Source organism: Pituophis catenifer, unplaced genomic scaffold (assembly GCF_029215685.1).
Source record: "Pituophis catenifer annectens isolate HBS135680 unplaced genomic scaffold, rPitCat1.0.hap2 SCAF_7, whole genome shotgun sequence".
In the NCBI taxonomy this organism is placed as follows: Eukaryota; Metazoa; Chordata; class Lepidosauria; order Squamata; family Colubridae; genus Pituophis; species Pituophis catenifer.
This window is the reverse complement of record NW_027256887.1, coordinates 66,767,055-67,237,621: the sequence shown is the minus strand read 5'-3', so window position 1 is coordinate 67,237,621 and position 470,567 is coordinate 66,767,055. Positions and strand designations below refer to the sequence as shown.

General features: G+C 39.0%; 9 protein-coding genes across 14 annotated transcripts; 5 read left to right on the top strand and 4 right to left on the bottom strand.

Moving 5' to 3' along the window:
* Positions 1-19,807: 19,807 nt before the first annotated feature.
* On the top strand, positions 19,808-33,514 carry TMEM263 (transmembrane protein 263). Of its 2 annotated transcripts, none has more exons than XM_070946966.1 (4): positions 19,808-19,923; positions 23,539-23,575; positions 29,091-29,160; positions 31,209-33,514. In XM_070946966.1, the coding sequence occupies exons 3-4, from the start codon at positions 29,097-29,099 to the stop codon at positions 31,493-31,495; spliced, it is 351 nt and encodes a 116-aa protein (XP_070803067.1). In that variant the 5' UTR covers positions 19,808-19,923; positions 23,539-23,575; positions 29,091-29,096; the 3' UTR covers positions 31,496-33,514. The 2 variants fall into 2 exon arrangements, with proteins under 2 accessions (XP_070803067.1, XP_070803068.1); XM_070946967.1 differs by lacking the exon at positions 19,808-19,923 and adding an exon at positions 21,072-21,200.
* Positions 33,515-35,986: 2,472 nt separating this feature from the next.
* MTERF2 (mitochondrial transcription termination factor 2) lies at positions 35,987-39,203 on the bottom strand. The gene is made up of 2 exons (XM_070947514.1): positions 39,163-39,203; positions 35,987-37,200 (listed from the first exon to the last, which is right to left on the bottom strand). Exon 2 carries the CDS (start codon positions 37,166-37,168, stop codon positions 35,987-35,989), a length of 1,182 nt encoding a protein of 393 aa, XP_070803615.1. The 5' UTR covers positions 37,169-37,200; positions 39,163-39,203.
* Positions 39,204-48,516: 9,313 nt separating this feature from the next.
* Positions 48,517-77,422, top strand: CRY1 (cryptochrome circadian regulator 1). The gene is made up of 13 exons (XM_070947384.1): positions 48,517-49,189; positions 66,105-66,213; positions 67,098-67,240; positions 69,664-69,848; positions 70,824-70,912; positions 72,357-72,497; positions 72,585-72,896; positions 73,767-73,918; positions 74,020-74,222; positions 74,724-74,831; positions 75,817-75,912; positions 76,803-76,877; positions 77,002-77,422. Exons 1-13 carry the CDS (start codon positions 49,032-49,034, stop codon positions 77,103-77,105), a joined length of 1,875 nt encoding a protein of 624 aa, XP_070803485.1. The 5' UTR covers positions 48,517-49,031; the 3' UTR covers positions 77,106-77,422.
* A 39,448-nt stretch (positions 77,423-116,870) lies between these two features.
* On the top strand, positions 116,871-339,921 carry ABTB3 (ankyrin repeat and BTB domain containing 3). 4 transcript variants are annotated; one of them, XM_070947801.1, is made up of 18 exons: positions 116,871-117,244; positions 117,335-118,071; positions 272,295-272,444; positions 281,973-282,177; positions 294,802-294,954; positions 302,541-302,706; positions 305,294-305,383; positions 310,589-310,690; positions 314,181-314,274; positions 314,375-314,510; positions 317,444-317,664; positions 322,017-322,195; positions 326,128-326,233; positions 328,783-328,885; positions 330,314-330,395; positions 333,537-333,605; positions 334,065-334,178; positions 339,704-339,921. In XM_070947801.1, exons 1-18 carry the CDS (start codon positions 116,871-116,873, stop codon positions 339,911-339,913), a joined length of 3,291 nt encoding a protein of 1,096 aa, XP_070803902.1. In that variant the 3' UTR covers positions 339,914-339,921. The 4 variants fall into 4 exon arrangements, with proteins under 4 accessions (XP_070803902.1, XP_070803901.1, XP_070803900.1 ...); XM_070947800.1 differs by having other exon boundaries at positions 116,871-117,255; positions 117,319-118,071; XM_070947799.1 differs by adding an exon at positions 317,087-317,125 and having other exon boundaries at positions 116,871-118,071.
* Positions 339,922-340,241: 320 nt separating this feature from the next.
* PWP1 (PWP1 homolog, endonuclein) lies at positions 340,242-383,160 on the top strand. 2 transcript variants are annotated; one of them, XM_070947805.1, is made up of 15 exons: positions 340,242-340,280; positions 357,153-357,211; positions 357,976-358,151; positions 358,283-358,368; positions 359,051-359,147; positions 360,540-360,650; positions 361,832-361,959; positions 362,607-362,677; positions 364,502-364,598; positions 371,222-371,283; positions 372,833-372,944; positions 378,940-379,030; positions 381,389-381,510; positions 381,856-381,961; positions 382,063-383,160. In XM_070947805.1, the coding sequence occupies exons 1-15, from the start codon at positions 340,242-340,244 to the stop codon at positions 382,173-382,175; spliced, it is 1,470 nt and encodes a 489-aa protein (XP_070803906.1). In that variant the 3' UTR covers positions 382,176-383,160. The 2 variants fall into 2 exon arrangements, with proteins under 2 accessions (XP_070803906.1, XP_070803905.1); XM_070947804.1 differs by lacking the exon at positions 340,242-340,280 and adding an exon at positions 355,527-355,656.
* On the bottom strand, positions 383,110-405,609 carry PRDM4 (PR/SET domain 4). The gene is made up of 12 exons (XM_070947803.1): positions 405,381-405,609; positions 401,324-401,457; positions 400,742-400,918; positions 399,522-400,307; positions 397,993-398,142; positions 392,803-392,850; positions 391,953-392,071; positions 391,236-391,321; positions 388,204-388,331; positions 385,385-385,699; positions 384,653-384,821; positions 383,110-384,062 (listed from the first exon to the last, which is right to left on the bottom strand). Exons 1-12 carry the CDS (start codon positions 405,389-405,391, stop codon positions 383,750-383,752), a joined length of 2,436 nt encoding a protein of 811 aa, XP_070803904.1. The 5' UTR covers positions 405,392-405,609; the 3' UTR covers positions 383,110-383,749.
* Positions 405,610-412,380: 6,771 nt separating this feature from the next.
* On the top strand, positions 412,381-412,950 carry ASCL4 (achaete-scute family bHLH transcription factor 4). The gene has a single exon (XM_070947793.1). It carries the CDS (start codon positions 412,381-412,383, stop codon positions 412,948-412,950), a length of 570 nt encoding a protein of 189 aa, XP_070803894.1.
* Positions 412,951-435,799: 22,849 nt separating this feature from the next.
* Positions 435,800-447,802, bottom strand: RTCB (RNA 2',3'-cyclic phosphate and 5'-OH ligase). The gene is made up of 12 exons (XM_070947458.1): positions 447,585-447,802; positions 445,988-446,066; positions 445,338-445,405; positions 444,588-444,687; positions 443,458-443,614; positions 441,803-441,959; positions 440,986-441,145; positions 440,600-440,775; positions 439,116-439,304; positions 438,705-438,815; positions 437,175-437,294; positions 435,800-436,934 (listed from the first exon to the last, which is right to left on the bottom strand). The coding sequence occupies exons 1-12, from the start codon at positions 447,675-447,677 to the stop codon at positions 436,827-436,829; spliced, it is 1,518 nt and encodes a 505-aa protein (XP_070803559.1). The 5' UTR covers positions 447,678-447,802; the 3' UTR covers positions 435,800-436,826.
* A 4,307-nt stretch (positions 447,803-452,109) lies between these two features.
* On the bottom strand, positions 452,110-467,798 carry LOC139319847 (BPI fold-containing family C protein-like). Its single transcript, XM_070947896.1, has 15 exons — positions 467,696-467,798; positions 466,773-466,884; positions 464,983-465,111; positions 462,953-463,108; positions 462,293-462,356; positions 460,921-460,981; positions 460,257-460,348; positions 459,614-459,793; positions 457,791-457,844; positions 457,524-457,694; positions 456,152-456,219; positions 454,344-454,386; positions 453,336-453,399; positions 452,678-452,754; positions 452,110-452,172 (listed from the first exon to the last, which is right to left on the bottom strand). The coding sequence occupies exons 1-15, from the start codon at positions 467,796-467,798 to the stop codon at positions 452,110-452,112; spliced, it is 1,437 nt and encodes a 478-aa protein (XP_070803997.1).
* Positions 467,799-470,567: the final 2,769 nt, after the last annotated feature.

The following is a 470,567-nucleotide window of genomic DNA, read 5'->3' as shown; positions in this document are numbered from 1 at the left end:
TTTTCCCTTCAAGTTTTTTATTTTATATTACATATACATATCAATGCATGGACAGTGTGACACATGGGTGTCATACATTTCAGTACAGATAAAATATTATTGATCATAGTTATCACATTCATCCAGCTTATATATTTCTAGTAGTAATACACATTTATATCAAATTATAATCTTTCATTATTTCACATTGTTTAAACATACATGTTCTTATACTTAGTTCTTATTCATATTTCCCATATTTCACTCTTCAAATCTATTTATATTAAAATGCTATCCTTCATTGTTTCATTATTCAATGTTTCAATATACTATTCTAATGTCAATCACTATATTATTTAAATATACAAAATAACTCTATTCATGTTCTTTGCTTTCATCCAATCTATATGATTCTAGTATTAATACACATGTTTATATTAAAATATGTTCTTTTCGTTATTTAATTGCTCAGTGTTTACCAATCACAATGTTATTTAAGCTTACTTAATGATACCATCATTCAATCTCTAATTTTCCCATTTTGTTATTACTTTTGTTTCATCATGTAAAGGTATATGTACAAGTAATCCCTCAATCTCTTATTGAACACATTCCTATCTCTGTTCTAATTTCTCCTCTTGCCACCTTTCCTATCCGTCTTCTATCCATCATCTCTTGCCCACATCAATACTTTAATTCTTATTCTTTTTTAAACTTGTCTCCCATATTCTTCTCTTAAATCTTTATCTCTGTCTGTATCTGTGTCTACATCCCTGCCTAGTCAATCTAAGTGTTTCTCCCATCCCTACCCTCTTCCACTGTCTAGCTTTGAAATTATCAGCCCAGACTCCTGCCTCCCTCCCCAAAGTATCTTCCTGCTCCTCCCATTCTCTTTTCAGATCACTTAGAATGTTTTCCCCCTGGTTTGATTCATCAGACATTGTTAATTTCATTGATGACTCTTCGTTATCTTCTTTTCATTGATTCCTCAATTCTGTTTTCCCCTCTATTCCTTCTGCTAGCTCCTCCCTTTCCTGAGCATCTTGGTCATTACTCCTTTGTATAATATTTTCTGATTTTTATATAATATTTTCTGATTTTTGATCTATGCCATCCATTAATTCCATAATCACCTTATGTTCTTTCTGTATAATATCCTTTATGCTTTGAAACATCAAGTCCATCTCGTTCAAAGTTCCACTTGTTTCCTCCTTATGTTATATCTTGTCTTGTTTTAATAAATTCCAGTTTGGGCCAATAGCCCAAGAACCATTTGTTCAAACCTGAGGTTACTCTTCAAAGTATGCACTAATCACAGTTCTTTATGTTCCATAAGTAGTCAGTCAGTTCTGTTTACATAGTCAAGGGAGTTATCCAAGCCTCTTTAAGTCACCTTTATAGATTCAGTCATATAACTTAACATTCAGGGGTCACTTTAATTAAATGTCTTCCTTGTTCTCACATTTAAATCTCCAGTGGTCATAGGGTAGGTGTAAATAGTCCAGTAAATATTTTCACAGTCCTTTAAATGGGTATTCCCAGGCTTGTATATTTTCCTTTCATCAGCAGGTGGCACTCTCAGGTTAATTTTCAATGTAGTAACTAGAAATCTGGTTTTAATTATTTTAAATTGTAATTCAATTATAGAAGCAGTGTTAATTTTTTAAATCCGTAATTCCAGCATTTTAAATTGCTTTCCCAGTGTCATGTCTTCCCAATTTGAGAGTCCAATTTCCTGCGTTTTTAAATAATTTTTTTTTCGCTCTTTAATCCTTTCCTTCCAGTCTGGTAATTTTCTCAAAGTGTTTGATCACCGCTTTAACAGATAGTTCTGAGTAAATCCTAGATTTCTCTTTTGGGTTTAACTTTTGGGTAAAAAAACCCCTCACTCAGTTCCACACTGTCCACCAAAGTCTGCTCCAGCTCAAAGCTTAGATGGTCATCGGCTGTCCCAGCTTCATGGCAGCCATCTTAGGGTCTCTCTTCTTGTTATCGTGGCTGAGAGGGAAAGTAAGCCCCAGGTCAAGCAGGAGAGCTGGGACTCTCAGAGACATCGCAGGGCATCCCTCTTTGCTTCACCGCCCCTCCAAGGTGGCTTTGGCTCCTTTCAGAGCCCACCAAGGGAAACTCAGCACAGGACTGCGGAGACTCACTTTCCATGTCCGATCTCCCTGCGTTGTCAGCCAGAAGTCCAGAAGATTTTATTCCTAAAGGAATGGAAAACACTAACGGAAATCAACCTATAGCTGTACAGATAGTTCTTAACTTATGACCGCAGTGGAACGCAGAATTGCAATTTTCAGTGACTGAGGTTGTACCACATGATCAGACTCAATGTTACGACTATTCTGATGATGGTTGTAAAGTAAGTCACTATAGTCCTAAAGAAAATCGCGTATTTGTTACATGAATCGCATGGTCATTAAACAAATCTATTCTTTCAAATGGACATTTATTTGCTGGAAACTGCCAAAAAACCACTAGGAATTGGCAAAAAACATTGCAAATAATGGTCATCTGAGCACAGGATGCTACAGCAGCTCATAAATGCCAGGTTCCTGAAAGATGATCATGTGACCACAGAGGAAGGGGATCACAATCGTAATTTCGAGGACTGATTGTAAGTAGATTTTTTAAAAGTCTGTAATAACTTTAATTAGTCATTAAAAAATCAATCATAAATATGTCTGATTTCCATTTTACAGACACCCATCTCCTACCGTATTATGCTCCTGGCCTAAGAGCTTAAATCTCAGTCTCTTTCAATCTCAGTCTCCAATTGCCGCAATTCATTAAGAACAAAAATACTAGTTTCTATCTTCTCACCTCGCTTTTAGTTTTCAGTTTTTCAGATTTCCATGAAAGAGGCCACTACAATCATCTGTCCAGATTTAAATGTCGACTTAACCAGGTCGTTTCTGCTTATGTGCTTAATGTTCCATTAAGATTTTGCCAGGTGCTGTATCTTAGTTGAGTGAGGTTCAAAACTGTATTTTTAAACAATTTGTCTTCTTTTTCCAACAATTTACCTGCTAAACCATCAGTTATCCCTCTGCTTTCAGGGAATCAGGCAACTGGTCACCATTCACGTTTCAAAACTTCACTGCTGACTGAGACTTATAGAACTTGTATTCCAAGAGCTGTAACACTTGTATAGATATTCTAGAAGTCTCTAGCATATTCTAGGACAGCTTTGTTGAACTACAGATTCTATCAATCCGAGCCAGTCAGCTCCGTATAATTACTTTTATTTTATCACATCTACATACCTATCACACCTATGACCTGTGAGTATATTGGCTGCCATCATGATTTTTGCAGCCCAGATATGTCGCTAAGAGAATCAAAGCAATAAACCATGTTGTTATTGTTTTAACCATTTAGTCATATCTGACTCTTGGTAACTTGATAGAAAGTGCTCTCCATGCTACCCTGTCAAGCACAACTTTTTTCAATTGTTGGATGTTCAACTTTGTTTTAGATTCAATGTTAACAAGCCAGCATATTCTTTGCTTGCCTCTTCTTCTTGGTAAACTATGTATAAAACTAAAAACTTAAGAACCTGGTCTCTTCTTGTTTCTGCTTCCACCACTGGATGTTTTCAACATATTCAGTAATAAAACTAAAATCCAATCTTAACCTATTGCACTTCAGTGATGGACTTAGCTACAGTAATGGTGTTTTCAGTATGACAACAAGATAGAAGCGGATATTCTTCCAATGCTAATTGAGGCACAGTTGCTGCCTGAAACCTATAGTGCTATTACCGTTTTGCTAATACATATAGGCTAGACTTACAAAGCAGTTAAGCCAGTATAGTTGGAATTTACAACTGAAGTCAGAATTTATTGTTGAGCAATAGAATACGGTACTTAAGATATTTTGGAGTCACAATTGTTTTAGTGCTGCTTAAGCCTAGAATCTAATGCAAGTGAACTAAACTTTCCCTATTTTTAGAATGGCCCACAATTATCATAAAACTAGTTTGCCTCTGTGGAATTTCAGATGTGAATGCATTCCAGTAATACAATATTGTTTGTCTGTACTTCCTGGCCCAAAGACAAAAAATGCATTTTTTTAAAAAATATAAAATGTATTGAACAAATTTTAAATAACAATTGAAAAGAAAAACAATATAAATGTAAAGATGAAAAGAGAGTAAGAAATTTTAAAAAGTGAAAACAGAAAAAGAATAGAAAAAAGATATAAAGAAGCATCTTCAGGTGTTCTTTATAGTAATTATAAATGCATTTATATTTTATCTTTCTTCTATAATTATTGCATAGCTCCCGTCATTTCATCATCTACCTTTTCCAACCTTATAAATACAACTTAATTTTTTCCATTTTCAGCAAAAATTTCATAAAGGGCTAAATTGACCAATGTAGTTGTTGTCTTTTCTATCCAACTATCTGGTATTCTTCCATTCTATAAGATAGAATTCATCATTTTTGCCTAGGTTCATCCTCAAAATGTTTATAATGGAAGCTGTTAGGCCATCTGGTCAAGGCACATTCCCTATTTTAGTATTTTTATAGCTTCACATATTAAAATATTCACATATTTTGTGAATAATTATTGTTATAGCTCCACTCATTATTTGCTTCTATGTATCAGTAATCTTCCGTAATTTTTGTTTTTTAGATACACATCAACTTTTGCTAGGGAAATTTCTAAAATACGGCAAGCTGCTTTAAGCAGTAAAACTGAGTGTATCTAAAAACATTACAGTACAATAAGTTAATTAAATACAATGCTTCTGATTATGAGGGAAGGGTGAGATTACCCCCCCCATCCTTTCTTTGATTATTAAAAATGTGGAGGCAACAACAGATAAAACTGGAAATTCTAAACTGAAATTGGTAACCCTTTAATAAGTTTACTGGCCACTTTGGGAGTGCTTATTACCAGTGTCATTTTTCTATCTAAAAGAATCATTGCAAAGATAAAATAAGGATGATTAAATTCACTAAAACTGAAGAAGATATATATATTCATGGACCAGTGGTGAAATCCAAATTTTTTTATGTTCTGTGGCTTGGTGGGCATGGTGTGGCTTGATCGGCGTAGCTTGGTAGGTGTGGCAGGGGAAGGATATTGCAAAATCTCCATTCTCATCTCACTCCTGGGGATGGATACTGTAAAATTCCTGTTCCCTCCCCACTCCTTGGGGAAGGATATTGCAAAATTTCCATTCCCACCCCACTCGGGCCAGCCAGAGGTGGTATTTGCCGGTTCTCTGAACTACTCAAAATTTCCACTACCGGTTCTCCGAACTACTCAAAATTTCCGCTATCGATTCTCCAGAACCTGTCAGAACCTGCTAGATTTCACCCCTGTCATTTACAGGAATCAGAAATCATTATAAGGCTATAAGATGTTCTACAACTCTTGGCTCTTTGGATAAAGAAATCCCAATGTTAGAACACAAAGAGGAGGTATTCCATAAATTCTCCCTAGATGTAGCAGAAGAGGCTTCCAACTTGCAATACTTTTATGAATCCTATGGGGCTGGATGCTCAGCAGCAAAACCACCAGTGCCCTTCCTCCCAACTGAATCTTTGAGAGGCCCAACCCTGCGGGAGTTGAAGAGTCATTTAATGGGCTCCTGTGCCTCAGAAGGAAGTCATCAACAGGCTTAGTCGCAATAGAGAGCAGCCCTGTCAAGACCAGATGACAAAAGAAGAAGGAAGAATCGCAAAATAATAACAGCAACATTCCAAAGGAAGTTGAATGGCATTTTGTGTTCCAATACATCTGGGAGGATGGGTTGGGTCAACCATATCCAAGCACAAGTAGATCGGATATCAATGCCTTGATGTTATTTATGCTTCTGCCTTCTTTGCGAAATCGCCCTGGGTTTCGTTTTGTTGAAATCCACGGGCTGCTTTTTAGAAGCTCCTCAAGCTGACACTCTCCCTCCTCCTCCTCCTTTTCATTTTGAAAGGTCAGGCTAAGAGTTGGCAGTTGTATAGGAGCTGTCCCCTGTATAGAAAGTCTTAACTAGCCAGGCAGAGACTTAACTCTGCTGCTGAAAAACTAACACTGTCACTAGGATATGATGAAACCATGGTGAAGAACTAGGAACAGCCCGACCACGGCAGATTGAGCAGTTGGAATCTGCCCGGTGCATGTTTGTTTGCCCAATTCAAAATGTGGAGAACGATTGTTGAGATGATGTAGACAAATTGACTCAAATTAGCTTAGGATGGGCAGAGCAGAGTTTAAACATGTTGAGTCCAGACACATAGCAACAGTCCATGGCAGTTTTGGAAAGGAATATATATAGGAATAGCTAATTTAATGGGGTTGGAGCAGGGGGAAATGGTAAAGGAACAAAATCATTGGAAATCCAACAAGGGCTACCCTTACTTTTTTTATTTATAATGACAGCTAAGACTGGGTTTTAAAACATCATCTCTATTAGAATACTCTAATCCAGCAGTAAATTAATTTATAGGCATTCTTGTGTGCACCAACAGCTTTACAAGGTTTTCATTTTTGAATCATTATTTAATGGCAAAAACAAATCCCCAAGAACTGATATGCTATTCTCCTCTGTTGGGGGAGAAAAAAGATTAAAAGGATTTTGAGACTTTTTTTTTAATCCTTTTTTTCAGTCAAATTGTCCCAAATCCTGCAGCACAATAAGTTAGTGCCCTATGCAAACAGCAGGCCACCAAGAGTGAGGATCTGACTGAATGTACAGTAATCTAATTAGACCAGGCCTTCAATTCACAGCTTCCTCTTTCTGGGAAGGATTTTGCTTAAAATCCTGAATGGAAGTAAAGAAAAGAATTCTGAAAAAAGTATTCCTGTGAATGGGTACTATCCAATATATATGAGTTGAGACCAATCTCATTCTATTGTTTTTACGAGTAATTATTGTTGAACTGCTATAGCGTAAGAATCCATATTACCCTTTCATTCCAGTTAGAAAACACCACATTTTAGTTAATGGAATCCTATACTTTCCAGGAAATTGTTTAACATTAATTCACAACCAATAAAAGGTAAGCAACCTATCAAAATTAGTGGATTTGGCATGAGCATAAATTGCCTTTGGAGTTTAAAATATTTAAAACTCTAAACAAGCAAATTAATAATAAAGCTGAAATTACTTAACTGTTCCACCATAGAAAAAGACTTTTCATAAATATCCTTCCCACACAAGCAATAAAATAATGTATGAATTAAATGCTTAGAAAATTTCTAAGCACCCATGTACCTGACCAAATCCTCCTTTTTTAGAATAACATTCTGGGATTCAGAAGAATGCTTCCATTGGGGAAGGATTCCTATTGCAGCCCATCTTGCTATTTTGTTTGTCCGTCCATCCATCCATCCATCCATCCATCCATCATCCTGCCTTTATTTTAATATATGTATTTCTTGAACCTCTTGAATTATTTTCTCTTTTCAGGATTTTCATCTATGAAATCCTTCCTACCTTCCTACCTCCTAAATTTATTGAAAGTTGGATCTATTTAATTGTATATATGTGTATTCCATCATTTATTTATATTCAGGTCTGAAATATATATATACTGAATGTCAAGTCCTTTACTTTGGATATGTATTTAGACTTCTACATTAGTGGAGCATCCAAAGAACTACTATATCAAATAAGACTACTGATCTATCAAATTTATATTATTTTTTTCAGTCTGGAAATGGCTCCTGAGTTTCATTGAGGTGTTCCCAGTTCTAATACTTGAAATCCATAATCCCATATGCCTACAATTTTCTGTAAGTGAAACATATATTCTACTACAGCTCTTTCCAGGCAAAATCAACATTAGTGTAATAGGGCAAATTATTACTACTATTATTTAAATTTATTGGGTGCACAATTCCAGTGAATAACAGAAACCAACACACACAATACACAGTGTGAGTACAAATAATAATTGCAATCCTGTTGAAAAACTGCCGAATTTTTTGCTTATTCAAACTGTGAACACTATGGAACTTAGCTCTGTCTAAAAAAATAACAATAACATGTGATATTACAAAAAAATAGAATTATACAACACAAAGACACACTTATGGAAGTATGATTATCTTTTCTTTCTGTTAGTCCTTGTCAGCTGGATTTTCCTTCTACCTATTTTGCAAAGATGGTATCCTAATATCTTATTTTTTCCAGATTACATTGCCAAGCTTTCTTGTTTCCACCCATTCTCATTTCAGTGTTTATATTATAAATATTATGCAGCAGTTTGATTGCAATTTTTATGTTAATAAAATAAAGAGAAAAGTTACTTTAACTTTGATCCACCCACATACTGTGGGGTTGTTGAAAGGGGCAGATCTTCAAGAAAGTTACAAAGCTGAGCCATACTTTGAATGTGCTTTTACTGCCATCTAGCTGCAATAGACTGCTGTTGCTTTCTCTGGCTTTAAACATGTTCATACAGGGTTATTTAAAATAAGAAAAACAGAATAATAAAACAACATGGAGCATAACAGAAAGAGCAGCAAAGACAAATTCCTGAAGCAAAGTATCCATGGGTGATAACAATAATTATCAATGAAGCTACTAATAGGGCTACTATTGTTTTGTAAAAAACAGAGAAGGTCGGCAATCTTAAACACTCAAAGAACCATTTGGACCCGTTTCCCACAGAAAAGAAAACAACAGGAGCCACAAAACCCTTCCCATGCCTGACTATTTCCTGAGCGGCCACAAAACTAGCATATGTAGTTGAATTAAACATTCTGTTTTCTTCTGAAACTTTTCTTTTCTTGGATTTATCCATGGTTGGCCTACTGGGGTCAAAAAGCTCAATAAATCGTGTGCCAGCGGGTGTTGCACATTGGCGGTTGTGACACATATTTTGAGCGACAGGGAGCCGCAGCAGAGGGGTGAAAGAGCCACATGTGGCTCCAGAGCCATGGGTAGCTGACCCCTGTTCTAGACTTTGGGCAGGAAGAACTAAAAGCACATTTCTATCTATTTTTCCAAAGCATGAACTGAAACCTGAGATTGCTGGCAGAAGGGCCACAAACTCCATACCTAATTTAGGGTGCATCAGAAGATTGAGCCCAGTTCATGGTAGCCTCTTTTACTAGGAAACTCTTAGAAAAAGAAATCTGCTGGTGGGGTTTAAAATTATCTTCCTATTTGTACAATCATTGTCATTTCACAAACCATTGTCTGCTGCAAAACAATAGCACTGGCCTTGGCAATATGTCTACATCAGCGTTTTTCAACAACTCAGCAACTTTAAGATGGGTGGACTTCAATTTCCAGAATTCCCCCGCCAGTCATTCTGGGATTGAAGTCCACCCATTTAAAGTTGCTGAGGCTGAAAAAAACTGATTTGCATTACACCATGACTATCGAAACTCCCTGATGTTTCTTATCCCTTTAACCTGTACACAAAGCATATCCTCTTTCACCGAGTTAAATTTTAGGAATCAATTGCCATATATACAGTACTTGGCATAATTCTAATTTACCTATTGATCATTTATTTCTACAGTTCTACCCTAGAACTGTTACATTTTGGATGCAAAAGGGCTCAGATTACCATCTTATCTATCTAAATCTGAGGAAAAGATACCAGTTTTAAAATTGGGTAAGTCCTGTCAGTCCAAAAGTTGCTTTTTCAAGAGGCAGCTGGACTTCCTTTGTTTTTCCTTGAAGACATTTCGCTTCTCATCCTTTGGGACAACCATGACCTTGGATCAGGGGTGGGTTCTAAATTTTTTTACTACCGGTTCTGTGGGTGTGGCTTATTTTGTGAGTGTGGCTTGGAGGTCATGTGACTAGGTGGGCATGGCTAGCTGGTCAGTGTCATCTCTGGAAGGTCCTCGCACTAACGACCAGTCCTCGCACTTACGACCCGACTCATTTGTTTGCTTTTAACACTGATCAGCTGTAGGACGGCCCTTTGAAGCCCCGCGGCAAGAGTTTAAACAGTTTTTTTCCCTCTAGTCATCAGCTGGGACTCAGGAGGCAGCAATAGATTGGGGGTGGGACCAAATAAAAGGTAAGAATAACGTGGGGGGGGGTGGGGGGTGGGAGGGCGGTGGGGGAGAACCGGTTCGGTGACATCATATCATCACCACTACCGGCTCAGCTGAACCGGACGGAACCCACCACTGCCTTGGATGACTGAGAATCTCCATAGACATGTTGCCTTTCAATACAGCCTATGCTGGGCTACATTGCCAAATGTTTTAATTTAGAGGAGGGAAGCTGGCTATTTTCTTGAACAACGAAAATAGTTCTGTTTCCCCTAATAAAGAACACATAATCAAATTAAGCATTATTTCAAAAACTACTAGTCAGATGCATGGAGTCCTCTCTTAATACCACAGTATATTTCAGAGGTATTAGATGACAGCTCCCATAGCCAGCATTCTCAATGGTTTTGCTGATTCTGGCTCATAAAAATTGTAGTCCAAAACACATTTAAGGCTACCAAAATGGGGCGACCTGGTTAATACGGCTCTTCTCACGAATTGAAGTATGTTTTCAGATTACTACAAGCACTCTTGTGTGAATGAAACACTACCCAGATTTAGGGGTTTAAACCAAATTTTGCATGGTCTCATAATGATGTGTAGTATAGACAATGCTATTGCATTGGTTATCCAGAATGTTTCTGTTGCTTGATTTAAATGCAAGTATATGTTTATACTTTCTAGGTCCTGGACTGCCATCTGTCAAAAATGGTGTAGAGTCTCCTGTTTGGGCGGGAGGGACTACATGACCTACAAGGTACCTTCCAACTCTGTTAATCTGTTAATTATCACCATCACCACCATCATCATCATTACCACAGGGGTGAAATCCAATTTTTTTCCCTACCGGTTCTGTGGGCGTGGCTTGGTGGGTGTGGCAGGGGAAGGATATTGCAAAATCTCCATTCCCACCCCACTCGGGGGGCCAGCCAGAGGTAGTATTTCCCAGTTTTCCGAACTACTCAAAATTTCCGCTACCGGTTCTCCAGAACCCGTTAGAACCTGCTGGATTTCACCTCTGCATTACCATCACCATTGAGGTCAGAGGTGGGTTTCAGCAGGTTCTGACCAGTTCTGGAAAACCGGTAGCGGAAATTTTGAGTAGTTTGGCGAACCGGTAGTAAAAATTCTGACTGGCCCCGCCCCCATCCATTCTCTGCCTCCTGAGTCCCAGCTGATCGGAAGGAAATGGGGATTTTGCAGTAACCTTCCCCTGGAGTGGGGTGGGAATGGAGATTTTACAGTATTCTGCCCCTGCCATGCCCACCAAGCCATGCCATGCCACGCCCACCAAGCCACATCCACAGAACCGGTAGTAAAAAATTTTGAAACCCACCAGTGATTGAGGTGTGTGTGTGTATTATTTCTTTCAATAGCATTTGCTGTTTAATAGGATTGCTGCATGGAAGTACAGTTGCAAGAGCTCCACTTTCCAATATTTGTAATTACAGAATTGATGATGACTATTAAAATTAATATCTGCTCTCAAATACACAGAGATCCTTGGATGTATGGTATGTAGTTACGAATTAGCCTGAATTATGAACTAGACTGAAGAAGCTTCTTGGATAAGTTGTGAACCGTTTCAAAGCAAAAAAAGAAAAGAAGTCCAGTTGCCATGACTCAACTTCCAAACAACTCTACTTGGATGACTGAGAATTTTTATCGACTTATGAATTAATGTACACATCAACTCATAATGTCGTGACTGTACTAGGATTCCTGTACTAGGATGTAGAAACTTACACTAGGATTCCTTGATATAAAGCTGTATGTGTACTTGCTTATTGGCCTCATAAAAGAGTAAAATATTGTTTCACCCACAAGTCCACTGAAGTTATTACTGTTCATTCTGCAGGCTTGAATAGTATGGCATATCAGGACAATGATGTTCCATAGAATATGAAAAGAAGTCAACAGATATTTCAGATTATTTTATTATATTTTATTTATCTTTGCATTAATAGAAGGCTTTAGATCAGGGGTGAAATCTAGCAGGTTCTGACAGGTTCTGGAGAACTGGTAGTGGAAATTTTGAGTAGTTCAGAGAACCGGCAAATGCCACCTCTGGCTGGCCCCAGAGTGGGGTGGGAATGGAGATTTTGCAGTACCCTTCCCCTGCCACGCTTACCAAGCCACGCCCACCAAGTCACATCGCGCCCACCAAGCCATGCCCACAGAACCGGTAGTAAAAAAAATTTGGATTTCACCACTGCTTTAGATGTAATCCTGAACAAAGTTTGATACATTTAGGTTCCAAAGACTGCAACAAAACAAAGGAGTCTGTAATTAGGGGGGAAAGGCAGCTGTCCCAGAGAGCAGCAACTTTTCCTCTGGAATTATGGAGCCTTTCTGACATCTGCATGAGCAAAAGGCTTTGCTTTCTAATCAGCTGTTGGAATGATTTGCAGCTGGGATCATCCCAACATTCTAAAATAAAATCCAGGGCACACATATAATCTTTCCAGCATAGAGGAGATTGTGATTGTAGTCTGTCAATCAACATCTCAAAAATAGAATTGCTGTAACCTTTAATTTTATCAAAATACCGGTATATGTGCTAATTTATCCTACTAGTATCTAAATTTGGTGTATTGAACGCTGGTGCATTTAAAGTAAACCATCTGGAATAGGGCCGACACTCAATTAAAATCAGTGTGCTTCTTTAATTGATTGATTTATTCAATCTATATGATCTCTCATCTCACATGTGACAACAACAAAAAAACAAAATAAAATGAGCAATCAGCAGCCATGATAAAAACAACAACAAATAACCATGAACACAAACATAATATAAACATTTCAATAAAACCTATTCTAATCTGACTGGATCCAGCTTCCCTGCAGCAACAGGGAGCACCAGGGCCACCTGAGAGTCATATGATATGACAGATGAGTGACAACAGTCTCCCTCAATTCAGGGCTGGGCTTCAAAAATTTTAGCAAGGGGTTCTCTTGTCGGCCTCCAGCACCACGGCAGGGGTGGGGGGGTGTTTTTGCTCTGGAGGTCGTCTGGAGGCCAGAAATGGGCCCGTTTCTGGTCTTCCCAAAGTTCCGGTAGGGCCGTTTTTCACCCTCCCCAAGCCTCCATGCGCGCCCTGCACTTACTTGCATCCAAAACGGGCCACGTGGGGACTCCTGGGCGGGGAGGGGCACAGTAGTGGGATTCAAGTAATTTAACAACCAGTTCTCTGCCCTAATGATTTTTTCCAATAACCAGTTCACCAAACTGCTCAGAAAGTTAACAACCGGTTCTCCAGAAGTGGTGCGAACTGGCTGCATCCCACCACTGGAGGGGCAGGATGGGCGGGGCCAGCCAGGAGTGGGATTTGGGGGTCCTCCAAACTGCCCAGAATCTTAGCTAGAGGTTCTCTCGAACCCCTGCGAACCCCCACCCCCGCCTCAATTTCAAATCATTCCAACTACAGTACGTAAAAGCAGCCATTCCCAATCTGATGATCTTGTACTGAATACAAGAACTCCCATCAGCTGTGTCTCACATATCTAAAATGTATCATATACAGCTGCCCTTAAAGTTTCTGGCTATGTATTAATTTTAATTAATTTCATTAAGTTTGAGAAGGTTGATTTGTTGAGGGTTAATAATATTTTGTTTATTAATGTTGTAAAGACATATTACATTTTGATAAATTTTCATGCTTAGAAACTCAGATCTAGAAATCAACCCTGACCATGAAGACTGATCGAGAGAGAGAAAATGTCTTATCAGCAGCTGACAGCAAAGAACGCCTTCCTCTTTAAAAGACAGGGGAGCCTGAGAAGTGATGAATAGCAGTTTAAGTGCAATGGAGATAATAAAATTATGCCAAGTCTTCCAGCCTAAATTACACTCCCAACTGATGTGGTACAGTGATCCAGCTAGCTATGCCAGCATGATGAACTGAAGTGTGACTTACCTTCCGAAAGAACAAACTGGGAAGGGAACCTCTGCCAATTAGATCAGGCCCAGACAGCATAATTTTCATCAAAAGTACGTCATTTTGGGGGGGGGGGGAGGAGGCAGGCTGAGAGCTGTGCCAAGACTTTTGATTGCAGAGGTGGCCACCATCAGGGCAAGAACAAAAATATGAACAAGGCTAGGACAAGAACTAAATTTGCTTTTGATTCAATGTTAAGGCCTGAACACCTGGCTCTGCCAGTTGGCTTGAGGCCTCAATGGGGGAGTATCACGTTAGAGGTGGTTTATAGAGTAAGGGAAAATCTCACTTCCCTCACACGCCTGCTCCCTCCCTACCATCTTTTAACTGTAATTTTACTCTATGTTATTGTCTTTAGAAATATTTATGTTTTATGGTTTCATAGCTTTTAATGTTGTAAGCTGCCCAGAGTTGTCTCAAGGCAAGATGGGCATAATAAAATAAAATAAAATAAAATAAAATAAAATAAAATAAAATAAAATAAAATAAAATAAAATAAAATAAAATAAAAATAAATTGAAACTATTTGAATTCAATTAGATTTTAATTTAATTATAATTACTGGTAATAATAATTCCCCAGTATTTACTAATTTTGCTTTTTTTCATATTGAAATCAGTAATTCAGCAGTGTGTTTTGAAAAATCATCACACTCTTTGGAGGAAGAAATATGATTCTCCCGTCACAGGTTCTAAAGCCTGCATTACATAGAAATTGGCTAAATGGATTGATGTTACATACTCATTTGAGTCACTTTTTTCCCTCTGGAAAAAAAACACCTAGCAGAGTACAGTAGTCCTCAACTTATAACCAGGGGTGAAATTCAGCAGGTTCTCACAGGTTCTGGAGAACCAGTAGCGGAAATTTTGAGTAGTTCGGAGAACCAGCAAATACCACCTCTGGCTGGCCCCAGAGTGGGATGGGAATGGAGATTTTGCAGTATCCTTCCCCTGGAGTGGGTTGGGAATGGAGATTTTGCAGTATCCTTCCCCTGCCATGCCCACCAAGCCACGCCCACCAAGCCACACCACGCCCACCAAGCCACGGCCACAGAACCAGTAGTAAAAAAATTTGAATTCCACCACTGCTTACAACCATTTATTTAATAACCATTCAACGTTATAATAACTCTGAAAAAAATGATTTATGACCAGTTCTCACATTTATGACACTTGCAGCTTCTCCACTGTTATGTAATCAAATTTAGAACACTTGGCAACTGGCATGTATTTACAAGGGTTGCATCATCCAGGGGTCCTGAAATTGTCATCTGCAACCTTCCTAGGGAGCTTCTGACAAGCAAAGTCAATAGGGGAAGCCAGATTTGCTTAATGACTGCATGATTCACTTCATTACTGTAGTAATTCACTTAATAACCATGGCAAAAATGTCATAAAATAGGGCATGACTTACTTAACAACTGCCTTGTTTAGCAACAGAAATATTGAGTTCAATTGTGGTTGCAAGTTGAGAATTATCTGTAAACACTAGTGACTTGATGGAATTTAGTATCAACCATTTAGTATATAGCGGTTGTTTGGATTAATGGAAAAGGCACCATATAGGAAACCAGGAGATTGTGAGTTCTACTCCCACCTTAGCATGAAAGCTGGCTTGATGACTTTGGGACAGTCAGTTCAACCCACCTCACCGGACTGTTGTTGTGTGGGGAAATTAGGAGGAGGTAGGAATATTATGCTAGTGTGCTACCTCATTTATATTAAAAAATGACAGAATAAAAATAAATAAATAAAAAATAAATTAAAAAAATAAAAAATATATAAATCTTCATATGTATATTTGGCCATTTAACTGACAGTATAAAGGAGTTCTTTATATTATGGTGCTTTTAAACACACTAGGTCACTATCAGATCTCTGTGTTGTACAACTGAAGTTGCTGTATTTCTGTCTCTCATAGTTATCCAGGTAACAGCTGGCATACGACCCGAGAGGTAGGAGGCAAATCACCATAAAACAGTGCCACCCATTCCCAACCCCTCGAGGCGTCGCAGCATGATACCATAGTCGATGGTATCAAAAGCCACCGAGAGATCTAATAGGACCAGGACCGAGGAATGACCCCTGTCCTGAGCCCTCCAGAGAGCATCCACCAGCGCGACCAATGCTGTCTCCGTGCTGTAACCGGGCCTGTAACCCGATTGGCACGGATCGAGGTAATCTGCTTCATTCAGGGCCACCAGAAACTGATGTGCCACCACGCTCTCAACAACCTTCGCCAAAAAGAGAAGGTTGGAGACCGGACGAAAGTTGCCCAAAATGATAACAATAGAAAGCTGTCATATTCTATGCAGCTATTAATGGTACAGTGCAGTTGTCCAGAAAAAGATAGTCACCCTACTTTGATTTTGCACTGTGGACCAGTGATGAAATTCAAATTTTTTACTACCTGTTCTGTGGGCGTGGCTTGGTGGGCATGGCAGGGGAAGGATACAGCAAAATCCCCATTCCCACCCCACTTTGGGGCCAGCCAGAGGTTCTGCGAACTACTCAAAATTTCCACTACTTCTTCTCCAGAACCTGTCAGAACCTGCTGGATTTCACCCCTGCTGTGAACTCATTCGGAGTTCCTTAAATAATAGATATTCACTGAATTGTCTATTTAAAGCCCCCAAAAACAAAATACCACATTCATTCATTCATTCATTCAGTCAGTCAGTCATTCAATTTCTAAAATTGTCCATTTGAACCCAATTGATTTTTAAATATCTTTCAAATAAAAGAAGATGTTGAGATTCTAGAAAGAGTGCAAAGAAGAAGAACAAAAATGATTAGGGAGCTGGAGGTTAAACACACGAAGAACGGTTACAGGAATTGGGTAAGTCTATGAAAAGAAGGATTGGGATGACATGATAGCACTGTTCCAATATTTAAGGGGCTCCTACAAAGATGAGGGGATCAAACTATTTTCCAAAAGGCAAGACAAGAAACAATGGTTGGAAACTAATCAAGGAAAGAAGCAACCTAGAACTAAGGAGAAATTTCCTAATGGTGAGAGCAATCAACCAATGGAATAGCTTGCCTTCAAAAATTGTAAGTGCTCCATCACTGGAAGCTTTCAAATAGAGACATTTCAGACCATTTGTCTGAAATGGTATACCTGAGCAGGACGTTGGATTAGAAAACTTCCAAGATCCCTTCCATTTCTATTACCCTATGTTCTAAAGTAGGGATGTCAAACTCGCGTCGTCACAGCATTGTCATGAGATGTATCGCAACTAAACCAGACGTGGGCATGGCCAGTGCGTGACACAATCTGGCTCATGGGCTGCGAATTTCACAGCCCTGTTGTAAACAATAAATACAGAACAAAATGTCTTAATGTGAGAATTATAATGAAGAATGTGAGTTGTTCTTTTTAAAATGAATTTGTATTTCATCTAAATTGTGGGACTTTGCTCCAGATAGATCTTATATTTGACAATACAAAGAGGAATTATGAGCTGAGATAATATGATTTCTATAATTACTCTATTCTCTAGTGCAAAGAGTAGGAGGAACCCTTTAAAATAAATTCAGTATAAGGAGTCCTCGACTGTTGACTGTAATTGGGTCCAGAATTAATCGTAAACCATATCTGTCTAACAGGACACCTTATGGCATGCCCAATTTAACAATCGTTTTTAAGGCAGTTGTTAAGCAAATGCCATGGTTGTAACAAACCTATTTTAACTAATGGGTGTTTTTTTGCTGGAAATCAGAAAACACCAGTCACATGATCATGGTCACATGATTGTAGGACACTGCAAATGGTTGTAAGTGTGGATTGGTTGCCAAGTGCTGAAAATGTGATCACCTGACTGGGGGAGAAGCTGTCAGAACTTCAAACCCAGATTGTAAGTAGTTCTGAGGAGGTCCATTGTAACTTCAAATGGTCATGAAACAAGTGGTCATCACTCAAGGACCACCTGTATTCAAATCCTCACTAGAAAGTCTAGTAAGTCTGAGAAAATTGTTCATACTTTGCAACTAAAGAAAAAGGTGCTCTGTCTGAAATTCTCAAGGGTACGTTCTTTCAGAATTGACTGGATCAATGTCAATTGACTTCTAATTTCAGTGTTTTAAGCATTCTAGAAAAAATAACATGCAGTAATATGTACACAGGATTTTTTCCAGCTTTGACTGAGCAAGCCAAAATAATCCCATTGTAAACATATCATTATAGAAGGAGAAGTACTTGTTGTACTAGGGAGGGAATACCAGCTCTCTTGTTTGAAAATAATCATCTTGCATATCAGGAAGATCAATTTTTGCCTTTGGGTGTAAAATAACTAAATCTTGCCTGATTTCTAGCAATCCTGTGCAGAGATTGCTTCTTTGATCATTCCAATCTGATTTCCAACCCAGGCATTGTTTTAGTATGCCTCATAGAAGTTTGTCATCAGGAAGCTAATCCAATTGACCTCCCAGGTGATTTCTTATCTCCCTTTTTGGTCTATTTTTATATTCTCCAGGACCACCAGATAATTATCAGAAAGCAGCCTGACTTTTGTTTGGAAAAATGAACAACTACTATCATAATTTAGTTGCAAAGATAAATGCAACTTTTAAACCGTAGCAAGGTTTGTTTTCGGGCTACATAGAAGCTTGAAGAGTCAAACTGCTTTAAGGTATAGATGAGAACTGTGGAGCATATATGGAAGCTGGACCCTTGTTATTGTTTTTCCAAATTATTTTCAGACCACACAGCCCTAGTAAAAATCCTAACGTCACAACCAGTCATTGTTAAACCTGCCCTCAGGGTTAACATGACATGAATTCTGCTGAGTACAAAGTTTGACGCCACAATCTCCAGCCCATGACTGGCTGTCAATCCTATTTCTATCTTTGCTGTACTATTGTTGTTGTTTTTTAAATGGTTACAGTAAACGGTTTTCCCACGTGTTGGAAAGGCTCTCAGGATAGTAATACAATAAAGACATTGCCTACTTTCATAAGAGAAAGGCAAACACAAAAAAGGGGGAAAAGGATGGGGGAGAGAAAAGGAAAACCAATTTGTCAGAAAGCTGCAACCAAGCATCTGTGAGTCTGGGAGAGCACTGCTGCTGAAATTGTCAATTCTTACTGCTCAAAAAGATTGCCTCTCCTCAAAGACATCCCACCCCATAAACTCTACTGGCTACTGCTACATTCCAGTCAACAAACACTAATTGAAGATATTGGATCTATGTGCTTAAGTTACATATATATTTACCATCTGCATGAACAAGAAATAACAACAGGCCTATCGGTCACCTCTATTCTTCAATGCAGAATCTCATCTATAATTATCCAGTGTTTATTTCTACTTTCCAGGATCTTTAAGTAACAGTTTCAAAGCACCCATCCCCACGACTTATCCCCATTTCCAAGCGCTGGCTATATGTCTGTCAAAAGCTCCTTGACAGGGAGCACAGGATTCTAACATCACCCTTTTCTTCCTTCGGGTCTCTCTCTCCCACGGGGACGGGTTTTACTGGCAAACCTTTGGCAACTTCAGGGCAAAAGTGGGATCATAATTCTTAGCGGACCCAGTTGCAGTTTCGAGCTTCTGCCTGACACGCAGCTGTCAGGAGCCTCCTTGAGAGAAGGGGGTAACAATTTGCAACGAGCTGAGGTCGCTACTCAACATCCTTGCCATTAACTTCCAGCCCCGGCAAGGCGCTCAAGGTAAAACAAGAAGCAGAGAGAAGAGGAATTATTGATCGCTGCTGTCAACTTCATTCCTGCCGTTGGCTCCTTAGCAGCATCGCTCTCTGAGGAGGAAGAGGTGGAAGGGGAAGAGAGGCAGCCCAAGTTCCGAGACGGCCCGGTCGGGCTCAAGCGCCTGCGCGCCCCTCCAGAGCCGCGCCGGGGGGCGCCGGGGGCCGGCCTGGGGCGGGTTCTGCGGGCGGGGACGGGCGAGGTGCGTAGGGCGCCACGTCGGCAAGCGCTGAAGAGGCAGCCGCCAAGGGGTCGGAGTCGGGTTCGGGCTTGCCTGGTCGAGTCCTCCGCCGCGCTGAACCGAACGGCGCGGACATCCCAGCGAGGTGAGTTTGGAAGGTGGCCTCCTGGTCTCCAGCCTCCTCTTGCGCTTTGCGCAGAAAATGCGGGGTGGAGTTGCCTGGGGCATCTTCTCCACCCCTTTCCTTCCGGGGTGGAAGAAGAAGAATGGGATATGTGGGGAGCGGGGAGGGCTATCGCCTGTCCCCTCCGTGGCTCTCGCCTGCTGGGGCCGCGAAGGTGGGAACGAGGCGCAGGTAAAGGACCGCTTTGGGTATAAGGGAGCCCAAACGCCGCCCGTGCAAAATTGGCCTGAGAACTGTTCTTGGACGTGGAAGGAACGTGGAAGCTTCCCGCTAGGTGCCATCTCGTAGCAAGGGGGGGGGGTGGACCTGAGAAGCATAGCGAGGACAAGGGGACCGAACTTGGTGTTGTTGGGAAAAGGAAAGCCTCAAACAGGGAGTTGTGGTTCTTCCCCGATCTTGACCGAGTAGCCTTGCGCTCCCGAGGTTCCCAATGGGAGCCTCGCAGGCAGAGTTCAGTAGGAATAGTCTCCCGAGTGCAAATTTCCTCGGATTGCCGCTTTCCAGCGGAAATCCAGAAAGCTCGGGTCGAATGTCTTGGGGACCGAACGGGAGAAGCTTCCCCTTAATGGCGTTGTCGGTAGGTTTCTTAAACGGTTTTCAAACGTCCACCAGCCTTCCCTGCAGAGCCAGTTTCGGCAGCATTGGCTGCTGCTTTGATTGGAAGGCGAGGAGAGAGAACGGGGGAGGGGGGGGCATGAAAAATAATGCAGCGTCTCTAGTGGTTTTTCTCCCCCGGGAAGAGAGCAAGGCACGCTCAGCACTGCTCTAAATGCGGGTGCAAAAAGGAGGTAAAAATAGATTACGCAGGAGAAAAGGCAGAAGCGTGGCCAGTATGTTCTGGCAGCGGATATTTAGATTTGGGGGTGGGGTGGGGGTGGGGGGGGGTTCAACGTGGAAGAGCCCGCGAGGAGGTGGGGAAAAGAAGCCAGGCTGCACGTCAACAGCAGTATGGCTCCGGGTCCTGCGCCTGCCTCCTCTGCCACGTCACTGCTGCGTGCCATCCATCATCCCTTTGTGTTTGCTGGGCCCCCATTTGGAGCCCTTTGCAATGGGGAGGCTGCTGTTTACGCTTCTGTTCCTGGAGTGTGTTTTCAGGCTTGGTCCCGGTGGGGAAGACTATTATTACTCTCGGTGGAAAACAGGGTTGGGTATAACGCATGTCCGCAGATGGTCAAATAGCTCATTGGAACCTCTGAAAATTAATATTGCGCCTCCATTAGATGGTTTACTATATGTGTGTAAGTATATTTCTGCTTTTATAGCGCCGAAATTGTAAGGTTATTTAATATGCAAGGCAACTTTGCGTCGATAGTGTGTGGTTTCAAAACTCTTCCAGGAAAATAAAATGCCTCAGTTTTAAATTGAAATGGAAGTTTGACAGGAAAAAATGGGAATTTTCTTCTTTAAAAGTACTCTGGGGCCCTACGATGCTGGGCAACCCCCCCCCCCCACGATAAGGTTAAATTATCAGCTAGGTAAACCCTTCAAAAAGATGCAATAATGAATTAAGGAATTCTCCAACCTCTTTGGAAACATTGCTTTCCCTTTGTGGGAATGATGAGGGATTTTAAAATGGTTCTTTGAATTGAGTTTGGCAAATTTCTAAAGAAAAACAAAATGGCTTTCATTTTAATATTTTAATAATTGGCTTTTCTAATTTTACTTATAAGCTGTCTTGATAAGGTTTAGGTTTAGATTTATTTGGATTTATATACCGCCCTTCTCCCGAAGGACTCAGGGCGGTGAACAGCCAAAGATAAAACGCAAACAATATAAAATTTAAAAAACAATTTAAAACATATTAAACAAATTTGGCCCATACTAATTAAAACACACCTTTTTAAAAAAGCAAATTAAAATTAAGCAATTAAAAAGAATTAGGCCAGCCCAGCATGTTGGAATAAAAAAGTCTTGAGGGCACGGCGGAAAGTGCATAAGTCCGGGATCCTCTGTATCTCTGGGGGGAGCTCGTTCCAAAGGGCAGGTGCCCCCACAGAGAAGGCTCTCCCCCTGGGGGCCGCCAGTCAACACTGTTTGACCAACGGCACCCTGAGGAGCCCCTCTCTGTGGGAGCATACTGGACGGTGAGAGGCTACCGGTGGCAGAAGGCAGTCTCGTAGGTACCCAGGTCCTAAGCCATGGAGCGCTCTAAAGGTGGTAACCAATACCTTGAAGCGCACCCGGAAGACCACCGGGAGCCAGTGCAGCTCGCGCAGGAGAGGTGTTACCTGGGAGCGCCATGTCGCTCCCATAACCACCCGCGCGGCCGCATTCTGGACCAGTTGGAGCCTCTGGGTGCTCCTCAAGGGGACCCCCATGTAGAGAACATTACAGTAGTCCAGGCGAGAAGTAACGAGGGCATGAGTGACCATGCATAAGGAGTCCCGATAAAATAGTGAAGTGAAGAAATATTGTATTGGACTCTTGGTATTGAAAAGTTCTGTTGAACTTAAAACTGCTTTTCCAATCAAAGAGTCTTCATTGTATAATGCAGCTTTCTCCAATTTATGCCTAAAAATATCTTGGATTACAATTTCTGGAATTGCCATTCAACAGTCACTGGTGATTATAAAGGTTGTAATTCAAAATATCTGGCTACCACCAAATTGGAAAGGGTGGTATAATGATAGCAGTAATGTTTTAATTGTCCCCAAATATCAGCTGCTATGACTGCAAACACTTTTCTCGATGCAAGAAATGAAATGGCAATAGCACTTAGACTTATATACCACTTCACAGTGCTTTACAGACCTCTCTGAGCGGTGTATAGAGTCAGCATATTTCCCCCAACAATTTGGATCCTCATTTTACTGACCTTGGAAATGAAAATCTATCTTTTTTTTTACTATTCTATTTTAGTAAGAATGAACACAATAATCAGGATTCTAAAAATAATGATAGATCTGCAGATCTCTGCACAATAAAGAGACAATTAGGGCAGATTTTGTGGAAACCGAACATTAATTGAATTTGTTAATTACACAATCTAAACAGGACTGCTGAGGAGAATCTGGACAGCCATATAATTCTGAGCAAATGTTTAAAATGTTTGTATGCTGTTTTAAAAAAAAGCAGTATAGAAACATTATTTACCTAAAGCATCATTATCTAGTTTTCTGCTTAGAATATCATATTTTCATGAATCCAGAATCTTGATTTAAAATTACTGTGTTTTCCTGAAAATAAGACCCTGTCTTATATTTTTTTAACACTGAAATAAGCGCTTGGCCTTATTGCCATGCGCTCAAAAGCCCAAGTGGTCTTCTTATCAGGGGATCTCTTATTTTTGGGAAAACAGGTAGTTCAATGGTGAGGGGTCCATGGTGCTCTTTGAGGCTCAGAGAGCACCAAGGACCCCTCATTACAACTCTGAGCTACAAATATTCTCCTTTATCGGTAGTTCAATGGTTCAATGGTTGCTGCAAATATTTTTCTGGAAGATATACACTCACCTTTCACATAATTTGAGTTGAAGATATTAGTCTGTGTTACATTTGGATTTCTTGTATAGTACCAGTTTGATAAATCTTTTTATTAAAAAGTTTTAAGTATATAATTCTCTTTGATTTTATATAGAAAATCACATTGGGACATTTGAATACAGTAATATTTGGTAAGTATGAATACTAATAAAGTATGTTTATTATTTGTGTCTATTGAGAAAGCCTAAATGTTAGTGGTAGAGGACAAGGCAGGAAAAAAATATGTTTCCAGGAATATCTTGGGCAGAATAACAACTTCCTCTCTACCTCATCCAGTTTAAGAATCAAACTACTACGAGCATTCACATGTATATTACATTCATACTGGATATTTTAAGGACATGCAGCTAGTCCTCAACTTACAACAGTTCACTTAGTGACCTTTCAAAGTTACAATGGCACTGAAAAAGATGATGACCATTTCTCATACTTATGACCGTTGCAGCATCCCCACAGTTATGTGATTTACATTCAGATGTTTGGCAACTGACTCACATTTATGACAGTTGCAGTGTCCCAAGATCATGTGATCCCCTTTTGCAACCTTCTGACAAACAAATCAGTGGAGAAACCGGATTCACTTAACCGTGTTAAGAATTTAATAACTGCAGTGATTCATTTAACAAAGGTGGCAAGAAAAGTTGTAAAATGGGGCAAATTTCGTTTTAACAAATTTCTCAGTTAGCAACATAAATTTTGGGTTCAATTGTGGTCGTAAGCTGAGGACTACCTGTATTTTAGTTGGCATAGTTAGGAGTAATCTGTATAGAGGAGATCTGTATTTCAACTGTGGTGTCAGATTATTTCAAACCTTTTTTGCTGCACAAAAAGAATATTCAAAGAATACAATTAAAAGCAGTTAAAAGATACAATACGGATATTTACAAAAAACCAAGATAAAACTTGAGTCAAATATTTTATTATTGCATAGTGCAATACTCATCCAACCTATGAATATGAAGACTTCTTTTGCAAAACTTTGGATAGGAAACATCTAGAAATGAGAAATGAAACAAAATCATATTTTGGGTTTTATATGTTACATTGATTTATTAGCTAAGTCCAAAGGACTTGGGCAATCTGAAGAGTTCATATTGTTGTTTCTTATTTATGCTACAAGATTTTTGTGTTGTTTGTTATGGATGAGGGAAGGAATTGAGACAAGTGTGAGTTCATAGCCGAAGAATGTTAATTATAATTAAACAGACTTTCTACAGATATGTGAAAGAATCTACAGGATGTAAAGATGATTGTTATGTTTATGCTAAAGCAAGCAATGAAAATAAAGGCTCATCTTTGCATGATTGAAAGATGACAGACTTTCCTGACAACATTGTCATAAATTCATTTGTTACATACCAGGCCGTATAAATGATTGCAAATAACTTTCTACATGTTGTGTAGTCATTATAGCATGTAAAAACCATGAGCAGAAGCAGAGAAAGGCATATATTTATGGTAATTGTCTAGTACAATTTTCCACCTTGTAGCTATATTCTACTAGAGCTCAGCTGTGCTTTGAATTTGATTTGGGAGAAATTCTTTAGGCCTTGTTAGAGTTTGAACACAGTCCTTGTCTATGACTCATTAAAACACCTGTACTTTTTTTCCAGAATTTCCAGGCCACTTTAATGGGTCACAAATCTTGCAAATGTTTCAAAACACCTTTTTCAAATCAGTTTGAAGCCTTGCACAGTCCTAGATTCCAGTTTACCCTTCCCAGTTTGACATTCTCCAACTGAGTTGGGACTGCATTTCTCAGAATCTCTCCAGTGTCTGCAGGCTTCTCTAACCTATTCGTATATTATTGCAAACTATTAAACAACAACATTAATTCTTTCAAGAGATTGTTATTTGCTACAATAAATAGGACTTTTAGCAATTTTTTATAATTTGGTATTTGTAATTTCAATTGCATTATATATATAAAGTTTATTGTCATTGTACGTATATACACAGTATACCCATACAACGAAATTCATATTGGGTTGCATAGCAATAATGAGGTATATATTAAAGCATTGCACAGCTGCCTGTTTTTATAGTTACATCAAAATGTCCCAGAGGGGGAAGAAGCTTGTTCATTAAGCATGTAGGCTAAAAATAGCAACTGAACAACTGTGTCGCTAAAGGAACACACATTACCAGATATCACATTGTCTAAGCTGTAGTTGTTGAATTGGCTCAGCAGTTTTTCTAGACTGTATATCTTGTTAGATACATTGTTTTTGTTGAGTTAGGTTAATCTTTCAGGGGTGGTTGGGCAATTTAAAATTATTTTACTGTGGTAATGTTATTTAATTAGAAGAAAACAAGAGGGAACTTGTCATTCTGAAACTACAAGGCATTATGTATGTAAGTCACATGAAACAAAATTTTGATTTATATTGTATAAATCTGTAGAAATGATTTTGAAAATATTCTAACGACAGTTGGCTACTTACTAGAGTTTAGAGTTCAATATTTAATTGACTCTTGGTTTTAAAAAGCTAAAAGAGGTTTAAAAAATACTCTCTTGTTCAGTTCTTGCTATCTTTTTACAGAAAGAAGAAATGTGTATAACTCTGTAAAAGACCTTTATAGTGCTGTCTATTTAATTCTTCAGAGTATGTTAAAGAAAACCCATGTTGAGACAGCAATGGGAAGCACATAAAATAATTTACCTGTTAGCATCAGATAAATCATGTGACCTTTTAAAATAGCTCAAAAAGCAAGGTAATGCTATTGTGTTCTAATTTAAGGACAGGAAGTGGAAACTATTGTTATGTCCTGGGTTTTTTTTTTTTACATAAAGTTTTTAATTATTTTTTAAAACAAACAAACAAACAAACAAACATTTAAAACATCAATCAGCCCTCCCCTGTGACATCTCAGTGTTAAATTCTTCACTTCATTTTATTCTTCTTGTACCAGCAGTTTCTTCTATCTCAGTCATCTTCAAACCACTGTACGAATTGATCACTATAGTCATATTCTTACTATCAGGTTTTTTATACATATTTGTACAATTAATCATTTATATCTCTTTTGCAACCAACAGTAAAAATAATTCCATGTTTTAAAATATTCTGATTCTTCCCTATTTTTAATCAATAGTTAATTGATTCATTTCAGCGCAATCTAAAATCTTATTACTTCATCTTCTGAAGGTATTTTTTCTAATTTCTAATTTTGTGCATAAACAATTCTTGCAGGTGTTATTACATGTATAATCAAATAAATATATTCATTTTTATTTTGTCAGGTAGGCTACCCAATAAATACAACTCTATTGTTATGTCCTGTTAACCTGTAGGCCAGTGGTGGGTTTCACTTACCTTTGCTACCGGTATTTGATGACATCCGGGCAGGTGGGCAGAGCCTCCCGCCGCTGCTGGTTCACCCAAACTGGTAGCAACCCACCACTGCTGTAGGCAGTATACAGTTATTCCTATTGAATTCTACTTTCCATGTTGAGAGTTATGTTAATACCACGTTACTTGGCGAAATTCCATATGATCTTGATAATCATGAATAAGGTTCATGAAAGATTACTCCAGGGTAGTACTTCTCCCCTCAGCCTTATTGAATTGCCTCTGTAATCAGATATTACTTAACAGTATTGGTTGTGCAATGCTTTCATGTGGCAAATCTGATTTGTATAAAGATAGGCCATTTCAGATTGCTGACATCTTTATCTTGAATGAAATAGAAATGAAATTTCCTGAGTTGAATAGTTGAGTCATATTTAGATGCAAATCCTTTTGTTATTTTAAAGTATTGCATGGTTATTATAATAACTTTAATGATACATTATTCACTGAATGAACCGTATTTTCACCTTGATACTGAACTTATCATGCTGCTTTTAAATTTTACACAAATATGTCAAAGTCCTAATTCCAACTCCAACTTTACTTCAGTATTCTTATTGTGCACATTACAATTTATTGCAGTGATAGATTAATAAATGACATAACCGCAGTCTTAACTTTTCCATATTCTACTCACTTGATACTCAAGATAATATGGGCTCAACTGTTCTCTAATTATTAAAATAACACAAGGTGTTGAGAATGAGGCTTGGCCTACTTGTTTTTCTTGTTTAAAAGAAGAAATCAGTTCTAAATTTAGAATTTGTTAAATTATTATATAAGGATTTACTGTAAAAGATCTTGATTCAACAAGTTATATTTGTGGCTCGATTTACAGCTTTTTGCTATTGCAGCACAGCTGAAAATACAGAATTATTATTTCCTTACTTCGAGTAAGGCAGGGCTTTAAGAAATTTTCAACTAGCAACCTGCTTGAAACAAGAATGCAAATTATCCTGACTGAATTAGATAATATTTTTTGTTTTCCACATTAAAGACTATATCCTAGGCCCGTGATGGCGAACCTATGGCAGCATGCCACAGATGGCACGCGGAGCCAAATCAGTGGGCACGCGAGCGTTGTCCTAGCTCAGCTCCGGCACATGGGAAACGGTCTGTTTCCTCCAGGGGGTGGGGAAGGCCATTTTCGCCTTCCCCAGGTTCCTAGAAAGGCTCTGGAGCCTGGGGAGGGCGAAAAAATGGGCCTACCAGGCCCACAGTGCCATCACATGCCAAAAGCTGGGTGAGTGCAGAGGGTCACACATGCATGCGTGGGGGGCGGGGCACATTGAATTATGGGTGTAGGCACGTGTACACGCAACCCCCCCCCCACACACACACATTCCCTCCACTTTTGGCACGCAACAGCAAAAAGGTTAGCCATCACTGTCCTAGGCCCTGAAGGAAACATTGGAAATTGCATATTGTTACATAGCATAAGTGCCTCTAGTACAGTCGTGGTGAATCTTTTGGGCTTGGTGTTCCAAAAATTCATAAAATGCCTAAAATGACTCTGCTGGCATATCATATACATACACACTAAACAAAAGAGAAACAATTCTCTTATCTCCTTCCTCATTGGTCCCCTTGCACCGTTCCCCAGGATATGCCATGTGCTGCTTACCTTCTGGCAGTGTCCTCTTTCTACTAACAGGCCCCTACAGCCTACCTAGAGCTTCTCCGGGTCTCACAAGTTCTTCATTTTTGAAGCGGCTTCGGAGAATGCTCTTCTGCAGCCTCCAGAAACTGTGCGAAAGCATATCCTTTTCTCAAGGATTTTTGGAGACTCCAGAGGCCACTCAAGAACATACCCATTTTTGCCCAGTCTTAGAAAATCACAGGATAGCAAGATATGCTTTTGAGAACAGTTGGTGAATGTAGGTGTAAACACTGGTGTGTCACCCAAAACGTGGCTTGTCAGCTATGGGATGTTATTATACGTTCACCATCAATGCTCTAGAATATTAGTTCTTAATGTATGCGATAGTCCTAAATATCTATAGCTCGGGTGTAGGATGAGGGTGGAAGGTCATTTTCTGAGCTTGTGGGTTGGTTTCCGAACTTTTCATTACTAGATGTTACCTAGCCTGGTAACAAAATGTTCAGAAATCAACCCACAAGCTCAGACAATGAACCTCTACCCTCACCCATAAAGTATTGTATCGGTGATTGGGCTACCATGGAAAACATGTCCCAGCATATGCTTTCATTGACTTGCTAGTGAGTAACTTTTCAAAAGAACATAGAAAAGAGTTGGACTAACCTAGAAACTATACATTTTTTTAATTTTCAGGCAATAATGAACCAGACAGAGAAGGATGAGCAAGATGTTCCTCCATATCTTAACAGTGAACCCCCAGAAGGTATATTTTCCAAAATAGTGCTGTTTGCTCAAATATGATGCAGTAAATTGTTCTTTTCAAATTGTTATTCTATTCTCTATAAGCAGATTTTAATTTCATGATCAAAGCTGACTTTGTAAATTACAAATACGTTGCTTTTTTTTTTTTTTTTTACTTTTAAAGATAAGTTTGTTGTCTGTTGTGCAGGATAATTTGGTCATCCAAGACCTTCAATGGCTACTTCATGGCAACACACTAAAATTACTAGTCTGCTTTTCTCATGATTAAATATCCAAGCTAATAATAGTTAAAATAACCTAAGGTTATGCAGAATCTTGTTATATTAATGTTGCTCTCCTAATATATTGTCCTTTTAAAATAGTTTATGACGTGTGATATTGCTGCTGAGAAGGGAGCAGGGAGCACTGCTTTGAAAACCTATGCAGCTTGGTTTAAATCAAATGGCTTGTTAATTTATAATTGCAAGTATATGATTTACTTGCACAAATGAAACCTGTTATTCAGACTTCCAAGGCAGTCTTGCTTTTTTCAGAATTTCTACCACCATTGGCTTTCCATTCACATGGAGGATAATTGTATAACTGCTTTCCACTCTCGGAATGGTTTTGTTATTAAGAAAGGTTAACACATAAGGTGGATATGTTTGTCAAATTATGTTTTCTTTCTTTCATTTTGGATACATAGACTGTATGTGTATGTATGCGTCTGCACACATACATACACATACATACATATATGCATGTTTCTAGCTATGCTGATTGTGGTGGACAATGTAGTTTAACAATGAACAGCTATCGTCACTTTTTTTTAAAAAAAGAATTTTTATTAGAAAGTATTCAGTAGATGTGATTTTGTGAAAAAGCTGCCTCTTGTTTGTTTAAATTGCATGATAATTTATTCTGTAAAGGATTCAGAAATTTGGATTTCTTAGATTTACCTCCAGCTTTTGAAATAAATTGAACTACAAGTTCAATTAATGAAACAGGAGTGATGAAGGAAGTGAATGAAGTGGGTTTTTTTCTGCTATCCTGGAAAGGTGCTTGGTTCTACTAGAAAGCATAATATGCTAACTTTTCAAACCCAGTAACATGTAGTAAATGGTTATAATGCTGAGTTCACCTTTTAGGAATAAATTTTAATAAGTTATGTCAGGTATCTAAAGAGTCCCTGACTGGAATTAACAAATTATAATGTAATTTCCTGGTGTATGAATATATTCATTCTGGAGTTCTGTTTTCTATGGCTGCATTACTTGGAACACTGACACCTTATAGATAATGATTTATAATTTGCCATTTTATTGGTCAACATGCCATCATTAAAACAATCCATAGTTTAAGGTATTTCAACCCAGCAAATGGTAATCAGTTCCTCTATTGGTATCTCAAAAGAGCCCAGATTCTGCTCTGAAACGATTTTCTATCCTGTAATTAGTACACAAAAATGATGAATCCCTTAATTAATAACGATGATAATTAAAGAACCAAAACTCAATCCAAACTTTCTTTTGCATTCTTAAAAAATATTGAGTCTTTGCTATTCCCCCTCCCCCCCCAAAAAAAGTGTACTTCTGCTGGTGATATGTCATAGGATAGAGTTGTTGTAGTGCAGGGGTGTCAAACTCAAGGCCCAGGGGCTGGATTGGCTCGCGGGGGGCTAAGATCTAGCCCGCAGAGCCGCCCTGGAAACAGTGAAGTACTGGCCCATGGTGCCTCTGCCAGCAAAAACGGAGCTTGGGAGGGCTGCACACGGCCTTCCCAGGCTCCGTTTTTGCTGGCAGAGGGTTGCAGGAGGCTGTTGCAGCCAAAAATGGAGCTCAGGAGCCCGTTTTCACTGGCAGAGTGCTCGGGCCACCACAGACGCCCCCAACACGAGTGATGTTGAGCCGGCCACGCCCATCCCGGCCCCCAAGGTCAAACACAACCCTAATGTGGCCCTCAATGAAATCAAGTTTGACACCCCTGTTGTAGAGCAAAATTTCACTGGGACTTTAATTTCCCCCACATTTAAACTAATTCTGAATACTGACACTGTTTCTCTTCTTTTAGATTCAGTAAAAGATCATCCACAACAACAGCCTGGAATGCTTACCCGGGTGACTGGCGGCCTCTTCAGCATAACCAAAGGAGCTGTCGGTGCCACAATTGGTGGCGTAGCATGGATAGGAGGGAAAAGCTTTGAAGTGACCAAAACAGCAGTAACTGCTGTGCCTTCCATGGGAATAGGATTAGTTAAAGGAAGTGTTTCAGTTGTGACAGGAAGTGTTACAGCTGTAGGATCTGCTATCTCAAGCAAAGTGCCTTTAACTGGGAAGAAAAAGGATAAATCTGATTAAAGAAATTTAGTACTGTTTCGTTGAGGACCTTATGTGGCTATGGGACCTACAAGATTTGGACTACTGTAAGGTCACCATTCTGGAGGAATATCTAAAGAACTGAAAGAATTAACTTTCTCCTGCAAGGGACATTAGCAGCCTGGTATCACAGAAACTTTAGATTTCTTCAGGAACTTGTGAAAGGTTACACTTGATTGAAAAAAAAAAGGAATCAAGTACATGGATCTGAAGGAATGGCTCACGTTGGAACATTAATTCACTTTTCGATATCTTGAATTAAAAATGTGAAAATAGAAGTGGAGGGAATGACTTGGCAAAAAGTTAAGCACTTCACGGTCTGATGATAATAGCTCCCTTTAAAATAATTTCAGCATTAAAGTGCTTAAATATTAGCCTGATTATGCCCTTAATTGGTTGCCTCTGTCATACACAGATACATTGATGTTCTAGCTTCAAGCCTATGGTGTCTATATTTTTTTGGAAAACAGTCCTTGAACTCCCTATAGAGTCCTTGTGTATCTTTGCTTTTTCAAACTATTTTTATAAACACTAAATTCTTTAGAAGTCAACTGTCACAAGGATTTGTTTGTGTGCGCACACGCATGTATATGTGTGTATAGTATATTGAGTCAAATCATTCATGCCTTATAGTGAAAAACAATCTATTTTTTACTTAAGAGAATCTTTTAAAGTTTTTGTAATGTCTGTCATTTCAAAGCAGTCTGTAGAAGGAGTTCTACACTTTTTTTAATCTGTTGATACTGACAAAGACAGACTGCTAAATCTCAGGTGTAGCGTACTGATGTTCTCACCTGCAAAATGAAAAGCCCTTTATGTTGTTAGGTTGCTTAACTGAAAATTAATTCCAAGTTTACATTAAGACAATATTGAGTAACTTTCAGCTGTAAAATAAAAACACTTCTGTGGTTTCTAGCCTCAAGGTACAAATGTGTACAATCTTATTTCCGGAGTACATAATGCAAATACAGCAACTGCTGTTGCTGTGTATAATCTGTTTGCCTAAGTATCACCCATTATCACTAGAGATTTTGTAGAGTTTGATGAATTATGCTTGATATTTTCAATGATAATTAACATAAAATATTTTCTACAAATAATACCTCAGCAGGTAGGTTTGCTGAATGGCACCCATGACCAATGATAGAAACAAGTGATTTGCAGAGAAATGTATTTCGTGCATACATTTTCAAAGTTTTCTAAGCAAGACATAGATATGTCTCTTTCAGTCTGTCTTGTTTCTAATCCCTAATCCATTAAATCAGGGTTGGTAGTCCTTTGTGCTCAGTGGGCTATATTGTGGATTTATTGGATTGATATCTTTCAGTTTCATTTAGAAGCTCTTTAGCATGTTTCTGTTGAATTTATAATATTTTGGTAGTCCTTAAAAAAGACTGAAGTTCACAAGACTATTCTGTATGCAATGTTTCTTAAAATATGTGTTAAAAACATACAAACCTGGTTGGAATAGTTGTGATTATAAACACTAGGTTAAAACAGATGGTGTCTTGTAAAAGTAATGACCAAAAACTGTCCCTTGTCTAAAATTACATATTCATAAATTAAATTAATCTGATATAATTTATTGTATTGTTACAATTTGTATTTCACCGGCCAAAGATCCATAGCTCAGTGATAAAATATACTGTGCATAGAAAGGGTTTATATTTAATTCTTGGCATCACTAGTTGAAAAGAATTATCAAGTGTGCTGTTGGTTTCTGACCTGAATTTGCTAGCTTGACGATAGCAAGCAACTTCATATGCTCACCAGAACATAAAAAATATTTTTATGGCCCAAAGGCATCATTAAAGCTTCAACTAAAAAAAACTTCATTACAAAACAAGTTTTATCAATGATACTATATAAATTAGGAGTTTGTTTGTAAATAGTATTTAATTAGGTGACTGGATTAACAATGTGCCTAGATTAGAAAGCTTATCAGACAATCTTCTTATTGGATACCTTGGCTAGCATTTAGATACTTTGTCATTTTACTACTCAACCAATTCCCTAATAAATGTGTATCTTAAAATATACATAAAAAGAATAAAACGTGTATGCGTTATTTTTAGAAATACGTATTAAAGGTTCCTGTGTTCCAAACACAGAATGGTTTGCATATGGAATGTATATCTATAGAAAGATTAGCCACAGGCATAAAAATTGCAAACATATTGATGTACTTAAAAGAACTGACATTTGTTATTTCTTTGACGTTGACATTTAATGATAAATGAGATCTTAAGGTACGATATCTAGATTCATAAGCTTAGAATAACAAATAGATCTAGTATCAGTAAGCTGGCAATGTCAATATGCCCCAGCAGCAGGGGTGAAATCCAGCAGGTTCTGACAGGTTCTGGAGAATCGGTAGTGGAAATTTTGAGCAGTTCGGAGAACTGGCAAATACCACCTCTGGCTGGCCCCAGAGTGGGGAGGGAATGGAGATTTTGCCCACAGAACCGATAAAAATTTGGATTTCACCACTGCCCAGCAAGCATCTGTGTTTCATTGAAGCAAATCTCATTGTGCTTTCTGATAAACGGGTGCCTTGTAACATTCCCATGCCAACTACTTTGAGATGCTTTCCAGACACGTCCATTGATCCCATAAAGTGTCTTTTTACTGATGGACAGAATGACATAATGAAATATCATCCTCTTTTTTTTTGTATTGATTCCTGATTGCATATCATTCATCAAAGAGCTGAAAAAACTATTTGGGGACAATAGAGTAGAACCTATGAAATAAAGAATACTAAAACCCAGGGCCTCATCCCATTTCTATACATGGGTTTCTTTTTAAATGCATGAATTTTCATGCAGTTCTAAATACTAAAAGTTGTCCTGCTTGATATTTAGGAAGAAAAATAGCATAGTTAAATAGGCATAGTATGTGCTATATGCAAATTCAAAGCCAGGCTTCTATGTAGTTGTGAGATGTGCCATTCTGTTCCTTCGTGTCCTAAAATCATTGAATGCATATGTACCAGGTTAATGACTCCAAATAATTTAAAATGCCACAGAGTATATTGCTAAAATAGATCATGCATATACTCGAGATCAGTGAAAGAAAAAGTTTATGTGGTTACTAAGACTTGACACTGACTTGATGGCACATAATAGTCATGTAGCTAATTAGCAGGGATTACATATCACTCAATTATGCATAATCTAACCTAATTTATTAAATAAACAATGTACTGAATATATTCTCAATAGGTTTAAATTTTATTTTAAATATTGCACAAAGCAAGTATATTATAACTTAAACCAATGCTGGGTGCATCTTGTCTATCAGGGCAGAAGTTTAAAACTTCATTCCCTTTCCTAAATAATGTATATATATATTGTTTATTTATTTATAAAATTTGTATGCCGCCCTATCTTCAAGGACTCAGGGTGGCTCACAACAACAATCGACTAAGCAACTGTTAAAATCAACAAATATACACAAAAATATGAAAAGTTTTAAAAATTTTAAAATATACTACCCCATCAGTCCAGGCTGGGGGACATAAATAGCCAGGTTTTCAATTCACGGCAGAAGGTGCGAAGGTCAGGGGCCAACCGGAGCCCCAAGGGAAGTTGATTCCAAAGGGTGGGGGCACTCATTAGGATTGTTGACAATCCTATAATACTCTCATACAAACTATATTGGAATACTATTTCCTATACTGGTGCTTACATCTTAAAAAGAGAAGGGGCTGTTAGGAAATGGTTATTGCCTAATTGGTTGGCCAGGAAATATATAAGCCAACATTGTATCAATAATATCCTTAACAGGGGCAAAAAAAGGACAATTGTAATTATCGAAGGACTGGAGCTACCCAGAGTCACCTTGTAAGGGAGATGAGTGGCATAGAAATTTAATAAATAATAGGTTTTATGAAAAGTTAAAATGTTGAAATTTACAAAAGCACCTCTAAACGATTAAAAAAGTCTACATCTATACAAGAAATGCAGAAAATAGAGAAAGAAATTATTTATTTCCTAACTCTTTAAGTGAAAGACCTTTAGATGCAAATAAACGTATTATTTCATGCAACATGAAACTACAGACTCCTATCTCACATATCTTAAATTTGTTTTGAAGAGAAATTGAATCCATGGAATATAGGACTATCTGTAGTTTCTAGGCATACTTGCTATGTATTACTTCCATATCAGAAAAATGCCTTTTAATATTAGTTCCTAGAGGACATGAGCAGTGGATGCTATTGGACTAGTGTCTAGCTTGTAGATTTCACATACAAATGTGGTTGGCTACTGTAGGAACAATATGTTGGATCAGACAGCCTTTTAGTCTGATCCTATGAATTCCATGATGGAATTGCATGTTTAGAAACACCGATTCAGGGGAAAAAAGGCCTGCATAAAAATTCCATTTTCTAAGTAGCAGTTAAATCCAATTTATTTGAATTGTGAAAGACAACCCGGTCCTGTCTTTTTATTAAGCAGGTTCTGGAAACTAATCTTCAATATTCAAAGGAGCCACTGGATTATATATGGGTCTCTCACTTTTTGCTTGTATATTTCCATAGGTAGTTTCAAAATCTTTTTTTGTTCCATTGAGATATTTTATAGTTCCATTCTTCAGACTATATCCTAGGGCATCTAATTTTTTAATCCGATACTGAATTATCTCTGTTGATAATTCTAACACAGCGGGCGACTCTTTAATTTGTTCTATAGAAATTCCCTCCTTCAATAGTTCATCTAGTCTTTCCTTCAGAACTGGAACTGAATAATACAGAAGGGCAGGACACTGTAATATTAGCTCTTTTAATTCTTGATCACTGCAGTTGAAGATGGTCTTTGAAAACATGAGGCTATTCTGCATATTACTAGGATTAAGTTGAAAAATAAATCCTTTGAGCTTGGACAACAGGCTTAAAACTTCAGAATCGGTGAATTGATTGTTCTGAAGAAACTCCAGGTTTTCTTGGACAGTAGTAGAAGTCTTTAATAAAATAAATGGATTTTGACTCAATAATTTCAGTAGCCAGTTTTTCAAATTTTCCTGTGAACCACCTAGTCTTAAATAGTTTCTTTGCAGAGTTTCTATTATATGCTCATTCTTTTCAACAGGGTTGTAAAAAATATTTGATGCACTTGTTAAAAACCGGCGGATGATTGCATTCTTCAGCCCCAGTGCTTTGAAGAATCTAATGTTGGCCTTCTGATTTTCATAATGTTCAGCATTAAAAAAAGCATCTGGAAATCGTTTTATTAACTCCACTAACTGCTTTTCATTTTGACAGACGGACAACCACAGATCTCTTTGGCAAGTGACATTGGTAGGACTACAAAGAATGGCTTCAGGACAGCATTCAAACATATGTGCTACTGAAGGTCCATCAGCGCCAATTGTTTGCAAAATATTAGCTATTTCTTTGATATATGACACTTCTTTTGACAGAACCCATGGCTTCAGCCTACGGATTTTCTTTATATCCACTGATAATTTGGACAGATTTTCCACAGTGACTTTATTCTCTTCTCCTAAAGAAGTATCAGTGGCGTATCTCAAATACTGTAAAAGGTGTCCATTCTTTTTTTGATACCAGAAGACTGATGAAGCTGCCAATATTACGCAGGACTGAGATCTAGCCAAAAAATGCATATAGAAATTTGGGACAAGATAAGCCATTTATATTGGTCAAGCACCACATCAGGAAAGGCCTGTAAGAACCAAAGCATAAGATATGAATGCCATGTCAAACTCAAACTTGGAAAAAAAAGCAAGAAAAACAACTCAATAATCTTAATAATCCCAGATACATGACTAGAGCATGCAACATTGTGCAACTATTCTTTTTTCTCAATTGATTTTTATTGAAGCAAAAATGGCAATATAATGTAGCAGGCAGGACTTAACTGGAAGACTAAATACTATTAAAACTCATGACCTTTAATTGGATAGAAGGGCGCATCATAGAGTAACAATTTTTGAACCAAGGCACCTCAAATGGGCTAATTTACAGAATCTGTCCAAAATTCAGGATCAATGATTTCTAAGGGAATGAAATTTGGGTAAGTTATGGCTGCTTCATTGCTACTGATTGCTGCTACACTACTAATATGGTCACATGATCTTCATTTTCCTCACTCCGTCCTCCCCCCAGCAGCAGCCACTTAACTGCCTGCTGGGAAGATTTGCAATGTTTCCTATCAAATCCCCACAAGGAAACTCAATGGAGAAACTGGCAGGAAGTCAGAAGTCACTTCTGCTACGACTGCTTTTTTGCCCATCCTTGGTCATTCTCTTTTTCTGCTTAAAGAAATATCTAAAATAATGACCCAATGGACATGGGTTATCTAGTGTCATCTAAATCTTTTCTCTTCAAATAAAATTTTGTGATTGTGACAAGTTGATTGATGAATTCCTCCCTCACTATCTCTTTAAATACTTTTGCCTATTTAATAAAAATCCCCATTCCATTCAAATTAAATTATGTGAAAACTTGCTTTGGATTGCAATGATATGCTGATGGTAACTACCGTAAATGTTAAATAGCAGCAAAGGTCAAAAGAGATATATTTCTTTTGTTATAACACATGTGGGTATTAAACAGATTTAAACAAAACACCCTTGTACTTTTATTTCCTGCCTTATTCCTTTGATCACACAGTCCTTCTGGTTCCTGCATGCCAGGGAAACCGAGAAAAGAATGTGAAAACAAATTAAAAAAGTAAAAGCAACCATTACCATAGGAATAATGGAAAATATATCTTTTCTAATTGTACGTATAGCAGGTTTCTCCTTTTTGCCAATATTTTAAAGGCATTTTCAGACTTTTTAAACCTTTGTTTCACATAGTGGCATTATGCAATCTTTAAGTGGGAAGACTTACATTTTTAAAAAGTAAATCTTTCCTCGAATCAGACTCAGTTACTGGTGCCTATGTGGACAGGCTAATATGAATTTGTTAGTGCTGTAATAACAGATTTTTTTTAAATATCTACATTTCTGGAGGTTCCTGGGGATTTCCTGTTCAAATACCAACTAATGAACCCACTCATTCCACTGAGTCATTGGGAGCATTTAATAGCAATCCCTAACGAGATATATCAACAGGTTGAGATTTCCTCCGTCCCGTTTTTATTAATTTAAAGCATTTCAATTTTGCCCGTCAAAACGTTGATTTCAGTTTAAAACGGCAGCCGCAGATAACAAACAAGTGACGACGATTACATGTGCATCGTACCCCTGAGCATGTTTAACTCAACCCTGCGTTAATTCAACCTGAAGTGTTTAAATCACGCGGCCAGGGATCTCAAAATGGGGACTGAAGGGAGCTAGGATTTGTTTGTAGTTGCAATGCGACAAAAGTCCCAGCAGGAGCTCAACGACACTGTAATTTTGCGAACGAAACGAAGCATCTTGACACCGGGACCGAGTGTTGCCTTCCTTGGTTAAATCTGCGCCAGTGCACAAACACATTCCGGAGAAACGAAATCCACGCAACGGAGCGCATCTACCTCTGATGAAAATGCAGTAGGAGCAGCCGGCCCTGATCCTGCCCCAGGCAAACTACCACACCTTGTCCCCCTTGCTCTTTTGACCCACCACCCGCCGTCCTCCACCCTCCCAAAGGGCAACCCCAGAGGTTCCCTAGCCACGAAGTCACAGTCACACCTTACCCGGGGTGCTAGCTGCAGAAACTGGGCTGCTGGCGTCACAGGCCGTGTGCCTGAGCCATACCAATGCTCGATGTGGGGAAGTTACGATGGTGGAACAAACCATTTCCGATTCAGCTTAGCGGCTGTGTTCAGATGCTTTTAAATCGCACTATATTCTGCAAAACCTATTCAGACGTTATTTTTTTGGAACTTTTTAAACGATTTATTCTAATACTAGTTTTTGTTATCTAAAAAAAGTAGCGGCAGAAATGAATAGATATATTGAAATCTCCCCGCTTCTACAGCAGAGCCGCAGATCACATAAGACATTTTTTTTAAAAAAAACGTTCTTATTGTGTGTTGTATGAATGTGCGTTGTCTCCATCCAGCTCTCTTTGTCCTTCTCCTCCCAGGAAGGAAGGAAGGAATCAGGCTTTTCTCGTTAGCCAAATTCCTTGCTCCCAATACAAGTTTTTACCTCATTCTGTATCGTTGTTGAAGCGGAACTAGCAAAGCCTGGTGTCACTCCCACAAAAGCTTGTCTATCCTTTACAAAAATGATCTCAGCAAGCCTTAGGATGTTTGTAAAGCAGCCAGATTATATTGTGGGTTACTTTGTTTATGCTGAAGAATAACTTCACAGACGTACATTCGGATTGCAACATAAATTTTGCTAATAATTTAATCAGATGCATTTCCTGTTGTTAGTTCCTTACTGTTTACATTGCAATATCTATCTACACAGTAATGTATGGAATATCTTAGGAGAAAAAGTGAAGAGAACTTTGCTACCAAAATGTATACAATCAGAAAAATAATATAGAAAAGGAGCATGAGGTTATTAGAAGTTGTTTTGCTTTGTTTTTGTTTTTTTGTGTGGTGAGGAAGCCATTTGAAATCAAGGATGGCTGAAGAAGTAGCAGCATGCCAGGATTTCACAATAAGAATCGGTTCTAATTAGAATTTCCATACAGGAATTTATTCCATGCTGGTTTATTTGATACAGTTTGGACATAAGCCAATGCTGCAATTTATTATAATTTAGGAATGCAGATTTTAAGACAGAAAAAATAGAATGGAATTCACTAAGGCAAGATCCATAATGATCCTGTCCACCTCAGAAGCTCTTCAACTTTAAAGTTTCATTTACTCGTTTAATTTCATCTAATGTATTTGCACATGTGCATTTTAATTTCAAATAAATTTACTATTGGAGTATGCAGATGTATTTTTTTTACACATGACTGGAAGTTTTACTCAGCTCCATAGCTTTCTGGATGTGCTGAACTTTATTTGAATCTTTGGGGAATTGTGGCCTGAAAGTAGCACATGGCATTGTTTGGCAAGGAAAATGAGAAATGTTCATATCAGGGGTGAAATGCTCCCGGATTGGACCGTATCGCCCGATCCAGTAGCGATCTTGGCCAGTGGTTCGGTGATCTGGTAGTGATGGCGGAGCAAAACTCTGCCCACCGTCCAGGTGTCATTACTTCCTTGTTTTAACCAGGAAGTAATGTATTTTTTACCTTCTGCGCATGCACAGGTCTGCATGCGCATGTGACGCGCGTGTGCAAGCAAAGCAAGTGCATGCGCGATGCGCGTGCACTTCTGAACCTGTAAGGAAGGTAAGTAGATTTCACCCCTGGTTCATATCATAATGATCCAATGGAGCCACCAATTTTCCAATGCAAACACATCAAAAAATGCCCAATTCTGGCCCTGACACCAATGGAACACCACTGGTGGGATAGGTGGACCATAAGAACTTTCAGTTATGATACAAGGTATTTCTCCATGAGTTATACTGTATGTGATAGGACTCCAATATGCCAATGGTGCAAAGTTTCCACAATATCCTCCATCACGCCAATCAACAGTTGCCCTGTAGACTGCAACTTAAAACTGGCTTCAGTTGGCTCATTTCACTAATACTGTAAAAACATTCATTGGAGCCTCATTTTTATTTTGCATTAAAACAAAATGAAAATTTCCTTTCTGAATCCATCAAACATACAGCTTCATATATAACTTCCGAACTTAAAAGTAAGCAATATACTTTTAAGCCAATGTAACAGTCACTAGATATAGAGATTCTAATTATCGTAAAACTTAATTGTATAGGAAATGCAAAAAAGTATTAGACTATTGAGAAATTTATAAAGGAACATACGTATAAAGATATAAAGCACATAATTAAAAAACCCACAGAATGCTAGCACCACCTTGCACTAACGTCATAACACAACTGTAAGATAAGAAAATTATAGGTTTTATTATGCTTCCAACTTTAACATAATTTCATGTTTAGATATTTCTCCCTTCATGTTCTTTAAATAATGTTAACTGTTTGGTGTCATTGTATTTGGTCGGTTCTTGATTTCTGTCACTGGCCAGTAGATGTAAAATTTAATTAACAAATGATAGCATCCTTGCTATTTGTTACTTGCACAGCCAAATATTGAGATCGCTTATTCCTAGAACTTGATTGGAAATCCATGACTAGAAAGAAGCTTCGGAATTATTCTTATTAATATTTTATGCATCCTATGTAAAATTGGAAATTATTACTATATCTTGACCTTAGTCATCTAAGACATTTTGCTTGCTTAGTCAAAGAGCACAACAGAGTCCACCTGTTTCATGTACTAAACACAACAGGACTAGTAGTTGAATATTTTTCTACTTTATGCAATTTGTACAGAAATGTCTGAATTTAATTCGACAGAATTCACTTTCACTGAGTTGGGAGTGAAGATTCTACCATTAAAATTACAATTTCAAAGCTACTGAATGAAATTGGCAGATTTTAAATAAATAGTCTAAAAACTATTTTTACAGTATTGTTCTTTATCCAAGTTTTTTTCCTTAAATGCAGTGCAAAAAGGGGCCATAGCGCTATCTCATTTGATTTTAAGAAGGGAAGACTTCCTGAAAATTGGAAGTGCTCACATGTTGTATGTCCTCAATAAAGAATTCCACAAAAACTGAAAAGGTTGAGTGCTCATGTCTGATGGCTGCCCAGAGAAATTTGAGAGGTTGGTCTGATTTGGGAGTGGGGTGGGATAATATTCATATGTTCCATTGAATTGGAAATATTAAAAATGGAACAAACCCACATATGTAAGCTATGTACAAGTAGACATACAATATAGTTTTCTGGCTGTGCATTCCTATGTATCTATCTTGCCCCTCATGGTTCTGCAGGTTGAATATACAGTTGAAACTACTCAGCTGAAAGCATTCAGTTCAAAATATGGGAAGCTATTTCATGGCCTCCCTTCCTTAAATTAATCTTGTATCAATTTAAGTGGAAAGTATTAGGGTTTTATGGTGGCTTTATAATGATTAATTACATTTCAAATGAAGTGGCTAAGCAGAATTCCACAAAGTGCAAAGTAAAGTATGTGGGGTAATATCAGATTTGCTGTCATATTCTTTTGCATAACACAACTCTTAGCACTGCTTTTTCCAGGGCTATCGGGACAGTTTTCCAAATGGGACTGATTTCCAAAAAGTAGGAAAATGATCCCATATATGCATATGTAAAATATATTGTCATAATATATAAATCCATTCAGCAAAGGTGACCAACAAGCAAGTACTAGAATGCATAACACCATACATGTCATTAGAAGTAAACATCACAAAACTGTGTCCAATTATTTTGGCTATGTCATGCGGGGGAATTCACTGGATAATGCTGTTATGTTGGGAAGAGTTAGGGGTAAAAGGAAAGCAGGCCACCAAAGAACATGATGGCTGGACACCATCAAAGCTGACACCAGCCAGAACATAGAAAAATCCAAAGAAACCATGCAAGATCAGAAGATGTGGAGAGACCTGGCCCATAGAATTACCAAGAGTTTATTTTATTTATTTATTTATTTATTTTATGCAATTTATATGCCGCCCTATCTCCGAGGACTCAGGGGAGCTCAAGAGTTGGACACACTTAATGGATAACATCATCATACGAATCCATGGAGAGCTGTCTTCATATAAGAAGTCTGTGACACCTGAATGATCTCTAGTTTTCACAACTGTCATAAAATCAATAGATTTAGTCATTAAATCATCTGTTACAAAGGTGATACTAAATGTAAATATATGCTAAAATGACGTGTAGAAATATTTGTTTTCATCTCTTTTCCCAAGCATGACACATAATTTTTTAAAAGAAACCACTACAAATTGACTGCAGTAGTCAGGAATTACTGGGTGTAGGCTTATTTTCGTGGAAAATAAATGAAGGCAGACTGGCCTTGCCTAATCTAATGATGTTTGCCACATCAAGTACTTCCTGTTATTGTCTACCTTTAGTTAAGATCAGGATCAAGGCCATCGCTTATTCCATCCAGCAAAGATATAGCCTAATGATTTTAAACTTTAGTAAGAATATGTAACTCTTTTTAACTCTATGGTTTTGTTCTTCTTATGGGTTGTATGGGATCAGTCTTGCAAATCAAAGCAGATATGTATGCCACTAATTTTATTCTATTGTAATTATTTTGTTGAAAATATTTATTTTAAAACAACCTGGAAGGATTTTTTTCAGAATGATTTAGTTGTTTAGAATACATAAATAAAATGAAATTTAGCTGCCACAAGCATTCTACAGTACAGGTAGCTCTTGACTTACAAACACAATTGAGGCCAAAATTTCTGTTGTTAAGTGTGACATTTGTTAAGTGAGTTTTGCCTCACTTTACAACCTTTCTTGCCACAGTTGTTAAATGAATCGTTGTAGTTGGCAAGTTACTAATCCAGTTGTTAAGTGAGTCTGGCTACCCTATTGAATTTGCTTATCAGAAGGTCGCAAAAGATGATCACATGACCCTGGGACACTGCAATGGTCATAAATATGAACCAATTGCCAGGCATCTGAATTTTGATCACATGATCATGGGTATGCTGCAAAGGTCGTAACTCTGAAAAATGGTCATAAGTGGGTTTTTTCAATGCCATTTTAACTTTGGTCACTAAACTGTTGTAAGTTGTAGACCACCTGTATTTGCCGTAGTGTGCATTGGACTATACATAACCGTATGATTAAATTGATACATATTTACAAATGAAAAATACTTCCGAAAAATATTTTTTACTATTTATAATTTCTGTAGTTTATGTAAAATATTTACATCAGGTTTATGGAAAGTAGTACTGAAAATATGAAAATATTCTCCCATAAGAACTTTGTGGTTGTATAAGCAATGCTATACATGTGATGAGGAGCAAAAATGAGGAAATTTACCAGAAAGGTCTATTAGTGTCTGCAAACATAATTCCATACAAATAAGAATCTCAGCAGGCAAGGGTGCTGCAGAGACTTGGAATACATCTACTTTGTCAGTCAATGATATGCTCTTCTTCTCATCTTTTGTCTCTCATTTTTTGTTTGTTTAGGAAGATTCTGGCTTTCTAAGCCTGAAGCAGTTTTACCATAAAAACACAGATCAAACAACGCTTGGAACATTCCATTCAGTAGCCTATTAGTATACTACTAAGCACCACTTTTGCTAAATGTAAGTCAGGGGTGAAATCCAGCAGGTTCTGACAGGTTCTGGAGAAACGGTAGCGGAAATTTTGAGCAGTTCAGAGAACCAGCAAATATCATCTCTGGCTGGCCCCCGAGTGGGTTGGGAATGGAGATTTTGCAATATCCTTCCCCTGCCACACCCACCAAGCCACGCCCACCAAGCCACACCACACCCACCAAGCCATGCCCACAGAACCGGTAGTAAAAAAAAATGGATTTCACCACTGATGTAAGTTTACCGTGTGTTTTCAATGTAGTCACCTGGGTGGTTCTTTATGGGCAAGGCAGCTCCTGGACCAAGGGTTCAGATACTTGCGAAGCATAGATTTTGAAGGTTTCTTCGTCATAAGAGAAAAAGAGCATATTTTTAAAAGAATGTAAATTTTGCCACAAAGACCCAACAAAAGGTATATTAGATTGCATAACATATTGCATATTGTTATTTTGTATATACTATATTGTAATATGCCTGGTATAGTAGTTAAGGTGCTGACCTAGAAACTAAGAGACTATGAATTCTAGTCCCGCCTTAAGCTGACTGGATGACTTTGGGCCAGTGACTAGCTCTCAGACCAACTCAACTCATAGGGTAGCTGTTGTGGGAAAAAGAGGAGGAAGAAAGAGTATTATGAGGGTTCGCTGCCTTGAGTTATTTATAAAGTATTAAAGGTGCAACAAAAATAAATGATAACTTTTGTAGATACACTATAAGGACTATTTTATATTTATTCTGATTGTTTTCCAATTTCCAGCTACCTCATAAGGTTATGAGGCTGAGATGTAAAGTAAGATCACAAAAGAAAAATACAGTTAAGGTTGCCAGCTGATGAGAAAAATATTTGGTTATTGTTTAAACAAAGATTTTAAAAACAGTAGGCTATGCATCAACTGTGAAAAAGATGAAGTAACTCTGTTCAGCTAAGCATTTTTACCTACGGAAGGTTGAAATACATTACCCCCTCCCCTCACCTACCATCATTGCTGTAAGATTCTTCAAATCTTAGCCTTCTTCGAGATGGCAACCTCTATGGGAAAAGCAGGATAGAGCAGGAGCCAACACTGCCTTGTAGAGATGCTGTCCGCTTTGCTGAGCGGTTTAGATTGAGCAAAATAATAAATAAAGGGCTTGAAACTTAGATTGGTTCTTAACAGAAAAATGGAAAAGTTATCAACCAATCCTTATGCCACATAACTAGGAGTATGGTGATTGGAGAAAGAGACATATTTATGGGAGAATGATGATGGGGAAAAGAGACATATATGTTTCAAACTTCAGGTTTTATCTATCTTGAATCGTAACCATTTGTGTTACGATTTCCATGTTCTTTGCACTACAGGGCCTTTATACTACCTGGAATAAAAGCTATCTGATTAAGAATTATATTCCCGAATCCCTGTCAGTTAGCCTTCTAGTTTAAGTACGAGTTTGGGAGAAGCCTGATGCGTTCCTGGTCCCTTTTCATTATGAGGGGAAAATGCTCAATGTAAACAAAGCAAAAAATCAGCTGGAAGCCCTCATGCTTTCTCCAATTCCAGATGTGGGGTGGCTCACAATTATTGCTGGTGTATCTGCCATTCATCTTGTGTAGCAGAAGGAAAGCACTTGAAGCTTTCCTCAGGTTGTCTATGTCCTCACACATGGAAAATTGAGTGAGAGTGCAGAGACACAGCAATACACTCTGAATAATTTGCTCTCCAGGTTGGATACACAGCCTATTGGACAAATCCAGTTAGCAATATATGCTGTAGCCTGAAAAATGCTGCCATATCTATATAAAAATGGAATGCACAAACAATATTATTTATCGCAGCTGAATCAAATACTCTATTCTTCTTAAGGGACTTCAGAAAAAAGAAACAGATGAATGCAGAGAACTAATGTTAATCTGTTGTAGGAGTGTCCAGGGCATATAACTTGATTTTAATAATCCATCAGTTTTTAACTGAAAAACCTAAGTATTTCTGTGAAATGTTCACTAATTAAAATGCATCATTCCAACCCAAGGATAAATGTGCATTGTAGAAAACCACACAACTGTCTTTATTTTGTATTTACATTTTAAAATATAATTTCTGTGCACAGGATAGCATTTATACATTGAAAATTATACACCATAAAGCCAAATCTATTGTAAAAATTCAACCCTTTGCAGAAAAAAATACTTTGCTCAAACATTAATCTGAGATTATGATAGTCAAAGAATATATGCAGAATCTAAAATCTACTATTCTAAGACTTATTCATCTTTTTAAAGCTTATTTAAAGTATCTTCCTTAATAGCTTCCTAGTACTACCAGTATTATCTGTTTTCCCCCCCCAACATTAAAACCATTATGCAATTAAAACATTCAAAAGGAAAGTTAACAGGGGAGTTATTTATCATCCATTTTAAATGGCATCATTGTGGTTAATTCTAAAATGTCCTTGATTTTATTCTAAAAGTAAAGAATCCCTGATCTACATTTGCTATTCTTATCAATACCAGTAAATTCAGAGGTAAATCATACAAATGTTAAAGTGGCTTCATTTTACTCTTCCCTTTTTCTTAGTCTGAATACCTTTATAGTTAAATTAATCTCTACCATTAGAAAGCATGAGGCAACTGCCACAGGCAGCTGATGCTGTAGTTCACAAACATTTTACAGTACCTCCTTCCTAGTCATTTCCCCTGAACTTCTTACACATTCTGTTGACTGGAAAACAAAGCCGATTATGCTACATTACCTGTTTTACATCCTTTAAACTAGGGATGGATTACTAGCTGCATCTGGCTTAAAATAATATATGGCTCAAAATAAAATATTGAGCCTATATGGCTCAAAAAGCTCTTCCACACAGGGCAGGAAAATGCTTTTGTTTTGTAAACCCCTAGACCTAGGGTTACTACAAATTTAATATTGATATCTTCATTATTTAGATCGAGATTATGGACTCCTTGTGCACAATACGAAGCAATATTTGTTAGCTTTTCCATAAGAACTAAGTCCACTGCTATATTAAATCACATTTCCTTTATGAGACATTTATTGTGTTGTCCCTATGTAGATTCACACAAACTCCCTATCTTTAAAATGTAACAGACGCACTTCAGTTATTGCATTATTTGTTTTTAATCGGCGAAAGTCGTCTTTAAGGTATCATGTGCTACCAACTGCGGGGCAGTTAACGTGGTAGTCTGCAAACACACACACGCAACCATAGCCAGGAAGATGGCACGTTAACACGCTCGCAGATCTTTGAAGACTCCCGATTCTCGTTCTCTGTTGGCTTCAGTTGCCTACTGCAACCTTGCAAGTCGACGCACGCAGAATCCACGCATTCCCCAATTCACAAAGAAGCGCTGGAAAGGGGGAGGGAAAAAAAGGGGGACGCTTTGGGAGCACTGAGGAGATACTGGTTCCCTGGTGCGTACTATACACGGATCTTCGCCGGATCCGTCTGAGTGCCCTAGAACCAACGCGCTTCATAGAAAACTGCACACAAGCAGCCCCGTGTTTTGTTTTATTTTTTTTGCTTCTGGGGGCAGAGAGTGTGAGTCAGAAGAGCCACTCAGCCCTCCCCACCCCACTTTGTCCTCGCTTTTTGGGGGGGGGGCGAGCACGCGCTTTGCTTCCTTCGAAAGAGCGCCCACCCTGGCTCCCGCCTCTTTGTTTTTGGGCCGCGTCTCTTGCGTAATAACGTCCTGTCGACGTCGAGGCCCACCCGCCTCTGCCCCCACCAGACAAAACACATTTGAGAAACGTGAGGCGGCGGCCATCACGTGGGAGCCGTCGGCCAATGAGGAGAGGAGGGTGGGGCTCGGCTGCCCCGTCATTCAACAGAGCTGCGTAGAGTCACAGGGCGAGCGGCGAGGACTGGGCGTTCGGCTGGTGAGGCGAGGCAGCGCTTTGGTGGTGGGGAGAAAAAAAAGCGAGAAGGAAGAAGCAGCAGCAGCAGCCTCGCGACCGAGCCGCTCCATCTCTCTCTCTCTCTCTCTCTCTTTGCCGCCGGAACGCTGTGGGGCTCCTTCCCCAGCTGTGAGTGGGCGTGCGAGGCTGAGGAAAAAGGGGGTGATGCGTGTCCCGCTGGCGGCCATCTCCACCGAAGCCGCTGCCTCCACGGCCGCAGCCGCTGCCTCCACCGGAGCTTAAGAGAGAAGCGCTCGAGCGGAATCTTCCGCCCTCGCCTCCTTGACCGGAGAGCCTTTAAAGTAACGGGATCTATCCCGACATGAGCCGCGAAGCCGACTTCGCTCGTTCCTAAACCACCCGGCGACGCTCTTCCACCTGACGAGGCGACCCACACAGCTCGCCCGCCCGCTCGCCACCCATCCATCCAGCCACCCACCCCGGCGAATCCGCCCGACTGTCGGAGATGGGGGTGAACTCGGTGCACTGGTTCCGCAAGGGGCTTCGACTCCACGACAACCCAGCGCTGAGGGAAGTCATCGAGGGGGCCGACACGGTGCGCTGCGTCTACATCCTGGACCCCTGGTTCGCGGGATCCTCCAACGTGGGAATCAACCGGTGGAGGTGAGCGGGCATGAGGCGGAGGAGGCGGCGGCGGCTCCTTTGATGGAGCTGATCGCTTCTCAACCCCCCCCATTCGGAAGTCGATGCGCATGCGCACCGGCGCCTGGTTATACAACCCCGGGTGTCCGCGGCCTCCTCAGGAATCGTTTCTGACGTCTCAACGGAAGGGAAGGGAGGGGAGTGATGACACTCTCCCGCCTGTTTTCGGTGACACGGGCTCGATAAGTGGCGTTTATTATTTCCTTCTGAATTCAGCCCTCGTTTCCTAGGAAAGGCCTAAAAGGTTTTACATACGGCATGTGGGGGGGGGGGGGAAAGGAAGAAGCTTGGAAGGTTAATACCAAGTCATTGGTAAACGTTTTGCGTGAATCAAATGGCTCTCTTAAATCCTATTCTTTTTAGCTGATCCAAAATGGATGTTTGTAATCACATTCCTTGAGGCAGTAGAGCAGGCCTCATGAGAATGACAATTGTATAAGAGATCATTTTTTGTGGGTGTCTTGATTTCCACATTGTTTTCCTCGCACTGTAAAAGACACTTAGCTTTTGTTGCTTGGTTATATATAATCGTCACGCTGCTATCCCTACTTTTGCTTGCCGTGCCCTGTAATTTGGATCTTTTCCAGTCTCTTCCCGGTGCCGTCAGCAAAGAAACAATGACATATGCAATCCCTCCTGTTGCTATGCACACACTTGCATTTCAGTTGGATGTTTCATAACCAGTATTGAGTTCATGGAATTTGTGAAAGATCTGCCCCAAATTCTCAAGTTAGAGTAGAAGGTTGGATGTATCTGAATACAGTGCTTAACAGGAAGTGTATTGAATAGAGAGAGAAGCTTTTGTGAGCTGCATCAAAATTAGATCAAGTGAAAGCTTCAGAAGCCTATTCCGTATCAAAAAAGCTCATGCCTTTCAACATCATTTGTTAGTTGGAAAAGATGCTGCTAAAGTCCTTATTTTTAGCTATTTGGTTCTGTTTCTTACTTTTTAAAAAGCTGTAAAATTAGGAAATATATGCTGTGCTATGGATTTAATTTAGCACGGTGAGTAAATTTTATACTCCCTTAGGGGTATGGAAAGCAGATACTCAGCCATAGCAGAAGTGTAGAATGCGGCTATTGTTCAACAGTAGAGCAGTAGAGCATCTACTTTGCAGGTAGAAGTTTAATCCTTGCCAATCTCAGGAAAGTCAGTCACAATAGACAATTTTGCCAGACAATGCAAGGAATCTTTTGAGATGTAACTGATATGGGTATAATTGGTACAGTTTCAGTAGAACATTTTAACATTCTAAAGCAAGGATCAAGGCATAAAATCATTTTCAAATATTTATTAAGGCTCAGTGTTTTTAGGATACTGTATTTTTTAAAGTCTGAAACAATTTTCTGTTTGTCTTTGTTTTGACCTAATCAGGGTTATAGCACTGTTTTATAATGGTAACAGCAGTAGTAGCCACTAGGCAAGAAAAATGAAAAACAAGGCTGTTTTCCATAATATGAATAGTGCACCTTCTTGTGTGACTAACACTAATTGCCTGGTTGTGGTATCCAGAAATTTTTTCAGGCCTTTGTAAATCCAGTGTTAAGCACTTAAAAGTCATTTATTTGAAATGTAGTCCTCCAAGGATTCTGATTTTTCTAGAAACAAGCATGCTAATAAATTCTGCTTGATCACTATAATTTGATTCTCAGCAGTTAATTCATTGTTGATTTAGCATTATATCCAGATAGTGTTCCTGATTTGTAAGTTCTAGTAAGTTGTGGATGGAATTGCCTGGGTTTGTTAGACCTCTCACTATTAGGAAGACCAAGAGAAAGAGATTGAACATTTATCAATGGGTTGCTTTCATAGGTCATTCAATAGTCATTCATAGGTTAGCAAGAATTGTATCTTACTTTCCTTCTGCACACGACCTTAGGCTGTTGTAGGTATCCTAGAGAAAGAAGTAAATGAAGAGGAAATGCTTAGAATGTACAGAAAAATTCTCCAACGCGCAGCTTGGAGAATCCAAAGCTTCGGGTTGTTCAGTAGTTGATAGCCTACACTGAGTGTGTTCCTTTAAGAGATTTCTCTTCAGACACGCCCACTTGCTCAACAGAGTCCCAGTTTAGTTCACTCAGTTGAGCCTGTGACACTGTCTGAAAATTTCTCTGATTACTATCTGAACTGTTCCAGAAACTTTGGATTCTCCAATTCCAGTCCTCTCCTTTCTATAATTGCCGGTGGTGAGTCTGCCTGCTGCTTCAGGCAAGCTGTCAGTTTCTTCCCATCTGCCTGACACTTGCATATTGACTGCCCTCTTTAAATTGCCGCCCTCACCGTCTGGACTAAACTTCACCTTGGCGGCTGGAGATTGACGCCCTATGCTCAGCGGCGTCTCTCTCCCTCTCCCTTAATTGTCCTGAGGGCTTCCTGGCGTTTGGATCACTTCTGAGTGATCGCACGCCGTCGCCATCGCAGGGATCGCTGCAGCCTCCTCCCCCACGGACGCCTCGTCGCCGGAGCGATCCTCGAGCGCCGGAGCGCCCCACGTGCGCCCCTTCATCGCCGGAGCGCTCTCCCATCAATCTAGACAGCCGGGGAAGCGCTTCTGAGCCTTCGGCTGTTTTCTCTCTCGGCTTGCAACCTTTCTAAGGGCTCTAGGCGTCGTCGCTTGGACTGCCTTTCAAAGCGCGCGCCTTTTCCTCCTATTCGCCTCAGCGCTGGGAGCTGCGATCAGCGCAGCTCGCGCCCCTTGGCCTTCCTCCTCCCCCCACAAGGACTCTTCCTGACGCTGGGTCTCCGTTCTGGGCTCAATCTTATCGTCGTTCTGCTCTTTCAAAGGGGAACAGCCCCCCCCATTCCTTCTGTCGCCCTCGCTCTGCAAGCCCTGTTTGGCGCCATTTTCTCTGCCTGACAAGAGGGGATTTCTAACGGCTGTCAAATTCTGCCTGGTGACAGCCTCACGCAGGCGCAGTGAGTTGCAGAGGCCGGTCTTCTGACTGCAAGCATTGGGGGACCTACTAGCCTGTCTCTTTGGAGCAATCGGCTAGTTGCACAGCTTCCATACCCCCCCCAAATTCCTCCCCCCAGCCTCTACTTCTAAAATAAAATTAGAAGAAAAGTCTTACCTGCTAGCCCTGGGCTATCTTCATTTACTCAGTAGTTCTTCAACTGTTTCCTGTTTAAAAAAAATAAAAATAAAAAAATAAATAAATAAATAAAAAAATAAAATAAAATAAAATTAAAAATAAAAGGGCTAATAATCAACAAATTAAATACTTACTGAATCTTCATCTTCCTCCCTTCTAAACAAAAAAAAAAAAAAAAAAAAAAAAGGAAAAGGAAACAAAGGTTACAACATGGCTGAACGTGTTCTCTCATCCGATCTGGAGGACAACAGCTCTCCCGAGCGCATTCACGACCAGGCCAAGCAATGTAAACGGTCCCGTAAACGCGCTTCACATTCATCTTCATCGGCTGCTCCACGCTCTAAAAAGACAAAGCACTCATCAGCTGCAGACAAGGACGCCTCCAGGAGACACAAGGCTCTGGAGCGCCAGTTCGAGAAAGCGCGCAACCAGTCAGCACAAGCTGTTTTCGCACACTTACCTACGCCACTCTCGCCCGTTGTCGAAGCTACGGTCCAGCCCGTCCATCAGGCTCCTCAACAACCTTCGCAACCGTTGTTTCCATCGCCAAACATGGAAGTTTTCCCTGAGGCGTTATCGACTCACTGCATGGAGCCCGTGGACCTCTCGTGCACTGCCATTCTTCCTCGACGGTCTCAGCCGGAGGCGACCTTTACTCCCACGGCGGCAGGCTTGCGCGCCACGGAGGCAGCTCCTCCACCTTCTCAGTATGATATTCAGCGGATCATCTCTGACACGGTTTCCAGAACACTGGCAGCGACTTCTCAACGGGCTGCACCATATGGAGCCTGGCCTCAGCCACGTTTTCCTCCTCCTCCTCTGGCCCGGGACCCTCAACAGGTCCCTACCCAGTATCAGGCTATGACGCATGAGTCCGAGCTGTATCTGGACCATGGTCACCACGAGGAGTCGTCCTCGGAGGAGGGAGAGTGCGACCCGTCGGATATGGATTTATCTGATGATGCAGATATGCCACCCGAAAAGCCAGCCTTCTCTGGGCTCTTTAGACCCTCGTTATTCAAATCGCTCCTGCGCAAGGCCAAGTTGGCCACAAATATGGCTGACCCAGTCTCTCAAGTTGATCAGCCCGGTTCCTCTCAACAACATGAGGCCTTGTTTACGGCACCTAAGGCGCAAGCGGACTTTATTCCGTGTCCACAGCTTTTTTCTGAGGTGGTCCAACGATCCTGGACCACACCCTCATCCTTGCCCGCTCCTTCGGGGCTAGACAAAAAACTTTATTGTTCGGCGCCTAGTCTCCAAGATCTCCTTCAGTTACCGACTGTAGACGCGCCAGTGGCCAATCTGACGGCTTCCTCTGTAATTTCCAACGACGTCGCCGACGGTTTGCGCTCAGAGGACCGAAAAGCTGAGTTTAACTTCCGACGTACTCACAACGCGGCCGCCTGGGCGGTTAGGGCAGCCACCTCAGCTTCCTTCTTCAGCCGTGCCTGCTTAATCTGGCTCCGCCAACTTCACGAGCGCCTTCCCCCGGCGGATTCACGCCTCCGCCAAGACGTCAACAAACTGGTGGCGGCTACTGAATATACGGCGGACGCTTCGCTCAATGCCGCGAAGTTCGCTTCGCGCGCCCTGGTGTCGTCCGTCACATCTCGCCGTCTATTATGGCTTAAAAATTGGAGAGCCGATGCCAAGTCTAGGTGGCGCCTCGCTTCAACTCCATATAAGGGTTCCCGTCTTTTTGGAGAGGCCTTAGACCCCATCCTTGTCGAGGACAAGGATAAACGGAAGGTGATGCCATCCTCATATAAGAGGGCAGATCGTAGACCATCATCCTACTTCACCAGGCAGCCCTTTCGGAACGACTCCGGCCCTTCGGGGTCCTTCTCCTCAAGACCCTATTCTCAAGGATTCGACCGTTCCTTCGATAGACCCGCCTTCAGAGACCGTGGTCGAAAGGCCCCAGCGCCCAAACGGCCATTTCGAGGTACGGGCTCCCGTACCTTTAGAAGAGGGAAGTGACTACATCCATCTTCCCATTGGCGGCCGTCTGACTCATTTTCTTCCCCAGTGGGAGATCTCGACGTCGGACGCCTGGGTGCTCCAAACAATCCGTCTTGGCCTTACCCTGGAGTTCCGCTCCAGACCTCCCTCACACTTTGTCCAATGCCCTATTTCTCCCAACCTGGACAAGCGCCAGCTAATGGAGGCAGAAATCCATCACCTGCTTCAAATCCAAGCCATCGAACCGGTTCCCCACCATCATCGCGGGACCGGCTTCTATTCAATTTTCTTCCTGGTCCCCAAATCATCCGGGGGTCACAGGGGCATCCTAGACCTCAAGAGGCTGAACGAATTTATAGTATATCATCAGTTCAAAATGGAGTCCCTCCGATCAATTCTGGCTTCCATTCGACCATCGGACTGGATGACCTCTATCGATTTGAAAGAAGCGTACCTCCACGTACCCATACGACTGTCCCATCGTCGTTTCCTACGCTTTGCCTACAACAACAGGCATTACCAATACAGAGCAATGCCCTTCGGCCTCTCCTCCGCCCCAAGGACCTTTACAAAGCTCCTGGCAGCAGTGGCGGCCCATCTACGTCAACATCCGGTCCGCCTCCACTGCTACTTGGACGATATCCTAGTGCTCTCTCCTTCTCCGGCCCGGGCATCCCGAGACCTAGAAGTGGTGTGTCGCTGCCTTCGTCATCATGGCTTCTCCCTCAACATTCCGAAGAGCCAACTGCAGCCCACTACTTGCATCCTTCACCTAGGGACAATAATAGATTCCGTAAGGGGCCAGGTGTTCCTGTCAACGGACCGGCGTTCCAGTCTCCAGTCATTAACATCACAGGTCCTCTCCTCTCGGAAGGTGACCTTGCTGCTCCTGTCCCGCCTGCTCGGCAAAATGATTTCCTGCCTGTCTGTCGTCCCTTGGGCGAGATTCCATTCGCGCCAGCTCCAGTGGTTCCTCCTCCCCTTTCAGAGAGCCAGGAGGAGCAACTCTCCCACACTAGTTTCCCTCCCGCCAGAGGTCTCAAGGTCTCTCCTCTGGTGGTCCTCCCAGAGCCTACATCAGGGCAGCTACTTCCAGAATCTACAGCGCCTGGTAGTGACAACGGACGCCAGCCTGTCGGGATGGGGAGGTCATCTTTTATCCCACGTTGCCCAGGGAACGTGGTCAGCAGAGGAGAGCCTAAACGAGATCAATTGGTTGGAACTCCGTGCGATCCGCCTCTCCCTCCAACGGTTCCAGCAGATTGTGTCAGGGCACCATGTCCTGATACGCACGGACAATGTAACAGCAAAGGCGCACGTGAACCGCCAGGGGGGGACTCGCTCGGGTCCATTGATGGAGGAAACGACCCTACTGCTGATCTGGGCGGAGACGCACGTCCTGTCCCTTGTGGCGGAGCACATCGCCGGGACCACGAACATCACAGCGGACTGGCTCAGCAGGCAACACTTGGACCACGCCGAGTGGCGACTTCACCCAGATCTGTTCGCCGAGATCGTCCGCAGATTCGGCACGCCTCTGATCGATCTATTTGCCAGCCGCGACAACACTCACCTACCCAGGTTCTTCACCCGGTACCAGTGCCCTCAGGCGGAGGGAGTCGACGCCCTCGCCTCTCCCTGGCCCAGGGGTCTCCTCTATGCCTTTCCCCCTCTACCGCTCCTTCCTCGTCTGATCCGCAGGATAATAGCAGAGAGGGCAGACGTCGTTCTGGTCGCACCCCACTGGCCTCGGAGGTCCTGGTTTGCGGATCTGGTGGACCTGTCGGTGGCACGGCCGTGGAGGATTCCAGGGAACAGGATCGTTCTCAGCCAGGGGGTCATTCTGCACCCAGACCCGCAGTGGTTGCAGTTGACCGCCTGGCGCTTGAACGGATCTTGCTAAGGCGAGCCAACGTGCCTAGCAATGCGATCCCCACGATTCAGGCGTCAAGACGGCCGTCAACATGCCGCATTTATAACGCAACCTGGAACTCCTTCTGCTCCTGGTGTGCTAAATCCCACCTGGATCCAACGTCTGCTTCTGTTCCCGAAGTGCTGGGATTCCTTCAGCGGGGCATGGACAAGCACCTTGCGCCCAACACTCTTCGTCGCCAAGTTGCTGCACTTAGTACGGTCCTTTCGACTTCTGCAAAGCTTCCTCTCTCCCAGGACCCGACGATTCGCGACTTTCTGCGAGGGGCATCCAACCTGCGCCCTCCTGTGATACATCGATACCCGACCTGGGATTTGACTCTGGTCCTTCAGGCCCTCATGCACCCTCCATTTGAGCCTCTCGCCTCCATCAGCCTCCGCTTTCTGTCTCTTAAGGTGGCGTTTCTGGTCGCGATTACTTCGGCTCGCCGTGTATCCGAACTAGCTGCACTGTCGGTGAGAAGCGACCTTTGTGTCTTCCATGCAAATCGCGTGGTACTAAGACTAGATCCCTCATTCCTGCCTAAAGTAAATTCCACATTCCATCGAGCCCAGGAATTAATCCTTCCGGACTTCTGCCCCGATCCTCGACATCCTCGGGAAGCAGACTGGCACCTGCTAGATGTCCGACGGGCCCTGCGCAGGTATATTAAACGAACACAGCATTTCCGGAAATCAGAATCGCTCTTCGTTTCCTTTCTGCCCTCCTCCATGGGCCAGAAGGTATCCTCCACAACCATTGGGAGGTGGATTAAGTCCTGCATCTCCAAGGCTTATTCAGCTCGGAATAGACCAATTCCGCAGAGGATTCTTCCACATTCTACCAGGAGCGCCGCCACAACGGCCGCCTGGGCCACTAATGCCTCCATCTCTGACATCTGCAGAGCGGCCACCTGGTCATCCTTGAATCCCTTCATCAGGCACTACAAGGTGGATTCCTTTGCCTCGGCGGAGGCATCCTTCGGCCGCCGGGTGCTCCAAGCTGTATGCAACTCTTCAGACGACGTACAGCAGCCGGGTTCCCTCCCTGTCTGAACTTGCTTGGGTAAATCCCGAAGCTTTGGATTCTCCAAGCTGCGCGTTGGAGAACGGACGTTGCTTACCTGAACGTCCCTTCTCGACGCGCAGCTGGAGAATCCAACCCACCCAGCTTGGCTGCTGGACATTCCTTCCTGACGCTCTACTGCTCCTTACTTCGTGAACAAAACTGGGACTCTGTTGAGCAAGTGGGCGTGTCTGAAGAGAAATCTCTTAAAGGAACACACTCAGTGTAGGCTATCAACTACTGAACAACCCGAAGCTTTGGATTCTCCAGCTGCGCGTCGAGAAGGGACGTTCAGGTAAGCAACGTCCGTTCTGGGCGTGATGAAGTGAAGTATACTGGAAACATTAGTTTGTGATGTGGTAAGGTGTGTGCAAAATTCATATTAAACTTATGAATGAATTTCATTACAACTGACCTACTGACATGCCATGCATAATTGTTAGGCTGCTGTGACATATAGCAATCATTGACCTCTTTTCTCTTCATTATTTTCCTGTAGCATAGGCGGTGGTATTCATATTATGAAAACTTAGTACAGTATTCAAAAGTTTTACTGTGCAACTCATTTTTTTCTGAATGTGCCTTATTTCTTTATTAACAAACTAAGAAAAACAAATTTGCAACAAATTACCTTCTTGAAAGCTATGTTATATGTTCTGTTAAGGTTTCTATGACTCTTGTGTAAAATATCTTTTATTTACTAAATACTGTATAAAGCATTGTTATATTTTTGAGTTCCCCAGATACAATAAAATTTCCATTAAGTATTTTATCTTATTGTTATAAAGCAGGAGTCATCAGTCCCATATATTTCAGAATTTGAAGAAATGGTTGCCATGTGGGTCTGGCTAGTCACAAAAACAAGCAAGTTGGCCATGAAATTAAATACAAGGCAAAAATTTAATATAAGTAAAACTAGTTATTTTCTGTAAGCAAAATAGTAGTTTTTCGACTAATTATATTTTAGGAATTTTTGTCCTATTTTAAAATTATGGTTTTTAAATGATCTTGGGATAGTTGAGGCTCTGAAATTGCAAGTTGTATGATTCACCCTAAAAATGTAAGTGGGAAATTGCAATCAGTTTTCACAATTGTGATAGAATCCTCCAGGGCGCACAAAATTATGTTCAACACTGCAGGTGGGTTGTGAGCTCAGTTTTTCTAGAAGTGATAAATAAATAAAATTTTATCTGTTTTAATCTCCATGTGAAATTGTGCTCTTTTTTCTTAAGGTTTATTTTATATTCATATACAACTGGTGTAGAATTAGGAATATCCTCACTACTAACAAATTATTGAGGGTTATTCCTGTAAAATATTAAATGTTCAATAAAAAAGCTTTTTCCTCAACACTCAATGGTTTTAGAAGGGTAAAATGAAATCAAGATGAGGTACCCTTATGGAGAAATACACTCATGGATAACTTATTTATGCTTGATTTCAAGGGACCCCAACCCAAAGAACTTGGGTAACTTACTGTTTTAAAATAATATATAATGTAAAAGAAAACAAACTCATAAAAATAAAAATAAAAAGATCACAATGAGCTCTAAAACTCTAATGCCAGGGACAGAGCCAGAGCTTCAGAAATTTAGGGCACTTTTGTTTTTTCCCAGTATGTCATGTATATTGGCATGGAACAAATCAATAATTGAATGATTGCAGGTGTGCTTTGTGTTGAGGGTTAAAAGAAGTTGATTGAAATAGTAATGCATCCTGCTTAGGCACAGAAAAGATAAAGACAGTATTAGGGTGCACAGTTCTCCTGGCTCTTAATTCAGTTACATGTCCTAAAGCAGGGTCCCCAACCCCCAGTCATGGCCCACTACTGGGTCCTGAGCTTTTTGAAACCAGCCCGCAGAAGTGATGGGTGAGCACGTGCCATCTCCTCCCACCCGCCAGTCCACAAAGCCGAAAAGTTTGGGGAACTCTGTCTTAAAGCATGCCATCAATTATATATCTCTGTCATATAGTATTTGTCCATAGTAAGTACATACGTATAAGTGACCTTTTGTTCTGGAAATCTGTGCTAAAAGAAAACCAGTGAAGGTACTTTCTTTTGCATAGATTCCAGATATATGGACCTCAAATTCCAGTATTCCACAGCCAGCATAGCTGTTGATTAGAATTTTGAGTTTAAGTCCACATAACTGGACATTGCCAAGGTTCAGAAACAATGTATTAGACAAAAATAAGCTCAAAGTTCCTTACATGACTCAGATTTTCAATTTAAAAGCAATTTTATACTGTATTAAGCTGATTAGCAAATAAGTTACTACTACTGAAATAAAAAATATAGTATGCATCCATATCTACTATATTATATCACAGTAAAATACCAAAATAAATTAAAGGCAAAAAAGAAAGAAAGAAAGGAAAATATAAATAAAAAATTAACTAGCACCATTGATTATAGGCGACATACTTATATTAGTGCTAAACCCTTGGTACATTGTCCATATACCAAATCTTATCTTGCCTTATGTGCTGTAAGCTTTTCTCCTTGTTCTTTTTGAAGATTTTTAAAAGTTGAAGTCTTTCTTTGACATTCTGTTATATTAATAGGTTTGTAAAATAGTTCTGATAGAATAATAAAATAGTTTTAAGGTAAGAAAATAGTTTCCATAAGATAAAAATGTAAAATTGAAGAAAGCTCTCAAGTAGCATTGTTTTATATAGTTACCATATTTTCAGAGTATAAGACACAATTTTTTTCCCTCCTAAAAGAGGGTGGAAATGTTGGTGCGTCTTATACAGCGAATACAGCCATTTTTGGCCTCCCAAAGCCCCGCCCCACTTGTCCCATTTTTGCAAAAAATGGGACGCGCAGAGGGTTTGGGAGGCCTGCAGAGTGGTCCTGGAAGCCAGAGAGGGCAAAACCCTTTTTTTTTCTTACTTACCTCTTCAAAATCTTGATTATAATTAAAAAGTGCTTTCTGTGGAGGAGTTGAGTTTCCTAGGTTTAAACTATTTTGACAAAAAAAAAATGTAGTATTGCTTTGATTGTGCTGCTGACTTAAAAACATAATGCAGTTGAAACATGGCATTTCAAGAGCAGGATTAGAACTGTACATGTCTGGGTAGAATAGAATTTTAATTTAGATAATTTATACAGAGTAGGTTTACTCTTGCTAAGATTGATGCAAACTGGGAGGAAATTAACCTTTTATTCAGTTATTTGAAAATCAGTTATATATATGGTATATATTTTTCTTGCCCATATTTTCATAATTAAAAGTTATGTTGCAACTTAGTTGATTTTAAGAATCACTCTTTAATAATTCATAACCAGCCCTAAGAATTTTGCTTTGGGACAAAGCTTTCTACATACTGCACTTTCCTCCCCCCCCCAAAAAAAGATTTTTGTTTTATTGCATCTTGACTTATTGTAGTAAATGTAAATCTGTAACATTTAATTCATAGTTGTCCCATTTGTGATCTTTGAATCTCCTTGTTATTTAGCCACCAAAGTAAAAGAAGTAAAAATAGCTGCATCTATCATTGATAATTGTGGTGAAAATTTAGCGGTTCCCATTTTTGCTCTGTGAAAGGAGCCAGATTTTTCTTTCCACAATATATTTTAGTGAACTGAATATGTGTATTTCTGATGGTATATACTAGCACATGGCAAATCTCTTGGGCCTAAAATATTATCCAGCCCTATGTTAGGTTGACAGAGCAGAATTGTGTCAGAGAAGAGTTATTTAGAGATCCATGACCTTTTCTAGCTTTGAGAAGGTTTTGTTTTTAAAAGGATGCCTAGGTAGATGTTCCAATGTTAATGAGGTTTAGTTACAATCAGTATGTATCTTCATAGACATCTTCTATCTTTGTCCGTAGATATTAGAAGTATGTTGATTTTGATTACATGTTAGTGAGAATGGAGGAACAATGGATTTAAGCTTCACAATACATTTCTATCAGTAGTACAATAATTAATTTTACCTGTGTTATTTGGAATTTAAATTGGTTAAGCTTTAAAGATGCAGTTGTATGAAATACTGTAGACTAGTAAGTTTTTATTTACTTTCTAACATCTGATTTTCTTTAGAAGTGCAACCTGATCTCTTCAAAACACTGTGGTGATGAACTTGAAATTCAAGTTATGAAACTGTGTTGTAGCATGATCTCTAAAGTAGGTCATTGTGACGGGAGTAGTCCAAACAGCCTTGCCTGGTTGCTAGAGCAACGGCCTATTTAAAAAAACTTTCTTGTTGATTCATATTGAAGTAAGCCTTTAGAAATCATGTAAAAAAACTGGATAAGAGAGACACACCAAAGGTAATACTAGCAAATATTTATTAAACTCGCTGTCTTTCTCTAGAAAGTTTAAGGGACTTGAAAGATGAAATGTTATATCTTTATTTACAGTAGATGTTATCTTTCTTCGTGGACCAGTAAAAAGCATAGTTATGTGATACATGAAGAAAAATTATCATTATAACATAAATACTTGCTTTAGATAAGTAACTGTTCCTATCTTTGCCTATAATCTATAATTCCTTCTTTACATAATACAGGCAATCCTCGATTTACAACAGTTCATTTAGTGACCGTTCAAAGTTTGTATTTGTATTTGTATTTATTGAATTTGTATACCGCCCTACTCCCGAAGGACTCAGGGCGGTGAACAGCCATAAAAATAAAACATGGAAGTACAAAATTTAAAATAGAGATAAAACAAATTAAATAAATTTGGCTGAACCAAAGTTACTACAGCACTGAAAGAAATGACTTATGACTGTTTTTCACCATTACAACCTTTCCAGCATTCCCATGATCATGTGATCAAAATACAAATGCTTGGCAATTGATTCATACTTATGACCATTGCTATGTCCCGGGGCCATCTGATCACCTTTTCAGATTCTGACAAGCAAATTCAATGGGGAATGATCCTCTAGAACTGGTTCTGCTTCCCATAGGATCCATTTTTAATTTTTATTTTAAATTAATCATAAGTGCTTGTTTTCTTTTTGTAATTTAAAAATACTTTTCTATAGCAAAACAATGCTCATCCCTATGTAACAAATGAAGGGCTAATTTTTAAAACAGTACAGGTCAGTATCTAAAATTAAGGTTTCTCTGTGGCTCTCTCAGAGCCAGCACACTATATCCCAAAAACTTAGGTCTTTATTAGAATGCAAGTGCTTTCTAATATGGATTCTCTATCTGAAAAACCCGGTTAGGGATACATCATCATGTTCCTGAGTATGCTAGAAAAGCCAGTTTTGAATATTTACGGAAAATTCCTGGAAATGGCAGGGAAAAAACCCTAAGAAGCGTAATTCATTTGTTGCATTTGAATCAGCATATATACATTTGAAAATGTTATCAAACCTGTATAACTATAATGTTGAACTAGTACGTCCTTTGATAGTTAATCATGGAAAAGTTTTATAGGTCTTCATATAGATTCTGGTTACTTATCTTCAAATGATTTACAATTACCAGTTTTTTTCTCACACTTGGTTTAAAGCAGGTGTGTCAAACTGGCGACCCACGGGCCAGATGTGTCACGCGTAAGCCATGCCCACCCCAGCTCCGCAATTGTGGAAAATGTCACGAAATATCGCATGACGGCAACGTGATGCCACAGATTTGGCACCCATGGTTTAAAGCATTGGCTCATGGTGTTTGGCCAGAACTACTGCTACACAATAGTTGTAAAGATAGACTATAATATTTTCTTCATAGCTGTCACTTCTCTTTCAAAAGTTTTCTGTGCTCAAGATTTGTGGAATGGGGGAAAATAATTGTTCTAGACACTTTAAGAAACTTCAAGTGAAATTCTTTAATACAGTCATTAAATTATAATCAGAAACTTTACATTTGTGAATCAACAGATTTAAAGTACAGCTAAAATTCCAATCATACATACTGTATTCAGCTACAAGATGTTCCTGGCTCTTCAAATATTCCAATCCTTACAAAGTGACTGTTGTCTTTATTTTGGCCACTATTATATTTTCAAATGAATGATGTTATTAACACCTTGAAAAAAATAAAGAGAAAATAAAGTTTGGGAAATTAAACTTTTTATAGTGCTTAAAACACAGTAGTTTTCTGGAATTTTTTTTACTATCCTCTGAACTTTTGAATTGCATCTTAGTTCAGGCAGAGGGATAATTAGGGCCAGTTATGTATTTCATTATATAGAGCTGTTCGATTCCTGTCATCATAGTAAAGGTATTGCCACGCAGATTTTATTTTTTTGGAATAGTTTTATTAAAGTTTACAAATACAAAGATAAAAAAAAACTAATGCAAACTAAAGAAAATACAAAAAATAAAGGAAAAAATAAAATTAATAGAAAAAATAAAAAAGAAGAAAAAGATTCAGGTAATCCTCAATTTACAACCATTCATTTAGTGACCATTTGAAATTACTGAAAAAAGTGACTTATGGCCATTTTTCATCACAGCATCCCCATGATGTGATCAAAATTTGGACGCTTTGGCAACTGGTTCATATTTATGATGATTGCTGTGTCATTTGATCACCTTTTGAAACCTTCTGACAAGGAAAGTCAATGGGAAAGCCAGAGTCACTTAACCGGGTTACTGACTTAACTGCAGTGATTCACTTAACAACTGTGGCATGAAAGGTCATAAAATGGGACAAAACTCACTTAACAACTGTCTTGCTTAGCAACAGAAATTTGGGGCTCAATTGTGGTAGTAAATTGAGCGCATGTGTATAGAAAATGATTGTTATACACAATGTAAAATGACACCTTCTCTATTGCTTCAATTAAAAAACCCACTTCCCATGTCTCGCCCCTTACCAATAATCAAATTGCAAAAAAGACATCATTTAGTTGTAATTAGCAAAAGTCTGTTAAGAGTTACTAAAAACATTAACATATTTTAATATTAATTAAAAACTTCGATTTTATAATCCAAAATTATTACTCATGCTAAAAAAACAAAAGAAATCTCTCTCCACTTATAACATATCTTTAAAGCCTCCTCATTCAGTTCTAGTAAAAAGAAAACCTTACAAAATATATATTTTAACTTGATCAAACAGGTTCACTTTATAAACCTTTTTAGTTTTTAAAAGCTTGATCTTTAATCCCATCAACATCAAGTAATGTTCCACAAGTTGCTTTCTTACCATTTTCTTTCCGTGCTTCTTTCAGAAACAGCTTGAGTACTGTAATTCTTCTTTTGTCTCTTCCTAAGGTTTCCTTGATTTCATGCATTCCTTTTATGTCATCTTTCATTATTAAGACTTCAATTGGTTTCATTTATAAATCTATTTTGGCATCGTTCACCATATTACTCTTATACTCTGGCATTTTAAAACCCACTTTCAGAACAGCAGCATCTTTTTCCATTTCACTTTTGTAATCCAGATTTTTTTAAAACTCCAAATCCACATTCAAATCAGTTTTAGTCTCTGTTTTATGCAATAGAATCTGTTGTTCTTCTATTTCCTTTGCCATCTTTCTTGTAAGTAACTTCTTGTATGTAACTTTTGAGTATATTATTCCCAAACAGCCTTAATGTATTCTGTAGTCAAATAGTGTTACTTTTTTTCTACTTTTGTGCTCTCCTTTAATTTCCTTCTAATTATCTGTTCATATTCCAATCAACAAAACTTTTTTGGGGGGAGGGGAGAGAACAGTTTTCTTAATAATTTTAAAGACTTCATATATTGTTTTATAAATCTCACAGGTAATATTTTCAAGCCCATCTAGCCCCTTAATTTTCCAGGATCCACATTCTGGTCCATCCTTTTGCTGTTTTCTAAAAAATAAAGCTTTTCTTTTTAATCCTTACACTAACACTGGAGCTATTTAGGCTAATGACAACTCCTGCAGAATTTACCAAACGTATGACTATAAATTCCTATTATATATAATCAGCTTCTTGGGTCTGTTTGGCAGTACCTTCCATAGGCATACTTCCATTTCTAGCTTAAATCTATTGCAATTCATGGATGTCCAACAATCAGAGTATATTCTCAATCTCAAGGCTTCAGCAATGGCAGTGGCAGCTTTTGCTCATTTTCAGATGCCAACTACAATATTGGTTCATGAGAAATTAAGGTGGTATTCTTGGTACTGGATAAATAGTTTCTTCTTCAAACTACTTAGTCTGGGAGATAAATCAACAGAACCTTTTTTTTTTTGCTATCTGACAATCCACCTAGAGGTTGACCATGGATGCCTCCATGATCAGATTGGAATTCCTTGCAGGGATTTTAGGTTTCTAAAGCTCTGGTAAACAACCTGTTACTGAGGTGGGGCAGGGGTGGTGGTTCAAGATCAGCAGCACAGGAGTATTTAACATTTTAAGAGACTGCTGTTGCCTTTTTCTTTAAAGATTTTTTTTTACATGATAGCCAGTGTTTGCTACGTGTAACCCTTTAGAACCAGTAATTTTGTACAATAGCAGTTTAAAGTCACTTTAATACAGATACATGATACAGTATTAGTATACAGTAAGAAATTTCCAATTAACTTTTTATTTTTATTTTTTAAAGGATAATATTGAATTGTAAGAGTTTCTATAATGGGTTTTCATATACATTGACCTGAAATAGCTGTACATCATTATCAAAGTTTGCACACTCTTTCAGTTGTAGTCCTCTATTTGTATAACAGCAGCATTATTACATAATCTCTGACAGTGTCTGTAAGGATTTTTGAATATACCATGGAAGCTACATACACACACTTACACCACAATATATTTTTGTGTGATGGCTGTAATCTTTAGAACCAAGATAATATATTATGATTGGTTATAACTCTTTCTGCACAAATCTTGCCTTTGCAGCAAACATTTTTTAAAAAAAAAACATATTTCCTTCATGTCTTCCTCCTTTCAGATTTCTCCTTCAGTGTCTTGAGGACTTGGATGCCAACTTACGAAAACTAAACTCTCGTTTATTTGTGATTAGAGGACAGCCTGCAGATGTATTTCCCAGGCTTTTCAAGGTAAATTTGGATTATTTGAAGATGATTTGAAGCAAGTACAAAAGTATTTAAACTTACTTGAATACTATGATTATACTTAAAAGTAATATGTATAATATTTATTGGCCATATTAATGGGCATAATTTGGCTAAGATTTGCATCACAACATTGGGATTTAAAAGTAAAAACCTATTCAGATTGCTTACTTTTTAATTTTTTTGTCTTACTGTTTCATATTATAATGTGGTTAGATATATTAGATATAAATATTTACCATCTGTAAATTGCACTGATGCAATCATCTATAAAGATGAAGGAAACATCTAAACTTATAGTACCTTGTTGCAACAATGTATATTCCTGAGGCTTTTTGTTCTAACTTCATTCTTTCAGCTTGTTATCTCTTGGTAAAATCTATTCGAATTAAGACAAAAATAACATACTGTAAGAGCACACACCTGAGAGAAGGAATGGCTTAATTGCATATAATCCAGCTTTATGAATATAGACATTTTAAGAAGGGAGTAATAAAAATGTAGTTTGGAATCTCAGGGAGATCCTATATTGATACTGAATTATGAATGGTAAAGTCTGTTCAGTTCTAGGAAAGTGGGGCTAAAGCTCTCTAAGGGTTTTCAAATCACTGTATAATTTAATGTAATATTCATTTTATTGGCCCAGTTCTGTTATATTTGAAAAAGGAGGGCTAAGGTCTTCGCTCCAGCTTGCTTAAAACCTCCTGTAGCAGAATTCTTGGCTTGTACACAGAGAATATTTTTTTTCTGCATTTGCTATTGAATATAGTCATTTATTTTTATGCATTCTGGGCATTTATTATTCTTTCTTGTTCCTTGACCTGGGACAATTGCAGTTTTAAAAATCACATTATTATTTGAAATTATAGGAATGGAATATTTCAAAACTTTCTATTGAATATGACTCTGAACCATTTGGAAAGGAGAGAGATGCAGCAATTAAGAAATTGGCCACTGAAGCAGGATTGGAAGTCATTGTACGGATATCGCATACCTTATATGACTTAGACAAGTAAGATACTAATTTCTTAAGTGTAAAAGAGAAAAATAATGTTTTATTTAGTATAAATAGATACTGATTCTGATAGAGGATAGAAAATAATTTTCAGTCAACATTTTTTATTACAGTATTTTCCTGTAATATATCAATTTTGCATAATGGATGGTTTTGCAGTTTAGCAGTTTAGCACTATGAAACATTTATATTTACATACAAAACTTGTATACTGCTGATTTCAACAAATTGACTCATGGCACTTTACAGTAAAAACATAAAACATCCATGATAAAGATCATTAAAATATCCATAGTAACAGGACTCAGACAAATGTAACATTAAAATGGTCATGATAGGTTTAAAAATAAAAATATTTTAAACATTGGAGATGTGAAACCATAGCAGACAATTTGGTGATATTTGTACAATAGGGAAAATCCCTATGGAAAAGCTGTCTTTAATTGTTCCTTGACTGTTATCAAAGAGGAGGCAAGCCTGAAGTCAGCAGGGAAGCTGTTTCAAAGAACTGACACTGAATAGGAAAGCAACACCTCCTGGTAACAGCCAACCAAATTAGGTTATCAGCAGGAGCTTCTTTCAGTGCAGTCTTGCTGTTCAGGACAATTCTGACTGGACAATGTAGCCCTGGATATATCTAGATGCCAAGCTGCGAGAGACTTCATAAGTTAAAATCAGTACTTTACAGGTAATAATTGTCAAGAATAACTGGATTCAAAGAAGGTCTCCAGAAAAGGCTGCATACAGCTTCTTTTGAGGCTGTTGGAAAAAAACCCTTTCGAGAAATTTTGATCAGCTTTCAGATCCAGTCAGTCATTCCCCCCCCCCCCAAGTCACGTCTAAAAAGATTGATGGAGATCATACTAGAAAGCACCCTATATTTCCTTGGAATTCACTGGCTGGACGAAATCCTAGATAATACAGTCAGATGCCCCTGTTATCAATTGAACTCTGTTAATGAGGAGTCAAGACAGAGACAGTTAACTGTCAGTAAAATCCTATGTAAATTGATCACAACAGCTAAAGTAGGAACATTTGGGGACAATCTCATCCTCATCTAAATCAATTTTCAACTGCTCTGAAAGGAATGTGAGGTTAAAAGTGTCTGTGCCAGACCCAAGATTTATGAAGGCCATGAATTCATGGATTCTTGTGTTCCCCAGGATATAAATATCTGTCCCCTCCCCCAAACTAAAAGGTGTCAGGTTTATCATTTTAGTCCTGAAATCACTTCCAAGAGTCTAGAAAGGGATTCCATTTGGCAACCAGGTACACTGGTAGAACTTCCAGTTTGTCTCTGTGGCCCAGTTTAAGATACAGGCATTTACACCCCAAAATTTCCAGAGCAGATCCTTGGCCCTGTACAAGTATGACGTCTTTAAGCATGAATACACCCCTCTCTACTTGGTATTGAGCTGGCTTTAGACAATTAGAAGTGGAGATTACTACTAATTTAGTGGTCATCTATGTCCTGGAATAGTTTATTCAACCTTACCTGTCATATCTCCCTTCTTCCAACAAAAGTGGGAAATGTATGCTAATCACTTCCTCTCCAATACTCATCTATCCCCTCCCTGACCACTATCTTTCAATTCACTTGTACCCATCATCAAAGCAATACTTTGTGGGTAAGATGGGCAACCAATACATTTGATGGATGGATGGATGGATGGGTGGGTGGGTAGGTAGGTAGGTAGGTAGGTAGGTAGGTAGGTAGATAGATAGATGATAGATAGATAGATAGATAGATAGATAGATAGATAGATACAATTCAACTAGGAAAACAATTTCCTTAGCAGTTGGCACTTGGGCAATTCAAAGGGAATTTTAAATCAAATACTGACACCATCACCTAAGCTCTCCTTTTCCTGGAAGCTTCTTTCTCCTCTGTCTGTTTAAAAACAACATGAAACCCTATGGACAGCTCATCCCCATCTAGACCGATCACCTTTGGCTGTTCTGTTACTTTGGTTGTTGAAATGTCAGACATGAAAAGTTAATGATTTCTGTACCAGTCATATTTGGACACTGGTTTCCTGATAGTTGTTTTTTTTTATATTGAATTGTCATATGTTAAAGTATTTGTAAATTATAATATTTGTCAATGGTTTAGATTCATTTTTAGTAATTTCTTTGTAACCAATTGTTAAGTAACCTTTCCAGTGATCTGTTCATTCATTTGCAGAATAACCAAATTGTCATTGATCCTTTTATTAATTATTTGTATTAGGATGATTGGATTTACTGTATTAATTCTGCCCCTGAGCCTTTTCTATATTTCTAATGAGAAATTACTAACTTTATTCATAATATGAAGCAAATGTCATAACATAATATAGGTAAGAAATGTACTGTAGGGTTCCATAATAAACAAAAAATGTTTCTAAAATTATAAACTGGCATTGATTTCTTTGATGTAGAATTATAGAATTAAATGGAGGCCAGCCACCTCTTACTTATAAGAGATTCCAAACTCTAATAAGTAGAATGGAACCATTGGAGATGCCTGTGGAAACTATCACTGCAGAAGCCATGTCAAAATGTGCCACCCCAGTTTCTGACGATCATGATGAGAAATACGGAGTTCCATCACTTGAAGAACTAGGTAAACCAAGATATATCATCCCCATTCCTTGAGCATTATTAAAAAATATGTGGTCATAAGTAGGAGACTCTGCTTAGTTTGCATATAGAAGATAGTAAGATCTAATAGAAGGATCTGGATGATGATAAAGGCAGTTCTCAAATTACAATCACAATTGAGCCCCCAAATTTCTATTGCTAAGCAAGACAGTTCTTAAGTGGGTTTTTCCCCATTTTACAACTTTTCTTGACACACTTGGGTGAATCACTGCAGTTGTTAAGTTAGTAATATGGTTAAGTGAATCTGGGTTCCCAATTGACTTCACTTGTTAGAAAGTTGCAAAAGGTGATCACATGATCCGGGACATTGCAACAATCATGAATAAATGCCAGTTGCCTAGTGTATTGATCATGTCACCACAGGGATGCTGGAAAAACCATCATAAGTCACGTTTGACAGTACCATTGTAACTTCGAACGGTCACTAAATGAATGGTTGTAAGTTGAGGACTACCTGATCTTGTCATTTAAAATGTTGCTTTAAAACTCTATAAGAAACTGATAACTATTAATGATTGCTTTCTGGATAGGGATTATTCTAGAATACGTATGTAACATAATTCAGTAGAGTTTCCAAATAACCATATAGTTCATTGAAAATGTTTGCTTTATTGTGAGGAAAAAAAGAGCAAGTTCCTTATTGTTAAATTTTGAAGACTTGCTCCTAGATTGGGTGTTGATAACTCATCATGGATTTATAATAGTTGACAGATTTCAGTATATTTGTCACTGCACTGAGGAGCAATAAATTATTTAAATACTAATTCAATATTCAATAATTATTCAAATTCATCAAAACCTGCAAATTTAGCATTGGGTCAGTTCAGTGTTTTGAAAATATGTGTAACAATTGTTTAACATAACAAAGTTTTATAATTTATACAGATTGGCTAATAATATTTGACTAATATATTTTATTTTGGTTTCTGTACTATAGGTTTTGATACAGATGGATTACCTTCCGCCGTTTGGCCAGGAGGAGAAACAGAAGCACTCACGAGATTGGAAAGACATTTGGAAAGAAAGGTACATTGTTCACCTTTGTTGTTTGCTATGTATAAGGAGAATCCTTGACTGATGAGCACAGTTGAGACTGGAGTATCAGTCATAAGTTGTTCTGGTTGGTTAAGTGAGATGCCCAATGACCACTTCATTCAACAACCACAGTCCTGGCATTCATAGTTGCAATCATTAAATGGAGCACAAGGAGCACAAGGGTTCTTCAGTTAGTGAAGAGTGTGTCCTGCAATACAATTCAAAGTCACAGCCGCCTCAGCCCTGCCTTGTAGTGTGGCACTCATCAGCAGAACTTTCAGGCCTAGGCCTGAAGTAGAGCTGCCAGCTGGCTGCCAATGCTCCAGGCCTTGACTACAGCCCTAGCACCGCCCCTAACAATAGAAGTGGCTCCAAGGCGGCTTGGACCTGGTTGTGACTAAGAGCTGCATTGGATAAGCTGTGCGGGCCTCTCAACATCAGGAAAAAACTGCCTGAAGGCAAATGGCATGTGACAGGTTCCTGGGAATGCTGGGCAATGGGAGCAATTGTGCTGTTTCCCAAGGCGTTCACATCTTAGAAATCAGTGCGAAGCAGCATTTCTGACTGGCAGTGGTGATGGCTACTGACTAAGATTGTTAAAAGCTTCAGGCCCAGGCCAGCTCTGTGGCTGAGTGCTGTTGTGCAGGATGCCCCAGATGCTGGGGATTATAGGCAGGTAGTGGTTATAAGGGCAGGCACACTGCCCGGGGGGCTGGGGTACGTCAATGTTTATAACTCTGGGTACAGGTCATAACTCCCTTTGTTCAGTGCCAAAATTTCGATCATTGAACTTCAATCATGAGAACTAAATATAGTTCGTTACTTTATTGAGGCATGAAAAAAATTGAGCCAGTGCTAGTAAAATGAACTTGGAGAGTGCTACCTTCTATGTGCTTGTTGTCAAGGATTGAAATACTGTAGTTTTTATTGAGAAATAATTCTGAATGCTTTAATACTTTATTAGCTGTAATTTTACATATCAACTATACAGTTAACATTTTTATATTATATAGGCCCTTGCAATCCCACCTATCCATCCTTTGTACCCCTTGTGCTTTTAAATCAACATAGAGTATTAAACAGAAAATTTGGGATATAAATCCCTGAAGACACAGAAGCTGTACTTCACACTATCTGTAGACTAAGCATCACTATAACAATTTTATTTCCATAAAGTAGTTTTCTAGTCTTGTGTTCAAATGCTGGAGAAGTGAAGTGCTGCAATGTAAATTTACTAAACATCCTCAATATAGGATAAATAGTAAGACCTCATGTGTAAATGAATTAAAAATGATATGCATAAGTAATTCTCAGATTTTGAGAAGCTGATACATAGCCGTTGCAAGCTTGGTTTTTAAAATGCTGTTAAGAAACATATATCAACAAATAATAAATATAAATGCCCCCTCCCCTTTTTTTTAATTTTCTTTTTAAGGCTTGGGTTGCAAACTTTGAACGACCTCGAATGAATGCAAATTCCCTTCTTGCAAGTCCAACAGGACTTAGTCCTTATCTGCGTTTTGGCTGTTTATCTTGCCGTCTATTTTACTTCAAATTAACAGATTTGTACAAAAAGGTATGAATTGACCACCTGGATTTGTCTGCATGTATTGAAGACATGTATTTAAAAAATGAGTTTTTAATCATATCTTACGATTTGCAGGTGAAGAAGAACAGCTTTCCTCCTCTTTCCCTCTATGGCCAGTTGTTGTGGCGTGAATTCTTTTACACAGCAGCAACTAATAATCCACGATTTGATAAAATGGAAGGCAACCCCATATGTGTGCAGATTCCTTGGGACAAAAATCCGGAGGCTTTGGCCAAGTGGGCAGAGGGTCGGACAGGGTTCCCTTGGATTGATGCTATTATGACCCAGCTGCGTCAGGAAGGCTGGATTCATCATCTTGCCAGACATGCTGTGGCATGCTTCTTAACACGGGGTGATCTGTGGATTAGCTGGGAGGAAGGAATGAAGGTACAATTTTCTTCCATTTAACACATTTTGATATTGTCCTTAAGATTTGACATTCCAGTTTATTTCTAAATAATGTTAAGAAAAGTTGTATTGCATACCCAGTTTGTGGTTGATTCTTCTGCAGAACATGATGTATGTAAATCTTTTTATTATTAAAGTCTTGACATATTTGCTTCTTTATTAAAAAAAAAACAACAACCCCTACCATCCTTTACATTGTAGCCTCTTGGACTGAGCTGTGAGAAAATATAGTTTTGGAGTATGCTGCAAGTGTAGTTAATGCAGAACCAGTGGGGTAAATGCACATAACTGCTGTCACCATTATAAATGTTATATAATATAAAGTAATTTAGCTCAGTAGCAACACCTAGTGGTAAGTCAACACTTTATGCATTATAATGTGCATTCAGAATGTTTCCTTGTTTTCTCTCATCAGTCCCACACTCACTCTTCTTTCTTTAACACATTAAAACATGTATGAGAAGTGTTAGATAGAATACAAACAGGCTGATCTCAGGGATTAGATTGTCCTGTAGTACTGTGACTAATTGTTTATGCTAGTGGTTTTAAATATCATTCTGTTTCCAGCGGTCTATTTGCATTATGAGTTTTCATAAATATGTAAGCTACCTTGAGCCCTTTCTGCAGATAAATGAGTTGTCTGCTGACTTTGCACATTTCAAAAGTTTACTGTATAGAGTACATATTTCTTCTCAGCTTTCTCCTTATGTGCTTAGATATGGACATTTTAAAAGCCAGCATGCCAACAAATTGCTACTTGAAACTATTTCGGAGGGGGGAGAAAGAGTAAATACAGGGTTACATTAATTCAGTGGTTTTGATGTGGGTTTTTTTTTTTTTTTTTGGTAGGTATTTGAAGAATTGCTTCTTGACGCAGACTGGAGTGTGAATGCAGGCAGTTGGATGTGGCTGTCTTGTAGCTCATTTTTCCAGCAATTTTTCCACTGTTACTGTCCTGTGGGTTTTGGCAGGAGAACTGATCCTAATGGGGACTACATCAGGTAAAGAACCATTATCAGTTTAAAGTGAAACATTATACTGGGATTATTATGATGAACCATAAAAATGATAGAAAATTTCTTTTCTTTTTTTTTTAATTAAGACGTTATCTACCTATACTCAGAGGTTTTCCTGCAAAGTATATATATGATCCTTGGAATGCCCCTGAGGGAGTCCAGAAAGCTGCAAAATGTATAATAGGAGTAAATTACCCCAAGCCGATGGTAAATCATGCTGAGGCGAGTCGATTGAATATTGAAAGGATGAAACAAATCTACCAACAATTATCCCGATACAGAGGATTGGGTATGATGGAAAGCTTTGGTTTCACTTTTTACTTTCATGACTTTTGGCCTGAAAGTCTTACTTAATTGTTGAAATCATGGTTTAATATTTATAATTGACTGACTGAAGAATGAAAAGTTATTTCTCTTGCACTTTTTTCTAATTTCACCTTTTTAAAAGTTGTAACTTTTAACATTAATGAAGGGCTAATATATTAATAATAAGATCACATAAGCTCTGGTCCTTTCAGGGTCAAAACTCTGCAAAAAAAAAGCATTGCCTTTTTATTTTAGAAACACAGTTAATTTATTTAGGGAGAATTTTCTATATTTTCATGTTAAGGATCGGTTTATTTGTGGGATTGTTGTCTTCATCTTTCTGAGTGACAGTTCCAACATTATTGATATTTAATTTAAAATATAGTCTGTGTTTGCATGGGATTGATTCTTTAAAAATAATGCTCTAATTCTTGTTGAGAAAATTAACTCAGTTTTTGAGGCCACTGCATTTTATTTTGATTAGGTCTCCTTGCTTCAGTGCCTTCTAATGGAAATGGAAACGGAAATGGAAATGGTGGCCTAATGGGATATTCTTCAAGCGAAAATCTCTCTGGTTGTGTTGGTACAAGTGGTAAGTTACTCCTATGTATGAAAAACTAAGAAGCATAAATAGCAATTTATTTGACTATCTACCAACATAATAATAAGCCAAAGATGAGTGATGTTTTTTTTAAGGAGAGGACAAGGAGAGGCCTCCTTAAAAGGTCCTAGGAATGGCTTCTCTTGCAATGAGGAATTTATCACTGCATGAACTCACCTGATGGTCACCGTCTTGGAGGCTTTCACCAGCTGAAGGGAAAAGGGTTTAATTGTTTGACAGTGTATGTTTTCTGGTGCTGTGTTCAAATAACGCTGCCTCTTCTGTCCTGAGCACATTGTTCCAGAAGTCCTAGTGTTTATCTGGATGTTAATGAGCAAAGTTAGGTTCTTGCCCTGATGTTCTTTCTGGACATCAAATGTTTCCTCCTGGCACAATTCCTTTCTAATGATAGATCCATATACTTTGACATCAATCATGAGAGCTATCCTTAGGTCATGTGATAAAATTCTGACGTCAGGGATTTTTTCCAGCAATTTCCATTTTTCTCTTAGGCTGAACTTGCTGGGATGGGCTGGACAGGTTGGCAGTTGTTTGAAATCTTCTTCACTTGTAGATAATCTGGACAATGGATTGATGTCCAAATGATTAGCCATCTTTTTAAATCCCTTCCCAGAATCATAGGCATCTTAAACCATCTTTATGCAGGCCTCAGGGAGCTCTTTCAATCCAGGCATATTTGTGATGCCGCCAGCCAACTAAATATGTAATAACACAGGAACCTCCCAGATCCTCTCTAACAATATGGTAAACATTTGCATCTGATCTGGTACACCTGTTTTTAATTATAGGTATTTGAGGTAGTGATAAATGTAGGGGTATACTTACTTTTTCCACATATTAAATTTTCATTTAGATTTATTTATATTATACAATATAAATTGTGCATGATATTAAATACATCCCTTTTGTGTAATTCTATAAATCCTGAAAACAATATAGATTTGCTTTCTTTCAGGCACTCAAATGGGAACCAGTGAAGGACATACAGGGAATGTTCAATCATGTACCCATGGAGAGACTCATAAAGGAACAAGTGGAATTCACCAGCAAGGTGGGATAACTCAAAACTGCATTCACTATTCCTTCACTCTTAAATAATAATGTGTGATATTCAAATTCCCTTGTCAAATCAAGATATATTGATTTCAGCAATGTAGCTTCTGCATAAGCATGTTTAAGAATAGTAAGTAAAAATAGGAATTGCTCTGGGGAAACCATTATATTACTAGTATAGACTAAGCAACTATATACCTAAAACAGTAAAGTCTAACTGATCTCCAAGGAAGTGAGGTAGGCATGACAACAACTCTTTACTATGAAGACTTCTAAATGGATCCCAAATGAAGGAGTTATGGAAGAAGTGGTTAGGCAGTTTAATTAATTTAATTAATTAATTGCTCTTCATTGTTTTATGGTAGCCAAGAGTAATGTTTACTAGGTAACTGAATCATTCAAAGAGGTACTTGTTTTAAAATATAGAAACAGTATCCAAATAGTAGTGCTTAGTACACTGTGATTTTTATACTAGGATTTACTTATTTTCTGTAGAGGATATGTTATAAATGAAGTAAAAACTGAGTTTAAGAATATAAAGTGGGAACCTTTGTTTTCTAACAATATTAAATAAAGATACAGAATGGGGCATTATTGAGCAAGGGGGAAAATTGTAATGAATATCTTATGGGTGCTCTTTCAGATAATTTTTGCTTATGATTAGGGATAAGTTAGATTTCACATTCAAAGACATAATTTGAGAATGGTATTTGTTTGTGACAGAAAATGTGACTTCTAATAAATTCAGTACAATATTTCAAACTATGACAGAAAAATTAGTAATACTATAAATATTACTTATTTATACTTATTAAAACTATGGGGGGAAAGTTTAATGTTGATTTCTAAAAAAATTTGTTCAGAAATTAATACACTTTTTAAAAATAGGTTATGCTCAAGGAAACAGCAGAATTTTACATTATGCTCATGGGGACAGTAAAAAAACACACTTAGTGCAACAAGGTATGGTTTCTGTACATTTATGATTTTGAGTTAATCAAATTTAAATCAAATTCAATTTTCAATCAAATTGAAAGTCAAATACAACATTAAAGAATATGTTTGTTTTCAATTGTCTTCAATCTAGGAAGAACATCATTTAACATTGGAGTGTGCACTGGGAAGCGGCCAAATCCAGAAGAAGGAATTCAAAGTATTGGTCCAAAAGTCCAGCGACAGAGCAGTAATTAATGGGTAAAACTGAATAGTGAAGAAAATGATTGATAAACTACATTCTAGTCTCACAAAGAGGAAACTAAGCGTGCCTGCTGCATATTTCGGGAGCATAACTTTCTTGGAAGAAGTGGACCAAACACCATTGCATCTAAAATCCTATTTGGCAGTGGCCAAGAACTCCCTGTCATTAATTTCATACTTTGAGCAGTCATAATATTATCCTGAGTGTATTGTCATTTAATTACACCTAGTTTCTATTTTTCCATTAAATTGTGAATTAATGTGGTTTTATTTCTTTGAATTTGCTGAGAGATAAAAATATTCACTTGAAACCCACTAGTCATTTGTGTATCATCTTGGGTAATGGGCAGTATTTATTTTTTCTTGAAATTAGTTAATTTTTATGCATCCCAATTTATTTTTATAGTGGGAAGTTTAAAAAAGAAATTTCATCTGTTGTCATTTTCTACAGATGACACTTTTCTCTAAGCAGTTTAATATTTTTCAATTTTATATTCATTTTTTTCCCCTTTTTCTTAAAATAGACTATCTAGATGCATTCAGGCTAATGTATATGTAGCACATGGATTTACCCATGTAACTTGGAATATTTTTCTCTTAGGACTTTTAAATTCTTGTTTTCCTTCTTATATGCATCAGCAGCAGACTTACCAATCGGTTTATAATAATTAGCCATGCATATTCCCAAACATATTTTTGTTCACAAAAAGCTTAGGTTACCCTTCTTGAAGCTTGGGAAGGCATATGATTCCTAAAGCATTTTGAACTAACAGCATCTTAGAAAAGATGAAGAACTTAGATCAGGGGTGTCAAACTCAAGGCCCAGGAGTCAGAGCCAGCCTGTGGGGTGCTTAGATCTGGACCCCCAGGCCAACCTGGAAACAGCGAAGGATTGACCCAAGGTGCCTCTGCATACTCGCTGGGAGAGGGTTGCAGGAGGCTGTCGCAGCTGAAAACAGAGCTCGGGAGCCCATTTTCGCTGGCAGAGTGTTTGGGCCACCACAGGCACCCTGACACAAGTGATGTTGGGCTGGCTACACCCACCCCAGCGCCCCGAGGTCAAACACAACCGTGATGCGGCCCTCAATGAAATAGAGTTTGACACCCCTGACTTAGAGTATTGAAGAGCTTCATCTTTTATCTTTTGGATAAATGTCAAGAAAAATTAATGAAATATTTATTGTTGGGTTTTTTTTCCATCTGGCACACAATGATGGAGCAACCTATTTTCTAGGTCCTCAGCATGGTGCAGGTGTACCTTGATGCCCACCAAGCATACTACCTAATTTTTTTAAAAAATGGGGGGGGAGGAGCTAGCATGTTGCAGAACAACACCTTCAAGCATAATTTCTGTCTGTGCTTGATATAAAAAGGCATTCTTCACCAATAAAATAATAGATGGTTACAATGCATTGCTTTGTTACTTTTTGGTATATGGATATCTTCTGATTACCATACTACAATTGTAACTAATTGGTCAGAATGCCTGCGAATGTTGACCAGGCAGTCATCCGCCCTACTCTACAAATGTCACTGCCTTTGCAGTAAGAAGACTGGGCTAAGAGAAGAGAGGACCTGAAAATAGATTCTGACAATTATGGACTTTTCCTCCATCCCTTGCTGAAGCCGACAAGCCCCTTTTCCAGCTTCACCTGTACCATGAACTGTAGACTGCATACTGTAGCTCTTGGAAGCCAGCCTGCCTCCCTACCCTTGTTCCAGTTCTGCAGCCACACGAAACAGCAATTCCCCTATCGCCTCCACCTTCCCCATGGGAACTTCCGCTGACTCTCCTGACTCACTCGGGAACAGAGAGCACTGTGCCTTCCTGTCCTGCTTCTTCCTCTCCAGCTGGGCCTGCTTGGGCCTGACCAGCAAATGAAGCTCCACCATCCTGCCAACTCACTGCACACATCCAGGGCTATACCTTTGCCTTGTGCCTGTGTCTTGGCCACCAGGGAGAGGAAGGAGACAGCAAAGGTCAGCTCTGAGCAGTGGGGAGGAGGGGGGGACAGCAGGGATATGTGATAGAATGCAGAGCACCATAGATGGGAGCAGATAGGTGGGTGGGGCAGTTGAAGTGCCCTTTCATTTGAGTGCAAGTGAATCTAAATTTTGATTGTGTGACATGGGGGAGGGGGACACTGCAAAAGCCATACTTTCAGGTACAGGTCATCTCCCTTTGTTCAGTGCTGTCATAACTTCGAACTGTCACTAAATGAATTGTAAGTTGAGGATTACCTGTAATGTACAATGAACTAAATATTAGTGATTTAATATGTCGTCAGACGTCACTGATCATTGCGTCTACAAATTCAGGTTCTCTCTCGTTTACTCCCCATTATCCAGTCAATAGCATCCACTTGTCCATTGCTATTTCTGTTTTTTTCCCCTTACTGTGGATGTGCTTAATCTTTGGTTTCTGTATTTGAAATATATTAGTATTTGCATTTTGAAGCCAAAAAGGTTAATCTTTTGGTTGCTACAAACATATAGATCTTAAAAGTTTAGTTATGGAAATTATTTTGATTCAGCATTGCATGAAACCAGTAAATTTTAAATTGAAAGTTCAAGTACTTCAGTTTGTTCTAAATAAGACATTAACACCTTTTTTAAAAGTTTTTTTCCTATTTATAACTGATAAGTTTATCCCCAAATTTTTCCTGTGCTCAGCTTTCATAGCAAATATTCAGCTGCAATCTTATTCACACTTACATATATGTAAATGCAGTTAAACTCATTATGGGTTTATGTATAGATGTACATAGAACTATGATATTTTTTAACTCATGTGATTGCGTATCGGCTCCTTTTCATTTTGCCTTTGTTTCTATTTAACATTCTGTTGACACTTGTTAACTGCTTACTGAAATCCCTGTATCTATTTCCTATGCCTGTTTTCTGCTGCTTTTTGTCTTCCACATCCCCCTTTCTCCCAGCCATTTTTGGATTTTTCACTGTTAAAGACACTATGTTTTAGAGTCTTGTAGCACCTTACAAGCCACTTTTATCATCTGCCAGTCAGGTATTCCAAAGAGAGTTTGTATTTTTAGTTAAAAGTATATAATTAAAAATAAAAGTACACTTTGCTAACTACTAGATTATCTTTCAGACTCAACAAGCATAGCAACGAGTTTCAGTACTAATTAGCAAAATATATTAAAAGGTTTCTTAAATTATTTTCTAATGGATTTATTAATTTTTGTCTTACAACATTGCTGAAAGGGAAGGATCCGCACCCTAAGTTTCAGTTTTGTGACAGTGCTTGTATTAAAATATGCATTTTCATACAATCTGAATGGTTCTAAACTCGTATTTTTGGGCTGTACGGTTTCTAACCAACCTTTCTATGGTTTTTAAAATTTTAAATGATGTTCACCAAGGGAAAATAATAGATTTGTAAATAAAACAGTTGATAATTAATTGCAGTGTAAATACAAGCATTCATGATTAGTGATATCCATCTATTTTTGATATTTCATGTATGGCTTTCATAGATTCCATGGCTGGATAGAAAATAGAACATGTCTGAACTACAATGTTGGTCCTCTTTACATTTTTTTAAAAACTTGGAACAGAATTTTTGACTACTTCATGCTCCAGGCTCTCGCTTTTCAAATGTTTTATTTTTCCAGTGTATAAAATATAGTAAAGATTTTACTTTTTGAAAACCATCTGTATATAAAACTATGCCAATATTTTTGTTAAAGTATAAAATTGTCATGAAATGTATTCCATCCTTATGTTTCCCACTGCCTTTGTGAAATCGGTGAGGATGCTCTGATTAATAAATGTATATATACAGATTATTTCACCTATACCCTAATTTTGGAGAGTGGATTCATTGTCGGAATCAATTGTTATAAAAGAAGCCTTTGTACAATGGATTTCTTTACAGCTTTTGTTATTTGAAAAAAAGCTGAACTGTTGAAAACAGTGGAAAATTCAGAAGTATAGAGCACAACACTCGGGACAAGAGCCCACATTTTTTACAAGAAAGACAGATGCTGAATAATGGGAAGGCAAAGATTTATACAGAAGTTGAAGGCTGCAAGGCAAGAAACCCTGCAGATCTGATTTATTGGCCAGTTTGGTCTGATTTGCTGGCCAGTTTCCTTATCTTTGCACCTCGGTTATTTCTATTGTTCGGTAGAATGTCCCTTTCACAAATAGCAGCAGAGCTGGGGAAGTTGAACTCCTTTGTTGAGGAGGAACAATGTTGAGAAAATCGGGCTGATGGATTCTCATCTTATTACTATGTTGCTATTCTCTTACTAGAGCTGCCCTCGAGCTGTACTGTGATCTAGTGAGGAAGTTTCTGTGGTTTAGATGGGATTGCAAGGAGCTTTGCGGGGAGTGGGGGAGCAGGAGGGCAGGGAAGATCCGGGTGGATCTGATAGGACTAGGTAAAGAGAGGAGCTGAGTTTCATCGTTTCCAAAAGACGAAAAAGGATCTCGCCTCCATTTTGTTAAATTTATCTTCTCTATTACATTCTTGGAATAGTATGCATTCATATAAAACAGATTTCCAGACATTTGCAGCAGAATCATTCTAGTTTAATCAACAGAACTAACAACACTTATTGTGTGAATAACTATTATTTCTTATACCATGATATAAGGAGAATCTGCTTGGTTAGGTAGGTTGAATGCCTGGATCCATATTGTTCTCTGAAATAAAGTTTCACATGCTAAGTATCTGTACTACTTGTGTCACACACATATTTTTGCCATATTCCTATATATATATACATGCAACGTGACTTCTAGAGGTAAATTCCCAGCAGATACTCTGAAATTTATTTCTTCCACCTGTTGCTGAAATTGTCCACATTTCTTTTAGATCCCGGTCTTCTATCTTCATTCTTATTCTATCATAACAGCCCCCTAATAATGCCAAAAAGTTATGCTAATAAAAAAACCATACTATGAGGTTATATACTGCAGTTGCAACACAATCCTATAATACTTATTTCCACATGAATGGTTGAAATGGACTATAGTAGTCATGTGAAAAATGTAAAAAAGTACATATATGTTTGATATGAGAATTGGCAGATCCTCTCTGAATTGTGAGGGGAAAAGTCAGAATTTGAATTTATTGAGGATTATGGACACTTCAATCTAGGACAGGTTTATGCTATGTAATGGAGGAGCCTATATTTATATCTGTGCTTAAATAGTTGATGTATGAAATTAAAAAGCTGCAATGGAGTAGGATGGATAAGATGAAATGCCGTGGCAAGAAATGCGTGGCAAGTAGTTTTGAGAGATGGATAGACAGCTCTACAGAAAGTGGCGCTTCACCATGCCATGTGTGAAAGTCTGGAGCTACAGCTGCAGTAACAGCTACAAAGCTTGCTATAAGGCAGTGGTTCTCAACCTTCCTAATGCCGCGACCCTTTAATACAGTTCCTCATGTTGTGGTGACCCCCAACCAGGGGTGGGTTCTAAATTTTTTTACTACCGGTTCTGTGGGCGTGGCTTATTTTATGGGCATGGCTTGGAGGTCATGTGACTGGGTGGGCGTGGCTAGCTGGTCATGTGACCGGGTGGCCATGGCTATGTGTATAGGGACTACTCAGAGGGCTGAAAAAAGTCATTTCTGACAGGTCCTCGCACTTTTGACTGGTCCTCACACTTATGACCATCCTCACATTTATGCTCGTGCAGCATTCTTAACAACCATGTCACTCATTTCACAACTGCTTCTCTTCACCATGGTGACAAGATAGGGCAAAAACTTAAAATGTGAGGACAGTCGTAAGTTCGAGGACTGGTCAAAAGTGCGAAGACCAGTCAAAAATAACTTTTTCAGCCCTCTGAGTAGTCCATATGCACAAAAGGACTACCCAGAGGGCTGAAAAAAGTGATTTCTGACAGGTCCTCGCACTTTTGACCGGTCTTCGCACTTATGACTGGTCATCATTTATGCCCATTGTAGCATTCTTAACAATGTGTCACTCATTTCACAACTGCTTCTCTTCACCATGGTGACAAGATAGGGCAAAAACGTAAAATGTGAGGACAGTTGTAAGTTCGAGGACTGGTCAAAAGTGCGAGGACCAGTCAGAAATAACTTTTTCAGCCCTCTGAGTAGTCCATATGCATAAAAGGATACAGCAATAGAGAGGGATGAAGGAAGGGAAGGGAAATTAGAGTAGGAGTGAGGGTAAGAGAGGGAGGAAGAGAGGAGGAGAAGGAGAAAGGAAGAGGAAGTAGGGAGGAGAAGACAAGGGTGAGGAAGAGAAAGTAAGAAGAAAAGAAAAGAGGTGGTAGGTTTGAGGAGAAAGATTGCTGTACAATAAAAAAGATGAAAGGGAAGAAAGCCAACCCCAAACAAATATAAAGATATTAAGATAAAGAATGAATTGTTAAACTTTAAAGAATAAAAGAGAACAAATATGAATAAATAACAATAATTAGAAACACACATACAAACATACAATGTATTTTCTTTGAACAGAGTATTTGGCCGGTTCATAAATTTAAACAGTGTTTAGTCATTTCAATTAAATTTACAATTTCTATATTTCCTTTTTGCCATATTTATTCCTCATCTATTTTTGTAAAAAACCAATATTACCCTTCATCCTCATCTCTAATCTTAATCAAATTCAATTTTTCCCTTCTATTCTATATTATACCCCTTCCCATTGTCATCTATTTTTATATCCATCCTCACATTGGTTAATTATGTAATATTACAGTTGTTTAATATAAATTCAACATTTTAATATAAATCAATTAGTTATATAACTACCTTTTTTGTATATTAATCAATATGAACATGAATATTCCAATTATTTCCATGCAATCCAATTTCTTACAAATCAATTAATTATATTTACCAATAATAATAAACCAAATAATTTCCCCCATATATTCCTCCAAACCACAACTTAACCATTTCTGCTTTCAACACAATATACAATTAATAGTATCTCAATTATTACAATTCCCTAGTTAAATAGAGCTTTTTTTCTTTTGTATTTTAAAATCTCCTCTTTTTCCCTAAATTTCCCGTTGTTTGCACCTACCTTTTTTGGTGAGGAAAAAGAAAAGAAATCTGCCTGCCTAATTTTCCAAGTTGCAGCAACAGCAAAGCAGTTTCAGTTTCGTTTTTCAGCATAGATAGGGGGAAAAAAATCTGCACTCTTTCCAAGCAAACAGCAGAGCCCTGAGCAAAACAGCTGAGAGCAAATCAGCTGGGGGTCGGGAGCCGATCTAATCAAGGGCTAATTAGCCTATGCTGAAGCTCCGCGGGCCAATAAAATTACAAAAAAACACCGAACCATTTGTTAAATTGCTGGCTCCCCCGCCCCTCGCCCACCACTATTTATTGGCAATAAATAGTGGTGCAGAAGGGCGGGGCAAGCCAGCAATTTAACAAATGGTTCGGCTGCACCACTGGCTATAGGGCGGCCCTTTGAAGCCCCGCGACAAGAATTTAAACAGGTTTTTTTCCTCTAGCCATCGGAGGCAGCAATAGATTGGGAGTGGGCGGGGTAAACGAACGGCCGGCGATCCAACAGAGCAGAGAGTGAGGGTGAGTGAAGGTGTGGGGGGGGTCGAGAGAGGGCTTTGGCGACCCCTGTGAAATGGCCGTTCGACCGCCAAAGGGGTCGCAACTCCCAGGTTGAGAACCGCTGCTATAAGGCATCCTTTTAAGATTAAGGGCAGAAAGGGAAGCACCGGAACTAAATTGTGTTGCAGTTTTGTTTGTATTTTCCATCACACACACACACACACACACACACACACACACAATGTTGGTAGCATAAAAAAAATCGCTTATGTGAAAGCACTCTAAGATTATTTGCTATCCCTATAAAACTACAGAATGAAGTGATAAAAACTCATCCACATAATACATGAACAATTAATGAATGGTTTCGAACTTTAAAATTCTTGAACATGACACAGTTTTTTGGAATGCAAAACCTCTGAGCATTTGTAAATGTTTTTAAGGGTAAAGAGTCTTGCACTCTGAACAGAGCTGTTTCAAGCTTGAAGTATGCTCAAAATGCTCAAAACCACCCATTTACTGCAGATATGTTATTTTGGAAAGGACATGGAGCATTTCAAACGTAAAGCGCTTCAACTTCTTATTCCAAGTATTATGAAAGAAGAAACTTGCTGACAACTATTTGATCTGTAGATGGCGATCTTTTTTTTCTGTCACACTTTTCTTAACAATAACCTACATATTTGAAAGTAGCATACCTGGAGAAAATGCTGATTAATGTATTGATTTATTCTTTCGCAATTCTACATTCTTCTGACAGAAGAATTACAATTTTACAGCTAAGGTAAAGGTAAAGATTCCCCTTGCACATATGTGCTAGTCGTTCCTGAGCCAAAGAGCCAGCACTGTCCGAAGACGTCTCCGTGGTCATGTGGCCGGCATGACTAAATGCCAAAGGCGCATGGAACACTGTTACCTTCCCACCTGCATTTTTTACGTGCTTTCTCACTGCTAGGTTGGCAGAAGCTGGAACAAGTAACAGGAGCTCACCCTGTTACGCGGCACTAGGGATTCGAACCGCTGAACTTCCAACCTTTCGATCAACAAGCTCAGTGTCTTAGCCATTGAACCACCACATCCCTTTTACAGTTATGACATGTAATCAACTAGTTATTTTTGTTGTGACAGTAAAAGATCATGTGAACTTTACCTGCTTATATGTCAAAATTATTCTTCCATCATTGTAATTTTGGATTATGCTGAATTATTTGGATTTAGTGATAGTGAGCTATCATATATAAAAAGGAATACTAAAATGCTTTTAAGATCCTAAAAATGATGAGTTTAGCAACTGCACACAAATGTTACCTGCCATTTGTGTAAATTTATAATTCAATTTTTGGAGAGTCAGTGTTGCTCTTCTTTATTAGGACTATACAAGCATTTGGAAGAAGTATTTGACAGTACAATGAACCTGCCTTTAAAGCATTAGAGCAGTTGAATTGCCTTTGAAGTAGCATGCAAGCTTTCCAGAGAATGAGGCTGCTTTAAAACTTCAAGAGGGTGTTGCACTCTGTTTATCTAGGACACTGCAGATAGCAGTATATATAAATTCATATATAGTTCAAAATTTGTATATATAATATATTTTATGGTACTTTTAACAAGCTATGTAGTCTTTTTGGCATCCTACAAAAACTTATTAAGTTTAGCTCCCACTCTATGCGTGGAAAAGAATCTAGATCAGGGGTGAAATGCTACCAGTTCGGGCCAGTTCGCCTGAACTGGTAGTAAAAAATACTACTGGTTTGCTGAACCGGTAGTAAAAAATGCTACTGGTTCGCTGAACCAATAGTAAAAAATGTAAAAAAAAAAGTTCTGACAATCAGCTGAGCGACGTGCAATCATCGGAACTTTTTTAAAAAACTTTTTTAGCTTTATTTTATTACCGGTTCTCTGATGGTAGTGGCACAGCTGTGATTGTCGAAGGCTTTTTTTAACCTTTTAAAAGCATTTTTTTACTACCGGTTTTGGCGAATAGGTAGTAAACAAATGCTTTAAAAAAGTTTTTTAAAAAAGGTTTTGACGATCACGCAGCATAACTGTGATCATTGAAGCCTTTTTTTTACTTTGGCCAACTTTTTTTTTTTTTAAAAGCATTTTTTCTACAACCTTAAGAGGTTGCAGAAAAAAATGCTTTTAGAAGCCTTTGATGATCAGGCAAGTCAGCTGGGATCGCCAGAAGCTTTTATAGGCATTTTCCCCCTACAACCTCTTCAGCCGAAGGGGTTGCAGAAAAAAATGCCTTGAAAAGCCTCTGACAATCCCAGCTGAGCCGTGTGATCATCAGAGGCTTTTTTTTTTTTACTTTTAAAAGCATTATTTCGGCTGAAGAGGTTGTAGAAAAAATGCTTCTAAAAGTTAAAAAAACAGCCTCTGATGATCACGCGGCTCAGCTGGGCATGGGGGGGGGCAGGGATTTTTGCTACCAGTTCTCCGAACCACCCGCCGCCATCACTACCGGATCGGGCAATCCGGTCTGAACCGGGCAATCCGGTCCAAACCGGGAGCATTTCACCCCTGGTTCAGGCTGAGTATGCTATATCACTAGTCAACAATGCTTGGAAAACTATTTCTTACATCTGAGCTTTTATTAGAGGCTAAATGGCCATTTAACATGGATTGATGTCAGTTGTAGAAGTCAATTTATGCAGATTTAGTAAGAAAATTAAGACAAGACTGAAGTCCAAATCCAAGCCTGAAGCATTGCTTATTTTTAAGGTGAGTTTTGTGAAACATTTTATTTCCTTATATGAATTTATATGCTAGAATAACAGCCTGAGTAAGGAAACCAGAATTGCAATATTTCTTCACCAAGTCAGCTTGTAGTGTCTAAATGATGCAAACATGATAATCTTTCATCCCTAAGAGTTGGACTGGGCCAGAAAACTAACCCTCCAGGAAAACTAGAACTATATTTTATTGAGATAGGCTCTAGAATCTTGAAAATTTCTTCCCCTTAGGCAGGGAGGAGTCAGCCTAGTTTCTCTCTTTGTGAAGAGAGATTTTTGAAGTAAATTTGTGAAGTAGATTAGTCCTTCCTTCCTTCCTTCCTTCCTTCCTTCCTTCCTTCCTTCCTTCCTTCCTTCCTCCCTCCCTCCCTCCCTCCCTCCCTCCCTCCCTCCCTCCCTCAGGATCAGACTGGAGGATGATCTAAAACAGGGGTCTCCAACCTTGGCAACTTAAAGACTTGTGGACTTCAACTCCCAGAGTTCCTCTGCCAGCTTTGCTGAGGAACTCTGGGAGTTAAAGTCCACAAGTCTTAAAGTTGCCAAGGTTGGAGACCCCTGATCTAAAAGACATTCCCAATGCAATTATTTTATGTTCATAAAAAAGAGGCCTGAGTGGCAGTTGGGTACTGTGGTTTAAAGCACTGGGCTAGAATGTGAGAGACAGAGCTGTAATCCTGTTCTGGACACACAACCTAACTTTGAGCAGTCATACTCAACTCTAGAAAGAAGGCAATTATAAATCACTTGGGAAAAATTACCATATTATTTGCTCCATAAGACACTCTGGACCATAAGACGCACCTAGCTTTTGGGGTGGAAAACAAGATAGGCGATAGGCGGCGACATTCCCCATCACCTGGAACAGCTAATCAGCGGTATTCCGGGAAGCTGATCAAATTGGTGATAGGCGGTGGCAGCGAATGGGTGGTGGTGATAGGCGGCAGTGATAGGCGGCACTAGATGATAGGCAATATTCGCTCCATAAGACCACAGACATTTCCACCCACTTTTTTTGTGGGGGAGAGGGAAATGCGTCTTATAGTGCAAAAAATACAGTACTTAGAATGTCAAGTCTGCTAGATTGATCTACCTTTTTGCGGTGATTACTCAGCAGACAAGCTTTTTCCTCATGGAACATGCTAGGTGGCAGCAGCCAGCCAACTTTGATTTCAAACTGCTAAGCAAGTCTGGATTTGGTTAGTGTTTGGATAGGAAATCCCAGAGCCGTATGCTAGACTGGAAGGTGGGGTGGGGGGTGGGGGCATCCTGGCAGAAGATAATGGGAAGCCTGTTCTATATTGTTGCAGAACTGTCCCAAGAAACCAACAGATGTCAAGTTTGAAATAATGGATATTTTGTTTTAACCTTCCCTTATATTGAAGGGTTCTATTGATAGCTGTAGCTTTTCACCTGCTTCCCAGGATATAATGTAAATCTTTTGCAAAGGAAAAAAAAAAACTAGTTCTTGAAGGAAACAAAGCTATAGGCAGGGCCGGATTTAGATGAAAAGAGGCCCTAGGCTATTCCACTTATGAGGCCCTTTCACCTATAGTGAAAGTGTAATTTTAATTTTGCTAACAATTTGAATGTAGGCCCCTCTTGATCTTGAGGCCCTAGGCTGAAGCCTAGTTAGCCTATAGGAAAATCCGGCCCTGGCTATAGGCAAGTTAAGCTTTCAGAGCAGACTTGGAATCAGAGTTTAGCTATCTCATAAAATGTAGTAGTACAATGGTTTAATGTTCAGTCTTTATGTAAAGCTTATCATACAAATACTATTAACAACCAGTGACTTTATGCCATGGACACTGAATCCCTGAAAAATCAATTCTATTGATCATATGAGGGTGTCTTGTGTGTGAGAAAGGAAAAAAGAACAAAAGTTTCATAGCAAGCTTGGCCAGAGATTCGGAAAAGTAGCCTTTCAAAAATTAGATCTATTTGGCCCTTGAATGACATAGTTCCAATTCCTCAGCGAGAAGATTGTCCTCTATAAATTAGACTGCTGTTGCAATGGGGTGAGGCTCATTGCAGCATCTCCTCGACACTCAGGCACATCATCTACTACCAGGAAAATGCAGCAGCTGGTTCAAAGCCCTGACATGTTAAAGGAGGAGCAGGCCCACATGCTTACTGTCCTGGCACATCCAGCTCTCAGTCAACTTGAGAACTGAAAACGCCCTAACTTTGGGGGACTGCTGAAGAAATACAGATCTTTTCAAGAGCTCCCTTTCTTGACTGAGAGGCAAAAGGTCTGTATAGATGCATAGAAATTTATATTGGCATCTTTCATGTATTTATGTGCATGTATATTTATCAGTAGCAGCTCCTAAGATGAAACCACCAACCACGGATATGTCCCTACATGTGTCAGCACCTTGGGGATATAGTTATTGGCTAATACTCATAGAAAAGAGCCAGTGAATAAGCACTTCTATAGAGAAGTCTCTGGCCATCTTTCTTATAGTCTTTATTCTTCCATCATTATTTGTAACAAATGCTAAATTACTCCGTAATTTAAATGAAGGAGACAGAATGATCCTTATAGGCCCCTCTGGCCAAAACAAAATCTTTAAGAGCCTACTTAAAAGCAATGCAGACATCATTAATTACAGAATCCTCAATAATATTAATGTAAAACCTCATCTCCAAATACGTAAAAACAATTTTGACTCTAGAATTTCTGAACTTATTGCTTATCGGTTTCTCCACAGCAAAGTATTCCTTTCATTTTGTTAATTAGAGGACTTCCTTGAAGGTGAGGAAGCTCTAGTAATTCTCTTGAAAGTATAAAAATATAATTGAGCAGTGGAATTAGTATATGGATTGAAAAATAATGACGGCTGAAAATTAATGTCTGTGTGTTTAAGAGAGAGTGGGAGGCGTAGGTATAGTTTACTTGAGGCTTGTAGATCAATAAGAAACACATTCTCCCTCTTACACTCTCCCAGGAAAAAAGTGATCAATTTTTAATCAAAGCAGACTAGATTTCACTAAGGATTTAACTTCCCGCAGCAAGAAATGTCACCTTGACACAGGGAAAACCGAACGGAGTCTTGGCCCTCTAGGTCCTCATTGGATCTGTTTGTTCCTTCTATTTCTCTAGCCATTGGTAGGAAACCAGGTAGTACCCAGAGAAACAAGCCAGCTACTCTCTTGACAAGGCAGTGCCAGTGGCTTTGTTAAGAGGAGAAGCATCAAGTTCAGTTTATTGGAATAAACAGAGGGGCCAATTCCTCCACCATGTTCCTCCACCAACTAGCTAAAACAGTATTTTGCAACCTTGGCAACTGGAAAATTTGAGTGGACGTCAACACTCAGAATTCCCCTGTCAGCATGCTCCCCAAACAGAATTGTGGGAATTGAAGTCCAAATATTTTCAAGTTGTCAAGGTTGAAAAATACTGATTTAGGGCTGTAAGAAGCAAAGTTTAGTAATAATAAAGAAACATATTGGCACTCATTTTGAAATTATTACATCTTTACTCACAACTGGGGAAAATGTGTGTGGAAATTGTTTTTGTATCTTCAAATGATTTGTCTGGAGAAAGAGGGAGAGCTATTTGCTGTAGTGCCTAAGGCAGTAAAGTCTTGGACTGTCCTACCTAGTTTTGTCCACACTAAGTTCTCTGTATTCCAGTCTTGATGGTACGTAAGAGATCTTAAGGACTCACCCTGGGGCTTTCTGCATGAAAAGCAAGTGTGGCACCATTAAATTGTAGCCAACTCATGATTGAAAATTGTAGTCTAGGAAGCCTTTTTGCTACTGTTTAATTATTTCTTTGCCAAAATTAAATACTTGTAGTTTGAAATACCATTCCATTGGGTTATAAAGAAAAAGAGAGGAAAACTTACTGATGGCTGTGCTAAAGGAACTGCATCTTTGGATCCTTCTCACCTTGGAGGCATCTTCATTTTATCTGATTTATGTAGGAACTTCATAACCAAGTGATAGAGCTTTGGTGTTTTTCTTTCTCCTTTCCAATCCTTTTTCCTTTTGTTTTGTAACCTTATATCGCAAGATTCTAAGGCATAGTTGTATTATTCACTCATCTAGGTCATATTGTAAAACTTTTTTAGTCAAAAGCAGGGCAAAAATTTTCAAATAAATAATGAGTGAATGCTTATGGCGGAACAAGTTGCAACAAGTTTACAATACGCAAAGCATAATACATTTTGTAATGCTAATAAACCGGGCAGATGGTTGGCTTACACACTGAGGAAAAAACAAAGTATACGGACTATTGATAGTATTGACATTGGAGGGAAAGAAATTTTTCAACAAAAATTAATTAAAGAAGCTTTTGTGGATTATTATACTAAATTATATGCCAAAGAAGAGGTGCAGAATGGACTTATAGAAAAATATTTAAAGGATAAGAGAATTACAAAAATTACTGATCAACAAAAGGAAAGAATGAATTACCCTATAACAGTGGAGGAGATAATAGCAGCAATTAAGCAGCTAAAAACAGCTAAAGCGCCTGGCACGGATGGTTTGACAGCAGTGTATTACAAAACTTTACAAGCTGAAATGGTGGAACAACTTAGAGATTTATTTTGTAATATTCAACAAGGGGGTAAAATACCCCCATCTTGGACAACTGCTTATATATCTTTGATACCAAAGGAACAAGTTGGTCCTAAAAAACCAGAGAACTACAGACCAATATCTCTTTTGAATACAGACTATAAAATTTATGCGAAGGTATTAGCCAACAGGTTGATGCCAGTAATTCAAAAAGTGATTCATGAGGACCAAGCGGGATTTATTGAGGGCAGATATATGAAGGATAATGTAAGGCAAGTAATAGACTTATTGGAATATCTTGATAAGAATAAACAGATTTCTGCAGTGCTGGTTTTCTTGGATGCGGAGAAAGCCTTTGATAGAGTGGATTGGAACTTTCTACTAAAGACTTTAAAAAAGATGGGCTTTGGGGACCAATTTATACAGGCGATTTCAGCAATTTATCAAGAGCAAAAAGCACAGATTATTATTAATGGAAGTTTGACGACAGAGTTTAAAATTGAAAAAGGAACAAGACAGGGATGTCCGTTGTCCCCACTTTTATTTATATTAACATTGGAAGTCTTGCTAAATATAATACGGGACTCAAAAATCTTGAAAGGTATAGTGATAAGGCAAGAGGATTATAGAATAAAGGCATTTGCAGATGATCTGGTTGTTACCCTATCACAACCAATGGAATCAATAATCCTGATGAACGACATTATACAAGACTATGGTAGAGTTTCAGGTTTTAAACTGAACTCAAAAAAGACTAAAATGATAGTTAAGAATATGACACAAGATCGTAAACATGAGCTTGAAAGGAGGGCAGGTTTTGAAATTGTACCTAAGGTAAAATATCTTGGAATTCAGGTTGCAGAATCAAATATGAAATTGTTTCAAAATAATTACGAGGTGTTGTGGCGAGAGGTTCAGAAAGACATGGAGACCTGGAAAAAGCTGCAACTGTCTTTACTTGGAAGAATAGCAGCAGTTAAGATGAATATTTTGCCAAGATTTCTGTTTTTGTTTCAAATGATTCCGGTGCTTAAAAGTGATAAACAACTGAAAGTCTGGCAGTCTGGTGTGAATAAGTTTGTCTGGAACGAGAAAAAGCCGAGAGTGAAATTGAAAATTATGCAAGATGTTCCAGAAAGAGGAGGCCTTAAACTCCCAAACCTACAGTTATATTATGATGCAGCAGCTTTAACTTTAACAAGTGACTGGTTTGGAAATAAAAAGGCTGGAATATTGAATGCAGAAAGTTTTGATCTCGAATTTGGATGGCATGCTTATTTATTTTATGATGATAAAGTTGATAAAGTATTTAAAAGTCATATACTCAGAGATTCTTTGATGAGAGTTTGGAAGAAGCACCGACTCAAATGGGATTATAAAATACCGCTATGGCTGGATCTTGGTCATACCTTGTGGAATACAAATATAATGTCACTCGGGGGGTTTTTATACAAAGAGGTTCTTTTTACAGATGCGGGCAGATGGCAGCTGAAGACATTGCAGACACTGTTGGACGAAGGGATTAATTTAACCTGGTTACAATATAATCAATTACAAATGAGATGGAAAGAGGACCAAAAAACTGGTATTATGTTGCATGAGGAAGAATTGGTTAGACATATAAGAGAGAAAGGTCCAATGCATATTAAAAGGCTGTATAATGTTTTGTTAGAAAGAGATTCAGAAACGGAATTAGTTAAAGATTGTATGATTAAGTGGGCACAGAATTTTGAAGAACCAGTGATGCTGGAAACTTGGGAAAAAATTTGGGTTCAGAATGTTAAATTTACACAGTCGCAAAACCTGAGAGAAAATTTTTATAAAATGTTTTATAGATGGCATTTAGATCCTAAAAAGTTGTCATGTATGTACCCTAATGTTCAGCCAAAATGTTGGAGATGTGATTGTGTAGATGCTACATATTATCATGTTTGGTGGACCTGTAGGAAAGTTAAGGCTTTTTGGATAAAAATTTGGTGGGTCATGCAGAATGTTTTGAAGAAAAAAATTCAATTTTCTCCACAATTGTTTTTATTGGGTATAGTTAAGGGTTTTACACGGGGTGAAATAAAACTAATATTGTATATGATAACAGCAGCTAGATTGTTGATAGGTAAATATTGGAAGAATGAAGCTTTGCCTACTATCGAGGAATGGACTTTGAAGATGGCCAGCTTTGCAGAGATGGCGAAGATTTCAGCGTATCTAAAAGATTGTTCACAAGAGACTTACGAATGGGAATGGAAAAGGTGGATAGAATATGTTCAGAACAAATACCAAACCAGAAAGTATCAAATAGCTTTTATTTGAAAATAATGTATTAGAAATATTTTTATGTAAAGAGACAAAGAGGAAAAATTATATAGGGGGAGGGATGGGTTCAGGTTTATATATTAGTGTTATTAGTTATGAGTATGTAATAGGGAAGTCTGGGGGGGGAGGGTTAGGGAGGGTTAGGGTGGATGGGAAGTTTGGGGAGGGAGGTGGGGGGGTGAAAAAAGGGGTGAAAATGTAATTGTAAAACTTTTGCAATAAAAAAAAAAAAAAAAAAAATAATGAGTGAATGAAACCTGGGCTTCTTTAGAAGAAGAAGCTTTATTACTGAAATAGATTGGCAAACTGGGACATTTCTATGTCAGCAATCAGAAAGAGAACAGAACAAAATGATGATGAAAATATCCAAACTGCAAAATAGAAAAAGCATTTTCAGATTTCTGGTACATTTCATTTCTTCAGATTAAATTACTTGGAAACTCCGAAGCACTTTTTTAGCACTCCTAAAGTCTTGAATGGAATGTCCATCACTTGTGTAGCTGCTGAATATTGGACGGTAAACAGTATATGCAAAAGTTACACATATTGTAAGATGAGATGCAATTCCTGGAAATCAAGTCCATTCCCAAATTTAAGATCCTGAATCAAAGACTTAAATAAAACAAGCCAATAACAAATTTAGAAGAAAAGTTCCAGACAAAGATTTACAAACCTTGATTAAGCCTAGAATAAATTGGTGAAACACTTATGAAAATCTCTCCTGAAATCCAAATCTAGTCCCAGGGGGAGAGCCTTCTCTGTGGGTGCTCCTGTCCTTTGGAACGAACTGCCCCCAGAAATACGTAAAATTTCTGATCTCTGTGTATTTCGCTGCACTCTAAAAACCCTACTGTTCCGCCAGGCTGGGCTATCTCTGTGAATGATTTTAAATTGGGTGTTTTAATTAGGTTTTAATTCTGAGCCAAAATTATTTATTACTTTTAATTGGTTTTTAAATTGATGTATATATATTATGTTTTAATTGGCTGTACACCGCCCCGAGTCCTTCAGAAGGAGGGTGGTATAGAAATTAAATTAATAAATAAATAAAATAAATAAATAATAAATCTTTAAACAAATACTGTGGTTTATATTCTGACTAAAAAGGATAGGTAATAAAGCCTAAAGCTTCAGTTAAATGTTACTGAAATGTACTAATTGAAAAAAGCCAGTTAGGATAATTTCATTTAATACTGGCATTGTCAATATTATGGGGTCTATAAATAAAGTAAAGCCATAAACTTTCCCTTGTAAAAAATTGGACGAACTCGGTAGCCTCAGTCCAGTGAGAACTAAAGAATATGAATGAATGAATATGGCAATAACAGAAACCCAACAGTACACAGCAGCACTAGACAAGGTTTGGAAAGGCAAGAGAAGGGATTTTGATGTGAAGAAACCATGCAGTCGATATTAAGAGGCTAATATATTTACTTCTGCCAGTTCTTCAGGAACTAGTCCAGGCAGCCATCAGTATAACTTATAACTTTCAGTTGTTGTTTTTTTTAAAAAAATAGTTTGAAATAAGGCATTTATAGCTAGAGAAAGACCCTTTTGAGTGGAAATTGCCTATATATAAGATATTTTACTGAACAGACTCACTAAATGCTTATTTTGTTATTCTAGCAAAAAGCAATTCATTGTCCTAAGTGACAAATTATTTAAATGCTGAAGTTTTATCCTGCTGTTTGCATATTTTTGTTACATAATTACTGTGTTTCTCCAAAAATAAAACCCTGTCTTATATTTTTTGAACCCCGAAATAAGCGCTTGGCCTTATTTTTGAGGTCTTATTATTTTGGGGCGTGTGGAACAAGACGGGGCTCCTCTTGCCTGATTTCCAGCTCTGTCTCCCTAACCCTAACCAGAGAAAATGGCGGGGACCGGCTGTGCATGCATTTAAATATTTTTGGGGAGGGCTTATTTTCGGGGGGTGGTGTTTATTTTAGAGCATGCGCTCAAAAGCACGATTGGGCTTATTATCCAAGGAGGTCTTATTTTCGTGGAAACAGGATACTGCTGAGTTTAGTGTCTATTTTAGATAAATCTAAACTTGACTCAGGTTTCCAATCTAAGGTTGACTCAGCCTTCCATCCTTTCTAAGGTAGGTAAATTGAGGACCCAGTTGCGGGGGCAATAAGCTGACTTTGTATAAATATACAAAAGAATGAAGGCTATTGCTTAACGCATTGTAAGCCGCCCTGAGTCTACGGAGAAGGGCGGCATATAAATCAAATTTAAAAAAAAAATCTGTCCTGAAAAGACACTCACACTGAAAATTGGGATATAGTATTACAAACTCCCTTTACCCGTATTTCTTTCTGCCTCTGCTTATTGTATATCAATATCACCATAATCAAGATCAATTCAGAGTTTGATGGGATTTTTTTCAATTAAGGCAATATAGATTTGTAGATCATTTGCCTAAAAAAAGCCACAGTTAATTTGCTTCTGAGTAAACACTATGCATTAAATAGTAAATGAAGAATCCTGAGATCTATAGCTTACCATGTTCTACATGGAAGGGCATATTCACATTAGTTTCCCAACACTTAGGAGTACTAAATTATTAAAAGCTTATAACACAAGCTGGATAGATGAGAGTGCAATAATATGAGCAAAAACTTTATTTTCCTTGTAAATGATTTTATTGATTATGTGCCACCAAGTCTCTGTCAACTCTAAGCAAACATATAGATTTTCTTGATGACAATCTGTCACTAACCTAGTCTTTCAGGATTTCAGATTTTCCAGTGGCACACCCATTATCACTAAATATATCATTGTTGCTGGTCATCATTTTCTCTTTCTTTTCTTATTTCTCTTTCTTTCCCTTCTTACCTAGCATTGGAGCTTACCTAGCTCCAAGGAGCTAGGTCTTTGGTTAATGTGTTTAAAGTAGAATGATTTGAGTCTAGTTATTTGTGATTTGAGTGAGAACTTGGAGCTGATTTGTTCAATGTCCCAATTGTTTGGGATGGGTGGATTGGTTGTCCACAGTATTCTCAACAGTTTTGTCCAACACAAAGTTCAAAATGTCAAAACTCTTCTGAATATCCTGCTTTTTTATAGTCTAACTTCTGTAAAGAGTGTCACGGGGAATAGCATGGTTTAGACTCTTCTGATCTATGTAGATATAGCTATATCACAGCATTTGTACCAGTGGTGGGTTTCAAATTTTTTTACTACCGGTTCTGTGGGTGTGGCTTGGTGGGCGTGGCAGGGGAAGGATACTGTAAAATCTCCATTCCCTCCCCACTCCAGGGGAAGGTTACTGCAAAATCCCCATTTCCTCCCAGTGAGCTGAGACTCGGGAAGCAGAGAATAAATGGGGGTGGGGCCAGTCAGAGGTGGTATTTATCGGTTCTCCGAACTATTCAAAATTTCCGCTATAAATTCTCCAGAATTGGTCAGAACCTGCTGACCATATTTTCCAGTTGTGAATGATACTAATATTCATATGGATCCATGTGATATGTAAAACAGTTATGGCTTATAGTCAGGTATGTTAACAAACTTGAAAAATGTATGTGGGATTCACATTTATATTCCAGTTTGGAATTTTACCTGGAAGGTTCATGGGAAGGAATGTAGATAGGTAGGCATAGAATTACACTTCTTAAGATGAAGAACCCAAAATCTTTGTTTACATGGATAATGATGGTATTATTGTGCATTATGTTCTACTAGACTGACAGCAGTCATAAAATAAAAGTGTCTAAAATAAGCTACAATAGATCTTTGGTATGGTAGTACTTTCTGAATTCCATCAGTAGTACGTCCAAAATCTGTATTGCACTATATCTAAATTGTCATATGTGAAAAATCCATTTATAATATTTGCTTATATAATGCTATCTGCACCGACCCAACCCCCTACCACAAGGGTATCAAACTGGATTTCTTTGAGGTCCGGATCAGCATTGTAGTTCTCCTCTGTGGGCCAGCTTGGGGGGGGGAAACAGGACAGACACCTCCTACAACACACTGCCGGCCAAAATGGGGCACCTCTGCACCCTGTTTTGTCTGCCAGAGGTATCATGGGCTGATCCTTTGCTATTTCCAGGCTGGTCCCATGGGCCAGATTTAAGCACCCTGTGGGCCAAATCCGGCTCATGGGCCTTGAGTTTGACACCCCTGCCCTACCACATTAAGGCAAGTGATTGGTAGATGTTACTCTAGTGATGTTTTGGAGCTTGGCAGCATCTGTTGGGAGGGGAAGGAAAAGGGGCTGGCAGGACCCACCAGTCCCTATCCCTAACAGCTCTGTACATAACCAAGGACAACATTGTCACCATAGCAGCAGTGGTGGGTTGCCCCCGGTTCAGACCGGTTCGCAAGAACCGGTAGTAAAACCGGCGGGAGGCTCTGTCCACCGCCCGGATGTCGTCATAGGCGATCTGCAGAAGCTCGGTCCGTGCGCGAGTGAAGCGAGCGCACGCATGCGATCCCATTGCAAACCGATAGTAAAGGTAAGTAGAACCCACCCCTGCACAGCAGCACGTCTGTGGCAGGATAAGAATTATCAGCAGGACAGCAAATTTTATGTTGGTACAATTCTCAGCTGGTTCAGTCTCGTGGAGAGTATTTTAATTCAGCTATGAGGAAGAGGCTTCATACTGTTGTCATGATGTTTACTTACCAACCAACTATATCATCCTATTAATCGGACTCAACTGAAAGTAACAAACTCCCTTTCCCACACACAGAGTGTTGAATCACTGTTTCACAGCCTTCTTATAAGCCGAATAAGGGGAAACAAAATCCACCAAAGAAGTTAATGCTTGCACTTTCGCAATGATAAAATGACTGTTGTAAATATTCCTCTTTGAGAGAGAAACCACAAAGCACTGCGTTGTGAAAACCCTAGGACAATAACTCATGAGCAGTCAATCATTGGTTGAGTTTCTCTGGATTATTTTTTTTTTAACGTTTCCAAGCAAAGCTGAGAGTGCAATGTCCAAGAGCATAATTACAAGAAAAATTCCGGTTTATCCTCCTCACCCAGTTTTAATTAGGTGGATAGATTAAAATATCCAACAGAGACAATCATTCATAAAGATATATCTGAGATAATTACAAGAAGCTGACCACAGCAAGCATGTAGACCTATTCAACATTGGGGTGGGGTGGGGACATGGGGGACAGGGGGACTAATGTTTAGGTTGATTCTGAATGTATAGAGCACAAGTCCCTAACCTCCGGATCACGAACTGGTACCAGTCCAAGCCCTGTTTAGCAACTGAGCTGCACAGCTGAAGGTGAGTGGCAGACGAGCAAGTGAAAATGAAACGACCACTACCCCAGTCCATGGAAAAATGCTCTTCCATGTAACCAGTCCCTGGTGCCAAAAAGGTTGGGCACTGCTGGTATAGTCCTTGTTAGTTTCAGCCTTTTGTTGCAAAGAGGTTTTTCTCTCCTTCCTCTAATGAAGAACTACTGTGAGAGTGAAATGAAATCAGGTTTGCAATTACATATGCAAGATTGGCCTAGAAAGGCCAATCTTAGCTCCCTGGTTAATTGCCAGTAGTTTATTTTGTTCTTTGTTGTCGCATCCACCTTTTTAGGCTCACACGTAATGCAAAGTGTGGAATAAATCTTGAACATCCTACCTAGAAGGATGAGGTTCGGTCTATAAAACTTGTTTACCTGTTTGTCGTTGCAACCAAGAAAGACCAGTATGGGCATTATGATTAAAGAGACAGTTTTAGTATTGCTAAAGTGAAAAGGAATGAGAGTCCATACTTTCAGCTTCTGTCGCTATAAGACCGAGTTGCTTTAAGTGCTGTTCAAAGGTGAGCAAAATGAAAAAAAAAACCTGCACATGGAAATACTGGAATGTGACAGTTCTCTAGAGCAGTGGTCCCCAACCCCCGGTCCGCGGACCGGTGCCGGGCCGTGGAGTACCTGGCACCGGGCCGCGCAGCGGCCGGGGGACATGAACGCTGCAGCGCAAAGGCTCCTGGGCCGTGCGCAAAAGCTCCTGGGCCGTGCGCAAAAGCTCCTGGGCCGTGCGCAAAGGCTCCAGGGAAGAGAGCCCCGCGCAGGTACGCACGTGTGGCCCAAAGCCCCCACCCCTGCGCGCGCTCAGCGGGCCACGGTAAAATTATCAAAGGCTGATTGGTCCGCGGCGATAAAAAGGTTGGGGACCACTGCTCTAGAGGGCTATTCACTCTCTAGTATAAATTAAAGGGTCGTTTATGTTGCACCTGCTTGTATCTGATTGTCCATAGCTTCTGGGAACATCCCGGGCAGCTGGAAATATAAAAGCAGTAGAAATATTCTGACTCTACCTCCCTATTCCCCTCACAGCAGTTCCTGCTGTCCTTAGGCACACCACCAATTTGTAGAAACTTTCATAATGACCTTTCAGAGAAAGTCAGGAGAGGCAGTTAAACCAGTTGTTCTTTTACTTTGGTGTTTTCCAAACTGTGTTATGAAGGATTCAGGAGTTTCTCTGTCAAAGCATAAATGTGACAGATACCTTTATCAAAAGAATAATCTACATCAGGGGTGTCAAACTCAGGGCCCGTGGGCCAGATGCGTTACACACTGGCGACGGCCAACCCTGGTTTAGTGAAGGGGAAAAAAGTTGTGATATGTACAACATGACGACACCCCTGGTCTACAAGTTTTTGTATGTCTTTCCCATGATGTAGGGATGACTTTCTAATTCATATATGGAGGTCTAAGATGGCCTGTATGATCTCTCTGTGCATCGGGACTAAACCTTCAAATATTCTGACACAAAAGGATTTTCATAGCTGATAAAGTGGGGCAAAAGAGTCCCTGGAAAAAGAAAATTTGGAAGTTTTACGCACATATTTTATTACAGGAAAAAACTAAGGAAAGAAGCAGAAATTAAATGAGAATTTAATTTCAATATTCCTTGTTGCTATATTTTCTCTCAAAGATTTCATAGTACATTCCTTCTTATTAACTAGCAGTTTCCCTTTATGAATTTTGGGAAACTATAGATCTAATTTAGGATCTGACTGAAACTACTAGAAATAACATCTATAAAGGTGGTCTTCAACGGCCACAGTTGAGCCCAAAGTTTATGTTGTCAAGTGAGTTTTGCCCCATTTTACGACATTTCTTGCCACAGTTGTTAAGTGAATCACTGCAGTTGATAGATTAGTAACCTGGTTGTTAAGTGAATATGACTTCCCCATTGACTTTGCTTGTCAGAAGGTCACAAAAGAGGATCACATGACCCCGGGACACTGCAACGGTCATAAGTATGAACCAGTTGTCAAGCATATGAATTTTGATCACACGATCATGGGGATACTGCAAAGGTTGTAATTGTGAAAAATGGTCATAGATCACTTTTTCCAGTGCTGTTGTAACTTTGAATGGTCACTAAATGAACTGTTGTAAGTTGAGGACTACCTGTATGGAATCTGATTTGGCAGATCATACATCCACATCAGTGGTGGGTTGCCCCCGGTTCGGACCGGTTCTATAGAACCGGTAGTAAAACTGGCGGGAGGCTCCGACCACCGACCCTGATGTCATCAGAAAGCTTCTGCGCATGCGCAGAAGAGCACGTGCAGCTCCGTTGTGAACCGGTAGTAAAGGTAAGTAGAACCCACCCCTGAACCACATGAACTAGTGAGATATCAGTGCAGGCCTGGGCATGTGTGGCTATTATGAGAAACATTACACTGGCTATAAAGTTGGATTAGCCTTCAGTGTTAAGATTCACCATTACAATATGGATAGGTAAAATAAAACGATTCACCCTGACATTTACAGAGTCAGACTATTGGCTTTTAGATCATTGGACCTTCATCAAATCTCTTCATTTTATTTTGAAATGAAAACGCCAGATACTCTATAATTGAGCTAAGATTGATTCCAAGCCTCTTGATTCCTTTGATCCAGAAAAAGAATGATTTGCCTCTGAAACCTTTCCTGGCACCATTTTCCTCAGTCAGTCAGTATTTTCCCCACTGTTATTCCTCAGGTCTTCTCCCAAACTCCCTTAGAATCTCTTCTTCTGCTCCTTATCTTGCTTGGAGTGCATAAAAGTCATACAGGCCACCTGAAATCCAGCTGGAGTTTCTGACCCTGGCCAGGTGTGAGGACTGATTTTGGTAATTATGGAAAGACAAGGTAGCAGAACAAGAAATGGATGTGCTGTTTCTAGGCAACAGCCCTAGGAGAGGGACATGGTATGGAAGTAGAGCACATGCTTTGCATGCAAAATAATCAGTCCCTGAAATCTTCAGTTAAATGGAGCAGATAACAGACAGAAAAGATCTTTACCTATTTGCTGTAAAGGTATGTGGATCAAGCATTTTGAATTAATATATTATATACCTTCATCATGGATATGTCCATATCAGTGGTGGGTTGCCCCCAGTTCGGACCAGTTCGCAAGAACCGGTAGTAAAACTGGTGGGAGGCCCTGCCCACTGCCCCGGATGTTGACATCAGCAATCCTGTTGCGTACTGGTAGTAAAGGTAAGTAGAACCCATCCCTGGTCCATATGGTCACCAAAAGTCAGGCTTGACTGTTACAGGTGGAAATCACCCAATTCAGTATTGGGGGTTGGGGGTGGGGAGTTGCTATTCTATCCCTTGCATACCTCAAAGGCTAAGTAATGAATTTATGAAAACCTCTTTCCCACCCCTAATACATTATCATGGATATTATTAACATGGAACAGCAAACTCCAGCAAATCCTCATCACCAAGTGGAAAAGAAGAATGAAATCCTTCAACAAATCTGTTTTTTAAGCTTAGCTATTTTGGTGCTGGTCCGAAGGAAGGGTCAGAGTCCTTTACAGTGGAGTTAAAATGCTACCCACGATTCTTCGACTTGGCAGAAAATTGTGCTGATAAGAACTGTGCAGCTCACATTGCCATACCTCTATTCTCCCACTGTAACAAGCCAAGTGAATCATGCTGACCTTATTGCTGTGGTTCCAGTTAAGGCCAATTTGATGATCAAGCTTTATTTCCCTCCCATCATGCTTCACCTATGGGCAGAAACACAATTACTATTCAGTCTTCCCAACATGGGATGGGACAATTTTAGAAGGCTATTGTGAGTTTAACCCCTTGTCAAGTTGCCTATTGTTTAAAGTCACTCGCAGCTGGCAAATCCAAGTAGTGGGAAAATTCAGAACAGCATTGTTAATACTCATTGCGGTAAAACTGTAAAAGTTCCCAGCAGCTTTATAGAAAATTAAGGGAGAGTCCCTTTTAAATGTCATCTTCCCTTGACCTTCATTTAGGCCGTGCTGCCTGTTCTGACACCAGCTGAGGTTTCCTATCTGCTTCTTGCAGTCTCTTACACCAGAGGAATAGATAGTAGGCATTAGGTATACTTGGGACAAGAAGAGAGGAAGGAGTACAACTTCCCTCTATAACTTGTTAATTGGACTTTTTCAGAACACAGATCAGAGGTGGTATTCAGCAGGTTCTGACCAGTTCTGGAGAATCAGTAGTGGAAATTTTGAGTAGTTCGGAGAACCAGTAAATACCACCTCTGACTGGCCCCACCCCCATTTATTCTCTGCCTCCCGAGTCTCAGCTCACCTGGAGGAAATGAGGATTTTGCAGTAACCTTCCCCTAGAGTGGGGAGGGAATGGAGATTTTACAGTATCCTTATGTACGCCCCTTACAGACCTCTTAGGAATGGGGTGAGGTCAACAGTCAACAGTCTAAGGTTAAAATTATGGGAGTTTGGAGATGAAACCACAGAGTCAGGTAGTAGTGCATTCCAGGCATTGACCACTCTGTTGCTGAAGTCGTATGGAGAAGATGGCAAAGAGAGATAGTAAAATGATAAAAATGCAGAACTGATCATGCATTTAGATAAAATGCTTAGTGAAAGCTGTTAAGATGGCCATTCCACTCATTAAACAGTGCATAAGTATTCAGACTGAGGCAAGGATCCACATGTTCCCTCTCTGAAGGCTGAAGGCACATGGTATCTCCAGCTGCATGTTTTATGCTGCTAGAATCTGCTAACCACAGAAGGACCTTCTCTCTGACTCACTGCAATGCCCTCCCCTTAGCTGTGTGAGAAGGAAAGTACGGAATATCCCCTTTCCTGAAAGGCATAGATAGAGTTTCACTCTGTCTGTGTCTCTGCCATAATGGGCAAATCAAAACTGCCAGGCCCATCTGCCTCTTCTCATTTTACAGAGATGTCCCAGTACCTTTATTCTCCTACTGTATACTAGCCTACAAGGCTAGTGTTTCTCAACCTTGGCCACTTAAAGATGAGTGGACTTCAACTCCCAGAATTCCTCAGTCAGCATAGCTAGTAATTAATGGGTTTTCTGCCAATAGGTGAATTCTGGGAGTTGAAGTCCACCCATCTTCAAGGAGTCTGGATAGCTCTGCAGACAAGGCACTGTAATTTAACACCAGCTGTCTGCAATTAAAGTAAGTTCGAATCTTGCCAGGCTCAAGGTTGACTCAGCCTTCCATCCCTTCTAAGGTAGGTAAATTGAGGACCCAGTTTGTAGGGGCAATAAGCTGACTTTGTATAAAATATACAAAAATATGAAGGCTATTGCTTAACGCACTGTAAGCCGCCCTAAGTCTCCGGAGAAGGGCGGCATATAAATCAAATTAAAAAAAAAAAGTGGCCAAGGTTGCACTAGCTGAAAAGACCAACTTTACATCTTCATACCACTCTTTGATTCCAACCTCTATAACATACTGTATATTGCTGCTAGTTCTTTACAATAGCATCCAAAATCTACTGAGTATTGATGGCTGTTCAGGCTCAATCAAGATCAACACAAATCATATCTATTATTAGTCTCCAGTTATCCAATTTTACTGTTTTTCTTGCAACAGATTATTTTTATGCTTTTTAGATAGCACCGTATAGATTTTCATTTCACTTGTTTGTCTTTCATTTTTTAAAAATAATCCACCTTACAGTATTTATACATTGTCTATTTATTTCCTTCATAATTGTTCATCTCATTATTCTCACATTTTACTTTAGTCAAAGACTGAAATTAAAATATTTTAATGCATTGATATTGAGACATAAATATATGGGCAAGTACACTGAAGTTTCATTGTAATTTTGCAACAGTTTGTGTATTCAATAAATAGATACTGAAACAAGCACATAAGCAGACTCTGCTATGTCCTAAGTAGGAACAATAGTCTAAGATTTTGAGATATAAAAGCATCTTATTAATAATAAGTTAGGTGCTCTCCAAAACAATGTCAGTTTTGGACAAAAACACTTTATTCTCAAAATGGGGGTTATCTGATTAAGTCTATAAAGCAAGCAAAATAATACTTTCACAGAAAGCAATAAACACAATATGAAAACAAATAAGAAAGCAAATAACAATATATATTGCAGACCTCATACATATCTCAGTATTTAAAACAGCCTGCCACATTGCTTTATTTTAATTACCAAGCTTAAGCCAGTCTCAAATTAATTACACATCAAGTAGTATCTAAGCAGGAAAATCAGTGTGTAGTTGAGAATTTTTAAAATAAAACTTTTCATGCACAATCCACACTTTTCCTGCTATACATATTTGCTATGCACTTTGTATGCTCTATCAGTATCCCAAAAGGTATATCACTTTCATAAGGTTGTTTTTGCCTTTCTGTCTCCATATGCGTGTGTGTGTTTGTATATTTTAATATATGCATTCTGGGTAAATTTTCTTTCCTAAATGAAACCTTTTGCAACATCTAGGGAAGTGCTGCATTACAAAATAAGCAGTACTTTTTGCTTATACTGTATGTTCAAAGAAAGAAAAGAAAAGAAAAGTTAAAAGAAAAATAGGTTATATGAACATCTGAAAAGCCTAGGAGTGACCAAGAGACAGCAAAAGATTCATCTACTACTGAATAATTGCATTTATCTCTCAAGCTTAAGGTTTTACAGCCCAACATTTCATGGCATTAGAAAAGCCAGACATACAGCCTGGATGAAGAAGAGGTAGTTTGATCATGTGCAGTGTTTAAAAGAAAAGACAAGGAGTTTTTGCTTCATTGCTTTATTGATTGCACAACAACTCTTAACTATGTAGACCACAACAAATGCTGGATAGCACTTAAAACATGAGAGTATCTGGTCACCTCATTTGCCTAGAAGAATGTGTATGATGGCCAAGAATCAAACAGAATACGGAACATAATGGCTCAACATTAAGAAAGGAGTTCAACAAGGCTGCATATCATCACATTATTTACTTCACTTATCAGAATATATTCTGAGAAATTTTGGAGAAGAAGAAATAGTAACTGGAATTAATATTACTGAGAAAAACATCAACAATCTCACATCAGTTCCATTTTGATGGCTGGAAGTGAGGGAGTTTTAAGGCAGTGTTTCCCAATCTTGGCAGCTTGAAGATGTATGGACTTCAACTCCCAGAATTCAAAGGTGGCTGGGGAATTCTGCGAGTTGAAGTCCACACATCTTCAAGCAGCCACTGTTGAGAAACACTGATTTAATAATCAGTGTTTCAATACCTTCAATACCTTTTATTGAAGGTAAAAGAAGGAAGTGCAAAAGCCAATCTGCTGCTCAATATTTTTTAAAAAGGAAATTTATGTCAAAAGGTAAGGGCAGCCTAACAGAACTAGGCGAAGAAGAATTTGTAGTAATTACAGAGATGATCTTTTTAGGCTCAAAAAAAATCACAAGAATGGTTACTGGAGTGATGAAAGGAAATGATGACTATTAATTGGGAGAAAGGCTGTGACAAATCTAGGCAAAATATTAAAGTGCAGAGACATTACATTGACAGCAAAGATATATATTGCCAAGGGCATGGCAAAGTATGCCTGTGAAAGCTGAACCACCAGAATGGCTAAAAAAAGCGCAATTGATGCCTTTGGATTGTAGTACTACAGAAAATTCTATCAAAAGGAGAACAAACAATTCAGCACTAAATGAACTACCACCAAGACTGTTCAGTGGAAGGACTAATAATGAAGCTAAAGGTTAAACACAAAATATAAAGAGAAGAATTACTGGAGATAATACTAATACCTTATTAAACATGTATGCCTGACACTTGGGAAAAAATGAGGACGATTGAAAAAGAGATTGGTACTATCACCTGCTAGATAGCAAAAAGATGACTAGATAACTGTCACTGATGACAAAAGCAGGAGCTGACAAGCTTATAAGGAAGCAATTCATGACAGATAATCCTGGTGAAATAATGTCTAGTCAGTTACAAAGAGCTGGAAGCAACTAAATGACTAAACAATATATTAATATGAAACCCAAATATATTTTCTCCATGTCATAATCTACATTCCAAGTTGGCCAATAAATACTTTATATTTACTCTAACAGCAACAACAACAACAAGAAAACAACCAAATTTAAGTTAACCTAATGAAGATGTAGATAGGTTTCCATCCCCGTCCGCCCCCTCCTTTCACTGTTTGAGTGGATGGGCTGAATATCCATATTGTTATAATTTCTTGAGATGGGTGTTCATACTTCAGACTTCTAACCAGAGTGAAATCATGAATTTGGGAATATGTTTATCGGGAGAACTAACCATAAATCTAGAAGTCAGCTAGCAGCTGCTGGGTAGTCCTTGCTGGAAATAGTGGAAGGTTTCATTCACTATATTTGGAGATACAAGTAGTACTGAATGAAACCTTTTTAATTGTTAATTGTTACTTGGTTCTAGAAGGCGCGATGAGTACCAAACAATTTTTCCCCATAAGGAATAATATAGTGAGTCTCAAGGCAGTCAACCCCAACAAATTCTAGCTAGTGTGTTGAATATCCAACAAACAATGAGTACCAGGGCAAAAAATTTTGTATCAAAATGTGTTGAGTTCACATTCAATGACTTTCAATGACTTTCAAAACAGTTGCATACCAAGGTACCACTGTAGATATGTGAACATAAAGACATGGCATTTTTGTGTTATAATTCTGGAAACACTATACTAGGCTGATTTCAGTAGAACATTTTTCTATTTGGGAGTTTTGTTAAATCAACATTGGTCAGCCAACCAGTCCCAGAACTGATATTTTCCCCCACTTCTTGCCCAATATACATTAACAATCAGCAAAGATATGACAGTATGGAGTTTGCTCACATTTTTATTGGTAAGTTAGTATGTAAAATTGGGTCATTATTTCTCATCTCTTCATAGTCTCAACCCACAGCATGGAAATCTAACACTTTGTGGTTCAGAAGTAAATAGCAATAACTGTTACTGAAGCCCCAAATATATTTGAAACAATAATTGTTTCTGGAATAATTTGACCAGGACATTATTTGTTAAAGTGGCTATGAGATTCACCATACCTATATCACCCTAACTGAGAATACAGCACAGTTGCATTGGAAAGTAGTGCAAGAATAGAATAGAATAGGATAGAATAGAATAGAATAGAATAGAATAGAATAGAATAGAATAGAATAGAATAGAATAGAATAGAATTCTTTATTGGCCAAGTGTGATTGGACACACAAGGAATTTGTCTTGGTGCATACGAGTGGTGGGTTTCAAAAAAATTTACTCCCGGTTCTGTGGGTGTGGCTTGGTGGGTGTGGCATGGCTTGGTGGGCGTGGCTTGGGCGTGGCAGGCGAAGGATACTGTAAAATCTTCATTCCCACCCCACTCCAGGGGAAGGATACTGTAAAATCCCCATTTCCTCCCAATCAGCTGGGACTTGGGAGACAGAGAATAGATGGGGGCAGGGCCAGTCAGAATTTTTACTACCAGTTCTCCGAACTACTCAGAATTTCCGCTACTGGTTCTCCAGAACTGGTCAGAACCTGCTGAAACCCACCTCTGGTGCATACGCTCTTGGAGTACATAAAAGAAAAGATACATTCGTCAAGAATCATAAGGTACAACACTTAATGATAGTCATAGGAAAACAGTCAATAGTAAGGAGGCAAGAGAAATTTGATATTTCTCTCAGAATACAGATAGTCGCAAACCACTCATTTAGTGACTGTTTGACGTTACAGTGGCAAAAAGTGACTTACGATACTTTTCCCCACTTACGACCGTTTCAGCATCCCCATGGCCACGTGATCAAAATTGAAGTGCTTGGCAACTGGCATGTATTTATGACAGTTGCACTGTCCTGGGTCACATGATCACCGTTAGTAACCTTCACAGCTGGCTTCCAGCAAGCAAAGTCAACGGGGGAAGCCAGTTTCACGTAATGACCAAATAATTCACTTAACAGCTGCAGTGATTCATTTAACAATGGTGGCAAGAAAGGTTGTAAAATGGGGAAAACTCACTGAACAATTGTTTTGCTTGGCAATGGAAATTTTGGACCAGTTATGATTGTGATTTGAAGACTACCTGCATCTGTTTTAAGCCATCAAAGAGAACAGTTGTTTTTGAATGTTGCAGAGGTAGTTTACAGAACATGGAGGGTTTTTTTTTAAAAAAAATTAATAACTAGGAGGAGTTTCTTGCTAATAAGAACTTTACTAATTATCTATTAAGGTATTGATTCCTTTAGGTAATCTCCCAGCCCTTTTGGATGACCTCATTCTGGTTTCCTGAATCAGGCAGGGGGTTAAATTTAATTGCTTACAACAGTGGCCCCCAATCTTTTGGGTACCAGGGACTGGTTCTGTGGAGAGAGGTTTTTCCACAGACTGGAGGGGGCGTGGTTTTGCATGCTACCTGTATCCCGTGGATGGGTCTTTGCTTGTTTGAGCGGACTGGTTTCTGGCATGCCACAGCCCAGTACCAGTTTGCAGACCGAGGGTTGGGGACTCCTGACTTATAACAAAGAATCTTGTCTTAGAAAACGAACTCTTGCTTTGTCTCCTGCTTCACATTTTAGGATCATCTCCTAGTTTTAATTTTTAAGCTGGGCCAAGACAGACTCATATCAATGAAGATAGATGAACGTTGAAGAAATTGGTCCAATGGGCTGACTCTGTATAAGGCAGCATCTAAGACTTGTTTCAGTTCCACACTTACGCTTCTACTCTAAAGCTTCTGTGCTTTATTCACTTCTATAGCAGTGGTGAGTTGTTCCCGGTTCTATCCGGTTCCTGCGAACCGGTAGTAAAAGCGCCGGGAGGCTCCGCCCACCCACCTGGATGTCATAAGGTACGATCTGCGCATGCGCAGAAGCATGCACATGCTCCTGTTGCGAACCGGTAGTAAAGGTAAGTAGAACCCACCCCTGTTCTACGGAATATACTTCCCAAAGAGAGTACAGTTGTCTCCCATTCTGCTAGCATTCAGTTAGATTAAAATTGCATTTATTTTAATAAAAAATGGTTTTAATTTTACTTCTAATTTTATTAGCACTGTTTCTATTTATTTATTTTTTTTACAATTTTTACTGTTAACTGCTGTAAGTCTCCCTGAATGTCACACAGATAGAAAAGAGAGAGACAATTTAAATAAATAAAGTATATAATAGGGAATTGTCACCCGTCATTTACCAGTCCCTGTTTTATTAAGAACCATTTTGCTTGCACTGGCAGACGGCTACCCCCACTCAGTTTTCTCTCTGGAGTGATGCTGATGAAAAAGCTTATTTCTCTGCCTCAATGGCACTTGATCAATGTCAGCCAAGTGAATTCTTTTACTGATGGGGATCTGTAAGGTGGAATCATTTCAGCCCATTGTAACAGATTATGATTATTGGTCTCATTGCCTATAGAAAAAAGTCACCTTCATTTGCTCTGATGCCAAAGTTTTGTTTTGTTTTGAATAGAATCAAAGATGGCAATTTACTGCCTGATCCTGTTCTTATGGGTACCTTTCCGTTTGGGCAGAATGTGCATGTTTCTAAGCAAACTGCTAGCTACACCTGCTCCTGGGACATTTGCCCATCTTGGCTTTTGAAATTGGCTACAGCTGAGATTACATTACAAGTGTCAATTGTGCTAAATGTCTCATTGCAGGGAAGATATTGTGCTTTGTGTTGTTTGGAAGAGCAGCTTTTGACATCATCAAACATGATGTTCTTTCATATTCATCTCACTGAATAGTGGTGTCTTCAATCATACTTGGAAGACAATATTAGGATAGGATTAAACAATTTAGGAGCTGTAGATTAAATGGCTTTCTGAGTGACTATTCCAGGAGATGGATGAATGTGAGAGGTTAGAAGTCTGGTTGGAATAACAAATGTGTCACTGTTTAACAATATCTACCTAAGTAAGTTGACAGAGATAGTTGTAGATTTGGTGGAACATCCCTAGCTAAGATGCTAATACTTAAGGAATGTAGCAACATGCTGAGACCAATCTCTCAAGGGTAGCTCTGGGTTCATAATTATTAGGATTTTCATAGGCTTGTGGCAATTGATACCCACTTTCACTCACCAAGAAGGGCACCTAGTAGACCTGATCAAAGATGATGTTCTGAGGTTAGGGAGTAGGTGATAGCTCCGTCTTTCTTCTTGGAGGACTTGGAGGCTTCTGGATTTCATGGAATTCTGAATATCTGAAATCTGAAAATTCACTTTCACAGGCAAGCCTTTCTTTTTAATTTGTCGTTGTGGTTTAAGGTGGATGTATTGGATTCATACTGCTATGTAATATGAAGGGGTTATTGTTAATCTAGCATGCTAAAGATATAAATGTACAGTATGCTGGCATTTATAATAATAAATAAATGAATCGTGATGAAAAACTGCATCACGGTGACCCACACTGCAGAACAGTGTCAATGGTAGAATGACCAAGCACACTATTTTAGTTCTGGATTAATTTTTCCTAATTTAGTGCCCTCTGCATGCTGTATTGATGCTGTTCTACAACTTCCATCACCCATGCACAGCTAATACCCATAGGAGAGAGAAATAAAACCCATAATGATTTTGATAGGTTAAAAAAAGTGGACTGAAAATAAAGAATGACATTTAACAGATATGGCTATTAGTTTGGTAATGGGTTGTAAAAAAGATGAGGGGATAGTGGTTGGTTACAAACTCAATATGAGTCAGCAGTATAGCATAGTTCAAAGGAAGACAAACGCAATAAACAGAAATAAGATTTCCAAATCACAGGAAGTCACTGTTGCATCTTATTCTGCTTTGGTAATCCCACACTGAGCACTGCATCCGTTTTCTGGAACCCTATTAAGGATTTGAAGAAACTAAAACAACTTCAGAGAAGGGTGTACCAGAAGATTGGAAACTAAGCCAGTTTTTGAGCAGGATAAAGATTTCTGCAGCTCTAAAATTTCATCCTACTGTCTGAAAGACCTTTTCTATAGTTCTCTCATACTTCCCATTTACCCTATGGAATTCTGCTATGCAGTACATAAAACAGCATTACATTAGCAAAGTTTAATGCGTAACCCTCAATGCTGACATGGTAATCATATACTACAGTAGTAACATTCCTTACGCAGAAGGTTTTTGTATCTGCTCTAATTCCCCAAATGAATCAGAAGACTTTCTCTATTGTTATTGGAGTGAAGAGTTTATAATCCCACTTCTTACCCATTATGCAGGCTAATCTGAAATTGAAGTTATCTTTTTTTACTGGATAACTTCTCCACTGGATTTTTCCAGGAACGTAATGAAGTGTTACGTGATTGCAATTGCTATTAGAAGGTTCTTGGTTGACTCTGATATTGATTAAGGTTTGGACCTATATACTTATTTCTCTTCTCTATATCCATACCCATCACTTTTATTTGTATTTTTGTTGTATTTTACTTTATTTTGTACTGTTTTTAAATAGAGACTGTCATTGTATCATTAATCTTCTGCAACCTGTTTTGTCTTCTAATAATTTTAGGGCTTCTGGCTGTACATTAATAATGAAAAGTTAAGAGAAACCCAACCTTGTTGACCCATGACTGTTGTGCAAGGTTTGTCACTAACCACATTGTGATGTCTTCCTTCCCCTGTCCTTACCACTTTCTATAGAGGGGCAATATAGAACATCCTGTTCATATTGCATTACAATCTGGGTTGGAAGCATTACTGCTTCGGACAGGAAGGCAGTGCAGAGAAGGATGGCAGAAAAGATTATTGGCAGTTCACTTCCTTCTATCCAGGACATACCATACTGAAGTATTGTCTGGGATGCTACGCATCCTCTTCATGACCTGTTTTTCTTGCTAAAGAAATTTGAGAGGTGGTCCCTAGATCAGCATGCTCCTCTTCCTTACTCCATGGAACAGGATGAAATTTCATGAAAAGTACATTTAAATAAATACAGCTATTTTGATACAAGTTTAGGGTGGAGATGTTGCATGTGTGAAGAATATGGTACAGACTTTGTATCTCTGTTCAGTTTTGGCTTGTACAAACAATCTATAGAAGAGTTTGTAAGATTAAAAAAATCCTAAACCTTTTGTGCTATTTACAAAGCTGCAGTTGACTCTTAAAATTATTACAAGAAAAATACCGAATGTTCAAGTGAGACACAACACTTTTTTTATTCCATGTCATTTTTTTTTTGGTCAGTCTAATTCACTGCTAGGAATTCTGCAAAGTCCCAGATTTCTTGAGTTATGAATTTCAGATTTCTTGAAAATACGAATATGACCCAATTGGCTCACACATATATCCATGAATTTGAGTGAGAAGATTAGGCAAGCTCTATTGGTTAAAGTTTGATATGAATTATGGAATTGCTGTTGTTTTAATCTTTTATGCCATCTGGAATAACTGCTGAGAGGGAGGAAGCCACATAAATCATTTAAATAAATAAACATGAATAATGTGAAGAGAACACAAGAATTCAGATCATTTCTTCAAGGAATTTATAAATGAATAGTAATTTTTCCCAAACCAGCACCTTCTAAGATGCATTGGACTACAATTGATTTCATTGTCAGCCAACAAAGTTCTGTTGAGAAGGTCAATGGACATTATAATACAGTAGTCCTCGATTTACAACAGTTTGTTTAGTGATTGTTCAAAGTTACAACAGCACTGAAGAAAGTGATTTACGACCCTTTTTCACAGTTACAATGTTTGCAGCATCTCCCATGGTCATGTGATCAAAATTCAGATGACTGGCCACTGCTTCATATTTATGACCGCTGCTGTATCCCAATGGTCATGTGATCAATTTTTGTGACCTTCTGACAAGCAAAATCAATGGGGAAGCCAGATTCACTTAACAACCATGTTACTAACTTAACAACTGAAGTGATTCACTTAACAACGGTGTCAAGAAAGGTCGTGAAATGGGGCAAAACACATTTAACAAAGTCTCAGCAACAGAAATTTTGGGCTCAATTGTGCTTATTTATTTATTTATTTATTTGATCAAATTTGTATACCGCCCTACTCCCGAAGGACTCAGGGCGGTGAACAGGCACAAAATAAAACACATAGATACAAAAGTTAAGAGCAAAATTAAAACCAAATTAAATATTTGAGCCCAAGACAATTTAAAACATCCCAAAAATTTAGAACAGATTTAAAATTCCAATTTCAATTTAAAATTTAAAATTTAAAAATTAAAAGGGGGGAAAGATCAGGCCAGGCTGGCTTGCTGAAATAGAAAGGTCTTTAGAGCGCGGCGGAAAGTGCGCAAGTCCGGGATCCTACGTATCTCCGGGGGGAGCTCATTCCAGATAGTAGGTGCCCCCACAGAGAAGGCCCTCCCCCTGGGGGCCGCCAGTTGACATTGTTTGGCCGACGGCACCCGGAGGAGCCCCTCTCTATGAGAGCGTACCGGCAGATGGGAAGTTGATTGTGGTAGTAGGCAGTCCCGTAAATAGCCAGGTCCTAAGCCATGGAGTGTTCGTAAGTCGAGGACTACCTATAGAATATATCTGGAAGGTGCCATTTGGGAGAAAGCTGATAATGTAACCCCGATCCTATTGGTTCCTGTGGAACTGCAAGCTCTTAGTTGAACAGCCTTGTCCACTGCTAGATATGCCAGATATGTAGGACCTTAGCTGCTATTATCCCTGGCCAATGAAGACCAAGTTTGATTGAGGATTGAAAGAGCTGAAGCCCTGCCAATCACCAGGTTGGGGAATACCGGTTTGATTTGCACCCTCCTCTTCATAGTGATTCCCAAATGATTCCCAATCTCTTTCTATGGCTGAGGGAGACTCTAATTCCCGGGAGAGGTTTTGTTTTAACGCATCCTCGATCTCCAGCTCCTGAACCTTCAAAGTTCGCTTGTACTACAGGCTGAAATAAGGGGGGCGGGGGGGCGGGCTGGGGATCAGTCTGGGTACCTCCAAAGGTGGGAGGTGATTCCCTTCGACTCGCCCCTGACAAGCTATGCATTCCAACGTTCCTCCTTTTATTCTGAGCTAGTGACGAAGGTCTGGCATTCCCTGTTAAATTTCCCCCGACAGAGGTTGCTAACACCACCTGGACTCGCTCGATCGCACTGAAGGACAGGTGCTCCAACCTGCCACCGCTGTTCCTTTCGGCCCTCAAGCGCCGTAAGTACAAATACAGGAGAGGCAAAGACCTCGAGGGAGATTGCGGCTCCGCACCTGCAGAGAAGCTCTCTCCCTCCCTCTCTTCCCCCCCCCACCCTTCGCCCTCCCGCAAATCCAAGGATCTCAGGTTGGCGACAACGTAACACCTCCAGCCGGTAAAGCCAAGCCAAGAACCAGGAACCGACAGCAACTTAACCGCAGTCGCCTCCGCCGCTGCTTCTTTTCCGTCTCACTCGTCAATGTTGTTTCGAATGGTTCTTTTCTCTCTCTCTCCCTCACCTCTTGCTGCGTAATATATATATATATATTGGAATTTTGGAATTTTTCAAAACAAAAAAATCGCCACTGCTCCTTCCCGGAGCATCTTGGATCTGTTTTGGATTTACTACAACACAAGATCTTGCGGGTTTTCGATTTCCTCCGCTCGCCGGCCCGCCCCCAGTGGTAGAGCAATACAAATAAATAAAACAAAACAAAACAAAACAAAACAAAACAAAATAAAATAAAATAAAATAAAATATATATTTTTTTAAATTTGATTTATATGCCGCCCTTCTCCGGAGACTCAGGGCGGCTTACAATGCGCTAAGCATTGTAAAATAAAATAAAATAAAATAAAATAAAATAAAATAAAATAAAATAAAATAAAATAAAATAAAATAAAATAAAATAAATAGCTAGTTAGCCAGCCAGCCAGCCAGCCAGCCAGGCCGGGATGGCCAGATCAAAACTCCTTGGATGTTCCCGAAAACAGCGAATGTAGGAGAGCCTGTTGGAGAAAATACGGATTTTTTTTAAAGGGGGGGGGGGAGAGAGAGAAAGTGACACTTCTCCGCCGTCGCAGCAGCCAGGGGAGGGGAGGAGCAAGTCCCAGAATGTAGCAACGAAAGCGTTCCCATTGGTTCCCGTTTGAAGTGTTTTGCATAACCACGCCTCCCGTCTCTCTCTCTCTCGCTCTCCCTTCCCTGCCTCCTTCGGCTGGCTTGAGCGTGCAGGGTAGTGCGGTGCCGGAGTCGGGCAAGAGCGGAGGGCGGCTGCCGCTTTTCCCAACTGGGAAGCCACCGGAGGGGCGTTTCGTGGCGCTTCTTCTTCGCCGCGCGTCCTTCTGCCAATGCAAATCGCCTTCGCGGGGAAGGGGTACGGCGTTCGCCCGGCGGACCTGCTCGAAAGTCAAACCAGACGTGGTGGGAGCTGCGAAGTTGGAGCCCGCGAGAAGAAGGAGCGGAGGCTTTCGGGGGCGCCTCCGCCGCCGCCGACTTTCTCTTTTTTAAAGTTTCCTGCTGGTGCAGCATGAAGTGCAGCGATGGCAAGGAGAGGTAAGACGGTGGTGAGGACGCTGGAAGATCTGACGCTGGACTCGGGCTATGGTGGTGCCGCAGACTCCGTCAGGTCCTCCAACTTATCCCTCTGCTGCTCCGATTCCCCTCACTCGGCTTACCCCTATGGAGGAAACAGCTGGCAGCAGCAGCAGCAGCGCCTAACTGACTCCATGCACAGTCGGCACAACAGCTTCGACACCGTCAACACTGTCCTGGTGGAAGACTCCGAAGTGCTGGACTGCGCCGGGCAGCACTGCTCCAGGCTGTTGCCTGACCTTGAGGAGGTTCCCTGGAGCCTCGACGAGGTGGAAGCGGTCCTCCTCCCGCAGCGCAAAGAGGCCCGAGGGCTAGGGGTGGCCCCGGCCGCCAGCTCCAGCAGCGCCGCCAGCTCCACCACCGTCAGCAGCAGCAGCGGAGGCGGCGGCGGAGGAGGCGGCGGCGATGGCGGCGGCCCCCTTTGCAAAGACGCCTTGGCCAGACTTTCCACCTTGGTCAGCCGGGCTCTGATCCGGCTGGCCAGGGAGGCTCAGCGGCTGAGCCTGCGCTTCGCCAAATGCACCAAGTACGAGATCCAGAGCGCCATGGAGATCGTCCTGGGTTGGAGCCTGGCCTCCGGCTGCACGGCGGCCGCCCTCGGCGCCTTGTCCCTCTACAACATGAGCAGCAGCGGCGGCGACCGCTTCAGCCGGGGCAAGTCGACCCGCTGCGGCCTCACCTTCTCGGTGGGCAAGTTCTACCGCTGGATGGTGGACAGCCGGGTGGCCGTGCGCATCCACGAGCACGCCGCCATCTACTTGACCGCCTGCATGGAGAACCTCTTCCGAGAGGTTTACGGCCGGGTCCTGCAGCTCGCCGCCTCGGCGCCGCACCAGCAGCCCCAGACGCAGCCCCACCAAAACAACCCGCCGCCTCAGCCGCAACAGGCTCAGCTGCACCACAGGGGCCCCTGCTCCAGCGCCGGCTCTGGCGGGACCTGTGCCGCCTCCGCCGCCAGTCTGCCCCCTGCCGCCGCCGCCGCCGCCAACAAGGAGCGAGAGACGAACAGCGGCGGCGGCGGCAGCCTGACTGCTAACGAAGCGCCAAAGTTTACGCTCGAGTCTCTGGAGCAGACGGTCAACAACGACTCGGAGCTGTGGGGGCTGCTGCAACCCTACCAGCACCTGATCTGCGGGAAAAACGCCAGCGGTGAGTCAAGGGCCCTGCCCACCTGTTATGGGGAGGGGGGGGGAGAAGGAGAAGTCTGCAAGCTTTGCGCGCCGGACAGCCCCACTAAGATGAGGGTAGGGTACTCCCTGCACCCCCTCCCCCCCCCAGCGACAAGAGAGGGAAAGGATGCCCGGGCTCTGCAAAGGAAAGGGGCATCTATTTTACTGCTAACGTTTAGGTGGATCTGGATGGAAGGTGTTAGGAAGGCAAGATAATCAGAATATCTTGTCCCTGTTGAATTCAGCTGACTGTTCTATGCAGGCTTACTGTGGAGTAATTACTATTAGTATCCACAGGGATAAGCACTGGGCCCTGTGGCTGTGAAACCAGCTGTGTATGTTGATAATTTCCCAGAGTAATTGATTAGCCCAAGACCTAATTAGTGTTGTTCTGATCTCTTAGACTGCAAAGCCCATGATCTTCAGCTAGCATGGCAAGGGAAGATGGCAGTAGTAGCTTGTTAGATGTGTTGGCCATCAGAAGTACCTTGGGTTTGATGTATTCAATGATATGGGACACCTGTCTATGGAAACTTTTAACTAAGAATGTTGATGTTAATTTTGCTATAATTTTATGGGAATTAACTTATTTTAATTTTGCTTGGGTTTTGTTACCAATGAACTCAAGGTTGATTTTCAAATCAATCTGACTACTTTGAAGTCATTCATTGGGTTGAAGTTCTGTGTGGAGTTGTTGCGATATTACTTCTCATTATTGCTTCCGATGGCCTCATATCCTTATTGATACAACAAACTGACCATCATTAATTTATTCTAACTTTTAAAATGAATTGTAGGTTGCCACTTATTTTCCTGTGTACCTTAATTCCTGGGCCTCACTTGCTGGATTTCTACTCCTGATTCTGTCAAGTTACACAATGGTAGCCCATCCCCTATGTAGTGTTTGAGAAGGCTGCAGCTTTTGTCTGATGTTCCTAGAAGTGTTGGTGACAGCTGTACTTTGCATCCATTTTTAGCAGAGAGCTGTATGATGTGGTTAACTTGGAGAAGTCTGTCCATTCTTCAGAAATGTTACTATCCTAAGCCACAGGATCCTAGGGGAGGCTGAATTCTGCTTCCTCCCATGGTTTGGATTCGGGAGCGCTTGAAGAGTATATGTTGTATTTACAGATCTGTCACTTAATCCTGACAATAGGGATGAAGGGTACAATCTGTTGCCTTTGTGTCTCCCCATGCTAAATGTGACTGGATTGCTTTGGGGGCAAAGATCTATCTTGCAGTATTATGTAGGTAGTAAGAGCTGCATATCTATTAACCCTGTAAGATTTATTTGGTTTCCTGAGTGCCAAATAGATACTGACTGTATTTGCATTCTATATGTTAAGCCATTATTAACTCAATCTGTTGGTTGGGTTGGTATTATGAATTAAACAGACATGCATGGCATCTAGAATGGAAAACTAATTGACTACATTTTAACTCACATTGAGAAACACTGTTCTCTTGAACAATTATATTCCATTGTATCTGAGCTTCTTTGCAGAGATTTTGAGCAGGAAGAAAATTGGTATTTGTCTTGAAGCAAATATTTGAAGCAAGCTATTTCTGAGCATCTCTGCAACTGACTTCTGCAAACTTATCCATCTCTGAGGACAGCACTTGTTTCATCTATTAACTCCTTCTTCCTATATTCCTTGCATCGTTTTACTTACATTGGTAAAAACCATTCGTCCTCAGATCTCTGCATCAGGATGAATCAACCTTCTGTCCACCCAATATGTAGTCATTAGTATGTCACAGAAGCAACAGTTGTGAGTATGAGCAGAGTAGCCCATGAAATTTGCATGTCTTCCAGATGTGCCATGGCTAAACAGGAGTGCATCGAATTTTGAATAGTATAAAAGAGTAGGACTGTTTAGGACTGTAAGGTCTGAACTTCAGCTTATTAGTGCCTTTGCATAAGTGGTTTCAAAAACAATATTAACTATCACGGGTGCCACCTTATTGCAAGTTAATTCATTCTTTTGTAAGTATATTTGTCTACACATTCTATTCGCTGGTTGGTTTTGAATGTGGACTTGTTTGCTTCAATTAGAAGGGATGTTTAGATACTAAACATTAGGTGGTTAACCAGCAGTTGTGTATTTGAGAGGTGTCCTACTACTTTTCCTGAATAGATTCCTGGACGTCTGCCCCAGAGTGCTGTTTTGACATTTTTGGATTTTGCCTTATCTTACAAATGCGCATCTCTTGTTATTACAGTGACAGATGAAGGGCAAATACTATATTTCAGGCAAAATTCTTTTCTTGACACAGAATACACATGATACAAAATTACAAGAGTAATAATATTAGCAAATCTCTTTTTAAAAAGGGATTATTTTCTTCTCATCCTCCTTTTTTGGGGTAGTGGTAGTTTTTATTATGTAGGATTCTGACTTGCTTCAGGTTTGTGCTTGAGGGACTTTGTGCCTTTGATAGTTTGGGCTTCTAAGATTTCCAAGTCTTTCTGCTTTTGAGATTGCTAAAATTAAGTGTGGAATTATGCATTTAAAAGTTATTCTTTGCATGGCGATCTTTGACTTCCAAGTCTTTGGTTTTTTTGGTTTGTCTTTACCCAATTTCAGAGGAACATGACAAGACTGCATGATTGGTGTCCTTCCTTCTCATGACTTGTTCCTTCTTCCAGTCTGTCATCTTTCTTTCTTTCCCATGGAGTTCCAGATATTCACGTGTAAAGCATTTCAATTCAATTTTTCAATTTAATTCAATTTATATGCCGCCCTTCTCCAAAGACTCAGGGCGGCTCACAATACATTTAAAATCCTAATTAAAAACATTTAAAAATTAAAAACATTAAAAACATTAAAACTCATTCATACCATTCATGGCCGGATCTCGCCGGATCGCAAGAGCGAGACCAACGGCCCCAGGCCTGCCGGAAAAGCCAGGTCTTCACTGCTTTTTGGAAGGCCAATAGGGTGGGGATGGTCCGGACCTCAGGAGGTAACTGGTTCCAGAGAGCTGGGGCAGCCACAGAGAAGGCCCTCCCCCATGGGCCCGCCTGAAGTATTAATAATACAAATCAACGGGGCTGAGAGTGAAGGGGGGAAAAAAGGTAAATGGTAGCATTATTTTATGCAAATACTTTTTTTTTTCATTCAAGTCAGTGTTTACTTTTGACGACTACCTTGACAAATCCCTATAGTTTTCTTGGCATTTTTAAAAAAAGAAATGGCTTGCCATCGTCTTTTTCTTGAGAGAGTGAATGACTGGCTCAAAGTTACCCAGCTGGCTTCATGCCTAAAGTAGGACTAGAAGTCAGTCTCCTGGTTTCTAGTCTGGTGCCTTACCCACTACATTGAACTGGCTTTCCGTGCATATATTAAAATGTGCATTTAAAAGACTTGAAGGAACGGATTGGGGAAGGAGATTTTTAAAATAAGTTTCTGACTTTTTCTTTTGGTATGTGTATCTGAGAATAAAGACACCAAAAATCGATAATGGCAAGAAGGGATTTTAAGGCCCTGAAAATGGATTAAGGGACATATTCTGCCTAACCCAGAGGTCTTCAAACTTGGCTGCTTTAAGACTTGTGGACTTCAACTCCCAGAATTCTCCAGCCAACACAAGTTTTAAAGTGGCCAAGTTTGAAGACCTCTGGCCTAACCCCTGCCCTGAACCTCCTAAATTACTTTTTTGGTGGAGTTGTTCTGCTTTATCTTTCTCTCTCTTTTCAATTCTTTTTGTGTCAGCCTTGTGTATGTTTGAGCTGCCTATATTATAGACACACAGGCTTCAAAAGCGTTCATTTTTCCACAGGAAATGGCAAAAATGTAACTGAAGCTCTGGGAGAGAGACAGAGAGAAGAAATAAAACTTTGTTATACATGCAGTGGTTTGGCCAGCCAGAGCCTGCCTGATCAGACCTCTGAGATACAGTCTTTTGCTAGGGAAGCTGTGTTCATGTCTCTGCCTGTTTACAAAAGCTGGAGGCGGAAGGTGCATCCAAGTTCACCAGCTTTCCTTGGATAGCTTCTTCTTTTTTTCCCCCCTTTAAAACAGCAAGGTATCCAAAACATGACAGTGTCTCCCCATCCCCACTGTCAAGTCTGGAAATCTTCAATCTGCAATGCCTAACTTTGTTCAGATACATGCACAGCATAACTAAAAATGGAGCAAAGCGGCAGTATCTTGTTAATGTTCAAGGACATTCAACTCGATGATTAAAAAAAAAAATTGGATTGTTTTGATTTAAATCAGATTTTTTTGATTTTTATCAAATTTATTTTAATAAAATGCTTTTGTAGTAAAAATCTATCTAAAGATAGTTTTCTATTTAAGATACATTAATCATTTAGTTTATTCAGCATGAAACAGTTTGATTTAAATCAAATCCACCCTGTGTGTGTCTCCTTCTCTGGGAGATCCATGCTCTCTTACAACCACAGAGATAAAACCAGAATCAAAGCAAACTGAACAGGAGAAAAAGTGGATTTTAAGGAGCTAAAGACATTGGCTAGAATCTTCTGGTGCTAGCCTAAAGAATATGCCATGTTACCTATTAGAATACTTTTCAAGAACAGAGAATTATTGTTTGAACCAGGATTTATTCAGCACTTGGCTTTTGCATTGGATTTTTTTTGTGGTTCCTTTGTGTTCTGCACTATTTAGATATATTTCAGTGATGGATTATATTTGGTAATTCAGGTTTGAAGAATCATGGAATCATTGGTCATGCTCATAGATAATCTCTGGTGGGGGCAGGATGGAGGTGGTGCATACATCCTTGCTCTTCTTGACCTCTTGATGGCTTTCAATACCATCGACCATGGTATTCTTTTGGGCCAATTTAGGAAGTTGGGAGATGAGTGGCACAGTTCTATACTGGTTCACTTCCTTCCTTGGTCATAATTGATGTTATTAGGGAGTGATAGATCCAGCTTGAAGCTTTCTCTGCTCCTGTTTAACATCTACATGAAATCATTGGGTGAGATCATCCATCACCACGGGATGAAGTATCACCAGTATGCTGATGATACCCAGCTGTACATCTCTATCCCCATTACTTTGGATCAGTGGTGAAGTCCAAATTATTTTACTATCAGTTCTATGGGTGTGGCTTGGTGGGCATGGCAGGGGAAGGATACTGCAAAATCTCCATTCCCACCCCACTCCAGGGGAAGGATATTGCAAAATCTCCATTCCCACTCCACTCCAGGGGAAGGATACTGCTAAATCTCTATTTCCACTCCATGCCAGGGGAAGGATATTGCAAAATCTCAATTCCCACTTCACTCCAGGGGAAGGATATTGCAAAATCTCAATTCCCACCTCACTCCAGGGGAAGGATATTGCAAAATCTCAATTCCCACCTCACTCCAGGGGAAGGATATTGCAAAATCTCAATTCCCACCTCACTCCAGGGAAAGGATATTGCAAAATCTCCATTTCCACTGCACTCCAGGGGAAGGATATTGCAAAATCTCCATTCCCACCCCACTCTGGGGCCAGCCAGCGGTGGTATTTTCTGATTCTCCGAACTACTCAAAATTTCTGCTACCGGTTCTCCAGAACCTGTCAGAACCTGCTGGATTTCACCCCTGCTCTGGATGTTCTTTTGTGGTGCCTGGAGGCTATAAGGGGCCAGGATGGAGAACAACAGACTTCAACTGAACTCTAGTAAGGAGTGGCTGTGGATGGGAGCCCCCTTTGCATCTGGAAGTTATCATCTTTAGTTTTGGCTGGGGTTGGACTACCCAGACAAACATAATCTTGGAGTCTTCCTTGAGTTGTGACTTCCTAAAGAGCAGGTGGAAGTCATGGCTTGGAAGGACTTTGGTCAATTTTGCATTGGGTTAAACCCATTCCTGGATAGGGAGGCTCTGCGCTCAATCATTCATGCCCTGGTCTGTTGCCATGCACTGTACATGGGGCTATCCTTGAAAAACATTGAGAAGCTTCAGCTGGTTCAAACTGTGGCTGTGTGGGCAATCTTGGGCACCCAAAGAATACCTCAAAGAATGTCCTGCATTGGATATTGGTTTGCTCCTAGGTCCAATTAAAGATGTTGGTGTGACCTTGAAAGCCCTACAGGCCATAGAGCCAAATTACTACAGAACTGTCTTCATCCTGTAACATCAGCCTGTCCCACCCGGTCAGGCAGGGAAGGTGTTTCGTTGAGCCTGTCAACCAAAGACTTCTGACTGAATTCAAGGTTTGTACCCCAATAAATTACCCTTAAAATGGGATTTTCTAATATGCAGTGGTTTTGCATATTTGCTTAACATGTATGAATTTATCAGGGGCTTTCTTTTTGTGTAATTTTTATATGGCTATTATTCATTATAAGTATGCAACTAGAGTAATTTGGAGAAACTTAACACTAGAAAGTACTTTGATATAGCAATCTATTACACATTAGCTTACAGTATGACAAATTCCTGTTAAGACCAGTGGAACTTACTTCTGACTAAACAAATGTAAAATTGTTCTAGTTTCACTCATCTTGGACCACAAAAGAAGCTGCTTAATTGTGACAGAAGTCCCTAAAGAATGTTCTTACTCAGGTCCAGAATTAGATACACAACCGTTTGTGCAGCAACCTTTCTTTATCTTCTTTAGCTTTCTTCAGCCAACATGATAGAGTTTATTGGCTAGCCCAGTGTTTCTCAACCTTGGTAGCTTGAAGATGGGTGGACTTCAACTCCCAGAATCCCCCAGCCAGCTCTGCTGACTGGGGGATTCTGGGAGTTGAAGTCCACCCATCTTCAAGCTACCAAGGTTGAGAAACACTGGGCTAGACAGACATGATATTTTTTTTAAAATTTTGGCAGAGTTTATAAATCCTTGGAATTTGTCTGATTTTATTTTTAAGCAATTGATGTTAATGTGGTTGCTGCATGGTGAGCAGCATCAGAACTGTGCTGCTAATTAGCCAATGGTTAATTTGTATTTAGACATTATCTAGATGGCCATCTTCCTTCATTTGGTTGAAATAGAGACTATTTGACTTTGGTGACATTTTTCATTGTTTCCTAGGATTTCTGTCTTAGAAAACTGAGTGTACTACTAGATTCCAACAGATTTTGCAGGTGTTTTCTGGCTAAGACTTTCTTTTGATGTTTCCTACATCAAAACGAGAGTTGAGTTGAGATTATTCTGTTGAGTTTACTCTGAACTAATATGCATAGTATTTCGTAGGTAGTTCACTCCAGTTGCAATATAGGAAAATAAAAACTGAATAGTGGTTATTATTGTTCTCACTCAATCCAATAGTTGAAGATCTTGCAATTAGATTTTTTGCTTCTGGGAAATGATTGACTTTTACCTGCTCTGTTCTTTGTTCATATTTTCCATTCTTTAATCTTCTGACATTAATAGAGTGATTATAATAGACAGTTTCATTCTGCTGCTCCTGGAGCCTCAAGGAATGGCTATCAAAGGGACAATTTTCTTGAGATGCAGTTGAACTTAAAAAACCTTATTTGGATTGAGGCGATCTGTAGTGAAGTAAGAATGCACTTTCAGGATTGTTAGAGAGCTGGTTCTTGCTTGCTTGCTTGTCTTGTGCATGGTCTAAATCGGTTATCACATCTATTCATTTATGAGACTTAGTGCAAAGGCAAAGACAGTAGGTAAAATTCACATGAGTGAGTTATCTTGCACAATTCCTCACTGAAATGTGCAAGAAGTACTTTTATTTTACTCTGCTTATGAGCCACGGTGGCGCAGTGGTTAGAGTGCAGTACTGCAGGCTACTTCTGCTGCCTGCCGGCTGCCTGCAATTTGGCAGTTCAAATCTCACCAGGCTCAAGATTGAGTCAACCTTCCATCCTTCCGAGGTGGGTAAAATGAGGACCCAGATTGTTGGGGGCAATATACTGACTCTTTAAACGACTTGGAGAGGGCTGTAAAAGCACTGTAAAGTGGTATATAAGTCTAAGTGCTATTGCTTGATCAAGGATTGCAGTAAAAGAGCTTGTGGTGGCCAGTTTGCATTCAAGATACGAGACAGTTGTTAATTGAGTTTTGCCCCATTTTTCTTGCTACAATTGTTAACTAAACCACTGTAGTTGTTAAGCTAGTAACATGGTTGTTAAGTAAATCTGGCTTCCCTATTGACTTTGCTTGTCAGAAGTTTGCAAATGGTGATCACATGATCCCGGGACATTGCAACTGTTATAAATATGAGTCAGTTGCCAAGTGTTTGAATTTTGATCACGTGATCATGGAGCTGCTGCAACGGTTATATGAAAAAACGGTCATAGGTCACTTTTTTCAGTGCCATTGTAACTTTAAATGGTCATTAAACAAACTGCTATAAATCAAGGACTTACAAGGAGTAAGATTGTGATTGTCATTATGTGCCAAAAATCACTGTGATTTTGATGGTTTACAAAAGCAAAAAAAAAAAAAAAATAAGGTTTGAACTGGGATACAGTATATTTGAAAGAAAAGTACAAATTATTCAGTTATTTAACTATGATCAGGACCACCCCCAGATCCTGTTTGAATTGGAGAGGAAAATTCCACTGATACTGCCCTTATTTGATTAATTATTCCCCCTCTCAACAACTCTCATTAATTACCTCATCATAAATAAAACAGTCACCCGAAAGATGGCTTCAGCTTGATAGAACCCAATTGATTTTTCAGAGACAAGGAGTTCAGACACGGAGGGCTTATTTAAAGAAACGCTCTACAGGTAGTCCTCAATTTACGACTACAACTGAACCCAAAAATTATGTTGCCAAGTGAGAAATTTGTTAAGTGAGTTTTTTGCCCTGTTTTAGGACTTTTCTTGCTGCATTTGTTAAGTGAGTCACTGCAGTTGTTAAATTAGTAACATGGTTGTTAAGTGAATCTGAGTCCCCATTGACTTTGCTTGTTAGAAGCAAAGATTGTCAAAGGTGATCACATGACCCTGGGACACTGCAACCGTCATAAATGTGAGTCAGTTGTCAAGCATCTGAACGTAAATCACGTTACCATGGGGATACTGCAGTGGTCATAAGTGTGAAAAATGGCCATAAGTCACTCTTTTTCAGTGCCGTTGTAACTTTGAATGGTCACTAAGTGAATTGTTGTAAGTTGAGGACTACGTATACTTTGGAATATAAGACTACCAATCACAATAGTATTGGTCAGTCCAAAAGCTGTCAGATCCCTCGACAGACCATCTATTGCTTGGTGAAAGTGGTCTACTTCTACTGCATTTTTCAACTGTGAAAAAGTATATGTTACATTAGGTTAGGAGGAAACGGTGTTCTTCCTGGTGCCATGAACACATTTCAAGAAGGAATTTAGGACATGACAAGACTGGTTTACTGACATTTAGAAGTGATGGGACTTTTTCTTTTAAAAATAATTATGGTCGAAGAAGGAAAAACATTTAAGTTGCTTTATTAGCTTTTTCCATGCAAACCATGGGATAGAAAATTAGAAAAATCTGTTTTAAATTTTAAAATCTCTGCTTCCACGTAACATAAGCAAGAAGCAAGAATGCAGTTGCTGTCGTCATTGAATAAACTAGGGAAATGATGGATTGGGGAAAACTATAATGAAGCAGTTCTGCCTTCAATGCTATTCTCACCGGAATCATGGCTGACCTGAAAGAAGTTCAAACTATTAGTATACCCAATAATCTTAAATATTTTCCATCTGTTCAATTTTCTACAAAACCACTGCCTGAGAACACTGAGATGCTCCCTTATACATGAATTCTCGGGATCCCTGATTTATTTGCGAAATATTTCGCTAAAATAGATTGTGCTTTAACCTGCCCTCTCACCTTCCCTATTATATTTTTATGTAAATTCTATTGCAGAAGACACACTGAAATAAAGGAAATAAACACTACTTTGGTTTAATGGGTTAACACTTAGTTTTCTTTCTATAAACAAAAACCATATGTTGATTTTTGCTTTTGGGATGGATATTTTAGAATAGAATAGAATAGAATAGAATAGAACAGAATGGAATGGAATGGAATGGAATGGAATGGAATGGAATGGAATAACAGAGTTAGAAGGTATCTTGGAGGTCTTCTAGTCCAACCCCCTGCCCAGGCAGGAAACCCTACACCGCTTCAGACAAATGGCTATCCAACATCTTCTTAAAAACTTCCAGTGTTGGAGCATTCATAACTTCTGGAGGCAAGTTGTTCCACTGATTAATTGTTCTAACTGTCAGGAAATTTGTCCTTAGTTCTAAGTTGCTTCTCTCCTTGATTAGTTTCCACCCATTTCTTCTTGTCCTACCCTCAGGTGCTTTGGAGAATAGTTTGACTCCCTCTTGTTTGTGGCAGCCCCTGAGATATTGGAACTGCCATCATGTCTCCCCTTTTTGTTCCCTCATTGATAAATGTATATTTTGGGGAAGTGGAAAGACATGGTTTTTTTGTCTTTGGGTTTTTCAAATTGAGAAGTCATCTAGGGAAGGAATTTTAAGTGCTGCTCTGATACATGTAGATTTGCTTGGGAATAGCTTACTTCCTAGCGATATGTTGGAATTTGGCTTGGGATAGTAGCATACCTGAAAGCTGTGTAAAGCTCTTGTAGCTGCTTCTGTTACTTTGTGATGTTATAAACCTATATCCCATCCTTAAAGTATTTTTTTAATTATTAAAACTTATCTTTCATGTAAGTTACAGATCAACAAGAGAGAGAGAGCATGATAGAATGAGTGACTGAATAGAGAGTGCATGCAAGAGAGAGATGGCATGAGAGAAAGTGAGAGAGAAGGATAGAGAAGGCAGAAAGACTTAAGAGAGAGAGAAAAAAGATGGACGGATGGACGGATGGACGGACAGATAAATAACAGAATAGCAGAGTTGGAAGGGATCTTGGAGGTCTTCTAGTCCAACCCCTGGAAACCCATACTATTTCAGACAAATGGTTGTCCAATCTCTTCTTTAAAACTTCCAGTGTTGGACCACCCACAATTTCTGGAGACAAGTAGTTTCACTGATTAATTGTTTTAATTCTCAGGAAATTTCTCCTTAGTTCTTAGTTCACGAAAGACCAGGTCCACACTGAAAGTTCAATTTAATTTATTTATTGCTACGTAACAATTTTAGGCTGAGCTTTCGTTTCACTCCTTCTCTTGGCTCTGCTAGTTTTTTCCCCTACAATATCCCAGGAAGGAATATATAATATTTTGAAGGAATAACATTAAAAGTAAAGCAGTAATTCTAAAGCTATAATCATATTATTTAAAACCAAAACTGCGACCTTAACCAAAGGTTAAAAATTGGAATCTTGGAAAACATATGACATTAGTGCCACTTACATTCTAAATTTAAAACTTTATATGGCCAAATCCACTTGCCAGTGTGTGTATTTAGCAACAGAGCCCTGTATTAGCCATCTGTTGATGTCTTTGTTTTAGTCAGAAAAACAACAGTCAAGGGTGACAGTTTCTGACTAATTTTGGAGACAATATGACAAAAGGTAGCGCCATAAACTCCCCCCCCAAAAAACGGATTTCAGCTGGACAGATAGAATAATTTGTATGTGAACATTATCAATACTTTAAAATGTGTGAGGATTAATTGAAGACTAGAATCACTAGAATACCTGAAGCATTATAGTTCAATAACTCAAGCTGGCCAGTCTTCTGAAGCCACCTATGTGAAAATAAAGTTGTAAAACAGAGATGTCAAACTCAATTTCATTGAGGGCCGCATCAGGGTTGTGTTTGACCTCGGAGGGGGGGGGCTGGCAAGGGTGGGCATGGCAGAGGGTTGCAGGAGGCTGTTGCCATGTGCGGCCCTCCCAAGCTCCATTTTTGCTGGGAGAGGCACCGCAGGCCAGTCTTTCACTGTTTCTAGGGCGGCCCTGCGAGCGAGATCTAAGCACCGGTGGGCTGCATCTGGGCCACGGGCCTTGAGTTTGACACCCCTGATATAAAAAGTATTTTTTTTGTTAATGTTTCAGTAGAATGTATAATAACATCAACGTAGGGATGGTAGGAAATCTGGACCTCAGACATATTCAGTAACACTTTTTTGCTGGTGGCAACTTTTTCTAACTTAACCCCCCAGACATTCTGGAACTACAACTCCCAGAATTCTCATTGACCATGCTAAGTAGGATTTCTAGACATTGCAGTCCCAATACAACAGGAGGACACCAGGTTGAGGAAGATTGGATTGAAATCAGTGGTGAGTTTCAAAAAATTTTGTGCCTTGGTGGGCATGGCTTGGTGGGCATGGCAGGGGAAGGATACTGTAAAATCTCCATTCCCTCCCCAATCCAGGGGAAGGTTACTGCAAAATCCCCATTTCCTCCCAATCAGCAGGGACTTGGGAGGCAGAGAATAGATGGGGGGGGGCAGTCAGAATTTTTACTACTGGTTCTCCGAACTACTCAAAATTTCTGCTACCAGTTCTCCAGAACTGGTTAGTACCTGCTGAAACCCACCTCTGATTGAAATATACCGAAGGTGGAAAGAAAAGGATTTTACTGTCATTTTACAGTATGTTCCCCATAGGTCTTTCAGGACTTCCAATTGTGTACTCATCACCATATAAATAAATCCAGCCACCTTGCTGCTAATTATCATCATCACCTTCACTTTGATGGCTGGGGAATTCTGGAAGCTAAAGTCTACACATCTTAAAATTGCTGAGGTTGAAAAATACTGGCATAATGTGTCAGAAGTCAAATAATTTGAGCTTGGTCATTTGTGCCTTGAGTGAGAACTCTGGGTTGATGTGTTTGATCATACATTTGTTTGTTTTCTTGGCTCTACACAGTATTCTCAGGAGTCTTTTACCACACCAGAGTTCAAAAGTGTCAATACTCTTCCTGTCCTGCTTTTTCAAGATACAATAGGGATAATGTTATATTTGTTTATTTTTGTTTTGTTTTGTTTTGTAACCTGATTTGATAGTTCAAAAGAAATAAGTTAGATAATGACTCCTGGATAAATTTACTGTGAGAGGATTTACAAAGACTCTTGGATAACTCTTTGTGTGACTTAAGAAAGAAAGAAAATGAAAAAGTTATTTCTAAACCCTTTTTTATATTAAGCCATTCTGATAGCAGATGGAGAAGTAAATAGTAATAATGTGAGCAATAACAATAAGTTTAAATCCCTATTCAACCATATCTGGCTTTGTTTAAAGGTAGCATAATGTTACTTCTCTGCTTTTAACAGACCTAAAAAATAAAAAGGTGGATAATTAGCAATTAAAATAAAAACCTGCTGAGCCACTTGCAGTGCAATCCAGAAGGGTTTGGAAAATAAGCTGGGTGGCATTGGGCAACTCTTCTTTTGCTGAGAACCTGCCAAAATTTTATGTGCCATCACAAAACTTAAAGGTATAAAATGGATGTTTGTGAAGTAAAAACAAGATATAAAAGAGTAATCAGAAGATAGGAGTTTTAAATCCCTAAAACATTCGTTACCACGCTAGCTTACTTTTCTCTTTTAGAAATCAAATTGAAAATCCTATATAAGATCACAAGAATTCTTGCAAGTTTAGAAGTTGATGTTTTGTTTTGCAATATAGAATCACAGAGTTGTGGAGTCAGAAAGAGAATGCAACAATATTTCCCAACCCTCTGCTATCTGCAGGAAATTCATCCTTGAGAGATGGATAACCATGCTTTTCTTAAAGAACCCACAAGTTCATCGTAGGTAGAATGTTCCCCTGTTGTACTGCATTTCCCTGAAAATAAGACCCAATAGGAAAATAAACCCTAGCATGATTTTTTCCAGAATTTTGATAATATAAGTCCTACCCTCCAAATAAGCCCCAGTTAAGATCATGAGCTAGATGGATGCATTTAGTACCACATTTCCCTGAAAATAAGCCCTAACTGGAAAATAAACCCTAATGCATCTTTTGGAGCAAAAGTTAATATAAGATCTGGTTTTATTTTTGGGAAAACACAGTACAAACTTTCCACCTAAGCATCTCAACATATTTATTATTTCCTGATCACCTTCCTTACGGCCCTTTTATTACCCAAACATTAATATCATGTCTCATCTCAGTTTTCTGTTTTCTGGATTCAAGACTTCTAATTACTTCATCCTGCTTTCCTAGGGCATGTTTCTGTATCTTCTTTGTTGCCTTCCTGAACCTGTTGTAACATGTCAATACTCTTCTAGAAATATAGTGCCCAGAACTGTATATTGTATTCTAGTGATAGTCTCACAGATGGAAGGACTTAAATAAAATGCTTCATTTAATGCAATCCAGAACTACATTATATCCCACTGCTACTACTGTTTCTTTTTCTTATGGTTCAAAGTCTATTGGATGCTAAGGAAGGTGTCTATGGGTATTTAATAAAGTTAAAATTGTTTTACCAAATAATCATCACAATTACATTTGCACTTGCACTTGTGGACACAATATTACTGTGTACCCTATTAGGGTTAAGGATAACATCTATGGTTGGTATGACTGAACATCACTGAGGGACATATGCCTGCATAGTGTCTATCATATAATCCATTTCGTATCAATTTTCCATATCCTAATAATACAAAAATCCATTTACATTAAAAGGTGGGGTAGAGAAAGAATTGTCTTGAGTCTCTTTTCCAGGTTGAAAGATTTTCCCCAAATTAGTTAGGCAACACTGTTGCAGCAGGCATCTGAGGGGCATCAAAAGTTTGTAGGAAATCAACTTCTTTTTGCCTCGTTTTTCTAGCCGTCGGAAAGGAAAAGAAATGCAAAGCAAGCAATGTGGAAAGAAAACAAAGGCTAAGTATCATTCCCCGGGAGACAATGATGAAAACCTGTTAGAACTTTCAGTCTTGCTTGCAGTTGTAGCATTTCTACCATAGTTGGGATAAGTAGCAGAAACATGTAGCAGTTTGGGAGAGAGAAGTTGGGGTTGTTTGGCTATGGCAAAGCATCAGAATTTTATCTCCCTTTTGGATACTGGATGGCTGGAAGCAGAAACCACTGCAGCCTGTAGAAGATCAGTGCTTTTATTTTATTTTTTTACTTTGGGCCTCATGTTCTCATTTACTAAACAGTTAGGCACAGTTAAGCTATATGCGCCTCTTAGCTTTGATCAGGAATGATATGGGCACATGTTTTCTATCTCACTAATTCATTCAGTCTGCCTCGTACAGACTTAACTGTGAAATCTCTTAATGTGATATTGATACCTCAGGGTGGCATCAAGAATTAGATTTTTAAATTTAACTGGGCAAAACCCATGCTGATTGCCCTAAGTTATCTTTTTCATTCCCAGCTTGAATAAAGAAGTGACTTTGAATACTTTTGTAACACAATAGCTTGTGATGACCCTTTTTAAAATTGCACTTTGAAAACAGATCAGTCACTTCCAAAGAGAATCCAAGTGTCACAAATCTCTTGGAGGGAAAAAGTTTGTTCTTCTTTCTTGGATGCTGAAATAGCTGATTTTTAGGTTTTTTTAGTTTATTTTGAAAGCAAGTGTGACACACTTAGCTACATTATGTAGGATAGGATTTTTCCTCCCCTCCTCTGTTTGGTACACAATAACCTCTTAGCATAAGACTCAGGGGTTTTCTTTGGATCAGATGCTTATTTCCCAACTTAAGTTTCTTCTTCTAACCATAAAAACAGAAGGAAAGAAAGTAAGAATGGTCATAAAAATAATATAGGAATGAATGAAGGTTGGTGGAAATCTCTGAAGAGGTGTTTTCCTTTGATGGTTTCCTTTGATGAAGGCACCCCTTCAAAGTTAACAAAACAATGCAACTCTTCCTTCCCTCTTCAAAAAGTGAAATGAAACTACTGCAGTGCTGGTCCCAAAGGTGCTTTCTCAAGAGACAGCTGGACTTTCTTTGTTTTTCATTGAAGATGTTTTGCTTCTCATCCAAGAAGCTACTTCAGTTCTGCCTCAAGCAAAATGTCTTCAAGGAACAAAGTCCAGTTGCCTCTTAAAAAAAGCATCTTTGGGACAACCACAACCTGGATGACTGAGAATCTCCAATAGATATTATTGCAGTGCTTTACTTGCCTCACATCCTGGAATTTTAGTAGCCAAAAGAGACTTCTGTATACAGTACTGTATTGGGCATGAACAAAACATCTTCCTGTTCTAGCCAGTTTCTGAAAGCATCAGAAGAGGTTTCTGGGCAAAAGTTGGGTATGTTCAAAATACTCTCTCTCTCTTTTTCTCTCTCTCTCTCTTTTGGCTTTTGGAATTGTTAAGAAGCCCAGTGTCTTCAGGAGGAGAATCACATTATCTCCTTATCTCTCTTAAGTAGAATTATACTGCTCCTGTGACAGAGAAAGCTTCCAAAAGCAAAGAATAGCTGCTTTGCACAGCCTAAAAAAGAATGAACTGTACCTCCTTGCATTTGACATGCAGAACCACATATGCAAGAAATTACAATATGTGAAATAAATGGAACTGGATTTTCCATATTGGAATAAGGAAATGGCCTAATATTAGACTATTTGTTTATCTGTTGTTGTATCTTCATGACTCCTGCTTTAATTCCAAAGGATGTAGTCTTTCTGAGGTTGTGCCAATCTCTACTAGTCTGCTGGTCTGACTCATACCATATTTGGTCTCTGATGTGCATGTCAGGTATGAAACTTAGCTGTTTACATGCCTTTCTTCTCCTCAATTCTGGCATAGTTTCCACTGATATTGTTATCTTCTTGGGCTGTGCCATTTAGCAAACTAACAGATAGACAAAGGAAATGCATGGTGTTCCCTCAATATAGTTTTATTATATTTATTCTATTTAGATCAGTACTGAGTTACTTAAGAGAAATATAGTTTTATTCTATTTATTCTATTTAGATCAGTACTGAGTTACTTAAGAGAAATATAGTTTTATTATATTTATTCTATTTAGATCAGTACTGAGTTACTTAAAAGCAGAATACTTAATTTCACCAAGTGAGTGACCTGATTAAGTGGGGCTTTGAACTGTGCTCTCCCCAGTTCTAGTCTGGCATTTTAACTACTACCTAGAGTTGTGTCTGTGGGAGATAGTTGAAAAACAACTTTTTTTTTTTGTGTAACCAGATGTCATTTCTCCATTGGAATTAATAGGAATATTTTACGTATGCATTGGCACCTAAAAAAACCCTGTTGACTCAGGGACATTCTCTAATCACATAAGCAGCTGTGTCTTAGTAACATTGTTTTAATTTTGATAATTGAAGTGATGTCATGTTGTTGCATTTCTGTGCTCCACAAGAGTGACACTTTTAAGGCCAAAATTTTTGCTTGATATTTTGAATTTCCATTTCCAAAATATCGTCAGTGACTTTTTCTTTATTGTATTTTACTATCAAAGGAAGAAAAAAACAATCTGATTAGTGATTAAGGCATCAGGTTAGAACAGGGGTGCTATTCAGCAGGTTCTGACAGGTTCTGGAGAACTGGTAGCAGAAATTTTGAGTAGTTCAGAGAACCGGCAAATACCACCTCTGGCTGGCCCCAGAGTGGGTTGGGAATGGAGATTTTGCAATATCCTTCTCCCAGGAGTGGGGAGGGAATGGGGATTTTGCAGTATCCTTCCCTTGGAGTGGGGTAGGAATGGAGATTTTTCAGTATCCTTCCCCTGCCATGCCCACCAAGCCATGCCCCCAAGCCACATTATGCCCCCCCAAGCCACGCCCGCAGAACCGGTAATAAAAAAATTTAAATTCTACCACTGGGTTAGAAGCTGGGAGATTGTGAGTTCTAGTCCCCCTTTAGGAACAAAGCCAACTGGATGACCTTGGACTTTCAGCCCTAGGAAGGAAGCAAAGGCAAAATCACTTCTGGAGAACCTCACCAAGAAAACTGTAGGATTTGTCCAGGCAACCTCTGAAAACTGGACACAATTGAACAGAAGAAAAAGCAATCAAAGGAAGAGAGCTCAGGAGTGGTATAATGAATACATGTCTGAACCCTGTTTTAAGCATGTACACTTATCTGTGGCTTCACAATAGCCTTTTGGTCTTGGATCGCTTGGTGCCTACCTACTATCAAAGGAACCTGGCAAAATTCATGTTCTAGAGCATATTTCTCACAGTTTGCTGTCATCTCTGTTTCATAAATCCACACTTTATGTTCCAATATTTCTACATCAGCTAGGATTTGTATCCTCTCTTCTGTCCATCTGTCCGTAAATTCTTTCATATTGATGCCTGTTACATCTTTCACTTCTTTATAATCTTCTTCAAAATTACATTTACAGGTGCAGAAATTATTGCTATTCTGTAATAATATTGCAATATATTGCTAATAATATTGCTATTAGTTGTAGGTTTCTTCAAAAACCCTTTGAAATGTCTCAAGCATCATACCTTTGTTATTTTGCAAATTTTACTTTTCTTTTTCCTGCCTGGAACTTTCATTCCCTCTAGTGTCCCATTTATATATTCACAAAGTCTCAGGTGTCCTTGTTTCACTTTTAACTTTCAGTCAATGATCTCTTTCTTAATAGATTAAAAACAATTAGTGTTCCCGTAAAAATATTATTGTATTTACTAAATTTTTCAGAATAGTTAGCAAAAGTCCTAATAATCCAAATTTGTCTAGTCTCTTAATCTGTTTGAATTTTTTTCTATTAAATTTTTATTTAGCTTTTTGCCTTTTGTTTTATATTTTTTAAACTGCCAGCCTTTCATCTATTGCGGGAAGTTTTACTCAGCAAGTAGTTGTTCAAACTTGTTATTTGGAACAGAAGTCCCCAACCTTTTCTGGCTTGTCGGACTGGCAGAGGTGGGTGAGGGGAAGGAGGGAATGATTTTGCATGTGCTGCTTTTACAAATGCAGCTTTGTACACCTGTACCCTCGCCCACCACTTCCACAGCCTGGTTCTAAATGGGCTGCGACCTGGGGATTGGCAACCCCTGATTTGGAAGAACCTTTATACCTGTAAAATAATTGTGAATCCAAAAGTCATTAGAAAGTGACGTGGACCAATTCAGTGTACTTAAAGGCTCAGCTGTGGTTGAGTGCTTGATGGCTTTTTTTAACCCATGGTTTTCAAACCTGTGGGTGGGTGGGGACTATCGTCCTCTGGTCTCACAAGAAGCAGCTTTCTAGAGCACAAATGGGAAAATTGCCCTGAGAGGGTCTTTTAGACTGACCTTTGTTGTCATTCTTCCCTTTTTTGGTTCACAATTTTCCTCACCTAGAAGTCCCTAAGTTTCTGAGGGCCAGAAGAGCATGGCTGGGCACAGATAGTGTCATCAGAAGACAGGGTCAGTATTTTCAGCCTATTTGCTATTAGAAGAGTTGAGATTGTTTTAAAACAAAATTATCATTGAATTTTCCAGAACGCTGCTACTACACTCCAGCATTGGGAAAATCCTCTTATCTGACAGCAACTGAGAGAACTTTTTTTCACTTATCTTCCACTCTGTGCTCTCTCCACGCCCCCTTTTGCACCCGAATCCCCAGTCTTTCTCTCAGTTGCTGACACACTGGGAGGATTTTCTCTGTGCTCTGAGTGTTGCGTTAGGCCTTTTTGGTTATTTTTGATTAGCCCCCTTTTTTTTATTTTTTACTTCTCTCCTTTTTTCGGTTGAGTTAGTTTCTTTGCTTTCTGGAGTCAATCAGCTGATTGCCGGTTTCGTGCCCAGGGAACTGGGTCGTGCCGGCTTTAGCGCACCTGCGCTTGCTGCTGCCGGCTTCTGACCCTGCGGGGCGGAGCCGGTAAGGTATTGCTATCGCCGGGGAGATCGGGGCTGGGCGGATCGATCCCCGACTCCCGTGTGGAACAGCGAGCCGGAACGGAGGTATTGCAAGTGCGGCTACCGGCTCGCTGTGTCTCGTGGCGCAATTCTCCAGCGGCCGTCCCGTCAGGCTTCTGCGGGCGGCGCTGTGACTGGCGGCATTTCTCTAAGGCCTCGAGGATACAGCCGTAAGTGATCGCTGGGGAGGGTGTGGCGTGGCTGTCGGGGCTCGCTACCCTCCCGTCATACCTAAGCCGCCCGGTTTCCAGCCCTGATTGGCGTCCGCGTGTGAGCGGCGCCAAGGGGAAAGCGCTCCGCCATCCTGCTAAGCTCGGGCGGGCCGGCATTTTACAACTACGCCACCAACTTGCGGCCGCCATTTTGAAGCATTAGGGCGGCCGCCATTTTGAAATCTCCTCGTGGCAGCGCGGACCCTAATTAGAGGGCCGCAGCCTTACTCCGAGGGCTGGCTGGCTGAGCCTCTGTCCCGTGCTGGGCAGTGACTCGGAGAAGAGAAAAGAGGGGGGGGGAGCGTGGCCAGTTTATCGCTCACCCCTTGGTTGGCAGCCTCTAGTGCATGGCTTTCCCTCTACCTGGACAGAGACAGGGGTGCCCTTTGTGATTAGCGTGGCAGGAGTGCCAGCTCTGCTCGTTGGGGCATAGTGCATTGCCCAGGGCAGTAACCAGAATATTTATTCATCTGTCTTTAATCAATTAAGTAATCACCCAATTAATTATTCTCAAGCGGATATCTTTTAATTACGCAATCAAAGCAGCCAGTCATTCAATCAACCAATTAATCAATCAAACGAGCATTCATCCAATCAATTAATCAATTAATCAAGTAAACTGATCTTTGGCAATCAATCAATCATTATTTATTATTACAACTTCATCTGTCAATCAACTGCTTAATAATTCTATTCTGTTTGGGGCATTCTCACCATGGCGGACTGCTCGTTCTCCTCAGACAGTGATCAGGAGGTCAGTCCTGTCAGATCTAAGTCCCGCAAGAAACAATCGGGCAAACGCTCTGCGTCTGGTGGTCACACGTCCCGCCACTCTAAGACCTCCTCGGCCGCCGATAAGGATGCTCTCAGGCGTCATAAGGCTTTGGAGAAACGATGCGAGAAGGCCAAGCAGGCGTCAGCTTCTTTAGCCCGTGATGATGCGGGATCCGCCCAACAGTCTGTTCCTGTTCCTGGCCTTTCGGAGCGGAGAGCGGTCCAATCCGGTGCCTTGGCTTGGCAGAAGGGCGTGTCCCAGTCGATGCCTGATGTTTCCTCAGCGGGGTTGGAGGCCTTTCCGCCCCCTCGACGCCAACCTTCGGCCACTTTCACACCTACAGCAGCGGGACTCCGTGAGGTGGACATTCCTACGCCTCCGTCTCAGTTCGACTTCCAGACGATGTTATCAACAGCATTGGCTTCTATTATGGCGGCCGGAGCGCAGACAGCGGCCCGGACATCGGCGGCGGGGACTTCAAGCACGTTGGCCTCTTCAAGCTCTCGCAGGGCTCGATCCCCCTCGCCTCGTGAGTCTGTTTCGTCTGAGGACTCGTGCCATGACGAGGAGGGCCCCGATGACCTCGAATTCTCTGAGGATGAAGGTCTGGTACCTGACACTCCAGCCTTCACGGGCTTGTTTCGTCCCTCACTATTTAAGTCCCTCCTTCACAAGGCTCGTTTGACTACTAATTTGGGTTCGGTGGGAGCACAACCACCGACAACCCCGTCTGAGACCGGCCCTCATGATGCCCTGTTTAAGCAAGTCAAGCAGGAGAAGGACTTTATTCCGTGTCCCCAACTGTTCGCGGATGTTCTGCAAGCGCCTTGGGCCCAACCAGGGTCGTCCACTGCTCCAAGCAATTTGGATAAGAAACTGTTCTGTGCGGCGCCCGAACTTGAAGCCATGTTGGATGTGCCCACAGTGGATGCGCCGGTGGCGTCTCTCACTTCGCATTCGATGGTCTCATCTGATCCGCTGGAGGGGCTCAAGTCGGAGGACAGGCGCACTGAATTGGCCTTTCGTAGGTCTCATCAAGCCGTGGCCTGGACTGTTAGAACTGCCACGGCTACTTCATTCTTCAATAGGGCCTCCTTGATCTGGTTGCGCCAACTTCAGGAACGGCTCCCTCCAGAGGATACCCGCTTACGCCACGATATTAACAAGATTATTGCAGCCACAGAGTACTCGGCGGATGCCTCGTTGAACTCTGTCAAGTTTGCATCGCGGGCGTTAGCGACTTCTGTCACATCGCGTCGCCTTTTCTGGCTACGGCCGTGGAAAGCTGATGTGAAAACCAAGTGGAAGTTGGCGGCGGCCCCGTATAAAGCCCCGAACCTGTTTGGTACGGCATTGGAGCCGATTCTCGTGGAAGACAAAGACAAACGCAAAATTATGCCCTCGTCCTTTCGCAGACAAGACAGGCGTTACACCCCTTACACGCAACGTCAGCCATTTCGTTCCTACTCGGGGCAGGGAGGCCCCTCGACTTACCGGCAGTCGTTCCAGACTCCAGAACGCTTCTCCGACAGACAGCGCTTCAGAGAGCGTGGCAGGTCGCAGTCCTCCTCCAAGCGCCCCTATCGTGGGTCCACTTCTAGGCCCTTCAGACGGGGCAAATGACTCACCGACCCCAGGGCCAGTGGGAGGACGTCTCCGGGCATTTCGTCATCGGTGGGCCCGGTCCACTCCGGACGAGTGGGTGCGTCGCACTATTTCGGAGGGCCTCGCCATCGAATTCACGGATCGCCCCCCACGACGGTTCATCCGGTGCCCAGTTCCATTGTCCACAGACTCTCGCAGCCTCATGGTGAAAGAGATAGCACACCTGCTGGAGATCCATGCGATAGAACCAGTTCCGTTGGACCAGCAGGGGACCGGCTTCTACTCGATACTGTTTTTGGTTCCCAAAAGTTCGGGAGGGGTCAGAGGCATTCTCAACCTCAAGGAGTTGAACCGGGCGGTACGTTACCGTCGTTTCAAGATGCATTCTCTTCGGTCCATTCTGACTTCTATTCGCCAAGGGGACCTGATGCAGTCGGTGGATTTGCGAGAGGCTTACCTGCATGTTCCAGTGCTTCCTTCGCATCGACAGTTTCTGCGATTCGAGTATGCGGGCAGGCATTACCAGTACTGTGCGATGCCGTTCGGTCTTTCCTCGGCTCCCAGGACTTTCACCAAGCTGGTGGTGGTAGTGGCCGCGTCTCTCAGTACCGTTCCGGTGAGGGTGTTATGTTACCTGGACGACATTCTAATCCTGTCCTCGTCCAGGGCACAAGCGGCGCAAGACAGGGTCAGGGTGCTTTCGGCATTCCGAGAGCACGGATTCTCCATCAACTTGGACAAGAGCCAGCTCGTCCCCACGACCGCAATTCTACACCTCGGGACCCTGATAGACTCCGAGAAGGGTCAAGTTTTCCTGTCTTCAGAGCGGGCGAAAAACATCAAATCGCTTGTGGGCCAAGTACTGACCCGGAGGAAGGCTCCTCTATTGACCCTGTCACGTTTGTTGGGGAAGATGGTTTCGTGTTTCCGCATTGTTCCGTGGGCACGCAGACATTCTCGTCCTCTGCAATGGCTTCTTCTTCCGTTCCAGAGAACAGGCAGTTCCAACTCCACAAGGACAGTGTTCGTGCCTCCGCGAGTCAGACTGTCACTGAGTTGGTGGAAGTCGTCAGCCATCCTGCAAGGTTGCAGCTTCCTGGAACTAGACCGGGTCGTGATTACCACCGATGCCAGTCTCCATGGCTGGGGAGCTCACCTGGGGGCCCAGGTGGGCCAAGGACAATGGTCTCCAGAGGAACGTGCACAGAGCATCAACCTATTGGAACTTCGAGCCATTCGCCTCGCCCTTCTGCACTTCCGGACGCTGGTTTGGGGTCGTCATGTCCTGATCCTCACGGACAATACGTCTGCCAAAGCGCACATAAACCGGGAAGGGGGGACGAAGTCACAGACGTTGATGCTCGAGTCGACACGTTTGTTCAACTGGGCGGAGAGGAATCTGGAGTCCATCCTCGCAGACCACATTTCCGGGAAAGCCAACACAAGAGCGGATTGGCTCAGCAGGGAAGTGATAGACCAGGCCGAATGGCAGCTACTTCCCAGTCTATTTCAGGAGATTTGTCTTCGCTTCGGACGGCCTCTGGTGGACCTGTTCGCCAGTCCGACCAACGCCCAGCTTTCCAGGTTCATCACTCGGTATCCGACTCCTGCGGCAGAAGACACAAACGCTCTGCGGTGTCGTTGGCCAGCGGGTCTACTGTATGCCTTCCCGCCCGTCACACTGATTCAGCAGGTGGTTCGCAAGATGATAGCGGAGAAGGCGGAGATGTTACTGGTAGCTCCACATTGGCCCCGCAGACCGTGGTTCGCGGACCTGGTGGAGTTTTCGGTGACGGACCCGTGGGTGATTCCTCCACATCGGATCGTGCTGCGTCAGGGGGCCATTCGTCATCCCGAGCCCCAGTGGCTGCAGTTGGCCGTCTGGCATTTGAGCGCGTCATTTTGAAGAAAGGTCGTTTGCCGGATACGGTGATTGGTACGATTCAATCGGCCCGTCGACCATCCACGACGAGGATCTACGAAGCCTCGTGGAGAGCCTTTTGCCGTTGGTGTGCGACTGCTCATGTGGACCCTACATCTGCAACGGTTCAGGATGTTCTCATTTTTCTACAGGCGGGTTTGGAACGGGGTTTGTCTCCCGCAACTCTCAGGCGCCAGGTTGCGGCCCTGGCCACTGTGTTATCCTGTCCACCGTATACTTCCTTAGCTCATCACCCGTGGGTGAAGGGTTTCCTTCATGGAGCTACGAACCTGAGACCGCCTACAGTTCATCGTTATCCCTCTTGGGATTTGTATTTAGTTTTGCAGGCTCTCACTTTGTCTCCGTTTGAGCCGCTGGGTTCCACTTCACTTAAGTTTCTATCGTTCAAAGTTGCTTTTCTCCTGGCGGTCACATCGGCTAGACGCATTTCTGAGCTTGCTGCTTTATCCGTCAGGAAAGACTTGTGCATTTTTCATGCTAATACTGTGGTCCTGCGGATGGATCCTGCGTTCTTGCCCAAAGTTAATTCGTGGTTTCACCGGGCGCAGGAATTGGTGCTTCCGGATTTCTGTCCGTCGCCAAGACATCATCGAGAGGTTCTTTGGCACACTCTGGATGTGCGCAGGGCGTTGAGACGTTATATGCGTAGAACGGCCGAGTTTCGGAAGACGGAAGCCCTGTTTGTTTCGTTCCATCCTGCATCCATGGGTCAGAAAGTGTCGTCGACCACTATTGGTCGTTGGATTAAGGCCTGTATTGCTGCTGCTTATGAGAATCAGCGTCGTCCTGTTCCTGGGAACATTTTGCCTCATTCTACGCGGAGTGCGGCTACTTCAGCAGCCTGGGCTACCCAGGCTTCTGTGTTGGACATCTGTAGGGCGGCTACTTGGACTTCTTTGTCGCCTTTCATAAGACATTACCGGATTGATGCCTATGCTTCGGCTGAGGCGTCTTTTGGGCGACGAGTTTTGCAGGCAGTGGTGTCTGGGTCTTCTGAGTTGGATAGTGTTTTGCCCGGCCCTGAAAGTTAGGCTTGGGTATGTCCCAATGCTGGAGTGTAGTAGCAGCGTTCTGGAAAATGGACATTGACTTACCTGAATGTCCTTTTTCGGAACGCTGCGTATACACTCCATTTCCCTCCCTTTTCTTTGGTTGTTTGCTTGTGGTGGTTTTGTGTTAATAAAGTTTGTTGTAGTTCACCTGTGGTGTCTTCGTTCAAGACTGGGGATTCGGGTGCAAAAGGGGGCGTGGAGAGAGCACAGAGTGGAAGATAAGTGAAAAAAAGTTCTCTCAGTTGCTGTCAGATAAGAGGATTTTCCCAATGCTGGAGTGTATACGCAGCGTTCCGAAAAAGGACATTCAGGTAAGTCAATGTCCATTCTATTAGTGTGAATTTAGCAATATTCTTTGCCTAAGAAAGCAAAGAGGATATATAGTCTTCTTTTATGTTAGCAAAGTATAATAAAATATGGAGCATACAAACATCTCTTCTACTTTACATTTCCACCCATTCCTTATTTTTTTTTTATAGCCAATCCCAGAGACAACACAATAGTAATATAGTTAGAGGGGAGTATGTATCCTTTGACTAGAGAAGCCTCTTACTCCAAGATTCTAGTGCTCCAGCCTTCAAGTTCTTAATTCCATTACCTTCCCACCCATTTCCAATGAGACTTGGCTCCATGAAAACTATTGACAAAGCTTCATGTCAATGCTTTTACCATCCCATTGTCTACGTCAATGGAATTTAGCCAATTTAAGATTTATTAAATCTTTACTACAATTAGTAAAATTAAGATTTAGGGAATTCTGGAAGTTTAAGTCAAATTTGTTGAGGCTGACAAAGACTGGTATAGGCGGGTTGCTGAGGTTAAGATTCACTGGTTTAGGCAGGCAGCTTTAGGCGTGCCTTGGCAAATCATGCTACTCATTAGTATTTTGGAGATATTTCTGTGCTGCCAAGCCTTGGCAGTGAGTTCTGTAATGGAGAGTCTTGCTTTTTCAGTCGCTGTTTTTATGTAGTTCCTCTTGGAGGATTAGAGTAAAATGACCGGATAAGGTATTGTTTCAACAGAAATTAGTTAATTTAATTCTGCATGGCTGAGTTAAATTTAATTGTCTAGAATTTAGGTCAATTAAGCCATTTTTGGCATTTCCAGACCTCTTTAACCCTCATTAACAGTTAAATGTGTTGTGCAAAGTGAGCCACAACATTTTACATTAGTTGTGGGGAGGGCATTTTCACCCGTTTTCTTCATACAGTAGTACCGTATTATTTAATGACAGGTGTGGTCTAGCTATCTTTTCTGATTCCTTTCCCAGTTTCATGATCATGGTCAAAGGGAGCACATTGATATTTCAGCATTAGAAGGTGTAGCTATCCTTAGTACAAGGATTCTCAAATGATGGCTAGTAGTCTAGGGGTCCTATTCAGGAGGTTCTGACAGGTTCTGAAGAACCGGTAGCAGAAATTTTGAGTAGTGCAGAGAACCGGCAAACACCACATCTGGCTGGCCCCAGAGTGGGGTGGGAATGGAGATTTTGCAATATCATTCCCCTGGAGTGGGATGGGAATGGAGATTTTGCAGTATCTTTCCCCTGCCACTCCCACCAAGCCATGTCCATCAAGCCACAGCTACAGAACCGGTAGTTAAAAAATTTGTATTCCACCACTGTTAAGTAGTCCCTTTGGAGGTAATGAGAAAATTATTGCATTCACTTCCACTCTGACTGGATGTGGGTGACTTTCACCAATCTTCCGAAACAAGACTGGTCCATGTATGGTATCAATTGCCAGGATGGCCTAATATACTTCTGAATGTTTCCTAAGGTAACCTGGCCCAAATCGAAGTGCCCTTGCTTAGTTTCACCTCCCCATACTTCTAAGAGTAGCTCTTTCAAGGCTTTTTCCTGGCACTGAGCTTCTGTTGCCATTCCAAGCACACCAGTCTCTCCCTTCAGGTGCTTTCTCCTGCAAGAATAGATGTAGACAAGATAGAGAATGGTCTCAAAGGGCAAGAGGAAGTGCTGCTATGCAGGTTGCAATTAGACAAGCAGGGCTTCCGACCATTTAAGACATTAATTTGAGAAAACATTTCAGACAAGCCTCTCCCTTGAAGATAAAATGTGGAAGGGGAAAGCACATTCAACTTGCAAGATTCTGTTACTAGGTTATTTTTCCAATAAAAATAGTTCTAAACCTATAACACCGTGATGGTGAATCTATGGCACGCGTACCGGAAGTAGCACGCAGAGCCATCTCTCCGGGCATGCGAGCCATCTCCCGTTGCTCTTCTGGGTTCCGTTGCGCCAGCCAGCTGGTCTTCATGCATGCGGGAGCGCTGGAAACCAGAAAAGAAGCTGTATAGTGCACATGCATGCGCTGGGAAGATGATCTTCTGGTTTCCAGCACGCACATGCCCACTGGCCACCTGGTTTTCTGGTTTTGGTGTGTATGCGTGTGTAAAGACCAGCCACCCGGTGTGCTCCCGTTTCGGCACTCGGTGCCAAAAAGGTTCACCAACACTGCTATAACACATTGATTTTTTAGTCTAATCTCTTTTTCTGGACTGACAAATGAAGCTCAGCACTTAGACCAAGAGTGGGGAAGTATGATTCTTTTATGACCTGTGGACTTCAACTCCCAGAATTCTTGAGCCAGCATGACTGATTCAGGAACTCTGAGAGTTGAAATCCACAAGTCAGAAAGGGGCCGTAGTTTCCCACTTCTCACTTAGATGACCGGGGTTGCTAATACTGCCCTTTTTAAGGCACCGGAGCAAAAGTCTTGACACTTTTGAAAATGCTTGCATTGATTCGAGATATAAAGAAGCTCCCCTACTTTTGTCAATTTTATCAAAACCTTGAAAAAAGAGGGAAGCGAGGAAAGAAAAAACGTTGTTACTGAAATTTACCAGCTTTTCAATCAGTTCCATCGGAGACTGAAGATGTTGAAAAGAGGAGCAAAGAAAGAAAAGGGAAGAATCCAGGCTGGTGGGCTACTTGCTTGGCTTAATTTGTTGAACATACTAGGGAATTGTGGTTTACATGTAACAATATTGTAAGCAGTGGTGGGATTCAAGTAATTTAACAACCGGTTCTCTGCCCTAATTATTTCTTCCAACAGCCAGTTTTCCAAATTGCTCAGAAAGTTAATAACCGGTTCTCCCGAAGTGGTGCGAACTGGCTGAATCCCATCACTGATTGTAAGCCATAAAACTTGGTTTAGAAAAAAAAACAGTGCTAAAATCCCACATTTTGCTTTGACAAAGTCTAAGTGATTAAACTATGATCTGTGGAGTGTATGAACTCACTGACTGCTAAGCAGTAACTTACTTATAGAAGAAATGAATCAGGAGATAGTCATAAGACAATGTAGGCCAGCCACCATGTTTATGCTAGGTGGTATCTATATTTAAAATGAGGAAAGCATCAGTGTTTAATTATGGTCAGATTGTGTCAAACTGAATAAGGGAAAGGAAGGTCACTGAAGAGCTTGACAATGTATGACCGAGCTTGGGTTTTATAAATAGCTGTGTATGTTTGTTCCTGATACTAATCTGTTGTGGTCCTGATACTAATCTGTTGTGGTCCACTTCAGAGCTGGCAGTGGAGTTGGACAGTGATGAGGCTGAGGAAGAACATGGGCCAGTCCTGGAGGCTGGGGAAGGCCCGGATGAGGGCTCTGCGTCGGAGGCAGAGATGGGGCCAGGGCCATCGGGGAGTGATGTGCGGACTTTGGAGCCTCCAGAGGCTGACAATAGAGAGGCAGAGGAACAGGAAGAGCCTGTTCCAAGTGCATGTATAAGAAGAGCTGCCAGAAGGCAAGAGCAGCTAAAGCAGAGAGGATGACTCGGGAATAGGGCCAAGAGATGATTGGCCCCTCCCATAAGGCTTAAAAGACCAGCAATGGCTCTTGGCCTCTTTGCCGGAAAACAAAGTTGAGAGAATTGCTTCTTGTTTCACTGTATTAATTTCTTGTCGGCGTCTTCTGCTTCTGAACTTTTGCCAAGAAAAACCTTTGGCAGTTTGCCTAATTAAACCAAGGTCGGTGATAAACTGAGGAATAGTGTTTTGAAGAATTTGCTTTAATTTAGTTTGGACTACACTGAGAATGAGTTAATTCTCAGCTGTTCTAATAAAGTCTGTTTGTTTTTGAACTGTTTGCATTTAATACTAACTACTTGGGTCGGGGTCACAACACTAATCCAAGAGTATTGGATCTGGGTATTGGTCAAGTCCATTTTGCTACGACAGTTATTGTTGTGTTTTGCTCCATGCACACACATTTGTTTTTAGTTGTTCTTAATCATTATTATTATGAGAGCCAGTTTGTAGTGGTTAAGGCACCAGGCTACAAATTGGAAGACTGTTGGTTGTAGGCCTCCCTTGGATACAAAGCTAGGTGGGTATTATGTTTACTGTGTTTTTTGTTATCAGCCAAGAGTCTGATGTTGACTGAGAGACTATCAAATATATTAAAATAATCAAAACACATTTTATGCTATTGTGGCTTTTCAAACTCGTTCAATCCTGGTTCCTTTCGCAAAATGTCAGTCATAAACTGGAATGACCATTCTGATTTGAGCTCCCAGGCTTTGCCAAAAACTTTGTTTTTGCACATATCCATTAAACAAGTTTTTGGACGCTTTGTCTGATGCAGTCTCTGACCTTATCAGTGTATGGACAAGTGCCGAATTTGAATGTAGCTGATTCAGATGGTTGTATGCAATATCTATGCAATGATGCCTCCGCTAAATAATTACTTAAAAGTAAAATTAGGCTATCTGAGCAATAAATGAAAAGCATGGTAATATGCCACTACTCTCTTGATACTGGGAAACCTTGAATCAATTTACTTTATTGTGGCAATTTATTGTACTGTTTTGCACTAAGAGAAAAACCAGATTCCCGAGTGCTGGAGCAGAGCGGGTAATGGAAACCAAATGGAAATTAAACACTATTTGCTTCAGTTGTTTTATGCAAGAAAAAACTGCAGGAGAAAGAAATATTCTCTTTTAGCCTTGGGAAGCTGCTGGACGATTCCCTGAATGAAGTTGGAGCTGAGATGTTTTGAAAGCCCCTTCTTTTCTTTCTGTGTAGCTGTTCCTTACAGTTATTCTCCACCTTGAATTGTGAGATGGGTGGCAAATAAATTAATATTCTGAAACTAAATAAAATGAATAAATAAAATCTTCATCTGTAGTTCTTTCCAAGATAATACCAGGAGGTTGCCAGGGTACTAACTTCAAGGATCCCTGAATATGGGAATACAGAACTTCAATCAAGATACTGTACAACTAATTTCTGTAAAAAGGAAGGATTGATACAGATGCCAGAGTGGAAAATTATTTCCTAGCATTCTAATCCAATTTTTTCTGCTTAATGGAAGTTTTGCAAATGTTACGTAGATAACCTTTCCAGCTTTAACTTTATAACAGTGCATTTCTCCAGAAATTTGGCAAAGAAAGTGAATGGCCCAGGTTTCTTTCAACCATAATTCATTAATTTCTCTGACTCTTCCAAGTTAAACATTTTTTTTTCTACTATAAAAAGAGGATTTTATCCATTCTTAAAGATGATTTCAACATTATCTGCTTATGTCTGTAATTCTGCTTTATTTACATATCAAACCATTTTGTATTAACCACTATTGCAATTATTACTCATCTTTGCTGAGATTTTCTAAAGACGGAGAACACAGAATCATTTTGGTGCTTATTTGTAGCATTGTCAAAAACATGAATGTGCCAACAGGTAATGCCATTCTAAGAGCCAGTTTCATGTAGTGGTTAAAGCACAGGCTAGAATTCTAATCTAAATTAGGAGACTAAATTCTAACCCTGCCTTAGGCATGAAGCTAGCTGGATGACGTTGGGCCAATCATTCTCTCTCAGCCCTAGAAAGGAGACAAACTACTTCCCAAATTTTGCCAGTAAAACTGGATGGACTTATCCAAATAGTCACAAGGAGTCAAGACTGACGGTCAGTGACTCACGGACACCTACCTCCCCCCCCCAACCATTGTATACAATGTCTGTCTTTCAAGTTGTTATTAGTCTCCATGCCAAATTCAGATTGTGAAAATTTCATAAAATTTACTTTCTGGATGAGTTCCTTAGAACTTCCTTAGAGGAAGCATTAACTTGAAATGTAAACCTTTTGTCTTTATCCACCACCTAACCCTGCTCAGTCTTTTTGTCCCTATGCAGACTTGGGTGTGGAAAATTACTAACATCTAACCTGTGATTCATCAACTTGATCCCAGGGAGGTTCTGGCATTTCTACACAAAAGCTGTCTTATCACAGGAAGAGTTGCTTTTTTTTTTCTTTTTAAAACCAGTTCTTGTTCCTTTATTTCTCATCAGTTCAGCCTGCAGACTTTAGCAGTCAGTAACATTTGTCCCTACTGTATACTATAGTCTTGCTGTTGAATGTGCTGTGAAAATACATTTTTTATTCTGTCAGTTCACAACTTTGATCATAGGCAAGAGAGAAGGAAGATGGATAGATACAGGAATGAATGTGGATTTGTTTTTTTTTATAAAAGATTCCAACTAGTGTCCTGGGTTCTTTTAAACTATACCCAATTTGGTGAGCTCAAGACACAAAAGAGCCAAAAGTAGCACCAGTCTCTAGACAAAATTCACAAGCATTCACATACTTACTACTTATTCCTTATGAGTAAAGTGGCCTCTGGACCAGTGGTGGGATCCAAATTTTTTTACTACTGGTTCTGTGGACGTGGCTTGGTGGATGTGGGTTGGTGGGCGCGGCAGGGGAAAGATACTGTAAAATGTCCATTCTCTTCCCACTCCAGGAGAAGGTTACTGCAAAATCCCCATTCCCTCCCCACTCCAGGGGAAGGATACAGCTGGGACCCGGGTGGCAGAGAATAGATGGGGGTGGGGCCAGTTAGAGGTGGTATTTACCAGTTGTCCGAACTACTCAAAATGCAAAATTCACTATACAAAATTTATCCAAGACAAACCACCTCACAGATATTGCAAACAAAATTTTCAATCCACTCCATATGGTGTGGCATATCTACCATCTTTTGCCCGTCTAAGAAAGAAGCCATAATAATATTTGCATCGTATTGTGGGAGAGCAGGCTTTGCCAGCACCTGGGCTGCTTTCATCCCTTCTCTTTAAGCCCTCTCCCCAATGTCAACATTGAAACAGCCCAGTTTGTTGGAGTGAAGTAAAACAGGCAAAAAGTGATATTTTTGTTTAAAGAGGCAGACCTAACAAGGCAGCAGGAATCTGAATGGGGGGGGGGTGGAATTAGGAGGCAGCTTGCAGACCTTGGGAGTGGCAGGGTCCTTACTTTGCTTGTGAAAAGTCCAGAGCAGAGGTGGTTATTCAGCAGGTTCTGACCAGTTCTGGAGAACCGGTAGCAGAAATTTTGTGTTTAGATACTTGCAGGGGAAAACTTGGGTGAGGCAGAGTGCTGGCCTGGCAGTTGAAGCATCGGTTTGCAAAGATATTCTTAGGTAACATTGCAGTATCCCATTTGAAAAATGAAAAACAACAACAACAACACTTGGAGTCAGTTGTGGCAATAGTAAACATCTTTAAAAGGGGGTGCCAAAAAAGTCAAGATGGCAGTCAAGATTTCACATAGAAATCCCGCTTCCTTTTTACTTACATCATGCTATTGACATGCATGTGAAAGTGGAATGCAATTGCAGCTGTCATCTTGATTTTTTTAAACCACTGCCTGATTACTATTCAGTGATTTTTCAGACCAATAGATTAATAATCAGTACTGGAAACAAAGTAATTACAACACAGAATCTCTCATAAAACTCACTGGAGAACACATGTAGTTCAGATGTTTCACCTGCCCAGGATGTAACAGAGGAAAGGCTTATTTCTCAGACCTGGTTTCACCAAACTAAATTCACCTGGTTTCACCAAAATAGTAGTAATAAAGTAATCCAAGTTTGGAAGACAAGATATACCATCTGAAATACCTTTCAGATATTTTCTAAGAGATATAGGCAGGGGTGGGCTGCTGGGGGTTTGCAGGGGTTCAGGAGAACCTCTAGCTAAGATTCTGTGCAGTTCAGAGAACCCCCAAATCCCACTCCTGATTGCCCTGCCCCCCCAGGAGTCTCCACACGGCCTGTTTTGGATGCAGGTAATTCCCCCACCATGGTGCAGGAGGCCAACTAGGCCACGCCCACCACGCCCATGCCCACCCAGCAACCAGGCAGAGAACCCCTTGCCAAAATTTTTGAAGCCCACCCCTGGATATAGGGACTTTGCCATGACGTGTTTTTCTGCTTTTTCCTCATTTAATTTGTTGATGTTATTGAAAACTTCCATTGGCAAAGAAAAACCGCCCTCTGATATATATCAAACCCTACATATAAAATTGTGGGTGCTGGTTTCTCTGCAACTTAGCAGCAATCACTTTGGAAGCAAATAAATAGTAATTCGTGCAGTACAATCCTGTAAAAAACAACTCCCACTTTTGCTGCAATCCAAGCTGTGGCCAAGGAGGAGGAGGAGGAGGAAATGGGCCATTGGAAACTTTCAAAGTTTTTGGAGATTCTGGGAAGATAATGATCAGAAACATATTTCCAAGTCATGTAAAAAGTCCTTACAGATTTTTAAAAAAGGATTTTGGAATGGTTTTCATAGTTCTCAGACATGAAAAACTTTGGAGGAGATTTCAAATAACCAGTGCCTGCAAGGTAGGCTAAGAATATTTCTGAGCCAGAAAAATTCTGGAAGGAAGAGTGGGGAAAAAATAAAAAAAAGAAAGAATAGAAAGACTCTTACTTGGCTACAGAAAATGGAAATGTTTATTTGTGCAAAATGGGGTTTATAAAATGTTGAGAAATATATGTATGAACTCTTCCACCCTATTCAATAAACAACTCATAAATAGCTGGTATGTATTCAGATGCCAGCAGCTTCTGTTTACTTAGAGCTTCATTGAAGCAGACAGTTTGATGGGGCTGCCTAAACATTTACATATATTTTAATTTCTCAGGAAAACCTGTCTATATGTCTTTTCTTTTTAAAAAGATGCTTCAGCTCATATATACCTTTGACAAACAGCAGTGCAATGTCTTTTTCTCCCCAATCCCTTATTATATATATTGAAAGAAAAGAAGTAGCTCAAAGAAGAAAATTGGTTACAGGTATCAAAATAAGGGGTAATAAACAAGTCTGAAATATCATAAAACTAATATATTCCAATACAGCGTTATATTATGGCAATATTATGAAATATATTGATTTTTATTCAGAATCTACATATCTGTCTTTAGCTTTAAATTGAAAATAGTTAACATTGTTCAAATTATTAAAAGAAAATTATATAAAAATGTATTCCATTAATACTATAAATTATACAAAAATTAAAATATCTCTAAAAACCAAATTTTGGATGTGGCACAATTCCATGTAAGATATTGTAATTCAAAAAATGTCCCCCAATTAGAATTAAATCCTGCAACAGATTTATTAAAAAGAAAAACACCAATGTTGTTTTGGATATTGAGGTATACCCCCACAATTTAGTTAGCTATCCTTCCAAAGAGGGAATCAAATATTTTTTCCAATGAAAGTCTTAGAAATCTTTGCAGCTATTAACATACAACTCCAATTCAGTACATTTTGAAGGAATATATAGTTGGTAAAATTTTATAAAAATATATCTGGGATTGCATATTTCAAAATTTGTTTCATTTTACATAAGGGAATCATTTTCAATATTGTTGGACTTTACAGCATTGCCACCAAATGAAATTTGTTTGGGGAAAAATGATTATACATTTCGCAATCGTGACTGGAATGATATACCAATGATAAACACTCATATACTATATCTATTCTCTTTGAGTATAATGTTCAAGATAAATTTAATATTCTTCCATGAAATTCCCACTGTTGCATCATCAGAACTATATTTCTGTTCTGCCCCAGCTACAGGTCCCAAGAAGTGTAGCACACACACACAGCTCCAAAAACTCTGTTTAATACAAAGAGACCCCTTTCAAAATGCAGGCTTTAACCACAAATGTCCTTATCAGCCTGCTATGAAATACAGAGATTAAACAAAATCTGACAAGGGTTGGCAATCAGCCCAGAAACCAAGTTGTAACAAAAAACTCACTCTCAAAATGCTCTGCATAGGACCAAACGTTGTTTCCAGCAACGTTTGCTATCTGTGTGTGAACTTAAATAGGGTAAGGGAGTTAGGGTAAGGTCAATTAACCCCAAGCCTTACTCTCGAGGAGACCTCCTCCTGAGTAGCCACTCCTGCCTTTTGGCAGCCCTGTGTGCTCGAGCATTGAGAAGAGGCTCCTCCACTTCACTCTCTTCACTTGAAGGAGCCTCTGGAGGTTCTGAAAGCCCTGGCTGAGTCTCTGCCTCTGGCACCACATCCTCTTCAGCCTCCTCGCTGTCCGACTTGAGCGCTGGCTGCACAGGCTGCTGGCGCGACACCACACCAGCCTCCTCGTCATCGGGATCAGCCACAATCTGCGCAGGCCGCTGGCGGGCCACAACATATTTCTATTCTGCATGTATTTTATCATATAGTACGCCTTGTTCAAATTCTAGTCATACTTGATTAATAATTTATATATCATGCCTAACAAATTATTAGTACTGCACTACATCTTATGAGATTATCAAATTCGGTCAAGCTTCTGATTGAATTTCTGTAATTCTTTTCCTGGATATCTGAAGATAATGAAACCAATTAAATGTAGAGGAGTACTGATGTCAGCCCTACAAGACAGACTAAATCAGAAAGCAGTTCCACAGGAAATTCCGTTCTGAAATCCATAAAACAACTAGAAATCCTTTTTAAAACAGTTTACAATTTGAAGTCATCAAACCACTACATTCTCTTGTGTTCTGCAAATTTTTGAATTTAATTCTTGGCTTTTTGTTGGAACCAATATAATTATTTTTTTTCTATGTCAAATGTTTAATAACTTATTCTGAATACTGGAATCATGTTAAAAAAAAAAGAAACCTTAGTCTTTGATAGGATATTCTAAAAGTTGCAGTTCTCCCTAACCTATATAATTTTAAGATATAATTTTCCTCCCTCCATCTAGAAAGATCTGCTGATGGTTTTTTTACTCAGGTTGGTCAGAATTATATCTGTATTTTTGGTTTAAAAAAATTCTCATTTTGCCTTCTCAGCAGTCATGTTGAACTTGTTTCTTGATAGACATATTGTGTTTTTTATCCTTTTTGAGCTTCTTTTTTATTAATTTGGTAGCCTGAAACCAAACCCTACTAATGTCTGCATTCTGTCAACAATGTTAAAGGTTCTCTGGACTGAGTATTTGGGAATACAATATCATCAGCAAGTAATTTCAATTAATGTTCTTGTGCAATTGATTTAGTTCCTCAGATTGTATTGTGTTTACATATTTGAATTGCCAATGGTTTTAGTGTTAATAGAAATTTTTTAAAAAGGAAAAAAAGAAACAAGGAATGAGTTATTTCTACTTGTTTCAAATATTCAGTCATATGTGTTTTATTTTTGCATGGCTTTCTTTTTGATGTTAGGGAAACAAACAAACATTTTATGAATCCTTTGCTGGCCACCCATACTATGGCTAGGGAAATCAGAAGTTAGACGAGTCTAGAAGAAACTTTTCAATTTCTGATGGCACTTCAATTTGATGTCCCCTTGTAGTAGTTGCAGTTCATTAAGTCACCACCTGTTGAATCTGGGAATTTCTCCATTTAATCTTACAGTTATTACATTAGCAGTGCGATGACTTCTTTTCAAACGAAAAGACAGGAAGATAGTGTAATTGTGAAAAAAAGGGAAGTTTAGCTGGTCAGTAAAAGGATCGGAAAAAGCATTATTTCTAATTTTTGACCTGTCTATTAATTATTCCCATATTCTAGAGTCAGACTCCACTTTTCAGTAATGTTTGTTGGCTACAGTTATAAGTGGTCCATCCCTTTGGTTGAGTCACCTCTGGTTTACATACCACAGATGTACCATTGAAAGAACATCCATACCGAGCAAGTTGGCAGAGAGGCAGGCAGCCTGTGTAGTACTCCAGCAACTTGGCATATAGCATGGGCATGACATTTCTTTGTTTCATGGGATGCATGCTGGTGCCATTATGACTGCAATGCAGCAAAACAAATGAAGCAATGGGTGAGCAGTACTGAGTGTGCTGGAAGACAGTCCTGTTTATGTCATTGGCTTGTTTTGCCTCCCTTAAACAAGCCATCTTCTTTCAAGTAGCGTAGGATGCTATCTCATATCCAGCAGTGAAGTAAAGGGGCACCATCACACCCTGCACTTTAAGCAGCAGGATTGCACTTGTATGCATACCTAATGCACTGTACTCTAACCCGAAGCTGTGCATCTCTAAGCTCATCCCTCCTGCAAGTGCTGGATTTTATACATTCCAGACAAGCTTTTGCTTCACTGCTGTAGCAGCAGAAGCATGTTCCATTCCAGTTTGTTCTTCATTTGTTACCCTTGCCAATCATCCCTTTCAGCTCAGTTGTCTAAGCAAATGCCTTACATTTTACCCTTGTGTTACAATCTACTTTGTATTGTACATTTATCTAATGAAATTGGACACTCTTTGAATTTGCCCAATTCCCTTAGATTCTCAGGCCAGTTTGTCTTTTTAGTTTCTGTGCCACTACATCAGCAGATCCCCATAGCTTTATCTGCAAACCTGATCTGTAATCCTCATCAAAGAACAGTCTACTTTATCTTCTTGGCTGTTAGCGAAACCACTGAATAAAAGCTCTACCAAGCAAGCAACTCCCTCTGGTTCTTTATCTTCTTGTACTCTGAAGCTATATAGGTAAGATCCTGGAGGAATATTAACCAGACAATGCCTAGGATAGTGTGGAATTTATTTTCATAATTCTAAGTTCATGCTCAGCTGGAAGTTGGAGTAAAAACTTGCTGTAATTGCCCGGTGTTTGCTGAGCTGAACTTCTAACTCTTCGAGAACGACTGGATTCACAGATAGTAAATTTGGTTTAAAGAGCCTTGGTGGCACAGCAGACTAAAGTGCTGTTAACACCAGCTGCCTGCAATTACTGCAAGTTCAAATCTCACCAGCCTCAAGGTTGACTCAGCCTTCCATCCTTTCAAGGTAGGTAAAATGAGGATCGGGATTGTGGGGGCAATAAGCTGACTTTGTATAAAAAAGAACACCGCTTACTGGGGGCCGAAAGCCCTACTAAGCAGGTATATACAAAAGTATGAAGGCTATTGCTTAATGCATTGTAAGCCGCCCTGAGTCTCCAGAGAAGGGCGGCATATAAATTGAACCAATAAATAAATAAATAAATAAATAAATAAAAAATAAATAAATAAATAAATAAATAAATAAATAAATAAATAAATAAATAAATAATATTATTAAATAGTTAACCACAACTAGCTAGAATCACACATGTTAAATGATTGGTTTACAATCAAAAAGGCGCACTGGTCATTCTGCAGTGGAGAGTAGTGTTGTTTTTTTTAGCCCAGCAAGTATGATATGCATGTCTTATAAGGTTTTCACCTATTGCCTATGGCAGGGGTCTCCAACCTTAGCAACTTTAAGACTTGTGGACTTCAACTCCCAGAATTCCTCAGACAGCAAAGCTGGCAAAGCTGGCTGAGGAATTCTGGGAGTTGAAGTCCACAAGTCTTAAAGTTGCTAAGGTTGGAGACCCCTGCTCTAAACTAAGCTTAAATTGATTTGAGTAGTTTGTGATCCAGTACTTGTTGGAAATCAGCCATTGTCTTGACATGTGGTGAGAACCATGTTGTCCCATTGCTCTAATTTTTATATTTGGGCAAGAATGTTATATGAATCTACTACTTCTCTTTATTAAACTTGGTTTATGGTATAATTGTTTGTGAATCTGCTCTTTATTACTTGCTGCTGGTTGTGATGGGGATCCAGCATAGCTAGCTGGGGAATTATGGGATTTGAAGTCAACACATTTTAAAGTTGTTATGGTTGAGAAACAGTGATATAGAGAGATGCTTTGAGCTGCTGGGAACACATTCTCTTGATCTCAGCAAGGTTTCTGAATAAACCTCTATAGAATTGCACCATTGAGCTAAGAAGGTATTTTATAGTGAAATTCTGAACAGGTTTATTCAGAAATAAATCCCACTGCATATAGTTGCTTCACTTCCTAATAAATGGGTATAGGATTGCGGCACAGTAGGATCATTCTTTGTATGCTTTATATGAATAGTAAATCCCATTCAGTTCAGTGGAGTTTAGTTCAGGGACAGAAGAATTGAACAAAGCACACCAGACGCAATTTCTAAAGCATTATTAGAATCTTAACAGGATCTTAATATTCTGCCATCCTTCCTTGCTCTTTTCAGATCAGATACAGTAATTCCTTATATATATATATATATATATATATATATATATATATATATATATATATAGAGAGAGAGAGAGAGAGAGAGAGAGAGAGAGAGAGAGAGAGAGAGAGATTTGCATTACTTGTTGCTCATTACATTCTTCCTATTGCTCTTCTAATACTATATATTTTTTCCTAGCACGAAGTTACATCATTTTTTTTAATGTGTACTTTAAAAAAAAATCAGTGTATTACATTTAATGTATTCAGTGTATTACATTTAGTCTTTATGGAAGCTCTTGTGCAAATGCAATCTTTTCTGGAATGATAGCTGATGGTCTGAGACAATATTCTATCCTTTTCTGACCCCCCACCCACCCAAAAAAACCCCCCACAGCAACCAGGAAATTACCAGTATTGAATTCAATTATTTTTACTTTACACCCAGTGTTACACTGACTGACTGCTATATTTCAGGTTTTCCCAGTCCTATCTGGGAATTATACCTGCTTCAGTAGATCGATCTATCTATCTATCTATCTATCTATCTATCTATCTATCTATCTATCTATCTATTGATGTATGTATATGCATGTACAGTATGTCTGTATGTCTGTATCTATCTATCTATCTATCTATCTATCTATCTATCTATCTATCTATCTATCTATCATACAATAAGTGAAAATAAAGTTTTCAGTCTTGAAGATATGAGATGGAGAGTGGTAAACTAGCTAATTGTATCTGGGTCAGTTCATCCATTGTATCATGTAGGTATGTCATTTATTTTATCTGAGATTCACTGCGGGAAGAAAATTGGCTCGTTACCTTCTAACAATCATTCTTTCAGTTATCTGTTGCCAATTATTTTCCTTAGTCTTATGAAGGTGATAAATTGTAACTGGTCTGTGAGAATTGCATATTTACCCCTCAGTCTTCTGATTACTGGCTCTTCAAGGTTAGAAGAAAGATGAAGAGATCCTGTTTATATTTGCAAATGCTGTCTTGTCCCTTTCACATTCTTTTGGGTAATGCTAAGAAGATTCGCAATGTGGCAGCTTTGGATGTGACTGCTGTATGTGACTCCAGTGCCCTGTTCCCTCGAAAAGAAGAACTGACTGGTGCAGCAGTTATAGATTTTTCTTTAGCAGAGTATCAGAGGGACACATCCTGTACTGGCCTTCATCTTTAAGAAGAAGAATAGAACAAAGCAGACAGCACAGCAGTCTTTTCGAAAGTGGGTAACATCATGTTCTAAGAACCAGCTACAATTTTTTCCCCCTTTCCCTTCCTCAGTGGAATTGCAATCTCCTAAGTAAGAGCCCTGGTGCCTCAGTGGTTAAGTGCAGCACTGCAAGAAAACTCTGCCGACAGCCTGGAGTTTGATCCTGATGGGGTTCAAGGCTGACTCGGCCTTCCATCCTTCCAAGGTTGGTAAAATGAGGAGCCAGATTGTTGGAGGCAATATGCAAATAATGCTTCTTCATTGTAAATCCACCCAGAGATTGGTGTAAAGCACTATGGAGTGTCGACATATAAGCCTAAATGCTACTGCCATTGCTAAGTCAGTACCAGTGGTAGGTTGTTCCTGGTTCGCCCCGGTTTGGGCAAACTGGTAGTGGCGGTGGCGAGAGGCTCTGCCCACCCACCCAGACATCATCAAAAATGCTCTGCACATGCGCAGAAGCACCACACATTCACAAAGTGAGGCGCACACCCACGCACTACCGATAGCAAACCGGTAGAGCTGGGATTTGAAACACACAACTGGTCAGTACATATACCATAATCTTCCCTAAACAAAATCAATCTGCTCTCATTCTCTCTTGAGGTTGACTCAGCCTTCCATCCTTCTGAGGTGGGTAAAACGAGGACCCAGATTGTTGGGGGCAATAGGCTGATTCTGTAAAACTGCTTAGAGAGGGCTGTAAAACACTGTGAAGCGGTATATAAGTCTAAGCGCTAAGTGCTATTGCTCTTCCCTCCACTCCAAAGCAGCGAAGGTTTCTTACAGTGCTTACTCTATCTTTCCCTATCCCTTCCCATAGTTAATGGCTGAAAGTACTTTTGGAAGATAATAAAAGCTCAATTACTCTTGAGATGTACAACACAAGACGTTCTTTAAGAAGAAGAGATCTGATCAAAATTAACAACTGGTTCTGATGAACTGAATGGGATAGATCAGTGTTTCTCAACCATGTCATCTTAAAGATTCATGGACTTCAACCCCCAGAATTCCCCAGCCGGTCACTTAAAGTTGCTGAAAAACACTGGGCTAGATAATTCCCTTGAGCCAGAACCATGAAGGCTTGTAGTTTGCTGTATTGTGCCATGTTCCAGTTTCTGCAGTCTGCAATTGCAACTTTGTCAGAACACTGGGATAATCCTAGAGTAGTGATGGCTAACCTTTTCTGGACCAAGTGCCCAAAGCCCACATTCATGCGCCCTGCCCCCCATGCATGTGTGCGTGGGCCCCTGCATGTGCTCCCTTGCGCATGCATGCCCTGCCCCTGCACACACTCCACCCCCGTGCATGTGCAGCAGAGACCCGATGACCACTGGCTGGCGGGAGGCATGCACGCATGCCCAATGGAGCTGACCTGGGGTGATGGCTCACATGCCACAGTTTCGCCATCACGGTCCTAGAGGAAGCTATTTATGATTAAGGAGAGTATAAAGTTACATATTCTGTGAACTGACTTCAGAAAGCCACATGGAAAGACATTTCAGAATGAAGGTTGAAGTTTCCAAATGAGAAGACAAGATGATGATGACGATGACGACAATGACGATAGATCAGCTATCCCTCCTCATCTCTTTCATATGTGACTCATCTCCTTAAAAATAAACAAATATGCAAAAAAATTCAGGAAAAGGTGGTAGGTTGTCAGATGAGCCTTGTTACGTTGGCATGCTTATCAGTTTCTTGCAGAGCTCAGTATCTCTGCTTCCTTCTATTTCCCAGTGCAAATTATTGTGCCCCAATGAGTTATTCAAATGATAGCAATTCATAACAAAAGTTCTTAAATAATCATGCTCTCTGAAAGCCTATTAGAAGCATTGCTTTGAAAAAGTTTGCCATTTATCAAGCTCTTGTTTTTATTTTGTCAGCATTTAATCATCAGAAGTGTGTTCAGAAAAGCATTATTAATAAAATGCAGTATGTTAACTAGGGGTGGGTTCTATTTACCTTTACTACCGGTTCGCAATGGGGCTGCTCACTTTGCTCGTGCCCATGCACGCTCTTCTGTGCATCTGCAGAAGCATTTTGGTGTCATCGGGGTAGATGGGCGAGGCCTCCCGCCGGTTTTACTACCGGTTTTATGAACCGGGCGCAACTCACCATTGCTGTCAACATAAAGCAGTACATATGTATTGTATAAAGTTAGACAATATATGTGCTATAGAATAGAATAGAATTATTTATCGGCCAAGTATGATTGGACACACAAGGAATTTGTTTTGGTGCATGCGCTCTTGATGTACATAAAAGAAAAAATGCATTCGTCAAGAATCATAAGGTACAACACTTAATGATAGTCATAGGGAAACAGTCAATATAAATCTTAAGGATACCAGCAGCAAGGTTACAGTCATACAGTCATAAGCGGGAGGAGATGGGTGATAGGAACGATGAGAAGGTTAATAGTAATAGTAATGCAGATTTAGTAACTAGTTTGACAATGTTGAGGGAATTATTTGTTTAGCAGAGTGATGGTGTTCGTGAAAAAACTGTTCTTGTATCTAGTTGTCTTGGTGTGCAGTGCTCTATAGCCTCGTTTTGAGGGTAGGAGTTGAAACAATTTATGTCCAGGATGTGAGGGGTCTGTAAATATTTTCATAGCCCTCTTTTTCACACACACACACACACACACACACACACACACACACACACACACGTGTGTGAAGTAATAATTTTGGGGACTATTCTGGATGACTTCCTGTCCTGAGGGTCAAAACAGTTTATAGAAACTGTTTCAGACTGTTTAATACATCTAGCTATACTTTTATGGATTAAATATATGCTTTATCAGAGCTCAAGCATTGCATGAAAATGTTTGTCTGATACATTATCTATCTCACCTTTTACTCCCATTTACTGCTCTGCTTTCCAAAAGCATCTATATCTTTTCTCTCCCCTTCTGGCTAATTTTATCTGCAATAGCTTGCATTCCTGAGACTAGAGCATTGCTGGATAATTGAAAGATTGGAAAAATGTGTGTGTACACACATTCAGTTGAATTTTCAGCTGGGGAAAGTGGCTTTTCTATCAGAACTTCCAAAGCTTTCTTTTTCAAAATTGTCTTCATCACGCATATTGCTGTTATTTTATTTCTTTTATTTGCTGTATAAACAGGGCTGCTGAAGTGATTGCATTTAAGCCCCTGGAAAGCCAAGTTGCACCTCTGCTATGCAGCATTTGACTTAGTGTGCTGTAAGTTGCAGATTTAAAATGTGTCATTCATTTTCAACACACTTCCCTGCCATAACACTAATTAGGTTTTTGCTGAATGGCACACACCATGTTATTTTAATAGTTCTGTATGAATCATACTGTTGTGGAACTCTTAATACCATTTACCACCTTCTTATTCATGGGATCTGCTATTTTTGAACACATATTACTATCAGTGGATTTAGTTTTCTTAAGGAATTCATTTCCTTTTCAGTCCCACATAACAAAGGTAGCATTATCAGATTTGAGTGGAAAGAGACGAGGGTATGCTAGACTCTTCCATACCAAACTAGAAAAGCCTTTTCTCTGTGTCTACCAAGTTCTGTGTGCATGAACAATATTTATATGAGCATCACTAGAATCATTCCTGAGAGGATAGTATTAGTACAGCATGGTTTCTCATTTTATCTTGCAATATTTTCTTTAAAATTATATCAAAATCCCAGTGCAGGTTGAAGTTGGGTATTATTGCAAAGTAGCAATCTCTTTGTAATTCTGCTGTCTGAATATGAACAAGTAGAAAGAGACTGTTGATACCTTAGACATTGGCTTAGGTCTTTGCAGATTTAAACAAAATCATACTAAAAATCAGTGTATCTATCAAGTTTATTGAATTAACTCCTGTTTTTAAAGTATTCTTTGACTCTGCTAGTAAGTTCAATATTTATACAAAAGAGGTACAGCTGTTAGTTACAACAATTCCCTTCTCCCCAAGGGAATATTAGATAATAATTTGCATTTGTGTGGGACTGAACTTTTCTTAGGCCAGCGCAATTTGCCCAAAGGTATTTTTGAATTTTCTCCAATTGTTTATGGAAAAGAAGGATGGTAGCTGCCTCATTGATGCTATTAGTTAATTAATGTTAGGTTGCTCAATTTCTTTTCTTCTTTTTCTATTTTGTTTTATTTTATTCAGAAAGTTAAAATACAAATTCAAATAAATAAATAAATAAATAATAGATAGATAGATAGATAGATAGATAGATGATAGATAGGCAGGCAGGCAGGCAGGCAGGCAAGCAGACAGACCAAACATTTAAAAATGTGCATTAAAAAGGACAAAAGTCTATAGATTTAGTACTATTTAGCTTTATATAGCTGTCCATCTCATACAAAAAACTGACAAACAGAACAATTAAAACCATAATTATCACAACATAAAAAACATGAGATATAAATAACAACAAAAATAACATTAAAAATACATAAAAGAACCCCAATATAGTGTGAGGACAACCATCATTCAGCCTCACTCATCTTCTTTGCAGGGGATCTCCAGAGTTGATAGAAGCGGTTTTCAAGGATTTCTTGAAGGCTAAAATAGATGGGGCTAACTTTACCTCAATGTAATAATGGCTGATGAAGAGGATGGGGTTTACAGCAGAAAAGGTGTGTCTCCTGAGTCCCTCCTTAGCAGATAAGACCTGGAGCATACTTTTTCTACTGGATATGATGGGATGGGTAGATATAAGTGAGAAAACACAGTCCCTCAAATGACCTGATTCAATTTCATGTAGGGCTTTAAAGAAAAAAAAAACAGACTTGCAACCAACGTAGCTTGCTGATCATATCCATTACATGTGCCATCCTTAAGGAACACATAACTGTCTGTGCTTTCATGTTCTGTGCCAGTTGAAACTTCTGGGTGCAGGTGACGAGGGCAAGAGTATTAGTGAGTTAGAGCAGACTGGTCCAAGAAGGGGTGCAACATGAGGAGTGTGTGTGTGTGTGTGAGTGGCGTGGTTATAATATATTTTTAGTCTCTATTACCTATCGCATTTTAACCATTATAAGATTAGACTGACATCTATACTAAAATTTGTATATGAGAGTTAGTTATTAATTATATAGTATCATTTTACATTCAGTAGACCTCTCCAATAGGACAAAAGTTTAAAAATGTTGCATTTAAACCAGGAAAGCTGGGCTTAGATTTTGAAGGATATTCTCTCTGAGACGAAGTCATTTAAGGCCACTTTGTATTATAAATGAAGTATTTGATTGCAGCTGAAAAAAATATTTCTAGGACTTGTAGGAGGAAATCCAGAGTGCTTGAGGTTGCTTTTCAAGGCAAACACAGAGTTTGACCTGTGGCCTCTAAGGTGCCGCCAAATATATCTTCATAAAAGTCTCTACTACAAGGAACTAGCAGAATCCTGGCTTCCGGCAGTGACGTCAACGTGTTAGGGACGAAAGGAACGGTGCTCCATTTCCAAAGCCCCTAATATCCTCGCTGCGGGTGCTGATTTCGGTGCTACCGACCCCGTAGAGGTCGGTAGAAAAAGGGGAAATTTCTGAGGACCTCGGGGAGGGCGGCAATCCCCCCGAAGGTTCAGGATAACTCCTCTAACTCGGAACGAGGAAGAACCAGCCACCCAGCTGGCCAGAAACGCTGACAGCTGTTAAGAGGGAAGCGAAGATTGAAAAAGAAAAGCATCGGTGAAAATAAAAGTGAGGATTAAAGATTGAAAAGGTATATCTGCATTTTCTAACGGTTGGGAGAAAGCGGGTGGAAGGAACCCTTGAGTAAAAGAGGAGAAAGAGAAGTGGCGACCGATAAGTGGAGTAAAGGGGAGGAATCCATATTGAAAGTGACAGCGCGTAATCTGGTAGTCAGTGGAATCCGAAAGAATCCAGAGGGAATACGGTTGAACGAAGTGTGTGATCGATAACCAGAGCTTTATAACAAAAAGCTGCGAGAGCGAAGGTCTCAGAAAACTTAAAAGACTTAACAGGAGGATTTTTAGAGCCCTGAGTAGTGAGGGAGACCTACTTACGAGACAAGAACTGGAAAGACGAGGCATTATGATTGATTGGTGGCCATACCTTCAAATTGAGTCAAAATATACAGCAGACCGGAGACATTATGATTTTCAAAGCCAACCAAGTGAACTAGATAAAATTTTAAAAGGCACAGATGAGAAAATAATATCTAAAATTTATGGATATTTAATAAGGTATAAATTAGAGGAGGAAACAGTGAAAGAAAACATGGTAAACTGGGCAAGAAATATAGGTCACAATATAGAGCTGGACAGATGGGACAAGCTATGGGCAGAAAATTATAAGATGACACTGTCGATTCCATACAAAGAAAATTTATACAAGATATTTTATAGATGGCACCTTCCTCCGGCACGTTTGGCTAAAATGTTTCCAAACACATCACTAATGTGTTGGAAGTGCAAGACACAAATGGGGACATATTACCATCTCTGGTGGTCTTGCAGGAAGGCACAACACTACTGGCAAGAGATTAAGAGAATAATTGAAGAAACAACGAGGCAAAGTGTAGAAATGAAACCAGAATTCTTTCTATTTGGAATGACTACAACACAGTGTACCAAGGAGATAAAATATCTTACCATCCACATATTGACAGCGGCACGTATAGTGTACGCTCAGAATTGGAAATCCAAGATAATACCAACAGAAGAAAAAATAATAACAAAAATAAATGAATGCGCAGAGATGGATAGGCTCACAAAAGAGCTCCAAGATAAAGAGAACACTGACTTTTATTTAGTTTGGCAAAAATGGTACACATGGTTAGAAGGAAGGATAGGGCCAACAACATAGGACACTAGGAGAACATAACTCAAGAATTGCAGAAATAGATACATGAAATGAGCCGTAGGATTGTATAAATAAATGGTTAATATGATTGTAGAAAGATACTGCTGAACTTCTATGAATGTATTAAGGTATAAGCAAGTAAATTTGTAAATAGTATGATTAAGGAAAATTGGTTAAATGGACATTAATCACCGATGCGAAGGTTTTCTAAAAGTTAGTCGATTGACTTTTTGTTAATGTATAAGTGTTTACATGTATTTGTGTTTTACGTTTGTTTATGTTAATAAAATTTAATTAAAAAAAGGAACTAGCAGAATCCTTTTGGTCATATTTGGTAGTAAGTGCAGCTGTAAGAAACTGATGACTGGGAGGGGGACAGAATTAAGAAGAAGGGATAAAGGCTTTTCTCTTCCACTGATGTTTTTCAACATTTAGCAATACAACATGTCAGGTTAGTCCTATTGTTATGCAAAGTGAGACTGTTATCTCCAGCAGCAGATGCTAGGAGACAAGAAATGGTCAGAATGATGGGTGTGATACAAAAACTTGCTCTGTGCTGCTAAGCTTGACTGCCGTCCTTGGATGTTGTGAAAAACATTCTCAAAAGAAAAATTTAACTGCAGGTCTGTTTACCTTTTGCATATAAAATAGCGAGTCTTTTGACAAACAGCAACATGTCTTCTGCCAACCCTGGACAAGTCTACATTTAATTTCTTCCAGGTAGTGCTTTATTAACTGCATGGGTAGGTCAGTTGGGATCTTCTTCCTTTGAAGCCAATCTTAAGGCTGGCACAGTCCATAATGAGTTTCTCAAAAGCAAGAAGAGTTTGTGTTAAAGAACTATCCCTCGGGTTTTGTTTGCTTTGTGCAGGAATAGGTAATTGTGGAATTTATCCAAGGGTGATAGTTTTCCGTGATTTTTTTATTTACATCAATGCAGGAATACTCTGGAAAGGAAAAAAAAAGTCAGATGTGGCTCACTAAATTCCAGAATGCTCACTAAAGAATCCCAAAGATGGTTTCTCAAAAGGCAACTGGACTTTTTTTTGTTTTTCCTTGAAGACGTTTCGCCTCTTGAAAAAGCAGCTTTGGGACAACCTAGATGACCAAGAATCTTCATAGATGCTCCTAGAAAAATGTTATTGATGGTTTCATTCACTTATTGCAAGGCAAATTATAAATACATGTATTATGTAGAAGATTTATATGTAAGATTTTTCTCCCTGCTTGTTCTAAATTATGGGTGGATGTTGAATGTCAAATAAATAGACCAAAAAAAAGTCAGTCAGTCAGTCAGTCAGTCAGTCAGTCAGTCAGTCAGTCAGTCAGTCAGTCAGTCTGTCTGTCTGTCTGTCTGTCTGTCTGTCTTCCCTTCCCTCCCTCCCTCCCTCCCTCCCTCCCTCCCTCCCTCCCTCTCTCTCTCTCTCTCTCTCTCTCTCTCTCTCTCTCTCTCTTTCTTTCATACAAACATCCTCTCATACATACATATTATTTGCCCCAAAGTTTGATTTGATAGTAATAATACCACCCTCCAAAACTTTGGAGTTTGTTTGTGTTACATGTATTAACAAATAAATTGTGGCTTCCTCCTGAACATATTGTTTCCAGCTCATAAAAGGTTATTTTAAAACTGTCACATGAGAACAATGTTTCAACCCTTTTTAGAGGTTTTTAATCTGATTGCTCATTAAATTTAATGTGCAAATCAGGTTATCAAATGCCTTTTGGGTGTTTTTGAAAATAGCCATCAATTATATCTACCTATTATATTACATTTCTACATGAACAGTTAGCATAGTTGCCATATTTATGTAATTAAATAATTTATGGGCAACAATGTACCCGAGGTCTTTGCAGTACCAAATATGTACAAAAGGAGAAGACATTTGCTACACAAATTCTTGTTTAGATTTGTGAAATACATACCTTCCTCATGTCTTTATCAGAATAATTCGTTACATCACTAATAGGGTTGTATATTTCTGTTGCAGCTTTATTTACTCTAATCCATGGGTGTCCAACTCAATTTTATTGAGGGCAACATCAGGGCTGTGGTTGACCTAAAGGGGGGCTGGGTGGGCGTGGCCACCTGGGTGGGTGTGCTCAACTGGTCAGGCATGGCCAGCTTGAGACCACCCACTGAGTGTGACTGACTTGGTAGGCATGGTCGAGTGGGTGGGCGTGGCCATCTTGACGCCAATCCCCAGACTGCTGGCATGTTTCCTCTTTGCACTGGGTAGACTGAGCCGAAGCCACTCTGGCCCAATGTTTCCTCTTTCCATTAGGGAAACCAGACTGAAGCCACACTGGGCTGATGTTTCCTCTGCATTGGGTAGACCGGGCTGAAGCCACGCTGGGCCAATGTTTCGTCTTCGCATTGGGTAGACTGGGCCGAAGCCACACTGGCCTGATGTTTGCTCTTTGCATTGGGTAGACCAGGCAGAAGCAATGCAGGCTGGCCCCTTACATTTTCCAGGACGGCCCCGCTGGCCAGATCTGACCACATCGTGGGCTGGATGTGGGCCTTGGGCCTTGTCTTTGACACCCCTGCTCTAATCCCTTTCCTCAAAATGTTACCTAGTGTGGTGTGTATGTGTGTGGGTATTTTGTTTTGTTTAAGAATCCCCTTCCACATTTTTTTGCAAAGGTTTTCAACTTTCAGTTTCCTTTGAGGTCTTTCAAAGAAATTATACATATTTACAGAATTGACACTTTTCTAATTTATGTCACGTTATTTTCAGAATTCAGGGTGATTTTAGAATTGCTAATGTTGGCAAAGCAAAAAACAACAACCATTGCTGAGCTTAAAGTATTTTGGTAAATGTAAACAATTTAAGTAACTTATTAGATTGGTGATAGAGAAAAGAGAATGTTGAAAGCATCTCAGCCTATTAGACATGGTCTGAAGCTTTCTGAAACATCATTTCCAAGGTTGAGTAGCTCTGGGTTTGATCAGTGATCCTTACTTAGGAAGGAAGAACAGTGAAAGTTTTGTTCCTTGCTTCTATATGAATTTTCAATATGTATGAATAGATTCAGGTAGTCCTTGACTTACAACTACAATTGAGTCCAGCATTTCCATTGCTAAGCAAGACAATTGTTAAGTGAGCTTTGCCCCATTTTACAACCTTTCTTGCCACAGTTCTTGTTTGTTTGTTTGTTTTATTAAATTAAATTCTTAAGCGAATCACTGCATTGTTAAGTTAGTAACATGGCTGTTAAGTAAATCTGGCTTCCCCATTGACTTTGCTTATCACAAGGTCGCAAAAGATGATCGTATGACCAGGGGACACTGCAACTGACATAAATACATGTCTGTTGCCAAGCATCTGAATTTGGATCATGTGACCACGTGAATGCTGCAATGGTCGTAAGTGTGAAAAACAGTCATAACTTTTTTCAGTGCCATTTAAATAGCAATAGCACTTAGACTTATATACCACTTCACAGGGCTTTACAGCCCTCTCTAAGAGGTTTACAGAATCAGCATATTGCCCCCAACAATTTGAGTCCTCATTTTACTCACCTCAGAAGGATGGAAGGCTGAGTCAACCTTGAGCCAGTGAGAATCGATTTGCCAAATTGCAGGCAGCCGGCAGGCAGCAGAAGTAGCCTGCAGTATTGTATTCTAACCAGAGATGGGTTTCAGCAGGTTCTGACCAGTTCTGGAGAACTGGTAGGGGAAATTTTGAGTAGCTCGGAGAACTGGTAGTAAAAATTCTGACTGGCCCCACCTCCATCTATTCTCTGCCTCCCAAGTCCCAGCTGATCAGGAGGAAATGGGGATTTTGCAGTAACCTTCCCCTGGAATGGGGTGGGAATGGAGATTTTACAGTATCCTTCCCCTGCCATGCCCACCAAGCCACGCCCTCAGAACTGGTAGTAAAAATTTTTGAAACCCACCACTGATTCTAACCATTGTGCCACTACAGCTCTTGGTCACCAAATAAATGTTTGTAAGTCAAGGACTACCTGTACACAATATTGGCTATTCTAAGCTCAATCAAGTGCCCATTTGGGAGGGTGGGTTTTACAGCCTCTCAATTTTTATTGTTGCTAAAGCAAAGTTGCCAGGAGCGCCAATAAAAAAAGCAACTTGATTGTCGGGCAACAGTTTATCCCTGTGACATGACCTATTTCCAGCTGCTGCTTCTGCCATGCAGCACTCTGTTGGAAAGATTTGTTAATGTATTTCATTCGGTAATGTGCAGAGTATGAAGTGAATGTTGCCGTTGAGAATAAGATAGTTATTTGTGCAGCAGTGTCATTTTCTTAGAGCCTTTTTCTTCCCTTCCTTTATGATTGGTCCTATTTAACAAATTATCCTGTCATTGTGATTTTTAAACACTCTTAAGGGAGGAATCTATTTCCAAACATTCTGCTTAAAACTCTATAACATTACCTTCATGGTAAAACGAATTAATGATCTTGCTGATACAGCTTTCTTTTGCAATGTCCACACTTGCAATAAAAGAGTTTTTAATTGTTCTTGTCTGTGTTTGCTGCTTTCATCTTCTGTTATGGTCACTGGCAATTAACAAGGCTGTGCCCACACATTTTTGAAAATTAGTCACACCGTTTTTGGGGAGCTAGTAAATTAAATTAAATAATTGAAGTATTCATATTATTTCCCAAAATATCCCCTCCGTAAATGCCATATCTGATAATGAACATTTTTTTAAAAAACAAGTTTTATTGGTCCCCCCCCAAACCCCCACATTCCCCCACATCTTTTTTGAACAGAGTATTGGCTATATCTTATTTTATACAATTAATCAAATTCAAATACATTTTACTCAATTACAGTTTTTTATCATGTCTCAATGTTTCTATGTTTACTTACATAAACAACATCTTCATTTGCCCTTAAATTCTAATTATTGCTATTTATTCATATTTGTTCTCTTTTATTCTTTAAACAATTCGTTTTTTATCTTAATATCTTTTTATTTGTTCAGGGTTGCCTTTCTTCCCTTTCATCTTTTTTATTGTACAGCAATCTTTCTCCTCAAACCTACCACCTCTCTCTTTTCTTTTCTTCTTACTTTCTCTTCTCTTCCTCTTCTTCTCCTCTCTATTTCTCCTTCCTTTCTCCTTCTCCTCCTCTCTTCCTTCCTCTTTTAATTTAATTTTAATTTAATTTTATTAATTAAATTTATATGCCGCCCCTCTCCGAAGACTCAGGGCGGCTCACTCCTTTTACCCTCACTCCTACTGTAATTCCCCTTCCCTCCCTTCCTCCCTTCTCTTCCTTCCCTCTCTCTCCTTCCTTCTCTCTTTCATTTCTCTTCTCCTTCCTTCATCCCTCTCTATTGCTGTATTCATTTTCAATTTTATATTTTCCCCTATGGCAGTGGTTCTCAACCTTCCTAATGCTGCAACCCTTTAATACAGTTCCTCATGTTGTGGTGACCCCCAACCAGGGGTGGGTTCTAAATTTTTTTACTACCGGTTCTGTGGGTGTGGCTTATTTTGTGGGCGTGGCTTGGAAGTCATGTGACTGGGTGAGTGTGGCTAGCTGGTCATGTGACCAGATGGCCATGGCTATGTGTATAGGAACTACTCAGAGGGCTGAAAAAAGTCATTTTTGACAGATCCTCGCACTTTTGACTGGTCCTCACACTTATGACCATCCTCACATTTATGCCCATGCAGCATTCTTAACAACCATGTCACTCATTTCACAACTGCTTCTCTTCACCATGGTGATAAGATAGGGCAAAAAAACGTAAAATGTGAGGACAGTCGTAAATTCAAGGACTGGTCAAAAGTGCGAGGATCAGTCAAAAATAACTTTTTCAGCCCTCTTGAGTAGTCCATGTGCACAAAAGGACTACCCAGAGGGCTGAAAAAAGTGATTTCTGACAGGTCCTCGCACTTTTGACCAGTCTTCGCACTTATGACTGGTCATCATTTATGCCCATTGTAGCATTCTTAACAACCGTGTCACTCATTTCACAACTGCTTCTCTTCACCATGGTGACAAGATAGGGCAAAAATGTAAAATGTGAGGACAGTCGTAAGTTCGAGGACTGGTCAAAACTGCGAGGACCAGTCACAAAAAACTTTCAGCCCTCTGAGTAGTCCATATGCATAAAAGGATACAGCAATAGAGAGGAATGAAGGAAGGGAAGGGAAATTAGAGTAGGAGTGAGGGTAAGAAAGGGAGGAAGAGAGGAGGAGAAGGAGAAAGGAAGAGGAAGTAGGGAGGAGAAGAAGAGGGGGGAAGAGAAAGTAAGAATGAAAGAAAAGAGAGAGGTGGTAGGTTTGAGGAGAAAGATTGCTGTACAATAAAAAAGATGAAAGGGAAGAAAACCAACCCCAAACAAATATAAAGATATTAAGATAAAGAATGAATTGTTAAACTTTAAAGAATAAAAGAGAACAAATATGAATAAATAGCAATAATTAGAAACACACATACAAACATACAATGTATTTTCTTTGAACAGAGTATTTGGCCGGTTCACAAATTTAACCAGTGTTTAGTCATTTCAATTTCAATTTACAATTTCTATATTTCTTTTTTGTCATATTTATTCCTCATCTATTTTTTAAAAAAAACAATATTACCCTTCATCCTCATCTCTAATCTTAATCAAATTTAATTTTTCCGTTCTATTCTATATTATACCCCTTCGCATTGTCATCTATTTTTATATCCATCCTCACATTGGTTAATTATGTAATTATGTAATTCAGTTGTTTAATACAAATTCAACATTTTAATATAAATCAATTAGTTATATAACTATCTTTTTTGTATATTAATCAATATGAACATGAATATTCCAATTATTTCCATGCAATCCAATTTCTTACAAATCAATTAATTATATTTAACAATAATAATAAACCAAAAATTTTCCCCATATATTCCTCCAAACCACAACTTAACCATTTCTCCTTTCAACACAATATACAATTAATAGTATCTCAATTATTACAATTTCCTAGTTAAATAGAGCTTTTTTTCTTTTGTGTTTTAAAATCTTGAACCTCCTCTTTTGCCCTAAATTTCCCATTGTTTGCAGTTTTGCACCTACCTTTTTTGGTGAGGAAAAAGAAATCTCTCTCTGCCTCATTTTGTCACGTTGCAGCAAAGACCCTTCTTTACTTTCAGTTTCGCTTTTTCAGCATAGCTAGGGGAAAAAAAATCTGCTCCAGGAATTTACCTCTTTGCAGCTAGCTAGCAACAGAGCCCTCTGCAAAACAGCTGAGAGCAAATCAGCTGAGAGTCGGGACGCTGATCAAATCAATTTATGGTAATTAATCTATGCTTAAACTGAAAGGGGCTTTTTTTTCTATTTTTGCAGGCACCGGTCTACTCATTTGTTTTCTTTTAACACTGATCAGCTGTAGGGCAGCCCTTTGAAGCCCCGCGGCAAGAATTTAAACAGTTTTTTTTTTCCCTCTAGCCATCAGCTGGGACTCAGGAGGCAGCAATAGATTGGGAGTGGGCGGAGTAAGCGAACGGCGAACGGTGATCCAACAGAGGCAGAGGGTGAGGGTGAGTGAAGGTGTGGGGGGGGCAAGAGAGGGCTTTGGCGACCCCTGTGAAATGGCCGTTTGACCCCCAAAGAGGTCGCGACCCCCAGGTTGAGAACTGCTGCCCTACGGAGTCCAGGCAATCCCGATCTTTCTTATAATGAATGTTTTTAATGTTGTATGGAAACATGCGAAGTAGATAACTATGATGTTTGTGTCACATATTTTGGGAACACGGAGAAAATGAGGGAATATGATTAGTTGCATATCTGATTGAATGTACAGAAAATAATGTCTGAAATTGCATCAAAGTGATTTCTTTGAAGCAAAGACTCTAGTTCATTTTCAGGTATGGTTGAACATGACTCCTGTGAACTAGCTTCATCTGTACATCAAAAATGTCTTCAAACAGGTTAATAACCTTCTAGGTTTACCTCCTCATTTTATAATGGGTTGTGGTTTCTGAATCTCTCTGTCCTAGTAAAAATAGTCTACTCTACCTTGTCTGTATTTTGGGTGTTTATAGAATGCTCAAAAAATGGTGGAAACTGGGAGAAAAGTAGAATATCTTGAAAGGAATTCTAGCCAGCACAAATTACAAATTACAATACTACTATTCACCATGTGGACTACGGCATCCTTGACCATATTCTGATTGACAAAGCAGATTTCAACAAGACTTTATAAGTTTAATGAAAAGAAGGATTAGGAGTGATATGACAGCAGTGTTCTGATACCTCAGGGGCTGCCACAAAGAATCGAGGGTCAACCTATTTATTCTCCAAAGCACCTGAAGGCAGGACAAGAACCAAAGGGTGGAAAATAATCAAGGAGAGAAGCAATCTAGAACTAATGAGAAATTTCCTGAGAGTTAGAACAATTAATCAGTGGAACAACTTGCCTCCAGAAGTTGTGGATGTTTGTTCCAATATTGGAAGTTTTTAAGAAGAGATTGTACAACCATTTGTCTGAAATGGTGTAGGGCAGGGGTCTGCAATCTTAAACACTCAAAGAGCCATTTAGACCCGTTTCCCACAGAAAAGAAAACACCGGGAGCCACAAAACCTGGGTGGGCATGGCCAACTCGACGTTACTCACTTCCACCAGTCACATGACACCCCTCAAGCCACGCCTACCCAGCCGATCATTAGGGCAGAGAACCGGTTGTTAAAAAACACCGGGAACCACAAAACCCTTTTGATCCCTCTCTCCCTCCCTCTCCCCTCTCTGTCTCTCTCTCTGTCTCTCTCTCTCCCCTTCTCTCTGTATCTCTCTGTCTCTGCCCCTTACCTTCTCAGGCCTGCGAGGAGTGACTGGAAGGGGAGGGTGAGGGGTGGGGCGGGGCCGGCCAGTGGTGGGATCACCTGACAGGGAGTCACAGCAGAGGTCCCAAAGAGCCGCATGCGGCTCCGGAGCCACAGGTTGGTGACACCCAGTATAGGGTTTCATGCCTGAGCATGGATTTGGACTAGAAGACCTCCAAGGTCCCTTCCAGCTTTGTTATTCTGTTAAGGCAAACATTTTGAATGCTTGACATTATTAGATATTCTGGTTCAGTAGGATAGGATAAACTGTAGGTTATCCTATCAACCAACCCCCCGCCCCCAAAGAGTGAAATATAGTTATGTTTTTAATGCATCCCTTTGAGGTATTCTGTTATTGAACAATAATAATAGTAATAATAATCAATAACAAAGCTATTTAAGAAGGTTTTTGTATTTTTAAAGTTAATCAGGCTACAATGCATTAACCTGAAATCTAAATTCAATATTTGCAGATGCCGCAGATAGAAAGCAGAACATAATCTTACTTTAAAAGCATTATACAGTAGTCATTGTTATCAGCTAAGATTAAGTAGGCAAATAAACAAGGGATTCCATGTAGAAGTCAAGTTTTTACAGAACTCTGGAAGGCATGGATGATCATTTTAATTAAGAAAACATATATATCCTCCCCTGCCTGAAATACACTGAGGGAAGTTTAGTCTGAACAGTATGTGTCAGTGCCCTCAATCTTCTCCTCTAAAAGTAGCTGCTGGGTAGGACTGTGAGACATTTCTAGGCTGCCACTATTAATTTTCAACATTCATTTTGAAGGGAGAAAAAAAAGCTAAATAGAAAATAAACAATTAAGCTGTATCATTCTGCCATGCTTGTAAGTTACCACAGTATGTTCCCAGTAGAAAGTCAAAAGCAGATTAATTTTGAAGTGTTGGTTCTCTAAAAGTGTATGGCTTTCCTTAATTATTTTCTGGAAAAAAAATTATTATAACAGGAGCCCTTTCATTATCTAAATAGCAAGGAACTGGAGTTTCCATTTACTTGTTTGTTGGGCAATGTTCCTTTGCAATGTGAACAAAAAAGCACACCACAGTTTAATGGTAATTACTGTGAAGCAGGGAAAGTGAAAGAGGTATGAAAAGAAATATCATTTCTTTAGAAATGTAAATCAGCAGAAATCTTTACATTTCCTGACATGTCTATTTTTTCCTGTTGAGCAGTACCTTATTTTCTGTTACCAACACCACATTCTTAAAGAACCTGTCTGTAAAGTTAATGTTTGTGGTTAATTTACCAGCTGCTTTCAGAAGTTAATTATAAACTGGTGTTGATACGCTATTATTCATACTGTGCTAAATGTGTATGGGATGGCAAATTTAATTTGGTTTGCAGTTTTCAGCAACGAAATCTAATGTGTGTTTTCCACACTAATAGGCTAGTTAGAATGCAGGTACTTTTTGGGTTGTTTGCTTTTCCAAATTTTGCAGTACATTTCTTACTCAAAAATGTAAACAAAATGTTTACCTTGCCTGAAAATACATTATTTTAGGGGGAATTGTACGCAGAGTGGTTATTGTAAAAATAAACAAAATAAACTTGTGTCTTAAATATACAGACTGAGATTTAAATGGGATGAAACAGATTTATAAATGAATGCATGTAATCTATCCATGGATTGGAGGTAGATATATTTTATTTATGTGGTCATTGAAATTCTAGTCTCAGTTTTGAAAAACTTTCCAGGAAGAGAAAAATCTCCAGTGACATAGCTGCTTTCCATAAATAACATTTCTGTATCATTAAATATCTTTGATAAAGTTTATAATCTCGGCCTTCTAGGCCAGATGTATTCCCTCAACATTTTGGTGGGGACTCCAGAGTCCAGCAAAAACCAGCGAAGTAGTCAGCTATAAGCAGGAAGGCATCAATATAAAAGAATACAAGGCAAGAGATTTCTGTATACATAAGAGATACACCTTTTCAGTGTGTCAAAATATGATTTTCATGGGCTGTCTTGAACAACTAATTTCGATCAGATTTCTGCATTATTATATAATTAAATTGTGAAACTTCACTTTAGTGGCAGGCTGATGTTAGTTGTCGAAAGCTGATTGAATGAATAGGAATTGGGCTCAGTAATTGTGTTTGTGTTAGTGGTGGGTTTCAACATTTTTTACGACCGGTTCTGTGGGTGTGGCTTGGTGGGTATGGCAGGGGAAGGATACTGCAAAATCTCCATTTCCTCCCAATCAGCTGGGACTTGGGAGGCAGAGAACAGATGGGGGCGGGGCCAGTCAGAATTTTTACTACCGGTTCTCCGAACTACTCAAAATTTCCGCTACCGGTTCTCCAGAACTGGTCAGAACCTGCTAAAACCCACCTCTGGTTTGTGAATGTGTACACATTCATGTGGAAGACTCCCTTTCCTTAAAGCACCTATCTGAATCAGAATTCATTAATCTGAATGAATACGGCTGCCATAATAGTTTGATATTATGCTATAATACTGTATTTCAAATAGATGGATAGATAGATATTTTCATTACAGTTATAAATCAATTCAGAAAAAATAGAAAAGAAAACAGAACGTGGGGCAATAATGATAAAACTAGTGTAGGCAAGGTATTATACAAAGCATAGCAGTGGTGAAATGCTCCGAAGTCTGCTACCGGTTCGCTGCGTGTGCGCATGTGCAGTGCATGCCAAACACACGCTTTGTGCGCAGGCCTTTTCTAAGGTAAGGAGAACAGCGAAGGGGGAGGAACAGCTGTGCCATGTCATTTAGATTCGCTAGAAAGCAGGATTTCCTGCTTTCTAGCGAATATAAATCGCGCGGCACAGCTGATTGTCGGAAACACCGGTTTATCCAAACTGGTAGCATTTTTTTACTACCAGTTCACCCGAACCAGTCCAAACCGGTAGCATTTCACCGCTGAAACATAGCCACTCTAAGAGAAATAAAATTACATTGATTGGCCAGTAACAGCTGTAAATAAAATGGATTGAAAATCTGAGTAGATGTATTATTAGATGCAGCTGTGCTGGCTGGGGAATTCTGGGAGTTGAAGTCCTCCCCTCTTCAAGTGGCCAAGGTTGAGAAACACTGTTTAGAAAGTGGGGTTAATGTTTCAGGAACTCCTTAGTCCCAGGGTCAAAGTTGTTTGAATAGAATACTCCATAATTTCTGCTGAGGAGCAGCTGTCAGAGGGCATTAAATCTTGTCAGGGTTAGGATTTTTCTTAATTTCAGAATCATTGTTTGGCATAGAATCTAATTGGCCTGAAAAAAGTAAACAACCTCCCCCCCGAACCCATTTTTAAGTATGAAAGTCAGATCTGATTGGGCTTCCAAAGCCTTGATACACTGTTTAAGGGCTGCCTCTGTATGTTCAGTCTGTGTCCTGACACATTTCTCCAATGTGCTGTACTTAAAAGTGAAGTTAAATGGCATTTCAGTTTATGTTTATCTAATGAAAGGAGCAAATTTTGATCTTTGAATTACAAATAATGGAGTCTGTGCATTTATGCGGTGTCATTATGGACAAAATGTTGCCCTTGGTGACTGATGTCCCTGCATTCACCAAAGCAGAACTGAATACAGTCTGTATTAATTTATATTATAACATATGTAGTAGAAGATACTCTAGAAAAGCTGAAACCTGTTCCCCCCCTTTTTTTTTTTGGTGCTGACAGATAAACGTCATGATTCTGATTTCAAATCAGTATTAAATCCATTGGCTGAGCAGCATGATGGCCTAGAGGTGAAGATGCTCATCTCCCATTTGAAAGGTTGAGAGTTCAATTCTAGGCAGTGGCAGATGTTTCTCTATCAGGGCGTAAAGAGAAAATACATGCTATGAACTCTGTGTAGGCGTCAGGAAGGGTATTTGGCCAGTAAATGCTCATTTATATTCAGTTGCCCCAACTCCACCCCGGAGAAAGGGATTAAAGGGTCATAAAAAGGAAAAAAAATCAAATGCATTGGCAAACTCCATTGTTTGTTGAAAATTTTCTCATTATATGCATTTTCCCAGATACAATTTGGTATTTTGAAGAAAATTATGTTCCCGAAATTAAAATACATTTTGGCTGTAATAATATGCTGTTTGCATTTTGACCATAAGGCATCTCTAGTAAAGAAATATATCTCTACATATTGTGTCTTGACATCACAACATTGTAGTCACAGAAAAATTGTCTGAGCATATTGCTCAAGATCCTTGGGGCCAGACTTAGACATGATGTTAAGCAGATGACTCATGGGTGATTTTAAAAATTGTTTTTGAACTACTTTGGCTGTCTTGCCCCACCCATCCTTGTCTGGGAGAGGAGATTTGGAGCCTTGCAAGGGTAGAGAGAGGGTTGAACATGCTGTGGTTCTAGTCAAAATCTCCCCTTTGTAACTGCTGTATGACCCAGGTGCAAAATTGCCACTAGAACAACAGCAAAATTTCCTTGGAAAAATAAGAGTTGGGAAAACAGTCCTTAGCTAAGGTAGCTGATTTTAAAATATTGGGATGAAGTCTTATCATAGGCAGGGTGGGTCTTTTCCTTGCTTCCACATTCATAGAATTTTCTGGATGTTGTCTTATACTCTTCGAGTCCTAACTGGCAGAATTGAAATGTTTTGATCTTTACAGTAGCCTATGAATAACCTGCTTATTTTCCTTACAAAACTAAATATGAAGTGTCATTGTCTATGGGCAAATATTCAAACCAGCAGTTCTACGTACTTAGTTCCCTATTAATGTACAATAAGAAATCATTTAAGTTTTTAAAAATAGTGAAATATTAGCTCCTTCTATGATTCTTTCTATGATTTTGCAATGATGGGTCTTTATTGATACATAAAAAATGGGATTTTAGTTTTATCTCAAATGAAGTTGCCAATATCAGATTTAATTTGCAGAAAGTTTCTCAGTGTGCGCTATCAAAACACAGTTCCTCATTAAGTGACTTAGTCATCTTTTATCAGCATCATCTGACTAACATTCCTCACACACCCTTCTAGGAAGATATTTTTCTTCCTTTCTTTCACCAAGGGAGTTAACTCTTGGCAATGCATTCCTAAGAGAAGCAACAACCCCATAATAGGCAGAAGGAAACATTTTAGAAATTAGACCATATTAGAAAAGCAATTTTTCCCTTTGTCAATTCAACACATTGATAATTTAGTGAACTTCAGATCATCCCCAAATCTTAACCAATCCATACATAGCAACATTAATATTAATGTATACATTTTTATATCATAAAATGAAAGTAATAAGAAGAGAAAATATGGAATAATTGAACAATGATAGACTATAACTTAATATAAGTATGTATTATTATTAGAAATATATAAGTGGATTGAATGTAAGGATTATGATTAACTTGATAAGTTTTATTCAGGTTTACACTCAGGTGCCACACAGTTCAAGCATTGATTTGATATTTATTATAAAAAAACAAACAAACATCCCTGCTCTAGATCTGAAAAGAGTGGTGGCTGAGCTGACATGCATTACTTAAGTTGACTGATGAAATAATACAGAAATTGGCAACCAACCAATGCCATGAGCTATATCATCCTCAGTTGGTATATTTAGGGGGGGAAATGGCCAATTTCTGTGTGAAAACCATTCTTCTGCTCATTTGGAAACATGAGGAGAAGCAGTTTAATTGCAACAAGATGCCTGGACTTCAGCATGGAAGGAAAGACAGGAAAAGGGGGAAGGAAGAACATTCTGCTGGTGGAAATTGCTTGTATCCATGCTCAACTGTTGTCATTGTAGAACCATTTTCAGTGACTACTGTTGTGGTTCTGCAGAGATAATAAGCTAATGCACAGCTTCCACTCTGATTGGCTGTGCTTAGTTATAAAAGTGTTTAGGCTCTTCTTTTTTAAAGAGCAAAGCACATATAGCTTTCCAAACATATCCATCCAATTATAGCCAGAGAAATTGGATGGGTAGCTTAGAATTTCCTGAGGAAAGGAGAAATTTACCAGCAATTCCTCAAGAGCTGCTCTTCTTCTAAGTAGAGATAGTAACTTCTTGTGGAAAGAACCCAAATAAATCAATTGCCTTTTGAGATCTTCCTTTGGGATTTAATAAAAGCATGAGAAGTCAGAGAGGTTGCAGATGAATGTAGAGAGGATGGTTAGGTTAATGAGGGATATTCACATTCATCTCTTGGCTGTTTAGTAATTAAACAGATGCCACATCTGCCAATGAGAATTTCTTCAAAATTGTCTTCTGCTTTGAAACAGGATTTTCTAGAAAAAAAAATAGTGGTTTTTTTGCCTGATACTTTTGATTTAGAATTTCTTTCTCTCTCCCTTGCAAAGACAGTCTGGTTCCAGTGATGTAAACCAGACGTAACTCACCAATAATGGAGACTATTTGTAGCCCAGGGTTGAAATGAGAGGTCCTTGATGCTCTCTGACCTTGGTTGTTTTCTTGTAGATGTTTCTGTCAGATGTAAATGCCTTATTCTCTAATGTGTAAATAATGTATATATGGAACATCAGGGGTTAACTTATTACTTGAGCTTTAATGTATTCATAATTTACCACTCCCATTCCTGGCTCCGCCCCTTGTATATAAAAGGAGCCATCCTCCCCATTTTCCTTGCTTCTATCTTGAATATTCAGCGAATATAGAATGCCTATTATGATTAAAGAGAATTATATTTAAACCTATAACTTCTATTATCTTTATTGAGTCTGATCCTGAAAATATTGCAACAAGCTGGTAGCAGAGGATGGTTAATTGACTCAATAAGTAATTAAAAATGTCCAAGAAAGATAGGCCCAACACCAGGGCCTACAGCAAAGAAATAGAAACTGATCAAGAGATGATCAACGAATCCACTAATGCGATTTCGAGAGAATCCGAAGAATACACCACTGAAGAAGAAGAACTGATGAGTGAAAATAACGACCAGGAAGAAATCGAGATAGAAAATAACGAACTCAGGTCAGAAATATTAAAAATACTAAAAAGCCAAAAGAATGATGAAAGCCTCATCGCGGACCTCCAGGAGATGCTGAGGAACAGCGGAGCAGCGAGAGAGAAAAACATCATTAAAGAAAAACCCAAAGATCAAAAAACTGTGAGTGAAATGACTACTGAGAAAATAGTTGTAAAAAAGAAAAGATGTGACCCCGCGCGAAATTTTGAACGGCAGCCATCTTGGTTTCAACGAACTTCAAAAGAGAGTGAAGCAGAGCCAATCAAAACGCTCAGTTCAAAATTTCTGGCGCGAAAAACGCTATCAGACGAAGAAAGTGAAAAAGAAGTCTCAAACTCTTCAGATGAACCAAAATCAGAAAGTGAAGACGATTTAACAAAGTCTCAAGTAGAGTCAGCAATGAAAACACTTTTTGCTGCTTTTGGGCCAAGATTGAAAATTTCTAAGACATCAACGAAGAAGCAAGCAATCAAACCGACAACTCAAGACCTGCACGCTCCCATCCTGACTTCGAAAACGACGACACCCGAGCCCAGAGAGCCATGCCGATTCCGTCCTACACCGCAGACAGAATCGAGTGCCAGCACACACAAGAGAAAGAGAAGAACCGCCGCCATCACCAAAGCCCCAAAAACCGAGCCAGAGACCGACTCATCTGAAGAGGAGCGGATCGAGAGAGCTGAAATGGAGAGAACCTTCCACAACGGCGCCAAAGAAGAAATGAGCAACGCGCATGTGCAAAACTACGTAGACGGCCCCGAAAGACTTGAACTGGCCAGAGAACCGCGCAGACTCGTTACAAGCATCCCAATGCCGTTCTGTAATTTCCTGCACTTGAGAGACCACGGACTGCCTCAGGTTGTAAGTAATGGACAAAATAATGTGGGGAACTTACCCAGTGACTTCCCAAAACTTAGAGTTGATGGCATTAATTTACAAGAGTGGTACCAACAGCTTCAGGTTATTTTTATGAAAGAAAATTTACTATTCTTTATAACTAGTCCTCCAAGAAGACCTTGGACTTTAAAAATAGACTGTTTACATCATAGAGCATTTTTCATAATAATTTCTAGCGTGTCTCCTGCAATGTATCATAGCATCAAACCAAACCTAACTGTATCAGAAATAATTCAATGCATGTTTAATCTATTTCACAGCGATAGCGTAGCCACAACCACAAGAATGTCTAAGGATTTCTTTTCTTCTAGAGTGAAACCAGGGGTTTCTATAAGTGAACATTTGATAAATCTAAACAAAATAAGAGCTGAGCTGCAATTGAGGGGGGAAGTGATTTCAGATCAAACTATGAAAAGTGTTATTATCAATTCACTTGATCCATCATGGGATAGCTTTATGTCACACTTAGATACCATTAATTTGGGATATTTATCAATAGAAAGTCTATCTAACAAATTGATAGCAGAAGACAATTCAAGAAAAAATCGTTCCAGTAACCAAACAGAACACAAATCTTTTAGGAAAGTAGTCTTTCAAGATAAATATAATGAGGCCTTTAGATGCCACAATTGTGGATCCAGGGAACACAGTAGAAGAGACTGTCCCAAAGTCCCAAGGGAGAGACATAGGCCAGAATATAGGAGCAAATACAATTACAGACAATCTTCCACAGATAGACACAAATATAGAAGTCCACCAAACTACAGAGAAAGTAGAGGGGGTAGAGAAAATTCAAAAGAGAGAAAATCTGGGTCACTAAATGGGCTAAATAAACAAGACAGCACCAAAACACAACAAGATGAGAACAATAATTGGCTTATTGATTCTGGTGCAACAAATCACACCACTAATAACAAAAGTATATTATCTTCATTTACAGAAGATAAGTTTGTGATAAAGGTAGCTAATCAAGAAAAGGTTCAAGTATTAGGCAGAGGAAATGTGACCTTGCCTGGTTTAGGGAAAATAGAGGGGGTATTATTAATCCCAGAAATACCTCACAACATACTAAGTGCTATAAAACTAAGCAGAGAATCTGACATCAATATAGTTTTCTCAAAGGGGAAAGCAACTGTAGAAAAGAACAAAACAAATGTAGGCACTGTGATGATAAAAGGGGGTCTACCCTATCTGATAACCAAAGAAAGATGGTTACATAACATTGATTCAAATATGGGAGATTGTATTGAAGCAGATGATGAAAATGTCAGTAACAGTGACAATGATGAATGTAAAATAACTCATGATAACAAAAATACACACAATGAGAAGAAACCAAAAATAGGTAAACCAATTCATGATGAGTGTGCTCATATCTTACATAGGAAGTTAGGACATGCAAGCTTTCCTGTAGTACAAAAAATGACTGAACACGCAGAAGGTGTAAAAATAAAAAATTGTGAAAATTATTTAGAATGCTCAGTATGTAAATCCACCAAACTAAAAACCAGTCCTAGACCAAAAAAATCTAACAGATCAACTAACAATATTTTTGATTTGGTACATATGGACTTAGTTGGTCCATTAACTCCATCAATTACCTATAGAAAACGTTACTTCCTAACAATAGTGGATGATTACAGTCGCTATGGTTTTGTTTACACATTAAAGCACAAGGATGAAACCTTTCAGAAATTTAAGGAATTCTACAAACGCATAGAAACACAACATAATATCAGAATAAAACAAATTATGACAGATAGGGGATGTGAATTCATGTCTAAAGAATTCTCCCAATGGTTAAAGGATAGAGGGATGCTACATTTCACGTCCAATCCATTTTCTGCCTTTCAAAATGGGATTGCAGAGAGAAAGAACTCCACACTACAAACCATGATTAGATGCACATTAGAGGATGCTGGTTTAGGCAAACAATTTTGGTCAGAAGCCTTACATTATTCAAATTACACTCAAAATAGAACATGGTCCAGTATTGTGAATAAGACACCATATGAGGTGATGTACAATAGAAAACCTAAATTAGCACACATGCACATATTTGGAGTTACTGCAGACGTGCACATACCTAAACAATTGAGGAGAAAGGGAGAAAACGTATCCAGGAGATTAAGATTCATGGGATACGAAACTGGAACCAAAGGGTACAGATTCATCGATAATAATAACAAATTTATAGTATCCAGAACAGCTGTGTTTCATGAGCAGGCCAATTGGTCTAAGTTGCACCTTAATGAAATTTTTCCTAATAAAAGCAAAGATAATATATCTTGCGAGGAAGGAACAACAGAAAATCAAAATATTAACAAAAGTAAGAACAAAACCAAAACTTGGACAAATAGTCAGCATAAAATAAAGACAGACACATTAACAAAAAAGGAAGCCAGATATTTGCATGACAACCATAGCAAACCTGAAAGAAATATTAGAAATAATAGAAACCAAATACCAAATAAATACAAAGATTATATTATGCATATGGATGGAGAACAAATAACACCTAATACATATGAGGAAGTATTGAAACTTCCCCGTGAAGAAAGAGAAAAATGGGAATTAGCTATGGAAAAAGAAATGAAAAGTTTACAAGGATTAAATGTATTCACACCTGCGATCGCACCTAAGGATAAAACAATTATAGGTACCAGGTGGATTTATAAAATTAAGAATTTAGAAGGAGGTAATACCTTATACAAGGCCAGACTAGTTGCACAAGGTTATGCACAAAAATATCCAGAAGACTATACTGACACATATTCACCCACAGTGAGAACAGAGAGTGTCAAAACAGCTCTTGTAGTAGCATCTGCACTCAATCTAGACGTGTTTCAATATGACATACAGACTGCATACTTACATGCAAAATTAGATAAGGAAATATATGTAAGAGCACCACACAGTCAATACACTAATAAGAACGAAATTTGGTTACTAAATAAGAGTCTGTACGGATTGAAGCAATCTGGCAAAAGATGGTACGATTGTTTGGTAAAAGTACTAAAGACCATGGATTTCAACGCCACCACTGCTGATAACTGTTTCTTTGTAAAAAAGAGTAATGATCATATTGAATTTGTATTAATTTATGTGGATGATATTTTATATATTGGAAAGCATAAAGAGAGCAGGGAAATCTTTGTAAATAAGTTAAACGAACACTTCTCATTGAAATCACTAGGTAGAGTGAATAAATACCTTGGTGTACAAATTAACAAAACAAAAAGGGGATTCAAACTTACTCAGAAAGATAAAATCATTGAACTCCTAAACAAATGTAACTTAAATAATGCCAAAACATGTGACACACCTATGCAAACTGATTTTCTTAGAAACAATGATGAATCTTCCCCTGAGTTTAAAGACAACACATTTTACAGATCAGTTATAGGTTCACTCCTTTATATATCTAATTGGACTAGGCCAGATATTGCATTACCTCTCAATTTATTGTCAAGATATGTTAGCAAACCAACCTTGTATCATTGGGAAGCTGTCAAAAGAATTTTAAGATATCTGAAAAGTACATTAGATTTTTGTTTAATATTGGAACCCAATAATGACAAAGAACCAAAAATTACTTGTTATGCTGATGCAGATTGGGCTGGTGATACATCATGCAGAAAGAGTACCTCTGGTTATGTTTTTCTATTGAACGATTGTCCAGTTTACTGGTATACTGGTAAACAAGAACTGGTAGCCACCTCTACCACAGAAGCAGAATATGTTTGCTTGTCTAAAGCTGCAAATAACCTTGTATGGTTCAATGATTTGATCACAGATGTTTGGAAGAAACCTACTTTACCATTTATTATGCATGAAGATAATAAAGCGGCCATTGAAATTTCTAGATCCGATGCAATTGGACAAAGGTCCAGGCATATTGATATAAAATTTAAGCACGTGAGACAACTATCTCAAGACGGATTCATCAAAGCAATACATTGTGATACTTCTGAACAATTAGCTGACATATTAACAAAACCCTTACCTTCTAAACAACACAAATATTTAACTTCTAAATTATATGTATTATATTGTCCTGAATCTGAATGTAACTGGTGTTGTATAACGAACCGGCATTTAGAGGGGGATTTGTCAGATGTAAATGCCTTATTCTCTAATGTGTAAATAATGTATATATGGAACATCAGGGGTTAACTTATTACTTGAGCTTTAATGTATTCATAATTTACCACTCCCATTCCTGGCTCCGCCCCTTGTATATAAAAGGAGCCATCCTCCCCATTTTCCTTGCTTCTATCTTGAATATTCAGCGAATATAGAATGCCTATTATGATTAAAGAGAATTATATTTAAACCTATAACTTCTATTATCTTTATTGAGTCTGATCCTGAAAATATTGCAACAGTTTCATTACCCAAACTAGGTAACATCATCAGGGCTAGTGATGGTCTGTTCCAGCTGTTCCTGGAGGTTTGCCATGGCCTGCTGATATTTGTTTCATCTAAGGCCATGATGGCGAACCTATGGCACGCGTGCCACAGGTGGCATGCAGAGCTCTCTCTGCAGGCACGCCAGCTGTCGCCCCAGCCCAGCTCTACCGCCCATATGCATGTGCCTCCTGCTGGCCAGCTGGTCTTCGGATCTCTGCTGCTCATGTATGTGGGGTTGGGCGCATTCGCGGAGACACTTGCATTGCATTTGGGGCCTTGCATGGCACCCCTGCTCCCTGTTTTGGCTTCCAGGTTGGTGCATGAAGCCTTCCAGGCCCAAAATAGGGTGCAGGGAGGCATGCACGCCCCCCCGCACCCCGTTTTGGGCCTGGAAGGCCTTTTTGCACCAACCTGGAAGCCAAAAACCGGCAAGGGGAGGTGGGGCGCATGTGGGAGGGGATCACACACACATTGCCTTATGGGTATGCCCATTTTCAGCACGCGACAACAAAAAGGTTAGCCATCACTGATCTAAAGTGTGCATCTGATCCATGGTGTGATCATGAGCCATGTCATTTTTCGCCTACCTTATTGGGTTATTTTTCATCCAGCTGTGCAGTTTGTTGGAGGTTTGCATTTGACACTGGTAGGTAGGGCATGTTGGCATTAGACATTCATGCAAGGAGAAAAGTTGTTCCTTGGTGAAAGTTTGCCTGCAAGCAAATTTTTCCCATTTCCCAGTGCTGATGACATAACCTAGCTTAGGTAATGAAACTTCTGCAAGAAAACAGCCCAGCTCAGAGAGCACCCAGGATCCCTCAGATGTAACTCAAATTTGAGGGTGCCTAAGTGGTTCCAGATAGTGGGATTCACAGGTTAGATACTATGCTGAATGAATAAAAATGCCAAATCTGGGGATTCTGCAGTACTTCTTTCTCCAACATTAAAATTCTTGCTACTCCTATTTCAGGGAATTGGAAGAAAATGCGGTGGCCACCCAAGTTCTTCACAGAAGTGGAGGGCTAATTAATGATGAGAGTGAATCCAATTCCCCGTTTCCTTTTAAAAGTTGTATAACTTCTATATGTCACTGCATATGTAACGTATGTATGTGTGTGTGTATGCTCACAACACACATACCTGTTAACCTTCTCCAATTTGGCATACTTGAGATGCATTGGATGTTGTAAACACATCCAGTGAACATATCTGGAAGATGCCAAGTTGGAGGTGACTGTTTTAGAACTAAATTCAGACTGCAAAAATGTAGAAGTTAATTGCATTCATGTACAAATCTAAATCAGTGGCTTGACAGTGGTACTAAACCTTGAGAGAGTTCAAAACATTTGAAGAAATAAACGTTCTAAATGTCAGTGCAAGGAGGGAATGCTTGTTATTCTCCGAAAGCAAATCTTCCCAAAGCTTAATGAATAGTTTTGAAAATAATGAAAACTTTGTGTAAAGAAAATACTAAATATCAGAGGCAGATCATCAGTTATTAAAATATTTCTTCATGTACCATAGATAATATAGAATATTTGAATGGCCTATAATTGTATATTCAGAGATGTCGCAATCCTAGAGGAAGAGTACTAGAATACATTTTTTTAAAAATGCCACACAAAATGAGCTGGTGATAAAATAATGGAATGGATTTGACTGCCATGTGCTCTTTTGAAGAGCTGAATGGTTAATTGTACTGCAGATTTGGCCTTCTGTTCATAAAACCATAAGAACTTGCTTTTAATGAGTCAATTTATTGCTCTGTGCAGCCCAGTACCATCTACTTGAATTGGTTATCTTCTCAGTCAGAGATGCACATAAGCAAGAAAATTCATTCATATTCTCCCTCCCTCCCCCCCTCATTACAAAATGCTAATGAACTTCTACAGAATGCCTATATCTTTTAAAAAAGGACACTGAAGAGCATTAAATATATTTTATCTGAAATGAGATACTACCACATTAATTTGGGGTGTGAAACAATGAGAAGTTAGTCTGAAGCTGGCACCATTTTCTGTAAGTGTTTTTTTATTTCCTCCTTTATCCCATTTGTATCCCACCAGAAACATGAATAGACTGTGGCTCACAGCATACAGTGGAACAATATATAAAAATGAAAAACAGGAATACTAAAATTTGCAGCCCAAACAGAATCTGGGATTGATACCAAATACCTGCCAGAAAAGCTGTTTCCAGAAGACAACTAAAATTGGATCAATTGGACTTCTAATGGGAAGCCATTCCAGAGATCTGGGTTGATTATAGAAAAACAATGTTTCTTGGTTTCAGCCTCCCCTCCCTCTCCCTCCTAAAAGGGGCATAACCAGCTGCTTCTCTTGGCATGATCAAAGTGCCAGGCTAATCCCAGCAGAGAGGTGCAGTCCGGAAGGTTTTCTAGGTAGATTTGTTGTCCCAAACATTCCCTAAACTTTTTTGCTTTTACATCAGTAGGAAAGCAGAAGCTGAACTGAAAGAGGCACCTGATAAAACCAGGAGCTACTAATTCCTCTTTCTTTCATCTCAGAAGAAAGTGATCATGTAAAGAACAGGGTTGTTATCTTTTGGTATTAAGAGATTATTGGAGATTTCCATCAAACAGGAGCAACAAACAAATGGAGCAACAAACAAACAGGAATTCTTTATTTTTGTGTCATGCAATAATCAAAGGTTTTGATTTAAATTAGTATAAAATGTCCTAATTTTTGAAAATGATTTATTTGCAATATTACATAATTAATCATCTGTTTAGATGAGGAGGGAATTGGCTTTGAGAGAGTAAATTGGAATCCATTAGCATCAAGTCAGGTAGCCTATAAATCAAATAATAAATACAAAAATAAAAGTAAAAGTCATAACAGCAGATATCAAAATGTTGCATCTTCTTCAAATGGATAATATTTATTTATTTATATTTCATACTTCTTAACCACCCATCTCCCTTGGAGTTATGACCCCAATATCTGAGGTTGGAACTTAGTAGAAATGAATTGAAAAAAATGTGGAACTTGTTGGCTTTTTTTCCCCAGTGAAAAGTAGGTTATAAACATTGCAAATAAAGAAACTATATCTTCCAGCTATGCTGTCTGGTGGTTCATAGAACTGCCATCTAGTGCAATTATAAGTCCTCTTGGCTAGGTATGGATTAAGATCCAATACATTTGAATGTTGTGAAATTTTGAAAGTCTGAATTACCATATTGCTGTTTTTCTGGTATTCTGTGCATGGCATGTTTTTAGTGTGATAGTTAACTTGGGCACTAGCAAACTTTTGTATCTCTGTTATGCATGTATCAATTACATTTCAGAATTCAGAATATTTTATAATGCCTAGTTTACAAAATCCTGTAAAGCAGGTTATGCTAAAAGAGAACAATTTGCTCCAGGGTATCAGTAATTATTGAGAAAATATTTAAATTTAGACCTTCAGTGCTGTTATACTGTATACTACTGCTGATATTTATATATATATTATACTGTTATTTTCTGTGATTTTTCAACAAGCAAGGCACCTGACTTGTTGGTCTGTTTCTTTCTAGGAAGGCTGTAACAGAGTAACAGATATGGTTATTCAGAAATCACACAAAATATAATAGAATTTGCTTCAAGTAGGAATGTAAAACGTGCAGTACTAGAAAGCCAGTTGAAAGGTTTTTCTTGCCCTTCTGTATGAATAAATATTTTAATTTATTTGTTATATACTCTGCTTTATTATTGCCTGATATTTTAATTGCATTATTTTACTATTGAAAGCATTTCAGAGGTGCAGCTTTTTTAAACAATAGCAAAGAAATTAAATAAGATGAAATGTATTTCATTTGTTGCAGACAGTAGTATGGGGCAACTTCTCTAGATTTTCTTCTTCAACATTCAGGAACCGATCATGCTATACCTTACCAGTGTCTTCCACTGCAAAGAAAGGAGAATATGTGATGAAATATCTCATATTTGACCTTGCCTTATAGTTTCCAGTTATGTAAATTGATGGGAGTATTGTGGAAAGAAATAGATCATAATGTATCCACACCATCATATAGATCATTCCTTGATCAAGGTTAATGAGAAGATCAAATTGTGGAATGGATCCAAGTCAAATAAAATCTTTGAGAGACATTGCCCTGAAGTCAGGAACTTTCTTTTACAGATAACATCTGGATTTCATTTGTCCAGATGTTTCACCCAGCAAAGTACCAGTAGTGACAAGTTGGTAATAGCAAGGTGCTGTTAAACATAGGGATTATCTATATCCAGATTGGCTCAGTGTTCATATGATCACATATGGTTGTTGCCATTTGTCAAGTGGGCCAGTTAATTTTGGCTTATATGTAGCAGAGCAAAAGTTGCAGGAAAAGTAAGGCTTCATACCATGTTTCCCTGAAAATATGACATGTCCTGAAAATAAGGCCAACCCTGATTTTTGGGGTGGGCATAAATATACACCCTCTCCCGAAAATAAGCCCTAGTGAAGGGTTGGGCATGGGCAGCACAGAAGGCAGCCCTTCTCTTCCCCGGTCAGCTAATGGGAGCTGGGCTCCTTAATAGCAACCTGTGGATCAGCTGATCTGATCAGGAGCTGCCCCAGTGTTCTTGGCGCTCACACGCCTCCCATCCATCCATCCCCCTCGCCTGAAAACTCCCGTCCCGCTTGCAAGAGAGCAGCCATCTGGCACCTCTTGCCACTTGGTGCCCACCCAGTGGACAGCCCCCCCTCCAACCTGGCAGAGCGCTACTCACTGACCAAGCGGTATCCCAGGATCATGATGTGGACAAAGCCGGTGAGAACCAGGTCCTTGAGAAGTCTGCGCTGCCGCCTTCCCAGCACTGACGATGGCTTCCTCTGCGACTTCCAAACCCCAGCTGGAAGTCGCTGGAAGTTGAGAAGAGGCCAGTTGGGCCAGCCACTGACTCTTCTGAGTCTTCGGGAGCCGGGGCAGCCACATGGACCTGGAACCATAGATGTGCTAGGCACAGGAACGTGAGGACGCAAGCACGGCCTCGGGCGAACAGCTGCCACACCAGCGCAACACAGCAGCAACCATGAGCATCCCCCAAACTAATAAGACCCTCTGATAATAAGGCCAAGCCCTTATTTCAGGGTTAAAAGAAAATAAGACCCCATCTTATTTTTGGGGAAACACGGTATCTTTCTTTGAAAGTGGAGCCAACATCCATGACAAAGACCAAGGAACTGGTGAGTAAGCCCTTTCCTTGAAACCTCTGAATGGTTGCTTCTCACAAAGAGATTGCAGGACAATGGCAGGACAATGGTATTCTGCAGATTTGAATGCCAGGAGATGAAGGGATAAGCCATCTTGCTCACTCTGGCAGCATTTTAAGGAATATTAAATTTGCAAACCACACTTTCTAATCACTTTTGGAAATTGCCTATTAACTATTCTAAAGCTATTGAAAATTTTTGAAAAATCGTTATTGGGTGACTTCACCTTCAACTCTGAACAACAGAAAAATTAATTACAAGGTTAAAGAATTTGAAATAATCAGCTAGAAACGAAATGTGATTTTTTTAATCTAAGAAAGTTATAAATGGATTAAAGGTCCATGTAAATTTGTATCATTTATATTAAAGGTTGGGAAATTCGTGGCAAGAAGTCCATTATTTCATAAGGGTGGAAGAAAAAGAGCTAAGGTTTAAACCCTGGGACTGTTTTAAATATAAGTTTTGATTGCTTGATTTTGTAGTAGCTCATCTTTGTTATCTCTGGGGTTTGGGGTATCTGCAATACAAGCAATATGTCTATCTTCTACTGTTGGCTCCTGAGAGTGGAATACATTTTTAAAATGAAATGCTTTGCTCTGGATGAAGTTCTGACAGCAAATGCAGTTATGCAACTGAACTGCTAGAACATACTGGAAGGTATTTTTCTACTGCAATGTGCTTCTACATCACCCCACCCTCTGGTTCTTCAGTTTTCACTCCTTCCTGTTGGGGTTAAAGAGCTATGGTATCCTTTTCGTCACTATGAAAGAAATGCAGTGCAGAGTTAAGAGTTTTGAGTATCTACTTAATTTTGCATTCTTCTGTCATCCGCAGAAGGGAGCATTGAGCCCATGAACTGGTTTTGGTACTTGAAGAATTACAGGATAGATTCTGATTGAGCAAGTCTAGGTGTGGTAATGAAAGCTATAGGAAAATGCCCTTCAACAACAAATAAATATTCTACCTGTCATTGCTTGTTAGTGACCTGGGCAATAAGAAGTGAATGAATCTTCTATAGAGCAGAACATCTGGGATAAGAATCTAAACCAGGGGTATCCAACCTTGGCAACTTTAAGATCTGCAGACTTCAACTCCCAGAATTCCTCAGCCAGCATAGCAAAGCAGAGTTAGTTGAATAGCTATTAGAAACTCTGTATCTGAGCCGTATTAGTAATATGGACTAATATGGACTTTTAGAAGAAAAGTCATTTAGTACCTTAAGAGATTTGTTCTGTCAGAGGAGGAGGAGGGGGAGGAGGAGGAAGAGACAACAACATGGATTAACTATGAAATTAAGCATGACATTGAGAAACCATTGTAACCAGTAGTGAAATCCATTTTTTTTACTACTGGTTCTGTGGGCGTGGTTTGGTGGGTGTGGCAGGGGAAAGATATTGCAAAATCTCCATTCCCACCCCACTCCAGGGGAAGGATACTGCAAAATCCCCATTCCCACCCCACTCCAGGGGAAGGATACTGCAAAATCCCCATTCCCTCCCCACTCCTGGGGGAAGAATATTGCAAAATCTCCATTCCCACCCCACTCGGGGGCCAGACAGAGGTGGTATTTGCCGGTTCTCCGAACTACTCAAAATTTTCGCTACCGGTTCTCCAGAACCTGCTGGATTTCACCCCTGATTCTAACCCTGAAAACAGCACCAGATGCAGTTTAATCTAAGGCTCTTGCAGGGTGTTACAAAGCAACCATATCCTCTCTTGAGGCTTCATCTCAAACAGAGCGGTGATCTCCTGGTAGTACAATACTGTAGGAAATTCAGGCAGAATATTAGAGGATCATAAAAAGAAAAAATAGCAATAGAGAAAAGCCCAGAACCTGACTTCAATGGGAAAGAGGTAGTTCCCTCAAACAAATCATGACCTTTAGCCTCGTGAATATATTCCACAGAAGATTTGTTTGGTACAATTAATAATTTGCTGTTTCAGGTGATGATTGTCACACACAGGAAAGCTCCTGATACTATTAAAAATGTATCAAACTGTTGGAGAGGTTTCAGAGTAATTAGTATGAGGGAAGGATTGTCAAAATGTAGATTTGTACACCGTAACTCATAGCTAATATTTCTCTCATTAGAGGATTTTATTTTTCAGAAAACATCCAAATATAACTGCGTTATCTAAAGAACTAATTTGCTAATCAAGGGCCTTTTTATTGGGGTAGGAGATGGGAGGGGTTGATAATGAAAAACAGTAGAAATGCTGCCACCTTACTGATTGAGACTTAAACATTAAACATAAAAGTAAACTTTACTTGCGTGTCTCCACTTTTATGGAAAAATAAGGCTTTATTATAAATGATTCTGATTGTCAAACAAAGTTCTTTTAATCTGATGCAACAGGGAGCAGGTTTAGAAAAAAAATGCTAATTGTATACCCCAATGCAAGAATTGTTGGAATAAAACAGCATTATATACAGCAGTGCAATGGCATCTGCAGAGGTCCCTTTGATTTTTTTGGTTCCAAATAGTATCAAAGAGTCACTTGGCTGAACTGAGCAAGACTGGGATTAAGTAGATTTCTGGGTAGGAATTGTATTGACACTACTGTGGGTTCTATGATAGGAAACAAAGCAGGATAAACATTGCGTTAAATTATTCTTGGCTAAATTTGACATACCAAAGTCCTGTATTTGTTGGTGACTTCATTTCTATCAAAAAAGGCCATCTGTATATCCCAGATATTTCTATTTTCTAGCCCCTATCCCAGTGATGGCTAAACTTTTCCGGACTGAGTGCTCAAAGTGCACATGCCTGAACCCCCAAAAGGCAATGCATGTGCGGTCCTTGCATATGTATCCCACCCCATGCATGCGAGCACAGACCCTTCATATGCCTTGCTCCCTGTGCATGTACGAGCAGCCCCCGCACATGCCCCGGCCCCCACACATGCATGCTCACCCCCCACACATGCCCTGACTCCTGTGAATGCATGTGTGGCCCCCTGCACACACCCCATCCCCATGCATGTGCGCGCAGCCCCCCCGCAACCCCACCCCTGTGCATGCGCGGCAGAAACCTGAGGACCAGCTCGCCAGTGGGAGGCGCACGCAGATGCACAGCGGAACTTGAACTGGGGCATCAGTTCGCGTGCCATCAGAGAGGGCGCTGTGTGCCATTTCTGGCACGTGTGCCATAGGTTCGCCATCACAGCCCTATCCTACCAATGCCCTATTTTGATAATATTTTTGATGTCAGTCATTGAGAGAATAGGTGGTGCGCAGGGGAAGAAGGTTCTTGATTCTGCTGCTCATCACTCCTGAATACTATGAGCTGAATTATGGAGAAATATAGCAGGGTTCACCTGAGCTGCTCATGTTTTATATCAGTCTTTTCCCCAACTTGAAGTCCTTCAAATATACTGGGACCATAATTTTCAGCATTTCCTGAAATTTCAATGTATTTGGAAAATTTGTGACTGTTGTCATAAAAAGTATTCTTTTTTCTCAGGGATTCTTCAGTCTCTCCAGTTTCAATTATTATACAGTTTAGTAGTTTCTTTTTAAAGTCAAGGTGACCTGAAGAAGCTGTTTTTAGGTAGAGATTTTTTTTTACCTCCATAAATGATTCAATCATGCAGTTACAAGTGGAATATGATAAAAGCAGCAAATGCAATTTAGCAGTACATCTTGCATGTCAAACAGCAACAATAAAGCCACTTGAGTTTGTTATATAATGGCATTTTTGCCTGTCTTGTTAGCCAGGCTACTCATACTTTGCTACAGTATACTTCTCATCCATATATTTTAGCTTGACTCCTCTGTTCCTGAATTTGCTATTCCAGTATTAATGTGCTGTTGTTCCAAAATCATCAACTTTATGAAAATTCATCTCTTGTCAATTTTCATCATGAGCGTCTTAAACAACTTCCTCCTCCTCATTAGCCTTAGCCTAGACCAGGCCTGTCAAACTGGCGGCCGGTGGGCCGGATGCGTCACACAAAAGGCAAAAAATGTCATGATACATCACGTGATGCAATCGAGTTTGACACCCGTGGCCTAGACCAATCTATGGAACAAGTTCACTTCTCTGATGTCACAATAAAACTTCACAATGGACATATAAACGTCATATTTATACAGGAAGTGTATGGATCATCATGTACACCTATATACATCCAACTTCCACCCAGAATGCACCATCAAATTTATAATCTATAGCTAGCCTGTGTATTACAACTACATTTGTTCTGACCCATTTGGCAGGAATGCTCAACTGATGGAATTAAACCAGGCATACAGGATACTGAACTATTTACCCCAAAAGATCAATAAGACAAATCAGTAGAGGCAGATAAGTTCCCAGCAAGGATCTATTAAAAGGTACAGACACTGAACAATTACTGATTGTTACCTACAGCTCACAGCTTGTCATGTCAAGTTCCAAATCAAGAAAGACATGAGGTGATACTTCCAAGCTGAGTTCTTTATTGTTTCACACCTATAGCCAAAACCTTGCCAGACTGAGCAATTTACAGATCATCCTCAATTTCTGGTTCTGGACCAGAAATTCTGGTCCACAATTGGGACCAGAATTTCTGTTACAAAGCAAGGCAGTTAAGTGAGTTGTGCACAATTTTAGGATTTTTTTTTTTGGCTATGATTATGAAGTGAATCATTGCAGAAGTCAGTCAGTTGTTAAATGAATCGTGCAGTTAGTCAATAAGTCCGGCTTCCCCCAGTGACTTTGGTTGTCAGAAGCCAGTTGGGAAGGTAGCAAATGGTGATCACATGACCCCAGGATGCTGTAACCATTATAAATACATGCCAGTCGCTAAGCACCTGAATTTTGATCATGTGACAATGGGACGCTGCAATGATTGTAAGTGCAAGGACCAGTCATAAGTCACCTTTTTCAGTTCCATTGTAATTTTGAACAGTTGCTAAACAAATGGTTGTAAATTGAAACTACCTGTACTATTCTGCATCTGTGACCTTCTTACTCACACATCATATCTGGACTGAGTTGTCTTTTATTCCTCTGGATTGTGCCCCTTCCCTCCTGGACATCCACCAGTTTACTATGTTCAATCACACTGCTCCAGCCACTCAAATACATTATTAATAAGCTTCAATCCATACTGAATAATAGCATCAGGCACTAGATAGCAGGTCCATATTTGTGTACAAAAGGTGCTTCTCCAAAAGGTAACTAGACTAAACATAAAGGTTCCCCTCACACATATGTACTAGTTGTTCCTGACTCTAGGGGGCAGTGCTCATCTCCGTTTCAAAGCCGAAGAGCCAGCACTGTTCAAAGACGTCTCCGTGGTCATGTGGCCAGCATGACTAAATGCCAAAGGTGCACGGAATGCTGTTACCTTCCCACCAAAGGTGGTCCCTATTTTTCTACTTGCATTTTTTACATGCTTTCAAACTGCTAGGTTGGCAGAAGCTGGGACAAGTAATGGGAGCTCACCCCATTACGCAACACTAGGGATTCGAACCGCTGAACTGCAGACCTTTTGATCGACAGGCTCAGCGTCTTAGCCACTGAGCCACCACATCACTTTTGTAACTAGACTATCTTGGTTTTTTATTCTTTGCAGTTATCTGATTATTAGCACTCTGTGGGTGGATAGTTAGGTCTCTGAGAGTTCACATAGATAGAAGTTCAAACTCTTTTAAAGACAGCAAAGTTCAAATCCTGGACAGAATGGATTATGGGTTTGAAAGAGGGGTCAAAGAGGAATCTAGGTTAAAATTGAACAGCCATCCCTCAACACAGGGGGAGGGATATGACACCACCTATCTCCTGTTTACAACGCGGTCCTTTCAATAGTCCTAAGAAGGTTTCACACCTGTTTGCACTGATTCAGGTGGCTCTGAGGATACAGCTAAACCCCCAAGTAGCCTCAGCTGACCTTTAGTGTGCTAATGACCAGATGACTGCAAAGAATATAAATCCTTCCATTCCCTACCATTCAATTAGAATTAAAGAAACTTCTTGGATGGGAAGCAAAATGTTTTCAAGGAAAAAAATCCCAAGAGAAGTCCAGTTGCCTTTTAGAAAAGCACCTTTGGGACAGTCATGATCTGGATGATTGAGAATCTCCATAGGTAAAATCAAGGTGGATTACTCTGAGTTGCGCTCTTACACATCCCTCTATTTTTTTTCTCTGCCTGCCTGCCTGCCTGCCTATCTATCTGGGAGTGTAGTGACTTGACAGACTCGCATTCGAGACTTGCCGTGGGGCGGAATGAGTTCCCATCAAATGCTGACCCAGATGGCTCCAAGTTGATTAATGGTGGGCAACTTCATGGTGTCCCCCGGCAATGGTGATATCACCAGCAAATCCTTTTGCCACTTCAGTGCTTTTGACACACACACACAAAATCAGCCTGCCTGCCTACATCTCTCCCTCCCTCCCTCCCTCTCATCTATCTATCTATCTATCTATCTATCTATCTATCTATCTATCTATCTATCTATCTATCTCATGCTATTATTATGGTGAATATATCCAGCATGCCTCTCTTCCTATTTTGCCCACAAGAATAATCCTGTGAGGTGGACTCGATTGAGAGAGAGTAACTTGATCTGTCCCCGTCCACACACACACACAAACACAGCCAGCCGAGGGTTAAGGAAGCACTTGGCACACACCCAGGTCTTTATCTCCAACTTGGGAGTGATATACACACCGTCTGCCAAGTGCTTTTATTTCCACAGAAATAGAAAGATAATATACTCAGCGTACAAGAGTCCAACAGAAAATAATATTCCTCTCCGCAGTTTCGGACGATGCTTTAGTGACTATCCAAGGTTTATTTTTGTTCGTCACAGGGATCACTGGCCACCACCCTCTATTATATAGTCTCTGGAGTGTGGTCCAGTGACTCAGTTCTAATCCCTAGCATGCCTCCTAAGCTGCTGCAATCGTTTATCACGCCTTCGGAGGCGTGCGTCCAGGAATGATGTCTCTCCTTCACTCTCATCCGAGACACCTGTCTCCCTGCTAATCTCCTCACCCTCGGCCGGCACCTGAGACAGTGCCAGAGGGGAGGGGCCTGGAGAGGGAGGCCTGGCTGACTCCTCTTCTTCATGCTCGGAGCTTTCTTCCTCCAATGGGGTAGGCTCAGAGGGCGGGGCCACAACATAACTAGCTTAAAGTCACCCATCTGGCTTTCATGACGAAGGCAGAACTTGCATTCAGAGTCTCCCACTTTCTAGCATGGTGCAGTGGTGGGTTGCTCCCGGTTCTGTCCGGTTCTTTAGAACCAGTAGTAAAAGTGGCGGGAGGCTCCGCCCACCTGCCCGGATGTCATAATTGACGATCTGCGCATGCGCACATGTGCCGTTGCAAACCGGTAGTAAAGGTAAGTAGAACCCACCCCTGGCATGGTGCCTTAGTTTTCAGCAAGTCCTCTCTTAACAATTTACTTTGTCTTTCCCATCATAATGGCTCTTCCCTACCTTCGCCAAAGTCAGTTCTAAATTCTTTTACAAGCCCACTGTGATGGTGGCAGACTATGAATATGCTTTTAATTATGTTGGAGTTACTCTGATGTTATTTTCATTATTCCATGAATTTAATTTTATTGCTGATTTATAATTCATCCTGAAAATCTTTTATGCTGAAGACCAAAATGTAATTTTATTAAATCAACTTATACGTCAATCAATAATTGAAATGTTCAACATCTTTCTAAAATCAATACAAAACAAAGCCAACTAAAATAATTGATGTTCACTTTCAGATTCCGAGCACAGAATCAGTAGAAGGGATGTATGTTTGTCTCAAGGGAGATTTGGAGGATTAATAAGTGTATTTTTAATTATCTCAAAGTAACTTCTCTCTCCCTACATTTACAACTTTTTATTATCTGCACATTTTTAGCACAAAGGAATGTATTCATTTATTTAAAGTAATTTGACATTGCTCTTTCCAGTCAATGACTACTGTAGGCAAAGTACAAATAATGAAAATGTATAAAGTATAATAAGCTGAATAATTTCTTGCATAATAAGGAGGAATGCATTGTAAAAATTATAAAATGTTATTAATTGTGCAAAGCTATGCAAAATGACGCACAGCATGTTAGCCAAATCCCCTTGGAGTTAAATGTGAAAGACCTCTTTTGAGTATGAAACAACCAACTCTGGTTTAAGACTGCAGTGCACAACTCTATTGTGCTGATGGCTGCAATTGAATTTTGAACAACATGTTAGGGATAAGGAAGAACAGACCCTAATTCTGGTTTAATTTAATTAAAATGGAATGTAAATGAAATTAATTAATTACCGCCAATAGAATTTACTTCCTGTGTATTTATTAATTTTCAAAATACTGAAGATTACATTTGGAAAGAGCCTTGGAGGATGGATACCACCAGGCTTTGGGGAACTGGAGTCTGCATGCTCTAAATCAGGGGTGTCAAACTGGTGGCCCACCAGATGCGTCACGCACAGGCCACGCCTAACCCAGCTCCGCGAAGAGAAAAACTGTCATGATGCGTCATGTGATAGCAACGTGATGCCATGAGTTTGACACCCTTGCTCTAAATTGATTAATGCAAGTTTTGAGTAGACTCGCACAAGGATAAATTGTCTTTCAAATCATCTGGCTACAAGTTGTTTTAAGACTTTGCACATAAGAAGTAATGTTTTTTTTTTAATTGAAAAAGTTTTTCAAATACAAATTTTTTCCCCCTTTTTTTCCCCCCTCCTCCCTAACCCCCCTCCCCCTCCCCTCCCCCTGTGGCTTCTTCATAATAAAACCCAAATTCATAACAGATTATATAATACTTTACCATCCCCTTACTCCATCCCCATATGCTGACCCTTTCTTTCTAATAATATTATCATATCCCCCTTATACTATACATTTCAAAATGACATTCTATTATAACATTATATAATAACTCCTAATTTAGCATAATAATATTATTATATCTCCCAGTTTAGCGATTTCTGCTCATAATCTACCCTTTTTCTACCCTCCCATACATATATCTCTTAAATCAAATCTTTTATGTATATTAATATAACATTTCAAAGCAACCTTCCGCTATAAAACTATATAATAAATCCTAATTTAACATTTATTCAATTCATAGTCTATCTATTTCCTTCACCCCCATCGTTATATCTCTTAACTCAAATCTTTTACATATATTCATATCTAAACATAATATCCCTTTTCTTAAACTAAACAATCAATAAACTAACCTGTCTCCACCCACTTTCCTACAAGACTACCATACTTAATAATTCATAATATCTTTATTCTTCTGCCCACACCACTAAAAAATATTCCCTTATGTAAATAAAATCCTCTTAAAAAAGACTTTAAGCTTGTAATTCATATGATATCTTCTGTAATATCTTTCAGCTGGATTGTAAACTCCATCACCCATGTTAGGGTAACATCACATCCTAATTCCAACAGTATGTTCTGTATCTTCAATTACCATCTGCCCCCATCAATAGCAAATATCTTCATAAAATACAACAACAACAACAACAACAACAACCACCCGAGTGACTTTATATTTGTATTCCATATAGTGTCTATAGAGGTGTCTTTTATCCAAATTATTAATTCCAACCACCGTAATAGGGTAACAGCCAGATTATCTGCGTGCCCCAATTCCATAACACTCTCGCCTTGTAGCTCAGCATAAACGTAGTATATTTATCAAAGAATCAAAAAAAAAAAAGATAATTCCAATCATTTCAGTTTAAGGCCCTTTTCACATCCCAAAAGTACAGCACTGCAGAAGTCTGTTTTGAGTAGACTCGCACAAGGATAAATTGTCTTTCAAATCATCTGCTACAAGTTGTTTAAGACTTTGCACATAAGAAGTAATGTTTTGATTAACTTGGAAGCCAGTGCTATTAATTTAAAATGATTTCTAAAAGATGAGAATTCCAGAAACTCTGAAAAAAAATCAGGAACGCCTAAATCATGATACTGATTTAAAAATACAATAATTACTTAAATGATTACACTGAGATTAACAGTGGAAAGACAGAAGAGAGGGAGAAGGGATGGAAAACAACAGGAAATACAGGGCAAAATAGAAGAGTCCATGACTTTGAAACACAAAATGATTACAAAATGGGATAAACAGTGGAAAAATAAGAAAAAGGGAAAAGAGATGGAAAATAATGGGAAATACAGGACAAAAAACAAAAACAAAACAGAAGCTAATACATTTATGATGACCACCATAGTCATTCAGGATTATCATAGGATTCACTGTACTTCTGGCTTCATAACTTCTATTTCGGAGTGAGAGCTTTCTTATTGACTGTGGTACAGTCAAGTTATTAAAGACTTTATACATAAGAAACAGTAGTTGGCTTTAATTGATTTTATTATATTTATTAATATGGACTTTTATATTTTATACCTGATTTTATGTTTGTTTAACAGCAAAATTGGATTAATAAACAAATAAATGGACAGATAAATTCCGTTTTACCAAGATTATATCTCAGTTTCTTCACATTCAGATTTTATTTCAAGCAAGCATATGGAATGTGTGATGAAGTTTTCTTTTGCGCAGTTGCAAAGAACTAAATTTATTTTTAAAAAACACCTATATTAATACCAATATTAGGGCTATAATTTCAAGTTAAGTTTTATTCTGGGTTGGGTTGTTTTTTTGAACTTTTGCAACCCCTACTTACAGTATATGGCATCCCTTACAAATAAAGTATCCCATAATAACTAGCCCAGAATACATGACAATTGAATACAAGTAATACCTCCGTGTTATAATGGAGTAATGCCTCCAAAGTTATATAATGTCATTAACAAATATTAGTAGTGAAGTGCTGGAAGCTCTAACACAGGAGTGTCAAACTCAATTTCATTAAGGACCGCATCAGGGCTTTGGTTGACCTCGGGTGGGATCATAAAGGCATCATAAAGGCGTGGCTGATTGGGTGGGCATGGCCAGCTTGATGCCACTCACTGGGCATGGCTGACAGGGTGGGCCTGGCCAACTGGGTGTGCTCTTTGTATTGGGTAGGCCAGCCAAAGCCACACTGGCCTGATATTGCCTCTTCGTATTGGGTAGACCGGATGACGCGGGCCAGCCCCTTACATTTTGTAGGACGGCCCCACGGGCTGGATCTGACCACATCGCAGGCTGAATCTGGCTCGTGGGCCTTGTGTTTTGCCATCCCTGCTCTAACATGTTCTTTAGCATCAATTCTTTATGTTCAGTTGGTAGGAAGTTTCTGTGAGAAAATGTTGTGTTGCTATTCATGGAAAAGAAGCCTTTCGTGATTCTCATCAATGCTGCTTAAGTAATGCACCATGATTGAGCCTTTAGCTGCCGAAGGAGTCCCTTTAATTGAATTTCACTATCAAGAGCCCCTTGTTTATGGTAATGACAGTGTTAACAGTGAATACTGTGCATCACTGTGCCAAAAAATGTAAGATGGTAAAATAGGAAGTGCTTATTTATGTGATTAAAAACAAAGTTCGAACAGAAGAGAATATCGAAGAACAAATGTCTAAGAACAAAGTAAATAAGTAAATAAGTTGTGACAGCAACTGATCTGTTTTAAATTAGAAGGGTTGATGAACTGATTAAAGACAATCGGTGGATCACTCAAAGGGAAGTTAATGTAAAGCCTGGCATTCCACAGGAACATGTGGATCACATTATTAATGTTCTTCAATATCTAAAGGTTTGTGCAAGTCGAATGCTTTGCATTCAGAAAGCAGAGATGAAAGCTTCAGAAGCTGGAATTTGCCATGCTACAAGCATGAAGGTGAAAAATTTATTCACAGCATCATGACAACCAATGTAATATGGACACATAATTATAACCCAGAAACCAAATATTAGGCCACAGAATATCATCACAAAATTTCATCTGTATGTGTGTGAGGAATCCAAACTAAGGATTTGTAGGACAACTCATGGTTAATGTTTCCTGGGATGAAGATGATGCAATTACATGGATTCTTTTGAACCTTGCAATGATACCAACTTAGAACACTACATTGCCTGACTCAATACTTTGAAACTGCAATTAAGCAGAATCCAGAAGCACAAGAAGAAAATTTGCTGTGAAACAATAACACCAAATCTCGCCTCTTATGAACTAATCAAAAGATAATTGCGAAGTTTTGTACGTTTCATTGTCCTGTTTAGTTTATCCTTATAAATAAAAATTGTCTTTTCATAGGAACTTTGAAATTAAACCAAGAACCACAAGGAAGGAGGAGCCAAAGACATTGTGCATGTCATCCTAGGACTATATGTTGGTCATCCTTGCTGTAGACTGGCCATAATTGTTGGCAATTATGCTTAGATTCCAGAAATCCTTTGTGAGGGAGGACCAACTTGTTCCTTCATTGATGGTTTTCCACTGCAAGGAAAATACCATCATTTTGAGGAAAAGTCAACATTCTCAAAATTACATTAAAAATACTCTTTCATTAAAAAAAAAATTGCAAAGTTGCATCTCACAGGTTTCCCTCATCCACCATACAGTCCAGAGTTGATCCTACCTTTTCCCAAAATTGAAGGCATTGGTTTGACTCAAATCAAGAAGTGGAAAGGACCGTCCGGACCTATTGGGACAGGCAAAGCATAGAGTTCATTTGAGATGTCTTCAAGTAGTTGTCCATTATTGTCAGTAGTGTGCAGTGAATGGCGGTGATTGTGCAGAGAAGCAAAATCAGGTAACAAAACAGCTTATCTCATGGATTATTTTTTTTTCATTCATTGAAACCTCTCTATTTAAACTAAAGTCATAAAGGTGAAGATCTTATTTTTCATGCAACTCTTGTAGCATTGCATAGCATCAACCTGCTGCAAATCTTCATCCTTATGTCAAATCTGGGTCTTTGAGTAATTTTTAATACTAGTTTCAAAAAATAAATATAACAAGTTACGAATATATAAATGGTATTGTTTTATGAACTCTGTTTCTTATGATTTATAGAGAGTGTTTTATCTATCTCTATTGCCAATCAGCTTATTTGTGTAAGAATGTCTGTGCCACCACTGAACAATTATTTTGTGAAAAGCGCTATCAAGGCCATTATGACTCTATGAACTTTTGAACTTTGATTTTTCCTGGTTATAAACAAGAAATCATGGTAGTCTACATAAGTGTATGTGCAGATAAATAGATGTGATAAGGTACCACCAGGTTTTTTTTGTTTCTGCTACTTCACAACTTAACTTGAAAACATCTTTATCTCAGTTTAATACGTATAACACAAACACATAAAACTCCACAAGATAAGTAGTGCAGCACCTAAATCAGCAGAGTTTTCTGAGCTACTTGTCTATTTTCCAATCAATGCATCTATTTGTATTTGCATTTTATGCATGAAGAGTTGTAAGTGAGGTGATAGAGGTTTACCACAGCCAAGTTAAGTACTAAATAATTTAGTCAGAATTTGAAAGCAAGGTCCTCAGGTCAAAACCAAACATGCTTCTTGGAGCCTTTGACTTGTATTGTTAGTTTAGTTCTATGTAGATCACACTGGAAACCATAAGTGGAAATTGTGAAAGTAAAGCAAATATTAGGAATTTATTGTTCATGAAAAATTTCTTTTTGAATAAAACATGGATGCAGACAAATAATTCTTGTTAGGTTTTTTTTCTTTTCATTCACTCTATTGGTTTTAGCCTTGTTTCCTTGTATCTAAACAGATCCTCTTCAAGGATCTCTCTCTCTCTCCCTCTCCCTCTCCCTCTCTCTCTCTCTCTCTCTCTCTCTCTCTCACACACACACACACACACACACACACACACACACACACACAGAGAGAGAGACAGAGACAGAGACAGAGACAGGGAGGGAGAGAGAGAGAGAGGGAGAGAGAGGGAGAAAGACCCAGAAGATACAGAATTGATCCAGTTATTTTCATCCATAACCTCATCAATTTAAAGTAGTTTTTAAAAATAAAAACAAAAATGACTTCTGAGTGCGAGTTTATGAAATAACCAACATTGGAATTGGATGATGAATACTATTGCATGGAAATTCTTTCCTTGCATTAGCAGTTACTGTATATTAGAAAGCTGGATATTATTTCTTTACTGTTTTACTTTATGTATTTAACAATTTGCTGCATCTAGTAACCTACAGTATTAAAGTACTCTGTATACAATGATGCACTTGCAAATAGAACAATAAAACAATGGATACACTAAGTCTAAATTAATGGTCAAGACTAGTGGGAGACAACCATCGTGAGATGTCATAAATTAATATGAATGAAAATGAATTCAGCATGAGTGTAGCAGCTGAATATATTCGAATGGGAAAATTTTGACCAATATTTCATCCTTATTACTGGCTCTGTCTTTCATTGTTTAGGAGCTTGTGTTACAATTTTTCTAGGTTCCGATGTTGAGGATTGTTCCCAAAGATCCCCTTTTCTCTGACAATCCAAGATTCTTTTCTATGTGGTTCAGTTACTGTATGCCTGTATTTTGTTTTGATATTATTTACATTCAGCTCAGGTTGATGCCGCTTTACAGAATTGCTCCATGCCTTTTTCTGAATGCTGTTTTCTTCACTTGCTGTGCTAATGTTTGCAAATATCCTCTGTTAATGGAAAAACTCTCTGCACATTGCAACACCCTGTTGGCTGAATTCATATGCATTCCCAGTAGGTTTTGTACATGCTCCTAAGACACATTGTTGTAAACTAGGATTTATGATGGCCCAGCTCTGTAAACTTTAAGCATATGTCTATAAATAATTAAATGACATAGTGAATTGCTTTCCACCAAGTCTGCTATGTAATGTAATTATCTCCAGAAGTATTTGGGTGAAAACCTTGCCTCAAGGTTTGCTGAAATGAAAGGTGGCAGAGTGGCAGCTCTACCTTTTTCTGGGGAAGCAACACTTTTGCAGGTCAGCTGATCCATTTACGCTACCTGAAAGCAAGGTTTTGGTCAGGTTACCATAGCAAGATGCTTCATCTCAAGACTGATGTGGACCATGCCACAACATTTCTGCTTTTCTTTAGGTTTAGTGTTCAAATACTGAATCGGAACAAGCCAGTGGTAGGATTCAGCCGGTTCGCACCAATTCGGGAGAACCTGTTGTTAACTTTCTGAGCAGTTTGGCAAATTGGTTGTTGGAAGAAATCATTAGGGCAGAGAACCGGTTGTTAAATTATTTGAATCCCACCACTGGAACAAGCCCTTGTCAGGTCCTTTGCCTGCAGTTATACTCTAGTGAAATACAGTGAATAATAATGTTAACCAGGATCTTATGGGGATTGAAATTTTATAATGATTGTGGAATGCTTTGGATCAGTGGTGGGATTCAAAATTTTTTACTACCGATTCTGTGGGCGTGGTGTGGCTTAGTGGGTGTGGCTTGGTGGGCGTGGCAGGGGAAGGATAGTGTAAAATCTCCATTCCCACCCCACTCCAGGGGAAGGATACTGCAAAATCCCCATTTCCCCTGATCAGCTGGGACTTGGGAGGCAGAGAATAGATGGGGATGGGGCCAGTCAGAGGTAGCATTTACCAGTTCTCTGAAGTACTCAAAATTTCCGCTACTGATTCTCCAGAATTGGTCAGAACCTGCTGAATACCACTTCTGCTTTGGACATTTGAAAAACACTACACAGATATTAAGTACTTATACTATTACCCTGGCTGTTGCTCCCTGCCCCCCCCCTTGAGTTTCTATAGATATACTTGTTAACACTATTATTTCACCTGTGCAGTTTTGATACGTTTACAGAAAAGAGGAAAATTACAATGGGACTACAGGTAGTCCTCAATTTACAACCACAACCGAGCTCAATATTTCTGTTCTTAAGTGAGACATTTGTTGAGTGAATTTTTGCCCCATTTTACAACCGTTTCTTACCACAATTATTAAGAGAATCACTGCAGTTATTAAATTAGTAACAGAGTTGTTAATTGAATCTGGCTTCCCCATGTCAGAAGATCGCAAAAGGGGATCACATGACTCTGGGACATAGCAACCGTCATAAATATGAGTCAGTTGCCAAGCGTCTGAATTTTGATCACATGACTCATGGGGATGCTGCAATGGCCGAGTGTGAAAAGTGTGAAAAACGGCCATAAGTCACTTTTTTCAGTGCTGTTGTAATTTTGAACGGTCACTAAATGGACTGCTGTAAATTGAAGTCTACCTGTACTAAAATTCAGCTAGGTCAGTGTTTCTCAACCTTGGTAGCTTGAAGTGGGTGGACTTCAACTCCCAGAATCCCACAGCAGCACTGGCTGGGGGATTCTGGGAGTTGAAGTGCACCCATCTTCAAGCTTCCAAGGTTGAGAAACACTGAGCTGAGTGAAAGAGATTTATTTATTTTATTTATTGGTTTGATTTATATGCCGCCCTTCTCTGGAGACTCAGGGCGGTTTACAATGCGTTAAGCAATAGCCTTCATACTTTTGTATATACCTGCTTAGTAGGACTTTCGGCCCCCCCTAAGCGGTGTTCTTTTTTTATACAAAGTCATCTTATTGCCCCCACAATCCGGGTCCTCATTTTACCTACCTCGGAAGGATGGAAGACTGAGTCAGCCTTGAGCCTGGTGAGATTTGAACTTGCAGTAATTGCAGGCAGCTGGCAACTAAGTGCTACTTAACAGCACTTTAGTCCGCTGCACCACCAAGGCTCTTGGTGATCTATGTATACAGTAGAACATCCTGACACTTTAACTACAGGACTAAAGCTAATATTAAGAATTTATAATTTGTTAAATATTGATTCATAAAGACACCTTGCTCACCTCCCAAATGAACTACTGCAATGTGTTTTATGTGTTACCCCTAAACAGTATCCAGAAGCTGCAGCTGGTATAGTATGCAGTGTAGCAGCCCAGGTAGTTATGTATGCCACTCAATCTATACACATTAAAATATAAAATCTATAAGCTGCATTGGTTACTTTATGCTTCTGGGTTCAAATCAAGGTTATGGTAGTTATCAATACTGTAACACCCTTCAAGGTTATTTGAGGGACTGCATCTTCCCAATTATGACTACCCATGCCATTAGGAGGGGCGTACTCTAGGTCCCATCTGTTTGGGAGGTCTATCAAGCAAGGTCCAGGAAGAGAGCCTTTTCTTCTTGTGGCACTCCCCTTTGGACCATCATTTCCTCTCCTGGAGATTAGATTGGCCTCAGTCCTGATGACCTTTTGTAAGGCCTTCAAGATATGCCTGTGTCACCAAGCTTGGGGATCCAGATATGTAGCAGAACCTGTGCAATGGCTATGTTGATTTGATATAGGTTGTTTTGCTTCTTAGGTTGGCTGTGGATTAGGTGTACATTTATTGTTTTGTATTTTATGGGGTTTAAAACTATTGTTAGTCTCCCAAAGTTATCAGCTTGAGATAGGTGGCCATATAAATTGAAATGAATGAATGAATGAATGAATGAATGAATGAATGAATGAGCAAGCCAAGGTTGACTAAGTTCAGACATGATAATAAATTGATTATGCATCAAGCACAAGTAGTCTTTGTTCAGTGCCATCATGACTTTGAACAGTTGCTGAATGAGTGGTAGGGAGTAATCAAAGGAGCAACATTGTTGCTTCTACATTGCAATTGCACTTGCAATTACACTTAGAGTTATATACCGCTTCACAGTGCTTTTACAGCCCTATCTAAGCGGTTTACAGAGTCATCATATTGCCCCTAACAATCCAAGTCCTCATCATACCGACCTCAGAAGGATGGAAGGATGAGTCAACCTTGAGCCTGGTGAGATTCGATCTGCCAAATTGCAGACAGCTGGCAGGCAGCAGAAGTAGCCTGCAGTACTGCATTTTAACCACTGGGCCACCACGACTCTTATTCCCTCCTTTTGGCAAAAGCAAAAACACTGAAGAAATGAGGATGTGGGTAGAGGTAAGAAATTGTCTGGAGTGCTCATTGTTTTGCTCCTTGGTTGATGAACTAAGCAGCCTTCCTGTTCTCTCACTTCTCACCCAAACAGCAGCAGCGTCAGACTCTTTGACAGCTGCCTGAAACTGCAAGCGATTGTTTGCCAGTCACAATACTCACTGAGTTCTTTGTAGCTAGATTGATTGAGATCAGTGAATGGAGACTACAACAGACTAAAATATATTCCATTGTTCAGTCGGTTCATTCCTGTGTACATCAGGGCAGAGATTGCCTCACTTTATGTCCATCTGCCTATGATCTGTGGTGGAGGTGAGTCTCTCACCTTTAATGGAAAGGCTTGCATCTGACTGTTTAATAATGGTCTTTTGAATTCTTATCAGTCTGGGAACCAGTTCTTACAAGCCTTGGGGACAGTCATGAAGGAGCTTTAAAACCCTGCAGTGGGTAAGTGGGGATTCTGTACAGAATTGCTCTATCTTTATTTAAACAAAAAGCAATTTTATATCTGCACAGGTAGGAGAAGAAGAGGCTGAACTGGAAGGCAGGGTTAAATGTGTCATCAGTTTAGAGTCATTGCATTGATACAAAAGATTTAGGTCCAGCCCCCCCCATGAATTCCCTTGATACTTATCTAGGGCCAATTTACTTTTGATCATTAGTTGACTAGATGCTTGTATTAGAGGTAGTACTAATATACCCTTTTGAGTTTTGAACTCAGTGAATGCTTCTGATTATTTGCACTTGACAGCCCTGTTCAAAAGGAAAAACAAACTATGGTACACATTGAAGACTTGAAAGAAATGGAAATGGATGTGCTGAATCACATATCCTGGTATCCTTGATCCACATGTCTATGATCTTGAGAATAGAATAGAATAGAATAGAATAGAATAGAATAGAATAGAATAGAATAGAATAGAATAGAATAGAATAGAATAGAATAGGTTTATCGGCCAAGTGTGATTAGACACACAAGGAATTTGTCTTGGTGCATTTGCTCTCAGTGTACATAAAAGAAAAGATATACAAACAGAATGCTTTAAAAACTGATTCATATTGATTTTCCAATTGTAAGTATTTGTTAAGTTTCAAATAAAGACGAATGTTCATATTTTTTCTTTGTGCTGCTATCTATTGTTTAGAAAAGTGCAAATGTCAAGCAGAATATCTTGCCTAGTTCCATTATATTCATCTGCAAAATATGTCATTCGTTTATACAACATTGGCAGCATCAGTGGACCATATTGCTAAAAATGGATGTGAGTGAATAATGGGAAATACCAGACAGAAGGAAACAAGCCTATATGTCCATGTGTGCATCTGTCCATTTCTTGAGAGGAAATTTTTTTCCCTTTTTAAAGAAAGATGCATCTTACATTTTTTTTTATTTACAATCCTTCCTGGTTAAATATGAAACAAAAAACTAAATTACATCTTTAGATAATTGGACTAAATTTCTATTCTATTCTATTCTATTCTATTCTATTCTATTCTATTCTATTCTATTCTATTCTATTCTATCTGCCTACCTACCCTTTCTGATGATCACCTGATATGGTGGACTTCTATCATTATAATTTTCAGCCATGTTGGCTGGGGTTACTGGGAGTTGAAGTTCAATCCATACAGACACAACCTGATTAAGAAAGGTTATGTTATGTTATTGTCTTGTCTCTTGTTTCAACATACCCTCTAGATGAGCTCAATTACACCAACACAATCATGCAGGTTTTTTTGACAACAGGGCATAAATAGTTGGCTGTTGCTATATTCTGGTTTTAAAGACAGAAGAAGAAAAAAGTAGGCCTGAAATGTGAGATCTGTGCACTATTGAATGCACAACTGCATTGTTGAGGTCATATGGCAGAATCAATGATTGTTATAGTATTTATAAGTAATTTACCAATCAAATAAAATAGTCACCATGTTTCCAAGTTGTTTACTAAAATAAAGTAATTAATTTGAACCAGCAATAGCATTTTAGGAAGGCAGTCAAAAACTGCATAAATTTCTGTAATGAAAATGGATTATTGTTTTCAAGACAAGACTTTCTCTGTGGTGCAGATTGCAACCCTTATTATGCCTTGATCGAGAGATAAAATAATCTTGCAGTCAATTTATTCTGGAGTGCTTAGATACTCAAGGGAGCTAAAAGGAACAGCAGGTTCTGCATCACTTTTCTTCTAGCATTCTTCAGCAAATGGAATATGGAAATCTTGTCCTTGCTTTAAGTTTTAACACTGGAATGTTCAAATACTTAGAATTGGGTAATATGTGGAGCTAAAGTCCATTTTTTAAAATGAGAAAGTGCATTTCCTCTCAGGGAGTAATAGTAAATAAAAGCCAGGGTCCAAGAGGAAATGAATGTAAGAAGTGGGATCGCATCAGGGACCCATCTATTCCAGCATTCTGTTCACCACTTGTTAGCCAGATGGCATAGGATGTCCACAATTGATTGTGAGAAGTTAGCATCTTTCAGCTCATAATTTCTACAATTGAAATTTGAAAGTGCACAGCTTCTGTTACTAGAAACACTATAGAGAGAGTAGTATTATAGAGCAAGAGTGTCAAACTTGCATCATCATGGCGTTGTCACATGATGTATCACAACTTTCCCCCCCTTTGTTAAACCAGATGTGAGCATGGCCAATGCATGACGCATCTGGCCCGTGGGCCGCAAGTTTGACAGCCCTGATACAGAGAAACACTATACAGAGCCATGGTGGCACAGTGGTTAGAATGCAATACTGCAGGCTAATTTGCTGCTTACTCCAGGAGTTCGATACTGAGTGGCTCAAGGTTGACTCAGCCTTCCATCCTTCCAAGGTCAGTAAAATGAGGACCCAAATTATTGGGGGCAATATGCTGACTCTGTAAACCACTTAGAGAGGGCTCTAAAGCACTATGAAGCGGTAAGCCTAGGTGCTATTGCTATATAGCTTTTTTTCTTAAAATAGCTATCAATAACCTTATCTTTATGAAAGTTACGGAATCTGGAGACACTTTCAAATAAGTTGGTAATAGGCACATTAATTTTTTTGAACTTTGTATTAAAAATCTGTATGGGTATGTATCGGTATAACAAATATTACTTGTAACTCAGTTATGCAAGGGTATTATGGTAAAATCAAGGTCATTGTGCATGACTTGGATTTGGGTGTTTAGGTTTATAAAGCAATGGCACTTTGCTATTTTTGCCAAAGCTGGAGGGTGTTTTTGATTATACATTTATCCTGAGATCCTACAGAAAGATTCTGAGAATGCAACTTAGGAAAAACAGATAATGTGGATGTTACGTGTATACAAGTCTGAGGCATCTAAAGGCAGAACTTGGGCTTTAGCCAATGGAATACCGAATACCGAATACCCATTAAAATTCTGTCTGAACTGTTATCAAATCTTGGGATGTGATCATAGCTGCCTGTCATTGAGAGGAAATACACAACCTTCAAAGACCACTTCTGCATTGAAATTCTATAAGAATTTTACATCAAGCTGATTTCCCACATGAGCCTTATTAGAGTAATCAAAATTATAAAATTAATAGAATAAAAAAAAATTATCTTCAAGCTGCTGCTGCTGCTCTCCAGATATGTTGGATTAGAACATCTGGAGAGCACTACAGGATTTCTAGCCAAGTGTTCATAATTGGTGGTTGCGTCACCCAAATTTCCAGCTGAAAGTGACCACATTATATGTTATATTGAGTTGAATATATTCTTGAAAAAATCATGGGGGAAGGGGGAGGAGGAGGTTAGTTGAAACTTTTCCATCCAAGAAGGCTTCATCCATTTGTCTGAAATGGTATAGGACAGGGATGGCTAACCTTTCTGCCGTCGTGTACCAAAAGTGGGGGGAGCACGGGGGATTTGCGCACGTCCGTGCCCACACCCATAATTCAATGTGCCCCACACATGTGCATGTGACCCTCCCCCCGCGCTCTGCCCCCTTTTGGCACATGATGACATGGTGGGCCCGGTAGGCCCGTTTTTCTCCCTTCCCAGACTCCAGAGGCTTTCTTGGAGCCTGGGGAGGGCAAAAATGGCTCCCTCCCAGGCCCTCCGGAGGCCGGAAATGGCCCATTTCCCGACTTCCGGTGGACCCAGGAAGCCCGTTCTTTGCCCTCCCCAGGCTCCAGAGGCTTTCTAGGAACCTGGGGAGGGTGAAAACTATCTTTTCCAACCCCCCTCCGGAGGCACTCCAGAGGCCAGAAACAGCCTGTTTCCTGACTTCTGGTGGGCCCGGAAGGGCCGAAAATCAGGTGGCCACCGCGTGCATGCGTGCTGGAACTGAGCTAGGGCAACGCTTGCGTGCCCACAGATATGGCTTTGTGTATCACCTGTGGCACGCGTGCCATAGGTTCGCCATCACGGGTATAGGATTTCCTGCCTGAGTAGGGGGTTGGACTAGAAGACCTCCAAAGCCCCTTCCAAAGTTATTCTGTAAGGAGCTACCACAAAGCATGAATTGCAGCCATTTCCCAAAGAAAGACTCACACACACACACACAAACCCCCAGGGAGGCACCTCTGTGATTTAAAGATCCATTTTTTTCATGGCATAAGCTGCACTTCACTAATTAGTTAGTTTCAAGAGGGTTTAAGTGCATCTTCAAATACATAGATTTGGCTTTGCAGAACAGGGGGAACACAAATATGTTTAGCCTACCCAGTTTCTGAAACCTACTGAGGATGCTTTTATGTTTTGTTTTTATAATTAATAGGGTAGGTATGCCAACATTAAATAAGCACCCAGTAAATGGGATCTTTTTTTGCCATGTCTTCCAAGTCATTTATCATGGAAAACAATAATATATTTAGTTCTGAATATCTGCCAAGAACAATGATGTTCAAACATTTTGTCCTGAGATTCAGGATTGTCCTTGTTAAACTGCCAGACCCTGCAATTCTTCCCTACTAGGATTCAAACAGAAAACTGAGAGGACTAAATGACCACAAGCAATTTCTGTGCATGAAAGCAGTGAAAAAAGAGATCATATTTTAACAACCTTTTACATTTTGTGCCCTTCAGATGCATTGGACTTTGGTTTCCATATTTTTTGGCCAGAATGGATTTCAGAATTCAGTAGCACCATCACAGTTTAAAAATCTTCCTTCTCCCACACCAAAGCAGAAGCTTGTATAAAACTAGTACACCTAAGAGAGAAAAATTAGCCTCATTTTCTGTGTTATGTGGCAATTAGACATTTTTATAATATATAAAGAATGACATGAAAAATACAAACCCATCAAAAGCTATAATGATCTTGAGGTGCCTGTTTGATTAATCAACTCCCTTGCTTTATTGGAAATCCATACATGCTGATATTTTTCCCCAGTAGTTTCACACTGATTATAATCAATGTTGACAGGACACAAATGACTTTTGTGCAGAATTTATACTTACGAGCAAAGAGCTTGCGTTGGTAGTAAAATATTGCAGTACTTATAACAAGTTACTATTGACCTTACCTTGTCAGTAATCAGTGCCAGGAAACTGAGCTTATGTTCTCATTGGTGATATACTGTCATGTTTAATCTTTTCATTAAATCATCTAAAGTATCCCTTTATCAACTATCAAACACCAGCATTTCATTCTGATATTGAAAGACATTAAAGCTGTGATTTTTAAACCTCTGCACTTTTTACACCTTGTCCTTTGCTATTTTGAAAACTAAGATTCATTTTAAAACAATTCAAATTTAGCTGGCAAGTATGGACACTTTAGAATATTTCCTTGTCAGTAGCTATAATTTCAGCTCTGGTACTGTTTTTGAGACATTTGCCTAGGCATAGCAGTCTTTTTATTAAATAATATAAACTGCAAAAGTAATGCTTGGGAAACAGAAGGTATACAAAAAATGTTAAGAATGGGATTTTTAAAACACATAGAAGGAAGATAGTGAGGGGGCATAAAAACTTATAAGAAACAACGGAGAACAGAAATCTACTATCTGTGCAAATGAACTGCAAAGAATTTAAGATATTGCAGGAAGAACTTAACCGGAATTAAGCAAATGACCACATCTGGAAAGGAATAGAACCTGACATCACACGTTATTAAGATGCATGTCTTGAACTTGACTCAACTCTTTATGTTTTGCTCGAACTATACTTCATTAGCATCAGATCTTTTTCTTTAAAAGTTATCTGTCCACTCACATATGCTTGTGCTGCTATTGCTTTTCCTGTTTTGTGCAGAGGGGAGGTGGATTTCTAAAATTAACTCTGCATAATTTGAAATTAAATGAAAAGTACCAAAGAAATACAGAATGTTTGTTTTCTTCAGTAGCCTGTTCAAAGGCATTTTTTTTTTTTTTTAGAAAAATAAGCGAAGCTGCATGTGTTCACCTTGGTGTACTTTCTTATCCAAAGAACTTCCCCTTTCTTATATGCTTTCAGGTACTTGCAACATCGTGTTTACCCTCCTCCCGTATATATAAGTAGTAACACAAGCTCTGTTGGAAATACTCCTTTGGTGTGGTTCAGCTGTTTAGTCCTGCATGTGAACCAAAACACTTGAAATAGTATTGAGCAGCTGAGGGGGAGTATTGAGAGTTCTGTGAGGGGGAACTCTTGATTGATCTATACTGATGTTAACACTGAAGAGAGGGATGGTATGAAGAAGATCTTTGATTGTGCTTCAGGATTGCTGAAGTTGAATGTATGCATTGCTGCAGTCTTTCTCCTTTTGCTCATATTGAGAGGAATCGGATACAGAGACTAGAGTTTGCATCAGCTCACAAAGACTATATTTGTAATTATGAACTGCCTCTTAGTTCAAATATGATCCATGGAACAAAAATTAATTGTAGGGCAAGTCTGTGGCTGAATTCCTAATGATGTGTTCTTCTTGCTTGCCTATTTCATACAACAATCACAAATGTGTTTTCTGAAGCAGAAGGTTGGTTTTAGTTATAAATGAACTGGAGAATCTGGAAGAAAATATTATAATTGTGATGCACTTCAAGATGGTTTGGAAGTGTTGGCATGTTTTGTAACACCTCTTGGTGTTTTATTAAAGTAATCAATTATTTCAGTCTTCCATATGAGCTTTAATAATTACATTAATTCAGATTAATGGATTCCTTCAATCAGTTTTGGTTTTATGCAAGAGCTTGAAAAAAACTTGGGTTACTTTAATGAATAGAAAAAACTGCCAATCTTGTGTTCTCCATAGCCCTTTTGCCGAACCCTTTTTAAAATACGCAGTCTTAGAAAAATACTTAAATTTCTGAAAGATCTGGAAATCGTTTGTTTGTATAGCCTATGATATCACTCCATTTCAAGTATAAAGTAATGTAGGTGTGATCTCTAACAAATTTTCCTAATCTGTCTCTTGTACCCGATATGAAATGTTGTGAGATTGAACAAAAAGCTGACATAAAAAATATGTTTTCTTATGTTTACAATTTAAATATTTCCAGGTGTCGGTTAGATTAAAAGTTTCAATAATTGTTTGCAGCTTTGGGGAAGGAAGTCAGTGATTTGTATCTTTCGTATTTTGCATTAAAATATTTTATCTTCCTTTCCAGAGTTTCCAAGTTGCCAAGGTTGAGAAACACTACTGTATTGCTTTGAATATTATCTTTAAAAAATACTGGTTTATGGTTTCTGAGATCCTAAAGATATTTACAACTATTACTCTCCAGTCCTGTGTTGCTTATATTTACCACAATCAGGTGTTACAGTCTTTAATAGCTCTGTTAGTAATGCAAGATATCTTTTATCATCTTTCCTATATGACTCTCTAAGGAAAGGAGACCTGATACATTCCACATGATGGACTACAATTCCTAGCATACCAAGAATAAGCCAGCAATGAAAAGTGAGGGAAGTTCATTAATATCTGGATGTCACAGGTTTTTTTACACTGAACATGAACAAAGTTTACTGAACCTTTATTTTATGCAGCGGATAGATGAGAGAATTTGAAAACATTTCATAGTTTTTCTAACATGAGTTTTCTATACTTTGCCCCCCTCCCCCGCCAATATTACTGTCTTTTCCATTTTTTACCAGCCATACCATCTTTCCCTACTTTTTATGGTATTGTTTAATTATTTTCCAATTTATTACATTATTTGCAGTTACTTCCATATTTATTACATAGTAAAAATGCCAAAAAGAACTGATATAACAACTATTTGCAAATGAAATTTTATAATGCACAAATATTTATTGTTTCCTGAGATACACATTCCCCCCCCCCACCCCCAATTATGACACAGGTTTTTTTAGTGCATTTTGTAAGGTATCAGTCAGTCAGTCAGTCAATGAGCATAGAGCTGGAAGGGACTTTGGAGGTCTTCTAGTCCAACCCCCTGCTCAAGCAGGAGACTCTATGCCATTTCAGGACTGGGCAGAAAAGACTGCCCAGTCTTTCTTAAAAACCTACAACTTCTGAAAGCAAATTGTTCCACTGATTAATTGTTCTCACTGTTAGGAAGTTTTTTCTTAAGAGAGAAGGTTGCTTCTCTCTTTTATTAGTTTCCAACCATTGCTTCTTGTCTTGCCTTCTGGTGCTTTGGAAAATAAGTTGACTCCTTCTTTGTGACAGACCCTTAATATATTTTTGTGAATTAGCACAAAAATGAGCACATTAGTGATATATTTTGTGCAAATGAATTGTATCAAATTAGTTGTCTACATAGTGTGACAGCCGTATTAAATATGTGAAGCTCAGGAACTGACCTCGTCTGCCCATCAAGCTTAGCCAGAATAAGCTTTGTTTTTGGTTTAAGATGAACATATAGCAATGTATAAAATATTCCATAATGTCTTAGGGTAATATGAGTATCAGGCCACTGTGGCTCATTTAACACACCATGAACCTGAACAGCGTTTTTATTAAAAACTTATATTAAGTAATATGTATAAAGACATCCGTGGATTAATGCCAGCAGAATATCTGTACAGAGCTGTGGTGTCTCCAGAATAAATGGAAAAGGCTCTGGAAAATGAGCTGTTAGTTTCTTTTCATTTTGCTGATGAAAATGGAGCAGTTCTCCATTTTGCTTGCATTGAAAAGCCAGAAATCTGAATTTCTAACTTTCTAGCTGGATGGCTGAGAGATATATAAACTGGCTCAGAGACATTAGCGGAAGGCAATTTTGACAGAATCGCCTAGAAGGATATCTGCTGGGAGATACATGTCCAAATTCCTCTCTGGGGAGGCACTGACATAATCTTAATTTGTTCCTGTAAAATTATGGGAGAAAGTTTTAGCTGCTTTAGCTGCAAGATACAGTCGAAGGAAAGATGCTGTAACTGTCTATAATGCAGAAAGCCCATGGCTAAGAGATCTCCAGGAATGATCACAGTGAAACAGAGCTGCTACGATTGTTTCTAAAATATTTATTTATTTATTTATTTATGCCTGCTTACTTAGTTATCACAGCTTATTTGCTGCTCCAATCAAAAGATAACTCTAAGCAGCTTACAAACCCTATTATAATAATCAGATTAAAATACATTGTCAGGAAATAAAACCAGAAAAAAGCAATACTGTGTCATAATCACTGATTTGACAAACTTCAAATTCCTCCACATCCATCAGGTTATAGAATAGAATAGAATAGAATAGAATAGAATAGAATAGAATAGAATAGAATAGAATAGAATAGAATAGAATAGAATAGAATAGAATAGAATAGAATAACAGAGTTGGAAGGGACCTTGGAGGTCTTCTAGTCCAACCCCCTGCTTAGGCAGGAAACCCTACACCACTTCAGACAAATGATTATCCAACATCTTCTTAAAAACTTCCAGTGTTGGAGCATTCGCAACTTCTGGAGGCAAGTTGTTCCACTGGTTAATTGTTCTAACTGTCAGGAAATTTCTCCTTAGTTCTAAGTTGCTTCTCTCCTTGATTAGTTTCCACCCATTGCTTCTTGTCCTACCCTCAGGTGCTTTGGAGAATAGCTTGACTCCCTCTTGTTTGTGGCAGCCCCTGAGATATTGGAAGACTGCTCTCATGTCTCCCCGAGTCTTTCTTTTCATTAAACTAAACATATCCAGTTCCAGCAATTGTTCTTTATATGTTTTAGCCTGCAGTCCTCTAATCATCTTTGTTGCTCTTCTCTGCATTCTTTCTATAATCTCAACATCTTTTTTACATTGTGGCGACCAAAACTGATGCAGTATTCCAAGTGTGGCCTTTCAATGCCATTTATTTCTCCAAATCATTCTCAAAGGCCCTCTGAAAGACGCAAGTCTTAATTGGCTCCTAGATGAATTATCAGAGAAGGGATGCCTGTATCTCTGGGCATACACTGTTCTAGAAGTGAAAGGACATTTCAGAGAAAACTTGCCCTTGGTGTCTCCAATGATGATGTTCGCTAGGAACTGAGCTCCACTACTAGATCTAACTCAATGGGCAGATTCCACTTGGAGAAGGAAATCTTAAAAGGTCCTGGTCCTAAAGATAAAAACGTACTCTTTGATCACACCTGTAAGTCTACTGTAATCAGTGCAGTAAATTGTCTGAAATAAGTCTGTAACTTGGGCCTACTCAAGTCCCTTATCATTTAGGCCACTGCACTGTGGAGCAGCTATAACTTTCCATGTCTTCAAGAGTAGTCTCATGTAGGGCAAGGTGCAATAATCCCAGGTGTGAGAATGGATTAAGTCAGAGACTCCAATTTTGCTATCCGGAGCCTAACAGCTTCCAAGCACAGAGAGAACATTTCATGCTGCAGCTGGAGATGTGTAACTGTGTATTATCAGTATAGTGACGATAGTTTCCCCTGTGCCAGAAGATAAACCCTTCAGTTGGCTTTACATAAATATTAAATAGATTGATGGATGAAAGATACTGATAGATGCTTTAGAGCTCTCACATTCCAAGCAAATAAATCTGGCATTCTTGGCTGAGACAGGTAGAAAATGTAAGGCATCAAATGTGGCTTATTAAATTATTTATTCTTCATTGTGATTTATACCCATGGGTTATATACTATTGCACAGAGTCATGTTTGGAACTATTGGAGATGGTATTGACAGTCAGGTTCCCATTGTCAATAATAGACAAGGAGGGCAAGAAATTTAATATTTTCAGGTATAAGTTGTGTTCTCTAGAATGCTCTTCCTTCCTATTACCTATTATCTGGCATGTATAGCACAACAATTTTTGTTGGGGGAAAATATCCCTATTCCCATTTCATTTGCCAGAGAACAAGAAGAAATAGTCCATGACTATTTTGCCAAGCAGGAATTAAATACAATTCATCAATTCAATGCAAGTGATTTGGCAGCTAAGGTTATAGCGTTTTCTTTTGCCCTGTATCACCATGCCTGACTCCATTGTGTTGGACTGTCATTAAAAGCTTAAATTTAGAACTGAAGACCTTCCCTTCAGTTGGGGGTGAATAAAGGTAACCTTGAACACGGTTCATGAACAATATCCAAATCTGCCAATTTACGTAATGCTATCCTTATTATGGGCTGTCAACAGCTTCAATGCTACCTACACATCCAACTTCAACAAAGTAATAGGAACCAGCTTCAAAGATATATATATATATATATATATATATATATATATATATATATATATATATATATATATGTATGTATGTATGTATGTATGTATATATATGATTTTTGACCTTGATATTCTGTTACATAATTTTGTTCAGAGGCTGCCTAACTTGCTTTCAAGGTATGTGCATGTCTTCTGTCATTAATGAGCTTCAGACTCCATTCATAATTTCATAGGATAGGGATACCACGCTGAGTTTTAAGCTAACATGGCACCAGACCATTCTGTTAATTTTCTACATCTCCAGGGGGCTTCCTTCCTTCCACAGACAAAAAAGTCATTAGTTATTTTTGAAACGATGTTCCTGCCTCTTTTCTAAGCAGTGTATTGTTCTTGAGGAGGATGGCAAGCTTGGAGTTATATTCAGCCTTCACCCTGTATCAATTATTGTTGAGGTACCCTGATTTCAGAATATCTTGTGAATTCCATTCTTTCTGTCTTATAGAGGGAGGTATGGCTCAGGCATACAAATTTACTTTTACATATCCCTAATACCCTAGAATCACCTTTTCCTTCACATTAGAGTAAGTGAATTCATTTACTAATTTTGTATTTTATCCTTTATCTGTGAATGAATGGGACCTATAACTGCATTCTCCCACCTCCTAGTTATCAATCTGTTCCCTTTTTTAGATTACCTGTTGCACACTGCTATGCTCAGCTTTCTCTCCACATAGCTCAAGTCCATCTGATCAAGTCCTCCCAAGAATGATGCCTTTTGGTCAGCAATGTTAAGTTCTTCCTTTCTTCTCTTCCAGGTTGTCCAATGCATAGAGATAATGATAGATGCTATTAGAGGAGCTGTTTTCCTGTCATTGCTGTTACTCCGTACTAGTACAAAAGTGCTCCTTGATAAGAAGGGCAGAGTCCATTTAACTATTGAGCCATATCATGGCTGCAAGTTCAGCTGTTCAGCCATTTTTGGATGTCTCCTCTATAGGCAGCCAATGTTGTAGGAGTAGTCACTTTATTTCCAGGTGCAGATATAAGAGTCAAGGAATCTCTATACTGGTGGCTGGATTCAGATAATACCACCAGAGGTATTCCCTTCATGACTTCTTCCCTCAGAACTCTGCATCCACATGCAGTTTAAGCCCTTGCAATATCAGACCCATCACACTGTAGCCTTTCTCTTGCATTTGAAATAGTGAGACTTGGATTCTCCTTCTTTAAGGATAGGTCTTTAGATCATCTCCTCTTTTATTACTTTACCAGGGGGGCTTCCTTCCTTCCTTCCTTCCTTCCTTCCTTTGACTTCAATGGCAATTCTCCCCAGTTATGTAGATATTTTTATGTATGCAAAAATATGGTTATATGAATGTTATTCATTTCTCCAAGTTGGAGTCAGAAGCCAAGGATAGTACACTTTTTCTTGGGGAAATTTACAGAATGGCTAGGAAGTGTTTGGTGACATTCTTGGAAAGGGAGAATTATTGTGGAGTCTACAATACAAATTCAAAGTCCTTTTTCTTGGCAGAATATTTAGCTTGTCACTCTTAACAAAATTTTAATTGATATTAAGCTTCATCATGAACAATGCTCCTGAGTCATTTTGTGGAAACAAATTATCTAGTGTAAAATTTGATGCCTCATTCTGGTTTATTTAATACTAGGAAAGTGATATGGAAGAAAATGGGGATTATGTGATCGTAAATAGATGGGGATATATATATAGGGTCTCCTGCTTGAGCGGGGGGTTGGACTAGATGACCTATAAGGTCCCTTCCAACTCTGTTAATCTGTTAAACATATATACAGTCAACATCTTTGGCAAAATTGACTGCTGCGCTATATTATCAGTGTTTGAAGAAAAATACTCTGCATGTCTCATCCTTCAAACACTTTATTTATCAGCAGAGGTTTTTCTGGTACTTGAAATAAGCTTTTCCTGGGCAGTTAACTTATTCTATTGAAAGAAGGAACTTGTGCAGTTGATTAGCTCCTTTCATCATGCTGGTTGTGCAATCAACCTGCCTGAAACAGGAAGTTATAGGGAGTTGAAATTATGACCTGTTTTAGTCATGATCCTTTTGAATATTCCCATTGACTTTTTTCATGATAAAAAGTCCCATTGACTTTTTTAATAATAAAAAGAAAAGAAAAAAATACAATGTCTTTTGATTGATCTCATTAAAAACTGTCCTTGTGGAGGTCTCTATTTCAAATACTCCCAATAAGGTGTACCATAGTACATAGCAGCAGGTCTTGGCAATTTCTTCTGCAGATATTTTGATTCTTCAATGCCATATAGTGGGTGAAGTAGGAAAATTGGCAATGCCCAATAGCAGGAAATCTGGCAATACTTAATAGCACTTAGACTTATATACCGCTTCATAGTGCTTTACAGCCCTCTCTAAGCAGTTTACAGAGTCAGCAACTTGCCCTCATTTTATCGATCTCAGAAGGGTTAAAGGCTGAAGTCAACCTTGAGCCACTGAGAATCGAACTGCCAGGAACTGGTAGTCAGCAGAAGTAGCCTGAAGAACTGCATTTTACCCACTGTGCCACCACGGCTCTAATAGAGTGATGGCTCTAAATGACAACAACCTTTGCCTTTACTTGTGTTTCAGTTATAGATTTATTAAATAATCTGATTTCAAGGGCTTGCAGGAGTCACTTTAAATAGAATTTAAATTTAATGAGATGCAGAGAAATTATCTCATTAAATTATCACAAAATATGTGATAATAACTATTTCAACTTTTAGGATGCTCTAGCACTTTTGTGGTTATTCCTATAATTCCTGGTTGATCATTGTTAAGCATTTTGCCAGTTGAGCTAAACTAATTGATCATGCATAAACCGTTGCTTGTATCTGCATGCATAAAATAATACCTTTTGGAAGCAACACTAGTTTTAGATTATTATATGCAAATATTGTAGCCGACATGGTTGTATATTCTGCCTTCTCCTTACTTTTAGTAATACCTATTTTAAAACCTGTTTTAGTAACTTGTGAAGCTTTTGAAGGTTATTATCTAATGCAGTTCAGCTTAGACAGTTTTTCAACTGTCCTTAATGCCTTCAGACTGCAGTTGTACATCCATGTATGAGACATCTGAAAATGAGAAGAGGTGATGAGCTATAAGAGGGAAAGTGAGCTGCTTCTGTCTTCTCCTCAGAAAAAAAAACACCTGAAAATCTGATTTTCAGCAATCTGAAAATCCTTTGCTCAGTATTTGTCCCATTAGCTGTCAGATTCTTGGATTCTACTGTGGAACTCATCATTATAGCAGTGTTCCCCCTACATTTTACAGCTTCCTCTCTCCTCCCCAGCAGGAAATGACTGGAGGGAGGCCACTGGCAAATAAGATATGTCTGCCTTGGAGAATTCCCTTAGGGAGCAAGGAAGACACTACTTGCTGCTAGCTGGAAGATTAAATTCCTTGGGGGGAAACGGCATTCGAAATGGATATATATGTAAAATAAATACAGAGTTTGCAGATCTTTCTTTAGAGGATTTTTTTTAGATGGAATAGATTCATAATTGTGTCTTCGTTTTCTACCATTGGGAGGTAGAGCTACAGAAAGGCTTGTAAGGGAGGAATAGAATAGAATTTTTTATTGGTCAAGTTGTGATTGGATACACAAGGAATTTGTCTTTGGTGCATATGCTCTCAGTGTACGTAAAAAGACACAATACATTCATCAAGAATCATAAGGTACAACACTTAATGATAGTCATGGGGTACAAACAAGCAGTCAGGAAACAATATCAATATAAATCGTAAGGATACAAGCAACAAAGTTATAGTCAAGTAGTCATAAGTGGGAGGAGATGGGTGATAGGAACAATGAGAAGACTTAATAGTAATAGTAATGCAGCCTTAGTGAATAGTTTGACAGTGTTGAGGAAATTATTTGTTTAGCAGAGTGATGGCATTTGAGAAAACATCTTGCCCTCACACATCTTGTGTCTAGTTGTCTTGGTGTGCAGTACTCTATAGCGTTGTTTTGAAGGTAGGAATTGAAACAATTTATGTCCAGGATGCGAGGGGGTCTGTAAATATTTTCACAGCCCTCTTTTTGACTCATGCAGTATACAGGTCCTCCATGGAAGGCAGGTTGGTAGTAATTGTTAAAATAAATAAAATGGCTCTCTTTAAATACATTAGAATCGTCTTCAGGTTTAGGACTGGTAACATCATATATCACAATCCCAATATTGAAAAGGTATATATACTTTTGATGAGAGCAGAACAACCTTCATTTTCATAATTCATTCTAAAAACAAACTCAAGTGCTTAGATGCAGAAATAAACAAGTTAAAAGTAGCTTGACACTTTTCAAGTTCCCATATGAGCATGAAAGGGAAATGCCACTGCTTAAAGGAATTCATTTATAAATGTTAATATAATTTTTAAAGAATGCACAGAAGCCTTTAAAAAGGACAATTTAATGAATGGCATAAAGGTGTTTTTGATAACAACACCAGGGAACATTACATTTATTTGTTACCTATCTCACAGCTCGAGACACCAGATATTGCTCACCAGAAGGCACCTCATTATCAAGTTGGCCTTTGTTGGGACTTCTTAGACATAGATACCCTGATGGTATTCTATGGAGTTAAAAATGTCTATCAGGAATTAAATTCACAGATCTTTGCATTTTAAATTGATATATACAGTGCAGGAGCTATTCAAGCTTTGGTGCTCAATAGTTGCAATAAGGGATCCAGAAGCTCTTTCAAATAGTGAATGCAGTCTACCTTCTTGTAAGCTCTCACAGCGTAGAGATATAGATGTGACATTAAGTAATGACCCCATGTAGGTTTCACAGGACAATGTATGTAAGTATGTATGTATGTATGTATGTATGTATGTATGTATGTATGTATGTATCTACGTAAGTAAATACAGTATACATATGCTTTTAAGTCAGTGTTGAATTCAGGTGACTGGCAAAGTTTACCATTGCCTCCTTCCTAGGGCTGAGAGTGAATGACTGGCCCAATGTTATCCAGCTGGCTTTCATATCTAAGGTGGGATGAGAACTCAGTCTTCCAATTTCTAACCTGATGCCTTAACCACTACTCCAAACTGGCTTTTTGGTATGTTGATACTACCGTTTCTTTATTGATAGAAGGATAAAAATCTTAATTTTGATTTGTCCTTGCATAAATAAACAATTGTTAGCAAACATGTTCTTTATATAATTATAACAGACGATACTGAAAACCTTGTAAAAGCTTTCTCTTCACTGGGAACCAAAAAGATCAATCATTTAATAAGGCTTCAAATAAGGTTTTATGCTTTATTCAGGTCTTAAGAAGTTGTGAGAAATCAGTGGATCCGCTGAATTTAATACTTTACTCCTGAAGAAGGAAAGTGCTTAAGAGTTCAAAGAAAATAATATCATAAATTCTTGGAAGTTAAAATTTGACTTACAGAAGAATTCAGTGTGAAAATATAAATACTTTAGATCAGGTTTCCCTAAGCTTGTCATACTATGTAAGACTATAATTCTCATTTGTCTTCAACAAACAAGGTTCTTCAAGATGTTTGTTTTAGATTTTGCATTGTTACATATCAACTCTTTCTCCTCATTATTCATAACATCTAGAGTGTCTAGTAGAGGGGTTAAAAAAAAAGGCAAGATGGCATCAACACACATAAAAAGGAGGAGGTTTTCAATCCCATGGTTTGGGCTGCCATTTTGGGGCACACACCTGATCCAGTACTTGTTCTGGGTTGATCCTGCTATTCAATCCTGTGTGGTAAAAAAAGGAAATGCATGACACTGCTACCCAGAATAGCAATAGCAATAGCATTTAGACTTATATACCGCTTCACAGTGCTTTTACAGCCCTCTCTAAGCGGTTACAGAGTCAGCATATTGCCCCCAACAATCTGGACCCTCATTTTACCAACCTCGGAAGGATAGAAGCAGTGGTGGGATTCAACTGGTTTGCACCACTTCAGCTGAACCAGTTGTTAAATTGCCGGCTGGCCCCTCCTCTCCCCACCAGAAGTCCCCCCGCAGCCCATTTTTGCTCCCAGGAGGCTGCAGAGAGGCCTTCTAGACCCAAAATGGGACACGGGGTGGCGGTGTGCTCCCCATGGCCTATTTTTGCTCCCAGGGGGATGCAGGAGGTCAAGCGCTGCCTGTCACATCCCCTGGCCACACCCACCATGGCCACACCCACCCAGCCGGTCATTAGGGCAGAGAACCAGTTGTTAAATTATTTGAATCTCACCACTGGATGGAAGGCTGAGTCAACCTTGAGCGGGTGGGACTTGAACTGCCAAACTGCCCTGCAGCCAGCAGAAAATAGCCTGCAGTACTATATTCTAACCACTGCGCCACCACGGCTCAGAATAATGTTCTGATATGATTCAGTTAAAAAGGAATATTTTAAATAATACCAATATTTTAGCCATGTATAAATGTCCTCCTTAATGATCAATAGTAATGATAATTCAGTTTAGGGAAGGAAATGGATATGCAGTTTTACACTGAAACAGGATACTAAAAAAATCAGTTTTCTTGAAGACATAATAAGGAGGCATTTGACTTCTGCTTGTATTTCTTTTAACCAGCAACTGCTTTGCAGATTGCTTTTCAAACACAGTGCTAAAGTTAACTGTAGAGAAAGAATTATGAGAAACCTAGCAGTTTAGGGAAGAGTATATTGAGGGAGTATTTCAGTGAGTCATTCATTGCTGAAAAATTTGATGACACATTATTGCAGTATTAGATTTAAGGGAGCAAGTTGGATTCCTGGTAACATAGCTCAATAGAAGCCATCTTTCTTCTCTACTAAAGCTATGCTTGCAGTATGTTATACTGTCATTTGTCAGGCACACGTTTTATAGTACAACCTCTGCTCTAACCTCAGAAGACCTCGCTTCAGTCTTGTGTATTATGCTAAATGGTGCTGTCATTCAGACTGAAATATCATCACAGAAATCAGCAGCACTTTTTCACCAAGGTTATCATGATGCGGTCTAACACAAAGGCTCCTGGAACGTTTCTGAAATAAAACCTTGCAGGACCACACAAACTTTTGAAAGTTTGGTACTCCCAAGATTTTAGATTTTATTTAATTTTCAACTCTTGGAGACACTAATTATGATCTCATTTGGCACATAACATTCAACTCCATACTGCTATAAAACGGTCCATATTTTAAGCTTCTACTTAAATATAATATACTAAATTAGCAAAATTATAATAAATTTTCTTCATCACATTCACATATTACTCAGTAAATTTGCTAAAGGGTAACAATCTAGTTTATACAATCCCTGGCTGTCATAAAGTTATACCATGCTGTCCAAATTTTGCTCATTCTCTTCTCTTGCACTCTTTCAGTCAAAATTCTGCCAAACATCTTTCCAGGCACTTTAATTAACCTCAGCCTCCTATAGTTTTTGCATTCGCTTTTATTACTTTTTCTTTTCTGTAGGGGAACAAATTGGTGGAATTCAATTTTTTTTACTACCGGTTCTGTGGGCATGGCTTGGTGGGCATGGTGTGGCTTGGTGGGTGTGGCTTGGTGGACGTGGCAGGGGAAGGATACTGCAAAATCTCCATTCCCACCCCACTTCAGGGGAAGGATACTGCAAAATTTCCATTCCACCCCATTCCAGGGGAAGGATACTGCAAAATCTCCATTCCCACCCCACTCCAGGGGAAGGATACTGCAAAATCTCCATTCCCACCCCACTCCAGAGGAAGGATACTGCAAAATCTCCATTCCCATACTACTCCAGGGAAATGATATTGCAAAATCTCCATTCCCACCCCACTCTAGGGGAAGGATACTGCAAAATCCCCATTCCCTCCCCACTCCTGGGGAAAAGATATTGCAAAATCCCCATTCCCTCCCCACTCCTGGGGCCAGTCAGAGGTGGCATTTGCTGGTTTTCCAAACTACTCAAAATTTCTCCAGAACCTGCTGAATTTCACCCCTGGGAACAATCATTGACACTCTTTTAATTGTCAAACATGGATACAATTTTCATACCTGTGTAAAAAACTCGCATGGTGTTAAGTGGGAAAGCCTGCAGCTGCATAACAGGCAGAGAAAGAAACTTAGAAAGGAATCTTCCTATCTTATCAGGCTCTAGAAAGAGAGAGCAGTAGATTCTTTCAGACTTGCAAGATTCTATTAATGTAGCCTAAATCCGGTTGTATTTTCTGCCTGGTCTATTTGGTTGACACATAGCCCTTCCATAAGCAAAGCATATCTGTATTTTAACATTACTTTAATTACATCATCCACACTTTCAACATTACAATTTTTCAACAATTTCACAGAATTATTTCTTTTTCATCAGTTTGGGCACTAATATTTATAGCACTCATTTCAATTCCAGACTTTGATATCATTCACCCGGAAATCACTAAACTACCCCTTCCAGCATTTCCTCCCTTCGGTTTCATCCCAAATTAGTTTTATCACTTTTACTTTGAATGCCATTCATTCTGCTAGAGGCTCCTTGTTTAGTCCTCTTTACCCAATTCCAAAACTATGTGTTATTTCCATCAAAAATGCTCCACATTTATTCTGCTTTTTTGGATTGCAACTGTCACTTTTAGTCTTTGTCGACATTCTCTGCAACTATCTTTTTTCTTTTTGTACACTTTAAACAATATGTTTCCTCCATCTCATTTTGTAGTGTCCTCTTTTATTTTCTTATATATTATATTTCAGGGGTGAAATGTTCCCGGTTTGGACTGGATCGCCCGATTCGGTAGCGATGGAGGCGGGTGGTTCGGAGAACTGGTAGCAAAAACCCCTGCCCTCCCCCCATGCCCAGCTGAGCCATGCAATCATCAGAGGCTTTTTAAAAAAAAAATTTAAAAGCATTTTTTCTACAACCTCTTCGACCGAAAAAATGCTTTTAAAAGTAAAAAAAAAAGCCTCTGATGATCGTGCGGCTCAGCTGGAATCGTCAAAGGCTTTTAAAAACCTCTGACAATCCAAGCTGAGTTGCCTGATTGGCAGAGGCTTTTTTTCTTTTAAAAGCCTCTGACGATCCAAGCTGAGTTGCCTGATCGGCAGAGGCTTTTAAAAGAAAAAAAGCCTCTGACGATCAGGCAACTCAGCTGGGATCGTCAGAACATTTTGAAAGCATTTTTTAACAATCTCTTCACCAAACAGGTTGTAGAAAAAATGGTTTTAAAAGTAAAAAAAAAAAAAATGGCCACGCCCACCCAGTCACATTACACCCCCCACCAAGCCACGCCCACAGAACCGATTTCACCACTGAAATCTAATATTTCCTATTCACAGCCTTCTGATTTCATTCCACCAAACAACCTTTTCATATTTTGCATTAGTATAAAATCACATAATTCTATCCCATTCTGTAACATAATTCTTGTTTGTTCGTTTATAATGATTTTATTAAAGATTGTAGTTACAAAAGTAAAGACTAATGCAAACTGAAGAATGGAAAAATAAAGAGTAGGAGCTGTAGAAAAGAAAGGGAAAAAAAGAAAAAATAGAAATAGAAAAGAACAAAAATAATATAGCAAAGAAAGGGGAAAGAAATATATAAAGAAATGATTTCCCATCTTAGTCACAACAACCACTTGAATACCATTGTGATTGACAAAATCACTTAAAGTCAAGCGCAAAAGCAGCTATATTTGGAACAAACAGTTTGCTTTAGCGATTAAGCACCAGTGTAGAAAGTGGGAGGTGGTGAATTCAAATCCCACCTTAGCCATGAAAGTCAGTTGAGTGACTTTGAGCCAGTTGTTGTCTGTCAGCACAACCCACCTCACAAAGTTGTTGTGGGGAAAATAAAGGAGGAACGTGTGTTAGATATGCTTGCCACCTTGAGTTATTTGTAAAAATAATAAAAGAATATAAATAAATTAATAATTATGAATAATAATAATAACAACAGCTATCCTGTGACGATACCATTAACATCATGAAACAGCATCTGCCTATCCCAGGTTTTTGGGAAGGACTCAATAAGTGGACAAAATTTCCAAATCCAGTCTAAACATGTGGCTGATTGTGTGACCAACATATTTATTAATATTATTAAACTTATTAAGTTATTAATAATAACTTATTATTAATAGCTATTGCTATTGCTCTGAGTAGCTTCAGAGAGTGGTAAGGACAGCCGAGAAGATTATAGGAAGCTCACTTCCTATTGTTCAGGATACTGCTTATAAGCACTATGTGCTTAGAGCTCAAAGCATTGTTAGAGACCCCACACACCCACTTCATGGTCTGTTTCTGTTGCTCCCCTCTGGGAGGAGGTTTCGAAGTATTTCTAGCAGGACTACCAGATTCTGCAACAGAACTAGACTGTGTTGTTTCTCTGTGTCATATAATATATGTGGGTAAATGCATAATTTTGTACTTATTTATTTATTTTGTACTTATTTATTTATGTAGTGTATATTGGAGGTGGTGACCCTTTGAGAGCTGTATGCAATGAAATTTCATTTTAATGTACGCCGATTAGTGTACATTCAAAGTGCTAATAAAGTTATTCTAAATCTTAAGTTCTAAGTCTCTAAGTCTTCTAGCTCACAACTATCAAACAAAGAAATTACAATAAAATCGATGAAACATATGTTACACTTCTATACAAGAGTAGAATGGGGGGCTGTCTGGATCTCAGCGAGAATCTGCTACAAAGAAATTCCACTTCTCTGCAGGATCAATTTGGCCAGGCAGATGTTATGGGAGATAGATGGTCCCTCAAATAATCAGGCCCGGTGCCATTTAGGGCTTTATAGATAAAAACCAGCACTTTGAATCACATCTGAAAGCAAATTTGCAATTGAAACACCTTGCAAAGCAGATGTATTACACAGGCAAACTGAAGCATATCTATTATTGCTCATGCCACTGAATTCTGGATCAGTTGAAGCTTCTGCGTGGTCTAATTTTGCCTCAATATAATAGGCTAGTCTAAACAAGTTCAAACCTCAACTGTGGAAACTAGTTTGTAAGTCAGCATTCTGTTGCCCAAATACCTCCAAATAGGAGGTGCATGTAATCTACCAAAGCACTATTGTTGGTGTTGCCATACGTTATCCAAATTCTGGCTTTTAATTGGTGTACAGGATGTTCAGAATTTAAGAGTTCATTTTTAGGAACTTGGTCTTAGGATAGTTTTTATTAAGGCAACACTAACTCATTTTTAGTACAGAAAGAACAGTCTTCGGTTCCCATTGGTAAGGTGGGTCATGACAGCTGCTGATTTCGTCTAGGACATAGGTATAATGAAGCAAGAGGACACAGAACACAGAATCATAGGGCTGAAAGCAGTGGTGAAATGTAAAATTTGTTACTACCGGTTCTGTGGGCGTGGCTTGGTGGGGCTTCGTGGTAATGTGACTGGGTGGGCGTGGCCAATTTTTTTTTTTAACTTTTAAAAGCATTTTTTCTACAACCTTTTCAAAGAGGTTGGAGAAAAAATGCTTTTAAAAGGCTCTGATGATCCCAGCTGAGTTGCCTGATCGTCAGAGGCTTTTGTTTTCTTTTAAAAGCATTTTTTTCGGCCGAAGAGGTTGTAGAAAAAATGCTTTAAAAAAAAAAAAGCCTCTGATGATCGCGAGGGTCAGCTGGGCATGGGGGGGCAGGGCAGGGATTTTTGCTACAGGTTCTCCAAACCACCCGCCGCCATTGCTACTGGATCGGGTGATCCAGTCTGAACCGGGAGCATTTCACCCCTGGCTGAAAGGGACTTCAGAGGTCTTCTAGTCCATTCCCCTGCTCAAGACTGGGAACCATCCCAGTCAAAGAAGAATATGAGAAGAAGAGTATGAGAAGAATATGATAAGGTCAACAGAGCTTCTTACTTGGACAAAGTTCAGGAATTGATGGAATATTTTCATTTTTATGGTCTACGTGGTCTATCCAGTGTCTCAATCTGTGCTAAAGAATTAGAAGACTTTAAAGCGGAATGGCAATGTGGCTACAATTAAGGTTTTTGGGTGAGAATAATAGATACCAATTGGGCAGCACCCTGAAATGCCTGATAGTCAGCATATCTAAACTTTAATGGAAATTCATGCACATATTCACCTTAAGTAACTATTAAATTTTGAGAGGTTATAGACAAGTAGATATTGCCTTTAAGATTACCACATATTACTATGGGGTTTTTGTTGTTGCTGCTCCTAGGACAGGGGTGTCAAACTGGTGGCGTGCGGGCCAGATGCATCACACACAGGCCATGCCCACCCCAGCTCCGCAAAGGCAAAAAACATCATGATACATCCTGTGACATCACGTGACGTGATCAAGTTTGACACCCGTGTCCTAGGACAATGAATAGTTCTTTAAAATGTATATGAAGAGTGATCCAGCAATAGAACTGTATATTAGATGTAAATCTGATGTCCAAAATTACCTAACTAGATCATTGTTACAGATTTTGTTCTTTTGTTGGTTGATTTTGATAACTGTTACAATTGCATGCAATTTATATACCTAATTAGAGTGTTATGTTTTCTGGCAGGTTGACCCCATCAAATTTGTATTGATTCTTCGATTAACTTGAAAACTTGTATGAATTATTTCGGAGAATTGTCCAAGTAAATATGTATGAGCAGATTTCTGCAGCAAGGTGAATTAGTTTGATTTCTCTTCAGCTTTAAATTTATAAGGGGTTCAGATTATGCTCAAAAGGATTTCAGTAGAGAGGATTTGGCTGATTTACAGAGTTAATTTATAAATTGATTTGTAATCCCTTGCCTTAAAAATATATAAGAATAAGATTAAATTATTGGGCACAGAAAAATGTATATATGTGACCAAAAGATATGACAAATCCTTGCAGGGAGGTGTTACAGAATCATAAATTGTTTCCATGCAGAGAACCCTAAATAAATAGAATTAAGTTTTTAATTGCCCCAAAATGTCATCCATGTAATTCCATTTGTACAATGGCACAATTTGTGAAAACTGAACTGTGCCATTATCATTTACCAGAGGACTTTAGGAAGGCAAGCTTAGACATTAAGTAATTTGTGATCTTTTGATACAGAGATGTAGCATTAATCTTGGCAAAGTTACAGTCAGCCACACTTCCTAAGAAATGTTAATTTATTCTCCTCTATTTTGTGGGAAGCTGATGAAAATAAACAACGAATATCCAAGTAAGAAGCCCAAAATAATCTATTTCTAGCTGTGCATGCTGAAGACATGCTATTCATCTCCTGGTTGGTACAAAGAGCCTATGTTGAATCATAAATGTTCCAATAAATAATAGGAATCCTGAATAACATCTTGAAAATTCTACTTTGAAAGACAACACATCGAAGTTGTAAAACTGTAACCAGCCACATTATCTTGCAGTAATACAGAAAGACTCTGGGCTGCATCTAGTGGCTATCCAGAGTTTTATAACCCAGATTCGATTGCTCTAGTTTATTGTTAAAAGCTTATAATAAAATTTTGATATCGCTTTTATAATTTTTCATTTAAAAAAAGAGGCAGCATATTTTATAACAGGATTTCAGAATACTAAAATACTTGAAATTCTAATTGATCAAGCACAATGAATCCTTAATCAACTGTGCATTTCTGTGTTTGACTTTCTCAATAACAAGAGAAAATTCAAGGTAGAATTGGCCCTAATCTCTCAACCAACGGGATGGATTACATTCACATATCCTATTACATTTCTTTCTGAATTGCTCTGCCTCCCATCTCCTTGTTTGATCTCCTGCAGAAGACAGCATGTCCCTAGAAACAGGCTGGATAGCTATGATAAAATATTTTTAAAATATCGATACCTTTCTCCCATTTATGCCGAAGAAAACACATGGATTTAAGACTGCAGTTTATCTATCCTAGGCAAGGAAAGGGAAAAAAGAAATTATTCATTAATTACTGAAAATATATACCTCATCCCTTCATTGTGACCACAATGCTCAAGCCATTAAAATCCATTACAAAATAAGTTAAATAAAGAACAATAAAACAGGAAATAACTAGATAAATACATTGACAACACAAGAATATTCATTATAAATTCTGAAGCCTGCATGTTAAATACTTGCAGGAAACATTTTGGGTAGGAACTGGAACACTAGAAGAAGAGATTTCAATAAGATTGTCTTTTCCAACTTGGAATGAAAACATCTCAAATTCCCAGGGCTAGTCATCTCAGTACATCTATATAGGACACTAAGTTAAGGAAGACTGCCATAAAACAGGGGCACATAAGACAGAGAAACCTGACATTTTCTAATAAAGGCATCAGGTAGTAAGGACTGCATCAAAAAACATCTCATCTGGTATTTTGTGCAAAGAGAATATCCTCCAACTCTTATCCATGAAAGCTTGGGAATTAGGAAGGGCTGAATCTAAAGATTTGGAAAACTATTGGTAGGAAAAAACTATAGTAGATAATACAGTAGTTGTCCAGATAGATAAAAGTCTGAATGGTACACCACAGACTAATGTTTGGTAGAGTAGCCATGAACTAGTTGGAAAAAATATTCAGATGCCAGGATATACAAAGGATAGAATGGTGCAGACAGTGGTTTCTCCTACGATACTCCGTGGAAATGAAAGTTGGACTTTGAAGTAGCTATATAGGAAGACCTTTTGACCTTTGATCTTAGAGGAGACCCGAGAATACCTTGGACAGTCAAGAAAACAAACATATGGATCATCAAAGTAATCAGTTCTGAGTTTTCACTCAAATGACTAGATCTGGAAGATCTGAAGGACTAGGTTGGAGACAGATCCTCCTGGAGAAAATCAATCTACGTGATCAGTAAGAGATAATAATGATTTGACCGAACATAATCATCAATCAGTTTAAGAGATATTTATCAAGCAAGCAGATTTGCCTGTTACAATAATAATGTATGGGTACCAATTACTTCTCAGCTGAGAGACAAATGGCTTTCAGTCCATTATGACATATGAGGGGAGATACAGATATAGATCCAGCCCAGAGTTTTGCAGTAACAGGTTTTCTTAAATTACTTAGGATTTTTATAACATCTGCAATAAAAGTAGGTTATCATTACTTATAGTTGTCACTAGGAGTTGAACTTGATGTGAAGGAGACATTACCCTTAAGAAAGTGTATGCTAAAATGTTCTAATTATGTAAATATATTGTAGTCTGTGTGTCCTCCATATACTTTTCTCGCTTAGAACAATGCTTTGATTTTCTTTTGTGAATGTCGGTGCCAATAACTCATTTGCAAAAAAGACAGTTTTAAAGGCTGCCATAAATTTTTTGCCTGTTGGCATTTCAAACTTGAAAAACTATTTAACATGAAGTTTTATTAACTGTAGCTGTAGCAATTTCAGAGACACTGGTTATGTTGGAATTTTTCTTGACACAGTGTACTCATAATGTTCTGAGTGTGTCAAAGACGGTATGATCTATAGCTTTTAATCAGCTAATGGTTTGATTTTGTCTATAAATGTTGGTGCATTTAGTATTGTTAGAACAGTAAAGATTTGCTTAACTTGGAAGAAAATTAGATTGATTTTAGACTAAAGCTACAAAGAAATGTTGAGGCTTTGGAATGTCAAATAATTTCTTAAAGGGTTGATTTGCATATTACACTAAAAGCCACAAAATTGTTTAATCATAATTTGTAGTCTAGGTCCACAGTGAACCTGGACCACAAAGAAACCCCACAAGTCATTCTTTATATATTTGCTTGACACCTTGTGAGGCTTCAAATGTTGCAAGATCTTGACATTATTTTAGTATTCTTATGTGAAAAGATAATAGCATACCTATAAGTGAGACTTATAAGAAATCTTATAAGATATTGTCCATTCCTATAAATAAGATAGAGCTAAGCCTTACTTAGCAGCTGCCTTGTTTAACAGTGATGAAAAAGTAACTTTATGACCAATCCTCACATTTACCACCTTCACAAATCTGTAAAGCAAAGAAAATCTGAAGTAAAATCATAAGCACAGTAATGGTTTAACTTAGTGACTGCTTTGTTTACTGATGGCTGCTGGCCCCAACTGTAGTAGCTAAACAAGGAACGCTTCCATTTGTAAATCGGTTTATAGTGCCTAGATCCTGAAAAGGACTGCTGACGTGTGGTTTATTGAATAGATTATAATAACTGGGTTTGTACAGCATGCATAATCCGAGATTTATAGACCATAGTGGTTGGACTTATATTAGGAGAAAACCAGGGGTGAAATGCTCCGAAGTCTGCTACCCGTTCACTTTGCTACTGATTCACTGCATGTGTGCATGCGCAGGTAAGTAGAACAGCAAGGGGGGGAAAACAGCTATGCTGCGTGATTTAGATTTGCTAGAAAGCAGAATTTCCTGCTTTCTAGCGAATGTAAATCGTGCGGCACAGCTGATCATCGGAAATACCGGTTTGTCCGAACCAGTAGCATTTTTTTTACTACCGGTTCTCCTGTAGCTTTTATTATTACCGGTCCGAACCGGTAGCATTTCACCCCTGGAGAAAACCCACTTCCAGTGTGTGAAGACATGGGTCACTTTAGAATATTTTAAACTTGGAAGCTATTATGAGAAAGCTTTTCCTGAGATGCTAAAAGAGAAGAGTGCCATTAATCAAGCAGAAAATTCATACTTTCATCTCTGAAATCAGAGATGGGGAAGAAGTGATATGTATTCGATAGTTTCTTGCTACTCCTCATTGCTTAACTGCACAAAGTCATTTCAGCTTGCTGTTTATAATGCAATGTGTTCAACAGCCTCTCTCTCAGGAAAAGGGTGGATTGAGGCACTGTATAGAAGGGGAAGAGGACAAGAATTTACCAGGCAATGCCTACAGGGAGAAATGTTCAAGCCAACTGCCTGGCTAGCTTATCTCGATGCTATCTTACCTAGCATTTCATCTCATTTTTTAAAAAGAACTTAAAAATGGAATAGAAGTGGTATTTAAATGAAAGTTAATTAGTCTACATTTCACTTTACGCTTGGCTGGCAGCAGTGTGGATAATTTTGTTTCACATCTTATCCTATTCACTAGTCCATTTCGACAGAATAATGCTTGAGCTTTGTTGAAAATATGGAAGATATTGCAGAAATCCCTGCCATGAACATTTTTGTATTCTTTTTTTTTTTTTAATTTTGATTTATATGCCGCCCTTCTCCGGAGACTCAGAGCGGCTTATAATGCGTTAAGCAATAGCCTTCATACTTTTGTATATTTTTATACAAAGTCAGCTTATTGCCCCCACAAACTGGGTCCTCAATTTACTTACCTTAGAAAGGCTGGAAGGCTGAGTCAACCTTGAGCCTGGTGAGATTCGAACTTACAGTAATTGCAGACAGCTGGTGTTAATCACAATGCTATCAATCTGCTGAGCCACCAGGCCCTATTCAATCAGTGCTGTCCTAAGAATCTTAGAAATATCTCTGTTTCATGTTAATTAGCAGTTCGGTTAGATGTTATTTGTGTCAACATGGCTTTTGTTAATATCAGTCCCATTTATTTAAGTTTACTTAATTCCGTATTTAATTGAATTAAATATTTATTGACTTTTTTCTGGATTCAAATGCCCTTGCATCTTCTTGGCCAAAATAAAGATTGTAGCTCAACTGAGATTACCCAGTGATATCAGTTTCTCAATTTACGGGGTAGTACCAACAGATGTCGATTGTGACTTAGTATGTTAGATAGACTTTAAAGCAATTGGGGAAAAAGACTAAGAACAACTGATTCTAGACCCAACATAGTCTCATTTTTGCAGTGCTGGTATTTATTACAATGCCTTCTCCCCACCTTCTCTCAAATATTTGCTTAGTGGCTAAAACACTGAGATTGTTGATCGAAAGGTCGGCAGTTCAGCTGTTCAAATCCCTAATGCTGCGTAATGGGGTGAGGTCCCAATACTTGTCCCAGTTTCTGCCAACCTAGCATTTCAAAAGCACGTAAAAAATGCAAGTAGAAAAATAGGAACCACCTTTGGTGGGAAGGTAACAGCATTCTGTGTGCCTTTGGCGCTGTCTCTTTGTCTTTGAAACGGAGATGAGCACTGCCCCCTAGAGTCAGGAACGACAAGCACATATGTGCGAGGGGAACCTTTACCTTTACCTATGTTCCACATCACGTTATCTTCACAGCACATCTTTGAGGTAGAGCTGATTGGGGAAAAGTGACTGTCCAAAGGACTGTATTTGAGCTTTGTGCTACAGTGGGGATTTCATTCACCAGAAGTTATGTAGTAAATATATGGTACAAGTAATATTAATTTATTTAAATATATTGGCTGTCAACTTCAGTAGACTTTGGGGTGGCATACAAAATTCAAACAAACAAACATAAAAAGAGCTAGAAATAATAAAGCAACAGGCAGCCCAGACTAAAATGCTCAGCTAACAAAACAGAAGCCATTAAACAATGACTAAATTTCAACCCCAGGCCTGGGACTCAAGCCAAGTTTTCAAGGATTTCCAGAACCCCAGGAGAGAGGGCGTCATCCTTATCTTTGGAAAGATGTTGTTCCAGAGGGTGGGGGCTGCAAGAGAGAGGACTAGATCTCACAAGAGGGCAATATTTAATGGAAAGGACTACTGGAACGCCCCGTGGGGAGAGAAATGATTGAGATAAGCAGTCCCTCAGGCATCCAGGCATTATGGCCTATGCCATATAGGGTTGTATAGACAATAACCAGCATCTTACATTATACTTGGAGGTCAATGGGCAACTAGTACAGCTCACACAGCAGTGGTGACACATGAGCACATATCAAACCAGCTGTAGCTCCAGGTGGTCTCCAAAGGCAGCTCCATATAGAGTGCATTGCAATAATCCAACTTTGAAGTGACTAGGACATGAGTGACTATTTGAACTAGGAATTTCTCTCATATTCTCTCACTCCCATCCATCCCTCTCTTGAAAAAACACACACGTTTTGAAGTTTAAAATGTGGCCTTAATATGATAGTACTTCATTTTTCTTGAACTGATTCATTGCTCCTCTCTGCTAGACCACTTACCCTGCATTCCTCAGTAAATTCTGCCATACCAATATTTTTCTCTCCTACAGTGCCTTCCCAGACCTCCTCTTGGTTCTAATAAGTCTGCTACATTCTTTGTCTGCACCTTCTGACTTCCAGCAAGCCCCTTTATCTGTTGCTTGGAGCTTCTCTGTCTTCCTGCAGTATCAGGTTTTCTGTTTTTCTTTCATTCCATAAAGTCTCAAAATGACAGAAGTATATGGACCAGGGTGATTCTGGGTAAGAGAATATCCCTTTCATCTGTTGCTGCTTTTGAAGCTTAAGTGCCCACTCTTACAAAGTGTTGCTTCAGGCATCTGATGCTCTTGTAAGCCTCCTCATGTTGGGAGAAAAGCAGGATGGAAACACAAAACAGAACAGAACCAAATGGAAATTGTAATAAAATGTTTTGGTACAGAATACTTGAGTACATATTTCCAAGTAGCCATGACATTAATCTTCATTACACTATTTCCAATTAATTATCATTATCAAGGGTGGATGGAAGGGAGCTAAAAAGGTGAAAGATGATGGTTGTAGTTGCATATGGGAGGGAGGCTTAGATTTCATGGTCATGGCCTTCTTGATACACATGCAGAGTTACTTGCAGATGCTTTCAATAACTATTCCATGGGAATTGCTGTCATTGGGCTGGATTTTGGAACCTCCACACTATTAGATTTCCTTCCTCCAACCTTGACTGTGGGTGACATGATAGCAGTCTTCCAACCTTTCAGGGGTTGCCACAAAGAAGAAGGGGTCAAACTATTCTTCAAAGCACCTGAAGGCAGGTCAAGAAGCAATGGATGGAAACTAATCAAAGGAGAAAAACAACCTAGAACTAAGGAGAAGTTTCCTGACAGTTAGAACAATTAATCAGTGGAACAACTTGCCTCCAGAAGGAGATTTTTACAAAGGGTTGGACAACCATTTGTGTAAAATGGTATAGGGTTTCCTGCCCGAGCAGAGGGGTTGAACTAGAAGATCTCCAAGACTTCTTCCAACTCTCTTATTCTATTACTTTGATTCCGTAGCCATTTCGTCTATCTTTGTCGAGGAGTCATGGTGGCACAATGGTTAGAATGCAGTACTGCAGACTACTTCTGTTGACTGCTGGCTGGCTGCAATTTGGCAGTTTGAATCTCACCAGGCTCAAAGTTGACTCATCTTTCCATCCTTCCGAGGTCGGTAAAATGAGGACCCAGATTGTTGAAGGCTGACTCTGTAAACTACTTAGATAGGGCTGTAAAAGTACTGTGAAGCGGTATATAAGTATAACTACTATTGCTATTTCTATTTGTAAAGATGGGATATGCAGACATTATCTACTGTAACAATTTAAAGATTCCAAACAATACAGTTTTTATTTGTATGTTTTCTCCTTTTCTTATTACTTTGTAGTAGTAGTAGTTGTTATCCTTGCTATAGTGCTTGTTTCTCTAAAAAAAGAGAAGTTAGAAAAATAGATTTAAGTGGTAATACCTCAGAATCAATTGGTGGCTGAAGCACAGCAATAATCTAGATAGCTGAGAGGTAGGGGTGTCACATTGTCCTGAACATAAGTAATTGGCTGAGATAGAAAGAAAACAACTAATCACAAAGAATTACGAGTTAGAATGATATTTGCCAGTGATGGACTTTCTGCTTCACCTCACGTGGAGATGATCAGATGAAGGCAAGTGAAAACTTCACTTTCATTTTCAGATGCTTCTGCAATCTTCAGGCTTAACTGATCTTCTCCTTATATAGTCTGCAATTGGTGGTGGAAGTGCTACAAATTTTGAGAGTGGAAGACATTGTTGACGTACACATGGGGAAAAAAAATTTGCTTCCTTAATGTATCCTCTTTATTGTCCTTCCTATTTTGGTTTTCTCCAAAAGCACTGAATGAGAATTTGAAGAATTGCCACCTGGGCTTGTGCCCACAGTTCCATGAATCATAAGAAGATTCATATTTAATGTGCCTGCCAAATTTAAAAAGTTTCAACATATAAGCAGAAATTGTGTTAAGATATAAGGTGGTTTTGGCTCTACTATCAATGCTTTCTTCACTGACTTCAGATTCCCCCTCCCCTTTTTTTCTTTAATGTCAATATCTCAGTTGAGCATTTTTCCAGATGTCAGAGTGGTTTTTGCTCAGTTTATTTTTTAAAAAATGCTTGCCTTGTATATTTTATATTTAAGTGGAGAAATGCGTGTCTCAGGAAGAATAAACTTTAATTGATAAAAACCAACCTTTTGGATATTATGATTGCAGGCAGCATTTCTTTCTGCTCACTGTTAACTGTGTCACTTTATTCTCATTCGTTCTTGTTGCAATACCGTAAAATAGAATTCTGCATGATTTGGTTACAAAAAGCAAGAAAGGAGAAGAGCATAAGTAGTTGAAAATATGATTCTCTATAATGCTCTATTCTGATTCATGATTCTTTTCTCAGTATTGTTCTTACTGTTGCAATTATATGTGCTAACCCTGTCAAGCAATTTTGCTTCACAATTGATTATTCTTAATTTGGTGGGAGAAAGTTCCTATTGGCTGGACTAACCTTTCACAGGTTAGTGTCTTCCAGATGTGTTGGACTACAGGTGCTAGAATTCCCAGATGGCACGGTCAATGGCCATAAAGTTTGAGGAGTCTGATATTTTAGATCAATACATATGCAAGTCATCAGTTTTTGGAAGGCTGAGCTAGACACGTACACTTGCATAGCATAAGAAACTATGTTTCATCTGACCACTGTTTCTATGTTCTGTATAGAATATTCTTTTCTTTATAGAAAGGAATATAAATCTTTCTTGGGAGGGTCATATTTTTGGAGGGATAATCTGTTTAGCATCACATGTCCACGAGAAAAGGAACTAAAGTTTGGTGTGGGATCAGAGTTTAAAAGAGACAGAATAATTTCCTTGATATCCCTATTTTACTTTGATTTTCCAAACCTCTCCCTCTTCTCAGAAAAGGGCAGGTAGCTTTTCTAGAAGTCTGAACTACTTGCTTGAGAAGGGCTTTCTTAAAATTATGGCAAACTCCTCACTTAGCCTTAAAGCTGCAAGTTGATTACAGCAGGTTTAGTTTAACTGGTGGTAGTGCCAGTTGCTTACAGTTGACTCTGTTGTTTCTATTACCTTATCAGCATATAAATATCACCTCTCCTGCGTGAGCTGCATTGGCTTCCAGTGGTCTTCCGGGTGCGCTTCAAAGTGTTGGTTACCACCTTTAAAGCGCTCCATGGCATAGGATCTGGGTATTTGCAGGACCGCCTTCTACCGCCGATAGCCTCCCACCGACCAGTACGCTCCCGCAGAGAGGGACTCCTCAGGGTGCCGTCAGCCAGGCAATGTCGGCTGGCGACCCCCAGGGGTAGGGCCTTTTCTGTGGCAGCTCCTGCCCTCTGGAACGATTTGCCCCTGGAGATAAGAAGGATATCGGATCTCCGGGTCTTTCGCCGTGCCCTGAAAACTTTTCTTTTCCATCAAGCAGGGCTGGCGTGAACCCCCCCCCTTTTTCAAGTTTTTTTAGTTTTTTAGTTTTTAATCTGTCAATGGGTTTTAATTCGAATTGTTTTAAATTTGGGCCAAAGTATGTAATTCTTTTAATAATTTAATAAATAAATTTAATAAATAGTCCACTAGGAGAAGGGCGGTATACAAATTGAATAAAATAATATAAAAATATTTATATAAGGATACCCTTTAAAAATATTTATATAAAAGATGGAGTCATTGAAGCAGTCAGCATGAGCTTCAATGGACTCCGGGGGATAGTAGAGGACAGGAAGGCCTGGAGGAACATTGTCTATGGGGTCGTGACGGGTTAGACATGACATTGCGACTAACAACAACCACCCTTTCCATTATATTTTCTCTTGCTGGATCATTCCATGTGGCAATATGCGGCTTCATCCCCCAAATTTTTCATTGTGAAAATAAGATGTAGAATTAAAATCTGGATAATGAATTTGCATCTAATCATTACAACTAGTTACCAATCTACTAGGTTCTGTAATGTGTGAACCCACCCAGAGATGTTTGCTGCATTCAAATATTCAGGATTAGTTTACGCTGGTTCATTTACAGACATCTTCCTTAAATCTATTCTGTATGTTTTGGCTCCAATGCATTGTGAGTTAAATTTTGTGATGTGCTGAAATATTAGACTGGATGTCAAGAAAGATAAATATTCAGGGATATTTGTAGTTTCATGCCTCTTGGTGCTCCCAGAAGCCCTGAGCATATCACAAAATTGCTATGCTCCCTAAGGGGAAAAAAATATTTCTAAAGGCTGTATACTGAGCTATAAACTGTCCTTTAATTTGGAATGCTAGCCAAACTGCTTTTTGCGTTTTGTATGAATAAGCTTATTATAATAACCCAGTTGATACACACCCATCTCTCCAGCTGCTCTATTTACATTGATGTATGTTGTTATTTGGACCACCTGGTCAAAAACAGCATCTGTTTAAAATTGATTAGGCTTTAACTAAGAAGCTTCCTAGTCTTTTTCTTTACTTTCTTCCAAATCCTTTCCAGTTCTTTCAGTTTGATGACCAAAAAGAAGCAAATCATCTAACAGATAAAAAACAGTGTCATATTGGAGCTGAACTATAGTAAATCCTGACAGAAAAGATTTATAGAATCTAAATCCAGTAACTTTGCCCTCTATTTTTTGGCAGTGTTATATAGCAAAGAAAAAGGAGAAACCCAACCAATGCTAGATTAATTGAGCAAAGCAATGTGGTATGTATTATCGAGCACTGAGTGACGAAAGGTCGGAAGAGATGAAAGAAATAAGAAGTATTCATTTCAAAATCTAAGTAAATTGAAAACTTCTGTCCTGGCCAGAAGAATTGATATAGCAGATTCTGAAAAAAGATCACCGAGTCTAAGTTAAAATGCATCCCTTGTTAAAATGTGGTTAGATTAGTTTTTATCCTTATGCGTAAGGATGAAAGACATGTCACAAGACAAGCTGACAGCTAATAAGGAAAGAAAAGTATATGCAGTCAATTCAACATAAAAAACAGCTGCATAGCTGAAACAGGGGGAAAGATTAATAACATACATCAAGAAGAAGTTTAAATTTGGCAGCAAGAGAAAGACTACATCAGTAGTAGTCACAGTTGGTGTTGGGTTCTTATCTTTTATCAGCTTCAATAAGTATAATCGGTAGCCAATACTCCAATAACACGAAGAGAGATATATGTTGTCCACCTTAGCCACATAGGAAGGGCATTCAATAATTGGAGCTGGAGCGGTGCAGTTTTTAGAATGCAGTATTGCAGGCTAATTCTGCCGATTGCCAGCAATTTGATTCTCACCGGCTTACGGTTGACTCAGCCTTCCATCCTTCCCAGATCAGTAAAATTAGGACCCAGATTGTTGAGGGCAATATGCTGACTCTGTAAACCACTTAGAGAGGACTGTAAAGCACTGTGACACAGTATATAAGTCTAACTGCTATTGCTATTGGGACAATGCTATAGAAAAGAGGGAGCCAGATGGTATAGTAGTTAAGGCATTAGGCTGGAAACTGGGAGACAGAGAGTACGGGTCTTCGATTTATGACCACAATTGAGCCCAAAATTTCTGTTGCTAGGTGAGACACTTGTTAAATGAGATTTGCTCCATTTTGCAACCTTGCTTCCCACAGTTGTAAAACAAATCACTGCCAATGTTAAGTTAATAACATGGTTGTTAAGTGAATCCAGCTTCCCAATTGACTTTGCTTGTCAGAACGTCACAAAAGGTGATCACATGACCTCAGGACACTGCAATCGTCAAAAAGCCGAGACAGTTGCCAAGCATCTGAATTTTTATCATGTGATGGTGGAGACGCTGCAGTGGTCATAAGTCACCTTTTTCAGTGCTGTTGTAACTTTAAACAGTCACTAAACAAACTGTTGTAAGTTTTGGACTACCTGTATTCATTCTGACTTCGGCATGAAGTCAGTTTTAGTCCAGTCACTTTCAGCCCTAGGAAGCAGCCAATGACAAACCACTTCTGAAAAATATTGGCAAGAAAATTGTAGGGTCTAATCCAGGGGTCTGCAACCTTAAACACTCAAAGAGTCATGTGGACCTGTTTCCCACAGAAAAGAAAACACCGGGAGCCACAAAACCCTTCCGGTGCCTGACTATTTCTTCAGCAGCCACAAAACTAGCATATGTAGTTGAATGTATTTTAATATTTGTATTGTGTGTTTTTAATTCTGGCTGTTCACCGCCCCGAGTCCTTCGGGAGAGGGGGCGGTATAAAAATTTAATAAATAAATAAATAAAAATAAATAAATAAATAAATAAATAAATAAATAAATAAATAAATAAATAAATAAATAAATAAATAAATAAATAAATAAATAAATAAATAAATAAATAAATAAATAAATAAATAAACAAACAAATAATAAATAAATAATAAACATTCTGTTATCTTCTGAAACTTTTCTTTTTTTGGATTTATCCATGGTTGGCCTACCGGGGGTTGAAAAGCTCAATAAATCGTGTGCTGGCGGGTGTCGCTTATTGGCAGTTGTGACACTTATTTTGAGTGACACAACAGAAGGGTGAAAGAGCCACATGTGGCTCCAAAGCCATAGGTTGCTGACCCCAGGACTAGTCTAAGCAGCTGTCAGGAGTCGAAAACTGACTTGAGGGCACAATACATACTATAGAAAGGACAACTTCTTTATATGTGTCAGAAATTCTTAAGGTATTGACAGATAGATATATAGAGATATTCTTTTTACTTTGGTGTTCTGCTTAGGAGTCAGATATAAACATGAGTTGGGGCAAGATTTGTTTCTCTAAAATATTGCCCTATAATTCCTTCTGGTAAATGTTGAGCAATTGGCATCTACACTGTCATTTTGTCCAATTCTTGTTCTCATTTTGGAAAAGCCATCGTGCAAAATTTAGTGGGCAATGCAGTGCAGGAATTAAAATATTATTGGAAGGAGTTGGTTTGCAGTACACATTTCTTCTGCAGGAAATATGCAGTGCCTCTATTGAGAATAGCTTAGCTGGTCTGCAATATTCATCAGTGAAAGAATTGAAGATGAAGAATAAAATAAAGATAGAGGATAATAACATTGAGAGCTTCTGCATTGGAGACAAGTCCCGTGTGTGTCTAATCACACATGGCCTAATAATAAAGTATTCTAGAGTTTTCCTCTAGAACACTACAGTTATTGATTATTGTTGTTGATTTCACTGTCAGCCAGATGTTTAGACTGGATTTCATATTTTAATCTGCCTATCAAGTCATTTCCAAGACCCTGGGATAGGCAAATGTTGTTGCTTGATGATGGTGCTTCAAGTATCGTTGTAGGATATAAGATATTCCAAGTAAAGCTGCTTTTTGCAATTGATTGATAGCAATTTTGTGAAGGCCAATCGTATTCCAATGATGCTCCAGATGTTTTGGGATTGCATCCAAGATGTCTATTAGTATTGGTATTATTTTTGCTTTCTTTTGCCACAATAGTTCTTACTTCTGTTTGCAGATCTTTGTATTTTTATTATTATTACCAACATCACCAAACTTCAGGCTTAAAGTTTGGTCAGAAGCATTTGTTTTGTTATGTGATGGTGTTAAAGCACAGACGAGGCATCTCAGTAAATATTTCTCAATATCGATAAGAACTTTAAAAAGAGTCCCTTGATAACATGTTCTTTCAATATTATCGACCAAACCCAGGGAAGTGTATCAGAAGGAGGAGCAATAATTTAAAATACTTTTAATTTTCCTTTAATTAAAAGGCAAGCTTAATGAAATGGCACAACAGTGATATAACAATTCTTGGCTTATTGCAAAATATTAATTGGTAAAGAAGCTAAGTTGTATTAAATGTTGCTGAGAAGTCTATCTACAGACCTCTGGAGCCTGGGGAGGCCGTTTTTGCCCTCCCGGAGGTTTGACGAAAGCCTCCAGAGCCCGGGGAAGGTAAAAATGCCCCCACCTGTCATAGTGCAAGAGGCCAATTAGGCCATGCCCACCATGGCCATGCCCATCCAGCAACTGGGCAGAGAACACCTTGCTAAAATTTTTGAAGCCCACCCCTAGGGGAGGGATACTGTCAGGCCCAACATGCTAGGTCCACTTGTGAAGGTTCAATTAAACAGATTTATTGCTATAGCTTTTGCACAAGAATCTTTTCATCTAATGGTCAGCACCTGGTTAGAGTTTTGGTTTTTGTTTATTAAATTTATATGTTGTTCATCTCTCCAATAAGGTGACTCTGGATGGCTTACAGATCATAAAAAGAAAAGTAGAAAAACAGTTAAAAATTTAAAACTATTAAATCTGCGTGAGGTCCACGGTAGACAGTTTGAGGTTGGAGGGTTTGAGGCTGTAACAACGGGATCGGGAAGAGCATTCCAGGCATTGACCACTCTGTTGCTAAAGTCGTATTTTCTGCAATTGAGTTTGGAGCAGTTTACCTTGAGCTTGTATTGATTGTTTGCCCGTGTATTATTGAGATGGCAAGGTAGGCCTGTTTTTCGCCCTCCCCAGGCTCCAGAGCCTTTCTAGGAGGCTGGAGAGGGCAAAAATGGCCTTCCCCACTCCCCTAGAGGCCCTCCGGAGGCCGGAAACAGCCTTTTTCCTGACTTCCGGTGGGCCTAAAAGGCCCGAAAATCAGCTGGCTGGCGCGTGTATGCATGCCGGAGCTGAGCTCGCGTGCCCACTGATGTGGCTCTGTGTGCTACCTGTGGCACGCGTGCCATAGGTTCGCCATCACGGATATAGATGATAACAAAAGAGCAAGTTTGTGTGGAAACACTATTTATTTAGTCCCTAGGACTGTGGGAAAAAAAAAAGGGCTGATATCACTGTGGTCCAGTCCAGTTCTCTTTCAAGCCAGTGGGATTCGTCCTGTAGAATGTCCTGATAGATTTTGCTTCTTGTTTTACACTCAAGTCACTTCAGTTGCAGCATCATTGAATGAAGATACTACGTTTGATTTTAGCCCAGGGCCCAAAATCTGACATGTAGAAAAGCTAAAACATTTTGGATACAAACACATGTATTAATCCAGAGGATTTTAAAAAATGAAGTACAATTGAAAGCAGAGCTTTTCTTTTGGGACTGATGGATAGGGAAGTAGAAAAAAAATTCATGTAACTTTGTTTCAATGTAACAATTACAGTGAGATTATTATATGCTCAAAAGTGGAATGGTTCAGCACTCACTCCCACTCCCTTCCCACGGACAAATGCTTGGTCAAGATGAGGGAACATGCAGAGATGGTTAAATAACTTCTTTGACTAGAAGAATGATAATATTTACATTTGTGACTGACTGGAAATCTTTTAAAGACTTTTTGCATGAAATAACTGCTGGTTTTGATGATTAGAAAAAAATGAGTAATAAATATAAGCATTTTATTGCAATTATAGAGTAACAGATAACTTTGTGACCAAACTTGTATTTTCTGCAAAGGAAATTGGAAGCTTCTTTCTTTTTCTTTCTATTCTTTTTTTCTAACACTTTTGTCATTTCTTCCTTCCTTCCTTCTTCCTTTCTTAGTTTTCTTTATGTGTTGGTTTTTATGTTCTCTTTAAAACTTTTAATAAAATTTAAACAAGAGGCAAGATGTGAAAGCAAATTAATTACAATGCTCTAAATTTTCCTGGAGGGAAATGGGAATGGAGAATTAAATCAAGGCTTCTCCCTCACACACAAAAAATACAAATTCAGAAGTTCCCTTGCTTGCCCAGGAAAATAAGATATGCTCATTTTTTAAATTTATAGTTGCTTACTCTTCTGAAAATGCTTTACATATGGAATTTCTGCTTAAGCAAAATGAAGAAGCAACGTTACTACTTTAAAAACATCATTTATAATTGTGGCATCTCTATGAGACACAATGAAATGTTTCTATTATTCATCTATGAATATTTTTAAAAATAATAATATTGTGTTTTTAAGCTGACAATCAAAGCATTTTTAAAAAGTTGTGTTTCTGTGAATTCTGTTAACTACCTGGTCAAAAGGGCAACTAATAAATAACCCTCAAGTATATTCTGATCAATGGCATTTTGTATTATTCTTAGGTAAAGGCAGAACATGGAAATCACATAAAAACATATATAGGAATTTATCAATGTCAAAAGAGAAATTAAGAACACAGATTTAAACCATTGGTCACTGACCAAAATAAATAAAAATGTAAATAAATAAATTTAAATAAAAAATCAAGGATGTTAAATTCTTGAAAATAAGAATACAGAAAGAGTCACAGAAGGCTGCACCAATTTTTTTTCTTCCTTTAGTGATCAACTAGTGCAGTGATGGCTAACCTTTTCCAGACTGAGTGCCCAAAGTGCACATGCGCGCTAATGCATGCATGCATGCCTGAACCCCCAAAATGCAATGTGTGCTCTCCCCATGCATGTGCCCCCACCCCCATGCATGCACACACAACCCCACATGCACCTTGTGCATGCACACAGGCCCCCCCCCACATGCCCCCCATGCATGCACAGCAGAGACCCGAAGACCAGCTGGCCGGTGGGAGGCATGCACGCATGCGCGTCAGAGCTGAACTGGGGCAATGGCTTGTGTGCCATAGGTTCGCCATCATGGAACTAGCGTCTATTGAAAGCTCAAAAATAGGACAGGAGCACATTAGCATTACTCAGTTTGTTTTCCAGCAACTGGGGAACGTCAATTGTCCTCTATAACCATTTTAACTAGTAGCATTTGAAAGTTGTATGTTTCAAGGTGATCTCTGCATTCCACTTGTAATAAAATGTGTAATAACCCTTGGGAGATAGTAAGAAGAGCCACAGCCCAGAAAACAGTCTGATAAAAGAAATCTGAGCCCAAAGGAGGAATAGGGTTGGAAAAAGCATCTCACAAGAGATCTTCCCTAGTTTTCTGGAATCTAAGGGGGTGGAGATGGATCCTTTCAGAGTTGTAAGATTCTGTTAGCATAAACTTACAATAAAGATAATATCAGTATCTGTTAGTTTTGGGATTCTAGCCCAGACTACCTTGAAGGGTTGATACCATTATAGGATATTTCTAGAACAGTGCTTCAAGGAGTGAAGCATTAAATTTTCTCTGTGGTTTTTTTTTTTTTTAAATTCATTGTTTCTGATGCTTTTCTTCTATAAAAAAAATGGAAAATACTAGTTTTTAGCATGGTTTGGACTCCATTTTTAAATATACAATTATTTTTCCAACTGGGAAAAAATCAGATTGATGAGGTAATTCTGGCAACTGACTACAATGCAGTGATACAACTGCACAATCTGGATTTTTTTTTTTTTGGCTAGACAAGTTTAGCATAAGTATAAAAGAAATATTATATCAGCAGATTATAGTTCAGACTAATTTAATTGAAGTTTGGCATAAGAATCTATAGCACCGGTTTGTAAGTTTTATTCAACCATGCATATTTCTATTCAACTTTACATTTTGCAGTTGTTTCACTCAATTACACAGACATAATTAATAATGTCACTATTGCAAATTTCTGTTCAGATCATGACACACTAAATATAACTTATTTATATGTTCAAAAGATGTACACTCAAGACATCTTTTTATACCTGCATATATTTTTAAAACACACACAAAAAAAAAAAATACTTTGAGCATTTAAGTGGTAGCATTGCAATGGGCCTTAAACATTTGATTTCAGAATTGTGCCTAGGATTTATTCCTTGGTGCTGAATGCATTATACATGGCAAAAAGAAAGAAAATATAATTTATCTTAAACCATTTGAGACAGATGTAGAAATTAATATACTGGAACCATTTCTTTAAGTGATTTTGAGACTTTATGTAGATAATATATAATCTATGTGGCTCCAACACATAGTAGTATACTTCTTGGAAAGCATATAGAAATAAAGCCTTATTTGACTTTCTTATGAAGTTGAGAGAAAATAAAATCTTAGATGTAATATGATTTAATCTTGTTGCATGCCTTTTGAAAACACATAGACTTTAGTATTGCAAAGTTCACTTCAGTTCATTTGCTTATAGCAGCAACGTTTTCTCTTTGATATTAGAACAATCCTTAGGTTTCTCTAATTGTACATCTTGAGACTAGAGGAAGGTATTCATTTATTCATATTCATTTATTTTTCTCTCAAAGGCTTATCTGATGGATAAGGAAAAATGTAAGGGATTTTCAAAAACGTGTATTTTTTTTGCATTGTTGGTTACACAAAGGCTTTTTTTTCTGTAAACATCACAAAAATCATGGATAGTTTTTAAAGCTGTGTTTACCAGATCACTTTTTCTACCTATTTGAACAATTTGCACAAAGTTCAGAAACTCTTTAGGGAGAATGTGGACCAAGTGAGTAGTTCAGAACTGATATTTTATATGAAGTTATTTGATGCAGTGGTAAATGTAGTTTATATAATTTTCTTGGTTATTTAGAAACTTCCTTTTAAAGGGGAAAAAAAATCAAGCAATGGTTATCTGTTATATTTAATATGCTATTTATCTCATTTATTTCCAGCAAATATACAATATTAAACCACCGTACAAATATATAAAAAGTAGACAAATAAGACTGATTAAAATAAGATCATCTTACTGTATAGAACTGAAGGAGATTACCAGTGACATGTGAAATTTATCTAGTAATGAACAATAGTTCTGCAAACCTTATGGAATCCAGATGTTCCTTAAGGCTTCTTAAAGGTATTAACTCTAAAATTAATGAAGAAAGTATTTTAGACTAAACAAATGAGAAACATAAGTGAATTTTTAAAAGCATGAAATATGATTTCCTTTGTACAGTAATTGATATGTACTTTTACTATAAGAAGATGTACATCATCTTATGTACAATCGGTAACCAATCATACAATCATACATCTTCTTATGTGCAATCGGTAATCAAAAGAAAACTGAGAAAAACTGTATGGAAAAGCCAAGCCAAGCCAAGCCAAGCCAACCCCTCCCATTGCTTGAAACAGTGTATTTGCAGAGTGCTTTTCATTCTATGTGTCATTCAGCCTCTCCTTTTTTTTTTCTACAGTGTTTGCTAAACAAAGCTTGAAGATTCTTTGATAGGAAAATAATCAGCCCTGATGGCTGTTGTGGCTTCAATTGTTGATTATTTCTGCTGTAAAACATAAGAGCTTTGCAAAACACATGTTCCAGACTTATAAAACTAAGACAAAACCTGAGTCCCAAATCATAGGCCACGATATAAATATGAGTCCTATTCATTTAGTGCAGGGGTGTCAAACTCAAGGCCCGCAGCCGGCATCCAACCCGCGGGGTGTTTAGATCTGACCCTCAGGTCCGCCCTGGAAACAGTGAAGGATTGGCCTGCGTTGCCTCTGCCAGCAAAAATGGAGCTTAGGAGGGCCGCATATGGACCACCCAGGCTCCATTTTTGGCCATGACGGCTTCCTGCAGCCCTCTGCCAGTGAAAACGGAGCTCGTGGCAGCCGCACCCGGGCCGCCCGGGCTCCGTTTTCAGCCATGACGGCCTCCTGCAACCTTTTACCAGTGAAAATGGAGCCTGGGGAGGCCACTGGTCTAGTGGTTAAAGCACTAGCTTTGAAAGTGAGAGGCCATGAGCTCCGTTTTCATTGGCAGAGGGTTGCACGAGTCCGTCACGTGGGATTCTGTCTACAGTTCCATTGCAAATCTTGTCATTTAACATCTTTTAAAATGATGTTCCTCTGCCAACAACTGAGAATTTATTCCAATGTTTCAAGGAAAGATGCTTTCTTCCCTATTGTGGGAAAAATAAAACTGTTGAATTCCTGTTCCACACATTTTCCAATTGTGTTAATTATCTTTCTCCAATCAAAATACTTCTTAAGTGTACATTTAATGCAGCTGTTTATTTACTATCAAGTCTAATCAGACTTAAGCTCAGTAGAATTTCAACAGCTATCCTGTGGATAAGTCCCCCCACCTCCATTAAATCTTTACAGAATTTAATTCCAAGATGCATTGCTTGGCTTTAAAAAGAGATTAAAATAACATTCCAAGAATATCAGTAGCTGATAAAAATGTTGAAAAATGATTTAGAGAAATTCTTTCTAAAAGAGAGATTGAGAAGAGAGAGAGAGAAAGAGAAATGATAATGAAAGGCAGAGCTTTCCTATTTTGAAAATTAATGATGGTTTATAAATGTCAGACAGTCAGCATCCTCATAAATTTCAGACAAATCTCTATGCATAATTCTGGACATTAATATGTAGCATTCATAGAATCTTGCTGCTTCTTATTATAGTAATGAACCTCAAATTGACCTGAATGCATGTGATATAACGAGGTGGCTTTGTCATTTCAATAATTTTATTTAATTTTAAGCATCTTTAGAAGAATTCATTTTAAACTCCTAGAAGAGAAAGATTGCTGTTTCAGAATACTTTTCAGTTTTTAGAAGCTAGTCAATTGTCCTACTTAAGGCAGAGGAAGATGTTGTCTTGATTTACTCAGTACCGTAGCCCACAGAAACCCCTACTCTACTCTGTGCGAATATTTTACATTTCCTACACCTTGCAATATAGACCTCGTTTCCTGAGAGTTGAAAATAGCAATAGCAATAACACTTTGATATATATACTGCTGCACAGTGCTTTACATTTCTCTCTTAAGGGATTTACAGAGTCAGCTTATTGCCGATGTTTCCCAATTTTGCTCATTTGTTCATACTCAAAAATAAAATAGAAATAAACAAAAGCAGACCCCCAGAAATCTCTTCAAAAGAAAACTAAGAGCTGTTAATTGTAGGAATATCATGGCAGCTTTCTCTGTCCCTGAAGATCCCATGACCAGTGCCTAGAGGTCTTAAAACATCAGAGTCAGGGGTGAAATCCAGACAGGTTCTGGAGAACTGGTAGTGGAAATTTGGAAGCAGTTTGGAGAACCGGTAGCGGAAATTTTGAGTAGTTCGGAGAACCGGCAAATACCCCCTCTGGCTGGCCCCAGAGTGGGGTGGGAGTGGGAATTTTGTAATATCCTTCCCCTGGAGTGGAGTGGGAATGGCAATTTTGCACTATCCTTCCCCTGGAGTGGGGTGGGAATGGAGATTTTGCAGTATCCTTCCCCTGCCATGCCCACCAAGCCACACCACGCCCACCAAACCACATCATGCCCACCAAGCCACGCCTACAGAACCAGTAGTAAAAAAAATTGGATTTCACCACTGATCAGAGTGTACAAAATATTGAAACCATTCCCAGGTCTCTTGACCGTCTTTTGTTTTTAGTAATCACTCCTTCTGGTCCAGGCATGAATGTTCAAAACATAGGACCAAAAATGGAGCTACTGAAAAAGAAGTGGGATCTATTATTATTCTCAAGAGATTCCTCCAGTACATTACAGTGGTGCAAAAGTTCAACCAGATGAAAAAAAAAATGTGTGGGGTGTGAGAGTAAAATCAGGTAGCAAATGGTTAACCAAAAAAAAAAAAAGAAAGAAAGAAACAAGGCAGTGGTGTAATTGGTATTCTAGAGAAAAGGACATGGCTGATTGACTGAAACCCTGAATAGGGATATATTTGTTAAAAGACGAAGCTATACTGCAGTATTTTCTTTAATTCAGAATATCTTGTATTTCTCTTCTCCTATATACGGAAGCTTTTGAAGTACAATAAATTAGGGAAAGTAGCACTGTAGGGATAACACCAAGCCTTAAATATGAATTAGATTGCAGCCATATTTTTTGTATTATGAACAGAAGAAGAGATAGGGATGTGTGGGAATCAGTAAATAAAGATTAAAGATAAAGATTCTTATCTTCTCTGAAGACCTTCAGCCAAGTGTGAGCTTAGATAATAGTCATGTTGTGCTGAACTGAACATCTGGGAAATATGTTGAGATTTTGCCAGTTCAGAGCCAGACGAGTATATGAACGGAAGGCTAAGTGAAGAATTAGCTTTATATATACTGTACATTGAGAAGTTGTACTTTACCAACCTTTCAGATTTCTTTGTGTATAGAGATGTAACTCTCTTTGTATATAGAGATATACAAAATTTTACAAATTTTTTTTGACAAGATTTCTAAAAGTTGCTGTTATATGTACATAACAGCATTGAGAACCATTGAATGCAATAAAATTTTGACATGAATAAAATTGTCCTGTAAGCAAACTTGTCAGTCATGAAAGCTTATGGATGGGCAATTTGTAGCCATAGGCTGTCTGTGCCTCTTGTCCTTTTTTAAGTAGCCTTCATTGTATATGTTGCCAAACTTTGGCAGAACGATTGTCAAACATTACCTTTATGGATTGGTAGCTAATTAAGTTGGAAGGTTGGACAAAAACGACTACATGGTTATGTAAGTACTGCATTGTTTTTCACCAAAGAAATAAAATTGTATTATTTAAATTGTTCATATCAACTAGGATGTCAACTAATGTAATGAATTTATGGATTATGTCCAGTTGTCCAGAAGGATAAAATTCAAAGCAAACTGTCAAGGGCTTGAAAAAAATTCTGTTACTACAAAAGAATTTTGAAGAACATGGATAAATGTACAATAATAAAAAAAGCAATCCAATCTTCACATGCACACACACATACACTAATGGATATATGAGAAAACTCTGTAAGCATGTATGAAAGTTGAGGAAATGAAAGTCTTAAAATATTATTCAATGTTCTGAATATTTCTGGCCATGGAGCAGAAAACAGTAGGAATTCCATAGCTACTATATTATACTTTGACAAGTTTTTTTGTATTTTCCTGAAATCATGAAGAATCTTATAACAATATTCTACATAGAGATGGAGGGACAGCTTGGAATTCCCTGGAATTTTAAAGGCTACTTTAAAAAAAAAATCAAGGGCCACAGTGATAGGAAGAGGGAACTAAATTCATCCTCCTCCTATTTACACTTCTTCCTTCCAAACTCTAAAAAATTACTCAGTGTGGCACTGTAGAAATATACATTATTTTTAGTCAACAGATTGCCCTTTTGAACCAAAGCTCCACAGATGTCTAGGGTCATAGAAATGAGTCATAGAAATAAAGCAGGAAAGCATTACAAAAATAATGAAATGGATGCAGTCAAGGGTAACAAATCCAAAGTATTATCTGCCTCAAAACAAACAGGATTCATGAGAAATAATCTAATTTCTTTCTGGCTCACTACGTTCCTTTTTTGCCTAACAATAAAAATATGGAATGGAATGCATGGAGGTAGGCACAAAACATAAGCATAATTTTCTGCCTAAACATGCTGTCTATATCGATCAATTTCTCATGAGCCATAGAAATAGATCAATTTCATAGATTATAGATCAATTTCTATGAGTCATAGAACTACAGCAGGAAAGAGTAGACGTAGTACCGTAGGTACACCCATTCAAAAAGTTTGCAGCCAGGTCAACTTGGTGAGAGCTGAAGTTGTATATAAAGCGGTATGTAACAAAGAATGTGAAGTTGTATGTTTATGCCTACCCTTACGGGTGAAGAATGACTTGCATCTTTTGTTAACACCTGTTTGGATGAGCCAGACTTCCAGAGCTTACAGTACTGCAGGGCTGAAGCTAACAAAGTGATTATTTCCAGACAAAAACCATCATATTGATCTACCGCTTACATAAGTCTTGGAAAGCATTAAAACAACATGGGGGCTCCTGTTTGCTTTTTCTCAAATATGGATCTTGGTTTAGACAGAAAACAGCATGTGCTGCTTACCTTTTGAATATTCCATGTTGAAGTTAATAAAAGAATTCCTCTGCCTTTTGAAGCTGCATTGATGTTGGGTTGGGGTTGTGTTTTTTTTTAATATTCTATTTCCTCTGGAGGGAGATGACATGGACCCAGAATAGAAGCTTCCACAGAATGGTCTTATATGCAAGTTGTATCTGGGTCAGCCATTCCAATTCCAGCGGTGCAGTTAATTCATGTGCCAGGACTGTAACAGACTGTATTTCACCAAGCTGGTAGGGAAATGTAGAACCTAAACATTTGGAGACACTCATTTGAGAAATGGATCAATATAGCTAGTGGGTCTAGGCAGGAAATTACGGTTAGGTTCTGTGCCTACCTCTATGCATTCCATCCCATATTTTCATTCTTAGAGGGTGGGTGGGGGGGGGGAAATAAAGTGAGCCAGGAAGAAACTAGATTATTTCTCATGAACCCTGTTTGTTTTGTGGCAGATAATACTTTGGGTTTGTTCCCCTTGACTGCATCCATTTCATTATTTTTTATAATACTTCAAGAAACATTTAATTCAGATTATCATTATTTCCCTATGCTTTGTGTAGTGAATTATAGCCATCTTTTTGTTCTGTATATTTTATTTTAAGTTGCCATTAGGAGGACTACATGAGTTTTCATTTAATTGCAAAAAGTGCAAAAGGTATGCCAGAACTGAAATAAACACTGATGACTAGGATAAATTTTCTGGCAGCAAATAAAAAGAAGGGCTATTCTGTTTCCCCCCAAGGGCTAGGAGACACTATAGAGCAGTGTTTCTCAACCTTGGTAGCTTGAAGATGGGTGGACTTCAACTCCCAGAATCCCCCAGCCAGCACTGCTGGGAGTTCAAGTCCACCTTGATTCTGGGAGTTCAAGTCCACCCATCTTCAAGCTTCCAAGGTTGAGAAACACTGCTATAGAGAGTAGTACAGTAATTATACCATTATGACTGAAACAATTTTTAAAGATAAATACAAGTAGTCCTCAACTTACAACAATTCATTTAGTGACCATTCAAAGTTATAACAGCATTGGAAAAAAGTAAGTTATGACAATTTTTCACACTTGTGACCGTTGCAGCATCCCGGTGGTCATGTGATTTACCTCCGGATGCTTGACAACTGGTTCATATTTATGACGGTTGCAGTGTCCCAGGGTCATGTGATCATCTTTTGCGAACTTCTGACAAGCAAAGTTAATGGGGAAGCCAGATTCACTTAACAAAACAGGTTACTAATTTAACAACTGCAGTGATTCAATTAACGAATGTGTCAGGAAAAGTCATAACATGGCGAAAAAAACCTCACTTAACCAATTGCTCACTTAGCAACATAAATTCTGGGCTCAGTTGTGGTCGTAATCCACTTCAAGTTTATTGCTTGCTTAAAAAGGGCTCCCTTTCCTTCCATTTCTTATTATCATCCTATTACTCGGTCATTAACGCTTCTGTTTCCTTGTCCAAATGCATGGCTATCGAACCCTCCATTGTAATATTGCTTCAGCAAACACTGCTTTTGTTAGGAAATCAATTTCATTGCATTATTAATTTTGGGGAAATTGTAATGTAATGTAGAATATTGTATCTTCCATTAGGACAGTGAAGCCTAGCACATGCTCTTGACATTTGAGCAGTTCCATCTTAGCGTGTCTCACAAGACGCTCAAGCATTATTCACAAATAGCTTTTTGTGTTCCGCCTTACAATAAATCCCCAAACCACAGTCAATTAACCAGGGCTTTTTTTCTTAACTTCTCTAATACAAGAATAATCTGATCATTTCTGGTGGTTAGTATCATTGAAAACAGAAATAACATTAGAGCCAATATAGTCCAGTGGTTAAGGTCTGGTGATTAAAAAACATCATGTTGCCGTCACATGATGTATCGCAACATTTTTCCCTTCACGGAGCTGGGGTGGGTGTGGCCTGCATGTGACACATCCAGCCCATGGGCCGCCAGTTTGACACCACTGGGTTAAGGCATCAGACTAGAAAACAGGAGACTGTGAGTTCTAATCCTAACTTAGTCATGAAAGCCAGCTGAGTGACATTGAGCCAGGGACTGTCTCTCAGACCAACCCACTTCATAGGGTTTTTTTGTGGGGCAAATTGTGGGGCAAATAAGAGGAAGAAGGAATATTAGGTATATATTTACTATATAAATAGTAAAAGCGGGATAAAAATAAATTGGAAAATGGCAATACCTAGAAATGCAACCTGGCTCGATTGTGTTTTACATCTACAGATGAGCAATTCATATCTTGCCATAAGTGGTATCTATAAGTTATTTTAAATATTTGTTTCAGTTTCATGCAATATAGTTATTTCACACTGCAGGTCTCATTGATAAGATGCTGAGCATTGATCAGGGATAAATTCAGATAGGAGGGCATTGCTGAAATTCACCAAGCTAAAATTAGGTAATTCATTCCTCTAGTTATACTGAGATAAATATTAGAGAGAAAAGAACCAAGTCAAAAGAAAGCATATTTTTTCATTTGTCCACCTGTGATGATATCAGTTAGAAATAAATATAATTTTTCTTGACATCTGCCTTTGCAAATCTAGCGATGATTTATTATATCTAAGCCTACCAGCCAAATATTAAATATGAAATATACATTTTCTCTTCTGCCTAGTCAAATTTCTTTTTCTACCTTTCATTTTTGTTTGAAGTTTGCATAGATTTGGTTGTATTTTGGTTTGCATTTTCCCCCCTGATATTTCCCCATCCATAATCAGATACAATACTCTGTTTTCACATAGATTTGCAAAAACAAACACAGAAATATCCTATTTTTCCACAGTCATTCTAGAGATTTGCATAAAAGGAAGGAAGGAAACAGATAAAAAAACCCATTACAAATGGTGCAAGCTTGATTGCTGCCATATTCTGATAATCTTGTTTCTCTCCAGTGCTTATATTTTGAATATCAAGAAATCATTATTTCTGAAAACTTGCTGTTAAAATATAGAAGAAATGCACAATTAATTAAATGTGGCTGTGTTCCACTATAGCTAAATAATACTCACAGTGGAGAAGTAGGGTCAGGTGCTCTCCCAACACAAGGATGCATAGACAACACACAAACAAATATACAGTATATACATACAATGTCTAACAAAAAATTCTCCATTAGATGCTACAAGAATGAGACTGCTGTTGGTATCAATACCAACTTTGTTACTATTTTTAGGATCTAATCCCCAGTGTAAACCCTACTCTTTAGGACCAAAAGATTGAAGAAGTGATAGTACCACTTTATACTGCACTGGTAAGGCCATATTTGGAATGCTGTGTCCAGTTCTGGTCACCAAGATACAAAAATGATGCTGAGAAAAGCAACATAGATGATAAGGGGTCTGGAGGCTACATTATTTGATGAACAGGTAGAGGAACCTAGGTATGTATAGTCCCATGATGGTGAATCTATGGCACGCGTGCCAGAGGTGGCACACAGCGCCCTCTCTGATGACACGCGAGCTGTCACCCCAGTTCAGCTCCACTGTGCATGCGCCTCCCCCCAGCCAGCTGGCCTTCGGGTCTCTGCCGTGCAGGCGCAGGGGGCGGAATGCATTGAAGGGGGCCGCGTGCACATTGCATTTTGTGGGTTCGGCCGTGCACGCTTTGAGTACTCAGTCTGGAAAAGGTTAGCCATCACTGGTCTAGTCTAATGAAAGACAAAGATTTGGGGTAACATGATAGCTGTTTTTTGGTACTTATGGGGATCTCACAGAGAAGAGGGAGTTGACTTATTCTGCAAAGCACCTGAGGGTAGAACAAGAATCAATGGGTCAAAGAGAGATCCTATCTGTAACTAAGGAGAAATTTCCTGACAGTGAGAACAATTAATTAGTGGAACGGCTTGCCTCCTAGAGCTGTGGATGCTCCATCACTGGAGATTTCAAGAAAAGATTGGACAACCATTTATCTGGGATGGTATAAGGTCTCCTGTCTTAGGCAAGGAGTTGGGCTTCTGTTTTGTAAATTTACGAAAAGAAAAATGGGGAGAGATGGAATTCCAAGTGATACGATTTACTTTTTTCCCCTATTGTATCATTAATTGTGTTGAAAACATGCCATGCTTAATGTGTATTTAGCATTAAAAGACATACATGACTACAGCAAAGGTAATAAGATAACAAGCTAACAGCAAGCAGCCCGACTAAATAACCACCAAGACCAGAAGAGCAGACACCTGTAAGAAACACATGTGGTCACTGCCCTAGGTCAACATCAAAGGTAGAGGTTTTCTGTTGGAGAATTAGTGAAGCATCTTTGATGGATTAGGAAGGCAGTTGAAGTTCAGGATCTTTTCACGTCTCTGTAATTCCGAAAAATGGTACAGTAGCATAGATTAAAAATTGTATGTTGACTTTAATGTGTTTTGGATAGTTCTAAAAATAACTTCAGTTACATGGATGGTCTTTCCAGACAAGGATAGAAATAACTAGAAGGGAATTATTAAGCAGAAAAAAATTAAAATGGAATGATTGCTATGATAGCCCCATGCAAAGCCTCAAGTCTAATAATAGTTATAACCCCTGAATGAGGGTGGCCTTTGAGAAGACTACAAATTATTCTTCCTCTTTGGAATTCAAAGTGAGCGTTGCTTTAAGGGAACTAGGTATGACCTTAGCATTTTATGCTGTTTTGTTATTCAGATTATGATGACTTTCCTTGACACCCCTTCATACAAAATGAGTCTGGATAGGCAAAATGATGTCCAAATTTGACATGGAAAATTGTGTCCTGAATATGCAAACCAACATTTGTTCCACTTGATATATTGCATTACAGTAGACTTTTTTTTTGCACTCAGTCATTCATGAAAAACAGGTGTTTGTGTATGTATGTGTATATGTGGGGATGAGTTAGCATTTCAACTGAGAGTTTCCCCCTTTCTAATGCAATGCTCTATGGCATTAGGCCCAACCCAAATACAAAATGTAGTTCCAAGAATTTTACTGCTGTTTATTTCAGTGACATAAGAATGGGTTTAAATTGCTTTCATGCTAACAAGGAACAATCTGTCTCTTTCCTCTAATTGCTTATTAGTTGGAATAAACAAGGTTTGGAAAAAAAAAGGGATGCCTGATTTGCTGGATTATTAATCATACAAATGTTTACTGTTACAGACTCCTTTATCCTATGCAGAATTTCAAAGAGCTGTCAATCAGACATTTCTCTGAAGATCTTGGGTTTATTTAGATTTAATGTAAAGGACTGTCTGAGTAGCATATATCCATACATAGGAATGTGTTTTTGCAATTTTAGAATAGAATAGAATAGAATTTTTTATTGGGAAAGTGTGATCGGACACACAAGGAATTTGTCTTGGTGCATATACTCTCAGTGTACATAAAGGAAAAGATACGTTCATCAAGAATCATAAGGTACAACACTTAACGATAGTCATAGGGTACAAATAAGCAATCGGGAAACAATATCAATATAAATCGTAAGGATACAAGCAACAAAGTTACAGTCATACAGTCATAAGTGGAAGGAGATGGGTGATGGGAATGATGAGAAGATTAATAGTAATGCAGACTTAGTAAATGATATAACAATTAATGTATAATTAATTAACAATAACAATGTACTCTTTTGTGAGGATGCTAAAACATACAGGAGCACGCATCATAATGCATGATTAAATAATAGATTAATAATTCCTTTTTCATTTGCTCCAATTAACAAGTGTTGTGTTTGGATTGTTGTAAAAGAAGAAATATAGATTAAATAAGTTTTTGCTCTTGTCTTGTTCTGGGCGCTTATCTCTGCAAAAACCATTGGGCAAAGTGTTACCCAGTGTATTACCCAGCCAATTAAAGCCTTCTTTAACCAATGGCATAAAAATATCTGAATAAATCCTGTAGCACTTGAACACTGTGATCTCTTCCACAGAGTTGGAGAACATAACCATCCCATGATAGTACAAGGTTCTCACTTATTTACCTACTTTATTTTTTTTATTAATTTATTAATATTTATATCTTGGTTTTCCTCTAGCAGCTCAAGGATGCACACAAGGCATTCTTTCGCTCAGCTTTTTCTCCAAAATAGACAGTCTGTTGAACTGAGAGTGCCTGGCTGGGTTCACCCAGGGAGTTTCTGTGACTGAGGATGGATTCAAACATGGAACAGCCCACTCCTACATTATTTTTTTAATCACTAAACCACACTACATTTCCTGATTCCTTGGCTGCCTGCTTGACCCGCCACTTAGTTAGCCAATTACAACATACTGAGATTGTCGGTACTTTTATAATCTTTCTTCAACACTCTTGTCAGGCAAAAGTGCTTAGTTCCAGAACTCCTACTTTTATCTCTGGTACTCTCTAGGATTGTCGGGGTCAAAAAAGACAAGAGGTAACACATTGATGCAGCATAGTTGAAGCCCTCTCTTTTGTATCTGTGCCATTTTAACATATCAACAAATGGGGGTGACTTTAGTTGCAATGCCACAACTGATACCTTACCGCTTTCAACAACTCTTCTCCCTGGGTTGTCATTTCTGCAATGGAATTCACATTTATGCAGAATACTGGATTACATCTTCGTTGTTGATCTACCGTACAGTTTTTACTGAATTTTTTTTTAAAAAAACTTTATTTTATAGAGAAAATACCCTCCTCCGCCACCCTCAAATTCCTCTTTTATATTTTGAGAAGAACACGTTTATTTTAGATTAGCTATTATTTATAGTTTTTATAAAGCTATTCTTTAGCTTTATGAGAATTATTTCTACTGAAAAATTTCTAGTGAAATAACTTTGTGTTCTTAGAGTTCATTTGCTGTCATGGTCTGGTAGTGTTGAGTTTTTGCTTTAATCTACTACCCTCTGGTGTGAGGAACTTTTATCACCTCCTACCTCAAATTACTTGAAGAGATGTGATGTCTTAAAAGAAACACACATAGCAACAATATAGCACTGGAAGAAAAGGAAATACAGAATTCAAAATGAGTAAGGGACTCATATTTATTAACAATGCATAGAACATCATTTCTGAATATGAACATTAGGAGCAGTTTGAGACAATTTCAACTAATTTTTAAAGCATGTGCTTGTTGTAAACTAAAGCAACATGCCTAGATACACTTTAGCATTTTATTATTTACAAACCTATCTTACTACCAGGCATTATTAAATAGTAAGCAAAGTTAATCAGTGATCCATTGAAGTAGTTCATTGAAAAATGTTTCTTCAGGCAGATTTTACTAAAATCAAATGCTTAATTTATTTATAGGATGTATACCCCATCTTTCTGGCAACAAATGACACTCAATGCAAATAACAAAAATAAAAGCAGTGTAATTAGAAATATAAGTAAAAGTATAAGTATTTAAATGTTATCTCTGGATTTTCAGGCATGAACAGATATACTCTGCTAAACTCACTCTACTAAACAAATAATTCCCTCAACACTGTCAAACTATTTACTAAGTCTGGATTACTATTAATCTTGTCATCATTCCCATCACCCATCTCCTTCTACTTATGACTGTATGACTCTAACTTTGTTGTTTGTATCCTTACGATTCATATTGATATTGTTTCCCGATTGCTTATTTGTACCCTATGACTATCATTAAGTCATAGTTATGATTCTTGATGAACGTATCTTTTCCTTTATGTACACTGAGAGTATATGCACCAAGACAAATTCCTTGTGTGTCCAATCACACTTGGCCAATAAAAAAATTCTATTCTATTCTGTTCTGTTCTGTTCTGTTCTGTTCTGTTCTGTTCTTAACCATTAAAAACATACATAAAAAGCAGAACATTTTCTGAAGTTCTACAGTCAAAACACATTTACATACCAACAATCTGTCTAAAAATGTTTTGCATACTGTTAATAGAATAACGGAAAGAGGAACCAGCCCAGTTCTTTGGCTAAAGAGTTGTTAATCCTGAGAACTCTGAAATTTTGTGTACTGTAAAATAAGACAAAAGTGGCCACCTTGAGTCAAGCTTGACTTCTGATGACTTCACGGAAATTATTTCCCAAATGTAGAGGTCAGTAGTTCACTAATATTATCCAGTTAATGTTTCTAAATCTCACTCATGATTAGTCATTTCCTTATTGGAAAGACCTGTCTTTATTGTTTGGCTTGCTACCAACACCGTGCTTCATTGTCATAACTGGCAGATAGTAGACAGGAAACAATCTACCACAGCTTCTGGGTTAGCAAGGTACGAAGCTTTATCACAAAGCAGAGAACAGTTACTTCAAAATTTGTTATGTCAAATATGAAAACAAAAGACTTTTGCAGCTACTCAAGACCCATTTTAATTCAACATTTATATTTCTAACAATAACATAACAGCCAACCAATTCTACTGGCAGTTATTTATTTTATTATTTATCCACTGTAAAGGAATATTTCACTAATTCACCTTCCAGTCAGCATCAAGGATATTGCTTCCTGTTCATTTTCTTTCTCTTTTTTTGAATTTATTTTATTGAATTTCAACAATTAAACATTTCTTATTCACCTCTTGTGCATAACTGTGACCATTTATATATCATAACACTACAATTCACCTATACTCTATACATTTTTACTAAATCTACTTTGTCTGTTTTTTCCCATTTTTCTGTTTTCGATCCAGTTGTACCACTTCTCCCATATTACGTAGTATTCTGAATCCATCAATCCTTTCAATTCAAGTGTCAATTTGTCCATTTCGGCGCAATCAAATACTTTTTTGATTATTAAATCTTCAGAGGGTATATTTGTACTTCTCCAACATTGCATGAAGGCTAGTCTTGCCGCAGTTATTATATCATGTAAAATGATAATATGTTGTTTTTTTGTCATATTTCCCTTTCGTTATCCCTAGGAGAAACAATTCCGGGGTGTATTCTATCTGGAAGTCTGTTAATTCCTATAACCAACCAACAGTTTTATTTTCAATCCCTTTCTCAATAATCCCTAGCATGGCAACTTGACGTTTTCATAATCACCATGTAGAAAGTTGACATGTTCATTGACTTATTCATTATGATCTCAAGGTCTTTTTCCTGGATAGTTAGAAAAAAATGCATCTGTGTGAATCCAAATCAGTGCGACTGTCAGTGTTTCAAGGACAGAACAGGCCAGGTAATAGGAACCTCAGAAAGAAATTTATTTGATTGATATAGGCTGTAATAACAGAACCCTGAAAGCCTAAGATCTCGATCTCTCCCCCTTTTATATCAAAGAGAATCAAGGCAAACAATTTTGAGTTTCTTTTTCGCTCTCTGAATTTAAGGATCTTTCTGGCTTCATAACTCTTACTCAAAAAAACAGGTGGAAGCTGTGGCCAAATCTTTGTACAACATCTTGTATATCAATTGTAATATACTGCAAGATCACTCATACCCTTTTCACTTCCACTACTGCAATTTGCTGTACAAGTGTTGTGTGATTGTATGCTTGACATGGGTTTTTTTCCTATTCAACTGGTCATTGATGAATGAATATATGAATGTAAGAAAATAGATTTAGAAAAATATATAAGATAAGAATAGGTTTGAAAATGGAATAGTTTGCATGCCTATGGAGAATACGGTTTCTGAATTGATAAGAGTAGTATATAATGCAAATAAACCACATATGAGTATATTTGGAGTACTTAGATAATGTTTTAATATTGATTAGATAGTAGGACAATGATTTGTGATACTACCTTATTTAGGGATATATAAGGAATACTTTTAGTGGCATTAAAATATGTTGGATGGAGACTTCAATGTCTATGTATTTGTGCAGGCTGGCCATGTTTGTTGTTGACTGAGAACGGAATGATTTGCAGCAAGTGTTTGATTGTAGGATACAACAATAAGTGTTGATCTCAAAATTAATGTAGTAAAGATTAATAGTTGTGTTTGTCAGAGAAATTAGAGTGAATAATTAAAATTTAAATGTGAATTGTAAAAAATGAGAGCAGAAAGAAAAATTTGTGAAATTGGAGAAATTTTAAAGTATGCAAATTCTGAGAAAAAGGCAATGGGCAGAATATGTTCTGTTGTGAAGAACTAAGATTTGTCAAAAGAAATGGAAATATCTGTGTATACGAGCATACTTCTGCCTAAATTGTTACATAGATGTGAGAATTGGATATATCGGAAGAAACCTGAAGGTGGATATAGTGGGAATATGGTTCTGAAAAATATCTGTGGTAAAACAAAGTAAGGTCAAGAATTAATGGATGATGAATAAGTCATGAGCCCAAGTATGATGCTCAAGCATGTAATGTAATCCTGAATGACACTGATCAGCAAATGCAGTGCTAAGTAATAAAGTTATCATTCTATTACATAATTTTCCAATGACAAATGACACCTGGTTCCATTATTAAAGTTTATAGAGATGTGTCAGAATCTTTTGATTTAGAAAGACAGGTAAAAACAAACCAATAACAGCTAGGGAAACAAAGTAAGTTTCTCATTCTGCAGCTGTATCAATTGCCGGTTTTCTCCCAGGTTCAATTCAAGGTGCTAGGTATAAGATAAAAAAGCATTTGTGGCATGGGGTCAGGCTATCTGAGGGATAGCTGTTCCATAATTATCTCTACCCATCCCATTAGGTCCAGCAGACAAAGGTTCCATCTGCTAAGAGATGCCACCTATCAGGGGCCAGGAAGTGAGCCTTTTGTATTATACCACATAGACCCCCACGCACTTTGAAATATGATTTCCCCAGAGATCAAATTGGCCCTGACCCTGCCAGCCTTTTGTAAGGCCTTAAAGATTGGCTTTTTCCCCAGGCTTAAGGATCAGGAAGTAGGCTGAGCCTGTGCATTGATTATATTGATTTGGACTGATGAGTCTGTTTTGACCCAGACTGCTGTTTCTTGTATTTTTGTTTGTTTCTTTTTAAATTGTAGGCCATTCAGAATCATTCATTTCAGATGGGTGGCCATATAAATGGAATAAATAAAATAATTCAAGATTGGAAGCCTTGAATGGCTGCATGTTTATCAGATTAAGCTGTGTGGTTGAAGCAGAAAAAATATACAGTTTATTAAGATTAGGCTGAAATAAAACCTTGGAACAGAGAGCAGACATAGTCAGTAATCACTTCCCTCAGAGTTGCTAAATTTTCAGTTTGAACAGATGACCTTGAGTCATTTTATGGAAAGAGCTCATATGGATACTCGTGCAATCTCAGTGTGAATGTATAGGTTTACAGTATCCCACATATATTCTTGCTGTCATCTGTTAAGAGAAATGGAACTGAATGTGTCTCACCATTGCTTACACAACCGTTCTGACCTTACTTCAGTTTAAGCAACTATTTCTTTTTCCCAACTGGACTGAAATGTAGTGAGTCACCTAAGTTGGGACAGTCTACTAAACCGTTGTCATATGTGGCATTTGCCAACTGTTCCCCCCTCCCCCTGTTTATTTGACAGATTGGAAATTAGTTTCTTTGTGTAAAAGCTATGCCCTGACCAATTTCTGGCATATGCCTAATTATAAAGAGGAAAAAACTAACCATTTGGAACAGCCTCTGGAATCCTAAACCACTAACCTACATGCCATATAATTCATAACATGCAAGTTATAATTTTTGCACTCATAACAGCTGGTGCATATGATGAGCTCATAATGTGCATGGCTTATGAAGTTGGTCAGTGGCAGCTGGTTAGAGCAGGATAACGGAGAGCTGTCATACACGATCTGTATTTTGTTGTTGTGTTTTCATGAGATTGTGTGAAGTAATTAATGATCAAGGGACTAAAACAGTGTTTTTCAACCTTGGTAGCTTGAAGATGGGTGGACTTCAACTCCCAGAATCCCCCAGCCAGCGCTGCTGGCTGGGGGATTCTGGGAGTTGAAGTCCACCTATCTTCAAGCTACCAAGGTTGAGAAACAATGGACTAAACATTTGCTGCTTCTCCCGTAGAAACTAGGCTGGAAATAAGTGTTTTAGGAACTCACTATGGATTGGATGAGCTGTTTCAAATATATAATTTTATTTTGCACAGTGAGTTAAGACCCCAAGGTTCTATATTTATATCCTTTTAAAATGTATTAATTAAGCAGTACAGTGATTAAATCAATTTAGTTGTAACGTTTCTGCAGCATTTCTTGTACTCATAATAAAAAAACCCAGTTTTTAGTAGTAATAAAATATGCACATTATCACTCTTTCTGTGAATCTCTTGCTTGTTGGGTGAACATTTCAAAAAAACAATTGTCAGAGAAGTTAGGTGGCCCATTGTAGCAAAAGCAATGAAAAGTTTCATCTCCCCTTAAAAGCTTTTCTATTAATTCTCCAGAGGCATCCATAAAAGCTTATACTATAACCATTATGATCATTTTTGAATATTTCTCAGAATGTTTTTTTTTAATATGCTTCTCTATACGAAGTTTACTTGTATCCTTCAGAATATATGATTGATAGATAGATAGGGATTCATTCTCAATATAAAGATTTATTGATGGCAGGTTTGATTCCGGCCTTCAATCTATAAGGGACGCAGTGGCTCGGTGGCTAAGACACTGAGCTTGTCAATCAAAAGGTTGGCAGTTCAGTTGTTCGAATCCCTAGTGCCGTGTAATGGAGTGAGCTCACATTACTTGTCCCAGGTTCTGCCAATCTAGCAGTTCGAAAGCACATAAAAATGCAAGTAGAAAAATAGAGACCACCTTTGGTGGGAAGGTAATAACGTTCCGTGCGCCTTTGGCATTTAGTCATGCCAGCCACATGACCACGGAGACGTCTTTGGACAGCGCTGGCTCTTCTGCTTAGAAACAGAGATGAACACCGCCCCCTAGAGTCGGGAATGACTAGCACATATTTGCGAGGGGAATCTTTACCTTTTACCTTTACTTTTGATTCCTATGTACTGTCCGTAATGACTGGACATAACGAATAGAATCAGTTTTCTGATGTGCAATTCTGTTTGCACCAGCCTGTCAGCATTTGGAGAAGTCGTGATGAGGCTGGCTTAGTATATTTAACTTCTGATAACTGCTTCCAAGCCTAGCATAGACTCCACATGCTTATCTATTATCTACTATGCAAGAGAATTGGCAGTTAGTTTATTTTCAGAGATTAACCTGGATAATTGCTATAAGTGCAGGCTGCTTTTCACAGGCCATGGTATTTGCACTTTCATCAAGGAAGGCTAACTGCTTATGAGCTAGAAGAAAATGTGTTGTTCTTCTATTGACCCAGAACAAGAATATCTTAAGAGAAAAAGAGGTGAATTATCTTGTGCGGAATTGATTTTGCAGGTGTCTCTGTTATAGCTCTGTTAAGTTTTACGTCGCAATTATGAAAAATGGGGTCACTCAAACATTTCTCAGCCATGTTGGTATACCTATGTTGAAACAGTTGTTTCAGGATGAAGTAGTCAGCTTTGTTTGTGATTTGGAAGATAGACAGCCTTTTGAACTATTCTTTAGTCAAGCACATACAATGAAAAACAATGACGTATACTGGGAGCATTGAGGACCACAGGGAGAATCAAGGAGGACAAGTGACAAAATACCATATTTTTTGGAGTATAAGACACACTTTTCCCCCCTAAAAGAGGGTGAAAATTTGGGTGTGTCTTATACACCAAATGTAGCTCCGCCCACCTGTTGGCTCCCACCCTTTGGCCTCTGCCTCCCAGCAATTTGCCTCTTTGCAGTAAACAGCCCATTTCAGTTTCAGCTTCAGCACAGCCTGATTAGAACAAGTAGCTGATTGTCGTTGGATCGGTCTCCCGACCATAAGCTGTTTCAGGCTGCAGGGATTGCCATTGCCTATTGCCGCCTCTGCGTGCCCCATTTTTAGCCTCCGCTGTTCACTGCAAGGAGGCAAATTGCTGGGAGGCAGAGGCAGATTTTTTTCTTGTGCTAATCAGGCTGTGCTGAAACTGAAACTGAAACAGGCTGTTGGCCTGTTTGCTGCAAGGAGGCAAATTGCTGGGAGGCAGAGGCAGAATTTTTTTTCTTGTTTTCCTCCCCCAAAAAGGTAGGTGCATCTTATAATCCAGAGCATTTTATAGTCCGAAAAATACGGTATGTGCCCCAATATAAACTACGCCACTTATGTACTTGCCCCTAACATCACAGGAATGTATAAATGTTAGGAGCTCACATTTCATCACTTGGGTATTATCCTGGTTAAGAACAAGTGACTGGGAGAGAGTCATGGTTTGGTGTCAGAGTACATGCTTTCCCCATTCAGGTGCCTGATTAGATCTCTTGTCATCTCCAGTTTGAAACAATGTCTGGATATCAGGGCTGAAGTTGAGCTGAAGATCTTAAAGAATAAGAATAAACTTTGTTCTTCACATTCTTAAAATCCTAGAGTCACCGGCAACCAAAATACATAGTATTAGGCTTGACTGATCAATGGTCAGTCTCCTATTGTAGGACAGCATTGTAGATTTGAGTCTGTTTAAACTGAAAACCTTGCAGTTGTCTGGATTTTATAACCACACTGAACTTTTCATCCTCTCTTCTTTCTGCTTTAACACCAGGTGTTCCTTGCCTGCCAGAGAGTCTGAATCTTCACAAAGAACAGCAAAGGTCAAATAAGCCAGGAGATGTCCAGATGTTTAGCCAATCAGAATTGCGAACCATCGAGCAGTCGCTGCTTGCTACACGCGTGGGAAGCATTGCAGAACTTAGTAAGTGCACATAATTATTTCCTAACTCTTTTGTCCTTTGGATTTTTGAGCAACCACATCCCACTTTATAAACACGCAAACCCCAGAGAGCAGGTTTGTGGTGAGTATCTACTTGTAACATCAATTCATATTCTCTTGGCAAAGTTGTTCAGAAGACAGGTTTTGAATCATGATGAACCTTTTTGCTATGTAAGAAAATAAAGCCTAGGCTTAACCTGAACAGTGCACATTTATTTTTCGTTGGCTAGAATATTAAGTTTAGAATATTATGATTAGAATATTAAGATCAAATTAAACATTAGTGAATGTTCACTTCTGATTCAAAGATTCCCTTCTGCTTCAAGGTTATGGAGCTGTGTATAGTATGTTTGAGGATAGGAAGAGGGCAGATAAGGAAAGAGTTATGTGTGTGTCACAGGGAGTAGGATTTTTGCATTCAGCCTTGAAAAGCACAAATCAAATTGTTTATGCATAGGTATGTGTGCATATGTGGATACAAGTAGTCCTCAATTTATAACTATTCGATTATTATTTATAATATAATATATAATAATTATATTATTATATAATTATTCAGTCTGACCTAAGCGTAGTACTCAAAATTATCTGTTACAACGTTCTACCTGTCAATGACTACTTCAGCTTCAACCCCAATAATACACGAGCACACAATAGATACAAACTTAAGGTAAACCGCTCCAAACTCGATTGCAGAATATACGACTTCAGCAACAGAGTGGTCAATGCTTGGAATGCACTACCTGACTGTGTGGTTACATCCCCAAACCTCCATAACTTTAACCTTAGACTGTCTGCTGTTGACTTCACCCCATTCCTAAGCGGTCTGTAAGGGGCATGCATAAGTGCACCAGCGTGCCTACCGTTCCTGTCCTACTGTCCCCATTTATTTGTATTCATTTCCTGTATTCATAATCATGTTTATACTTATATCTGTTATCTTATACATGTTTGACAAACTAAATAAATAAATAAAAATTAGTGAGGTTATAATGGTATTGAAAAAGGTGACTTGCAGCTGGTCCTCGTACTTACAACCATTGCAACATCCCCACAGTCATGTGATCAGCAATTGGGTGCTTGGCATCCTGCTTGAATTTACAACAGCTACATATTGGGGGGTCATGTGATAGTCCTTAACAAGCTTCTCAGTCATCTTCCAGCAAGCAAAGTCAATGGGAAAAGTTGACTGCCTGCCCTCTCTAAGTGACAGAGTCAGCATATTGCCCCCAACAATCTGGGTCCTCGTTTTACCAACCTCAGAAGAATGGAAGGCTGAGTAAACCTTGAGCTGGTCAGGACTGAGTTCCTTGCAGTGAGCAGGGACAGCCGGCAATATTGCATTCTAACTACTGCACCACCATGGCAACAAATAAATTAATAAAAACTGATCTCCAGAACTGAGGTGTGTTCAGGAGTAAAGGGGCAACCACTAAAAAGACCTGCCTTCTGGTCCATACTCTTCTCTAGATGTGATCTTCTGATCTGCAGATTTTATTTGAGACAGCGACTTCTAATTTGGAATGTAGACTTTATCTCTCAGCTCAGTGTCAGTTCTCTGCAGGTTACAAATGCTCAATATTTTGATTTGGGCCATTTTTTCTAGTTTTTCCTTATCTCAACTTTACATTTAATTCCAGCCATGCCCCCATTTTTGCTACTGTATTGCAAAGGCTGACTTTAGTCGTGCTTAACCCTCTCATGTTATCATTGGAAGTAGTAATCAGAGTAACTGATATGCATCAAAAAAGACACATAGCAATAATAATTGGCTTTCCCTACTTTGGAATTTTGTTCTGTAAATGCTGAATCCTTGATTGAGGACCTGCTGTTGCTAGGCAACCCATAGTAGGAAATGGTCCCTTGTTGAGATTGCTTTGGTGTTAAAAAGCAAAGCAAGACAATGATAGAAAGGAGAACAAAGACACAAGATATGGATCACGAAAGAAAAGGGGCCAGAACTCCGAGGGCCTCAGATAATGCGCTGTCAAGAGCTTAAAGTTATAAAGATAAAAAAGAAACTTAACACCTAAAATGGTTTACGATACTGATTTGCATCAGCTTCTGTTAATGTCTGTTTTCAAAACTGGTGTTTGTTTGAATCCTTAGAAAAAAAGGAAGCATTAGGATCTGGCACGGGAAACAACTGAGCATCAATCATTGCTAAATCTATATGGAGAAATCACAAGGAAGTTTACAAGTTAATTGTTTCATTGTATGTCAGAAATTTGCACAACATCTAGTTGATTTTATGAAATGTACATATTGTTCGATTTCAACATAAGAAAAAGTATCTGAAAAAACTAACCCAGTTATGAAGCTCAGAAGTGGGCACATTTTTCAGCATAGATTCTTCAGACAGTTTAGATAAAAATGCTAAAATACTGTTTTCTTTAACTGTGGTTTATTAACTAAATTTATTCAACATGTTAAACCATAAACATGTCTAATGAATGATAATGACTGGGTTTATATAGCATATGAAACCAACATACATTATGGTTTAGCATGATGTGTGAAACCAAATCTGTCAGGTTAATTAGAAATTGTATGTAGAAATGAACCAAGTTCTAGAGTTATTCAAAGGGAGAGAAAATATTATCTCTTTCAGTGTTCTAGATGCTGTGCATAATTTTAAACAAGGTTTATCATGTCACTTCTTTTTCTCAGTTTAAAAACATGTAGAAAATCACTTTCTTATCTAAATCAGTTAATCAGTTAATTAAATTAATTAGTTGGTTTAGTTAATTAGCACCACACATTCATCCCATCCTCTCACAAGTCAAAGTTTCCATAAGTACTAAATGAATATTTGATTTAGACTTTGTTCTTAAACATATATTTTTATCCAATCTCACTATGAATATAGCAGATTGGTTAGAGCTGCGATGCTGAACCTATGGAACGCGTGTCGGAAGTGGCACACAGAGCCATCTCTCCAGGAACGCAAGCCGTCGCCCATTGCTCTTCCTGGTTCCAGCGCATCGGCCAGCTAGTCTTCACATGCACAGGAATGCCGGAAACCAGAAGAGCAGGCACCAAATGCGCTTGCGCGTGCTGGGAAGATGATCTTCCAGTTACCGGCATGCGAATGTGCACCGGCCACCTAGTCTTCCAATTTCTGGTGCACATGCACATGCGAAGACCAGCTGGCCAGTGTGCATGCGCGTGCCAGAAATTGGAAGATCATCTTCCTGGTGCGTGCATGCACACTGGGCAGCTGCTCTTCCAGTTTCGCTCACGCGCTCCTGTTTCAGCACTCGGTGCTGAAAAGGTTCACCAACACTGGGCTAGAGGGTTTTGAAGAATAATTAACTCTTGTTCAATGATCCCGAAGCATTTCTTTATTTATGGTTGTACAGAAGCAAATGCAAAACAAATTAAAACTGTAAGAAACAATATAGACTGTAAACAATGATAACAACAAAATGTTTGTGGTATGGCAACCCTATTTACTTAGGACTGAAACAATACTACCGTGTTTCCCCGAAAATAAGACCCTGTCTTATATTTTTTTTGAACCCTGAAATAAGCGCTTGGCATTATTTTCGGGGAGGTCTTATTTGGGGGCGCGTGGAGGAAACCAGAGGAAATGGCGGGGACCGGCTGCACATGTGTTTAAATATTTTTGAGGAGGGCTTATTTTCGGGGGGGGCTTATTTTAGTGCATGCACTCAAAAGCCCAATTGGGCTTATTATCAGGGGATGTCTTATTTTAGGGTAATTTACCTGTTAGCAAAATGCACAATCCTTCTTCTCTTCTATGACCTCTAACTGGAACCACTCAATTAGGTAGGAGTGAAGCTACTACAACACAGACTTTCTAACTTCCAACCTTTACAGAGAGTCCATAATGATTCCATAATCAATGGTACTGAACATTGCTGAGAGGTTTAATTGGACTGAGAGGTTCTGTAGAAGATTATCCATCAGCTGACCAATAGCATTTCTGTCCCATTACAAGTCTGGTTCATGATTAAAAAGAATTCAAATCATACATGTTGTCTTGGATCCATGGTTTGTGATTTACTACCACTACTTCCCTAAAAAGAGAAACCAGACAAAATTATCAAACATCATCAGGAAGGACTTCATGGCAAGATACATTATGTATCTCCCTCAGAAAATATTGGCTCTCTCTCAAATTCACTCACCTGCTTCTTACGTAGTCACCTGAAGTAGCCAGGAGAGGCATAGTGGATTCTCTCCAATTAGCATCCAACCAAGAATGGATATAAGTAACTATCTCCTGAGAAATTTGTCCCATCTTTCCATTAAAGGGTTGAGATTGCTCTGAATAGCATCACTGCGTGATAACCTCTTGATGCAATAATCAAGGAAAAGAATCAACATTTTGATCACCACTCTATAGGATCAAACATAAGCTCTTATCTGTAGCTATTCACTTATTAAGCTGACTTTTGCATTGTAGAAAAATTGCTGTAGATTTCTTTTTAGTCACTTCCTTTCCCTCAGGTCCTTATCACTTAGGGTTGGCAAGTGGGACAAAGTTTCATGGGCGCAATATCATCCTTTGCTCTGCCTTTTCCCATATTCCATTAAGCAGGCACAGGTTGGAAGTGTCCACCAAGTGTATGGAGGAGGTTTTAGAAGCACCTTCTGGAAAGCCTCCTTATTCATTTGATGCTGGGGTGGGTCATTTTAATAGGTTCACCCTGTGGAGTTTTGGAGCCTCTGCGATGTGCAATTTGATGAGGAAGGGGTAATGAAAGCAACTCATTATGAAAAGGACAGTTGTTGATATCCTTAATTTTCAGATCATGATTTCTCTGTAATAGAGTAAAGAGCAAGTTCAGTGGGTACCTTCCAAAATAAGTTGTGGCTGCATCTGTACTAAGCCCAGGGTCATTGTGGAATCCATTGAATAGCACTAATTCAGTTCCCCACAGTATGGAAGTTGAAGAAATGAAAGCTAGTAAACTTGGGAACTTTGCCACTAACGCAGAGCTGAGTTCCAAAGGCTCACTGGGTTGCTGATATATCATTGGTTGATATATCAGCAACAAATCTGGCATGTCAGTGGAGCTCAATTCCATGACCAACATCCATTCATGTCTGGTGCAGAACTCCTCATCATTACAAGGTCTCACAAAACTCTCCTACTTGTCCTTGACTAGGTGACTACTTTACTTAGGACTTGAAATATAATTGGGCATGTTTCCAATAGGGCAACATCCTTCTCTCAGTAACACATGCCAGATCTGCACACTTGCCTGTCACCATATCATATATGAATGCAAGCCTATCATGCACAGACCTGTTGATTACCAGCAGCAGAAACCAAGGTACCTGAGAATTTAATCACCTGGGCCTAGGTCCTGGTGGAAGAATCATTAACTCTAGATTGTCCTATGTTTTTCTGAAAGTTTTATATAAGTTTGCTAAACGCTATTGACTTTCAGGGAATTGTTAGGTAGTAAGAAACACATCCATTTGGAGTTATTTTTTGTAGGTTGGCTGCATATAGGATCAACTTTGTGCTCAACAACCTATTGAGAATTATAGACTTCTAAGAAATATAGGATTCATTCCGAGCAGAGTAATTTCCTACCACTAGGAAAAGAAAAAGGAATTCTTTAAAATGAAAGGTTTGAGTTGTAAGATATTAGGGAGTAAGCAGAAATTACAGTATACTGGAATCACAGCCTCTGTTTGCTTTTTCCCTCCAATGTTCCCTCCCTTTTCATATCCTTGCTACACATTTCACAAAGAGCTAGCCTTAGCAATCTGTCTATACATTATCAAACTGTTCCATAGCTACATATAGACTATTGTTCATTAGACTGACCTTCCCTATTCTGGCAGCTACCAGGCTCAAGGAAGAATTTGACATTCTTGCTTAAATTCCTGTGAGCTGCAATACCAACCAATCCACAGGGCATGCGGATAAGAAGATTTCTATTTATCTGCATTAAAAAAATCCCAGAGATATTACAAAAATAAAATAGATGAGTGGCTACAGTCCATGTTTGTCCTGAAGTATGCTGTGACACACAGAAACAAAAGGAAAGGAAAAAAACATGGAAGGAGATGTGCACCTGAATATTTTTTACTATTTATTAGGCTGATAAGAAGATACAGGGCTGAGATTCAAAACCAACATAGGATTGAGAATCAAATCCTTGGCATTGTACGATAGCCAATGGTGCTTAAATTGTTGTTCCTCACAGCTTTTTCACTTGCAGTTATTTGTGTTAGCACTGCTATTATTCGAAAGCCCATGCCACGTTGCATGGAATAGAGTGCCTGTTAAACATTTCAGGAATCTCCAGAAATCTCAGTTATGCTATCCTATTTTTCGACAGTTAGCAGACACAGAGAGAAAGAGGAGACTCTGCTAAAATGAAAGGGGAACTTGGCCACATGCTTTCCGTCACAAGCAAAGCAAATATTATGTGCTGCAATGAATTTCTTGCCAGGCACAGCATGTTGGAATGTGTCTGGCTCCTTTTGCTAAAGAAAATCATCTGCCTCTGAAAATGTGTTTTATGAATAATGCCATTATCTTCTGTTAAGAAAACGGTAGGGTTTTATTTTCCAGTTGGCAAGACTACTTAGAACAGGGGTGTGGAACAATGTCCCCTTTCGACCTGTGGACTTCAACTCCCAGAATTCCTGAGCCAGCCAAGTCCACAGGTTGTAAAGGGGCCATCATTCCTCATCCCTGATTCAGAACGTATTTTGTAGAGGAGTGTCGATTTGGTAGATTTGTCAGCATGTTTGCTTAATGTCATATACGGTGTGTATTCTCATTCTATATTTTATTTGCTATTTTATCCCGTTCTTTCTCTTAAAAACAAACCAATCCTCCAAGATAATCATCTAACACAAGAAGTAAGAAAATGATCAAGGACTGTGAGCAAAGCAGAAAAAAAGTGACCGCAGTTGCAATAAATAACAAATTTGATTAGTACATCAAACTTTAAAACCCCCAATAATGCATAACCCAATAAACAGCAGCATAAAAGCTTTTCTGCCTCAAAGGCCTCTCGAAAAGAACAGTGATTTAGCCAGGAGTGGAAAACGTCATCATTAGCAATGACTAGGCATGGTTATTTGTTGAAGGCATTGTCCATGGTATTGATCACAACTGAAAATATCTCATTTCTTTTACTTCACGCTGGAGAGGTACAGAGATCAAGGCAGTGAGATATTTATAACGCAGAGGAGATGACACACAGGTTCACCTAAAATAGCTATCTATCTAGATCTGAGGAGATTAGGATTTCAAGGCAAAAACAGCATTTTCAATTGGGTCCAAAAACTAACTAATCACAGATCAATTAAGAATAATGCCATTTAATTAACCCCAGAATAATATAATATTTTAACAAGTTCTTGGCAATAGATAAGTGATGGCATTTAGAACCAACAGAATTTCTATTTAGGGGTAGTAACTATGTCTCCTTTTTAAAAATAACATTTATTTTTATTTTAATTTTTTAAATTTGATTTATATGCCGCCCTTCTCCGGAGACTCAGGGCGGCTTACAGTGCATTAAGCAATAGCCTTCATACTTTTGTATATTTATACAAAGTCAGCTTATTGCCCCCACAAACTGGGTCCTCAATTTACCTACCTTAGAAAGGATGGAAGGCTGAGTCAACCTTGAGCCTGGCGAGATTCGATCTTACTTTAATTGCAGACAGCTGGTGTTAAATTACAGTGCTTCTGTCTGTTGAGCTAAACCAGGCTCCTATTCAATTATATTTAGCATCATAGATAAAGAATCAAATCATAATTACTATATGTGTATTAAAGCAATTTCTCATCTTTCAATGCAAGCTAGAAAATACTGGGAATTAAAACCCTCTACTTTCTAAGAGCTGTAATTTAGGGGGGTAGCAATAGCATAATTCTGCATCAATAAATGGTATGTTATCTACATAGAGTCCATTCCATGTGTCCCAGAATGTCCTATTTTGGGTTAATCCATTGTAGAGAAAAGGATTGTTTCCTAAGTGGAAAACAAAATAAAGGTGCAACATGATTGTACAGGTTTTTCCAGCAACAGTGCAGAGATCTTTTGCCATTGCCATTGCTTTCATCTACCAAAGTATTGTTGTTATTTTGATTTATTATAGCCACCACTCCAAAAGACTCTGGATAATTTACAACATATTTGAATGTACAATTAAATGAATTAAAAATACAACAGCAAGATATAACAATCTAAACAAAAAAACATTGAAAATAGTAAAGAAAACATACAACAGGGTGTCCACTGACACCCTTACCTCAACCTCTCTTAAGATTTGACATTGCCTAGGTACTGAATCAGAGGTGGGTTTCAGCAGATTGTGACCAGTTCTGGAAAACCAGTAGTGGAAATTTTGAGTAGTTCAGAGAACTGGTAAATACCTCCTCTCACTGGCTGTGCCCCCATCTATTGTCTGCCTCCCGAGTCCCAGCTAATCGGGAGGAAATGGGGATTTTGCAATAACCTTCCCCTGGAGTGGGGAGGGAATGGAGATTTTACAGTATCCTTCCCCTGGAGTGGGGTGGGAATGGAGATTTTACAGTATCCTTCCCCTGCCATACCCACCAAGCCACACCCACCAAGCCATGCCACGCCCACCAAGCCACACCCACAGAACTGGTAGTAAAAAATTTTGAAACCCACCACTGTACAGAATCAAGTTTTAAGGGATTTCCAGAACCCCAGGAGACTGGTCACCATGTATGCCTCATCTCTGGGAGATTCAAGATTGTTTGTAAGTTCAAATAAATTCAGCCAATGCCGTTCCCTGCTGAGATGTTTCTGGAGTACCTTTGCATGTTTTGAATGATGCAATCAAGGGCTCTGGGAGCACAACAAATGTCTTTTTTTATATTTGTGGTGGGGTGAAGGATATCCTGCTGCTGTTTTGAAAGAGCTTGAAAACTTGGCTCTTTGCCCAGAACTTTGGCAAGGTTGAGTGATGCCCCCTTGCATTATGTGTATTTCTTTATTGTTTCTATGCAGCTGTTGTCACCTTTGCTATCTCTTACTTTCTTATTTTTGTCTCTCAGTGTATTATTTTCTTATTTAATGTTTTTGTTTTTGTTTTTTACTTTTGAGCCACCCAGAGTTGTTGGGAATTGGATGACATAGAAATTTAAATAATAATCTAAAGCACCACTTGAACACCATTGGCATTGACAACATCATCAGTCAATTGCGTAAGGCAACTTTACTTGGAACAGTTATATCCTGCCAAAATACCTTTAACACCACAAACAACAATTGCTTATCTTAGGTCCTTGGGAAGAACTCAACAGGTGGACAATAATGCTAAATCCAAGCTAAACATCTGGTTGACTATGCGACCAACCATAAAGATAGAATAGTATTTCTGCTTTTTAATAAATCTCATGCTGACTATAAGTTTCATGCAGTTCATGCACTCTCTGCTTCTATACGTCATGACCAGTGATTATCAAGAGGGAAGGCTATAGTTGAAGTAGAATAAGAAAAGCCACTTAGTGACTTGTTTGCTCCTTTTCAGGTGACCTGGTGTCTCGGGCAATGCACCACCTGCAGCCGCTCAGTGCAAAGCAACATGGCAACACCACACCTTTGCATCATCGGCAGGGATCGCTCTACTGGGAACCGGAGGCCTTGTACACTCTGTGTTATTTTATGCACTGCCCACAAATGGAATGGGAGAACCCCAATGTGGAGCCTTCCAAAGTCACACTACAGACAGAAAGGTAATATTTCTCTTGAATGGACCCACAATTCCTTAATTACTGTATTTACTCAAAGACACTTGTCTTTAAGGTTATTTTTTTTAAAAAAAGATTAATTAAATAAATATACTCTTAGTACCTCTAAGACAATCCTTTCATTTTAAGGGTACATCATTTAGAAAGAAAATCTAGTCTTTTAAGTAAATATAGTAGTTACCAAATGCTGGCTAAGTACTGTAGGTTTCTTGACTCCATCTATTTTGGTTGGAGTTGCTTCTTCTTGCTGGAATACATTTTGTTTGCCATAAAGCCCTCTGTGGCTGATACAGAATATATCAAAAATGACACCAAGTGGCCACAGGCTGCAGATTGGTTCCAGATGTCTCTTTTGGAGTGATCTTCTCTCTATATATTTGGTTGCTTGGCTGAGTCTCTGAATTGGAAAGGAAACTTACTGGTTCTGTTTGTAGTTTTTAACAGGTTTGGTCTTAAACGTATATTTTTTACAAATTTAATGGACTTCTGCAGTGGTAATTTGGGAATAGCACCTGAATAAGAACCATCATCAAAAGAATTAGTGTCGGAGAGCAGCAGATAGCTTATAACTTCTGTTGAGACACAGAAGTGACATTGAACAAGGTCATCATTCATTATTTTTTGTCCGATTATATCTCAAGATCCAAATCTATGCTGCCTGTAGCCAAATTTGTTCATTCAGCAAAACTGTTTTCAAATATAGGTTTTCTGCAGGGATTTCTTTTTTTCTCAATCAAAAGAATCTATTATTGTGCCTTTAAAGGATCTATTGAAAACCATCCAGTGAAACCTTCCTAATTACTTAGTAGTTTTGCCTCTTTCATTGTTATTTCTTAGTATATTTTTCTTAGTAATAGGTTTTTTAAAAAAATTTACCACATGGGAATATCAATATGATCGCCTCCTTCTTGAAGTTCTCTATAATGCCCTGATGTAACTTCATCCTGGATTGTATGTGGGACCATCAAACTGGTGGATTCCCATTTGCTTGCTTCTTCTTCTTAATAAATTTAAACCAGCTAGAATTGGTTTCTTGCTCACCCTTGCACTTTTGTGAATCAATGACACCAGGCACTCTTTCTGTTTCTTCTTTTAATTGTTGCATTCCAGAAATTAAATTACTTCCCCTTCTTCTTTGCTGCCTCCTGCTACTCCCAAAACAGAAGATAGTAGTTAGATCTCAGTAAACATACTGTAGTAGTACATAGTAGTATATTGCATTGAGAACTCCTGAATTACACTGATTTCACACCTTATATAAAGTGGTCATCCCAACAATCTCAGAGTAATACTCAAGATAAGAAATGTTAATACTAACATAGTATATTGAATTTCAATATATATTGCTACTATCTACTATATATTTAGTGATAGTAAATATACTAAGCAATGTATAGGGGTGTATATACTAAGGAATATACTAAGCAATGTATAGGGATTTCTTAGCTCACAGGGGTGAGCTAAGAAATCTAGAGTGGACATGTAGGAACATTTAATTTGCACATATTTTATTTCAAATTGCCACCTCTATTTTTATACCAATTTTACACCCTCCCCCCCAAAAAACCCACAAAATTATGGCCAGGTAAGTTTTTTTAAAAAAATGACAGACAGCGACCTTATTCCATAATCTAGTTACATTTTACTGCACATTATTGCAATTTTAGCAGTTATGAAGTAATTGGAACTATATTAAAACCAGAGGAAGGTCTGTTCCTTTTTAAACCTATTTGACAAATTCCCTTTCCCTGGAAAACCACTTTAGGAACTGTGGTAATGTGGTTAAAGCCAGAATAAGCTTTCTGTATGGTTGCCAGGAACTTGTGGTTGATTTGGAAAGAGCAAAGATTCTTTCTGCCACTTAATCAGATGTGCCTTGGTCTTCAGTACCGAAAATCTGGAGTGCAAAGGATTGGAGAGGCCCAGATCTCTTTTTAATGCTTTCCTTTTTAGCTTCAGTTCTCAAGCAGCCTCACAAATGTGATTGGTTAAAGTGGTTTCTATTAGTACTTTCAAAAGTTCCTTTTGTGTTTTAGTTTCTCCAAAGAGATATCATTCTTTCTAGCATATGATTTACTTTCATATGCTAACACTTTCCTTTCTGAACAGCTCATTTCTTCTTTTTATTTTCTTTTGGGGTGGAATGTTTACAAGAAGGAACTGTTTTTAGTTTTATATACTTGATTTTATATGAGAAAGGAAAGAAGCAAGGAAGGAAGAGGAAGAAGACAGGACAATGTCTCTTCCCCAGCATCAAAGTTCAATACAGCTGCTAGTCTGGTTGTTTTCCATATGTGCATTGCTTTTCTGTTTCACCCTGGAGAGGAATATATTCATCTACTCCTGTATTTTAAGTTCTGAAGATTGAACGTGAAAGATGCACATCTGCAACTCTTGGTTGGTGATGCCCGTAACCTTTGAGGCAGTGGTGGGATTCAAATAATTTAACAACCGGTTCTCTGCCCTAATGACCGGCTGGGTGGGCATGTCCATGGTGGGAGTAACCAGGGGGTGTGACAGGCAGCACTCGGCCTCCTGCTCTCCCCCGGGAGCAAAAATGGGCCATGGGGGGACACCCCGTTTTGGGTTTAGTAGGCCTCCCTGCAGTCTCCTGGGAGCAAAAATGGGGTGTAGGGGCCCACATTGCATTTCCCGGGCCTCATTTTGGGCCTAGTAGGTCTCCCTGAAGCCCCCTGGGAACAAAAACAGGCCATGGGGGGCATGCCACACACATGTTTTGGACCTAGTAAGCCTCCCTGCACTTACCTGGGAGCCAAAACGGGGCGTGTGGGGACTTCTGGAAGGGCGGGGAGGGGAGCGGTGGGACCAGCCAGCAATTTAACAACTGGTTTGGCCGAAGTGAATCCCACCACTGCTTTGAGGGGGTATAACAAATTCATGGAGCCTGAGTGGCGCAGCAGACTAATGCTACTGTTAAAGGTAGTATTTAGTTTCCAGCTGCCTGCAATTACTGTGAGTTCAATTCTTACCAGGCTCAAGTTGACTCAGCCTTCCATCCTTTCTAAGGTAGGTAAAATGAGGACCCGATTTGTGGGTGCAATAAGCTGACTTTGTACAAAATATACAAAAGTATGAAGGCTATTGCTTAACGCATTGTAAGCCGCCCTGAGTCTCTGGAGAAGGGCGGCATATAAATCAAAATAATTTTTTTTAAAAATGTAAAATGTTTCCTTTCCCCCCAATCCCAAAAGGTGCTTTTTCAAAAGGCAACTGGACTTTGTTTCTTCTTCAGTTTCTTCTGAAGAAGCTTCTTGGATGAGAAGCGAAATGTCTTCAAGAAAAAACAAAGTCCGGTTGCCTTTTGAAAAAAGCATCTTTGGGACAACCATGGCTGAGAATCTTCATAGACATTTTCCTATCAATGATTCTGTTTCTCCTTTGCCTTGGCAATTGCTTGTGTACAGTATTCAACTCTTTTCTGTACCCAGTGCTTGAGTGTCCTGGAGTTCTGATAGGGAATTTGGGAGTTGGTTTGCATGCGTAAAACTTTCCATTGTGTTTACTCTGAAGCCCAACAACTCTTCTATTTAGAACCCTTGAGAATTAATGCTGAATTTCCTCCTAAAAGAGTCTAGATCAGAACATGACTGTACAACCTTTTGGATTGCCAGGTATTGTGACCAAGGCCCACATAGTGATTACCAAACACAATTCAGTCCTGAACAAACTTATTTTTATTAAAACAGCTGAGAATTAATTTATTCTCAGCTTAGTCCAAAACAAATTCTTCATAAGCAGTCCTATACGGTCTTATCACCAACCTTTGATGCCTTTGGCAACTTGCCAAAGGCTTTTCTTGGCAAAACCCCCACAAAGTTCAAGAGACGCTGAAAAGAAGCACTGGCATCAATGTTGCTTTTCTACAAAGAACCCAAAGGCTCATTGCTGCTCTTTTAAGTCTTATGGGAGTGGCCAATCATCTTCTGGCCTTACTCCCGAGTTGTCCTTTTTTCTTCAGCTGCTCTTGCCTTCTGGCAGCTCTTCGCATGAATGCACTAGGAACAGGATCCTCCTGTTCCTCTTCCTCTCTGCTATCTGCCCCATCTCTGCCTCCGACTCAGAGCTCTATATCTGGGCCTTCCCCTGACTCCAGGACTGGCCCATTGTCGTCCCCAGCCTCCTCACTATCCGACTCCGCTGCCAGGTCTTCAGGCTGTTGGCGGACCACAACACCTGGGCTGCATTGAGTGAAGAGGAATTGTCTTAGAGTGCATTTAAAATATATAATATATTAATGTATATAAATAACATAATAGCGTTAGAAGATTACAATCTTGTGGGGCGACATTACGAGCTGTCTAGGGCCACATATGGCCTCTGGGCTTCATGTTGGACACAACTGGTCTAGAATCTTGTGTGACCTTTCCCCACAATTAGTTGTTCTCAAGTTTATTCTTAATTGTGCAATTTGTTATGAGTCTATTATTGGCCCCATGGAAAAGTTAGAAGTAGAACAGTGTAATCTTAGTGAACAATCAGTGCTCGGTACACATTCTTTCTTTTTGAAAGATGCTGCGGCAAAATGCTAGTGTGGAAATTTCCTGTTCTCTGTGATTTCACTTACAGTTTACCTTATATGGATTAACTAGTTTCAGGATCTTTAATCTCTTACTTTTTTCCAGCCTTGTGCATGTTTCCCCTTTCCATTCACTTAACAGTGAAAAGACAAAAAGAAATACATTCAAGCAGAGAAGATTTGCAGAGCCTTAATACACATTGATAAAAATTATGTAATTTTTTAAAAAAATCATTTTTCCTAATGTGTAAGCAAAAACAGTGATGGTTAGAAATGCAGTCTGAAACATTTTTATCATTCAGTTAATTCATTATTTTCACTTTTCCCACTTCTGATCCTCATAGAAAAGTTCAATTTTTTGCCTGAAAATTGAACTTTTATTACAGTTGCTCTTATTGTAATCTTTCAGCCAAGGAAGCTAATCATTTCCACTGGGCAAATAGATTCTTTTGAAAGGTAAATGAATTCAGTCTTAATCAGCTCAGTGAAAAACTATTTTTGGAAATTTATTCAATGTAACAGAGGTTTTTTTAAGGTCAAATATTAACAGTTGTAAGCATTCATTCCTAGGACATTTATAATCATTTTTAACGGAAATGAGACCTTATGACCATTAGGTCATCGTTTATTAATATTTAATTATCTAGAGATAAATAAAATGACCATAGGCTGGCAAAAAAAAAAAAAGGGGGGGGGGAGTTGAAGTGACTTCTGACTTCCTGCTGGCTTCTCCATTGACTTAGCTTGTGGGAAGCTTATAGGGAGCATCGGAAATCACCATTGCATGACTGTAGCCAATTGCGGCAGCACTGCAGCAGCCAAAAGTTTGCAAATATACCAGATTTAAAGGTCCTGAAATTTGAAATTCCATGGGAGTAATGGGACCTGGATTATATATGCATTCTTTAAATTAGCGCATTTGAGGTATTTTGACTTATAAATTGTTGCCCTATGATGCATTGTTTTGGCTAATTACAAATAGATAACCACAAAGGAGAATTTTAGTAGTATATCGATTATTTTTGTAGTAGGTCAATATGACTAAAATCAATTTTGATTATCACTCTAACTTGGTAATATAGCAAAGCTCCCTCAGAAGAATATAGAGATTCCCTAAAGAGCTGTGAAGCCTAGTAGATATCCGTTTGCTTATTAATCTTCTTCAGAGATCCCTCAGCCACCTTTTATGAGGTAACTGTACCAACAAAATCTTTTATCACCTAACACTGGAAGTTTTAAGAACAGATGTGACAACCATTTGTCTGAAATGGTATAGGGTTTCCTGCCTGAGCAGGGGGTTGGACTAGAAGACCTCCAAGGTCCTTATTCTGTTCTGTTAATTCGTTCTATAGAATTCTTTTTCCATTAATGTCTCAATGAAAATGTACTTTAGTAGTTCCTGTATTGGTGTTAATTTTACAAGGCTGCATAAAGTACTTTCTCTCTAGAGACTAACCCCAAAGTCCTTGTGCAAAAAAACTATTGTTCTGCAGGCTTTGAATTTGCTGCTCAAGGTTTAATCGACTTGCCCTTCAGTTTGTCCCTGACTTTTAATTTTCAGCCCAAGGGTTAACGTGTAGGGAATTTATGGGAGTGTGTGCGGCATGCTGAATGTTGATCAACTCCATGTAAAGCCTTAACATATATTGCAAGCATATTTATTGCATTGATGTTCCTTAGTCTCCAGTACAGTATGCACTGTAAAATATGGGAACAAGATGTTGAGAAGTTCATAAGTTAAAGGGCAATAATGTTGGGAGAAAATTTAATGATCAACAAATCATGGTGACAGAGTTCTGAAGATAAAGATAGTGAGAGACCCAGAGAGAGATAAACAGACAGCCACACACATACCAGCCTTCTCTTCAGATGTATTGGGGCTGCATGGCCAAAATCCAAGACATCTGGCAGGCACCTGGCTGGAAAGCTGATCTATACACAATGCATACAAATATAATAATTCTTTTATGCTGTGAATATATTGGCAATGGATAATTTCTCCTTGAACATTATAATGAACGCAAACAAATCTTCCTATACAATAGGGAGAGGAGACGCTGTTCTTGTCCCCTTCAAATACACTCAAACTTAACCACCGCAATCATCTATTTCCTGATAACTTCTTGGAGAAAGAAAAAAGAATGAAAAAGAGCAGGAAGAAAACTAAAGCAAGGTTTGGATCACAGGAATAGAATATTAAAGTAAATATCTAGAACGCAAAGGAGGACCTGATAAAATAATAGCAATAGCATGTAGACTTATATACCATTTCACAATGCTTTACAGACCTTTCTAAGTGGTTTACAAAGTCATCATATTGCACCCAATAATCTGGGTTCTCATTTAACAACCTCGGAAGAATGGAAAGCTGAGTCAACCTTGAGGCTGAGTCAACCTTGATCCAACCTGGTAAGGATCAAACTCCCGGCAGTGAGTAGAGTCAGCCTGCAATACTGCCTTTTAACCACTATACTACCATGGCTTAAACTTAGAAAATGCTTTATATCAAGGGTGTCAAACCTTGGCAACTTTAAGATCTGTGGACTTCAACTCCCAGAGTTCCCCAGCCAGCCAGCCGTCTTCAGAAGAGTGGCCTGTGACTTTTAAATGCAGATCAACTTCTGAATCTAGTCCTGATGTGTTTGTTCAGAACACAACAAAGTCCATATTTTGGACAGAAAGGATCACTGGTTTGAAAGAGGGGTTAAAGAGGCCATCTATGTCAAAATTGGAACAGCCCTCTCTCAACAGAGGGGGAGGGATACGGCATTATCTATCTCCAATCTACAACACAGTCCTTTCAACAGTTCCAAGAAGATTTGCACCACTCAGGTGACCCTGATGACACAGATAAGCCTCCAGGTGACCTTAACAACCTGCTAAAAGACCAACTTCTGCAAGGAGTATACATCCTTCCATTCCACACCATTCAGTCAGAGCTGAAGAAGCTTCTTGGATGAGAAGCAAAATGTCTTCAAAGAAAAAACCAGAAAGTCCAGTTGCCTTTGGGACAACCATGACCTGGATGACTGAAAATCAACATAGACGTTTAGCCAAAATTGGACACCCCTACTTTATACCAAGACATATGATTGATATATCTAATTCAGTGTTGTTTACATCAGGGGTTTCCAACCTTGGCAACTTTAAGACTTGTGGACTTCAACTCCCAGCAAAGCTGACTGAGGAATTCTGGGAGTTGAAGTTCACAAGTCTTAAAGTTGCCAAGGTTGGAGACCCCTGGTTTACATCGACTAGTAGCAAATCCTCCCTCAGTCAGACAGAAGCCCTTCTCAAATACACCTAAGATGTTGGAGACTGAATGGAGATACATTTCTTTCTGCTTTGATCTGAAATAGGCAGATGGATCCTCAAGTTTTTAATTTTTCTGTACTGGGTGCTTCTCATTTGCTTTATACAATAGGCTTCTTGATCCAGCTAGAAGGCAGGACTTAAATGTTCCTGCTTAATCTCAAAGTACCTAAGCAAGGTAGTTCTTGGATAAGAGACTATTAGGACATCCCACAGTTTTAGGCCAGAAAACTGGATTCTGGAGTAACAGATCACTTTTGTATTATTGCCAAAAAGTTAAGTTGAACTTTTACTTTTATCTTTTTCAACCTTACTCTCTTCTTGATTTACTTTAGCAGACAAGCAAATTACTTTGCAACTTTGTATAAAAATATGTATATTTATGAATAACCTTAAAAGGTTTTCGATTGGCCAATCTCATTTTGATGGCTGAGCTTTATCGCACAATTTTCTCATTGTTCTTACAGCAGTCACAAACTTCAAAAATCCTCCCAAACCAGCTGCGTATCATCCTTTGAAACACATGCTACTCCTTCCCTAGAGACAGACCAAAGCAAAGTCATTCCGTTCTTGTGGCTGAGGGCTTTTTCATTGGACAAACTGCCTTCCTGACCAAGCTAATATTCATTATGATTACACTGAATTAAAAGAGGAAAAAAAGGCATATTTATTCCCTTGAAATGTTTGTTAGGCTAATACGTTTTAAAATCTTCATGAAATGAAAGTGGTGGGTGGTCTTTGTTATTTTGTATTTTGATTTTTTGCTTTGCTGCTTCTGTCTTTGTGATGGACAAGGAGAGAGTCAATTGTTGTTCAAAGAGCACTAGAGTGTGATTGTAGGAGGGTGTGAACTTAGCAACTAGCAGCACTGATTGAATAGCTGCATAAGAACAAGCTCAGTAATCAGAGATAGTCATTGGATATGACAAAACAAAAGTTAAGATTGTGGCCAAGTTCAAGGGCACATAAAAATGGATGGTGTTTGTTTGCATTGTTGAGGGCACTATCTTGAGTTTTTTTACCATACTTCGGAAACATTCCTCTTAGTTGGAGAAAGGATGTACTGAAGATACTCTCTAGAACACAGGTGTCAAACTCGCCGCATCACGTTGCCATCATGTGACATTTGTGACTTTTTCCCCATTCACAGAGCTAGGAGCGGGCGTGGCCTGCATGTGATGCATCTGGCCCATGGGCCGCCAGTTTGACACCCCTGCTCTAGAAGTTTAACTCTAGGCTCTAATCTAGGATCTCCAAATGGTGAGAACAAGGCGGGGAAAATTTCTGTTGGTTTTAAAGGTAGTTTGAGATTTGCAAATAGATTACATAGATTACAGATTATATGAGCCAAACCTTTTGAAGAAAGATAACCACATATGTTATGAACCTTGCAGTTTAAAACTATGCATAAAAATAAAAACTTGATTTAATCTTGTTGCTTGCTAAATAATTTACAGATGTAGCCCTAGGTTCAATCAGACTCTCCAACATATTAGACATATGAGTTACATTTTTTATTTTTAGCATTCTCATGTTTCTTTTCTTTTTCTTTACTTCCCCATAAATATATAGAATTATTATTAGCCCAAGAAGTTTTGATTTCAAATCTCTTAATGACGTTAGGAAACAGTAAATGGATACCTACTGTGTATCACCCTGAGTTGCTATTCAGTTTTTGCCCAAATAGAAAATTTCTATTTCTGAATCTTGGAAGAAAATACTGAAAGTTTGGGCTTCATTGTATGGTGTTTGATTGACTTGCTGGTGTTGCCTGAATCCTTCCTTCCTTCCTTCCTTCCTTCCTTCCTTCCTTCCTTCCTTCCTTCCTTCCTTCCTTCTTTTTTTCTCTTTGAATAGGCACCTCTGAATCAGTGGTGGGATTCAGCCAGTTTGCACCACTTTGGGAGAACCGGTTGTTAACTTTCTGAGCAGTTTGGCAAACTGGTTGTTGGAAGAAATCATTAGGGCAGAGAACCGGTTGTTAAATTACTTGAATCCCATCACTGCTCTGAATGGTCTGGGAATGACTCCCCATTTCTGGAAGTGAAATCTTCTGGAATGGGAAGTGATCCGCAGCACTCTAGATGTAGTCTAGCTAATTGAAAGGCTGTAGGAGCTGCTGAAAAACAGGAATAACAATAGGAAGTTGAATATGACAGTCCATAGTGGGAAAGAATTAACTAATGTTAGTCATGATAGAACACAGGAATCAGTCATGAATCAGTCTTACTTTACTGATTTTTGTCAGGTTGCATGTCAAACCATGATTTATAGAGATGTTTCATAGCACGCTAAAACAAATCCAAAGTAACCACAGTATCTTGTAATACAGTTTGTGAATCATTATGTCCAAGATGGGAGGAACAGTGAAAAGGTTTTGAATGGGGAAGAGGGAGTGGTTGGGTCACATATCGAGGAAAACTATAATTTATTTTAAATGGGCTCAGGGCTCAGACATAACACTCAGCAAGCAATGCCACTGTGAGAGGTGCAGTATGAATAGACTGGAAAATTAGGGATCTCTTGCTAATTGTGCTTTAGGCAAGACTAGGAAAAAAACAGGGAGAAAATATGCAGTACAGGTCGTTTTCGACTTACAACATTTTTTTAATGACTGCTCGATGTTACAATGGCACTGAAAAAAGTGACTTATGACCATTTTTCACATTTACAACCCACAGTCACATAATAAAAATTCTGACGCTTGGCAACTGGCATGTATTTATGACAGTTGCAGTGTCCCAGGGTCTTGTCATCCCCTTTTGTGACCTTCTGACAAGCAAATTCCATGGGGAAACCAGATTCACTTAACAACCGTGTTAACTAATTTAACAACTGCAGTGATTCACATAACAAATGTGTTAAGAAAAGTTGTAAAATGGGGCAAAACTCAACAAATTTCTCACTTAACAATGTAAATTTGGGGCTCAGTTGTTGTCGTAAATTGAGGACTACCTGTTCTTATTTCAAAGAGGCCTTTGTCCCAGAATGCACTGTTACTAAGATCAAATGAAAATAGTTAGACATGTACACATAAACACAGACATATATAGACAACACACACAGTCACACAGAGACCTCCCCCTCTCCCTCACACACATGCACGCACACACATACACACACACTTTAACCAAACAAGCAGAGACATATTGGTGTTAGAATAACTTTTGAGTGATTAAAAACATTGTGTAATTCAGTGTAAATACTGGTACTTTGGTCCAGAAAAGCAAAATTTCCCAAGGATTTTGCAAGCTGTGATGCTGCTAAGAAATTTTTGGTAAGGGAATCCTTTCTGAGTAATGCATACTGTAGTATCTACAGTACTTAATTCCTACAATACAGCTCCTACCAGCGAATCCTATCATGTCTGCATTGCCTTTGCCTTTGCCTTCACTAGCTAAATTTCAGCAGGAAATTTCAGCATGATTAATTAGACAGTGAGCTAATAAGAGGTATTGACTCAGCTCATAATTAGTCTGGACATTTCTAACTGCAGATTATGCTGCTAACTATTCAGCTGCTTTCCTTTGCATCATTTGTCATCACATATTTATTGTGATCCCCAGAGTGTATCGTATATTACTCTCATGCCATATCACCAGATGTTTTTTACACAGGCTGAATAGGCAGAGTTTAATAAGCTGCCTCTTTGGAGCCTGCAAGATATGTCCGTGTGCCTCCCTTTTAAGTAACTAGATCACGCCCTAAACCTTTCTTTTGAATTCTGCTTGTATTTTCTGTCCTGCTCTCAAATCCTGTATTGGTAATGACACAGTGGAACTCTCATCCTCCTGCCAGAGGCAGAACAGGTTGCAGTTTGGGAATTAAAAGAAGAGACTACTGAATTCTGACAGAGGAAACTGGTGGCTATCATTCTGAAATTTATTTTATTCCAAAGAACTTGCTCTGGATTGCTCCGAACTTTAAAAGCAAGATATCGGTTATTCATGGAAAATATTACAACCTTCTCAAGATCATTGGATTTTTAGTATCAGGCAGACATGTTGTGTTCAGGACAGTGAATATTAACATGTATGTTTACATAACACATCTTTCAGAGTTAATACTCCATCATTCTTTCTATCAGATTGGTTGAGAGGAAGGAGGGGGCTATCCTATTACTTTGGTTCTTTGTTTATATCTGAAGAAGAAGCTTTGATAAATACTACTTCTCTTTACTCTATAAAGTAAATGAGTAGCTGTTTTGACTATGAGTGGGATTTAAGGTTTTTTTAATATGGAGTAAAAGTATGCAAATCCCAAAGGAAATACAGATGGATTGGAAAATAAAACAGAGACTCATGTGCAAACATTTGGGAAACGTTATTACAGGGAAAGGAAGCCAACTTCCATAGAAGAAAAACCATACTTTTTATATTTTTTATAATTTAATTATATTCTATTATTTTATGATAACCAGAGTCATTGAGAGTTGGGTGGCGTACAAGTTGAATAAATTATTGGTGCTAGTCCACTATATAATAATAATCATAATGATCCCAGGTTCTTGGGAAAGATTTGATAAATGGATAAAAATACCAGATCCAGTCAACATCTGGCTGACCATGTGACTAATAATAATAATAATAATAATAATAATAATAATAATAATAATAATAATAATAATGTAGCAGTAGATAATTATTGCTATTATTGCACTGTTTGCTTAACTGCATTGTTAAGAGCTTTCAGCATGTCTGAGAATCATGGACAGATCGTGTCTTGCCCAGAGAAACCAGGTTCTTTGTTTTGCTTTGCAGGCCGTTTATCGTGCTGCCCCCTCTGATGGAATGGATAAGAGTTGCTCTGGCTCACGCCGGGCACCGCCGCAGTTTCTCGGTGGATAGTGATGATGTACGACAAGCAGCCCGGCTTTTGCTTCCAGGAGTTGACTGTGAACCTCGGCAGTTAAAGTAAGTCTGTGCAAAGCAGTGGCATGATATGATGAAGAAATTGCTGTGCTGTAACAACCCAGAACAAGAAGTCAATTGCATATGCAAATCTGAATCTCTTTACATTTTTTTTTAGCCGTTTCACAAAATGCATTTTTTTTTTCCATAGAGCAACTGAATCTGTGAGACTGTGCTTGCATGTTTACCTGGATCAAGCCTTAAGCCCTTCGGTTTGAGTTCTTGTTTGTTTTTCTCCTGTGTTATCAGATGGCATTCTTCTTCCGAGGGACTGGAGTGCTCATCTGATTTAGCTCGATCTTGCTGTGCCTGTTTGCAAAATTTGGAGCTGCTGCTTCAATGGCTGTAAAATCGCCGCCTTCCTCTTCTTTGCTACAGCTACGGCCCAATTTGCACTTAGCTCCTGCTATAAGAATTTGCTTTTCGGCATGCTGTCTCTTTTCAGAAAAGATGCAGTGTTGCTATTAGTTTGGCTTATTTTTAATGTAATAAATAAAAGGCAGCATCGCATCTAATAATTTCATAATGCCACTGTACCTTTTATATGTTGGGTTTTATAAAGAAGGCTGTTGCCATGGTTCTCACCTATGTGGAAGTTTTTTTAAAAAAACATAAAAGTTGGTGTATTTTGCATTTTGAGAGATTTCACCCCCTGCTCTCCTTACACAAGATGACCTGGTGTTTGGCATTAAGAATCTGTCAAGGCAGGAATTATCATGTGGTTGCTGAAGACCCTCAGAGCAAAACAGAAATGGCAACTCGGAGGTCATCTTTGGAGACCAGTGATTTCAACCCCAAACAAACATGGACATTTTTGTCAAGATCTTCACAGTCTGTTACAAGATCTCCCTTAGCTGTATGAGAAAAGGATTATCTACTGTGTATATGTTAGCAACATATACACAGCAACATTTCTTGTATCAAATGGATACAAATGGAGGAAAAAAGACTTTTTAATGAGGTTTTAAAGCATAAGACATAATATATGAGTGTTTGGGTTGCTTATTTATTTATTTATTTATTTGTCAAGCATGTATAAGATAACAGATATAAGTATAAACATGATTATGACTACAGGAAATGGATACGAATAAATGGAGACAGTAGGACAGGGATGGTAGGCACGTTGGTGCGCTTATTCACTCCCCTTACAGAACTTTTAGGAATGGGATGAGGTCAACAGTAGACAGTCTAACGTTAAAGTTATGGGGGTTTGAGGATGAAACCACAGAGTCAGGTAGTGCATTCCAGGCATTGACCACTCTGTTGCTGAAGTCGTATTTTCTGCAATCGAGTTTGGAACGGTTTACCTTAAGTTTGTATCTATTATGTGCTTGTGTATTATTGTGGTTGAAGCTGAAGTAGTCATTGTCAGGTAGGATGTTGTAGCAGATAATTTTGTGTACTACGCTTAGGTCAGACCAAAGGCGGTGTAGTTCTAAGTTGTCTAAGCCCAAAATTTCAAGCCTTGTGGCATAAGGTATTCTGTTGCAAGCAGAGGAGTGGAGGACTCTTGTGAAATATCTTTGGACTCGCTCAATTGTATTAATGTCTGATATGCAGTGCGGGTTTCCAGACAGATGAGCTGTATTCTAGAATTGGTCTAGCAAAGGTTTTGTATGCCTAGTTTGCAGTACAATATTACCGGAGAAGAAGCTTCACAAGATTAGGTTAACAACTCTTGATGCCTTTTTAGCAATGCTGTTACAGGTAGCTCTGTCTCAGTGTATTATACACTGTATGTATTATGGTTGTTAGTATGTTGTTATTGTTTTTGCTGTAACCTTGATGTTCCTTAAGCCACCACCTGACAACTAGATACAAAGTAAGGGAAACAATAATGTCAATAATCTATTGTGTCTTAGTATACGGTGATTAAGAACTCTTGTTGTTTTTGTGTCTTTAAGTCAGTGTTGACTGCCTGGACTAATCCCTGCAATTTTCTTGGAAGAGGATGGCCATTGCCTTCTTCTCAGAGTTGAGAGAGAGTGACTGGCGTAAGGTCACCCATCTGGCTTTGGGTCTAAAGTAGGCCTAGTACTCACAGATTCCCAGTTTTTAGCCTGGTGCCTTAACCATTACACCAAAATGACTCTTCAGTTGAGAGCTGCCCCTAGAGAAGGAGGTTGTGGATTGCATTGCATTGAGTGAATCTGTGATGTCACCAAAGTGGGCAAGACTGGATCCAGGACACTGGATTGATTTCTCTTTTGAGGAATAATCCTGCTTTTGTTTTATTTTTTTAACATGTTGGGCTTAAAAGATAATTTATACCATTTTAATGGTCATTTTCTACTGAGAGAGGAAGGAAATCATTCTCAATAACTTGTCAGTGTTCAATGCCATAGTGTTTGGGGTCAGCAAGAAAGACGTTTGGAACTTGCATTGAGACTGCAGGCTACAGGTTGCCATTCCTGTTTTGTCTCCATGTACATACAAATATAAACACACACACTGCCTCACACACACACACACACACACACACACTGTGTGTGTGTGTGTGTGTGTGTGTGTGTGTGTGTGTGTGTGTGTGTGACATGCTATTACAAATCAGGGGTGGGTTCCACTTACCTTTACTACCGGTTCGCAGTGGAAGAACACATGCGCAGATCACCCATGATGATCACCCGTGGTGGGTGGGCAGAGCCTCCCACCAGTTTTACTACCGGTTCTATAGAACCGGACCGAACTGGGAGCAACCCACCACTGTTACAAATCTCGGAAAAGTCCAGCATAGCTACCCTGAAAAAAAAAAGAGTCACCACTCATAGCTTATAAGTGGTGAACTCTGAAGCTAAGTAAATAGTCAACCTCAGTTTTTATTTATATTTCACTTAAAAAGTTTAACCTCTTTATTGTTTATTGGGCAGTCTCAGTTACTGTAGAATAAACAGTACAAATTTGCCAGAATTTTGCTTATTCCTAATATATACAATTATTTATGAGAGCTTGGTGTCATATTCATATTCCAGAAATCCCTTATTCAGATTTAGTTCTTTTACTAGAATGAGATGAACTTCTCTCCCACTGATCATGATGATGTTGTAGCCAGAGGCCGGCCGTTGCAATAAATTCCAAGTTTCTTTGTTCTTTCTGACAAATGAAAGGAAACTGTTTCAAGGGAGATTTGCCACTCCTCAATCAGGAATGTAACATTTATTTATTTATTTTATTTATTTTAATTTGATTTATATGCCGCCCTTCTCCGGAGACTCAGGGCGGCTTACAATGCGTTAAGCAATAGCCTTCATACTTTTGTATATTTATACAAAGTCAGCTTATTGCCCCCACAAACTGGGTCCTCATTTAACCTACCTTAGAAAGGATGGAAGGCTGAGTCAACCTTGAGCCTGGTGAGATTTGAACTTACAGTAATTGCAGACAGCTGGTGTTAATCACAGTGCTTTTAGTCTGCTGAGCTACCAGGCCATTCAACATTCCTTTGCTTTGAAGAGACAGTCTGTGTTTCTTGCTCTTCCTTCCCAGCTGTTATCTTATTGTAAGCATGCTGGTTTGATAAAGAAATCCAAATGTTGTAATACTTGCTTGCCAAATAATACACAATTGCCACCATGCTTGCATATATCCTCTCTTTTTCATCTTTTTTCCCCCTCTTAACTTGGTGAACAGACGTTTGTGTTTAGGCACAAGGGTTGGATCAAAACAGTTGTCACTGATGGCTACATACTGATTGTCTGGCAGTTGTCTATGCTTGGGTATTGACCAAGAAGACTAAGTCTTGAGTGGTTTAATAGTCTATAGAGGAGTTACAATGATGCTGTCATAAGCCCCAGATAGACAGTGATTTAGTAGGATTTGAAGGTGATGGATCAGTGTTTTAGAATCTAAGGATGGAATGTAGTTGGGTGACTCAAGAATGCAAAGAGAATAGAATATAATTGCTATATATTTATGAAAAAACACATATGTGCCTGATTCTTTTATGCCTTCCACACTTCCTGAGAGTATAGTTTGGGTAGATATAATGAGCAAGCTGAAAGTGACTTGGGAAAAGCATTAATACAAAAACTAGGCAGAACAATAAAGTAAAATAACACAGAGACAAATAATACAGGAAAACAATATAGTTTTCTCCAAATTACTTTCAATACCCCTTTCGTATGCTTCTCTCCTTGAGTGTCCTTGTCCGTGTCTTGAATTTTGACTAATTCTCTAATTTCAGCTGTGAGAGCTGCAATAATTAGGGACAAAAATATCACCCCAGCGTGTGGCTGTAAACAAACTCCTTGACAATCTAGCAGTCTCTGATGCTGATGATTCCAGAGGATGAATAGGATTTGAAAACTTACTTGATAGGAGATTTGTCTAGATATTCTTATGTTTCATTGCTCAGCCCGGCATGCAATTTTAAGACTTTCTGAATTGAATCAGTATAGCAGAAGATGGTGAACTGAAGCTGTTCCGCAGTCTCAGTTTCCCAAATATAATTTGCTTCCCCAAACAGTTTTGTCCTACCAGAAGAAACAAGATACCAATATATTTCCTTAACTTTTATGAAGTCTGTATTAGATGTATTAATTTACTAGAAATTATGTTCAATGTATCTGGAAGGCATTAAGTTGGAGAAATATTGTATGGAAACAATCCAGTGCATGAAATGTGCATCATCTTGTAGGTCACTTGGGCTCTTAAAAATAATAAAGGTGAATTTGCTTTCATTCTGTTGCAATTTTCCTCCATAGGTCAATTATAGTCATTGTAAGAATTAATCTAAATATTATCTTAGCTGCATGTTTCTTGCCGAGGTTGTCCTATCCTACAGACACCTACCTAGATTATTAGTGTGATCATTAAGTGAACACTGGGCTTGTAAAGTGACCACCATAATAGTAAAGCCCACAGTCAAGCAAGCCCATTGTTTGCTATGTGTAGGAGATGATTAGACTGAGCCTGAGGGAGGGGTCAAGGGCATCATTAGTCTCGAGTCCCACAAGAGATCAAAGTCCAGCTCACCTTGAATTCCTTTGATTCTTATCTACCACCAATTTGCTTTGACAGTTAGTAGATTAGATTCTTGTAGAGAGTTTAAGATTGCAATAAACCTATATATTCATTTGAACTATATATTCATTTGACTCCTGATTTCCTGCATTTGACACAATAGAGTGTTTCTAAATTAACTCTTTTCAGTATCAGAGGTTGATAATATTAACATCAATTATTTTTGTATGTGATAGGAATTCATAGGATAGGAGTTTTGGAGGCAGTGTATACTTTCATAACAATGTTTTGGAGTTCTTTATTAACCCTCTGGACCTGTTATCACCGTTCACTTTGGTCTGGCAAAGCCAATATTGAAATTTGGTTATCCTTTGCATTGCGTAGGTGTGATTCTGTGGCTTCAACTAACAAGAAAAAGTGGTTCTTTTTCCTGTTAGTTGAAGTTTTGTTTCACCTTATCTCCCAACATCTGGATTCAAACCAGCCTCTTCCACTATATTATCCCCCCGTACAAGGTTAATATTTTATTGCTGGAGTGCCCAATGTGTATGGCTTGTTCAGAAATTATATTTCTTCTCCCTAGTTCCAGCTACTATACTAACACACAATTAAGGTTTTAATTATTGGGAAAAAGAATAACCTATATGCTTTTATTTCACCTTTGGAAGTCACTGAGGCTTTTTAATGGCAGAGAGCAACCAAGAAACCATTTTCAGGCTTCAGAACTTTTATTTACATTTTTGCAATCAACCTTCCCCAACATAGCTACCCGTCATATATTGATATGATCTGCCTTTCAAGGGTGGCTGAGATTTACAGTGACAATAATTGCAATCCTGTTTCAAAGAGCTTTGTGAGGATTCACAAGATAAAAATTGTTCATGGTATGGAAAGGCCCAGTGACTGTGAAATGTCAAGGCAGGTACAGAACTATTTATATTTAGCAACATATAATCACAAAAATGTATGCTCTAAGAATTCAAATTAAGGTAGAAAGCTATCCTAAGTCCCAATATTATAAATGGTCTGATTTTGAAAATGATCAGGGATAAGATGTAAAAGTAGCTATTTAGAAAAGGAAACAAAGATCACTTTAAAGACAGTGATTTAATTAGACCAATTAAGGGTTTATGAAGTGATTTGCCAGTTACAGCTTTACATCAACAGTCCATCAGTCAAAATGCTTTTACAACATCTAAAAAAAGGGAAAGACAAAAATTACAGTCCTTGATAAAATGTAGGAGGTCTGCAGCCCTGCAAGAGGGCCCCATCAAGTGCAAAAGTAATATTAAGGAGCCTCAAGGGCTTTCCAAAGTCATGCTGTAAAGAAGAGGGAACAATAACAAGATTGCTGGATCCCATGTTTGGTATAATAAAACCTAGCTGTTAACGTTTACCTGTTTCCATCCTGTTTCCTTCCTTCCATAAGAGATAGAAAACAACAGTGACAGCAACCAGGCAGACTTTATGTTAACAGACTTGATGTAATTTATTATGTTTATTATGAAAGAATTGTTAATAGAGGCCAGATCTAGAACCGTCATTAGAAATTAAAGGAAATAGCAGTTGTATATGTTTAGAGCAGGGTGTCAAACTCAAGGCCCGCGTGCATCTCACCCCCTGCTCTGTTTTCACTGGTGGAAGGCTAGCAAACCAAACTAAAAGCAAAACAAAACAGAAGGAGAAATGTTTCCCCTTTGACATTTGAGCATCCAAGAAGGGACAGGAAAGGAGAAAGGATGGGAGAAAAGACAAAGAAAAAGAAGAAAAGAGGGGAAGAAAGAAGAAAGGAGAATGAAGAGGGAAGGAAAAGGAAGGAAGGAAGGAGATTATAATGAGAGGGAGGGAGGGTCTGAGGGTCCTACTTAGCATTTGGCCACCACAGATGCCCCCGACACGAGTGATGTCGAGCTGGCCACGCCTACCCTGTCCACACCACCCTGTCCACACACCCCTTCCCCCCGAGGTCAAACACAACCCTGATGTGGCCGTCAGTGAAATCGAGTTTGACACCAAGGCCCCTTCCAACTCTGTTACTGTTACTGTTACTCCTGCTCTAGAGAATCACAGGTTGGAGATGCTACTTGGCTGAATGCAAGACGGACATTTTCCTCCGCTGATGACTGTCTATCCTTTAAGTGCTACCATTCTACAGTCTACTTTTTTCTCATCAGGTCAAAAAAAAAACACCCCAAAAAAGAGGGGAGATTTTTTTCCAGCTCCGGGAACCAGTATTTTATGACGGAGAGCCTCGCCTTTAGCCCAAATCTATTTGACCATAGTCTCTGTCTATTAGCTCTAATCTATCTGAGTTCCTGCTTTTTCCTGACAATTACTGGGCTCCTTTAAAATTTAAGTAACAATCAAATGTGACAACTGCAATTCTATATTAAGGGAAAGAAACTCGGGGCAAAAATGTGGCATACCTGTCTAGAAGAACCTGGTAGGAATAGTTATGATTTTGGGGTGAGATTTCCTCTGAGTAAATCCTCCTTGACAGTTCGTTATTCAGGTTGTTTGTTGCAATGGCAGTGTATGTCATTCAAAGGCAAAATGTGGCTGTGGAAAAAATGAATGGCAAAAATCTCTTTTGAAAGAATTTTCTAACTCTTTCCTTCGATTCACAGAATTGATGACTGCTTCTGTGCTTCTCGGAAACTGGACGCAGTGGCCACAGAAGCAAAATTCAAGCAAGACCTAGGGTTCCGGATGTTGACCTGTGGCCGAACAGATCTGGTCAAGCAGGCCATATCTTTGCTGGGGCCCGATGGAATTAACAGCATGAGTGAACAGGTAATAAAGAATTATAAACCATGTAGAAAATAAAAGACTTTGCTTTTTTTAAAAAAAAGTTTGAAATTAAATATTAATTTTCCGAACAGCTTGAAACAAAGTGCTTAAGGAGAATGAGTTTCTTTTACTCGGTTGGGTTGCTTATGTGGGGAGTTTATTATAGACATATTTATGATCAGTAAGTGGTAACATACTTAAAATAGCACTTGGGAGCAACTGTACATCTCTTCTTTGTGACCACTGAAACTCAAGGAATCTCACAGCCAAATAAGAAAGGCAAGATTCCCTGTTCTATTTTCACCAATAATAAAATTGTATACACTATTCATATTTGCTTTTAAAATTTCTAAAGAAGCAAAACAAAAAATCTTAAGAATCCTGAAACATTTAGGAAAACTTAGCCCTACCAAAAAAAGAGAGATCTCTTTGCAGAATGGAGGCAAATTACTTTTTCTTGCTCCATTCATTTGTTCTCCCTTTGGAGCATGCACCTCTCTTTAATACAAACAAACATCAATTCACATTTTTGTGTAATAGTAACAGAGTTGGAAGGGGTCTTGGAAGTCATCTAGCCCAACCCACTGCTCACACAGAAGACCTGTACTAGGGATTCGAACCGCCGAACTGCTGACCTTTCTAATCGACAAGCTCAGTGTCTTGGCCACCTAATCTGCCTAATGATTAACTCTCCCTTCTTGACTACATTTGTGCCTAATATTGTCAAAGAAACATTAATCACAAAGGATACCTTGATCAGCGGGACAGAATATTTCAGATTAATATAAATTTATTTATTTTATTTATTTATTAGTCATATTTCTATGCTGCCCACTCTCCGAGGACTCTGGGCGGCTTACACCAAAGACAGTATACTAAATAGCATATTTCTCCCAACAATCTGCGTCCTCACTTTACCCATCTCAGAAGGATGGAAGGCTGAGTCAGCCTTGAGCCCGTGAGATTTGATCTGCTGATTTGCTGAACTAGCAGTCAGCTGAAGTAGCTGCAGTACTGCACTGTAACCACTGCTCCACCTCGGCTCATTTTCTGCAGCTAGAAGGCTCTGTAGTGAAGAGTCAGTTAATCTAGTTTTCTTCCAAACAGGACAGTATTCCCCTAGAGCTAGGAACTCTCAACAGAGTGGCCTAGCATTTCATTTCAAATTAAATCAGTATATATTAAAGGCATGCATACCAAAGCTGCTACTTCTCCAATTGCAGTTAATACTTTTGGCAATTAATATAAAGTTCCAGTCTAATCTATTAAAATAAATCTGTTAAAGTCTAACCCCGTGATGGCGAACCTATGGCGTGTGTGCCAGAGGTGGCATGCAGAGCCCTCTCTGTGGGCACATGCGCCATTGCCCCAGCTCAGCCAGATGGTCGTCAGATTTCCAACACCCTGGGGGGTGCGCGCACATGCACACAGGCAGGTGGGCGCCTTCCGGTTTGGACACTGTGCCTAAAAGGTTTGCCATCACTGGTCTAACCTGTTAAAATAAAATAACAACATAAAATTGATGAAGGACTGCTCTGCAAAATAAATGCCCAATATTTTATTCTTTGTAGGTAACAGTAGAGTGGAGTCCAGACTCCATAAAGATCTTGAGATTAAAACCTTCATCTTGGCAAAGAAGCTTTACTCAAAATTTAATAAATAGCTTTTTAAAAAAGTATGCTTTACTGGTAGTCCTCGATTTACAGCTAATCATTTAGTGACCGTTCAAAGTTACAATGGCACTGAAAAGGTAATTTGCATCCAGTCCTCATGCATAACCATCGCAACATCTCCATGGTCCCATGAGCAGCAAAATTCAGGCACTTGGCAACTGCCATGTATTTGCAATGTTTGCAGAGTGCTGGAGTCATGTGATCGCCATTTGTGACTTCACCGCTGGCTTCTGACAAGTAAAGTCAATGAGGGAACTAAGATTCACTTAACAACCACACGATTCTTTTAACAACTATGCCAAAAAAGGTGGTAAAATCAGGTATCACTCACTCAACAACCGTCTTGCTTAGCAATGGAAATTCTGATCCCAATTGTGGCTGAATGTTGAGGCTGAACTACCTGAACCCATTTTGAACATCTCACATCTGTTTTTCTAAATAAAATCTGGGGGGAAAAAGTTTGATGAAATAAATGAGCAAATCCAGACATGCAAATCAACTTCATATTTCATAAGATTATCATTTGATAATCATGCACCTCAAGGACATTTCTTGTGGGATTTTTTTCTGCCTATAATGCTAGTGATAAGATTAGCTGCATAGTTGAAAATTGAAAATCCTTTTAATTTTTCCTCACATATCAAATAAAACTTGTCTGAATCAAATAATATCAAATAAAACTTGCCTGAATCAAATAATATTAAATAAAACTTGTCTGAATTAAATAATATCAAATAAAACTTGTCTGAATTAAATAATACCTTTGTGGATTGATAGGTATTTGCACATGGTCTAGTGTCCTGCTTCTTGTATTTGAGCCCTAGTCTGGTCACTAGGACATCACCTTGTGATCCTGAATGAAAGATCATAAATCAAAGACTATAAATCAATGATTATGAATACTGCTGTCCACACAGGGTATGACTCCATTGATGTATGCTTGTGTGCGGGGTGATGAGGCCATGGTCCAGATGTTACTGGATGCTGGAGCAGATCTAAATGCTGAGGTGAGACTATTCTTATGATTGCATCTGTTCTGTGAAGACAGGTTAAAAAGCAGGAAGCCAAAGACAAGGGCACTCATGTTTTAAAATGCTGCATGACTTTGTTAGAACAGCTAAAATGTCAAATCCAGATTTAATCTTTTTTTGAACCATCTTCAGGAACATTTTTACCCTCTGATGCATGAAGCACTCCCTCTCTTTAATAATGGTTTTTGCATACAGGAATGAAAAATAGAATCCTTGAAAGCCAAAAGTAATTGAGCAAAACAGCAATGCTTATCCAGCAATGATATCAAGGCCTAGTACTTCCTGGTGCTAAACCCAGTCCCCTATGACAGTAGTTCTGCACCTGTGGCCTGTAGATCCCTGGGGGGCTGTGATGTAATCACAGGGCGTCTGCGAAGGCTTTAAGAAATGTTATGATTTAAATCTTGACTTAAGTCTTGGGTGTCTTTGGACATGGTCTGTGGCGAAGAAAAAGTTGAGAACCGCTGCTCTATGTTGTCTTCCAAATGTATCACTTCATATTATCAGTATTATTATTTAATGATCTTAACATTGTAGTTCCTAATTTCTTAAACATGGCTAGATTCATCCAATTTAATTTAATTTTTTAAAGTTACTGCACTATCATCTACCAGGATCTTTTGATGGTTTTATAGTAAGCCAAAACCAAACAAGCCATCTAACATCTTAGCATGATATCCAAATCAATCCAACCTAATTTGGGCTTTAGACTATCCTTCTCTTTGATTGGATGCTTCACTGAAATTTTAAGTCCAGAAATTTTAAGCTCGATCAGTTCACTAAGAAGTAAGCCAACAAAAATCTTGCTGGTGGAACTGTGGTCACAAGCTACAGAATTTGTCTGCATCAGTATTTTTATGGCGTAATAGCTGCATGTACATGGTCTGGTATACACACTTCTTTCATATAAGCTTGTATTTAAACCCTGGCTTAAAGTGGCTTAAACTAATGTCGAGCTCCTGAACAAAAGATGGCTTATATATCAATGAATCAATCAACAAAACTGACATTTTATGCAGGCAGAGAATGGACTGAACTAGCCAGTCAGTCAGTCAATAAAGAATAAAAAAGAATAAATAATAAAGAAGCATCTCATACAAAGCATATTCATCCCCACTCTATGTTATCAGTGCCAAACATGGACACTTAAAATAAAACATAAACAAAAGTTAGTCACCACAAAATGAGATGTTTGAGGAAAACTGTTGGGGTGGCCAGAAGGGAAAGAATTGGCATAGAACCAATCTTAAACTACATACAAAAAAATTATGGTAAGTGGTTTGCTCACTTGGAGAGGAGGTCATGGGATTCCATGCCATATAAGACATTCACAAAAAGGGGAGAAGGTCGAAGAACACAAGGTAGACCAAAAAGAAGATGGAGAGACAACATCAAAGGCACACTATAACAACATCAATTAACAAAGGTTGAGGCTGCCGGAAGGGCAAGAACCAGTACATTTTATTTCCTCAACACCTGAAGCAGTAAAAGAGGAAGTGAAGAAGAAGAGGAGGAGAAGAAAGCTCCATTTGTGGAAAAGGGGCACTTTTCAACATCCAGCTGAAATGAGATGCTCTTTCTTTTGTACTCATAATTTCTGTTTCTCTTCTGCATCCTGTGGAACAGTGAGCTTTTTACAATCTAATAATTTTTGTGTCCTTGTTCACAAGGCTCTTTGGCAATATATATAAAAGATAACCATATGAGGGTGAACTAATCACATAATTTCTTCTCCTTTATCATAAGTTGCCCATTGTTCCATCATTCTGCTTATAGAGCTCCTGATTACATTTGCCAGGGTATAATTTGGGACAAATCTTGCAGAATCAGTTCTTTGTAAGATTTATAAGTCTAAAAGGTTCAGAAAAATTGGGCCAGGATGAAAAACATGATGCAGCATTTTTTTGTTTACTTTTTAGTTTGCCTAAGGCTACCCACAATACAATGAATGAATAGTAGCTTGTTTCAGGGGAAAAAATATGCTTTCTATTGCTGATAGTGCAGTGAAAACAGCAAGACTTAATAATGGGAGATTTATTAATCTTTGATGGCTTCACAAACTTTGTGAACCATTGTAGACAAGTGACAATCTTCATATTAAAGTAATATATATTGAAGGCCAATTGAAGATAATTAAATAGGGTGTAAACATAATTTTCATTATACAAGGGGATACTGAAAGGCAGATAAGGAGAATGGAGGAAAGGGTGGTTGAAGTTGATTTAATCATGCTTTGTTGTAAATCATGCTTTACTACTTGCAGAAATTTTGATGGAGAAGTGGGATAAATTAAGATAAGGTAAATGCGGTCGTAAAATTCTAAAATAGGACCCAGTGCTGGGCTTTTCAGTTGTTCTCTAAATGTCTTTGGTTTGTTAGCAAATGAAAATTGATGCAATCTGGTTTGCCATTTGTTGAAATATTTAAAATTGATTTTTTCATGATGTTTGTGCAACAGAGTCTCTGGTGGAACTCTTCATTGAGAAATGGAGTAAAATTGGGATAGGAAGAAGAGTGCCTTTTAAAAATAGACAAGATTTTCTCTGGTGTGAAAAATTGTTATAGCAGTCTGAAAACCATTACCTTTAAAACTTCCTATAGCGTTGCATTGCAATCTATGCTGAAGCAGCATGTTGATATCAAAGAGCCTTGTCATTAACTGTGGTGGGATATCTGCAATGGGACAACATTCATTTGTAACCTTCAAGCCAACAAAAGCTTATTAGCAAACCATGTCATAGAAGGGATTAAGGGGGCATTTGTGTTTTCGTAGGGCTGTTTATAAAAGAAGGGACCGAAATCCTTTAGCTGGGTGATACTAAGTACTAGTTATAAAGTCATATTTATTTGTACCAAAAAAGGTGCAGTGGATTCTGAAAGAGAGAAAAAGAGCCAGTTTTGTCTAATACTTAAGGCACCAGGCTAGAAACCAGGAACTGTGAATTCTAGTCCTACTTTAGCCGTAAAAACCAGCTGAGTGGCTTTGGGCCAGTCACTCTCTCTCTCAGGGTTATTCTGGAACATGTTGTGGAATTTGGAAAGTGATGGAATAGATGTATAATTTTAACCTTTGTTCACATGGTATAAAGTTACAAGCTGGCAAAATCAGAATTTGAAAAAGTAAATCTGGGGGGCAGCCAAAAATATTTTTTGTTAAAGAAGACAGTACTACCTAGGTTTTTTTTAATATATGTATTGGACTAGCTCTTTATTGATATGCAGGAAAGTTTACCTCATGTAGTCAAGGTTTCATGCTATTTTAAAAACTTGAACTGTGCATTGTGATAATAGGTTTTTATATGTTTTGTTTATTTGTTTGCGGATTAGGGTTTCTTAGGTTAAAAAAATAATTGTGAGGTGTGAAATGCAGCAATTTATATATTTTTTTATGAGTTTATGAGATGCAGCAATTAGGCTGTTCAGAATTTCAGATACCTCTGCGTTATGATGTTACTTCTTGTCTTGGAATAGGCTGAAGTGCAGATAGCAGGCATTATTTCTGCTACTATTATTTTGAAATGTTTTTGTATTGAGCTGGTGAGAATTTCATATGAGAACTAATTTCCAATACATAGTCTTTTTAATTTCCTGGTCTAACCTTGAAATACTCTTAAGTAGCCTGGCATGAGACTGTTCCTGTGAGAAACTGACATTTGTAGGCATTCTTTTTTACATGTTCTAACAAATAATCAATTGCAGCTAGTACAGTGCTGTGTGTGACAAGTTTACAACTGATGATTGACTAGATAGTAGAAGATTGTTTTCTTGCCAGCAATCAAATAGCGAAAATTACAGAGAAAAAATTGGGACAGTTAGTTCAATATTCTAAACTTAATCTAAATCTGCTGAAGTCAATCCTCTGCTGTTTAGGATGGCCAGCAGAACAAGAAAAATTTACACATTGTATAGAACCATGATGGCGAAACTCTGGGACGTGTGCCAGAGGTGACACACAGCGCCCTCTTTGTGGGCACGCAAGCCGTCACCCCAGTTCAGCTCCGCCGCACATGTGTGCACGCCTCCCGCTGGATCTTTGGATCTTTGGATCTCTGCTCTGTATGCGTGGAGCATGCGGGAGGGCTGCGTGCGTATACACGGGGAGCATGCGCAGGGGGGGCAGGCCATGTGCGGGAGGCGTGCGCACATGTGCAGGGGTGGGGCGTATGTGCAGGGGCCACACATGCAATGAGGACCCAGATTGTTGGGGGCAATATGCTATTTAGTATACTGTCTTTGGTGTAAGCCGCCCAGAGTCCTCGGAGAGTGGGCGGCATAGAAATATGACTAATGACTAATAAATAAATAAATATAATTCACAATCCTGACTATAGATATATGTTAACTTTAAGTTAAAGTTAGCTATTATATAGTTAAAATTAAGTGTAATTTGAGGTTCAGACTGGAGAATGGAGTATGGCAAAGAGCTGGGAAGAATGAGAGAAAAGCCATGGAGCTTTCAACTCTCTCTCTGCTGCCATAGCATGGTAGAATAGGCAGCAGAGAATGGAACATTTCCCTGTCTCTGCTCTGCCTAAGCTGTAATGGTACCATGAACCATGACTAGTTAGACAGCACATTAAACCACACTTCTTCTAAATTTAAAGTCGGACTCTTTCTTTCTGTCTATTTATTAGGAGGAAAAGGGTGTGTTTGAGACCAGGGCTCTCAAAAACCTTTTCTTATAAGGTTGTGTCTAAGTCAGGTCTTTAACTGATTTCTGAGAAACTTGTAGCTTTAAGGTCCACTTGGTTTGGTCGAAACATTGTATGAGTTTGGTAGGTTTGCCTAACATTGTATGTGTGTGATTGTGATACTTTGAGAATGAGATGGAGAGTAGCATCTCCCTTTCTGTTTGTTGAGAATATAGTTTGAAGCTACTGACGTACTCATGTGATCATCAGATGAATATTGATTGATTGTAAGAATTGTATCTAGCTAGGCCTTATGATTAAAAGGATCTAAGAAAAATTAAGTTAAGGAAGTCTATTTTGTTGCCAGTTAAATTTTGATTAGATTAAAAATTAAAAAAGGATTTTTTAAAAAGAGTTTCTTTTCCATGCTTGCTTTTTTTTCTCTGTACCTTAACATGCCAAGCATTCTGGCAAGTTTGTTTTGATTGCACATACAATGGCTTTTGCTGAAGAGTCATATATATAAGAAACCTACTTTATCTGTTTATAGGTTGTCAATACTCCTCATAAATATCCATCCGTCCATCCTGAGACCCGTCATTGGACCGCCCTGACATTTGCTGTGTTGCATGGACATATTCCTGTAGTCCAGGTATTACTGTATTTCCCTTTTGCTCCATCTCATAGTTTATTTCTCATGGTAAGTTTTTAATTGGCAATCATTCCATACGGCCGCCATTTTCATTTTTTTTTTTTTGCTACTTCTTTCTTTGCTCTGCAGATATATAATAACTCTATTATATACATCTACAAGTATAAGGCTGCAGTCTTAAGTATACCTATTAGGAAGTAATTCTCATCGGATAGCTAGAATTAAACCTGAGAAATTTGCATGCAATTAACGGCTAAATCACTGTGAAGTGTAAATAAGGCAATTAAAAAAGAAATTATACCAATAATATCCTATTGGCACTTTTGAATAATTTTTGACCATGTGTTTTATGTATCCATTTATTTATTATTTAATAATATATTATCATGTCACATGATAATATATTATAAAAGAAAGCTTCCTTTCTTTTCCTCCTTTTGTCCAACCTCATTTTAAAAAACCACAGCCAAAAAAGAATAGACATAAAACAATAAATAAAAATAGAAAGAATAATACTGTAGGAGTTTAGGGACCACGCAGAATTGTTTTGGGGCTCTAAACCCCCTCATCCAATGAGTTTCATTGACTAAAACTTTATAATTTCTTCAGGCTATATAGAACAAATTAATGATATTCGTGGCTATCAATTCCAGCTCCAAGCTCATAAGACATTTAAAGTGATGACGGTTTCATAGAGGATAAGTTTATCAGTGGTTATTAGAAAAACTGGAAAGGAAGTTTGCTTTATCTCTAATTTGGAGAGAAGCAAAAAATGATTTCTCTATGATATCCTGCTTTCTGAAACTGAAAATGGTATCTCCATTAGCGAGATCCAGGAAGAAAGTTCTTACATTATTTGTAGCAGAGGTGGTATTCACTTACTTTCACTACCAGTTCGCAAATGTGAGCATGCGTACATGCACAGAGCGTCAAAAGCGGGACGTGGTGACGTCTGGGTGGGTGGGCAGAGCCTCCCACAGCTGCTACCGGTTTGCCCGAACCAGATATAACTGGCTGAATACCACCACTGATTTGTAGGTTAATTATCAGTGTGGCCTTATGCAAAAGCCAGTGGTCTGCATTCTAGATATTTTTCAGCCTTTCTTGTTTTCCTGTATTTTTTTGTAATTTGAATACAATAAATACTTTGATGTCTGAAGCAGTGGACATTATACTTTTCACCCACCCACCCCTTTTGCATATATAGATGTGAACTGAACCAGCAACTGACATTACTTCAATGTTGGTGACAGAACAGTGTCTTCCATCTCACTGGAAGACAGCAATCTGGTGCCCTCAACTGCATCTGAATACAAAATCATTTTAGCCTCTAATAGGAGAGAATGGGCTTCAAGTTCAAGCAGAATATCTGGAAGGCTGATCTCTACTTCTCGGCATCTGTTGGGTCACGTTGCCTAATGGCAGTGCTGTTTTTGATGGAACCAACTGCAAGACCACCATAAGATGCTTTTGACTGATCGCTCTTCAGTGCCATTTATTACTGCTCTCTCTTTCAATAACAGGATTCCTTTAACAATGTAGTGTCAAGCACATCGTGCTTTCATGGCTCCTAGTCAAGTGATTTAAATCCAGCACAAGACTTCTGAAATAAAGAAACGGACATGATCCATTTAAAAATGGTTACATTGATTTGATTGAGGTCTTTACCTGTGATAGATAATGTACATCAATGCATATATGATATAATGGTAATAGTTAGCATAGCTTAGTCTAGAACAAACTAAACCAACTGTTTGTTGAAATGTTGCATTTGTTGAATCCTTGAAATGTTACAGATTGTGCAAATAGTATTGGAAAGACCAGGTTGTGGGTTATATAAATAAGAAGCAAACCCTATCCTCTTCTGGTACTGATGATGTTAACTAGTTGGATAATGAAACACCTGCAAGAAAACAAGTTCAGAGAGCACCAAGGACCCCACAGTTCAACCCTGAGCTACAAATAGTTTCTTCTATTAAATCAGAGTTGTTGGGATGGGACAGTTCCTTTGGCAACAACAACATGGAATGGGTGAATAATTCCTTTGGCATCCGCTCCAATAAGAATAAGAATAATATAAGCAGAAGATTGGTTTTAGACTGGATAGTTATATTTCTGAATCTTTGGATTGTTCTGAATGGATTAAAAGTTGCCATGGTAGAGGATATATGGTACCCTACATCTATGATACTATTTCAGGTTTTTGCATAGTGCTGTCATATTCTTCAGCTGGTTTCCCCTAAACATATTTAGTTCCCTCAATCTTTCAAGTGTCATAATAATCTGAGCTGACATTTCTGTGGTGGTGAAAAAAATGTTCAATTGCTACCATTTGGTATGTTGCCTTCTCAAACCACTTTAGGGTAATTTGTGGTTGTATTGTAAATTACTGTTTGTTTTCATGATAGAATCCTCATGTGTCTTCTCCTCCCAAGATATAGAGACACTAAGGGTGTTCTATTTCTGAAATTCTTGAACTTCTCACCTTTGGTATTTGTTTTAATGTATAATCCATTCCAAGCATCCCCAATCTCTGAAGAATATGTCATTCTGAAATCTTTTAGGTTTCTCGTAACATAAAATTCAATTTATTGTGTGAAAATGGAGTATTAGGTTAGGTGAAAATAGAAGATGTATAGCTGGGCTGCAGTTCCTAAGAACTGTCAAGAAGGGCAGTTGTCCATCGACTTTACCTTCACTGTGAAAACACAACAGAAAGCTCTTGGGAAGCCAACCATAAGCTTGTTGAAGCAAATATAAATCAAATTGGTGGATTAAGAAGGCAATCATAAGAGAAAGCGGGGAATTGACCATTCAGTATTTGGGACATTTTTGGGAGAAAAAAAAAAGAGAGAGAAGGGCTGATCCTTTAAAGGCCATTATTTGGAATGACTGTGTCGAAAATATTGCACATTTACTGTTGTGCAGTAATCCTGTCTCAGCAATGGTACAAACAAAAAAGAGATGTTAGGGGGAAAACCCCTGCAAATTGCATTCATGTGTGGGATTCTACAATTCATTTGACACACAGCATTAAAAATCAGCTGTTCCTGTCACCTTTTCCCTTGATATTTAATGCTTTTTTTGGTGGCAACCAAAGATGACTACCATCTTGTCTTATGACCTGGCCCCTAATTTAATGGCCCTTAACCTTGGACTTCTCTACTTATTAATTTGCTGTTACCAGATCTGGGCTGGAATATGCACTAAGTAAAGTGCAAAGAACTACATCGCTTTATTGGTTGTCTATTGGTCATCTGGATTTTTGCATCCCATATGCGATAGCTAGTATTTATGTATTTTGCAGCATGCAGCTACTTTAGCTTGCACAAGTTTTGGGACTGCAGATTCTGGCTCAGAATGATGGGGCTTGCAATAAAATGGATCTCAGCACTAGGTTGAAGAAGATTGCCCTTCTGTGTTGGATGAGCATTTTAGTTGTTGTGTAGAAATGTTTTTTTTTAAAAAAAAACAATGGATTCTTTTATAGCTACTACTGGATGCAGGAGCCAAAGTAGAAGGCTCTTTGGAACATGGTGAGGAAAACTATTCAGAAACACCCTTGCAACTGGCAGCAGCTGCTGGTAAGGATTATCTTATCATAATACCTTAGTTAATATTGTTTGATTGAAGAGAATAAGAAGCAGGCTTTTTAAAAAGGCTTTCATTGTTACTGATTTGTAGGAAATTTTGAACTGGTTAGTCTGCTTTTGGAGCGAGGTGCTGATCCTATGATTGGAACAATGTACAGGAATGGAATTTCCATGACTCCACAAGGTGATATGAACTCCTTCAGCCAGGCTGCTGCACATGGACACAGGTATATTTGGTATGCTTTTGGTTAAGTGTTAAAACAATGTTTGAATGGGATATTTAAAGCATTTGATCTGCAATTCTTGTACATTAAGATTCACATATATAAATTTACACTGTCAGATTTTTCTTAAACGTTATTTTTAACAAAATAGGTAAAGGATACATTCTATTTGCTATTGCTGTTGTCCATGAAAACTAAACAAAAGTAAAGAGGTAGTATATATAACCGTAATAATCAGTGGTGGGTTTCAAATTTTTTTACTACCGGTTCTGTGGGTGTGGCTTGGTGGGCGTGGCATGGCTTGGTGGGTGTGGCTTGGTGGGCATGGCAGGGGAAGGATACTGTAAAATCTCCATTCCCACCCCACTCCAGGGGAAGGTTACTGCAAAATCCCCATTTCCTCCCAATCAGCTGGGACTTAGCAGGCAGAGAATAGATGGGGGCGGGGCCAGTCAGAATTTTTACTACCGGTTCTCCAAACTACTCAAAATTTCCGCTACTGGTTCTCCAGAACTGGTCAGGACCTGCTGAAACCCACCTCTGGTAATAATGCAGGAACAGACACCACTGAGATGCAGGCAATGAGTTACAAGCTGGATGTTGGTATTAAAGCAAGTTAAAAATCAAGATAGCCTAGAGTTAGGAAAAATATTATTGTCCTGGCAAACTCTTACCTTAAATGCTTAAAATGTCTATTTTACCCTTTAAGCTTCTTGCCAGATCAGATTACATGTCCCATTTGGGGAAGTTTGAGTGGCAAGATCAGTTTTTTTAACTGTAAGGTACTCATTTTGCTCCTTACATTATCTACAAATCAAATACAGCCAAAAAAAAAATAAATTGGCTGTATTTTATCAATTCTGAGGCTATCAGACTGGGGACAAAGACAGAATTGACCTGTAGGCCGTCTCAAACCAGGATCTATTTAGGACAGGCCCGTTTAGCTGTCCAGATTTTAACAGACTGCAACTTGTGTCGGGCTGATGGATTACAAGACAAAAAAATCTTGACGAACATAATTTTCCGTCACTTGATATTTGTTTTAGCTTTATAACTCAGTTGCTCTATCACCTGAAATAGCTTTCAGGAGCACCTTTCAATGAGATTTCAATGAAAGGCAAAGACAGAAGTATTTGTGGAGTCAGGACCATTGCAGTAGAGAGAAGTCCCAAATATAGTCCTAGATCATAGATGTACAACATACGTAAAACTTCAGGAAAGGAATATGAGATACAAGGTTTGTTCAGGAAATAGATATTCCAGATATTCTTCAAATTCAATTCAAATTCAAATCTTTATTGCCAGTGCACAACATATGTACAATGAGATTGGTTGAGCTTCCTCAGTGCACCCCGCCCCCCAAACACAATACAATTCTTCAGTATAAAGATCTGGTAAAATCACAAGGAAAAACAACAGATCTGCCAATTTTATTGCCTCGGCAGTATTCAGAACTAATGAACCATTAGGCTAGTAACAAAGGGGAAAGAATAAGAGGTGGCTTGTGAGAAAATAAGACAAGTTTAAGGCAGGGAATAAGCATGTGTATATATGAATCAGAAAGGCACAAAGACATGACTGTAAATCACCTTGTTACTAAGCGCTTAGTGAATGAGGTGTCTAAAAATGCCATTAAGTCATACAGAATTTCTGTCTGTGCTGCTAAACCCAGACATCTTCTTTGCACTTATAAATCATCCCTTGATGATGCAATCATTGGATGATAAATAATCATCTGTAGAATTAAAGAGGAAAAGTTAGCATTTCGGTATCAGAGCCAAGAAAATACATGAACTGAAGGTGCAAAAAAAAAAAAAAGCCATTTGAAAGGCAACCGTCTATTATTTGTGGTAACAAAGGATTGGATAGTTGTCTTTGCCACCACTTCTAATGTTTTTCATTTACCAAGATCTTCTTCCATTATGTCCTTATATCCTTTAGCTTCAAAAATCCAGGAACTGATTTTGACTATAAATTAAAAATGTCATTAGTTATAGTAATATCACTATAGAGATTTATGTAGATTTGTGTAGATTTATTATAACTATAGAGATTTATATAGAAATTTATAGTAATATAACTATAGAGATTTATGTTCCTTTAAATGGAATGCACCTGGACAGCTACCCAATTGGACCCCAGAACTCTTTTGCAAATGGCTTTATATTTCCATTCTAAAAATAAAGATGGATGGGATGGATTCTGTTCCAATTGAGAAATCATATCTCACCTGAAGTTTGGATGGAGAAAAGCTTAGATTTGGGGCAGACTCAGTCTTCCCCTTGATGCATCTGTCATAAATGAAGTCAGCCAGATGTTCAATAAAGAACTCATTGTAGAACTCTTTGGCCATGAGTTGCTATGAGCTATGACACATTTAGCTATGCCTGTCATCACCTGGAGAATTCTGGATTGCAGTGATCAGAGGTATTAAATGTTTTCTCCTCTAATTGCACAGCACAATAGACACATTATTGCAGATAGCAAAATAAACACCTTCCTCCCCGTCTAAACAAACACAGAGATACATACACCCAGCCCACTTGCTTCGGATACATTGCTTATTCTATCCCCCACAGGACTGAACATGCGCAGCTAGCAAGATGTAAGCGTATCAGGTAGGTGGGAGGTAAGGGAGAGGTTATACGCTGGGTTTCATTGCTTGTTTCTAGTTATTTGTTCATTGGGAGCAGCTCCATTGAACATTAATGGCCTTTGGATGAAAGCCTGTTGATGGACAGGATATGGGGTTTTTTGAATTTTTGACTTGCTCATGTACAAAGAAAAGAATATACTTTGTTTACTAGATCTTGTTGGATGAATTAAGCAGAACTAGTATTAGCCAGATGGCTAGTTGTCTTCTGTTTCACTGTTAACAATTCCCATATGGTGGCCTCTGCCCTTCCCTTTTCTGTCTTTTGGCTTGTGATTGACAGGAACGTGTTTCGTAAGCTTCTTGCTCAACCAGAGAAGGAGAAGAGTGATATCTTGTCCCTGGAGGAGATATTGGCTGAAGGAACTGACTTAGCAGACAGCACGCCTGCTCCTTTATGTGCAAACCGCAACAGCAAGGCCAGACTCAAAGCTCTGAAAGAGGCGATGTATCACAGCGCTGAACATGGCTATGTGGATGTAACCATTGACATCAGGAGTATAGGTCAGTTTAGATTTCCTCTCTCATGAGAAATTACTCGTCAGAAAAATGGTTTGATGTAAGAGACCCTTGTCTGTTGAACTGACAGTTTTGACTGCTCCTCAGTTCTTGTCAAAACAGAAATCGGGCAACTGATAAACATGTCTAGGAATACTGGAAATTCAAGTGTTAAAAACAAGTATTTTTAATTATTATGGATTTATTACATCAGAAAAAGTACAGCTCCCATTCCATAAATTTGTAAATATGTATAAAAAAAAAATTTCAAAAAAATTTGTAAATATGTATATTGTTGTGAACCAAAGTGAAATACATTTTGCTCTTGGCCAAGAAACCAAGAATAGCTGGGAACATTTTTACAATCATGACCATGGCAAGGGGGAAGGTGTTGGGTCCCACCCAGTAGATAAAGGAGTTGATATAGACTGCTAATTTCTTCTCTCTGCCCCCAAAAACCTTCAGCTCAACTAGAGCTGCTGGTTCTCTGGTTTGAAATGTGTACATCTGGAAATAATCACAATAGGTTTTGGCTTGCGTTGACATTCATTTTCTGAAAAGACAGAAATCAAATGAATTTAATGGCAATAGCAATAGTACTTAGACTTATATACTGTTTCACAGCCCTCTCTGAGCAGTTTACACAGAGCCTCGGTGGTGCAGCGGACTAAAGTGCTGTTAAGTGCTAGCACTTAGCTGCCAGCTGCCTGCAATTAGTGCAAGTTTGAATCTCACCAGGCTCAAGGTTGACTCAGCCTTCCATCCTTTCAAGGTAGGTCAAATTTTTATATTCAATTTTAATTGGTTTTAAATTTTATAAATCTATGTGTTTTAATATGGCTGTACACCGCCCTGAGTCCTTCAGGAGAAGGGCGGTATAGAAATCTAATAAACTAAACTAAACTAAACTAAACTAGGTAGATTGAGGACCCGGATTGTGGGGGCAATAAGCTAACTTTGTATAGAACAACACCGCTTAGGGGGGGCCAAAAGCCCTAATAAGCAGGTATATACAAAAAGGTATGCAGGCTATTGCTATAATGCATTGTAAGCTGCCCTGAGTCTACAGAGAAGGGCGGCATATAAATTGGACTAATAAATAAAATAATAAATAAATACACAGTCAGCATATTGCCCCCAACAATCTGAGTCCTCATTTTACCCACCTTGAAAGGATGGAAGGCTGAGTCAACCTTGAGCTTGGTGAGATTCGAACTGCCAAATTGCTGGCAGCCGGCAGTCAACAGAAGTAGCCTGCAGTACTACATTATAACCTCTGTGCCACCAGTCCCATTAATAAATTGAGTAAAGAATTGTGGTCCTGAATATGTTGCTGAACTACACCTCCCAGCTTTCTTCACCATGTTGGTTCTGTATCCTGTAGATTGTAGCTCAGCAGCATAGGAAGAGCTTCTGACTTCTCAACCCTTTCCTAATTAAAAGTATTTTAAAATAAACAGGCATGCACATTTTTGAAAAAGATCATGCTGGTTTCAGTAGTACTACATAGCATCCTTCTTTTAAGCAAATGCCCCAGCCTATTCTAACAGATGACAAACTGGGGTGCTTAGTAGGTAGTAAATTTCTGGAAGGAGGTTACTTTGGCTTTACAGTGTAGAATCTTTCCACAAGTAGCAATTCTGGTTCAATCCAGTTTGTCTTTGAAGAGCAAAGAAGACAATTTTAACCCTAGAAATGAAATTGACTAGGAACTGCTTATGAAAAAGCAAAAAGCTTGAATGTGCAGACTGGATGCTTGGACAAAAACAGATGCTGTCTAAGAAATACAAAGAAGACAGCTGGGAGGAAGAAAAATAGTATATGCCCATTTTCAGAGCAATGCTTTTTCAAAAGAAATGATATATGAGCAATTCAGAAATATCCATATATAGTATTTGTTAAATGCATACATTATCCAAAGCATCAATAAGTATCCTAAATTGCATGCTTATCATAAATTATAGTTATTTTTGCACTGAATTTAAGATACTGAATAGGCCAAAAGAAGATCAACATTAAACATCTTCTCTTATTATCATCAGAGAACATGCTGCTGATGCTGCTCTAAAATCAGCTTTCTGAATATCCGCATCTCAAAATTTCTATTAGATAGTTTAATTCATGAGTTATTTTGGTGAACAGGAAACTGGTAGCAGAAAGGAAAACAGAGCTCTGCACTTTTAGTCCTACCCTAAATGTTATTTTAGTTCTACTGTTGCTGATCCTGGGGCTCCTCCTATTTGTCAGAAGGAAGCTTCTTAAAATCATGAAGGATCATGATACCATTTAGAACCTTGATTATTTGGGATTCCAAACTGTGACATCACCAAATGTCACCAGGGTAGGGTAGGGTAGGGTAGGGTAGGGTAGGGTAGAATAGAATAGAATAGAATAGAATAGAATAGAATAGAATAGAATAGAATAGAATAGAATAGAATAGAATAGAATAGAATAGAATAGAATAGAATAGAATAGAATAGAATAGAATAGAATAGAATAGAATATCTTCTTAGTTCTAGATTGCTTCTCTCTTTGATTGGTTTCCACCCATTGCTTCTTGTCCTGTCCTCAGGTGCTTTGGTGAATAGCTTGGCTCCCTCTTCTTTGTGGCAGCCCCTGAGATATTGGAACACAGCTATCATGTCACCCCTAGTCCTTCTTTCATTAAACTAGACATACCCAGTTCCAGCAACTGTTCTTTATATAGGAGTGACCTTGCTTTTCTTTGCAACAATAAAGAGAACATGGCAGAAACAAAGATAAAGGTGAGAAGTGTGGCCCCAAGCAGTGCAAATTTCATGTGAAAAATTATCCTGGCAGATAGTAGGCAGTTCTTACTACTATAAAAGAGTTATATAAAACTTCAACACTAGGTGTTTTACTTACATAAAGATTTGGCATTAGGGGTTCCATATGGAATTTGACCTGTCTTGTTTATTTGGGAAGGTCTATATTTCCATTCTTAATTCTCCCATGGTTACCCAATTCTTCTCCCTGCACTCTGCATGCAGAAATTCTCACTTAAAAAAAAATGTGTGGAAATGTTGCTCAGTTTTTGCAGCTCACAATGATTCTCCCATTTCGTTTTGAGAAGTGCAGTTCTGACAGGGCGCAATTATACATCAGGCAGGTAAACTTATTGTAGGATACCTGTCGTGTCTTTTAATTGTCCCTTTAGTTAGGGCTAAAAACATTTTCCCTCATCAACAAAACTTTGTGGGTACATGTCTTCAGAACACTGAAATAATAATGAAATTGTGCTGTTTTATCATTGTCATTGCAATGTGCTTTTCCTAATTAAACCAGCTATTTTGTAATCAGGTCTAACATGTTTGGCATTCCATAGAGAATTATATTTAAATTAATAAACATTGAACAACTGAGATTATTTCTTCAGATGGCTGCTCGGGTAAATAGAGTTTTACCAGTTAACAGCAGTGTGGAAAAACATAACAAAATAAACTTGAAACTTACAATGTCTTGATTGTGTAGAGCAGATTTTCCTATATTAGGTTCCTTCTAGATATGAGGTTCCATTAATGTGCCAACCAGAGAATTCTAGGAGTTAAAGTCTACATAACTGGAGGATCAGATTGGAAAAGACTGCTATTAAGAGTTAATTATAATGGCATAGTGGTGAGAATGCAGTATGGCAGGTTAACTCTGCCTAGTGCCAGGAGTTCAAGTCTGACCATCTGAAGGTTGATTCAGCCTTCCAATTTTCCAAGTAAATTGAGGACCTAGATTATCGGAGACAATATGCTGATTCTGTAAACTTCTTAGAGAGGATTGTAAAGCACTATGGAAAGGTATATAAGTCTAATTGCTATTGCTATAGTTGTGCTGGGTTTCCAAAAATGAACAGTATATCATTATTGCTAGATGTTATGTGTCATATTTATACGAGGTCTGTGAAAAAATTGGTCATGATGGTTCCATCTTTCAGTTCTAGTCTTTAAGGCAAGGTGCTTTCAGCTGGACATTCTATCTCTCCAAACCATCTTCTCCTCACCATTATTGCTCTGTCTATCCATTTGACTCTGTTTTTGGATTTCAGTGCCCATCCTGAAGCCATTGTTACTACTACTCCTTGTTCTTTTCACTGGCTGCTTGTTTAACAAAGGCAGGTGACCTGGTAATTATATCCAAAAAGAAAAGCACACGAAATTGGCAGTGGGTTCTCCATTTGTGTTATTGGCTAATAACCAATGTACAATGCTATTAGGCATTGACTCTTAGGAAAGGAAATAGTGTATGTAGAATCACATTCATAAGTCAAAGGTCTTCATGCTATAATATTGTTTCTGATTTTTTTTACAATCAATAGAAATTTTTGGAATACTTTTTGTTTTAAATAGGTGTTCCGTGGACTCTCCATACCTGGTTAGAATCTTTGCGAATTGCTTTTCAACAACATAGAAGGCCTCTCATCCAGTGCTTGCTGAAAGAATTTAAATCTATCCAGGAGGAAGAATATACTGAAGAACTCATCACACAAGGATTGCCTTTGATGATTGAAATCTTGAAAGCAAGTAAGGTAGGTGACACTACAGACTTGTCATTTTGCAGATAATAACAACTATTTGTAATAGGCTTTTCTGCTTAAAAAGCAAATAGCTTATAGATCAAAACAGAAGCATTACAAATGCAAAGGAAGAATTTATGTGCAACAATAAAACTTTCCCCAAAATATTTGAGGTAAAGCAGTCTTTAGAGCAGCAAACCATCTACAATCTACAATCCAGTGAAAATAAGCATTTTAATCAGAAGCTGATTAGACAATGTATTGAAAACAAGTATTCACGCTTTTATGTTTCAGACTACACTGCCTTGTCTTGTTATCCTCTCCCTTCCTCTCCCTTATTAAGTAACAGTTATTTTGTTAGTAACACTTATTTGTGTAATACACCTTCAAACTGAAATTGCAAACTGTGAACTGCAATATTGGTGTAGAAGGAAAGCAAACCCAATTGGTTGCCAGTTTGAATGTAATGGGAAAGAATTTGCGATAGCACAAAAAATGAATAATGAAGAATATTGTACAAGTAGAAAAGTTAGGGGGATCATGGAAGCCCTGTTCCATGAATGGCTTCACATTGGATGCTATCCTGTTCAGATAACCATGGATTATTGAGCAAGCAACTATTGGATTGATTCACACAACACCAGAAGCTAACATTTAATCACTCGTGGCTTTCTTCCATGTGCCAACCAAACCCCTGAAAATTAATCCAACATGCATGACATTTAGTGGGTGTGAACAGACATGCCTTTAAATGAACTGTGCATTGTAAAAGCAATTCATATTAATAATTTGATTGAAAAAAATCAAATTCTCAATAATATGTAAAAATTGTAATTATTTTAAAAACTTTTAACTTCCAGACTAGAGCACTAGATCAGATCTGGAAGATATAGCAGTCTATATCACTGTGGTTTAATTCCTTAAAAGGCAAATAATAATAATAATTGAAGTGCATATTTGGTTTCATAGTATCATTTAGATATTAAAAATGTCCTTTGAAATATAAAACAGTATGATAACGAAACATGCATTATTCAGAGGAATAAAAGATTTTGGTTGTTAATAGACAAATGCTGTTTCAATAGACAAATGCTGTTTCAAGAAAATATCCCATATATTTTGGGAAGTAGCCTAGTGCAGACTTATTATTATTTGAAATTAAATCAACTTTTAACTAGATTATTCATGTCTCCTTTCTCTCTCAACCAGATAGATTTTTTTATGGTCTAGTGACTATTGTAACCTATATGTTACTTGTCATCAATGTCAGTATTTCTGTATCTAAACAGTTCAGAAAAGCCAGGATCCGCAATCTTCATAAATGTGCATCTTGCATTCTCCATATGAGAGACAAACATCAGGTACACTAGTGTGGCATGCCAATATACTCATAATTAACCAGTGTCACATAAAATGATTAGCATGGTGTTGTCTAGAAACTAACCTTGGATTTGATGGATTTGCATTTAAATCCTTATAAATAATTCCTTCTAAAACATATTTCATCAATGGGTTTTAAAGACCCCTTCTGTTGTTGTTTTTTTAATTTATGAAAAGGAAATATTTGTTGAAATTTCCTGAAGAACCAAGAAGTATTGATTCTGTATCTTGTGTGCCCTCTTTTGATCTGACACCCATAAACATTTTCCTGGACCTGAGTTTCTGAGGCACAAATTTTTAAAGATCTTTTTAGTCTTGGCATTATTCCCAGTAACCACTGAAAGACATCTTATATATCTCATTTGATTAATGGTATTCTCTTTGGAAGAGCTATAATTTAGTTTTGTCAAAATAAAAACCTATTTTTCTCAAAGTTGACGTTGCCTCTGGCTGTTCACGTCAACATCTTAAATTCGATACTTACATATGTTGACTAGTATTAATGAAGTATTGAATTTCAAATCTTCTGATAGCAATCTTTCAAAGTATTATTTAATCATGAAACACTGATACTGGAGATTTTCCCCAAAGACAGTTTGACAAGTTTGGGGCAATGCTCCTTTTTGTGTTAACAATACCATATGAGGTCAGTCCTTTGAGGCAGAACAGTTTCAATAACGTCTACTGGAAATCTACTTGATTAATTGTATGGCATAATAACAGAATTTTGAAAGCCTGACAGAGATTCTTTTTCTTCCTCTTATACCAATGAGAGTCAAGGTAGGGCAAACTTGAATTTCTGGCTTAATCCCTCCTCACTTCCAGATCTAAACTTATATTTTTGTAAAAGCTGTTGAGATCTTTCTTCAAGGCCACCTTCATATTTCTCTGGGTGTGGTTGGAAGAAGATGATAATCATATCGGTGTGACTTATGACAAACGGAAACTCCTAGAATCATAGTGATCTTTTAATCAGCAATTTCCCTTTCCCAGTTTGTTTTTATTCACATATGGATAGATTTCTCAGAGACAGGAAGAAAAAAAAATGCATGTCACATTCCAGTACATAATGCAGTTTTCTTATAAAAATTCAGCAATTGCTCAAAGATTGAAAGCATGTTCATCTGAACAATTTTTTAAAAGGTTCTACTGATATCATCATAATCTTCATCATCATCATTGTTCTTTCATCCATTCATTTTAATATTAGATGGCTCATACTACTTTAGTTTATCACCTGTCTTTCTGCCTATTTTTGAAAAAAATAGTCTTGATAGAAATAGATGGAACTTTTTTTCAGATTTTTTGCCCCACTCTAGCTTCATCAATTCATGGTCACCAAAGCTAAAAAAAACTGAAAAACAATTTGCTTTGAATGATGATGGCTTTCTATATTGTTAGTTAGGACAAAAATAGGATGAAAACTATAATTATATTATTTGGATTGGTTTTTGCATTTGGATTCTAGTTATTGCAGTAAGAATGCCTTATTTATAGACCAGAAGCTTTCAAGTTCATAACTTCAATGAACTATTCAGCAATAGAGAGTTGTTTTCATCCATCTTGCTGCAACCTTTGCTCCTTCCTCTATTAGCCTGCGAGAGGGTGGGGAGAGGGAAACAGAGACAGAGAGACAGAAAGAGAGACAGAGACAGAGAGATGGATTGGATCAATTTTAGAGGAGCGCCTGAAGAAAACATCAGTACCAGTGGGTTAAAACCTATGAGGAATAGCTTCAGCTATATTATCAAGGAAAACCTCTTGACTGTAGGATCTAGTGAACTAGTGAAATAGGCTACCAGATGAAGTGGTACCAATTTCTTAACCAAATGCATATTTTCCTGGGGGTGTGCTGCAGCAGTAGAGGAGAGACACAGAGTCCTGGGAAAAGATGCAGCTGCTTTAAGGAGGCACATATGATACATGAATGTCCTCATACGCTTCATAGCACTGTTTTTCCTAGCAATTTGAAGTATGGCATAGCACTTTTGTGTCTCTCCTTGGCAGCCAGCCTCCGGTGCCTGATGCACGGATATATGTTGTTAATCCTATTTTTATTAGAATTGCCAGAAAATGAAAATATGCATTTACAGTTTTATTGAGCTGTGAAGTTGACTTAATTTTCCTCTGAATTTTTAGCTGAAAGGCATAAAAACAGGTTTGCATTATGTGGTTTTATCAGAGTATCATTCTGCCTGATGAGAGGCATAATTACCCGTAGTGGTGGTTCTCAACCTGTGGTCCACCCCGAGGGACAGGGCGCAATGTCATCATAGAGGGCCTACAAAGGCTTGATTTAATATTTAAGTCTTGGTGGTCCATGGCCATGGTCCGTGGCCACAAAAGGTATTTAAAGGGGGTCTGTTGTGAAGGAAAGGTTGAGAACCACTGACCTATGGGATATCTCCACAATGTTGATTTATCAGCTTCTAATGCAGTAGAGAAATTGTTCAAGGAAAGTAAGACAATATCCGCTCACATTTTTAGATCCTCAAAGCCATAAAACATTTGAGTGAAGTAACTTTGTTTTGTGTTTATTTTACTGCATTTTTTTTTTGTTTCAGAATGAAGTGATTAGTCAACAGCTGGCTGTCATTTTCACTCATTGCTACGGACCTTATCCTATTCCCAAGCTTACTGAAATCAAACGCAAACAGACATCTCGTTTAGGTAAGCATGTGCTACATGAGATCTTTGGCTTCAGTTTAAAAGATGTGTACTGTAGACATTTGGTCTTGGTAGACTTCATGCAATCCAAAATCAGAAGAGATCATAGAATATCCTAATTAGGGCCAAAGTTATTTACTTATTTATTCAATTTGTATAGCTGCCCATCTCACATTTGTGACTCTAGGCAGCTTGTAAAATTAAAAATAATTATAAAAATAAAGAATATAAATAAATGCTAAACTCAGACACAGAACAAAAATGCGGACAGCAGATGAAAACAAGCAATAGATATCATTCATTAAAACCATTGGAAAACTCAACATTACTATTTTTCCTTTCTATTTCCCAATCAAATGCCAGTCATTTATTTCACCAGTTTTCCAGTTTGGAATATGGGTATGTAGACTTTAATAATGATTTTATGATCAAACTAAAACACAATATTTACTCTGTTTAGAAAAACTTGTATTCACAACAGTGATATTACTGGCAGTTGTATCTGTCTTTAGTTGCCACCTTCTTCTTTAGAGTACTTTAATAAGTAACAAGCAATTTGGACATAGGAAAATGGAAGGCTTCTGAAACAGTTCGTATATTGTATGTTTGTATAGGTACAGCTTGGAAACTTCATCTGCATTAGTTCAAATTTCTGCAATATACAGGTAGTTGTTGATTGACCACCATTTGGCTCATATTTATTATCATATGGACCCCACATACCCCATGATAATCTTTTGGGACCTTCTGACAAGCAAAATCAATGAGGAAGACAGATTTGCTTTACGGCTGCATAATTCACTTAAGAATTACATGATTCGTGTAACAACTGTGGCAAGCAAGGTTGTAAAATGGGGCAAAACTCACTGCCCAACTTTCTTGCTTAGCAACAGAATTTTTTGGCTCAGTTGTGGTCATAAATCAAGGACTATCTGCATTTTCCAGATTTATTTACTTATTTATTTTATTATTTATTTATTTATTAATCTTCTCTAACTTGGTATCTTTTAACATGTTCCCATCAGCCAAGACCAGCATGATTACTGTTATTGAAGCTGAAAACAAATTGTATTAATAGAGATCTGGTAGTTTAGACCACGGGTGTCTAATTTGATTGCATCACGTGACATACCGTGATGTTTTTTGCCTTTGCAGAGCGGGGGTGGGTGTGGCCTGCGCATGATGCATCCGGCCCGCGAGCCACCAGTTTGACAGGCCTGGGGTTTAGACATAAGCAAGAGTACTGACAAATAAAAAATAAGCCATCCCTTATATATTTATATAAAATGTATAACCCTACTCAATTTCTTTCCCAGGACTTTGGTAGTTCATAAACCTCCCAAATATGCGGGAAAAATGAAACAATATACAACAGAATAGAATAGAATAGAATAGAATAGAATAGAATAGAATAGAATAGAATAGAATAGAATAGAATAGAATAGAATAGATTTTTTTATTGGCCAAGTGTGATTGGATACACAAGGAATTTGTCTTGGTGCATATGCTCTCAGTGTACATAAAAAGAAAACATTGAATTTTATTATGCAGTGTGTGGCAACCTTGAATATAAAATATACTCCAATATTTACCACTCTGCTCAGAACTGTTGAAAAATATAAGTGTTTGTTTAAAAATGAAAATAAAAAAATGAGAAATAAAAGAAATAAAAATGAAAAAAAAATATTTTCTTAATACTGGCCTTGGACCTCATATAAAGACAACATTTTTTAATATTTTTATTTCCTGGGAAAGAGGCTTGTGGGATTGTCTTCCCAATATAGCACAATAACTTGACTAATTGGGGTGCTATGGATGGACTTGGAAATGGGGAATCATTTCTTCTTCTGTCTCAGGCAGTACAATATCTTAGATTGCTCTGTTGCTCTGTTACCTTCAAAAATAGTGTTAGAATTTCTTTCAGTGGCTTGGAATGCACTCTGGATGACAATATTTGAGTATATCCTCTATCAAAAACTTCCAACTTGAGCAGGGGGTTGGACTAGAAGATCTCCAAGGTCCCTTCCTATGTTCCTATACTCTATGTTCTATGTCAGGGGTGTCATAGATCTGGCCCTGGAAACAGTGAAGGACTGGCCTCTGGTGAAAACTCTTGTCAGTGAAATCGAAGCTCAGGAGGGCCACATGTGGGTCCTCCTGAGCTCCGTTTTCGCTGGCAGAGGGTTGCAGTAGCCATTGCAGCCGAAAATGGAACTCAGGAGCCCATTTTCTCTGGCAGAGCACTCAGGCCACTACAAGCACATCCAACGAGTGACGTCATGCTGGCCACACCCATTCTGGCCACACACCCCAAGGTCAAACAACCCTGATGCGGCCCTCAATGAAATCGAGTTTGACACCCTGTTCTATGTTCTTCAAAATAACTTCAAAGGTGCATTCATCTTAAATTGCAGTCTTTTATAATGAAGATCAAATATATTGATGTTTTAATTTATTCCGATTAAAGTGTCTTCCTCTTGATTTTTTGTAAGTTTTTTTGTTTGGGAGGTGGTTTTTTAAAAAATTTGATCTGTTGTTTTTTGTCATTTCAGATCCTCATTTCCTCAACAATAAAGAAATGTCAGATGTTACATTCCTTGTGGAAGGAAGACCATATTATGCTCACAGAGTATTACTATTTACTGCATCTCCTAGGTATTTATACATATGAAAATGGCATAAACTTAATTTTAGTATTTTGGATCACAAAAGGCAGGCAGATTTATAGGTTACCCAAGAGGAATTTGCAATTAAGATTATATTTCTTCATTGGCTGAATAAGTTTCCGGTGATTACTGCACATCTCACCGCAATAAATGTGACTAGTTGAAAAGTGTGATAGAATCTAGAAAGGGACATCAAAGCATAAGGAGAAACAATACAGACTACCAATCAGGAGTTTGGTAGTCTTCTTAGGGAAACTATGTTCAGCAGCCAAAATATATTTCTGCTCTAATGCTAAAGTCTTACACTAAAAGTCAGTATTACAGTGCATCCCCAGATTAAAGTTAGAGAAATTTGCTTGCCATTATGAATATAGAGCCATTGTGGTATGTATGATTAGACACTAGTTTTTCTACTAGCTTTAGAGCTGAATAAAGGTAGACCTTTCTGGACAGTACTCCATCAATTCCTGTCACTTCCATAACTGGAAGGATATTGTCAATTTTTTTTTACAATTATGAATATAAGATATTGGGAGCCAAGCAGAGGTGGTATTCAGCAGGTTCTGACCAGTTCTGGAGAACAGGTAGTGGAAATTTTGAGTAGTTCGGAGAACCGGTAAATACCACCTCTGACTGGCCCCACCTCTATCTATTCTCTGCCTCCTGAGTCCCAGCTGATCGGGAAGAAATGGGGATTTTGCAGTAACCTTCCCCTGGAGTGGGGAGGGAAGGGAGATTTTACAGTATCCTTCCCGTGCCATGCCCACCAAGCCATGCCACACCCACCAAGCCACGCCAACAGAACTGGTAGTAAAAAAATTTGAATTCCACCACTGGAGCCAAGCATATTTTTTCCTCTTTACCTTTTCTTCTCTGAAGCAGAAAAGGTGGGTTTGCTGTTGCTGAAAGCACTTGAGATGACTTCAAGAAGCCATTGATAATTACGGTTATCTTAACCCTTCTCTGAAACACTTCAGTTCTTGGCTACCTTCTCCTTAAAAAGGGTGGTGGAAGCGAAGAAATTAGATACTACCTTAATATCTAATTTGGCCTTTTCGAGCCTTCTGCCTTCAAAATGAGTTTCCAGAATTATTACTCAGCACAAGAACTGACTATTTGAACAAGGCTGACTAGTACAACTTGTGATCTGGCATTCTGAAGTTAAGCATGTCATAGCTTTGGCTGCTACTGACAGATCCTGGGGCATATCTTTTCTGTATTTAAAAAAAAGTGGAATATATGAGTCCTCAATGGATAGGTATAGTCCTTATGTGTGAACTTTATACCATGCTAATGCAAAGGCTAGTTTTTTTCCCCCTTTCCTTCATGGTGATTGATATATATATATATATATAAACAAATTTACATATTACAAATTGTTTTTAAATAGCAAATGTATTTGGATGTTTCTCTGTAGGTTTAAAGCCTTGTTGTCCAGCAAACCTCCCTCTGATAGCACTTTCATTGAGATCAGCTATGTGAAGTATCCCATTTTCCAGGTAACGTTGAATGTCTCAAGAAATCTCGGTATAACTAAAAATTAGAACCAGAGAAATTTCCTGAAATATGGACTCTCATTACTGTTTTCTAATAGCAGTATTTCAGCTTTGTTATTCATTGGAATCAAACTGTTGTGACCTAGGCCCAAGTAGTTATTACCAAACACAATCAGTCCTAAACAAACATATTTTATTAAAACAGCTGGAATTACTTCATTCTCAGCTTAGTCCAAATTCTTCATAAGCAATCCTTCGGCCTTATCACCAGCCTTTGTCTTCTTTGGCACCCTGCCAAAGGCTTTTCTTGGCAAAACCCCATGAAGTTCAGAAGCAAGAGACGCTGACAAGAAACAAATGTAGCAACGTTGCTTTCCTACAAAGATCCCAAGAGCTGTTGCTGCTCTTTTAAGCCTTCTGGGAGGGGCCAATCATCTCCTGGCCTTACTCCCATGTCGTCCTTTTTGCTTTAGCTGCTCTTGCCTTCTGGCAGCTCTTCGCATGTGTGCACTAGGAACAGGCTCCTCCTATTCCTCTACCTCTCTTCTATCCGCCTGGAGGCTCCAGGTGCATCACTCCTGGATGTCCCTGGCCCCATCTCTGCCTCCGACGCAGAGCCCTCGTCCAGGCCTTCCCCTGACTCCAGGACTGGCCCATTGTCCTCCCCAGCCTCCTCAGTGTCCAACTCCGCTGACAGCTCCGCAGGCTGCTGGCAGACCACAACACAAACTGTATATGAATGACATTGATCTACTTTTATGTGGCCTGGCCATAGAATTAAGTATTGTAACATTTATGTAGGAATGGTAATCAGGTTTAAAAAGTGGAATTATTAGCAAAGAATTCCGAGGTCAGTTAGAACAATGGTTTTATTTGCTTGTTTGCCTTTTATCAGACCTTAATTATTTTGTAAATACAAGTAGAAACTTACTTGACTTACAACCACAATTGAGACCAAAATGTACCTTGCTAAGCAAGGCATTTGTTAAGTGAGTTTTGCCCCATTTTATGACCTTTCTTGCCTCAGTTGTTAAGTGAATCACTGCACTTGTTAAATAAGTAACATGGTTGTTAAGTGAATCTGGCTTCCCCATTGACTTTGCTTGTCGGAAGGTCGCAAAAGGTGATCACATGACCCCAGGACACAGCAACCATCACAAATATGAAACAGTTGCCCAAGCATCAGAATTTTTTAATCATGTGACCATGGGGATGCTGCAACAATCGTAAGTGTGAAAAACGGTCATAAGTCACTTTTTTCAGTGCCATTGTAACTTTGAACAATCACTAAATGAACTGTTGTAAGTCAAGGATTACCTGCAATTCAAGGCAGTGAACTTACACAATACCCCTTCTTTTTCGTCCTATTTCCCCAACAAAAACAACCCTGTGAGGTGGGTTAGGCTGAGAGAGTGTGACTAACCCAAAATCACCCAGCCATTGTTTCATGCCTAAGGCAAGACTAGAATTTACACTCTCCTGGTTTCTATACCAACAGTTTAAACACTTGATCTGTCCCCGTCCACACACACACACAAACACAGCCAGCCGAGGGTTAAGAAAGTACTTGGCACGCACACAGGTCATTATCTCAAACTTGGCAGCAATATAATCACCGTCTGCCAAGAGCTTTTACTGCAACAGATAACATAAATTACATACGTATTGCAAATAGTCCAGCAAAACAATATCCCTTTCGGCAGCTTCAGACGTTGTTCAAGTGACTAGCCAAAGTTCGTTTTTGTTCGTCACGGAGTTTTACCAGCCATCCACCCTCTCTTATATAGTCTCTGGGGTGTGGTCCAGTGACTCAGTTCTAAACCCTAGCATGCCTCCTTAACTGCTGCAACCGTTTATCACGCCTTCGTTGGCGTGCATCCAGGAATGATGGCTCTCCTTCGCTCTCATCCGAGACACCTGGCTCCTGCTAATCTCCTCTCCCTCGGCCGGCACCTGAGACAGTGCCAGAGGGGAGGGGCCTGGAGAGGGAGGCTTGGCTGACTCCTCTTCCTCATGTTCGGAGCTTTTTTCCTCCGATGAGATAGGCTCAGAGGGCAGGGCCACAACAACACTACACCAAACTGCACTCTTCATCTGGCCACCATAAATGCTTTTCTGGAAGTTCTTAAGTATCGGGGTGGTGGTGGTGTGAGGAGGGCATCTCTCCCATCAGGAAAATATTTGAAAGTCAAGAGAGGCTCTTTTGAAGATACCTTCTGCCTTTTTCTGTGTTGCTTTCATGCCTTCTCTGATAAGCTCCATTTGATTCTCACTCAGTCAGTAGTTCAAAACCAGGGGTGAAATTCAGCAGGTTCTGACAGGTTCTGGAGAACCGATAGCAGAAATTTTGAGTAGTTCGGAGAACCAGCAAATGCCACCTCTGGCTGGCCCCAGAGTGGGGTGGGAATGGAGATTTTGCAGGATCCTTCCCCTGCCACAGCCACCAAGTCACGCCCACAGAACCGATAGTAAAAAAAATTGAATTCCACCACTGTTCAAAACCATATAAAGATGCAACTCTTTCACAGACTTTTAATTGTTTGTTGGTTTTATGCCACTTCTAGTGTTTATTTCAATTTATGTTTATAGTTTTTTATATTGTGCTTTTTAAATTTGTTTGACTGCCTTTAGCAATAATCAATCAATCAAATGAACTTTTTTTTTTTCAGAAGTGAGCTCCTTTAATTACTGGTATTACACAGTTCTTTTTTATTTTCTCATATTGAGGTTTTCAGAAGTGTGAATAATTAAGCGTTCCTTAATTATTCTGAAAGAGGTGTGTTAAAGAAAAGTTGCCAGATTTAGCTTGCCTTTCATAGGAGCACGCCTGGCAGAGATTTACCAGCTGACGGCATCCCTTGTGTTGTATTTGCGTACTATAGTGAATTTTTTCCTTGCCCTACTTTTGTATACCAAATTTCTTCCCACAAAACTGCTGCTAAAAAAGAGAATATGAGCTCTCTTATGAGAGAAATTAGTTGTTAAATATATTTTCACCATATCCTAAAATGTATTAATACTATTTCATTCTTTTCTGTTTTCTATTTTGAAATAACATTGATTTATCACTTTTCCCTTAGTTTTCAAGAACTTCAGAAACAAATGTATTTTTGTAATTTATGGATTTATTTATTTTTGTTTCAGCTTATTATGCAGTATCTCTACTGTGGAGGTTCAGAGTCACTTCTCATTAAAAACAATGAAGTTATGGAGGTAAGGGGCATCTTATACTAAAAACTGCTATTATTATTATTACAAGTGTGCTAAATTACTAGATTTGGCTGAATGAAAATGGAGGTGATCAATCAATGATAAATTAATTGAATTTATTCAGCTGCCTGGACTTGCTTTCGATGAGATGGGTGTCTGTGTAAATGTGATAAATAAATTAATAAAAATCTTCCTTACGTGTAGATTTTTTTTGGACCCATAGATTTTTTTTTTTCATTTGTAAAGTGCTTTAAAAGCATGCAATCACCTGTTAACTTTGGAGGAAAAGAAAAAAAATGAACAACACAGCACCCATAGTTTCCAGTTTCATTAGATACTATTTGAAATACTACGATATGTACAAAGACAGACCAAGAAGTTGAAAAAGAAATATTCTTTTTGGTGCCCACAAAAATGATTACCGTCCCCAAACCTGTAATAATCCTTTTTCTCATTTTTCAGCTTCTATCTGCTGCTAAATTTTTCCAGCTTGAAGCATTGCAACGTCACTGTGAGATCATCTGTGCAAAAAGTATCAACACAGAAAATTGTGTGGATATTTATAATCATGCCAAGGTAATCCAATTTTGTTCCTCATATATATTCATTGGTGCAGGAATCCATGCCCAGCCCCAGCATAAAATGTCCTTGGACAGGTGTCAAGATCTAATTGTTGCAATCCTGGCCTAATTTTTGCCTCTGCTTTGTTGCATCTTCCCGCGCCATTACAGTGAGAAATTGCATCGGCCAGGTCCAGTTGTAAAAATTCTTCCCATCGTTCCCAAAGGCATTCTCCTGGGCATTTCATAACTATACTGGGACTTACACAAATAGGGAGGGAAGAGTATTGAAATTCTAATGACTAGCAGTAGGGCTTGGCTCACTCTAGCTATATATGACATGGCTATTAATATTGTGCATATCATAATTTATATGGGAATTTAGCCCGTTTAATCCTGAAGAAATGTAGTCAGGGGATAGGATTAGGGTTAGGATTAGTATTCTTTGCAGATAAGACTGCTGCTCACTTTTTGCAGTTATGATTGCTTTTTTAAAAAACCCACTAAAATTGGTGAACAAACAATATGCCTACCTACACAGATATCCATTGCACTATTCTTTTTTTTGGGTATAGCGGTGGCAGAGTTGAATTTAGAGTTGAAAGGATGTAATTTCAAAGCCCATCTCCCAGAAGACCTTGGATTTGTACCTTGTGGCCCACCTTCTACCAGCCTGTCGTAGTTTATCACTACCACCACTACCTGCCTTCCTTGGAGAATGGTTTTACCTGGTGGTCTCCTAACCCCAACCTATAAAACAGATGTCTTGCCTTCCAGCAAAGAGTAGGAACAAAATATGATAAAAAGAACTCTATAGGGCCACTTCCTGTCTATTTTAGCTTTCAGGTAGGTGACTAGAAAAAACAGTCCCTGCTTCTTTGAAAAATTAAGTAATTTCACAAGTGATACATTTTTTAAAAAACCAATTAAAAACAAGGAAGAAACGAGACATAAACCATTCATAACTTTAGGTATTTACATGTAGAGACAATCGGCAGCATGAAAAATAAAAACACAGTGGTGCTAAAATTAGAAATTTTCTTTCTATTTACTTTCTCATAGGAAGCAAACTATTGTGCTTCCATCATACTGATACATCTTCTCATATATTGCCTTTTCTTTAAACTACTTACCTTTCTCTTTTTAAGCATCTCATCAACTTCTTCAGTCTTCTCTTTCTCATTCATTTTTGTCACATGATCAAACAACCTTAGGGTACTGTTTTCATAATAGTCTATCAATTTGGTTTCATTAATTCATTAATTCCTTTTCTCTTCTTCAGTAACCCATTTGTACTTACTTAGAGAGGGCTGTAAAGCAGCGGCCCCCAACCTTTTGGGCACCAGGGACCAGCTCCATGGAGAGAGGTTTTTCCACAGACTGGAGGGGGCGTGGTTTCCTGTGCTGCCTGCATCCTATGGATGGGACTTTGCTTGTTTGGGTGGCCCGGTTTCTGGCATGCTGCGGACTGGTGCTGGTTCACAGACTGGGGTTTGGAGATCCCTGCTGTAAAGAACTATGAAGCAGCCTATAAGTCTAAGTACTATTGCTATTTTCTTTTGCCCCCAGCGTGAAATCAAGCAGGTTCTAACAGGTTCTGGAGAACCGATAGTGGAAATTTTGAGTAGTTCGGAGAACCAGCAAATACCATCTCTGCCTGGCCCCAGAGTGGGGTGGGAATGGAGATTTTGCAATATCCTTCCCCTGCTATGCCCACCAAGCCATGCCCATAGAACCAGAAGGGAAAAAAATTGGATTTCACCCCTGCCCCGGGACACTTTTATTTTCATTTCTAAATAACAGTTTGACAAGAACATGTGCTTCTTCACAGATATTTTCAGATGCTTAGATCAAACAGACCAGATACTACCCATTATTTTTCTAGCAATATTCATCTTAATGTTTTTCCATCTTCCCTGCTTTAGTAAAATTTCTGTCAAGATATGCAAATTGAAAGCTATACAGATTTTTGATAAAACACTACTTACTGCATTTGTAACATTGTCTCTGTTAAACAAGGTCTGTGCATCATTTTCATTATTATGGTTCATTACACAGTCAGACAGATGGATTTGGCATTTTTATCCACTTATCGAGTCCTTTCCAAAGACCTGGGATAGGCAGATGTTGATATTTGATGAGGTTAGAGGTATTGTCCCAGGGTGTAAGCTGTTCCAAGCAAAGCTGCCTTTTGCAACTACTTGATGGTGAATTTGTCAATGCCGATGATGTTCAAATGGTGCTCCAGTTGTTTTGGGATTGCACCCAAAGCACCTATCATTATTGATACTACCTTTGCTTTCCTTTGCCACAATTGTTCTATTGCACAATTTGCAGGTCTTTGTATTTTGTTATCTTCTCTAGTTTTTTCTCTTCCCTTCTTCTTGCTTCAGGTACTGTCATGTCCATTATCCAAATGATGCAACAAAGACTTTTTTGTCTTTCTTATTAACAATTAAATGTGAGGTGTTATATGGCAGGTGCCTATTTGTTTGAATTCTAAAGCCCCAGAGCACTTCAGCCTCTTCATTTTCTATGATTATTGCTATTTTACAGTCTCACCAGTTCTTCTTTGCAGGCAAATCAGAGGTGGGTTTCAGCAGGTTCTGACCAGTTCTGGAGAACTGGTAGTGGAAATTTTGAGTAGTTTGGAGAACCGATAGTAAAAATTCTGACTGACCCCGCCCCCATCTATTCCCTGCCTCCCAAGTCCCAGCTGATCGGGAGGAAATAGAGATTTTACAGTATCCTTCCCCTAGAGTGGGGTGGGAATGGAGATTTTACAGTATACTTCCCCTGCCACGCCCACCAAGCCCTGCCACGCCCACCAAGCCACACCCACAGAACCGGTAGTAAAAAATTTTGAAACCCACCACTGAGGCAAATGGTATTTCTTGCAGATCTTCCAATCCCTTTGCTGCTACTAGGTCATGCTATTGCTTGCCGTCAGTCTGTGTGATCTTGCAGTAGTTGTCTGCAACAGGCAATCCATTGTTTCTTCAGCTTCTTTGCAAAGGCAGCACTTGCCATCTGTTGCTGTCTTCTCAATTCTGGCTTTTTTTGCATTTGTTCTTAAGGCTTGGTGTTATGCCACCAGAATTAGCTCATCTATCTCTTTCTTCAACTTTCCTGCTTTTAACCATTGCTAGGTCTTGTTATTATCTGTTTTCCCTGCTATTTTTGTTCATGTACTGGCCATGTAATCATTTGTCTTCCTACTCCTCTTTTATGTTCTTCATTTGATCTTTATTGTAGGCCAGTTTGGTATCTTCAGTATTCAGTAAGCCTTCCTAGTATACTAGCTTCAGTGCATTATTAATATTATTTGGTGCCTTTGAGACAATGTTGGGCTAGCCCTTGCAGTTTTCTTAGCAACATTTCACGAGTGGTTTGCACTTAGCTGCTTTATAGGGCTGAGAGAGAGTGACCTGCCTAAGTCACCCAGTTGGGTTTGTGCCTAAGGGAGTACTAGAACTCAGAGTTTCTGATTTCTAGTCTGCTGCCTTAACCACTACATCAAACTGACTGGATCATACGGCCTTCTTAAGTGGTCATAAATAATTTGATTCATAGCCTACAGCATGACGCTGTTTGCATACAATAATATGCATACATGCATCCCCCAGAGGAAACACTACTGTAATGTCACAAGTATTCCATACACATTTATCCATCAGTACAGTATCATCCAGCTTCACTTTTTGAGCAATCATTGTCTGGTGTATTTTTCTTATCCATTATTTCTTTCACTTCATAATTTGGAAAGTATCCCTTTTCATATTTCCCATTAGATAGTTCCATACATCTGTGAGTCAATCTACAATACAATTCTTATCTCTATGTGCAAAGCCATTTCCAGATTTTTTTTTCATTAAGTCTATTTTTTATTCAGTTCTGTTCAATTTTAGGAAGAAAACCCAACCCTTTAACATTCTGTATAATAAGAGACAACCATTAGATATTGTTAATACAACTTAAACCCTAGTGTAGCAGATTTTGGGTTTAACAGACAAAATCTGTTGGGCACAAACTTGGTCCAAATTATCGTTACTGTATTGGGACTTCTTAAATCCTCAGAATAATTTTTCCCCTGCCAGAAGTATTTAATACCCAGAAGGAAAGAAATTATGTCTGCTTCATGTATGGATTGGAGGGGTTTAAAGTGGCTAATGATGCAGCTGCGGTCTGGCTTCTGGTCCGTGGTCATGCTTCATCATTGGTGTGGGTTTGAGTCTACTTTCTGCGTGGATGTGTGGTGGTGACAGTGTGCAGACAGCATTCTGCACAAACCGAAAAATATCCACCATCCTAAGAAACCCCAAAGACAAAATTGAATTAGAAAATCAAGGAGTATATGAAATCCCATGCACCGCCTGCCCCAGCACATACATTGGACAAACCAGCAGAAGAATAAGTGCACGCATTGAAGAACACAAGAACTCAGTCAGAAAAGAGGAACCAACTTCTTCCCTGGTCCAACACCTTAAAGCCACAGGACATGAAATTGACTTTAAAAAGACCAGAACTATCGCCAAAACTGAACACTTTAACAACAGAATAATCAGAGAAGCCATCGAGATAGAAAAACACCCACACAGCATGAATAAATGAGATGATACCTCCCGCCTACCAGCCATTTGGAAACCCACCCTTATTGACAAACAAGTCTCTAACACGAGGAATAACACCAGACCCATACTCACGAGGGCCACACAGGATGTCACTGCCACACATCCACACGCAAAGCAGACTCAAACCCACACCGATGATGAGGCATGACCACGGACCAGAAGCCAGACCGCAGCTGCATCATTAGCCACTTTAAACCCCTCCAATCCATACATGAAGCAGACTGACACCCACCATGAAGATGTGGCACGACCACGAACGCGAAGCCAAACAACAGCAACACAGCTCAAATCCCCCTGCAACTCAGACTAACCCGAGCACAACCAAGCCCCCACCCAAACAGAACACACTCCCATCCAATCAGAGCACAGCCAAGCCCCATCCAATCAGAGCACAGCCAAGCCCCCAACCAATCAGAACACACCTCCACCCAATCAGAACACAGCCAAGCTCCCACCCAATCAGTTCACACCCCCACTAGCAGTTAAAAGGAAGAAACAGCTGCGACCACACATTGCTCCTAGAAGCTCGAAGCCGAAAACACCAACCTGAAGATGACGAATGAGACTTCATCAAAACGTCGCCAAGACACTTCCAATTTTACGCGGGAGAAAACCTGAATAACCAAAGACCTATATATATAGATAGAGAGGGAGGGAGGGAGGGAGGGAGATTTGGTAAATTAGGGTCAGGAGGGCAGATTAAATTCCATGTTGTTTGTTCTAAGTGAGATATTTGTCACATAGACTGTATTACCCATGTAGTTCTACCTCAGATTGCCAAGAGATATTGGATACTGTTGAATAAGTCTAAAGCACCATGGGCTGAAGAATTAGCTTCAGTGAGCAATTACAGTTTGTATATTTATTTGTGTTTCTTTTTCTCTTCCTACCCTTCATTATCCATCTTCAGTTTCTTGGAGTCACAGAACTAGCTTCTTTTTGTGAGGGTTACTTTCTAAAAAATATGATGGTCTTAATTGAAAATGAAGCTTTCAAGCAGTTGCTGTATGACAAAAATGGAGATTCACCTGGCCAAAATGTTCTACAAGATTTACAGAGGACGTTGGCAACACGGATCCAGTCGATTCATTTATCATCCTCGAAAGGCTCCATTGTATAAAGTTCTGGAAGTATTTGAAGTTTCATCAGAGACACTGCACGTGAAATATTGCTGTTGTATTATCTTGAGCAAACATATAATTCTTTTCCTACTGGAATATTACATTGCGGTTATGGGCCAAAGGTGCTGCCACTTACTTGAATCTTCTTTTGGGCAAGATGTTGTGGTACAAGTGACTCCTGGGCATTTTTGGAACTACCAGGGTGCATTGGTGTCCTGTGAATAACATATTGTTCACATTCTGGATGCAGAAGTGTTGTTGTGTAGCTAACGCCAGCAGGAGATGGGATAAGTGCTGGTAAAGAGCAGAAGCTCTGAAAGAACAAGAATGCCACGGAACAATTCTTTGACAAAACCAACACATCAGGTTTTTATTACACAATGTTCTGTTCTGTTTGTTATTTTCTTGTTTGGGAGGAGAGGCTAAGCCCTGTAATTCTTCCCACTTTCAAAGTCCATTGTATTACACATTTAAGAAATATAGAACTGGATTACTTGCATATTAGCATTTTTTTAAAAAAAAATGATTAAGACTGTTAAAAATGTGAAAATGTATTTTCACAATTTGTTAGTGATGTGGTTTTTTTTTTTTTAATGGTTCCTAAATAAATGGGATGGCTCTAAATTGTTTTCCCCAAAAGATATATTTAAAATTGAATGTAATAGGTTAAGTTTGCTTATTCTTTTGTTTTTAAATGGTGAAATATGCACTGTGTAGACATAGATATGAAAATGGTTCAGTTCATCTGCTTTCTTTAAAACTGATATAATCTTGCCCAAATGTTCTGATTACACCAGTGTTTCTCAACCTCAGCCGCTTAAAGATGTGCGGACTTCAACTCCCAGAATTCCCCAGCCAGCAATGCTGGCTGGGGAATTCTGGGAGTTGAAGTCCGCACATCTTCAAGCGGGCGAGGTTGAGAAACACTGGATTACACCAAAGAGGTGCAATTACCAAGAATTTAATATTTGGGGTAGGGGGAAAATCTGCATGCTAGTTGTGGTTTGGGACTTAAAACAGCAATGAAATTCAACATGCATTTGCATGGTAATGGTACTTGTGAAATGTTATGTTTGTGCTTAATTTTTCCAAGAAAAAAAAAATGACAATGCAATGTTAGTTCACTGTCAATTCCATTTGTGAAGTTGTATTTCAGAGTTTATTTTCTGGATGCATACAGTTCCCACAGAGTAGAGCTTTAAAGATGAAGATTTCTAGTTATGTACGAAAGGTCAATCCTGGGTCTTTATTAAGGGAGAAGATGGTATTTTGTTACTAGGCAGAGGTTATGATCAAGATGATTTATTTTAATTATATATTAAATATATGCTATAGAGTGATTTCTTGCCATAAATTCCGAATGAGTCAACTATATGCTTATAGAGGCCTGTACCAGGCTTTGGATTATTCAGTGACAAATATTTTTAAGACAACTTTAATAAGTGCCACACAAACTCAACAATGTTGATTGGATCAGCTGTTATTTTGTGGATTTGCAGGTACACCAGATTCCATCAGAATCGTTTATCATGCTAGCTTTCCTTTGATAGAAATGAATTATGGCTGGTTCATAAGCTTTGAGATATTCGTGATGATGATGATGGCGCAAAAGTATATTCTTTTATAAAGGTGCTACTTCTTGTTTAAAGATTTTTAAAATACATATATATCTATATATATATATACAGGAATATACAGGAATCCAATTTTTGTAGTAGAAGGTCAGAAAAGAAAGCTCTGGACAATCCTCCTTAGTTGCTACTTAAACCATTGTAAGCAACAGCACTTGCAAAGGTGCCTGAACTACCTTAAAATTCTACTGGCAGAGTTTGGTGACTAAATAGTGAAATACCAGTCTTGCCCATCCCTGCTGTGTGGTCTGCAATTAGCCTCTTCCTTTCACTGAATGTTGCAATGCTTATAAGGGCAAGAAGCTGACCACTGTTGAGACTGTCTCCTTGCAGTCCTTCCCTTATGGCTGTGCTTCCTAGTAAGTAAGACAGCAGGTGGGCTGTTATAACATCACATCTGAAAGTCCTGTATGCGTTAATTGCCAAGTTGCCAAACAGTGGTTCAGGATGTCGGATCATGCAGCATTAAAAGTGTACGAATGTTTTTGTTTTTTTTTTACAAACTAAGGATGGATTCTAAAGCCAACTTCCCACAACATGCTAGAACCAGGCCAACACAATGAGCCACAATATGGTTTGTCTTGGCATAGCATGTTATAAGAACCCAGCCATTTATTTTGTGATTTCGGGTTTAGAGCTAAGTTTGTAACGGGAATCTAATTTAATCTAAACAGTTATTGTGATGTAACGTTTGTGAATATAAGAAACAAAACAAATGGTTTTTTTGAACTCTGTGCATGTCCTGTTCAACCGTGAGGGCTTGTTCTATTTTGAAAGGAAAAAGGAAAGTTAAATGGCATTTGTGAAAACATATGTTCATCTTAGCGGTACTGGCCTATAAACACCAAAGGAATTGGGACAGGGAAAAAAAAAAGCTTGTAGATGGATCATTTTGATAAGAAGTTTAAAAATCCAGAATCACTGAGACTGTTGCACAAATCTTTGGATTCTCATATAATGGGAAGAAAGCTACAGGCGGTTCTCGACCTACAACAGTTCATTTCGTGATTGTCCAAAGTTACAACAGCATTGGAAAAAAAGTGTCTTATGCCCGTTTTTGACACTTACCACCATTGCAGCATCCCCATGGTCAGATGCTTGGCAACTGACTCATATTTATGACGGGTGCAGTGTTCCAGGATGATGCGATCACTTTTTGCGAACTTCTGACAAAGTCAATGTGGGGCAGACAGAGTCACTTAACAAACTGTATTGTAACTTAACAACTGCAGTAATTCACTTCACAAGCGTGGCAAGTAAGGTCGTAAAATGGGGCAAAGCTCACTGTCTCACTTAGCAACAGAAATTGTGAGCTCAATTGTGGTCGTAAGTTGAGGACTACAGTGCTTCTCTGCTTTTTCCAGTGTGGCTGCCAATGGCTTCTCCCCTCTTTTTGACCCGGGGCCTTGGAGGGATTTCAGAAGCGCTGCCATGTTGAAGGAGGGCCAAGTGAGATCCTTTCTGGACTGCTCAGACATGGATGGCAGCAATTACATTCTTTCATCCTTTTCTGACAGGAAGAGCATGCTGCAAGACAAAGCAAATAAAAATTGCATAGCTACAATTAGAGGAGGGTTTGTCCACCTATATTACTGCAGCTTTTCAGTGTTCTGCCACTGTCTTATTATCACATAAATTCCTAGGATCTTGGACTCCCAGTTGTCTTCAGGAGAGAGAAAGATGGTGACATTTTCTATTTCTTTCTTTTTCAGTACCAATTAATAGCAACAACTATTTTGATTAATCTTCCGGAATTGATGTCATGTTCCAGTGTCAGATTTCTATTTTACATATTGACATTTCTTTGAAATTTAAAGTATACTTACCATTTTATTGAAGTTGCAAACTGATTGAAGGATTTAGAATCAAGATAGTATTGGTTTACTATTAAGATAATATTGTGCCAAATGTTAGCTACATGATAATGGTTTATGGCAAGATGTATTAAGTACTTAGTGGACCTTATGGCTGGTCCACTTCTTTTGCTGTGTCTGCAATCTCTTAATTGAGAGATTGTTTTCATCCAAGTTCCTACTTCCTATCATTCTGCAAAGTCTCCAGTGTTGAATAACAAGCTTCTGGAACCATCTGTGCGCTAACAATGCAACATACATATTATTAAATAAATAACTAGGTAACTAAAAAGACGGCCTAGATCATATAACTAATAATGATTTAACATCTGCTGTTACTCTTGTTGTATATGCTTTTGCTGTACAGTTCCAACAGGAGCCATTTGTACAATATCTTTTAAAAAGATATGTATTATGTATTAATCAAACAAGCAAGCCATACATGATACCTTGTCTTTGTCTTTGACTACTTTCTAAAGAAAATAATTCCCAATATTGAATTTTCACTCATCAGTTTTATGTTACCATTAATCGTCCTATTGTAGGAAGGCAAGTAGAGATAAAAGTAATACATACATACATACAGATGGGACAAGATAGAAGAGTAAAGTAGTTGGAGAGGATAATAGTATATTTTGGTATAGTATAAGTAGTTCTTGACTTAATGACCACTTAATGACCATTCAAAGTTATGATAGACACCCCCCCAAATCTACTTAAAACTAGGCTTCAAAGTTCTGAGGTTGCCTCCCCCCCATGGTCACATGACTGCATTTTGGGCATCCGATCACCAGCCCACATATGACCATGGTCATCTAACTGAAATTTATAACAATTTTGCCAGAAACAGCATTTACTTGTGGTTTCTGGCAAAAGCCAGCACATAGTGGACATGTCAGCTTAATGACCACTGTGAAAAAGGTCATACAAGTGGGATGACCATGTAAGTTATCTGTTTTATGACACGACTTAACAATTGTAATTTCTAAGCTCAATTATCAAATTCAAACATTATCTCTCATAGATCTGATAGAGAGTTGGCATAATGAACAGGAACAGGTTTCTCTGAAATTAAACATAAAACCTAAATAGGCAGAACCTACATCCTCATACAAAGAACTGTGGCTGGTTTTTGCTTGTCTCCAGTCACATAAATATATTATTTATTCTCACACACAAACTCCAATATCAAATGAAAACTCAGTTTATCAGCTCATTTTCACCGAAAAAATGTGTTTGTCTGAATGCCTAGTGAATAGCTTCATTTATTCAGTGTCTTTCCTTCCTGTTCTGAAATCATCCCTTTGGCTGTTTTTGTAAGATGGGACTTCAAAGAATATGGCACATTGAGAAAGAGTTTGTGCTAGGGAGAAAAAAAAGGCATGTACTTATTTTTTTAAGAATGAAAGCAGAAGTCACAGTCAAGTAGGAAAAAGCCTAAGCTATGAAACCCTGCATAGTTGGTGATGAACACGTTTGGTAAGTTGAACCCCAGTTCACAAGGTCGGATATTTAGGAACACACTAAATCTATCTGAACTATGCACATAAAATATGAAATGTGACTTGGATACATCTATAAAGTCAAGAAAACCCCAGTCAAATTATTTGTACCACATGATGCAAGTAAAAAAAGATGAAGCTTTGCTTCTACAATCCTTATTACCATTTTGACATTTTTGACACCCAGTGCCTCTTCATGCAACATTTAACACATGTATCGGGATACGTTGAAGCTTGCGGCTGCATCTATACTGAGTAGCAAAGCTACATTTGCCTTTGAGTAACTTGTGAATTCTTCCTAAGTCTTCAAGCTCCTAAAAATTTATCAGCTGCCATTTTTTGGTCATAACAATATTCATTCATTCTGCCACTTTCCTTCGAAATTTAATTTCCAGGTGGGGAATTTAATCCGCATGTAATTAAATGAATTTTATCTATTTTCATTGAGCTGCCTTTTGATAGTCAACAAGATGGATGTTTCATATTTTATGCAGCACCTTCTGTTTGGTGTGGCTACAGGTCTCACAAGACTTACATCCATTTCAAAATATACTTTAAAATTCAGCATTCAGGTTTTTCAATGGCTCAAATGCCTGCAGTTTAAAAGACCCATGACATTTCTTCACAATAAAAGAAAGGTGTAAAGGTGGGATAGCCCATAATCTGATTTCCTTTCTTCAGAAACTGACATTAGTCAGCCATTACAGGCTATATACACATTTAGAGTTTCACACAGACATGTTGTACATTTCTGAGATACCTTTTTTGCTGGGTTAGAATAGAGATGACTGGAGATGGCACACGTTTCAAAGATTTATTACCATTAAAGAACTGAAGAGAATAAAGTAATCAAAATACGACAAAATTCCAGCCATAGCTGTCATACCGCACTTAAGATTCTATCTATTTCCTGTCTCACACTTCAGTATGATGCTGTAGAATATTGAAACCCTCATTGTGGCTGTATTCAAAATACAATTTTGGCTACATTCAAAGTATAGTTTTGAGGGTGAAGTAATTTGGTAAAGGTCCGTTGTTATCCAAAGCTCTCCCTTTTCCTGGCAGTAAAAATAGAATAAACGCTTTGAAATATCATAATGATACCTCAAATCTGCTGACTGAGTAGATCTCGCTCCTTGTTTTTCTGTCCTTGTTCTTTGAAGTTACACACAGTCTAGTCTTAAAGCTCCAAAAATAAACTATAGCAATCTATAGTATTTATAGTGTATCTTTAAGAAGTTTCCTAAAGATCTTTCCTTGGATATTTGGATACTCTTTGAATAAACTGAGATTTTTTCCCATACACTGTAATCTAAAATATTAAACAATTATCATATTAGACATCTACAATTCTATGTACTGTATATAAAATGCATAGATCAGAATAACAGAAAAACAGATTGGAAGGGACCTTGGAGGTCTTCTAGTCCAACCACCTGTTGAAGCAGGAGACCCTATACAATTTCAGACAAGTTGCCGTCCAGTCTTTTCTTAAAAGCCTCCAGTGATGGATCACCCCAACTTCTGAAGGCAAGCCATTCCATTGATTAATTGTTCTCACTGTTAGGAAATTTCTCCTTAGTTCTAGGTTGCTTACCTGCACAGCACAGAGTGCATTGATGATGTTATCTAGTTAGGTAATGAAATGTCTACAAGAAAACAACCAAACTCAAGAGAGCACCAAGATCCTGGGATTTGTATGTCCTAGACTGGATTTTCTCTGCTTAGCTCAATGATAATAAGGCCAATCACAAATACATGCACTCTTGATTGCAAATTGATATGGCAAAATGAAATTGGGCATTACATGCTATTATCAAAAATGGTGCATTGCACTTTTCCTGGCCAACCTTCTTCTCACATTAAAAATGTAACAGACCTAATGCATTTGGGGCCAATCTTTCTGATAAGTGTGCACAGGTCAACCATATTAAAGAAGTGCCATAATAAACAAACAATAATTGTAACCTGATATCCCCAAAACTACTGATGTGTTGATGTAGTTTAGCCTCTGGCCAATGAGATGAATAGAAGACCCACATTTTGGATCCTTTAATTAAACAGTGGCATTTATCCACAACCAGGAAGTGTGCTTTTTCTATTGTGATATCTGTCCTCTGGAATGTAATTCCAGAATATAAATTATGAACACGTACCAAAAATGTTATTCCCTCTCCCCCTTGAAAGTTCATGTAAATTATATTCATGACAAGAGCAGAAAAAAATGTAATTTTCTTGTCTTACTCATTGAACTCTGATTCTGATGATGTCATCCTTTATTTGGGTGCCTCAAAGTTTTTCCACCAAGACATCTATGCTCTGTTATCAACAAAATCTATTATGAAGGAAAAGATGAAAACAGTTATGCAATGCTCTACTTTTTTTTTTTTTGAAAGTAGAAGCACTCTGTGATTGCCTTTTAAAAGCCACATTTTCTTTTGTATGAGAGAAAAATGAAGAGAAAAGTATTTTTGTCTTTGCTTATTTTCACATTAATAGAAAAATCAAACTTGTCAGTAGTGCAGGCTGATAGCATTATATTTGGTTGGATCCGAAAAAAACTCCAGTGTATCTCTCTAGATTCTAGAGTCTAGAATGTCAATATAACATCATTGACCATCATCATACAAAAGGGCTACTTTCAGCTGTGTTTCTGTCCTATTCTAGATTGAACAATCACACAGCAAGTTTTGCAATTTTTTTGAACCAGTTACAATTAGAACAGTTAAAGAAGGCAGTTAAAATAGTCAAATGATCAGGAGAAGTAAAGAGAAGGTGAGCCTGGTAGCTAAGGTAGCATTAGAGGTTGAAGCCAGTGGTGAAATGTAAAATTCGTTACTACCGGTTCTGTGGGTGTGGCTTGGTGGGGGGAGAAATGTGACTGGGTGGGCATGGCCAACTTTTTTTTTTCTCTTTTAAAAATATTTTTTCTACAACCTCTTCAGCCGAAGAGGTTGTAAAAAAAATGCTTTTAAAAGCCTCTGACAATCCCAGCTGAGCCGCGCGATCATCAGAGGCTTTTTTTTAACTTTTAAAAGTATTTTTTCTGCGGAAGAGGTTGTAGAAAAAATGCTTTTAACAATTAAAAAAAAAGCCTCTGATGATTGCGTGGCTCAGCTGGGGATGGGGGGGGCAGGGATGTTTGCTACCGGTTCTCCGAACCACCCGCCACCATTGCTATCGGATCGGGCGATCTGGTCCAAACCGGGAGCATTTCACCCCTGGTTGAAGCCAATAGTCCAGTGATCTTGACCTCAAGGCCCACAGAATTCAACCATGACCATTAGAGGCTAGAAGCGAGCCTAGAATATCTGCAAATTTGGAGAAATAGGGCAGAGAAATATAAGTGGTCTGTATCTGTCTAGGATTCAAATGTCAATGTCCTACAATGAGCTCAATCCATAAAATTTAGAGTTTGAAAGTAGAGCAAAAATAAAGAAATAAGAAGAATTGTTTTAATTAAAGAGTTGTTTTCTACAGAAAGCAAGGACCCGAAGGTCCCTCTTAAGCAGATGCAGTTCAGTTAAATGCGCTATCACCCTTGCATCCTGAGTCGTCAAGCAGATCAGCTTGGCTGTTTTCTTTGAAGTTGAGGCTAAGTTAAAAAGTCTTGCCTAAGACCTTGGAGAACCACTTGCTTTATGTTGCCTTGTATTGTCAAGTCCATGCTGGCTGGGATTAGTGAAAGCAGGTTCAACATTGAGAGGCAACAGGCTGGGGGAGATTAAAGTAGAGAGGGCCAAATAGATGGACCAATAGTCTGCTGTTTAACCAATTTACTGTTCACATCTCATTGAGATATTATGTAAGATTTTTTGACAACCATTGGCTGAATTGATATAATCAACATTTGATTACAGTTTACTATAATGTGCTAATGCAATCAATGTAAGGCAGTCATATAAAACTCAAATGTTGTGATAGAGGCCAAGGAGTAGATGATGAACTTTTCCTGTTTTTAAAAAAGCTTGTTATCTGTGAAGAAAAAGAAAAAAGGAAACATTAAACACAGTGTTTTCTCAACTGAGTCTAAATGCTTCCCCCTTCAAACTAGTAGGCAGACTGAGATGGTAAAGATATAAATGGGGTTGTCTCATCCAGTATTCCAATAAATTCATGAATCACGCAATATCCTGCAAAGGGGATGCATGATTCTAATGAATGATCTAAAGCAGTGGCTCCCAAACTTTTGGGCACCAGGGACCAGTTCCGTGGAGACAAGCTTTTCCATGGACTGGAGGGGGGTGGTTTTGCATGCTGCCTGCATCCCACGGATGGGGCTTCGTTACTTTGCGTGGACCGGTTTCTGGCATGCTGCGGACCGATACAGGTCCACACATTGGGGATTGAGGACTCCTGATCTAAAGTTAAAAGCTTAAAGCACATGTGGAATGTTTCCTTTTCTAAAATGTGTACCCTTTTAAAATAGTGTTTTAATAGATTTTTTTAGAAATAGTTTTTTTAAAATCCAATTTTAAAATTGGATCTTGCAACATTCAAAATAGCTCACTGTAACAGCGAACCAATAAAACTAGGATTATATCCCCCTGAGATCTAGCAGTTGTTTATTCAAACTCCTTATTAATAAGCATATATAACATGATTTAGGATCTATAGCATTACTCCGATGCTTTGAGCGATTGTGGAGAAGACTCTCCTAAAACTGCTACAGTGTATCTCCAAGATAAATCTGCTTACAATACCAATAGACAAATGACTAAGCAAATTGACTAGGAGCAGGAAAGTATATTTGATTTATTTACAAGCTTATGCTCTCAGTGAAGATCTTTATCAGAGATACTTTGCACTTTTTTTTGGAAAAAAACAAACTATACTTTTAATTCTTCATACAAAGATTTTATCTAGCTTATTGCCCTTGTTCTAAACCAGACAGTTGGCCATTAATATGGTGCCAAACCAATAAAATTATATTCCAGCAGGCATGGAAATTTGAAGGGAGATTGCATGGTATTTTCTGTATTTTTTTTTCACCAAAAAGAACAATACAGGCATGCTAAACCTCAATTCAGTGCATTTCAGTTAAATTCCCTCAACTCCAAATGTGTCAGATTGTCCCCAGTACTTCTAGTGCTGAAATCTTGTATCACTGTATCTTTTGCACTCCAGAAAGCACAACAAAAACCACTTGAAAATAATTTATTCACGCCTGCCCTAAATTTATATGATCAAAAGATGGTTTAGGAATATTGTTATAGTATATATAGTCTTTATCTAAACTGATAGATTAAAGCTATATACTGCCAGACAATTTTTCTCCACCAGCAATAGACAGCAAAATACGGTATGACCTTTGCATTTGATAGAGTAGCCCAGAATGATTCATCGTCCTGATTCTCCTCATTCTTTTTATGCACTTTTGTTCTGTTAGATATTATGGTATGGAAATAGCAAGATAGGAATAGGTTAATCATGCTCTGGAGAAAAAACATGAGCAGAGGTTAAAACTTGAGTTGCCAAGTCAGTCCAGCAAATCATGGTGACAAAAAGCTCTGAATTTGTATTCATTTTCTATCTATAAATAGACTCATTCCAAAATATCCATGGGGTTAGTGATGAGGTTTGAAGCTGACTAAATGTTACAGGTTGAACAGGACTCCATTTCTTAATTCTGAAACTGTGTTTTAAGCTACTAGAACTTTTAAGAGAACCTGCAGTTTTAGTGCATTGAGCCTGTTCATTGCTTGTTGGGGATGGGTAAAAGTGCAGACTTAGGCATGTTTTAACAGTTTAGAGCAGGGTATCAATTTCATTGAGGGCCGCATCAGGGTTGTGTTTGACCTTGGGGGGCCAGGGTGGGCGTGGCCAGCTCAACATCACTCGTGTGGTGGCCTGAGTGCTCTGTCAGCGAAAACAGCCTCTTGAACTCCATTTCTGGCTGCAATGGCCTCCTGCAACCCTCTGCCTGCAAAAACAGAGTTCACAAGGGCTGCGTGCGGTTTTCCCAAGCTTTGTTCTGGCTGTAATGGGCTCCTGCGACCCTCTACCAGTGAAAACAGAGTTTGCAAGGGCTGCACGCAACCATCCCGATCTCTTTTTTCTCTGGCAGAGGCACCGTGGGCCAGTCCTTTGTTTTTCCAGGGTGGCCCATGGGCCAGATCTAAACACCCCTTGGGCTGGATCCAGCCTGCAGGCCTTGAGTTTGACACCTATGGCTTAGAGCAGAGGTAGGCAACTATGGTCCTTTTATGATTTGTGGACTTCAATTCCCAGAATTCCTGAGCTAACATGGCTGGCTCAGGAATTCTGGGAGTTGAAGTCCACAAGTCATAAAAGGGCCATAGTTGCCCACCCCTGGCTTAGAGCAATGTTTCTAAACCTTACCAAGTTTAAGATGTCCAGAATTTAATGCCCAGAATTCCCCAATCAGAATTGGAAAATTGAAGTCCACAAATCTTAAAGTTGTTGAGGTTGAGAAATACTGACTTCAAGAAATCAACATCCCACTTATTAAAAGTTATGAGAAACAGTGGGGCAATGGCAGTTGTGGAAGATTAGAGAGATGTTGAAGGAGGGGAATGAATTTTTAAACAATGGATTTTAAAAGAAAATTAGTGCTTGATTCAGAGTATGTTGGTATTTTGACTGAATTATTTTTAATGAATTCAGACCAACTAACAATGTCAAGTTCATGCAACTTGTGAGTGAAAATGAAAAATAAAATCAATTCTAAATTGTATCACTGACAAGGCATATAATAGAATGTGATCCATCTCTTGACTGAAATTTAAATTAGTATGTAAAGATTATATAAACCCGTTCCTTTCAAACCTTATTTGTAGCAAAGCAGCATGAAAATCCATTTCCTTCCACAACAAATACTTTTGCTTCCTTTCATTTTAGTTAACCTACATCAGCAAATCAAATGAGTGGTTTTGGTGACACCTGTTGTTCTGTCAATGCAATCTCCCATGTAAAAAAAAATAGTATTAGTTGTAACTATGGGGTTTATTGCCAAGGATTGCGCTGATATCTAGGTCAGTAGTTGTTTGTTTGTTTTATGTCAATGGTCTTGTGGCACGAAGGAGTTAAGCTTTTATAGCTGTACTCAAAAGTGTTATTTTTTTGTCGGCTTCAAGTTTCAGCATGATGGCTTAATTGCTGTATAGATCTTACATATACTGATTTTGCAATAAAAGATAGCAGAGAACAAAAAAATTGTTTGGAACACACCAGGGTAATAAAAAGAAGTAAAATACATTGAATCTTGATTTTTCTTTTAAAAAAAACAACCTTGCTTATATTAATATCCATCCTCTGTCCTGCTTGAATTGATTGTTCGTGGTGCTGTGCACTACTGAAGGAGTTCCAGATCCTTGAGGTAATGCTTCTAAATTGAATGGCTTGCAACTTTTGTAGTGATAAGAGCCTTTTCTAATCAGTTTCTTTACTGCACAGGACCTGATGGTTTACTCTGAAGGCTTATCCACTGCAAAGAATTAATTATAGGAGCATTCAAAAGCTACAGCGCAGCCTGGTGCTTATAGAGGTGAAAAACTGCACAAGAACTGAGGGTGCCCCCACACCCCCAGAATGTATCTTATGTTCTCTTGCAATGTTAGCATTTCCTGTAACACAGATTAAAACTCATAATTGTTATGGTTATTTAAAATATTAATGCAAAGGGAAGGTTTTATGTGGTGAAGACAACCTCTGACTTCAAATGATCCAGAATGCTGGATCAGAATTAATATTGGTTTGGAGATAATACTTGTGTTGGCTTTTCCTGTCCCAACTCTCAACCAATGGTCAAGTGCCTCAAATATAGGGATCTAAGGTAGATATCTCAAAAATTTATACTGGTGGTCAGTATTGGTAGAAAATACTCTTAAATCCTATTTTTGGATTTGTCTTTAATAAGGACCTGGTAAGGCGGGAGCAATGCTTTAATATATTTCAGAAAGGACCACAAAAAGAATAACAAAAATACAGTGTATGTACATATTTATCAATTGACTAATGTTTCTGTATTTGAATGATTTTGGTAGTGTCAACAAGTGATTGCTCCTATTGTGTTTACTGCTCTAAAATTATTTGCATGACTTCTGGTATATTAAATTCCTTAAGGAAGATATCTATCTCTAACCATATATCTGTCTATACACACACACACACACACATATATAGTCAGCCTGCAAAACATTCTTGTCAGATCAGCCATGTTTTGTGCGAATTGTATATTACTGTTGTGAGCAACAATGGTATATGATCTTTAATTAATTGTTGGAATTAAAATATGTTTTTATGGATAAACTTGTCTTGTGTGTTCAGATGGCAAAACCCTATGTTCAATATTAGCTATTGATTTTACAGTTTCACAAAAAGATAGAAAATCTTTTCATTTTCATTGGATCTGTAGTCACATTTTACATTGGCTTGTGACTTTAGTGTGCCATGTCAATCCAGATATCATGGTTAAATTATGATTTAAAAAACAGGCTAACCCAATGAGTGAAAGGAATTGGAACACATTCTGATGATTCAGAACTCTTTTATGGGAAGTCACAAAAGGAGACATGAACGACGGGCAAACACAAGGAATAAAGAAAAAGTAAGAAAGAGAAGCAGGAAAACAGATAGCCATTTTTAAAGCCTTGGTTTGTGGTGTCATAATTGGCTGAGTTTGCAGAGCACAGTAAGCTAAATACCAATTTAAGCAAGAAACCACTTTATACATCTGTTCACACCACAATATATATTAGTATGAGATGTGCTGTGGTAAGTTGAAATCTTATTCACCACAATTTCTAACAAACCATGTGTTTGAAACAGACCTACATGACTAACAACATTCGGCAAAATTAGATCCTTTGTTGTGTTTGCCATAACAATGGCATAAACTATATTCTACCTCTTCGGTTTCTGAATTAGATACAGTAATTGCATGACATAGTCTTCTTTCCAGGGAAGTCAGATCAGATTTTAGCATTCAAGATTGTGCAGTGCCTTTATTAGAAACAAACAGCTTAGCTAAAAGATGGAGACAAAACTTTCTTATGAAACATGCTAAGAAAACGACAATACTGTACACATATAAATACAGGTAGTCCTCAACCTACGACAGTTGAGCTCAAGATTTATGTTGTTCATTGAGAAATTTGTTAAAGTGAGTTTTGCCCCATTTTAAGACTTTTCTTAAGACTTTTCTTGTCACATTTGTTAACTGAATCACTGCAGTTGTTAAATTAGTAACAGTTGTTAAGTGAATCTGGTTTCTCCATTGATTTTGCTTGTCAGAAGGTTGCAAAAGGTGATGACATGAGTCTGGGACACTGCAATCATCACGTGAGTCAGTTGTCAAAACATCCAAATCAGTGGTGGGTTTCAAATTTTTTTACTACCGGTTCTGTGGGTGTGGCTTGGTGGGCGTGGTTTGGTTGGTGTAGCAGGGGAAGGATACTGTAAAATCTCCATTCCCTTCCCAATCCAGGGGAAAGTTACTGCAAAATCTCCATTTCCTCCTGATCAGCTGGGACTTGGGAGGCAGAGAATAGATGGGGGTGGGGCCAGTCAGAATTTTTACTACCGGTTCTCCGAACTACTCAAAATTTCTACTACCGGTTCTCCAGAACTGGTCAGAACCTCCTGAAACCCACCTCTGATCCAAATATAATTCACATGACCATGGGGATGCTGCAACTGTCAAAAGAGTGAAAAATAGTCTTAAGTCACTTTTTTCAGTGCCATTGTAACTTCAAACGGTCACTAAATGAACTATTGTAAGCCGAGGACTACCTGTAATCAAGAATCGATTCAACAGTAACTTCAAATTAAATTTAAAATACCCAAAGATCGCCATGTCCTCGAGTCCCTAATCACCCATCAATTCTTGCAACTGTTTTTAGTTGGCTTTATACAGTATTTTCGTGTTCTACGTTTCCACCTGTCAGGTCATATTCAAGTTGGGCGGCCATATAAATGCTTTAAATAAGAAAGTAAGTAAGTGTAAAAACAATTTTCCTAGTTTTATGTAGGTCAGAAAGCAAAATGGAAATCAGTCCCAAGTTTAGTGGTAATTTAGGCATGAGAGTTTTATTTAATTCCTTCCCTTTGTGTGGGGTGGGGGTGGGAGTGTAAGAAGGGGAGTAACATTCAATCTGGTAAAGAAGTCGAAACGTGCACAATACACAAAGGAGCAGGCCAGTGACTCCCTAGACCAGAGGTCTTCAAACTTGGCCGCTTTAAGACTTGTGGACTTCAACTCCCAGAATTCTCCAGCCAGCTATGCTATGCTATGCTATGCTATGCTGGCTGGAGAATTCTGGGAGTTGAAGTCCACAAGTCTTAAAGCAACCAAGTTTGAAGACTTCCGCCCTAGAGTCGACATTCGCCCCTCCAGGTTGGACTTGAAGGGCTTTCCCCTCCCGCCGCTCAAATGTCTACCAGTGACGTTGCGGAGTCACCCCGGAGGGGCATTGCCGGGATCTTTTTCTTGATAGCGAAAGGGGCGGAGGCTCACGTGTCGCTCCTTGATGACCTCACCCCCCTCCCCGCCAGGGCCTATAGCATTTTGTAACGCTCTTGACCAGCAACAGGGCGGGTGTTTGGGCTTCATGGAAACGTCAGCAGGGAGACTCTGTGGGCGGAACAGGAAGTCGGCAACGCACGTGTCTGCGTACGGGGAAGCCTTGTCCAGCTGCTCCGTTCCTGCTTTCGTATCCCGGTTGGCGCCATGAGTCGTCCCGTAACTTGTGTTGCCTGGGTGCCCCAAGGTGTTGCCAAGGAGACGCCCGACAAGGTGAGAGTCGCGTCCCTCTTCTTTCCAGAGAGCCTCCCCCCCCCAAAAAAAAAATCACTTCTGAGCTCCTACAGACATTTCGGGCAGCAAAGCAGTGGATGCTTTTCTCTAAATCAGGGGTCTCCAACCTTGGCAGCTTTAAGACTTGTGGACTTCAACTCCCAGAATTCCCCAGCCAGCAAAGATTTGCTGGCTGGGGAATTCTGGGAGTTGAAGTCCACAAGTCTTAAAGCTGCCAAGGTTGGAGACCCCTGCTCTAAATTAGTCTTTTATGCAAAAGCGAAGCAAAGGAAGGCAACGTGGAAAGCGAAAAAAAAGAGGAGGCGAGTATATAAATTTCCACTTTGTCTCATCTCTGAAATGAGGTCAACCAAGCTCAAAAGGGCATATTTCGCATATATTTTTTTTAAAAAAGATTAAGGCTAATTTAAATTTTAAGGCTTTTAAATTAAGAAAATGGGTTGCATATTTTCCTTTGAAAATCAGGGGGAAAAAAGTCCCACGGTGTCAGTTTCTGGTACTACTGAACTTTGCAAGGTAGAGTACACATTACATCTTCTGCATTTATTTATTTATTGATTGATTGATTGATTGATTGATTGATTGCGATTTATATGCCGCCTTTCTCCCTAGGGACTCAAGGCGGCTTACAAAATGACAACTTCAATACAAATCACAATACAATACCAAATTAAAATCAGTAACCCTATTAAAAAATGATTTAAAATTATACCAGTGTATCCCCAAACGGATCAGATTTTGCACCAGGAATAATATTTTGTCCCCGTTTATCAAGCTCGTAATATCTTACAATTATGCGTAGCGAACTGAGTGACCTTCCAAAACAATTTTGAATTCTGCAATGTAACAGTATAGAACAGTAATAATGTTGGATTTGAATTTTCATGGAGCACTCTATTTTTTCCATTGTTCTTGTTTTGTATTATATAGTATCCGTAATTCTCCATGTTTTAATATAATACTTAAATATAATTCTCTGCATTTTACTTGCCCTTCATATAGAATTGTTTAGTTCATCATATCTGAAAGGCCTTCCCTTGATTTATAGTGTACCAGGAAACATCACATGATGTTAACTATTCAATTTCAGTTTGTTTCTATAGACCCTCTTGCAGCTAAGTGTCTTCATTTATGTTTCCTGGGCACAATTTTTGTATTTAATAGTTGACTTTCTAGAGAGTTTTACAATTTATTTTCTCAGACTGAATTTTTTAAAAATCAAGTTGTCAAAAATGGACTGTTGATTGGAATAGAGCTGCCATACCCGAGGACCAAGAATATGGGCAACCAGGAGACAATAGTAAAGCAATATTTTAAAAAAATCCTAGCTCTACTCTTATTTCGTTTTACAACTTAGATGTAATAATCCTAATTAAAATATTTTGGATGAAACTTGTTTAAAAATGACTTTGTTTTTCAAGTAGTCAGGCATGATTTAACTACAGGAGGTTTTATTTTCCATGTTTATCTTGCAGGTACAACTTGACAAGGAAGAACTGAAGCGTTTAATTACTGAAGCTAAAGAGAGATTGGAGTATGTTTGGATTGCATTTGAACAAGAGTGAAAAGTCAATTTATAGCAAAACACCTGTATTTCTTCAATTTAAAAATAATTAGTCAAGTGAAAATCTAGTTTATGTCTAATTACATTTGTCCAATAGAAATATATAAACTGGATTGAGTGATCTACAGCATAAGTCTAGTAGGTGGGAATTGTGTTAGTGATATATGAAAACGATATAAAAAATTTTTGGCATAGAAGTACTGGAAAAATATTTGTGATTAAATACACTCTATTGACATAAATTGCCAAAAGTAAACAGACCAATTCAGGTTTTGGAAAAAAAATAGAATTAAAACTGGAAGGCTCTATAGTAGAATTTTGGAATAGAAAATAATAAAGTCATTACATATCAAAAAGTGCTGATATCTAATAAAGTGTTATAATTGTACTAACATGCATTAACATACATTCAATACATTGAAACTATGCTTTTTTGTGAGGAAGAGACTGCTACAGAATGTGATTTGTTTTTTTCACAAATAAGTATTTTCCAGTTAAAGGAGATAGGATGTTGGTTGTTAAGTCTTTATAGGATTGCAAATGTGTCATTGCTCTAAATTTATCTCCCAAGTACATAACAATGTCAGATTTACTCATCTTCATATTTATCTGGGGTACTATAGAGTGAGTTAGGTAGAACCTGCAAAGTTATTGGCACAGAAACAATTTGGAATTGTACAAGCGACGAAAGATTAGATAGTGGCATTATTGTTAACTTCTTTTTTTACATGAAGGGCAGAGGATGAGGGTGAGGATGGAGATGGAGATGGACAAGAAGAAACCTCAGGTGCCATGGATGTTGTTGATGGTGAGGTAGCCAGCTCTGCTCCCAAAAATGAGGATACTGATAAGCTAGATGATGATGAATTGGCAGAATATGACTTGGATAACTATGATGAAGAAACTGCAGGTATTTATCTCTCCTACTGTATGCAAACAGCTTCTCTAGTCAAGGATGTGCAATTGTGTTTCTTTATAAAAGATGCTACTTGTTTCACAATTACGAATCTGATCAAGAGCAATCTGTTTGTCATATGATAGATACTGAGAGCATTGGAGAAATCTTTGCAGGGCTTGCAGTATATGGAACTAATGAAAATGATCCATATATCACTATTAAAGATACTGTGAGTATTAAAGCATGGTTCCTTTGTTTCTTAACACTGAAGATTGTTTATATACATAATTTTGATACTGGCTAAAGCTAACATTCTGTATTGGTTTGGGGTGGTAGGCATATAAGTGTTATTTGAAGAAATGTTTCAGATTAATCAATTTGAAAAAAATTGATTTGATTAACATCTGTCTTTTTATATTGTATTTCTGGGCTTCTGTTTCAGCAACATACTTGATATAAACTACTTTGCTAAATATATGTTAATTTCAGCTATATTAATGTTGACGATTCTCTTTTAAGCACAATGCATCAAGTCATAATTTTGTACTTTTTCCAGTTGTCTTTTCATTATAATTATTTTAACTGTATCCTCACACATTCAGTTACTCTCATGTACTGTTTCTGAATATCTTCTTATTTTCAAATTTATGAGAGCTTAGTGTGGGATTGGAAGAAGTGCACAAATGTTTTTTCTTAAACATTAAGAAAAGGTTTTTAAAAATCTCACTTATTAGTTGACAAGACAAATTGTCTTTTAAAGTACGACTGGCTTCAGTTAGTTTTTAAAAGACTAAGCATTCCCAAATATTTGTCTGCACCTAAAATTGTTTCATGATATCTGTTAAGTGCAGTGATAAAATAAGGATTTGAAAATTGAACAAAAAATCATATGCAAGCTTGTATTCTTTCAGGATCAATATGAGAAAGAAGACTTTGTGATTAAGTCAAATGACAGTCTTGTTGTATGTGGCAGAGTTGATAAGGACCACTGCAGCCTAGAAGTTCATGGTAGGTATTAAAATCTTTGTGGCTTTTAAAAAAGAATTGTGGAAGATATGGATGGTTTATTCATACAGGTTTATTCCTGTACTACCTTTATTCATAATAGTCAACTCTATGCTTGAATTCTCCCTCTTTCCAAAAAGGGCTTTTTTACAGGGTATGAATTGCTGTAAAAGCACAATTTCAGGTGTTTTGTATTTGTTTTGAGGTGGTACATTTTGAGCTTGATGTATTATGTGTTACTATCAGATTCTTTTTTTCCTGATCATGTGATTCATACCTTTCCCTAAAAAGAACATGAATATTTTGTTATATTTTTTATTATTACAGATTGATCAGTTAGTATTGTGTAAAACTACACACTTTTTGTCATTTGTTTATAATTTATTTCATAGAATCATGTCATTTCTTGTAAATCACTTCCCCATATTCTCTTAAAGCATTTCGTGGGAAAATAAAACTCAATTTTATAGCCTTGTACTTCCTTGCAGTTTCTTGTCTATATTCTGGAATAATTTATATATCCTCCATAATATTGAAACATAACATTGAAATCTGTAGAGATTCTCAGTCATCTAGATCATGGTTGTCCCAAAGGTGCTTTCTTCAGGAATGGATTTCCAAAGGAAAAATTGCAGACTACATGAACCAGGAGAGCTACTCAGGTGACTCTGAGGACACAAATAAACCTCCAAGTGCTTCAGCGACCCTTTAAAAGGATGCAAATGACCAACTGTCTGCAAGGAATATAAATCCTTCCATTCCTCACTATCCTGTCAGCTGAAGAAGCTTCTTGGATGAGAAGTGAAATGTTTTCAAAAAGAAAAAACAATGTCCAGTTGCCTCCCGAAAAAAGCACCTTTGGGATAACTTTGAAAATATTGCTTATATTAGATCAGGCTACTTATCCATTTGGTTGAATTGTGTTTGCTTTTACCATCAGTTCCTTGGAGTCTTCACATGTTTTATTACTGTCATTGAGCTCTACTATTTCTTGTATTGCTTATTGGATCCTCTCTTGTATAGCATAAGATTAATAAATGCAGAGGTGTAAATAAGTAAATGAAATATGATTAGTATTGATATTGGCAACCTGTGGGGGACTTACTCAACTTGCATTCCTTCTTTTGAATTCTGCTTATCTAGAACTCAGTAAACTGTAGGAGAGAGGGAAGATTACAATATATACTTGACAATCTTTTGTGATTAAAAATATAGCCTCTATAAAAGAACTCCAAAATATCTTCTCATATTTCATTTTTTGATTTGTGATATAGTATAGTGGTAATGTTAATTTTATTCTTCTCTCAACAACAAGCATAGACGTGTTCTGTATGTTTTTGTAGTGGGAGTATGATTTTTTTTATTTACTTAAAGAAAGTTACTTAATTCTTTCAGTTTATAATCATGAAGAAGATTCCTTTTATGTCCATCATGATCTTATTTTATCTGCATACCCCTTAAGTGTGGAATGGATGAACTTTGATCCTAGTCCCAATGATTCTGCTGGTAAGTTAGTGTACTATTTTATTTCTAATGATACCAACATTATCAGGGGACATCTGTATGAAAGTGCAGAGAGAGACAGATGGGAACAAATATTGAGGACAATTTTTTTTTTGTTTTTATGTTTTTTTCTTGTTTTCTACCACAATTTCCTTTTCCTTTTTTTCTCTGAGCATTTATATTTTTACCTCAGCAGCCATTCTCTTTCCTTTCCTGTTTTCATTCTGGATTGTTTCTATTCTAAAAGTGTGCATCTTAGAAGTAGACTTTTCTAGGCATTGCCCTGTAGGATTGTGGGAAAGAGATTAAATGTTATAGTAAACTAGGGAATCTTATTATCCAGCATTAATGATAATGATCATTGTTTTTCCAATTCTGATAACCTATTTGAACAACTGGCTTCAGGGCATTGTTTTCTGATGTCTTTTGTCTTTACTGAGGAAGTCAAGTCTCTCAGGCTATCAGGCTGTGTTCCATATTATGTAACATTGTAAGACTAGTAGGAGAAATTATGTGTAGCTTCAGTGTCTAAGCACACAACATCTCCTTTCCATCTAAATCCAAGGAAAACTGATAAAGTTCAAAAATTGTGATAGATTTTTGATAATTAAATTGATGAGGATGACCAAAGTGAAGCTTAATCAAATAGGTATCATCCAGTATTGAATGGAGCTGAATGGGCTCCCCTTCCAAATTCATGTGTTTCTATGTGTTCAACCTTTATTCCTTGCAATAAATAGAGAGATCTTGTCTACTAACTCAAAAAAGATTAAAGTAACAAAATAAAATGTATTCTCTATAGGATCATGAGATGATAATGTAAATTTACTACTAGTAGAAATTCACATTAGAAGAGTATGCAGTGTTTTGGAACTGCCATAAGCAAATTGTTCCTGGGCCTGAGAAAATACATGTTTGAGCTGCCTCAACTCAATACATGTAGTCCTTGTTTAGTAACTGCCTCATTTAATGACCATTCATGGTTATGACAGTAATGAAACAGTAACATCTGCTTCTAAGAATAGTAGGTATAGTAAGGGTGCCCATCCCTGATCCAAGGCCCCCTTGCCTACTTTGGAACTACTACACACTTCTACATGTTAAGTAATGGCAAGCAGTTCTTAATATATATATGTATATAGGATTTATGAGATTACACATGATTAACTTGGATATTTCTTTAGGAAATTATATTGCTGTTGGCACAATGAATCCTGTTATTGAAATATGGGATCTTGACATAGTAGACTCTTTAGAGCCAGTTTTTTCACTAGGACATAAGGCGAAAGTAAAGAAAAAGAAACAAAAGAAGGTAAGTATGAGCAAATTTCATATTAATAAAGTTTAAACTTTCTCAGTAAGAATAGCAGAAAGTTGCTTGCCTTTTCAGTCTCTGTCATATATACACGAGCTAATCTTGTTACTCTTGGAAACATCATATATTGCCTGCTGCTGGTCACCAAGTTGTCAGACTTGCTGGAGGTAACAGTTCGTGAGAAGATTCATCCCAGCCTGTTGTTTTTTCTTAGTACGGTCATTGTCTGATGAAATCTCCAGAAAACTATAAGTGTGCACGGAAAGGCTTCTCCGTCCATGTGTCTATACATGGTCCAAGACTGATCTAGATAGTTGCAATGTGGTTCTGGAGATAGAAAAATTGGCTATTATTTTTTACATAACGCACTTTCAAATTCATTTTCTGTTTAATATTTACAAATATTTTAATTGCTTAAAAAAATCAGTGGGTGAAGATTCTCAGAACAGTTGTTGCCAGGTGTTGTGGAAAATATTGGACTAGGATGATCCTGTACGTTTGAGACTATTTAAGACAGTAGAGTAAAGGAGCAAGGACAAGAATTGTCTTTCATGTTTGGAAACCTGTGCAAGGGTTATAGAATTAACCTGCTTTTATTATGATATTTAGAAACTCTAAAAAGTTCTTCATCTTTTTACATAAAGAGCTTATCCAAAGAAGACCATCAGGGGCATACTGATGCAGTGCTTGATCTTTCATGGAATAAACATCTCAGGTAATATATATTTACAGATAAATTAGTGTGAATTATGTTTTAAAAAAATATTTCTATAGCTCACAATGAAAGTAATGCACAGTTGAGTTCCACTACATCGAAGTAAGTCATAATTATAGATATCTGTAGGACAATTGCCATAGATTTGGTCTTTGGTCTTTATTCATCTTTGTAAAGATGTAATTTTTGAAATATGCTTTTAACTTATGCAGGTTTATTAATTTGTGTGGCTTAATTTAATAACTGTATGAAGCCACAAAATTGATCTTAGATAGCAGAATACATATTTCTCAATCTTGGCTTAAAGGCAGTCTTTGCTTATTTTAAAAATACAGTTCTAAATACTTGTTACTTTTGGGATTTTATAAAGCCTTACATATCTTTGCTGCTGAATGTAACCAAGGCTTCATGTGCAAACACAAACACATATATTTTATAGTAGCCGAGTATACAGTTTTGAAATAAGTGTGGTTCTTGTTTATTTATTTCATGAATAAACTAGCGTGAGATGTGCAAATGTGAAGCGTGATCTTCAGGCAGTTATGTAAGCAGTTAAACGGGGCTGATTTGGGATAGCCCAGGTCTCTATGAGTCTCACAAACTTTGACTTTCCTTGTCACAGTGATGTTTTGTCACACAGAATCTTGAAGCATGTTGTGCCTCAACTCAAAGGAAATTTTTGAAGACCTCTACAGAAAAATAACAGATCTATCAGGCCAAAAAAAGGCTGTAAACCTCAATGGCCAGTCAGGGACATACTTTGAAGTAAAGTTTTTGGGCAACAGTTAATTTTCCTAAGAGGTTATCAGGAAAATTAACCAGAGGTTGGGGACCGCTGATCTATAGGCTTCTCTTACCTTGGTTGAAGGAAATGATTTCAGGAAAGCACTTTGGGAAAATCCAGATTCATAGAAGCCAAGTGTAGCAAAGTGAAAGCATTGGCTCACAAAAACAGCTGTGGAAACAGTGGCTCACAAGAAGTTTGATGTTTGTCTCAAGTTTACAAAAACCCCACCTGATTTTATAGGCTTCTCAAACAATATTCTATAGGCAGATGAATCAAAAATGAAACTTTTCAAGCTACAGGCAAGTTGTTACATTATTGAAGCAAGTGAGAATTCACTCTGGATGAGAGACTTCTGCATGACAATATCATGCCATCATTGTATCAGTTGAAATCAAGCAGGTCATGTTGAAAGAGAATCTAAATATACAATCAAGAGACTAGATCATGAATAATATATTATTCAGAAGAATAAATGTTGCAAATTAAGTCCAAACCTAAATCCCAGAGAAATGTGGCATGGGTTGAAATTCCTATACAGCAATCTGAGGTACTGATGATCAGGAAGTGTTTGGCTACAGTTCTTGCAGCTAAAGATGATGCAACCAATTACAAAATCTAAAGAGGCAGTGGGATTACAGTGGCACAATCCATAGGGTGATTTTATCTGTGACATGAATGAAACAGGCACCAATCCTAGGGATAGCTTTTCATTCAATGGGACAATTTGAAGGTTCAATAACAATCCGTAGCAAGAACATGCAAAATGTCAGAAAATTCAAGAGAGCAAATAACAGTTTTTTCAGAAACTGTTTGGTTATTTACCTTATATTTATTCATTTAATTCATTGGGCAATCTATCTGTCACTCAATTAAAACAAAAATTTCTGAGCAATTAGAAAGCCACTAGATTTTATTTAAAAGCAATAATCTCTCTTTCTCCCTCCCTCCCTCCCTCTGTGTGTGTGTGTGTAGGGTAAAACACGATCTAAGACCTGCCATTGACACTGTTTGCAAATCAATATGCTTGTTTCTTTTAGATCTGTCTTGGCAAGCGCCTCAGCTGACCATTCTGTAATTCTTTGGGACATGTCCAGGGGCACAACAGCAGCAACGCTTTCTCTTCACACAGACAAGGTATGTTGATGATTCTAAAAGCGTAGCCAAATTCATCTGTAGCAGCAAAATAACAAAAGAAATCTGGCACAATAGGATAATAATAATAATAATAATAATAATAATAATAATAATAATAATTTTATTTCTATACCGCCCTTCTCCCGAAGGACTCAGGGCGGTGTACAGCCTATTTAAAAACACAAAAAACATGACAACAATTAAAATTTAAAATCATTAAATAATTAGGCTCCAATTAAAATCCCAGAAATTTAAAATACCCCAATTTAAAACATTATGTTAATAGCCCTGCCTGGCGGAACAACAGGGTCTTCAGAGCGCAGCGAAACACCCGGAGGTCGGAAATCTTTCGTATTTCGGGGGGCAATTCATTCCACAGGGCTGGAGCTCCCACAGAGAAGGCCCTCCCCCTGGGTGTCGCCAGCCGACATAACTTGGCTGATGGCACCCTGAGGAGACCCTCTCTGTGGGAGCGAACTGGTCGGTGGGAGGCTATTGGTGGCAGAAGTCGGTCTCGAAGGTACCCGGGTCCTATGCCATGGAGCGCTTTAAAGGTGGTAACCAACACCTTGAATCGCACCCGGAAGACCACTGGGAGCCAGTGCAGCTCGCGCAGGAGGGGTGTCACATGGGCACAACGGGTTGCACCCATAACCACCCGCGCGGCCGCATTCTGGACCAGTTGGAGCCTCCGAGTGCTCTTCAAGGGGAGCCCCATGTAGAGAGCATTACAATAGTCCAACCGGGAGGTGACAAGGGCGTGAGTGACCGTGCGCAAGGCGTCCCGATCCAGAAAGGGCTGCAACTGGCGAATCAGGCGAACCTGATAAAAGGCCCCCCTGGCCACGGCCGTCATATGCTCTTCTAAAGACAGCCGTGCATCCAGGAGGACACCCAGATTGCGAGCCCTCTCTGTGGGGGGCAAAGATTCACCCCCAATAGTCAGCGATGGCACCTGCTGACCATATCGGGGCGCCGGAAGCCACAGCCACTCGGTCTTGGAGGGGTTGAGTCTGAGCCTGTTTCTCCCCATCCAGGCCCGCACGGCCTCCAGGCAGCGGGACATCACATCAAGGGCATCGTTGGGGTGGTCTGGGGTGGAGATGTACAGCTGAGTATCGTCAGCGTACAGATGACACTTCACCCCGAAACCACGGATGATCTCACCCAGCGGCTTCACATAAATGTTGAACAGGAGAGGCGAGAGGACCGACCCTTGTGGCACTCCCCATGCGAGATGCCTCGAGGTCGACCTCTGTCCCCCTGCCAACACAAACTGCGAGCGGTCGGAGAGGAAGGAGGAGAACCACCGCAAAACGGTGCCCCCTATCCCTAACCCCCTCAACCGCTGCAGCATGATACCATGGTCGATGGTATCAAAAGCCGCCGAGAGGTCTAATAGGACTAGGACAGAGGAGCAGCCCCTGTCCCGAGCCCTCCAGAGATCATCCACCAACGCGACCAATGCCGTTTCAGTGCTGTACCCCTGCCTGAAGCCCGACTGGTACGGGTCTAGATAGATAGCTTCATCCAGGTGCCGGGGAAGTTGTCGTGCCACCACGCTCTCAACAACCTTCGCCACAAAACGAAGGTTGGAGACTGGACGATAGTTGGCTAATTCAGCCGGGTCCAGGGAAGGCTTCTTGAGGAGGGGCCTCACTACCGCCTCTTTCAAGGCGGCAGGAAAGGCACCCTCACTCAGAGAAGCACTTATAATCCCCTGGAGCCAGCCTCGTGTAACCTCCCGGGAGGCCAGCACCAACCAGGAGGGACACGGGTCCAATAAACACGTGGCGGCACTAATCTTACCCAGAACCCTGTCCACATCCTCGGGAGTCACAGGATCAAACTCCTCCCAGATAACATTCTCAAGACCTGCCCTCGTCTCCTCCCGTGGACTCATCCAGTCGGAGTCCAAGCCATCCCGAATCCGAGCGACTTTATCGTGCAGGAATTGCACAAAATCCTCAACGCGACCCTGCAAGGGATCTTCCCGCACTCCCCCCCGGAGGAGGGAGTGGGTCACCCTAAACAAGGCGGCTGGGCGGTTCTCTGCAGATGCGATAAGAGCGGAAAAGTGGTTAGACTTTGCCGCTTTTATCGCCACTAGGTAGGTCTTGATATAAGACCTCACCTGTGTCCGGTCGGAATCGGATTGGCTAGTCCTCCAAATGCTCTCTAGGCGTCTTTTCCGACGCTTCATCTCTCTCAGCTCCTCAGAAAACCAAGGAGCCAGTTGAGATCGGCATCGGGTCAGAGGCCGCAAAGGCACGACGCGGTCCAAAGCTCCAGCGGCCGCCCTTTCCCAGGCGGCCACCAGCTCTTCAGTCGAGTCGTGTGCTAGGGTCTCAGGACACGGCCCAAGCTCCGTCAGGAACCTTTCGGGTTCCATCAGGCGCCTGGGACGGAACCATCTAGTTGGCTCCGTCTCCCTGCGGCGGGGGGCGGCGGTAGGAAAGTCTAGTTGGAGGAGCGAATGATCTGTCCATGACAAGGGTTTAATATCTAGGTCCCCTCTACCAAGATCATTCAACCACTGACCAGAGACAAAAATCAGGTCCAGAGTGTGTCCCCCTATGTGAGTGGGGCCTTGAACTAACTGGGTCAGGTCCATGGCCGTCATGGAAGCCATGAACTCCCGAGCCACCTCTGACGCCTCACCCGCGGATGGAAGGTTGAAATCCCCCATGACAATAAGTCTGGGGGTATCAACCGCCACCCCGGCAATGACGTCGAGTAGCTCGGGCAGGGTCGCTGCCACGTGGCAGGGAGCCAGGTACGTAGTCAGCAAACCCATCTGCACCCCACGGCCCCACTTTACACAGAGGGACTCACATCCGGCTATCTGAGGAACAGTGGTCTCCCTCGGACAAAGACTTTCCCTAATAATCACCGCCACTCCCCCACCCCTCCCCTGGGCCCTTGGCTGATGAAATGCACGGAAACCTGGCGGGCACATCTCAACGAGGGGGACCCCCCCCTCCTGGCCCAACCAGGTCTCCGTGATACCTGCCAGGTCCGCACCCCCCTCCGAAATAAGGTCACAAATGAGGGGGGCTTTATTAACCACCGACCTGGCATTACACAACATCAGCCGCGGACCCAGGGCCTGAGACTCTACACAACCCAGGACACGAGTCACGCATCGGGGGCCGGAGTGCGCAATCGCTCGTAAACAGCGTATGCGCACCCCCGACACTTGATATGGCCCCCTGCGTCCGTCATACCTGCCCCTCCCACTCATTATTTCAATTTCACAGCCCTTCCTGTCATCCCCCTGCTTCTCGGTTGAATTTCCTTTCGCGACCCTCCTGCTGCAACTAATCGACCCATCATCCCGCTCGGTTGCTATCTGGACCCCCCCAGGTCCGCTTTTACAACCCCCCCCCCTCCCTCCCGGGTCCCCTTAAAATTTTTTTAAAAAATTTTCCTAAAAAACCCCTCAACCCCCTCTTCGCTACATGCCATCTCTCGGGGTTCCAAAGCCCGTCATCAAGATAGGCCCTCGATAATGTGGAGGGCCAGGCCTGCGAGAGGGGGGAGTCTCGCAGCGCAAGAAGGTCGGCTTTTTGGAGCATCAACCGAACCAAGATGGGAAAAAGGCCAGTCCGGGGGTCTATCATAGTCCAAAGGGGTGACTGAACATACAGATCACAAAAATGTCCATTTGTAGAGCTGGACTCCACTGTCCTCTCACGACAGGGAGAAGGTCCAATGTTCTTTTTCTCCAACAGAGGCTAATAGCCAACCATCCTCTCACGATGGCCGGTCCCGTTACAAGGGTTAACGGGAACAATGTTCTATCCTCCCCGTTGGGATACAAAAATCCCTCAGTTCTTTCAAATGGTGTTCAGTCTCTCCTACCAGCGAGGGCATGAGTGGAACATAGTGGGGGGGGGGGGTCCAGGATGTCCAGAGCATAGTAGTTCGTAAGCCCCACCCCCCATAAAAAAGGGGGGGGAAGGCAGGGGGAAGGAGGGGGGGGGAAACAATATCCCCAGAGGAGGGTAACATCTCCTCCTCTGCCGATCTGTAAGTCCAGGCCCCCTCACTTCGGCTTCTCCTCTCCACTCTCAGCAAGCCACCACTGCAGCATTCTGTGGCAGACGTCGCACCGGAGCCAGTGTCACCCCCCACCCCAGCACCATAACAGATGCATGGGGGGGGGGAACCAGCGCCGCCAACTGGCCTCCACCGCCAGCACCGCCTTGGTTCTGCTGCTTTGAGTGGGGGGGGGGAGGGGGAGGAGGGGGGGGCATCGCCCCACGGCAGTTCGTACCACCGCCGGAGCCACCGTCCCCCTCCAGCCCCTCTTCTCCGATGGAAAAAACAAGGACCGCAGCTAGATGACTCTTTGCGGCCACGCCAAGCTGCTCCCACCATCGCTGCTACCGCCATTCCCGCTGCTGCTGCTGCCGCCGCCATCACCGCCGATGCTTTCTCGGCGCCCTCAGCTGTTCTTCGGCGCCCTCAGTTGTTTACGGCGCCCTCACCGCCGCCACAACCTCGCGGGGCTCCAGGCAGTCCCACAGCGCCCAGGAAGGTCTCACAGCGTCGCCGCCGCCGCCGCCGCCGCCGCTACCAACCCTGCGGCACTCCGCGGCGTCCTCGGCGTCCCAAGCACCCTTCAGGACCTCTCCCAAACCGCTAGCCCCTCGCTCCAACCATGATGTCACAAGGGGAGCAAAAATCCTCCCCAGGTTGGGCAGGGGCTCTCCTCACTGGGGCTCGGGGTCGCAGGAGGATTTAGCGCCCCTACACCCCTCGAAAAGGCCAAATAGCCCCCATCATCAGATCGGGAGCTCACCCAGCACCGCCATCTTCGAGGATATCATACAGATGTATTGCAACAAATGCAGTTTTGTTTTTTTTCTCTAATACTGTTTTTTTTTTGTAAAATATAAACAATTTCAGTCAGAGAGTTTGTATCTATTCTACTTGTCACTAGAAAATTAGCTTCTCAATTTCCTTACCCCTTCCTGGAAGAGCTTCAGTACTTCAGTGTTAATATCAGGAACATCATCTTCCTATTCCATGTATAAACCATATAAGCAAAACTATTTTAAATTATTTTAATCTGTATGTGTTTTTTGAAGAAACCTTTATATTCCCTCAGATGATCATTATTCATTAATAAGCTAGGAAAAAGAGAGAATGGGGATCTGAGAGCCTTACTAAATGAGGATTTATGAACCAACAAATTGTTGCCATGCTGTGAACATGGAGATAACTCTGTAATTTCAATCTGGAAGCACAAGAGTCTAGCACTATGGGGGCACTGGAAGTCCATCGTTGTAATAACAATGTAACGCCCTTCACAGTTTTCTATCAGTTTTTGGCAGCGCCTGTCTTCGAAGCTGGTGGAGACTTTTTAACGCAGGCTCACCAGAGGGTTCTATCTACCAAGTTTCCAGTTCTCTTGGTTGGATGTCACAGTGGTATAGGGTTTCCTTCGCAGTGATTTTGTATGCTTGCATAAACAACCTCGGGGTCTCTTCTCAGTCTCTAGTACACCAGAGAGCAACTGGTGAGGCACATTGTTGCTTGCCCATTCTGATGATGTATTCCATCACCACAACTGGGCTCTGATAATCAGAGACTTAATGCTGGTGGATTTTGTGAACTTCGAGGCTGGAGACATGGTCTTGCTGATGAATGCCAAGAATGGAACAGAGAGCATGTATGTGAAATTTCTAATGTTGTTTGGTGTGTCATCAGTAGACCATATAGGAGCAAAAGGATAACCACAGCTCTGAAGACTTGTAGGGGTTTGTAGAAATATGGACGTTGTATTGATTAAGCATTGTAATACGCAGCTACCTCAGAGCCTTGTTAAATGTGATACTTATAAATACTTAAATAACTAAAATAGAGTTGGACTTTGGATTTAAAAACTAAAAAATGTATACCGATACATGAAAAAAATCAAAGCAAATCTAGATTCAAAAGCTCAATTTAAATTGTTTTTGAATCCTAAGAGACCAAATGATCAAGTACTAAGAAAGATGGGCTTTTTTATCTACTCTATTAAAAAAGTTCTGATAGGCAGATTTAGGGATGAAAAACTGCATTTGTGATCCACCCCCCCCCCCCCTCATGTTTCTACAACTTCATTGGCTCTATTAAGTACAGGTTTTAGCGGTATTATAGTCCTAGTTTGTTGAGCCAAGTAAATCTATAGAGAAAAACTCTCTTAAATTTTAGATTTAACTCTGGCTAATTTTATGAGAAGTTATGCAATCATAGCCCAGTGGGAGAAATTAATGTCAACTCCTAGTTAACATAATTATTCAAATAAGATTTAATCTTTGTTTTCCATGGCTATTACTTTAGATGTTTGCATTCTAGTGAAATGAGCTCTATAGAAATAACATTTAATTATAAATGTTCAAACCAATTAACAATTCCAGACTTTTTGTTCTACATAATCAAGTTTTAGCTAACATAAATTTAACAAGCTGATGGTTGTATGCTACTCTGCCTTAAATTAGCAGTTAAATAGATCATTGAACACTCCTTTCTGTTTGTGAAAAAAATTATAGTAGGAATTATTTAAAATCATGTACACTGTAAAACAACTATTTTGATGCAAATGTATTTCAAATCTAATTTGTTATTTTTAGGTGCAAACACTGCAGTTTCATCCATTTGAAACACAGACTCTCATTTCTGGCTCTTATGACAAGTAAGAACAAGCTTGTTCTATTGCTGCTATCACACTATATAAGTACAGTCCCAAAGGTGCTTTTTCAAGAGGCAACTGGACTTTCTTGCTTTTCTTTGAAGACATTTTTGCTTCTCATCCAAGAAACTTCTTCAACTCTGAGTGGATGGTAGGGAATGGAAGGGTTTATACTCCTTGCAGACAGCTGGTCATTTGCATTCTTTTAGCGGGTCGTTAAGGTCACCTGGAGGTTTATCTATGTCTTCAAACTATGACCTGGATGACTGAGAATCTCCATAGTTATAAAAGTACAGGTAATATATAAACCATATAATGGCAGAGATAAATAATAAAATGTAATACAGGTAGTCCTTAGAATCTTTTATCATAAGACCCCTCCCCCAAAGATACTTAATGACCTTTGATGGCTAGCCTCCCCCCCCAGGTCATGTGACAGCATTTCAAGCACTCAATCTGCATTATGGCCATCTGCAGTGTCCTGTAGTCACAAGACCACAATTTACAACATTTTTGCCAAAACCTAGTGTTTGCTTCATTTTTAGAAAAAAGTCCCAGATCAAACTATTGGTTTGGTTTACCATCTCCATTTTTGTTTAACCACCATAAAAAAATATCATAAAATGGGGTTGGTTACATGGGTGACCCATTAGGACTTATGGCCATAATAAGTAGGTTCCATTATAGTTGTAAGTCAAGGACTGCCTGTATTTCCTTCATGAGGTATTTGACACAGATAATAAGGAGCCTTGGTGGTGCAGTGGACTAAAGTGCTGTTAAAGTAGCACTTAGCTGCCAGCTTCCTGCAATTACTGAGTTCAAATCTCACCAGGCTCAAGGTTGACTCAGCCTTCCATCTTTCTGAGGTAGGTAAAATGAGGACCCGGATTGTGGGGGCAATAAGCTGACTTTGTATAAAAAAGAACACCGCTTAGGGGGGCCCAAAAGCCCTACTAAGCAGATATATACAAAAAAGTATGAAGGCTATTGCTTAATGCATTGTAAGCTGCCCTGAGTCTCCGGAGAAGGGCGGCATATAAATCAACCAATACATACATATATACATACATACATACATACATACATACATACATACATACATACATAACTTTTATCTTTTCTTTCTTTACCTTTTATTAGATTTGTATACCGCCCTTCTCCTTTCGGACTCATACATACATACATACATACTTGGTTGACGGTGTCTTCTTTAAAGCATATACTATAGTTTTGGTATGATTTATGGAAGTGCTTCTCTGTATTCTCAATGGGAAGGATCAACCTGATTTTAGCACCAGCTTTCTATGGATATTTAATTAGAAACAAGACTATTTGAAGCCAGTAATTCTACTTAATAGACTTGCATTCACTGTTTATTACTTTTATAACCAGTGAGATTGCTGTGACTTTTACTAATGACTCAGCTGGAGTAGGAGTATTTTATTAGTAAAAAAAATGACCTCTCTGTGTCTCACAGGTAAATTAATTTTAGTTTATTATGTTTTAAAAATTGGGTGCCAAATTTGAATAAATGTTTATTGATACTTTTCAGATCAGCCATTTTATATGACTGCAGAAGTCCACAGGACAACCATAGAACCTGGAGGTTTAGTGGACAAGTTGAAAGAGTGATTTGGAATCATTTTTCACCTCACCACTTCTTAGTAAGTACAATAGTTCTTTGCATTTTGTCTTATCCATTCTATTGTATGCATTTATGCAGGCTATGCAGCATTTCAATTCAATTCGTTGTATGCCATCCAGAGTCACATTGTTTGAGTTAGGCAGCCCTAAAACCTATTAAGTAAGTAAGATAGAAAGAAAATGCTTCACAGGATCAAGAGTGGGGTGCGTTGCATTTGTACCTTTCCCTAACTACATCATATAACCCCTGCTGAGTTGTGGTGGCACAGTGGTTAGAGTGCAGTATTGCAGGTTAACTCACTGCTCACTCCAGGAGTTCGATTCCCACTGGCTCAAGCTTAACTCAGCCTTCCATCCTTCCGAGATTGTTTTTTGTTCGTTTGTTTGTTTTTTGTTTGTTTGTTTGTTTTGCTTTAATTTATATGCCGCCCTTCTCCGGAGACTCAGGGCAGCTTACAATGTGTTAAGCAATAGCCTTCATACTTTTGTATATTTATACAAAGTCGGCTTATTGCCCCCACAATCTGGGTCCTCATTTCACCTACCTTTGAAAGGATGGAAGGCTGAGTCAACCTTGAGCCTTGGAGAGATTCGAACCAGCAGTAAATTGCAGGCAGCAGATGTTAATGTGTTAATAGCAGTGCTTTAGTCCACTGTACTACAGGCTTTTGTTGTTATTTATTTATTTATTTCAATTTGTATACCGCCCTTCTTCTAGTGGACTCAGGGCGGTGAACAGCCAGAGCGAAAACACATGCAGATACAAAATTTAAAATTGTTAAAAGAATTATATAACTGGCCCAATTTAAAACAGTTCAATTTAAAACCCCATGACAATTTAAAACTAAAAAGACTAAAAACGGAGGAGGGGGTTCACGCCAGCCCTTCTTGATGGAAAAGAAAAGTTTTCAGGGCACGGCGAAAGACCCAGAGATCCGATATCCTTCGTATCTCCGGGGGCAAATCGTTCCAGAGGGCAGGAGCTGCCACAGAGAAGGCCCTCCCCCTGGGGGTTGCCAGCCGACATTGCCTGACTGACAGTACCCTGAGGAGTCCCTCTCTGTGGGCGCGTACTGGTCGGTGGGAGGCTATCGGCGGCAGAAGGCGGTCCTGCAAATACCCAGGTCCTGCTTTTGTTGGGGGCAAAGTGCTGACTCTGTAAACCACTTGGAAAGGGCTATGAAGAATAGCCCTTAGTTCATAAAGAACTATGAAGCGATATATATGTCTTAAGTGCTATTGCTATAACTGCAGGGCAATTCTTGGAAAAAGTTGCTTAAAGGATTTTCCAGGTGTCCCTCTGTACTCTTGGAAGCCTCTTTTTTCTTTAGAATCTGAAGTGTTGCATAGCCCTAATATATCATCCAAGATTTTCAAGGCAGCCAGCATATTTTAAGATATAAAATAATCTATGTACATTATACAGTTTGATATATAATGTACAGTTTGATAGTGCTACCTTTATTTCATTAAGAAATTAGTTTTTAGTTTTAGTTTTTTTATGATTTATATACCACCCTACTCCCGAAGGACTCAGGGCAGTGAACAGCCACAAGATAAAAACACATAAATACAAAATTTAAGAACAGAATAAAACCGAATTAAACAATTTGGCCGAAGACAGATTTAAAACACCCCAATAAATTAAGAATGAATTAAAATTTGCATATTAAAAAGGGGGAAAGGGAAAAATTAGGCCAGGCCAGCCTGATAGAATAAAAAGGTCTTGAGAGCGCGGCGGAAGGTGCGTAGATCCGGGATCCTCCGTATCTCCAGGGGGAGCTCATTCCAGATAGTAGGTGCCCCCAGAGAGAAGGGTCTCCCCCTGGGGGCCACCAGTCGACATTGTTTGGCCGACGGCACCCGGAGGAGCCCTTCTCTATGAGAGCGTACCGGCTGGTGGGAGGCTACTGGTGGCAGCAGGCAGTCCCGTAGATAACCAGGCCCTAAGCCATGGAGCGCTCTAAAGGTGGTAACCAAGACGAAGCGCACACGGAAGACCGGGAGCCAGTGCAGCTCGCGCAGGAGAGGTGTTACATGGGAATGCCATGTCGCTCCCATAACCACCCGTGCGGCCACACTCTGCGCCAGTTGGAGCCTCCGAGTGCTCCTCAAGGGGAGCCCCATATAGAGAGCATTGCAGTAGTCCAGGCGGAAGTGACGAGGGCATGAGTGACCATGCGCAAGGAGTCCCGGTCCAGAAAGGGATGCAAATGGTGAATCAGGCGAACTTGATGAAAAATCCTCCCGGTCACGGCTGTCAAATGCTCTTCTAAAGACAGCCGTGAATCCAGGAGGACGCCCAAGTTGCGAGCCCTCTCCATGGGGGCCAGCGATTCGCCCCCAATAGTCAGTGATGGCACCAACTGTCTATATCGGGATGTCGGAAACCACAGCCACTTGGTCTTGGATGGGTTGAGCCTGAGCCTGTTTCTCCCTATCCAGATCCGCACGGCCTCCAAGCACTGGGACATCACTTCAAGGGCATCGTTGGGGTGGTCCGGGGTGGAGATGTACAGCTGAGTATCATCAGCGTACTGATGGTACTTCACCCCAAAACCACGGATGATCTCGCCCAGCGGCTTTACATAAATGTTGAACAGAAAGGGCGAGAGGACCGACCCTTGTGGCACCCCACATATGAGGTGCCTCGGGGTCAACCTCTGCCCCCCTGCCAACACAGACTGCAACCAGTCGGAGAGAAAGGAGGAGAACCACTGCAACACAGTGCCCTCCACCCCTAACTCTTCCAACTGGTGCAGCATGATACCATGGTCGATGGTATCAAAAGCCGCTGAGAGATCTAATAGGACCAGGACAGAGGAGCAACCTCTGCCCCGAGCCCTCCAGAGATCATCAACCAACGCGACCAATGCCGTTTCCGTGCTGTACCCAGGCCTGAAGCCCGACTGGAATGGATCAGATACACCGTTTCATCCAGGTGCTGGGGGAGCTGTCACGCAACCACACTCAACAACCTTCAACACAAAGCGAAGGTTGGAGACCGGACGATAATTAGACAACACTGCCGGGTCCAGGGAAGGCTTCTTGAAGAGAGGCCTCACCATCGCCTCTTTCAAGGTGGCGGGGAAGTCATCCTCACTCAATGAAGCATTTATAATCCCCTGGAGCCAGCCTCGCGTCACCTCCCGAGAAGCCAGCACTAACCAGGAGGGACACAGGTCCAACAAACGTGGTGGCGTTCAGTCTACCCAGTATCCTGTCCAAGTCGTCAGGAGTCACAGGATCAAACTCATCCCAGATAACATTCTCAAGACCTGCCTCAGTCATCCCCCCTGAAACTACCCAGTCGGAGTCCAGACCTTCCCGAATCTGAGTGATTTTGTCATGCAGATACTGTACAAAGTCCTCGGCTCTACCCTCCAAGGGGTCCTCCCGCACTCCCTGGTGGAGCAAGGAGCGGGTCACCCTAAACAGGGCAGTCGGACGGTTCTCTGATGACGCAATAAGAGCAGCAAAATAATTACACTTTGCTGCTTTTATCGCCACTAGGTAATTCTTAATATGAGATCTTACCAGTGTCCGGTCAGATTCAGAAAGACTGGCCCTCCAACTACTCTCTAGGCGTCTTTTCCGGTGCTTCATCTCCCTTAGCTCCTCAGTGAACCAAGGAGCCAGATGAGATCGGCGCTGGGTCAGAGGCCACAAAGGCACGACCCGATCCAGAGCTCCAGCGGCCGTCCTATCCCAGGCGGCCACTAGGTCTCCAGTCGAGGCGTGAGCCAGAGCCTCAGGGAATGGCCCAAGCTCCATCTGGAACCTGTCAGGCTCCATCAGGCGCCTGGGGCGGAACCATCTTACCGGCTCCGCCTCCCTGCGGCGAGGTGCAGCGGTTCAAAGGTCGAGACGAAGGAGAGAATGATCCGACCATGACAAGGGCTCGGTGACTATATCCCCTATCTCAAGATCACTCAACCACTGTCCAGAGACAAAAACCAGGTCCAGCGTGTTTCCCCCTGTGTGGGTAGGGCCATGAATTAGCTGGGTCAGGTCCATAGCTGTCATGGAAGCCATGAACTCCTGAGCCACCTCAGACGTCTCACCCATGGACGGCAGGTTGAAATCCTCCATGACCATAAGTCTAGCGGTGTCAACCGCCACCGCTGCAATAACATTGAGCTCGGGCAGGGCTGCTGCCACGTGGCAAGGAGCCAGGTACGTGATCAGCAAACCCGTTTGTACCCCATGACCCCACTTCACAAGGAGGGACTCACAGCCGGCCGTCTGAGGAACAGTGGCCTCCCTCGGTCTAAGACCTTCTTTAATAATAACCGCTACCCCCCCGCCCCTCCCCTGTGACCTCGGCTGATGGAATGCATGGAAACCTGGTGGGCACATTTCAACGAGGGGAACCCCCCCCTCCTGGCCCAACCAGGTCTCTGTAATACCTGCCAGGTCCGCTCCCCCCTCCTGAACAAGATCACAAATGAGGGGGGCCTTATTTACTACAGACCTGGCATTGTACAACATCAGCCGAAGGCCTGGGCCCTGAGGGTCTGTGCAACCTGGGGAACGGGTGGAGGCTTGGGGGCTGGAGCGTGCCACCGCTCGTAAACAGTGAGCACGCGCTCCCCTAACATGATGTGGCCCCCTGCTCCCGCCGTATCTGCCCTCCAACTCACAGTATTGATGTTAGAAACACTATCTGGATAAGCTCTAGCCTCCCCCCCTCGACCCCGGGTTTCCCACCCCCCCATGCCGCGCTTCAAAGCCAGACCCTCCCCTCCCCTTAATGGGTTATCCCCCATACCCACAGTCCGAATTATAGTCTGACCCTCCCCCCCCGGACCCCTTAAAAGTTTAACTAAAAATTTGTGTAAAAAAACCCCTCAACTCCCTCTTCGCAGCAGCATGCCACCTCTCTGGGTTCCAAAACTCGTCATCGAGATAGGCCCTCGATAACGTGGAGGGCCAGACCTGCGAGAGGGGGGAGTCTCGCAGTGCAAGAAGTTCAACGGTTGAGTACATCCACAAAACGGGAAGGGTGAAGATGACCTCTGGCCAGGGTTCCATAGAGTCTAAAAGTCCTAAAGACAAAGAGGCAGCAACAAAAGCGTGGGTAACTGGACTCCACTGTCCTCCCACGACAGTGGGAGGAGTCCTATGCCATTTCGGTAAGTCTAGGGGATGTTCCTCCCAGGCATCCTCTCATGTTGTCTGGCCAGATGGAATATGCTATGGAGAAGTTCAGAAAGCTGTCCCCTCTGGTAAGGAATGGCAGTAGTAACCTGGACTCCCTCAGAACCCACATCAAAGCTGTCTGTTTGTCCTATAGTCCGGGGCATAGATGGAATAAAGCCAGTCCAGGAGGCAGAAATAAATAGTAAGCCCGGGGGCAGAATTCAGTGACACACGGAAAGACGGAGAAAATGGCTTACGAGGCAAAAAGGCAGCTGGGGTAATGACCATAATGAGACCTGCATAGGCCAAAAAGAGGGGGGGGAGGGCATGGCCCGAGGCAACCCAAAACCAGCCCTCGGCCATCCTCCAATCTCTCCCACTCCCCGGTCTTTGGTCATTTATACCTTTGGTCATTTATACCCCCAGTCTGCAGCCCCAATTCAGGGGGCCTCCGGATTCCTCCAGGAAACGGGCCCAAATGCTTAATGAAGCATTTGTACATGTGCATTTGTACATTTGTACATTTGTAATGTAGAGGTTCCTGACAGTGAAGTCTAAAATTTACTCAAATATGGCAAGTTATGCTGCCATAGATAACAGATCATTCTGATCTGTTGCTTGTTATCAAATCAGGAATAACGGTACTTGCGTGGCTAGAATTGGCCACCAAACATCCAGCTGCTTGTTCTGTGTGCAGTCTTTCCCAACTTCGGCACCGTCCTTTCGGCTTCCAGAATTCTCTACAATGGCCCTTCAGGCTGGATGGTTCAGTTCTGGGATTTCAAGTCCATACCTCCGAAAGATAATCAGCTTGAGAAAGGTGGCCTGCCTATTGATTTTGTTTTTAAAATCTCTGGAAATAATTTGTTGTAGGCTAGCACGGAAGATGGATTTGTATACTGTCTTGATGCTCGTTCCCATAAACCAGTCTTCACAATGAAAGCACATGATGAAGAAGTATCTGGTAAGCATTTCTTTTCCCAGTCAGGATCCTAAGGAAATCCCATTCTATGGGATATCTATCAGATATCTTATATAGTTATATCATATTTTTGAGGCAAACTTACATTTGCCATTCTACAGTGCATAAAGAGCATGCATTATTTGGTTGGATCCTAGGGATAGTTAACCCTTTGAGAGATAGGTTGTTCTGCTGTTCTTTAAGGAGGCATTGTCTTGCCCTCTCCTTAAGAAGCCATTGCTGGAGCCCACCATGCTGGACTATTTTCACCCAGTATCTAACTTCCCTTTTCTAGAGAAGGTTGTGGAGAACGTGGTGGTGCAGCAGCTTCTATGGGCCATGGATAAGTCAATATTCAGACTTTGGCCATTGGCTAGAGATGGCATTGACCATACTTTTGAATTAAGTGGCAGCAGGACAGGAAAAGTGCATATGTTCTTGCTCTCCTTGGCTTCTTGGAAACCTTTGATATCATCAACTCTGGTATCCTTCTGGGTTGTTGTTGATTGGGAGAGGAGAGGTTCTGCGGATTTAACAGGACATCATACTCTCTTCATTTCTATTTAACATCTAAATGAAGTTACTGGGTGAGATCATTCATTGTCATGATGTCATCAGTAAGCTGATGATATCCATATCTCTGTCTTTTGCAAACTAAGCAGTGCTATTAATGCCTTGTTCCAATGCCTGAGGCTGTTGAGGTGTTCTGTCCCCCCACCTCACATAGGCAGACACACGAGCAAAAGACGTCTACAGTAATTTATTTTTACAAGCCGACCTGAAACCCTTTGGCAGATACAAATTCTGGCAGCTACTCTCCGAATGCCTGCCAAGTTTCTTATCACCTCTAGAAACAGGAGTCAGCGTATCTGTAGTCCATTGCTGGGGCAACCAAGAGTTCTAAAAGTAGTCAGAAGTCATTCACAAAGTCCAAGCCTTAATTCCGAAAACTATCCCATCCGAAGCTCACGATATGCAGTTTTTTTCCGTCACAGAGCCTGCAGAGCAACCCCACCCACTTTTATCCCCTGTGGGGCATGGCTCAGTGACTCAGCAATCTCTGGCCCTTCCCCACCTCTTCCTTTGCTGCGCACGCCTCTCCCTCCGACGCTGCCTGGGATCAATCCAAGATTGATCTTCATCACTCCCTATTAGTGGGTGCCCCGACATGCTTTCCTCCTGGCCTTCAGCTGGAACCTGAGGCGTTGCCAGAAAGGAGGGTCCTGGAGAGGGAGGCCTTGTCAGTTCCTCCCCATCACTTTCAGAGTCATCTTCCTCCGTGAGGACAGGCTCGGGAGCTGGAGTCACAACATGAGGTCTGGATGGGGAACAATAGGCTTCAGCTGAACAAGATTGAGCGATATTAGATTTTGGGGCCTCCTGGATTTGGAATTTTACCATCTTTAGTTCTGGATGAGGCTGTGATACTCCAGAGAGACCCTGTGTTCAATCTGGGGCTCCTCCTATAACCACAACTCCTGCCTGAGAAGCAGGTTACAGTCATATCTAGGAGGATCTTTGCACAGCTTTGTATTGTGCCCTAGTTTTGCCTGTTCCTGGACTATAAGCCTTTGCTTAGTCACTCATGCTCTGCTCATCTCCAAACTGGATTACAGTAACTCAATGCTGCCCTTGAAGATCATCTGGAAGCTTCAACTGCTGCAGAGTGCAGCTGTACAGTTACATGCCCCCACCCCTCCTGGCCTGGAAGGTGAACATTATACCTTTATTCTGCAAGATGCACTGATTGCCAGTTTGTTTTAGTTACAATTTTAGGTGTTGCTTTTCATCTTTGAAGTCCTACGTTGCATGGGACCAAGTTATTTGATGGACCGCCTCTCCCTGATTATAGCTACCAAACCCATCATATCAAGAAGAAGGGGTATGCTTTGGGTGTCATCAGCAAAAAAAATCCCTGTCTTACTTTCCAGAAGGCCCTTAATACTTTCCATTGATTTTGGAATCCCATAATGAGCCTGCAAGAGAATTATGTAATGTCAACTGATTGTTATTCTTCCATATTCTTGGTTTTGTAATTTGCGGGGTGTGTGTGTTATATGGTTTTAATTGTTAATATATTGGTAGACCACCCAAAATTATATTTCATGAGCCGAGTGACTATATAAATCTAATATTTTAAATGGCGTTACTTCTTGTTTTTGAGTATTTTTGACAAATGAAAGATTTGTAAGTATCTTTACTAATGACAATGGAAGATGCATTTCAGTTGGCATTGCTGCACCATGGATGTGGGATGCCTTTAAATCATAGATCCCTTAACCTAAAAGAATGAGGCCTATAAGAGTGTTCTTCTGTTTTCTTCCTGACTTAATACTAAAAGCACCTGCTTATGTTTTCCAGGACTACAGTTAAGTAGCCAAATCAAAGGATGCCTTGTCACAACATCTTCTGATAAATCTGTGAAAATTTGGGACATCCTAGGAAACAAGCCTTCTTTAGTCTATTCCAGAGATATGAAAATGGTAATTTTAGTCTTTTTTCTGCAGCTATACCTATAAAGCCTTATTTTCTTGGAGTGAGTGCAGAATAAAACTAGTGGGAATCCTGGTCTATTTAGTATTGTGAGTTACTAAATTAATATTGTGTATATTTGTGGGTATACTAATTACATTAATACTTACATGAGACAAATAGCCTGCATTATATGAACTGTATTTCCTCTAATACATAAAGTCTAAAGATGTTGGATATACACAACCTCTGCTAATTTTGATTTTAGTTCACTGATTTGAATTAGAAATGTGTTGTTGAGATGTATTGTGTTAAGTGAGCAGAAAATCAGAAGAGAATTTGTCTTCTGCCCACAGGGTACCCTGTTTTGTGCAGCTTGCTGTCCAGATCTGCCATTTGTTTATGCCTTTGGAGGAGAAAGGCAGGGACTACAACTCTGGGACATAAGCACAATTTCCACAGGTGACTGTTCTCATTCATTTTCTAGTTATGTAATCCTAAGAAAAAGGTCAATTTCATCTTTAAAATTAGAGTTTTTAACCTCTCTCTTTTTGGCATTACAGTGAATGATGTTTTTGGAACTCGACAGAGGCTAGCAGTTACCACATCAAGTTCTGAAGCAAGTAATTCTGCTAATAGCAGTAGCAGCTGTGAAGGAGCTGTAATGGAATCATGAAATAAGCTTTTTTTTTTAATTAAAATTCTAAGTAAGCCATTTTTTTAACCTGCTTTTAAGATCATGTTACCATGAAGTTCGGCCTTGATCTTAAAAATTTTCAGAGATGTTAACCAGCTAGAAATTGGAATATGCCAAAAACACAAAATCACTAGCAATAATATAATAAATTAACCTTAATTTATTCATTTGTATTAAGAAAGATTAACTTAGGCATTCTGATGCATGTAACAACTACTTAAATCCTTTGACATTGGCTATCTGGTTTAAAAGCTACTATTTAAAAATCAGTTTTCTGAGAACCTAAAGGAAGCGCTCTATATTGTGGAAGGTTTAAAATGTGTTATTATTAACCAGGATTGGATACCTTGTGAGAGCATGATTCTCTGATTTTATATATTATAACAATAATAACTTTGTCATTGTACATGTATACACAGTATACCCATACAACGAAATTCACTTAACACCCAAAGACCACGTCCAACACACATAACAATACCCAAACACACTCCCACCCACCACAATTCCCCACCCCTAAACCACTGAAACATCCACACAACAGACCAAGTAGCGCTGTCCAACATTGGGTTTCTCTCCCCCCCCCCCCCCGAATTTGTATTTAATTCTTGGAGAACGCCTGGTTTTTCAGTAGTAGTTTGCCATTGTCTCCTTCCTAGGACTCAGAGGTCACCCATCTGGCTTCGTGCCCAAAGTGGGACTAGAATTCATGGTCTCCCAGTTTCTGATGCCTTAATTATTACATCATGGCTCTCATCTTTTTGATTCAGACCATTAATTTAATATACTCCTACCTAGGAGAACTATCAATGTCAGCATATTAATATTGGCTGAAGATCATAACGTATAGATAAACAAATGGTTTAATAAAGCAAAAATGCTATGGTGAAAAAGCAATTTCTACATACTGGGGAAAAACTCAAAAGGAGAAAAAAAAACAGTACACACATTAAAAAGCAGTATTTTAATTTTCTGTAAGAAAACAAATCTTAATGATACCTTCATTCCATAAATATAATAGCAGCAGAATTTCCCTTTCAAAATAAGTGGTTATTGGTTGCAGTATGGACAAAGTTACATGAATAACCTTTGTATGTAAAATTCATGCTAAAACTAAGCTTGCATTTCAAACACAAGCATTAGCATGCCTTACTCTGATTCCCATACTTTATTTTTGTTTTCTAATTCTCTCGGAATGCTCAATTGTCAACAAATGAGCAAATAATTCATTGATATACAACAAATATCAATTTAATGAACTAAGTTAAGCTACAAACTTTTTTCCAATAAAAAACACTTTAATGAAAAAAATTTGGTTTGTGCATACTTTCACATTAAGTATATCTTTAACAGAGACAGCTGATGCTGTTTCAGCTGTATCCATCATGCATCAACCAAGTCACCAATGATACCGTTTTAATAGATGAACATAGTAATTATATTGTTTTAATGTTCCTGGTAATCACTCTGAAAACAGATAGGCCATTTTCATAATAGATGAGAATTTGGCCACTGAGTGTAAGTTTAAACAAACGATCGCTTTAGGAATTGTCTTATTTGTGACAAGAAAGTGTATCAGCTGTCACATACATGGTGGTTCTGAGTTGGCAATTTTCATTTGTTGTAGAATTTATCAATTCTTCCTCCTCTGAAGAATCTTCCTCCTCCTCTTCTTGGGCTGAGAGACTAGAGGTTGGTCCTTTACAAATTTTTAGATGGCGAGTAAGGTGGTATTTTGTTAAATAAGCCTTGGAACACTTTTCACACACGTAATCCCTTTTTCCTTCATGAGAGTTTAAATGTTTCTTTAGGTGATTTGTCCTTAAGAATAGCTTCTCACATTGTGGACATTTGATTTGACGTTCTCTAAACAGAAATGGGTATGGAGAAGAGAGCATTTTAGTCATGAGAACATAAAAACAATTTTTTTTAAATATTTGAGAGTTCTTTTGAATTTGAAGGCTTGTGAGACTTAAATTTCACACAGTTGTTCTAATCCCATTTCTCATTTAGCATACAGAAAACCCCACTTTTGCATGCATAAGGCTTTGCCATCATCTGCACAATCAACATTTGGTGGGAAATAATCTAGAGGTGCTTTTTGTTCAACATCACATACTTAGAATTTCAGTGTTACAATTTTATCCTGGAAGAATTCCTATCTTCTGTTCCAAATAACAATCATATATGCAGTAGTCAACATTCATCTCTACCGTTCATCATGGGTTAGGCCTCATATGCTTTTTTTTATAAGATAAGAGAATTAAATACCAGTTTATCAGCCTTCACCTTGACATTATTCACCACAATATATTTTTCTTCTGATAAACCTGGGTTTCTTCTGAGAACTGTCCTATATCATGAATCTTTTAAATATGGACCTCTTTAGTATGTAGGCAATAAATTAAAGAGACAAACACAAAGAAATAATTTGGAATATCTCCTGAATGACTCACTGTGTATGGGTGAGCACATGCTGCTTGAGATCTTGACGCCGCATAAATAGTTTATCGCAATAATCACATTTCAGATTTTTTTCTCCAGTGTGGATAACCATATGTGTCTCTAGGTGTGCCTTCTGAGTAAAAGATTTTTCACAGAGTGTACAGCGATAGTTTTTTTGGCCTGAAAATAAGACATAAAGATTTACATAAGATTTATTTCATCCCATCCCATCCACAGAACAGTAAATATAGATAGAAATTCCAAGCTTTCAACATGTTTGATATTACAGTAGGGGCTATACAATAGATTTTAATGCTATAAGTAACTAATGGCATGAATCTTATGTTCTGCTATAGATAACAAACTACACACAACTCTCCAATTTTCCAAAGATTTCCCAAGTTGCTTTTCTAAAATTGCTAAAGATTCTATGCTCTTTGTTAGGTTCTTTTAATTTCATGCTTCTTCAACTGGTTATCTTTAGCAAAAGGACAAAAGAAAAATAGTTTCCTAGTGATAAACAGTCACTTAAAAATTTGGGAGCTCACATCCAAAATCAAAACCCAATTGGTCTCTAAAATATTGTATGTCACATATATGCAAATAAATATGCAAATAACAAGGCAACACAATATTCCATTCTAAGAAGGAACAAACAGACCAGTCTTCACTGTGACAAAACAGTGCAATCGGTTCTAAATATTTGTTTGGAAAAAGAACTTTAAATGTTCTTCCTCACTTACCTGTATGAATTTTAAGATGGGTACGCAGATTGCTGGGATCACTGAAGGCCTTGCTACAGAAATCACACTTGTGTGGCTTCATACCTATATGCCCCATGAAGTGAACATGAAGCTTAGAAGGTGATATAAAAGCTTGAGGGCACATAGAGCATTTCCATTTCCTTTCCTTACTGTGTCCTGATCCAGGGGTACTGCTGTGTCCCTGACTGGGGAAGTGGCTGTGGAGATGACTACTCAGATGGACCTTAAACTCTGCATAGGAGGCACATTCTTTTCCACAGTGACAAGTATGCACATCAGGATGCTCAGGAACACCTTTAAGAGAGGTAATTGTTTATGATGCAGCAGAAAGTATGAAGCCCCAAAATACAGTAGTGGCCAAAATTGTGGAAACTTTTTGGGAAAAGTGTATTTTTGAGGTTTGATGGCTAATAACACCACTTTTTTGGGGTGGGAGTTTCAAGATAATTATATTCCACTGCTGGAATGGCCTGGGAATAGCCCAGACCTTAACCTAATTGAAAATCTATGGAGCCAACTAAAGAAACTTGTTAGTCAGAAGCGACCCAGCAATAAAACCCAGTTAATAGAAACAATCAATCTTGGTTTCACATTATAACAGCTGCAGAACTAAAAGACTTGGTTCACTCCATGGGAAGACGTTGTAAGGCTGTAATTCATGCTAAAGGTTACCCAACTAAGTATTAACTGACGTGGTGATAATTTTTGTATATCTCATTTTTTCCATGGTGATAATTTTTGTATATCTCGTTTTTTCTACGTATTTCACTTTTCTTCTTAATACTGTAACTGCTATTCTAATAGCAAACCCTTCATAAAAGTTACTGCATTACATTCTTGATTAAATTATCTTTCCATTGATATATAATTTTATACTACTCCAAAAAAAAAGTGGTGTTATTAGCTAGTTTTAGAAAATACACTTTTCCCAAAAGGTTTCCACAATTTTGACCTACTACTATAAATAGGAAGGTAACAAAAAGCATTATAAATTTAAAAGGCATAAGCTTCAATCTTGTACTTTGTTGAAATATGAAAAAAGGGAATAGCTTACAACTACTGTATTTTTCGGAGTATAAGACGCACCTTTTTACCCCCCAAAAGGGGGTGAAAATTTAGGTGCGTCTTATACACCGAATGTAGCCCTGCCCACCCACTGGCCCCCACCCTTTGGCCTGTGCCTCGCAGCAGTTACCTTCTTGCAAGCAAACAGCAAGAAAAAACAGCCCCTTTCAGCTTCAGCATAGGTTAATTAACACAAGTTGTTTAGATCGGCCTCCTGACTCTCAGCTGATTTGCTCTCAGCTGTTTTGTGCAGGGCTCTCCTGCTTGCTGCAAAAAGTGCTGGAGCAGATTTTTTTTCCCTAGCTATGCTGAAAAAACGAAACTGAAAGTAAAGCAGGTTCTTTGCTGCAACGTGACAAAATGAGGCAGAGAGAGATTTCTTTTTCTTTTTTCTCACCAAAAAAGGTAGGTGCAAACCAGGGGTGGGTTCTAAATTTTTTTACTACCGGTTCTGTGGGCGTGGCTTATTTTGTGGGTGTGGCTTGGAGGTCATGTGACTAGGTGGGCATGGCTAGCTGGTCAGAGTCATTTCTGGAAGGTCCTTGCACTTACGACCAGTCCTCACACTTACGACCCGACTCATTTGTTTGCTTTTAACACTGATCAGCTGTAGGACAGCCCTTTGAAGCCCCACGGCAAGAGTTTAAACAGTTTTTTTCCCTCTAGTCATCAGCTGGGACTCAGGAGGCAGCAATAGATTGGGGGTGGGACCAAATAAAAGGTAAGAATAACGTGGGGGGGTGGGAGAGCAGGGGGGACGAACCGGTTCGGTGACATCATATCATCACCGCTACCGGCTCGGCCGGACCGAACCGAACCGGGAGGAACCCACCACTGGTGCAAACAATAGGAAATTTAGGGCAAAAGAAGAGAGTTCAAGATTTTAAAACACAAAAGAAAAAAAGCTCTATTTAACTAGGGAATTGTAATAATTGAGATACTATTAATTGTATATTGTGTTAAAAGCAGAAATGGTTAAGTTGTGGTTTGGAGGAATATATGGGGGAAATTATTTGGTTTATTATTATTGGTAAATATAATTAATTGATTTGTAAGAAATTGGGTTGCATGGAAATAATTGGAATATTCATGTTCATATTGATTAATATACAAAAAAGATAGTTATATAACTAATTGATTTATATTAAAATGTTGGATTTGTATTAAACTGTAATATTACATAATTAACCAATGTGAGGATGGATATAAAAACAGATGACAATGGGAAGGGGTATAATATAGAATAGAAGGGAAAAACTGATTTTGATTAAGATTAGAGATGTGGATGAAGGGTAATATTGGTTTTTTAAAAAAAAATAGATGAGGAATAAATATGGCAAAAAGGAAATATAGAAATTATAAATTTAATTGAAATGACTAAACACTGTTTAAATTTGTGAACCAAACACTCTGTTCAAAGAAAATACGTTGTATGTTTGTATGTGTGTTTGTCTAAAATTTTTTTAAAAAACTTAAAAAAAAACAACAACCAAAAAAGGTAGGTGCGTCTTATACTCCGGTGCGTCTTATACTCTGAAAAATAGGGTAAATCCAATCCGATCAGATAGAGGGATATATAAATCAGAAGTTTCTATTCATATCAGATTTAAGCTCCCCACTTGGATCATACTTCCAGAAGTAATTTGCAGCATGGTCAATGTTTCAGGCCTGGGAGCTACAGACTAAAACATTTGGAGAATGCCATATTTGGAAAGCCTAAATTAACCGCTTACCAATCTGCCGGGCATAGTCACGACTATAGTAAAAAAGGAGCTCCTGGTCTGGAGGAATGTCACGTGAGGTGCAGAAGTAAACCTTTCCATCATGAGGATAGGCTACCAGATTCTGTTCTTCCCGGTTCCTATTTCACAGAGAGGAAAATCTTAAAATGTATCCATCTGTATGATTTTTATCACAAATATCCCTAAATCATTTAATATTCTTCACTGAAGCCAATGCTAAAACAATTTGCAGCAATGTCACTGAACAAAACTAAACTGATGCTTTTGTACTGTGGTGCTGGAAAAAACTGCTGAGAACATTTGAACCATAAGAACCTATCAGCCGTACTGCAGATTGAGAGCAGTAACACGAACAAAAATATTCTGGACATGTAATGTGGCAGGAAGAGTCATTGGAGAAGACTGAAAAAGAAGCCGAAAGAAGACAAAGTGGCTAGACATTATCCCTGGTTAAACAAGCACAAGGTTGTAAGAATTCACAGCAGTTACTGGAAGAGAATCCGGACATTAGGTCTTTCACGCTGCAAAGAATGAAAAAGGGCTGAATGAATGAACAATGAGGTTCACTGATTTTCTACTTATCGGAAACAATTTATTTTCAATTGAAGGGACGGACTGTTAAAACTATTTTATTGTACTGCAATCCAGGTACAAGAAAGCAATTATCAACTTTGATGGGGCTGAAATGATGAGTATTTTTTTTATTTCTTCCTAGAGACCATCCTTATTTTACCTCTATAATGAACTTGTATTTGATCAGCTACAAGACACGCATTTCCTTTTTTCCTACTTTTTTCTATTTTTGCTAAAGCTCTGATGTTCTGTTCTTAAATTGCTAAAGTACTCTACTGGTTATTTAGTCTTATTGTGTGCACATGATTATAGGCGAATATTAAAACTTGTTCCAGAGACTATTACTAAAACAAACAATGCTTTAGTTTTGGTATGCCATACTCTCTTCCTCTGAAGATACTAATCAGCATTCATGCTGCATTAATTGTTTTTATGATTTCAAGGGAAGATGAACAAAATGTCTTCTACTTGAAGTTATCAAATATTCACAAAAAAAATAATAATAATCCACCCAATTCTTCTGCTCTTTGAACGAAATATTTAAGTTTCTGAATTTTAAAATCTTAATCTAAAACCCAAAGGCCACGTGTAGCTTCAAAATACCATCATAATTGCTGACAATTGTAATTTTAATGTGGCTGTGTGGAAAATATTTTACATGAATGTGGAAAATGACATCAATATATATATGAGTTATTTTACTTTTATTTCACTAAATCAGATACATTTTTGTCTAACTTCACCCACTTTTTAAAGTGCAGGCCAAAGCATACAATTCAAAGGCTAATCGTAGTCTTCAAAAAAAAAAAAAAAAAAAAAAAAAGGCCGCACATCCCTATTCCAGATGAAGTCATTCTGTCTCACAGTATAGATGATCTACCATCTCTTTACAAAGGGCACCTAAAGCATTTCTCAAAATACAGAGTTAAATATAACAATATTTAAAAGATCACTTTAAACACATTTTTAAAGAGATCTGTAAATTCAAGTTTAGCTTTAAACAGATTTCAAATGTTTTTCCAATCTCAAGTCTTCCAATACTTCAAGGGCTGTCACAAGGAAGAGAATATGCATTTATTCCTTTGGCTCCCAAGGATAGGGTGAAAAACAATGGGTTGAAGCTTTGCACAGATACAAACTCAAAATAAGGATGAATGTCCTGACTCAGGCAGTTATTAAAAACTCCCTCCTGCAGTTTTGGAAACTCCATCATAGGAGATTTTCAAGCAAAGGTTGAACAATCATTTGTCTGGGATGGTATGAAGATTCTTGTCCTGGGCAGAGCATTGGAGTAAAAGACCTCCAAGATGTCTTCCAATTCTGTAAGTCTATGAGCCAGTCATTTTAGCTGCAAAGAATTATACTGAAATGGCTTCAAGATAAGTTGCTAAATCAAGAAAATATCATGACGATATTAAGATACCTGAAGACTACATAGGAAGATGCATTTTTCTAATTATAATACATTCAATCTACCAAATGATCTAACAAAATAGTAATGCAAATACATGCTGAATCAGTCCCACAAAATATTTGACTGTTAATCCAATCCTGCAATAGCAGATTTTGTTGAAATATAGAATGATTTTTCTTAAAACTATTGCAGGGAACTAGTTTGGTGTAGTGGTTAAAGGCATCAGGCTAGGAAGACCATGAATTCTACTCCTACCTTGGGCTTGAAGCCAGCTGGGTCCTCTCAACCCTAAAAAGCAGGTTGTGGCAAACCACTTCTGAAAATCTTGCCAAGAAAACTGCAGGGACTTGTCCAGGCAGTCACTAGGAGTCAATGCTGACTTGAATGCTGACTTGAATGCAATTAAAACCAAGAAACCTCAACCCTATTCCAAGTCCATACTTTTTTTTTCTTTTGATGACCCTATAGTCCAGTGGTTCTCAACCTTCCTAATGCTGCGACCCTTTAATACAGTTCCTCATGTTGTGGTGACCCCCAACCATAAAATTATTCCTAAGACCATTGAAAATATGTGTTTTCCGATGGTCTTAGGCGACCCCTGTGAAAGGGTCATTCGACCCCCAAAGGGGTCCCGACCCACAGGTTGAGAACCACTGCTATAGTCCCTTAATTCGGGGTAAAGTTGGGGCGACTGGATGGAAATGAGTATTTACTGGCCAGATGCCCTTCCTGATGCCTACATGGAATTTGCAGCAGATATATTTTTTCTGTGCCCTAAGACTGAAACATCTGTCGCTACCTAGGATTGAACTTTCAACGTTCCGAGCGGGAGGCCAGCATGTTCATCACTAGGTCACCACGCCAGTCATTCCAAATCCAGAATATTGAGGAATAAATATTTAATCTTATTTTTTTTTCCAGAAAAAAGACAGTATTATGTTATACAATATCTAGTGAGATGTAATAGGATTATCATGTAATTACTTAGAAATCTTTGTTGTTGGTTTTTGTTGTTGCAGTTTTATCCTTTTCTCACCTGGCCTTCCGCACAAATATCATCCAGTTACATTCATTTTCATCCGTTGTGATGATGTAGAATTCCAGGACATTATTGTGATACATCTGAAAGAAGTTAATCAGAGCCATCTCAGATTGTTAAAAAAATCTTCCTACAAAGTGAAGAGGGCACCTTAGCAGCTGCATGAAATTGTTCTGATTAGTCATCACTTCCTTCAGGCAAATCACATAAGCACAAAACATAAGTAACAGTCTCCACTCACTATCACTTAAAAAATCAGAACAATGCATATAGACGTTTGGATGAACTTCTGTGCCAGGGGATTATTTATTTTGTAACAAGGTACATTCTCTTCTGCCCTCAATTTCCAAAAGGCATCCTCTGAACCCTGGTACTTGGTAATGAGTTGATGGAAGGAGGACACCAGCAGCAAAGACCACAGTGGTAAATCTGATTTTGGACTGCAATGCTTAAGATAACATTCCTATCCCAAGCACTATTTATTTGGGGGGAGGGGAGGGAGGGGGGGAAGGAGAACAGAAATAAATGTCTTTGGAAAATATTTTTCTATATAAGAACAGGAGAGTAAATCCATAATCATTTTATTCATAATTATATTTATTAACAAAATACTTTTATCACTTATTGTAATAAATGCACTGTTCCAATTTTGTATGCGAAGAAGAGCCTAGTGCAAACAAGTAATTTTTGCTCGCGAATGATTTAAAAACTGACCTTCCAAATGTGATTGGCTGCTTTGTCTGTCCAGTCAGCTACTTCTACTGAGTGACTTTGTTGACCAATGAGTGGTCCAAAGCAGGTACGGACAGGAATAGTTTCCCGAGTCCACACACCTATGAGTAGTTGGGGAAAAAATTTTAGTCCTCTGATTATACTTAATCAAATCCAGTAATAACAAGCAATATAATGTAAGTTTCACTGCTAAACAAAAACAAAATGGAAATCACAGAAGTATCATATTTTTGTGAGTAAACCTATAAATGATATTGTATTGATCCACTTTATTCTAATATCAATTCATTTGAAGTGACTTTAAAATGACTTGTGAAAGTGAGATTGGGATTTCTTGCACTTATTAAAGATTTCATGCTGCTTTTGGCAAAAACAGAAAAAAACAGAACTCCATAATATTTTGTTGTAACATTCCCATCTTCAGAAAGTAGATGGGAAACCCAATAAATGACAAATAGTGGGATGGGCAGTGCTTAAAATTAATATATAACTAAAACAAAGGTTTCAAGCTTTTTATGAATAGTGCCTCAGTAACAATGTTTGATTAAGCATTAATGAAATCAAATTATATTTAAGTTTCATCTAAAAATAGAAACAATGCCAAAAATAACTAAATAAGAGTAGCTAAAAGGAAAGGGCATTTCTGAAAACCAATCTAGCAAACTAAAATGTAATAGAATATAAATAATATAGAATAAATTATATATATATATAATATATATTAAGCATATATAAAACTTCAAGTACAATATTATTTTCTATGAATACCTAAGCCTATTTCCATTCACTTCTAACCCGAGATTCATTACCGAAGTAAAGGTAATAGTCATACCTAAGGAAGGAGTTCCAAGACAAGTTGATAATTGACAATATTGTCCACCTAAAAGAAAATAATAATTCTCTATTACCATCATTTCATTTTCATTTTCATTTTATTAAATTTGTATACCGCCCTACTCCCGAAGGACTCAGGGCGGTGAACAGGCACAAAATAAAACACATAAATACAAAAGTTAAAAAACATAATTAAAACCAAATTAAATAATTTTGCCCGAGACAATTAAAATTCCCAATAATTTAAAACAAATTAAAATTTCAATTTAAAAATTTAAAAGAAGGGGAGAAAATTAGGCCAGGCCGGCCTGCTGGAATAGGTGTGTCTTCAAAGCACGGCGGAAAGTGCGCAGATCCGGGATCCTCCGTATCTCCAGGGGGAGCTCGTTCCAGATAGTAGGTGCCCCCACAGAGAAGGCCCTCCCCCTAGGGGCCGCCAGTCAACATTGTTTGGCTGACGGCACCTGGAGGTGCCCCTCTCTATGAGAGCGTACCGGCTGGTGGGAGGCTGTTTGTGGTAGTAGGCGGTCCCGTAAGTAGCCAGGTCCTAAGCCATGGAGCGCTCTAAAGGTGGTAACCAAAAGTTTAAAGCGCACCCGGAAGACCACCGGGAGCCAGTGCAGCTCGCGCAGGAGAGGTGTCACACGGGAGCGCCATGTTGCTCCCATAACCACCCGCGCGGCCGCACTCTGCGCCAGTTGGAGCTTCCAGGTGCTCCTCAAGGGGAGCCCCATGTAGAGAGCGTTACAATAGTCCAGGCGGGAGGTGACGAGGGCATGAGTGACTGTGTGTAGGGAGTCCCGATCCAGAAAGGGACGCAACTGGCGAATCAGGCGAACCTGATGAAAGATCCTCCCGGTCACGGCCGTCAAGTGCTCTTCTAAAGACAGCCGTGAATCCAGGAGGATGCCCAAATTGCGAGCCCTCTCCGTGGGGGCCAGGGATTCGCCAATAGTCAGCGATAGCGTTAACTGACTCTATCGGGACGTCGGAAACCACAGCCACTCGGTCTTGGATGGGTTGAACCTGAGCCTGTTCCTCCCCATCGAGATCCGCACGGCCTCCAGACACCGAGACATCACTTCAAGGGCATCGTTGGGGTGGTCCGGGTTGGAGATGTACAGCTGGGTGTCATCAGCGTACTGGTGGTACTTCACCCCGAAACCACGGATGATCTCGCCCAGTTTTACATAAATGTTGAACAAAAGGGGCGAGAGGACCGACCCTTGTGGCACCCCACATATGAGGGGCCTCGGGTCGACCTCTGCCCCCCTGCCAACACAGACTGCAACCGGCCGGAGGGAAAGGAGGAGAACCACCGTAGTACAGTGCCTCCCACCCCTAACTCTTCCAACCGGTGCAGCATGATACCATGGTCGATGGTATCAAAAGCCACTGAGAGGTCTAACAGGACCAGGACAGAGGAGCACCTCCTGTCCCGAGCCCTCCAGAGATCATCAACCAACGCGACCAGTGCCGTTTCCGTGCTGTACCCGGGCCTGAAACCCGACTGGAACGGATCCAGATACGTCGTCTCATCCAGGTGCTGGGGAAGCTGTTGCACAACCATACTCTCGACAACCTTCGCCACAAAACGAAGGTTGAAGACCGGATGATAATTAACCAACATTGCCGGGTCCAGGGAAGGCTTCTTGAGGAGAGGCCTCACCACCGCCTCTTTCAAGGCGGTGGGGAAGTCATCTTCACCCAGCGAAGCATTTATAATCCCCTGGAGCCAGCCTCGCGTCACCTCCCGGGAAGCCAGCACTAACCAGGATGGACACGGGTCCAATAAACAAGTGGTCGCGTTCAGTCTGTCCAGAATCCTGTCCACGTCCTCAGGGGTCACATGATCAAACTCATCCCAGATAACATTCTCAAGACCTGCCCCAGTCCCTCCCCCTGAGACTACCCAGTCGGAGTCCAGATCTTCGCGGATCTGAGTGATTTTGTCATACAGATACTGAACAAAATCCTCGGCTCTACCCTCCAAGGGGTCCTCCCGCGCTTCCTGGTGGAGCAGGGAGCGGGTCACCCTAAACAGGGTGGCCGGGCAATTATCTGATGACGCAATAAGAGCAGCAAAATAACTACATTTCACTGCTTTTATCGCCACTAGGTAATTCCTAATATGGGAACTTACCAGTGTCCGGTCCGATTCAGAAAGACTGGCCCTCCAACTACTCTCTAGGCGTCTTTTCCGGCGCTTCAACTCCCTCAGCTCCTCAGTGAACCAAGGAGCCAAATGAGATCGGCGCCGGGTCAGAGGCTGCAAAGGCACGACCAGATCCAGAGCTCCAGCGGCCGCCCTATCCCAGGCAGCCACTAGGTCTCCAGTCGAGGCGTGTGACAGAGCCTCGGGAAATGGCCCAAGCTCCATCTGGAACCTATCAGGTTCCATCAGGCGCCTGGGGCGGAACCATCTTACCAGCTCCGCCTCCCTGTGGCAGGGTGCAGCGGTTTGAAGGTCGAGACGAAGGAGAGAGTGATCTGACCATGACAAGGGCTCAGTAACTATATCCCCTATCTCAAGATCACTCAGCCACTGTCCAGAGACAAAAACCAGATCCAGCGTGTTTCCCCCCGTGTGGGTAGGGCCATGAATTAACTGGGTCAGGTCCATGGCTGTCATGGAAGCCATGAACTCCCGAGCCACCTCAGACACCTCACCCACGGACGGCAGGTTGAAATCCCCCATGACCATAAGCCTGGAGGTATCAACCACCACCGCGGCGATGACGTTGAGTAGCTCGGGCAGGGCTGTTGCCACGTGGCAGGGAGTCAGGTACGTGACCAGCAAACCCATCTGAACCCCATGACCCCACTTCACGAGGAGGGACTCACAGCCGGCCGTCTGAGGAACAGTGGTCTCCCTCGGTCTCAGAACTTCTTTAATAATGGGGAGTGCCACAAGGGTCGGTCCTCTCGCCTCTTCTGTTCAACATTTATGTGAAGCCGCTGGGTGAGATCATCCGTGGTTTTGGGGTGAAGTGTCACCTGTACGCTGATGATACTCAGCTGTACATCTCCACCCCAGACCACCCCAACGATGCCCTTGATGTGATGTCTCGCTGCCTGGAGGCCGTACGGGCCTGGATGGGGAGGAACAGGCTCAGACTCAACCCATCCAAGACCGAGTGGCTGTGGTTGCCGGCGTCCCGATATAGTCAGCAGGTGCCATCGCTGACTATTGGGGGTGAATCCCTGCCCCCCACAGAGAGGGCTCGCAATCTGGGTGTCCTCCTGGACGCACGGCTGTCTTTAGAAGAGCATATGACGGCCGTGGCCAGGGGGGCCTTTTATCAGGTTCGCCTGATCCGCCAGTTGCAGCCCTTTCTGGACCGGGATGCCTTGCGCACGGTCACTCATGCCCTTGTCACCTCCCGGCTGGACTATTGTAATGCTCTCTACATGGGGCTCCCCTTGAAGAGCACTCGGAGGCTCCAACTGGTCCAGAATGCGGCCGCGCGGGTGGTTATGGGCGCAACCTGCTGTGCCCGCGTGACACCCCTCCTGCGCGAGCTGCACTGGCTTCCGGTGGTCTTCCGGGTGCGATTCAAGGTGTTGGTTACCACCTTTAAAGCGCTCCATGGCACAGGACCCGGGTACCTTCAAGACCGTCTTCTGCCACCAATAGCCTCCCACCGACCAGTCCGTTCCCACAGAGAGGGTCTCCTCAGGGTGCCATCAGCCAAGTTATGTCGGCTGGCGACACCCAGGGGGAGGGCCTTCTCTGTGGGAGCCCCAGCCCTGTGGAATGAACTGCCCCCGGAAATACGCAAGATCTCTGACCTCCGGGTGTTCCGCTGCGCTTTGAAGACCTTGTTGTTCCGCCAGGCAGGGCTGTCAATATAATAATTTTAAATTGGGGTATTTTAAATTTTAGAGTTTTTAAAGCAGCCAAATCTATTTAATTATTTTAATTTTTAATTATTGTTGTGTCTTGTGTTTTAAACTGGCTGTACACCGCCCTGAGTCCTTCGGGAGAAGGGCGGTATAGAAATAAAATTATTATTATTATTATTATTATTATTAATAATAACCGCTACTCCTCCGCCCCTGCCCTGTAACCTCGGCCGATGGAATGCGAGGAAACCTGGTGGGCACATTTCAACATTTGCACATATGAAATGTTCCTATTAGATTGGGAAATAAAATAATATGGTGTTAGAGTTTCAACTTTCTCCTTCAAAGCATATCTTTTTTCAGAAACTGTTAGGCTTTTCAATTTTATTAAAATATTTAATATAACTGCTATGACTCTAATAACTATATTCATAAGAATAAACAATTACCTGCAAAGGTTAGACATTCCCATTCAAGCACTATGTTTCAATGAATTCCCAAGTGAACAAAAGCCAACACAACTTCAACATGGTACAGAGTTAAGTACAATGTATTTCAGGAAATCTGAATGCATATTTACTATTTATGTGTAGTTGCTTACACTTCTAAATAAGAAAACAGTGGATGTAGCAGGTGCAAAACTTTGAATTCTCAGTTAATTCAGTACTATTTTTTATTGTAAAATTATTTGTAAAATCTATGTACCCTATAATTAATCAGAATAAGACAATTCCATATATGAACAACTATAAGTGGGACAGGAAACACTGTGTTAGTAGAAGGAAGAATGCATTCAACTGCACTTCAGCGCATAAAGAAACTAAATAAAGTCAGTGAAGAGTTAGAACTGTAAATAGATTGGTTGTTTCAGTAAAGCAATGATTGAAAACCTACCTCCAAACTGATCATAAAGTACATAACAGAGAAGGTACCAGTTCTGGAATAGCCACAATCCTCAAGTTTGAATATTACTGAAAATGTGTATGAACAGCCAAAGCCTGAAGTGCATGCAAAGATACCCAAGAATTATTTCGGAGCTAGGAAACTTGGCTACAGAAAATGTTTGGAAAGTGTTATACAAAGTACTGAATGAAAAAAGTCCAAACATCTGCATCTGCAATATTCACTGTTTTATTTTGAACGTGTAAACAATTGCACACAAATTCGCAAAATTATGTGTTTTACCACACACAGATTGCATTGTACTATATGCTTAATAATAAACCTCTGTTCAGATTCACATTCTTTTCCCAGTACAATGGTGGCTTTTATTATCCAGCTATTGTATCAAATTGTGTTTCGAGAATATACAGTAAGCAATAAAAAAAAAAAAAAAACTTACCAACTTCAGGTCCCATGACAGCATGGCGGATATTAAGCTGTTTTGGGAGAGAAAGTCTGGCCCTGCTCTCTATTGGAGTGTCAGAAACAAAAGTCACTGGCCCATGATCTGGGCAATCTGATGGGTAAGCCTTGTCGCAGAGTGTGCACCCTGTGAATAAGGGAAAAGGGTACAGAATGAGAGAATTGTTCCTGTCAGTTACTATAACACAGAGGCCCTCAACTCCTGGTCCATGGTCCTTTGCCTGGCCACAGCTCATTTGAAACCGGGCCACAGAAATGGTGGATAAGTATTTGTAAAAGCGGCACACGCATCCCCTCTCTTCCCCCACCGCCGCCATCATCTCCGCAGGTCCGCCAAGCCGGAAAGGTTGGGAAATGCTGCTATAACATACAGGCAATATGAGGGTACAAAAAAACCTCACATAATATTTATTAGACCTATGCTTATAAAATGTTTGATGCCAGTGTCAAATAAAAATTGCCTTGAAGTGATAAAGAAAATTTACAAATGTTAGCTTTTGATGGGGAACAGGGTTATCCGTATATTGATTATGGGAAGAAAATTTGCAAAATTGAGATATGGATTCCTTCATGAGGAGAACAGGTCACATAATTGCAGGGGAATTTTCTTCCACAAATATATTCTTCTGCACATTCGACTTGCGAGTAAGAAAAAAATAGTTTTATAGGAACATCCACTATGGCAGTCCAGCTATTACAACCATAGTTTTTTCTCATTTACATGCAGTACTGACTAATGAAAGGTGTAGACAACTGAAGAGAAAAAGTCATCTTTCTTCCTTCTTTGGAAGAAGTACAAGTAAATAAAGGAAAATTGGTGCATGTATTTTGAATAATTATAAACACTGAATGTAAAAGCATTCAAGACATATGAAAAACAGACGCTTATACGCATGCCAATTTCTCTGAACTGAGAGGAGAGAAAGAAGTGAAAGTTGATCTGTTCAACGACTGAAACAATCCGCTGCCTCTTTAGTTTTTGTGTATCTGTATCCATCCTAAATGAAAAAAATTCTTCCTTTGTAGTCAGGAAAGAAAAGCCTAACTGAGATAAAGACAAACTGCAAAGCAAATAACTATTTATTATATGTAGGAGGAACAGACAATTAGTAGTATCTTTCAAATGTTTTGCATTTTAATTGTTACCATTCGTTATAATGACTGATGTTTAAGTCTCAGTAAAACCATGCAAAAGGAGCATTGCCTTCCCTTTGCATCCAGAATGGGTTTCCATTGTATACTAAGCCAAATTATAGTTGGTTCATTTTTGGCTTAATGAGTTATACCAATTGTGATGCTTTAACCAGGATTAAATAATGGCTTACAGTCCTGTGTAAATTCAATGATTGCTTAAAAGCGTACTCCCAGTTTTCTGCACCTTCTGTAAACTTTTTCTATAACTCCATTAGATTTTATCATAAGTACATATATTTAAAAGCAGAATAAGTTAAACTTTTTGAAGTAGCTGGAAAATACTGTTTAAGACATATTGTGACACATACTCACATATTGTAAACAATGTAGCCATATTCTCTTTATTGGAATTGGAATCTTCCATCTGCAATGATGATGGCACAAAAGCAAGATTGTCTGGAGAGACATCCACATGATTTTGTCCCATAGCTACTTCCTGGTTAATGGAGGATACTGTCACAGGCTCCAAGCTGAGACCCACTTCATGTAATGAGACAGATTCCAAGGAAGTGAGATTATGTGAGGTAGAAAGCGCAACACTCACAGAATTGCTGCTCATGGCCACTGTATGAATAGAGTCCCCAAGTGTTCGGTCAGGCATCCCATTGACACGGCCTGAAATGTGATCAGTCTCCATAACAACAGGAAGTTCCAAACTGTTACCATGGATGGGGATGACACCATTATGCCCCACAGTTTCTGAGGCTAAACCACCATCCACTGCTAGAGGCTCATGATTACGGCTGCCATTTGCAATTTGTGAATGATCCCCACCTACATCACTCATCCTAAGCTCTTCAGCCATTCTGTCGCTTGAAATTGGACTGGTAACTCTTGAAACACTTTCTATGGTAATTGTTGTATCCAGAGCTACATCATGGCCATCACTGGGATGCAAACTTTGAGTGTTATGTGCATTCACTGAACGAGAATCCATGGAGACAATGCCTGCTTCAAGAGCCACAGATCCATTGGGCTGGTAGGGATCTAAGTCTGAAGGATTATTGGAGACAGATAAAGCTGAGTTACTATCAACATTGATATTGTTGGGGTGAATACATTGAGGTGGAGGTCTGTCAGCTAAGTAAGATATGAGACCTGAGGAAGAGGAGAAATGAAAGAAAGGCAAAAATAAACACATTGTCTCATACTAACAAGTCTAGTTTTAAATTGCTGAACACAAGGAAAATCAATTTGCACTAGTGCAGCCAATAAGCCTAAGACTCAGTATTTACACCTCTCATGACTTGCAAATAAAGAGTCCATGTAATTTAAAGAATAATTAAGGCACGAGAAAAAGAAATGCACAAATTCACTTAAACAATTCCAGATCATATCTATTGTTGCAATAATTGTCAAATAAATAAAACATAATTATAAATCTGGAAGAGAATGTTCAGCACATCCCTATTTACCTGTAAAATGTATATCCTGTTGCCTATTCAATTGAAGCTTTACAGTAAAGTGTTAATCATTGCCCCATATTATTGATCCCAAGATTTAAACAAAGTCTATTGTGTCATGCTACATACCAGGTAGAATGTGTCTAAAGTAGCTGCTTTCTAGATGAGGGTATGGTGGTGGAGGTAGGGTATAATTTCTTTCTGGTATACCACACATCACTCCTCGATCTCCAATGCCCATTGGAAGCATCAGAGACAAAGCAGACGGTAATGAGGGCCCCAAATTTGGAATTGCAACTGGTAATCCTAATAAAAAACAAAATAATTAGTCTACAACTGATCAAACATTTGGGGAGACTGGATGCACAGAGATTAAGACTAAAAAGGTCATTAGAGATTTTGATTTCAATTTAAATGGAGTAAACACGACTTAAATCATATAATCACTTTTGTTCACAGTATTCTTACTGTATCACATTTCTATTGCAAATTGACACTGACTTTTTTGTAATAATGGAAAGATGCTCAGTTCTTGAAAATTATATCTAAGAGCCAGATTGTGGGCAATAGCAAAACACTGAAGAAAAAGTATTAAAGCAAAAGCGAGTTTCCTATAGCTGGGTTTAGATATGTCACACCATCTCCCAAATTGAAAAGCACAGAAATAAAGACATCAACAAAATGTCTCTTTATCCTAACTTGATATGTTACCTGGTGCTGGTATAGCATTATGGGTGGGTGAGGAGGTCAAAGCTATGTGATTTCCTGCAACAGCCAGGGCATTGGTCACAGAAGCAGCTGCCAGTTGTTCCATCCCCACAGGGCTCAGACTCATTTCATTCATCCTAGACAAAAAAAAGGATATTTAAAATGTACACAATAGTTCAGGCGACATGAGTTTGGCATTTAACAAACATACAGAATACGGTACAAAACAGGTTTCTACCACTCTTGAATGATGGCAAGGGGCTGCACTCTAACATGGAAGGTCAAGGCAAAAACCAAATTTATTTAAATAAGTGGTTTCAATATTATTAATAAATTAATCAATTTCATGATTTTAATATCTCTTTATATATTAAAATTAAAATTTTGTGGAAATTTCTGGAGAGGTTTTAGGGAACGCACATCTGGTATAGAAAAATAGATCGTGCTGTTGTGCTTTTCTTCCTCCACTCCCTTTATCTTTTCTATTCCTCTAGCATGCTTAATAAAAGACTCCAAAGAAGGTGAGATGAAACTGGGATAGAGTCAAAGAACTGAGAAGCAGGGTGGTTCAAGATTGTTTGCCAATGGGAAACCAGACTGCCACACAACTGCTGTAGTATTACAACACCACAAAGAAAAAAATAGCTGAATTCTGATTTCAAATAAAGTGCAATGGGACAAGAAAAAAATGACTGAGATTTTAAAAAAATCCTCATACTCAAGAAAAGCAATCTGGAATTCCAAATCAGCTGTGTGTGGAAGTTCCCATAAGTTAAAATCTTTAAGAGTTTGCTAACATTTTAATTTCTCATGCTTCTGTGTGCTTCCTTAATGGTTACCAAAACTAAACTGTAATAAATTCAATACCAGTAATACCAGTACCAGTAATAAATTCAGTATTAAATATAAATATGAATAATTGATTTAAAGAAAAACCATTTAATGGGTACTGGATGCAATGGACATTTTATCGGGGCATCCCTCAAAAATAATAGACAAGTTCAATAATCCAAACAGTTTAGATCAGATATTTAAATCTACATAATGTACATTGTGACATGGTTTACATAATTCATGTTGTTATATTATCATACAAATACTGTACATCATGTGATTGACATCGTTCAAGTTAAACGGATATTTGGGAATTAACACTCCACCCCTGAATGATCTGTTAAATCTGTAATTTTCAAAATACTGCATGCATTAATTCACCAAATCACAGCAATTCCGAAAGCAGCAATTCCAAAAGCTTATAATTCTTACATGTTAACTGCCATCTTTAAAATGTTGCTTGATTATTTAAAAAGCTACTAAGCACAACTAAAAATCACATTCTTTTTAGACTGATTGGAACTATGATTATTTTAGAAGGAAAAGATATTCATAAATTTTATCCTTATTATTGCCACAGATTAGAACCCACTGCAAATTAGGTAGTTGTAAGTCAGCAAAACATTTGTAACCCTGATCATTATCTAATCAGAGTTAAGCATACTGAATATGTTTTTTTCTTCCCATCTTTGTTCATTTAATGAATATTTAATTCATTTAGGCTTTGTAATTGACACTTACTCTGATCAACATTGCCCGGATTCACACAACAGAAACACAAGAACTAGGCTCTGAACCAGTCCCTTTTTGAGCATACCTCCTATTTGAAAGAAAGCAAATAATAGCAGTGATTCTCAGAGGCAAAAATGGACGTCTTTCAAAGACAGATAATTCTGCTACAACAAGCATGAATCAGTATTATAATTTGACCAAATTAAATACAGCAATGTAGATTGATCCAGCCAAAGCTCACAAACAATAAACCAGTAGAGATGTCACAAAATTTTCTGAGAGGCAGGATCCCATTCCCAATGTCCCCGAGATTAACCATTCTCAGGGACAGATTATTTTCTTTCTTTCTCTCTTTTCCCCCTTTCTTTTCTGAAAAAGGACTTGTCCTTTCATTGAATACAGATAAGCACAGGCCCCAAGAGGTATAGTTTAGAAAAGAACCACAGTCCAGGCCTGAGCTGTGCAATGGACATATGTTGCCATCATTTGTGCACCGGATATGAATAAGAGCCCCTTGTGTACCATAATGATAGAGAAATCCCAATTGTCCCAGGCTCTTGCCTACCAGGAACTTGATGGCCATACATCATGTCAAAATTCAGTCAGAGTTTGTAGCAACTATATAACAGTAGTAAAGAGAAATGACAACTAGCACTATCCTGCTCCACCCACACATGAAGGATGTTCTTTGCTGTAAGAAACATAATTGAGGAAAAAATATCAATATATCAACTCACTCTTAGACCTGAGTTTGTGACTAAATCTTCTTTCAACTACAGCTTTCATTTACAAAAGGAATAATGCTTGCGGATGGAATATGAAGATTTTATATTTCCCAATCTCAACAATGTCTTCTTACACCATTTTTAGCATTCTTAGTATGGGGATAGACAGATCACTTACACTGAAATGGAAGTTAATACGCTGAATAGACTCACTGTTCCAGTCTACACTGTCTTTATCAATATCCTCATTTATACATCAATATCAACAATAAAAAAGGATTAGTTAATCACATTTTGTATGACAGTTCAATAAAACCTGACTGTATTTTTACTGGCTTCAGATCTTTTCAATTTACATATACTTTGGCTTTTATATATTGGTACTTTGACTTGTAATTAAGTAGATGCTAATTAACCAATAATGTTAAGTCCCACAGCCTGAAAGAACATGTCACTTGGGAATCTTCTTTCACTTTAGTAAAATTTAGCAGAAGCGTTTCTGATTTATTCACAAAATAACAGCAGCTGCTTAATCTTTGAAGAAAACTGGTTCATCAAAGCCTATGCCACAAGGACATTACTGATCTTCATTATGTAAGGAAATGGTAATAAGGATATACTGAAATACTAGAATTAGTAGAAACTTGTTATTTGTTTCCTGCAACATACACATACATACATACATACATACATGTGTGTGTGTTTATATATGTCTTTGTATACCTGCATGCTGTAAATATGTTTCCTGTGACACATACATATACGTATATTGTGCCTTTGAAGTTATAACACAAACATGTCACATTGACTAACTTCCTGGAATAAACATGTTGTTATTGGGGGCTGTTGTAAAGTATCTGGTATTTGTCAAACTAGAGTCTTATCTTTCTCTCCCCCCCACCCACAATGTATCAGATTGGAGATGCTAACACTCAATCTGTGTTGAGTTCCTTCCCTTCACATCAAGGGGTCAAGTGGTTAATTGTGAGAACAAAGGAAAGAGGTAATGATGCTCATTAAGAGGCTCTACCCTGTTCCAGGGGGTACACAAATCAAAGATGTCAGAATTAGAGGTTTATGACGTTCCTAAACAATATAAAAGGGATTCACATTCCCTCTCATTTATAGCTCTTACCTGCATATATCTTGTATGTGTTTGGAAGAGCTACCCATTTAAGCTTGATCAAGATGAAATGCTATGTTATTCAAGCCTCTGTTTAAGTTTCTTGTTTGGCATTTATGAGCTTAAACATATTATTATTGGACCTTACATCTACCCAATGGTTATCTTTAAAGACTTCTGCTGTTTAGATGCGAATTAGTTTAATTTGCATCTAAAAGATAATAAATTAATCTTCTCATCGTTCCCACCACCCATCTCCTTCCACTTATGACTGTAACTTTGTTGCTTGGATCCTTATATTGATATTGTTTCCTGATTGCATATTTGTACCCTATGACTATCATTAAGTGTTGTACCTTATGATTCTTGATGAACGTATCTTTTCTTTTATGTACAGAGAGCATATGCACCAAGACAAATTCCTTGTGTGTCCAATCACACTTGGCCAATAAAATTCTATTCTATTCTATTTATGATCTGCATAAATTCCTGTTTCCCCTCAGAGTGTAAGTCATTCATGACAGAACTCTAGACATGATCAGAGACACTCACCTAAAAACTCAGGCATCAGAAACAGATTCCTGGGTCAAGCCCCAGAATCAATTCGACATTTATACGAAGCCATACCCACATGCAATGATCCCACCTGGGATGCATCTGCCGGCGAGGCCGAGCCTACGAGGGCCCCAGTGGCGACGGCCTTCTCCTCCTCCTCCACATCTGGTTCCCCTTTTCCAGCTTTTGTCCTCCAGCACCTTCCACCGCCCAGCTCCAGGCAAGCCAGCATCAGTCTAAGGCGGACCCAGCCACCTCCCGCAGCACCTGAGCCCAGGCCGTGGACATGCCACCGCCCACCGCCGGAACCAGAACCGCCTCATGAAGTACCCGGCGGACCGCGGGGAAAAAAAGGACATCGGGGGGTTGGGGACAGAAAGAATTGGAGCACCAACCGCGCAGAGCGCCCCCCTCCGGAAGGGGCGGTTGTGCAGCTGTGGACGGGAACCTCCTCTGAGAGGCAGGGGGCGGGGTCAAAAAACGGTACGGAGATCATTTCCGGTCTGTGCCGTATCATGGAAACGCCCTTCTCGCTACTAGTCCATCCTCCCTTTGCTGTAAACGCAGGCGTGACGTGCCGGCCGCCGCTCGCGTAAACTCCGTGTAAATATCTGCCCGGCTGATTTCTGCTGGGTTTTCTCCTCAGATCTTCGTTCCCAACGTGATCGGCGCTGCCTAGAATACGGAAAACGTTTTCTGACGCAATCTGCGCAATGTAGTGCTACGGTTTAAACTCCACTGAAGTTACTGGGATGAGCAGGGTTTTCTCAACCTCGGCAGTTTTAAAGCTGCGTGGACTTCAACTCCCAGAACTCCTCAGCCAGCTTGGCTGGCTGGGGAATTCTGGGAGTTGAAGTCCACGCGGTTTAAAGTTGCCAAGATTGCGAAACGCTGCTTTAGAGTACAAATCAAAGTTATATGTTGTTTTAAAGACATGAAAGGCTTAGTTATATGATAAATAATGTATAATGTAACTAAAATGATTTCTATGGTTTTTCTTTCACATAAGACATCTTAGCTAAATTTCATTTAGTTTATATACTATGTTAATTGTTATAGCAAAGGCCGATTTTAATTAAAAAGAGTCATTTTTTACAATTATGCTGTTGTTTTTGTACATATTCAGTTATAATAATGGCTTCAATTTAAGATGAATTGGATTTTTTTTAAAAAATAACATTTTTTGGAATTTTACAAGACATTTAGGCAAATACATTCTTACACATTTCAGAAAAACATTTACCTTGGATAGTGTTGTGCTATAGTCTTCTGACATAGAACTGAGAAAATCAGGTGCTGAATGTGCTTTTTAGATCCAGAATGCAGCCAAACTAAAAAGCCAGATCAGAAAGCCACAACCCAACAGTTAATTGCAGAAATATTTTCCAAAAATTACAATAGTATAACTAGCTACCTTGACCGCCATCTGTAACTGAAATCACCACACAGGATAGGAAAAACAGTTCCCTCCTTCCTCTGTAGGAAGTTAGCACCCACCCCTTTCCTGGAAGAGTGAAATATTTTGGGAAATATTAAAAAGGCAGAATATTATGTTTCCCTGTATGAAAAATGGAGAAGCATGTTTTACAGACACAGCAGCTCCCACCTTCCTGCCCCCCACCCTTTGTTAATGGGCCAGAGGCAGAAACCCAATCCTTTGTCAAAGGACATTTGCAACACAATAGCAACAGAAACTAACACAATGGGACCCATCTAGACAGAAACTCACCACATGGCACCTGGGAAGATTACATCAGCCAGCAAGGCTAGCTAAGACCCCCACCCCCTGGGAGTCTGACAACTAATCAGGATACTCTTTCTGGGCCCCAGGAAGTTCAAAGCCAGAGAGAGCATAAAACCCGAAAAACTCGCTGTATCTGCCCTTTTTCTGTTCAGGAACTTGTAGGAAGGGAACACCACCAAGACAGTGTCAAAACCTCATCAACTCATGAAGGGGAAAACCCAGACATAAGGAAATGACCTTCCCAAAATAGAACACATAGATATCAGAGTCAGATAGAATTAAAAAAGAAATCCCAGGAAACGATACACAAAGACTCTAGACAAGATCAGGAAAGAAACTATTAACAGCAGAATAAAAACAAAAGGTATGGCAGGGGATTAACCAAGGAAAAGATTTAATCAATAACCCAAAGCAATATGATAAGAGTCAAACTGGGGGTAAGGGCTTACCAAATAATAACATGATCATCTTAAGGGAGGAAGCAAATAATGAATCAGGAGAAAACAAAAGAATACCAAATCAGATAACACAAACACCACCTAGTCTGAAGTAGGAAACGATCAGAATAAGAAAAACAGAGCACACACACAAAGGAAACATAGACAAAAGTAACAATAGAAAACAAAGGATTCCCTTTGATCAAGAAGGTATAAGAATGTATGCTTACCTGGTAAAGATGTCAGCCCACCCAGGAATGCTGGTCTGCGACATCGCTCGATCTGACTTCCTGAAAAATAAAGAAAACTTGCTTTCATGCAGCTTGCTTCTCTCGCGGTTTTGCGCGGCGCCTGAACGCTCTCCCAGCCGGGAAATTTGAATCCTCGGGGGGGGGAACCTCTCCTCCCTTCTAACAATTGGCGACCACGAAGAATTCCCAGCCAACCCAGCCACCGGACGGGGCCTGGAGATTCATCCCAGCCGGCATGGACCACTTTGTCCAGGGAAAAATCCACGGACCCTGCCCGGAGGTGTCGGGTAGTAAAGGGAGTTTTGAGCCTTTGCCTCAACAGCTGCTTGAAAGCAGGTAAGTACCGCTTTAAATTACAATAAAATCCCTAGAATACGGGGCGTATGAGAGTGTGTGAGTGAGTGTGTTCATGTGGGATTTCACCTGGACAGCAGCCTGATCCTACCCCTTTGAACGATCCCTAGCCGCACCTCTGCCTACTGCTAGCTCCACCGAGCCGTGACCGGTAGGACAGAGAAAGCAAGGGGGTATCGCCAAATGTAGGACTTTCTGCCTAACAGGGAACGAAAGCCGAGCGAATAGAAGCGCGTGGAAGGGGGAAATAAATTGCGAGAGGGAATCCCAGTATACGTCTCAGAAGGTGCAAAGCCCAGACACGGAGATAGTGTGAGGAGGGGCCAGTACTCACTGCTGGGGTCAGCAGGTCCAAGGCAGAGACCAGTCGCATACTATTCTGTTAGACTAGACCCGGTAGCCCAAGGGACACTCCCATGCTTAAGAGCAGTAGCGGCAACCGTTGAAATAGTAAAAAGAACCAAAGATCTCGTTCTAGGGCAACCTCTGACATTAAAAGTGCCTCATGAGGTTTTTGCCATTCTTCTAAAATCACAGACCCAAGCCTTCACGCAACAACGCTTAGCACAATATGAGGCTGAATTGTTTACTTCAGACCACATAACATTTGAAAGATGTAGCACCTTAAATCCTGCTACCTTGCTTCCCACAGATCAAACAGATGATCACTTACATGACTGCCTCCACCTAATACAGGATGCAGAATTGCCTCACCCAGATTTAACCGACACCCCCTTGCAAAACCCAGACTTAGAAGTTTTTACGGATGGCTCTTCCTTCATTCATGAGGGAAACAGGGTTGCTGGAGCTGCGGTAGTATCTCTTTACGAGATCATTTGGGCAGAACCACTTTCCCCCTCTTTTAGCGCCCAAGCTGCTGAACTCATTGCTCTAACGAAAGCCTGTGAAGCAGCTAGGCATCTATCTGCTAACATCTATACAGACTCCAAATATGCATTTGGAGTCTGCCATGCTACTGGAGCCTTGTGGAAACAGAGAGGGTTCCTAACATCAGCAGGAAAACAAATTGCACATGCCACCCAAGTCTCCCAACTATTACAAGCCATCCAGCTACCGAAAGCCCTTGCAATCATCCATTGTAGAGCCCATCAAACAGATGATTCCATGGTCACTAAAGGAAATCACTATGTTGATACAACAGCCAAGTGGGTAGCTACAGAACCCCTTCCCTACAACATCGCTGCCCCAACAATGAGAATTGATCCTGAAATTCAGTACAGGGACTTCCTAGAGCAGGGAGAAGCACAGATGTGGGAGGATAAATTAGGGGCAACATTTTCAGATGGGTTTTGGAGAGTCCCAGATGGTAGACCTATTGCCCCACGCCGCCTCATACGCTTAATCTGTCAGAGGCTACATGCAAAAGGTCACTGTGGGACCCAGGCTATAGTGGATGCTGCTAGGAGAGTATGGCATGCACCAGGTATATACACAGAGGCAACCAGAGTAACCAGCAGTTGCCAGACATGCCAAGCCAACAATAGCACATCCCGAAAAGCCATCTATGAGGGAGGGAGGCCATGGGCACAAAGACCATTTGAGGCAATACAAATGGACTATATCCAATTGCCCAAAGCCAATGGATACCAGTATGCCCTCGTGTGTAGGGACCAGCTGACACACTGGGTGGAGGCTTTCCCATGCCGCCACGCCACGGCCCTTTCTAACAAACTCAAGCCATGTGATCCTGTCCACCATTAAACCATCTTTCCAAGCAGTCTCCATGTCTCCAGTGTCTTTTTCCCCACTTGGAGCAGAACCTAGAAGGACATTTCTTCCAACACCTCCAAGAAGAGTATGTGGCTGTCAGGAAAATCCACTACAAGAGGGCATGACAAAATACTATATCTTTCTCTTCTGACAGCTGAAAGAATAGTGGATTTCTCATTGTAATGTATAATGCAGTCAACCTTCCTGGAGCTGAGTTTGTATGCATATTATGATCAATTATCTCACATGCGTACATGCTGCATGCTTTATTTAAAAAATCTGCACATTTCATTTAGAATCAAACAGCAGTTTCTCACTAAATGTGGTTGTCCTGTTGTAATCTGGTCCTCCTTGTCCTTGAAGTTGCAAAGGCAAATGCCAGAGAAAAATGCATTTGCAGGAAGAGACCAGCAAGCATTGATTCCTGGTACCAATCCCTTCAAAGAGATTCATCTTAAAAATTCATTTTTCCCCCCATTCCTAGATGACCAGTTTCTTTTGAGGTACATGAGTTCTTTATTATAAACTGCCCAATGTAGACATGCAAAAAATAAAGTTATTTTACTGTACTGCTGAACAGCAGACAGTTCAGGAAATCAAGACTTGTTCACAAATTCCAAACATGGTCAGCTCTACTGCTTCATTCTTATAAGGACAATATTTAAACACTATGAAAATTGGGTAAATAATATAAAGGTATCCGTCTGTGTGCATAAAATGGAGAAACACAATGCTACTGTAAAGAACTTTTTAAATAAATGTTTTCTTGGGGCAAATAAATCTGTACCCCAAACATTCCAAAGGACAAGTCATAATCTTCTACATGGAGAAGAAGGTGGCACAAAGTACATTAAATATACTTAGTAATATTAACTTTGTAGTCAGCAGCATCTGCATAAAACGATGACACCAAAATGATGGCGTACACAATGATGTTTCATGCAGAACCTGTTTTCCTGATAATTTTGCCATTACTCTGTCCTGCCCTTTCTGTGGATACCATGTCTCTTCTGTAGATCCAAGTAGAAGAAATTTCAGTTGGACTCATAAAAAGACACTTTAAAAAGACACTACAAGGGTTTCATCAAAAAAGAAAAAAAATAGAGTGATCCATTAAAAAAATTGTGAATGAAGCATTGGCAGCATTGAAACAAGAAAATTAAATTTTATTCTTCCAGTTCTATATTCATTTCCATGTAGAGAAAAGGGAAATGGGACTGGCTTGGGGGAAATGTAAAGAGCTAAGGATATCTTTTTAAAAAGGAATAAAAAGTACCTACCTAGAAACTGAGTCAATTTGCTTAGGTTAGTATCTAACACAATTATATTTATCGTATTTTCTTATATTACAGTTTGAAGAACAATTCCTATCCCTTTTTCGTAAGCAAGATAGGACATGTGTAATAGGATACTTTATTCTGTGAAATACGTTTGTTTTGAAGTGGAAAATGTTTACATTTCCTTTTGTTTCATGAACAATACCATTCTTAAAGTTACAACATTTTCAAACAGAATTAATTTCTTTTCCTGAAAAGATTGAAATCACTTTTAAAAAAAACAGGAAAAGTGTATTTTTAAATGTGGGGTAGAACTCTGCCATACGGGATGCATATAAAACAAGGAATAATTATAGTGGAACTAAAATGATCAATTTAGTAGTGACAATGGTGCACATAATTTATATAGTATAATTTGAAGTATAGATGATTGCTCCAAGACTCATTATATCTCCAATTCATGAGAGAGAACAAGGGGAATGCTAGACAATTCCTACCAACCATGTTTGGAAATTTGCTTCATCTGTAACACTCTCAACCACAAGGGAGCACTCCTTCCCTTAATAGTCTATATCTCACATTTCTGCACACATTCACACGCACATGGACATACAAATCACATCAGATTTGTCAGATGTCAGTTTAAATCTGCAAACTTCTATGAACTGACTGATGCCATTATTTTAGAACAGCGGAAGCTGCAAAATCTGCCCTTGTGCTTTGGATTTCAATAAAGGAAGCCCGTGGCTAATTTTTTCATCTGACAGGAGATCCTCGATTCTTGGGGAGAAAGAGGTGGAGCTTTGGCAACTCTTGTCAAATGCCTGCAAACTTTTCAAGTTATCCATCCTTTTGGAGGCAGGTAATATCAAAGGGCACTGCGGATTACAATATGTGAGGAGTGTTTACAGCCTAGAAGATTATTTATGTTTGGTTTTATCTCTATAGTCACACATCCAAGCTTGAAGAAAAGAAACACAGGAACCCTCTCATTATCTTTTGAAATATGAAGATCAGAGGAAAACCTGGGTTTAAAGTGTGGAGTGATGCTCCTAGAAACCTGCTTATAAATTAGAAGGCATCCTGATTCACTAATAACAGACTAAGGAACAGAACTGATACTTGGATAGAAGAGCGGAATTTCATGGTCATTTTTACTGCCATGGACCTTAAGCCAATGCCTACTTCTCTGATCACCACAAATTGTGGAGCAGAACATCTAGCCTATTTGACCTCTCCTTCAATGGATATATTCCAGAAAGCCTATTCTGGAATTTGACTCTGAATTGCTTCTAAGATGGGAAGTAAGAAAGATGATGGGCTCTTGAACAGGATCTCATGTTCAGGACCAGCATCACTTGGAAGCAGTCATGTAACCAGTTCTCATGGTTTACCACTCCGAGAACCATTTGGTATCCCTCTTCCTTTTGGACAAACGTACTGGGACCATCAGCCTTACAATGGATATTCAGGAAGATTCTCTTATTTACCCTTTTCTGGGTATGTGGGAGTTTATGACTACTCATTTGAGCCAGCTTTCATTCGGAAAAGGAATGAAAGGGAAAGGCAGAGGGTTCGTTGTGTAAATGAAGGCTATGCACGCCTCAGAGACCATCTTCCCAAAGAGCTTGCTGAGAAGCGTCTCAGCAAAGTGGAGACTTTGAGAGCTGCCATCACTTACATCAAACACCTTCAGAATATGCTGGAATATCATCCTTTAGGAACAAATAATAAGACAGCCATTCCAGCTACAGATGCACCGGGAATTTCTGGTTCTTGTTTAAGAAGAGAATGCAACAGTGATGGAGAATCTAAAACTTCATTAGCTTCATCTCCTTACAGTGAATTTGAGGAAGTTTGTGGTTAGGAAAACAGTCTATAGAAACAAACAACTTCAAAACCATCAATCTCTTTCCAAAAAAACCACCAAAGAATTTCCAATTTTTTGTGGATCACCTGGAGGACAAAAAAAAAAGTCATCTCTAGCAAAAGGATGGAAAAAGATATTGAGAAGACTGTTTCCAGTATAATTCATTCTTGGCAATCTTCAGGTGTTTATGTAAGAAAAATATAACATAGTTCCTAACATTTCCTTATTTATGTTATTGAATATTTTATGACTGAGCTATCTTTTCTAAAATTGGAAACATTATTGACTTGTAATCTTTGTTTTGTTTTGGTTTAGTTAAAGACAACAATACAGTCAGATGTGTTTTTCCAGCTCTCTTGCAATAACGCTCTGCTTATTAAGACACTGTCCAGGTTTAGTGGACACTGGACAATAATGCTGTAATTAATAATAATTTATTATTATTGGTGGCGCAGCGGACTAAAATGCTGTTAATTAGCACTTAGCTGCCAGCTGCCTGCAATTACTGCGAGTTCAAATCTCACCAGGCTCAAGGTTGACTCAGCCTTCCATCCTTCTGAGGTAGGTAAAATGAGGACCTGGATTGTGGGGGCAATAAGCTGACTTTGTATAAAAAAGAACACCGCTGGAGGGGGCGCGAAAGCCCTACTAAGCAGGTATATACAAAAGTATGAAGACTATTGCTTAATGCATTGTAAACCGCCCTGAGTCTCCGGAGAATGGCGGCATATAAATCGAACCAATCAATCAATCAATCAATCAATCAATCAATAATAAATAATAAATAAATAATTAGCAGAGCATTATCTCTAAATAAAGTGAATTATATTTACACCCCAGGGAATGTTTTGAAACTTGGGATAAAGTCACAATTATCTTGACTTTAACGGGGTTTAAATTAAATTGTTTTGAAATTGTTCAACTGTTTACAATGAGATTACTGTCTTCATATTTTAGGGTTTGCATTTAGGATGTGCTAGATTGAAAAATGTGAACAGAACTTCATGTTTTGTCAATATGTGATTTCAATGTGCCAGATAATGACTAAAATAAATGAAATGTGTTTGGCTGTAATTTCATTTTAGGTAGCTCTAATGTAAGAATGAAACACATTTTTTTCTGATGTTCTTGTTTTGCTTATTAATAACCAACTTATATGTGCATATAAACTTAATTACTATGGCATTTGGGTGATATATGTAGATTTCATGTGTTTTCAGACTAATGTGTCAAAATGGAAGGACCAAAATAAATACAGGCACAATAATGGGTGATCTTCAAAATGCCAAGATGATGAAAAATATGGATAAAGAAGCGATTGAGACATAATTTCAATGTGATGGGGAAGGGAATAAAATCTAAAAAAACAAGATTTGGATGATAAAGTTTGCACTTATCCCCAGATTTGCAAACAGTATGTTTGATTGGATTTAGAGAATAGGCGCAAAACTTAGTTGTACTTACTAAGCGAGAGGAGTCTTAAAAAGGGAGGAGGTGTTGCTCCATGCATTCCCGTAACTGTGAATTAATTATTTTGCAAACCTAGCCAAATGGCATCAGAAAAAAAAGAAGCTAATTTAAAATAAACCAGATCATTAGTCTATCAAGTCTATGTATTTATCATGATAACTCCCCCATCCCCATTCATGTCTTACTTTGCATATAGTCATGCACTGATGTGACACTGAAGGAAGAATAGCCCTAATATCACATATTTGGGCAGATCATACTCCACCAAGCTGCTGGTAAAGAACACTTGTGAAAAGATAACATGAGAACAACTCTCTCTTGCACACAGATGTCCCAAAGGTGCTTTTTTAAAAAGGCAACTGGACTTTGGAAAAACAAAGTACATGCTGAAAATAGAATTAATCAATTAATTAATTAGACACCAGGGATGTGGTCTAAGGATGGAGCCAAGAGCATGAAGCTACAGCTCCTTGTCTACCCATGATTCAAAAGGATGGATTTGCTTTCAGGGAAAATACTCTGATCCAACAAATTTTAACTCCAATGATGTGGAATTAAAACTTTGAGAAAAGAGTGCCAAATCAAACACTGGGTGGAAAGCAGTGGCATTTACCTTCTACATTTTGTGAAATGTTTTATAAATTTATTCTTTGTGCTCAGGTATGCATTCTATGGTATGTGTGGGTTTTCAAATGTTCAGAAGCTGAATTTATATTGATCTTGGGTTTTTGGAAGAGAATGAAATACTTTTACACTCTTGACACATTTTAAGCTGGTTGTGAGATATTATCCAGTGACTAGTTCAGTTCTGGAATAGCCAGGAGACCTGTATCTTTGAAAGAGCTCCATATGGCTGCAAAAATGCTCTTTTATTTTTAGTTAAAAATATAGAAGAGATTTCAGTCACATAATGTTTCGCCTTGGTAGGTGCTTCCTACATCTAGTAGTAGTAGTTTTGAAAACAACTTCAGTCCCAGTCACCTCCACCACAGATTCTTTACAGATAAGAAAGCTATGAATATTATTCCGGATAATATTGCTAATATCCTGCCATAAAACAACTGCAGAAAAACCCCAACTTCATTTTCAGCAAGCTTCATGCTGGAATTATTTTTAATCCTTATAATGCATAGCAAGTGAATAGGATTCTTGTTACAGAAAGCAGATAATGATCAGAAGTTTACACTCTTTGAATTAATGTTTGAATTAAAAACAAGACCAGGCAATTCTCTCCATATGACATGATTACTGTTTGCCATAAAAATACTTCACAGATTCCATTAGATACATGGTCAACAATTTTATCAGTAATTAATTAGCAGCCAAAGAATAAATGTTGATCATTATCCACATGTGTTATATCTCAAAAATGGATTCTAATTTATATTCGTGATTACATAGTTGCTATTAAGAGTAATATGGTCTACACGGCAGCAAACTTATGTCTTGTAATATGAGTTGCTTTTTCATTTAAAAGCAGAGTTCAAAAAAGTATTATCTATGAGTAATGTACATTAACACAGAAACACAACATGAGTGCTGTGAAATGAAATTGGTAGTAAAGTACCATGAAGATAAAAAGCTTTAAACAAGTATAATTATAATATATATTACTATTAACAGTAAAAGAAACTAGAGCAAACTGCTAAATATAATGGGATGGATCCAGATTTAGGTAGGTGGAACTGAGCAAGCTAGAGTATATTAGTTTGATCCTTTCCCCTAACATTGTATTTTAGAGATTCTATTAAGAATGGGCTATCGTTTTGGCAGAAAATTGAATTCTTCTGAAACAAGAATTCGGTTTCTGAAGCATTTGTTCTGTCCAGAGCTTTGCTAAATGAATAATGTAGCACCCTAATTATTGGAGTCTCCCTTTGCTTCCATTCAACAATGTAGTCCAGGGGTGTCAAACTGGATTTCTTCAAGGGCTGGATCAGCATTGTAGTTCTCCTCCACAGGCCGGCCGGGGGTGGGTGGGTGGGAGACAGGATGGATGCCTCCTGCAGCACCCTGACGGCCAAAATGGGGCATTGGGGGGGGGGGCTCACGCAGTCTCCCGTGCCCTGTTTTGGCCGGAAGAGTGCTGCAGGAGGCTGTCTAGTCTGAAAATGGGATGCAGGGGGGCATGCGAGTACCCTCAGTGCCCCATTTTGGCTGCCACAGGCACCATGGACCAGTCCTTTGCTATTTCCAGGCCAGCCCCACAGGCCAGATTTAAGCACCCCGCGGGTCAAATCAGGCCCACGGGCCTTGAGTTTGACACCCCTGATGTAGTCCATTTGCAGAGTCTCTGACTCTTTGGCATATTCTCTGGGGAGGTGGAGCAGAATGAAGCTACCATAAGAATCTATAACTTGTTTATATTGAATTCATTTTAATATGACCATGACAGTTCTTTAAAATGAGTTTAAGAGGAGATATCACACAAAGTTCAGTCTATATTACTTGTACTTGAACATAGGAAAATAACTCTTTGGCCCTTCTATAAGCTTAAAAAATACAATAATTAAAGTTTGGTGGTACCAGCACTTTGCCTTAGGGCTATTTGTGACATTAGACCTAATTTCAACCTCTGCCCCTCTAACTATTAATTTTCCTTCCGCCTACCACTTGGAAGAGAAATAGGATGGTAGAAAGAAAGAAGATCCAAAAAAATTGGAATCACTACCCACTTTTGGCTGCAGTCTCTCGCGCTGCTTGTTCCAACACCATAAAACCTCTAACATATTATGCGGAAATGTTTTACTACTCAAAAAATATTGCTCCTCTTTTGGATAAATTTCAGTTTCATGTTTCTTGCATTTTGAAGAAGCTTATCCAGAATATTTTTACTTTGATGAAGTTCAGTTTTCTTTCAGGCAGTTACATCTAGCAAGAAGACAACAATAGAACTGAAGATAGATATCAGGCAAATGTGTAAGTTGCCCAAATATATTGTCTGTTGCTCACTTAATGGAAAATTAGTCATATATAATTCATGCATGAGGAATGAAATTTTTAAATGGGTAACGTAGAATAAGATGGGACACGTTTTGTTCTAGACTCTGAGACTGGATTCATTTTAATATTTTCTGGGGCTAAACTTTCACATACAATATTACAATTTTCCCAAACATTGTTATCTCCCTTATTTCTGGATGCAAGTCCCAGAATTCTCTTCTAGGTCCAAATTCTGGGAATTCCACACATGTGAAGGGCATCTAGTTTGGGAATTTGCTGTAGCATTGGGAGTCCTATTGAACACAGCTACAACTCAATCATGGTAAAATCTCATGCTATTATTTTCAAAGAGATATTGTTGACTGTTTCTAATTTCTGTCATATGTCTATTTTTTGTTATTTGAATTACTAAACATGGATAAAAATTTAAAATCTCAATGACTGAAGACACTGAGATCACGAAGCTGTTTGCTGATGAAGTGAGCAAGTTTCAAATAAAGCAATATATACTTTAGTCTTTGCTTATATTCTCTTTTGTCTAGACAAATATTTATTTCAACTTAGTGTGTAGTATATTATTATTAAACTTTGAAAACAGATAAGGACCCAACCTCACATATTTTAATTAATGTTTGAATAAATACAAAGACCAGGAAATGTCTCCCCATATGACATGATTACTGATCACCATAAAAATACTTCACATATCTTTCAATACATGCTCAACAATTTTATTAGTTTGCTTTAATCTTCTTATCAAACATAGGCAAACAAAAATGTCCATTAAATGACAAATTTACAAGCACTTTGATACTATCACTACTTTTAAAGTGTATAATCTAATTCATATGATTCTTTGGAAATTCCTAAAAGCTTATTTAGTTGGTTTTTCCCAGCCCCCAGTAATAGCTTCACTAATGTTCCTTTGAAGTTAAATTACTGTTTCAATAAATGACCATAGATGTCTTAGAATTAAGGAACAAGGGCTCAAAAGAAAATGAATTCACATTTGGAAAGACCATCTGTCTCTGAATAACTACAAGATATGAAGCATCATAATTCCAATAATATAGCACAATATTATATCAGAAGTATCATAGTTTTTTTTTTTATTAATTTTATATACTGCCCTACTCCCGAAGGACTCAGGGCGGTGAACAGGCACAAAATAAAATACATAGATACAAAAGTTAGAAACATAATTAAAACCAGATTAAATAATTTAGCCCGAGACAATTAAAAATCCCAATAATTTAAAACCGATTAAAATTTTGATTTAAAAGAATTTTAAAACAGGGGAGAAAATTAGGCCAGGACGGCTTGCTGGAATAGGAGGGTCTTAAGAGCACGGCGGAAAGTACACAGATCCGGGATCCTCCGTATCTCTGGGGGGAGCTCATTCCAGATAGTGGGTGCCCCCACAGAGAAGGCCCTCCCCCTGGGGGCCGCCAGTCGACATTGTTCGGCTGACGGCACCCGGAGAAGCCCCTCTCTATGAGAGCGTACCGGCTGGTGGGAGGCTGTTTGTGGTAACCTGATTCGCCAGTTGCAGCCCTTTCTGGATCGGGACGCCCTGCGCACGGTCACTCATGCCCTTGTTACTTCCCGGTTGGACTATTGTAATGCTCTCTACATGGGGCTCCCCTTGAAGAGCACTCGGAGGCTCCAACTGGTCCAGAATGCGGCCGCGCAGGTGGTTATGGGCGCAACCCGTTGTGCCCATGTGACACCCCTCCTGCGCGAGCTGCACTGGCTCCCAGTGGTTTTCCGGGTGCGATTCAAGGTGTTGGTTACCACCTTTAAAGCGCTCCATGGCATAGGACCCGGGTACCTCCGAGACCGTCTTCTGCCACCAATAGCCTCCCACCGACCAGTCCGTTCCCACAGAGAGGGTCTCCTCAGGGTGCCATCAGCCAAGTTATGTTGGCTGGAGACACCCAGGGGGAGGGCCTTCTCTGTGGGAGCCCCAGCCCTGTGGAACGAACTGCCCCCAGAAATTCGTAAGATCTCCGACCTCCGAGTGTTTCGCTGCGCATTGAAGACCCTGTTGTTCCGCCAGGCCGGACTATCAACACAATAGTTTTAAATTGGGGTATTTAAATTTTTTTGGGGTTTTAAATCTGAGCCAATTTATTTAATTATTTTAAATTTTATATTGTTGTTTTGTCTGTGTTTTTAAATAGGCTGTACACCGCCCTGAGTCCTTCGGGAGAATGGCGGTATAGAAATAAAATTATTATTATTATTATTATTAGTAGTAGTAGTAGTAGTAGTAGGCGGTCCCATAAATAACCAGGTCCTAAGCCATGGAGCGCTCTAAAGGTGGTGACCAAAAGGTGGTGACCAAAACTATCTAAAGATAGTTCCTGTTATCAAGGAATTTCATGAGAGCAGATTGCTCCCAACAATATTTTTCCATCAGAAAGATAACAGGTTATAGCTGAGAACATGCAATTTAAAATATATGGCTAATTATAAAATATCCCAGGTATAAAGAAAATGTACATATTTGTGTTTAAGGATTAACAATTAAATCAGAACTCTGGGCAAGAGAACAAGGGAAAGAATAAGTGAATTACCCTAACCAGAACGGATTAATAATATATACATTAATACTTCCCTAGGGGAAAGATTATGGTGTCATATTACTTATATAGAGAACAATCAGTTTTCTAAATATGGTTCCTATGCAGCCAAAACAACCAACAGCCATGGGCAATGGGGAGGTATTACATAGACTATCAAATGCCACAATTTCCAGAAAGTTATGTACTACAAAACATTTAAAACCAACACCCCTTCTTAAAAAATTGTGTATTAAACAAAAACATCACAATGCTCAATAGTATGGTTGGTGGCCATAAAAAGTAAAATATTATGAGAGAACAGAAATTATGTAATTTATTCAATTCAGAATGTAGAATATAAAATAACAAAGTTTGATAGGAACTTGGAAGTCTTTTAGTGTAATCCCCTGTTCAAGCATGAGACTTTATACCATTTTGGACAAATGGTTGTCCAATCTTTTCTTGAAAACCACCAATGATGGAGTACTCACAATTTCTGGAGGCAAGCCCTTCCACTGATTAATTGTTCTCATTGTTAGGAAATTTCTCCTTAGTTCTAGGTTGGATCTCATTTAATGGTCTTGCATCCCATTCCTTCTTGTCCTGCCCTCAGGTGCTTTGGATAATAGGTCGGTCTCCTGTTTTATGTGAGAGCCCCTCATGTACTGAAAGACTAGCATCATGTCACCCTTAGTCTTTTTCTTAGACAAACCTAATTCTCTCAACCATTCATTGTACAACTTAGCCTCCAGACTCCTTATCATCTTTGTTGCGTTTCTCTGCACTCTTTTTAGGGTCTCAGCATCTTTTTTGTATCATGGTGACCAGAACTTCTATTTTAAAGAAATGAAATGAAAACGTTTGCTGAAGTTATATTAAAATTTAGAGAATATATTTATGATGATATGGAATACATGACCATCAGGAGAGAATATAAGTGTTTTCTTTCATAAGCAAAACAGAATAGCAACAAGAAATCCCTAATTTCATTCAGATATAACCCGGTCCAGCTCTACTTAGACATTATATTATATAATAACATTATTCTCAGGCATTCACATGCTTACGACAAAGTCAAACCAATGTTTAAAAAGTATTTCCAATATAAACTTCAAAAGCAAAGTAGGAACAGCTAGAAACAATGATTGAAGTGAGATAGGTATAACAAGAACACTGGAACATGAGTTTAAATCTTTCTCATTTTGGCCAGATCACATTTATTATTTCTTTCGAAACATGCCTAGAATTATCCCACAAAGTTATTTTTTTTGTATCAGTCTGTTCTTCTCCGTTTACCATGAGTTTCTCCAATATATCTTTCTAGTTGTTTTGAAATATAAATTACATTAATCCTAACTAATAAGGCCAGTGGGCAGAAATAATAGGTGTATAGTCTAGTATATATGGGGGAATGAAAGTTTTAAAATAATGGAATGCTGATTTAGCCAAATTATCAATGACAAAAAACTAGCTAATTAGCCGGTTATTCGACGTATGCTAAATAATGCATGATGAGATGTGTTACTCTATGAGAATTTCGAGGCAACACCCACAAGAGAAAAATCAAACCCATCTTCTATGGTTTCTCATTGGGAGGGATTTATTCCCTCATGAAAGAGTTGGCAATTCCTCTTAAGACTTGAACTTCATCCAAGTCATAATTACATCCGTTTGAAATTCCATAAACTGGGAACCAGCCTTCAGCTATTCAACAAGTTTCCTGTATACCACGTGCTTTAGCAACATACTTTGGCAACCATCGAGTTTGAGCTGCCCCAAACAGCCAGCCATTCCTCACTGGACACACCATGAAATGTTTGACTTGACTTGGTCAACATGAGCTGAGGATTCAAGGAAAATATCTGCCTTGCATTGGTTGCTGGAAGCATGAAAAAGCAGTGAAAGTTCTACTGCATTTATTGAAAGGGAGGTTTCTCTGGATTTCTTGAAATGGATCACCTCATGGGTTAAATGCTTGAAAGCACTGATTGTAGACTGCTAATATGGACAATTGTACCATTAAAAAAAAACATTTTGAAAATTTCCTCATGTACACAATTGGTAATTATGCAAGAATTCTAATGTAATTGATCACCCACAGGAATTCAGTCATTGCATTTTCTGTTTCAGCACATTAGCATTTTTCAAAATCTACTAAACCACTTCTATTTAAAGTTCATTTCGATCTCATGATCAAAAGGAATAAAAGCTAAAACATAGCTATCATTTTCCTCCATTATAGGATCGTCTCCTGTCTGTCCCCTCCCTGCTTTCAAACAAAAATACCTTTCATATTTTCAGACAAAAGCTTAGCAACCTTTTAGCTTTGTGGTGGCTGAACTGAGGTAGTATTAAGCTGGAAAAGGAGAAAGAAAAGGTGATCCTCCAATATGGTCTTCTCAGAACCAGGATTGGTTCTCCAGAATATTAGGGAACACAGTGGAGGACTATTCCTTATTTCTCTTAATTTTATATCAGCCATTTCTAATGAAGCACCCTCCAAATATCTTGGTTTTGTAGCTACCAGAATTCTCAAATATTATGTTATGCAATTTCTGGAGTAACACATATGACCGGGGAAGGCAGTCTGGGTCAGTCTGGATCATTAGTGATCTGCTTGCAGAGGCCTCTCTAAATATCCTCATATTTAGATACATTTGGAATACAGCCATTTACTGTATTGGAAAATTTATCTCAGTATAACTGTGGGACCATTATGGAACAGCCAGATTGCTACACTCAAAAAAAAAGAATGATTATTGTAGAATTTTCCAGATGAAAAAGTCTATCCTTAAAATGGTGTGTTTTGCATTTTCCTAACCTACAACAACTTGTCCAAACTCTTGAAGAAATGACAATATAATAGAGGTAATTTGCATATTGTCATAATTGATTAAAGCTGTTCTCAAGGCTGATGCTAACACAGACACATATGCATTCTGCATACATTGTTATTGTTGTTGTTCACTTGCTAAGTTGTGTCTCATTCTTCATAACACCAAGGACCACAGCACATCAGATCTCCTTATCTTCCACTGTTTCCCGGAATCTACTACCCTACAAAATGACCTTGATCTGAATGGTCAAACAATTGGCAACTCCAAATCTCTGCTAACAAATGCTCAGTCTTGCAGATTGGCAATAAAAATCAGAACATCAAATATAAGCTGGGCGGAAACGATCTAAAAGATGACCCACACTCTGTTAAGGACCTAGGAGTACTCATTTCAAAAGATCTAAGCCTCAGAGCTCACTGTAACAACATTGCTAAAAAGGCACTAAGAGTTGCCAACCTTATTTTACAAAGTTTTCTCTCTGGTAATGCTATACTTCTAACTAGGGCATACAAAATCTTTGCCAGACCTATCCTTGAATACTGCTCACCTGCCTGGAACCCACACTGTATTTCGGACATTAATACATTAGAGAAGGTCCAGAGATATTTTACAAGAAGAGTACTCAACTCCTCTGTTTGGAATAAAATTCCTTATACCATCAGGTTTGACATTTTAGGCCTAGATAGCCTTGAACTATGCCGTCTACGTTCCGACCTATGCTTAGTACACAAGATTATCTACCATAACGTCCTACCTGTTAATGACTACCTTAACTTCAACCACAATAACACAAGGGCTATCAATAGATACAAATTAAATGTAATCCACTCTAATCTTGATTGCAGAAAATACGACTTCAGCAATAGAGTAGTAAATGTCTGGAATACTCTACCTGATCCTGTTGTTAGTTTCTTTAACCCCCATACCTGTTACCTTAAACTGTCTACCGTGGACCTTTCACATTTTTAAGAGGTCCCTAAGGGGGCGTGCATAAGCGCACCAGTGTGCCTACTGTCCCTGTCATACTGTCCCCATTTATATGTACTTATTTTATGTGTTTATGGCTATGTTTTGCTTATTTATATCCATTTATTTGTGCCAATTTTCATGTGTCCATATCTATGTCTATACTGATACTTGTTTCCTTGTACTTGTTGACAAATATTAAATAAATAAATAAATAAATAAATAAATAAATAAATACCTATGTCCAAACTCAGGTCCATTGCGCCAATGACACTATCTAATCATCTCATCCTCTCCTGTCCCTTCTCTTTTTGCCTTCAATCTTTCTCAACATCAGGGTCTTTTCCAATCACTGTGTACATTGACAGAATTTAAACACTAATGATGAGGAGAGAGCAAGGGAAAGAGCAAAGTCTCTTTAATTGTAAATGGATTTTAGTCGGGAGGTTTTAAATTTTGGGCCAAAACTTGTTTAATTCTTTTAAAATTTTAAATTTTGTATTGGGATGTTTTTTATTCTAGGCTGTGCACCGCCCTGAGTCCAGCAGGAGAAGGGCAGTATAAAAATTTAATTAAATAAATAAATAAATAATAAATAAAGTCCAACACAGACAAATAGCATTTAAGTTGGATTAGACGCTATCATGAGAACACTTTAAAAGTTCAGAAACAGTGGTGGCCTACCACAAATATACCATTTGAAGAAGAAGTGGAGAACAACCTCTGCCAATTCTAGACAATAAACAGTAACAGATCATTTACACACAAATGAAAGTGAACTTAGTTCTTGGGATTCCCCCCCACACACACACACCTTTCTTTCAGAAGGGGAAGATAAAAAGAAATTCACTTCAAAAAAGAAAATTTCCATTTGATCTATTGAGAACTCAAAGCAAAGGTGAAGTACCTTCCCAGCAGCAGGTCTTTCTCCAAAAGCACATCAAGTCATTCCCCCTCCCCCAATTTTTCATTTTTATGGCTTTCAGATAATAAAAGCCACTGCATTGGTAGTATAATGTATTTATCTATAATCATCAGTGATGAAGGAAGATAGTTAAGAAAAAAAAAATGAGCCTTATTTGGCAAGATTTTCAGAAGTGTCTTTTCCTTTCTTTCTAGGCCTGACAGAGAATGATTGACTAAAGCACAGGTGGTATTCAGCAGGTTCTGACCAGTTCTGGAGAACCGGTAGCGGAAATTTTGAGTACTTTGGAGAACCGGTAAATACCACCTCTGACTGGCCCTGCCCCCATCTATTGTCTGCCTCCTGAGTCCCAGCTGATTGGGAGGAAATTGGGATTTTGCAGTAACCTTCCCCTGCCATGCCCACCAATCCATGCCACGCCCACCAAGCCACACCCACAGAACTGGCAGTAAAAAATTTTGAATCCCACCACTGGACTAAAGGTCACTTAACTGGCTTTGTAAAATGGGACTAGAACTCACACTTTCATGCTTTCTTACCTGGGGCCTTATCCACTATATAAAACTAGTCCTCAGATAATTAAGAACAATATTTGTAATGAGAAAATAAACCATGGAATATAGCAGTGGTAGGTTGCTACCGGTTTGCTCCAGATTGGGTGAACCGGTAGCGGTGGTGGTGGGAGGCCTGCCCGGACATCTCTGCACATACGCAGAAGCATCGCGTGCGTGCACCCATGAGCAAACCAGGGGTGGGTTCTACTTACCTTTACTACCGGTTTGCAGCAGGGCTACGTGCACGCGCTTGCTTCGCTCGCACGCACGCACACTCTTCTGCACATGCATAGAAGCTTCTGCGCATGCACAGAAGCATTTTGATGATGTTGGGGTCGGTGGGCAGAGCCTCGCACTGGTTTTACTACCGGTTCTATAGAACCGGTGCGAACCGGGGGCAACCCACCACTGGAGCAAACCGGTAGCAAATGAAATTGAAACTCACTACTGGTATATAAGCCAAGAGCCTACTACATGGAGCAATAGATACCAGCCAGAAAGGGAACAAAAAGACCCAAGATAGGTTGAATAAAGAAAGTTATGGATCCATGTTACAAACATAGCTGGGCTAGGATTTTTATTGTTCCATCACTTGTACTTCTGTTGGTAGTCTTCAGTATATTTAAACAATGATAGGTTTGCTTTACTATTTTATTTATATACTGCCAGAGTTCAGAATAGATGTGGTTTCTTTAGGACTTTTATCACAGTATTTCTTGCCTCGAAAAGCTGAGAAACCACATCACTGAATTCAACCACCATGGCTGGAGTAGGTTTCAGGAACTGAGTTTATAGTTTCCTCCATTTTGTATTGTTAAATAGGAAGGAGATGAATCTCAAACATGTGAATTTTATAAAATATTTGCCTGCTTTTGTATTTCTTGAATTTTTGCTGATTGCTAACACTAATTATTATCAGAGCATCAAGTCAGTCCTATTGAGTGAACCAATATCACCAAGTTTGATGCTTGCCTAGTTTGTTACATAAAGTCATCCACATGTAATATGCCAAAATATAATGCCCCTTTAATACAGCTAAAAACTTCCTGTAATTATTTCTCTGTCTCTTGTACTGCTGTGGAGGAATTCTGACCAGTTCATCCATGGTGAACTGCTTTAGCTCCAGTGGTGGGTTTCTACCGGTTCGCCCCAGTTTGAGCGAACTGGTAGTGGCGGCAGCGGGAGGCTCTGTCCACCCACCTAGACGTTATCATGGATGCTGTGTGCATGTGGTAGCAAAGGTAAGTAGAACCCACTATTGTTCAGTTCAATAATCCTGGAGCAATTTCTTGCCCAAACTGCTGATTTCAGGTCCTGCCACATTTTTATATAGGTGGATCTTGACTTGATCGATTTCTTCTTCATCATTCATTCTCTTGTAGACATGTTTGAAATCATTGCCTTATTACACGATGCACATCCACTTTCATTTCAGGTGACAAAGAAATAGCTTGTATAGTTCATTAATACAGAGCAGAAGTCAGGCTTCCTTTGATGGCAATTCTGTTTGTCCTAAAATGCCAAAGCAAACTTCAATTGTGTATTTCAACCTGGGGGCTTGACAGTTGTTAAGAGGTTTTCTTGTGGCATGCAGTGTTTGATTTCAGCCAGTCATAAGAACTTGCAGGTAGCTTCAAAAAAAAAAAAAAAAAAGCACTTTTGCCTCATTGTCACAGAATATGGCATGAGAAGCTAGAGAGTCATCCAGGTGCTTTTTGGCAAACTTGAGGTAAATGTTGACATTCTTCTTAGTAAGTCATGGCTTCTGCCTTGCTATTCTCCCATAAAACACATTTCCCCCAGTGCTTTTCTAATGGTGGAATCATGAACATTGACTTCAGCCAAGAAGCCTGCAGGTCCCTGGGATGGTTCTGCGGTTCTTTGTAGCTTCATGAATGATTTTATGTTGTGTTGGCGGATTGAATTTTATAGTAGCCCATTAGAGAAAATTCAGTCTTGTCGAAAATCTTCACTTCAAAACTGTATCTCTGGATCTGTGAGGCCCAAAAGGTTTACAGGCTTTTTTGAATCTGCTTGGTATTAATTACTTTTCTACAGAGGTCTTTAGAAATTAATTTTGAATGGGGAATCTTCTAGAATCTGTGTAATGATAACTTCCCTGAGAAGAAGGAAGCCAAAATTTATGAGATTCAAACAGAGCTGAGCTCTCCCAAGCAGCCCTGATTGTTTAAAGAAAATGCTTACATAACTGGTCTTAGTTATCTTTCTATTGAATTCACTGAATTAGGGGATTGAATACTTTTTTCACACAAGCATAATGAGAAGGGTTATTTATTTATAAAATAAAAACAACCAGTCTCAAAGTTTTTCAGATTTATATTCATATTTCCTTTATGTATCAGTGGAGTCCTTGTGCAAATCGGTTCCATGTCAAATTCTGTTCGTGTGGCACAGATATGCAAACATATAGAAAACCTGCAAGTGGGCAAATAATTTTGACAGAACTGTAAATTCAAAAATAGCTTGGTGCTCTTACTGAGTGCTGGTTTACTGGCATATATACAGGTTGCTGGAACCAATTGTGCACTGCTGCAGTTTGGAAAGAAACTCTTGCCTAGGGCAGGGTTGGGATCCAACAAGTTGTTGGGATTTCCAACAATCTCATTTGAGTTCATGCCAGATCTTGTGTGCAACTACTAAGGCCCAACTCAGATTTCCATCTTCTCACATGAAACACAAATTGAGAAATTAATTTTATTCAAGAGAACAAGAGTGATTCTTTGGACTCTAGGAAACACATCTTGATGTTTCCTAAGTATAAGCTTATTATTAAAAGTCTGACTAGTTGATGATTTGGAAATCTGACTAGAAGGACAGGACTCTTCCTAAGGGGTCAAGTCTTCTATCCTTATTACGAACAAGATCTGACCTTAATTAAGTGCAGCAACCATCATAAATACATGCCAGTTGCCAAATGCCCAAATGTCCAAAGGAGAGAAGAAACTTAGAACTAAGGAGAAATTTCCTGACAGTTAGAACAATTAATCAGTGGAACAACTTGCCTCCAGAAGTTGTGAATGCTCCAACACTGGAAGTTTTTAAGAAGATGTTGGATAACCATTTGTCTGAAGTGGCGTAGGGTTTTCTGCCTAAGCAGGGAGTTGGACTAGAAGACCTCCAAGGTCCCTTCCAACTCTGTTCTGTTCTGTTCTGTTCTGTTCTGTTCTGTTCTATTCTATTCTATTCTATTCTATTCTATTCTATTCTATTCTATTCTATTCTATTCTATTCTATTCTATTCTATTCAGTGTGATTGGACACATAAGGAATTTGTCTTTGGTGCATATGCTCTCAGTGTACATAAAAAGACAAGATACATTTGTCAAGAATCATAAGGTACAACACTTAATGATAGTCATAGAGTACAAATAAGCAATCAAATCATACTGGGAAACAATCAATATCAATATTGATTGGGATTAAGGATACAAGCAACAAAGTTACAGTCATGCAGTCATAAATGGGAGGAGATGGGTGATAGGAATGATGAGAAGACTAATAGTAATAGTAACAGTAATGCAGACTTAGTGAATAGTTTGATAGTGTTGAGGGAAATATTTGAAGGTAGGAGTTGAAACAATTTATGTCCAGGATGCGAGGGGGTCTGTAAATATTTTCACAGCCCTCTTGGGGAGGCTGTTACAGTTGTAAGGGTAAGGATCAGTCATAAGTAATTTTTTAAAATGCCATTGTAACTTTGAACGGTTGTTGTAAATTGAGGACTACCTGTAGTAACCATATAGCTTCATTAACTGTTCCTCACTTCCAAGTTAATATTTTTGAAAAATTAAATGGAAACTATGTCTGTGCCTCATATGCTTTTTCCCTATAAATTTTATCTGTAATTGGCAAAGATCAATTTTACTCTGATTAAAATCAGAAAGCTGATTTGTTTCCCCTGTCTAGAACATACTGTAGCCATAGAACAGAAATCTTTCAAATTCAAATGGAAAGTTCCTCTGGGGAAAAAAAAAACAAAATAAAAAACTGAGTGATAAGACTAAATTAGTAAAAAGGTAAAACCCGTTTCCATTGGTATGTTGTGCCAGGCTGCAGGCAAAAGATTACCGATTCATTGTTGTGAGACTACTCTAATTTCAGCCATTGCAGTTAAGATGATAGACTCTTTACCTTATTTGAAAATCAATGCCAGCTTAGATCATGGTTGCAAATAAATGAATTTTTAAGCCTTCAGAGCTGGGATGAGCTGGCCATGTATTTTTCTTTACTGAAATCACCTTCCAATGCAGTCCTTTTGCTTTGGTTAAATGTTTCCAGAATAAGTTTTTTTTCATAAACTTATTTACTGTAAGCCCTGAACTAAAATTTACAAGACTTTCATCTTCTGTCTCCCAATTAAATCAATGAGACTTTCCTATCAAAAAATCTTTTTCCTTCTAGAAGTGTTCTAGTTTTTTTTACTTTTGTTGTTATCAGATCATCCTTTGCTTGCCTTAGAATGATGGTGCATGTATAGTTGGTTTTTTTCTCCAGAGAAAGCAGGCCATGTGCTTGTTGATAAAGATCTGACTTTTTTCTTTTTCTGGTAATATTAGTGGAAGAGCTTTGGCTCCAGCCTGAGGATTCCACAAAATGATGTATGTTTTCAAAACATGAATGCTTTGACTTGGGCCTTAACTTCATTTGATGTCTTCTGAAACCAGAAAACAATTGAAAATAATTCTAATCCAATTCAGGCTGTAATGGGATCGGAGTCATTTTTGCTCTGATCTCTGATCAAGGGCTTTTCAGCTCTTCAATCTTCTAACTTCCTTGACATATACTTACTTCTCTGAATCTCAAGTTGCAGTGAACATGATGGCCCTGATCTACCTTTGTTTATCATCAATAATTGTACCCCCCCTCCCTTTCTACAGCTTTACTGGGATACAAATAAAAAATAGCTACTTTTAGCATGGACTGAATTTTATAAATAGTGTCCAGATTGCCTATGATAGTCATAGAGCAGGACTAAGAGTGATATACCCAATGGATTATGTTGAGGGTAGCATATAAATTTATAGAATTTTCCCAAACCATTTCCAGATGCATAAGAACCCCAACTCCTAGAATTCCAAATCTTAATCTGGTTTAAAAACCAGGGCTATATTAAAAAAAAAATCTAACATCTGGTCAGCAACTAAGTTACACCTTTCAAAAGTTAGTTGAATTTCAGTATATAGTTATTATTTTTAAATATTTTTAAAATAGGAATGTGATGGCTCAGCAGTTAAAGACACTGAACTTATCAGCTGGAACAGCCCAGGTTCGAGACCCGTGCGCTGCATGATGGGGTGAGCTCCCATTACTTGCCCCAACTCCTGCATGATGGGGTGAGTCCAGCTAGTAGTAGTTCAAAAGTATACAAATGCAAATAGATAAATAGGTACCACTGTGGTGGGAAGGTAACAGTGTTCTATGTGCCGCAGTGAAAACGAGTGGACAGGAGAAACCTTTACCTTTTTAAAAATATGCATTTTGACAAATTCTTCCCAAATGTATTCACTCCTGATGTGAACTACGTATTCCAACATTCTTGGCATATGTGGCTCAAAATTTTAATCCCATATATGGGAGGTCACTACCTTGGGAGATGCTAATGTTTAGACTTGGAAACAATCTAATATATTACAATCTAATATAAGGCTACAGGGCTCTAGCAATGACTACCCTAGGAAGAAAGTTGGAATAGGGCCATGTCTGGAGTTGGAAGAATCAAAAGCAGCAACGACACATAATGTGCTGAACGGGTCTTTGGATCAACTGATTACAAGGTAGCTGAGTTCCTTCTGTTCCTGTTTCTGAAAAGGGATTTCTTTTGGATGAAAAGACTTCTCTGTGAATGTTATTATAGCCTCTCTGTTTTAGGAAAGCACAACCATTTTTTTCTGCACAATAAAAACCAAAAGCAACTGTTTGGGTGCTTTAACTAATCCTTCGTAATAATCAGTGGCAGGTAACATGCTGCTTTCAAAATGACAATTATAACATTCAAAATTATCACTTTTATGTTCCTCTCAAGGAAGAGGCAAAATGTACTGTTTGTGGGTGGCAAAACCCTGTAATAAAAATATAGGCAACTTATATTTGACTTTATTTTGCAGGGGAACAAAGGAAGAAAAAATAATGACACTCTTGTATTTCTGTGTATATAGATGAAGATGCTTCTTGGAAATGTATGATTGAAATGTAGGACCTTTCTGATGCTTACAGCAAGTTTAGATGTAAGAGAAAACTGTGGCCAGTTGAGGCTTGGCCATCATTCATTGGAAAAAACAGATGAAACCCAGCTGAAAAAGATGAATAGGATTTACATTTCAGTGAGAAACAGATAGATGTTTGATGTGTGAATTTGTTCAAATCTATTTTACTATTAATTTCCCAGTCCATCATTTTTGTCTAACGAAGTGGGAAATTGTTTCAGAGACTAGACAACATAGTACTAGAAAAAAAACACATAATGTCCCATTTTAGGTCTGCAGCATAATTTTGAGATTCTGATTTTCCTAACCCAGGGGTGTCAAAATCACGTCGTCACAGCGGCATCACGTGATGTATCAAGACTTTCCCCATTTGCTAAACTGGGCGTGCGTGACACATCCAGCTCGCGGGCCGGGGAGTTTGACAGCCCTGTCCTAAGCCATCATAGATAGATGCCAGAAGCAGCCAGGAGAACCTCCGCCGCCCCCTTGCCCCTGAGCTGGCCAGGCACTCTGAACCATGGATGTGCATCGGTGCCGCGGGCTGGAGCTGCGCAAGAAGCCCGCTCAAGCAGGGAGGGAGGGAAGCCCCGGCCCGCCTGTCCTGGCTGACAACTCTGCTCCCCTAGGAAGCGACCGCCGGGATCCCCTCTCCACATCTTTGGGCATGGGAGCTATCGCCCATTGCTCTTCTGGGTTCTGGCACGCTGGCCACCTGTTCTTCACGCGTGCATGCGTGCCAGAAACTGGAAGACTAGGTGGCTGGCGCGCATCTGTGTGCTAAAAACTGGAATATCATTTTCCCAGTCCGTGCATGCGCACCAGGTGGCTGCTCTCCTGGTTTCTGGTGCGCACGTATAGACCAGCTGACTGGCACGCTGGAATCTGGAAAAGCAACGGGCGATGCTCCCATGCTCAGAGAGATGAATCTGCGTGCCACTTCAACTCTCTTGAAGAGATTACTGTGAAGGGCCTAATTCAGGCTCAACCCATGAAGGAGAGCGATAAACAGACAGACATAAAAATATATGTTGACTAGTCATCCCAATCATATATTTTCTTATTCCTTTGGGTCATATTACATAATGTAATTTGTAGAACCATTTTATGGATCCAATAGAAAGAAGCAAACAGCTTTTTGTTCATGGGATTGTTTAAATGTTATTTTTGCATATTTCTTTATAAGGTTTGCTTATTATCCACAACAATTACCATTTTACTTTCATTTAATGCAATTAACACTTTCCGTACTTTTTTCATGTTTTAAACATGATTATATTCCAATTTATATATTTTGTATATTTTATGTGTGTATACATATACAGTCAGGTCCAGAAATATTGGGACATCAACACAATTCTAACATCTTTGGCTCTATACACCACCATAATGGAGTTGGAATGAAACAAACACAATGTGCGTTAACTGCAGACCGTCAGCTTTAATTTGAGGGTATGTACATCCAATTCAGGTGAACGGTGTAGGACTTACAGCAGTTTGTATATGTGCCTCCCACTTAGAAGTAGCATGTAAGTTTAAAATAAAGTGTATTTTAAAATAAAATGTACACCTTTATTTTAAACTTTTCAAGAGCTTATTCTCTAAATTAATTACTCAGAATTTTTTAATGTTTGTCTTCAATATGTATTCATATCGTCAAATACTGCACTGATGCTGACACTGAATTTTGATCAAAGTTTTATACTTTTTGGTTTCTTCAAATAATGTCAGCAACTTTGAGCTCATGCCATGTAATAATCCTCTACCGGAAAGAGACAAAGCAAAGTACCAGCTACAAACTGGTCTCTTTTTCTCTCTTGCAACAGAAGGCTCCCATCTGAAGTTTAATGCACATGCCAGTACATGCTCGAGGAAGGGTATTGCTTTGAAGAGAACAGGGAGCTAGTTATGCATGTTTATATGAGAAAGAACAAAGGTAATAGCTCAGCTGTCTTTGCCAAGATGGAGTATGAGACTGTACACTGCCACTCAAGTGAACAACAAAACCACTAGTTGTGGGATAGGTCATATAGGAATAGAAAGTAAAAAAAATATAGAATTCTGAAGTTCTTGCCTGTTATGGCCTAGATGCTCTTGACTATAGTGGCAAGAATTTATGAGAACTACAGTTAAGAAACACTTAGAAGATACCATACAGCATTATGAGAAACTGAGTAGTTCTTGAACTAATTCTAGTTCTTAGTTATCAAGCAAGTTAGTTAGTAAGCAAGTTATGGTTAAAAAAAGAAGTAGCAGGCATACATAAAATATTATAAAACTCAAATTCCTGAAATTTCTTGAACTAAATCATTAAATTGGGTTCGCTTTGAGGGTTTGCAGGTAGATTAGCAATGCTTTTCAGCTCACCATTAGTTAATAATGTTAGAATTACAGTATTAGCTTCAGTACTTCTCTAAACCTTTATCACTTATTTCTCAGTGGCTCCATTTTTCCATTATTCATGATCTGAGTTCATTGCAAAAAGGGAAATTAGCAAACTTACTCCAGGATCCTCAACACAGCATCCATGGACCTCTTCCTTGTCAATGTTCATGCCCCACATTACTGCTTTTGGGGACAGGCAGCACTTCTCCCCAAGAGTTGCCATGATATTTGCAACAAGCTCTCGATATTCCAAAAGACCAAGTGTGAACTGTATTAACTAGCTAAAAAGAAGTGATATTTTGTTTTCTTTGATGCAAGAACTAGAATCACAAATTATTCCAGTTAGAAAAAGTTTTCTTTAAGAATGAAGTGTATATGTGCTGTCAACATAGGATGAAAAAATAAATCGACTTTTTCAGTACAAAACACATACACAACCAAGTGAATTCACTAACAAAACCCTCTTCATTCATACTCAGTTCTCCTTCAGTGGTACAACTGCTCCTAATATACTGTAAGCCAGATAGTGTAGTTCATCCTTTCTGATGCAGTATTAGGTAAGCAATCTGGATGGCTAAATCAATATTCTGTCTTTAGATATACTGGAGGGCACACATAAACAAAATGTCAGCTGGATCTGCAGCATGCGTTTCTTCAGTGTGCTTGCTATCAGCTGCCATAATAATGGGTAGCGGGGCCTTGGGTATTTGGGATGGGGAAGTAAGTTGGTATAGCCCCATGAGAATGGAAAGGGAGGTTTGCACTCATGAATTATGGAGCTGCTGAAGGGAGGTGTTTATACTCTGTCAAGGCAAACTATCCTGAGACTCCAGATGGGAGAAATACCTGAAGATGGGCTTTTCCACAACATCATACTGGACTTTGATTGGACTCTCAGTGCTGGACCCTGTGTGTGTGGGATGACTTTCAATCTGTAACTTTCACGCATTTTGAATCAGATCTTGCCTTGTTTTCGCTGCTATCATTTCAAACTTAGTAAAACTACCTCTTCTCTAAATCAATGGAGTTTGAGGTTCTCTTTCTTGACTTTTGAACAGAGGCAGGCCTGACAGAAAAGGAGTTCACAAAAACGTAGGAGAGCTTTTTTGTCAGTAATTAGAATGTCGAGTTTTCTCTCTTTCTGTCTCAATACTAAAGACAATGTGATCTTATGTTAGTGCCAAAATGACATAAAGAGATACAAAGATTCAACACACATAAGTCATGCTCTTAGCCTGAAGAGTCGCTTTTATATAGCTTCTACAAACTATTATCTGTTTTATCCTATGTTTAAGCTTTAGTTTATTGGGCTTGTTAATTCCAAACTACTACTGACATCAGTTTACTAATCTTTTCAAAAGAATACATAAAGGCCAGGCTGCACTCTTTATCCAGGGTTTCTTTCAAACTTCTATTAGTGCCATTTCTTTCAGTTTATCTTTATTAAGCTGCCCTCTACTGGTGGCACTCTGATATACATTGTAACACATTTTACAATGAAGCAGAAGAACTCAATATGAGTTCTGTAAAATCAACACAGCTTAGTCCAAACAAACTGAATTTAGGACTACTAGAGATTATTTGTAAAGTTCAAATTAAATTACTTGTACCGCGGAGTAGCAGCAATACCATCTCACCACAGTATTACAGAACATCTGTTTTACTCCTAAATTACATATAATTCTGATTGTCCTTAAATGAAAGGTAAGTTGTGAAATGTTGCAATTACTTCCTTGCAGCTTTAAATATTTAGAAAGTTTCGAGAACTGGAAAAAGATTTTGAAGAAAAAGTCTTGGAGAATAAAAAACAAAACAAAACGTAAATAAGCAGCCATTTAAATTTATAAGATAGAACTTATATCAAAAACAGTAAAAATCAATATGATTTCCAGTTTGCCATTTTAAGAAATAAACTCAGATACTGCTTTCTCTCTACACCGTCTATTTAGTCAGTGTAAGATACAACAAAAGACCAAGTTCTTGTATTTTTAATGACAGCTTGGAGGACAGCAACAGCAATAGCACTTAGGCTTATATACCGCTTAACAGTGTTTTACAGCCCTCTTTAAGCGGTTTACAGAGTCAGCGTATTTCCCCCAACACCCTGGGTCCTCATTTTACCAACCTCGGAAGGATGGAAGTCAACCTTGAGCCAGTGAGAATTGAACTGCTGGAAGTCAGCAGAATTAGACTGCAATACTGCATTCTAACCACTGCGCCACCATAGCTCTTTATCAAGAGCTATGATATTATGTCTGTTCTAGATATGAATGGCTTAAAGCATTACTAAAAACTATGACTTCAATGGAAAGTCGGTTTCTTTTCAAGAAAGTAGTATTGTTTCTCCACTAAAGTACAAGTAAAGCTTCAGAAAGCTCATTTCTGGCATGAGATGTTCACAGTATCAACTGCTCCTAAAGTACCCCTTGTCGAGTAGTGTTGCAACTTATCTTTGCCTAGTCAAAAACATCTCAGAAGAAACTGCTGAGTCACGGACTTCTCCAGTAAGAATATCTGCAAATTTCGCTACATCCTACAGATTACTAGTTTAGTCAGGCTTAATGTATTGGTCAAAATTGCCATGCTAACAAATAAATTCATGAGATGTTTTATATTATTACTTGGGAGTCTAAGTCTTTATTAGAGACAAACAACTAAAGTAGGGGGAAAAAATCCACCAAAAACAATCTTCTTGAAAAAAGATGGCTATCAAATTAGCAGTGATCAGAAATTTCATTATAGGCAGAACAAACCATTTATTAGAATCAGATAATCTTCTGGAAAAACTGTTCCATATTTTTCCCTTAAAGAAACTCAGTCAGCTTCAGACAACTTGCCATTAGCTCAAAAGAGCAACACATCTTGGTTTATCCTTTCTTGTACCATATTTTTTAAGTCCAAGACTTCTAACAAACAGTTTATCAATCAGAGTTTCCATCTGGATTGAAACATAATTAACGAGTAGTCTGAGTAAGAGGTTCTGTCAGATTCTGTGAATGGCTTCTTTACCCTTTGATTACTGCAATGGGCCTCAGTTTAATCGCTTTCTTGCTGATGCCAGCTGCATGGCAGGTGTTAACCACATCTGTCACATTCTTATAAGATTCAGGTGCCTATGAAAAAAGGAGATAAAAAAAGTAAATGATATGCTTTGAGGTGTTAAGAGAAAACAATTTATCCCAAATCAGAAAGGAAAAAGGGAGCCCTTTCCAGGCAGAAATTAGGGCATTTAATTTGGTAGATTCTGATCAACTGTATTTTTTTCTTCTGATAAGAGATGCTAATACTTTGCTGTGAAAAGAAATCCACCCAAGAAATAAAATTGTCCAGAGAAAGATTAAAAGAACTCTCACTTCTTCCATGACTAGTTTTGGAGAAGCAACACGGATCGCAATCCCCATATCTGCCAACTTGTCCAACACATCCTGGAAATCCAAGTTACGTCGCGATTTGGCACGGGACAATGCACGGCCCTGTAGGATAATATATTTTTTTAAGTACCAGTCTTCAATTGAAGCAAACATGATCATTGTGAATGAAGAAAGCAGTTACATGTGGCCTTGGCCATATATTAGAATAAAGAGAACAGACTTAAGATTCTTGAATTTCTTAAAGTTTTCTAATACACACATACATATATAAGGACAGTTGCTTAGATGTGCTCCACCTTGGACCTTGACTGGCCAGGTTCAACCAAGGTGCCTAGGACTCAGGTCTTGTGGTGTATTATGAGTTTGAGTCAGTAAATCTTGAGGAAGTGGACAGGTTCTCAATGCGGTTACTTTCAGCCACCTGATTGCTGGATCCTAATTAAAACAGCCAGGAATTTGATTTGTAATTGAGACACTCATGTTCTAGTCACTTCATGGATCAACTACTGCAATGTACTCTACATGGGGTTTACTTTGAAGACCACTTGGAACTTAACTGGTCAAGAATACAGGAGTCAGGGCAGTGATGGGCATTCTCTTGATATGCCCATTTAATACTTTGTAAATCTGTATTTGTTTCCAGTACTCTTCTGGGTGCAATTGAAGATATGACCTATAAAATGCTATTATTTTTAGTGTTGTGGTGGTGCAGTGGTTAGAATGCAGTATTGCAGGCTAACTCTGCTCACTGCCAGGAGTTTGATTTTGGCCAGCTCAAGGTTGACTCAGCTTTCCATCCTTCTGAGGTCAGTGAAATGAGAACCCAGATTGTTGGGGGCAATATGCTGACTCTATAAACTGCTTAGAGCACTGTAAAGCACTATGAAGTGCTATATAAGTCTAATTGCTATTGCTATAGAGCCTGGTTATTTGAAGTACCAACTATTTTCTATAGTATCGGACTGGCTTGCTTGATCTAACAGGATTAGCATGCTCAGGGTTCATTTACTAATTATGTCATCTATTAGCATCCAGAAAGCATGCCTTCCCTGCCTTCTGGCATGAGATCTCCTCTGCTATTTGTGTGGGTGCCACCTGGATAGTATTCTGGAAAATCTACAAATCTGGCTGTTCTTCCAGGCCTTTGATTAAGCTGGCAGGGGTCCCTACCAAATATTATGCAGAGTGTGGATATAGTTAGGCGGTTCTTCCTTCCCTCCCATTTGCTTTAATTGTACATTATCCAGAGTCAGCTTAGATTTGGGATTGAATAAATTAAATACATACACCATCTAAATCATCCTGGGCATTCTATACTACATTGCCTGCATTTCTAAATTACTATAATCTCTCTGCATCCTCATTTGATCCCACAGCAGTCATAGATTTGTGACCCCATTCCTCTTGCCAAAATAACTGCAGTTTTATTTTGGTTAGCATATTATCCAAATGTACAGAAGTATGAAGCAAAAAGCCCATGATTTGGAATAAAGCAAGTGGTTTCCTACTCACTGCTCCGTGGCAGGTGGTTCCAAAGGTTTCAGTCATGCCTTGTTCAGTACCAGTAAGGACGTAACTGCAAGTTCCCATTGTTCCACCGATCAACACTGGCTGGCCAGTCAGCTGGAGACACAAATACAATCAGTATTAGAGTTATGCTGGAATGGGTGCAAATTATTATCAATCAGTAAAAATAAATGTTGATGAAATACAGCTGGTATATATTTTTATCAGAATCAGCTAGCTTACACTTTCTACTCTAAACTAATTTACAAAAGAGGATATATTTGTGAATATATTTGTAATATATTTGTGAAATCAGATTAGGCTATGCAGTCAATTAAGTGAAAAACTCCACCAAGGATTCAAAGGAAAATGACAGCTCATGAATGCTAACAAAAGAGAAATCTCAGAAGTTCCTACTTGGAAATCGACAGCTATAAGAGGGTGGTGAGGAGGGAATGCTCTGGTTGATCCTTTCCTATGCACCAACAGGGTCCGTTCTTTTCCATCTACCACGTGTTGTTCTACTTTTGCAATGTTGTGAGACACATCGTAGATTACATGCATGTCCAGATCATCAGGGGTGGTGTTGAAGACTTTAGCAAATGCCTAGAAAACAATACAGGTACACAAGGTAATTCTAATAATATGTTTTGAGGGATTGGCATATATGGGAAGGGGGACTAGAGCTGAAATTGTTTACTGAAACTGGAATTTTAGTTACAATTATCTGCAATTCTTTCTCTAACAATCGGTTTATCTCAAGCTTCCAGCATTCTAAGAACAGATTTTAACAGCAAATCTTGTGTAACTGTACTTGACATTCTCTAAACTGACTAATGGGGAACGTGAAAAGACAATTATATTGGTAAAAAGTACTTCAGACTTTGGCTGGAATGGAGTATATAGTTCAGCGGATGCATTAAAAAACCTTTTTCTGAATGTTTCCTTGCTGCTCAAGATTGCAAAATCCTTCAATTTGAAAAACAGGCCAAGCCTGTTTTTTTTCAAAGCAGAAAATGGCCATTATTTACGGCAAAGCTATTCATATGCACTGTGAGCAACTATTTGGAGCACTGCTCCACCCATGCACAAAATAGGCATGATCTAAAATCTTAATGAACTAAAGTGAATTGGCTTTCAACCCTAAAGATCTAGACAGTATGACCCAAATTTAGGGCAAGTCAATTTTGGAGAAAAAGGCTATAATTAATTAAAAGCTCAGCTGACGCTTAATGTTTAGAAACGGAAGCCAAATGTATTCATACCATGGGGAGAGCCAATCTGGGAGCCAATGTGTTGGAAACTGAATCTCAAATTTATCTCTTAAATAAATTTAATACTTCTGAAATTGTTAGTCTGGTGTCTTGAAGCAGAATGCAACTGAGTTTGTTTGCACTGATATACAAGTAGCACTGACTGGGACTAGGAACATGGTTGCTAAGCAATGAATCAACAACGGTGACTTATGATTTTACTTCTACCTTCTGAATTCTGCTTGGCACAAGCCAATTAAGAAGCACACAAATGGTAATGACTGCAGGATGCTGCAACAGTTATAAATGTGCACCAGTTGCAAAGCACCAAATGCTGCGATGGTCGTAAATGCAAGAATTGATTGCAAAGCTATTTTTGGCACCATCACAACTTTGAATGGTCACTAAACAAGGCAGTCAGTAAGTAAGGACTACCTGTATTTCTTTCAAGATAGATATATCACAGACCAATTTCACGAATCCATGCTTTCCAGTTATTCTGGGACTGAAGTCCATGTCATCCACCATCAAAACACATCTGGAGAACATCAGGTTGGGAAGAATATCTTAGCTGGAGCTCAATTTCCTTATCCTAACCAGTTATACCTGATGAGGTAAAAATACTGAGCTACTGCTGTCCCCTCTTACCTGTCTAGTAAGAAAAGTCATGGAGGAACGATTGACCCACGCGTAGTTTCCAGCTGCTGCCATCCCTTTCAAATAATCTTGGCCCTCCTGAGAAGCTATCCTAGCACATGCCAATTGGCGGTCATTCACTATGATCTTGTCCCGTTTCATTGCTTTTTCCATAGCTACTAAGGCATCTGTAAAAATAGGACCAAATAAATTCAGAAATAGTAATCTGGATCAGTAGGTCTAGAACTTAAAATATAATTTTAGATTCCATACATATAAATTAATTACATAAAGATAGTGTATTTTTCCCACATACAGATTGTGCTGTAGAAACTAGCTCTATTACGCTGGATAGTCACATTTAATTCCCAGAACAAAAAAGGGCATTAGCCACCTACCTGTAGCTACTTGGTGGCCTAGGCCTCTGCTCCCACTGTGGATCATCACACATATTTGTCCCTTATGGTCTATACCCATCTTTCGGGCAGCATATTCATTATAAATGTCATCCACAACCTGTATCTCAGCATAGTGGTTTCCTGCTCCCAAAGTCCCCAGCTGTTAAACAGAATAGGAGAACTTAGTTTTTCCCAACATGAAAAATGAAAGATTTGTGATTTTTATTAGAAACTCTGGAAAATTAATTCAATGTTACATCCATTCATTTTATTAATGGACATTAAGGTGATTACTTTCACATTCCAGATGTTAAGGGAAAAAATTCATTTTCTGAACTGTTAAACTTCCTTTAGAATGTATGTTTCCTAAAGAGTATTAGACTAAAATCAAAACATTAGATCAGATGTAAATTTTTTAAAAAAACAGTTAATACTGACTCACCAAATCAAACAAAAATAAAAGGCAATATTTAAGGCTAATCAATCAAAAGGTGAAATTTCATTACAACAAAGTGAAGTCCTCCTTAATCAATGCAAGAGCCAGGGTGGTGCTATAGTTACAGATGCTGGACTAGGGCTGCAGAGAGCCAGGTCTAACTCCACCTTCAGCCATGGACACTTACTGAGTGAGTCACAGAGCATGATATGTGAAAACCAAAGATTGATGAGTAACCTTTTGAACCATGACATCAGCTAAGCAAATCTCTGGATATGTTCTGGTGTGCTTTAATACTATTAAAATCAACTTGATTAAATTAAAATTAAATTAAAATCAGCATTAAATGATCACCCAAAATTATATCTACAGTCTGATTACCTGAGGTAAACCCCTTTTCTTAGCTCTTGCCGACACTTTATTTGGATCTGCCTGCAACATCCTCCCATATTCTTCGCAATGCTCTTTATCCTCAGCCCAGGCATAGCCCTCTCGTAAGGACCAGTCTACCCCCATCTCTAAAGCTTCCTCCAGATCCCTGGGGATGAAAGACACTCCAATTAGGAGACCACAGACAAATACAGAATGAAAGTTACCACAGACCCACTCCTACATCTTAGTTCACAATTATCACATTACTCAGAGTATAAATACTTTCCAGGTTCCACTGCTCACGTGTTGTCATCTAGTGAGTAGTAGAAAGCATCCCTTTTCCATAGAAAGCCCTGCACTGTGGAACAACCTTTTCCTTGGGATCTGGCAGGTCCCTCCAACTTTTAGCTTTCCCGAAACCTGAAAAGAGCTACACATTTTCTCCCCGATTCTGGGAAAGGATAAAGTTAGAGCCTGAGGATTGCATAGTTTGATGCACTGATATGGTGGATTAGATGATTAATGTTCTGTTTTTTTGTTTTTGCTTTATCATTGTGACCCACCCAAAATTGTGTTCTGAAAGGTGGGTGGCTATGTAAATCTTTTAAATCAAACATTCATTAGCGAAGTTTGAAATTAGAACATAGACCTCTATGTAAAATACTCTTTCAAATAAGTGAGGTTCATTTTCCTTTTCTTCTATAAAGAAAATAGTGACTAAATCCAGAATTATCGTTATCACAATGCAAAAAAACAAACAAAAAAAAACCCAGCCTAGATAAATTGGAAAGTTTCCTTTCTCCTCACCTTACAGGGGCAAAAGGGCTGCAATGCAGCAAATATGCAAAGATTTAGCAAGCATAGGACAGGCTCTAGAGAAGATAATGAACTTCGAGGAAAAACAACAGGGATGTGTCAATTTAAACATGATGGCATGTTTTGGTGCATTAGACTGGGTTGTTCTAATTGGTCCCAGTCCCCACATATAATTTTTTAAAAAGTTCCCTGATGTCTTCCTATGTCAGGCCTGCCCCAACTCAGATCTTCAGGTAAAAAAGACCCTCGATTCCATTTGGTTGAAGTGATAGGTTCTCATGCTAAAGTTAAGTGGTTGCAGTGAAAGTAAGGCCAGATCTGAATATTCCCGCGCAAAGGTTACACTTTTTCCCTTTGCATGGCCCTCCCCCCTTTGACCATCAGTGTCGAATACCATGCTTGGTTGTTTGGCACCATTCAATGCAGTTTTGCATTCTGTTCCCAAACCAGGTGTCCTTGAAGGCTGGTTTTCTTTGGCTTGGCACCTCTGATTTCTGCCAAAGTTCTCTCCTCCTTCCACCATTGTTTTCTTCACATTCCAATGACCTTCCCTCCCTCCCTCCTTGCATTTTATGGTAGGATGCCAGCAAAACATAGAAAGTGAAGATAACAGATCTGGATGCCCTCCAGTTGCATAAATATAATTCCCGGTTAAAATGGAATTATGGAAATAAAATTCCTCTAGATATATGATGATTAACCTTAGCAAAGCTTTCCAGCAGTTATGTAGTAATAACTGGAAAACATTCTGGCATTTTTATGTTTGTTACTGTACTTCTGACACCTTTCCCTTCAAAAATGAAGCAATAATACTGACATTCGAGAAAATTTTAAAAAATTGCTCTTACTTGGCATTCATGGGGATGACGCCCTTGGATCCCACCCCTACAGGAATATGGTCAAACATGGATTGTGCAAGCTGCTCCTTCACTGGCTGGACATCACACTCATCAAGGTTGGTCCTCAGTAATCGAACACCACAGTTAATGTCAAACCCTACACCTCCTGTGTGAGTAACCAGAACATACCTTTTAAAACTTAGCTCAACAAGTCATTTTGTGCAATTGCTAATATGAACTCAAAATACTCAATTATTAAGTTTTCTGAACTCAGGAAACTCAGAAGTCATCATTGCAATCAACTGCATTTTCATTGCAGCTATAATTAATTACATTCAGTAAACTTTATATAGTTTGGTATATAATATTTGTTTATCATAATAAAGAGCCATGATGGTGCGGTGGTTAGAATGCAGTATTGCAGGCTCATTCTGCCTAATGCCAACAGTTGGGTTGTCACTGGTTTAAGGTTGACTCAGCCTTCCATCCTTCCGAGTTCGGTAAAATGAGGACCCAGATTGTTGGGGACAATATGCTGACTTCTATAAACCGCTTAGATTGTAAAGCACTATGAAGCGGTATATAAGACTAAGAGCTATATTTGTATTACATGGAAAGAACATAACTATTCTGCATTAATTTCAGGGTAAACATACTGAAATGTTACACTTCATCATAGGTCATCCACATATTTATCTTCCATAATCACACTTCATAAAAGTTATTTCAGCTTAACATTGAATGTTGCAATACAAGCACTTGTTATTTTAAGATAAATCTAATAAACAGACACTGTCCTCAAAAAAAAATCAATGACAGCATTTTGCTTTGGCCAGCATATGTATACTGGAAAAATTACCACCTGTTTCTTCAGGTCAGCTCAGAATAAAAATATGGCATCTGTACCAGGTAAATTGTTTGGATAATTAAGTCTTTTTGGCCTTCAAACTAAAACTGCCTAACAGTTGAAAATGTAACATACTACAGAACATATCATCAGTCACCTGTTACTTATATTGAGTGGTTAACAATATCTCTGTATAGCTGTCTTTTGAATTGGAGCCTGACACATTTATCACATATTTGGAGATACCTAAAAGTTCTCTTTCCACACAGACACCAACTATAGCTGTCCATACCTGGTGAAACTACTGCTTCTGGATCACTCATATCAAAGGCTGCCATATTGCCAATAGCAAAGCCATACCCTGAATGAACATCAGGAAGTCCAATAGATCGCTGAAATACAATTTAGGTTAAAAAAGAAAAAAAAAAGGGTGGGGGCGGAAGAAAGGCAATCAATAACAGCTTAAATATGAATGATATTCCTATGCTATGAAGTGGAGCTAGGCCAGTCACATTGCTATTGTACAGCATCCAAAAGCAGAGGTTTCAATATTTATATCAAGTTTGTCATTATATTCAAAATGACAAATTGCAAATAAATATCTCATTTCATTTAAAAAATTAATGGCAAATGTAAGCTCTCTATTTTCATCATACCCTTGAATATCTGAATTTACACATCAAGAAACTGTTAGGATAGGGAAGTCTGACAGTATTCTTATTGTGGAGTCCTTAGTAATTCTGAACTTGGTTGTTTGCTTGCAGATGTTTCATTATCCAAATAGGTTAACATCATCCGTCCTTGCACTGATGATGGTACCTACTTGGATAATTAAATATCTGCAAGTAAACAAAGTTCAGAAGCACTAAAGGCTTCACAGTTCAACCCTGAACTTCATATATTCTTTCCTATTGGAAATCATTCTTATTTCCATTTGAAGCAATAGTTCTATTATTCTTGTAACACTTTATTACATAGAAGAATCCATAGTAAAGTCTTCCTATGATGGTTTTATTCTGGATTTAAAATAACAAGGACTCACATGAACAATACCAGGTAATGCAGCTACATTTCCAATTTGTTTCATGGCTGGAAGAAAGCCACCAGCACCTAAAAAAAAAAAAAAAAGGTAGGAACTAATTTCCTGTTTCATATGAAAATGTAATTCAGAGTTAACATTTTAAGGACAAAGAACAGTGCTACTCTCTTAACATTTCCTCAGAACTACGAATTATGAATTTAAGGCTTATTCCTAGATAAACATATAGAGGACCATAACTACAATCACAGGCTTATTTCACATGCTAGGCCTATAGAAAATGAAAATATTATGAAACATGAGTTAGACTGTATCAATTCAAAATTGGAATTTAAAGGGTACGTGTCTTTACATTTAAGCAAGTAGAACTAAAGAACAAATGGTTATTTTCTCATGCCCAACCAACGATCCTTCATTGGCTTCAAGGCCTTTTAAAAAATGCGTTTATCCAGACTATTGAGGATCAAAATAAGGCTTACTATCAGTCTTCTAAATGCTTTTAATTAACCATATTTATGATAACTAAACATAGAAGAAGCTCTACTGGATTTCTAGGTATATTTGTTGAATATGTGACAGTTTTAAAGCAGACAAATATTGGAGGCATAAGGAAACAAGGAGATTCAAACAGACAATTGAAAACTCAAACTTACCTCCACCTCGGCATGCATTTCTTAGTTCTTCAAACATCAACTTCTCCAAAGGATCATTCACATAAAACACACCCTCCACCTAGAGACAAAAAGAAGAAAATTAGAAAATGGACCACCAATATTTAAACTAATATTGCCAAGAACTGTATCATGCAAACTACAATGCTTCCATAATTGTGGTTTTAAATGTTAATTTTTAAACGTTTTAAAAATATGTTCCAGTAAAAGATTTAGATGCTGAAAATAGTTTATTAGAGCAGGGGTCCCCCATCCTCTGGGTCGTGGACCGGTAGTGGGCCATGTTCTGTTGGGAACTGGACCGCACAAGCAGCGGGTGAGCAAGGAAAGCTTCATCTGTGCATGCATGGGATCTAGGTTTCACCTGAAACCATTCTCCCTCCCCTCCCCCCCCCTTCCTGGTCTGTGGAAAAACTGTCTTCCACAAAACCTGTCCCTAGTGCCAGAGAGGTTGGATAGCTGGCTTTGAGATAGCTTCCTAATGAGAGGTCGTTGGTGCTCTCTGAGCTAGTTTTCTTGCAGACGTTTCATTACCCAAACTAGGTAACATCATCAGGGCTAGTAAGGAGTGCTGTTTGCTGTCAGTTTATATTCTGGCGACTTGCTTTGTCTGTGTGGGTGAGGGTATTCTTTGGTTGGGCTGTTTATGATGGCTCTTTGGCAGTTTCTTGATTGGGGTATTATTTACTTGATTCTTTTCTTTTATGTACACTGAGAGCATATGCACCAAGGCAAATTCCTTGTGTGTCCTATCACACTTGGCCAATAAAAAATTCAATCCTCTCCTCTCCTCTCCTCTCCTCTCCTCTCCTCTCCTCTCCTCTCCTCTCCACTCCACTCCACTCCACTCCACTCCACTCTATTTTCCTAATTCCTTCCTAATTCCCTATTCCTATTCCATTCTATTCTATTCTTGGTCTGAAGCTTCCGAAATAACCAGAAATGTCAATATTTTGAATCAAGTAAATAAACCACTTTTAAGAGAAACTATCAATAGCAATATCAGTTACTCTGATTAGCTACATTTACAGATCAAATTTCTCCCCAGCAGGAAACGGGCAATTCTAGATGCATTATTTATAATGATCAATCGCCCTTTCATCCTTTTGAACCCATATCGTTTGACAATTATAACAAAATAATAAAATGCAATCGTATGCGCTGCAAGGAGGTTAAAATCATATATAAACTCTATTTAACTCGGTTGAAAACATAGCAGAACCAAGCAAGTGAACCCTCGTCCTTTCCATCTTCATCTTCTGCACTGGCAGAATGATCGCCCAAAGGGATGAAGGGCACTCGGGGCAGCTTTTAGCTATTCATTATATTATATGTGATTAGTGCAGCATTAATTGACTATCATATTGAAAAATTAGTGTTACTGATTAGTTATTGACATTAATTTGTTTACTGATTAATTACTTGCTAGATATTGATTTATTATTGATATTGACTAATTAATCTTGTCAAACATTGACTGTTCATTGATCAGGCCAGGCCAAAACTCCCCCCCCCCAAAAAATATATATTTAGCTCCAGAACGAAGTTTAAGCGATGAAAACGCCTCTGAGCAACTCACGTTCATGTTGGGCACAAATCCTTTCTTGATGCGCCAGCAGTTCTTATCCAGTTTATCCAAATATTGCAATTCATCGTTGTAGTTTCGGCTCATGGCGAAAAGTAAGCAAACGCTCCGAAATCACTATAATAGAAGAACGGCTTCTTTTTCCTCCCCTCAGGTGCTTTCTGGCAAAGCCCGGCCACGTTCACGTTACGCCAGTACGGAGGCCGAGATGGCTCCGCCCCAATTCTCTGCCGGGCCGAGAAGAAATCGTACGGCGGCCGAAAAGGCTCAATTTAGGACAGGGGTGGGCAATTGTGGCTCTTTTACAACTTGGCTGTCTCAGGAATTCTGGGAGTTGAAGTCCACAGGTTGTAAAAGAACCACAATTGCCCACCCGATTTAGGATAACTGGAGCAACGCTGCAAAAACTGGGGCGACCTCTGGGCGGAAATAAAGGGATGCCTGAAGCTGCTGCGTCTTTGCTTCCGTGTTTTGCTTCTGTAGTTTTGAAACAGGAGTCAAATAGCTCCTTTTGTTTGTCTATGTCTGTCTGTCTGTCTGTTTCTCTCTGCCGTTAGAAACAGCTAAAAGTTGGTGTTTTTGCGTGCTATTTTATATCAGATGAAACAAATGCGGACACGCTCAGGAGAGTGAAATGGGAAAAATGTGGGAATACGCTTTTGAATAAGGAGAAACAGCCAAACCACGACTCTAGGCGTACTTTTCACTTAGAGGTGGCTATCTATAGATACATTAGTTGCTGGAGAATGACATTTAACTCTAAGATTTCATGGGATATGTGAACATGAAAAAAGAATAGAAAAGGTTTACAGGTTTACAGACCCCTCGCATCCTGGACATAAACTGTTTCAACTCCTACCCTCAAAACGACGCTATGAGTACTGCACAACAAGACAACTAGACACAAGAACAGTTTTTTTCCCCCAAACCCCATCACTCTGCTAAACAAATAATTCCCTCAACACTGTCAAACTAGTTACTAAGTCTGCATTACTATTAATCTTCTCATTGTTCCTATCACCCATCTCCTCCCACTTATGACTGTGTGACTGTAACCTTGTTGCTTGTATCCTTACGATTTATATTGTTTCCCTATGACTATCATTAAGTGTTATATCTTATGATTCTTGATGAATGTATATTTTCTTTTATGTATGCATCAAGACAAATTCCTTGTGTGTCCAATCACACTTGGCCAATAGAAAATATAGAATTTTATTGGCCAAGTCTGATTGGACACACAAGAAATTTGTCTTGGTGCATACGCTCTTAGTGTACATAAAAGAAAAGATACATTCGTCAAGAATCAAATGATAGTCATAGGGAAACAGTCAATATAAATCATAATGATACAAGCAACAAAGTTACAGTCATACAGTCATTAGTGGAAGGAGATGGGTGATAAAAGTGATACTGTAAACCAGTAATAATTATAATACACTTTTTAGTCTTTAAGGTGCCACGAAGCCATATGTTTTTGCTGCAATAGAGATATTACAAACAAAATGAATATTTTTAATAAGGGATGAATTTCAGCCACCAAAATATTTGCTGCATTTGTGGCAATTAAATCTGTATCAATATAATCAGTGCTTCAGAATCAAGGGTGTTCTGACTGATGCTCATATATCCATCAGTGAAAATTATTTTAGAAGATGAGGCCTGCATGTGTTCTGATACCCCGTGGACTGCATCTCTTATCATCCCCAAATTTTGGTGTGAATGTGAATGAAAACATGAGATACCCTCATTAGTTCTTTGATATTTTAAAATTAAAGAGCTGCTCGGGTCTCCAACATAAATCACCCTTTCATGATCGTTGGGCTCAATTTTTGGATTTTTTTTTTTTTGAAAAAGGAACATGTCTGCTTTCCCTTAAGGTAAAGTGTCCATTTTCATGCCATAATTCAAGAAAAAACAAGAAACTAAGCAGTTCTATTGAATAACATAATTAGTGTGTCAATTCCAAGGCAAAGATGTGCAATAGAATCTTTGCTGATGTTATGCTGTTTTGGTCCACATCTGGTCCATGACTGTCCATCTTACTCTTCTGTATGTTGTTGTGAATCCAGATGAAGGAAGGCAGGATAGTGGTGTTGAGTTGAAACTGCAGCTCCCAAATTTAAAACCAGAATTATCTGCTCATTTCGTGAATATCATTGCAAAAGGCTACATATAAGACATGACCAACTCAATTTTATGATGTTTTATGATTATTAAATAACATTGCTGCCTTTAAGCAGTCATTAAGCAAATCATTGTTCATTATGACACGGTTTTGTTGAAAACTGGAGTGCTGATTTTACTGTCATAAAAATTCAGTCATGTGACCACAATTTACTATTCTAGTAAATAGAACTTTGAAAAATGCTTGCTTCAGAGTTTTTACTTAGAGTTGAGTTTTTTTTCTGGAACGCTGACATACACTGCAAATGGATATAAAAGTGACTTGTGTTGCCAAGTTCCCAAATTGTGGCCACATGAGTTGAGAAGGTGACTGTCAGAACTTTGGATCTGGATTGTAAATCCCCCTTTTAAGGTAGGCTGTAACTTTGACTGGTTGCTAAGTAACCAGTTGTAAGTCAGGAACTACCTGTAAATAAATTTATAAAAAATAGCAAATTTCATTTTATATTGAAAACAAAATGAAAATTGCAATATATAATGAAATTTGCTACAATTTTCATTATATGTTGCTATATCCCAAATAGACAGTGCAGACAACTGAAGCCACTTAATCTAGGTTTGAAGTGGACCGTTTTTGTCCCATAATCCACAGCCATCTTGATTGCATTCCCTTGGAATTATGAGAATTATTTCCAGTGGATCTAGAGCAGGGGTGAAATCCAGCAGGTTCTGACAGGTTCTGGAGAACCGGTAGCGGAAATTTTGAGCAGTTTGGAGAACTGGCAGTTGAAATTTTGAGTAGTTCAGAGAACCGGCAAATACCACCTCTGGCTGGCCCCAGAGTGGTGTGGGAATGGAGATTTTGCAATATCATTTCTCCAGAAGTGGGAGGGAATAGGGATTTTGCAGTATCCTTCCCCTGGAATGGGGTGGGAATGGAGATTTTGCAGTATCCTTTTCTGGCCATGCCCAACAAGCCACACCTGCCAAACCACACCACAACACGCCCACCAAGCCATGCCCATAGAGCCAGTAGTAAAAAAAAATGGATTTCACCACTGATCTAGAGGATTCCAGTGTAGATCCTATTACAGAATCCATGTTTTTGAACCAGGTCTAATGTTATATATAAAGGTTGTCAAAGCTCCAAATGGGTTTTAATAACTTTTTAAGAAGATATTTTTACCTGCCTATGTTATTTTTATAAATGATTCAAGGCAGTACACACACCTAATAATTTTTCTTCTCTTTTGCCCACAACCACCACCCTTTGAGTTGGGCTGAGAATGTGACTGGCACAAAGTTATTCAGCTGGCTTTCATGCCTAAGGCGGGACTAGAACTCAGTCTTCCTGTTTCTAGGCTGAAAAAAAATCAGATTTGAGGTTTGCCACAGCTTGTAGATTTGGGAAAGAAAGAAAAGAAAAGAAAAGAAAAAAGGAAAGGAAAGGAAAGGAAAGGAAAGGAAAGGAAAGGAAAGGAAGGAAAAAAAAAAGAGAAAGCAAGAAAGCAAGCAAGAAAGCAAGCAAGCAAGAATGAAAGAAAGTAAGTTAGTTGTATATCTCTTTGCTGACACCCCAATTTTTACAGCCAGGTCTGGTAGTTGTAGCGTTACCATTATTAAATATTTCTCTTACACAGAAATTAGATTCACTCATCGTACTAAATTATATTGTGGTTTCTTTTTAATCAAGTGTGTTGTAACCAAAAAAGGTTGGCTAGTTTGAACCCAGTTAACAAATTCAATAAAATATTACATAAGCTTACATGATCTTCTCCACTTCAGGAAGGAAGGAACATAAATAAATAATGGTATTTCTAATACAAAGTTTCTAACAGCACTGCAAAACTCTCAAATTCTTCAACTTTCTTAATTAAATTGTCGTTTTAGATAATATACTAGAATTAGAAATCTTTTGGCCATATATAACAGGGATAGGCAATACATAGGAGGAGTAGGACTGGGGACTACAACTCTGCTTCTTGATTTTCTTGAAGGCCATAAGAGGCTATCAGGTGATACTGTAATGTCTCTGAAAGGCATAGGGAGGGGAATTTTGAGTGTGTGCGTGTTAAGGTAGACTTAGAAGCAGGAGACTACTATCTGTGCACTTAATACCATTCCATCTCCTGGCTAAAATCACAATGGTGAAATCTATTGCTTTTGTGCTCCATTTTGGTGCACTGGGGAAACTCATTACCCATTCTCAATATTTAGTTGTGAGAGTGTTGGGTCAATATTTTCACCTTCAGTTTGTTGCTATCTTAAACCAATATACTATGTATTTCTGAACTTCTGGTCGAACTATTAAAAATTTCATCCACCTATTTGCTCACTCACAAATGCATATTGGCTCTTATGCACTTTATGCATCTATAGTAAAAAAAACAAGTCAACGTTTGCTTGGAGATAAAGATTTCCTCGTTTGAATATCAGTGGAAATCAGCAAGAAACCCTAAGAAGATAAACAAAACATATTTTATTGCAGGTTTATAACAGCTTGATTATTAGAAATCTCACTTCTCACTGTTTTGTGAACTGAATTCTAGAAATAAGTAGCTTATGATTGACAAAAAGAAATAAAAACTGTCATGTCATTGGTATTATGGAGTCACTGTGGGTGAGTTGGGCAGTTGTAAACATTTAATAAATAAATAATATAAATATTTTAGTTACAGAAGTTACAGAAGTACAAATATTTGTGGATAGGTGTTATATGTATGTTTGGTCATAAAGAGGGTGAATAGGACATACTGAAAACTCATTTATTTATTCATATCTCAAATTTGGAGACCACCTATCTCTTTCATGGAGCAAATTCCATGAAACAGCAATTCACTGTATTGGAAGCACATGACAACTTTCTGACAAATATCATCTAATCTAAATACATCATCCTAATCATCTTTTATTTTTCACTCAAGGGGTATAAGATAAGAAAAGTCATTACCAAATCTTACCTCATAAATTCTAATACTGGGCTTCATAAGAATCATTGGGTCCAAGGCAGGTAGAGGAAACCCATCCTTTAGTTTAACTTAATAAAACATAGAAAAAGAGAGAAAGAAAAAGATTAAAGTAGTTATGACTAGAATAGGTTTTGCGATTGCATATATTCCTTAATCTAAAAGCTGAATATGTTGTATATTATTGCTCAAATACAAACATTTTTAGCATTTGTTTTATTTTTTATTCTTCAGAAAGTAGTTTATAATTTCTTCAAGAAGTGTAATATTATATTTTAAAGACAGAAAAGGGAGGCATTGAGATGCACAATTTTTTTTGGCAGTTGTTATGCTTTGTTTGGATTTCACTGACTTCAGTTGTGAATACAGCATGGACAATTGTAGTGATAGGTAGTATAGTACTCATCACATGAATGGGTATAAATCTGAGTTACTGTTGTACAGGGATAAAAAATCTAAGCTATACAACTCATACATTTTAACTACCAGTCTTAGAAGTTCTTGATTACCCTCTCCACTCTAGTGTTGGATACTATGCTAGCTAGACTTTACAGGATTATTTATCAGTCTTTAGCACATTAGAAGCTGGCTTAAAAACAAAAGTCATTAAAGACAGAGAAATTGAGAGAAAGAAAGAGGAAGCTACACTTACAATTGGCTGCTGGAATTATTCCAGTTCGTAAAATGTAAGACAAGAAATTATCCAGAAGTGAAGCCTGCAATGTAAAACAAAGGTTGACTTTTTCTCAGTAAGAGAACTGGGATGACAGTGTTTAAACAGGATTATTTATTTTTATCAGTATTATCAATGGATGATATTCTAGCAGAAAAGTGACCTGATGCTATATACAGAAGGCAACTTTCTACGTTTGCTAATAATTTCTAATTTAGACTGCAAATTATTTGCTTGCCATTTTTGCAGCCCTTCTCTAAATCCTATACAATGTTATATTTGCACATTATTTTATTTGCATAATTTTATTTAATAAAATTTCTCATAAACTTTGTTCTACTATTTGTTGCAATCATTTACCCAGTACTGAAAAAAATTATTTTGAAAATGAAGTATTAACCTCTTATGGAAGAAAATTCAAATTCCCAGGCTGAAGCATGCTGCTGAATCTCAAGAATTGTATAAAATGTCTCTGTGTGTATCTGTCTTTGTGTGTTTGTGTCTCTGTGTGTGTGTCAGAAGGACCCTAAAGGTGGAGGATGCTAGAAACAGTTCAGTGAAGAGTGAATATACTCAATAATAATAATACCACAACACTACTTACCTGTAGAAAGATAGAAAATGGAAAACTGTGAAGAGGTACTAAATGCAGAATCTAAGAATGGTAACTGAGTGGTAGAATTCCCCTCAGTCCTTCGTCTCACAAATTCCTTTTTCATTTTTTAGATATAAAACACTATAAAGTGAAATAGTTCTCAAGAAAATAATAAGGGAAGGGGCAATCGTCCTGAAATATTATTGGAAAGAAAGTTAAAATTAAAGGAAAAGAAAAAAATAATGGGATCAATAATCAGGACAGCATATTTTATAGAATTTAATAGTTCTCATGAAGAAAATTTAAAAGGTAAAGTAATATACTTTGTAAGCAATTCAGTTCTATCTGCTATAAATTGCACCTGCTTATTTTTCCTAGAGGCTGACATTTACCTCAAAGAGGCCAACATTGGAATGAGCCAAGGAGCTGTGGAAACTGCAAGAAAGAAAGCATAATGCAGAGATTATTGTACATGACCAAGATAATAATGTCGGTGTGGCATTGCTGATGGGTTATTGGTCTTGAATCAGAAAGATTGGGGTTCAGATTTCTCTCAATGATCTTAATCATTCACACTGGGGCAATCCACACTTCCTGTTTGCTCAGGTGTGAGGGCAACTCACCCATTGTTTCAAGAGAGCGGGCAGAGGTGATATCATTCCTAGCCCACCTCTCCTCCCTCCCTCCCTTCCTCCCCATTAGTAACCTGTTGAAATTCTGGACTTTTAAAATAGATTCAGCAGAGGGAGAATGGCATCTTGTCCCTTCTGTTTTTTTTCAAACAGGGAGGTTCTTACTCCCATGTTTTCGCTGGCTAAAATTGACAAAAGTTTTGTCAAGTTTCCCCTCTGAGCCCCCGAACTGCTTTTTAAGGGTTTGCAGTGGGATAGTGAAATGTGGGAGATCTTTCTTTCTTTCTTTCTTTCTTTCTTTCTTTCTTTCTTTCTTTCTTTCTTTCTTTCTTTCTTTCTTTCTTTCCTTCCTTCCTTCCTTCCTTCCTTCCTTCCTTCCTTCTTTCCTTTCTTTCTTTCGTTTGTCAAACATGTATGAGATAACAGGAATAAGTATAAATATGGATATGAATACAGGAAATGGGGACAAATAAATGGGCACAGTAGGACAGGATAGAAGGCACGCTGGTGCGCTTATGCATGCCCCTTACAGACCTCTTAGGAATGGGGTGAGGTCAACAGTAGACAGTCTAAGGTTAAAGTTATGGGGGTTTGGCGATATAATCACAGAGTCAGGTAGTGCATTCCAGACGTTGACCACTCTGTTGCTGAAGTTGTATTTTCTGCAATTGAGTTTGGAGTGGTTTACCTTAAGTTTGTATCTATTGTGTGCTCGTGTATTATTGTGGTTGAAGCTGAAGTAGTCATTAACAGGTAGTACATTGTAGCAGATAATTTTGTGTACTATGCTTAGGTCGGACCATAGGCGGTGTAGTTCTAAGTTGTCCAAGCCCAAAATTTCAAGCCTGGTGGCATAAGGTATTCTGTTGTGAGTCTATATTTGTTTTTTGTTTGTTTATTTATTTATTTATTTATTTATTTATTTATTTATTTATTTATTTAAAATAAATATTTATTTTTTAAAGTAAATATATTTACTTATTTATGTCTATCTTAAAGACATATCTTTAAGATATGGGTATCGGGGTATAATTGAAGAAAGTTCAGCCTTGTACAGGATGTAAACCATAAGTTCATTTTTCATATACAGTAAAATTTTACCAGTAATTGTATCTTACTGTTAAATTCACAACTGTGCTGTGTACTATCACAATTACTCCAGTGTTCCATAATGATTTTTTGTATGCAGTATTTCCCATCAATACAGCCATACATTCATATCCAATCCCAGAATTTTGAGCCCCTTTCTAAGCAATGGAGTAATCTCATGTGCATTTTCCTTGATAAGAGTTAAAGTAATTCATCATGTTTCAATTTGAAAGAGGAGGTAAAATGTGAATTGGCCATAATATTCCATGTACATTGCAAAAGCTTCTTTCCTACATTTACATGTTAGATTACTTTCTCTCAACCTGATGTACTCCATTTCACAAATACAGTTCCATAATACAATTGCAGCATGACCTTTTTTATATTTATTTTAAGCTGCCATACTTTTAAATACTAGATTAATCAATTTAAATAGCTTTTGGGATACAACGGGTTAAAAATCTAACAAAGGTTTTTACCTGTTCAAGCACAATGTAGTTAGCAACTTCCGGTTAAATATAGTCAAATCTGCATGAGTTCTGGTTGTCTGTGAAAAAGAAAGGTTACTATATATTGTAAGTAATTCTTTCAGTTAGACAGCTGCTGTAATAGTATCTGGGAAAGATCCTGGGATTTGAGGCAAAGTGATGTTGCTTAGAAAATGGTTGGCTAAGCCCCCTGATAAATATTGGATGGGACAAGAGGCTCTAAAGGGACTCTTTCTAGTTTCTTGGACTGTAAATGAGATGGTTAGAGAATTGCACTTTCAGAAAGGCAAGATTGAGGCCTGCCTTACCAGGTAGATCAGACAGGAAACACAATCAGATAAGTTAATTTTACTTTATTGTAAAGCTACGTTAATAGAATCTTGCAACTCTGAAAATTCCTTCCTTCTCTCTAGAGTTCCTGCTGGCTTCCCAATTTACTTTGCTTATTGAATGCTTGCAGGGAGAAAATCAACCAGTCCAAGCCTGCCAGGCAGGTAAGTGGCTGCTGTCGGGTGGGAGAGGAAATGAAAATGTGTGTGGTTTGCACTGGTTAGGAGGAAGGATATGCGAGAGAATGCATGAGAGGTGCCATGTGGGTCAGGAAAGATATACAGGTGTGCACAAGAGATTCCAAGTGGGTTGGTTTGGACAAATGAGGAGGATGACATGAGTCAGGAAATGTGCACAGAGATGCATGAGAGGTACCATGCAGGTGGGGTAGGGCATGCAAGGGGGGGTGGCGGGGGAGTGGGACTCCAGGGGGAAAGCATGGGCTGGAAAGGAAGCATAAGGATACATAAGAGGTGCACATAGATTGGGGAAGATGCATGGGGGACAGAAGAGAATGCACATAGGTCCCTTCCCTTCCCTTCCGCTGCTCCCAGGTAGAGTAGGGACTGAGAAATTGCAAGAGTGGCTGGGAAACTGTCACAGAACGGAATATTGATAATGAGGATCATGTGACTGCAGCAGCAGCCTGGCAATTGAAGCAGCCAAACTTTCTCAAATTCCATTTTATTTTATTTGGAGATGTAAAATGAAAACAATTGCTATGAATAACATGTACTTTTTCAGTGACTTTCGAATAATATAGGCAGAAGTAAACCAGTTGTTTTGAACTTTAACTTTCATCAGGGCGAATGAGGCAAAATACTGTAGTTCTAATCTAAAACATCTGGGTTACCTATAACCTGTCCTTAGAATACAGTTAGATTTGAGATGGATCAGGGAACTATTTTATAGCCAACATCCAAGCACTGAGGCTCTTAACAGTCTAAGTAAGATGAAAAATTTGCAGGATGGCTCATAACTTCACATATTCCTACAAATGAGTCTAGAGAGAATTGGATATTGTAAGACTTACTATGTTCAAGGTGAACATGGATTGGGTTGTTGAGTTTGGCATCTTTGCCAATACTTCCATAGAAGCAGAAAACTTCAGGATGGATTTATTGTCATGCAGACTAATCACAGGTGCATCAGTGATTCTTATGTTCATAATTACTGGAAGTGGCTTTGCATGAATATGAGAAATCTGTGGAGTTTAAAAGTAGAGATCAAGTTTCAGGAAAATTAAAACAGAGTTTTAAAAATGCAAACAGAAAATTTCAAAGAAATAAAAAACACTTACAGTGGGAATGATGCTCTCCAATGTATCTGTGGTTAACTTGAAATAAGAAGAAAGCTGTAAAATGAAATGACATGTTAGGTTATCTTACAAAAATTGTGTGCCTTTATATGGACTTAATTATCTGGAGAGACAATGGTCTCCTTTTCATCTAATGTGTTCCAACAGAGGCTGGACAGGTCAATTATTTATCAGGGTGCTTTAATTTAGCTCCCTAAATGCAAATCTCCCATTGTTCCCTAAATGCATGTTTTTCAAACATGTACTGATGTACATGTACTGAATGTACTGATTCAATTTTCTTATTAGCAAATAGAGTTTGCTAAACCTTTGTTCAGAAATACTTCTGTTTAATAGAAGCTTTTAGTACATATGATAGCCATAAGCAAATTAAGCCTGCAGAATATTATTTCTATTTCTATTTCCGTTTGGAGATGGAAAATGTAATTAGCATGGAAAATGGGGGAGGGACAGGGAGAGAAAGATGGATGAATAAAGATGAATTTGGAGAGCGCCTTGTGTAACTCCCAGATTTTTAGCTGTTTTTAAATTAAACCCAGAAATATTAAGGTATAGGAGTTATTAAATAGTTCTGTACTAAGGATTCCACAAATGAAAGCAAGTCATTAGATCCCACCCCAACCTCAAGATATTACTAAAGATTAAAGCTTGATGCCATTTGGAATTCCTTTGAACATCAGCCAGGAGGTGCTGTATGAGCTGTCATCTGATAGAGTACACTTATAAATAAATAGATGTGTTGGAATTGCAATTTCCAGGATCCCTATGTTTCAAAATGTAGTTGTCAAAGAAAAAATTCCAGAGGGCTAATAGAGTATGTTCATACAAAGCCAAGAGATCAGATAGATGTGATGGAATAAATGGCTCATATTACTAAGAACAATTTGCAACTCCTAGAGGCCTTTCTAGAAATGCTTCTGAATCCAGTTTTCCATGACAAATCCCTTCTTCAACCAGTTCTCTTTGGCAAGATGAAGTCCCTCTCTTCATTAATTCCTATCTCATGCAGCCTTATGAACTGTTGACCTTAAGTACCGTCCACCCAATCTTGAGTAGACAGAAACTATAGCTATATGATATTTGGTATCCCTGCCAATCCCTAACTTGCTTCTCTTGCCTTTGTTCCCAGTTACTTTCAGGCTCCAATTTGAAAGTGTCATAACAAGGACAAACTTTCTGCTCCAGCCCCAGCACTGTTCAGGACAATTGAAGTCTCACTCATTCATGAGCTGGAGAGGGGATGAAGGCAATGCCAGAAAGCAGGCTTCACATGGAGATGTTTGTATCATGATTAATTGCAAGTGGAGAAAGGCCCATAGTAAACTATGCCAAGGAGAAGGCTGGGCTTGGGCAAGATTTTAAATGGCAGACTAATACATAACATCCCTTTCTTTAAAACATTACATATTACAGATTAACAGAGTTGGAAGGGACTTTACAGGTCACCTACTCCAACCCCCCCACTCAAGCAGGAGACCCTACATCATTTCTGACAAATGGCAGTCCAATATCTTCTTGAAAGTCTCAAGTGATGAAACTCCCACAACTTCTGAAGGCAAGCTGTTCCATTGGTTGATTATTCTCAATGTCAGAAAGTTCCTCCTTATTTCTAGTTTTAATCTCTCCTTGGTCAATTTCCATCCATTATTCCTTGTCTGACCTTCAGGTGCTTTGGAAAAGAGCTTGACCCCCTCCTCTCTGTGGCAGCCCCTCAAATATTGGAACACTGCTATCATGTCTCCCCTGGTCCTTCGCTTCACTAGGCTAGCCATGCCCAGTTACCCCCTTTTCTTTTTTGCACTTACCATTTCCTCTTGCTCAGCAGAGATAGTAAAAGCACCAGAAGTGTAGTAAACCAGTGAAGCAGACTGCAAGAAATATTCTGAGATTCCTATATAGAACATAAAGTTGTTCTCATTCAGAAGAACAAAAGGAGTTGGCTTGAAGGGGGGCTCTGTGATTTCTTCTACTGGATAGACTGTTCCCTGAAAAGAATTTCAGAAATGATAAAATATCATAGCTTGCAAATTTGGTCTTTAAAACAGTTTTCAGGGAACCAGATCATTGTAATGCATCCTTGAAATTAAGAGTATAAAACATATGGCCAGAGCACCGAGTACAGTTCTAGAACCCTAAACATGGGAAACTCAAAAGTCAAACTTTTTTTTTAAAAAAATTAAAAATAAACTGTGATTTAAAGCAAGCAGTGCATATAGACGTCCCTGAAATCTTGGACTACTTCGGCTTCACAACTGTTGCCACTGGCTAGAGTAGGAAATCATAGGTGCAGCAAAAATAGCACTAGTTAATATATTTAAATATCTCTTTGATATGGTTTGCCATCAAAGTTATTGTTGAGGCAAAATGATGCTTATTCCTTCAAGTGAATAACAGACATATCATAATGCAATTTCAGAAAATGTACATTATAAATATATTAGACTTTACCTTTAAATCCAAGTTAATTGATGATTCCAAGATAGTTGAAGAGTTTATCAGGGAATAGTCTATTACTGCAAAGTTACCAACCTGAGCTTGGACTGTTGGGATATGGGATAAAATTGTCAGGATTAGATAACAATGCTTAGTAACAATAGTCAAGATGTAAACTAGTCCTGATAATGATTTTTTTTTTTTACAAAAGTAATGGTACTAGTACAGGAGAAGTTACATAAATATTGTAAAGCTATATTTTCAACATAACCCTAAGCATGTTTACTTAAGTATAAGTTTGCAAAAATTATATATTTCTGCCATATAAGTTCATTTAGCATCAACTATAATTTTGATTATAATTTTGATGAGACTGCATCCTCCAGAATGTTCTACCAGAACAAGCCATCTCTCATTCACCATCTAACTGATTTTTCTGTGCATTGAAGCAGGCTGGACTAGATCTGGGTGTCCATTCTGACTCCTCAATTTTATGATTCTATAAAACAAGCACCAAAATTATTATCTTTTTAATTATACAAAAGTATCATTCTAGCCATCATTTTTATTTTCAGAAACTCAACAATAGCATTGGTGAAACTACTAGAACTGGAAGGTTTCATAAAAAACTACCATAAAATCATTAGCTCATTTTGCCAAAACCACCCAGAAAATATACCTGGATATTGGCTGAAGTCTTTATTAATCTTTTGGATCACAAAATTCACTTGCGGACACAACTATAGGAATGCAAGCAAAAATTATTATTCTAGTCAATGTTTACTTATATGTTAGTAATAAGATATTCCTAAGACTTCATAAGTCTATATTATCTATACTTATATCTTGCTTTATCCTGTATTTGAAGAATAGTGATTTTAAAAATCCATACATAATTGAATACAGTAGATTTGTTGTAATCAGTTAAATACATAACTGGTACTATAGATCTCACTCTAAATGCTTTATCCTTGTCAATGAAATCTATAGAAATAAAGCAAAACAGAATGTTTCTTTAAAAATACCCAAGCATGGCCCCAGATATCTTTCAAAAGGAAGGAAGCTCTATAATTCTAGACAATCTAAAGGCTGCTTTAGTGAGCTGAATACATTCATTCATTGAATGCCCCACTATACAGAGAGACTTTATTTAAGCAGAGAATATAATGTACAACAGCAATCCATAAATCAAAAATGATAATGATTCTGATGATTATGGAGCTGAACAATAAATATCCCAAATGAGATATTTAGAATATTTCAAGTGATTTATTTTGAAAGTCTGACCTCATCTTCTGATATAATATATATGTGATGAAAATGAAGACAAAGAAAATATTTGCTATAGATGTTTTAAATAAATAACAACATGTACAGTAATTTGAACTAATTTCTAAGCCACTGATGGGTTCTTATCTTCCTGTTCTACTATCTGATCCGAGCAAATTAAATCATGCCTATTTTTTTTATACACGCACAAACAATGTACATATAAATATAAATCCTATTTATTCAAATGAACATTAAACAGCCTTATGAAAGCATTCATTGCCACATTAAACTACTTTTTATAGTTTTTAATGGGTTAGTTTTGAAAATGTCTTTGTGGTAATTTGTTCACATAAATGGTACACAACTTGCAAACTGCAAAATACTCAGGGGTGAAATCCAGTAGGTTCTGACAGATTCTGGACAACCGGTAGCAGAAATTTTGAGTAGTTTGGAGAACCAGCAAATACCACCCCTGGCTGGCCCCAGATTGGGGTTGGAATGGAGATTTTGCAGTATCCTTCCCCTGGAGTGGGATGGGAATGGAGATTTTGCAATATTCTTCCCCTGCCACACCTACCAAGCCACGCCCACCAAGCCACACCACGCCCACCAAGCCACACCAACAGAACCGGCAGTAAAAAAAATTGGATTTCACCACTGAAAATACTTATAACATTTTTGCATGTATTAAGGCTTTTGTTATTTATTTTAATAAACACATTTTTAGAAGAAATTGGATGTAGGAAGAGAACATTATGAAATAAATCCTTGTGGCTTACATTTGTGGCCAGCATGCTACACAGAGATTTTATCAGAGAAGCAGTAGAATATGTATACAACCATCTGAAAAAAAGCAAAAATATTGTTAATTGTGTTAATTAAATTTTCTGTGCGTGCATCTATTATATGGGAAAATTGATCAAAGCTAGATGTTTAAACAATTCTGGATTTTTTAAACTGATCCCCGTATTTTAGGGGGGGGGAAGCAGCTGTAATGTTCTTGAACATGATTGAATCATAACTGAAGTCCTGTGTCAGTTTTCTACTAAATGTTTCCCAATTTTTACTTAGAATATTTATTGCAAATAAATCTGAAGGTTTTTTTTAGTGAGAAACTGCTGGCATACGTACGAGTTTGAAGCTATGACTTATATTTCCTGATACTTATTAAAATCATTAGACATATTTTTCCTTCTTAATCAAATGAATCTCCTGTACTTGTTCAATCAATTATGCTGAACCATCAGAAGTGAGTCTCAGAAATTTACAGTAATTGCTAGGCTTGCTTTCTGTAGTATTATGGAATATATTATTTGTATTATTTGTAATGGTAAAAGCTACACATACCAGTGTTTAAAAACTGATAATCAAACTGTTTTAGGGATCCTACAGTCAATACTTGCAAGTATATTTTTTAATTAGAACATTTTCCACTGTACCTATAAGATTGATTCAATTTGATGTCCATATCATCTACATTTCCTTTACAGCTGTCAAGCGACAATTTTAAATGACCGAATACATTCTGAGACACGTTTACAATTGCTGTGAGATTTACTCCTGAAATGAAGACAGCCGCACTTCCAGAATCTTTGCTGTGGACAGTAAAACAACAAATGCTCATTTTATCCTCTTGTTCTCAAGAAAATGCCAAGATTGCCATAGACTTACATAACAAAATGACCTCTAAGATTAAACATAAACATATAATATATAATATACATGACTAATAAAATAAAAAATACATGTTTCTATAAGAATAACAGATCTAATCATCGAAAATTAAAAGTTCATTTTTATTTTTCTTAAACAGGAAATTCAAAAGTGATCTCCAAATAGAAACAAAGCAAGATAAGGGTTTGTCTTTCATCAAAGTAGTCAGTTTTGTCATCTCTGCCAGTTCCATTAATTCCACAATCCACTCTTCAGTTGTGGGAATTTGTATATCTTTCTACTTCTGATTGCTTAAATTTTATATTTTCATATGATGTTTCTGCTTTTTTGTTTTAACCTTAGACTAAGGGGTTACTTTATTATATATTTCAGTATCTATACTGAAGAAAGTCAGAAATCAACTTTTTCTTTTTAATTTTCTTGTTTTTTAACTTCTTTCGCTTTGTCCTCCCATTTTTCCTTTTATTTTATATTTTATTTCTCTTTGAAATTTAATAAAGTTAATAAAAAAAATAAAATGCCAGGAAAGCTTATGCTGAAGAACACATGAAGATGGGTTCTTTTTAGCAAGCAACATAGCTATTTTTTTTTCAAAGCCTGCCTTTCAGATGCATCACATTACAACTTCAGTCATTTCTTGTTGACATCTCTGGATAGCACTAAATTATGGAAAGTTGATGCAAAATCTAAGCTATGCCTAAATACACCAGAAGCACCTACCAGAAAAGCAACTCACCTACTCAAAAGAATGTACAGGTAGTCCTCAACTTATGACCACAATTGAGCCCAAAATTTCTGTTGCTAAGTGAGTTTTGCCCCATTTTACAATCTTTCTTGACACAATTGTTAAGTGAATCACTGCAGTTGTTAAAGTTAGTAATCCGATTGTTAAGTGAATCTGGATTCCCCATTGACTTTGCCTGTCAGAAGGTGGCAGAAGGTGATCAAATGACCCTGGGACATTGTAAGTGTCATAAATATGAGACAATTGCCAAGCATCTGAATTTTGATCACGTGACTATAGGGATGTTGCAATGATCATAAGTGTGAAAAATGACCATAAGTCACTTTTTTCAGTGCCGTTGTAACTTTGAATGGTCACTAAAGAAACTGTTGTAAGTTGAGGACAACCTGCAACCTCCTGAGATTTATTCAGTGGGTACATATCTGCATTTTTGCAAAGTTGGTTCTATTTTAGGCAGAATAAGATCATTGTTAGGTTGATGCTGAGGGCAGCGGGATGCAGCTGCTCCCCTTAACTGCTTGCTCTCCTTACTTCCTGAATCTCTCTATTTTCTATGTCAGCCAGGATAAAAGTATCTTTTTAATTAATCCAGGGTTTCCAATTTAGAAGTTGGAGTTTTTAAGGCTTAAATATGTCTAAATATGTATTTTTTCAAGAGGCAGACTGTCTTATCCTGCAAGAAGGCAGAAGTTTTTATCCCTTTGCAACCACCCTTCTTCAAACTCAAGATGAAGCACATAAACCTAGTTTTTTTAAAAAATATTTTGCAATACTGGTGAATTTTTAAAATTAAAATATAATCATGCCTTTGTGATTATAGTCTAGTATGTTCACGGTACTTTCACCATTCTGCCTTGACAATGTTCCTCCTGTTTGATTCAAACAGCCACTTTGGGGAACATTTTTTGATAGGACCACAATGGAATAAAAGACTTGCATTTCCACCTCCTCCTCCTGGGACTGTTATTTGTGCTTTATAAAATGTGTGCAAGCATTTGAATTTGTAAAGCTGACATGGTATTAATGTCTTGCCTTCATTATTCCACTTACAATAGCCAGGTCTCCACGCTCCAATCTGCAGTAGCTATTGCTGAAGCATTTTCAACTAATAGTTTAATTCCAGTGCCAGAGATGAGAGACAAGGATGTATTGGGCAACTCCATGTTATCAATTCTTATCCTGTCAAACACCAAAATTATGTTAGCTTGATTTAAACCACAATCCATGAACATAGGTAAGGCTAGCAGGAATAGTATAACTCACCATCCAATTTCTGGTGAAACACTAAGTATCTACAGATTTTGTATCATGCACTTGTATCTGTTTTTCCTAGTATCGCAGAACTCAGTGGACTCTACATGTGATTTTTATTTTAGATGACACTAACCAAACTACATTTATTTATTTAATCTATATATATAAAAACCAAATGCCACTGACTCATCATGAAATCTCCAGAACGGTAAAGCCTACAAACTTGAAATTTGGCACGTATGTTCCTCTTGGCTTCTAGGTGTTCGCTAAGAAAGGATGGTCATTTCAAAATGACCATCAGATCATTAGTATTTCATATACAGTATTATATTCACATGCTCTGATGCTAAGGAGTTAGATGTTCTACTCCCTCCCCCCACCTGAAAGGAACTGCTACCCCTTCGCTAAACAGGGCGTGGGTATGGCCATCACATGACTCATCCGGCCTGCGGGCTGGGACATTCTATTCCTCCTCTGTTCCAACTGCCAGTTGCCTTATTCTACATTAAGTTTCAGGCTTTAAGTGTCAATTTATCACACCAATCACATAGTTTCGTAGCGAAGCACGGGCATCCAGCTAGTTTATTATATTTGTATTCTGCCAAGCTTAGAAAATGGCTTTGGGTGACTTGCCCTATAACTGCATACAACAAAGATAAAGATAACACACTTTTTTTCATAGTATCACAAATGAATAGCTAAATATCTATTGAAATTCTAAACTGTCCAGGTCATGCTTGTCCCAAAGGTGTTTTTCAAAAGGCAACTGGACTTTCCTGTTCAGGTGATGAGTGTCCTGGAGTCCTGTTCATGTGATGGGTGATTTGCTGACCACAAGAGCAAGAAAGAACACCAAGAAAGCCAAGTTGTCTTTTGAAAAACACCTCTGGGTCACAGTATCACAGGTAAGATGCTGACTATTCAAATCCCAAAAAAAACTTGGACTCAAGTTTCCAGACAACCAGTTATAATTCAACAAGAATGCTGCCCCAGGGGACCTATCACTTGATAGTTTTTCTTGTATATTTTTAAGCAGTTGGGCATATTTGTGTAAGAGAATAGCTAGGCCTTCTGTGTTCAGTGCCTGAATATATATTCCTCTGTGTTGTTGAAAGCAAGGCTGAGTTTGCTCAGTTAGTGACTCAAACATGGCACCAGTTGAATCTTCTACCATCCTTTGAGATTACCGGCTTAATTTTATGCAGACTAAAAATGGCTGTTGAACCTTGCCCATAATAGAAAGATAAGAGAGGCACGTTAACTAAATTGGGCTATATGAAACATCAGAAACTGGGAGATGGCTACAAGATAGCCATACCAGTTAATCTCTTCAAATGGAAACCAGATTCCAATAAGTACAGAAAGAACACTTACATCATTCACCCATTTCAAAACTAAATTTGAAAAAAAAAAGGAATCAAATGGGTTTTCTGGGTGTAGTAAAGAACTGGAACTTTGAGAAATCTGTATTAAAACAGTGCTTGCTCATAGACAGGGTTGTGAAATTAATGAGGGGGAAAGAAAACCATTGGAAGTACTTAACACCGAGCTATACTAAAGGGCCCTGTTATGAAAATATTTCTTACTTTGAAATTGTGTAATTGAGTGCAAAAAACCAATATGTAGATTCTCCATTCCAATCTTCAAATGTCTTTCCTTTTAATTTCTGCTTCAGAAGCTCTACTCCAAATTGATTACCTATAAGCATACAACATATATGTTCACTGAAATAGTAATTTATAGAAATGTGTGTTACTTCTTACTCTGCTTCTATGTTTTTATCAGCCTGGAGTGGTTGCTAGGAATGACTTATTGCATTTTAAGTTACTAAAATATTTTGAAAATGCTTTGGTCCCTCCTATGCAAAATGCTATTAAAGATCTCCTAATAGTGATTGGGGGCCATGCATTATTTTATTACTGAATAATACAATGACACAAAAGTTTGGATAGTGGATACTGCGGTATTGCAGTGGAGAAAATCACAAAATACAGAGGTTTACAAGGAAAAGTAAACAACTGTGGCAAATGAAAGCAGAGAGAGTATTAATAGTAATAGGTGGTTTGGGTGCAATCCCAAAACAGTGGAGGGCCACTTATTAAAATTATATGCTGCCAATTTCGCCAAGGTTAAATCAACCACTTGAACACCATCACCAATGGCAAAATCACCATCAATCAATTGCAAAAGGCAGCTTTATTTGCTGCAATGATATCTTTAAATAACATCTACCTACCCCACATCTTTGGAAAGGACTCAATAGGTGGATAAAAATGCCAAATCCAGCCTAACATCTGGCTGATTGTGTAACCAATTATTATATCCCACATTTCTTGCAAGAACTCAGAGGAAATTTCCTCTTAATGGGAAGATACATTATTTAAGAACCTTAACTGGTACAATCAGGGTTGGCATTTGGTTCAACATCTTGATTAAATGTCCTCTGGTGCACTCATTCTTCTGAAGGTTACAACATAGCCATAATTCCAAATATTTCTTCCATACTCACCATAGTTCAATGCTTTTTGTGTAATTTTCATCTTGATTCCTGGGTTAGCCTCAAGAAGCAGAATGAATAAGCCCAAGATAAGGAAGGTGATAGAAACTTTCATTCTCTTTCTTCTCCTCTTCCTCCCTTTTTTCACAGAAATGTATAAAGATAAATTAATTTTAAAAATTTGGTGACTAAATACGTACTGTTTAAGTATCTGACCACACTCGTTTAATTTTTTTTCCAGAGAAAAAGAAACCCCCCAGCCTTATAACTTAGCACCTTGATCATGAAAAAACAATTATAAAGATGTGTGAAGACATTCTGCATATTCTCGGAATCTCATTTTTCTTTATATATATGAGAACTGAACTTTGTTTCAGTTTCAGTTTCAGTTTATTTAGTTTTATATACCACCCTACTCCCAAAGGACTCAGGACGGTGAACAAGATAAAACACATACAATACAAAATTTAAAAAAACAATTTAAAACGTATTAAATAAATTTGACCCATACTAATTAAAATACCCCTGTTTTTAAAAACAAATTAAAATTAAACAATTAAAAAGAGTTAAGCCATTGGCAATATTTAATATTGGCAATATTAAATCTTCCTTCATTTCTAATGTTGTTGATCATTGTGAACAATTTCATTTTTCTTATGACACTTTGCATACAGTGAACTGGAATCAGTGAACACATTCTAATTTAGATTAGGTTGAAGTTAAACTTCTCACAAAAATTAGGAGTAAAATTATGCCCAATAGTGAATAGGCAAACTGACTTCCTTTCTAATGAAAATAAAGCTGACTGCTTTGATTGTTGACAGTCAGTTGTAATTTAATTGAAGCAAGCCTTTATCAAACTTTGCTCAATATTATGCTGACAAGAGTCTTTTGTGTTCAATAAAACTTACTCTCAGATTAACATGCATCAAAACAGGTTTATTATTATAACTTCACATTTTGAGGGAATTAATACCACAATATCATCTTCTGCTGATCAAATAACTACAGGGCAAAGAAGTAAATATCCTTGTCCTAGAACTTCAGTTTGAAGTTCGAAACTTCTGAGCTGAGCTATGCTACCAGATCTGGGCCATGCAAACCTAGTTGACAGTTAGCAATAAGAAGATACAGAAAAGTCTAAACTCACAAATCCCTTGGTGTTTGCTATATGTGTAACTCCTAAACCCTTGTCTATAGGTATAAGGGCTTACACCATACACCTGTATAATATCCCTTTAACATAGTATTACTCCATTACCTCTCTCACTGGAAGACTTATAAATTCTCAAAGCCTTTCCCATTAAACATGGGGCAATTCTGACCACCCATTCATTCTCAGGCCATTTACAAGATGTAGTAATTCTTTCAAACGTAGTAAAGTAAGCTTCTATGTCTTCTTCCTCTGTCAATTTAGGGAGTTTTATGTCTTTTATGTACCACCTCCCCTACTATATCTTCTGAAAATCCTAAAGGTGAATGTGCCCCTTCTGGAAGTGTATCAGCTCCCCATCCTCTTCTCTTCTTGCTTTTCTTTTACACGTTTTACATTCTAGACTCTTTCCTCTCTGTCTTCCCCCAAAGTTGCTCTTTTAATTAATCAAAGCCTTTCTTCTTGCTGTGGCTTCAACATTTTTGTAATGGTATCAGAGCCTAGCCTGGTTTCTGGTCGGTCTGCTTTCTTCTTTGGTTTAATTACTGGTGTAGAGTAGAGATATGCAGTGGTGGGTTGCCCCTGGTTCACACCGGTTCTATAGAACCGGTAGTAAAACCAGCAGGAGGCCCCGCCCACTGACCCCGACGTCACCAAAATGCTTCTGCGCGCGGCCCCGTTGCAAACCAGTAGTAAAGGTAAGTAGAACCCACCCCTGGATATATGTCTCTACTAAAGTAGTAATCTCTTCTAAGGGAGAATCAGTCCCTTCTGCCTTTTCCCATGTCTGTTTGGTGTAGGCTGTAGTGAGATGTCTGGTTTCTGCAGCCCAGGATGTTGGATATTGCCTGCAAAGCCTGAGCATTGCAAGGCCAAACTCCCTTCCTTTTGTTACCAAGGTTTGTTCTCTTTTCATGGAGTATTTAATGAATTCCTTGAGTTTAAGCCAATTCCACTTGTGTGTTTGGTAACTTGTGTTGGATATTCACCACTATTACTTTATCACAGGTTCTTTTAAGTATATCCAATTCAGTTAGCTCAACACACCCAAGAACCAGCACAAGTCTCTAGGGAAACCTGCAGACAAGCATTCACAAGCTATTACTACTCACCCCTACTCTTCTCCACTCCTACTACTCTATTACTCCTTGTGAATCCTACTACTCCTAGTGAATACTGATAGAGAAAACTCTCTCTTTCAAGCTGCTTTACTTCCACACATTAACACACACCTTTTGCTCTGTCTCTCTTCTCTCTCTCACAGACGTGACCACCCCAGCTCTTCTCAGCACAGCTTTTATAGTTGCCCTGCTTTCTGGGGAGAAGTCTTAAAGAAACAGGATGAATATAGCACAGCTGCTGGCCATTTTCTGGGCAACCCACCCTCTCACTCTTACACTGTTTTTTCTCCATTACAGATAGCAATAATTGGGAAACTCTTTGTAAAGAGATACTGAAATAACCTTTTTCATAATTTAATTTTGCCTTGAATGACAAATATTGATTTGGTCATAGTGAGTTCTATATTTTGAATACAGCACAGGTCCCCAAAGAAAGAAAATTATACTGTCTCAGACTTTAATTTTAAACAGACTGAGGCTGAATTTGTGTATAATACTGAGAGAGAAAGCCTCACTGAAATCATATTTCTGAGTTAACATGCTTACCACCATATTGAATCTGTAAGAATTTGTTGTCATATGAACACATTGTAGTAGGATATTTATCTTC

Excerpts from the sequence above, each read along its gene's own strand:
- LOC139319847 (XM_070947896.1), bottom strand. The coding sequence starts at position 467,798 with ATGAAAGTTTCTATCACCTTCCTTATCTTGGGCTTATTCATTCTGCTT. Across the intron at positions 459,794-460,256 it reads CAATTAACTTGGATTTAAAG|GGAACAGTCTATCCAGTAGA; the intron begins GTAAAGTCTAAT and ends AATTCTTTTCAG. Across the intron at positions 454,387-456,151 it reads ACTACATTGTGCTTGAACAG|TTTCCACAGCTCCTTGGCTC; the intron begins GTAAAAACCTTT and ends TCTTTCTTGCAG.
- ABTB3 (XM_070947799.1), top strand. The coding sequence starts at position 116,871 with ATGGCAAGGAGAGGTAAGACGGTGGTGAGGACGCTGGAAGATCTGACG. Across the intron at positions 294,955-302,540 it reads TGTGAACCTCGGCAGTTAAA|AATTGATGACTGCTTCTGTG; the intron begins GTAAGTCTGTGC and ends TTCGATTCACAG. Across the intron at positions 310,691-314,180 it reads GACATATTCCTGTAGTCCAG|CTACTACTGGATGCAGGAGC; the intron begins GTATTACTGTAT and ends ATTCTTTTATAG.
- PWP1 (XM_070947804.1), top strand. The coding sequence starts at position 355,591 with ATGAGTCGTCCCGTAACTTGTGTTGCCTGGGTGCCCCAAGGTGTTGCC. Across the intron at positions 357,212-357,975 it reads GAAGCTAAAGAGAGATTGGA|GGCAGAGGATGAGGGTGAGG; the intron begins GTATGTTTGGAT and ends TTTTACATGAAG. Across the intron at positions 364,599-371,221 it reads TTTCTCTTCACACAGACAAG|GTGCAAACACTGCAGTTTCA; the intron begins GTATGTTGATGA and ends TGTTATTTTTAG.
- TMEM263 (XM_070946966.1), top strand. The coding sequence starts at position 29,097 with ATGAACCAGACAGAGAAGGATGAGCAAGATGTTCCTCCATATCTTAAC. Across the intron at positions 29,161-31,208 it reads TAACAGTGAACCCCCAGAAG|ATTCAGTAAAAGATCATCCA; the intron begins GTATATTTTCCA and ends CTCTTCTTTTAG.
- MTERF2 (XM_070947514.1), bottom strand. The coding sequence starts at position 37,168 with ATGGCTTATCTTGTCCCAAATTTCTATATGCATTTTTTGGCTAGATCT.
- CRY1 (XM_070947384.1), top strand. The coding sequence starts at position 49,032 with ATGGGGGTGAACTCGGTGCACTGGTTCCGCAAGGGGCTTCGACTCCAC. Across the intron at positions 66,214-67,097 it reads TATTTCCCAGGCTTTTCAAG|GAATGGAATATTTCAAAACT; the intron begins GTAAATTTGGAT and ends TTGAAATTATAG. Across the intron at positions 75,913-76,802 it reads AAGTGGAATTCACCAGCAAG|GTTATGCTCAAGGAAACAGC; the intron begins GTGGGATAACTC and ends TTTTAAAAATAG.
- RTCB (XM_070947458.1), bottom strand. The coding sequence starts at position 447,677 with ATGAGCCGAAACTACAACGATGAATTGCAATATTTGGATAAACTGGAT. Across the intron at positions 446,067-447,584 it reads GATTTGTGCCCAACATGAAC|GTGGAGGGTGTGTTTTATGT; the intron begins GTGAGTTGCTCA and ends TTTTGTCTCTAG. Across the intron at positions 441,960-443,457 it reads GTCATCCCCATGAATGCCAA|GGATCTGGAGGAAGCTTTAG; the intron begins GTAAGAGCAATT and ends TTTCATCCCCAG.
- ASCL4 (XM_070947793.1), top strand. The coding sequence starts at position 412,381 with ATGGGAAGTAAGAAAGATGATGGGCTCTTGAACAGGATCTCATGTTCA.
- PRDM4 (XM_070947803.1), bottom strand. Across the intron at positions 391,322-391,952 it reads CAGCCAATCACATTTGGAAG|ATGTATCACAATAATGTCCT; the intron begins GTCAGTTTTTAA and ends AACTTCTTTCAG. Across the intron at positions 388,332-391,235 it reads ATATTTGTGCGGAAGGCCAG|GAACCGGGAAGAACAGAATC; the intron begins GTGAGAAAAGGA and ends TCTGTGAAATAG.